The sequence below is a fragment of the Eubalaena glacialis genome, chromosome 7 (genome assembly GCF_028564815.1).
Source record: "Eubalaena glacialis isolate mEubGla1 chromosome 7, mEubGla1.1.hap2.+ XY, whole genome shotgun sequence".
NCBI classification, from domain to species: Eukaryota; Metazoa; Chordata; class Mammalia; order Artiodactyla; family Balaenidae; genus Eubalaena; species Eubalaena glacialis.
The window spans coordinates 66,048,730-66,571,575 of NC_083722.1; the positions used below are offsets into that span (position 1 = coordinate 66,048,730).

At 42.1% G+C, this 522,846-nt stretch overlaps 3 protein-coding genes, 1 non-coding gene and 1 pseudogene across 6 annotated transcripts; 2 read left to right on the forward strand and 3 right to left on the reverse strand.

Annotated features, from left to right (window-relative positions):
- Positions 1 to 64,132: 64,132 nt before the first annotated feature.
- LOC133095816 (small nucleolar RNA SNORA70) lies at positions 64,133 to 64,245 on the reverse strand (annotated as a pseudogene).
- Positions 64,246 to 82,013: 17,768 nt separating this feature from the next.
- ABHD5 (abhydrolase domain containing 5, lysophosphatidic acid acyltransferase) lies at positions 82,014 to 131,952 on the reverse strand. Its single transcript, XM_061195260.1, is given in 9 exon segments — positions 82,014 to 83,359; positions 83,950 to 84,136; positions 88,249 to 88,360; positions 91,430 to 91,584; positions 101,179 to 101,551; positions 104,430 to 104,515; positions 125,871 to 125,921; positions 131,704 to 131,892; positions 131,894 to 131,952. Coding segments are annotated over 9 exon segments (1,302 nt in total). The 3' UTR covers positions 82,014 to 83,269.
- Positions 131,953 to 174,889: 42,937 nt separating this feature from the next.
- On the forward strand, positions 174,890 to 408,208 carry ANO10 (anoctamin 10). 2 transcript variants are annotated; one of them, XM_061195262.1, is made up of 13 exons: positions 174,890 to 175,017; positions 184,187 to 184,339; positions 190,856 to 191,053; positions 192,201 to 192,335; positions 203,522 to 203,641; positions 205,938 to 206,507; positions 207,907 to 207,962; positions 210,355 to 210,429; positions 213,354 to 213,536; positions 224,363 to 224,554; positions 238,201 to 238,329; positions 348,548 to 348,664; positions 407,866 to 408,208. In XM_061195262.1, the coding sequence occupies exons 2-13, from the start codon at positions 184,201 to 184,203 to the stop codon at positions 407,932 to 407,934; spliced, it is 1,983 nt and encodes a 660-aa protein (XP_061051245.1). In that variant the 5' UTR covers positions 174,890 to 175,017; positions 184,187 to 184,200; the 3' UTR covers positions 407,935 to 408,208. The 2 variants fall into 2 exon arrangements, with proteins under 2 accessions (XP_061051245.1, XP_061051246.1); XM_061195263.1 differs by lacking the exon at positions 407,866 to 408,208 and adding an exon at positions 379,155 to 380,153.
- Positions 253,412 to 253,542, forward strand: LOC133095822 (small nucleolar RNA SNORA18). The gene has a single exon (XR_009701684.1). It is a non-coding gene; the product is annotated as a small nucleolar RNA SNORA18 (small nucleolar RNA).
- Positions 408,209 to 418,226: 10,018 nt separating the features above from the next.
- SNRK (SNF related kinase) lies at positions 418,227 to 480,075 on the reverse strand. Of its 2 annotated transcripts, XM_061196543.1 has the most exons (9): positions 479,960 to 480,075; positions 476,564 to 476,613; positions 465,905 to 465,966; positions 462,352 to 462,471; positions 461,783 to 462,256; positions 432,848 to 432,989; positions 428,890 to 429,102; positions 426,351 to 426,485; positions 418,227 to 422,024 (listed from the first exon to the last, which is right to left on the reverse strand). In XM_061196543.1, the coding sequence occupies exons 1-9, from the start codon at positions 480,047 to 480,049 to the stop codon at positions 420,800 to 420,802; spliced, it is 2,511 nt and encodes an 836-aa protein (XP_061052526.1). In that variant the 5' UTR covers positions 480,050 to 480,075; the 3' UTR covers positions 418,227 to 420,799. The 2 variants fall into 2 exon arrangements, with proteins under 2 accessions (XP_061052526.1, XP_061052527.1); XM_061196544.1 differs by lacking the exon at positions 476,564 to 476,613 and having other exon boundaries at positions 479,960 to 480,048.
- Between the last annotated feature and the right edge of the window lie 42,771 nt (positions 480,076 to 522,846).

Genomic DNA, 522,846 nt, shown 5'->3' on the forward strand with positions numbered 1-522,846 from the left:
CAACCTAAATGTCCATCGACAGATGAATGGATAAAGAAGATGTGGTACATATAGACAATGGAATATTACTCAGCCATAAAAAAGAACAGAATAATGCCATCTGCAGCAACATGGATGGACCTAGAGATTATCATGCTAAGTGAAGTAAGTTAGACAAAGACAAATATCATATGATATCACTTATATGTGGAATCTAAAAAAAAAGATACAAATGAACTTATTTACAAAACTGAAACAGACAGACTGAAAACAAACGTATAGTTACCGCAGGGGAAAGGTGGGGGGAGGGATAAATTAGGAGGTTAGGATTAACATATACACACTACTATACATAAAATAGAGGGACTTCCCTGGTGGTGCAGTGGTTAAGAATCCACGTGCCAATGCAGGGGACACAGGTTCAAGCCCTGCTCCAGGAAGATCCCACATGCCACGGAGCAACTAAGCCCATGTGCCACAACTACTGAGCCTGTGCTCTAGAGCCTGTGAGCCACAACTACTGAAACCCACGTGCCTAGGGCCTGTGCTCCACAACGAGAGAAGCCACCACAGTGAGAAGCCCGAGCACCACAACGAAGAGTAGCCCCCACTCGCCGCAACTAGAGAAAGCCTGCGTGCAGCAACAAAGACCCAACGCAGCCAAAAAATAAAATAAAATAGATAATCAACAAGGACCTACTGTATAGCACAGGGAACTCTATTCAAATACTCTGTAATAACCTATATGGGAAAAGAATCTGAAAAAGAATAGGTATATGTATGTGTATAACTGAATCACTTTGCTGTACACCTGAAACTAACACAACATTGTAAATCAACTATACTATAATATAAAATAGAAACTAAAAAAATAAATGAACAGGGGATGGTATGATTTGATTTGCCTTTCAAAAAATACCTCTCAGGCCATAGAGTGCAAACTGGGTTGGAGGGGAGCTAGAGAAGTGGGGAGGCCAGTTAGAGGGTGGCTTTGGTCACCCAGGCAAACGATGATGGTGGCTGTGCCTGAGGTGAGAAGGAAAGACAGGGAGAGACTGGAGCTCTAACTTGAGGTGAGTGGACAGGACTAGGTGATGGGTTGGCCATGGGAAGGGCAGGGCAAAGGAGAGGGCTCTGAGAACTCTAGTGGAGGTGTCATTTCCTACAAGTGGGAAGACTGAAGGGTTGAAGAAGACAGAAAAGCTTCCTTCCCAACTCTGGAAGCCCACAAGTGCTCCTCTGTGCAGCCAGGATGCACTCTTCCAAAGAAAAGATCGCCCCATTTCTGCAGACTTGGTGATTGGTCTGTCCACCAGCTCCCTGGTTCCCACACCCACCTGCTGGAGTGGGTGGGCTGAGTGGCACTGAGGAGATGGCCCTGCCAATGCCAGGGCTTCAAACACTGCCAGAGAAGAAGCCCACAAATCAGTAACATGCAAGGAGGAGCCGGATGGGACTGAGCTTTGTAAAAATATATTAATATCCTCTGTGGTCACTTCAAGACACTTGGGAGAGGAGTCCTGAGTCACTGCAGGATTCATTATGGGACCATGATTTTGATCATTTATTTACATAACCTACTTTTAAAAACTTGTACAGCCACGTCCTACTGACCAGACTGTTATAACTCTGTTGGATCCAAGAATCAGAATTGCAAAGTAGGAAAGAGCCTGAGAGGTCACCCATTCCAAATCCTTCTCTCCACCTGAATCCCTTGCGGTCTCCCACTAGGGATGGTCATTCTAAATCAGGTAGTTCCAAGCATCCTACAAGTGACTCAAGGCAACATGACCCACCCATGGCAGCATTAGACTGTCTATGCAGCGATTTCCAAATTTTTTAACTGCAGGCCACAATGAGAAATACATTGACATGTCATCCCACCACACACACACACACACACACACACACACACACTACCCTGAAAAGCACTCTGCATGCAAAACACTGATATTTTACTGCATGCAAAGCACTGTGATATTTTCTATTCTGTTTCATTGTAAAAACTAGTGGTCTCAGTTCACTAAATGGATTTTATAGCTAATGGGTTTTGACCTAAAATTTAAAAAGCACTAGCCTAGAGTACAAAACTCCAAATGCTCAGGTGTCAAGCAGACAGAACAACAAACGCAATTCTATGCTTCCTTGATTTCTCCGTTCGATTTAATTCCTTGGAAGCAGTCAGATTTTGATTTATATTTTGTTTTAAACAAACATAACTAATTTGGCTTTTACTTCTTCCTTTTGGGGGATATTTCTCCTCCATAGAAAAGTTGTTGGTGCTTTTATCACCTTGTCTTGGATGCTTCTCTATGATATAGAATGTAACGATCCACTAAAATTACAGTTGCTTTATGTGGGCAATTGATACCTTATTGAACGCAAAGTTTCTTTAAAAAAAAAAAAAGTCATGTCAATAATTGGTCAGGGCTGCAAATGATGTGACCGACAAGGGCTTTAAAAAAAAAGCACATGAAAAGATGCTCAGTGTCGCTAATTGTTAGAGAAATGCAAATCAAAACTACAATGAGGTACTACCTCACACCAGTCAGAACAGCCATCATTAAAAAGCCTACAAATAACAAATGCTGGAGAGGGTGTGGAGAAAAGGGAACCCTCCTACATTGTTGGTGGGAATGTAAGTGGGTGCAGCCACTGTGGAAAACAAGTATGGAGGTTCCTAACAAAACTAAATATAGAATTACCATATGATCCAGCAATCCCACTCCTGGGCATACAGCCAGACAAAACTATAATTCAAAGAGATACATGCACCCCTATGCTCATAACAGCACTATTCACAATAGCCCAGACATGGAAACAACCTAAATGTCCATCACCAGATGAATGGATAAAGAAGATGTGGTACATATATATATATAATGGAATATTACTCAGCTATAAAAAAGAATGAAATAATGCCATTTGCAGCAACATGGATACAACTAGGGACTATCATGCTTAGTGAAGTAAGTCAGGAAGAGAAAGACAAACACCATATGATATCACTTATATGTGGATTCTAAAATATGACACAAATGAACCTATCTGTGAAATAGAAACAGACTCACAGACACAGAGAACAGACTTGTGGTTGCCAAGGGGGAGGGGTTTGGGGAGGGATGGAGTGGGAGGTTGGCGCTAGCAGATGTAAGCTTTTATATATAGAATGGATAAACAACAAGGTCCTACTGTATAGCACAGAGAACTATATTCAATATCCTATGAAAAACCATAATGGAAAAAAAAAAAGTAGGAGGTTGTTAAGTAAAGGTTGTTATTTAACATAAAAAAATAATAATTGGTCAGGGTGATCTCTTGGTTTCCGAGTTATTTTCATTCTCAAGAAAAATGTTTTGTGACTCTCCAAGGAGGGGGAAATGGTAAGAATATGGATCTGGGTTCAGAAACTATTTTAATAAATAGACATTTTAAATTTGGATTTGTTTAAGCAGATACTAGTTCTCCTGAGCTGATGCCACCAATCTGAATGCAGCCAAGTGCTGGGAGCCTGGGGGAGAGACGCAGAGAAATGGGGGCCTGGGGAGAACATTGCAGAGTTAGCTTATGTTTGGCATCAATCTGGCCTGACCTTTAGACACAAATGCAATATACCTTATATTCTTAGTTGGCTTAATTTTTAAAATAAGGCCTTTTTATTTCAAAGAGAGACGTATTGTAGAAAATGTTACCAATACTAACAAAGCATAAGAAAAAAGAAAAAGGAGGGAAGGAAGGAGGGGAGGGAGGGAAGGAGAGAGGGAGAAACTAAGGAAAAGAGAGAAAAGAGAAAAAGAAAATGAAACTCAACCAAAATCCCATCCCCTGGAGAAAACCACTCATAACATTGTGGTGTATATCTGTCAGTTAATTCCTCAAATCGCTTCTGATCTCATGCACACAAGTTTTTCCAGATTAGTTCTTGTTCTTTCAGCTCAATAAAATTCTCCTTGCCTTCTCTCTGACCTAAGGGCTTCACTTGAATTCTGGTTTTACAGGCTTGTGAAGGCGAATGAGCTCACTATGACTGCATCTCATCAGCCTTTCTTTAACATACATATGGGGGTGGATACAAAACCTTTGACTCACTCCAAACTCAGCCTTGGTCCAAAAATTCCTCTATAGTGTGGGGAGTGGAATGAACTGACACCTAAGTTGCTGTTGTTTTCCACTAGATTTCTAAAACAAAGAACTCCCTAAATCTTATTAATATTATACCCCCAAGATCTATCACCATGCCAGGCACATAGTAGGTGCTCAATAAATGTTTGTGGAGTTCAACTCAAAAATGCTGAGTTCATTACTAAGTCACTCTCAAGGGCAGACAGAGAAGATTTATTTAGCCCAGGCAACTGGGCTTTTAGAATACATGAGTCAGGCTAGAGTGATTAACCTCCCCAAAAAAATAAAATAAAGGAGGTTTCAATCTTGTCTGTTGGACTGCCAAGAAAGCCAGTATATTCCCTGATGGGAATCTAAGATTCTCTGGTCTCAAGACGGCAGAAGACCTTCCAAGGCCCTGTGCAGAAATACAGCGGAGATGTTCACCCTGGAGGGCTCTGGGGCATCCAGGCCCAAACCCTCATGGAGACCGGGGTGTCAGCTGGGAGTTAAAGGGAGATTCCTACACCTCTCTCCCTCTTTTTTCTAAAAACATTGGCTGAGAGTTTGGCCTCATTCTTGTAACAGGGACAGGTTTAGCACATTTCTCATAGTTTGTGTCTTATCTTTAATCTCCTTCAATCTGCAATGGCCTTTACGTCTTTGGCTCGGATTTTCAGGCTCTATCATTTGTTCTGGGCTTCACAGGTCTATCTGCTGTTGGGTCCATTGGCATGAACTCATGAGCTTACTTCTTAAGCTGGGTGCTGTCTCTGGCTGCTAAGATTAGCCATGAGGGAACTAGCTTCTAGTTACTAGTGCCTGCCCTATGACATCTTTTATAATTGATTTAGGGAAATTCAACCCCTAGAGCTTGCTTCTTTCAAGATCAGTTTCTTCCCAATGACTGCTGCCATCATACACCCAGCTAATTTCATGGGGTAGCGGATGCTCCTTGGACGGCTTCCTCATTGACCCCCAGGATGGCTCCCCCGGGTGCTTTCATTCCCAACAACCAGCACCTGCTAGTTTTTCTTGGAAAGCTGCCCTCAGGCTTCTGGAGCTCCTTTGCCTGTGTGCATGGCAAACAGGAGGTGCCTGGATATTTGTCTTTCCCCAGAGTCAGCCCTTAGCCAATGGCCCATGAGTATGGGAGTAAAGACCCTACGACTCCTTTGCCCCCAGTTGGCAAGACCTACACTGTAGCAGAGCCTCCTGCAGGACGAGGCAAAGCTACCCTTCCTGGGACTCTGCTTGTTATAGCACCTTTGCCTGGCCCCCTTCCCTTCTCCATCCTGCTTCCTCACTCTCCTGTCAAAAGTTCCGGGGAACACTTCCTATAAATCCCTTGCACATGAATCCCCATCTCAAGGTGGGCTTCTGAGAATCCCAGCCTAATACATCCGGCAGCATGGAATACCTGAAGTCTCAGTGGTGGCCCGTAGGCTAGACTCAGCCACATGCATGTTTTACTGGCCACTGGGGGCTAGCCGGCCTACACAGTGGGTGTTAATTTTATTTAAATTATTTGTTGACATATGTTAAGCTGGGGAAAAGGAATCAAAACATGGAGGACATATTCGAGAGGTTACATGAGGAAAACCAGCAAGTTTTCTTATCCCTGAAGCTCAAAAGGGATCCTCAGGCAAGGCGAGCACGACAGAGGCAGAGGGAGAGAGGCCATGGGGTCTCAGGTGGTGGAACCAGACCTGAATGGTGTCAACAGAGAGCTGTGGAGGCAACATCTGGAGCCAGCAGCCAGCATGACCTCCCAGGAGTCATGTGGAGACTGAGGCAATGCTCACCATCTGACCAGGGTCTACTGGGAGAGCATCCCACCCGGACCATTCTGAGGACCAGTGCTAGCTGTTCTGCGACAAGCATCCAGCACGTCCCCAGTGACACCTCCCCGAGCCCCATGACTCTGCTGGTTCCTATCTGCCTCGCCCTGTGGGCACCCTCGTCATGTTCAGAATCCCAGGATGCTCACAGGCCCTACGCACCTGGAGGAGTGGTGGGGAGGGAGAGCCCCAGGAGGGCTAAGGGATGGGAGGGCTGCATGGGACAATTCAAGCTCAAACCCCTCTCCCACCCAGAGCCTGGCAACACCCTTCTTTCCTCTCTTGTAGCCAGTAGTATCATTCCATCTCATGACCTGATTAGCTTTTAACCTGATCCTTGATCAGCTCTGTTTGAGGACCAAGTCCAGCTATAAATATCTCAGCAAGTGACCTTCTCTCCCCGGAAAATTCAAGTAGAAAATTATTCCAGGCTCATCCGATGCTGCTCCAAAGACCTTGATGCGAGAGATTGGGGTATGGGTGGAGGAGCTGAAACCCTTAGCCTGATAGCCTGGGTTTGCAGTGCAAACTTGCAAACCTGGGCTCTGCACAGATCTCCTCCACTCGTGGCCTCATGGGTCTCCCTAGCCCCACGGTGGTCCCTGCACAGTGACGGACTCCCCTCTTGGACTTATTACCCCAGGGAGGATAACCTGGGCCGAGGAAGCAGCTGAGACCATAGAGCATAAACTTCTGCTTTCAAGTGCAGCCTGGTGAGACCCTAAGTAGAGGGCATAGCTTGTGAACTAAGTTGGAGGGCTGGGGTTGATTGATCCCTGTTACAGATAGAAACCAAGTTTAGCCCTTGGCATGCTCCCGGAGGGGAGGCATGGCTGCAGGCTTAGGGCCAGGTGAAGGCTTGCCAGTGTGCTCCATCCAGCCAAAGGCCTCCAGGATCCCCTGCAATATAACAAGCTGGACTTATTACTCATCACAGGGAGGGAGCGCACACAACATGGGGGACCATGGGGGCGTCCCAGTAAAAGGGTGTTGGGAAGGACTTATGGTAGGACTTGGAGAGGGTTTGAGGAAGCTGGGCTTTGCTCTGGACTAGATGCTGTCAGGAAGTGGGGAACCAGTCTCTGATTGGATATCTTAATAAATCACATCTAGAGGAATGGCACACCAGAGTGAGCCTCCAGGTATAATTGGGAAAGCAGCAGCCATCACTCATATAAGCCAAGATAGGGGATGCTTGGTGATTCTTGTGGTTTGAACAATGCTCATATTTTGTCTATGTTTGGACATTACTAGAGAGTGATCTTGTTTTTATTTTGATCCATCATGGTCACTGAGAGGTCTCATCTGCTGTTGATGTGAACATTTCTGTATTCCAAGGAGAACACCCACACCAGCTCAGGAGCAACGCCAAGGCCTAGCTATAGCCCCAGGCCAGCTCCAGGAGGACAGGGGCTGCTTTTTTGTCTGGCTTCTTTCACTTTCCATAATGTTCTCAGGGTTCATCCATGCAGTAGCATGTATCCATACCTTTCCTTTTTATGGCTGAATAATACTCCACTGTATGGATAGATCACATTTGTTTATCCATTCACCTGCTGATAAACACTTGGGTTGTCTACACATTTGGGCTATTATGAATAATGTTCATATAAACATTAATATACAGGTTCAATTGTTTCCACGTTTTGGCTCTTATGAATAATGCTGGTACGAACATTCGTGTCCAATTTGTACAAGTTTTCATTTCCCTAGGGTATATAACCTAGGAGTGGAATTGTTAGGCCATGTGGTAACTCCATGTTTAACATTCTGAGGAACTGACAGTATTTTTCAAAGCAGCTGTACCATTTTACACTCCCAGTGTATGAGCTCCAATTTCTTCATATCCTCACCAATACTTGTTAATATCTGTCTTTTTGATTATAGCCATCCTGGGGGGCAGGAAGTGGTATTTCATTGTAGTTTTGATTTACATTTCTCCCGTGACTAATGATGTTGAGCATCTTTTCATGCACTTATTGTCCATTTGTATATCTTCTTTGGAGAAATATCTATTCAAATCTTTGCCCATTTTAAAACTGGGTTGTCTTTTATTGTTGAGTTGCAGGAGCTTTTAAATATATTCTTCACACAGGTCTTGTATCAGGTGTATGATTTGCAAAAATTTTCTACCATTCTGTGGGTTTGTCTTTTCACTTTCTTAATGGTGTCCTTTGAAGCACAAAATTTTTAATTTTGATGATCCAATCTGTCTATTTTTTTGGTCATTTATAAGGTTTAGTGTCATGTCTAAGAAACCATTGCTTACTCCAAGGTCATGAAGATTTGCTCCTATTTTTTCTTCTAAGGGTGTTATAGCTTTACCTCTTATATGTAGGCTTATGATCTATTTTAAGTTAAATTTTGTAAATTGGATGAGATAGGGGTTCAAGTTCATTCTTTTGCATGTGGATATTCAGTGGTTCCAGCACCATTTGTTAAGACGATCCTTCTTCCATTGAATTTTGCCTTATATTTCTGGCTCATTGATGCCAGGTAGGGAGAGAGGCTCAGTTCCCCACTGGGCAGGGGATCGGATGAGGGGGGAAGGGAGAGGCTGAAGGGTAGTGGTATGGAAAATCAATTGACCATGAATGCAAGGACTTATTTCTCGACTCTCAATTCAATTCCATTGATCTACATGTCTATCCTTATGTCAGTACTACACTGTCTTGATTACCGTAACACTGTAGGATGTTTTGACATTGGGAACTTTGTTCTTTTTCAGGGTTGCTTTGGCTATTTTGGGTCCTTTGTATTTCCATGTGATTTTTAAGATCAGCTTGTCAATTTCCACAACTAAGACAGCTGGAATTTTGATGAGGATTATATTGAATCTGTAGATCCACTTGGACACTATTGCCAACCATATTAAGTCTTCTGATCCATAACATGAGATCTTTCCATTTATATAATTTTTCTTTCATTACTTTCAACAATGTTTTACAGTTTTTTAGTGTACAAGTCTTATACTTCTTTTGTTAAATTTATTCCTAAGTATTTATTCTTTTTAATGCTCATGTAAATTTAATTGTTTTAATTAATTTTATTTTTGGATTGTTCATTGCCAGTGTGTAGAAATCCAATTGATTTTTGTATATTGATTTTGTATCCTGAAACCTTGCTGAAATCATTTATTAGTTCTAGTATTTTTTTTATTCTCTAGGATTTTCTATATATAAGATCACATCATCTGCAAATAGAGATAGTTCTACTTCTTCCTTCTAATCTGAAAGCCTTTTAATTATTTTTCTTGCCTAATTGCCCTGTCTAGAACCTCCAGTATAGTGTCGTACTGAAGTGGTGAGAACAGACATTCTTGTCTTATTCCTGATCTTAGGGAGAAAGCTTTGAGGCTTTCGTCATTAAATATGATGTTATCTGTGGGCACCAGATAAACCCAACCAAAAAGTTTTAGTTTCTGGCCTTTCTGTCTAGTTAAAACAGACCCCTCACAGTTAAACATAAATTTTCTCTAGGATCTTTATAATTTTATTTTTTATTTCACTTAGTATTTTTCAGTTCTATAATTCCCTTTTGGTTCTCTTTTTTAAAAAAAATAACTTCTATTTCTTTGCTGAGATTTTCTATTTTTTAAATTTGCTTCAGGAGAATGTTTCAATACTTGTTGATGTATTTTCATGATAGCTGCTTTATAGTCTTTGTCAGATAATTCCAACATCTGATTTATCTCAGTATTAGTGTCATTAGTATCAGCGTCTCATTCAAGTTGTGATTTTCCTGGTTCTTGGTGTGATAAGTGAGTTTTCTCTTGTGTCCTGGACACTTTGGATATTATATTATGAGGCTCTGGACCCTATTTGATCTTATTTTTTAGCAGGCAGTCCTGCTGTGGAGGTGTGACATGTAGATCTCCTCTCTGGGCTCCACTGACACTACCCCAGCAAAAACAGAACACTGATTCTCACTGCCTCATTGCAGACAGATGGAGTGAAAGCTTAGCTGCCCCCTGGTCCCATGGAGAGCTTCCCAGTGGAAGTGGGGTACTAATGGGCACCACCTTTTTGCCTCTAAGTAAGTGTGTAAGTTCGGCTCCCCACTGGGCCCCGCAGACATCAGGAGAGGAGACGGGGGTGGGGTGGGAACAGAGTGCCAACAATTCCCACCTCCCACCATTCATTCCATTTCACGATGCCAGGTGGGCATGGTAGTCCAACCCTCCATTGGGCCTGCTGACGCCCAGGGGAGAAGGTGAAGGGTGGAGGAACAAGCATTGCCTGGCAGCACCTCATTAAGCCTTGTACTGCTGGGTAGGGCTAGAGGATCAGCACACCCCTGGACCACCCTGACATTACCCAGGCAGGGGAATCAGAGCACTGCCTCCCTCTACTGGTGGGGGATGGAAGATCAGCTCCCCAGCCAGTCCCAGCAGGGGAAAAGAAATTAAGTTGCCTACTTCCACTCAGTAGGGCATAGATCAGCTGCCCTGCTAGCAGGAGAACTGGAGTTCTCCTCCTGTTTCCACCCTGTGCAGGAAGGAAAATTGCTTCCCTGTTGGCCCGGCCCTCTGACACCACCAGAGCACACCAGAGGGGAATCAGAGCACAGAGGTTCTTAGGCAGTCTGCCATTTTTCCACCTTTCAGAGTCTTCCTATGCAAATGTGTTGTGATTTTTAGTTGTAAGAGGGAGGAACTGGGAGGAATGGGGCCATTCCATCTTGGCTGGAAATGGAAGTTTCATAATTTTATTTTTACACTGAAGTCTTTAATACATCTGGAATTTATTTTCGTATGAAGCATAATGTAAGAGTCCAACTTTATTTCCCTCCTGATGGATAATCAGTGATGTCACTGTAACTTATCAAATAAAACATAATGGTCTCATTCCATCTAAACACCACCTGTTCTGTACATTAAATTACAATATATACTAGGATATATTTTTAGCTTCCTTATTCTGTTTCACCTATTCCCTTGTTATTACTATACTGTTTGGACAACAAGAGTCTTGTAATATATTTTACCATCAAGGGAGGCAAGTACACCGTTACTCTCCTTCATTTTCAGATGATTCCTGGTTATCCTTGGACATATATCCTTCTTTACGCACTTTATAAGGCCATTGTGTTATGAAGGTTAACTTCAGCAAGCTGGAAATGGCCTGAGCTGTTTTACTGAAATAAGAGTTGAGTCTTCACGGCATTGACCCCTGGTAAAGGCATGAGATGTCCTGATTAATAATGTTGTTCTGTAACCATGGTTCACAGATGCCCTTTCTGCTTCTGTTTCATAGACTAAATCTATGGTCATGCCTAAGTTCAGAAGGGCAAAGGGATATTGGTGACTATTAATACACCTGTTGTACTAGTCTACTTGGGCTGCCATAACAAAATGCCATAGAATGGGTGGCTTAAACAACAGACATTTTTTTCTCATACTTCTAGAGGCTAGATGTCCAAGACTGAGGTGCCAGCCTTGGTTTCTGGTGAGACCTCTCTTCCTAGCTTGTAGACAGCCACCTTCTCTCTGGGGCCTCACATGGCCTTTCCTCTGGGCTCTTGTGGAGAGAGAGAGGTGTCTGGTGTCTCTGCCTCTTCTTGTAAGGACACCCATCCTACTGGAGTAGGGTCCTATCTCCAAAAACATCACACTGGGGACTGGGGCTTCAACTTATGAACTTGCTGTTGGGGGAAGGGGGACACAACTCAGTCCATAACACCTATAAATGGATGCTGTGGTGATTGCCCAGATCCTCCCTCTGGACTGGGTACCCTTTCCCACAGTTGCTAATGACTCATGGCTGAGTCCCTCTCCAGGAATTTCCCAAGGCCAAAGGGAACTGCCTCACCCAATGTCATACCCCCATTCTGGGGGCATCTTGCCTCCAACTGGGACAACTCCAGGGCCTCAGCGTAGGACTGGCTGAGGTCACAGCCCATCTCCTCCCTCTGCCCGCTGTTGCTTCCTCTCTCTCCACCCCACGGGGGTTGATCCCAATAAATTCCCAATAAACTTGCTAAGTGTTCGTCTCCATCTCAGAGTCTGGCTCCTGGGAACCTGACCTAGGACAAGCCAAGTCCACCTGACTTGAAAGCACAAGCTCTTAATTGCTAGTCAATTCCACTCTCTGGGTACTTTTCTCCCACCCAGGCTGCCTCTCACCTTTCAGAGACCAGACCTGCTCAGTCTGGGTGGGACTATGATAAACCCTTACCTTTCTGTCCTGAAAGATGTATACATGTCTTTGAGTGACATTTTATAATTAATAAACTGTTGAGACTATGGGATTGCAAGTCCACTGTGGCATCTCTGTAGGGAACAATTTGAGCAAATAGGGGCCCGACTTCCTCCCCCCTCTTTCCAGGTGCAAGTCTGGGGGAAACTGACACCTGATTATAGGTCTCCGTGCTCTACCCTTCAGAACAAGCAGGTGGCTTTGTCACTGGGATGACCTGGAAACTCTGGGGCAGCCCGTTCTCACACTTGGGGCTGGTTAATCATTGCACAGAAAGGACCATGTTGCAACTTAAGATCATTAACTTCTGGTAAGTACCTAATGGTTAAGTACAAAGCAGAAATCTTAAAATCTCAAGGTAACTATCTGAGACTTTCTGTCTGAGCAGGAGCCTGAGTTCTTCCTCCAGCCCCCTCAAAAAGAAAACTGTACATTACATTGTAATTCATCTTCAAAATACCTGGAAACTTCAAGTATAATTGCTACGTCATGAGCCGGACTGTGCAATTCAATGCCAGGTCACCTCCACCTCGGCCCTTCTTCGGGGCCTCTGCAGACAATGACTCTGGGGCTGATGAGGGCAGGGGTGTTGCACAGGGAGGAGAATGTGGAGAAGGAAAGCAAGGAATAAGCTCATCTTAAAGAGACTATTATCCATCATCATATACAGAGAGAGAGAGAGATTTACACATGCACACTGACGAAGTAAAAAATGAGGCCTCCCACCATACCTGAGTCCCTCTGGCCAGATTTGTTTAGCAATTTCTCACTGAATCTTAAATCTGAGCAATGGATGGACTTTTAGAACGTCACCTGGGAGGTCAGATGGACTGATGGACCTCTGAGTCCCTCTTCAGGTGCCCAGGTCACAGGGAAACAGAAAGGAGCTGGTTCCCTCTCTACCATGTCTGTGAGGGTGGTGTCTCCAAGGCCTGGCTACTACAGCAACTCAGAGACACAGTGAAATGAGGGACCCGGGACCACTTCTCAGGTTTAAGTCATCCTAACCCCCCAGAATTCCTTGGGGCTGGAACAAATCTCTCCGGAAATGCTTCCTGTTGGATTGTTCATCACTGAAGTTTGTTCTGATCCAGCTCAAAGTCAGAGAAAAGATTCACTCCTGAGAATCTCTGAAGACCCAAGAGTAGCGATGGCTGACTCGTACTGAGCTTTTACCGGGACCCAGACACAGTTCTAAGCCCTCTGGCTGTATTAACTCATTTAATCCTCCCCACGACCCTATGGGGTAAGTTTGTATGTCATCCTCTAGATGAGAAAACCGAGGCATAGAGAAATCAAGTAACTTGCTCAAGTTCGCACCAATGTTGTGTGTTGTGTGGGGAGGGGGTGTGCCTAAGTGTTGAACCCAAGGATCCTTGCTTCAGAGCTCATAGTCTTCCTCACTGTGTTACCTGCCTTTCTCTAAAAAAGCTTTACAAGGCTTTGTGTGGTTTTTATTTGTCTGTGTTTATGTGTTTTACTGTAACACTTGTTTGCAAAGCGATCCTCTCTCCTTTGGGTGCCTAAGCTTCCCCTTTAGATTCAAGTACCAAGAGAGCTTTGAAGGTGCCAGCCCTTCACAATTCAGTATGAATTAATGCAGCCAATGGCCTTTGGGGAAGGGGAGTGAATTTTAAAGGCTGGGCCTGTCTCTTTGGAGAAAGAGGTTAACTGCGGATCAGGACATGGCAGGGCAGCCAGAGGCCATGCAGAGGGCCCTGGGAGGCTGGGGAGGAGCGGCTGTCACAGCTAAAGAGGCATCCCAAGAAAGGGGGGAGGGCCCAGGGAAAGCCCGCCTGCTTTATAAATTTGCAGGGAAGTTCAGGCCACTGAAAGCCATCTCGTGTTCTGCCTGGGCATCCTGCCCTGAGTGCCGCTGCCTGTGCTCTGCTTCAGTCTTACCTTCCATGTCTTAGAGATTTCTGCTTAAATTAGGGCTAGTGATCAAGGTTCCAGCTAGACCACACCTGTCCCTGCAGGGGTACAGCCCTACCTACCTCACGCACAGGCGGCCACAGTCCATTTCTGTCCTGCTTCCCGCTCCCCACCCCGCCACCTCTTTGGCCACTTTGATTGGACCAGGGGAGGGCACCTCTAGCGAAGTTGTCAATGCCCTGCTCCCACACTCGGCCACCTGAATTCTCAGCTGCGGCAGGCAGTTTCCAGCAGCTGACACCTTCCCACCTCTGGAATTGTCTTTCTTCTTTGCCTGGGGGCTTTCTCTGGCATAGGGAGCTTGGTCAGAGCAATGGGGGTGCAAGTGGAGTGAGGCTTAATGCCCCAGGGTCAACCCTCAACCAGCCGGGCTGGGAGTTAGGAGACAAACGCTCCAGACGCCCCCCTCCTCCCCCTCCCCAGCATGGCGGAGGGTCCCCCGAGGTGGAGCCCTTGGTGTTCCTGGTGGGCACCTTCTCCTTAGCACATTTTTGTTAGATTTCTGCCTTTCCCTGTCTCACTCTCCTGTTTCCCAGAAAGACCTGAGATTAGGACTTTGGTGCAGGTGGTTGATCTTGGGGCTGATTCCAGGAAACACAGTGAGGATGTAGGGAAGCAAGAAAGGGAAGAGAGGAAGACCCAAAAAGGATGACACATTACAAATGAACATGTTGCTTCCAGGGAGGTTTTTGAGAGTGTATATGGAACATACCTCTGTACCACCCCATAGAGAGCCAGGGAGGCGGGGGGATTAGTGCCCCCAATCCCTCGCCTTGTTGGTAAGAGTTGCCACTGGGAGGGAGCATTAAATTCCTGGCATTTCTGTGCCATCTCTGGAGAAAGCTTCAGGCCTTCAGGCAGGACAACCCAGAAAGCCATCAGTGGGCACAAGAAGGTCTGCAGTGATCTCCAGGTGGGCCAGAGGGGTGTGGGTATGGCCGTGGGGTCTGCGGCATCCGTGAACTAATGAGGCCTTGAAGCTAAAGCAAAGCAGAGGTCTGAGAAGCAGAGACTTAACGTTACATCCCCAACATAGACCCCGCCCCCTATTTTTGCTTCTGATGATTCCACTTGATTTCTAAAGGCTGGCACCCAGAATTTGTCCTGTGTTTCTGACTCTAGAGGCAGAATCGTGCTCTGCTCAGCTGATAATTATGCCCTCTTAGACCTGCCTTTCTTTCAGTTTACAGAGGATTTGGGTCTCTCTTATGCTGAAGGAAGGAAAAAACAAAAATAACAAAGAAATGGAATACTTATTCCAGCATTAGAGGTAACTGTTGCGAGATATTATACCATATTTTTTTTTTCTGGTGAATTATTAATAAAGCCTGTTTTTGTTTAATGCCTGCTAATAATTTCTAAAAACAGATCTACAACTTCAGCTGTAAATGCAGTTCCATGAATCACTCTGCAGAAAACCCGGTTGTATGGTTAGCAAAAACCTCTGACAAGACAACTTCATCTTTTCAACCTTCCTCTCTGGAATCTCTGCAGAATGGAAGACAAACCAAAGCAAGACCCAGGAAGGCAAGAGGGGGAAGTTGAAATAAAGCTTCCCAGGTGAGTCTTCCACAACCTTGTTCAAGGAATAATGAAGAGGATGAAAATCTGGGTAAAGGGCGTTGAGACAAGCGACTTTCTGACTGTGAGTCAGGAAGGGAAGGGCAGTCAGTCCCACATGGCTTCTGTCCAGCACCATCAGATGCCCAGCATTTCCCCAGATCAACCCTAAGGAATAGGTGTTCTGATCCCTAATTAACAAAGTAGAAAACTGAGATTCAAAGAGGCCTGTCCAATGGCAAAGCTAGGATTCGAACCCAGGACGGTATGATGCCAGAGCCTTGGTCTTGCAAGGACTCTTTACTGCCAATCAAATGGCCTTAAAATTCATACAGTTCATCTTTCTGTGACAGAAAGGAATAAAATATTCACACATCGCCCTTTTCCCCCAAGAAGGAATCCTGAGGTTGGAGGTAAAGCCATTGGCAAGGTTTACTTTGGAAATCCTCTCAAGGAGATTCTGACCTCTGTTCCCATCCTCTCATTAGGAACCTCTGGTTTTATGCTCAGCGAACTGACCCAACCCCAATGTTATTGGATAAGATTATTCTCAGGTGGAGTCCCTCTTTCCGTGGATATTGATTTAGTGCCCACAGTGGCCAAATACTGCGCTGGGCAAGGGTAGGGGGGGTGCCCCATGGGGATCCAAAACAGACATGGCCCCTGTTCCCAGTCTACATACGGCAGGAGTAGGCATAAATCAGATAGAAAGTCACCTCCACGAGGCCAGGAGAGTTCACCTCGGGGAATGTGACCCTCAGGAAGTGATGACTGAGTTAGGATCAGAAATGGAAGAACTAACAAGAGAATAGAAGAAGAGCATTCCAGGCAGAGGACCTGACGTGGACAAAAGCCCAGGGGTGGGAAGAAGTGTAGCTGAACGCAGGCCAGTGAGGTGAGGAGGGAGGGGCTGTGTGTATTGGGGGGAGAGTGGTGGGAGACTGGAGGAGGCCAGGCCTGCAAGGTCTGCAACCCATGGTCAGGAGAGCAGTGGGGAGACAAGGGTCACAGGCAAAGGTGGGACATAATCAGATTTGCACTGTGGAGAGTCCTCTGCAAGGTGAACACTACAGCAAAGAGGATGGGAAGGGAGCCAGTCCCGGGCTGGGAGCAAGAGTCTAGGGCAAGGCAGTGGCAGCTTGACTCGTGGCAGGGTGACAGAGACAGAGCACCAGAGCTGACGTGAGATTTAGGAGATAAAATCATCCAGTCTCAGGGAAGGACTGGGCCATGGGGGAGGGAGAAGAAGGTATCAAGGATGTCTCTGACCTTTGCAACTGGATGAATAAACTGCAACTCACTGAGATTCGGGAAAGGTCCAGGCATGGGTTTTTGTCGGGGCTGGGGGAGTCACGTGTCCAATATGGACTCTGACATGCTTTGAGATTTCCAAAAGAAAATGACAAATAGGCAACTGGAAAGATCTAAGCTACGGAAAACAATGTGTGTCGTCCCCTTAGTGGTAGAGCTGAAAGCTGTGGACCTGGCAATCACAAATGGCCAGCGATTTGATCAACCATGCCTGTGTGATGAAGCCTCCATAAAACCCCAAAAGGACGAGGTTAAGACAGCTTCCAAGTTAGTGAACCATGTATTTACGTGTGCCGTGCCAGGCCCCAAACTCTACGGGCACAGAAGCACCTTTGTTTGGGACCTTGCCCTCTGTATCTCTTCATCTGGCCGCTGATTTGTAGCCTTTAATGTTCTTTGTAATAAACTGATAACCTAGTGAGTCAAAATAAAAAAAAAAAATCAGTTGTGGGCCTGGATGGGTCCTGGGAGGCGAAGAGGCTTGGAGGGGCCTTGTCTCATTTTCAGGCCTACGTGCCCACCCAGAAGATCCTCCGTTGGCATAAAGGCAGGAGAGGGCCCAGAAGTTGGCGATGTCCTGGAATCCAGGAGGAAAGAGTGTCTGAAGATGCAAGTGGGCAAAAGTGTTTGATGCTATGGAGGAGACCGGCACGGGGAGAGTTGAGAAATGTCCGTCAGACTGAGCGCCGTGGAGCTGAACTTGAGGGGGCCAGTTTTGTCAGAATGAAGGGGAGAAGTCCGATTGAAATGGGCTGAGGTACCGGTGGGAGTGAGGAACAGGCATGGTGACCACGGGTTTCACTTCTAACTGGTTTGGTACTGAAGGGAGAAGACAGAAGGAAGGGGAGTGTGGAGGGTAAGTGTTCAAGAGAGGGTTTTGTTTAAATGGGAGAACTGGGACAGTGTTTAAAACAAGTGGAAAGGACCCAGGGGCCTGCTTGGTAGAGACATGGGCACGGGGGGAGCAGCGGAGGTCAGGGGTGCCAGCACCACATCCCTGCAGCCCTCACGAGGCTCCTGCAGCTACAGCCAGGGTCTTGCAAACACCCTTCCTGTAAAGGGCCACGTAGTAAGTATTTCAGGCTTCGTGGGCCATACAGTCTCTGTTACAACGATTCAACTCTGTCACGGTAGCTTGAAAGCACCCACGATCGGTACATGAACGGGCAGGGCTGTGTGCCAATAAAACTTTATTTACAAAAACAGTCAGTGGGCCACAGCTTGTGCCACGCCCTGGATTAAGATAAGGAGGAGGGTTTGATCTGGTGGCTTCGGAAGTGGTGCAGTTACAGTGAGGATGAGGTCCAGGCTGCAGCCAAGAGGGGGCTGAGAAGAGTGAAGGAGACAATTGCTGCAGAGGAGGCTGACAGGCTGAGAGGCCTGGGAGTTGGAAGCTGACATCTCCCAGGACAAAGGCCAGAGGAAGAGAATAATCCTGGCTGCTCAAGACTTGGATGAATGAGGGGAAGGTCTGAAAGTTCAGCAGATGATGGCGGAGAGAGGTGGCCGAGTGCCATGAGCACCTCAGAGACGCCGAGTGGGTTACCAGGGAAAGCAGGAATTGTCTGGAAGTTTGCAGAAAGGAAGAAGATAGACATGGTGGAGGGTGTGTTGGCAGCAGGTGAGGTGGCCAAGGGACTGGTCCCATGGAACGTCAAAGCTGTGTGTGCTATAGTTTGAGATAAATTTCCCCCTCAGAGACCTGGAGAAGCTGCTAATTATCACAAAAGCACCTACCTTCTCTCTCCATTCCCAACCAGATTAGTCTTCGAGAAGCCTGTTTCTAACTCTGCCTCTCCCCCTGCCCTAGAGCCGTCTATGGCTCATCATTGCCTAGCCAGTAGATCCCAAACTTCTTAGCAAGACATTGAAATCCACCACTGAGGTCTCTTCTCACTCGGCATGATGCTTCGGCAAACAAATATTTACTGTTTTCCATACCTACTCCACAAATTCTCCACAAATTCTGTGTACCTTTAGCAGAAAGGCCCTTTCTCTGCACCTCCAGCTGTCAACTCAACACCTGCCCCAGCTAGAATGGCACGTCCAGGGTGAAACTTTCCCCAGCAACCTTGGCAGAAGGTGACCTTGCCCTCCTTCCTGTGCTGCCAGAATGGGATTAGGGAGAGTTTACAGCCTGCACAGGCTAAGAATGTGGTGTCCCTTTAAACCTGACATTTGCTAACAGTTTGTTCAAGGCAGGGGTGTCCCGGAGGGAGCAGAGAAGCAGGACAGCGGAGGGGTTAGCTCAGGCAACTCCACACACCACTTGCAAAGCAGACGCCCTTCAGCGATGCTTTCTGTGCCCTGCGCTGCCTTTGGGCATTCTCCAACCCACACAACCGCTTCTCAGACGCTTCCTCCCAACCTTGCAAACCTCTCCTAAAAGACATTCTGGTAAATACCACTCTCTCCTGCCCCAAGCTCCCCAGGCTTGGTCCTGGGCAAGGCCGACCGCCACAGGGATGTTCTCAGGAAGCTCCGGAGCTGGCAGCCCCCAGAGCAGCCTGCGGGCCTGCAGCCCCGGCTCCCTCCCAGAGGCCTCCCCAAAGTCGCTGGGCCTTCCAAAGCACAGGACCAAGGAAGGGGCAGCAGCTCCACTAGAAGGCAGCCCCTCCCACCAAACCTCCCTGGGCTCCGGGGGGCGGGTTTTACCCTGGAGACCTGACACTTTGGTGGGTGTGGACGTAGCTCTGGGCAGGGTCCCGCTCCCTGCCCTGGAGCTGGAACCATGGAGGCACCCACAGGGCCCAGCTCCCCTCATCAATTCCGCATCTTCCTGAAAATGTACTTTTAAGCCCCTTAATTGCATTTCAGAGATAACCCTGCAAGCAAAGTGGCAGGAAGAGAAACCATAGAGAGAGGTTGGTGGTCAGGCTCTTTGTTTTAAATCAATCAAACATCTGCGACTAATGCAGCTTTGGGCTGCTCCTCAGGAAGCATTAGCCCTATTAGTGGGCGTTGGCAGGAACACAAAATAAGATATTTATGGGCTGGGCATGTGTGCATGACCGCGGGGACTGAGTGGCTAGGGAGGGGAATGGTGCAGGTCAGCATGTCTGCTGCCTCACCTTGCCTCACCTGGGGGGGCCCAGGGACAGCAAGCCCAGGTCCTCCGCCCCGGCGTCACCTGCACATTCACACACAGCAAGGAGGACTCTGCCTTCCAGGCCCTGCTCTGATCATAGCTGGGGCCTCGGCAAGTCACCCCTTCTCCCTGGGCTCTGGGCCTCGGTCATACAATGACAGATCTGGGGGGATGCCCTCCGAGGTCCCTTCTCCGGGCATGCGGATGTGTGTGGTGAGGCGGGGAGAGGGTTTGCCACAACTGACTTCTAAGCGGGGAATCCTCTGGTTGAACCAAAGACCCCTGGGCAGTCGGGGAGCTGCCTTTGGGAGTCAGGAGTGAAGTGACAGCGAGAGAGAAGACTTCAGCGCTCTCAGGACGAGGACGAGGAGGAGGAGGAGGAGGATGGGAAGAAGGCAGGGGACAGCAGAAGATGACACATGCTGGTACCAAGTGGGACAAAGTAGCTGGTGAGCAACTGATGGTTAAGGACAGGACACCTGAGATGTGATTTTAGCTTGTCGGCGAGACTCTTCACCATCTACAAATCATTAATAAAGATTCTGTTACAAGCGACTGCCTTGTGCTTGTGGTTTCTTAAGGAGTAGAACCAAGAAACAAGTGTGCTCCATAATGGATAAAAATAAAAGTGAAGGTAGTGGAAGAGTCGCAGAGACAGAGCAGAGGAGACGGAGAAGAAGAAATCCCAGGAATCTTGAACCAGGCCTCAGGGGGCAGCCTTGTTGTGGGCAGAGCTGGGCGACCTCAGCCGACATCGGGGTTTCTCCAAGCACTGGCAGGTAAAGGCAGGCCAGCCTCCCCCTCACGCTCTGAATATCTGTCTGGCTCTGTCCCCTCCTCCTCGGGGCAGTGGACAGAGCCAGGGCAGAAGCTGTGGAGACGGACCCACTGCCTGCCTCTGTGAGTTATTCCCTCTGAATCAGGCTCCGTCTAAGACGTAGAAAAATGCTTTCTTCCCAGCATTGTCGTGCCTATCAAATGAGATGGTGGATGTTTGCTAGTCACTGTATCAGTTAGCTACTGTTGTGTAACAACCCACCCCAAAACACGGTTGCTTAAACAAGCATCTTTTGCTCAGGTTCTGCACCGTGAGCGGCGCTCAGCTGGGCGGTTCTCCCGTTGGTCATTCCCACGGTCGCTCACGAAGCGTTACCCATCTGAGGCTCAGCTGGGCCTGGGGAGTCCGCGGTGCCCTCGCTCACGCACCTCACACCTGGCAAGCTGCCTGCTAGGGCGCCCAGGATCTCCTCCCCAGGGTCTCCCCAGCTGTGCAGGCCAGTGTTCTCCAGCGGCTGTGGTTCCCAGAGGGGCAGCCTTCACGCCCAAGTGCTTATCAAGGCTCTGCTTGCACCACGTTTGCTGATGTCCATTAGCCAAAGCAAGTTCCACGGCCAAGCCCATGGTGCGTGTGGGAGGGAATTACACAAGGCGGTGGGTGACAGGAGGTGTGCTTCACTGGGGCCGTGATTGCAGCCATCCACCACCATCGCTTGGCACTGTGCTTGGTTCACAGAAAACGCTCAAGAACTGTTCATGCTACAGTTATTTCTTTTTGCATGCCGGCAGCATCCTCACTCCTGCACAGCTTGGAGGAGGAGTCTGGGAGTAGTGGGAGCTATGTCCATGCACGGCCTCGCTCAGCACAGCCCAGTCTGGCCCCAAGGACCCAGCCTGGTAGAGAGCCCAATGGTGATTCATGTTTCCAGAAACACGGAAGGGGAGATGCCCGTGATGCGAGTCTGTGGGGCTGCTTTCCCGCTCAGCCTGGGGGGGTGTGGTTGGCAGGGTGGGCGGGGCTCAATCCACACCAACCAGCCCCCTCTCACCACAACTCCCCTTCCCTGGGGCCTTCCCCAGGTACCTCTGCTGGACTTCATAACTGGGACCGTGACAGTGCATGTACCACAATGGCCCTCAGGGCTACACACTCAGAGCCCCCAGCCCCCAGCTCCCTTAGAGAAGGACAGAGCCCAGGCTTCAGTGCAGAGCCATGTGTCTGCTCCTCTGGAGGGCAGGGGAATTGACACAGGGACTCCTCACTCCCATGTGCATGGTGCCACCTTGGGGCCTGGCCTCCGTGCCAGGGGAAGGGTCTCTGCTGGCACCAGTGCCATTGTGTTGGGGCTAGCCTGGGTATAGACCAGGCCCATAGGAGTGGGGCTAGGCTGGGACACTGTCACACCTACCCCTCCCACACCCTTGCACTGCTCCAATCGGTCCCAGCTCCACCCATACCTGTCTCTGGGGGTTTCTCCCACCTCCCAAGCTTGGGGCTTCACCTTGGGGCTTTCACACCTAATCCTCCCTCTCCCCCAACAGCCTCTGCCTTCCCTCAGCCAACTTCTCTTCCTCTAGGTCTGAGCACAAATGTCCCATCCTCCGAGAGCTCTTCCCTGTCACCCGTCCCTCCGAGCTGAAACTGACCACCTGGCATCCTCTCCTGAAGCACCCTGGGCTTTTCCTCTGTGGCGGGGATCTCAGCCTGCCATTATGTGTGTATGTGTGTGGGTGTTTGCTAAGCCTGTTTCCACATCTCGCTCCCAATTCCCTCGGGGAGAGTGGGTACTGCCTCTGCCTTGTGCCTCGCTCTACCCGAGCATTTAGAGGGTGCCGGGAATCCAGCTGGCACTTAATAAATGTTTGATGAGTCAAGTGATTAACAGATATACATGGAGCTTGATAATGGATCAAACTGCCATTTGTACCCTTGCTGACAGCCTGGGAAGTGGTAAGGAGAGAATGGGATAAGATGAGGGTCAGGGTGGCTGGCGGGTAGGGGTGGGGCAGAGACTGAGACTTGCCCAGTCGCTCTGAGCCCTGCCCAGCACTGGGGTGGGGAGTGGGGAGCGCGGGGGTCCTCAGCTTTCAGTCACCAGCCTCTAGCTGCAGCCCAGCTGCATTTTACCTCGTGTTCCATTCTGGGTGATAGACCAGACATGTGCCCAGGTGCAGAGTGGATCTTACTCTTCAGCAAGACCTGAAATCGACTGTGAAGTCTTACTGGTCTAGAGGATCTGAGTGGCCAAATCACCCCACAAGCAGTGAAGAAGGGGGTTATTGCCATTCCTATCTGCTCAGCCTGTAGACTAAGGGCTCCTGTGGAGAGTTCATGCATAAAGAAAAGCATCATGTTCCATGGTGGTATTTTGTGATGCACATGGCACCCACCTTTCTGGAGGATCTGCTGGGACCCATCTACCCCAATGATCTGTGACTCTTGCTGTTCAGCATCAGCTCTAATTTGCTGGGCAACATGAGGTGAGTTGCTTGGCCTCTCTGGGCCACAGTTCCTCATCTGAGTAGCAAGAAGAAAAAAAGGTTGTTGTAATATGTTGGCTGCATTTGAGCTAAGAGAATATTTCTCTCAGAGGAATTTCTTCTCTTCTGGGAGGAAAAACTCATAAAAGGACCCCCTTGTCTGGACAACTATCCAAGCAAAAGAAAGCAACTAGAAGTCCATCTCCAACGTGAAATTAATCCCCTAGAGCATGAAATTAATCACCCTTCACCACTGTCATTTTGCTGCTCAGATAATTTCCGGGACTTCCAAGAGCTGTTGTATTCATCCCAGATTCCTCACCAGGGGGTCCCAGTCACATCTGCCACATCCCCTCTCTCCAAACCCTTGGCCCAGGTCTGATTCTCCTGCCAGTGACCAAGCTTGACTTGCACTTCTGAGTATGTGTTCCTGGGCTCCTAAAATCTCACCTCCTGCCCTGTCTCCTCCTCCAGGAAGTCTCCCTGGATCATCACCATCACTTCAACCAGAACATAGCTCTCTTTCCTCTGATGCCTTTGTCTGCACTCCCATACAGCCTAGGAAGGAAGTTACGCCTCTGTGGGGCTCCCTTCCTCAACACTGCTGCTCCTCCTGCAGAGACCAGCACAGGGCCTCCCCCACCTTGACAGTGTTCCTCACACTTTCTACTAAAATATCTTTAACGGCAGAGGACGATGTTGAAGTCCCCCGAGTCCTCTAGGGAAGCAGCCCCAAGGGGTCTCGACCCCCACTTCTTTGCTTTTAATATTAAAATTCATGAACTTCTGCATTCCACACAATCGTGTAGAAGTATTTGTTTTAATATAAAAATCATGATTTCCCCCCATCCCAATCTTCTAGCCCTCTTGATACTCTGAGAAGGTGTGCAACTTCCTGTTACCCCCGCACGAGAAGGCTAAGGCTAAGATGCCAGTTGTTGAGGACATGAAAATAGGACTGGACAGACAGTGCCCAGAGAAGCCTGCCTCCCTACCCGGACAGCTGAGCTGTGGATGATTGTGAAGAAGGATGTGGGTTTTAAGCGTGTACTTCATTCTTTGGCAAAGCCCTGGACAGCTTGTAAAACACCTTCACAACGGTAATGCCATCACACTTGAGGTCACAACGAAATGGAAGGGCAGGGAGGGCAGGAGTTCGTAGCCCCATTTGACAGAGAGGTTCTGGGCTACCTGAAGCCCAGCAACCAGAAAAGGGTACAGGCAGAGCTAAAACAAAACAAAACAAACCCTTTCTTATTCTTCTAACATATGGAGCTTCCTGTTATCAGGACAGCTGGTTAACCAGCACTACCTAAAGCAAGAATTCTACACTTCACTGAGGACACATGGAGATCACTTGGAGCCCTACTGAGGGGGGGCTTATCCCTCAACCCAAAACACACACACACACATACACCCCACCCCTTAGGCTTGCACACTTATGCTTCAAGATCAAAGTCTTGGGAATTCCCTGGCGGTCCAGCGGTGAGGACTCCGCGCCTTCACTGCCAAGGGTGCGGGTTCAATCCCTTTCCCCACTTGGGGGTTATTAAAAACAAAGGATCAAAGTCTTCAGGGGCCCCTCTCCGACACCCTTCCAAAGGTGTCATCCGTGCCAGCTCAGAGCCTACACACACCCGGAGCTGCAGGACCTGCCTTCAGGCCGTGGGACCCTAAGGACAGCTCTGAATAGACTGGAAAGGAAGTCAGAGAAAGAAAGAAGCTTTTTCTAACAGTCCTTCACGCTCCTCCATCTACTCTCTCTTCCTGGCCCACTTTCCACTTCCCCTCCTGCAGAGGGAGCGGCTCCTGAATGATGGCCTTGAACTGGAAGTGAGGGTGAGTATAACTGACTCTGTCTCCAGCCGAGGCCCGATCCAGTGCTGAGTGCTCTGAACGTGGAAGCCGAGCAGGGCCTGGGCTGACTGGGCCACTGGCCCCCAGGTTGCGGGGCAGCCACGGGCACGTGAACCCTCTGGAAGGGCGCTCTGGGCGCCGGGTGTGCCTGTGCTATGCGGAAGATCAGTGCCCCAGGGTCGATCCCCCTGCCGCTCCACCACCAGAGTTGCTGTGGTCATCCCCGCAGGGGACAGTGCTCCAGAGGGAGGCTCTTCCCGTGCTCGTGTGAGCTGTGTCACCCTGGGAAACCGCTCTGAGACCCAGTTTCTTCACCTTCAAAATGAGATATATCACTGGATCCACTCAGCCTTCCTTGGGTCACGGACAAGGGGAATCACATCTCAGTATTTGTCTCCAAAGGAGATTAAATCCTCTGAGCCCAGGCAAGAGGAAGGGAATATAAACTAATCCCCATAAATGGCTGCAATCCTTGTGGCATAAACAGATCATTTCAATACAGGGTGGGAAGGAGAACGCCAGGTTCACCATCCACCTCTGCAGATGCAACGTGAGAGCTCACTAAGTCAGTGGACCTGGAGAGCCAGGCATATACATGGGGTTGCAAAAGGGGAGAGGTAGGGACCGTGGGCCCCGGCGATGACACACTCCCTCCATGACCACGCAGGGGCTCAACCCGGTGTCCCCAGAGCTTTCAAGAGAAGCAGGAAGACTGGGCTTATATGTGAAATTTCTGAATTTTTAGAGGTTGGCAACTAGTTCCATTAAAATAGTGAAATTATCTAGCCAGCGCTTCATGGACCCAACCAAATGCATCTTCTCTAAGTGCATGTGACTGCAGGAAAGTGGATGCTCTGGGTGTGGACAGAATGCCTGTGCGTGTGATGGAGAGGGAGAGTCAGCTGGTGGATCAGACTGCGCTGAAACCTTGCAGGGACTTCTAGGTGAAAACAAAACCATGTGAGCTCCCTTCCCCCACCCCCCTGCAGCCCTGCAGCTGCGCAGGATGACTTGCAGGTTTTGCTGGCAAAGCATCCTCCCTCCTGCTGCTGCCCACCTCGCCAAGGCTGCCGGACCTCGGGCAGGGCTGTGAGGCAGGGGTGGCATCTGCTGCCCCCCTCTCCCGGCCCTCCACGACCCCATCTGCAAAGCCCAGTGTGGCCCAGCCATTCCCAGACGGAGACATGGTCCATCCTAGTCAGTGGATATTGGCTAATTGATTGGGGTTTTGTCGCTTCTGCTCCAAAGGCAGTCGGGAAAGTCCCCAGACATGTCTTTGAAGGGAAAAGATGACAAAGGTGGAATTGTTTCTAATTGTCCTAAATCATGCTCTCGTGGAACCGGAAGGGGCTTTCTAATGCACCCCCCAACCCCTGTTTTCCCATGAAAACAGAGAAGTGGGAATCCACCCAGGTTCCCCCAACCTCGGGAGAAAGGCCTCCTCTCTGTCCCCCTCTTCTAAGGGGAGGGGCCAGAGCATCCTAAGGGGGTCTCTGCCCTTGCACACAATGAAGACAACTCCCCACTCCCTTCACTGAACTGAACAGAAATGTTTTCCTCTCTCTGAAAAGTGGGATTAAAAAAGCCATTTCACAGCTAAAAAAACAGACTTGCAAACAGAGGATCAGTCTGCTCTTAAGAAGGCTTTGTTGATTCTCCAAAATATTCCAAAGTGTTGATGTAAATAATGACTGCTAAATTACATGTTGCAGAAATAAACGATTCAAGTACACGTTCCTTCCTGGAGCCTTTCTGAATTTGCAAACTTTAGACTTCACTGCGAAGTTTACCCTGTAAGTTTTTAACAAATTCTCCTTAAGATACTTCAACAGAACTCTCATCCCCCAAATAAAGAGTTTTAATCCAGAAGAGTGCATGGCTTACAGCGCCCAATTTCCTTCTCATATAACTACTTGTTGTAATGAAGTTAATAAGATAAAAGCATTGCTGTTTTCCATTAAATTCTATTGCTCTCAAAAGAAATCAAAATCAAAACTTTAATTATAAAAATCCATTCCAAAACATGGACGTTAAGAGACCTCGGCTGGAATACTGCTCCCACTGCTGAATACATAAGGAGACCTAACTTCTCTAAGCTCCACTCCAGTTTTCTTTAGGCAAAATGAGGTTAAAATAATAGTCCTTATGACGATTCAGAGGGCTGTGCACTTACAAGATGCACAGTTTTCTGTTTGTATGTTATACTTTAATAAAACACTTCATATGTATATGTAAACTAGTCCTTGTTCATACCTATCTCCCAGGAATAGTGGGAGAATCAAAGAGGGTGATGTACACGGCAATGACCAGGGACCTCCAGACCACCAAGGAGGACAACCATTATCACAGAGCAGGTGGCCTTGCACATGGGACCGCGTGCAGAGAGAGACCTGGAGGAAGACAGGTTCCACTCGCACCAGCTGTGCTGCTTCAGCAACTATAGAACTTCTTCATCCCAAGTTTATCTGGCTGTAAAATGGACACAATGACCCTTGTTTCACAGGATAAATGCCAACAGCACGTGCTAACTTTGCAAATACCACTGCCCACACTTCTCCTCCCCCCCACCCGGCCCCGTTGCCTGCCCACGTAACCGGAGCCCCGCCCCCCAACCCAGTGATTTCCTTCCTTGTACTCTCAGGGGCCGCTGCAGTCTGCCCAGCCCCCTGACACACCTCCTGCCTGCTTATCCCGCATGGGGGCGCCTTGGGGGCCAGATGCCTGAGCAGGATGACACGGACCAGGCACAGCAGAGCCAGCCCTAAGGGGCCACCCTGGTGTCTCGATTCCAGGCCTTCTCAGGCTCCCATCTCCCCTTCTCTGTTCACCAGTCACCCTCTTGCCCTCTTCGTGAAGGGGCTTCACCTCCCCCAAGCCTCAGTATCCTTGCGTGGAAAACACAAATAAAAGAAATAGCAGATTGAAGACAACAGATTCTGATTCAATTGACAGATTCAGGCAGCCAGGCCAGAGGCAAGAACCTTCACCGTTTGGAGCATTTTTTTCTGGCTCCCAGTGGTGAAGCGATGCACCCAGGGTCACAAAGACAGAAAAGTGGCAGCCAGGATTTGAGCAGGATTGGGGCAGCCTGATGCCCAGCTCTTATCCCACTCATGGAGCAGCTGAAGGTGGCCTGTGTTGCAGGGGCTAGACCCCCATCATCCCTATCTTCCCCCAACATCCAATCTAAGGACAAGCAGAGGGCTTGCTATGACCCAGCTGAGACCACCAAACCTGCTTCCTTCCCGCCGCTTGGACGCGGAGACAGGAGCTGCCCCGCCAGGGAGGGTGTGGAGGGCGGAGCTGATGCCCGTCTCTCGGGACCTGCCTCCCCGGGTCCCAGGATATGCAGGTCACCCTTCACATCCCTGGAGTGATGACTCACTGCTCTCCTCTGCCACAGCCCGATAAAGAACTCAAGCCATTAAGAAATGGAACAAATTACGAAATGCGAGGCACAGGAGAAAGCCGGGATTAAATCAGTTCAGTATTCGTAAATCAGAAATGACTCTCCCTCTCACAGGTTCTGGTCTATCTCTGTCTGTTGGACTTGAAACTGCAACAGCCTCTGACAGGCAGGAGGGCTGGGGCTCAGGACGCCCCGTTCCTCCTGAGTAGGGACCCCACCCAGGGGAGGCGGCCACCTTCAAGCTGGGGCACCAGAGCTGGGCTGGCCCAGGCCGCTGTTATTGGCTGGCTGTCGGCTGGTCTCTGGGCTGCAATCAGAACCGAGGAGCCGGGCTTATAGGGTGGGCACTGTGGGACCTGCTGTGCCATAGGCATGGTTCTGATGTCGAAGTGACTGGGTAGGGCTGAGCTCCAATGGGCATGTCACCTCTGTGGGGTGAGAGGCGTGTCACCTCTTCAGAGCATATTACATCTTCAGGGTGTGTGTCACCCCTGGTCCGTGACACACCTTGTGACGGCTGTCTCATCTCTGGTGGGGATGTCTCATGACTGAGAGTCCCTTGATGCCTTCCTGTCCCAGCTGGAGACAGGACCAGCCTGGGTCTCTCCCAGGGACTGTCCTGCTTGGAATGGAGCCAGGAAGGAGAGAGACCAGCCAATCCAGTGCCAAGGATGCCAGGGCATCTGTTCCCCAGCCTGGGAGGAGCTCCCCGCCCTGCAGTCTACCAACCACAGGAGGAAGCAGCCAGGGCCCCGTCTCAGGAGGGCTGGGAGGCGGGAGGCAGAGACTGGGAGGAGTGTGGAAATGGACACGAGAGAGGTGCCGCCCCCTGCTGGTCACAACTGGGAAAGGCACGGCAATACACAGGGCCCCGGACAGGGTGTCAGGGAGGAGGAGAAACTTGCCAGTGGTTTTGTGCAAACATCTGCTTGTTGCTTTCAGTATCACCCCACCTGGAACACTATTTTGATAATGCCTGACTCTTAGGCTATGGGTCAGGGGTTCCCAAATAAGCAGCAGCATTCTGGAACTGTTCGTGTGAGGGTGTTTTCCCCTCACCAGAGCTTACTGGGATTGTGCAAACGGCTAGAACTACTCCCTACATCATCCTGACACCTTTTCTGCCTCTAAAGGGCCAGCTGTGTTTTAATGGTGAGTGGAGGGGCAGGGAGGTGAAAGGGGGGGATCAAACACTCAGCAGTGCGCTGGGTCCCTGCCAACAAGAAGTGAGCACGAGTTCTTACCTAACAGCAGCGAGGGTCGTTTGCCGCAGGCTGGCCAGGTGCCAGCTGCACCTGTGCTCCCTGGATCCAGCAGTGACCCCGTGCTCATTTCACAGATGGAGATACTGAGGACCAGTTAGTGACTTGTCCAAGCAAGGGGCTGAGCCAGGATTTTAACCCAGGTCTGAAGAGCTTCCAAGCGCCTGCTTTTTTCACGTCACCACGCGACCTCTGAATATGGGCCCATTAGGGAGACCAACGTGCTCTTATTCTATGGCAGCCAAAGCAGGCACTGGCAGAGCCCCATTGGTCTTGCCACACTGTCCTGGCTGTGCTGACATTCTAACTGGGTAGAAGGTCAGATTTTTCCATTTTCTCAGTATCTCAATTCATCTTGTCCACTGTGATTCTCAGATTTGCTCACTTCCCACCCTGCGTCCCTCTTGCTTAACTGTTCCCTGGGTGAAATTCCTGTCTTAGCCAAAAGGGCACTGTTCCTACCGAAGCCAGAAGTCGGGACCTCCTCCCTGCAGCCTCCCTCAGCTTCTTTGCAGCCGACATCTCAGAATCCACCTGCCTCTGACATGCGGAGACAGGGCCCTGGCCTGTCACTGAACCTCACTGGGACCCCGCAAGCCATCTGACTTGACACCGATTTTTTACAGCTTTGCAAATAGTTGCCTTAGTTCCCTTTCTCTGAATGCATTAGAAAGTTAGAGAAAAAGAAGTCTTTTAAAAATTCCCCAGCTATCTTAATTAACATGCAGAATGCTTTTCTGGCAGTGCACAGGCTGTGTTAAAACGGGAAGCTTCTTCACACAACATATATTTAATCTGTGGCATTCGCGTCCACATGAAATTCAATCAGACATTTTAAGGGAGTTAACGAGGGCTCTCATCGAACTGTGAATAAACGCAGGTGTGATAAGCACACTCCAGCTCCTGAGATGTTTTATCAAGTGATAAAGGTGTGGAGTAGAGTGGGGTTGAAGGACAAACCTTAATTCTAATTCTGTACATTGTCAAAGGGGGTAAGAGAATTTATTGGACAACGCTGGCGCAATCTAATGACCCATTGCCTCTGAAAAATCAATTGCGCTTGCTCATTTGTTCTGTTGCTGAGAACTCTAATTCGGGCCTGCTATGTGTCAGGCACGGGGGAGGCAGTGACTGGTGAATGATGTGGTTCCTGTCTCCGCCTGCCTGGAACTCACATCGTAATAGGGCGAGACAGACAGTAAGTAGGTAAGCAAGTGCAAGCAGTAATTTCCAGTTGGGTTAAACAGCAGAGCAGATGAGATGGTATTCAGGTAAGGCATCTACGAGGCAATATTTGAGGTAAGGCCTAAAGCATGAGGAAGGGCCCTTCATGCAGACAGGGAACAGCTCATGCCAAGAAGGACTGGCATTTGGTTGGAGAGGTAAGCCTTTCAGCTTCTCCTGTCTTCTTTCCAAGTAAAGGTTATATCTGCTGCAGATCAGTGGGGAAAGGATGGGTGATTTGGCTGCTCGTGTGAGGACAGTAGCTCACCCACAGGGAGAAGGATAAAGCTGCATCCCACATCACACACAAAAGGAAACACCTGACAGGTCCAAGGCTTCACTCAGTGTGAAAGCTTGCAGAAATAAGGAGTTATTAGGAAAGAAAGGAGCAGAGTATCTTTGTGTTGTTGAAATGAGGAGGACAGATCTCTTAACATAATCCAAAAAGCACAACCTTCAGATGAAAATTGGATGCACCTGACTACATCAAAAGTAAAGATTTTGTTCGGAAAAAAAACTTTAGACAGAGCTAACAGCTGGGTGAAGACTTGGAGAAGATTTTGCATTGTCTAAAATGAAGGGATTAATCAGGGAAATGCAAATCAAAACCACAATGAGATATTCCCTCACACCTGTTACAATGGATATTCTCAAAAAGACACTAACAAGTGTTGGCGAGGGTGTGGAGAAAACGGGATCCTTGTGCACTGTTGGTAGGAATGTAAGTTGGTGCAGCCAGTGTGGAAAACAGTATGGAGGTTCCTAAAAAAAATTAAAGCAGAACTACCATATGATCCAGCAATTCCACTTCTGGGTATTTATCCAAAGAAAATGAAAACACTAATTCAAAAACATATATGCACCCCTATGTTCATTGCAGCATTATTTGCAATAGCCAAGATATGGAAGCAACCTAAGTGTCCATCAATAGATGAATGGATAAAGACGATGTAGTATATATATACAATGGAATATTACTCGACCATAAAAAAGAATGAAATCTTGCCATTTGCAAAACTCAGATAGACCTAGAAGGTATTATGCTAAGCAAATACGTCAGACAGAAAAAGACAAATACTGCATGTTTTATATGCGGAATCTTGAAAACAAAACAAGTGAACAAACGAAACAAAACAGAAGCGGACCCACAGATACAGAGAACAAACTGCTGGCTGCCAGAGGGGATGGATGTGGGAGTTGGGTGAAACAGGTGAAGGAGATTAAGAAGTACAAACATGCAAAATGGCTTAAAGACTTAAATATAAGACATGACACCATAAAACTCCTAGAAGAGAACAGAGGCAAAACATTCTCGGACATAAATTATACCAGTGTTTTCTTAGGTCAGTCTCCCAAGGCAATAGACATAAAAGCAAAAATAAACAAATGGGACCTAGTCAAACTTATAAGGTTTTGCACAGCAAAGGAAACCATAAACAAAATGAAAAGACAACCTACGGACTGGGAGAAAATATTTGCAAATGATGTGACTGTCAAGGGATTAGTCTCCAAAATTTACTAACAGCTCATGTGGCTTAATATCATCAAAGCAAACAACCCAATCAAAAAATGGGCAGAAGACCTAAACAGACATTTCTCCAAAGAAAACACACAGATGGCAAATAGGAACATGAAAAGATGATCAACACTTCTAATTATTAGAGAAATGCCAATCAAAACTACAATGAGGTACCAATTCACACCAGTCAGAATGGCCATCATCAAAAAGTCTACAAATAACAAATGCTGGAGAGGGTGTGGAGAAAAGGGAACCCTCCTACGCTGTTAGTGGGAATGTAAATTGGTACAACCATTATAGAGAACAGTATGGAGGTTCCTTAAAAAACTAAAAATAGAGCTACCATATGATCCTGCAATCCCACTGCTGGCCATATATCCTGAGAAAACCATAATTTGAAAAGATACATGCACCTCAATGTTCATTGCAGCACTATTTACAATAGCCAGGACATGGAAGCAACCGAAATGTCCATCGACAGATGAATGGATAAAGAAGATCTGGAACATATACACAATGGAATATTACTCAGCCATAAAAAAAAATGAAATAATGTCATTTGCAGCAACATGGATGGACCTAGAAATTATCATACTGAGTGTAGTAAGTCAGACAGAGAAAGACAAATATCATATGATATCACTTATATGTGGAATCTTTAAAAATGGTACAATTGAACTTATTTACAAAACAGAAATAGAGTCACAGATGTAGAAAACAAACTTATGGTTACTGGGGGGAAAGGGGGGTGAGGGATAAATCGGGAGATTGGGATTGACATATACACACTACTATATATAAAATAGATAGCAAATAAGGACCTACTGTATAACACAGGGAAATCTTCTCAATACTCTGTAATGACCTATATGGGAAAAGAATCTAAAAAAATAGTGGATATATGTATATTTATAACCGATTCACTTTGCTGTACAGCAGAAACTAAAACAACATTGTAAATCAACTATATTACAATCAAAAATTTTTTAAAAGATACATGCACCCCAATGTTCATAGCAACACTATTTACAATAGCCAAGACATGGAAGCAATCTAAATGTTCATCAACAGATGAATGGATAAAGAAGATATGGTGTATATACACTATGGAATACTATTCAGCCATAAAAAAGAATGAAATAATGCCATTTGCAGCAACATGGATGTACCTAGAGATTATCATACCAAGTGAAGTAAGCCAGAGAAAGACAAATATCATATCATATCACTTATATGTGGAATCTAAAATATGACACAAATGAACTTATTTATGAAACAGAAACAGACTCACAGACATAGAAAACAAACTCATGGTTACCAAAGGGGACAGGGGGTGTGGAAGGGATAAATGAGGAGTTTGGGATTAATGGATACAAACTACTATATATAAAATAGATAAACAACAAGGTCCTGCTGTAGAGCACAGGGAACTATATTCAATATCCTGTAATAAGCCATAATGGAAAAGAATATGAAAAAGAATATGTATATATGTATAACCGAAATCACTTTGCTGTACACCAGAAACTAACACAAAGTTGTAAACACCACTATACTTAAATAAAAAATAAAGAGGTACAAACATCCAGTTACAAAATAAGTAAGATATGGGGATGTAACATACAACATAAGGAATATAGTTGATAATATCGTAATAACTTTGTATGGTGACAGATGGCTACTAGACTTATTGTGGCAATCAATTCATAGTATATATAAATGTCAAATCCCTATTCTGTACACGTAAAACTAATAATGTTGTAGGTGAAGTATACTTCAATCTTAAAAAGTAAAATAAAATGAAGGGATTAATATTTATTTAGAATAAGAGTTGGCAAATTACAACCCACAGGGCCAAGTCCAGCAGGTTGCCTGTTTTTGTAAATAAGGTTTTACTGGAACACAGCTATGCCTGTCCATTTATGAATTGTCTGTAGCTGCTCTGTGCTATATCAGCAGAGTTGAGAAGCTGTGACAGACCGTGCAGCCTACAAAGCCTGACATATTTAATATCTAGCCCTTTACAGAAAAAGTTTGTTGACCCTGATCTAGAATATGGAGGGAATGGGCAAAACATACACCAGGAAAATTTGCAAAGTCTATAAATAGGTAATTCATTGGAGAAGAAATGAACTGGCTGACTATCCATGATAAAATGAGCATTCTGTCTGGAATTCAAGTGAGTGCAAATTAAAGCAATAATGAGATTAGAAAGGGAGGTAATACCAAGTGCTGGTGAAGATGTCAAAAAGTAAGAACGCTTGAGCCACCTGGTTCGAACGTAAAGTCGTGTGACCTTTCACAGAGCATCTGACTGCATTTGGTTGAGCAACATAAAGTTGCTGATCTTGAACCTGAGGAGCTCCTAGGAAAGCCTAGGAACTTTACAGAGCCCTGTGCCCACCCAGGCCAACTGGACAACAATACCGTGTGTGAACATTATTGTCTGTCCACCCTGCATGAAGCTCCCCCCCGCCCACTTCTAGGGGCACCCTGATGTGCTCGTCGTGTATTCTCCCTAGGGAAGCAGACCCCATCCCCAGCTCCAGGATTGGGCTAGATGGGTTCAGAAATGGGCACATGCCCAAATTCAGGCCACTGAGATTCAAAGCAAGGTTCGTCAGCAGATTTGGGGGGAAGTTTTCCTTACTCTGCTGAAAAGGCTTCCTGAATCAGTTCTGTATTACTCTCTTCCCTCGAATGTGAGCTGTAGATGGGCTGCCTGGAGCATTCTGGGCTTTACCTCTTCTTAAACAGAAGGTGATGCCAATACCTGGAAGAGGGTAAAGCAAAAAGAACCCCAGGAATCAGAGTTGGGACTCAGACTAAGTTAACCCTAAAGCCCACCCATCCCCTGGGCTTCTAGATGAGTGATGCCGAAATTATTTAAGCTGGTTTGTGCTAGGTTTTCTTACTTGTAGCTCAAGACATCCTAACTAATAGAAATTATTTGGTAGCTGTAGGGATTTGAGAGGCAAGGGACTGGTTAGAGCTTCTTTGGGATGCTAATGAATAACTGGTGACTAGGGGACCCTAGAGAGCTCCAGGATGGGGGTTGGTGGCCAGAAAGACCAGCCGTGATTAGACGGTTGGAGCTTTCAGCCCCACCCCCTAACCTCCAGGAAAGAGAAAAGAGCTGGAGATTAAGTTCAATCACCAGGGAATTCCGTGCTTTCACTGCGAGGCCCTGCGTTCGATCCCTGATTGGAAAACTAAGATCCTGCAAGCCGCGCGATGCAGCCAAAAAAAAAAAAAGTTCAATCACCAATGACCAATGATTGAATCACTCATGCCCATGTAATGAGACTTCCACAAAAAACCCTAAGTGATGTGGTGGAGAGCTTCCAGGTGGGCGAACACAGTGAGGTCCTGAGAGGGTGGTGGTCCAGAGAGGGTATGGAGCTCCATGCCCCTGAACCTCCTTCTCCCCCATTCCTTGCCCTGTGCATCTTTTCCATTTGGCTATTCCTGAGTTGTAGCCTTTATAATAAACCAGTAAGAGTAAGTAAAGCACTTTCCTGTGCATCATTCTAGCAAACTGTCAACCTGAGGGGGGGTCATGGCATCCTCTACATTTGTAGTAGGCCAGGCAGAAATGTGGGCGGCCTGGACACCCCATTTGAAGTTGGCCTCTGAAGTTAAGGGCAGTCTTGTGGAACTGAACCCTTAAGCCTGGAGTCTGGCTCTGGGGAGTTAGTGTCAGAATTGAATGAATTGTTGGACACCCAGCTGGTGTTGGAGAACTGTAGAATCGGTGTTGGAAAAAATACAGTGCATTTGGTTTCAGGAGAAAGGCCATCACACCACCTTCCAGCAAGGGGACGGGATGGTACACTCACCAATCAGTCATGGCTGTGGGCTGCCCTGAGGAGGAAGACCTAACTGTCCCCTCCCCAGGTGAGGTGTTTCCCATCAGCCGTGGACAATTCTGGAGGAGGGCAGCTGTGAATTCTCAGCTTCCAGTGCTCAAGCACCTGGGGGATGAATGCACTGGCCCAGAGAAAGTGTTCTGGATGGGGCACTGAAACCAAGCAGGATACTGTGGGGCTCTTCGGCATGGAAGCCTTTCTGTGTCCCCGGTTCTTTTTTTTTTTTAAACTTTGGGTTTATTTAATTTATTTATTTATTTATTTATTTATTTATTTATGGCTGTGTTGGGTCTTCGTTTCTGTGCGAGGGCTTTCTCTAGTTGCGGCAAGTGGGGGCCACTCTTCATCACGGTGCGCAGGCCTCTATCGCGGCCTCCCTTGTTGCGGAGCACAAGCTCCAGACCCGCAGGCTCAGTAGCTGTGGCTCACGGTCCTAGTTGCTCCGTGGCATGTGGGATCTTCCCAGACCAGGGCTCGAACCCGTGTCCCCTGCATTGGCAGGCAGACTCTCAACCACTGCGCCACCAGGGAAGCCCTGTCCCCTGTTTCTTGTTTGTAGGGGACAGACTCCAGACTCCATGACCTTCCCTGAGTCCCAAAGGGCAGATTCGAACAGTTGCTAATCAGGGAAGGGAGGGGATGCAGATACAAAGAAGGAGCAGCCAAGAAACAATAGTGCAAGCTTGGGGTAGGGTCTTGGTTCCACCTCAAGGGATACACATAACAATATCTTTGAGCTCTTTACAGAACTAAAACCCCCAACAAATGGAAGATGTCAGCATTCTTCATTCCAGAGAAGACCACCTGATGCCAGATTAAAGGAACCAGAGAAGCTCATCAAGAGACCACCTGAAGCCAGATTAAAGGAGTGTAGGCCCTGCACACACCCTGATTCTTATCAGCAACCCCACCCTTGAACCATTGTTATAAAACTCTTCACCAAATCCTCCCAGGTTGGGACACACAGTTTTTGAGGCAGAAGCCCTCTGTGCACCCCTTTGCCTGGCAAAGCAACAAAGCTACTCTTTTCTACTTTACCCAAAACTCTGTCTTCGAGATTTGATTTGGCACCGGTGCACAGAGGCCGAGTTTTCAGCATCTGCACCAACAGCATCCAGTATAGTCAGTATAGCCAATTATCCCTCTGAGAAGGCACTGAAGGAAGTGACAGGAGGAACCAGTGGCAAAGCCTGTGGCCAAAACAAGGAGAACACAGCAGTAGATCAGGAGAGAGGACTGCTGGCCATGGAGGGACAAGGACGCCACGGCAGCTGCCAGTGTGGCAGAATGTCAACGTGCATTGTCACATCTGGAGCTTGTCATCCAGGGATGCCAGAGTGGACACATGACAATCAGAACCAGATGCCACCCTTACCACCACCAAGGCCTGGACACCGTCACCCCGGCACTCTCCCTGGGGGCAAGGGGGAAGAGAAAAAGCCCTGAATTGACTAAAATTTTTTCACCACCTGAATGGGACTCCAGGGTAGAAACCGGAAATAGTTAAAGAAAGTTACATTGGTTTGCCCACTGGCTGATCTGCAGTCACCACATGTGCTCCTAGCTAAAACATGAAAGAATGTCATTAACAGGACAACACTATTAGCTAGTTCATTAATCATGGTCATTTTCACACTTCCATTGTCAACTACAATCCTGGTGGTTTGAACTGAGGCCTCTCTACTTAATTACAGTGTTTATCAATTAGCAGTTCATCCCCTACCCTGGGTCTACCCTGGCTTTCAGTAAAAGATAAAGTTTTTGGATTTCACAACTGTTCTTTGTAGGGGTCCCCCTCCTTTTGGGCAAACAGCCATGTTTAGTGTTACCAGGGCAATCATGTGTTGCTGAGTGAACAGGACCATTTTCAATGATGTTGCTAATGGCTTGGCCTTGTCTATGAACCCAAGGTGATTTTGAGCATCGGGGATTTCCAGGTGCCTCACAGGGCAGTGGGAGGCCGTTAACCTCAGTTTTCTCATCTGTACAATGGGGATAATAATAGAAAATTCCTCAAAAACTGAAATGAAAAAATGCACGTAAAGTGGCTAGGAAAGGGCTTGGCATGTAGCTAGCACTCAATTAATACTAGGTATTGACATATTGTATGTTAAATATTTTTTCTTTTAGAGATATAGTTGATGTACAATATTATATAAGTTACATACAACATAGTGATTCACAATTTTTAAAGGTTATACTCCATTTATAGTTATTATAAAGTATTGGCTATATTCCCTGCATTGTACAATATATTCTTGTAGCTTATTTATTTTATACATAATAGTTTGTACCTCTTAATCCCCTACCCCCCCTTCCCTTTCTCCATAGGTAACTACTAGTTTGTTCTCTATATCTGTGAGTCTGTTTCCTTTTTGTTATATTCATTAGTTTGTTGTATTTTTTAGATTCCACATATAATTGATATCATACAGTATTTCTTTCTCTGTCTGACTTAGTTCACTTAGCATAATGCTCTCCAAGTCCATATGTTAAATATTTTAAAAACTTTTATTGATGCGCCCTTACAGAAAAGTGCACATATCATAAATGTATGACTTGATGAATTTCCCCAAACAGGACACACCAGACAATTGAGGAAACATTGCCAGGGCTCCAGAAGCCCCCTCCCGCATCCCTTATGTTAGTACACCACCACGATGGTAACACTGTCCTGACTTCTCATAATGTAGGCTGGGTTTTGCCAGGTTTTGTATTTAAATAAATGGACTCACATTGGGTGTACTTTTTGTGCCTGTCTTCTTTCACTCCACACCATGTGCCATTCATTCACGTTGTGTATAATTGTACTTCATTCATTTTCATTGTATTATACTGTGCCACTGTGTCAATATACCACAATCTGGTTACACTTTCTTTGGTTTTATGGGCTTTGAGGTTGAAGGTGACTATGAATAAAGCTGCTATGGATATTCTTGCCAGAGTCTTGTTTTTTTGTTAACTTTTTGAGATCATTGTACATCCACATGCAGTTGTAAGAAATTATACAGAGAGACCTGGTGTGCCTTTTACCCAGGTTCCCTTGGTGAGAACATCTTGCAAAACTACAGTAAAATATCATAACCAAGATATTGGTGTTGATATAATCCACTGTGGACCTGGTTCAGGCTTCCCCAGTTTTATCTGTACTCATTTGTATGTTGAGTTCTACACACTTTTTGTAATTTTTATTTTTATTTTATTTTATTTTTATAAATTTATTTATTTATTTTTGGCTGCATTGGGTCTTCGTTGCTGTGCGCGGGCTTTCTCTAGTTGCAGTGAGCGGGGGCTTCTCTTGTTGCGGGGCGTGGGCTCTAGGCACGGGGGCTTCAGTAGTTGTGGCACGCAGACTCAGTCGTTGTGGCTCGCGGGCTCTAGAGCACAGGCTCAGTAGTTGTGGTGCACGGGCTTAGTTGCTCCGTGGCATGTGGAATCTTCCCGGACCAGGGATCGAACCCGTGTCCCCTGCATTGGCAGGCGGATTCTTAACCACCATGCCACCAGGGAAGTCCCAACACTTTTTTTTATTTTTGTCCACGCCGTGTGACTTGCAGGATCTTAGTTCCCCAACCAGGGACTGAACCTGGGGCCACGGCAGTGAAAGCGCTGAATCCTAACCACTGGACCACCAGGGAATTCTGGTGTTCTACACACTTTTTATCACTCATGTAGGTGTATTCGCCACCAGTCAAGACAGTGAACATTTCTGTCACCAACAGCCCATGAGGAACACATGAGCAAACGTGACAGTGAATCACATATTGACAGCAATTTTGTAAGAGACCCAGAGCCACCCAGCCAGGCCACCCTGGATTCCTAACTCTCAGAAACTGTGGGAGATAAGGTTTTGTGGTTTTAAGATAAGTATTGAGGTAATTTGTTTTACAGAAATAGATAACGAATACAAATACCTACACTAGACCCTTGTTAAAAATGTAGATCTCTGAGCCTCACCTCAGGCATAGAACCTGCCTTGTATAAACTCCTCCAGGCAATTCAATCACTACTCTGCCACTAACTTCACTCCATTTATTTCACCCTTTGTCCCAGCCTAAAAAGTGGGTACAATCATGCCTACTTATGAGTGTTTTTGTTTTTGCTTTGTTTGATGTTTGGATTAGGGATGACGTACATACAGCAGGGTAGCAGGCCCCCCTTGGTGCCCCGTCCATATCTCCTCACCATTTCAGGGCACACCTGGCGGGTGGTGGGAGACTGCAAGTCCCTGCACTGCTTTGTGGGAAACATTTCTCTTGCCTAGAGCTCATTTTGCTGCCTGAGCAGCAAGCCTGAAGTGCTGGGGATCTGACACCCTCCCTGCCCCCCCAGCCAACGACTGACGGCAACTGGTGTATAAACATCCCGGCTCCCTTACCTCTCTGGTAGGATGGCTCTGAGTCCCACAAGTCTCCAGCAGAATTAGGTAACTTGCTGGATAACACACCGTTTATTGGCTGCCTCCCCTGACCCGGATCACACCCTATAAGCATTGTCTTCACGTCCCAAATAAACTACTCCCACCCATGTCCTTGTCTCAGGGTCTGCTCCAGGGAGAGGAAAACTAAGACAAGTACCTCACAGAGTGTCGCCACATAGTATGTGCTCAGTTAATGCTTTTGACTATATTTAAACAACTGCATGTCTGGTTGGTTAAAAGGACATGGGAGAAAATTTCCACACTAATGACAAACTGAGGTATTTGCAGTGTCGAAAATCCAAAGATACCTATCCAGACTCTCAAATATACAGTTGGTTACAAATCAACAACTATAACACTACCACCAATTTTAAGAGGAAACAAAGTGGTAATCAAGCAATACACAGGAGGGGAGACCAAACAGCCAACAAGTATGCGAAGAGTAGTTCCAGGTCAGCAGTGATCAGAGGAATTCAAATTCAAACAAGAGGTCCTCTCACACCCAGCAGAGAGGCTAAGTTAGAAATGTGGGGAGGTGGCAACGCTGCACTGCTGCGAGGGGAAAGCTGCAATCACCTCTCTGGACAGCTTGCAGGCAGCATTTAGCAAAATGCAGAATCCGTTGTCTCCATCACCCAGCAATCCCACTCCTGGACATGTAAGTCCCAGGGAAATTCTCACATAGTACCAGGTGGTTTATCACGGTGTTTGATGTTGGGGATTTGGAGGCAGGCTGGTAAACTGTGACCTGGGGAAATGGATAAATAACTAGGTCCCCACCCCTAATGGGACACGGACCCCAGAGCTCCCAGGGGAACAGAGCCAAGTGGGAGCCTTCCCTCCGTGGGATGTTGTTTGATGCCGCACATTGCACCCCTGCCCAGCTCCTTCCCTGCCGGGTCCCACTTCCCTGGACTCTGGGTTTTCCTGGGAGCATTTCCCAGTGAAACACTGCATGCAAAGGCTCTGCTTCTGAAGAACCAGACCTGGGACATCCCTTGGCTGTAAGTGCCAGAGCCTGAGTTCAAATTCAGGTTCAACTATTCACTGTGTAAACTGCCTCAAACAGAGCACCACCCCAGCAGAAACAATGACAACAGTATAACAGCAAACCCCCATATAGACGGAAGACCTAAACTAGAACCCTTGCCAATGCCTAGAACTCTCGCCAATGCTGGCTGTGAGAGTCTCCGCCCGCAGGCCACCTGGAGCTTTAACACCACTCTGGGAGTCCTGCAGACAGACAGATGCTGGTGTGTCCTCCTCTGAAAACATGCCCTGCATAATTATGGTAGAGAAAGTTGCTAGAGTTTTGGAAGCTAGGGAGGCTTTCCTTAGCCTAGTGATTATTTTTTTCTTTCAAAACTCTCTTGCAAAGAGTGTAAGTTAATTCATCAGCCTAAAGTTCTGCGCTAGATTCCGTTGCTCCCTCTTCTGCAGCCCAAGGAAAGTGTGCATCTTTTTAAAAATTAATTATTTATTTATTTTTAACATCTTTATGGGAGTATAGTGTGCATCTTTGATGTGTGTGAATTAACACCTTCTATAGCTCCTCCCACTCACCAACAGAAGGAAAATGATACCCACGAGGCCCTTGCTGTTCATACCTTCTTGCACCAAAGCGGTGCTGAAGCAAAGGCCAGAGGAGAGAGCGCTTTTTCCCTGTCTCACCATTTTGGGGAAATTATCCCAGAATAGGGAAAACAAAGTAGCACCCTTGTTATTATAACCTTACGTTGAAAAGAAAGGCATGTGTCCGGTGACTGTCACCATGGACCTGAAAATCCACCGACCCAGTCTTCCTTAGAAATGCTGGATCCATGAATTTGAGGAACGGCGCTCACTTAACCCTGCCCCTGCCCTCCAACTCTCCCCCAGCCCACACCCCTCCCCCACCGCACTCTCCACGCACAGCCAGAGAACTTTTGCCGAAAGGCTTTGAAGGTGGCTCCTGAGTAAGATGATGCAGGGATTATGTGAGGGAAGGGGACCTCAGAGATTGGCTGAAGTAAAGAGAAGAGTTTAGAACATTCTTTACTTTACTTGGGGGGAAATTCTACCGTGCAGAGCTAAAGCCACATTCTAGGTTCCTCCTTCCTCCAGCCGACTCAGAAGCAAGCACCTTTCAGAGGGACAGGGCTTCCTTCAAGAGCAGTTACCATCACAGATTTGCTTCACTGGTGGAGGTTTGCATCAAGAACAAACTTCAACCAGACAGACCCCTGATCTGGACTTGCTTACACACGTTGAGTACTTTGTTTGCTTCCCAAATACTTCTTGTTCTCATGCCTCCGTGAACATGATGGGACTGCACTCCTGGGCCCCTCTGGTTGTTTGAGGACACGTGACCAATTCTAGCGAATAAGTTGCAAGTGAAAGTGACATGTAATTGCCAATGCAAGGTCCTCCAGAGCCCTCTTTTCCCCCTGGTGTGATGACTAGCGATGTTCAAGATGGCAGTGCTTCCTTTAGACTTTGATTCCTGAATGACCACTATGAGCAGAGTCTTCCCATATCTGTAATGACCCACAGTGGACATGTGAATAAGAAATTAATCTTAACTTTTTTTTTAACATCTTTATTGGAGTATAATTGCTTTACAATGTTGTGTTAGTTTCTGCTGTATAACAAAGTGAATCAGCTACAAGTATAGATATATCCCCATATCCGCCCCTCTTGCATCTCCCTCCCACCCTCCCTATCCCACTCCTCCAGGTGGTCACAAAGCACCGAGCTGATCTCCCTGTGCTATGCAGCTGCTTCCCACTAGCTATCTATTTTACATTTGGTAGTGAATATATGTCAATGCCACTCTCTCACTTGGTCCCAGCTTATCCTTCCCCTTCCCCATGTCCTCAAGCCCATTCTCTACATCTGTGTCTTTATTCCTGTCCTGCCCCTAGGTTCATCAGAACCTTTTTTGTTTTTTAGATTCCATACATATGTGTTAGCATATGGTATTTGTTCTTCTGACTTACTTCACTCTGTATGACAGACTCTAGGTCCATCCACCTCACTACAAATAACTCAATTTTGTTTCTTTTTATGGCTGAGTAATATTCCATTTTAAGTCACTGGGTTTTTGGGGTTCTTTGTTACTGTGGCTTAACCAAGCCTGTCCTGATTGACACACCCTGTAATCTGTAGTTTAGATAACTAAATCAATGGCAATTGATGTTGTATTTCCTAAAGAATGTAGATAAATTATAACTAAATATATAATAATAGGGAGATATCCTTAGGAAAAATGTCTATCAACAAATGGGAGGGCATTCCCTGGAGATCCAGTGGCTAGGACTCTGTGCTCTCACTGCCAAGGATCCAGGTTTGATCCCTGGTCGGGGAAATAAGATCCCACATGACATGGCCAAAAACTTTTTTTTTAATTTTAAGAATGAGAAAAAAAAAAGAAGGGCAAAAACTGATGTCAGATTATATTAAAAGATAAAAGCACGCAACTTGAAGGGACAGAATTTGCCATCTGGATGAATTTTACCAAGGATCTGGCTGGCTCCAGAAGTGTCTCTATTGGGAGGAGGATCTGGGCAATAAAAACACCAACACAGGTTATATTGCCCAAATGCTGGAAACCCAGAGAAGGAAGGAACAGTGTAAAATTGCTACCAACAGAGCTATGGCACCTCCTTTGCTGTTACCAGCAGGAGTCAACCAGTCAACGTCACTCAGAAAATTAGCACAGTGAGAAAGACACGATTATATGATACTCATTTTCCCTTCTCTAGTTATTAATGAAATCCTAGTTCTGTCCTGATTAGCAATGGTTTCTATTTAAAAACACTCCTTTTTCCAGACTCCCTTGCAGCTAGAGCTGGTCAGGAGACCAATTCTAGCCAATGGGATATGAGGTAAAGTGTACCAGGTGGAACTTCCAGGAAAGCTATCATTTCCCTAAGGGGACAGACCCAGGTAGCTCATGCTTTCTCATTTTGCCCTTCCTCCTAGCAGAAACAGGAAGTGATGCCCAGAAATGCTGCATCCTGTGAGCATAAGGATAAAAGCCACAGACGCAAGAGTGGGGCAGAAAGATGAAGCAAGCCTGGGTCTCTGGCAGCAGCACTGTGGAGCTGCCACATCATCCCAGTACTTCCTCCTGAGGAGGAAGGAACAGTGTAGAGAGAAAGCCAATTCCTGCATGCTTATGCTACCCAGGCAGGTATCTGTTACACACAGCTGAACTCACTCCCGACCAGTACGCCTGGGAAACCCCAATTCACAGCTAGGAGCTGACCCACAAATGTGTCTTGTTTGACCAGCACAGTGTTTGAAGTAATGGTATTTAAAAAGTGGAACCTAGGGGCAGGAAAGGAATAAAGACGCAGACGTAGAGAATGGACTTGAAGACACAGGGAGGGGGAAGGGTAAGCTGGGACGAAGTGAGAGAGTGGCATGGACTTATATATACACTACCAAATGTAAAACAGATAGCTAGTGGGAAGCAGCTGCCTAGCACAGGGAGATCAGCTCGGTGCTCTGTGACCACCTAGAGGGGTGGGATAGGGAGGGTGGGAGGGAGACGCAAGAGGGAGGGGATATGGGGATATATGTATGCATATAGCTGATTCACTTTGTTGTACAGCAGAAATTAACACAACATTGTAAAGCAATTATACTCCAATAAAGATGTTTTTAAAAAATAAATAAAGAATACTAAAAATTAAAAGTGGAGAACTGCATTCAAAATCCAGATTTCTGGGCTTCCCTGGTGGCGCAGTGGTTGAGAATCTGCCTGCCAATGCAGGGCACACGGGTTCGAGCCCTGGTCTGGGAAGATCCCACATGCCACGGAGCAACCGGGCCCGTGAGCCACAATTACTGAGCCTGCGCGTCTGGAGCCTGTGCTCCGCAACAAGAGAGGCCGCGATACTGAGAGGCCGGCGCACCGCGATGAAGAGTGGCCCCCGCTTGCCACAACTAGAGAAAGCCCTCGCACAGAAACGAAGACCCAACACAGCCAAAAATAAATAAATAAATAAAGTAAACAATGCGTTAAAAAAAAAAAAAAAAAATCCAGATTTCTGGCTTCTTCTGAAAACCTAAAGAGTATGGAAATTTTTGGCTTATATTCTTCCACGGCTGAGCAGCCCTCCTGCTCCTATGACCCCTTCTAATTTAGGGGAGGCACCATATCATCACCCGTCAGCTGATTTTCTCACAAATCCCCCAGACCTGCTTCCTCTTCTGTGTTATGTGCGTGCTCCCAGCAGCCACAGGAGCTGGTGAGCCTTGGGTGGCAAAGAACCCGGGTTAGTTGTCCATCTTGGTTTGGACCCCTGCTCTCAGTTATTCAACATCTGAGCCTCTGTTTCCCAACAGATATAATAATACCTACCAGAAGGGATGGTGTGGGGTTAAAGGAGAAAATGTGAAAGCATTTCGCCATGTTATCTGCTATTTTAAATAAATCACATCACAGCCCCTCAGTAAATATGAGTTCCTGTCCCCTCCTCTGTAGGTTTTAGACACCAATCTTCCCACGAGTGAGTAACTCAAGGATGTGACTGCTCAGGGATTAAACACACCAGATGTCCCTTTTTGGAGGGGGTGACACCCCTAATTTGGTGACTACATTCAGCCTCAAATTTCTGACTTACAGGAGGGCTCCCTGGCAGAAGCTGCCTCACAAACCTCAGAGTTGGAGTCTGAAAACTTCAGTTCAGTGAACATGGGCCTAATGTGACCCAAGGGTCCTCCTTCTGGCCCCCCCCTTCCATCCTGGGACATTTGTCTGTGTCCCTTGTCCATCATGGTCTCCTAGGTTTGAATGGTTTTTGCTAATCCAGGGCTGCACCCCTTTCTCTGCCCTTCCTAAGCCAGATGAGGCTGGGGGTTGGAGTTAAGTTGAGGTGGGAGAGAAGGGGAAGAGGAGACAGCGTACAAACAGACAGTGGCTGACTGAGGGGCACAGTCACGGCATCAGGCGGGAGGTTCCCAGGGGCCCTAACTCTCATCCCCACCTCCCCGACTCCCACCGCTGCATCTGTGACACACTGTGTCCTCACAGCCTCCAGTCCGGTCCCCGGTGTAAAGCCACCCCTAACCTCCCCGCCTCTCCTGACTCAGAGAACCCCGGCATGGTTCCCGGGCCAGGCGCCTTCAGGAGTTAACCATCCTCCATCCTGACTAGACCCTACTTCTCCCTTGCTGGGTGGGTCACCCTCAAGCTACCAGTGCCCAGGCCCACACTTGTGCCTCCTAAATAATATTTTTCTCCACAGAAACCTTCTCCCTACAGCCGCAAAGACATATTTGCACTTGAATAGCACCATGTGGGAGAGCTTTCACACCAGCAGGACCAGAGAGTGCCGTTTATGGCTGGACTCGGGAACCACACGTCTCCACTGAGGGCCCCCTGACCCCCTAGCAGTGACTGCCCAGAGGGGTGAGGGGGCCTCAGAGGCTGCCTCTGACCCTGGTACCAATGAGACCAAAAAATCAGGATCTCAGGCCCGTCCACCAGTCCCGCTCCTGGAGGTGGAGGGGCAGGTGGCATTGGGAAGTGGGGAGAAACGATTCCCCGCCCCATCCAGCTGGCAGAACGGGGGCTCATTCCTCTGAATCCCAGGGTGGAGGCAGTCAGCAGCTGTGATTTCTCACAAGCACCAGAGCTGCAGGCACAGCCTTCCTTACCCAGGCTCCAGCCCTGTGGAGAACCGGGCAATTTGTAGCCCTCACTGAAGGTTTTTGGTAAGAGATTTAGGCCAGTTACTAATTAGCCATAAATCCTAAGAAATCCCATAATCTGTAATACCGAAGTTTCCCTGGAGACCCTCTGTATTGCCTTTTGCCACAGCCAGGAATTATGACGTTTCTTTGTGAAACCCCACCTATGTAAGATACACAGACAGATAAAATTGAAAATAAACATGTTGACCACCATTTACTGAACTTTTCTGTGTCTGTTAAATATTTACATGATTTCCTCCTACATAACTCGAAACTTCTTCACACTTCTCATAACTTCTCCCAACAAGAAGGGCTGACAGCTCCCATCCACACCCCAATGCCAATGCCCAGGGTGACCCCTGCTACCTCTATGTGTGCCAGGCAGCCACGTGCACCCATTCACTCTTTCACTTGTTCACTGCCCACTTCTTACTCTGTGCTATTTTCCAGAAGTTGGAGGAAAACGCTATGAACAAGACCAACAGAAAAACTAGCCCCAGGGATCTTCTACTCCATGAGTAGAGAGAAGAAATGAAGACCTTCAAAGAGTGATGAGGGCTATAAGGGAAACAAGGAGGGGCAGGAGGAACTGTGGATGGAGGGGGGAGGGAGAGTCTCTCTGACCTTGAAGTGTGTCTCTTCAAGGTGACCTTTCCTTCCTTCACTCCTTGAAGCAAGACAGATTTACTGAGCATGTACACTCTGCTGGGCATTTGGCCCTGGGGATACAGGACGAAGAAAAGAGGCCAGAACATCTGCCCTTGTGGTGCTTGCATTGTGGTAGGAGACACAGAAAAATGAGTAAAATAGAAACTTTGTCAGATAGGATGAGTGTGGTGAAGGACCACAGAGGAAGGAACAGGAGGGGATGTGCTGGACATGGCCAGAGAGACTCAGCAGGTAGCAGTTGAACAAAATGTCCATCGATGGATGAATGGATAAAGAAAATGCAGTGCATATATACAGTGGAATATTATATTATTCAATATTATTAAAAAGAAGGAAATCCTGCCAGTTGCAACAACACGATGCACTGAGCAGATATTATGCTAAGTCAATTAAGCCAGACACAGAAAGGCAAATACTGCCTGCTACTACTTACATGAGGAATGTAAAAAAAAGAAAGGCGAACTCATAGAAACCGAGAGTAGAAAAGTGGTTGCCAGTGGCTGGTGGTGGGAGAAATAGGGAGAGGTTGGTAAAAGTAAAAGGGTATAAATTTTCAGCTATGAGATGAATAAGGCCTGAGGATCTGATGTAAAACATGGTGACTCTAGTTAATAGCACTGTATAGTGTAATTGAAATTTGCTGAGAGTAGAGCTTAAATGTTCTCCCACACACAGAAAAGGTAAATATGTGAGGTGATGGATATGGTAATTAACTCACTGCGGGAATCATTCCACAATGTATACGTATATCAAATCAGCACGTATGCTTTAAGTATCTTACGATTTTATTTGTCAACTAGACCTCAGTAAGGCTGAGGTGGAAAAAAAGAACAGACACACAGGAGGGAGCCACAGGTGAGTGGGGGAGGAGCCTTCCAGGCAGAGTCCAAAGGTGCTCCAGGTAGAGGCCTAGAGGGTTTTGAGATAAGACCTAAGAGATAACGAACGCATCAGCCATGCAAAGAGCCAGGGCAGAGGGCCCTGGGCAGAGGGAACAGCGTGAGGTGTGTTCAAGGAACAGAGAGGGTCCAGCCAGGAAAGCAGAGTGGGCAGCTCTTGGTGGGGATCCTCCTCTGCCCTCTCCCCTTGGGCGGAAAGACTCGCTCCCTCTCCAGAGTGTCCTCACTGACGGAGCTCCAGCCACATTAACTAACAGTTAGTCTAGTAAGAAAGACAGGATTTTCATATCCCCAGCAACCGCTCAGTGCCTGGAGCTTAGTAGGTGTTTGTAAGATGAGTGTTTGTTGACTGACTGACGGACGGACTGACTGGTAGACGACAGGCTACTTCTATCTGACTACAGACAGCCTAAGAGGAATAATTTCTGGTTCTAGCTTTACTCTCTGCTCTTGATATTTTCCCTTATGAGACCCTATTCCCCTGAGGCAGAAAGCAGCCAAGACACCAGCATATTCCTCCCTTTGAGCGTCCTGCCCGTGGCTGGAGGAAAGGCAGCAGGTGTACGCACTCCTGTGTGGAGTTTCTCTCCTGCCCAACGCGGCAGCCATGACCCCACCTCAGTCCTGCCCTGGTTCCAGGGTTTTCTGCCTTTTCCGGTCCTACCATCCCTCAAACCGCCAGCTCCTGCCCCTTCCCTGCCTCTTACTGGTGACCAGCTTTTACCGCACAGAGGAGGCAGAAGCCACTGGAGGGAAGCCCACAGCCCCGCTCCCGCCCCCTCCTCTGCGCTCTGCCTCAGTCCCCTCTCCCTCTGGTACTGGAGAGGGACCTCAGGCCCGGGTCCCCATCTCCTCTCTCAGTGCTTAACACACCAGCAACTCTCCCCTCTCCACTGCAACCTTCCACCGCCACACAAACATGGTCTTATTTCTTCTCTTTAAAAGACAACGACCCTCTCCCAGCCCCACTTTCCTCCCAGGTCTTGCCCCATTTCTCCTCCCCTTTGCGGCCCCGTCCTTGAAAAGCTGCGTGTAATTCTGTGAGGGAACGCAACCGCCCGCCTCGGCCCGGCACGAGGATGACTACTTGCCTGAGGCGTCTCACAACAGGAGGTCCCGACACGGAACACGGTGCTGCCGTGGAAAACTAACCAGCAGGACTCGGGAGGGGCCGGAAGAGGGCGGAGACGACCAACCTCCCAGAGCCCTTCGCACCGGAATCCATCTTGGCTGAGAGATGCGCGCGCCACCCGGAAGGACCCTGAGGCCGACTACAGGCCAAGCAAGATGATGGGCCAGAAGCAACCCGGAAACTAACCCCATTACCGTGAAGCCCGAGACTGCGAGGCAAATGGCAGAGCAGCTCTCCTGGGTTCCCTAACCCTGCTGCTCTGCGCCCAGGCGCTCCTTCCCAATAAAGTCTCTTGCTGTGTCAGCACATGTGTCTCCTCGGACAGTTCATTTCCGAGTGTTAGACAAGAGCCCACTCTCAGGCCCCGGGAGGGGTCCGCCTTCCTGCAACAATTCCTCTCTCCAGCTTGCCTCCTGCCCATCTGCAGTGAGCTAGTGCCAATCAGCCTCTCAGCCCACCCATCACAGGTCACCAGAACACCCGCACCCTTGCTGGTGCCAGCACAACTCTGGGTCGAGCCTGACAGATTTGACCCTCTTTCCTGCTCGGTACACTTGCCTTCCAGGACCCCACATTCTCTTGGCTTCCCCCGCCTCCCCAGGTCCTCCTCATCCCTCTAACATCTACACACTGAGGAAGCCCCAGGGCTCAGTCTTTGGACTTCTTTTCTTTTCTATTTATATTCACTCCCTTGGTGACCTCATCTAATCCCAGAGATTTCAGTGCCACCTACATGGAGCCCAGTACGCTTTCTTTATATATGCAGCTACCTACCCGGCAGCTCCGCTTGGAGGTTCATCAGTCAGAATAAACTAGATTACAATGCAGATCAAACAGGTCCAATATCTCAGCGGCTTAAAACCACAGAGGGTTATTTCTTGTTTGTGCTTCCTGCCCACCACATGTCAGCTGGGACTTCTATTCTTATCCGTCAGGAACCCCGGGGCTGATGGAGGCTCTACTCTCATGAACAGCCATCATAACACAAAGCCTCCAAGCGTGGCCCAACAGGGAAGAGAGCATGAAGAATCGTGCATTTTCTTACCCCCCAACTTCTGGCATGTCTAGCTAGTGTCCTCTCTGCTGTTACCTTAAGCAAGGGTTATAGGTACTTACATGCACAAATAAATGTCTGCTTCACAACCTTTATCCACAACAATCCACACTCTCCAGCAATGGAGTTAACATTTCCACAACCTTCTACACCTAAGAGGGGGTTATAATAAAGTCTTGTAGGCAGTAAAGGATTGTGCCTCCAGCAAGGGATGGCTTTCACCAGTGAGGTGCTACTCGTTCAACAACCAGCTCTCCAAGAAACTGAAAAGCCCTGATTTGTACTGTTTGCCAATTATCATAGTGTAAATACCCCTGCCATGGCTGATTTGAGGTCACCAAGATTCTAACAGCCAGCTCACAAATTTACTGAGCCAGCTCTGTTACACCGCTGGTTTTACCCCAAACTGCTTCATCACACCCCTTGACCTACTCTCTCGAAAAAGAATGAGTAGTGGGGGGACACACATACAGTCACTGGGACGACATTTTGTATGCAATATTTAATTTCAGACTGGTATTAGTTGGTATATTGGTTCTACTTCTTTCACAAAAAGACCTCAAATAACTTTTACACCAATGTTCATAGCAGCATTATTCACTATAGCTAAAAGGTGGAAACATCTAAATGTCTATCAACAGATGAATGGATAAATGAAATATAGTATATATCTACAATGAAATACTGCTCAGCCTTAAAAAGGAACAAAATTCTGATACATGCTACAACATGGATGGACCTTGAGAACATTATGCTAAGTGAAATAAATCAGACAGAAAAGGCCAAGTGTTGTCTGATTCTACTTATATGAGGCAAGTAGATGAGAGGTTACCTGGGGGTGAAGGGAGAGGGAAATGGGGAGTTATTGTTTAAGAGGTCAGAGTTTCTGTTTGGGATGATGAAAAAGTTATGGAAACGATAGTGGTGATGGTTGCACAACACTGTGAATGTCCTTAATGCCATTGAATCATACACTTAAAATGATAAATTTTATGTTATTTATATTTTATGGCAATAAAAAAGTTTTAAAGAGAACTCAAAATAATAGAGGCTTAAATACCATTCCTGTCACTCATAAAAGGCTAAACAGGTGGTCCAGGCCTGGTAAGGTGACCCCACAATTGCCAGGTGACCCCAGGCTCCTTCTATCTGAGTACTCTGCCACTCTTGACATGTGGCCTCCCCCTTACGGTCTGGATGGCTGCTTCTGCCCCCACCATCACATCAGCATTCCAGCCAGCAAGAAGCCAGAACATGGGAAAGGGAGGTATGCTCCTTCCCTTTAGGAGTATGGCCTGTATATCGCACACATCACTTCCACCTTTATCCCATCAATCAGAACGTATTGATCTAGCAGCAATAGAGGCTGGGAAATGTAATCTTTCATCCAGACAGGTATGTGTCTGGCTAAAAATTCTAAAGCTATGTTAAATGGGAGAATGGGGTATAGTTAGTAATCCCTGTCAAAAACCATAATAACCCTATGAGGTAGTCACTATTACCCCCATTTTAGAGAAAAAAAGACTGAGGCTCAGAGTGTTAACTACCTCACCCAAAGTCACTCCACAGTGAGTGGCAGAACCGAAAAATCCTGCTGTTTCTGACTCCAAAGCCTGTGCTCTTTCCACTATATTATGCTCTTTCCCTCCAAGAAGTGAAGTTCTGACTCCAAAGCCTGTGCTCTTTCCACTATATTATGCTCTTTCCCTCCAAGAAGTGAAGTTCATCTGATGTTACCTCCAGATACTGCAAAGGAGAGCATAGGCTGAGGGTGGGGGGAAAAGGGGCCACACAGATCATCTGTTATTGTATCTGAACCCACAGACTCAACCCTAGTGGCATTTGGGATGGTGGCTATGAAGTGACATGGAGTTGCTAAATGGCCATACATGTGGCACCGTGCTGGAGCCGGCTCTTCCCTGGCCCATGAGAACTGCTTATTAAATGTTCAGGAATTTTGTGAGCCGGCTGTTAAACACATCCATGATAAAATTAAATTATATACATTTACAATTAAATGATATTAAAAACAAAGGTAATAAATTCATCACTCCCTAATTCTTTCACTATGTTTATCTGTTCTCTGTGCTTTGAGGTTATTTATGTTTATTGTATCGGAGTGGTGGATATACTATAAAACAGTGAGCTGCTGCCCATCTCTTGTGTTCAGTAATGTCACCTTGGTAGCTTGATATCAGCCATGGGGGGAATGTTTATAACATGGAAATTGGCAAAGGCTACAAATCAGAGCTTTCAACCACTTACTAGCACACCAGTACACGCATGTGCAAAGGTGATACTACTGGGGTAACAGGGGAAACTGCTAGGATTGCGTTAGAGAAGACACACACTGCCTTCTGTCTCTTCTCTGGCATTCTGACCTCTCATTAAAAAGACATGCATAAGAAAGTTTCCTGTTAGTATTTTTATTATTAACACTTTAAGTTTTAAAGTGTTCACTTGCAGTTCTATCAGTTTTTTTTTTTGAATTTAATTTAATTTATTTTTTTATATGCAGGTTATTAGTTATCCATTTTATACATATTAGTGTATATATGTCAATCGCAATCTCCCAATTCATCACACAGTTCTATTAGTTTTTGATGCTCTGTTATGAGGTACATACACATTAAGGATTGTTACTCTTCCTGGATAACTGACCCTTTTGTCATTATGAAACGCCCTTCTTTATTCCTGATAACTTCCCTTGCTTTGAATTCTGTCTGCTCTGTCTGAAATTAATGCAACTACTCCTGCTGTCTCTTGATTCGTGTTAGCATGGTAAATTTTTCTTCATCCATTTACTCTTAATCTATATGTATCTCTAAAATGGGTTTCTTGGGACTTCCCTGGTGGTCCTCCAAGTGACCACTGCAGGGGGCACGGGTTCCATCCCCAGTCAGGGAACTAAGATCCCACATACTGCGTAGCGGGGCCAATAAAATAAAGTGGGTTTCTTGTAGACAACAATATAGCTGGGTCTTGTTTTTTGATCCATTATGATAATCGCTGTCTTTTAATTGTTCCACTTAGACCATCGATGTTCAAAGTGATTTTTTATATAGTTGGATTAATACCTGCCATATTCTTTACTGTTTTCTAATTGTCACCCTTGTTCTTTATTCTTGTCTTCCACTTTTTCTGCCTTTTGCAGTTTTAATTGAGCATTTTACATGATTCCATTTTCTCTCCTTTCTTAGAATATCAGTTATATACTTCCTTTCTTACTTTTAGTTGTTGTCTTAGAGTTTGCAATATATGTTTACAGCTAATCCAAGTCCACTTTCAAATATCATTAGTATACCACTTCATGGGAAGTATGAGTACCTTATAAAAACAATCATCCTCTCACCAAAATAGGTATACAAGGAACGTATCTCAACATGATAAAAGCCATTTACAACAAATCCACAGCCAACATAGTACTCAACAGTGAAAAGCTAAAAGCCTTCTCACTAAATTCAGGAACAAGACAAGGATGCCCACTCTCACCACTTCTATTCAACATAGAATTGGAAGTCCTAACCACAGCAATCAGACAAGAAAAAGAATTAAAAGGCATCCAAATTGGAAGGAAAGAGGTAAAACTGTCACTATTTGCAGATGACATGATACTCTATGACATAGAACTTTAAAGTCTCCACACCAAAACTATTAGAACTAATAAATGAATTCAGCAAGATAGCAGGATACAAGATTAATATACAAAAATCTGTTGCATTTCTTTACACTAATAAAATCATCCTATTTCCTCCCTCCCATTCCTTGTTTCATTGCTGTCACTCATTGCACTTATATATTGATATAAGCATACATAAGACAATTATACATCAGCAAATACATTTTTGCTATTATTTTGAGCAAATTTATCTGTTAGATCAATTAAGAATAAGAAAAATAAAAGTTTTTATTTTACCTTTATTCTTTCTTGGATGCTCTTCCTTACTTTAGGTAGATCTGAGTTTCTGACCTATATTATTTTCCTTCTTAGAGAGGCAAAATGTCTTTTAGCATTTTCTTGCAAGGCAGATCTACTGGCAACAAATATCCTCAATTTTTGTCTATCTGAGAAAGTCTTTATTCCTTCACGTTCGAAAAATAACTTCACAACGTACAGAATTCCAGGTTGGTGGTTCCTTTCTCTCAACACTTTAAATATTTCACTTCACTCTCTCCTTGTTGCATGGTTTCTGAGAAGCTGGGTGTAATTCTAACTTTTGTTCTTCCATAGGTAAAGTGCTTTTTTTCCCTTGTCTTCTTTCACGATTTTTTTTCTTTATCTTTGATTTTCTGTACTTTGAAAATGATATGCCTAGGTATAATTTGGTGTTTTGGGGGGGTGGGCAGAATTTATCCTTGTTATTCTCTAAGCTTCTTGGATCTGTGGTTTGATGTCTGAGATTATTTTGGAAAATTCCCAGCCATCATTTCTTCAAATATTTTTTCTGTTCTTTGCTCTTCTCCCCCTGGTATTCCCATTACACACATTATACTTTTGTAGTTGTTTCACAGTCCTTGGATACTCTGTTCTGTTTTTGTTCTTTTCGCTTTTTGGTTATTGAGATATCCTCAAGTTCAGAGATTCTTTCCTCAGCCATGTCCACTCTACAAAAAAGCCCATCAAAGACATTCTTTATTTCTGTTAGTATTTTTTAGCTCTAGCGCTTCTTTTACGGTTCTTTCTTAGGATTTCTCTCTCTGCTTCCATTACTCATCTGCTCTTGTGTGCTGTCTATTTTACCTGTTAGAGCCCTTACCATATTAATCCTAGTTGTTTTAAACTTTAACATCCCTGCCATGTCTGATTCTGATGCTTATTCTTTCTTTTCAAACTGTTGTCTTTTGGTATGCCTTGTATTTTTACTTCATAACCAGACATGATGTACTGGGTAAAAGAAACTGCTATATTCAGTTAAAAAAAAGAAAAAAGGAACTGCTATAATTAGGCCTTTAGCAATGTAGTGGGGAGGTGTGGGGAGGGGCAGTGTTCTATAGTCCTGTGATTAGGTCTCAGTCTTTCAGTGAGCCTGTGCTCCTGGTCTGTGAACTTCACAAGAGTTGGTTTTTTCTTTTCCCCTTAGGTGGGACAGGATGGCTTGAGTGGGCTGGAGTTGGGTATTTCTCTTTCCCTGGGTCACTCACGCTCTGATAACACCCCAGCAGGTCAGGCTCTGGTTAACTAGTTTCTCCTGGGGACAGCCTTGTTAAGGCATATTGCAGAGTGTTTTTTTCCCCTCCACCTGCCAGCCTCCTGAGTAGGTTTTTCTCAGATATTTATTGTGGGAATACTGGTAGAACTCCTAGAGGTAAATCTCACAGTGTCATGGAGTTTTTTACCCCTAGACTTTTGGGGTCCCCCTGGAGTTTTTAACTCTGAGTTGTCCACACTGAGCTCCAATGATTCATCAATTACCTTGAGATTTTCCTACCCAGGCACTGGTTCCCGCACTGGTTTCCACTCATGAGTCTCTGCTCAGCTAAGCCAGCACTCCCTGTATTCACCTGTCTGCTGCTCCCATCTTGGGGGGCAGTGGTTTGACGGTGTCCTTCTCTCTTATGGATCCAGGAGGAGTTGTTATTCAGTCTATTCAGCTTTTTATGTATTGTTAGGACAGAACGGTGACTTCCAAGCTCCTTACATGTGAAGCTGAAACACTAAAATCTCTGCATATATAGAGAATTTCTGAAAAACAAAGTGTTCAGGGATTGACATAGAAAAATGATTTGGGCTGGTATCCACATCCCTATTGTTACATGGTCCTTGTAGCTTTCTGAGGCTTCACTCCTGGCTGCTTGAGCCCTGTTCCACCCCTTCCATTCTCACCAGAAGCTACCGTGCGGATGTGGATAAAGTGCCCTCTTTTCTCCCAGAAGTCGGAGGCAGGAGCCAGGAGGAAGTTGTGATGAGTGGGGACAAATGGCTCCCCCGGCCCTTTGCATGGGTAAGGTCAGCTTCCCTCTCAGACTGTGAATCAGGTGCTAATGTGGTGCCCCTGCCCAGCGCTGAATTCATTCTGTTGCCTGCAGGCAGCTGGGGGCAGGAAGATGAGATGTATAGCCAGGCAGAGGCATGAGTATGACTTGGCCAGGGCAGGAGAATGCTAGTTCCCCAGGAATCCACCATCCAAGAGCTCTGCTTCTCCCTTATCAAGACACATGTGCAAGCACCCACTCCTCACCTTCAAAAGAAAGAACAAAAACCAAAACAAGCATTAAAGATGGGGAGGCCCCTCATTTTTCTGTGCTGAAAACAAAAGCAACCTGGAGTAAATACTACCTAGAATGCAAAGCTGGGCTCCCTCAGCCCCTAGTTGCAGCCTTTCTGTCTCCAAGGACTGTCTTCACCGTCCAAAGACTTGTTCTGGTCTCGCAAAGGGCTCTGCAGCAAGGATCGCCTGGCAGCATCCACATTTGACCCACATGGCCAGGCTTTTATGCCCCTGGCTGGCTCAGGTGCCGCATGTGCTGGCATCCCACCTTGGGTGAGGCAGATGTGAAGATGCTCACGGCTTGCGTCCTGCAGCTGGACAAGTTCTTCCCTAACGGGACTCTGGACCGCTCAGTTCCACGGGTGCTGCACAAACCTGTAACCTGCTGACGCCATGTGCGGGGCTGCAGCTCTCAGCAGGGCTTTACCTTCCCAAACTGACAAGGGTTTGGTTATTCCCTTCACCACTTCCAGCTGTGCGCCCTGAGCACAATTACCCATGAGCGAATATATTGTCGGTTTTATGTTGAGCAAATGTATCTTTTAGATCCATTTATAAGAAAACTAAAAGTTTATTTTACCTTTACTTATTCCTTCTTTGACGCTCTTCCTTACTCTATGTTGACCTGAGTTTCTGACCTATATTATTTTCCTTCTTAGAGAAAAATGTCTTTCAGCATTTTCTTGCAAGGCAGATCTACTGGCAACAAATACCCTCCATTTTCGTTTGTCTGAGAAAGCCTTGATTTCTCTTTCACTTTTGAAAAATAGTTTCACAAAGCACAGAATTCCAGGTTGGTGGTTTCTTTCAACACTTTAAATACTTCACTCCACACTCTTCTTGCTTGCATGGTTTCTGAGAAGTTGGATGTAATTCTTAACTTTGTTCTTTCCTAGGTAAAGTGCTTTATCCCTCACTCTAAGCCTCTGATTCTTTTTTCATAAAATGAAGTGTCCAGCTCCCCAGATCCCAGGATCAAGACCTTTTAAGAGAACAATCGATCAAGTCCCCTCCCTCGGCAACTCCCTGTTCCCCGACTTAACCCTCAATGGTGTCCCGGAACTTCCAGGGGTGTTAGCTTCCTATTGCTGCTGTGCAGATGACTACAACGTTAGTGGGTTCAAACAACACACAAATTCACTGTCTTCTAGTTTTGGAGTTCAGAAGTCCAAAATGGATCTCTCTGGACCAAGATCAAGATGTCCATAAGGTCCTTCCCAGAGGCTCAAGGGGAGGATTCATTTCCTCGCCTTTCCAGCTTCTAGAGGCTGCTGTTCTCCTTGGCTCACAGCCCTGTCCTCTGCCTTCAAAGCCAGTTGAGTCTAGTAGCCAGTAGCTAGTTGTCTTCCTTACATCACTGTGATGCTGACTCACCTGCCTCCTTCTTCCACATTTAAAGACCTCAGTGATTACATAGGGCCCACCTGGGTCATGCAGGCCACTCTTCCTATTTTAAGGTCAGCTGATTAGCAACTTAATTCCATCTGCCACTCAATTCCCCCTGACCATGTACCAGTACATCCACAGGTTTCAGGGATTAAGACATGGCCTTTTTTATAATGATTTTTAAAAATTTATTTTATTGAAGTATAGTTGATTTACAATGTTATGTTAATTTCTGCTGTATAGCAAAGTGATTCAGTTATACATATACATACATTCTTTTTTTTAAACTTTTTATTTTATATTGGAGTACAGTTGATTAAAAATGTGTTAGTTTCAGGTGTACAGCAAAGTGATTCAGTTATACATATGCATGTGTCTATTCTTTTTCAAATTCTTTTCCCATTTAGGTTGTTACATAATATTCAGTAGAGTTTCCTGTGCTATACTATAGGTCCTTGTTGGTTATCCATTTTAAATATAGTAGTGTGTACATGTCAATCCCAAACTCCCTAACTATCCCTCCCCCCGACCCTTCCCCCCCCCCCCCCCCCCCCCCCCCGGTAACCATAAGTTCGTTCTCTAAGTCCGTGAGTCTGTTTCTGTTTTGTAAATAAGTTCATTTGTGTCAGTTTCTTTAGACTCCGCATATAAGCGATACCATGTGATATTTGTCTTTCTCTAAGACATGACTATCTTTGGGGGAGCCCTAATTCTCCATCACACAGGGCAAGGTCAGAATACCCTCCCCAGGGTCATCTCCATACAATACAGCCAGAGGGGACTTTCAAAAATAAGTCAGTCAGTCATCCCCTGTTTACACACCTCCACTGATAGTAAGAAAAATGTCTTTTAACCAAATCCCTAGGCCTGGACTGTCTGGCCCCGGCCTCCCCCTTTGACCTCACCTCAAGCCACTCTCTCCTCCTCTCTCTCCTCCTGACCTATCAGGCTTCAGACAGTTCATCATCCCGCCCGCCCCCCCCCCCAACCCCACCCCAGCCTCATCCTGCTGCCTGGCCCCCGCAGGGGCTGTTCCCTCTGCAAATGTTCAATATACCTCAGCCTCCCAGTCTTGGCCTAAGTGTCGCTTCCTTGGGGAGGGCTCTGACCTCCCTGTTGAGGCTCTCCACCTCTCCTCCCTTTGCATTTGCTATGACTTAACAACTAATCACAAGAGAAAACTGCCACAGGGACAGTGTGGTAGGTAGATTGATCCCCCCCCCCCACTTCAAGCTGTCCACATCTAAATTCCAGAACCTGTGAATATGTTACCTTAGTGGCAAAGGGGCTTTGCAGGTGTGATCAAGTTAAGGCTCTTGAGATGGGGCGATTAGCCTGGATTATTGGCGGTGGGGGGGGGGGCAGGCAATGTAATCCCAAGGCTCCTCATAAAAGAGAGGCAGGAGAGTCAGAGATCAGAAAAAGGAGATGGGAGGACAGATCAGAGGTTGGAGTGATGGGATACACTTTGAAGATGGAGGATGGGGCCACAAGCCAAGGAATGCGGGTGGCCTCTAGAAGATGGAAAAGGCTAATAACAGATTCTCCCCTGAGGCCTTGAGAAGGAACCAGCCCTGCCCACACCTAGATTTTAGACTTCTCACCTTCAGAATCATAAGGCAGTACATTTGTGTTGTTTTAAACCACAAGTTTGCAGTAATTTATTACAGCAGGAAGAGGCAGCTCATCAAGACAGAAGCTGAGTCTGTGTCTGCCCAAGCCTGGGACAGTGCCTCCTATAGAGCAGGGGCTCAATAAATCTTTGATGAGTGAACCCAGCAGCTGCTAGTGAGTAAAGCACCCTGCGGACAGATGGTAACAGCCCCCAGCTCCTCACTGCCCTCCACGTGTCCGCTTCCTCCACCATCGCAGTTCTCAAAGGATGAAATGCGGGAAACACTTCTCAGAGTCAGCATAGGAAAGACGAAAAAGGAAGGCTAGAAAAACAGGCTGCGATGTGGGGAGGGACCCAGAGATGCTGCCTGGCCTCCTACTCTCGAGCCTGAAGGGACCACAAATCACAGCCTGGATGCCTCTGGTACCAAAGAAGAGGCTGTCCTACAGTGAAGACTTTCTCAGGTCACACAGCCCATGGGGCTGAGCAGGGAGAGTGTCCAGGGCCTCTGACTGGGAGGGGGGTGCCCTTTGAGGGACACGGTCACAGGCTCACAGCAGGGAGCCACCTGGCCAGGCAGAGGCTGCCTGGACAGGCTTATGGTGGGGGAAACCTCTGCTGTACTGGATGCACAAATAAATGAAGTTCATGGCTACAATTTTGACAACTGCTTCTCTCATAGGATAGGAAAGCAGCAAATCAACAGGTGTGAGTGTGACAAGAGGCGGGTGGGATGGAGAGAATGAACTGGAGGGGGCAGGGTTTTAAGGAGGGAATTCAAATGTATCCACAGTGTTTATTTCCTTAAAAATAAAAGAACCTGGGGACTTGCCTGGTGGCGCAGTGGTTAAGAATCCACCTGCCAATGCAGGGGACATGGGTTCGAGTCCTGGTCCGGGAAGATCCCACATGCCGCAGAGCAACTAAGCCCATGAGCCACAACTACTGAGCCCGCGTGCCATGACTACTGAAGCCCGTGCGCCTAGAGCCCATGCTCTGCAACGAGAGAAGCCACCGCAATGAGAAGCCCGTGCACCGCAATGAAGAGTAGCCCCCGCTCGCCGCAACTAGAGAAAGCCCGCACGCAGCAACGAAGACCCAACGCAGCCATAAATAAATATATTAAAAATAAATTAATTAATTAAAAAAATAAAAGAATCTGAATGTAGTAAAATGCTAACATGTGTTGAATCTAGGAGTGGGTTATATTATTCTGTCATTCTTACTGTGTTTAAAATATTTCTAAAGGGATAAAAAAATGGAGAAAGAACTGCTCTCCGATGTGATTTCATAAATGAATCACACAAACCCTCCATCACACACACACACTGGTTTCGACATAGGCTCATGGTCCATCCCCCTCTCCCTTTCCTCCCATCACTAAAATAATTTTCTCTGTTATGTACAATTTATATAATCACAGTAAGTAGTCAGGGCTTTTAGAAAATTCCATGAGTTTTCTTATCAATTTAATTATTTCAGCACATTGTTCGTTAATTAACTTTCATTGAGTTGATGTACTTTTATAGTCCAAAAAAGGTTTTTAAGCTCAACAAAAAAGATTTGTAGAAGTCTTGAACATAAAATTGTTTGTTTATATTGAAATTCTAGTTTTAAGAATATTTATCTGTATTTTCCAATCTCCCTGCCAGCTCTCACCCAGACATAAACTCTTTTAATATTTTGTATGTTTCCTTTCGACTGATTTTTTTAAGTGCAGGTGAAAATACGTGATTTATACAAATTTGTATTCTTTGTTCCCCTTTAGACAGCACCATAAGCATTTTATCCTATCATCAAGAATGCTTTCTAAGTGTAATTTTAGTGGATCCTCCACATTCATTTTAATAGATACCATGAATTGCTTACACACCGGCTCCTTGCCAGCATTTTGCAATATTCTGGCATTTCCTTATCACTGTAGTGTGAGGCAAATATGTTTGGGTGTGAGCCTTTGACCCCAACTGTTTTTCTCATGGCAGTTTCCTAGAATTGGAGTTCCTAGGCAAAAGGGCACACGGTGTTTAAGGTTCTTGACATCAGCTGCTAAACTGCCTTCCGGAAAGGATGTAACAGTGTGATGTGGCCACCAGAGAGAGTCTTTGCTCCAGCCAGCTTGGAGAGAATTTAGGAAACCTATCTCAGGGGTTTAATTTGCTTTTCTTTCATCGTTAGCTAACTTGAACTTTTCCCCACAACTGTTTTGAGCATTTTTATGTCTCCTCTTGCCTATCCATAGTCTTTGCTCACGTTCTCTCTGGGGTCTGCATGTTCTCCCCATCACGGGTGTCAGCCCTTTATCTGCTAAAGACAGTATCCTTTTGTCTATTCTATCTTTGAAGACCATTTGCCCCAGTTCACCATTTGCTTCTGCCCCAGGTAAACAGATCTTGGCTGTGATTCTTTGGATTTGCCTGTCTCTCCAGGTTTTGAAGTGGCTGTTTGCCCTGTGACCTCAGTTCTGTGATGGGTCCAAGAAAAGTCACCTACTTTCAGTTTTTTAAAGCTTTTTCTTAAGGATGGGAGTAATGACTTCCAGGTTCTTTACATGTCAGAGCTGAAACCAGAAGAGATTTGTTTTTTCAGGAAATTTTAAACTCTGAATTCAATTTCTCGAATGGTTAGAGGACCATTCAACCATTAAAGAAGTTGAATTTGTAATCAAAAAGCTCCCCCCAAAGATCTCCAGGCCTCTGCATTTCACTGGAGGAGTCCACCAAACATTGAAGAGTCTGATAACTTTGATCTGCTTTAAAAAAATGCTGTCTGGATGATTTTCTAGATCTTAATCCTCTTTCCATTAGCACAAATTTTCATTTTAACCTAAAATGTATTTCTAGTTTGTGTGTCTAGTTATGTATTTGTATCTTCAGTACTGACCACTAGAATATGGGCGCAGTTATTCTGACTTTGCGTCCTTAATCACCATATTCATTCTGCGTATTTTAGCGTATTTTCTTATTCTTCCGCTTGAAGCTTTAATTCCCTTTCCTTTCTCTTTTCTATATGCTTTATGACTTTGCTGATGGAATTTTAAACATGTGCAGATGGAAGTGAATGATCCCTTGTACCAATTGCCTTTGAGAGTGGCCTGACATGGCTCCTTTGGATTTTCACCAACATCAATGAAAAACAAAACAAAACAAACACCACCACCACCACCACCACCAAAACAGCAAGACGACTCTTTTTTTACATTTTTTGACAGGGAAGTAGGATTTATTGGTGGGCACGAGTAAGGAGGGGACAGCGCCAAGGCTCTCGTGAGCGCAGGGCCCGCCATTTGTCCAGAGGGCCGCAATTAGGGATGTATATGACCCCACAGCCATCCGGGATGAGCCGCTTTTCTGCCACCATGTTTTCAAATTCGTCTGCATTAAACTTAGTAAATCGCCACTTCTTGGAGATGTGGCTCTTCTGGCAGCCAGGGAACTTGACCTTGGCCCTTCGGAGGGCCTCAGTCACATGCTCCTCGTTCTGCAGCTTGGTGCAGATGGACATTATGACTTGGCCAATGTGGACCCTGGCCACTGTGCCCTGGGGCTTTCCAAAGGCACCTGGCCACTGTGCCCTGGGGCTTTCCAAAGGCACCTCGCATACCCGTCTGGAGCCTGGATTGGGGACAGCATGCCAGTCATGATGTCCACTGGAAAGGGCTGTCTCCGAGGTCCCTTAGGGCAACAGGCTGCATACACTATTGAGGCTGCTGTTTGCAGCCATTGCGCACTGGGAAGACAACTCTTAACCACTTTCCTGCTTTGCCATATTTACTCCATTCAAGGCTGGATTCCCTAACTTTGTATCCGCCTGTGGAGGGGCATGTAGCTGGTGCCATGATTTAAACATTGCGCTGGGGGCTTCTGGAGGCAGGTACCATGTCCTAACCAAGCGCTCCTGGTTTCCCTCTTCTGGACTGTAGCACAGTCGGGCACACGGGACACGAGCAGCGGGGCAGCATGGGCAGCTTGGGGCAGTCGTTTCAGCTCTGCTCTAGGGACAGTAATAATCTCTGGAGGTCCCCTATGCTTGGATTTCCAAACCAGGCTGTATGTTTAAAGCACCCAGGAAACTTGTCAGATCCAGATTTTTGGCCTCCATGCCAAGAGAATCTGATTCCGGAGTCTGGTCCTCAGAACTTTTAACAAGACCCTGAGGTCGTTCTGCTACATTACCAGTTTCAAAAACCTTCAATCCAGTGCATTCATTGGTCTCCAGGAAGCAACCACCTATACAGGTCTCAGAACCTGGGAGTAGGCTTCTTTCTCTGGAGATCTTTTTTAGAAAACTACTTCTGGTTACTCATCCTGGTGTTATGCAATTCATAAAGTTTCCTGAGCAACTCATTCAACCCCTGGGTACACAGTCAGCTCCGGAGCAGGACACCCATGGGGACTTGAGTCGAAGCAAGACATGAGAAGTTTGAGTTGATTTTCCGGGTGAGCCGTGTGAATGCTATTGTTGCATAATGGATCCCCAGCTCCACAGCCAAGATCAGGATTTTAAAAGCAGCTGGTGGAGATGCTGTTTTCACCAGAGCCAGGCCTGTGTTTTTCCTTTGGTACGTGATGCCCATGGTCCTGCCAAGCAGGCCAGACCCTGGCAAAGCAGTGGCCTTCCCCATCTCCCACCAGGACCTCCCTTGCTCTCACTAACATCTCCTTTTCTGGCTCCAAGTCCATTTCTCCAGCCTTGCCTCATTTATCCCCCAACTCCCGAGCACAGCACCCTTGTCCCAGCATTTGCTGGGCAAACTCCCCTGTCCAGAGCAGAACTTCTCATGATGGTCTTTGCCAACAGCCTGGAACTTGTCAGACGAATGAGTTTCGCGTCTTTCTTACCCAGCCTTAGTCAAACCCGCTGAAAGCAGCAACCACTTTAATCTCTCCTGTACCTTGTCCTGCTCTTGACCTGCTGGAGCAGCTGCTGTCAGGAGTGGCCAAAGTTTACCTTGGCTTTACTGCACAACTGTGTGTCCAACTGGCCCAGGAGCCCAGGAACGGAGTTCCAGGAAAGTGAGAACGATGACCTTCTTAGTCCTTTCTGAGATGCGTGATTCTGCCTCATGAGGGTTTTCCTTCTGTACTTCTGACCCTGCTTCCACGGTGGAGCAGAGCTGGACAGGCCCTACAGGAAGCAAGGAGGCCAAATTCCACGAGACCAGGTCACCGGGTGGGTCTGCCTTCGTCATCCTCTGGGAAGTAATACATTGCATGATCCTGACAACTGCTGAGAACCTGATATTCTTGGAAGTGCATTACCTTTCAGCAAGTGAGTGGCCCCACCCCACCCCTACTTTCCTTTTCCAAGGCCCTTTCACAATCTGTCATTCCCACCCCACCAAGGAACAGGGTGTTGTCTAGGGCCTTAGCACTTAGCCATTCCTAGGGTAGGACAGTCTAGATTGGAAGGTTTGTTTTCTTTCAATCTTACCCTCAGGACTATCATGTACGGTTGTAGAGTCTGTGCACTGCACAACTCCATGGGATGCCATTTACACAGCCTGAGGTGAATGAGGCAATGCCCTGCTAACCCTAATCCTTCACACTTCCTGTCTCACCCTGACCCCTCCTGATCCACCTATGTCATATGACTCTAAATCAGGGGTTGGCAAACTATGGCCCACAGAGGACTTAGAAGTTTTACTGGGAGGGTATTTTGGTGTTTTGTCCTGTTTGTTTTGTTTATTTCCTCACTTTTTTTTTCTTGGCTGCACCACGCGGCTTACAGGATCTTAGTTCCCCAACCAGGGACTGAATCCGGGGCCGTGGCAGTTGAAAGCACCAAGTCCTAACCACTGGACCGCCAGGGAATTCCCCCCTCACCTTTTTTTTTTAATTAATTTTTCTTTTTTCCAGAAAGAGCTCGCAGGTGGTAAGCTTTCTAGGTCCAGGGGATTGTCATGGTCATATGAACCTGGGTAGTTGCCTGGGGCCCTGCATTCAGAAGAGCCTCACACTTGATTTAATGTTCTGATATTGTCATCTTAAAATTCTTAACATTTTTTTTTAATTAATTAATTTATTTTTGGCTGTGTTGGGTCTTCGTTTCTTTTTTATTTATTTATTTATTTATTTATTTATGGTTGTGTTGGGTCTTCGTTTCTGTGCTAGGGCTTTCTCTAGTTGTGGCAAGCGGGGGCCACTCTTCATCGCGGTGCGCGGGCCTCTCACTATCGCGGCCTCTCTTGTTGCGGAGCACAGGCTCCAGATGCGCAGGCTCAGTAGTTGTGGCTCACGGGCCTAGTTGCTCCGCGGCATGTGGGATCTTCCCAGACCAGGGCTCGAACCCGTGTCCCCTGCATTGGCAGGCAGATTCTCAACCACTGCGCCACCAGGGAAGCCCTTAAAATTCTTAACATTTTTAAACAAGGGGACTCACATTTTCATTTTGCACTGTGTCCCACAAATTATACATTCAGTCTAGTCTGGCATTTTGCATGTTCAAGGACATTGTTATTTTGTTCTCACACTTAATGATAGTAAACTGGGCACAGAATTCTAGGTTCAGAATCATTTTCCTTCCGAATTTTGTAGATAGCTCCCACTTTGAGGATGAGCAATCAGATGCCAGTCTATTTGTTGAAACTTCACGTGTATGTCCCCCTCTGGAAACTTGTAGGATTTTCTCTTTATCGTTAGCCAAGGATCTTTGGCATCTTTAAGAGGTTGAAACTTCACTAGGTGATGTCTCTGTGTGACTTTTTCCCCCCGTTATTGCTTCTCACAACCTGGGGGCACCTCAAAGCAATTCACTTAAAAAAAACAAAACAAACAAAAAACCCCCACTATTTTCTATTCCCTATTAAAATAAAAAAATTTTAAAGTCTCTCTTTCTGGAATGTTTATTAGATGGAAGATAGATCCGGGAACTCCAATATTGATACCTCTCATCAGCTTGTTTTTTTCCTATTTCCTATCTCTTTGTCAGATTTCCTTGACTTTGCCTTCCAGATTACATCTCCAGGCAAGGCTTCTTCTGTCAGTCAACAGTAGTCCTCAATAGAAAGGTCAGGGTGAACCAGTTGACAGCCATGCCAGTAGAAGCTGACTCACCAAAAGCCACATGGGTACTGGCACCAGTAGCAACTGGTCTAACAAGTTACATTTGTGAAATAACTGTACATTTCCCCAGGGTTAAATAAAACAATGTTGCAAAGCTTCGAGCACACTATTAGTGTTCCATAAACGTTAGTTCTTATGAAAGATGAATCGTATTTAAACACTGGCTTCTTAACACCAGCTTCTTATGCCACCTCCCGTTTCCAGTTTTCTGATCCCCCCCAGCCAGATGCAATCCCTCTCCCTTTGCAACAATGCAATATGTTTATCTTACAGTAAGTTAACAAAAGTACACAAAAGAATGATAAGCAGAAATAGATTCCCAAAGAGCTTATGACCCAGTAGGAGAGGGTGTACACCTTACTCATTGTCCTGAATGTGGCCTGTACTGTTATAACATTTGTTTGAGCACCTTCTGTCATAGAGAAACTTGTAATCATTCTGAAAATACCTACGTACTTCTGCCTCACTCGGGTGCTGGCAGTTTTGTGAGATCTAGATCAAAACTTAGCTAGATAATCAAATGACCTTTGTCGTGTCTTTAGTTTTCTGTAAAGATCTTGCCCACTCGAACACATGGCAGGGCAAACCTGCACATTATTTATAATACTTGGCAACATAATACAGAAGGAAGTCCAAATGAAAACACTCTAAAGGGAATGAGACTATTTTGGTTCCAACATCCTGGCTGACCACTAGCTGTATGACTTTGGGCAAGTCATTTAACCTCTCTGAGCTTCATTTTCCTCCTTTTGAAAATGGAGATACCTTTCAAATGTACCTGGTTCCATCCTCCACCTTCCCCATATACTTCCACATCTATATACTGTCCTTAGAATGAAATCCAAAATCTTATGCGGTACCCAGAACAGGTAGTTAGGATGAGGTAAGGTACTTGTGGTACCTTTATAAAAGTGCTGTGCTTTCCCCATTCTCACCCACAGGACCCCATCTTCCTCCAGTCCTCTGAGATGACCATCTTTCCATTCCTCAAAAACACCAGGTTCCCAATTGTATATTCTCTGCCAAGCTCATCATGAGGTCACCACCACTGAACATTCTTTTGTTAAATCCCCTCATTTACAGGGAGGGGACCTACTGCTTTTCCAAGAGAGTGGATCTCTTGGGAGCTCAATCCAAGACCATGATGGTTAAAGCTGCCATGAAAACATAAAAAGCTTATAGTTTTAAATGAACCAACTTATTCTTTGCTGTTCAGACTCTCTCCCAGAAAACAGGTTAGGAACCAGGAAATCCTTGCTTTTATGTGGATTAAAGCCACACATCAGATTAAAAAGAGCCGTTTGGAAGTGTGGTGAGAATGCCAGCTGCTTGGATGCTGAGGGAGGGTCTCTGCATCTTCTGACATCCAGGGCTTTATGTGCAAGTCTTGGTGGTGTCTATTTTGAGCCCTCAGGCCTGATTCCTCTTCCTTGGCTCTCAGCTGTGTCTCTGATAGTGGAGGCTGCTCAATAGGTATGTGTGTGACACCTGCCTTAATGGCTGGCTGGCTCCTGTCCCCACAAGCCAAAGATGAATGAAGGATGAGCTGGATGTCAGAGCTCCAATTCACAGGTCACAGGACTGTGATTCACAGAATTCCATATTATATTAGTACATAAATTCCATTATTTTAGTAAACAAACCCCTTATTATTTCCAGATTCCTTCTTTATCAGCATCAGGGAGTGGAGATATGGAGGGAATGTGTCAGGAGCATCTCTTCTTAGGGTTGTTATGGGTTAGTTTAGAGAATTATGAATCACTTCCATCAGCAATGCAGAAGTTTTAAAGCATTCATCCCTCAAGATTTTTGCTCACTTCCAAACTAAAAAGATTTCACTAATCTCATTCTACAGTTGGTGCCATGGGGTTCTGGGCAATGCGGAATACTGGGGTACTTTACTATCTGAAGTTGTCCGAACCTTCCTGATTTATGAGAATTTGGCATTTCTTAAGAATTTAAGCACTTTGGTTTTGTTGGCTTAGCAGAAATGTACAGCACTATGGCTATTAGATGACAGTGAACCAGCATGGCTCCAACCATAAGTATGAGAAATATAATTCTAGAGAGGGCAAAGGACTCAGAAATAATGGGCCAACAAAACATTGCAAGCTCTGGAGCCACTGGTGGGCATGGTAAGCAAGGCCTATGAGGCCAGCAAAAGCTAAAGATAGAAAGGTTTAAAACGAAGCTGCTTTAGGGAGATGAGGTAGAAATGGCAGTTTCCAGACGGGATATTGACTGCAAACTATATTTGGTTTTCATCTCAGCTAGTTTTGGGCCAAACTCTCTAAAAGCAGTACAAATACCACGCCACATTTCCTGCTTTGGCTAATTCTTGTTGACATTTCTACAGTAAAGTGAACTCTCCACAGATTGCTAAGTACAGAAATAAGATGCAATTTTGTCTTTCAGTGATGCAAGCCTCTTCCTAGCCAGGTCTCAAGCTTGTACAAAAGAAACACTAGACAACGGTGACCTCAAAGTCTGATCCAAGAGTTCCACTTCCAGGACAGTTGGGGAAGATCCTACTGGGGACCAAATAAACCCACCTATAACAACTATCAACTGGACAAGACCAAGAAACAATACTCTGAAGGCACTAGAGAATGATCAAAGGCAAGCAGAGTCAGAAAGGAACTTGATACTTGGAATAGAGAACAGCATTTTCACAGCTCTTAGCCTGAGGGAATGTCACAACCCAGGGCCCAGAACTCTCAAGAGACAACCAGCAGTCTTTCTGGCTTCAAGAACCAGAGTTCAGGGCAAGCAAGGTCACTGCAAAATGACGGGGAGTCCTGGAAAGGGGAGAACCAGAGAAGGGAACCTCAAAGTCTGGATATAATCTCTGCCCAAATTTCCAGCTGGCTGTAAGGGCCAGACTGTAGCTAAGGACACAATGACTGAACTGAGATTTCAGCTGCCACCAAGAGACAGCGTTTGTAGCAGTTTGAGTCCAAATTAACTGCCTGATAAACCAAACAAAAAACCAACACTCCTCTGTCAGATGTATTGGGGGTGGGGGTGAGGCTGTCAAAGTGTAAATTCCCAGGCCACACCCACAGATCTGCAGCATTAGCATCCCCTGGGGGTAGGGCCTCAACTCTGCACTGTCAAAAGGAGCTTCACCGACTCCAGTGGAGTTGGAGCCTCGCTGCTCTGAGAGCTGATGCAGTCCACACCGCATGCAGAGATGTTGGCTGAAACAGGCTGCATTTGAAGAGACGGTGTCTGTCTGCCAAGGAAGATGTGTCAGCTGCCCACATCTTTGGTGCTGGCCACGGGAAGCTGAGAAGTCACTTGGAGACACAGAGGAGATGCTTCCCTTCTTAAGATCATCACTGAAAACTTTTAGGATATGTCCCGTCACACAGAGACAGGACACCGGTCCCTTGGTAGTCTCCTGCACGTCAGCACAAGGCCTCCCTCTGCCATCTTTTCCTCTCCATATCCCCCGAACCCCGCCCCCCCCCACCCCATGGAAAGCAGCATTTTCAAGACTTGAATAGATGTAGGTTAAAGATCTGTTGGAGTTTTTGCAAATCTGCAGAAATATAGCAAGCTGGTTGGCACAGGAAGGTGAAATACCAATCATTTGTGTCTGGCATCTTAGTCCCAACATTGTTTCCATTGCTGTAACTTCGAATTATAAAAACACTCATAGGTAAAAACTAGGAAATAGCTCATAATGAACACAACAAACATAGCAGTAATGTCTGTAATGCACTTAATCCCCCCACCCTGGTCACTGTGACCAATACATCTAATTTTACCAAGGAGGACATGGGCCCAGTCATTTAGCTTTTCATACCTGTCTTCGTAACAAGTGTCGCAAGTCATACAGTGGGACAAACCCTATTTATAACTCTCAGCCCTCATATCTGTCAGCTAAGTGACCTTTCTCTCAAAATGGATTCAGTGTTTAATAAGGAAAAAGGCTTGGGTTATTCTAAATTTTCAAACAATTAATGGCCACTTCATGGAAACTCTCTAAGCCTTAAGTGAGTATACAGAAATTTTTTTAAGGATTAAACTATATGGTTGAATAAAATTCTTTACCCATTTATTTAGTAAACTACGTGATAAGAGTGTTTTTCAATTTTAAATCTGGGAGCTAATCTAATTAAGTAATCCTAAAAGCCAGACTACAGCAAAAAACGATATTCTAGTTCTAATGAAGTATAATGTTACAAAATTTTTTCTAAAGAGAGGTTTTAGAGGAAGTAGCAAGAGAAATACAGGAGTGCATATGAGATGGAGAGAGACAGAAATAGAGGTAGAGCTTCATAGATACGGAGATATTCTTTTTTTTTTTTATCTCATATTGGTATCTTTTAATTAAAAAAAATTAAAAATCAAAGAAAAATATCTGGCCAGGGCTGGGATGAGACAAACAGGAACACTTCAGAATCCAAGGCAGAGGGAAGGCTGTTTGCCCCTTTAGAGAATTGTAGGGGTGTGAAGAGGGAGAGACAGATCATGCGCAAAAGTACTTATAAATTACACACCCAACTCCCACCCCCTCAATAAAAAGAGAAGGAAAAGCCCCATCACTTAACACCAAATAGCAACATTATCAATAAACCCTTTCTCTGCTGCCCGTCAGGAATTATTTGAAAGAGGAGGCCTGTGAGGAAAGGTGAAAAGAGTAAGGGTTAGAGGGAAGACCTGCACTTAAGTCTGGTTTCCAACTGGGAGATGGATATTCTAATTCAGGTCACCCTTTCAACAAGTTTAAGCAAAAGAGAGCAAATGAAGAGGGCAGTTTCAAGTTGGGACTGTGTTTCTATCTTAGGTCAAACAAAGACCAGTTATAACTTTACAGCTCGATTTTCAACAATTTAAATTGCTGAGACTTACAGCCTTCCATACTCTGAACACCTGTCCCTCTCCCCCGAGTCTGGGTCTACACATCCACACAGAACACCGAGCCAGTAAGCCCCTTCAGTTATTTTCTTACCTATTTCGTATGTAAACAGGATTTTTTCTATATTTTATAGGGATTTTATTAAAACATAAAGAATGTGCAAGGATCCAAAATTTATAAAAGCATATACAACAGAACAAACTGTCCTCTTCAAAGCTAATCACTATTAACAAACTCATGTACATGTTTACCCTCCTCAAAATGTCTATATATATGAGTACACGGTAAGTGTATTCTGTATACATATATTTATATGTGTATGTATACATATATATATATATATGAAATACTATTCTGAATTTTGGGGGGTTTCCCCTTTGTTTTTTTCCATTAAAGATATTCTGGAAATTTTCCATATTGTCACTTATAGATAGACCTATCTCAAACATTCCATTTATTGCAATCTTATTGACATATAACATAAGTTTGAAGTGTACAACACGATGATTTGATACATGTATATATTGAGATCCACCTCATTTTTAAGGCTGCATAATATTCCAGTGTGGAATTTAATCAGTCGTATATCGGGTTCCAGATTTTTAATCTTACAGTGCTGCAGCGAACACCTTGTAGCTGTCTTGGCACACTGGTGCTGGTGTATTTGTGGGACTGACTACTGGAAATGAAAGTGCTGTGTCAAGTAGTATGGGGCACATATAGGTTTACAATATATTGTAAATTATTTTTCAAAGTGGTGATTACCTATTTACAGTCCCACCAGCAGTGTGTGAGAGCTCCTAGTTGCCCTTAGCCTTGCTAATACATCACCCCAACCATTCTCTCCTGCATCATCATTTTCCCCCTCTCTGCCAGATTAATCATAAGGTTCCCCCTCCACCTATTACCTACTTTTCTGCTCTTTCTTTACTCCCCCCCCCCAAAAAAAAAGTTGTCTATACTGGCAACTTCCAATCTCCCACATTCTCCCATTCTCTTTCATTCTTTAAATTTCTATTATGGAAATTGTCAAGCATGCATAAAAGTAAAGGAAATAGAATAATAAACTCCTTTGTATCTGTCACTCAGCTTCAGCATAACATTCTGCTCATCTTCTCTATTTCCTGTCCCCTGCCTTGTTCTTCTTGGAATATTTTCAAGTAAATCCCAGTCATAATTTTAACCACAAATACTTAGTATGTATCTCTAACAAATAAGAGCTTTAAAACAAACAACACATAGTCACTATACCATTATTTCACCCAGTGAAATTAATAACTCCTTAATATCATCTGATATCCAATCCGTCTTAAATTCTCCTCTAATTGTTCCCCAAAATGTCTTTTTAAGTTGGTTTTGTTCAAATCAGGATCCAAACAAGTCCTTTAAGTTTCTCCAATCTTTAAGTCCCACCACCACCATCGTTGTTTTACACCTTCGATTTGTTGAAGAAAGTGGATTATTTGTCCTGTGGACTTTCCCACATTCTGGATTAAGCCTGTTGTTTAACATGTTCCTCAGTATCCCGTGCTTTCACAAATTGATCGTTAGATGTAAAAGGCTTGCTTAGATTCCGGTTCTATTTTGTTTGTTTTGGGCAACAATTCATCATGGCTGGTGTTGGGTTCTTGCTACTGCAACACGTCAGAGGCATGTAACTTCTGGTTGTTCCTTTTTTATTAATGCTAAGGTTGATCACTGGGTTCAGATGTTATCAACCTGAGCCATCCAATAAAACACTTCCCATAAATTTTTTTAAAATTTATTTTATTTATTTATTTTTGGCTGCGTTGGATCTTTGTTGCTGCGCACAGGCTTTCTCTAGTTGCGGCGCGCGGGCTTCTCACTGTGGTGGCTTCTCTTGCTGTGCAGCACGGGCTCTAGATCGCAGGCTCAGTAGTTGTGGCACATGGGCTTAATTGCTCCGCGGCATGTGGGATCTTCCCGGACCAGGGCTCAAACCGGTGTCCCCTGCATTGGCAGGCAGATTCCCAACCACTGTGCCACCAGGGAAGGCCCTCCCATAAATTTTTTACCTAATACTTTCAGCAGCCTAGATCTATTATTTCACTACAGGTGACAAAAGGGTGATTTCCTAATCCTATCAATTCTCTGGCATTTAGTTATGATTTTTTTTAATTATTTATTTTTTTGAATTTTATTTATTTATTACACAGCAGGTTCTTATTAGTTATCCATTTTATACATATTAGTGTATACATGTCAATCCCCATCTCCCAATTCATCCCACTGCCGCCACCCCCTCCCCACATTTTCTCCCCTTGGTGTCCATATGTTTGTTCTCTACATCTGTGTCTCTATTTCTGCCTTGCAAACAGTTCATCTGTACCATTTTTCTAGATTCCACATATATGCGTTAATATACAGTATTTGTTTTTCTCCTTCTGACTTACTTCACTCTGTATGACAGTCTCTAGGTCCATCCACGTCTCTACAAATGACCCAATTTCGTTCCTTTTTATGGCTATTTTCCATTGTATATATGTGCCACATCTTCTTTATCCATTCATCTGTTGATGAGCATTTAGGTTGCTTCCATGACCTGGCTATTGTAAATAGTGCTGCAATGAACATTGGGGTGCATGTGTCTTTTTCAATTATGGTTTTCTCTGGGTATATATATGCCCAGTAGTGGGATTGCTGGCTCATATGGTAATTCTATTTTTAGTTTTTTAAGGAACCTCCATACTGTTCTCCATAGTGGCTGTATCAATTTACATTCCCACCAACAGTGCAAGAGGGTTCCCTTTTCTCCACACTCTCTCCAGCATTTGTTGTTTGTAGATTTTCTGATGATGCCCATTCTAACTGGTGTGAGGTGACACCTCATTGTACTTTTGATTTGCATTTCTCTAATAATTAGTGATGTTGAGCAGATTTTCATGTGCCTGTTGGCCATCTGTATGTCTTCCTTGGAGAGATGTTTATTAAATGGTCTTCTACCCATTTTTTGATTGGGTTGTTTTTTCAATATTGAGCTGCATGAGCTGTTTATATATTTTGGAGATTAAACCTTTGTCTGTTGATTCGTTTGCAAATATTTTCTCCCAATCTGAGGGTTGTCGTTTTGTCTTGTTTATAGTTTCCTTTGCTGTGCAAAAGCTTTTAAGTTTCATTAGGTCCCATTTGTTTATTTTTGTTTTTATTTCCATTACTCTAGGAGGTGGGTCAAAAAAGATCTTGCTGTGATTTATGTCAAAGAGTGTTACTCCTATCTTTTCCTCTAAGAGTTTTATAGTGTCCGGTCTTACATTTAGGTCTTTAATCCATTTTGAGTGTATTTTTGTGTATGGTGTTAGGGAGTGTTCTAATTTCATTCTTTTACATAGAGCTGTACAGTTTTCCCAGCACCATTTTTTTTTTTTACATCTTTATTGGAGTATAATTGCTTTACAATGTTGTGTTAGTTTCTGCAGTATAACAAAGTGAATCAGCTATATGTATACATATATACCCATATCCCCTCCCTCTTGCGTCTCCCTCCCTCCCTATCCCACCCCTCTAGGTGGACACAAAGCACCAGGCTGATCTCCCTGTGCTATGCGGCTGCGTCTCACTAGCTATCTATTTTACATTTGGTAGTGTATATATGTCCATGCCACTCTCTCACTTCGTCCCAGCTTACCCTTCCCCCTCCCTGTGTCCTCAAGTCCATTCTCTACGTCTGCGTCTTTATTCCTGTCCTGCCCCTAGGTTCTTCAGAACCTTCTTTTGTTTTTTTTTAGATTCCATATATATGTGTTAGCATACGGTATTTGTTTTTCCCTTTCTCACTTACTTCACTCTGTATGACAGACTCTAGGTCCATCCACCTCACTACAAATAACTCAATTTCGTTTCTTCTTATGGCTGAGTAATATTCCATTGTATATATTAGCACCACTTATTGAAGAGACTGTCTCTTCTCCATTGTATACCCTTCCCTCCTTTGTCACAGATTAGTTGACCATAGGTGCGTTGGTTTATCTCTGGGCTTTCTATCCTGTTCCATTGATCTATGTTTCTGTTTTTGTGCCAGTACCATGTTGTCTTGATTACTGTAGCTTTGTAGTATAGTCTGAAGTCAGGGAGTCTGATTCCTCCAGCTCTGTTTTTTTCCCTCAAGATTGCTTTGGCTATTCGGGGTCTTTTGTGTCTCCATACAAGTTTTAAGATTTTTTGTTCTAGTTCTGTACAAAATGCCATTGCTGATTTGATAGGGATTGCACTGAATCTGTAGATTGCTTTGGGTAGTATAGTCATTTTCACAATGTTGATTCCTCCAATCCAAGAACATGGTATATCTCTCCATCTGTTTGTGTCATCCTTGATTTCTTTCATCAGTGTCTTATAGTTTTCTGAGTACAGGTCTTTTACCTCCTTAGGTAGGTTTATTCCTAGGTATTTTATTCTTTTTGTTACAGTGGTGAATGGATTGTTTCCTTAATTTCTCTTTCTGATCTTTTGTTGTTAGTGTACAGGAATGCCAGAGATTTCTGGCATTAATTTTGTATCCTGCAATTTTACCAAATTCATTGATTAGCTCTAGTAGTTTTCTGGTGGCATTTTTAGGATTCTCTATGTATAGTATCTTGTCATCTGCAAACAGTGACAGTTTTACTTCTTTTCCAACTTGTATTCCTTTTATTTCTTTTTCTTCTCTAATTGCCGTGGCTAGGATTTCCAAAATGATGTTGAATAATACTGGTGAGAGTGGACATCCTTGTCTTGTTCCTGATCTTAGAGGAAATGCTTTCAGTTTTTCACCATTGAGAATGATGTTTGCTGTGGTCTGTTGTATATGGCCTTTATTATGTTGAGGTAGGTTCCCTCTATGCCCACTTTCTGGAGAGTTTTTATCATAAATGGGTGTTGAATTTTGTCAAAAGCTTTTTCTGCGTCTATTGAGATGATCATATGGTTTTTATTCTTCAATTTGTTAATATGGTGTATCGCATTGATTGATTTGTGCATATTGAAGAATCCTTGCATCCCTGGGATAAATCCCACTTGATCATGGTGTATGATCCTTTTAATGTGCTGTTGGATTTTGTTTGCTAGTATTTTATTGAGGATTTTTGCATCTATGTTCATCAGTGTTATTGGCCTGTAGTTTTCTTTTTTTGTGACATCTTTGTCTGGTTTTGGTATCAGGGTGATGATGGCCTCGTAGAATGAGTTTGGGAGTGTTCCTTCCTCTGCAATGTTTTGGAAGAGTTTGAGAAGGATGGGTGTTAGCTCTTCTCTAAATGTTTGATAGAATTCATCTGTGAAGCCATCTGATCCTGGACTTTTGTTTGTTAGAAGATTTTTAATCACAGTTTCAATTTCATTACTTGTGACTGGTCTGTTCATATTTTCTATTTCTTCCTGGTTCAGTCTCGGAAGGTTATACCTTTCTAAGAATTTGTCCATTTCTTCCAGGTTGTTCATTTTATTGGCATAGAGTTGCTTATAGTAGTCTCTTAGGATGCTTTGTATATCTGCAGTGTCTGTTGTAACTTCTCCTTTTTCATTTCTAATTTTATTGATTTGAGTCCTCTCCCTCTTTTTCTTGATGAGTTTGGCTAAAGGTTTACCAATTTTGTTTATCTTCTCAAAGAACCATCTTTTAGTTTTATTGATTTTTGCTATTGTTTTGTTTCTATTTCATTTATTTCTGCTCTGATCTTTATGATTTCTTTTTTTCTACTAACTTTGGGATTTGTTTGTTCTTTCGCTAGTTCCTTTAGGTGTCAGGTTAGATTGTTTGAGATTTTTCTTGTTTCTTGAGGTAGGACTGTACTGCTATAAACTTCCCTTTAGAACTGCTTTTGCTGCATCCCACAGGTTTTGGATCATCGTGTTTTCATTGTCATTTGTCTCTAGGTATTTTTTGATTTCCTCTTTGATTTCTTCAGTGATCTCTTGGTTATTTAGTAACATATTGTTACTAAATAGGGTGATTTCCTAATCCTATCAATTCTCTGGCATTTAGTTATGATTCTTAAGCGAAAAATGTTCTCTTATCAGGTTAACCTGATACACAAAGAAAACAGGATAAATACTTCATTTTTCCAGTTAATTTTCAAAATAGTTAAGTTTGGTGCCCTAATAATCCCCAAAGGTGACTAATAGATGTTTTTAAACTATCATTATGACCTCATAGATTTTTATATATTTCATGTTAATTGTTATTCTTTTTGATGCTCAAATTGTTCCATCTTTGGCCAATGGAAGCCCCTTCCAGTTGGCTCCTGGGTCCTTTTGACATGACCTTACTCTGATTGCTTCCTTGCTTTCAGACACAAGATGGTCCAGCCTCATCTTGTCCCTTCCCTGCCCCTTCTAATGGGACAGTCTCGGTGCTAGGGTATGCCTTGCCACTGAGTTCTGATTGCTCCTAGGCCTTTTCAGTGGATAAAGCTATGCAACATGTATTTTTTAGGAAAAATAAATCACTGTATTTTGCTGGTACTTCCAATTGAAATATACAACTACAGGGTTTTTACTTGATTTTATTCTTGTATCTCTTCTTTCTTGTACTAAAAATCTTGGCTCTTAATTCCTTTGACTTAATATTTGCTTTATCATGTGTAAATACATAGAGTTTCAAAAGGACACCACCAATATCATTGCTAAAAATAAAAATATTAAATGCAGTTTAAGTGTTCATTGTAGTTCACAGGATATATCCATTAGGAAAGTGCAGACAAATGCTGGGCTTTAAAGTCGCTTGAAGTAATTGTTCTGTGTGTGGTTACACCACCAATTTGATAGATAGTTAAGTTTTAGTTTTAAGAGTTGCTTTTTTAATTACAGAAAACACTGACAGTGTCCCAAAGTAAAAAGTATAAAACAAGATACAGATCTAGGTGCCATCTCTGGCCAGCTCCCTACCACCCCACCCCCCCGGCAAGGGAACTGATTTATTAGTTATTCATGTAATTAATCCTTCCATTTTTCTTTTTTTTTTAACATAAGTAAATGCATGCTCGTTTTTTCATTTGTCTCCTCCTTTCTTACACAATCAGATAGCACAACAAACCTGCTCTTCCCTTTCACTTCCTCTACTCTGAAGAGGACTCCAGGACAGCATTTTTTTTGGGGGGGGGAGGGGGCAGGAGTTCAAGATTGTTTTTATTTTCAGAGCCTGCAACAGTTGGTTAGCAATGCCAGCTAAACTGGTACAATCCGAAGGCCATCCCACCTCCCTTTTCAGGCATTCAACTGGCAGAATCCTGACAAATAAGATTAGAGACCAACTGAGATGTGTCTCCATGTGTGTGTGGTTCTGCAGCCTTCTCCCTCTTCCCTCCTGGAGATGCTCCCTCATTTTTTTTTTTAACAGTTGTGCAGTATTCCACTGTATGTATGTGCCAGGTTTCTTCCATCAATCCCCTCTAGATGGAGATTTGGGTGGTTTACACTCTTTGGCTGCTATAAATAGCACTGTAATGAAGATCTTTGTGCATACACCATCTCATATTTTTACCAGTACAACTCAGATAGATTTTTAGAAGTGAGACTGTTGGTTGAGGGATAAACTCATATTTAATTTTGATAGTTATTAACAAATTCCATCCACAGGAATCTGTACTTTCTGGAGTGCTTGTTTCCCCACTGTCTCACTAACAGAGTGCACTATGTAACTTGGACTTTTCGCAATCCAACAGGCAAGAAATGGTATCTCACTAGTTTTAATTTGCATTTCTCTTATTATGCATATCCTCATATGTTTAAGAGCTATTTATCTGCAATTTATTTTCTGTGAACTGTCCATATCTTATTTATTTATTTATTTGGTTGTACTGGGTCTTAGTTGCGGCAGGCGGGCTCCCTTGTTGCGGCTTGCTGGCTCCTTAATTGTGGCATGCGAACTCTCAGCTGCGGCATGCATGTGGGATCTAGTTCCCTGACCAGGGATCGAACCCAGGTCCCCTGCATTGGAAGCGTGGAGTCTTACCCACTGCGTCAGCAGGGAAGTCCCTGTCTGTATCTTTTTGCCCATTCTTTCTGATTCTTTTCAAAGTTTAGAAATTCTTCACCTATTAGGGCTATATTAGCCCTTTGTGATAAATGTTGCAAATATTTTTGCCAGTTTACTATTTACTTTTTTTTTTTTTAATTTTATTTATTTATTTATTTATGGCTGTGTTGGGTCCTCGTTTCTGTGCGAGGGCTTTCTCCAGTTGTGGCAAGCGGGGGCCACTCTTCATCGCGGTGCGCGGGCCTCTCACTATCGCGGCCTCTCTTGTTGCGGAGCACAGGCTCCAGACGCGCAGGCTCAGCAATTGTGGCTCACGGGCCCAGCTGCTCTACGGCATGTGGGATCTTCCCAGACCAGGCCTCGAACCTGTGTCCCCTGCATTAGCAGGCAGACTCTCAACCACTGCGCCACGAGGGAAGCCCTATTATTTACTTTTTAACTTCGCTTTTTTTGGCTATCCAAATCTCTTTCGGTTAGATATAAACTCCTCCTTTTATTGCTTCTGGATTTTCAGTCATAGGAATGTTTTCCCCACTCTCAGATCATAAAGGAATTCACCTACGTTTTCTTCCAGTTATTTAGAAGGTTTCATTTTTACAGTTGGGTCTCTAATCCATTTGGATTTTATCCTTCTGTACAGTGTGAGAGATGGATTCAATTTTATTATCTTCCAGGTGTTTAACCACATTTGTCTCGACACTGTTTTTAAAGTCTTTTTCTCCACCAGTAAGATGGTTCCTTTATCATATACTAAATTCCTGGATTTTTTCTCAATTTTTTATAGTATGTTATAATATCTAGTAGTGCTATCCCTCCTTCATTTTCTGTAAGATAAAGTACATTGTACATAATTTAGCAAAGATCAAATACTGAAATAGATTTTTTTTTTTAAAGAAAACATTTAGGACCCACTCTATTTTCAGGAATTCAAGGATTGGGAACTTCTGTGTTAGCTCAATCTTCACAAAATTACATATACAATAGCCCAAGGTAAAACTCACCTTTTAAAAAGAATTATGGCAATATTTTTCATAGAAACCAAAATTAGTTGTTAGGAAAATAAGTTCCACTTGACACCTGGGTACATCTTTTCCCTGAATCACTTGGCACATCTATGGCTAGAAGCCCCATCTACTAAGTGAACCTAGTAAACTTCCCTCTAAGGTCTGAGACCACGTTTCCAGTGCAGAAACCCTCCTGTACGACTGAAAACTGTCATTCACCCAGCAAAGGAAAATTAAGAGAGACTGGAGAGCGTGTCAAATAAAAACACCAAAAATGACCCAAATTATCTGCACCACTTATAGGTTTGAATCTGGCCATCCAAGATACAAACTAAAAAAGTAAAGACTACTTTTATTCTCAAGGTAGAGAAATCTGACTTGGCTCTCCTGTTACCTTCTGCACTAACCTAGTCCATCCCACAACTGAGACAAATTGCTCACTGGGAAGCTACTTGTCGTGCTTCAGTGAAATGTGCCTATTTTTTGGGCAGGGGAGATGTTGAAAACAGAACATTCCTCTTCCTCACAGTTAATCAACAGTGATACAACCTTACATTTCCTAACAGCTAAAGATTTCCTAATTAATCATTTTTTAAATGCAACAATCAAAACTATGAAGTCATTATTTGCTCTAGTTCACTGTTTTTATTTACATAACCACCTTTCTCCTAGACAAGCAACATTAAGCAAAACATAAGGCAAAGATGACTTGCTGGTGACCATCCTATTCAACTTCCTTTTGCGGAGGGTCTTCTCAGTAGTAGCCAGTTACCACATGGAGCTTTTTCACAGTTTCAGAGAAGCTTTCCTTGTATTAAAAACAGCAAGAAAGTGCTACACTTGATGGTGGTTACTGTCAAATAGTTCAATCAACCTTACAGAATTTTTGTAATATAACTTCAAGTATGTAAGTTATTTAATCAACACAAAACTCTTAAAAAAACAAAACAAAAAAACCCCCAAGTACTAGCTGACTTCTGGTGCCATGAGATATAATAGCACCACCGATTTTTATATTTTAGTGGTAAAAATGCAATCCAGTTTTAGCACCCGTCTACAAGAGTTAGATGAAAACATATGATTTGGCTTACTGGAAGGTAACAGTCTTAGTGACCCCTCAGTGAGGAAATCTGTTCCTTCTGCTGCATGCTGGCTCAAAGAAAAGAATAACAGTATTAATGGGGGAAAATAGGATAGACTTTTAGTTAAGGTTTTTCAGTACTTGAAATACTTAAGGATGGATCACATTTAAAACTGTGAACATGGTTTTGCAGCCTTAAATAGAGAACAGAGGAAAATCAGAAAAATCAATGCTAGAAATCAACTCCCATCTTTTTAACCAAAACCCTGTCTCAACACTCCATTTCAAAAACGAAGTGAAGCATTCTAAGAAAGTGACAAATTTTTACATAAAAACACACCAAATTTTGTTTAACTCTATCAGTTATTAGACATGGTATATATAAGCAAGGAAAATAAGGTGCACCTCTACATTATATAAAATAATAAACCCAGAAATCACTTTTTAAAATTGGCAATACAGACTGCAATATAAAAAATACTTGATATAGCAAAGTTAGATAGAAATAAAAATTTCAGTTGAAAAATTACAATATTTCAGTACAGCAGAGGGACAAATAACCTTTTATTAAAGCCACTAGATTTGGAGACTCTTGTATATTTTGATTTTGGAGAAAGGAAAGTCATTCTTCCAGAAGGCACTAACTGGTTTAAATGTGCTAGCAGCTTCATAAAGAAAACATGGGGAAAGTACAGTCAAGAAGACTGCCTGGTTCTCATGTGAGATTCCTTACTCTGCATCGCAGCCTGCAAATTATTGCTGAGGAACTGTATTAGCCATGTGCATTTCCCACATCATCTGCAGTGTGCTCAGTCCACAGTGTCACAGATCTCCTTCACTTTCTGGTTAAAGTCTTCTGGTTGATCTGCATACACATAATGCCCTGCTCCGAGAATGGCCTAGGAAAGGAAAAGCAGTCAGATGGTCAGTGAGTAAAAGCATCTAATAAAACACAATGACACACACAAAGACACTCAGCAATGAAAGTGAGAACAGCTAGACATAAAACATAAAAGAAAAAGCAATACTGATCTGTAGTAACTATTATATACTTTATTAAATAAAGGATCTGAGAATAAAGAGAAAATCCAGTGAACCTTACTAAAATTTTAATATGCAAAAATAACATTCTAAATTGACCTCTAACAATAGGGCCAACAGAAACACTGAACAAAGTAAGAATGTGCTGCCTTGGGAGGTGGTCGCAGTGCTATTGGACCTGTCTGTCCCTCTTTCAGTCTCTCCCACTGCGGAGATGCTGTGGCTCTAGGACAGACAAGGGCCTAAGAATGGGGATTTGCTGTCTGGACATGAAGATTTGTATGGGTCAAACCCTGCCCCCATCACAAGTGACAGCAGGTCTCTGACCAAGGCTGCAGGTATAGCTTAGATGTGAAAGCACAGGGATGACCTGAAATCTCACTGAAAGCAAAGATAATAGAACAGACTTCACCTACAACTATAAACCAAAAATAAACCACACACTTACTATCGTCTTCACATATGAATGTGGTCGTAATGACTGGATGCTGGTGCCAGAATTGCCATCTATGCAGGATCGGGCGCCATAGATCACCGAAACTGGAATGTCAGGGTGCATTTTACCAATTCGCTGCAGCATTGGTCTTTTTGCCCATCCATAAGGGACAGTCATATTTCTGAACGCAGTCTCACCACTTAAAGGGAGAAAATCATATGTATGATTCTGGGGGATAAGTATGTATCACACTCCCACCTCTATCAAAACACACTCATATTTAGCTTCTCCTCCTTTTCTATGTAACCGCAGCTTACATAGAAAATAATTTACTAGGAAATGTAAGGAACAAACCCCACAGAAGATATATGCTTTTGTTAGATAAACAAGGATGCTTTAAACTCTAAAAATACTCTAAAAAAAATGATCATCTTCCAAATCAAAACATGCAACCCTAAGTCCCTATCATAAAATCATCAAATTTCCTGTGGGGATAACTGAAATATGTTTTTTCACTCTAACTTATTTACAAGGCAGCTTTTCCACATGTTCATGGCACCAGCATTTTACCTACAATGGCAAAACCAATACCAAGATAAGAACAAATTCAGCTTAAGTATTCTTTGTGTATTGTTTATATTTAAAATTTTCTGCCTGTTATGACGTTTGCCATCTTTAAAAACCTTTCCGGCCGGGGAGAGACAGCCTCCTGGAGCTAGCCAATTCGTAGAGACAGCAAAGGACTCAACTGGGATTGCCTTTATATGCAAACTAACCAATCCAGAGCTGCACCTCTTGTGGCTGGCTTGCACATCCCCGGAGGCAATGTTCCTCTGCCTTAATCATCCCAGGGCCAGGTGCCAGACAACTAGAAACCGCCCCTATATCTTAGTGCGCACTGAAATTATTCAACTAGCAAATCCTACACTGCCCACCCTGCGCTGCCTTGCCTCTCCTGCAGAACCCAGTAAAGGCTCCTGCCTGGACTTCCCTTCACTCCTGTCTTCTGCCACCTGACCAAAATCTGGAGCGTCCCCCATGACCCTTCACAGCATTCAGTGACCCCCTCTGTAGGACCTGTGAGTAAACTAAACTTTGTTTTCTTGAGCCTCTCCTATGTCTTCTCTCATGGCCACAGCTGACTGACCGTCACATAAAATACAGAACATTTGGCAAACTCCTAGGACATATCCATTCTGCCGTCATTTTTCTTCTTTCCTTGTACTAGGTGTGCTTCTGAACGGCCGTTTATGAATTCAAGTTCCACCACAAGAAAGGCAACAAACTAGGATTACACAGGCACACGTAATCATGAAATGTGAGTAGGTAAAGAACAAACCACTAAGACCATGCAGGAAAACAGATGATGTCCCTGGAACAGGCCACTAAAAACTGTTGAAACAAGTCAATGAAGTGTGTAGACCTAATCCACCAGACCCAACTGCCTGGTGAGTCACAACACATCAAACCCTTGGCGGACCCCCAAACCTCTCCAGCCTCCCTCACCTTTGGCAGAGAACCTCTTACCTACTTTATTAAAAAGACTGAGGCTACAGCTATACCTCAAGTGCTCTCATGGCCTCAATCTTTTTAATAAAGTCTGTGTACATATTCTCTGACAGAAGGGAGAGAGGCACCAAAAAAAAAAAAAAAAGTGAAGGAGGCTGTCTCTGCATCTCACCTCTCAGCCTTTCACCCAAGTTTCAGTCTTAGAAAGGATGAGGTACCACTTTTATATTCTAAAGTATGGTCTATGGCTAGAATCATCTGAAGCATTTGTTAAAGATGCAGCCCAGAACTGCTGAATTAGAGTCTTAGAGACAGAGTTCAGGTACCACTTTTTTTTTTTTAATATTCAATGGTCTTCATTACAATTATTATTATTTTACATCTTTATTGGAGTATAATTGCTTTACAATGTTGTGTTAATTTCTGCTGTACAACAAAGTGAATCAGCTATATGCATACATATATCCCCATATCCCCTCCATCTTGTGTCTCCCTCCCACCCTCCCTATCCCACCCCTCTAGGTGGTCACAAAGCACCGAGCTGATCTCCCTGTGCTATGCAGCTGCTTCCCACTAGCTATTTTACATTTGGTAGTGTATATAAGTCAATGCTACTCTCTCACTTCGTCCCAGCTTACCCCTCCCCCTCCCCATGTCCTCAAGTCCACTCTCTACGTCTGTGTCTTTATTCCTGTCCTGCCCCTAGGTTCATCATAACCAATTTTTTTAGATTCCATATATGTGTTAGCATACGGCATTTGTTTTTCTCTTTCTGACTTACTTCACTCTGTATGACAGACTCTAGGTCCATCCACCTCACTACAAATAACTCAATTTCTTTTGTTTTTATGGCTGAGTAATATTCCACTGTATATACGTGCCACATCTTCTTTGCCCATTCATCTGTCAGTGGACACTTAGGTTGCTTCCACGTCCTGGTTATTGTAAGTAGTGCTGCAGTGAACATTGTGGTATATGTCTCTTTTTGAATTATGGTTTTCTCAGGGTATATGCCCAGTAGTGAGATTGTTGGGTCATATGGTAGTTCTATTTTTAGTTTTTTAAGGAACCTCCATATTGTTCTCCATAGTGGCTGTATCAATTTACATTCCCACCAACAGTGCAGGAGGGTTCCCTTTTCTCCACACCCTCTCCAGCATTTATTGTCTGTAGATTTTTTGATGATGGCCACTCTGACTGGTGTGAGGTGATACCTCATTGTAGTTTTGATTTGCTTTCCTCTAATGATTAGTGATGTTGAGCACCCTTTCATGTGTTTGTTGGCAATCTGTATATCTTCTTTGGACAAATGTCTATTTAGGTCTTCTGCCCATTTTTGGATTGGGTTGTTTGTTTTTTTGATATTGAGCTGCATGAGCTGCTTGTATATTTTGGAGATTAATCCTTTGTCAGTTGCTTCGTTTGCAAATATTTTCTCCCATTCTGAGGGTTGCCTTTTCATCTTGTTTATGGTTTCCTTTGCTGAGGCACCACAGTTTTGACAAACTCCTCCAATAATTCTGGTACAGAACCCAGCACAAGAACTGGAGCTCTCATCGTCATACTCCATTCTTGATCCTCTCCCTAACGACTGTAGGCTCTGTCTTCCAGGCTCCTCCCGGCTCGTCAAGACTTTCAGGCTCTGTTTTCTCCACCGGCGCCTTGTACACAACATCCACAAGTCATTTAAAAAAAAAAGAAAAAGAAATACCTTTGCTTGGCCCTCTTGCTCCCTCTAACGACTATGCTCTCTCTCATAATCACTGTCAAAATTCATGCAGACTCCCCTTCCCCTTGCCCCTCACTTACTCCTCACCGCTGCAGCAGTGTTTCTCATGCTGACACACAGACTTGAAGAAGTGCTGAGTAAAAGAAGGGCGCAATCAGCAAATGAACTTGAAAATGCTGCCTAGTATCTCCCACGCACCTGGGAGATTCAAAACCCTTCCTCTTGGGCTTCCCTAGTGGCGCAGTGGTTAAGAATCCGCCTGCCAATGCAGAGGACACGGGTTCGAGCCCTGGTCCAGGAAAATCCCACATGCCACGGAGCAACTAAGCCCGTGTGCCACAGCTACTGAGCCTGTGCTCTAGAGCCCACAAGCTACAGCTACTGAAGCCCGCGAGCCTAGAGCCCGTGCTCCACAACAAGAGAGGCTGCCACAATGAGAGGCCCACGCACCACAACGAGGAGTAGCCCCCGCTCACAACTAGAGAAAGCCTGCATGCAGCAATGAAGACCCAACGCAGCTGAAAATAAAAAACAAACAAACAACAACAACAACAAAAACCTTTGGCTTAAAAAACAGTTCTAAGAAGATCCATGGTACAGAAAACCATTCTTGTTTAACCCAGAACTCCTTTTTTGTAGAACATTCATACTCATTTGGGAATGTTGCTTTATTTGAAATTCTTCTTTCTCTCTCAACTCTGACCACCTTAACGAGATGCCCAAGACCAAGACTTCCCTCAACTATCCACAGGCACCTTAGGGGAAGAAAGTATGTCTGGCTTTTTAATCTCTCATCAGAAGCCGGTACAATGTTTTACATAGTAGGTGCTCCATGAATAGACGAGTAAATTAAGAAGTGTTAGCAACTAGAGAGAAAGCCCTCGCACAGAAACAAAGACCCAACACAGCCATAAATAAATAAATAAATAAATAAAAAGAAGTGTTAGTCATTTAACTACTTGTCCTTTTAAATTTAGTCATTTACATACTGATAAAAATCTCCTGGACTATTCATATATTTTCAAAAAATAAAAGTCTAAAACACAAACACAGTAAATTTAGATAAACCTTACCTCGGAGTCTGGACATTACAGTGGTAAATGTATTCTGTCACAGTATCATCTGCAAACATTGAAGAATACTTCCGTTTGAAATCAGGCCTTAAACGCTGTACTAGACTTAAACCTATTTAATAGAAAACAAACATTTTAAATTATATGTATGTTTTAAATTATAATTTAATTTATATACAACTATAGAAGAGTTTAGTGTTTGCTTCTATAATGAGCACTACATGCTACATTACACATGTATTCAAATATGTATTTTAAGTGGAAAAAAGCACAGATCCTAGAAACTGCTCTCCTCAAGTTCCCTAAGGAAAGATTAAAATAAGAATAAAAGTCTGTCATATGTTGACTTACTAATATGCTTTAGGAGCTCAGAAACAGTTGCCTAAGACTTGTTTTTGTAGGAAAATAAATTCTATTAAACAAGGGAGGTGAATAGGACAGCTCATACATAAAATTAACTTAATAATTTGTACTTCTTCCACAATTACAACACATTAGCATCTACATGAAGTGAATTGGTATATAAATATTTCTTGGGAAAATTAATTCAGAGTTTCTGCTTGGGACACTAGCAGAACTCCCCGCTAAGGCCATCCACAGTGGCTCCCACGGTCCCACCCCTGAGGTGAGAGGCAGGGCCAAGGCCCCCAAAGGAAAGAGGATGAAGAGCAGGAACGTTTGTCTGGTTACTGTTTTCCCTTTGGGGACCCAGGGACTGGCCGGTTTCCCTCTCTGCTGTCACTGCCCAATACTCCAGCAAGATCTTACTTCTTCACTGGCCCTGCCTTCCCATCGCTGAAGGAATTGCACAGCTCCACCAAGAATTCTCAGGATGCAGTGGACATACTGCATCACCCTCACCACCATGTGCAAACAGCAATGGGAAGCAGAGGACATGGCTTTAAAGGGCCCCTCCTAGGCATCCTCCCTCCCCCATCATCATCTCCTCGTTTCTTTTTATGCTTTACTTTTCCCATAATTGCTACCTGTGTAACTGTGATCAAGCAAAATCCACTTACATGCCAGGACTATAAAGCTCTTACGCAGCTCATCAAAGGAGGACCAGGCACCTAAGAAGGCGTGGCTCTACTGGGGAGGGCGGTGAAAAGAGGCTACCTACACGAGTACTGAGGGCATGCAGCGTGGTCACCAGTTCAGTCCCTGTGCCCTCTTGTCATTGCTGCAGTTCCGCTGCTCTCCCAAAGGGATGGCACTCAGGCAAGGGTCGGGGGGCCAGGCCTGGACAGGGGCAGCAGAATCTACAGTCACCTATGCAGCAGCTATTGCCACTCCCTCACCCCCCCGCCACACCTCTATTCTTTTCTTGCTAAGAGAACCTGACTTCTGCGTATCATTTAGGCAGCAACATGCCCAGGAAAGCAGGCCCCTCACTCCAGCCCCTGGGAACAAATGATGATTGATCAGTCATAGAAATTTCTTCTTTGCTGATGGAAGAACTAGGGGTGGGCAGAGACATAAGGAGAAGTCTGCTGGGGCTCCCAGGGAAGACCCCCTTCCCTGACAAAGAGCATCATGCTTTCCTTTCTTCTTGTTCAGAGAGCTTGTGAGATGATGCTTCCTGTCCTAGCAACCACTGAACAACTGTGAGGTAAAAGGTCAAGAGAAGCACATACACAGACCCAAACCCTAACATCAAGGAGCTAGCTTTGGGAACAAATGCTAAAACCACCTGCTTCCAGACTGCTTGTTAAGGAAATAATAAAAGGCCTTCTGGTTTAAACCGCTGAGGTCTTCAGTCACTTTCAGCCAAAAGCCCTCTTAACTGACATAAGCTGTAAGAGGGAAAGGCAGAGGTCCAGACCATCACCATCTGTGACAACAAGGGAAGGAAATTCCCTTGGCTGTGAGGCTGAGGCAGAAGAGCTGAGGGTCAAATAACTTAAATCAGAGACTAAACTCAAAATATGACCAGAAACACAAATCAGGAGTCCCCCAAATCTTTGTGGGAAAGGATGACTTTATCTTCTTAACACTCTGACATGACAGGGCAAGAAAGGAATCTGAGTGATGGTACCTGTTATCCTACGGTTGTCAGTCAGGTCAGGCTTTGTGACCTGCCAGCTGGACATCACTAACTGGCCAAAGGCTCCTCAACAGGTCACTGGGGCTAGCAGATAAACGCCCATGCCTGGGGCTAGCAGGTAAACTTCCCCAAGACACTGCTTGCTTGGCTTTTTTCAGAACGTTCAAGGTCACCTAACCTCATCCTTAGCATTTCCCACCTCCTCTGCTTGCTAATTATCTGTAATGTTTACAATATAAAGACCCTTTTAAAAAAAATAAATTTATTAATTTTTTTATTTATTTATTTTTAAAAATATTTATTTATTTATTTGGTTGTGCTGGGTCTTATTTATTTATTTATTTATTTATTTTTATATTTATTTTTGGCTGTGTTGGGTCTTCGTTTCTGTGAGAGGGCTTTCTCTAGTTGCGGCAAGCGGGGGCCACTCTTCATCGCGGTGCGCGGGCCTCCTCACTATCGCAGCCTCTCTTGTTGCGGAGCACAGGCTCCAGACGCGCAGGCTCAGTAGTTGTGGCTCACAGGCCTAGTTGCTCTGCGGCATGTGGGATCTTCCCAGACCAGGGCTCGAACCCGTGTCCCCTGCATTAGCAGGCAGATTCTCAACCACTGCGCCACCAGGGAAGCCCTATTTATTTTATTTTTGGCTGCATTGGGTCTTCATTGCTGCGCACGGGCTTTTCTCTAGTTGCGGCGAGCAGGGGCTACTCTTCATTGCGGTGTGCGGGCTTCTCATTGCGGTGGCTTCTCTTGTTGCGGAGCACGGGCTCTAGGCACGCAGGCTTCAGTAGTTGTGGCACGCAGGCTCAGTAGTTGTGGAGCACAGGCTTAGTTGCTGTGGCATGTGGGATCTTTCCGGACCAGGGCTCGAACCTGTGTGCCCTGCATTGGCAGGCAGATTCTTAACCACTGCACCACCAGGGAAGCCCTAAAGACTCCTTTTTAAGGAGAGGAGCCTGGTTTCATTCACCTTTATGCATGGACTGGTACTTGTTAGAGAAGGAGGAGAAAAAGCAAGGTTCAGTTTTTTTGTTTGTTTTTAAGATTTTAACTAACAATGGTGATCAGCAAATACTCCTCTATTGCTATGTATAAACATTTTGCTTTCCTAGGACACAGATACAAGCAAGCACTCACCAAAGGGTCCTGCAATCCTGAGGCTGGCTAAAGGGTTAAAGGGAGTCAATGCCGCTCCCAAGGCTCTGATCCAAATTGGAATTGGTCTCTCTTCATCAGCAAGGTCTGGTCGCTCAGGAAAACCCCAAGGCTCCACTAAAATGAGATGACTAACCCTGCTGGGGAAAGAAGAGACTTCAGATCATTTGGCAAATTCACCCTAGGACTATAAAGAACTCACATGATTCATAAAGTAAAAATAGAATGAACTTCCTTCAAAAACCTTGCATTAAAGAAAAAACTAATGACTGAACAGGCTACATCATGCTCTTATTACGCATAAATTGATGAGATTTGGTAGGATTTGAGAGTTGTTATGGTAGAAAGAGGGCTTCATTTTTAATCTATCTAAATGTGGATAGTAACGGATGTGTGAAAGGGTGTATGATAACTGCGGTTATTCTTGAGAAACAAGAAAAGACAGCATTTGTTGTTGTTTAAGCTACACTCTGGCAGATGATACAGATCACTGACCATTCAGAAAAATCCAATGGTTCCATGTATCTCATGGCTGACACTGCAGAAATGACTGGAGATTAATATTACACTCATAAAATAGCTTCAGACACCAACAATAGTTATCTCCTATGAACCAAATCATTCTAAAAATTTATGAGGCATTAGCACTTTAGGTGGATTCAAAAGGACTTTGAATGAACGTTTGACAAACACGAAGATAATGTAACAATATGGGCTGAAATTATACCCCTAGTTTGGGATTTCAGTTTGGTGAACAGGAACGCATTTACCCTGTGCATAACATCATGATACACTGGCATTAGATTCTGTTCTTAATCCTTTCCTAATTTTCTTCTTTACTTCAAAGAGACAGAAAAGCTTCATTCCAAACTCATATAAAAACTGTTTCATGTCACTAATAGTTTTAATTTTTCCATCTTAGGCCATCTTTCTGATGAGGGAAAACCAGAACCATGTCCTTGTGATTGTATCATGGTATAACACATCATGAAGATCTTCAACAAAACATAAATGTCCTGAAACAAAACGATGTTCAACTGTAGCCAAAACAGTCAACAAATGGCAGCAAAAATCTCCCAAGGGTGAACGGACACTGATTCTAAAGTCCCTTTCCTAAGTCATAATTGAAATAGAAAGGTAAAAAAACCAACATGGGAACAGACAACTATTATTTTCCCAATATAAGAAGTTTTCTTATTTTTGTCAGTACAGATAAGGATGAGTTAGTAATGAATCCTTTGCTCTGACTGCATTTTCTCAAACAGAAAGGTTCAGAGCACAGACCCAGAGCACAGAGCTCCAAGGACCCTTGGAGAATACTCAGCCCAATCTTTCATCTCATCAGATGAGAAGAAAACTGAGATGTACTATGTGACTCACTCCAGAACCTAAAGCTAGTCAATGCAGAACTAGGGCTGTGATCCTTATTTCCCAACCCCAGTGTACTAATAGATGCCAGCAAGCCATTTGGCAGAATGCTCTCTTCCCTAAGAACAGGCCAAGCAACATAAGATAAACGTATTCGTAAAGGTAGAGCTTAACTCTTATCAACTCTAGGCCAGTCCTAACACGATACTCTAAATTTCATAGCATCCAGATTTGTAGAATGTAACTATGAATCTGTGTGAATGTATGTCAAATGTGAGATTTCCATATACTTAGAGCGACATCACTGCTTAAAAGTTTTATGAGACTATTTTCTAATAGTGTATGGAAATGGAGGTGAAAATGAATTTTTTTTTTTAAAAGTTCTCTCTGATATTCTGACTGCCTCCTAAATTCCTATGACAGCCCACAGTGAGATTTGAGGGTCGAGGAGGGGGACACATGCCAGAGGTATGAGTGGAATTAATGAAACAGCCACCTAGTTGAAAGCAGCAAAGATTCATTTCGGGGAAACAGCTGGTATTATTCACTACTGACTTACCTAAAGAGAAAAACGAACTCTTTATTAAAACATACTCTACAGGAAAAGATGATTAAATTTTGTTACAAATTTGTTATGGGACCTTGCCCAGTCTGCTCTGGGCTCTTACTGACCTGCTAATCCAAGAAGGGGCAGGACAAAGGAAACTTGAGGGAGGAAAGTCTCACCTATCTCTAGTTAACTGATGGTATTGTTTTTGCCTTAGTTTTGGCTTGCCTTGTTTAGTATGGATCTACGAGATTTTAACAAGTTACACAGAGTACATATACAGGAGCAGATAACCTTTTTTTTTGAAACAGAGCAAGTTACCCCAACAGTTGTTTGATCCTATGCCTTCAGCCCAGCACATGGTAGATGCTCAGTAAACATTTGGAATATTGTGCTTTTCCAGTTTCCTTTTGACCCTTGTCTATAATGATGTACAAATTTTATAAAGTATAATCAGAGTAAGCATAGGAGTTAGTCCAGTCTGAATTTTTCTGGTCCCCTGGATGACACTAGAACATCACTGTTAAATATTTCTCATATTAATCTTGCAGGTCATTACTCATCAGTGGGTAGTAAAATCCACTTACAGAGTCAGAGCGAGTCTGTTTTTTAATAAAATTGTATAATTTGGAATAGAAAAATGTATCATATAACAAAACTTTTGTTTCAGACACACACATATAATCCTTACTGAGGGTTGTAGTCAAAAAAGTTGGAAAACAATTTTTTAAAAGCTCTGCAACAACGTCTAAACTGTAGTTATATATCATCTGCCTCCACTTGTAAAAAACCTCAGAAAATAACTGTCGCTTATTTTTGGTTGTAAGGATTTTAAATGAGATAGACCATGCAAAGCACTTAGGCTGGCGGCTATCAAATAACAAATACCCAGTAAATGCTAGCTAGTTATAGTAGCAAATACAGGAAGATTACTAGAGAATAATTCATTCCAGAAGCATGGGAAGACAGTGGCTGGGACCATGTAAGGAGCGAGTAATTTAACTTTTTTTATTCTTCAGAAGAGCTTTATCACAGGCTTTGGCTCACACTCCTTATAACCCTGCACCAGACCAAGTTCCCAGGCTATCTTCTCACCTGCTTCTCTAGTAAGAAGATTATCTCCTCATTTGCTAGGCGATATTTAGCTTTAATGTATATCCAAACTCATATGCTAATCCAGACTCCACCCTCTAATATCCCATAGAGGATAGCCTGATGGGATTGTTAGGTCACATCTAGGCTTAAGGAACAGGTCTAGCCAGACAGCATGAGAGTAATCCTATCAGACATGTTTATCAAGAATCAGAGGCTAGGGACTTCCCTGGTGGCGCAGTGGTTAAGAATCCACCTGCCGGGGGCTTCCCTGGTGGTGCAGTGGTTGAGAGTGTGCCTGCCAATGCAGGGGACGCGGGTTCGAGCCCTCTTCTGGGAAGATCCCACATGCCGTGGAGCAACTGGGCCCGCCACAATTACTGAGCCTGCGCGTCTGGAGCCTGTGCTCCGCAACAAGAGAGGCCGCGATAGTGAGAGGCCCGCGCACCGCGATGAAGAGTGGCCCCCACTTGCCGCAACTAGAGAAAGCCCTTGCACGGAAACGAAGACCCAACACAGCTAAAAATAAATAAATAAATAAATAATAAAAATAAAGGAATTCCTTTAAAAAACAAAAAAAAGAATCCACCTGCCGGGCTTCCCTGGTGGTGCAGTGGTTTAGAATCTGCCTGCCAATGCAGGGGACACGGGTTCGAGCCCTGGTCTGGGAAGATCCCACATGCTGCGGAGCAACTGGGCCCGTGAGCCACAACTACGAGCCTGCACATCTGGAGCTTGTGCTCCACAACAAGAGAGGCCGCGATAGTGAGAGGCCCGCACACCGCAATGAAGAGTGGCCCCCGCTTGCCCCAAGTAGAGAAAGCCCTCGCACAGAAATGAAGACCCAACACAGCCAAAATTAAATAAATAAATAAATTTATTTAGAAAAAAAAAGAGGTATATCTCAAAGGAATTTATGGGGACTTAAAAAAAAAAAAAAGAATCCGCCTGCCAATGCGGGGGACACGGGTCCAAGCCCTGGTCCGGGAAGATTCCACATGCCATGGAGCAACTGAGACTGTGCACCACAACTACTGAGTCTGTGCTCTAGAGCCCACGAGCCCCAACTACTGAGGCCCACGTGCCTAGAGCCCGTGCTCCACAAGAAAAGCCACTGCAATGAGAAGCCTGCGCACCGCAACGAAGAGTAGCCCCCACTCACCACAACTAGAGAAAGCTCGTGCCCAGCAATGAAGACCCAACGCAGTGCCCCCCTCCCCTAAAGAAAAGAAAGAGAAAAAAAAAAAAAGAATCAGAGGCTAATGCAAACTACAGGAAAAACAAAGAACCAGCAAAGCAGGAACACGAGAAGAGCTCATCAGTTTAGAAACATAATGAGGCATTCTTCTCCAGGTTAGTCATTAGAGTAGGTCTTGAGTTTGAAGATGGTGAGCAGATTACAGCCTACAGGGCAAAGAAGTAGGTAACACCTGCTCCAACATGCTGGGACAGCTGAGTCTAAATGCTAACAAGTCTGTGGAAACCTGACTTTCACAAGACTTGAAGTCAGCAACCAGCCAGAAGTAATACAACAACAGGAATGACCAGACCCAGAACCAAAATGTACAAAGGAGTTTACAGGACCTACTAAGGAACAAGGAAAAGGACTAGAAAGAACTCGAGTCAGTGCACAAATGAGGCATTCTCAAAAAGAAGTTAGCCCCAGATAGTTCCCATTGGTTCCAAGCCACTGAGGGGAGGATGGGGCACAGAACAATAAACTTAAATACCTCCAACTTCGAGTCAAGTAGAACAGTCCTTCTTCTCAAGACGGGCTGATAAGAAATGCTCAGCCCAGCTCCACATAGTCTGGAGAAAGGAGACAGAGCCAGCCAAGGTCAAAAGCAAGATGATCTGAAAACCTTTTAGTGGAGAAGACCAGTTGTAACCTATACTGTTGTGACTTGGAATGGATCTCTTTGCTAAACACTTTCTAAGTTAATAAAAGTTTTCATAGTGTCCTTTTCCTTAGTTTATAACAAATACCTATAAAATACAGATAGTCTCTGTATGGGATCCTGAACAGCAGGGGCCAGAATGAAAAGGAAAATTAAAAGGAAAAACTGAGTACACAGATGAAAGAAAGGAGATGGTATCTTTGGCTATTATTGCTGGTTTCCTCTATTCCCTTTGTTCCCCCCTTAAAGTGATCAGACACTGCTTGATGAAGAAGATTTTACAGAGTGGCAGCCCAAGACACCTCACACAGTGGTCCTGTTTAATTAATGCAGCACATTAATCTACAAGTAAAATTACAGACAACATCTCTAATTATTGCACATCAAGGTAAGAGAACGGAGATGAACTAAGGTCATTTTAGGGGAAGGAACATGGGGTTTATGCCTCCATTTGGAGTTATCTATTAATCAGTTCATAACTTCTCTGCCCACCAACCACACAGCCTTTCCAGAATGGCCCAGATGTCCCCCTAGAACAGGGCCTTCGCAATTTTTGTCCCTACTACCTAGAATGCTCTCCTGCTACATCCCTTTGAGACCTCCGCCTCAGCTCGAATTATACTTCTTTAGGGTACCATAATGGACCTGAGACTGGGTCAGATATTCATCAAGATTTCTCACAGCTGTCATGCTACTCATATGGTTGTGTCTTTTCCCCCAATGCACTGTAAGTCTTACAAGCACACAAAGTCACTCAACATTATTTAAACAGAACCAACCTGTTTATTTCAATGGAGGACTCATCCAGGTACTTTTACATAAAGTATCACAATTGCTGAATACTCAGTTTTTCATCGATATCAAGAATCTGGGGAAAATATGGGATCACTGCCACAAGTTAGGCTATAGAACAACTTTTATGGACAGAGGCACTCTGCTGCTCATAGAGATGAAGCACACAGGTTGACCTAATGTACCAAAAATTGGAAAAAAATTAGTTTTTATTTGTTTTCTATTATTAGAATCCTTCCTGATCAAGTACATTAAACTAGGCATTTTCACGCTTCTCCTCAAACTGTCCTATAAAAATAAACAAAGAATGAAAGAATGGGGCTGCCCATAAAAGATTAAGGGCAGAAATAGGTATGGATTGGGACATAAGTCCCAACAAGTAAAAAAAGTGTTGTCTTTGTGTTTTTTTCCTCCATGCATAGAAACAATAGAAATTAAAGAGCTGTGGTTTTACTTAGGAGAAAAAAAAGTACAGATTATATCTGTCATACCTGAGGAGGCAAAGAAAAAAGTCATATTCTCAAAGTCCACTTGAGAAAAAAGAGAGAGAGATAAGATGCACAGTTTGAGTGAAGGAAATTAACTGAACCTCATTTGGTCTCTATTAGACCATTTTTCCCCTCCTCTCACCCCACCCCACCAAAATCTTTCTGAAACTCAAAGATTTAATCTCATGACAGCATAATAAAAATGGTCCTTGTAGGGGAGGCTATGCATGTGTAGGAACAAGGATTACATGGGAAATCTCTGTACCTCCCTCTCAAAACAGCTCTAAAAAAAGTTTTTTAAAAAGGTTCTTGGATCAAGTTAAAGTTGGATAAGTGACATTTAGAGTAGATAGTTACTTACAATACGAAACAGACCACTCCGCTGCACCAGAGAAAATATGTGTATGCCGCCAAGCAGCTTTTCTGGCTCAGGTAAAACCTCTCAAGATCACACAGATGGCAACCCTGACAACCACCCGTCTGCTTAGTAGGAGTGCAACTTGAAGAAACAGCTAATGCTAAATCTCACTCACTATGAGGCTTGCTATAATTATGAACACTTACACTGGTAGCAATCAATTGTGTTTAACTACGTTTGGATCTGTGAGTCTGCTGAACTGTTCTATTAACCATAACTTCTGATCTTCTATGGAAATCTAGATGAATTTGCTTAGTCAGGATCGAGCAAAAAAAGTTGCTGTAAGGTAAGACATTAACACAAATGGGGACCATTACGGAGCAGTGAGGACGTCTGCAGCAAAGGAGATGATGTCTCTATAAGAACAGAGACATTCTTATTCACTGATCTTTTTCTTCTCCGGTAAAAGAGAAGTGTTCCAAGGAAAGCCATCCCGAAAAGCAACATAGGAAAAAAGCTAGGGGGAAGGAGAACCCTAGAGGTTAACTGCCACCTTCCTATACTGTGTGCTACACTGCGGTATCATCTGGTCTATACTTACTAATCATACAAAATATGTATATACGTAATGTATATGTTAGAAAAAGCATTGTCACTAATCTTTTCTCACACATACACACAAAATGATCCCAACTTTATTTCGACTGTAACTTGGTTTTATGAGACATACTAACTTAAGATGCAAAATAACTGGTCAAAAGGCATAAAACTGAAATCTTCCCTTGTTTACATTTACATGTCTGAAAACTACTTTTCTCCCACAAAGAAAATGGAAAAGTATAACATGACCACTCCCACCTCTTGATACGTTTCTGCACAATGCAAAGAGAAAGCAGAAAAAAAGAACATAAAATGGTAAACATGAATTTAGTTTTCAATTCTCTTTCTCAGATTAATCTGTTCAAGAAATATTACTGGGCACTCACTATGTGCCAAGCAGAGTGTTATGTATGGACTTCATTCATGATTTGGGATATCTGAAAATCCAGAGAACCTCGTTATTTTGAAATTAACTTGTGTTTAATAATTCAATTTTTATGCAGTTAAAAATATAGGCTTGACTATCCAACATGTTCTGTAGAGTTTCACTCAATATTTGGTAGCAATCAGCCAATTTAAACATGCTAATTATTTCAAGCATTCTGTTATTTATGTATTGCTAATACTTAGTGGTTCTTGGTCTTGACACAGTACTTTAGTTTTATTTCTAGTTATTAGGCACAAACATTCAAAAATCAGTTCTAAAATGTAGTCAGTCCAACGCAGGGATCACTGGCTTTGTTTCATATACTTGTTCAGCCCCCCAATGTCATTCAAAGTATGTTGCCATTCTCTCTTTTTTAAATTAATTAATTAATTTATTTATTTATGGCTGTGTTGGGTCTTTGTTTCTGTGCGAGGGCTTTCTCTAGTTGCGGCAAGCGGGGGCCACTCTTCATCGCAGTGCGCGGGCCTCTCACTATCGCGGCCTCTCGTTGCGGAGCACAGGCTCCAGACGCGCAGGCTCAGTAGTTGTGGCTCACGGGCCTAGGTGCTCCGCGGCATGTGGGATCTTCCCAGACCAGGGCTCGAACCCGTGTCCCCTGCATTGGCAGGCAGATTCTCAACCACTGCGCCACCAGGGAAGCCCTCATTCTCTTTTATAGGTGGTTTTAAAGTGGTCATTCCCTTCGGAATCACTGAAGCCCCTTATTTCTTTAGAGCATTTCACAACTGTAAATGAAAATCTCACCAACTGACCTAAACAGTAGATAGCCATGAAGGGTCAGGATCCTAAGACTAGGGTTTCATGACCAGAGCTTAGCTCACTGAGTCCCATGTCACATCTCCAGGGAATAAATACCACAAGACAGACAAAATAAACACCTGATACGAAACAAAGGAAACCCAACCCCCCCACAAATAGCCCTGTTGCATTATACCAGAAGAGTAATCTTCTCTTTCTTTCTCTACAAATACAGCTAGTTGTTCATCACTGAGAGGAGGACTCAATAAAAGACAGTAATCCCTGAAAGCCAACCAGAAGAAGAAAATCTGGATTTCTTTTGAAAGCACAGGTCTGCCAGGTGACAAGACTATTTTACCATCTAGCACACATAGGACTATGAACTCTCCAGAAAAATCAAGCGTAAATGCTGAAGTTTAGACAAAGAATCTATAGAGAAAAAGTTGGCCGTTCCAGAGGAAGATAACCTCAGGTACACAGGGCTGCTGCCTCACATGTCAAATTCTGTGTCAACAGCACACCTGGAGTTATGCAGTGGGGCAGCCTGACCCATGCGCTCTGAAAATGACCCTCATCCCATTCACAGACCTCAATGTCAGTCAGTCGCAATTCTGGATTAGTCCCTTAGTCCAACGGAAAAATACAGTGGCAACACAAAAACGCTGATCCTTTTCGTTTCTTTCCAAAAGATGAACAAAACAAAAATAAGCTTTGCTTCTATTTTCTGAGCACTCAAATGTGACCTCCCCCCAGATTAGCAACATAAATAATAGGAAATAGCATAAGAAAATAAGAAAGGAAGAGATGTTACAAAGATTCTGAAGTAAACACTCATTAATTCAATGACTCAGAAAAAAATGCTATAGCAATAAAGTTTAGGGCACAGTATAATAATAAAAAAAAAGCTAAAAGATATTCTATGCAGGTGTATTTTCTGTAGCTTAGAGATGAGGAAACTAAAATTTAGAGATTAAGTGATTTGCTCTAAGCCATAAAGATAGCACTAGCACCTACGTCTTCTAATTTCTAACCTCTGGTTTCCTACTGCAGCTTACTAAAACCTGGAAAAGGTTAGGAAAAGCCTGCTGGATCCATAGGTCTAATGATAATAATAACTGTAAACAATAACAACACAACAGTTTTTACTCGTGGCTTAAATTGTGTACATTCTAAGTCTAACAAATAGAAAGTCCTTTCACAAGCCTCCTACCAATGTGTAGCATGTAATAGGAAAACCTGACAACATTATTTCTGCTACTAAATTGGCCATCAGTTGTGGCTATTCAGTCTACAGGGTCCTTTAAGACAATATCTGTCTTATAAGGTTCAGACACCAACAACCACCAAAGAGGGGAACTGGAAACCAGCGCTTGGGTGCCTCTCTTTTGTCACCATCACTTACCTTGATGGGTACTTCAGTGAGTAAGCAGCAGCCAGGAACCCACCCAGGTTGTGTCCAAGCAAAATCATTTTGTCCAATCCTAATGCACATCTCCACTCTTCAATGGATTCCACAAACTGATTCTCTACTTCTTCTGCATCATTGTCAAATCTGGGTCTGCTACTTCGTCCAAAGCCCAGCAGGTCAAAAGCATAGACAGGTCTATTGGTGCAAAGATCTCCAAAATTCAGTGCCCAGAGTCCGAGACCTCCTCCAAAACCATGGAGGAGGACAAGTGGAGTCTTATTTGAAATATTATGAGAAAGCTTCAGTGTCCATATTTTATTTCCATTAGATATACGAACAGGTCCTTTTTTGTATGTGCAGGGGACACCTAATGGAAACATAAAAGAGAAATTCTGCTTAGTGTCACTACTTCTGAGAAGGGGAGTATTCTCAGAGCAATCAGAAATTAATAATCTAGAAACCATCTGGTATTCATTTATATGAGTTTAGCCTTTATTATATCAGCCCTAAAAAAAAAAGTGCACATTTTATTGAAGCAATTCTTTTTTTCTTTAATTTTATTTATTTGTTTGTTTGTTTACTTATTTATTTTTGGCTGTGTTGGGTCTTCGTTGCTGAGCGCGGGCTTTCCCTAGTTGTGGCGAGTGGGGGCTACTTTTCATTGTGGTGCACAGGCTTCTCATTGCAGTGGCTTCTCTTGCTGCAGAGCACGGGCCCTAGGTGAGTGGGCTTCAGTAGTTGTGGCACGCAGGCTCAGTAGTTGTGGCTTGTGGGCTCTAGAGCGCAGGCTCAGTAGTTGCGGTGCACACACTTAGCTGCTCCGCAGCACGTGGCAGCTTCCCGGACCAGGACTCAAACCCATGTCCCCTGCACTGGCAGGCGGATTCTTAACCACTGCGCCACCAGGGAAGTCCCAAAGCAAGTATTTCTTAATTACCATGTTTTACATCTTGGTGGTAAGATCTATCTCACACAAGTCTCAAGCAACCGTGGCCTAGGTTTTCTGGCAAGTCATGTCAGCTCTTTGGACTTCTTTCCATATCTATCAGTTGAGGGTACTGGAGTGGAACTCAGTGGCTGCTGAATCCATTATTTTAAAGTCTCTAGCTTTACAGACAACAGAATACTACCTTGTATGTGTAGAACACTTGAGGATTAAGCATTGAACATTGAACTCAGACTCAAAAGAAACATTTTTTTCCTAAAACATCATCATGAATTTAGGGAAGGATTAACATGGATTAAACACATAACTGAAATCTTAAGTCATCATAACGTTTAGTAGAAAAAGATGGCAGGAACTCCTCAGCATGAGGTGCCAGGTAGTCTGAGTTCGTATCCAACAATCTCTCTAGAGAAAGCAAATAATCACAATTTTGTAGATAAAAAATCTTTCTTGCCCTCAATGCTACAGGACTAAATACTTTAAATCTCCCCCAAAACTGACTAAAGATGAAACTAATTTGAAATTCTTTTACACTAAATTGTCAACTGAATTGCTACACTTTAGATATATCTTAATTATTTGTGCATATACATCTGCAGTGGACAAACACGGAGCACCAGGAGTTTCTGCCCTTTAACCAAATAATCTCCAGTTTTGTACCCACATAGTGGCAGAAGGGGAAACCCAGCATTTGTTCAGAATATTAACAGAGCCCAGAGTCAGTTTAGAAAAGGAGGTGATCCGGTACTAGTGCCAAGCCAAACCACATTTTGAACATAGATGTCTGCGTATTCCCATAAAAACCATCTGTGACCTCTATGAGAGAGCTCACCCCACTGTATTAGTTGCTTGTTTCCATGTCTGATATTAAAGCAGGGGCCAATTCTCACTCCTATTTGCATCCCTGGAACCCAGCAGTAGGAAATCAGTATGTTTGTTAAATACATGAATTGAGTATCTAGCACCCTTTTTTTTTAATCTCTTGACAAGAATTTTTTCATTTAGTAAATCACAATGACAACTTTGCCAGCTTTGTAGAGAACAAGATTACCCAACCATACAGAGTAGAAATCCATTTTCATGTTAAAAATCCATATAAGATGGCTTATTGTCCCCTTCTTTGGATATATCCAGTTATGGTCACTTACTTACTCCTGAATCATTCAAATGCACAAACAAAATTCATTTGTGGCAGAGAGTATGAAAAACAGGTGTGGACAAGTATATGCACAAATATACACAATAATCATGTATGTGCACTGCACCACTTAAGCTCTTCCTCTAAACAAAATTGCACAGTAAACACCATTACTTGAAAGTATACCCACAGATATCTGGGAACACTCTGACAGTACAAGTGTGGGTAAATTTCAGTGCTCACAAGAAACAAAAAAGATAAAGGTTTCCATACTACTATAAATGTAGACATAAAGAATCCTAGAATACTAGACTAAGGATCACCCCACCCATTCCTCTTATGGGCAAAAACTAGGAAGCTGAGAAAAGGAACTTGCCCAAGACCCTGTAACCCCTGGACTGCAGCCCTGGGCCTAGAACAGGTTACCTGGATGTAGTCCAGTATGTGTTCTACTAGGCAAGGCTACTTGCTCTGCGACACCTACAGCCTGCTCTCAGAGCAGTCTGCGGACCTCTGGTGAGCCAGAGATCCTTTCAGGAGGTCTCATGAGGTCAAAACTATTTTCATGACAATCTAAGACTTTATTTGCCTTTTTCACTCTCATTCTCTGATGGGTATACAGTGGAGTTTTCCAGAGGTCACATGATAAGTGATTACCAACAGTCTGAATGCAGAAGCAGATATGAGAATCCAGCTGCCTTACGTTAAGCCAGATATTAAAGAGAGGTGTAAACTTGTAAACAATGTTACTCTTTTCACTACATTTGTTTAGAAAGCAGTTATTTTTAGAAAACATGTTATTTATTTTAAACTGCAATGGGTTTATTACTATTGTTTTAAAAGAAATTAATAAGTTGACATATTTCAAATTATTCAGTTTTAATTTTTAATACAGTAAATACTGATAGCTATAACCTCTAAACAAAGTTCCTTGGGGTACTTCCTAATTTAAGAGTATAAAAGGGACTCAAGACCAAAAAGTTTGAGAACCGTAGCCTTCTTCCCACATTTATGCACTTACTGATGACATGTAAAAGGAAAAAAAGTTCTTTTGCCAACAACTAACACACCACAGAATCTGATCTTCAGTTTCAAGGCAATGCTTTATATTGGACCTATTTTAGCAAATGGCTCAGTTAACTTATAAGAAGAAAACCTTACATTTTAAAATTTTCTCTTCAGCTTCTTTAAGGTGTGATGTTGACGTAGGGCACCATGTGGGAAGCCAACCAGTTAGCCATCCTGACCTAGAGCATCAAAAACAAAATACAAATAAGTGAGTTAATGCTCTTCTCAACTCCCAACTGTTACATAGGGAGAAGAAAAGCAGAATAGAAAGTTTACTGTCTGTGTGATGAGGAAGCTATCTGTATGTGACAAATTCACCTAATAGGTACAAAGCATTGTGATAAAGTACAGATACTTTCAACCTGAGAAACTACAAGTAGATCTCCAAGTCCATCTTACCTTCATGAATAGTCAGATTCCACACAATCAAGCAGAGACTAAAAATGGGCAAAACAAGAAAAGATAAAAAAGGCATTCCCCCACCCCACTGCAAGACAGTTTCTTATCAGGGTGGAAGTACAAAAAAGTTAAAGACCATGAACACGATCATTTCAACGGCAGGTTCACAGCAAGTACAAAATATACCTACTATGAGGGCTGAGAGAAGAGACATCTTATTAAAATACGAGATTTTTTTTTAAAGCTTCAAATCTCATGGTTAAGTGTAGAACATACCCCTAAGACAAATGCAGAGGACGGGCCCATGTCCAATCTACCTAGCATGAACCGGTTAACTTTTAAAAGCTTTGGATTCCAGCAAACAGTAGATGGTAAGAAGGCCCCAGGCATCTGGCAGAAGACAGCTAAACAAAGAGAACAAGGAAGCAGGCCTTGCGCAAGAGGAGACAAAAGGCATGGGGAGGCTGGAACTGACACACTTTGCTCATAGCCCACCAAGGAGAGGGTGAGCCTTCAACTCCTGGTCTAGCAGCAGACCCCAGGCATATCCTAACAATCTGAGATAATGCAGGACACTAGCAGTCATCTGACAGTCAGCAAGCGCTCAGCATATGGCCAGTATCACTTAAAGTGAGAACTTTCTCATCAAAGAGAAAATGAATTGAAGAAGAAGAGAAACCAACTACTGCAGATTCCAGATGAGAGGTAAGAGCCAGAACGAAGGCTTTGGCAACAGGGATGGAGACAAGAAGATGAGGAATATTTAAAAATAAAACAGGCTAAGGGTACAAACTTACAACTAGAAGATGAGTACGTTCTGGAGATCTAATGCACGGCATAGTGATTATAGTCAACAATACTGTATTGTAGACTTCAAAATTGCTAAGAGACTAGATCTTAAATGTTCTCACTTCAAAAAAAAAAAAAGATAATTACGTGAAGTGGTAGAGGTGTTAACTAAAGCTATGGTGGGAATCATATTGCAACATATAAATGTATAAATCAACACATTGTACACCTTGAACTTATACAATGTTATATGTTAATTATATCTCAATTTAAAAAATAAATAAAGCAAAGAAAAATCTAATGGAAGAAATAGGTGACTCAACAACTGTAATACATGATAGAATTAATTCACTCCGCAGTTATTTATCGAGCACTTACTATCTTTGAGGAACTATTCTACTCACTTGGGGCCTATCAGTTACCAAACAGAGGTAAGAGTGATTAATTCTCCCTAAAGGGATCAGAGTTGCTTTTGGACTGGATCTTCACAGATAAACAGGATACTTCAAAAGCGGGGGTGGGACTTCCCTGGTGGTCCAGTGGCTAAGACTCCGCGCTCCCAATGCAGGGGGCCCGGGTTCAATCCCTGGTCAGGGAACTAGATCCCACATGGCGCAACTAAGAGTCTGCACGCCGCAACTAAAGATCCCGCGTGCCACAACTAAGCCCTGATGCAGCCAAAAAAAAAACTGGAGTGGTGGTTCAGGCATTCCCAGGGAAGGAAAGGGCATGAGCGTATGCACAGAAAGAAGTATATCATGCGTGTTGTGAGGTAACAAGGGCACTGTTTCCAATAGCTGCTCTAACAAATCACCACAAATTTGGTGGCTTCAAGCAACAGAAATTTATTCTATCACAGTTCTGGAGACCTGAAGTCTGAAATCAGCATCACTGGGCTGAAACCCAGGTGTCAGCAGGGCCACACTCCCGTTAGAGGCTCTAAGGGAAAACCGTTTCCTAGTCTCTTCTGGGTCTGGTGTCTGCTGGTATTCCTCACCCTGTGGCAGCGTCACTCCAGTTATCTGTGCCCCTTACCACAGTGCCTTCCCTCTTCTCCATACGACATGTAGAAACCTTCAATAAACAGTAGTTGATATTATACTGATGACAACAATAACAATGATTCACTAATACTTATGAGGCATAAAATAGGAGTTTTATATAAGGTTCAGAAGGAGTTCAAAGATAAGAACTGACAAAGAATCGTCATTTTGCATCACTCCTTGCCTCGAAGGTAAGGCTACTTCTAGTTGACCTACAATGGGAAACTCAGCCTTGCTCCAGCCTTTTACTTGACACTCTAATATCATTTTTGTTATTTCTTATTCTCTATCCTCTAGACATACAACATTCTCTGTCCTCTTGCTTCCTGGCCCTGAATATCCTTGGAATATGCCTCTCCCTTCTTTGCATGATTCATTATACTTCTTACCAACCTCAGATTAGATTCCATTTCCCCTTTGCCCACATACCCAAAGAGAATTAGATCAAGGTGACACGATGGCACCCTGTACTCAAGCTCTATTTTCTTAATTCTCAAGGTGTGCCATCAAGTTCATATTTACTCATCAGTATCCTCACCTAACTATAAGATCTTGAAGGTAAGGACTCATTGCATTCTCGGTTTCTATCCCAATACCTAGCATATTAATATGCATTCATGCTATGAATGAATAAAGTTATTGCTTCATCCGAAGTGTACTGGTTGCAATGAATTACAAGTAGATGATAGTGAAGCTCTCCATCTTAACATACAATTGGATTACAGAGATGTATGCATATATGTCAAAATTTAACAAATGAACACGTAAAACTTAAGCGTTTCATCATAATAAAATTTTATACCAAAAAAAAAAAAAAAGGTAAAACAGGCTGGATTTGATAATTGGTTATAAAGAAGGTACAATAGAGGATTCCCAGGCTTCTGTCTGAGGTGCCACTAATAACGACAGAGAACACATGAATAAGAATAGCTGTGAATAGAGAAATGTGCTAAGTTTTGAATGGGCTGATACAGCATCTACCTTTTCTAAGCTTTGTAGGCTCATCCTACTGCATTTCCCTTCCCTGTAGAATTTCTCTGGGCATTATGTATAACAGGCGCTCAATAAATAATGTTTGCTGAATGATTAAGTCACTCACAATCCAAGGTACTCTCAGTCCAAGCTACACCCATTCCACAGATGTGAACACTGAGGTTCAGAAATGTTAAGCACCAGGCCCAAGAGTATTCAGCTAGTAAGTGACATAAGCAGAGATGTGACCTGAATTCTGAGTGACTTCAAAACCCTTTTTTTCTCAGGTGACTACCTTCCTTAAAATGTCTGAGGAGTTGTCATTACCTACAGAATAAAATCACATTCCTTAAATCTGCACAGAAGATGCTTTACAATCCATCCACAGGTTACTTCACCCCATCTTGTCTTTTCACATTGTACTTTTTCAACACCTCATAACTCCCAAAATTTCATGTTATCTTATGCCTCTATGGCTTTTCCCTCTGCCCAAAATACCTTGTCTTTTCTGAGATACTGTCCCTGATACTGATGCCAAGAGCACAGGTGATTAGTCAGTCCTCTGGCCCTTGTTACAGGTATAGTTACTATTGCTGTGGTTACTTGTCTACTATTTATCTGCCCTACTGCACTCAGAGCACAGTGAATGCTAAACCCACGTTACAAGTCATTCTTATATTGCCAGTGCCAAACACACTAACTGGCTTGTGGCCATGGAGTGCCTGGTAACTGTGTGTGTGAAATGAAGGCCTTGGCCAAAAGAAATACAAGAAGCAGATGGAGGAAGGCAAATGAGGTTCATTTCTACAGGCAGAGAGCACTTACAGTTACACTAGTTCTTTATCAGGCGACAGGATATGGGCAAGGTGTGGGCCTGAAACCCCCCCAAAACAAAGCAAACAAATGTCAATGCAAAGAGATCAGTCAAGAAAAGGGTAATCAACAGAATGAACAATTTAGGAAGGTGATGAGAAGCGCTGTAATTCACACTTTTTCTCATATATATAAATTTTTCCTTTTTATCTGCTAGTCAACTTTCTTCTTGTCTCTTTATCTTCAGATATAAAAACTTCCTAGTAAGGTCCATAAGTAAGCATGTATATATGTATGTATGTATGCACGTAAACACACACACACACACACACACAGAATTAAAGGACAGGACTGTAAGCAGATGTATTTGGTCAGGTTTTCATGGCATGTGGGCTATACTATGGAGATATTATGTGAAAAAAAGAATGTTGGGGTTCCAGTTCAAGATGGAAGATCCTGATCTCACCTCCTCCACACTCACACTGAAATCTACAGCTACATATACAACTATTTCCTCTGACAATAACCTAAAAACTGACAGAGCAAGGCCCTCCACATCACCCAAACCAGAGAGAAACCACATCGAAGCAGGTGGGAAAGGCTGAGACACAATCTCACCATAAACCCCACCCTGGTGCAGCGACCCACAGTCGGGAGGGAACTCAAAACCCAGAGCTTCTCCCTGAGGAGCAAAGGGCTCATAACCCACATTGGGCACCCCGTTTTTAAGACTGGCAGCTGAAAGATGAGCCCCCAAAATGTCTGGCTTTGAAGACCAATGGGGCTCAAGCCCATGAAACACATGGGGTGTGGCAAATCGAGGAATGGCTCTTAAAGGGCTTGTGTGCAGACTCACCTGCACCAGGGCCCAGCACAGAAGCAGCCCTTTGAAAGCACCTGGGCTTTACGTGAAAGAGACTAATTTCCTAATTTTAAAGCGATGGCGGAAGGAGCAAGGGCCTGCTGGGATGCTCTCCAGGGATGGAGACTGGTGGACACCATCTTCCTGCTCCCCCTCTGCCATTTCATGTTTGGTGACCCAGTTTTTATGTTTGCTACCCAGGGGACACCCCTTGATCACCTGGCTCTGGCAGTCAGAGGGGCTTGTGTTCCTGGGTCCCATGGGACTGTAACAATCGGAGAGACAGTTCTTGGCAGACTGCCACTCTCAGGACACCACACAGACAGTTGGCTGAAACACATCCCTAGTCTCTCTGAGAAAGTGGCCTATTTATTTGTCCAGGAGTTTAGGTCTTAGAAGCAGGTTTCTGGTTTGGCACACATTAACGACTACAGAGGTGCTTTCATGGAACAGAGGCTGGGGGATGCCATTTTGCACTCACCCTCTGCCTTGCTATAGCTCACCAATATCTCCCAGAAAGGAGCTTGTACACTTCTCTGGAGCCCTGATTTGTGTGACTGCTGCCCAGGCGACGCCTCCAAACCTGGAGGCCAGCAAGGCTTATGGTTGTGGTCCCACAGCAATATATATACATATATTTGCATTCTTTAAAAACTGATACCTAAGGGTTTGGCTTCCATTCAGCCTGAATCTAGGTGCTGACTGAGATACTCCCCTTTGGGACACTGGCCTTGGCACATCCTCAACTACTGGGAACCAGTAAAAATAAAATAAGCTTCTTGGACAATCACAAAGGTTTGAAAGACAACCAAGAGCTAGGGCAGGGTTAAACAATAAGGTTTATCTCCTACGGTCAACCCTTTAAGACTGGGAGAAGTGGCTGTTTTTCATCTATTGCATAGAAACCAACAGAGAATCAAGCAAAATGAAGAAACAGAGGAATGTGTTCCAAACAAAATAACATGATAAAACCTCAGGAAAAAAAAAAAACCCTAATGAAACAAAGATAAGTAATTTACTTGATAAAGAGTTCAAAGTAATGGTCATAAAGACGCTCACTGAGGGCTTCCCTGGTGGCGCAGTGGTTGAGAATCTGCCTGCCAATGCAGGGGACACGGGTTCGAGCCCTGGTCTGGGAAGATCCCACATGCCATGAAGCAACTGGGCCCGTGAGCCACAACTACAGAGCCTGCACGTCTGGAGCCTGTGCTCCACAACAAGAGAGGCCGCGATAGTGAGAGGCCCGTGCACTGCGATGAAGAGTGGCCCCCGCTTGCCACAACTAGAGAAAGCCCTCGCACAGAAACGAAGACCCAACACACCCCAAAATAAATAAATAAATAAATAAAATTTAAAAAAAAAAAAGATGCTCACTGACCTTGGGAGAATAAACATGGTGAGAATTTTGACAAGGAGACAGAAAATACAAGAGAGTTCCACACAGAAATCACAGAACTGAAAAATATGAACTAAAAAATACACTAGATGTGGGAATTCCCTGGCAGTTCAGTGGTTAGGACTTGGCACTCTCACTGCAGGGGCCCGGGTTCAATCCCTGTGCAGGGAACTAAGATCCCAAAAGCCACACAGTGTAGCCAAACAAACAAACAAAACAAAACACTAGGTGAGTTCAACATCAGACTAGATAAAGCAGAAAAAAGGATCAATGAACCCAAGACAGGGCAGAGGAACTCACCCAAACAGAGCAGCAAAAAGAAAAAAGAATGATTAAAAAAAAAATAAAGATACCATAAGGGACTTATAAGAAAACATCAAGCTGAGTAATAGTCACACTTCAGGAGTCCCAGAAAAAGAAGAGAGAGAGAAAAGGGCAGAAAACTTATTTTAAGAAATAAGGGCTGAAAACTTGCCTAACCTGGGAAAAAAAAAAGACATCCAGATCCAGGAAGCCCAGAGAGTCCCAAATAAGATGAAGCCAAAGAGACCCACACTAAGACACATTATAATTAAAATGCCAAAAGTTAAAAACAAGGAGAGAATCTTAAAGGCAGAAAAAGAAAAAGAATTTTTTACGCATAAGGGACCTCATTAAGTCTCTGAGTTGATTTTTCAGCAGAAACTGCAGGACAGAAGGGAGTGGCATGATATATTCAAAGTCATGAAAGAAAAAAAATTTCTAACCAATAACAGTCTAACCAGCAAACTTATTCAGAACTAAATAAGAGGTAGAGTTTTCCATACAAGCAAAAGCTAAAGGAGTTCATCACTACTAAACCAGCCTTACAAGAAATGTTAAAGGGATTTCTTTAAGCTGAAAAAAAAACAGCACTAATTACTAACCAGAAAACACATGAAAGTATAAATCTCACTGGTAAAGGTAAATATACATAAAGGTAGTTCATTAACCACTACTAAAACTAGTATGAAGATTAAAACGCAAGGGACTTCCCTGGTGGCAGAGTGGTTAAGAATCCACCTGCCAATGCAGGGGACATGGGCTCGAGCCCTGGTCCGGGAAGATCCCAAATGCCGCGGAGCAAATAAGCCCGTGCGCCACATCTACTGAGCCTGCACTCTGCAACCCGCGAGCCACAACTACTGAGACCACGTGCCACAACTACTGAAGCCCGCACACCTACAGCCCCATGCTCTACAACAAGAGAAGCCACCGCAATGAGAAGCCCATGCACCGCAATGAAAAGCCCACGCACCGCAACGAAGAGTAGCCCCCGCTCGCCGCGACTAGAGAAAGCCCACATGCAGCAACGAAGACTCAACACAGCCAAAAAAAAATTTTTAAAAACCCAACAAATAAATTTATTAAAAAAAAAAAGATTAAAAGGCAAAAGTAGCTAAATCAAGTAAACAACCTAACTTTATACCTCAAGAAAAATCTCAAATAAACAACATAACTGTACACCTCAAGGAACTAGAAAAGGAAGAAACAAGGCCCAAAGTTAGTAGAAGAAAGGAAATAACAAAGAGAAAAAATAAATAAAATAGAGACTAAAATGACAATAGAAAAGATGAGTGAAACCAAGATCTGGTTCTTTGAAAAGATAAAACTGACAAACCTTTAGCTAGACTCACTCAAAATCAAAAATGAAAAAGGAAGCATTACAACTGATAGCACAGAAATACAAAGAATAATAAGAGAGCTACTATGAAAAATTACATGTCAACAAATTGGACAACTGAGAAGAAATGGATAAATTCCTAGAAATATACAACCTTCCAAGACTGAATCATGAAGAAACAGAAAATTTGAACAGAATGATTACTAGTAAAGAGATTGAATCAGTAATTTTAAAACTTCCTACAAAGAAAATTAAGAGACCAGACAACTTCACTGGTGAATTCTACCAAACATTCAAAGAAGAATACCAATCCCTCTCAAACTATGCCAAATAACAGAAAAGGAGCAACACTTCCAAACTCATTTTACAAGGCCAGCATTTCTCAATACCAAAATAGACAAGGACACCACACACACAAAAAAATTACAGGTCAATATCACTGATGAACATAGATGCAAAAATCCTCAACAAAATGTAAGCCAACTGGATTCAACAATACGTATATTAAAAGGATCACATACCATGATCAAGTGGAGTTTATTCCAAAGATACAAGAATGGTTCAACAATCGCAAATCAATGTGATATACCACATCAATAAAATGAACGATAAAAATCATATGATCAAGAGAGACCTTCAAGATGGCGGAGGACTAAGACATGGAGATCACCTTCCTCCCCACAAATACATCGAAAATACACCTACATGTGGAACAACTCCTAGAGAACACCTACTGAGTGCTGGCAGAAGACCTCAGACTTCCCAAAAGGCAAGAAAATCCCCATTTACCTGAGTAGTGCAAAAGAAAAAAGAAAAAACGAAGACAAAAGAATAGGGACGGACCTGCACCTCTGGGAAGGAGCTGTGAAGGAGGAAAAGTTTCCACACACTAGGAAGCCCCTTCACTGGCAGAGATGGGGGATGGGTCGGGGGGAAGCTTCGGAGCCACGGAGGAGAGCGCAGCAACAGGGGTGCAGAGGGCAAAGCAGAGAGATTCCCACACAGAGGATCAGTGCCGACCAGCACTCACCAACCTGAGACGCTTGTCTGCTTACTCACCAGAGCAAGTGGGGGCTGGGAGCTGAGGCTTGGGCTTCGGAGGTCAGATCCCAGGGAGAGGACTAGGGTTGGCTGCGTGAACACAGCCTGAAGAGGGCTAGGGCGCCACAGCTAGCCAGGAGGGAGTCTGGGAAAAAGTCTGGACCTGCCAAAGAGGCAAGAGACCATTGTTTTGGGGGTGCACGAGGAGAGGGAATTCCTTCCCCATGTGCCCACAGAAGGCAGAGCACTGCCTAAATGAGCTCCTGAGATGGGCGCCAGCCACAGCTATCAGCTCGGATCCCAGATACGGGCATGAAATGCTAATGCTGCTGTTGCCACCAAAAACCCTGTGTGCCAGCGCAGGTCACTACCCACACACCCCTGGGAGCCTGTGCAGCACGCCACTGTCAGGGTCCCGAGATCCAGGGACAACTTCCCCGGGAGAACACACAGTGCGCCTCAGGCTGTTGCAATGTCATGCTGGCCTCTGCCAGCACAGGCTCGCCCCGCATTCCAATTATGACTACCGTACCCCTCCCTCTTCCTGATCTGAGTGAGCAAGAGAGCCCTAATCAGCCACTACTTTAACCCCCTCCAGTCTGGGCAGGGAACTGATGCCTGAGGGCAACCTACACACAGAGGCAGGGCCAAAACCAAAGCTGACCCCAGAAACTGGGCAAAAAAAGAAGAGAAAGGGAAATTTCTCCGTGCAGCCTCAGGATTAGCAGATAAAACCCCACAATCAACTTGATGAACCCTGCATCTGTGGAATACCTGAATAGACAACGAATATTCCCAAAACTGAGGCGGTGGACTTTGGGAGCAACTGTAGACTTGGGGTTTGCTTTCTGCAACTGATTTGTTTCTGATTTTTATGTTTATCTTGGTTTAAGTTTTAGTGCTTGTTATCGTTGGTGCATTTGTTTATTGGTTTGGTTGCTCTCTCTTATTTTTTTATTTTACTATTTATTTTCTTTATTTTTTTCTTTTCTTTCTTCCTTTTCTTCTGAGCTGTGTGGCTGGCAGAGTCTTGGTGCTTCGGCCGGGTGTCAGGCATGAGCCTCCACGGTGGGAGAGCTGAGTCCAGAAGACCACCAGAGACCTCCCAGCCCCAAATAATATCAATCGGCGAGAGCTCTCCCAGAGACTCTGTCTCAACGCTAAGACCCAGCTCCACCCAACGGCCAGCAAGCTCCAGTGCTGGACACCCCATGCCAAACAACTAGCAAAACAGGAACACAACACCACACATTAGCAGAGAGGCTGCCTAAAGTCATACTAAGTTCACAGACACCCCAAAACACACCACCGGCCCTGCCCACCAGAAAGACAAGATCCAGCCCCACCCACCAAAACACAGGCACCAGTCCCCTCCACCAGAAGCCTACACAAGCCACTGAACCAACCTCACCCACTGCGGACAGACACCAAAAACAATGGGAACTACAAACCTGTAGGCTGTGAAAAGGAGACCCCAAACACAGTAAGTTAAACAAAATGAGAAGAAAGAGAAATATGCAGCAAATGAAGGAGCAAGGTAAAAACACACCAGACCAAACAAATGAAGAGGAAATAGGCAGTCTACCTGAAAAAGAATTCATAATAATGATAGTAAAGAAGATCCAACATCTTGGAAAGAAAATGGAGCAAATACAAGAAACGTTTAACAAGGACCTAGAAGAACTAAAGAGCAAACAAACAACGATGAACAACACAATAAATGAAATTAAAAATTCTCTAGAAGGAATCAATAGCAGAATAACTGAGGCAGAAAACAGAGAAGTGACCTGGAAGACAAAACAGTGGAAATAACTGCCGCAGAGCAGAATAAAGAAAAAAGAATGAAAAGAATTGAGGACAGTCATAGAGACCTCTAGGACAACATTAAACGCACCAACATTCGAATTATAGGGGTCCCAGAAGACGAAGAGAAAAAGAAAGGGACTGAGAAAATATTTGATGAGATTACAGTTGAAAACTTCCCTAACATGGGAAAGGAAATAGTCAATCAAGTCCAGGAAGCACAGAGAGTCCCATACAGGATAAATCCAAGGAGAAACACACAAGACACATATTAATCAAACTATCAAAAATTAAACACAAAGAAAAAATATTAAAAGCAGCAGGGGAAAAGCAACAAATAACACACAAGGGAATCCCCATAAGGTTAACAGCTGATCTTTCAGCAGAAACTCTGCAAGCCAGAAGGGAGTGGCAGGACATATTTAAAGTGATGAAAGGGAAAAACCTACAACCAAGATTACTCTACCCAGCACGGATCTCATTCAGATTCGACGGAGAAATCAAAACCTTTACAGACAAGCAAAAGTTAAGGTAATTCAGCACCACCAAACAGCTTTACAACAAATGCTAAAGGAACTTCTCTAGGCAGGAAACACAAGAAGGAAAAGACGTACAAAAACAAGCCCAAAACAATGAAGAAAATGGTAACAGGAAATACATATCGATAACTACCTTAAATGTAAATGGACTAAATGCTCCAACCAAAAGACACAGACTGGCTGAATGGATACAAAAACAAGACCCGTATATATGCTGTCTAAAAGAGACCCACTTCAGACCTAGGGACACATACAGACAAAGTGATGGGATGGAGAAATATACTCCATGCAAATGGAAATCAAAAGAAAGCTGGAGTAGCAATTCTCATATCAGACAAAATAGACTTTAAAATAAAGACTATTACAAGAGACAAACAAAAACACTACGTAATGATCAAGGGGTCAATCCAAGAAGATGATGTAACAACTGTAAATATTTATGCACCCAAGATAGAAGTACCTCAATACGTAAGGCAAATGCTAACAGCCATAAAAGGGGAAATCAACAGTAACACAATCATACTAACACAATAACAGCCATAAAAGGGGAAATCGACTTTAACACCCCACTTCCACCAATGGACAAATCATACAAAATGAAAATAGACAAACACAAGCTTTAAATGACACATTAGACCAGATGGACTTAATTGGTATTTATAGGACACGCCACCCCAAAACAATAAAATACACTTTCTTCTCAAATGCTCATGGAATATTCTCCAGGATAGATCATATGTTGGGTCACACATCAAGCCTCGGTAAATTTAAGAAAACTGAAATCGTATCAAGTATATTTTCCGACCACAGCACTCTGAGATTAGATATAATGGGGAAAAAAACTGTAAAAAATAAAAACACATGGAGGTTAAACAATATGCTACTAAATAACCAAGAGATCACTGAAGAAATCAGAGGAAATCAAAAAATATCTAGAAACAAATGACAACAAAAACATGACGACCCAAAACCTATGGGAGGCAGCAAAAGCAGTTCTACGAGGAAAGTTTATGCAATACAATCCTACCTCAAGAAACAAGAAGCATCTCAAATAAACAACCTAACCTTACACCTAAAGCAATCAGAGAAGAACAAAAAAACCCCAAAGTTAACAGAAGGAAGGAAATCATAAAGATCAGATCAGAAATAAATGAAAAAGAAATGAAGAAAACAATAGCAAAGATCAATAAAACTAAAAGCTGGTTCTTTGAGAAGATAAACAAAATTGATAAACCATTAGCCAGACTCATGAAGAAAAAAAAGGAAAGACTCAAATCAACAGAATTAGTAATGAAAAAGGAGAAGTAACAATTGACACTGCAGAAATAAAGGAACATGAGAGATTACTACAAGCAACTATATGCCAATAAAATGGACAACCTGGAAAAAATGGACAAATTCTTAGAAAAGCACAACCTTCCGAGACTAAACCAAGAAGAAATAGAAAATATGAACAGACCAATCACAAGCACTGAACTTGAAACTGTGATTAAAAATCTTCCAACAAACAAAAGCCCAGGAGCAGATGGCTTCACAGGTGAATTCTATCAAACATTTAGAGAAGAGCTAACACCTATCCTTCTCAAACTCTTCCAAAATATAGCAGAGGGAGAAACAGTCCCAAACTCATTCTACAAGGCCATCATCACCCTGATACCAACACCAGACAAAGATGGCACAAAAAAAGAAAACTACAGGCCAATAACACTGATGAACATAGATGCAAAAATCCTCAACAAAATACTAGCAAACAGAATCCAACAGTACATTAAAAGGATCATACACCATGATCAAGTGGCGTTTATCCCAGGAATGCAAGGACTCTTCAATAAATGCAAATCGATCAATGTGATACACCATATTAACAAACTGAAGGATAAAAACCATATGATCATCTCAATAGATGCAGAAAAAGCTTTCAACAAAATCCAACACCCATGTATGATAAAAACTCTCTAGAAAGTAGGCACAGATGGAACCTACCTCAACATAATAAAGCCCATATATGACAAACCCACAGCCAACATCGTACTCAATGGTGAAAAACTGAAACCATTTCCTCTAAGATCAGGAACAAGACAAGAGTGCCCACTCTCATCAGTACTACTCAACATAGTTTTCAAAGTTTTAGCCACAGCAAACAGAGAAGAAAAAGAAATAAAAGAAATCCAAATTGGGAAGGAAGAAGCAAAACTGTCACTGTTTGCAGATGACATGATACTATACATAGTAAATCCTAAAGATGACACCAGAAAACTACTAGAGCTAATCAATGAATCAGGTAAAGTTGCAGGATACAAAATTAATGCACAGAAATTCCTGGCATTCTTATACACTAACAACGAAAGATCAGAAAGAGAAATTAAGGAAACTATCCCATTCACCACTGTAACAAAAAGAACAAAATATCCAGGAATAAACCTACCTAAGGAGGTAAAAGACCTGTATGCAGAAATCTATAAGACACTGATGAAAGAAATTAAAGATGATACAAATAGATGGAGAGATATACCATGGCCTTGGATTGGAAGAATCAACATTGTGAAAATGACTATACTACCCAAAGCAATCTACAGATTCAATGCAATCCCTATCAAACTACCAATGGCATGTTTCACAGAACTAGAACAAAAAAATTTACAATTTGTATGGAAACACAAAAGACCCTGAATAGCCAAAGCAATCTTGAGAAAGAAAAACGGAGTTGGAGGAATCAGGCTCCCAGACTTCAGACTATACTACAAAGCTACAGTAATCAAGACAGTATAGTACTGGCATAAAAACAGAAATATAGATCAATGGAACAGGATAGAAAGCCCAAAGATAAACCCACACATATATGGTCACCTTATCTTTGACAAAGGTGGCAAGAATATACAATGGAGAAAAGACAGCCTCTTCAATAAGTGGTGCTGGGAAAACTGGACAGCTACATGTAAAAGAATGAAATTAGAAACTTCCTAACACCATACACAAAAATAAACTCAAAATGGATGAAAGACCTAAAAATAAGGCCAGACACTATAAAACTCTTACAGGAAAACATAGGAAGAACACTTTATGACATATATCACAGCACGATCCTTTCTGACCCACCTCCTAGAGAAATGGAAATATAAACAAAAATAAATAAATGGGACCTAATGAAACTTAAAAGCTTCTACACAGCAAGGGAAACCATAAACAAGACGAAAAGTCAACCCTCAGAATGGGAGAAAATATTTGCAAACGAAGCAACGGACAAAGGAATAATCTCCAAAATATACAAGCAGCTCATGCAGCTCAATATCAAAAAAACAAACAACCCAATCCAAAAATGGGCAGAAGACCTAAACAGACATTTGTCCAAAGAAGATACACAGATTGTCAACAAACACATGAAAGGATGCTCAACATCACTAATCATTAGAGAAATGCAAATCAAAACCACAGTGAGGTATCACCTCACACCAGTCAGAATAGCCATCATCAAAAAATCTAAAAACAATAAATGCTGGAGAGGGTGTGGAGAAAAGGGAACCCTCTTGCACTGTTGGTGGGAATGTAAATTGATACAGGCACTATGGAAAACAGTATGGAGGTTCCTTAAAAAACTAAAAATAGAACTACCATATGACCCAGCAATCTCACTATTGGGCATATACCCTGAGAAAACCATAATTCAAAAAGAGACATATACCACAATGTTCACTGCAGCACTATTTACAATAGCCAGGACATGGAAGCAACCTAAGTATCCACTGACAGATGAATGGATAAAGAAGATGTGGCACATATATACAGTGGAATATTACTCAGCCATAAAAAGAAATGAAATTGAGTTATTTGTAGTGAGGTGGATGGACCTAGAGTCTGTCATACAGAGTGAAGTAAGTCAGAAAAAGAAAAACAAATACCGTATGCTAACACATATATATGGAATCTAAAAAAAATGGTTCTGATGAACCTAGGGGCAGGACAGGAATAAAGACACAGATGTAGACAAGGGACCTGAGGACACAGGAGGGGGAAGGGTAAGCTGGGACAAAGTGAGAGAGTGGTATGGACATATACACACTACCAAATGTAAAATAGATAGCTAGTGGGAAGCAGCTGCATCGCACAGGGAGATCAGCTCGGTGCTTTGTGACCACCTAGAGGGGTGGGATGGGGAGGGTGGGAGGGAGACGCAAGAGGGAGGGCATATGTGGATATATGTATACATATAGCTGATTCACTTTGTTATACAACAGAAACTAACACAACATTGTAAAGTAATTATACTCCAATAAAGATGCTTAAAAAAATCATATGATCACCTCAATAGATACAGAAGAGGCATTTGACAAAATTCATCATCCATTTATGATTAAAAAAAAAAGTCTCAACAATGTTGGTACAGAGGGAACATACCTCAACATAACAAAGACCATATGTGACAAGCCCACAGCCAACATCACAGTTAATGGTGAAAACCAGAAAGTGTTTCCTCTAAGATTAGGAGGAAGGCAAGGATGCCCACTATTGCCACTTCTATTCAACAGAGTATTAGAAGTCCTAGCCAGCACAATTAGGCAAGAAAAAGAAATAAAAGGCATCCAAATTGGAAAAGAAGAACTGCCACTATTTGCAGATGACATGGTGTAATATATAGGAAACAATATAGACTCCACCAAAAAATAAAAATAAAAAACTGTTAGAACTAATAAATAAATTCAGTAAAGTTGCAGGATACAAAAGTCAATATACAGAAATCTGTTACATTTCTATACACTAATAATGAAGTATCAGAAAGAGAAATTAAGAAAACAATCCCATTTACAAGTGCATCAATAAGAATAAAATAACTAGGAATAAAGTTAACTAAGGAGGTTAAAAGTCCTGTACACTGAAAACTGTAAGACACTGATGAAAGAATGGAAGAAGACACAAAGAAATGGTAAGATATTTCATGCTCATGGATTGTTAGAATATTGTGAAAATGTCCATATTACCCAAAGCAATCTACAGATTCAATGCAATCCCTATCAAAATTCCAATGCCATTTTTTCACAGGAATAGAACAAACAATTCTAAAATTTGTATGGTACCACAGAAGACCCCAAATAGCCAAAGCAGTCTTAAGGAAGAAGAACAAACCTGGAGGATTAACACTCCCTGATTCCAAACTATATTACAAAACTATAGCAATTGAAATAGTAATGGTGCTGGCATAAAAACACAAACACAGATCAATGCAACAGAACAAAGAGCTCAGAAATAAACCCACACATACATAAATTAATTTATAACAAAGGAGCCAAAACTATTCAATGGGGAAAGGATGGTCTCTTTCTTCAACGGTGTTGGGAAAACTGGAGAGCAACATGAAAAAGAATGAAACTCAACCACTATCTTATATCACATACTCAAGATGGATTATAGACTTGAATCTAAGATGTGAAAGCATAAAACTCCTAGAAGAAAACAGTAAGCTACTTGACAACGGTCTTGAGGATATTTTGAATCTGACACCAAATGCAAAGACAACAAAAGCAAAAATAAATAAGTGGGACTACATCAAACTAAAAAGCTTCTACACAGCAAAGGAAACCATCAACAAAATGAAAAGGCAACCTACTGAATGGGAGGAAATATTTGCAAATCATAAATTTGATGAGAGGTTAATATCCAAAATATATGGGCTTCCCTGGTGGTGCAGTGGTTAAGAATCTGCCTGCCAATGCAGGGGACACGGGTTCGAGCCCTGGTCTGGGAAGATCCCACATGCTGCAGAGCAACTAAGCCCGTGCGCCACAACTACTGAGCCTGCGCTCCAGAGCCCGCGGGCCACAACTACTGAGCCAGCATGCCACAACTACTGAAGCCCGCGCGCCTAGAGCCTGTGCTCCGCAACAAAAGAAGCCACAGCAATGAGAAGCCCGCACACCGCAACAAAGAGTAGTCCCCGCTCGCCACAACTAGAGAAAGCCCGCGTGCAGCAACGAAGACCCAACGCAGCCAAAAATAAATTAATTTTAAAATATATATATATATGTAAAGAATTCATACAACTCAATAACAAAAAAACAGTCCAATTAAAAAATGGGCAGAGGATTTGAATAGACTTTTTGCCAAAGACGACATAAAGATGGCCAACAGACACATGAAAAGATGCTCAACATCAGTAACATCAGGGAAATGTAAATTAAAACCACAATGAGATATTCCCTTACACTGGTTAGAATGGTTATTACCAAAAAGATGAGAAATAACAAGTGTTAGAGAGGATATGGAGAAAAGGGAACCCTTGCACACTGTTGTTGGTGGAAATGTATAATGGTGCAGTCATTATAGAAAACAGTATGAAGGTTCCTCAAAAAATAAAACTACCATAGGATACAGCAATTCCACTTCTGGGTATTTATCTGAAGAAAACAAAAAAGTAACTTGAAAAGATATATGCACCCCCATGTTCACTAAAGCATTATTTACAATGGCCAAGATACGGAAAAAAAACCTAAGTGTCCATCAACCAATAAATGGATAAAGAAAATGTGTATAATACACAAAATATATACATAATAGAATAGTATTCAACCATAAAAAAGAATGAAATATTACCATTTGCACAACATGGATGAACCTAGAGGGTATTATGCTAAGTGAGATAAGCAGAGAAAGACAAATTCCTATGATCTCACTTATATGTGGAATCTTTCAACAACAACAATAAACTCAGAGATAAAACAAACTGGTGGTTGCCAGAGGTAGAAAATGGGTAAAATGGGTGAAGGGGGTCAAAAGGTAAGAACTTCCAGTTATAAAAAAAGTAAGTAAGTCACGGGGATGTAATGTACAGCATGGTGACTATAGTTGATACTGTACTGCATATTTGAAAGTTGCTAAGAGAGTAAATCTAGAAAGTTCTCATCAGAAAAAAATTCTGTAACTATGCATGGTTAACTAGACTTACTGGAATGATCATTTTGCAATATATAAAAATACCAAATCATTATATTATACCCCTGAAACAAATATATGGTATATGTCAATTATGCCTCAATAATAAAAAAAGAATGATAGAACAGAAGATCCATAATAGCCTACATTATAATAAGGCTCTAGTCTAATGTTCTCTGTTGCCAGTTTCAAATCTTCTGAATTAACAGGAGATAAGACCTCTAGGCATCTCAGACAAATGTTACCTATAACTTATTATCAAGATATCAAGATAATAGAAAACATTACTACTATTAGTTTATTGTAAATATATAAACTATTTACAAATTATCAAGGAAAAACAACTCAAGCCTTCAGCAATGAAATTTTCAATTTATTCAACAATTTTTTCAATTGTTGAAAACAGCAGTTTAACCGGCAACTAAAAGGAAAGAATCTCATGATCTTTGGAGCTTAAAATAAAAAAAGTCCTTGACAACATGGTCATCAATATCTATGTTCGGCCACAAATATATGAACTAGTACCAACAGGAAGTTACTTACAACTCAATCTCACCAATTTTTTTCAACAAATATCCCTCAAATAATAGCACAGTTCTTGGCCAGAGAGAATCAGAGGTCAGTACAACAAATAAAAGTGAAATGAACTATAACCTACTACTGTTCCCACTTACATCACAGACACGTTGGGGCAGAGAAAACACAAATGCAATCTTTGTTTCAGTCTTCAAAAAAAATAATATTAAAAAAAAATTCAGTCTCTGAATACCTACTATGCACAAGGCACTAGAGTTTAAAATGTGATATATCAGCTGGTAATACAGGAATCATGCCTACCTCCACCTATTTACCACTCATCACAAAACCAACTTTCAAAGGATAGGATTGTCTTGTCTATGCATTTTGCCTCCTAGTGATTGGCTTAACTCAAAGAGAAGGGGCAAAACAATGTTTTTATGTTTGCAAGGCTACTGTATTACATTAAAAATTAGGGCTCTTCAACCACAAGAGGCACCAATACTCTCCAAGTTTTTACAGCAGCTTATTCTTCAAAGTAGATAATTTTTTTTTTAAAGTGGAGCTTTTCTAAAGTATATTTAAACAGAAAACTCTATATTTAACAAAACATAGTAAAGTATTTTATTTTCACTGTTAACGGAACTGTAAAGATACCTCTCTCCCCTAAGCCACGATAATGTTTCTATCTAATCGGTTTTTGCCTTAACCAGGTAACAATGTTTTATATAAACTGCCTTTACTTCTTTCTTAGAGTTATTCTACAGGATTGAGTGTGAGCACATAGTAGGTTCAAAGGAACTTTTTTAAAGAGTGAAAAGCAAGGGTCTATCTCTTCCACCCTTTAGTTTATCACCCTTTGTTCACTGAGTTCCCACACCTTAGCTTGCAACCTCTATTGCTTCCACCCCCTGAAACAGCGGTCCCCAACCTTTTTGGCACCAGGGACCAGTTTCGTGGAAGACAATTTTTCCACGGACCGGGTGGTGGGGGGCGGTTCAGGCGGTAATGTGAGCAATGAGGAGCGGCAGATGAAGCTTCGCTCACTGGTCCACCGCTCACCTCCTGCTGTGCGGTACCGGTCCGCAGCCCGGGTGTTGGGGACCCCTGCTCTAAAACACCCATCCAACCTCACTTCCTGTCTTTGGGGTAAATTGACCTCATCTTCAAAGAAACCCTCTGCCTCTTCCACAAAATCTCCTATGCCGTTCAGTGTTGTTCTGCATTTCTAAGCTTAGTGTGTGGAAGACTGGAACTAAGGACATGAGATTGGAATAAGGACACAGACTGAAGTTCGTCAGATATCCAGCCATACTTTTGAGGTCACAAAAACCAAAGTAAAAATTAAATTTACCATGGCCATAATACAGTGAACAAGATACAGGGCTGCCTCCTCAGAACTTGGAAAATACACAGAAAAGCAAAAATTAACTTCTCTAATTTATTTAAGCAGATAAACAATAAACACCATCATACACTGCTGAGGCCCTAACTTCAAAAGAGAAGAAAAGTGTCAATCGCAATATAAGCCATTCACTAAAGGAACTATATCTATCTATGGCATCAGGAAGGCTTATCAATGTGCACCAAAAGGTTTTCTACACTGTCCATCTGTTGAGAACTGACCTCATTAGGAAGGCTGACGATCCAAGCCCTAAAGCATCTTATCAAAAAACTAAATAATCTTGCTTTACAACCTGTAACAGATATAAGGAATCTTTTTAGTGAGCAGACTTCTGAGTAAGAAAAGCTTTATTTAAAACACTACATTAAAGGTGGCAACTGTAAGGAAAGCCAAACAGGATGTGCTTAGCATATTAACAGTTTATTAACTTAAGAATGTGATTTTAAGTATCCCAAGTTTGAGAGATAAAACTGAATTTTTTTTCCCTTTTTTTAAAATTAATTAATTTATTTTTGGCTGTGCTGGGTCTTTGTTGCTGCGCGCAGGCTTTCTCTAGTTGCGGCGAGCGGGGGCTACTCTTTGTTGCGATGCACTGGCTTCTCATTGCAGTGGCTTCTCTTGTTGCGGAGCACGGGCTCTAGGCGCATGGGCTTCAGTAGTTGTGGCTCTAGGTGCACGGGCTTCAGCAGTTGTGGCTTGAGGGCTCTAGAGCACAGGCTCAGTAGTTGTGGCGCACGGGCTTGGCTGCTCTGCGGCATGTGGGATCTTTCCGGACCAGGGATTGAACCCGTGTCCCCTGCATTGGCAGGCGGATTCTTAACCACTGCGCCACCAGGGAAGTCCTCCCTTAACTCTCTATGCAATCTTTTGTTAAAAAAAAATATCATTAACATTGTACTTGTATCCTAGGACATCAACATGTAAATTGGCTAGTAATTCCTGTTTTGTTCTCTAAGGCATTTGACTATCTATAGTATTACTAAATCTGATTTGCACAATCTGTAAATATTGTGAAACAGTGAAAGAGGTTTTAAAGTATTCTGAAGAAAATATACAGAAGTCTGGTCAATTTCCACACACTCTTGGCCACTTAAATAACATTTCTAATTAGGTTATAAGTAAAGAGGATTTCATTATATTACAATTTTGTTCAAAATGGCCTCCATCCCTATACTGGTACTGTCAAGAGAGAAAAACTATGTTTATTACTGCTCTCTATAAGCTATTCTAAGCACTCTACGCACAGTAGTCTACCTCATTTAGAGAAACTATGAGGTTTTGATTTTATTATAAATATCCAAATTTATTAGACATATGAATATACACATTCCTCTGAAATAATTCCTCAACCAATGAATGACTGAAAACTTCCAAGCTGAAAATGATAACACACTTGGGCAAATAAAGACCTTCTTTCCTGGGAAATGACTTCTTAAATCCTATCCTGGAAAAGAGGAAGAAAAAAAAAAAAATAGAATATGTCTCACACAATCATAGTTTAAGTGACTAACATGCCATTTTATTTTAAATAAATAATACTAGTGATTCAAATTATCATAACCATTAGACCAATGACAACACAGGCCCTCTAGTATATTTTAACACATTAATTAGCATTCTTTTAACTATTTTTCATTTCTAACCTGTAACTTTTACTTTTTTTACTATTATTTTTTTCTATTTTTTAAGAAATTTTTATACAACTTTTAAACATTACTGTCCTAACCTGTGACTTTTAAAGACCTAGAGTTGGAGAATTGGTGTTTTAGACATAGCCATGTGCTGGTAATATTTTCCCCCAATTGTTTCCTACCTTCTCGCACACAGTAAACAAGCCATTCTAGAATCAGACACATCATCATCCAACATACATAATTAAAGAAACTACATGTGTACTTTTAGATTTACATTGTTTAATAAATCGAAGTGACATTTTATGTTAATTCCAAAATAAGTTCATCCACTAGATAAAGAAAATAAAAACTAAAAATCCTAAGTCTCAAACTGAATAATAAGTTTTAATAAAATCATCTTTCTATACAATTTTTTTTTTATGATTCATGATCAGGAGTGAGAGATTATAGAATTGTGAAATCAGACTAAAAATCTAACTATACAATGTTTCTGAATGGCTATTATAAATAATACAGACTTTAGGGACTCATTCAGAGACACATTTGATTCTGAAATGTATTATTCAGTGTTGTTTTTACTAAGTGTACCATCCATGGGACTTAACAATCTTTTGTTAAGTTCTTTGTCACAGGAATGAAATCTGCATTTGCTGGTCTGTAATTGGCATTTTGGAGAACAGGCAAAACAGTGAAGCATGGTTCCCTGTTGGTTCATCCAAGGTCAAGGAAAAGAATCATATTCCCAACCCCTCCAATATAATTTAAGGTCATGATCCTAACGGCTCAAACTCATCCTAGTCAAGTTCAAACTTTGAATTTCTTATGACTATATCTATTGATCTCTGGATACTTTAGGATTAAAAAATTTAAATCACAAACTGCAAAATGAATAATCAAGTACTAGGTTTTTGATCTTAATATTTGTGTCAGTCTAAGTTTACAATAGTTGAAGTGTTTAATTCTTAAAAATGTATTGAAGCTTTCTATTTGTAATGCCCCTTTAGGTTCTATCAGACATTTGAATAAGACAAAAGCTTTGTCCTCAATGAGCTGACAAAACAAATATAGAAAAACTATACTACAAGACATGGTGGAGATGCCATGAAGAAAGTTTTGGAAAATACCATGGACCTTTAGAGAAGGGAGATCACAATCTATTTTGGGTCAGAGAAAACAACTTGAACCAAGTCATGGGGAAATGGGAAGTGAGCAAGAAACATGTTTAGGAAACAATGAAAGACACAGCTTGGCTAGAGCCCAGTGCACAGGGAGGAAATAAGACTTCAAAGACGGGAGCCATGCTGCCTGTAAAGGGCTCTGAAGTCAGGCTGAGGACATATAATAAAGCCACTGGGTGTGGCTGTGCTACAAGCAAGACTGTGCCTCTTGGGGATGTGAAAGTAACGAATAAATTACACTGAAAGCATAGGGACAGAACATATTACTAAAGCCTGTAATAAATCAGAAAAGGGAGTAATGGGGATCTGAACCAGGTGGCCCCCAGGTGACAGTGGGAATGGAAAGGTGATGTTTCACTTAAAATCTACTGGATGTGGTAAAGGAGTTGGTATTTGGAGCAATGAAGGCAGGGGAGGGGGAGTGGGAAGCCGGTGCCACAGTTCTTAATCTGGATGACCAGAAGAAACTAAATACCTAAGTGCCCTAACAAAAATAGGAAGTCCAGGGGAAGAACTGAGCTTTTTGTATTGTTAGTTCAGGGGAAGGCGGTGCAAATGAGATTCTGGTCTGAACTTGTTACATTTAAGGAATCAGTTGCAAACATTTGGCACACAATTAGAAACATCACTAGAGTACTGAAGAAGGCTCCATCCTGAGGAGATTTCAGCCCTCTCCACAGACAGGATAGTTAAAAGGAGTGTGAGTAAACAAGGCAAAAATGAAAACATAGATGGAGACAGATTGGAGAATGACTCCATTTAGAGAATGGGGGTGGGGGGGGACAAATAAAACTACGGATCTCAGGTAAAACAAGAAGCAAAATGTCGGAAGATGGCTCTTATCAGACATTCTAGCGAATGTCTGATAAGAGTCTCAAAAGGGAGTAGCTATCTTTAGCATCAAACACTAAAAAGGACCCAAGAAAGATAAGTATTGAGAAAAATAAAAGCCCACTGGATGTGGCACTGAGAAGTTCTGTGATGTTTAATAAGTCAGGAGGTAACGATTTGGAAAGGGGAGATGGCAACAGAGAGGAGTCACTGATCTTAGAAGTCTTTTAAAAGATAGGAGAGTGGACTTCTCTATCTTACTTCCAAGGCAAAGAAATACAGTAAAACTCTAATGAAATCCAGTAGTGCAAACCCACTGGAGGGGAAAAAAAATCCCTTATTTATTACTATTTGATGATTTCCATCGTGTAAGTACTACCACCATGGCTGATTTCAAGATGCCAATGGTTGGCAAAATTCCTGAAAATTTAGTAATAACTCTGGACCACCACTGCAAACTGCTACTCTGTGGTCTACTCTGCAACTCAGCAATTCCGTGACAGCCTTCCTCTAAACTCAACTGATACTTAATTATTCTCTGGGACAACCTTGCAGCAATTCACAGAAGTCTACCCAACTCTTGTTACATATTGCTTTCTCAACTGTATTACAACTGAAAAGGGTTAGATGTTGAAAGCCAAATGGCTCCCAAGCATGCCTGTCTTCACTAACAAGGAAACAAGAATCATATACTCCAAAAAGCCTTCAGATGACCTTTTTTATCATTGTTTCCTTTGTTAATGTCATCGCCCCATATAAATCTGAGATGTCTTGAGAATAGGGAACTTGATTCAAAGACTTCAGTTTTCCCACAATCCACTTGGCTCTTGGGATAGTTCTATTGTTGATTAACCAATTTAAAAAAAATTTTAAAAGTGAGCTCTGTATCAATGAAGGATTAAATAACGAAGTATCAGTGGAATAAGCAAAAGAAATATGAACCAAACATCCTAGTAGGCCCAATCGCAGTGAGAGGCAGCAGAGATATGGGGAAGCTCCTTAGACTAAATCCAGATACCTAGGGGGCTCCAATCCATCCCTGCTACTTGCTGGTGGGATGCTAGCAGCAGTCCCAGTTGCAGTTCCACCTGAAAAATGGAAACAGTAACACCTAGCACACAGGGTCGACCTTAAGGTTTAATATGAACACATTAGGGAACACCCAGCAGCAACAGGTACTTGCTTGGTACAGTTCACAATGCCATACCAGTTTGTACACTGGACATTGCTCAAGTGTACCGCCAAGAGCACCAAGGAGGCCCACCTCTAACAAGGGACTGCGGCTGGTTAGCTGCTAAGGATAGTTTGTAGTCTGTCCCCAGTGACCTCCTGCTATCACCCAAAACCACAAATTCCTTTCACTGTTATGCCCTGGACTCCCAAGTCCCACAACAACATGGAGGCCAAAGAGTGCTCCTAAAAGCAATCTGAGAGCCAAAAATGTTGTGACAAAGGAGAGGGTAACAAGCTAACAGCTTCCGACTTGTATTCACACGGCCTGCAGCATCTTACCTCAACAAGGAAGTTCATCAACAAACCAAAATAATGGACCTATTCATCATATAAACATAACTCAAGGGAAGAACCTAGTTTCTAATATTTCACAACTTTTCCCCTCTGTCATCTTTCCAAATACCCCTGTCTATCATGATACTTTATATTCCCTTCTGTCATTTAGGTTATGTTTCATATGCTAATTTCTCCCGACATCTGAAAAAGAATTGTTGTCAAAATATTAAACATATATGGGGGGTAGCATAGAAGTTTATTTACTTTCCAATCTGAATGACTGGCCTTGAGAAATACGGCAATAATGTTCATAGCAATTTAATTTTTCCACTAATTAACTGCTATTCATCTACTGCCAAGTGCATGAAGTTACATGTAGAAAAGAATAATAAAAACATAGTATATCTGTATATCAAAAAGCTTCCCATTAGAACCCTCCTACACTGTTGATGGGAATGTAAATTGGTGCAGCCACTATGGAAAACAGTATGGAGATTGCTTAAAAAGCTAAAAATAGAGCTACCATATGACCCAGCAATCCCACTCCTGGGCATATATCCAGAAAAGATGAAAACTCGAATTTGAAATGATACATGCACCCCGATGTTCACAGCAGCACTATTTACAAGTGCTGGAAGACACGGAAGCAACCTAAATGTCCATCAACAGATGAATGGATAAAGAAAATGTGGTATATATATACATTGTGTGTGTGTATATATATACACACACACACACACACACAATGGAATATTAGCCATAAAAACTAATGAAATATGACCGATTGCAGCAACATGGATGGACCTAGAGATTATCATACTAAGTGAACTAAATCAGAGGAAAACAACTATCACATGATGCCACTTACACGTGGAATCCTAAAAAAAATGATACAAATGAACTTATTTACAAAACAGAAACAGATTCAGACACAGAAGACAAACTTATTACCAAAAGAGAAGGGGGGAGGGATAAATTAGGAGTTTGGGATTACCAGATACACACCACTATATATAAAATAGATAAACAACAGGACCTACTGTATGGCACACGGAACTATATTCAATATCTTGTAATAACCTATAATGGAAAAAATCCGAAAAGAATATATATATATATGCACTGACTGAATCACTTTGCTGTACACCTGAAACTAACACAACATAGTAAATCAACTGCACTTCAATAAAATAAAAATTTTTAAAAAAAGCTTCCCATTAGACATCTGTCCCCCCACTTCCATAAAGTTTCCTATACATATGTGTCTTCTGAGAAGCAAACGCACACATCTCTTCAGTAACGCCAGAACACTTGGAAGCAAAGGAAGATCTCTATTTGAGAGATTGACTCTGAACTTGCTACCCATATCGTGTTAATTTTCTTTCTATAAAATATCTGTAAATTAAACGTTTTCTGAAAGCTCAAGCCACAGACTCACTCCCCCAGCCCCTTTCCCCCATTCTGGGCTCCTCCTTTCCCCGACACCCCCATCCCTCCCGCGGCTTCTGGGGTGAACCTGGGCTCGCCATCCAACACTGTCCCGAGGAAGCGCCGCCCCTTCCTCAGGCTCCCGAGACGCTCGGCCGGGTGGCATTTTCGTTCTCGCCCCGGGCTGGACCGAGCACAGCGCGTACCTGAGGTCCGAAGCCGCGCTCGGAAGTGGACAGAGTGACTCAGCCGTTTCCCGTGACTCGAGTCAGGTGCAGGGAGGCCGGTCAGCACTCGCGGGCCGCGCTGGGGCAGGGCTGGGGTCCGCAGCCGTCTCTGCCCGGAAGGAGACCTCAGCGGACGACCAGCCCGGACTGAGTGCCGGGTCAGCCCCGCCGCCCGCCCCGCCGAGCCGCTGACACGACCCCGCGGCGGCCCCTCCGCGTAGGGGTCAAGCGGCCTCCCGGCGCTGCCTGGGTCACACTCAGACCCGAAGGGCGCCCGCCGGGGGCAGAGCGAGGCCAGGGCTTCTCCTCCCGGCGCCGCGCGGATTCACGCCGGGACCAGACGACAGAGCCGCCGGGCGAGTTAGAGTCCTCGGCGCTGCCCGCGCGCCCGAGCCTGACGCAGCCTCCGCCGCACTTACTTCTCACTAGCGTCCGCACAGTCCACCTCCACCTCCTCTGCCGCCATGGCCGCCGTCGCCGCACGAGCTTCCAGCCGTACTTCCAAGCCGGCTGACAGGCCGACTGGGAGGCTGGGACCCGCCGCCGCCCTTAAGGCCTCCGCCCGCGTAGGCGTCGGCCGCCCCCTCGCGTGACCGGGCGATGCGGCCGCGCCTGCGCGTACCGGACCATCCTGCCCCCTCCCCCACAACCATCCACCAGTCACGCATGCGTCCTCCCGTCCGACGCGCTCGGGTGAGGGCGCTAGGCGGGGCAGTCAACTTGGAGGAACCGGTGAGATTCCCCCGGCAGAGTTAGGTGGTAACTAACTTCAGTAATGACCGTATTAATGCATCGTCCGCTGATACTGATTGTCAGGTGCTGGGCACTGGACAGGCACCTAGCAGTTCCCTGGGGAATGAGGCGCGACCTTGCCCTGAAAGAGCCCATCTAGTATTCGATAGATGCTGCAATAGCGAATGGAAATGCTGTAATGGAGGAGCTGTGTGGCCTGCCGCCGGCCCTTCCTCGCAGGTGGGTGGCCTAGGGGAGAGGGCGACTCACAGGACCCTTTAGTCAGTTGATATTCACTGATGTGCGGGACACTACTCCAGACCCTGGAGTTACTGTAGTGACCAAAACCAGCAACTCCCATCCACCCCGCGCTGTGTACACACGGGAGGAGAGTAAAGAGTCAGCGTTTAGGTACTTAGAGTTCTTGAGAGGACATCACTAATGTAAATATCAACATTTCTTGACCTGTTTTCAAGTCTTTTAACCGTCAGATACTACCTGCTTTTGTACTTATATCACTTCCTGCCATTCATTCATTTGTATTTACGGTTTGCCTACTATGTCCCCACTCTGTTCTAGGCGCTTAGAAACAACGGATTGAAGTAGGGCTCGCTCCTTTACGGAGCCTACGCTAATATATTACCCTTTATTTTAGACGCAGTTCATCCCTCTCCTTCCCTAACTCTCCTCCCTCTCTGCAGCCTCTTTTTCTCTCCTCTGAGTCCCCCTAACCCAGACAGTTTCTATCACTCATCTGACACTCAGATTCTCAGCCTTGTCTAGTTGTTGTGGCTTTTTAATGGACATTAATCAGTATTCTTCCAACTACACTGGAAGTTCCTTGAGGATAGGGATGGTGTCTTCTGGGATTTAGGGGGAAAAAAAGCAACTCATAATCCCTTGGGCATAGCAGTAACTAATAAATATTCTTATTGTATTTGATCCAATTCATAAGTATGTTAGGGAAGACTAGGACATATGAAAACACCGTTCCAGGAATTCATGGTGTTGCCAGAGACTTGCAGTGTGTCTGCAGAAACTGACTCTCGACTATCTCCACCTATCAGACCATATCCATACTGGGGGCACCTCTTTCTATATGGGCCAGACAGGTAATTGAGGACTCTGCTGCATGGAGTATAGTCCCACCCCTGTGGTACTGAGTCCAGTATCAAAACCTAAGAATATGGCGGCAGCTCCTGCAGCACCTTCAGAAACTTGGACTGGCAGGTATGCACCCTCAAGACTTTGTGGACCTGGAGCCCACTCTCATAGATGCCTGTGGCTGCTGCACAGTTTAAAAAAAAATCATTGATCGAATGCTGGAGTTTATCCAGAAACTGACAGAGCAGTGCATAGGGCTATGGGATTTCATGATCTTCCCCAACTCGGGGGATATCTCTGCCCAGGCTTCACTTTGCTGCTGGTGGAGGAGCTGTCCTTGACTATGGCAGAAGTCCAAGCTGGTATCACCCAGCCCCTGGGTGCTGCCAGCAGTGGAGGAACCCCTGCTGCTCCATTGTGACCACCACACCACCCTGGAGTTCCTGGACTGTGTCTTCTTGGGAGACAGTGAGACCAACATCTTTTGATGCAACCTGTACCTGGACAGCCCCTCCTACACCACCCTCAGTCACTGCTTGGCTAGACCTTCTCCATCACTGCCTCCCTGTACTTTGGTGGTGCCCTGAGAGCACACCTCCAAGAGTTCCAGGCCAACCTGGTACCCTCTTTCTAAATCCACTTCTTTTTGATGACGTACTAACCAGTTACTTTGATTAAGCAGTACTTATGTTGGGGGATCACTTGTGCCTACTTTGAACTCTCTCTCTCATCAGATGGTCAGATGTGACACTCATCAAGGCAAATTCATAGCCTGCTCTGCCTGGTCTACCCCAGGGCTGTGGTGTCCAAAGATCTAATGCTGCTGTTATACCACCAAGACCATTATACCACCGTTATACCAGTGTACCATAGAAGTTGATGACTGGTGCCCCACTGGTGTCAAGGTTGGCTTTGATTTCTAGCCCCTCAACAGTGATTCTCCAGGAGAAATGCTGAACACCACCACGGCCGTCAGAGAGGGCTGGGCCTTTATCACAAGGCTGTCAGGCTAGCACTTGCAAACCAGAATGAGGATAAGGGCCTGAAGGGTTTTCTGAGGACTTCGATGGCCTTGCTGCCCTGTAAATGTTGATAAAGTGCTGTGATTAAATGGAGTAAGAAAGCAAGTGTGGCGGGGAAATAATAAGGACATGAGATAGTAAGGGGAAATGGTAGCTGGATCCAGGGAAGGGCTGGATACCAGTCAGCTGTATGACCTGGGGAGGTTTGGGATCACATGATTAGGGCTTCTCAGACTCTAACCTGCATCCACACTTCCTGTGGATCTTGTTAAATGGCAAATTCAGCCTCTGTAGGTCTGGAGTGGTGGCTGAGATTCTGTAGTTCTAACCGGCTCCCAGTAATGCCTGTGTTCCGGCCGCCAGTCAGCAGACCACCCTTTAAATAACAAAGCTCTTGAGCAGCCCTGTCCGCTAGAACTTTCTGCAATCATGGAAACGTTCTAAATCCCCACTTTCCAGTATAGTAGCCGTGAGTCACATGTATCTACAGAGCATTTGAAATGTGGCTAGTGTGACCGAATTTTTCATTTTAATTAATTTAACTTTAAAAAGCCACATGTGGCTAATGCTACCATGTTGGACAGCAAGATCTAGATTTATGAAAATGAGAGTTTGAGACCAGACAACTCCCACGGTCCCATCTGATGTCCTGTGGTTCCAAGTTGTTGTTTTCCAAGTGTGTGTGGAGGGTGAGGATAGGAGTTTGATGAGGGGATGGATGTTAAAGTCTGGAGTAAAGCATGAAGGGTTGGCAGTTCCACCAAATGGAAAATAGTTTGAGAGTTACCTGTTTAAAATGTAGAATACTTTGTCTTTTTGTACCTAAGTTGTCAAATTTATTGGCATAAGCTCTTTGTAATGTTGCCTAATTATCTTTCTAATGTTGTTAGGCTCTGTAGTGATAGCCTCTTTTCAAACCTGATATTGTTCACTTGCACTTTCTTTTTTTCCCCTGGTCAGTTAGCTAAGAATTTATCAATTTTATTAGTCTCAAAGAACCAACTTTTGGCAATTTCATGGATTTTGCTTTTTCTACATATGCTCTGGAGAGCTTTCCATATTAGTGCATATAGATTTACCTCATTTTTCTTAATTGCTGGCACAGTATTTCATATTATGGGGGTACTGGAATTTATTTAATCATAGGCATTCTCATTAATTTTTCTTTTCTTTTTTTCTATTAGAATACTGAAGGGAACCTCCTTTTATATGCCTTTATATGCACATGAGAAAGGCCAGGACCTTCCCCTCCTCCGCAGTTATATAAATGGAATCATACAATGTATAACCTTTTGAGATTGACTTTTTTCTCTCAGCATAATTCCCTGGAGATTCATTAAAGTTGTCAAGTGAACGAATAGAATAGTTCATTCCTTTTTAGAGCTGAGTAGTTTTCCACAGTTAGTTTAATCAGTCACCTGTTGAAGGACATCTGGGTTGTTTCCAATATTTTTGGATATTACAAGTAAAGCTGGCATAGACGTTTGTGCACAGGTTTTTGTGTAAACCTAAGTTTTTCATTTTTCTGGGATAATTGCCCAGGACTGTAATTGCCAGTCACATGATAGTTGCATATTTAGATTTTTTTAAGAAACCACCAAATTATTTTCCAGAATGGCTGTACCATTTTCTGTTCCCAACAGCAAAATGTAATTGATCTAATTTCTTTGTATCCTCACCAACGTTTGGTGTTGTCTCTATTTTTTATTTTAGCCATCTTGATAGACCAGTAGTAGTGTCCCATTGTGGTTTTAATTTGCATTTCCCTGATGACTGGTGATGCTGAGCGTCATTTCACATGCTTATTTGCCATATGTATGTTCTTTTCAATGAAATGTCTGTTCATGTATGTCTTTTGCCCATTTTCTAACTATTAAGTTTTGAGAATTTTTAATATTCTCTAGCAACTAATCCTTCGTCAAATATGTGGTTTGCAAATATTTTCTCCCATAGGCAGCTTGTCTTCTTATCCTCTTCACATGGGCTTTTGCAGAGAAAACATTTTTTAATTTAATGAAATCCAATGTATTGATTTGTTTTATGGCTTATGCTTTTGGTGTTGTCTAAGAATTATTTGCCTAACCTGAGGTCTTGAAGATTTATTTCCTCCTTTGTCTTTTTCTAAAAGTTGTATGGTTTAACATGTTACATTTAAGTCCATGATCCATTTTGAGTTAATATTTGTATAAGGTGAGAGGTTTGGGTCAAGGGTTTTTGTTATTTGCCTATGGATATCCAATTGTTCCAACACCATTTGTTGAAATCACCAATGGTTTTTTTTAGTTTTTAAAAAATATTTATTTATTTTATTTTTGGCTGTGTCGGGTCTTAGTTGCGGCATGCAGGATTTTCATTGTTGCGCACGGGCTCTTTGTTGCGGCGCATGGGCTTAGTTGCCCTGCGGCATGTGGGATCTTAGTTCACCAACCAGGGATCGAAACCGTGTGCCCTGCATTGGAAAGCAGATTCTTAACCACTGGACTACCAGGGAAGTCCTGAAATCATCAATGGTTTTTAATGTATTACTAGGTAGCCTCTTTTTTCTTTCTCCTATTTTTTTTCTTTTTTTAAATGGATTAAATGCTCCCACCAAAAGACACAGACTGGCTGAATGGATACAAAAACAAGACCCATATATATGCTGTCTACAAGAGACCCACTTCAGACCTAGAGACACATACAGACTGAAAGTGAGGGGATGGAAAAAGATATTCCATGCAAATGGAAATGAAAAGAAAGCTGGAGTAGCAATTCTCATATCAGACAAAATAGACTTTAAAATAAAGACTATTACAAGAGACAAAGAAGGACACTATATAATGATCAAGGGATCGATCCAAGAGGAAGGTATAACAATTGTAAATATTTATGCACCCAACATAGGAGCACCTCAATACATAAGGCAAATACTAACAGCCATAAAAGGGGAAATCGACAGCAACACAATCATAGTAGGGGACTTTAACACCCCACTTTCACCAATGGACAGATCATCCAAAATGAAAATAAATAAGGAAACACAAGCTTTAAATGATACATTAAACAAGATGGACTTAATTGATATTTATAGGACATTCCACCCAAAAACAACAGAATACACATTTTTCTCAAGTGCTCATGGAACATTCTCCAGGATAGATCATATCTTGGGCCACAAATCAAGCCTTGGTAAATTAAAAAAAATTGAAATCGTATCAAGTATCTTTTCCGACCACAACGCTATGAGACTAGATATCAATTACAGGAAAAGATCTGTAAAAAATACAAACACATGGAGGCTACACAATACACTACTTAATAACGAAGTGATCACTGAAGAAATCAAAGGGGAAATCAAAAAATACCTAGAAACAAATGACAATGGAGACACGACGATCCAAAACCTATGGGATGCAGCAAAAGCAGTTCTAAGAGGGAAGTTTATAGCAATACAAGCCTACATCAAGAAACAGGAAACATCTCGAATAAACAACCTAACCTTGCACCTAAAGCAATTAGAGAAAGAAGAACAAAAAAACCCCAAAGCTAGCAGAAGGAAAGAAATCATAAAGATCAGATCAGAAATAAATGAAAAAGAAATGAGGGAAACAATAGCAAAAATCAATGAAACTAAAAGCTGGTTCTTTGAGAAGATAAACAAAATTGATAAACCATTAGCCAGACTCATCAAGAGAAAAAGGGAGAAGACTCAAATTAATAGAATTAGAAATGAAAAAGGAGAAGTAACCACTGACACTGCAGAAATACAAACGATCATGAGAGATTACTACAAGCAACTCTATGCCAATAAAATGGACAACCTGGAAGAAATGGACAGATTCTTAGAAATGCACAACTTGCCAAGACTGAACCAGGAAGAAATAGAAAATATGAACAGACCAATCACAAGCACTGAAATTGAAACTGTGATTAAAAATCTTCCAACACACAAAAGCCCAGGACCAGATGGCTTCACAGGCGAATTCTATCAAACATTTAGAGAAGAGCTAACACCTATCCTTCTCAAACTCCTCCAAAATATTGCAGAGGGAGGAACACTCCCCAACTCATTCTACGAGGCCACCATCACCCTGATACCAAAACCAGACAAAGATGTCACAAAGAAAGAAAACTACAGGCCAATATCACTGATGAACATAGATGCAAAAATCCTCAACAAAATACTAGCAAACAGAATCCAACAGCACATTAAAAGGATTATACACCATGATCAAGTGGGGTTTATTCCAGGAATGCAAGGATTCTTCAATATACGCAAAACAATCAACGTGATACATCATATTAACAAATTGAAGGAGAAAAACCATATGATCATCTCAATAGATGCAGAGAAAGCTTTCGACAAAATTCAACACCCATTTATGATAAAAGCCCTGCAGAAAGTAGGCATAGAGGGAACTTTCCTCAACATAATAAAGGCCATATATGACAAACCCACAGCCAACATTGTCCTCAATGGTGAAAAACTGAAACCATTTCCACTAAGATCAGGAACAAGACAAGGTTGCCCACTCTCACCACTATTATTCAACATAGTTTTGGAAGTGTTAGCCACAGCAATCAGAGAAGAAAAAGAAATAAAAGGAATCCAAATCGGAAAAGAAGAAGTAAAGCTGTCACTGTTTGCAGATGACATGATACTATACATAGAGAATCCTAAAGATGCTACCAGAAAACTACTAGAGCTAATCAATGAATTTGGTAAAGTAGCAGGATACAAAATTAATGCACAGAAATCTCTTGCATTCCTGTATACTAATGATGAAAAATCTGAAAGTGAAATTAAGAAAACACTCCCGTTTACCATTGCAACAAAAAGAATAAAATATCTAGGAATAAACCTACCTAAGGAGACAAAAGACCTGTATGCAGAAAATTATAGGACACTGATGAAAGAAATTAAAGATGATACAAATAGATGGAGAGATATACCATGTTCTTGGATTGGAAGAATCAACATTGTGAAAATGACTCTGCTACCCAAAGCAATCTACAGATTCAATGCAATCCCTATCAAACTACCACTGGCATTTTTCACAGAACTAGAACAAAAAAATTTCACAATTTGTATGGAAACACAAAAGACCCCGAATAGCCAAAGCAATCCTGAGAACGAAAAATGGAGCTGGAGGAATCAGGCTCCCTGACTTCAGACTATATTACAAAGCTACAGTAATCAAGACAGTTTGGTACTGGCACAAAAACAGAAATATAGATCAATGGAACAGGATAGAAAGCCCAGAGATAAGCCCACACACATATGGTCACCTTATCTTTGATAAAGGAGGCAAGCATATACAGTGGAGAAAAGACAGCCTCTTCAATAAGTGGTGCTGGGAAAATTGGACAGGTACATGTAAAAGTATGAAATTAGAACACTCCCTGACACCATACACAAAAATAAACTCAAAATGGATTAAAGACCTAAGTGTAAGGCCAGACACTATCAAACTCTTAGAGGAAAACATAGGCAGAACACTCTATGACATAAATCACAGCAAGATCCTTTTTGACCCAGGTCCTAGAGAAATGGAAATAAAAACACAAATAAACAAATGGGACCTAATGAAACTTAAAAGCTTTTGCACAGCAAAGGAAACCATAAACAAGACCAAAAGACAACCCTCAGAATGGGAGAAAATATTTGCAAATGAAGCAACTGACAAAGGATTAATCTCCAAGATTTACAAGCAGCTCATGCAGCTCAATAACAAAAAAACAAACAACCCAATCCAAAAATGGGCAGAAGACCTAAATAGACATTTCTCCAAAGAAGATATACAGATTGCCAACAGACACATGAAAGAATGCTCAACATCATTAATCATTAGAGAAATGCAAATCAAAACTACCATGAGGTATCATCTCACACCGGTCAGAATGGCCATCATCAAAAAATCTAGAAACAATAAATGCTGGAGAGGGTGTGGAGAAAAGGGAACACTCTTGCACTGTTGGTGGGAATGTAAATTGATACAGCCACTATGGAGAACAGTATGGAGGTTCCTTAAAAAACTAAAAATAGAACTACCATATGACCCAGCAATCCCACTACTGGGCATATACCCTGAGAAAACCATAATTCAGAAAGAGTCATATACCAAAATATTCATTGCAGCTCTGTTTACAATAGCCAGGACATGGAAGCAACCTAGGTGTCCATCATCGGATGAATGGATAAAGAAGATGTGGCACATATATACAATGGAATATTACTCAGCCATAAAAAGAAATGAAATGGAGGTGTTTGTAATGAGGTGGATGGAGTTAGAGTCTGTCATACAGAGTGAAGTAAGTCAGAAAGAGAAAAAGAAATACAGTATGCTAACACATATATATGGAATCTAAGGGAAAAAAAAAAGGTCATGAAGAACCTAGTGGCAAGATGGGAATAAAGACACAGACCTACTAGAGAATGGACTTGAGGATATGGGGAGGGGGAGGGGTGAGATGTGACAGGGTGAGAGAGTGTCATGGACACATATACACTACCAAATGTACAATAGATAGCTAGTGGGAAGCAGCTGCATAGCACAGGGAGATCAGCTCGGTGCTTTGTGACCACCTAGAGGGGTGGGATAGGGAGGGTGGGAGGGAGGGAGATGCAAGAGGGAAGAGATATGGGAACATATGTATATGTATAACTGATTCACTTTGTTATACAGCAGAAGCTAACACACCATTGTAAAGCAATTATACTTCAAAAAAGATGTTTAAAAAAAAAATTGAAGTATAGTTGATTTACAGTGTTATATTAATTTCTGGTGAACAGAATATATATTCTTTTTCATATGGTTTATTCCAAGATACTGAATATAGTTCCCTGTGCTCTACAGTAGGACTTTGTTGTTTATCTATTTTGTATACGGTAGTTTGTATCTGCTAATCCCAATCTCCTCATTTATCTGCCCCCCCTTTCCCCTTTGGTAACCATAAATTCGTTTTCTGTCTGTGAGTCTGTTTCTGTTTCGTAAATAAGTTCATTTGTATCATTTTAGATTCCACATATAAGTGAACTACTTGTACTAGGTAGCCTCTTATGCTCTTATAAAGGATGTCTGATGTGTGAATGATGATAGATATTTTTCTGGGTTAGGAGATTTGTAGTGGTGCACACGGAGGTGGGGTGCTCAAACCCCTCTTCAAGGAAGGACTTATTACCCCAGCTGCTGTGAGAGTTTCAGTGGAAAAGCTCCCAGCTTACAGTCCTTTCAGGGAGCACATCAGCTACAGAGAGCCACCTCACCAAGGTCATGCCCTTCTGAGGAAGGCTCACATCTAATGAAGGATGGAGGTAGAGATACCAAAGGACCAACCATTTCCACCCAAAGTGAGATGATTCTGATGAGCCATTTCTGCTCCAGAACTCCCTGTGGCTGAGGCTGTCTAGCCTACATCATGGCTCAAACTTCTCCCTCTGTCGGATCCCACTTTTCCCCCTCCTTTCCACAGGTGTGATCTTGAGGGCACTCCCTGAACATTATCTCAGAGACTGCTTCCTCCAGATTCCAAACTGTGATACTCGTTTTCATTTTTCTTTAATGATAAGCATGACATTTGGCTTAGGTACTGAGAATGGTGAAAAGGTTATAACTTGATGGTCTTTACACCACTATTGTAGGAATCAGTAACAACAGGAAAACTTTCATCAGAAACTCTACTCTCAAAACACACCACTGCAAAAAAGAAGTGAGCTGAATGGTAGGGAAAGGATAGGTGTGAGAGGTAAGATTAGCACAGGCACGCATATGAGACAGATCACAAGCGAGATAGAGTGAGAGTTGCATGATGCTGTCCCCTCCTCTGTCACCATGGTTTATAGAGGTTCCAGCACTAGAAAGGTAGATGTGTGGGTGAGTATCCAGACGTACAGCAGACCAAATCTCCCCATCAACGTGATCAAAAATCAGGTAGGCATAACCCTTGAAATAATTTCCATACTTATACTGGTTCCCATTCTAATGTGTTTCTGATACTTTTCATGACTTCTTAGGAAACCCAAATGTGGATAGAGAGGGAAGTCATAGACGTGATTGTCCAATTTCAACCTCAAATGCCATTGGAGTTGGAGGCAGGAAAGAGAGAGAGGAAAAGAAGCCAGAGGGGCTAGCATTCAATTTGCAGTCATGTCCCCTGGCCCCAGGAAATTTGAAGTCATGATGATCTGGGGAGGGAATTTTAATGGTGTCCCTTTTCTCCACCTTCCACTTCATTTGATTACAATTGAAGAGTCCTAGATTTTTATTTTCAGTAGAATCAGTGTTTTTAGAAAGGATTTTTCTCACACTATTTCACATCTTTTAACTTTTATTCTAGTGTTTTTTCTGATCAGTCCATGCTGAACTAATAGGCATTCTCATAAACCAGGAAAAATGTTGCCCTCCAAATTGTTGACACTGCAAATGTCAGTGGCCTTTCTGTGTTTCAACTGCCAAGAGCAAAACTCATCTATGTAGTTATTATGCCGCTGAACATTTTTAGCAGGGGCCAGTTTATACAGTAGTAGAAAGAAGGTGTTCATACCCATAATTCCCTCTGACATTTATGTTGCCTGTTTATTTACCCCCTCCCCATTTTGAAAATGCATCCTTCAGTGTAAAACAGTTTACTGAATATCCATTCCGTTTAGTCTGCACTTATGGCAGAAAACAAACAGCAATGGGTGTCTTGGCTCTATTACATTTTCTGACAAGTAGGAAATATCCGTTTGTAATGCAATAAATACTTGGTTCTAAGTAATTCAGCAAATTGGTATTTAGCTTTAACTCTGAAGGGATGCACAGAGGGAACAATTTTCACCCATCATTGATTCCACACTGAAATATGTTATGATTGTATGCCCGCAGCTGGGGGAACTTTGTGGTGGTATGAGTGAATAAGCAGTTAATGAAAACGCTGTTCTGAGTCAGTGCAAAACTAGCAAAGACCTTACTGCTTACCTGTATGGCTGGAGCCGGCTCTTGTCGGTTCACGAGCGTCTACTGTTAAATATTCAAGAGTTTTGTGGACTTCCCTGGTGGCGCAGTGGTTGGGAATCTGCCTGCCAGTGCACGGGACATGGGTTCGAGCCCTGGTTCAGGAGGATCCCACATGCTGTGGAGCAGCTGGGCCCGCGAGCCACAACTACTGAGCCCGCGTGCCACGGATGCTGAGGGCTGTGTGCCTAGAGCCCGTGCTCCGCAACGGGAGAGGCCACCGCAGTGAGAAGCCCGTGCACCAGGGCGAGGAGGGGCCCCGCTTGCTGCTGCTAGAGAGGGCCTGCATGCAGCAATGGGGACCCAAAGCAGCCAAAAATAAATAAATAAATAAATTTTTTAAAAAAGTAAATAATTGTTATGGGTATTGTTTCTTAAAAAAAAAAAAAAGAGTTTTGTGAGCTGGATGTTAAACCTTGCAGGACTTTGAAATTGGTAGTATTTACACCCCAGAAATTGGGAATCACTTCACATCAGGGCTCTTTTTTTCTTTCTTTTGAGAGCTGGTTTACCAACACACCATTGCCTACTCTGTCTCAGTGTAGGAGAATTATCAATACAAAACAGATGGCAGGCCAAGAAATTAAGTTTTCACAGGGAAGAGGGAATAAACACAAGTCAACTAAAAATACACAAAGCAATGGATGACAAAGGTATAACAACCTTCTGTAAAGGTACACGGGTATAGATTAGCACGTTTAAGCACTGGAAAGACAGAAACCTGGTTATTAGATCAAGCAAGTGTGGTAATGATTTATGAAAGTGAGTCTCATAAGGCTTGTTTTCTTTTAGGTTGAAGTATACAGCACAGATCATAATGATTATCACAAAGTGATAACACACCCACATAAGCACAATCCAGATTATTAAGCAAATTTTCTAGGAGAAAATGGGACTCTCTGATAGAGATTAATGGAGCGGGCAATCCAGGAAGGCTTGCACCAGAAGAGATGGCTTGCAGCTTCACAACACATATCAAGCTTCAAGAATTTCACCTAGGCAATATAACCTACTCTGGATTTTTATTTTATTTTAATAGATGCTGCAAATCAGTTTATGAACATTTTTTTTGCTATGCTGATGAATATACATTTAATAGCTAAATTTAGGGCTTTTCTCCTTTGAAATTTGAATGTGTTGCTTAGCTACCCTCCTCTGTTTTTTGTGTAGTCTCTGATTTACTATAATTTCTTCAGCTGCATGTGAGGAAAATGGGCTGTTATTAAATATCTTCCAAGTTCAGTAGCACATGCAATGTGTATATTGCTCTCTGATACTTTTGTGTTATTAGTGAATTAGTCTCCCAAAACTAGACGTTTAAACTATCATTTATGTACATATGTGCATTATTTTCTTGGGGGGAAGTTGTATGTAAACAAAAGGGATAATTTTAGTGATGACACATGTCTATATGAGGTTGAATCTATCATTTTTTGTAATAAAAATTTGTTTTTTCAGTACAAACCTTTCAAACAAAAACTACACTGTAACATGAGATTATGCTAAAATGATTTACCAAAATAATTAAACTCTCAAAAGTGAACCCATCTTACATGCCCAGTTTTCCTTCCTTGAGTCCAGTAGACCTTCCTGTTCATCACATCTGAATCTGGTCACAGAGCATTGGAGGAACATCAGAGTCTTAGTCAGTGGCTGCAATTGGTTATATTTTCATTAGTTTGCTTACCAACTTACACTGGGGTTGGTCCTATCTCACCTGAAGTATAATAATTCCTTGAGAATAGAAATGTGTCTTATACTTCCTTTATAAGTCCCAGAAGTACTTAGAACTTTATTGTAATCTATATACTGTGGGGGCCAAATAAACCCTTTTAGTTGACTGAATTACAACCAGATTTAAATGACACCTGCAAGGAATTAAAAATGCTACCTGATTAAGCCAACTGATCTTTCCATCGCTCTCAACAGCTCGTACAATTTCCATCATACAAAAGAGAAATCAGGGATTAGAGAGGTTCCACTGCTTACCAACAATTATACAGAGAGAACGAAGAGGACTTTTCTCTGTCTCTTTGTGTCATGTGTCCTAGCATGATGGTGGCTGTCCCGTGAAGTGACAGTGAGTTGATAAAAGGCTATCCCACCACACCCCCACTGCTAAGGCACTCTCCTGGAGTTGTGTTTCTAACAGTGGTAACAGATTTGCATCTATTGCAGAGCAGTTGAAAGGAGCTAGCAATTACGGCTTTATCTATGAACCCGACAAGACTAGTTTTGTTGGCCTTCTTAGTGGGAAGCAATAATCACTGGTCTACCAGCTAAAGATACACTTTAGAGCCATAATGCAACTGTCACCAGCTAGAGACTCTGTTTCCATTGCCAGTCAGCTCATGCAAGTAATGCTGTAACTAGTAAATTAGAACTACTGAGACCTCAGCTATCAATTACATTTGTAAATCAGTTGTACACTTGGGCCATTTAATTATAAGAATGCTGAATCCTCTGTTTTTGCCCAGTTTCACTTCTGAGGATTGGAGCAAATGGATTATTTTTCACCCTAATTGGAAACTTGGACATCAAGTCGGTGTAGTCATATAAACATTATGTAAAAATATTACCAAAATCTGCTAAATAAAAATGTAGGCTCTTAACCATACATCTCCCAACCTGTTGGAAAATTAGGAATGATCTCCAGATTTAGGCCATAGAATTTCATTTAAAAATAAACTAAAAATTTGCTTTGATTATGATAGATGATAGATTAATATCTACGATAAAGATGTATGTAGATATAGCCACTGTATTTTTCTCCTCATGAGTATCTTGTCAGCATAACATTATCTTTTTTTGGTTGAAAATGAAAGAAAAGAAAAGCAAGCAATTATCTCTAGACAAAATATATAGAATCCTGGTTGGATTCCAAAGCAAGAGAGAATTTAGGTCTCTCATATTAATTTTTAACCATTTTAACAACCTACAGAAAAAGTGATTGCCGAGCTAACAATTCAATCCCCCAAATCCAGAATGAGATGTTTCATTCTCCTTTTAACTGTGATTCTTAATCTTTTCTTAATTTTTGAATTATCACTGCAGTTTAGCCTTTATTCAAGTGGAAGACTTTTTTTTCTCTTGCGAGAAAGAAAACAGAGACGTTAAGTACTGTTTTGTTTTTTGGCTGTGTTGGGTCTTCATTGTCGTGCACGGGCTTTCTCTAGTTGCTGCGAGAGGGGGCTACTCTTTGTTGCGGTGCGCGGGCTTCTCATTGCAGTGGCTTCTCGTTGCAGAGCACAGGCTCCAGGCGCTCGGGCTTCAGTAGTTGTGGCACGTGGTCTCGGTAGTTGTGGTGCACGGGCTTGGTTGCTGCGTGGCATGTGGGATCTTCCCGGCCCAGGGCTTGAACCCGTGTCCCCTGCATTGGCAGGCGGATTCTTAACAGCTGTGCCACCAGGGAAGCCCAAGTACTTCTTTCTGAAGTACTCAAAATATAGGTTTAATTCCCAGACCAATGTTTGCACTTTGAAGACCGTACAAATCAGGATGTGAATTAAAAAACCCTGAACCTATGACAGAAAGATAGTATTGTTCTTTAACATGTAAATAAACTACATTAATATTTTTTTTGTCATCTATGCATGCTCTTGCTTCTTTGGAGTTATTAGATTAAAAATGTACTCAAAACAAAACAAAACAAAAAACCCAGTAAGTAACACTGAAAGCACATGCTAGAAACTCTTTATCATTGTATCATTAAACATCCCCAGGTTGGGAAATATAAAAGTAAACTTTCAGAGAGCAGTCAGCGCCCCATGTTGGTTACAGGGAGTGCATTACCCAACTTTACTCACAATGATTTGAATAATATAATCACCCTTAAACTAGTTGGTTGAGTTCTCAGAGTTGGAGATATGGCCAAACAGTAAATCCTGAGAATTTCGCTGGTGCCTCATACTCTGTCCTTGAGCAGAAGCAATATGTTTTTAGAGAGGTGTTGATAAAGAGAGTGGAAAGTAAATGAAAAGGGTGACGGAACAGTTAATAAAGAGAAATTTATTGAGTTTTCGGTAATAAGCTGCCTTAAGAATCGCAGCGCTAGAAAGCCAAGATTTTTCTTTAAAAACCAAAAAAAAAAAAAAATTTTAAAAGATACTACCTTTTTTCCCTCATTTAAAATTTTTTCTGCTGAAATACATATACAGAAAAGTGCACAAAACAAATATCCAGCCCAATGCTTTATCATAAAGCAAACTCTCATGAAACCACCACCCAGGTCAAGAAATGGAACATTCCAAACATCCCTAATACCTCCCCCACATGCCACTCAGTCATTACCCCTCCTCTCTAAAGGTAACTCCTCTCTTAACTTATAATACCACAGTTTAGTTTTGCCTGATCTTGGTCTTTTTTTTTTTTATTAGCACCTCTTAATTATTATTTATTTATTTGGCTGTTTTGGGTCTTCATTTCTGTGCGAGGGCTTCCTCTAGTTGCGGCAAGCGGGGGCCACTCTTCATCGTGGTGCGCGGGCCTCTCACTATCGTGGTCTCTCTTGTTGCAGAGCCCAGGCTCCAGACGCGCAGGCTCAGCAGTTGTGGCTCACGGACCTAGTTGCTCCGCGGCATGTGGGATCTTCCCAGACCAGGGCTCGAACCCGTGTCCCCTGCATTAGCAGGCAGATTCTCAACCACTGCGCCACCAGGGAAGCCCCTGGTCTTGATCTTTACATCAGAATATGAGCTTTGGTGTCTGGCTCTTTTCACACAACATTTCTTCATGTGATTATAGTTCCTATAGATGTTCCTATCCATTGTACAAAGACACCACAATGTATTGATCCAAGCAGCTGCTCTTTCTTCAATGACTTGCTTTGTGACTTTAGATCTATTTTAATAGGTTTTTTAAAAATATTAGCTTATGATCCTTCCTGTGCCTTGATGAACTGTCCATTCCCGTGGAGTTTAAAAAATACACCTTAAGATATCTTCATCTTGATTGTTCAAATTCTCTAGAGGCAATCTTAAAGCTAATATTTCCAATATAACTTGTACTATTATGATAGTTCATATTGTTTCCAAGGACTACTTAAATAGCAGCGGTTGTGTGCTCTTATGGTGGGTTTTATCTAGGTGGAAGTGGGACCAGCAGGCAAAAGAGAAAGAAGAAAAATCAAAATACGAATATAAATACAAAATACTTATGTTTAACCCTGGGAAGAAACATCAAAATGTCCAGATTGAATACACATCTTATAGGAAAGAATTAAGGGCTGTGTAATTTGTTTAGATCTTCAAATTTTCCCACACAGTAAATAAAAACATAGCTCTTTCAAAGTTGAAATTTGTGAGGCACTGACACTCTCTGTACCAGTTCAGTTCTTTGGCTTCAATCATGGCAACTCCCTCGGGCCATCGTAAGCAAGAAGAAAGGTACCTGAAGGATACCAGGGGCTATAGAATAGATGGGAGGCTGGATAATGGGGTTAGAATAAAGGCTGTCCTAGATTCCAGAAAGATCCTCAGTAGCCATTTGATAGCAAGAAGAATATGGGCAAGTGCTACGAGTCAAATGGAATTAAATTAGTTTTCAGTCTCTATTCCTCAGCTCAAGATTCACATTCCAAGGCGGGAACGACAAATTGCTTTGACTTGGGTCAAATACCTTCCCTTTAGCTGGGCAGAGGGGGTAGTGGGAGGAGGAGAACTTCAGTGACAGCCCCACAAAACCCTATGCACTAAATATATACCTAAGAGAAATGAAAACTTATGTCTGGAAAAAAAAAACCATAAAAAACCCTATGCAGTAATTGAAGGGTAATCCTAATAAAGGAAACTGAGGGGCAGATAGGAAAGGGAAATGGACGCAAGGAAGTCCCAACTCTATTTTCTTCTGGTAACTCATTTAAATCCTTTTAAACTAGTTTTATTGAGATTTAATTCACAAACCATAATATTCACCCATTTAAAGTGTAATGTCCAGTGGTTTTTAATATATTCATGGGGTTGTAAAACCATCACCATTATCTACGTTTAGAATATTTTCATAGTCCCCCAAATGATTTGAATATGTGATTCATTTGGAGTTAATTTTTTACATGGTGTTAGGTAAGGGTCCAACTTCATTCTTTTGCTTGTGAATATCCAGTTGTCTGAGCACCAACTTTTGAAACAACTATTCCTTCCCCATTGAATTTTCTTGGCATTCCTGTTGAAAATCAACTCACTGTAAGTGTAATGGTTTATATGTGCACTCTCAATTCTATTCCATTGATCTATATGTCTATCTTTATATCCGTACCACCCTCTCTTGATTACTGCAGGAAGTTTGGAAATCAGGAAGTGTGAACCCTCCAACTTTATTCTTCTTTTTCAAGATAGTTGGCTATTCTGAATCCCTTGCCTTTCCGTGTGAATATTAGGACCAGCTTATCAGTTTGTGCCAAAAAAAAAAAAAAAGGGCAGCTGAGATTCTCACAGAGATTACATTGACTCTATAGATCAATTTGGGGATATTGCCATCTTAAGAATTTTAAACCTTCTGACCTAAGCATGTGAGATGTTTTTCCATTAATTTAAATCCTCTTTTTTAAAAAAGGCTGTTTTGTAAGAAACGCTGCCTTATTTATAGTCCTGGCCCCCTTTCAACTCTGGAGGAGTAGAACCAAAGAGAGATACGAAGCAGTCCTGCAACAGCCAGCTCTAGGCTGTGCTGTAGGAAGGAGGGAGATAGAATCTGCTTCTGATGTTATTAAGGGTCAGGCCAGGAAGATTCAACCGTAGAAAGGTTGAAGCCTGATTGGAAAAAATAAAAATATTTTTCACATTTACAACTCAATGGGTTAAGACTTCGGTAAACCTGTTCGCACAAAGCTGAATAGGAGAAAAGCTCCGTTCTCAAGAAATTCATCATCTTGCCTGCTCCAAGTGACTTTGCTAAGGCTGCCTCTAGCCCCTGTGACATCTCTGTGCTAGTTTAGAAGAAAAGCCCCATCATTTCTCAAGACACTTTGCTTCCGTCTTCAAAAAAATGTTATAATAAATTACAAACGTACAACATCTACCATATGAACGGTGCCCCTTCCACTGTGATATAGAACAGGCAATGCACAATGGAACACGTGGCTGTTCTTAGAGGAGGAGTTTCATAAAGTTTTACAGCATGTCTTTATGGCATAAGCTTGTTATCGTTTTAGCTTGCTTTTTAAGTCATCTTGTGTAGGTTTTTCTTCTGTGCAAGATTATAAATTCTGTGAAAGTGAGGACAGTGTAGGACACATAGCAGATATTTATTATTTGTAGACTTGGGTTGGATAGAACTGAATAAAATCTTTTGAAAGATGTCATGAATAGTCCTTTTATCCTAAACTTCGTCCAAATCTCACATCCATTATTTCACCTAATTTTATTGACTTTCAAAAATATCACATTTAGTGCCAAGCACCTTTTGTGCAAGAAGCAGAATATTAATTGAACACAGACTTGCTGGCGTATCAGAGGGACAAGGAATAAGTGATGGGATGAGCACTTATTATTCACTTTATCAAAAGGTGCTGCCTGAAGGAGAATGCTGTTGTGTTTCTTGTCAGGGAAATTAACACAGGTGTTTGTTATTATAAATACAACTTCCACGAGTGAATTGGAGGCTGTTGACTTCTTTCAGAGATAGTACATTGCTCATTTATTACATTTTAATATGTACAACTTAATGCACTCTATTTATCAGACAGGAAATAAAAGAAGCTGAATTAACACAAAGTCAGAACACAGCTGGCTTAAGATAATTATTTAGGGCTATGGGGAAATGCTCAAAAGAGCCTAAAACCTAGAAAATAATGATCCAGTACTTTAATTCTTGCATGTGTACTCTCCCTTAGCCCTACTCTAATCCCTACCCAGAAACCCTTTGATGATAGTCTTGCCTTTTATTGAAGCTGTTTTTTTAACTTCCACAAAAGAATTTCTGATTGCATTTTTCCTGTAATTCTTTATGATTTACCCCCCAAAAGTTCAAGTTACTGCAGCTTGTCTTTTTTAAGTTTGATTTCCTGTTGCTTCTTTTTCTAACCACCCAGAAAGGCCACCAGACGATATCCTTGATGATTTTCTTCTGTAAATCAACGGTTTTCCTCAATTTTCAAAACAGTTGCCTTTCCACTACTTGTTATTTTTCTTATCTCACACCCACCATGTCCTTTTACTTACGTAGGACATTCCAAACACCTCTGTCTCCAACACAGATTCTGTTGTACTTGGTGAATTCTGCATTCTCCCTGCTCAGCTCCACTACTTGTGAAATCCTCTATCCTCATGTGGCAGTGTGTGTGTCAGTCACAGGATGATATGTATGTATATGGGTGAGAAGGACTTTGTCAGGTTATGTGTGTGTACAGCCATAACAGGAGTCATGACTAACTCAAAGTGGAGAGGACAAGGGACTAGTCTTATAGGCAGACATCAGCACTGGATACTTTAACATAGGGTATACATTCTTCTTTTTCTTCCCTAACAGATTTATTGACATATAATCTACATGCCATAAAGTTCACCCTTTGCAAGTGTCCAGTTCAGTGGTGTTGGGGATATTCACAGTGTTACAGACCTATCACTAGTATTTAATTTCAAAACATTTTCATCTGAACATTTGCATGTTCAAAAGAAAACATTAGCATCTCTCCTTCCCACAGCCTTAGACGACCACTGATTTATTTTCTGTCTCTACAGATGTGCCTATTCTGAATATTTCATACAAATGTTACCGCACAACATTTGGCCTTTTGTAAATGACTTATTTAACTTAGCATTTGCCCATGTTATATAATGCATCAATACTTAATTCCTTTCTATGGCCAAATAATATTCCATTGTATGGACATACCACATATTATTTATCCATTTATCAGTTGATGGACATTTGATTTGTTTCTGTTTTTTAGTTACTATAAATAATGCTAATAAGAACCTGCTGTATAAAAGAATAAATAAAATTAAATTTAAAAATTAAAAATAAATAAATAAATAATGCTGCTATGAACATTCATGTACACATTTTTGTGTAGACACACGGTTTCAATTCTCTTGGGTATATACCTAGGAGTAGAATTTCTGGGTTGTATAGTAACTCTATGTTGAGAATTTTGAAGAATAGCAAAAATATTTTCCAAAGCAGGCACAGCATTTTACATTCCCACCAGCAATGTATGAGGGTTCCAGTTTCTCCACATCCTCAGAAACACTTATTGTCCTTTTTGATTAAAACCACCCTACTGGATGTGAAATAATATCTCATCATGGTATTGATTAGCCTTTCCCTAAGTGCTAATGATTTTGAGCATCTTTTCTTGTGCTTGTTAGCTCTTTCTATATCTTCTGTGAAGAAATATCTTTTCAAATCCTTTGTCTATTTTTAAATTATTTGTCTTTTTTATGTTGAGTTGCAAGAGTTCTTTATAAATTCTGGATATGTCTCTTATCAGATAAATATCCTGTAAATACTTTCTCCCATTCTGAGTGAGAGCTTTATTGATGGTATCATTTGCAACAAAAAAGTTTTAAATTGTTATGAATACCAGTTTATCTATTTTTTTCTTTGATTGCTTGTGCTTTTGGTGTCATATCTAAGAAACCATTACCTAACCCAAGGTCATGAAGTTTTAATCCTATGTTTCTTTCTAAGAGTTTTATCGTTTTAGCCCTTATGTTCATGTCTTTGATCCATTTTTAGTTAGTTTTTTTATATATGGCATGAGATCGGGGTCCAACTTCATTCTTTTGCAGGTAGGTATCCAGTGGTCTTTGCATCATTTGTTGAAAAAACTATTTTTCCCCATTAGCTCCCTTGCCAAAAATCAATTGACCATAAATGTAGGGGTCTATTCCTAGACTCTCAATCCTATTCCATAGATTTGTCTATCCTTATGCCCGTACCACGATGTCTTGATTACTGTAGCTTTTTAGTAAATTTGAAATCTAGATGTGTAAATAAAAGAACTTTGTTCTTTTTCAAGATAGTTTTGACTCTTCAGGGTTCATTGCATTTCCATATGAATTTTGGGATCACTTGTCGAACATTGTGAAAAAAGGCAGCTGGAATTTTGATAGGAATTGTTTGAATCTATAATCATTTTAGGGAGTAAAATGTGAAATGAGATGTATTTCCATTTATTTAGGCCTTCTTTAATTTCTTTCAATGACATTTTGTAATTTTTAGCATCCAAGTATTCAACTTCTTTTGTTAAATTAATTCCTAAGTATTTTATTTTTTTGAAAAAGTTGCATATGAAGTTTTTTTTTAATTTCCTTTTCAGATTGTTCATTGCTAGCATATAGATATACGATTGATTTTTGTATATTGATCTTGTATCCTGCAACCTTGTATCCTCCTAACTAGTATAAGTCTTGTATTAATTCTAATGGTTTTATTGTGAATTCTTTAAGATTTTCAATATACAAGGTCATGTCATCTGTGAATACTTCTTCCATTTCAAAGTTATTGTCTTTTATTTCTTTTTCTTGCCTAATAGCCCTGGTTAGAAATTCTAATACAGTAAACCTGTTAATAATGAGCCCATCACTAATATCCAGTGTAAAGTTTAATTCGGTTTGACAGTAAATAAATGTGAATTTTTTCAAGTTAAAAAAAAAAAAAGAAATTCTAATACAATATTGAGTAGAAGTGGGAAGGTGGACTTCCTTGTCTTGTTCCTGATCTATGGGTAAAATCATCCAGTGTTTCACCATCAGTGTGATATTAGCTGTGAATGTTTCTTAGCTGTCCTTTATCAGGTTAAGGAAACCCCTTTGTATGTCTAGTTTGGGGAGTGTTTTTATTTGTAAAGGCTTTTGCCAAATGCTTTTTCTGCTTCCACTGAGATTATCATGTGGGTTTTCCTTTTAATCTATTAATAATGTGTGTGTGTGTGTGTGTATTGGGTGGGCCAAAAGGTTCGTTCGTTTTTTTCCATAAGATGGCTCTGGTAGCACTTAGTTGTCTTTTTTTAAATTATTATTTATTTATTTATTTTTGGCTGCATTGGGTCTTTGTTGCTACACGCAGGCTTTCTCTAGTTGTGATGAGCGGGGGGCTACTCTTCGTTGTGGTGCGCGGGCGTCTCATTGCCGTGGCTTCTCTTGTTGCCGCACAGGCTCTAGGCGTGCGGGCTTCAGTAGTTGTGGCACACGGGCTCAGTAGTTGTGGCTCGCAGGTTCTAGAGCCCAGGCTCAGTAGCTGTGGCGCATGCGTTTAGTTGCTCTGCAGCATGTGGGATTTTCCCAGACCAGGGCTAGAACCTGTGTCCCTTGCATTGGCAGGCGGATTCTTAACCACTGTGCCACCAGGGAAGTCCCACTTAGTTGTCTTTAACTTCATTCAAAACAATTTTGTTAGACTGTATGTGACAGCTGTCATATCAGCGTGCACTTAAAAAGAAGACTTATCAGAATTGGTGAATTATTGTGTAGCTATTTTAATATTGAAGATGGAAGAAAAAAAGCAACATTTTCGGCCTAATATGCTTTATTATTTCAAGAAAGGTAAAAAAGCAACTGAAACGCACTTAAAGATTTGTGCAGTGTATGGAGAAGGTGCTGTGACTGATCGAACGTATCAAAAGTGGTTTGCGAAGTTTTGTGCTGGAGATTTCTCGCTGTACGATGCTCCACGTCGGGCAGACGAGTTGAAGTTGATAGTGATCAAATTGAGACATTAATTGAGAACAATCAACGTTATACCACGCAGGAGATAGCCGACATACTCAACGTATCCAAATCAAGTGTTGAAAATCATTTGCACCAGCTTGGTTATGTGAATCACATTGATGTTTGGTTTCCACGTAAGGTACGCGAAAAAAACCTTCTTGACCATATTTCTGCATGCGATTCTCTACTGAAACGTAATGAAAACGTTCCGTTTTTAAAACAAATCGTGACAGGCGATGAGGAGTGGATACTGTACAACAATGTGGAATGGAAAATATTGTGGGGCAAGCGAAATGAACCAGCACCAACCACATCAAAGGCTGGTCTTCATCCAAAGAAGGTGATGTTGTGTGTATGGTGGGATTGGAAGGGACTCCTCTATTATGAGCTCCTTGCAGAAAACCAAACGATTGATTCCAGCAAGTACTGCTCCCAATTAGACCAAGTGAAAGTAGCACTTGACAAAAAGCATCCAGAATAAGTCAACAGAAAATGTATAACCTTCCATAAGGATAACACAAGACCACATGTTTCTTTGATGAGCAGGCAAAAACTGTTACAGCTTGGCTGGGAAGTTCCGATTCATCCGCTGTATTCACCAGACATTGCACCTTCAGATTTCCATTTATTTCGGTCTTTACAAAATTCCCTTAATGGAAAAAATTTCAGTTCCCTGGAAGACTGTAAAAGGCCCCTGGAACAGTTAGTTCTTTGCTCAAAAAGATGAAAAGTTTTGGGAAGAAGGAATTATGAAATTGCCTGAAAAATGGCAGAAGGTAATGGAACAAAAGGGTGAATACGTTGTTCAATAAAGTTCTTGGTGAAAATGAAAAACGTGTCTTTTTAAAATTTAATTTTATTTATTTATTTATTTTTGGCTGCGTTGGGTCTTCGTTGCTGCGCACAGGCTTTCTCTAGTTGCCGCGAGTGGGGGCTGCTCTTCGTTGCGGTGCGTGGTCTTCTCCTTACGGTGGCTTCTCTTGTTGCAGAGCACGGGCTCTAGGCGCGCAGGCTTTAGTAGTTTTGGCTCATAGGCTCAGTAGTTGTGGCTCATGGGCTCTAGACCGCAGGCTCAGTAGTTGTGGCACACAGGCTTAGTTGCTCCCCGGCATGTGGGATCTTCCTGGACCAGGGCTCGAACCCGTGTCCCCTGCATTGGCAGGCAGATTCTTAACCACTGCACCACCAGGGAAGTCCTGAAAAATGTGTCTTTTATTTTTACTTAAAAAAACCAAAGGCACTTTTGGGCCCACCCAATATATATATATTATATATTATGTAATATATAATATATAATATATACATTTTATATTATATATATTATATAATATATATTATATATATATACACTTTATGTATGTATGTATATTTTACAGGTTAAACCACCTTTACATTCCTGGGGTAAATCACAATTCCTCATAGTGCATATTCCTTTTAATATGTTGCTGCATTTGGCTTACACTATTTTGTAGGGGATTTTTATACATCTACATTCATAAGGGATATAGGTCCAGTTTTCTTTGTTTTGTGATGTCTTTGTCTGGTTCTGTTATCATGGTAATATTGGTCTCATGTATTTAGTTGGGAATTGTTCTTCCTCATATTTTTGAAGGAATTTGTAAAGGCTTGGTGCCAAAACTTCTTTAAAGGTTTGGTAGAATTCACCAGGGAAGCTATCTGGACATGGGAAATTTTTTAAATTACTAATTCAAACTCTTTACTTCTTATTGATACAGATTTTTAATATTTTCTTGAGTTAGTTTTTGTCTTTCTAGTAATTTGTACATTTCATCTAGGTTATCTAATTTGTTGTCATATAATTGTTCATAGTATTCCAATATTCTTTTTTATTTCTTTTTTTTTTTTAATTAATTAATTTTTTTTTGGCTGCGTTGGGTCTTCGTTGCTGCACACGGGCTTTCTCTAGTTGTGGCGAGCAGGGGCTACTCTTTGTTGCGGTGCGCGGGCTTCTCATTGCGTTGGCTTCCCTTGTTGAAGAGCACGGGCTCTAGGCACGTGGGCTTCAGTAGTTGTAGCACACGGGCTTAGTTGCTCCGCGGCACGTGGGATCTTCCCGGACCAGGGCTCAAACCTGTGTCCCCTCCATTGGCAGGTGGATTCTTAACCACTGCACCACCAGCGAATTCCCAATATTCTTTTTTATTTCCGAAAGGCTAGTAGTGATGACCCCTCTTTCATTCTTGATATTAGTAATTTGCATCTTCTCTCTTTTTTTCTTGTACAGTCTAGGTAATGGTTTGTCAATTTAGCTGATCTTTTCAAAGAGCCGATTTTTGGTTTCTTTGATATTCTCTGTTGTTTTTCATTTATCTATTTCATTTATTTCCAGTTTAATATTTATTACTTTTTTCCTTCTGTTTGAGTTTTGTTTAGTTTGCTCTTTTTTTTTTTTTAATTTCTTAAGGTGGAAAGTTAGGTTATTGATATAAAATCTTTCTTCTTTTTTAATACAGTTAGTGACAACTATAAATTTCATCAAAGCATTAGCTTTATTCCATAAGTTTTGCTATTTCATATTTTCATTTGCATTCATATCAAGTTATTTTCTAATTTCCCTTGTGAGTTTTTCTTTTACGTGTAGTTATTTAGGAGTGTATTGCTTAATTTCCACATATTTGAGAATTTACCAAATTTTCTTTTTTATTGTTGATTTCTATTTTTATTATGTTGTTGTCAGAGAATATGCTTTGTATATTTTATATTATTTAAAATGTATTGAGTCTTGTTTTATGGCCTAGCATACAGTAAATCTTGGAGAATATTATACGTGCACTTGAGAATAATGTGTATTCTGTTATTGCTGGGTGGAGTATTCTGTAGTTTCTGTTAGGTCTCATTGGCTTATAGTGCTATTCAAGTCTTCTATTTCCCTGTTTATCTTCTCTCTAGTTATTCTATCCATTATTGAAAGTGGGATATTGAAGTCTTTAACTATTATTGTTGATTTTCTCCCTTTGATTCTGCATTTTGTGGCTCTCTTGTTAACTACGTATATGTTTGTATGTGTTAAGTCTTCCAAAGGGATTGAACCCTTTATCATTGTAAAATGTCCTTCCTTTGCACTAGTAACAACTTTGGGCTTAAAAATCTGTTTTTTTCTGATATTAGTATAGCCATTTCAGCTCTCTTTTTGGTCTTGTTGACCTGCTATGTGTTTTTCCATCCTTTTACTTTCCATTTATTTATGTCTTTCAATCTAGTTGAATCCTGTTTTTGTACCAATTTTTGCCTTTTGATTGGAATATGTATTTCATTTGCATCCCATACTATAACTGATAAGGTAGGATTTGCATCCGCCACTTTACTTTTTCCTCTGCACGTCTGATGTCTTTTTTGTTCTTGTGTTCCTCTATTACTGCCTTCTTTTCTGTTAAATATGTTATAATATATCATTTTAATTCCCTTATTTCTTTTACTGTGTTTTGGGGCTATTTTTCTCAGAGGTTGCCTGGGAATTACAGTTAACATTGTAACTTAAAACTATCTAGTTTGGATTAATACCAACTTGATTTTAATAGTATACAAAATTCCAACATGGCTCCAATTAAATGTTGAACAAAACTCCAGCATAGCTCCATTCTCTCCCCCTTCCTTTGTCTATTATTGTTAGACAAATTACATCTTTACGCATTATAAGCACATCAACACAGTCTTATAATTATTGCTTCACGAGTTGTCTTTTCAATCTGAAGAAAAGTACATTTACACTGTCTTTTATGTTTACATATGTATTTACCTTTACTGGTGATCTTTATTGCTTCATGGAAATCCGAGTTCCTGTCTAGTGTCCTTTCATTTCAGCCTGAGGACTCCCTTAGCATTCTTCTATGGTAGGTCTGCTAGTGATTAATTTGCTCAGTTTTTGTTTATCTGGGAGAGTCTCAATTTCTGCTTCCTTATTACAGGTTAGTTTTGCTGTATATAGAATTAGTTGACAGTCTTTTTTTTTTTTTAAACATCTTTATTGGAGTATAATTGCTTTACAATGGTGTGTTAGTTTCTGCTTTATAACAAAGTGAATCAGCTATACATATACATATATCCCCATACATATATCCCCATATATCCTCCCTCTTGCGTCTCCCTCCCACCCTTCCTATCCCACCCCTCTAGGTGGTCACAAAGCACCGAGCTGATCTCCCTGTGCTATGTGGCTGCTTCCCACTAGCTATTTGGTAGTGTATATATGTCCCTGCCACTCTCCCACTTTGTCCCAGCTTACCCTTCCCCCTCCCCGTGTCCTCAAGTCCATTCTCTATGTCTGCTTCTTTATTCCTGTCCTGTCCCTAGGTTCTTCAGAACTACTTTTTTTCTTTTTCTAGATTCCATATATATGTCTTAGCATATGGTATTTGTTTTTCTGTTTCTGACTTAACTTCACTCTGTATAACAGACTCTAGGTCCATCCACCTTACTACAAATAACTCAATTTCGTTTCTTTTTATGGCTGAGTAATATTCCATTGTATATATGTGCCACATCTTCTTTATCCATTCATCTGTCAATGGACACTTAGATTGCTTCCACGTCCTGGCTATTGTAAATAGAGCTGCAATGAACACTGTGGTACATGACTCTTTTTGAATTATGGTTTTCTCAGGGTATATGCCCAGTAGTGGGATTGCTGGGTCATATGGTAGTTCTATTTTTAGTTTTTTAAGGAACCTCCATACTGTTCTCCATAGTGGCTGTATGAATTTACATTCCCACCAACAGTGCAAGAGGGTTCCCTTTTCTCCACACCCTCTCCAGCATTCATTGTTTGTAGATTTTTTGATGATGGCCATTCTGACTGGTGTGAGATGATATCTCATTGTAGTTTTGATTTGCATTTCTCTAATTAGTTGACAGTATTTTTTTCAGTACTTTGACTCTATCATTACACTGCCTTTTGGTTTCCATGGTTTCTGATGAGAAGTCAGCTGCTAATCTTGTTGAGGGTCTTTTGCACATGAGTTTCTTCTCTCTTGCTGCTTTCAAGATTTTCTCTTCGGCTTTTGACAGTTTAACTCTAATGTGTCTAGTTGTAAACCTCTTTGAGTTTGTTATAATTGGAACTGGTTGAGTTGCTTTGATGTGCAGATTAATGTTTTCATCAGATTTGTGACATTTGGACCATATTTTCAAAAAATATTCTTTCTTTCCTCCTTTTTTCTCTATGCTCACCTTCTGGGACTTCAATTATGTGTATTTTGTCCCTTTTATAATCATAGGAAATAGAACTCCTGGAACCTTCTGTTTTTACATTATATAATAGTGAGACCCTTACGATTTATTCCCAAGGTCAGTATTCACTGAAACAAAGGTAAGTCATAACTTTGAACATGACTCAGCAGTAGAATAATAAACCTCCCATGCAAGTTTCCCACTGAGCAACTAAGCAACTTATAACTGGCAGAGCATTTGAAAACCTTTGCTAGAGCCTTTTAAAAGCTAAGTACAGAAATATCAGGGTAAAGAAATATACTCAGGAAATAGCATTTGGGGCTTGGCTGTAAGTGATGGGACTAGGGGTTTTGTTTTTTAAGCAAAGATACCAGAGCCTGTACTTGCTCCTGTCTAACTTCAAAGCAATCGCCCCAGAGAAAATACCAGCACAAAGCATTTTAGGAATGCTTTTTAGTGGAATTGTCTTCAGAGGCAGAGAACACTATCTTTAGCGTCCTAGGAAGAGTTCAACCTTAAGCCTTTGAAGATGGACTTGATTGGTGAAACCAATCACAAATTAGACCAGAGCCTTGTATAGTAAATTAGGAAGATAATCAAGATAAATAATACCACACTGGATTTCTAAATGAGGTGTGACCTAACTGAGTGTTTTTCAGCTTTACTCTGTAAAATTTCTAATTTGGGGATGGTGGAATGGAACCATACTGGCTACCTTTTTGCTGATAGGTTGGTGTGTATTTGTGATGACATTGGTATGTCAGGCTCTGACAAGACACAGACTGCATGCTCAAAGGACAGAGAGGCCTAAGTGAAAATGGTTTAGGAGGACCTTTTTACAATGGTGTGGGTGGGACTGAGACAGCAACTGTGCAGGACAGAGCATGGATCTGGAACGGCCAGTGGAGGACCACGCATGTCTACCATTGTGAGCATTGTTCCTCTCTATTCCAAACAGTGAAGGAGTGGTTCTATTCCACCCTAGAGTTAAAGTGTCTATTTGTGGATCTCATTTCTCCCCGATGTTTGTTCCTTAGTCTCTGTGTGCTGCATTATATCAAGTTAATGTCCAAAAATAAATCAAGTTATTCCTATCTGAGGAAAATATATGGGCTTTTTAATAAATGATGCTGGGACAGAGAGAAAGCCATCTGGAAAAGGATGAAAATGAATCTAAATCTCACACTGAAATAAACTCCAAATGAATCAGAGACCCAAATGTAAAACATGAAACCAAAGACGTATGAATTACAGGTGAGTTATTTTATAACCTGGAAGTGAGGAAAGCCTCTCAAAATCCAACAGTAACATAGGGAAAAGACTGATAAACTTTACTACCTAAAGGCAAACAAGCAAAATGAAACACCATAAGCAAAATCAAAAGACAAATGATAAACTGGGAGAGAATATTTGCAAGTTATTTCACAAATGAGGGCAAGTACACAAAGAGCTCTTAAAAATAGAGAAGCCCCATATATCTGGAAAACACAAAAGCTCTTAACTCAAAAAGATACATGCTGTATAGCACAAGGAACTGTGCTCAGTTTTTTGTAATAAGCTGTAAGGTAAAAAAATCTGAATCTAAAACTGAATCACTTTGCTGTATACCTGAAACTAACAAAACATTGTAAATCAACTATACTTCAATAAGAAAAAAAAAATACATGCACCCCAATATTCATAGCAGCACTATTTACAATAGCCAAGACATGGAAACAGCCCAAGTGCCCATCAACAGATGAATGGGTAAAGAAGATGTGTTATATATATATATACACAATGTAATATTATTCAGCCATAAAAAAGCATGAAATAATGCCATTTGCAGCAACATGATGGACCTAGATATGATCATACTAAGTGATGTAAGTCAGACAGAGAAAGACAAATATCACTTATAGGTGGAATCTAGAAAAATGATACAAATGAACTTATTTACAAAACAGACTCACAGACATAGAAAACAAATATATAGTTACTAAAGGGGAAAGAGGGGGAGGGATATATTAGGAGCTTGGGATTAACAGATACACACTACTATATATAAAATAGGTAAACAACAAGGACCTACTGTATAGCACAGGGAACTATATTTAAAATCTTGTAATAACCTATAATGGAAAAGAATCTGAAAAAGAATATAAATAAATTAAAAAATATATATATATATATTAACTGAATCACTTTGCTGTACACCTGAAACTAACACAACATTGAAATCCACTATACTTCAATTTTAAAAAATGGAGCAGCCCCAAAATTGGATAGAAATATGGACAAGAGTCATGAACAGAGAGGAATGTGGTAACAGAGAAAAATAAATGTAAGTCGCGCCTTACACATATGAAATGATGCTCACTTTCCCTTATAATAAAAGAAACACAAATTTGAATTCTCCTGAATCTAAAAGTTTGATAACATACTCTGTTGAGAGTGGAAGTGCAAAATGGAACAAACCCTACAGAAGGGGATTTGGCAAATTTTAACAAAATTACATATGCATTAACCTTTGACCCAGCAATCCCGCTTTTAGACCCCTACCCTGAAATTTCCAGAAATTTGCACAAGGTTATGCAACATTGTTTGTAGTACCAAAAGATTAGAAGCAACCTAAATGTTCACCAACAGGAGAGTGGGCAAATAAACTATAGTTCATAAATGAGTTGGAGACCAGGCAGTCATAAAAAGACAGGAAAATGTGAACTGAAATAATCTCCAGAATATACTTTTAGATGAAAAAAGCTAGCAAACCTCAGTATATAGAGTATGCTATATTTTGTGTTTAGGAAAAAAAAGAGGACAAGAATATATTTAGATATTTGCTTATATTTTCAAAAAGAAGCAATGAAAATGGTTACCTAGAGGAGATGGGAGGAATGGAGTGAAGAGAGAGTTGGAATTGATACTTCTGTGAGTTTGGTTACCTTCTCACACAGTTTTTTCCTTTTTATTGATATACTTTTTATTATATAAGTTTCAAGTATACAGAATTATAATTTGACATCTGTATATACTACAAAGTGATTACCACCACAAGTCTAGTTACAATCCATCATCATATAGTTGACCCCCTCTTCCCATTTCCCCCAATCCCCTTTCCCTCTGATAACCACTGATCTCTGTATCTATGAGTTTGGTTTTGTTTTATTTTGCTTGTTTTGTGTTTGTCAGATTCCACATATGAGTGAAATCATTTGGTGTCTTTCTCTGGGTGACTTATCTCACTTAGCATAATACATTCAAGGTCCATCTATGTTTTCACCAATGGCAGGATTTGATTTTTTTTATGGCTAATATTCCAATATATATATATAAAGAATATAAATAAACAGAATATAAATAGAATGTAATATATAATTATATACATTATATATGCATATTATATATAAATATATAATATAATGTAGAATATTCCTTATCCATTCATCCTCATCCACATCTTTGTCATCCGTTCATCAATTGATGGACACTTAGGTTGTTTCCATATCTTGGCTATTGTAAATAATGCTGCAATGAACGTAAGGGTACATATATCTTTTCAAATTAGTGTTTTCATGTTCTTTGGATAAATACTCAGAAATGTAATAGCTGGGTCATATGGTAGTTCTATTCTTAATTTTTGGAGGAATCTCCATACTGTCTTCTATATTGGCTGCATCAATTTACAGTCCCACAAACAGTGTGCAAGGGTTCCCTTTTCTCCACATCTTCTCCAACATTTGTTATTTCTTGTCTTTCCAATTAAGTCATTCTAACAGGTGTCAGCTGACATCTCATTGTGGTTTTGATTGCGTTTCCCTAATAATTAGCAATGTTGAACATCTTTTCATGTGCCTGTTGGCCATCTGTATGGCTTCTTTGGAAAAATTACTATTCAGGTCCTCTGTCCATTTTTAAATCAGGTTGTTTGATTTTATTTGTTGTTGAGTTGTATGAGTTCTTTATATATTTTGCATATTAACCCCTTATTAGATATATGATTTGCAGATATCTTCTCCCATTCAGTAGGTTGCTTTTTCATTTTGATGTTGATTTCCTTTGCTATTCAGCTTTTTAGTTTGATGTAGTTCCATTTCTTTATTTCTCCTTTTGTTTCCCTTGCCTTTAGAGTCAGATCCACAAAGACATGGCTAAGACCAGTGTCAGTGAGGTTACTGCCAATTTTTTTTTCTAAGCATTTTATGGTTTCAGTTCTTACATTCAAGTCTTTAATCCATTTTGAGTTAAATTTTTGTGTATAGTGTGAGATAATGGTCTAGTTTCATTCTTTTGCATGTCATTGTCCAGTTTTGCCAATGCCATTTATTGAAGTGACTTTCCTCTCTCCATTGTATGTTCTTTGCTCCTCTGTCATAAATTAATTGTCCATATATGTGTGGGTTTATTTCTGTCCTTTCAGTTCTGGTCCATTGATCTGTATGTCTATTTTTTGTGCCAGTACCGTACTGTTTTGATTACTATAGCTTTGTAATATAGTGTGAAATCAAGAAGCATGAAACCTTCAACTTTGTTCTTCTTTCTCAAGGTTGTTTTGGCTATTTGGGATCTTTTGTGTTTCCATAAAAATTTTAGAATTGTTTGTTCTAGTTCTATGAAATATGCCATTGGAATTTTGATAGGGATTGCACTGAATATATAGATTGCTTTGGGTAGTATAGACATTTTAACTATATTAATTCTTCTAATTCATGAGCACAGAATATCTTTCGATTTATTTGTGTCTTCTTCAATTTCTTTTATTAGTGTAATAGTTTTCAGTGTACAAGTCTTTCACCTCCTTGGTTAAATTATTTCTAGGCATTTTATTCTTTTTGATGCAATTGTAAATGGAATTGTTTTCTTAATTTCTCTTTTTGATAGTTTGTTATTAGTATATAGAAAGGCCACAGATTTCTGTATATTGATTTTGTATTCTGTGACTTTACTGAATTAATTTATTAGTTCTAACAATGTTCTTTTTTTACATCAATGCTGTGTCAAGTTCTTTAAACATGTTAGTATGGATAAACAACAAATGGTTCCCTTCACTCAGTATGACAATCTCTAGGTCCATCCATGTCACTGCAAATGGCATTATTTCATTCTTTTTTATGGCTGAGTAATATTCCATTGTATATATGTACCACATCTTCTTTATCCATTTCTCCATTGGTGGACATTTAGGTTGCTTCTGTGTCCTGGCTATTGTAAATAGTGCTGCAATGATCCTAGTTCAGAATTATAACACTATAATAAGTCCCCTACATATGAATGAGTTCCATTCTGAGAGTGCGTTCGTAAGTCCAATTCGTTCATAAGTCCAACAAAGTTAGTCTAGGTACCCAACTAACACAATCAGCTATATAAATAGTACTGTAATGTAATAGGTTTATAATACTTTTCACACCAATAATATGTAAAAAACAAACACAAGAAATAATGAAAACATTTTTAATCTTACAGTACAGTACCTTGAAAAGTACAGTAGTACAGTACAACAGCTGGCATACAGGAGCTGGCATCGAGTGAGCAGGCAAAAAGAGTTACTGACTGGAGGAGGGAGAGGAGGTAGGAGACGGTAGAGCTGAAGGACCGTCAGCAATAGGAGACGGAGGGCAAGCTGCAATTTCACTCATGCCTTACATGATTGGACATGCGACACACGTTTGCATCTTTGAAAGTTTGTAACTTGAAGGTTCATATGTAGGAGACTTACTGTATTAACAATACATTTCTGAGTGAAGTTTGAGATTTCATTCTGTTCATTTATCCGTAGATCATATCCCACAGAGGGTGGATAATCAGAGTACTGAAATACTTCTCTTCTCTGTGTAGCTATGTTGCCACATTTCAAATAAAGTTAGGCTCATTTGTCGCAAATTGGTTTCCACTTTAGGGGTTTATTTTTATCTTTTTAAAAAATCTTTTGAATATGTAAGATAGTTACATGATTCCAAAGTAAAATCTGTGTGAAAAGATGTCCTAGCCACAGTAATGAAGCAAGAAAAACAAAAAAAAAATGTTATTCAAATAAGAAAGGAAGGAGAAAAAATGTCACTATTTACAGATGATATATAATATATAGAGAGGACCCTAAAGACGCCTAACTTCTCCATGATTCTCTTGTTTTTAATTGACACCTTTCCAATGGAGAAAGAGGCTCAGGTTTTGTTTTTTTGTTTTTGTTTTTGTTTCTTTTTGGTGTGTTAGTTTCTGCTTTATAACAAAATGAATCAGTTATACATATACATATATCCCCATATCTGCTCAGGTTTTTTTTTAAGTTTTTGAGGCTCCCACTATATTAAACAATAAACAAAAAGTCAAAGCAGGGTTATAAAATATTTAAATTCTTAATTAAATACTTTAAATATCCACATTTAATGGAGTGCATCCTTTAACACAAAAGTACAAGGCAATATAATTGTACTAATTAAAAGATAATGAAAAATATTAAATTCATCATATATAACCATTACTACTGTGGTCTGTTAAAGGGACACAAACTAAAAGTTACTTGATAGGCGTGTTCTTTCAATCCTGTGTGTATATCTCTATAACTACTTCTGTACCCTTAGAGATGATGTTTTACTTAAATCTGGAGACTTTTGTGAATGTAGATTATGCACCAAAGGACTCCCTAGTCCCTGTTAATGACCCTTGTAGCAGATGCAGACATAACCCACCTATATCCCCTCAGGGCTGTCCTAGGGCCAGCAGTGCATCTGATAGCCTGAGGGTGCCTCTGGTGCTCCCAACAGAAACTTTAGCCAAAATACCAGAGAAGACACCTCTTCCAGCCAGCAGTCCTCAGCCAGCTCCCTCATCCATCAGGCAGGAGACTGCAGTGTGTTCTCCACTGGCTCCCAGAGTTGCCCGGGAGTTTCAGCCCCTTCTACCCACAGAGCCACCTGCTTGACCACACCCCCTGCATTCCCTGCCTCCCTCCTTCACTCCCCCATCTGTGCTCCCTGGCTTTCCTCCCAAATAAACTGCTTGCTGTGAATCCTTGTCTCAGGGTCTGCTTCTGGGGAAATCCACACGAAGACAACACTGATTTGGGTTTATGTTTTTTGCTTATTTGTTTGTTAAGCATTCACCACATGAAAATATTTACCTCTCACACACTGGGCTCCTCAAAAAGAAGGTGTCAGAGCTTCCAAATTATAGGAACAAAATGAACTAAAACTATAAGTCACATCAAGTCAAAGATCTTCAAAACATTCCCTTTTTCTATTTCATCTATTTCATACCCCATTCTATTTCTACAGGTTAAAGGACTATATTTACTTTATAAAAGTCAGAATTCATTTTCGTCTATGGACTTAGGTGTACTGGACAATACTTAAATAGAGAGTAATATCTGTAGCATATATTGGAAGACGTCAGATGAAAGGATTTTAAATTATGTCCGGTATACATGAAAGAAGACAAAGAGATGGGTAGGGCTTTCCAGGGTTCAGAGCACCAACGTTTGACATGAGTGATGAGCCACAGTGGGGGCTCAAGTTAGCCTTAGGCTCAGAAACTTTTGCTTGCCATGAAGGAAGTAGATGCCAGTGACAAGGTGTCCTAAATGATGCATGATGGGTTCAGGACCCCTGTCTTGTGGTGGGACCAAAGTGATCATTTTTGCCGCACTCATGCCCAGGAAGACCATAATTGGCAGCAGCATCATGTTTGAGCCCTCACCATGAATGACTCCTCCTTCCTTCCCTTACTTCCTCACCTACCCTCTGCCCAGCTCCAAGGACTGCTCCTTGTTTCCCTATTGCATGCTTTGCTTTCCTGCCTCTATACCTTTGCTCATATCTTCCTTCTTCCTAAATGCCTGTCTACTCCTCCACTCTCCACCCACTGCCCAATTCACACATGTCCCCATCTCCTTTCATTGAAGCCACCTTGGGTGTCACATCTGCCATCGATCCTCCCAGCAGTCCCTCCAACTCTGAGTAATTTATCCCTCCTCTGATCTCCTATAGTACATTTATTTTTCCTGCTCTACCTGCAGTTGACACTAGAACAATACAGGTTTGAACTTCACAGGTCCACTTGCATGCAATTTTTTCCCAATAAATATGAATTACAATACTACCCTATCTGGTTGGTTGAATCTGCAGATACCGAACCATGGATACAGAGGGCCCACTGTAAAGCTGTTCACAGATTTTTGACTGCTGGTGGCCGTTGACCCCTAACCCCAGCGTTGTTCAAGGGTCAACTGCATTCTTTATATTATAATTGTGTGTGTAAGCGCCTTGGTCCCCTACACGTGTAAGCTCAGTGAGTGGTCACCAGTGGGGAAAGCATGAGTAAGGGAATGCAGGAATTTTGAAAGTCACTGGATGGAACTGGAGTGTTTGGGGTTTTAGATTCTTTGGTCTGTCTTAATTTTTACTGTTTTTGGTGAGTGGGGATGTGTGAAGAAGTAAACAAGATTCTAGGTAAAGGAAAAACGTGAATATACACACATATCCAACCGTTGTGCATGTTTGTGTTTGTAGATGGATGGATAGATAGATAGATAGATAGATAGATAGATAGAAAATCTCCAGGAAACTCACAATAAGCTGGTTTCCTCTGGCGAGAGAAACTGACTGGTTAGGGCATAGGGAAAGAGACCTACTTTGTACTGCCTTCTCTTGTATAGTTTTTTACTTTTGTACTAGTATTTTTGTACTAGTTTTTACTTTTGTGTTATCTAGTTTAACTTTTTTTTTTTTTTTTAACTAAAAGACATGTAAAGAAGAAATCCAGTAATCTTTTGTCCTCTTATAAAGTGTGTGTAACTCTGAGGTTTGGCTCTATGTGCAGGCTGTAGGATATACTTCCATTGGGAAAACTCACGAGTTGGGCTGGTAGCAAGGCTACTCCTAATTGTCGGGAGATAATTCTACAGGGGTCTTTTGTGTGTCTGCATATCTTCTGAGTAAAGGCGCTGACATGTTTGTTCCAAACTATCTTTTTGAAGGATGTTTGCGTAGCAAACGGCCTTGAGATAGAGCTGGTTTCTCCCTGTGGAGCAGAGGGCAGACCTGTTTTCTGTCTAGGATAATAAAGATAATGTCTCCCTCAGGGGTCAAGGTTGAGCAGGCTTGCTACCAGCCCCTTAGAAGTCCACGGTTACCTAAACTCAGAGTTTCTTAGCTATGATGCAAACCTGATGAGTGTGTAGAATCCACTTGGGCTGCTCCATATTGCTCCCATGGGAATTGGGGACAAGGGGAGCTGACACAAACGTGGAGCTCAGACTCATGTGCAATGAGTAATAAAGTCCTCTTCTCTGACCCAGGAGTCTCTTGTCTTCTGTTGGCATCTGTGAAACTGATGAGCTAACTTACTAGCTCACAAGTATGGTAAGATGTCATAGCATTTGTAGTTCTTGACACTAATGATATAGATTTTGATAGTTGAAGACACTCATCTTAATCAAAATCTAATATTTAGGATGAGCAGTTCTCCTCAGGTGAGCAATTTCATAGAGGAATTCTGTTACTTCAATGGCTTTATTCCAGGAGTGTGTTAGATACACAGAAGACACAGAAAAGACCCATGAGCCATTTAGCCTGCTTCCTGATAAGACAAGAAATTGAAATAATTGTGTCCTTGGTTACTAGGCAGATGTCAAATGGTCATTTCTCTACATTATAGGTTTCCAGTAAAAATACAGTGGAAATAAAACAACACTTTCCCCAGGATATTCAAAATACTTATATGATACTTCATCTACTCTAGCAAATAGGTGCTTGTATTCAACACTTACAGGAAGGATGGAAACAGTTTATATATTTCTTTCTAGGAGGATGAGATAAGTCTTTCAATATGTGAACGTAAATTTCTGTTTTTCATTTTTAGATATCAAAATGGAAAACATCAAAAAAATTTTTTGTTTAAGTCACCAGTCTATGATTTTCTGTTTGTTTTATAGCAACCAGAACTGACTAAAACACTCATCTTTGATAAAACAAGGAGACACTGAAGCTCCAAACCATACAAAACTGATGGCAGTGGTCCCCAGGGCAGTGAGGATAAGTAGGGACAGTGGCAGAAGTGGAGAGAGTGCACCCATGTCATGAGAGCAGATCTCAGATGGGGCTGGTGGATACTCCAAGGTAAAGGGCTCAGGGTAGATGGTGCACAAAGTCAAATCCCAGCAAGAGGAGTGGCATGCAGAGAATAAAGTTCGAAGCAAAGAGGGCAGGGCTCAGTGAGGACACAGGCAGAAAAAACATATATTTGCAGGAAGCAGCCTGCCAGCGAACAGGGAGAGGGGAGGACCGCAGTGTAAGCAGCCCTCCAGCTGCCTATTTTTTCACTGACGAGAAGTAAAGGCTGAATCAATTCACTCACTTAATACTGAGCCATAAGAAAAACTCCTTCCAGCCAGGAACCTGGACCCTACCAATATCTACATCCTGCAAGTAGCTCACGTGAGAGAAGGTGAGACAGAAGAGGAAACATGAACCGGTAGCACTTCAAAAAGAAGTGAAAGGCCTTAAAAAGTAAAAGAAAAATAGTCTTTTTCAATAAAAGGGAAATATTTATTTAAAAGAGAAAATTTTCTCAAGTTTTAGAACCAAGTTAGGGCAAATTCAGAATTTAGAGCAATTCTTCAGTTTTACCTACAACATGCCAATGGGAAGAAAATTTTGTGAGAAAAGTATCTTATTAGGCTTTGGATATTTGTTATGATTGTTATAATTCCCTATTGAAAAACTGTCTCATAAAATGCACACTGCTTGCTTGGCTTTTTGTCACTCACCTAGTGAATTAAACCACATGTAAGATCTTTAAAAAAAAAAAAAAAAAAGAAGTGAAAGGAAGAAAAAAAGGCATCAAAGAATTGAAGGAAAACTGGAAGCAGTCCATGAAAGAACAGACACTAAAGAAAACCCAGCAAGGGCCATGGAGAGCAGGAATGAAAATAGCAAAATAGAGTTTAAAAGGATTAGAGACAGTAGGTTACACTTAAATAGGGAGACCAGAGTAGGACTCATTGAGGAAATGACATTTTGAACAAAGTCTTAGGGGAGTGAAGGAGTAAGCTGTTCTCTAGGAAAGAGTGAGCACCTTAATGTCGGATATAAGACAAGAAGGAAGGAAGGAAAATTATAATGGTTTTCAGATTATGTGACTGTAAAATTGGAGATCCTAATGGAATAAACCACTTATAAACTGCAAAAGATTTGATTCAGGGTATAAAATTAATATGCATAAATTAATGTTCATATAACAGGCAACAACCAGATAGAAGCTATAATGGAAGAAAAGATCTCATTTACACTAGCAACGAGAAAGGTAAATTACCTAGGAATAAACTTCATAAGAAATGGGCAAGATTTATATGAAGAGGTGCTAGGTATAGGGGTTGGAAGCCTAAAAATAGCATCAGTTTCCCTTGTTAGATGCACTCACTTGAGATCAGGTAGGTGGGAGTTAAGAAACCATCCTCCTGTGGCTCCTGGCCTTGCTACTGGAGAGGAAGGGTGTGGTTTCTTTGCAGCTAGTTCCCGTCTTTATTCTCAAGCTTCCTGGGTGTCAAGAAGCAGCAGTGGTTGTGGCAGCTTCCTGATCTAACTCTGAGATCCTAGGATCACAGGATAAGGTGTCCATTCTCCACATTCAGCCAGTGGCTGTGGCTCCAGCCCTGGCATGGATCAAGTAGCCTCAAAAGTAGCAGCTCCCGTGGTGGACCAGTTCAGCAATGTGGCTCCCTCCAAGATATATGCCTACAAGTGCTTTTCCAGCACTTCCCGATGATTCGATAAGGACTAATTCCCTTTATTAAATCTCTTCCTGTGTAAAATACACAGAGTGATTTCTGTTTTCTGTACTGAAACTGGTCTGACATATTTGATATTGGAAGTGGTTGCAGAAATCAGGCCCTCAAGATGGGAATCTGGGATTGGATCTGACCTGGCTAGGTTTGAAGATAATGGTGAACTTGCCAACAGGGGAAAATGGGATACTGCAAATCTAGGGCATGCAGTGGAAAAAGTTCTGTAATCACCTGTGGTTGCCTGGAATGAACAATTTACTGAAGGCAAGGAGGCTTCAGTGGCTGCCCTACTAGATAGCTATGATGGGAATGAGGGATTCAAGAACTTTTGGGATGGGTTGGCCTTTTCTGACTGTATTGGAGAGTTTAAAGAAAGAAAATGATATATTGTGAAAGTCCAAAAATACAGAAGTAAATTTAATTATGATAACAGTGGCATTGAAAATCAGTTGGGGAAAGAAGGATTACTTAGTAATTGAGGTTGGGCAAATGTGTAGCTATCAAGATATCAAAGTTGGATCCGCTCTACTTAACTCACATCAAAACAAATTCCTGAAGGGTCAGATTTTTAAAGGAAAAAAGCAAAATCATGAAACATTAAGAAGAAACCATGGAAGGATTTTCAAAGTAATCTAAGAGAGGTGAAGTCCTTTCTAAGTCTAATATACCCAAAAGTAGTAAATAGTAAAACAAAAGCTTGATAAAAATTGACCAATTAGAAATGAAAAAGGTCTGCATGGCCAAAGAAACAAAACAAACAAAAAAAGCAACCCAACAAACAAAAAATAAGCGAGTAAAACAGCGTAAGAAAAGTCAAAAGACTTGACAAACTGAAAGAAAATTTTGACATTCGTTTCTAAGAAAAGGACCATTCTTACTATTATACAAAGTGTTTCTATATCCAGTAGAAAAGTGGACAAAATACATAAATAGATAATTCATGGCAAATGAAATACAAATGTGCTTTATCACTCATAATAAGAGAAATACAAATAAAAACATTTTTTTCCTTTATTAAATTGATCAGTTCCAGTTCTGGCTGAAATGGACTATGTCCACTGCAGCCTATGTCCACCACAGATGACTATTAAAACCTCTGAACAAAATATGAAAAAAAGCCTACTGCAAGCTGGAGAAAGGGGTGAAAACTCCTGATTGCTTTTTCTTCTCCCCACTCTGTCCTGAGGCCAGTCCCAGTCACAGAGCTTCACTGCTATAGTACAGTGATGTGGATGACTAGACCCTGGTAGAAAACTTGTCCCTCTGGTCAGAGGAAATGAGAAAAAGGACACTTGTTGTGCAGAGTATGGGGAGAATCCCTGTCGTCTTTTCTCTCTTTCCCCTCAATATTGCCCCGAGGGCAGCCCCAGTTGCACAGAGCATCACAACAGATATAAAGTATGGCAGACTCCAGGAGAACCCTATCTCTCTGGCCAGCAGAACTGGAAAAAGGGGGTTTTGGGTGCCAGAGATTATGAAGGAAATGCCCAAAAGGAGAGTGAGGCAAAAGGGAATCCTTAATTCTGTGTAGTGGTTTGTTACACAGCAATAGCTAACTGACACAGGGATCCATGTCATTAACTGAAGTCTGCCCTGTGTGTTGTCCAACAGCTAATTTGTCATACTTAACACAAAGTTTTAATGTGCTAATTGTGGAGATGAAAGGAGACCATCTGTGTGAAATGCATTTTTAACATTTCCATTCAATCTTTTTTCCAATCCTTCCAGTCATATAAATATCAGAAGATGACGTTATATGGAGGGATGGCCATAAACTCAAGGAATGAGAAGTTAGGAAGAGTGCAATTAAAAAACAAAAATGTACTGAGTAATCAATGTCTAAACCTGTTGAAGCTCATAAACAATTTGTCCAGATTTTCAGAAGAGAAAGAACTTCTCGCCATACCCATGATGGCCACAGGGGAACCGGCCAATAACGTTGTGAGCTGCTATGACAGGCATCTAGAAAGATCAACAAAGGGCCCCTCGCAAGTAATTAGGCGTCTGTGCCTTGCCCCTGGTCTCCCTGTCTCCTGTCTTGAGTCTGGAAGACACAGAGAAGGGGCAGAGGATGGAAAAGCAGACACGGCTTTTCTGGAGTTGTAGGACCTCGAGGCATCTGTCTGGACTGAACTGCGTGTACGGAAGGAGAAAGGGTTCATGCATTGTTTTCTTTCATTCCTTTGAGTTATTGCATGCCTACTGTGACTCTAACGCTGTTCTAGGCACTGGGGATGTATCAGTGGACAAAACAGACAAAAATCCCTGCCCTTGTGAAGCTTACATTCTAGGGAAAGACTGACAATAAATATAATAATATAAAACGTTAGAAGGTGATGAGTGCTGCGGACAACAGACATATGCTAAGGTAAGATAGTGGGGTAGGGAGGAGAGCAGGTATTAAATAGGATGGTCAGAAAGGGCCTCAGTGAGAAGGTGAGATTCGGTTCCCGCTTCCCGTGAGGGAAGGGAGGAAATAAATCATCTCCTTAATTAACGAAGAGCTTGCAAGGCAGAGGGAACACATTCCCAGGGCACAGATCCCGAGGTGGGCGGTGGGCCAGGGGTGTCTGGTGAGTTCTGGGCAGAACACGGAGACTAATGTAGCTAGGGCGGAGAAAAAGGGAGAGTAAGAGGTTTTCTGAGAGGTAGTGGGAGGCGGGGCTAGGAGACCCTATAGACCTCTGTAAGGTATTTGCTTCATTGGATATGAAGTTTTAATAATATATTGGAATTGGGTTTTTCACTGTCTGAAAGTGAATTACAACTAAAATGAGACTTGTTCTTATATTTGAAAGTGACAAGAAAGTTGGATTCTGGACCTTAAGAGACGGAAAAGAGGAAAATGTGAACGGGCATATTTCTTTGCAGGTCGCCCCCCCATACTCTCGGAGTGACAGCCCAGCCCCGCGAGGCCCCGCCTCTCCGCCGTGGTGCCGCCCCCACGCGGAGTGACAGCCCATAAGGCACGCCTCTTCCTTAGCAGTCTCCGCTCTCACTCCCGGCGACAGCCCGACTAGGCCAGTCTAGCGTTTCGCTGGAGCAGCCTGGTCTCTGCCGGGAGTGACTCACCGCTAGGCCCCGCCCCCGCCCGGTGCGACCCAGAGCTAAGCCCCGCCTCCCCCACCGCGGCCCCGCCCCCGCCTGCGTGCGATCGCGTCTCGGCCCCGCCCTGCACGCCCAGCGCTAGGTGGTGCCCGTCCGGCAGGCCGCCGCTCGCCTACAGCTGCGAGAGTCTCTCGCCCGGCCTGGGGGACTAGCTGGCTCTTGGGCCCGCCCCCGAAGACGTGGAGTGCTGTGGCGGCCGGTGAGTGGGGGAGGGGATCTCGGACCCCCTCGCTCTCGGCGGCGCAGAGCCTGGGTCAGTGTAGGTGGTTGAGTCCGGGCTGTCGGGCGGCGGCGCGACGCTTCCAGGGACTCCTCCCGGCCGCCGCCCTTCCTTTCCGGGGTACCTCCCGGGGTTGGCAATCCCGGGAATGGGAAAGAGGACCGGGAGGGAGGCCGAGGTTGGGTGTTGTTCGGGTGGGAGTGGCAGTCGCAGGTGGAAGCTGCAGAGGGCCGAGGTTGGTCTGAGGGTGGAGGGTTGATAGAAGAAACGTGGTGAAGCTGAAATCTGGTGGCTGGTGGAGTCAGGATGCGAGGGCTTGGGGGGCTCCAGAGCAACGGGGAATGAGATGAGTGGGGGTGGAGGAGTCGACGAAGCCTAGTGAAGGGCGTTTGAGGGAAGGACCAGCTCACGGGGGCCCATGATTCACGCTTCCCCAACTGTCCGGAGAGCCTGGAGCTTCGGGTTGTCTCGGAACGGGCGTGACCCGAGTGAGCTTGCGGGGTTGTGCTCTCACATCGGGGTGATCGGGTTTCCAGGCTTACGACTGGGACACCGTACAGCTTAAGTATTAGATGAAAGTCAGGGGCAATGCCTGGGACACCTGAGAAACGTGGCTGGAAGGGGTGCTTCTCCTATGGAATGCTTCTAATTTCCCTGGAGCCTTGGCAGCGCCAGCGTTGGTGCGGCGCTGTCTTCTGTAAAACCCTATTCCGGCAGCCCAGACGGTGTATGGAGGTCCCACACAAAGTTCAGAGTTGAGGTTTTTATTCAGACTCAAAAGCAGTCGTATCACATTCCCTTAAATCCTGCGGAGTTTTAATTTTAAAAATATCTAATCCTGTGGGTTTTTTTTTTTTTAATTAAATCTTTCTTATCTGGCTACTTTGAATTGGAAGTCCCACCGAGCTAGAGAACTAGATGTTTTCTAAGAGCCCATTCTGTGAGTATGATAAACAGTTTTAAATTAACTGTGGAAAGTAGATCGTATCTATTCCGACCAGTTATTGCTGAAAGAATTGTAGAATTGCAGATGAAGAATGAAATTGAAAAGATTTAAACTAATGGAAAGGGATAGAAAAGTCCTGGTAAATTGGAGACTGTGTGTGCTTAAAAAAACAAAAAACAAACTCAGTGAAACTTTTTTTCATTGTTAAGACAACTTGGAAGATAGAGAAAAGTATAAGAATGAAAATGAAAACTCCATGTAATTTCACCAACCCTAACATTTTTGTGCAATTCTTCTTAATTCTTTTTGTATTTTTTTGTGTATCTAAATGTACATATTACATAGTTGGGGTCATATTGTTGTATTACTTTGTATTTTGCTTTTTTTCCCTTTGTATTTTTAGCATTTTCCTGGATTATTAAAAATTCTCCCTAAACATCTTTTTAAATGGTGATATGTTCATCATGTGAATTCATTCTTTTATCACATATTAGCATTTCAGCTGTGTGCCAGGTCCTGTGCTTGGGGAGGAGATTCATTGTTGCTCTAGGTTTTCAGACATTATTCCAGCTCGAATAAGCAAAATCTTGGCAGTGTCTGGGGTACCGAGTGTAGAAAGAGAGTATGAGTGCAGCATCTAATCAGGCCTGGACCTGGGCTGCTGTGGCGAGGCTGTCTTCATTGTGTCGTGTCTCATCTCTCCTACACCTTCCTGTGGAGTCCTGAGGCCACGAGGTTCCTAGGTATGTTCCTCAGGGAATGAGCCTCACCAGCTCCCCTACACTGTGGGTGTCACTGAGAAACTCTTTAGTGAGGGTGCATGTGTGCAGTGCTGATGTTTCAGTCTCAGATCTGCCCTCATCTTAGGTGACTCTGAGAGACAGCTGCCCTAGGTCTCAAGGAGGACTGTCCCACAATTGCTCTCATAATTAACTGCCTCTACGTTGTCTTACACCTTGGAGGGGACCTCCGGAGGGGTCCTGTCCCTTCTAACACTGGCCATTAAAATTGCAAGTTTTCTCCTAGGAAATCCCGCTCATCTTCCTGCTTGATCAGCGTGGCCCTTCATTTTTCTCTCACTGATGTGTTCCTATTCTGCCTTATGACTGAGAGTAATTTTGTCATTTTGGATTGTGTTTCTCCTTGAGTCTGAAATAAGGTGATTCCTAAAGACAGCCTTATGCGTTTACTTATTAGTCTTTGAATTTATGATAATTCCATTGATGTTTTTTCTTTACCCAAACTCAGGAAGAGAATAAAGGGTCCATTATTCTTTTTTTGAACCGTGATAAAATGTGTGAACCACCCCCCTCCATGGTTGGACTCCCAGTGAGTTTCTTTTCATACGTTCATTTCAACCACCAAGGTCAGGATTTAACTCTTACTATAGGCAGGTGATTCCAATAGCTAATGTAAGAGCCACAGGGATCCAGTTCCTTTGTAGGTAGGTCTCCTTTAGCCCTATGTGCAACTCAATACGTGACTAAGAAGAACAGAGTTTGAGATGGCTATCTACTGATCCTGTGCCCAGGGCATATGGGACCTAGCTGCTCTGTGCTTTACAGTTATTCCTGGCTGCTGGCCTGGCTGACAGTCTGGATAAAAGGGAGAAATTGGCTGTGGTAGCAGAAATCATTCTACCCTCTAGTGCCCAGGAAGTCTGTGTGTTGAATCATTGCTTGTTTTCAGATCAGCCCCAGCAGGAACCGTGAGGCCCTCTGCTGTGTCCACGCTTGAAGTCCTCATGTCCCCCCAGGTGGTATTTTGGTCCCATGTACTAGCCTAGTGTGCATGGTAATGGTGGAGCCAGCCTCTGTTAAGACCCTCCAGTGAAAGTGGATTGCAGAACTCAGGTTAGCCCATGCTGCCACGAGGCTTCTTATTTTCACCACCTTACACTTGGTATTCACGCCGTTGGGCCAGCCAACGTGAAGAGGAGGGATTGGAACAGGCCTGGATTGCGCTGGTCGGTGAACTGCAAGAGTGATGTTGCATGCAGAACACAGAGAGGGGCAGGAATCCCCCAAGGAGAGGCCATCCCCAGAGGTGTTGCTGTACAGTGATGGAAATTCCCTGAGCAGAGGACACAAGAAGGAGGGCACAGGGTTTCAGGGACGGGAACACGGGCGGTGTAAGAGAGGTTCCTGCCACTTAGGTCACCCAGCCTGTAAGTACACTGTGGCCCAGTGGATGGCACAAGTGTGAAGCAGCTGAAAACAAGCAGTGTTGACACTTCCAAGAGCGTCTTATATACTGGAGCCTTGAAGGGGTTGAGGCTTACCAGGCTCCACTGAACTGCTCAGAGCAGAACCCAAGCAACACTGACACTCGTGTTAGTCTATGAGACTCTAACAAGTGAAAGCACACAGCTACACAGCTGTGGCGAGGCCAGCGTTACTTTTCATGGTGAGACTATAAATTGGCTAAGTTCAAAAAAAAACGGGGAAAGAAGGTCTTTTGCATACGGTATGGTGTCATTCAAAGAGCATTGGATTTCAGTCTTATCTCTGTCACACTGGTTGTGTGACTTTGGGTTTTATTAACATGAAATAGTGTGGTCTTGGGACTAATTGACCCCTAAGGCTCCTCCTGCTCTAAAAATTCTCTCCTAGTCCAACTTCTGCGCTGCTTTTGCCAGTCTCCTGGATAGGACGTGCCTAGGTACCGAGTCCTTTCATTTTGTATGCCGTTAACTTTTACCCAAAACTAAGCAAAACAATCTTTGAAGCTAGGCGACTTCTTGTGTACAAAGTTAGTATGTTTTTAATCTGAGGAATAAAGCAAAATATTATCTTGTATTAGGTAATTTTAAAAGTATCATTTGGTCTATACTACAGTGTATATTTTACACTTACTGTTGAAAATGTGAGGCTTCTATTTTACGAACATAGAAATCGTTTTTTTCTAATCATAAGAAATACCTGCTCACTAAAATTCAAATCAAAAAGAAAAATGTAAAGAAGAAAATAAAACTCATCGTGAATCCTACTACCTAGAAATGGCAGTGGAGAAATATATCTGGCTAATCACTGATGGAATTTTTATTAAACACACATACCTACACCGTGACTAACACGAGTGTGTAATACACTCTTATATCACATGTGATGAATACATATGTATACACAAATGTGGTTAAGGATGTGAGCTCTGGCATCAAGCTGCCTGGTTTTGAAGCCCAGCTTCCCTGCTTGCGACTGCATGATGTGGACAAGCTACTTCTTTCACCTCAGTTTTCTCATCTGTAAGATGGAAACATTAAAGTTCCTTCTTCATGGGGTTGCTCTGAGAAATGAATGAGTTAATTCACATAAAAATGTGTAGCCTGTGCTTTGATGCAGTAAATCCTCAGCAAATGTTAGCTAGTGTTGTCATTTTGATATTACTATGGATGATATATATTCATAAATGGGGTCATACTTTGCATTTTTACCTTATAATGTGTTATGAAACATTCTCCATGTTAATGTAGTTGGATCTGTATCCTAGTATTAATGGTTCTTTTGTATAGTTATACTTTATTTAGCCAGTATCTTATTGTTTGACTTTATAGGAAAGAAAGGAAAGACAGAAAAAAAGAAAGCTGTAATGAACATTTATGTACATTTTTGATTTTATTATATGCTTGGTATAAATTCCTAGAACTAGCATTGTTCTGTTGAATGGTATGAGTATTTTTTTTTTTTTAAACTTTCTTCTCATAGAAATTTTTTTTTTAAATTATTTATTTATTTTTGGCTGCGTTGGGTCTTCGTTTCTGTGCGAGGGCTTTCTCCAGTTGCGGTGAGCGGGGGCCACTCTTCATCGCGGTGCGCGGGCCTCTCACTGTCGCGGCCTCTCCTGTTGCGGAGCACGGGCTCCAGACACGCAGGCTCAGTAGCTGTGGCTCACGGGCTTAGTTGCTCTGCGGCATGTGGGATCTTCCCAGACCAGGGCTTGAACCCGTGTCCCCTGCATTGGCAGGCAGACACTCAAGCACTGTGCCACCAGGGAAGCCCCTGGTATGAGTATTTAATATTGTTTTTCAGATTGCTACTCTGCTTTCTGGGAAGGTGGTATCAAATCACAACATCTGGCAGTAATGTGTGAAAATGCCCAGTTTTCTACTCCCGTGCCAGACCTGGGTTCTGTCCATCTTTCAACAAATCTGAAAAGGGAAAAATAACTCATTGTTACTTTGCATTTCTTTCTTAGTAACTTTGAACATCTTTTCAAGTGTGTATTTCTTCTTTGTGACTTGTGATTTTAGTTTTTTGTATTTTTTGTTATTGATTTGTAAGAGCTCTTCGTATATCAGAGATTGCGACATTTTTGTCTGTAATATATTGGAAGTCTTGTTAAGGTCATGCTTTGAGTAATGAAAGGCATACAGTATCTCAGATAAGAATAAATCAATGAACACATATTTACTGTGAGTTTCTAGATATGCTCATATACATGTTGAGAACTGAAACCTGCCTTACTTTCTCAGAAAGATTGTTTTATGACCTGGTAATTGTGAATAATTCTCACTCACATCAGGCAACGCATAAAGGCTAACAAATTTTGATCTTAGATGCCTGTGCACATATGCGCTGTTGAGCCCTGTATTGCCCCCTTAACCTCACCATTCCTTCCATCTTTGCTATTTGCTAACTCACAGCCATTCTTCCCATGTCCCAGGTTAGAAACCTTGGAATCATCTGGGTATCTTTTCCAAATTGCAGGCTGTCCCATTCTCAGCCTCCTTTCTCAGGCTGCCCCAAGCCCTCAGGTTACTGCAGTTATACTGTTATACTTAACCCTGTGTTAGAATGATTTGATGCACACCTGCTTCTCAAAAGTAAGATGTAGACCTTATTTACTTTTGTATCTTCAGACTCCATCACGGCCTGGCTCATAATAAGCACATGATTAATGTTTGTTGTATTTGATATTTCCATGTAAAAGATGATGATGGTAAGCCTCTGTAGTCTACTGGTAGATTAACATTTTCCCCCAACTTTTTTTTTTTTAATTAATTAATTTATTTTTGGCTGCATTGGGTCTTTGCTGCTGCATGCGGGCTTTCTCTAGTTGCGGCGAGCGGGGGCTACTCTTCATTGCGTTGCGCAGGCTTCTCATTGCGGTGGCTTCTCTTGTTGCAGAGCACAGGCTTTAGGTGTGCGGAGTTCAGTAGTTGTAGTGTGCAGGCTCAGTAGTTGTGGCTCGTGGGCTCCAGAGTGCAGGCTCAGTAGTTGTGGCACGTGGGCTCAGTAGTTGTGGCTCACAGGCTCTAGAGCACAGGCTCAGTAGTTGTGACGCATGGGCTTAGTTGCTCCGCGGCATATGGGATCTTCCCAGACCAGGGCTTGAACCCCTGTCCCCTGCATTGGCAGGCGGATCCTTAACCACTGCACCACCAGGGAAGCCTCCCCCCAACTTTTTGTTATGAAAAATTTCAGAAGTTCAGGGGAGTTGAAAGAATACCATGAAGAACGCCCCCTAAACTTACCTGTTGAGATTTCTATCACTCTGACACATAGCCAATCCTCTGCTCAGAAACCCCCAGTGACTCCTTACTGGCTGTCAGGTAAGATGTAAACGGCAGCATACTTTCTCAAATGGTCGTAGCTTACAAACATGTTACCACTCTGCTCTGGTCGGGCCTTTACTCTCACTTCATTGATAACTTTTGCACATGAAGTGTTCTGAGTTCCCATAGCTTTAATGGCTATCTGTTACCATTCTTTCATTCTTTATAATTCCTGATTATATCATTAGCTATTTGGAGGTGAGAACTCAGTCCTATTTTTCTTTTTTAACATCTTTATTGGAGTATAATTGCTTTACAATGTTGTTAGTTTCTGCCGCATAAGAAAGTGAATCAGCCATATGCATACATATATCCCCATATCCCCTCCCTCTTGCATCTCCCTCCCACCCTCCCCATCCCACCTCTCTAGGTGGTCACAAAGCACCGAGCTGATCTCCCTGTGCCATGCAGCTGCTTCCCACTAGCCATCTATTTTACATTTGGTAGTGTATATATGTCCATGCCACTCTCTCACTTCGTCCCAGCTTACCCTTCCCCCTCCCCGTGTCCTCAAGTCCATTCTCTAAGTCTGTGTCTTTATTCCTGCCCTACCCCTAGGTTCATCAGAACCTTTTTTTTTTTTTTTTAGATTCCATATATATGTGTTAGCATACGGTATTTGCTTTTCTCTTTCTGACTTACTTCACTCTGTATGACAGACTCTAGGTCCATCCACCTCACTACAAATAACTCAATTTCGTTTCTTTTTATGGCTGAGTAATATTCCATTGTATATATGGGCCACATCTTCTTTATCCATTCATCTGTCGATGGCCACTTAGGTTGCTTCCATGTCCTGACTATTGTACATAGTGCTGCAATGAACATTGTGGTACATGACTCTTTTTTTTTTTTTTTCTAAGAATATACTAGCTCCTAATTTTTTAATTTTTTTAAAAAAATTAATTAATTTATTTATTTTTAGCTGTGTTGGGTCTTCGTTTCTGTGCAAGGGCTTTCTCTAGTTGCGGCGAGCGGGGGCCACTCTTCATCGCAGTGCGCGGGCCTCTCACTATCGCGACCTCTCTTGTTGCGGAGCACAGGCTCCAGACGTGCAGGCTCAGTAGTTGTGGCTCACGGGCCCAGTAGCTCTGCGGTATGTGGGATCTTCCCAGACCAGGGCTCGAACCCGTGTCCCCTACATTGGCAGGCAGATTCTCAACCACTGTGCCACCAGGGAAGCCCTGTGGTACATGACTCTTTTTGAATTATGGTTTTCTCAGTGTATATGCCCGGTAGTGGGATTGCTGGGTCATATAGTAATTCTATTTTTAGTTTTTTAAGGAACCTCCGTACTGTTCTCCATAGTGGCTGTATCAATTTACATTCCCACCAACAGTGCAAGAGGGTACCCTTTTCTCCACACCCTCTCCAGCATTTATTGTTTGTAGATTTTTTGATGATGGCCATTTTGACCAGTGTGAGGTGATACCTCATTGTAGTTGGTCCTATTTTGACCTGGCTTCCCTCATAGATCCTAGCCTGGGGAGTTTGATTTGGCTGATACCTTGAAATAGCATTCCTGATGTATTTGTAGTATTATATGAATCCAGCATTGATTTATAACACCAGTATTGCCCCAAACAAAACTTATACTCTGTTAGAAAAAAACAAAGCTTATCAGTCCAGGCCAAACAAGCTGGATCTGTTTGATCAGCTTGCTGAAAGATTGTGATTTCCCCCAAAGAAAGGAAAGATGTTCCGTGTTGTTGGTCATTCCTTTTGTGATTGTTCCCAAAAACTGATTTGCACTTCTACTTTGGAGTCATTAAAACTTACATTAAGTACAAAGTTAGAATAAATGAGTCTAAAGTCTGAAAATTGCCCCTGTTGAGAATCATGGAGTTAGAGAGGTCCACATGAGAAACATTTTCGAGGGAGGCCATCATGCCTTAGTGACCGATGCCATTTGTGGGTTTCCAGGTTGACTCCATTATCTTCCCAGCTTGGTGACAGAGATAAAGATGACATCCCTGAGAAAGTTAGAGACACTGGGAAGGGAAGCTGATGCTGGGGACATCAGCTCCATACAAAAGTATGAAATTGGGCTGTGTCAGTTCCCTGCTCATAATGAATTGGTGATTCCCATTGTTTGTTGGACAAGGCCCAGTTAATTTGTAATAATCAGGGGCCTTCATTAGCTACCAGCTCCCATCCTCCCTTCCCCTAACACATAGTTAATGCTCCAGCTGTACCTACTCACTTGTATTTCTCTGAGTCTCTTGGCTATTTTTCATCCTTGTTTTGTAGGGGAACACTATTTCCTCTGCCTAGAATGCCATCCGTTGTCGATCTGGCAAACTCCTTTTCATTCTTCCAAATCCTGTTCAGGTCACACCCTTTGTAAATACTTTCTTAGTCCTCTTGTGTGAGCACATTTTACACTGTTATCCTTCACTTACCTGAACGTACCCCCTGCCGCATTCTGAGCTGCTTACGGATACTACTGGTGTTTCCCTCGTTTTTGTATAGGGCCTGGCTCGCACAGGTGCTGTGAGCCATTGGGTGAGCCTGTCATGTAACCCATCTGGCTCCTGAGAAATTTTCTTCTGTCCAGGAAGCCAGAATTAGGTTTAATTAAGAGAAGATACAAATACAGTCTATATTTATTTTTCCCATTATAACCCATGTTTGCTTTTTATTTTCAGCAAGTTTGTCAAAGATGAAAGTGACCTTGTCAGCTCTGGATACTCATGAGAGCTCTTTCACGCCTCTGGTTGTCATAGAACTTGCTCAGGATGTCAAGGAAGAAACCAAAGAATGGCTGAAAAACAGAATTATCAGTAGAAAGAAAGATGGAGGTGAGTAAAATAAATATCACTCAGATTTAGTCATGCCAGTGAGTAAAACTGTATTTTCAAATGTGTTTCACAGTTTTTTAATTGATATATTTTTAAAATTCATGTTCATTTCTTTGCTCTTTATTATTTATCTAGGACTTGAAAGGAGGTCTTAAATCAACATTAGACTGTAAGTCCCTCTTAGACCGTAAGCAACGTGAGTGATTTTGTTCACAGCTATAAACTCTGTGCCTATGTACAGTGCCTGGTGCATAGTAGGTGCTTAATAAATATTTGTCAAAGGAATGAATATCTTTGAGTATTCTTTCTGTGTTGGTTATGGTGCTAAGGGAGAGAGAAACACACTTCTGCCTGCAAGGATGTTACTGTCAGGGTAAAGAGACTGAATGCTAGTTCCAGGAAATTGAAGGAACAGGAAAAAAAGCTAAGGAAAAAGTTGTTACAAAATACTGCATGATACTTAAAAAAAATCGTTATGTATACTTGCTGTGAAAGTAAAGGGGGTCTTCCCTGGTGGTCCAGTGGTTGAGAATCCACCTTCTAATGCAGGGGATGCGGGTTCGATCTCTGGTCGGGGAACTAAGATCCCATGTGCTGCAGGGCAGCTAACCCCGCGTGCCGCAACTACTGAGCCCACATGCCACAACAAGTGAGCCCGCATGCTGCAACTAGAGAGCCCACATACTCTGGAGCCCATGCGCCACAACTACAGAGCCCACGTGCTCTGGAGCCCGTGCGCTACAACTTGAGAGCCCATGCGCTCTGGAGCCTGTGTGCCACAACTAGAGAGCCTGTGTGCTGCAGCTACCGAGCCTGCATGCCACAGCTAGAGAGAGGCCCATGCGCTGCTACAAAAGATCCCACGTGCTGCAACTAAGACCCAACGCAGCCAAAAATAAATAAATATTTTTTTTAAAAAAAGAGAGAAGATGATAATTACCAATAGGAAGAATGAGGTATGTAACATTACTACAGTTTCTACAGATATTAAAAGGAAAATAAGGATGTATAATGAAAAAAAAAAAGAAAGTAAAGGGAAGGAAGAGGTGACACTTGGTGATGCTTTTCGCGGTGGTAATGGATGACTTTATAGAAGAAGCCAAAGGTTAGCCCTCTCCTGTAGGGCACAAAAAGGGGGCTAGATCTGGGTAAGAGGGTGGAGAGAGTTTTACATGAGCAGACACTTCATAAAACTACACAAAACAACCCCTAAAACTTCACTAAGTCTCGAAACACTGGACAAAATGTAAGTAAGACTCTTTTTAAAAATGATTTTGACTGTGAATGGAAATGCCTTCTTAAAAATAAAACTTTGAGTCAAAGTGGAATTTTTAATTTTTTTCAAACAATTGAACCAAAAAAAAACCCTTTAAAAACAAGAATACTTGCTGAAATCTGAGGTGTTTCACTGGACTGGAGTCTTTTCTTTAAAATCCCTGTGGTGGGACTTCCCTGGTGGCACAGTGGTTAAGAATCCACCTGCCAATGCAGGGGACACAGGTTCAAGCCCTGGTCCAGGAAGATACCACATGCCTTGGAGCAACTAAGCCTGTGTGCCACAACAACTAAGCCTGCACTCTAGAGCCCTCAAGCCACAGCTACTGAGCCCGTGCACCTAGAGCCCGTGCTCCGCAGCAAGAGAAGCCACCACAATGAGAAGCCCACGCACCACAGCGAAGAGTAGCCCCGACTCGCTGCAACTAGAGAAAGCCCGCACGCAGCAACGAAGACCCAACGCAGCCAAAAATAAATAAATAAATAAATAAATAAATAAATAAATAAATAAATAAAATAAAATCCCCGTGGTGTAAGAACATTTGTAGTGTCTTAGAGTGAGAGACGCCAGTGTATTCCCATTCATCTTCTCTGCTCTTTGTGTGGCTTTAGCAAGGACACATGAGGATGGGGAGGGGATGGGCATCCTCCTACAATGCTGGGGCAGTCATAAAAGAACATTCCAAAAAAGTATTCTGGATCTTTCAGGTAAAGGTATTGGATTTAACACTCATATTTACTTTTATTCTCTTACAAACTCCTATGAAAATGACAATAAAAGGATCTTTTAAAAAAAGACCTAAGTCCACATTGACAAGAAAGGAGAAGATATAACAGCAGCACCATTCTGGAAGCTAGAAAACAGGTGATGAGTAGTGAGTAACTTCTCAGAGTTGAGAAATCCAGAGCTCAAGCTGGCAGGGGAGAAAACTGAGATACAATTTGGTTTACACTGCAAAATATTCCTAAAGACTCAGGAATTAGTGACATTAGGGGCCTATAGAGGTAGAAATAAAAATGGTACCAAGAAAAGAAAAAAAGAATTGGCTGAGATCTATTTAAGCAATAGTCTGATCCCTAGGTCCCTTCTGTATTCTACCACCCCAGCAGAAGTCTCTGTTATTCTCTGGAGAGGGTCAGATGCATGGATTTTGGCATGGGGGCTTTATGTACAGTTGGTAACAGATTCTGTACTGAAAATGAGATAATTAATTGAATATTGTTACCCCTGTCCTCCATCCCACCAGTCTCATACCTAATTAAGTTTCCACAATGTAATCATCTCGGAAGGAGATTTGAATAATCTTTCCTTGAGGAATCTGAGCAACTCAAGACAAAATAAACGTGCAGAAATCAAGAGTTGCCCATGGAAAGTAACCTGGCCAGACTACCTTGCATTAAAGACCATCTTTGATGAGTTCCATCTAAACCTTCAGAACTTCTGTTCCACTTCTTAGAACTGCTTTCTTAAACATGAGCTTATAACAAAAGATCACCAAACATCTGAGGAAAATCCCTAACGTGAAAGAGAAAGCTAAAAAAGATAAAAGAAAACCATGCAGGAGAAAACGAAAAGAGAATTAAAAACTCAGTTCTCAGCGTTATGAGAAGACAAACCACCTACACATCAAGAGTAGGATATTATAAAATAATAATTTAGAAAAAAAGCTCATAAAATGAAAGTATGAGAGCAAAATCTAAAAACTCAGTAAAAGGGTTAGAAGACAATTTTGACAGAACCTCCCAGAAAGTAGAGCAAAAAGGTAAAGAGTTGGAAAATCTAAGAGAAAAAAATAGGGAAATTAGAGGACTAGTCCAGGAGGTACACCTCTGAATAAAAGGCGTTCTAAAAAGGGAAGAGAGAAGAAGGAGAGGAAGAAATCATCAAAGAGAAACTCAGGGCTGATGTGTGCTTTTTCAGATTGAAAGGGCCCATGCAATGCCCAGCACTGTGGCTGAAAATGGCATATCACTGGAGGGTTTCAGAAGCCTGGGGACAGGGAAGATACTACAAACTTCCAGAAAAAAGAAAATAGGTCAGAAACACTGGAAGCTAGAGGCAGTGGTATAATATCTTCATTTCTGAAGGAAAATGATTTCAGTCCAGAGTTCTGAACCCACCCAGCTGTCAACAAGGTGTGAGGGCGGAGCAAAGAGAGATTTCTCTGAGAAGATAATGTTAACAGGCTATCTCTCTTGGCAGTGTATTGAGGGAAGACTTAAATAATTGGCAGAGCTTGGGGGATTGAATTAGCAATAAGTACACAATAAACCAAGCACATGATAAGACAAGATACCAATTTTGGGGAAAACGGTAAGTTGTAGGGAAGGAAAATCATAGCATGTTGTAAGGCTCAACTATAACATATGTAGTCATAATAATGAAAATACTGTTGATGGGATGAAAAGGATGATATGACGATATTGTGAGAATGGGGTGATGGAAACGGTGGGTGGAAATGGTGAAGGTGGGTTGGAAAGAGAGCTAAATCCTCATTTGCCAAGGTTTAAACAAAAATAAATAGCTCTATAAGCATGTTGTTTGGGTGACATGAAAAGAAATCACGAAGGAATCACCTGAACAAGTTGAAAATCATTGCCTTGGGGGGGGCGGTGGGGGGATGGGGACTACTCTTTTTCAGAACAAGATGTTGACATGTTTCTCTGTGAAGGTTATACCCTTTTATACTCCCCTTGTGATGTCTCAGAGTGCCTTTCCCCACTCCGTGTCAGTTTGCGTCGTCCAAGCAAGAGATGCCAAATGGGATTATTTTATTTTATTAAAAAATTTTTTTTTAATTTTATTTATTTATTTTTGGCTGTGTTGGGTCTTTGTTGCTGCATGTGGGCTTTCTCTAGTTACGGCGAGCGGGGGCTACTCTTCGTTGCGGTGCGCGGGCTTCTCATTGCTGTGGCTTCTCTTGTTGTGGAGCACGGGCTCCAGGCACATGGGCTTCAGTAGTTGTGGCTCGTGGGCTCTAGAGCACAGGCTCAGTAGTTGTGGCACACGGGCTTAGTTGCTCCGCGGCACGAGGGATCTTCCTGGACCAGGGATCAAACCCATGTTCCCTGCATTGGCAGGCAGATTCTTACCCACTGCACCACCAGGGAAGCCCACCAAATGGGATTTAATGCACAGGAGGTTTGTTGAGGGGAACATCTGTAGAAAGATAAAGGGAGAAGGAGCAGGATTAGACATTGAGAGGCTTCAGACTTTGGTGCAGGTCTAACACTTCAGAAAGGAGAGAGGGAAGAAGGAGGCTTGGATAGGAAGAGCCTCAGACTACAGCACGGTTCTGAGAACGTATGAGCCAGGCCCAACATTGCCCTTTAAAGGAAACGCATGTTGAGCAGGAATGGCCTCATTCCAGTGTCCGCTGCGTGTTCAGCCTGTGGCTGGGAGCAGCTGGGGGAGCATGGTCTAGGTGTGAGGGTGCTGTGCCCAAAGGGGGGCAGCAGGAGGCTGCAGTCAACTCTGCTCCTCACAGCAGATTCTTTTGATGGGAGCTCTGGGTGGAGCAGGGCACTTCTATGGCTACCATACCCACCAACCTAGTTTTTAACCCTACTTTTGATTTTTGCAGTGTGAGAAGTGAAAAGTAGCATATTGGTGTTGGGGTTTTTTTTTGTTTTTTGTTTTTTAATTAAACAGAGCACCCAAATGGATTTATTCAGCTGGCTTTTGTTTTATAGCGACATTTTCTGAAGAGGTGACTCATGGACAATGATTCTTGAAGAAATTCTGTTACGGGAACAAAGGACAGATTTCTTAGGTCAAAAAGACTGCACGTACTGCCCTATTCTTGGAGACTTAAAATGCAAATAAACATAAAATACGTTTTGAGTAATTTCACAATAAAGAAATCCGTTCACCTTTGTTTAACGCAATTTTTTGATGGTATTTAATCACAGATCCCCTTTTCCCATGCAGCATCTAGTATGGGTCATCGAATATGCTTTGGGAAACACTACTGAGGTAGCATTTAAGAAGAGTGGAACTTTAGAAGGGCAAAGAGAAAACATACATGCAAATCAATGTGATAACTTACAGATAGGTTTGCAATTCGTATATAAAATACAACCAAAGTCCAAAGCCCTAGCCCTTAATAGCAGCCAAATTAGCAGGACTCACTTTCAGAGAACATGGAGTTAAAATTCTTAACCGTGTGCATTTCCAAAATGCTGCTTCTCAAAAACACTAGGCTAATGCCCTATCCATGGAAGAGAAGAATCATACACATTTTTTTCTCTCTCCTTACACACACACATTGCATTTATCTTAATATGAATGACATTAAGGATTTTATATTTAAGAGACATTTGTGTTTTCTTTAAATTGAATATATCTTTTATATGTATATCTTTTATTATATTTTATTTATATTTTTATTGATTTTTTTATTAAAGTCTTTAGTACCTCTGTTGTAAATTACCTAAATAATAGTGCCATAGTACGTTAATCTGTTAATCCTTTGGGTAAGTGAAATATAAATTCTGCTCATTATCCTGTTACCATCTGATTAGTATTTTTATAATTCCTGTCAATCCTCTAGAGAGGATAAATAGTAAAGAAATAAATGTACCTTAAAAAGTTTGATGTAAGTAGAAATTAAAAATCAGGAAAAAAATTCCTTTTTCTCCATAATATTTTAAGTGAAATAATTCCATATACAGTATCAAATCACAATATCTACTCTTAACATTTTGTGAATCTGTTTAAGAAAAATATCTTTAAACCTAATTGCATGTATTTATGGGAAAAATCATTGAAAAATTATTTTGCTCTTTATTATTTAGTATTTAACATTCACAAAATCTGTTGTAGTCCGATGTAATTGTGTTACATTTGCAGGATTTTTATTGGGATACTCTATTTCAAATTAATTTTCTTAAATTTTGGTATTTTATTTTTATATTAAACTATATCCTTTTGCTCCATATTTTTACTGAGAGCTAATAAATATTCGATTCTTGTCTCATATTTACTTCTAATTTGAGTAACTGGCAAGCCACTTATTATTACATTTTCCAGTTTTGGCATTTATTTCAAAAAGCTATAAAGAACTGCCATCCCCAGCTTACTTATATTTCTTATTTATTTGGAAGATAGATTTAAATTGTTAATACAATTTATTTGCCTTCTACCAAACTAGGAACATAATATTTATTTAGAAGGCTTTCATTTTGGAAACTTTTATGTTTATCTCTTTCTAAGATTGTGCTAATCTTTTGTTTCTGAAGGTGCTCAGCTGTTGTTTAGACCGTTGTTAAATAAATATGAGAAAGAAACACTAGAAAATCAGAACTTATATCTTGTCGGTGCCTCCAGGATTAGACTGTTACTGGGGGCAGAGGCAGTGGGATTGGTGAAAGAGTGCAGTGATAACACCATGAGAGCCTTCATGTATGGAACCCGACACAACTTCAAAGGTTTTGAGGGTGAGTTCCAAGATTGCTTCTACCAGAATCAATTTATCAAAAAGAAGTTTTTGATGAATAGATCAGGGATCAGCAAACTTTTTCAGTAAAGGGCCTGATAGTAAATATTTTAGGCTGTGTGGACGATATGATCTGTCGCAATTATTCAACAGTGCCATTGCAGAGCAAAAGCAGCCTTCAACCATAAGAAGTGAACGGGTAAGGCTGTGTTCCAGTAGAATTTTATTTATCAAAGCAGGTGGGGTCAGATTTGGGGTTGCAGATTTACTTTGTAACCCCTAGAATAGATGAACATAAACTAGGATGACACATGTAACTTATATTATTCTACTTAGAATGGTGAATGTTCACTGGATTGATACAAATAAGAAACACAGTAGTATTCCAGTGTCCTATAATCCCCTATTCTGATTCTGTTCTGGCTTCAAAGGGGGTTCCAGAAGAGAATGGTTTCTGGAAAGAACTGAGAAAGCCAGGGTGGCTATGTTATCAGAGTGAGAGTTTGCTTTCAGAACCAAACTGGTCCCTTTCAGGGCTTTCAGAGTTAGAAGATGTGATTTCGACTTCTTCAGGCTCACTCACTCTGGATTTTTATATATTAATAAATAAATGATCAAGGTGAAATTCACCTCATTTGAGAGGATTCACCTGTCAAGAAACAGCACTATTTTCTTATCAGACTTTCTCCTCCCTCATTTATGGGAGGGATGTTCAACTGCAGAAGGGAATGGCCTGGGCTTGAGAGTTTGAAGGAGGAGAATTTGCCATGTAGGCAAACTTCAGTTCCATCCCTAGTTAAAAATACTGTTAGAATTAAAGAATGTATTGCCTTCAGCTCACTGGTATTAAATGAGATCAAGCAAGTGTCTGCCATTTGGATGTTTGTACCATATTATAGAATGATTAGTATAATAATTAAAGAATTATATATTATATGAAGGCATTACAGAATATTTTTATTCTTATAAAATATCTAAGGAGCTTTATGTTCTATTTAATTTGCCAGTTTTATACTTTGCTTACTCATGTTTATTATTTATTGTCTATATCATTATTTCATAATCCCAGGTTATTTGAACATTATTAATTTTATTTTGGCCATTATTTTGGCCTAAGAAAATAACTGTAAATCTTTGTTTTATTTTAGATGATAATGATGATTTCCTCACCATGGCAGAACGTCAATTCATTATCAAACATGAACTTGAAAGTCTTAGAGCCAGAGATGAAAATATGATCCCTGGTTACCCCCAGGCAAAGTTGTACCCAGGAAAATCATTATGTAAGTCATTGTATCAACCAGCTTCATGAATATACATTCTAATGCAATTATTTTTCCTTAGTAGACGTAAATAACAAATTACAGAGGCTTTTTTTCCCCTCTTACTGAAGAACTTAACGCAACTTTACAATAACTTATTTTTTCATAGTCGTATCTTTTGCCTTTAGACCTTAATTGTATTGCACCTTTAGATCAATTTATTTGTTGTTTATGGTTCTCTGCTTCTTATTTACAAGGTCTCACAGCATTCAGTAAGCTTAAAATTCAGCGTGAACATATTTGCATATTACTCAGTTAAAATTAACAAAGCTTACCGTATACCCAAACCTTGTAGTATAATGAAAATCTGTGGAGGAATAAAAACCAGAGACACGGTCTTTTCCTGAAGCTTTCTTCCCATCTCCTCTCATCTCACTGGGTATGAACACATACAAACATAGAAAGGCTTAAGAAGATTCACAGTGTGACATAATAGCTGAATGCAAATTAGTTTTTAACTTTCTGATTTTGTGTGATTCCATTTGAATGAAAATACTAGTTTGCAGACTGAAAGTATTTACTACAATGTGTAATTCCAAATTTGCCTCAAACCCAGATAATGGCAAGGCCCAGAGCATTTTTGCTGCCTAAAATATTCTTTAAACATAGAAGTTTCTGTGTCCCCTAGTCTGGTTTCCTTCAAATAGTCAGTGTCATCCAGGAGGATGGATGCCCAAGAGTCAGTCCATATTCAAATCTTCTCACTTGTCACCAAATATATTTTAGATCTGGTTTGTTGAAACCAAGATCCAATCATAGATCACCCATTTTGTTTGGTTATTATATCTCTTAAGTCTCTCTTTTTTTCTATTGTGATGAAGTACATATAACATATGTTATATATGATTTTTTAAAATAAATTTATTTATTTATTTATTTATGGCTGCGTTGGGTCTTCGTTGCTGCACGCGGGCTTTCTCTAGTTGCGGTGAGCGGGGGCTACTCTTCATTGTGGTGTGCAGGCTTCTCATTGTGGTGGCTTCTTTTGTTGCGGAGCACGGGCTCTAGGCCTGCGGGCTTCAGTAGTTGTGGCACACGGGCTCAGTAGTTGTGGCTCCTGGGCTCTAGAGTGCAGGCTCAGTAGTTGTGGTGCACAAGCTTAGTTGCTCCGTGGCATGTGGGATCTTCCCAGACCAGGGCTCAAACCCGTGTCCCCTGCATTGGCAGGCAGATTCTTAACCGCTGCACTACCAGGGAAGTCCCTATATATGATTTTTAAGTGTACAGTTCAGTGGTATTAAATACATTCATAAAGTTTTACAACCATCATCACCATCCATCTCCATAGCTCTTTCCATCTTGTAAAACTGAAACTCTGTACCCATTAAACAATCACTGTCCCTTCTCGCCTAAGTTTTGAAATCAGGAAGTTTTGTGTTTCTTTTTGGAGATTGTTTTGGCTATTTGAGGTTCCATGAAATTCCATATGAATTTTAGGATGGGTTTTTCTATTTTTGCAAAAGACATCATTGGGATTTTGATAGGGATTGCATTGAATCCGTAGATTGCTTTGGATAGTATTGACATCTTAACAAGATTAAGTCCCATGAATGTGGGATGTGTTTCAATTTCTTTATGTTTTCTTTAGTTTCATTTAGCATTGTTTTATAGTTTTTATTGTACAAGTCTTTTACCTCCATAGTTAATTCCTAAGTATTTTATTCTTTATGATGCTATTAGAAATGGAATTTTTTTCATAATTACCTTTCCAGATAGTTCATTGTTAGTGTATAGAGATGCAACTGATTTTTTCTGTGTTGACTTTGTATCCTGCTACTTTGCTGACTTCATTTATTAGCTTTGACAGTATTTCTGTGGAAATTTTAGGGTTTTCTACATATAAGATGATATCATCTGTGAACAGGGATAATTTTACTTCTTCCTTTCCAGTTTGGATGCTTTTTGTTTCTTTTTCTTGCCTAATTGCTCAGGCTAGAACTTCCAATAGTATGTTGAATAGAAGAGATGACAGTGGGCGTCTCTCTCTTATTTCTGATCTTAGAGAAAAGCTTTCATTCTTCCACCATTCAACATGATGTTTGCTGTGGGCTTTTCATAGATGGATTTTATTATGTTGAGGTAGTTTCCTTCTATACCTCATTTATTGAGTGTTTTTTTATCATGAAAGAGTGTTGGACTTTGTTAGATGCTTTTTCTGCATCAATTGAAATGATCATGTGGGTTTTTCCCCCCTTCATTCTGTTAATGTGGTATATTACACAGATTGTTTTTAGTATGTTGAACCATCCTTGCATTCTAGAAATAAATCGCACTTGTCATGGTGTATAATTCTTTTAACATGCTGCTGAATTGAGTTTGCTAGCATTGAGTATTTTTCCATCAGTGTTCATGAGGGATATTGGTCTGTAGTTTTCCCTTCCTGTAGTGCTTTTGTCTGACTTTGTATCAGGGTAATGCTGGCCTCATAGAGTGAATTAATAGTGTTCCTTCCTCTTAAATTTTTGGGGAAAGTTTGAGAAGAATTGGTATTAGTTTTCCTTTAAATATTGGTAAAATTCACCAGCGAAGGTATCAGGTTCAGGGTTTCTCTTTGTCAGGAGATTTGTAGTTACTGATTCAATCTCCTTAATACTTGTAGGGCTGTTCTATTCACATTTTCTCTCCCTTCCTGATTTAGTCTTGGTAGGTTTTGTGTTTCTAGGAATTTGTCCATTTCATTTAGGCTATCCAGTTTGTTGGTATACAAGTGTTTATAGTACACGCTTACAATCCTTTTTATTTCTTTAGAATCAGTAGTAATGTCCCCATTTTCATTTCTGATCATAGTAATTTATGTCTTCTTTTTTTCTCAGTTCATCTAGTTAAAGATTTGTCAGTTTTTTTTTTTTGGCTGTGTTGGGTCTTTGTTGCTGTGCGTGGGCTTTCTCTAGTTGCGGCGAGCGTGGGCTACTCCCCGCTGCGGTGCGCGGGCCTATCATTGTCACCTCCATCCCTGGGTTCCAGCAGGCAGCTCTTTTCCCTCTCCTGCTGCAGAGCTCGGGCTCCAGGCACGTGGGCTTCAGCAGTTGTGGTGAGCGGGCTCAGCAACTGTGGTGAGCGGGCTCCAGAGTGCAGGCTCAGTAGTTGTGGCGCATGGACCCAGCTACTCCACAGCATGTGGGACCTTCCCAGGCCAGAGATTGAACCCGTGTCCCCTGCATTGGCAGGTGGATTCTTAACCACTGTGCCACCAGGGAAGCCCCCAGATTTGTCAATTTTGTTGATCTTTTCAAAGAACCAACTTTTGTTTTCTTTAATTTTCTCTGTTATCTTTCTATTCTCTATTTTGTTTATATCTGCTCCAATCATTTTTATTTTCTTCCTTCTGCTAGCTTTGGGTTTAGATTGTTCTTCTTTTTCTAGTTCCTTAATAGTAAAGTTAGGTTGTTATTTGAGGTCTTTCTCGTTTTTAAATATAAGCATGTATAGCTATAAATTCCCCCCTTAGCCTTGCTTTCTCTGTGTCCCATAAGTTTTGGTATGCTGTGTTTTGTTTTCATTCATTTCTAAGTATTTTCTAATTTCCTCTGTGGTTTCTTCCTTGACCCACTGGTTGTTTAAGAATGTGTTGTTTAATTTCGACACATTTGTGAATTCCCCAGTTTTCCTTCTGTTATTGATTTCTAACTTCATCCCGTTGTGGTCAGAGGATACTTTTTATGATTTATATCTTTTTAAATCTGTGAGGCTTAATTTATGACCTAACATACGGTCTATCTTGGAAAATGTCCCACATACACTCGGGAACTGAGAGTGTTTCAATTCTTTACTGCCTGACTTATATGTAAACTGCATTTTGTAGTCTCCCCTGTCTCTGAGTTATACTGTAGACATGTATTATCAATGCTTTTGCCTGCTTTCCTTGTTGACCTCTGTGGCTTTTAGGAGGTGTCTGGAAATCTGAGTGCAGGTACTCATCATTCCTGTTTGTCTGCATTTCCAGTTATCTGCATATGTCTTGATATTAATTATTCTGTAGCAGGTTTTTTTTGGACATATGTTCTTTCAATTTGTGGATTAAAGATTACCATGATTTCAGAAACATTTTCTTCAGTTACCTTTGAAGATTTCTTTGGCTGTATTTTCTCTCTTCTTGCCTTTAGGTATGCCAATTATATATATGTGAATCTTACATATTCTCTGAAATATTTTAAAGTTTTTATGTAATTTTCTTAGTCTTCTTCATTTTCTGGCTTTATTTTTTCAGTTTTTCCTTTTTCAGTAGCTTTTATTGACTTTGTATCTATAGTAGTTTTATTTTTCTCTTACTTCGCTTTTCTAAGCTCCCACCTTCAGCTCTGATAGGTCTTCCTCTAGTTTTAATTTCAGAGATGTGGCTTGCTTTAATTTCTTTAATTCCTTGAAGAATTCCATAATTTTTCATTGCTTTATGCTGTAATTTTTTTTGCTATGTTTCCTCTCTGCCTTTTTTTTTAAATGGTCTTCCTTTTTTCCCTTGTATTCTTGCATAGTTCTATGCCAGTTTCTTTGTGGTGTTTACTTATTTTTTAATGAGTCCCTATTTTTTTCAGACCAGCTATTTTGGGAGGAAGTATGTGTGTTGGGGAGAGGGGATGTTGGGGGCCTCCAGTCGGGAACTGTGGTGGTCAGGAGGTTGGATTTTGCCTGGCTCAGTGTGCTCTCCTTGAGTCGTCTTAGAGCCTCCATGGAGCCCTGTTTCTTATCAGGAGTTTTTGCTGGGTTTGGCCTTTAGGTCTGTCTTTGGCCACCCAAGACCCACAGCTCCTGAGCTGCTCACCTCCATCCCTGGGTTCCAGCAGGCAGCTCTTTTCCCAAGACGGCAGACCCACGCTTTTCTTCCTCCAGCCTCGTGTCTCTTGTCTGGCTGTGGTGCCCGGCAGGGAGCAGACACACTTCAGGGGTCTGCCAGGCGTCCCCTTTGCCTTCATTCTGGGCAAGGGGACAGTGGTTTCCCACCTCTCAGTGTCCAGGAGAACCCTGCCCTCTGCCTGCTGGCCCTGGTTTGCAGGGGCATGGATGCCCTTAGCTTACCCTGGGCTGACTTTTAAGGCCACTTTTCAAAGTTTGTGATTTCAGTTTATAGTTTGTTTTGTTTTCTTTTGTTCTCCTCTCATCAAAGGTAGGGTTTCCTTTTATGCTTCTTGTTTACTTTGTTTTCAATTTGGCGTCATGAACAGGAACAGGGCAGGGGTGTCTTTCTGCCACCATTTGTTACCAGGAGTTACACATTCTGTTTTTAGGCCATTGTTTGGTGCCATTCCAAAATTTCAAATCTTTTTTTAATCTCTTGGTGGGAGGGCATGTTTTCAGGCACAGCTGGGCCCTGTATCAATTAAAAGACTAAGCCGACTAAGGCACTGTCCTAGTTGTTAATGTGAGCATCTCGTTTCTTCTTGTTCATCACATTAATCAGACCATCACGTGGAAATCACTGCTTCCACCTGTTAAAGAGTGAGTGTACGCTTTCATCAGATGGGACTCAGGAGCAGCAATTTCCCAAGTGCTCCCAGTTGCTTCAAAGACAGACATTTGCACTGAATGAAACCTTGCGGAAAATATGTAAATGGATTTCTCTTGGGTGTGTAGGTAGCCAGTCTGGTGTCCTGAAGCCGTAATAGAAATAACTTTCTTGTGGGCAGGATGAGGCTTTTGTAATCAAGGATCCCTCCTCCCTCCCTTCCTTCTTCTCTCTTTCTTTTTTGCAATAAATATGAAAACAATAAAATCATCTCAGTCGGGATCATTTGAAATTTTGTATGCCATCTGAGATAAGAATCAAATTAAGGTTGTAGAAGTCTGGATTTTGAAATTCTGCATTATTCTCTTCCTCTGTGTCTTTGAAAGTGTGATCATAATATTTGGTTGAAGAAGGAATGGTATACGCATAAAGTGTGAACTATTTTCAGAGTGCAAATTTTCGAATGAATGAAACTTAGAGTAACTTAAAATCCTAGATTTTCATGAAGTTAATCCATAGAAATGGAGCTGGCCAGGGCTTTCATGAGAGATACTCTCCTTTATCTTAGGTTTAAGTTAATTTTACACGCAATGATTATAGTTTTATTTGTCATAATGTTGTGTTTTGATGGAAAGCTTTCATTAAGTAGAGAGCAACTTGCGTGGTTGTAAACACGAGCTAGGGGCAGTTGACAGTGCTGTGAGCTCCACACTTCAGAGCTCCCCTCTTCCATCAAATAGCAAACACGTGGAGAACTAGGAATTGGTTATACGTGTGTCTTAGTCATCAGCGGTCATCTTGAGGGGCATCTCCTTTCCAGTTTTCTGTGTGAGCTATGATCTCTTCATAACCTCAGACTGCCTTTGCCTGTTGATTCCTAATAGTTAATAGTCATGGAAATAACCTAATGAAAGATTTTCTTTAGAAAGAGGAGTTGAGGGAGCAGAGAATTTCTTATATGTTAACTTTATCCTAAGGGATATTATTTAGCTTAGGTAAAAGCTCTGTCTCAAAGTGTCTATCAGATGATTCTGATGTTTTGATTTTGGGATATGGCAATCTCATGGTAGGTCTTTAATATTATATTGCTACTCTTTTAGAACATTACAGTAACTACTTCTGAATATCTTCTATATACAAATGGTTAGATTTTTAGAGTGGTCAGATATAATCTGTCTTCTAAAATTATTTATTGACCTTATGAGAATAATAGAGTGGATGTCAAGTAAATATCATGTAGCAGGCTTGTGTATAAGACAGTGAAACCATCGATGTATGTGTGTGTGTGTATGTGTCTAGTGCCGGTTACAGCACCATATATCTATATATCTATATCTGTGTATCTCCACACACACTGTGTTTTGCCACGTACATACTTGCAGTTTTTATGTTAAGCAGGGATGAAAACAATGCAGGAATATGAAGATGTATTTTGAAAACACAGGTATCCTTGAGAAGCAGTGTTTTCCTCTTTAAGACCAGATTGGTCTGTTCACAGCTGAGAGCTAGATGCAGGCGGGCCCTGGGCGGGGTGCTGGGCACAGCAGCGGCTGCAGGGGCAGAGGGACTCTGTCTTCACTGTGTGGCCTCCGCTCCCAGTCGGCGCTGATCACCCCTCTGCTGGAGTGGAGGCAGCATGACCCGCCCCTCCCTGCTGCACAGAAACGCCGGAAGGAGTTGTGGGAGGGGTTTCTGCCTTTACTTTTACGTCATGTTAAACAGACTGTGTTAGTATTGTTATTGCATTATTTAATTTAGAGGGTCCTACTATAAGCCAGGCTACTCACAGTCTCCCTTACATTAGATTTTGGTTAGTTTGGCTAATTATTAAATGGCTGTAATAGTTACAACCCTAGTTCTTGACGGCAGATCATTCAGCATTCTTAAAGGAAGGAATCTTGGTTTGAATTGTTCCTTTCTTTAAATAGGCCTGCACAGCATCATATTTTCCTTTGAAGGTAAGGCTCAGGTTAATTACATGCTTCACTGACATGAGGAAGTCGACGGATTGGGAAAAAAAAAAAAAACAAACCTCTATTTTTAGAAGCTGAAACCAGAACCATGCTTTTGGCATTGATGGTGAAGAGAAGCCCAGTAATTTAGGACTTGCGGTTTTATATTCTTTCTGAGTCCCTCAGTTTGCAGTCTTATTTTTAGAGGTATACAAGTGGCTTTTTATGCTTGTCTGGAAAGTTTTCTATAGCAGAATGGAGTCATTTCTTTAAACAAAGCTTAGAAATAGTAAAATAATAATTTAGATGTTATAAGTCAGTTCAAAGTTCAAAAACTTGATACAGTAGTTGAAAAGGATAGTAATAGAAGAAAGAATAAGGTACAGCTCTGCATCCCTAAATAAGAGCTAAGAATCAGAACCGGTGTGGGTGATTGACTTTCACTCATGTTAGCTGCAAAAAAACCCACTGAAATACTTTAGAATAAGTCATGTACTACAGTGTTCATTGCAGTACTATTTACAATAGCCAGGACACGGAAGCAACCTAAGTGTCCATTGACAGATGAATGGATAAAGAAGATGTGGCCCATATGTACAATGGAATATTACTCAGCCATAAAAAGAAATGAAATTAAGTTATTTGTAGTGAGGTGGATGGACCTAGAGTCTGTCATACAGAGTGAAGTAAGTCAGAAAGAGAAAAACAAATACCGTATGCTAACACGTATATGGAATCTAAAAAAAAATGGTTCTGATGAACCTAGGGGCAGGACAGGGATAAAGACACAGACACGGACAATGGACTTGAGGACACGGGGAGGGGGAAGGGGAAGCTGGGACAAAGTGAGAGAGTGGCGTGGACATATATACCCTATCAAATGTAAAATAGATAGCTAGTGGGAAGCAGCTGAATAGCACAGGGAGATCAGCTCGGTACTTTGTGTCCACCTAGAGGGGTGGGATAGGGATGGTGGGATAGGGAGGGTAGGAGGGAGATGCAAGAGGGAGGGGATATGGGGATATATGTATATGTATAGCTGATTCACTTTGTTATACAGCAGAAACTAGCACAACATTGTAAAGCAATTATACTCCAATAAAGATGTTAAAAAAATATATTAAAAATGGACTTGACAGCACCAGAGGCTGATATAACTTAAACCATACACCTTTTTACCCTAGTTGTTGATATTTTGAGTATATACCTTTTTCAGTTATTGAGAAGGGGGATTTTGTCACAACCCTAGCTTTTTAAGACTTTTTTCCTCTGTATAACTTATGCATGAGATATAGTTGTAAGAAGAACCATCTATTAAGAATCCTTTTTTTTTTTGAGATCCATACTTTTTCCTGAGTATTTTCAAAATCAGTTTTATCTTTTCTAATCTGATAAGAAAGGCCTACATTCACAAACAGCAAATATCAAAATCAGAAAAAACTTCCTCCTTTCAGCAGTCGTTTGGTACGATTTTAACACTTGTGCACATATCTGAGAGAGACGAACACATTTAACGAAAGACAATATCCCCTAGTGATAATATTGATATTTTTTCCTACTGTTAGTATCAGATATCTCCTCTTTATTATCCTTTTTTCATGTCTAAGAAGTTAGGTTTTCTTTTAAATTACTCTGAAGATTTTATAATAGGGCATCTTTCCTGAGAATACCATCTCTCTTTGTTATATGCAGTATTTGCACATCAGATACTTAAATCATGTTTCTCTTCCACGCTGCAGATATTTATTTGCCGTCCTCATTGAAGGGCCTACTGCCCGATATGTGCATCACTTGTCTTTGGGAACAAGGTAGATAGGAGATAAGGAAGGCAGCCCTCAGAAGAGATGAGCTGATTAAAACAGCTGCTAGGAACTTGCGTGGAAAGTGCTGCATCTCCCCACATGTGGCACAGGGCATGCATTTGAGTTCTCCATGAACTGAGCACATTTCCTCTTAAAGACCTGAAGACCTGTCTACCCAGTGAATCATTCTGAAAAATTATGGATGAGAGAATGCCCCGTTTTCATTTATTATCACTAGGGGATATTGTCTTTGGTTAAGTTTGTTTGTCTCTCTGTAACCAACCTTGGACCCTTCAATCAATAGAAATTGTGAAGCGGCCAGATGAAATTCAGGGAAGGCTTTATTGGGACTCATGCTGCAGCACAAGGGAACTAAAACAAGTAACAGGTGCCCTTGCTTGTTCCTGGGGGGCGGGGGTGGGCGGAGGTACAAGGTGGTCCCTTAAATAGGGTGAGGCTGGGGGCGGATTGGTGGGTCAGGCTGGAGGGGTGGCTTAGGTTGTCTGCCCAGCCGCTTGGTGGTGCTGTGTGCAGGGGGCACGTGCAGTTCTCTGCTTTTGCTCCCAGCTCCTCAGAAGTGGCAGTTGGTTTGTGGCCTTTTTGAATCTTATTTTTCATAATTTGCCCCAACTGCACTTGGCCTGCATAAGGTAGTTTTTAGTCCCTTATAATTTCTTCGTATTCTGTTGCTGGAGGAGACATTTGTCCAGGTGCAAACACTCTTGTAAAGGGTCCCAGGTCCCAGCCTGTCTCATCTCCCAGGTGTGTGCACAAGTGTTAAAATCATACCAAATGATTGCTGAAAGCAGGAAGTCTTTTTGTATTTTGATATTTGCTGTTTGTGAATGTAAGCCTTTGTTAGCAGATTAGAAAAGGTAAAAATGATTTTGAAAGTACTCAGGATCAGTAACAATGAAAGGAACTGAACATTCTCTTACCTTCACTGTAGTGAGAGGACAGATTGGTAAAATTTTTTCTAGAGGCTGTTTTGTAATATGTGTCCAAGTTTAAGATACATATGCTTTGCTCTTGGAGCTAGCAATTCTACTTCTAAGTGTATGTACCAAGGAAATAATAGACAGGTGGGGAAAGTTATACGTATAAGAATTTTAACATTATTTATAATAGTGAAAAAAGGGGGCTTCCCTGGTGGTGCGGTGGTTGGGAGTCTGCCTGCCAATGCAGGGGACACGGGTTCGAGCCCTGGTCTGGGAGGATCCCGCATGCTGCGGAGCAGCTGGGCCCGTGAGCCACAATTACTGAGCCTGCGCGTCTGGAACCTGTGCTCCGCAACAAGAGAGGCCGCGATAGTGAGAGGCCCGCATACCGCGATGAAGAGTGGCCCCCGCTTGCCACAACTGGAGAAAGCCCTCGCACAGAAACGAAGACCCAACACAACCATAAATAAATAAATAAATAAATAAAAGGAAAAGTATTTTTCAATAGAGGATTAGTTAAATTATAGCACTTCATACAAGGGAATATTATGATGCTGTGAAAAAGGTCATTCATGTTCTATTTATATTGTCATTGAAAAATATTCATCATATACTACTACTACATGAGAAGATTACAGAATGATGTGTAGAGAATGATCCCTTTTGTTTCTAAAATAAATATTTATGGATGTATATTTTGAAGTCTGCTTATACACTGAATTGCTATTTACAGTGTTTATGTTTTTGTGGAAGGGAGAGAATAACAAGGGCCTCTCTAAATTCTAACCTGTGCCTTTCTGTAACGTTTAAAATTTTACATTGACTTGTATTGCTTTCATAGCCAAAGGAAATAGTAAAGAGATTTACATTCTGAAGAACAGAAGAATACACACCTTGGGAGCAGGCAGGATAGCGTTGATCTCTGTGTAGACCTCTCTTCCTGGAGAGTTTGGGTAGCATTTGATGAAGCGTATCATGAGCAATCTCAAACCCGTCTCGCCTGTTCCTTCCGCAGTGAGGAGGCTGCTGACATCTGGCATCGTGATTCAGGTGTTTCCACTGCATGACAACGAAGCCCTGAAGAAGCTGGAGGACACCTGGTATACTCGGTTTACCTTAAAGTATCAGCCCATAGGTATGTGTCAGCGCCTGCTCTCTTAGAGAAGAGGAAGGTGCAGCAGTGGTGGTATCCCTCTTGGGTAGATACTTAACGCTGTGCTGGGCAGGGCTCACCAGCTGCATGTGGACAAAAAATTGGTGAGGGGGATAGAGGGGTTACATGACCTATTTGTTTATTTTATTTCTGATACCATTTTAGATGAACTGAATTACAGGCTGTTAAATTTCACCAACGATACAGGCAATCCAGAGTGGCCTTCATGAGTATGTTTCAGATTTGTTGTAGAACATACTTTATAAGAATCTAGTTTGACCGTGAATATTTTGTGTTTGAAAATTTCTGTTTCTTTAGAGCTAATCAGTGGGCCAAGCTGCACTCATTCTTAGTGGCAGACGAGCAGGCCTAAACATCTTTTGAAGTAGTTTATAAGGATCTTGGTGTGCATTACTGGAACTGTCCATTTTCTCTAAGACACTTAGAAGAATAACCATTAATTTATTCGGTGTGTGTTGAGCATAACTCTGTGTAAACTTCTGTCAATATGGATGTTCAAGTTTTTTTGGTTCAGTTATGTCTTTTAAGCATAAGGATTATATTTAAGATGGTAGTTTTCACCATAAGCATTACTATCAGTTTTTCTTTAAAGGACATTGCCTTTTTGACTTTGTTTAAAGGAATTCCTCTCAAATTTTCTTTCTAATTGCCATTTCTGAAAACAATTATTATAATATTGTAACAGTGAACATAAATCATTTTTAAGGTCAAATTTTGAAATTGCATTTTGAATTTTTCCTTGCATTCTTTGAAAGGAAAAATGTTTGTTTTTGATAGTTCCAGGTGATGTAATAGTCATTTTATGTTACACTTAGGACATTTTTTCACCTTGTTTAGCATTTAGGTGGCAGTAAATTTAAATATTGCCTCTAGGTCTTGTGAGTGACCGTATCCAGTAGCTACTTCTTAGAAAGTGAGGGGGAAAAAGTGAGTTGATGGTGAAGGCTGAGCATGGGTGTGGTAGTGGTTTAGAGGCCTCTGGGAGTGCTGGGACTGAAGATAGTAGCTGGGGCTCAGGAAAATTTTGAACGTCCCCCTGAGGTCAAAAGACAGAGGTGGTCTGATTTGGAGCCCAGGACCATGAGTGGCTTTTTTTTTTTTTTTTTTTTTTAATCTTTTAACCTGATTCTTTTTTTTTTTTTTAAATATTTATTTATTTATGGCTGTGTTGGGTCTTCGTTTCTGTGCAAGGGCTTTCTCTAGTTGTGGCAAGCGGGGGCCACTCTTCATCGCGGTTCGCGGGCCTCTCTTGTAACCTGATTCTGATTTGAGGTTACCTCATCATACCCACTGTTTGAACATGCTCCTGAGTTAGTAGAAGAATTAAGGATAGGGGAAAATAGTATCCCTGTTTACTCTAAACCATCCACATAGACTGATGTGACACATTATCTTAAAAAAAAAAAAGAGAAAAAAACACAATGTTTTAACTTCATGTAATTAACCAAGAAATACTAACTCTAACTATTACACCTCCCTCACCCCCTGCATCCCACCTTGGTGCCAGTGCAAGATGCTTTTACAATCTAGGCAGTCACCCATGTAAATGTGGCCGGCAAAGGACACGGTGTTCATGACCTCTTTTGGGTTAGCTAGCTCATGTTGCTTGGCCCGTCTTCTGCCCAGTGCATTTATCTATATGAAAGTATAGATAAATGTATTCCATGTATTCTAACAGTTAATGTGTAGGATATCGTTTTGTGCTTTTGAATAATTTTTCTTCAGTGTATTGAAAAGTTTGCCATGACATATTGATGAAAGTTTACAGCTTTGAGTAGGGGGGAGCAGGATATTGTGGATGAGGAGTCTTTTTTGAAAATAACCTCTATAACTCTAGTATTAAAGGGAGAGAAAAGTGGGGAGCGTAAAGTAAACCCCCAAATTAAGATGGTTCATTGGCCACGGCTGAATTTAAACTAGGACCTTGGGGATTGAGGATGAGCCCGAGGTGAGTTCTTCCTTGTGAAGAAGGCATCCACCAGATGAGAAGGTGAAGAGAAGCAGACCCGAAGCAGCCCCAGCAGCTGTGGCCTGAGCCCTGAGCTGGGGGAAGTGTCAGGCTTATTGCTGTAGAGACAAGCGAGGTCTCTGTACTTCATGGACGATGGATTTACCATCACACACCGATTGGGAAATAAGGGTTTTAAATGATCCCCACTTAAGTAAAAAAGTGAATAAGCTTACTTGAAATGATTTTTTAAAAAAATCAAGTCTTTGCCAGTTGGGATTTAAGGTCCTTTTTTTCCTTTCATTGTAGATAGTATTCGTGGCTACTTTGGAGAAACAATCGCTCTTTACTTTGGATTTTTGGAATATTTCACTTTTGCCTTAATCCCTGTGGCGGTCCTTGGGCTACCTTACTACCTGTTTGTGTGGGAAAACTATGACAAGTATGTGGTCTTCGCCTCGTTCAACCTGATCTGGTCCACAGTGATCCTGGAAGTGTGGAAGCGCGGCTGTGCCAGTATGACCTACAGGTGGGGGACCCTGGTCATGAAGAGACAGTTTGAGGAGCCCCGGCCGGGATATCACGGGGTCCTGGGTATCAATTCCGTCACCGGCAGGGAGGAACCACTGTACCCCAGCTACAAGAGACAGTTGCGCATTTACCTGGTCTCCCTGCCGTTTGTGTGCCTCTGTCTCTATTCCTCTCTGTTTGTCATGATGATTTACTTTGACATGGAGGCCTGGGCCTTGGATCTGCATGAGAACAGCAGGTCCGAGTGGACCAGTATCTTGTTGTATGTGCCCAGCATCATCTATGCCATCGTGATTGAGATCATGAACCGCCTCTATCGATATGCTGCCGAGTTTTTAACTTCATGGGGTAAGACTCAATGCTTTGAATTTATGTCTCATTTGCCTTTAAGAAATATTGCTTCGATCATAGGATTCATGTAACCGCTACCTTGCAAAGAAGATAGGTGTTGCTCTGGGCTCATTCTAGAGACATAAGGAAAAGTCATCGGCTCTGGGAGCTCTGATGATCTCCAGGTCACAGTTCTCACAGCTCTCATTTATTGTTAGTATGTTCTAGGTGCCCTGCTAAGCACTTTATCCATAGTTCCTCATTTTCACCTTCTCAGGACACCATGAAATAGAAGTTATTTCACGATTTTATGGCTAAAGATACTGAGAATTAACAAAGTTTAGGCAGCAAATGGTAGAGCCAGGCTGGTCCAACCTGTGCTCCTAATACTGTATCGTGTTTTATGCTAAGGATAAAATCAGTTGAATTATCTCCACAATACTCTGGCTGAAAGAACTATGTCTGGGATCTGAAAACCAGTTGTGTAGTTGTGTGGGGCCTGCCATTGAACTCAGTGAAGGCAGGTGTTCTTGTCTGTCTCTGTAGTAAAAGAGGAACTTGGTTATAGTTTTGAAAAGGTCTTGATGGGCCATTCACTCATTAATTAATTTATTCATTCAAACAAATAAATAGGTTATATTAATCCCTAGGAAGAAGTCTAGGCCTTAACTTCATGGACCAGAAAGGTATTTTAAATTCTTTTTATTAGTCATATAACGACAGCTACCATTTATTGAGTGCTTTCCTTGAGCTGATGCTGGGGTTTGGTAGTATTTCTAATCCTGACGGTGACCCCGGGAGGAGGGTGGTGTCAGCCCTGTTTTGTAGGCAAGGAGGCTGAGTGTCAGGAGGTTAAGTGACTTGCCCAAGGTCAGATAGTCACTGAGTTGAGGTTCAAATCCAGGTCAGCCTAACATTGCCTCTCTGTGCAAGGTGATACTTCTGTTCAGAATCTTCCTTTTTTGTCCTTTTGCCCTGCTGTCTTGGGACCTGCACAGTGTCTCCTTTTGTTAGGGTGGAAATTTGAGTTTCCTTTTAAGATAATCCTTATAAACTTTATTTATTGCCCTACTCTTTAGAGGTTGCTCTCAGTTTTACTATTACCGATGATACAGGGTCTTTTTCTGGTATCTGTGGGATCATTTGCCAACACTTACTACATTTCTTTATTGCAGTAATATTTAAAAAATAATTTCGGACCACGGTGCTATTGCAGTATCTTGAAAAATGTGTCTTAAATTTAGTTTCTTTTTTGTTTGATGTTCTTGGTGGTGAGCAGTAGCCTGGCGCGTTTACTGACTGAGGCTCTGTTTTTGAACATCTCTGCCCTCAGCACAAGTCTCACTTTACTTCATGACAATGCTCCCATTCTGCTTTCTTACCTGAGAGACATTACCTCTCCTTTTTAATATTTTAGAGAATCACAGATTGGAATCTGCCTACCAGAATCACCTAATTCTGAAAGTGTTAGTGGTAAGTAGATCTTTTATATACAAGTCCATTGTATTTTTGAAACTAACACATCCTAATTAATATTTAGGAGTATAAATATGAAGACTTGATTCTGATTTAAGGTATCAGGTAGTTAATATACTCTGTCCAAGTAGGCAAGGATTGATTAATGTGTGTTTACATAAACGTTCAACAGTCTTATTACAAATGTGCACACGGTATAAGACTTTAAATGTAGAAATTAGTATTATAGCCAATTTCCAATTATTTAAAAAAACTACTTTATAGACACGTTTCTATTATTTTCCTTTTGGTGACTTGGGTTTGAATGTTTCATTATTCAACAGTCCTTCCAGTTATCCACCTTCTGTTTAGTGATGGAGCATTAAATTATTATTTTTTAAAAATTTTGTCTAAGAAATTTCCAAAGTCCAAGAGGTTCCCAGCATGTTTTGAAGAGTAGGAGGAAAGGGATGGAGGAAAGGCACTGTGTAACCTGCTTGCTGTTTGTGTAAAAGCGCACACATTATGCCTCTTCCCACCATTATTAGAAATAACAAAGAGGTACCAGCCTGAAATCACCTTGTTTATCCGGAGATTACCTCAGCCGTCTGTAACATAGCTGAGAATCAAGAAAGAGTGCGTAAAGAGTCCTCTGAACTATCCACTGGAATTGATTTAACCCAGTCCATGTACTTTACTCCCAGGCCCTCGCTTAGAAAGAGCCTTTGTTCCAGCTGTAGAAGTCATTCTGAGAAGCTTATTTATCTCGTTTTTCCATCCTTAAAAGATGAGAAACCACCATTAGGAAGGTGATTAGGTTTCTGGAAGTAGGTATATTTATAGAGGCAAGAGCCCGGAAGGAAATGGAAAACCTCTCATAAATAGGTAATGAGAATTCAACAATTTCAGCAGTTTGGACTTGAGAAAAGGGGCAAGCGGCCATCCATATCTAAAAAGGCTTGAAGGCCTCACTCTAGCCATGTAAAATAATTTATATTCAAAATGTTGGTGCTGAGTCAGCAAGGATGTTCCGTTCTGTGTTCTCTGTGTGAGAAAACAAGCAGGGGAACGTGTAATGCATTAAAAGCTTCATTCAAAAAGATCCCAATATGGAGCTTTTGCCATTAGAGGTAAAACACTCCATTTGTCTTAAAGAATTTAGTTATTTGTAAGACTGGATTATTCTCTGATGGTGCCAGATACAATGTCAGGTGACTGCCTTGTGAAGAGGCTCATCCCTTAGGGTCTGTTCATCCTCCACTGTGTGTGCTAGGTCTCTCCCTTCCTTTTCAGTCTTGTGCGGAGAGCGTTTCTCAGCCTTCCGAGCTTTTGCTTTTCAACTTCTACTCTAACTCAGCACCCCCATCCCTACCCCTACCTCCCCCTACCCTGTGGCCACATTGTGGTACACAGTAATACAGACAATATGCCCTTCTCCAGTGACTCCCCCTTCCCTCACTAATGAAGTGCTCATACTGTGCACAGAGCAGTCTTTTGTCTCGGCAAGTGATGCTGCACAGGAGGAAGTAGCCAGTGTGCGGCTGGGGGGCAGGAAGGAAACCCATCAGTCCTGGGGGCAATTGCAGGCTCTTGAGCAGGGGAACTACTTGAAGAAATGGCACCTGTTGTGGTGGGATCTCCACCCCACTCCCGCACCCCTACCCCTGAACCATGTGTCTGGGCAGGGCAGTCTCAGGCCCATGGTGACAAAGAGGCTGCCCGGGCCAGGCTGGTTGTTCTGGCTGATCTCTCTTGCTAGTGCCCCCTTGGCTACCTAGGTATCTCTCTGGGGGTCGTGGGGATCTCAGGTCCCTTGGCACAGAGAGGCTTCCAGGGCTGGACTGCTTGTTGGGTCAGGGCCCTCCTTTCTGGTGCTGCCTAGCCACCCCACCTGGTATCTCTCCATGGGGCAGGGGAGTGGCAGGGCGGAAGGGAAGGAGAGCACATCCCCTCGCAGCTTATTGTTAGTGGGGGTCCTCGTCAGTCTCCCTGTTAGTGCTGCTGGGCTTGCCTGTTGTCAGGACTCCTATTCTGAGCGGGGTGGGCAGGAATGTGCCTCCCTGCTGCCTGGGTTACTAGGTTGGGGGTGGGAGATGCTGGGCCTTGGACTCTCTCTTTTGTAAGAAAGTAGTAGGGACGTAAGATGCGCTGGTGCTCTGTTGTTCCTTCAGCCCTGGGGTCCCAAACCTGTTCTTCTTCCTCTTAGCACCTTTCAGAGCTCTCCTTTGGTTGCCTCTCGCGATATTTTGAGTTCATAGATGTGCTTAGCGAGGGGGAGTAGGAGAAACACGTCCAAGCCACCTTGTCTGGACCGGAAGTGCCTCATTACGTTTTTTAATGTGATTTTCATAGTTGTAATGAAGTACTGTGATGCAGTGTTAAATATTGCTATCTTTTTTTTTTTTGGCAGTTCAACTTTTTAAATTGCTTTGCCTCACTCTTCTACATTGCCTTTGTCCTGAGGGATATGAAGCTTTTGCGTCAGGTGAGTGTGAAAAACAGAAAGGTATAAATTTTTTAGGTTTGAGAGGTGGTTTCCTATATTCAGGTAATGTAATTGTCTTCCCATTACTATCTTTATAAATAAAATTATTAAATTTTGTGTACTTCTAAGCCCAATTCTAAATAAACAACAATTAGCAATTGCACTGTGTATTATACTCAACTGGAAAGAAATTTGTTGAAGCTAACCAACTTGCAAAATAAATCATGTAGAGCACAAAATCAAATATAGAGTTCATATCAAAGCTTGTAAGAACAATTTCAACAGCAAAATGTATTCATTAATTGAACTTCTGTGTGTGTCTCAGGTAATGGTATAACCTTAAATAGTTCTTTCACATTTCTTTTTTTTTTTTAATTTAATTTAATTTTATTATTTTTGGCTGCATTGGGTCTTCATTGCTGCGTGCGGGCTTTCTCTAGTTGTGGTGAGTGGGGGCTACTCTTTGTTGCAGCACGCTGGCTTCTCATTTCGGTGGTTTCTCGTTGCAGAGCACAGGCTCTAGGCGTGCGGGCTTCAGTAGTTGCAGCATGTGGGCTCAGTAGTTGTGACATGCGGACCCTAGAGTGCGTGGGTTTCAGTAGTTGTGGTGCACAGGCTCAGTAGTTGTGTCTCGCTGGCTCTAGAGCGCAGGCTCAGTAGTTGTGGTGCACGGGCTTAGTTGCTCTGCGGCATGTGGGATCTTCCCAGCCCAGGGATCAAACCTATGCCCCCTGCATTGGCAGGTGGATTCTTTGTTTTTTTTAATAAATTTATTTATTTTATTTATTTATTTTTGGCTGTGTTGGGTCTTCGTTGCTGCGCACGGGCTTTCTCTAGTTGCGGCGAGCGGGAGCTACTGTTCGTTGCAGTGCATGGGCTTCTCATTGTGGTGGCTTCTCTTGTTGTGGAGCACGGGCTCTAGGCGTGTGGGCTTCAGTAGTTGTGGCACATGGGCTCAGTAGTTGTGGCTCGTGGGCTCTAGAGTGCAGGCTCAGCAGTTGTGGCACACGGGCTTAGTTGCTCCGCGGCATGTGGGATCTTCCTGGACCAGGCGAGATGGTGTCAAATGGGATCCGTGTCCCCTGCATTGGCAGGCGGATTCTTAACCACTGGGCCACTAGGGAAGCCCCCGCAGGATCCTTAACCACTGTACCACCAGGGAAGTCCCACACATTTCATTTTTAAATTAATAAGTTGTTGAACTTTAGAGACCAGCAGATCCTATGCACTGCTGTATCGTTTCTGAAATGTTTAAGAAAGATGACATATTTTGTTGTGTTACCATTTCTGGATCACATGATAATAGTGAATAATAAATTAAATTATTGCTTTCTAATTTCTCTTTTTTATACTTGAGCCACCTACCAGTAAGGGCTCTTCCTTCCTGGTTTTAATATACTGTGATTGTTAGTGAGCAGAGTCTCAAAGCCTAGGCTTCTTAATCTTTATATGAGAGCTTGGGATCATTTTTCAAGGAATTTAAAAATTTGTATAACAGAAAGTTAAAAGATTTTGTAGTTACGGTTCTAAGAGCTTGCATAAAATTAAATATTGTGTTCTTAGTATTTAAAAAATTATTTTTGAAAATACTACATTTGAAATCGATAGGTTAGATGTACATACCTTTTCCAATCCTACCATTATTGTATTAATGGGGTATGACTCCTCATTTCTTATACTTTAGAGAGTCTCCTTTATTTAACAGGGGACAGGGGGACGGGGGAAGTCTCTTTAAAACATAGAATTTTAATATCAGCTAAGGTGGTTTGTGATGGAAACACTGATACCTATCTGGGGAAAGTGGAAATTGACACAGTACCTCTGGAAACTACTTGGGCAACTTTGCCAAGAACGTTAATCCATCCCTAGTAAATCATCAGAGATGGGGTGAAGATTCATGTATGTAGGTAAGGGGCAGCATTTATAATAGTCGGGGTTGGGAATAATACTTACATTCAACAACAGCGCATGAGCTAAGTAAAAAAGAATTATTCATGACATGGGAAAGTGCTCATAATATAGTAAGTGAGAAAAGAAATCTACAAAGCTGTTTATATATAGGATGATTCTACTTTTATTTTTACATATGATTATAAAGAAATATTTAGGGGGCTTCCCTGGTGGTACAGTGGTCAGGAATCCGCCTGCCAATGCAGGGGACATGGGTTCGAGCCCTGGTCTGGGAAGATCCCACATGTCGCGGAGCAACTAAACCCGTGCGCCACAACTGCTGAGCCTGCGCTCTAGAGCCCACGAGCCACAACTACTGAGCCCATGTGCCACAACTACTGAAGCCCGCGCTCCTAGAGCCCATGCTCCGCAGCAAGAGAAGCCACTGCAATGAGAAGCCCGCACAACGCAACGAAGAGTAGCCCCCGCTCGCCTGAACTAGAGAAAGCCCGTGCACAGCAACAAAGACCCAGTGCAGCCAAAAAATTAATTAATTAATTAAAAAAATATTTAGAAAGTTAGTAGTGGTTCTGACATGGTTGTGGAATTAAGGGTGACTTTTTTTCTAACTTTTAAGTTTTTCTACAGTGAGGGAGGATATATTAATTTTATAATAATAAGTTGTGGCTAAACTTTTTTCAAAGTTGGTGACATCATTTAGACTCACATGTTGCAGCCAGGATGAGATAATAAAAAACACAATTTCAAGTTAATTTGTTCTCCTACCGACTCATAAGCAGTTTTTTATTATAATCTTATTTGTATTATAATCTTTTTGTATTTTAGTCTGTCTTCCCTGTGAAAAAACAATAAATTAGAAACATCATTCTAACACCTAGCTTTTCCAATACTAGTTTTTATAACATAATAGTATACTATTTGTTGAAGATTCTTTGTTTTTACTGCATAATTATACACATGCTTTGGTTTTGTTAAGCCACATTGCCAAATATCATTTATGTGCTTCTCTTTAGAGCTTGGCTACTCTCCTGATTACCTCCCAGATCTTTAACCAAATTGTAGAATCTCTTCTTCCTTACTGGCTCCAAAAGAAGCAGCATGTGAAGGTAAAGAAAAAGGTGCAGGCCTTAAAGGCAGACATCGATGCTACATTATATGAACAGGTCGTTCTGGAAAAGGAAATGGGAACTTACTTGGTAAGTTTGAGTATTGCTGAATTAAACATTGATTGAAAGTGAATAACAGTCGTGTCCAGACTGTGTACAACAAATAAGTAACCACTCATTGTCTCAGGTGTGACTATTTTTTAAGTGCTTTCCAGCCAATTTCCTTACCATGAACTACTTTACAGTTAAAAAGATGGAACTGTGTATCAAGATGCTGCTATCTTGAACCGGAAGTTATGCCTAACATCCAAAGGATGAGTCCAGTGAATTACGAGACTGCTCTGCTGAGGGTGGTGGGAATGTTTCATAGACGGCAGAGCAAGGGAGAGGTGAGATGGCCGTGGAGCCATTGTTTGCTCTGGGCACTCTAAACTCAAAGAAAAAATTGAAGCCCATCACTAAAAATGGAATGCCAATCTGAAGATTAATTTATAATATAGTTTAAATTACTTAGTGCTGTAGTAAATATAAATTAGTTAAGACAGAGAATTTCTTAATTATTTTTAGGAACTCCAAGTAGGTCATTGGAGGTTCTTAAACCTGAACATGTATTCAGCAAATGTTTACTGAGTTCTGACTACATTCAGTATATCTCTTTTGAGGGGGTCAGGTGTTGGGGTCATGTTTGCTTTAGGTCACTGTTTCTTATATCCTGCCCCTTCCTTCTGGGTGTGATATTCTTCTTAGTGAAATAGATCCTTTAGTGAGGGTCCATTATTGTTAAACTTTCATAGTCTTGGTTTTTATCATGAATGAATGAGTCTCCTGATTACTGAATTTCTTGGCTGACTTTCATAGTTTTTCTTGTATGCCTAAGAATTTTAGTTTATATGTTTATCTTGAGCAGGAGTTTATTCTCTCTCTCTGTCTTTCTCTCCCTGCTCGCTTCTCTCTGTCTTATTTTTGCAGTCCCCACTGCCCCACCCCCTAGTCCAGAACCAGGAGTTTGTAGCCCAGAGCTCGCATCCCATCTTGTGATGATGGTGGAGATTCTGCAGAGCCAGCAGGTAGCATGCTGTTGACACAAGCTGTAGTTCCAGGGCAGCAGCTGTGGCTTTTTTCAGGCCCCTTTAAGGGTAGGGGACCACTGTTCTCACCCGTGGTTTTGCTCAAACAGCCTGTTTCCAGGTACACGCTAGAGGAGTGGGGTGCCTTTGGTTCCCCTGCCCGAAGGATTCAGATCCTGGCCACCGTGGCCAGCCTGTGGACGGAAGCCTGGCCAGGCTTCTGATTACTATCTTGTACTTTGTTCCATTTCTCGCTTGGGCAGCTGATTTTTTTTGTTTTTGAGTGGTGATATTCTTTTGATTAAAATAAACATATATGTACTAGCATTTTCTATTATTGCTGTGTTGGGGGAGAAGATGATTCAAAGTATAAACTTACAGCATATCTTGACCAGCAGCACTTTTTATGTTTATACGTGAAGTATCAGAGAAGCACACACGCGGGCAGTTAAGAGTTAAAGAAAATAGCACTTGGGCACAATGTGGAGACGCGTTGCCTGCGTTGGTCGAGTGCTGGCTTACTGTGGGTTACAAGTCAGTCTAATTCACATAGTGTCAGAATCCTTTCCTCGCTTGTTCTGGGGGGTAGTATTTTGGGCCATATTTACTTTTTCCCTTCATTTTCTCACAGAAACTAAACCACCATTCTTCCCCCCGAGTTCTTTATTCCATCCCCTCTCTCATTGCCCCAGGCCCACCTGGAGCTCCCGTGTTTCCTGCTTCCCCCTTCTCCCCTTCCTGTTTCAAACCAAGCAAACCCCTCACGTCCTCTGCTACTTTTGTCCTGTCTCTTTGCTGCCCCTGCCAATTTCTTGAAATAATTCTTCTCCATGTTGTCATCTCTTCATCCCTGCTTCTCTTCCCGTGGTCAATGAGAACCCGCTCTCAGCTCTTCTTTTTCTCTGAATCGTTTGAGCAGACAGCATTGTCTCCTAAAGTGACCAGAGCCAAGCTTGCAGTCTTCCCCAGACCAGTTCCTCCCCCTTTCCTCAGGCTCAGCGAATGGTACACAGTAATACAGACAGTATGCCCTTCTCAAAGCTGTTTTAATTCATCTAAGAACTGTATGCTGACAAGGTGACAAAATCTTACATCTTACCTTTTTGGTATCTCATGATATCTGATAATACGTTTATAAAGGAAGGTAAGGCAGGCACTGCTTTTCTCACGTTAATAATAGGCAGATGAAGCTCTGTGTTATTTTTAAAAATTTATTAATTTTATTTATTTATATTTGGCTGGGTTGGGTCTTCATTGCTGCGCGCGGGCTTTCTCTAGTTGCGGCGAGCGGGGGCTACTGTTCGTTGTGGTGCGCGGGCTTCTCATTGCCGTGGCTTCTCTTGTTGCGGAACACGGGCTCTAGGCACGCGGGCTCAGTAGTTGTGGCTCGCGGACTCTAGAGTGCAGGCTCAGTTAGTTGTGGCGCACAGGCTTAGTCGCTCTACGGCATGTGGGATCTTCCCGGACCAGGGCTCGAACCCGTGTCCCCTGCATTGGCAGTCATGTTCTTAACCACTGTGCAACCAGGGAAGTCTGAAGCTCTGTGTTATTAATCACCTGGTGACTAAATCAGAGACAAGATTCAAGACTTTGCTTTTCTCTTCAGAGTCTATTATTCAGCACGGGCTCTCTGATATGAAGTTAAGGAAATAGTGTACTAATTTCTCTCGCAGGCCCTGGGTCTGTGTGTGAATGCTGGGGTTAACAGTGAGTGCCTCTCCTTAGTAACTTAACTTGCTTGCGGGGCCCCGCGTTATCTGACTGTTTTTCCCTCATCTCCTACAAGTTCCTCCTCTACTCTCTTCGTGGAAATGACATCAGGTATTTTCTATTTCAACTCTCCCCATATATTTGGAAAGGGGGAGATGCTTTGGGGGCACATTTGTTCTAGATCATTGTTTGCTATGCACTCATCCTTCCCTCTGGGTATATTTTTCTCCTCACTGAAGCCAATGAGCTTAAAATTGTATTTTCTGTAATCTCTTCCTGAGTGCTATATATGAATCTAAAACAATGTTGCCAAGCTTTGGGGAAAAGCAGTTTGAGACTTAAAAAACTTTATTCTAAAAAGTCATACTTGCTTACTTACTGTAGAAAACTTGGAAAACGTAGGACAGAGTATAAAGAAAAAGACATTCTCCATAATGTCTCCACTAGGGGTGATCCACTGGGGTCTCCCGACCCTGTTCCTCCAGCCACAGGGCCAGGGCTGTGTAGCCCTTCTGATCTCACTGTGCACTGCTGTTCCGTTCCTGGGAACAGTTCACGTGCAACTGCATAGCTGCGTGAGGCTGAATTTTCATGATCAGTGTTCCAACTAGAACAGCATGTTGCCACACAGCAAATGAGCTGCCCTCTAGTGAGCTAGACATTGAAGAGGTTTGTCAAAAACGTAATTGAGCGCCACTCTCCGCACTAGACATTTTTTGTTTTGGAAAATGTAATGATTTTTCAAACAATACTTTATTAATGTTAATATGCTTTTTATTATTGAAATGAATCAATGGGAAATATTTTTTAAGTTCTGAGTTTTAATTTCTGACACAGTAAATAACACTAGGTATAATAACTGCCGTGAACAAAAAGTCTTCGGTGCCCTCAGTGATTTTAAAGAGTTTAGGGCTTTGGAGACCTGAAAGTTTGAAAACTGCAGATCTAGAATAATTTCCACTCCTTTTTGTTTTTCAGAGCGTTAGCTTTTGTGAAGCGGATTTGTCCCAGTTGTTACTCCCTAAGATTCAAGTTCAGCAGTTTTGGAGGTATACCTCCATTGTACCCCATCAGGAGGCGTTGATGGCAGGTTGACCCTTGTGTGGGGCTGCCTTGTTAGATCACGTGATTGACTGGTTGACAGAGTTTGCAAAGGTTCTTTTTCACTTTGTGTTGAATAGGTTATCTGTGGTAGATTCTTTGAGACTATCCTATTCCCTATAAATGGTAGCTCTTTAAAAATAGTTTCTAATCGTTTGTTGCTGGCATATAGGAATGCTGTTGGTTTTTGTATTTTTTATCCAGAAACTCTGCTGAATTCTCCTATTTTTTTGGATTTTATTAGGTTTTCTATGTAGACAGTTATTTTACCTACAAATGAATAATGGCTAGGGATTTCCCTGGTGGTCCAGTGGTTAAGACTCTGTGCTTCCACTGCAGGGGGCGCGGATTCAATCCCTGGTCGGAGAACTAAGATCTTGCATGCTACATGGTGTGGCCAAAAAAGACTGATTTTTAATTTTAATTTTAATTTTATTGAAGTATAGTTGATCTACAATGTTGTGTTAATCTCTGCTGTATAGCAAAGTGATTCAGTTATATATATATATATATATATATATATTCTTTTTCATATTCTTTTCCATTATGGTTTATCACAGGATATTGAATATAGTTCCCTATGCCACACAGTAGGACCTTGTTTATCCATCCTATATGTAATAGTTTGCGTCTGCTAATCCCAAACTCTCAGTCCTTCCCTTCCCCACCCCCTTCACTAATGGCTATTTTGTTTCTTCCTGCAGTCCTTATACTTTTTATTATTTATTTATTTGGCTCACTAATATGTTCAATACAATTTGGTCAGAAGTAGTTATAACAGGAATCTTTATCTTGTTCCTGATTTTTTTTTTTTTTTTTCTAACTGTTGAGTATTATGTTTGTTCCGTGTTTTTGTTTGGTAGGTAACTTTTTATCAGTTTAAGAATGGTTTTTTTTCTCTTCCTTATTTGGGAAGAGTTTTTATTGTGGATGACGTTGAATTGTATCAAAAAATATTTTTTTTGCTTCTGTTGCGATCATCATGTTTTCTCCTTTAATTAATATTTTCATTTATATTTGTAAGTTTCCTAATGGAACACCATGTTTGCATTTAAATGTTTAACTTCACTTGTTCAGTATTTTTTTATCTACATTGTTATGTTGAATATGCTAATATTTTGTTTAGGGTTTGTGCCATTTGCTAGTAATTTTCCTTTCTCAGTCACTGGGATAGGGTCCCTGTGTTATTTATCGTGCAAACTCTGTTGCTAATGCAGAGCCTGGCGTTCAGCGGGTGCTCAGTGTAATGTTGCATAAAGAACAGTTTTAGGAAAAGAGCAGCCCAGCCCCTGCTGTCTGTGTGCTGCTTGTTGCCCTCATCCTGTACTTTATCCTCCTCACATACTCAGCATGCGGAACTCTGAGACGTGATATTTCTCCAGGGATGGTGCGAGGGGCCAGTGGGATGGATCCCCTGGAGCCTGAAACTTTGTGTTCATACATTCTTAGAATCGTCTTAGTAAGTTGGTGTTTTCTAACTTGCAGCTAATGGGGTAGAGTGTCTTGTTTAATGTGTTTTTTAGTATGTGATTGTTTACTTTGTTAAAATTGCGGGTTTTTTTCCTTCTTGCTGTTGGATTACGTCCCTGGTTTGCTGAATTGACGGACCCCAAAGTGCTCTGAAGTGTGAAAGTACTGATAGATTTACCATGTAAATCCTACACTCCGAATCTGCTTGTGAGATGGGAACACAGAATGGGGGGGAGGGGCTCCCTGGGTGCTGGATGCTAAAAAGGCCAGGAGGACCTTTGCGTGGCTTCTGGAGGCTGCACCTGGTACATCTGAGAGAAACTGTCTACACATCTCTGCAGAGGCTCACCCTTTTATTTTATGAGCTGAAACAACACAATTTTGAAAGCTGAGCATAGGCTATCAGGATTTCTTAAGATCGAATTGTGGTAAAAATGGCTTGATTGCTAAGATTTTCACTGTTGATTTCTTCACTCTTCAGAGAAGTAAATCGATGCTGTATTGCTGGGCATATTTAAAAACCACATCCGTATGCTGCAGCACACATAAGGAAATTCTTCCTAGAGCCAAATGCAACCAAAGAGTTGTTTAGAAACTGCTCACCACTGAATCCCCAGCTGAGCATCAGCCTGCCAGCTCCCAAAGCACATGTGTTTGGCATTGCTCTTTGGCAAGCCTTGCAAACAGCCAGTGAAACTCACTCAAAATCCCTGGGTTCATACTTCATCCAAATATCCAGAGCATCTGGAAGAAACACTTCCTGCCATCCCCAGTACTCTGTAATTATGTTTGAGTGTTTTCTATTTTGGTAAAATATAAAATAAAAAAAGAAACCAACTAGAAGTAGAATCTGACTTATACTAAAGCTCTCAGCTACTGAGCCTAATATGCATATCTTGGTGAAAGACTGACTCTGAGATGCAGCAATGATAATTATAATTATTAGTTTAAAATATTCATGTTTCATGTTGCTTTAAAATATTATGGTGCATAGTTTTCTTAAACTGAAACTGTTGTTGCATGTGCACTGGATGATCATGAGAGTGCCTGAGGATGCTGGAAGCGGGTGCCTGTGGCTCCACCCAATCACTGCACCACATAGAGTGTGATGTTACTCAGGTGACAAGTCAGAGTCACCAGTGACCAGGCATCCCATTTCAATGCAGGCACCTTTTTCCAGTTATTAAAGATCACGAAATAACTCACCTCTTACCGTTTATATCTCTTACCCGCAAATCAGGGGTATGTAATGACTTTTGCTCCTTTCTTCTTTTGGACTAAACCTTTTAAAGCATATCAGAAAGGTTTTTAAATATAGTTTCAGAGGGATTTCGTCATGCTTTCCTGGTTTCCCCCTTTTCTACTGTGGACTCCATTTTTTTTTTTTTTTGCCTCTTTGATGTGTCTGCTACTTCTACTAGGGTGATTCTGGGGAGCTTTCTTGTTACTAACAGCTTTTTTTTTTTAACTTCTTTAAAAAGTTGAGGTAATAATTCACATACCATAAAATTAACCATTTAAAAATGTACAATTTAGAGGTTTTTAGTAAGTTTACAAGGTGGTACAATCATCACCACTATCTAATTCCAGAACATTTTCATCATCGACCCCCAAACCCCCCATACCCATTAGCCGTAACATCTTCCCCCAGTCTGGCAACCGCTAATCTACATTCTGTTATAGTGGATTTACCTATTCTCTGCATTTCATATAAATGAAATCATGTAATAGGTGGCCTTTTGTGTCCGGCTTCTTTCACTAAGCATAATGCTTTTAATGTTTATTCACGCTGTACCATGTACCAGTACCCCATTCCTTTTTTTGTGGTTGAATAATATTCCATTGTATGGATATACTACGTATTGTTTATCCATTAATCAGCTGGTAGACATTTGGATTGTTTCCACTTTTTGGCTATTATGAATAATGCTATTGTGAACATTTTTGTACAAGTTTTTGTATGAACACATGTTGCCATATGTTAGGTCATATGTTAACTCAACGTTTAACTTTAAGGAACTGCCAGACTATTTTCAAAAGTAGTGGTAATTCTATATTCCAACCAGCCATGAGTGGGGTCCCATTTTTTCCCACAGCCTCACTTTTTTTTTTTTTTTTTTAAAAGATAGCTACCCTAGTAGGTGTAAAGTAGTATTTCATTGTGGGTTTGCTTTGGATTTTCCTAATGCCTAAATATATTGATCATCTTTTCATGTGATTTTTGGCCGTTTGTATCTCTTCTTTGGGGAAATATATATTCACATTCTTTGCCCATTTTTAAATTGGGTCATCTGCCCTTTTGTTATTGAGTTGCAAGAGTTCTTCATATATTCTGAATATAAATTTCTTATCAGATATATGATTTGCAAATATTTCTTCCCATTCTGTTGTTTATCTTTTTACTTTCTTGATGGTGTCCTTTGATCCACAAAAGTTTTAAATTTTGGTGAAGTCCAATTTCTCTCTTTTTTGTAACTTGTGCCTTTGGTGTCATGTCTGAGAAACCATTGCCTAATCCAAGGTCAGGAAGATTTACTACTCTATGATTTGTTGAGTGTTTTTATCATGAAAGGGTGTTGTACTTTGTTTTTCCTGTGTCTATTGAGATGATTAAATATATTTATACATGCATACATGTATACTAGTAAAACTATTCTGTTAATGTGGTGTATCACATTGACTCATATTTATATGTTGAACCAATCTTACAATGCTGAGGTAAATCCCACTTGATCACAGTGTAAAATCCTTTTACTCTGCTGCTGGATCCACCTTGCTAGTATTTTGTTGAGGATTTTTATATCTTTATTCAGGGGTGTTGGTCTGTATTTTTCTTATGAAGTCTTTGTCTGGTTTTGCTATTGAGGTTGTACTGGCTTCACAGAATGAGTTGGGAAGTGTTTCTTCCTCTTGTTCTTTTTGGAAGACTTTGTGAAGAGTTGGTATTAATTCTTCTTCTAGTGTTTGAGAGAATTCACAAGTGAACTGTCTGGGCCCGGGTTTTTCTTTGTGCAAAGTGTTTGATTGCTAACTCAATCTTTTTACTTGTTTTAGGTCTGTTTAGATGTTCTGTTTCTTCTCGAGTCACTTTTGATAGTTTGTGTCATTCTAAGAATTTACCCATTTCATCAAGGTTATTTAATGTTATTTTTGGCATATAATTGTTGTCATGTCCCAGGTCTCAAGTGAGTCCCTGGGGCAGCCTGCCAAGTAAGGGTCCTTGGCTTCACACAGGAAAGAATTCAAGAGGGAGCCATAGTAAACTGAAAGCAGGTTTATTTAGAGAGATATACACTCCATAGACAAGAGTGTAGGCTGTCTCAGAAGGCAAGAGCAGCCCTGAGTTGTGGTGATGGTTAGTTTTCATGGGCTGGGAAATTTCATAGGCTAATGAGTGGGAGGAATGTTCTAGCTATCTTGGAGAAGCAGCAGAGATTTCCAGGAGTTGGGGCAGCACCCACTTTTTGGCCTTTTATGGGCGGCCTTGGAACTGTCATGGCACCTGTGGGCGTGTTGTTTAGCATATGCTAATGCATTACAGTGAGTGTATAATGAGGCTCAAGGTCTACGGAAGTTGACTCTTCCACCATCTTGGGCCTAGTAGGTTCTAACCAGTTTTTGTCGTATCCTGCTCTTAATGGTTGTGTCATTCTTTTAACGGTTTCACCCTGCCCCTTCCTTTCTATCTCAAATTGTTCATAATTCTTCTTATAATTCTTTCCCTTCCCCTTACTGACCCTAAAGGTCAATAGTAATGTCCCTTCTTTCATTCCTGATTTTAGTAATTTGAGTCTTTCTTTGTTTCTTGCACAGTTTAGGTAATGGTTTGTCATTTTTCGTTGATCTCGATCATTTCAAAAAACCGACTTCTGGTTTTATTGCTCTTCTTTGTTTTTCTATTCTCTATTTTATTTATTTCACTCTAATCTTTATTATTTATTTCCTTCTGCTTGCTTTAGGTTTAGATTACTCTTCTTTTTCCGGTTTCTTAAGATGAAAATTTCAGTTTTTTCAAGATCTTTCTTCTTTTTTAACAAAGGCATTTACAGCCATAAATTTCCCTGTGAGCACTGCTTTCACCATATCTTATTAAGTTTTGGTATGTTTCATTCACCTCAAAGTATTTACTAATTTTTCTTGTGATTTCTTCTTTAACTCATTGGGGTTTTTTTAGGAGTATGTTGCTCAATTTTCACATAGTATGTGAATTTCCGAAATTTCCTTCTGTTACTGATTTCCAATTTTATTCCATTGTGGTCAGAGAAGATACTTTGTATGATTTTTAAGCCTTTTAAATTTGTTGAGAAGTGTTTTATGGCCTAACATATTATCTATCCTGGAAAATGTTCCATGTACACTTGAGAAGAATGAGTATTCTGCTATTAGATTGAGCGTTTTTTACATGTCTGTTAGGTCTTTGTTATTGTGTTAGGGCATGCCTTCAGTACTAGGCCAGGCAGTTTAAAATTCTGCCCTAGCATTCACTTTCTGCTTGTGCAGAGCCTCAGGGTCAGTCAGAGGTGAGATCTTAGACCTTTCTCAGATCTTTCCTAAGCTTATGTGTGATCCTCTGCATGTGCCTCATCTTCTCAATTCCCAGTAAAATGTGGGAGCTTTGCAAACCCCCTGTGGATATCTCATTCTTCAGCCTTTTCTTTTGGGCTCCCTGACTAGTCTGTTGTTTGCCCCAGCTGCTACCCTTTACCTCAGGCAGACTGATGTTAAAGCATTCAATTAACATCCCCGGGGGAGGAGCCTTTAGCACTTGGAAGACTCTGTGCAGTTAAATAGAGACAAGCCTTTTGAGTGGGGTCTTCTAGAGCCAGGTCAGATAATGATTTCCTTTTGGGAATGAGGCTTTCAAAGATCTGTAGCCCCACTCTCCTCCCTCTGGCACAGGAATGCATGCTATTATTTTTCGAGGCTGCTGCAGAACTAGGGAGTAGGATATGAAACTAGAGTAAGTTAAAATGCCACAAGGTTGAGCTGTTATTCTTGACTAAATGCTGCCCCGAATGCTGCAAGCCTGTATTTAATTTCCAGAGTACTGAAAAAGTTGATCTTGACAAATTTTGTCATTTGTTGTTGTTGTTTGCTTTTATGGAGGTGTAAACTTCTGGAGGTTCTTACTCTGCCAGTTTCGCTGGCATCACCACCATCAGTTTTTTAATGGAGGGTCTGGGGCTGAGACGCTGGGGTACCCATGATGTGAAGGGACCATCATGTAAGATTTCTAATAATGATCCTGGATCATTTCTTTTTACGTGATCAAGAGCAAACTTCTTTAGCTTTGCTGTTATTTACCTTAGGGAAAAAAATGTAATAATCCAGTGATTCGACATGATATGAGCAGCTAAATCATTTTTTTATTCTTCATTTCAGGGACTTTAATATAAAGTTGTCTTTGAATTTAAGTAAATTCTGTTGTTGAGAAGAAGGAATTGGGAGAAACTCTTTGAGTTTTTTTTTTTTTGGTTAGATGCTCATGCCTTGAATAGTATTGCAAAAGACTATTCTTATTAAGTGATATTAAAACAATGCCTGTTTTCTTCTATTTTACATTTTCAGGGCACCTTTGATGATTACTTGGAGTTATTCCTGCAGTTTGGTTATGTGAGCCTTTTCTCCTGTGTTTACCCACTGGCAGCTGCCTTCGCTGTGCTAAATAATCTCACCGAAGTTAATTCAGATGCCTTAAAAATGTGCAGGGTCTTCAAACGCCCATTCTCAGAACCTTCAGCCAGTATTGGTGTATGGCAGGTAATTATTTGAGAAAAAATTATTTCTTTAAAAACAAACAAAATGAGGCATTGTGATTAAAAAAAAAAAAAGCTCTATGGAGAGATTTGGGAAAACTGGATTTTATCCTTGCCATGCCACAAACTAGCTGTGTAACTTCAGGTGGTCATTAACTTTCTCTGGGCCATGCTTTTCTTGTTTTTAAAGTTGGGGGCGGGGATGAGCTATAATCTCCACGACTCCTTTCAGATGTGAAACTTTGACAGTTTTCTTGGAGAATAGTCAGCTGGGCCTCACCCACTGGTACTAATGAGGCCCTCCCCACTGCAGTGTCAGTGGAAATCACTGACGCTGGACTTCTACTGGGGAGCCTGGACTTCCACTTCCACTCGTACCTGGCAGTAATGAGATTCCCTTTCAGATCCCTGCTAGGGTGGTCTCAGAGAAAGCCCAGTGGAGAGTCAGGACTTTTAATACCACCCAAGAGGCCACATGAGTGCACAAAGGAGGGACTTGTACTCCTCCATCAAAGGAGGTATTAGTAGTAGTCTAGTGGGAAGCCAGAACTCTGGCCCCTCTCCAGCAATACTAAGGACCCCACTCCCCACTTTGGGTGTCAGTGGTGTCCAGGTGGAGGACCTGGACTTCTGCCTCTACCAGCTAGTGACAAGATATTGTCCCCTGCTGGAGTGGTATCAGAGGAACCAACTAAAACAAAAGGTTACACAAAATCTGGAGTCTTATAACACCTAAAGTATCAAGGTTTTTATTAAAAAATCACTCATTATACCAAGAACCAGGATGATACCAAACTGAATGAAAAAAAGGCAATCAGCAGATGCCACCACCAAGATGACACACACATGTTGGAAATACTGGACAAAGATTTTAAAGCAGTCACAATAAAAATGCTTCAACAAGCAATTACAAACACACCTAAAACAGATGAAAAAATAAAATTAGAACGTCTCAGCAAAGAAATAGACACAAAGGAGAATCAAATGGACATTTTAGAAGTTGAAAATATAATAAACAAAAAGCTCAGTGAATGGGTGCAATAGTAGAATGGAAGGGATAGAGAAAAGAAGCAGGAACTGGAAAATAGAAAAATAGAAATTACCTGATCTGAACAACAGAGAGAAAATAGACTGAAGAAGTAAATATAGCCTCAGAGACCTGTGTGACTATAACAACAACAACAAAATCTAACATTCCTGTTATTGGAGTCCAAGAAAGAAAGGAGAAAGAAGGAAGGGCTGAAAAGGCACTTGAAGTAATAATGGCCAAAACTTTTCAAACTTGGCAAGAGACCTAAAACTATAGGTTCAAGAAGCCAAGTGAACCCCAAACAAAGAAGTTCATGCCAAAACACATCATAATTAAACATCTGAAAACTAAAGACAAGGAAAAAAAATCTTGAAAGCACTAAGAGAAATGACATCTTACCTATAGGGGAAAAACAATTAGAATGACAGCCAGTTTCTCATCAGAAATCATGGAGGCCAGAAGAAAGTGGCACAGTATTTTCCAAGGCTAAAAAATACTGTCAATACAGAATCCTATATTCAGAGAAAATATCCTTTGGGAAGGAAGGGGAAATCAAGACACTCTCAAATGAAGGAAAAGTAAGAGAATTTTTTGCTAGCAGACCTATCCTAAAAGAATGGCTAAAAGTTCTGTAAACTGAGGAAATGATAAAGGGACAATGTCAGGAAGCAAAAACATGGTAAACAAAAACACAAGTAAAAACAATATATTTTCCTTCTACTCCTGAGTCTTTAAAGTTATGTTTGACAGTTGAAACCAAAAAATACAACACTATTTAATGGTTCTAAGTATATGTAGAAAAAATATTATGACAATTGTATTATAAATGGGGAGTGATAAAGGGAGGTAAGATTTCTGTACTTTACTCAAACTAAATGACACAAGTAGACTGAATGTATACATATATATACACACACATGTAAAATATAGTATATATATTTGTGTGTATATGTCTATATATAGAGCAACCTCTAAAAAGCTATATTATTTAAAAGATACACTCAAAAACATAGTTAAATCAAAATGTAGTACTAAAAAGTGTTGAGGTAACCTACCGTAAGACAAGAAGAAGAAAACAGAGAAATGAAAACACAGAAAACGAAGAAATGGCAGACTTAAGTTGATATTTTGATTAACTGTAAAGGGTCGAAAGACATGAGTTAAAGACAAAGATTGGCATAATGGATTAAAATGCATAACTCAACTATATGCCATCTACAAGAAACCCAATTTAAACATGATATAAGCAGGTTGAAAGTAAAAGGATAGAAAAAATATATGTGGAAAAATTAATTGTAAGGAAGCAGAAGTGGCTATATTAATATCATATAGAGTAGAATTCTGAGCAAAGAAAATTACCAGAAAGGAACATTCTTTGATGATAAAAAGGTCAAATTATCAAGATGAGGTAGAAATCTTAATATATATTCAGTAAACAACAAGGTTGTAAAATATGTGAACTAAAAACAGAACTAAAAGTAGAAATAGGTAAATCCACAATTATAGTTAAAGACTTCAACATCCCTTTCTCAACAATTGACAGAACACTGGATAAAAAATCGTCAAGGTTATTGAAGAACTCAACAACACCATAAAATTATGAATCTAATCCATATTATAGAACATTCTACTCAACAGTAGAATATACTGTCACCTTCAACTTGATAAGGAGCATCTATTTAAAAAAACTTAAAGCTAACATCATACTTATTGGTGAAAGATTGAATGCTTTCTTTCTAAGATTAAGACCAATGCAAGAATGTCCACTGTCACTACTTTTATTGAACATAGTGCTAGAAATTCTAACTAGCATAGTAAGGCCAATGATATCTGCAATTTACCCACTAGCTGACCACAGGTACATGAGCAAGCCCAGTCAAGGTCAGCTAGACCAGAAAAATTGCATAGGTGAGCACAGCCTAAATTGTCCACCTGCAGAATCATGAGCTAAGTAAGTGGTTGTTGTTTTAAGCCAGAGAGTTTGGGATGGTTTGTTACACAGCAATAGCTAACTAATGTAGGAAGACTCAGTATTCTAAATATATCAGTTCTCCATTAATTTACAAATTAATTAATCTACAAATGAGCTTATAAATGTAGCACTATCTCAATGGAAGTTTTTCTTTTAACTAGGTAAACTTATTGTCAAGTTCACAGGGAAAAATAAATGAAATAGAATAGCAAGAAAACTCTAAAGAATAAGAGCAGGGACACTCCTTCCTACGTATTAAAACTTGTTATATAACCTCAGTTATTAAAGTAGTGTAGTGCTGGTGCGTCATTAGACAATCAAACCAATGGAACAGGATTAAAAGTCCAGAAATTCAGTATATGATATAGGTGAAACGTCAATTCAATGGAGAAAATCATTGACCGTCCACCAATAGTTTTGGGATAATTTAGTCTCCAAAGTGTGTGTGTCGGGGGGTAGTTTGCTCTTCAGAAGTTAAGAGGAAAAACGGCAAGACACAGAATGGGAGAAAATGTTGACAATACATTTGTCTGCCAAAGAATTTGTATTCAGATTATATGAAGGACTCACCAACTTAATAATAAGACAATTAAATGAAAACATGGACAAAATATTTGAAGAAATGCTTCACTAAAGAATATATACAAATGGCCAATGAGCTCATGAAAATATTTAGAATTAGCTACCAGGGAAATGCACATGAAAACCACAACACAATAGCACTGTATACCTGTTTTAAAATTAAGAAGACTGTTGATACCAAGTGTTGGCAATGAGGTATAGTAACTGGAACTCTCATACATTGCTGATAAGGATGTACTATAATGGTCACTTTGCAAAACTAGATTGCAGTTTGTAAAAAAGTTCAACATACAGCTACCATGCCACCCCAGCACTTCTACTCTTAGAAATCCAGGGGAAATGAAAGAATATGTCCATACAAAGACTGCACAGGAGTGTCCATAGTAACTTTATTCACAATAGTCCAAAACTGGAAACAACCCAACTTGCTGTCAATAGGTAAATGGGTAAAAAAATAATTATGGTATATTCATAAAATGGAGCACTACTTGGCAGTAAAAAAGGAATAAATTACTGATAACATACAATGTTAAGATCTGTATGCTGCTAAACCAAGATGGTGGAGGAGTAAGAGGATGTGGAGTTCATCTCTTTTCACAAATACATCACGAATACATCTACAGATGGAACAATTCTCACAGAACACTGGCTGAACACTAGCAGAAGACCTTGGACACTGGAAAGGACAAGAAAGATCCCCACATAACTGGGTAGGACAAAAGAAAGAAGGGAAAAAGAAGAGGAGAGGAAGCAGGATGGGATCTGCACACTTGAGGAGGAGCTGAAGCAGAGGAGAGGTTCCTGTATCTGGGGAAGCCCCCTCACCGACGAGGAAATCACTTGGGACAGAAGGGGAGCATCTGAGGCTGTCAGAGGAGCATGAAACGGCTGGTCTGTGGCAGACAGGACAGAGTAAGACCTACACAGATGGTCTGTGCCACAGCCCTGTGCGTCCCAGACTGGGACGTGAGTCCACTGGTGCACACAGGGGCTGAGAGCTGGAATGTGGGGATTGGAGAACAAACCCAAGGGGAGGACTGCTGTTGGCTGCGAGGAGACAGCCAGAGGGGTTGGGAGAGAGGTAATCCGCAACTGGGAATGCTTATGGAGGAAACCCAGACTGCCATAGAAGCAAGGTGCCACTGTTGAGTGATGCACAGGAGGTGGAACCACCATTGCAGCCTCTCTCTCCCCATGCGCCGGCCCCCTGCCCTGCCAAGTGCTAGGAAAAGCCCCCACCAGAGCTGACCTTCTCACGCCTGCTGCCAGGTGCTAGGAAAAGACCCCACCAGGGCTGACCTTCTTGCACCAGCTGCCAGGCACTAGGAAAGGCTACCACTAGGGCCAGATCTCTCGCGCCCATGGCTGCCAGCTTTCCCATACACCTGTCGCCGGCAGGGCCCCTGCGAACCAGGCAGTTGTGCCACCTCCATGTCCTGTCCTCACTGGGGCAGACTCGAGTGCTCCAGGGCAGCCTCGGGAGCAGACTCCTGTGGATGGCCCACGTGCAGAGGTGGGGCTGAAACCACAGATGAGCCCCAGGGGCGGGGCGACTAAGGAAGAGGAACAAAAACCTTTCCATGCAGCTGCACAAACCACAGATTAAATCCCTGCAATCAGCTTGGTAAACCCTGCATCTATGGAATATCTGAATGGACAACAAGTGTTCCCACAACTGAAATCAGTCTAGCTCTAGCAGCTGTGGACTTTGGGGACTAGTACATGCGGGAGTTGGGCCAGGTCAGAGTCTGAGCTGCACCCACAGTGCCCACAGAGGGACCAGAGACTTACCTAGAGGTTTTGGAGGGCCTCCTGGGGAGGTGAAGGTTGGCTGTGACTCACGGTGGGGGCAAGGACACTGACAGCTGAGACCCCAGGAAAATATAATTATTACTGTTTTTTTATGTTTTGCTTTGTTCTGTTCTTCTGTTTTTTAAATTTCTTTTTACTTTTTATTTAGTTTAAAAAATTTTTTTAATTTATTTTAAATTCTTTTATATTTCTATTTCTGTGTTACTATTTTGCTATTCTCTGTTTTTTCCTTGTTTTTTTCCTTTCCTTTGTTCTATTTTGTTTTCATCTTTTTTTTCATTTGCTCTATTTGTTCTTATCTTTTTTATAATTTTTTTTCTCATTTTTGTGTTTTGTTTTCTTTGCTTTTTCCTTCAGTTTGCATTCTGCTTTTGTTTTTTGTTTTTGTTAGTTTTGTTTTTAATTGTTTGACTTTGTTTTGGGATTCATTTGTTTATCTGGTGGTTCTCTTGTTTTTTGTTTTCTCTGTTTTTGTTTTTGTTTCTTATTTTGTGTGTGTATGTGTTCGGCTTTTTGTTTGTTTGGTTTTGCTTTTACCATGTGGGGTTTTGTTTGTTCATTTGTTTTTAATTGTTGCTGTTGCTGTTTGCTTCTTTTTGTCTTTGCTATTTGTCTTGGGTATTGTTTGCCTGTTTGCTTTCATTTGTTTTCTTCCTGCCCTTTTTTTTTCTTTTTATTTTTTCCCCTTTTTTCCGAGCTGTGTGGCTTGTGGGGTCCCAGGCCTTGGTTCCTAGGCCGGGGGTCGGGCCTGAGTCTCCGAGGTGGGAGAGCCGAGTCTAGGATGCTGGAACACCAGAGAATTTCTGGCCCCAAGGAATATTAATCAGTGAGAGCTCTCCTGGAGGTCCCCAGCTCAACTCCAAGACCTGGCTCTACTCAACTGCCTGCCGGCTCCAGTGCTGAATGCTGCATGCCAAACAAGGGAGATAGGAACACAAACCCACCCATTAGCAGATAGACTGCCTAAAGTTGTACTAAGCCTACAGACACCCCAAAGCACACCACCTGACATGACCCTGCCCGTCAGAGGGAAAAGATCCAGCTCTACCCACCAGAACAGAGGCACCAGTCCCTCCCACCAGGAAGCCTACACAAGTCACTGGACCAACCTCACTCACTGGGGGCAGCCTGCAGAAAGAAGACCTCAAACACAGTAACTTAGACAAAATGAGAAGACAGAGAAATATGTTGCAGATGAAGGAGCAAGGTAAAAACCCACAAGATCAAATAAATGAAGAGGAAATAGGCAATCTACCTGAAAAAGAGTTCAGAGTAATGATAGTAAAGATGATCCAAAATCTCAGAAATAGAATGGAGAAAATACAAGAAACGTTTAACAAGGACCTAGGAAAACTAAAGGACAAACAAACAGTGATGAACAACACAATAACTGAAATTAAAAATACACTAGAAGGAATCAATAGCAGAATAACTGAGGCAGAACGGATAAGTGAGCTGGAAGATAGAATGGTGGAAATAACTGCCACAGAGCAGAATAAAGAACAAAGAATGAAAAGAATGGAGGACAGTCTCAGAGACCTCTGCGACAACGTTAAATGCACCAACATTGGAATTATAGGGGTCCCAGAAGAAGAAGAGAAAGAGAAAGGGTCTGAGAAATATTTGAAGAGATTATAGTTGAAAAATTCCCTAACATGGAAAGGAAACAGTCAAGTCTAGGAAGCACAGAGAGTCCCATACAGGATAAACCCTAGGAGAAACACACCAAGACGCATATTAATCAAACTAACAAAAATTAAATTCAAAGAAAATATATTAAAAGCAGCAAGGGAAAAGCAACAAATAACATACAAGGAAATCCCCATAAGGTTATCAGCTGATCTTTCAGCAGAAACTCTGTAGGCTAGACGGGAGTGGCAGGATATATTTAAAGTGAAGAAAGAGAAAAACTACAACCAAGATTACTCTACCCAGCAAGGCTCTCATTCAGATTTGACAGAGAAATCAAAAACTTTACAGATAAGCAAAAGCTAAGAGAATTCAGCATCACCAGACCAGCTTTGCAGCAAATGCTAAAAGAACTTTTCTAGGCAGGAAACACAAGAGGAGGAAAAGACCTACAATAACAAACCCAAAACAATTAAGAAAATGGTAATAGAAACATACATATTGATAATTACTTTAAACGTAAATGGATTAAATGCTCCAATCAAAACACAGACTGGGGACTTTCCTGGTCCAGTGGTTAAAGAATCCACCTTACAATGCAGGGGATGCGGGTTTGATCCCTGGTCAGGGAACTAAGATCCCACATGCTGTGGGGAAACTAAACCCGCATGCCACAACTACTGAGCTCACGTGCCACAACTAATGAGCTCGCGCACCTCAGCTAGAGCCTGCATGCCACAAAATACAGAGCCCCATGCGCTCTGGAACCTGTGCGCTACAACTGGAGAGAAGCCTGTGCACCACAACGAAAGATCCCACGTGCCTCAGCAAAGATCCCGCATGCCACAACTAAGACCTGACGCAGCTAAACGTAAATTAAAAAAAAAAAAAAAGACACAGACTGGCTGAATGGATACAAAAACAAGACCCATATGTATGTTGTCTACAAGAGACCCACTTTAGACCTAGGGACACATACAGACAAAGTGAGGGGATGGAAAAAGATACTCCATGCAAATGGAAATCAAAAGAAAGCTGGAGTAGCGATACTCACATCAGACAAAATAGACTTCAAAATAAAGACCGTCATAAGAGACAAGGAAGGACACTACATAATGATCAAGGGATCAATCCAAGAAGAAGATATAGCAATTGTAAATATTTATGTACCCAACATGGGAGCACTTCAATACATAAGGCAAGTGCTACCAGCCATAAAAGGGGAAATTGAGAGTAACACAATAATACTGGGGGACTTTAACACTCCACTTACACCAATGGATAGATCATCCAGACAGAAAATTAATAAGGAAACACAAGCCTTCAGTGACACGTTAGAGCAGATAGACTTTTATGTTATTCATAGGACATTCCACCTGAAAACAGCAGAATACACTTTCTTCTCAACTGCACATGGAACACTCTCCAGGATAGATCACATCTTGGGTCACAAATCAAGCCTTGGTAAAGTTAAGAAAATTGAAATCGTATCAAGCATCTTTTCCCACCACAACACTATGAGATTAGAAATCAATTACAGGAAAAAAAAAAAACTGTAAAAAACAGAAACACATGGAGGCTAAACAATGCACTACTAAACAACCAAGGGATCACTGAGGAAATCAAAAAATACCTAGAAACAAATGACAATGAAAATACAATGTCCCAAAATCTATAGGATGCAGCAAAAGCAGTTCTAAGAGGGATTTTTATAGCAATACAATTCTACCTCAAGAAACAAGAAAAATCTCAAATAAACAACCTAACCTTACACCTAAAGCAACTGGAGAAAGAAGAAACAAAACCCAAAGTTAGGTGAAGGAATGAAATCATAAACATCAGAGCAGAAATAAATGAAATAGAAATGAAAAAAAAACAGTAGCAAAGATCAGTAAAACTAAAAGCTGGTTCTTTGAGAAGATAAACAAAATTGATAAACCTTTAGCCAGACTCATCAAGAAAACGAGGGCGAGGACTCACATCAATAAAATTAGAAATGAAAAAGGAGAAGTTACAACTCACACCGCAGGAATACAAAGGATCATAAGAGACTACTACAAGCAACTCTATGCCAATAAAATGGACAACCTGGAAGAAATGGACAAATTCTTAGAAAGGTGTACAACCTTCCAAGACTGAACCAGGAAGAAATAGAAAACATGAACAGGCCAATCACAAGTAATGAAATTGAAACTATGATTGAAAATCTTCCAACAAACCAAAGTCCAGGACAAGATGGCTTCGCAGGTGAATTCTATCAAACATTTAGAGAAGAGCTAATACCTATCCTTCTCAAACTCTTCAAAAAATTGCAGAGAGAGGAACACTCCCAAATTCATTCTACAAGGCCACCATCACCCTGGTACCAAAACCAGACAAAGATATCACAAAAAAAGAAAATTACAAGCCAATATCACTGATGAACATAAATGCAGAAATCCTCAACAAAACACTAGCAAACCAAATCCAACAACACATTAGAAGGATCATACACCATGATCAAGTGGGATTTATCCCAGGGATGCAAGGATTCTTCAATATACGCAAATCAGTCAATGTGATACACCATATTAACAAATTAAAGAATAAAAACCATGTGATCATCTCAATAGATGCAGAAAAAGCTTTTGACAAAATTCAACACCCATTTATGTAAGAACTCTCCAGAAAGTGGGCATAGAGCAACTTACCTCAACATAATAAAGGCCATATATGACAAACCCACAGCAAACATTTTTCTCGATGGTGAAAAACTGAAAGCATTTCCTCTAAAATCAGAAACAAGACAAGGGTACCCACTCTCGCCATTATTATTCAACATAGTTTTGGAAGTCCTAGCCACGGCAGTCAGAGAAGAAAAAGAAAAGGAATCCAAATTGGCAAAGAAGAAGTAAAACTGTCACTGTTTGCGGATGATGTGATACTATACATAGAGAATCCTAAAGTTGCCACCAGAAAACTACTAGGGCTAATCAATGAATTTAGTAAAGTCTCAGGGTACAAAATTAATACACAGAAATCTCTTGCATTCCTATACACTAATAATGAAAGATCAGAAAGAGAAATAAGGAAACAATCCCATTTACCACTGCAACAAAAAGAATAAAATACCTAGGAATTAACCTACCTAAGGAGGCAAAAGAACTGTATGCAGAAAGCTGTAAGATACTGATGAGAGAAATCAAAGATGGCACAAACAGATGGAGAGATATACCATGTTCTTGGATTGGAAGAATCAATATTGTGAAAATGTACTACCCAAAGCAATCTACAGATTCAATGCAATCTCTATCAAACTACCAATGGCATTTTTCACAGGACTAGAACAAAAAATTTTACAATTTGTATGGAAACACAAAAGACCTCAAATAGCAAAAGCAATCTTGAGAAAGAAAAATGGAGCTGGAGGAATCACTCTCCCTGACTTCAGACTATACTACAGGACTACAGTAATCAAGACAGTATGGTACTGGCACAAAAACAGAAATATAGGTCAATGGAACAGGATGAAAGCCCATAGATAAATCCACGCACACTGTGGTCACCTTATCTATGACAAAGGAGGCCAGAATATACGATGGAGAAAAGACAGCCTCTTCAATAAGTGGTGCTGGGAAAACTGGACAGCTACATGTAAAAGAATGAAATTAGAACACTCCCTAACACCATACACAAAAATAAACTCAAAATGGATTAGAGACCTAAATGTAAGGCCAGACACTATAAAACTCAGAATGGGAGAAAATATTTGCAAACAAAGCAACTGACAAAAGATTAATCTCCAAACTATACAAACAGCTCATACAGCTCAATATAAAAAAAAAACCCAATCAAAAAATGGGTGGAAGACCTAAATAGATGTTTATCCAAAGAAGACAGCAGATGGCCAACAAACACATGAAAAGATGCTCAACATCACTAATTATTAGAAAAATGCAAATCAAAAGTACAATGAGATATCACCTCACACTGGTCAGAATGGCCATCATCAAAAAGTCTACAAACAATAAATGCTGGAGAGGGTGTGGAGAAAAGGGAACCCTCTTACACTGTTGGTGGGAATGTAAATTGATACAGCCACTATGGAGAACAGTGTGGAGGTTCCTTAAAAAGTAAAAATAGAACTACCATGTGACCCAGCAATCCCACTACTGGGCATATACCCAGAGAAAACCGTAATTGAAAAAGACAGATGCACCCCAATGTTCATTGCAACACTGTTTACAATAGCCAAGGCATGGAAACAACCTAAATGTCTGTTGACAGAGGAATGGGTAAAGAAGTTGTGGTACATATATACAATGGAATATTCCTCAGCCATAAAGAGGAATGAAATTGGGTCATTTGTAGAGACATGGATGAACCTAGAGACTGTCATACAGAGTGAAGTAAGTCAGAAAGAGAAAAACAAATACCATACATTAACGCATATATGTGGAATGTGGAAACATTGGTATAGACGATCTTATTTACAAAGCAGAAATAGAGAGAGATGTAGAGGACAAACGTATGGATATCAAGGGGGGAAGGTGGGGTGTGGGATGAATTGGGAGATTGGGATTAACATAGTGCACTACTGATACTATGTATAAAGTGAATAACTAGTGAGAACCTACTATATAGCACAGGGAACTCTACTCAGTGCTTGTGATGACCTCAGTGGGAAGGAAATCCAAAAAAGAGGGGATATATGTATTCATATAGCTGATTCACTTTGCTGTACAGCAGAAACGAACACAACATTGTAAAGCAATTATACTCCAATAAAAATATTATTAAAAAATCAGTATGCCAAGTGAAAGAAGCAGACATAAAAGCATGTATACTGTATGATTCTAATTATATAGAATTCTGGAAAGTCAAACTAATATATAGTGACAAAAAAACAGATCAGTGTTTGCTTGGGGCCAGGTACAAAGTGAGGGGTGGTTTGCTTGGGGCCAGGGATCTTTTGGGGAAAATGGAAATATCCTATTTGTGATGGTGGTTTCACTGGTAAATACACTTATCAAAAGTTAATGAAGTGTATACCATAAATGAGTACAATTTATTATATGTAAATTGTAACTCAGTATAGGTGATATTTAAAAACCCAAAAGCTTAGTTAGAAATGTATTAAAAATGCAGGAAGCCAGACGCTGTCATGTGCTGCCAATGGGAAAGTGAACTGGTCAACCCTGGGGAGTTCAGCTTGCTATTATCTATCAAAATTATGAACACAGTGGCACCTTTGACTCAACTAGTCCACTTTCAGGAACTTATCCCACTTCCACACTTCTTAAATGATGTGTTTGCAAGTTAACTAACTGTAGCATTGTTTGTAATAGCAAGCAATTAGGAAATGGTTAAATAAACCTTGGTACACTGATGCCATGAAATACTTAAGCAGTTGTGACTTAAGTCTTACGTTGTGACTTAAGAATGAGGGAGATCTTTGAGTACTGACAGAATATCCTCCAAGACATTTTAAGTGACAAAAGCAAGGGGCCTGACAATGTGTATTATGCTGAGAAGAGAGTAAGAAAGTATATGTTCAGGTTTGCTTATATTTATTTGCATACAAAGTGTCTGGAAAGATACATAAGAAATTAATAATAGTGATTATCTTATGGGGAGAACAGGAGGTGACGAAGGGGAGAAAGGGGACAAGGAGACTCTTCCCTATACACTGATAACATTTTATTTTTGAACTAATTTATAATAAATCAATAACTAGAAATTTAAAGCTATTTTAAGATAAAGTCCTGAGCAGATTTGTTGTAAAGAAAACTGTGGAAAAATAAGATTACACAGAGGATTTCTAAAATATTATAAGATGGTAGATATTCTTCCTGGGACAAAATTTTATTAAGTTTGGATCCAATCATGTTTTGTTTTGCTTCTATATTTCTAATAGTAATTGTATTTCTTAGAATTAGACATTGTTATTAAGTTAGTGATCACCAAGTGCTGTACATAAAAAGAAAGAAAGAGAAAGAGAGAAAGAGGGAAAGAAAAGAAAGAACAATGGTCACAATGTTTCCATAGTCCATACTCAGTAATACGTACCAGTCTCCTTCATGAGACCCTGGCTTAGTCTACTTAGTAGGTCTCAGTGGGGCATCTGTATTTTTCTGAAGTTCTACAGGTGATTTGGTAAATGTCGCTAGGAAGGGATCACTATCACTGGTGCCTCGGGTATGGCTGAACCAGATGTGGTATGTGGTCTGTCAAAGTAGAAGGACAGTTTCACGAAATGAATTCTATTTGAAATCATACCTAACTGTTTTTGAATGTGAAACATTCTCTCTGGCAGCCCTAGTTTAGATTCCCTTTAGCTATGCATAGAGTCAAGTAACTTTTATAGTGTATTTTTCTTGGATGTGTTCCCAATTCAGGTCCCTGGCCACATCCATTTGGGAAGATAGAACATACTGTTTGGGGTATTCAAGCCAAAAGTATCTGAAATACCTTCTAACAGTATGGCTTTTTTGAGCTAACGAAAATCATGGCATTATAGAGAAAAAGTTGTACATGTCCTTGGAATGTTTAGAACTAAGGAAAGACTTTAGATAATACGAAAAAGGATGAGGAAATATGGAAGCAGTCACTGTGGTCTTTAATTTCACATTTTTTTTTCTTTCAGTTGGCTTTTGAAACAATGAGTGTTATATCTGTGGTCACTAACTGTGCTCTGATTGGAATGTCACCACAAGTGAATGCACTCTTTCCAGAGTCAAAAGCTGACCTCATTTTGATCGTGGTAGCAGTGGAGGTGAGTGAACATTTAGACTTATTTTAAATAGTCTCTACGTCAGATGCCTGTGTTATTCTAAGGCAGTGATGTCCCTGGCTGTCAGTGATGGGCAGTTTAGTGACATGCATTTACTGGTAAGAAAGCAAAGTGGCTCAGGTAATAGGAACACATGAGGATCCAGGCTGTCCATTCCTGGTTATTGACTACCACAAAGAAGTCACCATGGTGCTAACAAGACAGTGATTTTTCCAGCCATTGTGCTGGCCTGTCTAGCGTTGAGATAAATCCTATTTGAAATAGAATTCTATAGATTTGATGTTTTTTTTTTCAGTCTGTTTGGGGGCGAGGGAATCTGTCACTTCCACTTTCTAAAGCAAATAAATCCTAAGAAATGCTTTTTGATCATGACTTAAGTCTCATTTGCAACAGGTGTGGGATTCATTGCAAAGCACTCTAAAACTCCAAAATGTAATGTGTAGGAAGACTTATAATTTCACATACCAAGTACAAGTAGGCTGTCTGTGTACGTTTTAGATATTTGTCTTGTTTATCATGTTTCTGAGTACAGATTACCGTAACATCTTGAAAATTAAGCACTAACCAGTTGCAAATGGAAGAATTTGCAGGAATTTTCTTGTTGCTAGTGATTATAGTTGTCAGGAATATTGTGACCTTTCATTTTTAGATACTAAAAAAATAGAGCAGTAGTGGAGATTTATCAAAGCAGAATTTAGTAGGATCATAGAGCAGTGATTCCGGACTTAGGGCTGACCATAAGAAATGGAATTGTGAACTTGTACATTTCTAATGGTGGCTAAAGAAATATATTCTGCTTTGCTCTGTTTGCTCTTTTAGTGTATTTGATAGGAATCTGTGTTCATGATAGAAGCTATATGTGGAGTATGCATTTTGGAGAATGATTTTAGACAGCAGTAACTAGGAAGGGAAAGAATGGCTTTGCAGATAAAAGTAGGTCTGTTTTGAATTTTGTGAGTTGAACAGGATTTTGGAGAGCTATTTGCAAGGCAGTTTATTACCTGTGGCAGTAAGAGAACAAAACAGACGTACCTTAGACAGGGGATGGCCAGCTGACCAGGCTCACAGTGCATCTTCTTGATTTAAGATATGGCCCTTAACTTTGCAGATCTTGGAAGTTGTCTTTGCCAGCACATCTAGAGCTAATAAGGCTTTGGGGCTGACTTACACTTAAAAATCATGAGACTCACAGGGGACTGACCAGAATACCAGGTAGTTAATCTACCATAAGGAGACTTTTCCAATGCTTATAACCATTGGTGTTAAAGTATAAGTGGAGGGCTTCCCTGGTGGCGCGGTGTTTAAGAATCCGCCTCCCAGTGCAGGGCACACCGGTTCGAGCCCTGGTCCGGGAAGATCCCACATGCCGCGGAGCAGCTAAGCCCATGCGCCACAACTACTGAGCCTGTGCTTTAGAGCCCGCGAGCCACAGCTACTGAAGCCCATGCACCTAGAGCCTGTGCTCCGCAACAAGAGAAGCCACCGCAATGAGAAGCCCACGCACTGCAACGAAGAGTAGCCCCGCTCACCGCAACTAGAGAAAGCCCAGGCTCAGCAACGAAGATGCAATGCAGCCAAAAATAAATAAATAAAATAAATAAATTCAAAAAAAAAAAGTAGAAGTGGAATCGGTTATTAGACGATTTCTTGGTAAATTTAGAAGCAGAGCAGGAGTGTAATAGTCTTGAGAGACGCAGAAAACCTGAAAACCATCCCTTCTCTCAAACAGAACAGAGCTCTTTCATGAACCAGATCTTGGTGTCCATCGCCAACTTCTGAGCAATGCTGGATGATTTCAGTACTGCCCATTTCTTGATTTTGCCTTCACTTTCTCTAGACTTTTGGCTGGCCCAGTCTTCCTGTATATTCCCATTAATTAGACCACTGTCTTCTTTTGTATTGGTGATCTCTTAATCAGATAGCCACACCCTGGTTCTTTTTAATTAATGTGGGAGATTTCCTGGCCCATAAGACTGTCCTGTACATGGCTAACCTCAAGTGTTGCAGACTGATTTTGCTAGTCTAATCCTCATGTATTCACTTAATCTGCAAGTTTTAACGTGTACTTTGTTGTTGCCCTGAGGTTCTAACCCTTATGCCTCCTCTTACATTTTTAGTCTCTTCATATAATATTAAAGTAACTGTTTTACTGTCGTTATCTAAACTGGTTCCTTAGAGTACAACAGAAATAAGCCTCTATTTAAAAATCTTGTGAGGAAAAACCTTAGGTTTTTTTTTTTTTTAATTTAATTTTTTTTTTTGGCTGCCTTGGGTCTTCGTTGCTGCACGCAGGCTTTCTCTAGTTGCAGTGAACGGGGTCTACTCTTTGTTGCGGTGCGTGGGCTTCTCATTGTGGTGGCTTCTCTTGTTGTGGAGCACGGGCTCTAGGCATGTGGGTTTCAGTAGTTGTGGTGTGCGGGCTCAGTAGTTGTGGCACACGGGCTTAGCTGCTCCGTGGCATGTGGGATCTTCCCGGACCAGGGCTCAAACCCCTGTCCCCTGCATTGGCAGGCAGATTCTTAACCACTGCACCACCAGGGAAGTCCCAGGATTTTATTTAATTAAAAAGAAAATTTTAGATTTTTTTTTTAAAGCTTGATTGAGTATGCAATGTAAAATTGAATAAAAGACAAAAATGATCATTATTTTATGTTGGTAACTCAGTGTCATGTTACAACTTTTGTGTATTTACTGCCATCTAGTGTTTCCTTTAAAAAATCATGAGACTTCAACACTACTTTTATTTGTATAATAGTTGAAGAAATTTATTACAGACTGACCAAGAGAATAGCCTACCAATATGTGAAACCATATGATAGAATCATATGAAATGCCATTTTCTGGGTTAAAAATAGTCAAATATTGGGAATTTCATAAAGTTCAGCCCACAGCATTAAGTCAGTATCTAAATAATTTCTCTTAAATAATCATCAGTATCCTCACTTCTGAGACAAATTTAGCTCACTTCTTTGATGTAATTTCAAGGAAAGGATCACTATGTTAAATGCAGAATTACCCAAAGATCTCCATTTCCTAAAAGATAGAAATGGCCTAAAATCCTCTAAATATCAGATGTTTGATAATGTTTCATTTTAGCGTTAAATGCATTCACAGTTTTCTTTTAATTTTAAACTTGGCAAGATGCAGCAAACATATTGAATGCTAACAATTCACCTACTAAATGCTGTTCTTTTTCTAGAGTGAAAATGAATTAACTACTCACCTAGAAGTTACACTGCATTTCTGATGGTTAGGTTCTGGTGACCAGCAAGCCAGTGTGCACCATGCATGTTTAATTTTTAGTTTTAAAAATATCACTGAATTGCAGTTTCTTTTTTTTACAAAAGAACGTAAGTTAGGTAATTTTTTATCTAGTGCTGCTCAGAAACAGAGTTGATTCTCATCTCTTTGTAATGACTAAAGGTGTCTTCTGAGAGTGGACTGAACCCTTAGGGTTCTTTTATGCCCCGACTCACAGGCTTTATTTTCCTATTTAAAAAAAAATTAGTTTCATACTTAAAGAAAAGTTGCAAGCATAATACAGATAATCCCTATATATCCGTTTATTAGGAGTCACTAATTTTGAACATTTTGCCGTTTATGTGCTTGCTCTCTGTCTCTTGATTGATTTACATCTGTATTTGTATCTACATATAGATATTTCAAACTATGGAGATTCTATTTCTGTACTGCCTCTTAATGCACTGTGGCCCTGCGCCAGTCAGCTTGTCTTGTAAGCTCATCTCCTTGACTGCGTATTGAGGCCAGTGCAGCATCCTTTCCAGGGATGCTCTGATGAGTATAGTAGAAATGACACATGTGTAACCCTAATCACAAGTGTCCGGCATGGAGCAGGTGCTGAACAAATTGCAGGTCTTGTTATCACTCTTACAAGGCAAGATGCTGTACATGTAAAATGCCAAACACAGAGCTGGGCACTTGGTCAAGGCACAGTGGATGTGAGCTGCAGTTCTAACCATCTCTGCAATGGCAGAATGAAGCTTTTTGGATATTTGGTACAGTGATTAAGAACATGGGCACTGGATTCAAATCCTGATTCCAGTTTGACAAGCTATGTGTCTTTGAATGAATTTGAACAATTCAGTACAGTTGTTATGTAGATAATGAATAAATGCATATGGTATGCTTACCACAGTGCTTGGTAAGATTAAGTATTCAGTATTTGTTAGTAGTTGTTGTCTCAGAAAAAAAAATCTGTTCTCATAAAAGTCTCTTCACCTGGTTGAAAGGTCTGATTAAATTCTGAGATTTCAATTTAAAAACTTGCCTAGGAAGGAACCCACAACCAACTCTTCACCTTCTCCACTTCCCAGTGTCGGACAATGTGTTGGGTTCCTAAGAAGGTAAATAAGGTTTTTGACCTTTGGATTAGGGTACTTGGGATGGAATTACTGAAATGGGTTTTTTCCTTCTTCCTTTTGCTTCATCAATTCCTGTGATAATCTTGGTAATTTTCTCATCTTTCTATGGGCTGCCCCCCTCTTCAGTTTGATGAAACATTGCTCTGTGTTCTCTTAATGGTGTGGGAATAATTAAAGACAGTCAAGGTAAATTCTTTCATTGGATATATATTCATTGTGTGCTTACAATATGCCAGACATTACCAAGATACAGCCCTGGCTTTAGAAGTGCTCACAGAGAGAATGCTCTGAGAGATAAATCACAGTGCAGTAGAAGGCCTCTTTCCTAACCTTCCCCAACTCTCTCCATCCCCTCCTGACAGAGTTCCGACTGGCATAGACTCTCCCAGCCTGCTGGGTGGGAGCCATGGGGAAGATGTCCACTCACTGAGTTAAGTGCTTACCAAGAGGCACTTTGTTCCCAAATCTGTTTATGTGTGGTATTCTCGTTACTGTGATTGGCATAATTTAATTAAATGGAATGAAAACTGATGAAATGTGTGTGCTAAAATAGAGAAAGCCGTCATTTCCGTGAAAACCTTTGGAAAGACTCCATAAAGACAAATTACTATCAGATGGATAAAGATGAGTCAATTATAAAAGATTAGGGAAAATCATAAAAATATGGGCAGCTTCCAGATTCTGTTTTCACATTGCTTCACAAGTGTCTTTAAATTTTCACTCTTCGTTAAAGAAAACAAACCTGGGAATCTTTGACATGGTCTTATGGCTGTTATTTATGCCTAGAAGACAGTGAGAAGCTCCATCACTGGATCCTACTCAAAGGAAAGGCCTTGGCTCCACATTAAAAGATTTGCAAATAAATGTATACATTTAAATACTTATTAAAATAAAATATTAAAGATAGGCATTTTTTTAATGGGTCCTCATTTTAGCTAACTTTTTTGGTTAACTGAGGAATTACTGACCCAGGTGAGCTGCCTAAAGGAGCTTCTGTCCTTGGGGAATAGGGGATTAGGTGCCTGGCTTGTAAGTTTGTCAATTAATGGGAAATATTGGTTTGTTGAAGGACCCAGTGCCCTCCAAAGTGATGATTAGTATATAATCTGTTTAAAGGTGACTTTGTTGATATCCAATTTTTACAAATTACTCTACATTCTTTTTTTTTTTTTTTTCTTACTCTGCATTCTTTCAAGGTGATAACAGTGGTTGTAACCTGTTTCTTATCCTGGAAAGTTTAGGAAAAGGCAGGTCTCTGAAAGAGATCAGTTTATACTCGGAATGGAGTTGTTTTCAGATAAGAATTTTAGAAGGATTAAGAATTAGAAAGCTTGACAGTTTCTCTACACTCTTAAGTCATAATTTCTACCTTATTTAAAGTAAAATTGTAGAACATCCTGTATATCCATATTCAAATGTAAATACTCCAAATATCCACAAAGAAAATGACTTGGGTTATTCGTCTTTGAGGACTGTCACTCAGGTCTCCTCTCAGCTGGCGCTTTCAAAGCCTCCTGTCAAGTACCTGCTCCCTCTGATATCTCCTATTACATCCTAGCCTGTGCCCCGCCTTCAGCCACAGACCTGCTAAGTGCACTGGCTTCCTCTCGGATTTACCTGCTGACTGCCTCTTTGCATGACATTGAACTTCCCTTTCTGATACATAAACCAGTTCACAGTCAAACTTGCCTCCTTTCTCTGCTTTTCTCTTTTATTCCTTTGGAGAATGGGAGATAAGAAAGCATTTTGGTTTCATTTTTTTTTTTTCCTAAGATGGAAAGCAAGTTGTGCTTCAGAAAATTGATAGTAGACTTTAAGAACATAAGAAATCTCCACTCTTTATAGTATTGGATGGGATGTTGAGAAGTACCAATCCAAGGGGAATACATTTGGGGAGGCCTTGTATGGCAGGGGACCTCTTTTGAAGGAAGAGTGGGACATTGGGGCAGCTCCAGAGGCAGGAGTGACTTGGGAATGGTGTGGTCACAGGCCATGTGGGTTTGCTTAGGGAGAGTGAAGAGCATGAATTGAGGGATAAGGGGTAATGGGTGGGGAAATGGGTGGAGGGCTCAGAGCTCATGAGGAAGACTTTACATTGCATGTACATTTCATTGTAAAGTGGTCCGTTTTAACATGCTCAGAGGCAGAACTGTAATATTCATTTCCCCTCATTAATGTCAACTCTACTTGGCTATTCCCACTGATACATGAAAATGAATAGCTTGAAAACTGAATCTACCATATCTCCCCTCCTTTCCTTACTAGGGAGTGGCTGCCGCATGTGGGTGTGAGGAGGTTGAAGTGGGTTCATGCCTGAGGAGCCTGGCCCTGCGGGTGTAGACAGCATTGGCTGTCCTCTGCCCTGGGCCACACCTACACCCTCCTGTGTCTCAGTGGTCCCAGTAGCCGCCAGGTTTCTCTGCTCTTTCCACAAGGGTCCAAAAGCTGGAGTCTGCCACGACCTCTTTTCCGTTGTCCTCCAATCTACCTTGTTTTTTTTGGTTCCTGCAGTCCTGTTGGTTAGGTCCCAGTTCTTTATGCCTGCCAATCCTTATAGTTTATTTCTTCTGCCAGAAATACAAAACTGTCAGAATAGTTGTTCTTAAGGACCTGTTCTTTCAGCTTTCCGTCTGTGCTTTCATATAACTTGTTTTATTTCCGTTTAACATGCTGTTTCTGGGTTGCTGGTCTACACTGGAAAGACAAAGAAGAAAAATTACACTCTTGCCCTCTAAGGAGACCTCAACCCACAGGCAGAGCATTTCAGTAGTCATTTTTGATGCCTATCTTCTTGCTTTTCCCCTCAATTACAACAGTGCCTTTAAATCCATGTTTCTCAGCATCTGGACCCTGCTTAATCACCCCTCTCCTTTAGGAAAGTTCTCCCACATTAGCAGTACCCAAATCCAAAGTGTTGTGTTCGTCCTCTAGGTCGAATCTCACTTCAAGAAACCCTTCACTGTTTTTTTCACACTGGAATTCTGTATCAAAGATTGAACCAGGTTTGAATATCATTTTTTAGTGTCAGAGATATTGATGTATTAATTGGATTTGGTGAAATGGTATCAATTTGACCAGTTAATGATTTTTCTAGTTATTTTTATATGTCATAATTACTCTTTTATTTTGTCGTTATTTCTGTTTTCCTTCTCCCCCCCCCCCCACTTTAGTCTGTAGCCTAAAAGGTTCAGAGGGGCTTTAGTGTCTTTTGTAGTCCCCCAAGGGGCTGTGTTCTAAAGACCAATTAAATTAGAAATCGTGTAAGAGTGTTTTTGCAGACTCCAAGGTGCTTATAAATGTGAGACGTTAATATTACCACTGTAATTTCTTCCTAGGTAATAAAATGTGTTCCCAATCCCATTATGTTATAAATGTTACTAAAAATGGACTATTTTCAAAGATGTTAAGAACCATGAAAGGAAGGGAGAGAAAGATTTTAAATGTTGATTCCTTTGTAAGAAAACGTCTTTTTCTCTTACATATTTTAGTTAAAAACCCTTCTCTTCCAATTGAAAGAATGTAAATGCCATGTTTTACACACACACACACACACACATTCATACATACATATATATGCGCACACACATATATGTGTGTGTGTGTATTTTTTTAGTAAGATATGCCTGTTCTGAGCCTGAAGATCAAGTTTCTCCTCTGGCAGCTTGAGCACAAGGTAGAGGATGAGCTGCAGAAAACGTGAAGATATGATTATCCCCATGCTTCTGTCAGTGGGCCCCAGTTGGGGCCATTTCTGCATGTGCACTAAGATTGTAGTGCTTCCATTACCCTTTCTAGTTCAGCACTTCACGGGAAAACTAATTGGCACCATCTGTGCTAATAATTAAATCTGTGATGTGGTCACTGGTGCACAAGGAATTCAGGTTGAGGGAGTGTTTCACAGCAGAAGAAAGGTGGTGGGATTGGAGCAGATAAAATACAATTTATTAATAGTCTTTCATGATCAGTTGTAGAAAAGGAACCACAAGGAAAAAGAGCAGCTGTCTTTTGGGTCAGTGATATCCTTCCACTGAGGTTTTAGGAAAGACCCAGGGGCAGGACTCTGGGGAGAGCTCATTGCATTGTCTTCTCTTTGCTCTTAGATCTGTCCTGTAGATTTTTGTCATCTGCATCCAGTCTAAATTCGAGCACTGCAATTTACTGAGGGTGGTTGTCAGGGAGTTAGGAGTAAGGTGAGTATTTGACTACGAAGGTACAGCACAAGGGCATTTTTTGGAGTGACGGAATTGTTCTTTATCCTGATTACGGTGATAGTTTCACAGCTAAGTGCATTTGGTAAAACTTAAAGAGCTGTACACCAAAAGGAGTGATTTTTACTCCATGTAAATGAAAAAGTAAAATTTTAAAAGTATAAAAATTTATTGAAAAAAATGCTTTGGAAAATCTTTTGTCTCTGGCTCAGAATATGTTCACGATGAAAGAAGTATTTTTTTCCCCAAAGTAATAAAGAAACAACCTAATACCAATTAATCTAAAATTTGATTTTACATAGCAAGTGGCTGTTTTCAAACTCCAAATAAGATTTCGTAATTGAATTTTTAGATATAGTGCTAAAAGGATTAAGAGAAGTAGGCTTCTTTGGCTTTTCTTTTTTGAGCCCTGGTAACTTTGTTTCAACATAAAAGGAGCTGCTCATCTTGAGTATTTTTTTTTGCTGATGAGAGGAAATTAATGAGGTGAGCCACAGTTCTCAGACATTGGAGAATTCACTGGTCATGCTAAGAACAAAAAGGATCAGCTGTTTTTATATTTTATTGTACTCAGAGTCTGTTTTCCGAATGTGGGTCATGCAAAAAAATGCAAACAATTGTGTGGAAAGTAATATGCACTGCTCTTAAGCCTTTTAAAGGCACAAGGTATTCTTCCTGTGCTTCTAGAATCAGCAGGATTCTAGGACAAATAGGAAGCAGCACAGTACGAACAAGTAAATGAGAGATGAAGATTGATGTCAGTTAGTGGAATCATTAAAAACCATAAAGTTTGTACTTGGTAATTTTTTTTCTCTGCCATCTATTTTATTTTTTTTCTATTCTATACATAGAGTCAATAGTGTATATATGTCAATCCCACCTCCCAGTTCATCCCACACCCCCTTTCCCGCTCTGTATCCATACGTTTGTTCTCTACATCTGTGACTATTTCTGCTTTGTAAGTAAGATCTTCTACAACAACTTTTTCACATTCCACATATATGTGTTAATATATGATATTTATTTTTCTGACTTACTTCACTCTGTATGACAGTCTCTAGGTCCGTCCACGTCTCTACAAATGACCCAATTTCGTTCCTTTTTATGGCTGAGTAATAGTCCATTGTATATATGTACCACATCTTCTTTATCCATTCCTCTGTTGATGGACATTTAGGTTGTTTCTGTGTCCTGGCTGTTGTAAACAGTGCTGTAATGAACATTGGGGTGCATGTGTCTTTTTCAATTATGGTTTTCTCTGGGTATATGCCCAGTAGTGAGATTGCTGGGTCACATGGAAGTTCTATTTTTAGTTTTTAAGGAACCGCCGTACTGTTCATAGTGGCTGTATCAATTTACATTCCCACCAACAGTACAAGAGGGTTTCCTTTTCTCCACACCCTCTCCAGCATTTACTGTTTGTAGATTTTGTGATGCTGGCCATTCTGACCGGTGTGAGATGATATCTCATTGTAGTTTTGTTGTGCATTTCTCTAATAATTAGTGATGTTGAGCATCTTTTCATGTGTTTGTTGGCCATCTGTATGTCTTCTTTAGAGAAATGTCTATTTAGGTCTTCCACCCATTTTTTGATTGGGTTGTTTGGTTTTTTGTATTAAGCTGCATGAGCTGTTTGTATATTTTGCAGATTAGTCTTTTGTCAGTTGCTTCGTTTGCAAATATTTTCTCCCATTCTGAGCTTTATAGTGTCTGGCCTTACATTTAGGTCTCTAATCCATTTTGAGTTTATTTTTGTGTATGGTGTTAGGGAGTGTTCTAATTTCATTCTTTTACATGTAGCTGTCCAGTTTTCCCAGCACCACTTATTGAAGTGGCTGTCTTTGCTCCATTGTATATTCTGGCCTCCTTTGTCATAGATAAGGTGACCATAGTGTGCGTGGGTTTATCTCTGGGCTTTCTATCCTGTTCCGTTGATCTATATTTCTGTTTTTGTGCCAATACCATACTGTCTTGATTACTGTAGCCCTGTAGTATAGTCTGAAGTCAGGGAGCCTGATTCCTCCAGCTCTTTTTTTTTTTCTCAAGATTGCTTTTGCTATTTGAGGTCTTTTGTGTTTCCATACAAATTGTAAAATTTTTTGTTCTAGTTCTGTGAATAATGCCATTGGTAATTTGGTAGGGATTGCATTGAATCTGTAGATTGCTTTGGGTAGTATAGTCATTTTCACAATATTGATTCTTCCAATCTAAGAACACGGTATATCTCTCCATCTGTTGTGTCCTCTTTGATTTCTTTCATCAGTACCTTATAGCTTTCTGCATACAGGTCTTTTGCCTCCTTAGGTAGGTTTATTCCTAGGTATTTTATTCTTTTTGTTGCAGTGGTAAATGGGATTGTTTCCTTAATTTCTCTTTCTGATATTCAATTGTTAGTGTATAGGAATGCAAGAGATATCTGTGTATTAATTTTGTACCCTGCGACTCTACTAAATTCATTGATTAGCCCTAGTAGTTTTCTGGTGGCATCTTTAGGACTTTCTATGTATAGTATCACGTCATCCGCAAACAGTGACAGTTTTACTTCTTCTTTGCCATTTTGGACTCCTTTTATTTCTTTTTCTTCTCTGATTGCCAGAGCTAGGACTTCCAAAACTATGTTGAATAATAGTGGTGACAGTAGGCACCTTTGTCTTGTTCCTGATTTTAGAGGAAATGCTTTAACTTTTTCACCATTGAGAATAATGTTTCCTGTGGGTTTGTCATATATGGCCTTTATTATGTTGAGGTAGGTTGCCTCTGTGCCTGCTTTCTGGAGAGTTTTTATCATAAATGGGTGTTGAATTTTGTCAAAAGCTTTTTCTGCATCTATTGAGATGATCATATGGTTTTTATTCTTCAATTTGTTAATATGGTGTATCACATTGATTGATTTGCATATATTGAAGAATCCTTGCATCCCTGGGATTAATCCCACTTGATCATGTTGTATGATCCTTTTAATGTGTTGTTGGATTCGGTTTACTAGTATTTTGTTGAGGATTTTTGCGTCTATGTTCATCAGTGATATTGGCCTGTTATTTTCTTTTTTTGTGATATCTTTGTCTGGTTTTGGTATCAGGGTGATGGTGGCCTCATAGAGTGATTTGGGAGTGTTCCTCCCTCTGCTGTATTTTGGAAGAGTTTGAGAAGGATAGGTGTTAGCTCTTCTCTAACTGTTTGATAGAATACGCCTGTGAAGCTATCTGGTCCTGGAGTTCTGTTTGTTGGAAGATTTTTAATCTTCCAGTTTCAATTTCATTACTTGTGATTGGTCTGTTCATATTTTCTATTTCTTCCTGGTTCAGTCATGGAAGGTTGTACACCTTTCTAAGAATTTGTCCATTTCTTCCAGGTTGTCTATTTTATTGGCATATAGTTGCTTGTAGTACTCTCTTATGATCCTTTGTATTCCTGCGGTGTGAGTTGTAATTTCTCCTTTTTCATTTCTAATTTTATTGATTTGAGTCCTCTCCCTTTTTCTCTTGATTGAATCTGGCTAAATGTTTACCAATTTTGTTTATCTTCTCAAAGAACCAGACTTTAGTTTTATTGATCTTTGCTATTGTTTTTTTTTTCTATTTCATTTATTTCTGTTCTAATCTTTATGATTTCTTTCCTTCTACTAACTTTGGATTTTGTTTGTTCTTCTTTCTCTAGTTCCTTTAGGTGTAAGATTAGATTGTTTATTTGAGATTTTTCTTGTTTCTTAAGGTAGGATTGTGTAGCTATAAACTGCCCTCATAGAACTACTTTTGCTGCATCCCATAGGTTTTGGGTCATCATGTTTTCGTTGTCATTTGTTTCTAGGTATTTTTTGATTTTCTCTTTGATTTCTTCAGTGATCTCTTGCTTATTTAGTAGCATATTGTTTAGCCTCCATGTGTTTGTGTTTTTTACATTTTTTCTTCCCCTGTAATTGATTTCTAATCTCATAGTGTTGTGGTCGGAAAAGATGCTTGATACGATTTCAGTTTTCTTAACTTTACGGAGGCTTGATTTGTGACCCTAGATGTGATCTATCCTGGAGAATGCTCCGTGTGCACTTGAGGAGAAAGGGTATTCTGCTGCTTTCGGATGGAATGTCCTATAAATATCAACTGAATCTATCTGGTCTAATGTGTCATTTAAGGCTTGTGTTTCCTTATTAATTTTCTGTCTGGATGATCTATCCATTGGTGTAAGTGCAGTGTTAAAGTCCCCTACTATTATTGTGTTACTGTTGGTTTCCCCTTTTATGGCTGTTAGCATTTGCCTTATCTATTGAGGTGCTCCTATGTTGGGTGCATATATATTCATAATTGTATCTTCTTGGATTGATCTCTTGGTCATTATGTAGTGTCCTTCCTTGTCTCTTGTGAAGGTCTTTATTTTGAAGTCTATTTTATCTGATATGAGTATTGCTACTCCAGCTTTCTTTTGATTTCCATTTGCATGGAATATCTTTTTCCATCTCCTCACTTTCACTCTGTATGTGTCCCTAGGTCTGAAGTGGGTCTCTTGTAGACAACATGTATATGGGTCTTGTTTTTGTATCCATTCAGCCAGTCTGTGTCTTCTGGTTGGAGCATTTAATCCATTTACATTTAAGGTAATTATCAATATGTATGTTCCTGTTACCATTTTCTTAACTATTGTGGGTTTGTTTTTGTAAGTCGTTTTCTTCTCTTGTGTTTCCTGCCTAGAGAAGTTCTCTTGGCATTTGTTGCAAAGCTTGTCTGGTGGTGCTGAATTCTCTTAGCTTTTGCTTGTCTGCAAAGTTTTTGATTTCTCTGTCAAATCTGAATGAGAGCCTTGCTGGGTAGAGTAATCTTGATTGTAGGTTTTTCCCTTTCATCACTTTAAATACATGCTGCCACTCCCTTCTGGCCTACAGAGTTTCTGTTAAAGATCAGCTGATAACCTTTTGGGGATTCCCTTGTATCTTATTTGTTACTCTTCCCTTGCTGCTTTTAATATTTTTTTCTTTGAATTTTATTTTTGTTAGTTTGATTAATATGTGTCTTGGTGTGTTTCTCTTAAGGTTTAATCTGTATGAGACTCTCTGTGCTTCCTGGACTTCAGTGGCTATTTCCTTTCCCATGTTAGGGATTTTTTCGACTATAATCTCTTCAAATATTTTCTCAGACCCTTTCTCTTTCTCTTCTTCTTCTGGGACCCCTACAATTTGACTGTTGGTGTGTTTAATATTGTCCCAGAGGTCTCTGAGACTGTCCTCAATTCTTTTCATTCTTTTTTCTTTATTCTGCTCTGTGGCAGTTATTTCCACCATTCTATCTTCCAGCTCACTTATCTGTTTTTCTGCCTCAGTTATTCTGCTATTGATTCCTTCTAGTTTTAATTTCAGCTATTGTGTTGTTCATCACTGTTTGTTTGTTCTTTAGTTTTCCTAGGTCCTTGTTAAATGTTTCTTGTATTTTCTCCATTCTATTTCTGAGATTTTTCGTCATCTTTACTATCATTACTCTGAATTCTTTTTCAGGTAGATTGCCTATTTCCTCTTTATTCATTTGGTCTTGTGGGTTTTTACCTTGCTCCTTCATCTGCAGCATATTTCTCTGTCTTCTCATTTTGTCTAACTTACTGTGTTTGAGATCTTCTTTCTGCAGGCTGCAGGGTCGTAGTTCCTCTTGCTTCTGGTGTCTCCCCTCAATGAGTGAGGTTGGTCCAGTGGCTTGTGTAGGCTTCCTGGTGGGAGGGACTGGTGCCTGCATTCTGGTGGGTGGAGCTGGATCTTTTCCCTCTGACAGGAAGGGTCACATCTGGTGGGATGTTTTGGGGTGTCTGTAGGCTTAGTACGCCTTTAGGCCGTCTGTCTGCTGATGGGTGGGTTTGTGTTCCTGTCTTGCTTGTTGTTTGGTGTGGGGCATTCAGCACTGGAGCCTGCAGGCAGTTGGGTGGAGCCAGGTCCTGGAGTTGAGATGGAGACCTCCAGGAGAGCTCTTGCTGATTAATATTGCCTGGGGCCGGGAATTCTCTGGTGTTCCAGCATCCTGGACTTGGTGCTCCCACCCCAGAGGCTCAGGCCCAACCCCCGGCCTGGGAACCAAGACTCCACAAGCCACACGGCTTGGCAAAAAAGGGAAAAAAAGAGAAAGGAAAAAGGGTGGGAAGAAAACAAATGAAGACAAACAGGCAAACAAAACCTAAGACAAATTGTAAAAGCTAAACCGAACAAAGAAGCAAAGAAAATAACCAAACACACACACACACACACACACACACACACACACACAAAATAAGAAACAAAAACAGGGAAAACAAAAAACAAAAGAACACCCAAACAAACAAAAGAATCCCCAAACAAAATCAAACAATTAAAAACAAAACTAACAAACACAACAAATAAAAAACAAAAGAAAAGCAGAATGCAAACTGAAGGAAAAAGCAAAGAGAACAAAATAAACACACAAAAAACAATAAATAATGATAAGAGCAAATAGAACAAAGGAAAAAAAAAATAAAAACAAAGTAGAGGTTGAGGTCTATCCCGATGGGGCTTTTTCTGTAAACCTACATCGTTGGAAACGCCTCATAGATTAACTGTGTGGTTTCCTTTACTCATAGAACTATCTGTTAGATCTGTGGGAAAGAACTACAAGACAGAGCTGCCAAGTAAACTATGAAAAACCTAACAAACTTTTTATCTTAGGTATTGGCATATCCCAATGATCTGTACTGTTCTAGGGTGTGATGGCTTAGGAGTGAATATGATTTGAACCTAATACATTTTTAGAGGGTGTCAAATTCAGAACCAGGCAGATCCATCGCCTGACCCTAAACATGGTCCTAAAGTAAATCGCTTGAGGAAATTGGATCCCAAAGATTACAGGTGGGGAATGTTGAAGTGTGTCCATATTTCATTGGAGATCAAAGAAGCCTAACTAAAAGAATTGTGGGCTGACGCACACGATAACTTCTTTTTGAAAGGGCTATTTTATCTTGAAGATTATGAGTTTGGAGGAACTAAGGTGATTGGCAGTGGAAAGAATCAGAACATGTGAAATTCCTTAAAAATTTATTGACTTAAATAACTTTGTGTTACACATAATTAAAAAAAAACCCTTTACACTTTGGAAAAAAAAAAACAAAAAACAAAGTAGAACAAAGGAAAGAAAAAAAAAGGAAAATACTCAGAATGACCAAGGAGTAATGTAGAAAAAATATATATATATATTAAAATTTTTTTTAAACTAAATAAAAATAAAAACAAATAATAATTAAAAAACAACAAAACAAATCATTAAAAAACAGTAATAATTGTATTTTCCTGGGGTCTCAGCTGTCAGTGTCCTTGCCTCCACTGTGAGTCACAGCCAACCTCTGCTTCCCCAGGAGGCCCTCCACAACCTCTAGGTAGGTCTCTGGTCCCTCTGTGGGCACTGTGGGGGCAGCTCAGACTCTGACCTGGCCCAACTCCCGCGTGTACTTGCCTCCAAAGTCCACAGCTGCTAGAGCTAGACTGATTTCAGTTGTGGGAACACTCGTCCATTCAGATATTCCATAGATGCAGGGTTTACCACACCAATCACGGGGATTTAATCTGCAGAGTGTGTGGCTGCACAGAAAGATTTTTGCTCCTCTTCCTTAGTCGCCCTGCCCCTGGGGCTCACCTCTGGTTTTAGCCCTACCTCTTCATGTGGGCCACCCACAGGAGTCTGCTCCTGAGGTTGCCCTGGAGCACTCGGGTCTGCCCCAGTGAGGACAGGACATGGAGGTGGCACAACTGCCTGGGTCGTGGTGGCTCCAGCAGCAACAGGTGCATGGGAAAGCTGGCGGCCACGGGCACAAGAGATCCGGCCCTAGTGGGAGCCTTTCCTAGTGCCTCGCAGCTAGCATGAGAAGGTCAGCCATGGTGGGCTTTTATAGCGCCTGGCGGGGCAGGGGGCTGGTGCGTGGGGAGAGAGAGGCTTCAATGGAGGCTCCACCCCCTGTGCATCTCTCAACAGTGGCGCCTTGCTTCTATGGCAGTCTGGGTTTCCTCCACAAGCATTTTCAGTTGTGGATTTCCTCCCTCCTGTCCCCTCAGGCTGTCTTCTCACAGCGAGCAGTAGTCTTCTCCCTGGGTTTGCTCCAATCCCCACGTTCCAAATCTCAGCCCTCGTGTGCACTGGCAGACTCATGTCCCAGTCTGGGGCACTCAGGGCTGTGACACGGACCATCTGTGTAGGTCTCACTCTGTCCTATCTGCCGCAGACCAGCCGTTTCACCCTCCTCTGACAGCCTCAGATGCTCCCCTTCTTTCCCAACTGATTTGCGTGTCGGTGAGGGGGCTTCTCCAGATGCGGAACCTCTACTCTGCTTCAGCTCCCCCTCCGGATCCTGTCCCGCTTCCTCTCCTCTTCTTTTTCCCTTCTTTCTTTCATCCTGCCTGGTTATGCAGGGATCTTTCTTGTCCCTTCTGGTGTCCAAGGTCTTCTGCTAGTGTTCGGCTGGTGTTCTGTGAGAATTGTTCCATCTGTAGATGTATTCGTGATGCATTTGTGGAGAGAGATGAACTCCATGTCCTCCTCCTCCTCCACCATGATGGTTCCGTATTTGGTAATTTTTAAATAAGTAATTTCAAATTAAAAACATTTTAAACAACTTGGAATGTTAAACTTACTCCTGAGTTTAACTTCTATGAGGACTGTTTAAATAGTCTATAAAATATCCTAAGCCAAGAAGCTATTTAAAGTGTTAACCTGAAGAATAGTTTTTAAAATATAAAAGACTGGGGACTTCCCTGGTGGTCTAGTGGTAAAGAATCCACCTTCCAATGCAGGGGACACGGGTTCAATCCCTGCTTGGGGAACTAAGATCCCACATGCCATGTGGCAACAAAGCCCATGTGCCACTACTACTGAGCTCACGCGCCTCAACTAGAGAGCCCACATGCCGCAACCTCTGGAGCGTACACGCTCTGGAGCGCGTGCCACAACTACAGAAGAGAAAACCCGCACGCCTCAACAAAGACCTGATGCAGCCAAATAAATAAATAAGTGAATATTAAAAAAAAAAAAAAGACTAAATAGTATGTGATTGTGATCCAATTGAAAACTGATTTAGGGACTTCCCTGGTGGTGCAGTGGTTAAGAATCCGCCTGCCAATGCAGGGGACACGGGTTCAATCCCTGGTCTGGGAAGATCCCACATGCCGCTGAGCCTGCGCTCTAGAGCCCGCAAGCCACAACTACAGAAGCCCATGCGTCTAGAGCCCATGCTCCTCAACAAGAGAAGCCGCCGCAATGAGAAGCCTGCGCACCGCAACGAAGAGTAGCCCCCACTCACCGCAACTAGAGAAAGCCCGTGTGCAGCAACAAAGACGCAACACAGCCAAAAATAAATAAAATAAATAAATAAATTTATTTTTAAAAAGCAAGCTGATTTATCAGTTGGGTATCAAATATTTTCTGAGTACTTATCTTGTAGCTTTTATGCTTTAAAATAAGGGTCAGTGACTTTTTACAACTAGGGTGCCAAGCCCTACTTATTTATTCTTTTGGGAGAAAGAAGGTTTATAATCTGAAGTCTTTGGGAAGGGGTCTATCTCAAGCCCTTATCAACTGGTATCATAGCTATTAATTCACACGGTAGCTGAGATTAATGGTATTTGGATTTTCTGGATTTTTCTGCCTGTTCTTTTGGCCCACGTATCACTAAAACTTACTGTCATTTGTACTCATCATAATTTACAGTGATACTCCAAGTGGTCCACACACTGGGCTGGTCTGGGAACTGTTGGTTAGTAGTTTGCAGAAAGATAAGGAGCTCATACCAAAATGTAAATCAACAGGCTATTTTCTTCCTTGAAAATGTCTAAGTATGGAAAAAACTGTCAGTTGAGCTGTAAGTGTGCTTATTGACAGTTGATTTGCCTTCTGGCGCAAGTCCTTCTTTCCTTGTGCACTGGAAACAGTGCGCTGACCTGCTCTGGTTTGTAGCATGGCAGATGAATACTTCTTTCTCTCCTTTCTAAGACTGTCATTGGGTTTGGATAACATTCATGCTTCTGAGCAGGAACAGTGCCTGTTTTGTTGTTCTCATCTTGACTCTGAAGCTATGGTGTTCCATTGTCCTACTCTGTGGCTGTCCATTTCCAGGTGGACCATGGGACAGTGCATAGGGGTGGAGGACTGTCCTGCAGAGAGGTCACCTCCATCGTTTGGCTCTGCATGTTGGAATTGTCCGGAGGGTTGTCTGGGTCAAGGAAATGTACTCTTTAGAGACTGTGCTGCTTATGACCTCAGCTGTTACCTCAGCTACATTGTTCTCTTGCACACACACACACACACACACACACGAGTGAACAGAGTTTTGAAAACAGCAGCAGATACTCAGTTGGGCATTGCAACCATCGAGAGAAAGAACCAGCTCCAAGCATTCCTTCTAGGCGCTTTTTGTTTTATTTGCATAACTTTTAATCAAGATTTTGGAGAAGCTGTTCTCTCCCATATACATCTTTTGTTTGGACGGTGGTACTTGGCCTCATCTTCCATGTGGCTTGATATATAACAGTATCTTTTGATATGGTTTCACTTCTGTTGTTAGCTGGCAGCATGGAAACTACAAAGCTGTTTTCTTACAGAAGTAATGATCTTCTTTATTTAAATTTTTTGGTGTTTATTCTTTGAATAGTAATGCATTTATATGATTCAGAACTTGAAAGGTCAAAAACACAGTGAAAAAAATCCCTCTACCTTTTGCTCCCAGTCAAACAAATTCTCTTTCATGGAGGCAGCCAATCTGCTAAGTTTCTCATATATGCTTCCAGGAATATTTAATGTGCTGATAAACAAATACGTATGTAAGAATAAGGATTCATGAGCAGAAGTTAGTGAATTTGTTTTACACCTGGCTGTTTAGTACAAATAAGAGTGCTCTTGGTAATTTAAAAAATATTTATGTAAAGGAATGCATATGTAAGAGGACATCCAACGTTACTGAACTTTAGAATTTATGACTTGAATGGTGTTTTACAAAGCAGTTTTGACCTTTTCAGGGTAGTAGAAGTCCTTGCATCATGAGGAAATGACAGGTTGAAGGATAATGACTGGTGTGCTTGTTATTTCAGGTTCGGATCAGCTGCACCTACAGTTTAGGAAGAGCAAAAGCTGCTTATTAATAACAAATATTTTGTCCTGCTTTTTGCCAAGGATAGTACCAGGATTAGATTGGAGCCAAAGCAAAGGAGCAGTCTATGTAGTTTGTGCATTTTTTATAATTTTTTAAAATAAGAATGAATTTCAAACAGATCATCGTGCAACTACGGGAAAAGAATCAGTTGCAGCAGTCTAATTCGACAAAAATGAATTGGATTAGGGAGTTTTCAAGGGTTTTTCCTTTTTTAAATAAGCTTCATAAGTTTTAAACAAATGTGAAATAGGTATAGTCTTTGACCTAGAAATTCTACTTTAAATAATTTATCCTCAGGAGAGGGAGTTTAAGGGTGGGGTGGCTTAGCTTCAGTGATACAGTTCTTTGGATGAACTTGCTTTAACCGTCCAGTTTTTCAACCCCCTTTTCACTCTCATTTTCTACTATCATCCCTCTTTCTCCCTTACCTCGACTATCCCTCAAGTTTCTTCTACCTTTCACTTCTTATTTCCATCCTCTGAAATGTATTGCCACCTCTTTTCTGCTGACAACCCCCTATTTTAGGCCTCCTTGTTCAACTCTTCTCCAGCTGTTTCACTGAGGTCTTAAGCCGTGTCTTGGGCTGGGAGCAAGCAGAGGTATATTAAGCCCCTCCTGGATTGGGGCTCTGGGTTTGGCCAGAGGCCATAAACACAGAACAGAGAACATCTCTCTGTTGCGGAACAGGAACCACTAAATTCCTAATCAGAGAGCAGTGTCTTTAGAGCAGGGCACATACTTTGTGTGAATTCTTCTTTTCCTGAGGACTAAAAAACGGAACTGAGCACAAATAAACCTTACCTTATCCCTGTGTTTTTTGAATCCCTGGGTCACTGATTCCCAGATGTTTGGAGGGATTGTTTTGGTTTACTCTTTGTTTAACTCTTTTGTGGGAAAAAGCATTAAAATAATGTAAATTAAATTAATTTTGCTTTGAATGACTGTAAAGAAGTAACTTGAGGGATTTTTGAAGGTGATGGAACTGATCTGTACCCTGATTATGGTGATGGTTACATGAATCTATGCAAGTTAAAATTCATGAAACCATATGCTAAAAAGGTCAATTTTATTATATGATATAAAAATAAAATTTAAAAACAAAATAACTTTGCTTAAAGAATTTTATGTATTCCTGCAAATAGAGATATAACTGTGTGTGTCATTAATTAAGGAATCACTATTATACTGGATGAACTGTCGCATGGCCCTATCATAAATATTGGGATTTCCAAGGACCTAGTAATACTCTTTCCCAGTCTTTCTATCTACCCCTCCTTCCATAGACACACCAGCATGTATTTTCATATTTAGTATAAAATCAGTTCCAAATTGAGTGAAAATAGCAAGTCAGTGATGATGGCCCTTGGAATTTTTCCCCTAAATGCTTAGGAAGAATTTTGAGCCATTTTTAACTTAGCATAAATTTTGAGAATTTATATGCAAAGTTTAAGTGAAGGAAAAGCATGTGCAGTCATCGAAGCGTCAGTTGCTATTGCCTGTTTATTTAGAGAAACTGAGTCCTTGTCCCTTTGACTATTAGATCTTTACTCTCCTCTTTGCATTATTAGTATCTCTGGGAGTATTTGATACTTTAATCATGGCCGTTTTTGATTCTACTCTTCTTCTTGTTGGCAAGATACAGTTGATGTCACACATGGGGTTGCCAAATGAATCAGTAAGTTACTAGTTGGGGACATCTTCATGGTGTCTGTCAGTAACGAAGATTTCTATTTATTGGGCAAAACTTCACTGGACTTGTGACAGTGCTGTCAGCCGTTTAATTAATATGTTTTTAATTACCTACAGTAAACGATAGAATTGTGACACCACACATTTTATTTTTATTTTTGAGACCTGCTATATGTATTTTTATAGCAGTTACAAAGCAGAAATATAAAATGTTAACTTTTCATATTTTAAAATGTTAATGCAAGAAAAAACTCTGCCATAGACATCAAAAGATAGAGATTTTTTATCTGAGTCATGAGAAGCCCTTATTTTACCTTCCTTCTCATAAAACAATTTGGAAAATGTGGAATAATTTACAAATCTAAGATTAAAATGAAGTAGACCTTGGTGAATTTTTTGGATAAGGATTAAGCCAGGATTTGTAACTTTAAAGAATGTTAAAAATATTTTCCAGGGTAAAATGGAGTTTGCTTTAAAAATACATGTTGCTTCTTGGGAGTCTGTCATTTTGTTTTGTCTTCAGAATAGTTGAATATTAGTTATTCAGCATGTGGCTGAAGTCACAAGTTAGAACACCCATACTTGTGACTATAGACTTATTTTTTAAATTTTTTGCCCAGAGTTTATTAATAATGTGGCACATTTAGGTTTTAGTTAAAATTATATTCAGATTTTGTCTTTTAGATGCATACATGCCACTTGAGTTTGAGACTTTTTTGTGACCTAACATAGGATCATGATTTTGAATGTTTCATGTGTGCTTGAGAAGATATATTCTCTGTTAATTAGCATGTAATGTTATCAATATCTATATTTCTCCATAAGCTCCACCCTATTAAACATATTGTTTAGGTCTCCTAAATTATTACTTTTCGTCCACTTGTCTTGGTTTAAGAGTGGTGTTAAAGTCTCCTGTTAAATAATATGTTCCTGTTACAAAGCATCTACTGTAGTTTCTGGTTTATGAATGTGGTGCTGTGTTATTTGGTGCATAGAGATTCATAACTGCTGTGTTTTCATTTTGAATTGTGACTTTTAACATTATAAAAATATTTCTTTGTCATTTTTGGTGCTTTTTGACCTAGATTTTACTTTGTGTGATATTTAAATTGTATTCCCTGCTTTCTTAATATTTCCATTTTTTCCAGAGTGCCTTTATTTTTAACCTTCCTGAATCCCTTTGATTTAGGTGTGTCTCTTATATACAGCCTAGAATTGGGTTTTCTTTTGTAAGAAAGTTTGAACTATTTTGCTTTTAATTGGTGTGTTCAGTCCATTTGCATTAATTGAGATTCATGATGTGTTGGTCTCAACATTGTCATGTTATTTTACTTTTATATACTATGGTATTATGTTATATTTACAGTGTTTCTTTCTCTATATGATCTGTTTCTTTGCTCTCATTTTTCATGGGAAGTATTTAGGAAGGTTTCTCTTGTATCTTTATAGTTTTACCTTCTGTAATGTGCTTAATTCCCTTTGCCTTTACTTAGATTTCTACTATTTGGTTTGTCAATTTTAAATAACATCCTTTGATTATGTATTATCTTTTTGACAATTAATGTGTTCTCCTTTATCCTCTCATTATTTCAGTTATATTGTTCCTACTTTGTCAGAATATTCAGCATTTACATATAACTTTTTTCAGTCCATCGTAAGCAGTTAAACCCCTTCAGTGCTTCCCATCAGTTATCTTGCCAAAGTTTCCCTATTCACCTCTTTTTCTATGAAACTTGTTCTCTAGTAAAGTGCTTCTCAAACAATAATGGGCATGTTAATCATTTGGACCTCTTGGTAGGGGCCTAGATTCTTATTCCTTACAAAGTCCCAGATAATGTCAATGCTATGGACCATGAATCCTACTTTGAGTAGCCAAAGATTCCTCAAGAAGAGTATTTAAGTTCTTAAATGTTTAAGACTGGTCTGTTATAGCATTTACGTTTGAAAGACAACTGGCTGGATTAAAAAAATTCTTGGTTAAGTTTTCTTAAAGTTTCTTGAAAATGCTGCTGCATTATTGCTTTGGTTTATTGTTGTTTATAAACCTTATGTCAGTCTGATTTTTCTCCTTTTGTGTGTGACTTAGTCATTTTGCTTTGAGGCCTGGGGGTTTAGTATTACTTTTTAAATTTACCTTTAAAATCTAATCATTTTATAGGTATACTTCTCAGAGTTGACGGGTCCAGATCACAGGTACGTGGTGGTCCTTTCAATGCAGTTTCAGGTTTCCTTTTATTTCAGGAACATTTTCTTTCTTTATAGTTTTCACTATTAATTGTGTTCTGTTGTTTCCTTTGTCTTCAGGTTCTCCGGTTATATTTATGTTAGATCTTCTTTGCCTGTCTTTTATATCAATCACTTTCTTTCATCCTGACATCTCTTTATTTTACTTTTGTCCTCTAGGCTTTTTAAGCCTTTCTTCAATGTTCCTTACTATATTTTCATTTCCATCCATTCTCCCTTGGCCACTTTGTAATTGAATCATCATTTCTAAGATGAGTTTGTCTTTTTATTTAATTCTTTACTGGGTTTTCACTCTCGTTTTATAAATTCCTGTTTGTTCATTTGATATTTCTGTTCTGAATTTTAGAATTTCTTACTTAAAGGTTTTCTTTCACATTTATAGGTGCTTATTTAAGATTATTTCATTTAGATTCAAATATTGAGTTGTAATTTTCATCTAGTTCATGTTTTGTTTATTTGATTGACTTTTGTTTATTTTTTATTTTGGGGGGAACAAAATGAAAAATTGAAATACGTTGACTCTGAGTGTTTTATTCTCATAGTAATTTTGTATGGGTGTTATCTGCTGTTTATTTGTTCATTTTTAAATGAATAATTTTCCTGGACTAGCAATAGTATTAGTTGGCAAAGATAAGAGGTTTGAGTGGTTTAGTCGGTTCCTTAGTTTGAGAGTGCTTCCTTTTCTTGGTAGAGTAAAATGCCATTTTTAAAATGAGTACCTTCTTTGTGGTGAAAAGTGTGAGTATTGCTCTGGAGTACTTCTGTAGGACCATAATTTCTACCTTTTACTTTCTTCTTTCCCATAATTACCAGCTTCCTTGGGTGGCTGATCCTTCATGTAATCTTTCTCCCAGAAATAGTGCCTTCCTAAGATTACATCTCTGGTTCTGTTCATTTTCAAGCCCCATCCTTTTGATTCTTCAGAAAACCTCTGATCAGATCTGTTCTCAGTGGTTCCTCACTCACAGTAGAAATTTCTCTTTCTGGGGGTGATTTTATATGTGTTCCAACACCATTAGAACTCTATTTCTCTCTACCTTTTTTCAAAGTCCCTGACTTGACTTCCCACAGAGATGTGAGCTCTGGAGCTGGTCTTAACTAGATTTGGGTTTTTCCCTATTTTCATATATCATGAAGTTCATAGCATTCCCTATCTCCTAGGTATGTTGCAGGCATGAATAATGGATGGTTTCATTTGTTCTCTCCTCATTGATCTGTTTTATTTTTATTTTTTTGAGGATGTATGGAGAGATTTGGAGTTAGGTGGCCCCATTATCCTGTGAGAACCCAGAATTCTGTAATAATATTTTATATCTGAAAAAAGTCATATTTATTGTGGTATTTTTGGACAGTTTTAATATATGATAATTCACTTATGAACTAAAGAGTACTTCATTTTCTGTTTAGTTTACAGCATATTTTATATTATTTGGATTATCACTATACTTATCACTCTACTAATTTATACCTAGTTTGCTACAAAGTCTATTCTTGTTAATAATAACATATCTAATATAGCATAATATGATGTATCTAATATGTCATCTATAAGAAGCATGCTAGGCATGTTGTAATGGTTTAATTGGATAAGAGACATTTTTAAATTGAATTTTATAAATATATAGCCATTGAACAAGATGTGAAAAAAATTCCCAGAAATTCATTACACTTATGAGTCTGTGAATTTGTGAATTAAATCCTTTGTATCTTTGCCCCAAACCATTAAAGAACAGCAGTGTGTGTGTGTGTGTGTGTGTGTGTGTGTGTGTGTGTGTATTATGTCCATTGTATGTATGTATTTTATAAACATACACTGTTTTTCCACTCTTGTTGGAGTCAAAAAGCAAGTTAGAAATTATTTTAAACCCTAAGAGAATTTAAGGGACCTCTACTAAAAACATACTGATAGAAGACTGTAGATGCTATATTCTATAATATTTGTAGGATATTTTTTTAATATAAATTTATTTATTTATTTATGGCTGCATTGGGTCTTCATTGCTGCACGCGGGCTTTCTCTAGTTGTGGCAAGCGGGGGCTATTCTTTGTGGCGGTGCACGGGCTTCTCATTGAGGTGGCTTCTCTTGTTGTGGAGAACCGGCTCTAGGCATGTGGGCTTCAGTAGTTGTGGCACGCAGGCTCAGTAGTTGTGGCACATGGGCTTAGTTTCTCCGCGGCATGTGAGATTCCCAGACCAGGGATGGAGCCCGTGTCCCCTGCTTTGGCTGGTGGATTCTTAACCACTGCGCCACCAGGTAAGTCCCAATATTTGTAGGATATTTTAAGTCAATGTTCATAATATTTTAGCGAGCTTTTTATTAAAATGTAACATACATATAGTTACTGGTTATGAGTGTCGAGCTCCATGGAGTTTTCAGAAGTGAACATACTCCTAAGACATAGAACATTTTCCCAGAAGCCCCTTCTTGCCCTTTTTATTACTCACCACCACCCAAAAGCACCCACTTCCCTGACTTCTGCTGTCATTTAGTTTTGTCTCTTTTAAAATTTTATGTGAATTACATCATACACTATGTTCTATCAGTATGGTTTTCCAGTTATCTCAGTCTGTTGAAATTGTTTCCCAGCGATGGTGCTTTTTAGCAGTTTTTCCCTCCGACTTGTTAATTAATCATCTAGAATCACCGTGTTGGTGTGCACTGTGACACTCTACGTGGCTGGCAGTGAGCTGCAGTGCCCCACAGGTGCACCGTTTCTAGCATTATAAAAATAATCATAAACATTGCATCTCTAAATCCAGGGAAGAAATTGTCAAAATGATGGCTAATTAGAGAGATTAATAAAATATGAAGATATTTAAAGATTCGGTGACAGAACAAGACAATTAGTACGTTGCTAATTCTGAAAGTGAGTCTAAAATGGAAGAGATAATGTTACACTCCATACTTTAGTCATCTCCCTGACTGAAGAGATAAGTTGGCAGTCTTTTTAAAGCTTCATCGTTTTCATCATTCGATTGGTTTTATTTCCCTAAGTGTGCTGATTTCAGTGACTTTTTTAACTTAATTCTTTCTAAGTATATTATGTGACTATGCTAGAGTATATTGAATGTTGTCATTTGAAGATAGAAGTGATAGCTCTGTTGCAAAACAAACAAAATAAATAAATCCAAAGCGCAGAGATGATGTTGGCACATTATAGTGGCAGCAGATCCTTGGATTTGAAAGGAATGGTTTCCAGACAGCCTGAGGTTTATAGTGACCAGTCTCCATTAAGTTCCTCATAAATTGCTGGCATTTTGATGTTGAAACAGAAGAAGAAAAGTTTGTAATGGTGAGGAGCACATTTGAAAACTGGGCCCCTGTTCTTCCTAAATGCATCAGCTCCTGTCCTCTGCCATTTACAGGTTTACTTTAGGAACCTGGAAAGAGGAGAGGAGACAAAACATCTTTTCCTAGTTAATAACTCTACTCCCTTTGCATTACTTCCTCCGCACCAAATGTGGTTAAAGTGCTTTGTGGTGTCGGAGAGGGCAAGGACATTGGCCTCTGACCATGGGGTTGACAGTGTCCCGTGAGGGATGTTTACTCAGCAGATTTGGGGGATTGCACACCTTGTGCCAGGCCCTGAGCAGAGGCAGGCTTGGTCCTTGGCCTCTTGGAGCCTTAACTAGTGTGGATACAAAGCACCAGATGGTCACACAGATAGATGCAAAATGGCTGAGGTGCAGAGTGGAGGATGGTTCTCACTCATGCTCAGATGGAGGATGTTTCTGGGGGTCAAGGGTGAAAATGAATTATGCAGTAACTGCAGGGTGCGGGGGACAGATCCTGGTAGCTTGGACCAGGGCGGGCAGTGGCTTTTCTGGAGCGGCACATGTGGGAAGCAGTATTCAGAGGCCTCAGTGACGTGTTGGGTGTGGAGTGTGTTAGGGGAGAGGGGATGTCACAAGTGACCACAGGTGTTCAGCTTGGGTATCAGATGGAGAGCCAGTCACTGAGACAGAGGATGCTAAAAGTTGCTAAAAGAGGACTATTGCTTCTGGTCTCACAGAGTCTCAAGTATTTGTGAGACAGGCAGGAGGAGGCCAGTGGGCAGTCTGATGAGCTAGAAACCCATGTCTGTGAATTGCCTGCATGGGGAATCCATGCTCCCTTTTCCCTCCCCCTTGCTCTCCTGGCCCAACTGATGCACATGGGCCATGCACAGGGCACTTGGAGAAGAAAAGATGTATCTTGGGGAGACCTTCCTGGTCTCTAGGGCTCCAGGAAAACTGCAGCCAGAGTAGATAAGTGGTGTGTGGTGGACTACAGGTGCTAGAATTACCACTTTGAAGTCATGTCTCAGACCCTACGTGGAAAAGGGTCGGGTTAAGGGAATCGGAGCACTGACTTAGAAACTTGACAAAACTGCTTCCTGAAATTTGCTTTGGATTCCCTCCCCCCCCGCAAGAACCCAGGTCTTCAAAACTAGGTAGAAAATATACTCTTAATTAGAAACGTACTCACACAGCCACACAGAAACTTGAAGTTTTATCATTATCTGTGTGGAGAACTGCTTAAAGCCTGGGAGGATGACTAAACATGATCCATGCACAGCGCTTGTTTGAGGTGAATGACTCAATTCATCCTTTGCTCTGAGAGATTGGTCTCCTGGTTTTCTTCCCACCTCTTTGACCTGTGTCTTCTCCACCTTCTTCCAGGATTTCTCCTCCTGAGGACTCATCCCATTCCTCCTCTCCTGTCCCTCCTCACTCCCTGGGCGTCCCCTGCCCTGGTTTGCAGTCTTCCCTGTGACTTCTGCTTTGCTGCAGCACCCCCTGTTGATCACCTACCCGGGCATCTGCACCCAGACTGCCTCTACCTGAGTGTTACCAGGTGCTCTCAGTCAGCCATCCAAAACCGCGTTCGTCTGTCACATCCACCTGGTCTCAACCAGAAGTTGGAGGTGAATCACCCTCACTCCCCGCCAGTCCAGCAGTCATTTCATCGGGACTAAAGTCTTCTCCACTCACTGCCCCGTGTGTAGCCTTAGGGCAGGCCCTTGCCGTTTCTTGCCTGAGTTACAGCAAGTTCTTTTTTTTTTTTTTAAACATCTTTATTGAAGTATAATTGCTTTACAATCGTGTGTTAGTTTCTGCTTTATAACAAAGTGAATCAGTTATACATATACATATGTTCCCATATCTCTTCCCTCTTGCATCTCCCTCCCTCCCACCCTCCCCATCCCACCCCTCTAGGTGGTCACAAAGCACCGAGCTGATCTCCCTGTGCTATGCGGCTGCTTCCCACTAGCTATCTATTGTACATTTGGTAGTGTATATATGTCCATGACACTCTCTCACCCTGTCACATCTCACCCTTCCCCCTCCCCATATCGTCAAGTCCATTCTCTAGTAGGTCTGTGTCTTTATTCCCGTCTTGCCACTAGGTTCTTCATGGCCTTTTTTTTTTTTCCTTAGATTCCATATATAAACAAAAACAAACAAACAGCAAGTTCTTAACTGGCATCCTGGCTGGGGGCTCTCTGATCCATTCTGCTGCTAAACGGTTGTTCTAAAACACAAATCTGATCTCATTCTCTCCTTAAAAGCCTTCACTGGCTCTCCACCATCTTCAGGATTCAAGTTCAGATTGAGTTTTGCAGGCCCCGCATGGAAGCTTGCAGCCCTCCCCGGCTGCTCTCCTCTCCATGCTTTATCATATTCAGCTCCTTGTGGCTCCTCCAAAGGATTGAGCTCTTGCTTGCTTGATGCTCTAGGTGGTTCTTCTTCCTCTACTGAGAACTCATTTCAGGCATATTTTGCTTGAATTGTTAATTTTGCACATTGGTTGGCCTGAAGACATGGCGCAGTGAACATGTCATTTTCTTTGGTCATTGAGTCTCTAAGCCCCGTTTCTGTGTCCAGAGAACCTCTGACCTTATGAGGCAGAGGCCCCTTCCCATTCTAGAAGCAGACGGTGCCAGATGCTCCCTTCCTGGCCTCCTCTGCTTCCAGGGCATGGACATGGCACATGATAACGTATTCAGCCGGTTTTAACCTTGCCACTCCAGACTTTGCACTGGAAGCCAGTGACCCCAAGAAGCAGGTACCATGCAGGATCCACTATGGGGAGGGAGGCTGTGGTGGTGTCTGTTGTCGGGGGTGTTCCGTCTATGCCCAGCAGCCGGGGCCCTGGCATCCTTACTGGATAAGCTCTGTGTGTGATTGTGGACGTTGCTTCTGGCTGTGTGACAGCCACACCTGGTGTTTTAGACCTTTTGGAGGGTATGTGAGCTGCCTGATACCCTTTTAACACATACTTTCTTTGCTCAAGTAAAACAGAATTGGTGTTTGTGGCTTGCAGATAAGAACCCTGCTTGACTCAGGTAGATCTCCAGCATCAGTACCTGCAAGGACAGAGGGCAGAATGCCATTATCTGTATAACTGCAGTGATACATCCCTACTGCATAAGAATCATATAAAGCTCTTAGCTTGCATATAAGTGAGTAGTCACAATACTGAACAAGAGGAGCTTGTGCTGTGTATGCAGTGACATGATTAAGGTCACAGGGCTTTCCCTAGACAAGAACACCAAAACATTGCTGTGGTACTAGAGATGGTTGAAGCGTGTGTGTACTAATAGCTGTGGACCTTGTTTTAAAATATATATGTGTATATATTTTATTGTAGTGAAGTATATATAACAAAATTTGCCATTTTAAGTGTACAACTTAGTGACATTAATTACATTCACAGTGTTATGCAACCATCACCACTATAAATTTCCAAAAATTTTTTCATCACCCCAAGCAGAAACTCTGTATCCATTAAGCAATTACCCCCCAGTCCCGTCACCCAATCCCTTCTAACCTCACCTTTACTTTCTATCTCTATGAGGTTGTCTATTCTAGACATTTCATATAAGTGAATTTGTATAATTATTTGTCCCATTTTGTCTGGCTTATTTTATTTAGCATAATTGTAAATAATGCTTCAATGAACATCAGCATACAGGTATCTGTTTGAGCCCCTGCTTTCCATTCTTCTTTTGAGTATATATCTAGGAATGGAATTGCTGGATCATATGGTATCTCTATGTTTAATGTTTTGAGGAACTACCAAACTGTTTTCCACAGCTGCTATACGATTTTACATTCCTACCAGGAGTGCACAAGGATTCCAGTTTCTCCATATCCTCATCAACACTTATTTTCTGTTTTTTTGTTTTTTGTTTTTTTAAACTACAGCCATCCTAGTGGTGTGAAGTGTTACCTCATTGTGGTTTGGATTTTTATTTCCGTGATGACTAATGATGTTCAGCATTTTTTCGTGGGTGTGGAGCATCTTGACCGTCTCAGTTGTGTCAGGAGCATCTTGCTCAGCTAATCCATTTCTGTAACTGGCATTTTTCCTAGAAGTAAGCATATGGGTTCTCTACCATATATCATTTTATGGCCAGGCCCAGCTCGCAAACATAAAGGTCCCCTATAAATACTAGTAAAGGCTCGACAGTCAGTAGCATTTACAAAATTATCCCTTTTCTTCAAGCTGAAAAAGGGCTGCTATGCAAAACTTACAGCTAACATCATACCTAATGGTGAAAGATTGTCTGCAGTTGACATAATCTAGTAAATAGAAATTCCTAAGGAATCTACTTAAAAAACTATTAGAACTACTAAACGAATTCAACAAGATTACAGAATACAAAAACAGTATAATTATATTTCTATACAGTAGCAATGAACAAACCAAAAAGGAATTAAGAACACAATTCCATTTACAATAGTATAAAAAAGAATAAAATGGAAGACTTAATACTGTTAGGATGGCACTATTCCCCAAATTGACCTACAGATTCAACACAATCCGTAATGATATCCCAGCTAATTTATTTGCAGAAATTGATCCTAAAATTCATATGAAAATGCAAGGGACCCAAAACAATCTTGAAAAAGAAGAACAAAGCAGGAGGACTCACACTTCCCAATTTCAAAACTTATTATAAAGCTACAGTAATCAAGGCTGTGTGCTGACGTAAGAAAGGACATATAGATGAATGGAATAGAATTTGAGAGTCAAGAAATAGCCCTCACATTTATGGTCTGTTGGTTTTTTTTTTAACAAAAGTGCCAGGATAATTCAATGGGGGAAAGAACAGTCTTTTCAAAGAATAGCGCTGGGACAACTGGATATCCACATACAAAAGACTGACTCCCACCTAACACCATATACAAAAATCAACCCAAAATGGATCAATGACTTAAATGTAAGAGCTGGGGAAGAGGGACATGCAGGATGGCAAGAGAGAGGATTTTATGGACCATGCCTGGAAGGAGCACGTTATCACTTCTACTCACAGCTTACTGGCTGTGAAAAATAGCCACGGCTGTTAGGAAACAACGTGGTCACTGGGAGGCTGGGAAATGTGGTCCAGCTGTGTGCCCAGAAGAAAGAGGAGATGGGTTAGGTGCACGGCTAGCCTCCTCTGTTACAAGGAGGTTGCCATTGATTAATCTCTGGGGTGTTTACAGTTTTGAATTTCTGTTCTGTATCAGCTCTCCCTCATTGAGTCCTACACTTATAAGAACTGAAAAGAAGTAAGAACAATAACACTCAGTTCCCTTTTCCTTGGATATAAAAAAAAGACTTAAGTTCAGCCAGCAAAGTTTTACACAGCAGTCCTGTTTGCAAAAAATAAATTCTGTGATCTTGTGCATCTGCGTGTTTGCTAAGGCATGATGCAAGCTTGAGACCATGATCATCTCTCTTGATCTCTGACCTGTTTCCATGTGAACGGAAAGGATGAATGTGGTTCTCATTTATGGTATAGAAGCTATCTGAAGCTTTGGAAGATGAACAAACACTACCTTATAGGAAAAGCAAACACACTAATAATTGTTCAGAATGAAAACCGAGTGTATGAATTAGATTTCATTGAAGATCCTCTGGAATGGCCATCAGAAAGTTAGACATCTCTGCATTGGGACCAGAGGGTCCTCACCTCATTGTCAGGATCACGGGAGTTAATTTACTCATCTGTCTAAGTCAGAGTCTCTTGAGGGCAACTGTTTTGTGAGTTTGTATATATAAATATATTGTCAGTTGAAGAAGAAGTAATACTCCAGCTATGAGTTTGTAATCAAATTGTAATGTGCTCTGTAGATGTGATTACAGAGACTGATGCAAGAGCTAAAGAGAAACAGAATTCCAGGGGTATCATAAACAAGGCCCAGTGCTGTTCATTTTTAGGAACCTGCACTCTGCAGTGTCTTGAGGAATCTTGTCTGCATCTGATGTGATGGAATCCTGAGCTTCTCTGTTACTCCCCTCACCCCAAGCATGCATCTGGTTTCTAACGTGTTTAAAATGTATGCCTTTATTTCTAGTTCTATGTTTAAGCCAAGTGTTGCATTTAAAAAAAATCATAGAAAGACGATAAACCAGTGCGGTTGAAGCATGGTCTGCAGACTGGTGTTACTCCACAGAATGTTCATTGCTAGTCCACAGTGAGATAAGCACAGAAACAGAGGGTAAGCATTTAGAAACTTCTAAGGCAGTTTGACGTTGCGGCTGCATTTAAGTGTACGATCAGTGGCCTCATCTTGTTTTTTTTTTAACACTTTTAAAAATATATATGTATATATTATTTATTTATTTATTTATTTGGCTGTGTTGGGTCTTCGTTTCTGTGCGAGGGCTTTCTCCAGTTGCGGAGAGCGGGGGCCACTCTTCATCGCGGTGCGCGGGCCTCTCACTGTCGTGGCCTCTCCTATTGCGGAGCACAGGCTCCAGACGCGCAGGCTCAGTAGTTGTGGCTCACGGGCCTAGCTGCTCCGCGGCATGTGGGATCCTCCCAGACCAGGGCTCGAACCCGTGTCCCCTGCATTGGCTGGCAGATTCTCAACCACTGCGCCACCAGGGAAGCCCCGGCTTCATCTTCTTGAATGAGATATAAACCTGTTAGAGAAGTGTTCAGCTTGTGTGGTGAGCTGTGTGTGGTGCAAGCTCATTTGGTCACAGGCAGTATGGATTAGTCTCCTCTGGCTGCATAGCCCAGTGCCACAGACTGGGTGGCCTAAACAACAGAAATTTATTTCTCACCATTCTTGAGGCTGGGAAGTGCAAGCTCCAGGTGTCAGCAAGGTAGAATTTATTCTGAGACCACTTCTCTTTGGCTTGTGGCTGACTGCCATCTGGCTGTGTGCTCACATGCCCTCTTCTTTGAGTGCATTCAGAGGAAGGGAGAGAGAGAGAGAGGACCTCTCCCGCTTCCCAGCCACCTCCCGCACTCTTTGGTGTCAAGAGGCTAGTTCTGTTTAGCAGGGCCCTACCCTTCTGACCTCATTTAACCCTGATTACCTCCTTGTAAGCCCTGTCTATCTCCGAATATAGTCACACTGAGTGGGGGAGGGGGGTTGGGGGCTGGTTAGGGCCTCACCATATGAATTTGGGTGGGACACAGTTCAGTCCAAGCACATAGGACTGTAGATAGATCCATAATGGACTGGGAATTTTAAAAATTGGTCCTTCATCAGATGTTTGTGAAGCTCTGCAGGAGACATACATGGGGCTAATTAACCTAACCGCAAGTAAATATTACTAATATAGAGGCAGGAAACAATTCGCTTTAGCTTAAAAATGTTCAAATGTTTATGAAATTTATGTATCTTGACATTCAGTAAAATCGTTTTGTGTGAAATGTTGAATCTTTAGAAGAGATGAGATTAAAAACTGGGAAAGATGTATTGCGTAGTTAATTCCTGCAGAGGCCTGGGCTTGATGTCATTACAGCGCGGTAGCTGCTCTTGTAGCGTAGCCGTCCTGTCTGTGAAGCCGACTCATAAACCTGTGACCCCGTTTGCGGGCTCTGGCCTCTGGCTGTCTGAGGACACCTCCTCAGGGCCAGTCTGCCCACACCGCCATGTCAGCCATTCAGAAGGGAGCACAGCATCCTCCCTGGGAGCCCCCGCCCCCCATGCTTGTGCTTCCTTCTTTCTCGGGATTTTAGATCTCAACAAACAGCATCGTATCTTCATGATGACTCACTTTGAAACCAGGGGACATTTTTTACTTTTCTTCTTTCCCTTTGGAGATTTCTTTTGTCTACTACCTGCTGATTCTGCCTCCGGAATGACCCCTCCATTGGTCTTCTCCTTTCTAAGGTGCTGGCCACCTCGCACCAGGCCACTGTTGTCATGCCTTGTTAGGGTCATTCAGTGAACCCCTAACTGCTGTCCTTGACTTCAGTTTCTTCCTCTGCAGTCTCACGTTTGTAAAGCACAGTCCTGACTCTATCGCTTTGAATCTGAAAAGCTTTTGCTTGTTTCCCTTTCTTAAAAAATAAAGTCCAGGGGCTTCCCTGGGGGCTCAGTGGTTAAGAATCCGCCTGCCAAGGCAGGGGACATGGGTTCGAGCCCTGGTCCGGGAAGATCCCACATGCTGCAGGGCAACTAAGCCCGTGCGCCACGACTACTGAGCCTGCGCTCTAGAGCCCGCGAGCCACAACTACTGAGGCCCACGTGCCACAACTACTGAAGCCTGTGCCCCTAGGGCCCGTGCTCTGCAACAAGAGAAGCCACCCAATGGGAAGTCCGCGCACCGCAACAAAGAGTAGCCCCCTCTCGCCGCAACTAGAGAAAGCCCGCGCGCAACAACAAAGACCCAACACAGCCATAAATTCCACATATATGCGGTAATATACGATATTTGTTTTTCTCTTTCTGACTTACTTCACTCTGTATGACAGTTTCTAGGTGCAAACACATCTCTACAAATGACCCAGTTTCATTCCTTTTCATGGCTGAGTAATATTCCACTGTGTATATGTACCACATCTTCTTTATCCATTTGTCTTGTCGATGGGCATTTAGGTTGCTTCCATGACCTGGCTATTGTAAATAGTGCTGCAGTGAACATTGGGGTGCACGTGTCTTTCTGAATTCTGGTTTTCTCTGGGTATATGCCCAGCAGTGGGATTGCTGGGTCGTATGGTAGTTCTGTTTTTAGTTTTTTAAGGGACCTCTATACTGTTCTCCATAGTGGCTGTATCAATTTACATTGCCACCAACAGTGCAAGAGGGTTCCCTTTTCTCCACATCCTCTCCAGCATTTGTTGTTTGTAGATTTTCTGATGATGTCCATTCTAACCAGTGTGAGGTAATACCTCATTGTAGTTTTGATTTGCCTTTCTCTAATAGTTAGTGATGTTGAGCAGCTTTTCATGTGCTTCTTGGCCATCTGTATGTCTTCTTTGGAGAAATGTCTATTTAGGTCTTCTGCCCATTTTTGGATTGGGTTGTTTGTTTTTTTAATATTGAGCTGCATGAGCTGTTAATACATTTTGGAGATTAATCCTTTGTCCTTTGATTCATTTGCAAATAATTTCTCCCACTCCGAGGGTTGTCTTTTCGTCTTGTTTATAGTTTCCTTTGCTGTGCAAAAGCTCTTAAGTTTCATTAGGTCCCATTTGTTTATTTTTGTTTTTATTTCCATTACTCTAGGAGGTGGATCAAAAAGATCTTGCTGTGATTTATGTTAAAGAGTGTTCTTCCTATGTTTTCCTCTGAGAGTTTTATAGTGTCCGGTCTTACATTTAGGTCTTTAATTCATTTTGAGTTTATTTTTGAGTATGGTGTTAGGGAGTGTTCTAATTTCATTCTTTTTCATGTAGCTGTCCAGTTTTCCCAGCACCACTTATTGAAGAGACTGTCTTTTCTCCATTGTATATCCTTGCCTCCTTTGTCATAGATTAGTTGACCATAGGTGTGTGGGTTTATCTCTGGGCTTTCTATCCTGTTCCATTGATCTATATTTCTGTTTTTGTGCCAGTACCATATTTTCTTGATTACTGTAGCTTTGTAGTATAATGTGAAGTCAGGGAGTCTGATTCCTCCAGCTCGGTTTTTTTCCCTCAAGATTGTTTTGGCTATTCGGGGTCTTTTGTGTCTCCATACAGATTTTCAGATTTTTTTGTTCTAGTTCCATAAAAAATGCCATTGGTAATTTGATAGGGATTGCATTGAATCTGTAGATTGCTTTGGGTAGTATTGTCATTTTCACAATATTGATTCTTCCAATCCAAGGCCATGGTATATCTGTCCATCTCTCTTTGTCGTCTTTGATTTCTTTCAACAGTGTCTTATAGTTTTCTGCATACAGGTCTTTTACCTCCTTACGTAGGTTAATTCCTAGGTATTTTATTCTTTTTGTTACAGTGGTGAATGGGATTGTTTCCTTAATTTCTCTTTCTGATCTTTCGTTGTTAGTGTATAGGAATGCAAGAGATTTCTGTGCATTAATTATGTATCCTGCAACTTTACCGAATTCACTGATTAGCTCTAGTAGTTTTCTGGAGGCATCTTTAGGATTCTCTATGTATAGTATCATGTCATCTGCAAACAGTGACAGTTTTACTTCTTCTTTTCCAATTTGTATTCCTTTTATTTCTTTTTCTTCTCTAATTGCCGTGGTTAGGACTTCCAAAACTGTGTTGAAAAGGAGTGGCAAGACTGGACATCCTTGTCTTGTTCGTGATCTTAGAGGAATTGCTTTCAGTTTTTCACCATTCAGAATGATGTTTGCTGTGGGTTTGTCATATATGGCCTTTATTATGTTGAGGTAGGTTCCCTCTATGCCCACTTTCGGGAGAGTTTTTATCGTAAATGGGTGTTGAATTTTGTTAAAAGCTTTTTCTGCATCTATTGAGATGATCATATGATTTTTATTCTTCAGTTTGTTAATATGGTGTATCACATTGATTGATTTGCTTATATTGAAGAATCCTTGCATCCCTGGGATAAATCCCACTTGATCTTGTTGTATGATCCTTTTAATGTGTTGTTGGATTCTGTTTGCTAGTATTTTGTTGAGGACTTTTGCATATATATTCATCAGTGATATTGGTCTGTAATTTTCTTTTTTTCTAGTATCTTTGTCTGGTTTTGGTATCAGGGTGATGATGGCCTCGTAGAATGAGTTTGGGAGTGTTCCTTCCTCTGCAATGTTTTGGAAGAGTTTGAGAAGGATAGGTGTTAGCTCTTCTCTAAATGTTTGATAGAATTCACCTGTGAAGCCATCTGGTCCTGGACTTTTGTTTGTTAGAAGATTTTTAATCACAGTTTCAATTTCATTACTTGTGATTGGTCTGTTCATATTTTCTGTTTCTTCTTGGTTCAGTCTTGGAAGGTTATACCTTTCTACAGATTTGTCCATTTCTTCCAGGTTGTCCATTTTATTGGTATAGAGTTGCTTGTAGTAGTCTCTTAGGATCCTTTGTATTCCTGTGGTGTCAGTTGTAACTTCTCCTTTTTCATTTCTAATTTTATTGATTTGAGTCCTCTCCCTCTTTTTCTTGATGAGTCTGGCTAATGGTTTATCAATTTTGTTTATCTTCTCAAAGAACCAGCTTTTAGTTTTATTAATCTTTGCTTTTGTTTTCTTTGTTTCTATTTCATTTATTTCTGCTCTGATCTTTATGATTTCTTTCCTTCTACTAACTTTGGGTTTTGTTTGTTCTTCTTTCTCTAGTTCTTACAGGTGTAAGGTTAGACTGTTTATTTGAGATTTTTCTTGTTTCTTGAGGTAGGCTTGTATTGCTATAAACTTCCCTCTTAGAACTGCTTTTGCTGCATCCCATAGGTTTTGGATTGTTGTGTTTTTGTTGTCATTTGTGTCTAGGTATTTTTGATTTCCTCTTTGATTTCTTCAGTGATCTGTTGGTTATTTAGTAACGTGTTGTTTAGCTTCCATGTATTTGTGTTTTTTACTTTTTTTCCCCTGTAATTGATTTCTAATCTTATAACATTGTGGTCGGAAAAGATGCTTGATATGATTTCAATTTTCTTAAATTTACCATGGTTTGATTTGTGACCCAAGGTGTGATCTATCCTGGAGAATGTTCTGTGAGCACTTGAGAAGAAAGTGTAATCTGTTTTCAGATGGAATGTCCTATGAATATCAATTAAATCTATCTGGTCTATTGTGTCATTTAAAGATTTTGTTTCTTTATTAAGTTTCTGTCTGGATTATCTGACCATTGGTGTAAGTGAGGTATTAAAGTCCCCTACTATTATTGTGTTACTGTCGATTTCCTCTTTTATAGCTGTTAGCAGTTGCCTTATGTATTGAGGTGCTCCTATGTTGGGTGCATATATATTCATAATTGTTATATCTTCTTCTTGGATTGATCCCTTGGTCATTATGTAGTGTCCTTCCTTGTCTCTTGTGAAGGTCTTTATTTTGAAGTCTATTTTATCTGATATGAGTATTGCTACTCCAGCTTTCTTTTGATTTCCATTTGCATGGAATATCTGTTTCCATCCTCTCATTTTCAGTCTGTATGTGTCCCTGGATCTGAAGTGCGTCTCTTGTAGACAGCATATATACGGGTCTTGTTTTTGTATCCATTCAGCGAGCCTGTGTCTTCTGGTTGGAGCATTTAATCCATTCACATTGAAGGTAATTATCGATATGTATGTTCCTATTACCATTTTCTTAATTGTTTTAGGTTTGTTTTTGTAGGTCCTTTTCTTCTCTTGTGTTTCCTTCTTAGAGAAGTTCCTTTAGCATTTGTTGTAGAGCTGGTTTGGTGGTGCTGAATTCTCTTAGCTTTTGCTTGTCTGTAAAGCTTTTGATTTCTCCATCGAATCTGAATGAGATCCTTGCCAGGTAGAGTAGTCTTGGTTGTAGGTTCTTCCCTTTCATCACTTTAAATATATCGTGCCACTCCCTTCTGGCTTGTAGAGTTTCTGCTGAGAAATCAGCTGTTAACCTTATGGGAGTTCCCTTGTATGTTATTTGTCTTTTTTCCCTTGTTGCTTTTAATAATTTTTCTTTGTCTTTAATTTTTGTCAGTTTGATTACTATGTGTCTTGAGGTGTTTCTCCTTGGGTTTATGCTGCCTGGCAGTCTCTGTGCTTCCTGGACTTGGGTGGCTATTTCCTTTCCATGTTAGGGAAGTTTTCGACTATAATCTCTTCAAATATTTTCTCGGGTCCTTTCTCTCTCTCTTCTCCTTCTGGGACCCCTGTAATGTGAATGTTGGTGCATTAATGTTGTCCCAGAAGTCTGTTAGGCTCTCTTCATTTCTTTTCATTCTTTTTTCTCTATTCTGTTCCACGGCAGTGATTTCCACCATTCTGTCTTCCGGGTCACTTATCCATTCTTCTGCCTCAGTTATTCTGCTATTGATTCCTTCTAGTGTATTTTTCATTTCAGTTATTGTACTGTTCATCCCTCTTTGTTTGTTCTTTAATTCTTCTAGGTCTTTGTTAAACATTTCTTGCATCTTCTCGATCTTTGCCTCCATTCTTTTTCTGTGGTCCTGGATCATCTTCAGTATCATTATCCTGAATACTTTTTCTGGAAGGTTCCCTATCTCCACTTCATTTAGTTGTTTTTCTGGGGTTTTATCTTGTTCCTTCATCTGGTACAAAGTCCTCTGCCTTTTCATTTTGTCTATCTTTCTGTGAATGTGGTTTTCATTCCACCAGCTGCAGGATTGTAGTTCTTCTTGCTTCTTGCTGTCTGCCCTCTGGTGGATGAGGCTATCTAAGAGGCTTGTGCAAGCTTTCTGATGGGAGGGACTGGTGGTGGGTAGAGCTGGGTGTTGCTCTGGTGGGCAGAGCTCAGTAAAACTTTAATCCACTTGTCTGCTGATGGGTGGGGCTGGGTTCCCTCCCTGCTGGTTGTTTGGCCTGAGGTGACCCAGCACTGGAGCCTATAGGTTCTTTGGTGAGGCTAATGGCGGAATCTGGGAGGGCTCACGCCAAGGAATACATCCCAGAGCTTCTGCTGCCAGTGTCCCTGTCCCCACGCTGAGCCACAGCTCCCCCCCCCCCCCCGCAGGAGACCCTCCAAAACTAGCAGGTAGGTCTGGTTCAGTCTCCTATGGGGTCACTGCTCCTTCCCCCTGGATCCTGATGCACACACTACTTTGTGTGTGCCCTCCAAAAGTGGAGTCTCTGTTTCCCCCAGTCCTGTCGATGTCCTGCAGTCAAATTCCATTAGCCTTCAAAGTCTGATCTTCTGGGAATTCCCCCTCCCGTTGCCGGACCTCCAGGTTGGGAAGCCTGATATGGGGCTCGGAACCTTCACTCCAGTGGGTGGACTTCTGTGGTATAATTGTTCTCCAGTTTGTGAGTCACCCACCCAGCAGTTATGGGATTTGATTTTATTGTGATTGCACGCCTCCTACCATCTCACTATGGCTTCTCCTTTGTCTTTGGATGTGGGGTATCTTTTTTGGTGAGTTCCAGTGTCTTCCTGTTGATGATTGTTCAGCAGTTAGTTGTGATTCTGGTGCTCTCGCAAGAGGGAGCGAGAGCACATCCTTCTACTCCAGTCTCTTAACTTAACTCTTAACCAGTCTCTCGGGTTTAATTTGTTCTTGTCTTTCTAGTTTCTTAAGGTGGAAGCTGAGGTGTTTCCTCCCGAGTTGTGCTTTAGCGGCAACCCACAAATTCTGGCAAATGTTGTTTTCATTTTTACTCAGTTCAAAACATTTTCTAATTTTCCTTTTGATTTCTTTTTTTGTTGTTTTTTGAATTTTATTTTATTTATTTTTATACAGGAGGCTCTTATTAGTTATCTGTTTTATATATGTTAGTGTATATATGTCAATCCCAATCTCCCAATTCATCCCACCACCACCACCACGCCCCCCACCCCCGCTTTCCCCCCTTGGTGTCCATACATCTGTGTCTCTATTTCTGCCTTGCAAACTGGTTCATCTGTACCATTTTTCTAGATTCCACATATATGCGGTAATATACGATATTTGTTTTTCTCTTTCTGACTTACTTCACTCTGTATGACAGTCTCTAGATCCATCCACGTGTCTACAAATGACCCAATTTCATTCCTTTTTATGGCTGAGTAATATTCCATTGTATATATATATACCACATCTTCTTTATCCATTCCTCTGTCGATGGGCATTTAGGTTGCTTCCATGACCTGGCTATTGTAAATAGTGCTGCAATGAACATTGGAGTGCATGTGTCTTTTTGAATTATGGTTTTATCTGGATATATGCCCAGTAGTGGGATTACTGGGTCATATGGTAATTCTATTTTTAGTTTTTTAAGGAGCCTCCATTTTGTTCTTCATAGTGGCTGTATCAATTTACATTCCCACCAACCGTGCAAGAGGGTGCCCTTGATTTCTTCTTTGATCCATAGGTTATTTAGAAGTGTGTTATTTTTTTTCCAGATGTTCGTGGGATTTTCCGGAAATGTTTTGCTGCTGATTTCTAGTTTAATTCTATTGTAGTCAGAGAATACACTTTGTCTGATTTGAATCTTTTTAAATTTATTGAGACTTATTTAATGTCCCATAATATGGTCTTGCTTGGTAAATGTTCCACGTGCACCTGAAAAGAATGTGTATTCTGCTGTTGGTGGGGGAACGGTCCATAAATGTCAAGTAGATAAGTTGGCTGATGGTGTTAAGTCTGTATCCTTGCTCATTTTCTGTCTACCTGTTGTATCAGTTGATGAGAACAGTTTTGAAATTTCCTATTATAATTGTGTGTCTATTTTTCCTTGTAACTCTATCACTTTTTGCTTCTTTTAATTTGAAGCTCAGTTATTAGGCACTTAATTCTTTTGTCCTCTTCATGAATTGATGCCTTTATTTTTATATGACCTCTTTATCCCATGTTCTTTGTTTTGAAATCTGCTTTGTCTAATGTTAATATAGTAACTCCAGCTTTCTGTTGACTACTGTTACATGGTATCCTTTTTTAAAACATCCTTTTACTTGTAATTTATTTGTGTCTGTATATTTTAAGTGTGTTTCTTTTAGGCAGCATATGATTAAGTCTTACTGTTTGATATAATCTGACAGTTTCTGCCTTTTAATTGGGATATTATAGCATTTATATTTAACCTGGTTATTGATATGGTTAGATTTAAGCCTGCCATCTTGCTATTTATTTACTGTTTGCCCCATCTGCTGTTGGTTCCCCTTTCGGCCTTCTTATGAATTCATAGAGGTTTGTGTGTATGTATATGATTCTGTATTTTTCTCCTTTGTTGGAATTAATAGCTATAGCTCTTCGTTTTATTGCAGTGGTTAGTTAGGGCTTATAGTATACATCTTTATTTTATCACAGTCTACAGTATATCAAGAGATATAGCACATCATGTACAGTATGAGACCCATTTCCCTTCTCCTCCTTGATTATTTTCTGGTACTGAATCAGGGCCCTCTGAGTATTCTATCTGATGACCCCTGAGTTAGGTTTTCTTATCTGGCTGGTGGAGAACAGACACTATTCCAAGTCCTTTGTAAGCAACACGCACTCTTCCCTCCAACCCATTCAGGTGTTGCTTTCCTGGACTGCAGGTGGTTTCCTCACATGCGTGTGCTGGTCATTTGTCCACTGAATACTTGAGGGACGCTGGCTGCAGGCCTCACGAGATGTCTCTTTCTGTGCAGTGCTCTCCTCTTTTGTAGTCACCCTTCAGACAGGTGGTGCCATGTTCTCCCTGGACTCTCACCCTAACTCAGGGGGTCTGCTGGGCTCAACCTGGCCTCCTCTCCCCATGCTGAGGCCTGGAGACTCTAGGCCATAAGCCTAGAGTCACCTTGTTTCCCGTCTCTCAGGGACCACGGTCCTTCGTTGCCTGATGTCCAGGGTCTTGAAGAGCGTTGTATCATAAAATTTTGGTTGTTGTTGTTTCATGTGGGAGGGTTATTTCATCTTGGTGGAAGTTGAAGTCGCCCATCAGGGTATTTTTAATAAGTAAGAGTGTAATATTTTCAGTAAAGATAAGTGTGTAAAAGAATGAAAATAAAATCTTTCCCATTTCCATAAATGGCAACTCCATCTTCCTAATTGCTAAGGCCAAAAACCTTGGAGTTGTCCTTGACTCATCTAACTCCAACCCCAAATCCCAAAACTTGTTTACTCTGCTTCAGAATATATCCCGAGGGACTTCCCTGGTATTGCAGTGGTTAAGAATCCACCTGCCAGTGCAGGCGACACGGGTTCAAGCCCTGCTACGGGAAGATCCCACATGCCGCGGAGCAACTAAGCCCGTGCACCACAACTACTGAGCCTGCGCTCTAGAGCCCGTGAGCCACAACTACTGAGCCCACGTCCCGCAACTCCTGAAGCCCATGCACCTAGAGCCCGTGCTCTGCCACAAGAGAAGCCACTGCAGTGAGAAGCCCGCTCACTGCAACAAAGACTAGCCCCCGCTCGCCACAACTAGAGAAAGCCCTTGGGCAGCAACAAAGACCCAACGCAGGCATACATACATACATACATACATTAAAAAAAAAAAAAAATCCAGAATTACCACCTCCACTGCTAGCATTGTGGTCCAGTCACACTTTGTAAATGTGGACAGATTACTGAACTTCTTTGTACCTCTGTTCCTGATCTGTAAAATAATGCATGATAATAGTTCCACCCTTATAACATTGTTATGGAGAAAAAAATAAGTCAGTATTTTTAAAGGGCTTTGAACAGTACCTGGCATTATATTATATTATGTTTATTAAATGAAAAGGGGCAGATCTGGGATTCTTTCTTGTGTCTGGGCTGGCTCCTGACGTGTTGATCTTCCATCTTACCTCTGCTTTTCTCCTGTGCCCAGAGCTGTGGTCAGTGCTGGAAAATACAAAACAGTGAGAGGGTGGCCCCCTTCCCAGAAGACACTTGCCAGTTAGTTGGGTGACAGAGCCCAGAGGCATGAAGCCAACAGTAAAGCTGGTAGAATCACGTGCTGACGTGAGTGAGACGTCGTGGGCTGCAGCCATTTGTCACGGCAAGCATGTTCTCCCATGGGGGGCTCTCACCCTGCTCCCTACTCCCACCCCAGCCTACAGACTGGGCAGTTCTCTAAGGAAAGCACAGTCGGAGCTCGTGACCCCCTGGGTTTATGTGACGAGACTGTGCTTCTTTGCAGTTTAGCCCTTGCCCCATGGACCTCATTGTCCTGTGCCTGTACCCAGGAACACACCTTAGAGGGGGGCAGTGCCCCAGCGGCCACGAGGAGCTGGTACCCTGACCCCCAAGGGCACAGTGAAGAGCCCCCCACACTTTGTGAGAGGTTTCTGAGTTCAAGAAGGCATTTCCTCCCCCCAGAGAAGCCTGCAGTTCTCGTTCTTGTCAGACTGCAGACATGAGCTTCTCCGATCCTCTCAGGTATCAGGGCTGGTTCAGGCTGCACATCTGAAAACTGAAAGTGGGAGCTGTGGTGGCAGCCCAGACAGGAAGGCCAGTGACACTAAAAGACAAGCGAAATCCTGACTCCGTGTGTCTGCAATCATGATTTACAGGTGAAGAGAGAAGCTTAGGGTTATTGTATAAAAGATTATTTTCAGGCAGAGATAAGGATTGTACATCAGACAGACATTAATTTAATATGGAAGAGTTTATGCAGACTCCACTCTTGGACTAAATAGAATTGGTAATGTCAGTCTAGAGCTAGGACCTTGTTAAAACATTTTTCTGAGATTTTGCAGGTACTGTCAAATCAGTAGAGTGATATGTGGGCTATATTTTGTGAATTTAAAAAAAAATCTAATTTGTGTTACTAGAGCAGCAGTTAAAAAAGCTAAAGAACCATAATGTATAAGTAAATTATGTTGGAAATATAATAATACTTTTTATTTTGTGCATGTTGTACTCTGTTATTTTATTACCATTAACTCTTTTTGCACTAACTATCTTCATATCACTTAAAAGCTCCAGTCTTTAAAAATGAAATCATTAAAGTGATCATGAAATTTTGATTGTTGCTTATAAAAATTCACTAATTGGTCACAACCAAACTATACCATTCTTGCTTATTAACAATTTTAATTAAACCACAAAATGGGATAAACATTATGTAGTTAATTTTTGTCATGTTGAAAACAGTATGATTGTACTAAAACTAAATATGATTGCATCCAACTGTTTAAAAAGATAACCTTTTTTCCAATCTAGCTGGAGATATGAATAGCAGAATGTAATCTCTGGCTGACTTAGTAGGATTATTGGAGAGTTTTAATGTAAATCTAGTGGGTTTAATTAACTTTCAGTTGAATCAAATACATTTTCCAACACTATAAGCTTGCTCTCTTGCACATAGTGAAAAAGTTAGTTAGGTCCAAGGCATTTGGAAGAAGGCGCCTAATCAGACCATGTCAAACTAATGACTTCATGATTTTTCTCACTGAAATTTTTGAGATAATTGTAGGTTCGCATGCAGTCATGAGAAATAATGTGCAGAGACCTGTGTACCCTTCCCCCAGTTTCCTCCAGTGGTAACATTTTGTGGAACTACAGAGCCATTTCACAAGCCAGGATATTGACATCGAGACAACCCACTGATCAACCCGTTTTACTTGTACTCACCTCTGTGTGTGTGTGTGTGTGTGTGTGTGTTTGTGTGTGTGTGTTTAGGTCTATACAGTTTTATCACCTGTGGAGGTTTGTGTATGCACCATCACCGTCAAGTTACAGAACAGTTCCATCACCATTAGAATCTTGTCCTTTTAAAACCACCGCCCCCTCTCCACCATCTCTTACCCCTGGGAACCACCAGTCTGTTCTCTATTTCCAAAATTTTGTCTTTTGAAAAAAGTGTTATGTAAGTTAAATTATATAGTACATACCCTTTTGAGACTGGCTTTTTTCACTCAGCACAGTTCCCTGGAGATTCATCCAAGATATTATGTGTATCCATAGCTGTTCCTTTTTATTATTGAGTAGTTTTCCATGGTGTGGATGTGCCACAGCTTGTTCAGCCATTTACCCACTGAAGGACATCTGGGCTGATTTCAGTTTGGAGATACTACAAATAAAGTTACTATGAACATTTTTGTACAGGTTTTATGTGAACATGCTTTTATTTCTCTGGATAAATGTCCAAGAGTAACATTGCTGGGCTGTATGGTCATTGCATGTTTAGTTTTATAAGAAACTGCCCACCCGGTTTTCAGAGTGGCTGTAGCATTTTACATCCCCATCAGCAGTGTATGAGTGATCCAGTTTCTCCACATTCTTGCCAGGATGGTGTCGTCACTGATTTTTATTTTAGCCATCCTCATAGATTTGTATTGATACCTCATTTTGGTTTTAATTTGCATTTTTCTGATGGCTAATGATGTTGAACATCTTTTCAGGTGCTTATTTGCCATCTCTCTGTCCTCTTTAGTGAATCGTCTGTTCATGTCTTTTGCCCATTTTTAAACTGGGTTTCTTTTTTTAAACAGTTGAGTTTTAAATGTTCGTTATGTAGTCTTTTGTTGGATGCGTGGTTTCCAAATATTTTCTTCCTATCTGTAGCTTCGCATAAGCTTTCACAGAACAAAAGTTTTCAATTTTGATGAGGTCCCCTTCGTGACTTTTTAACGTTTGGTCTTTTTTGAAAAAAATAAGGAGATGTACCTTTAGTAAGATTGGAGCATTTTTCTCTTTTAGTTAGTTTTATTCTATTTTATTCTCTTCCTTTGTTTCCCCCACTTTTGTTTCTCTTAAGCATCATAAACTTTTTCTTGGTTGTGAAAAATATTGTAAATTATTCAAACTATAATTTATTTCCAGTGTTCTTAAATAAATACCTTTACATTTTTCTCCTACCCTTTACAAACATCTAGAACATTTCTTCCTCATTTGACCACATTATTTGTAAGCATTTGTTGGTGACTGTTTATTCGCTTCAGTATTCACATGCTAAGTGTAGAATCTTCCCTTTCTTTTGAAAACCAGACCCATGTGCCAGTGGCATTTCATTTTTATCACAGTTAATAGTGACCGAGCGGCTCCCTAGAGCCCACAGAGGAGTTCCCTAAGTTTAATATATTCATGTTCTCCGCTTAGGAGAAGGCCGTCCGCATCCATTGGGATTTAGAGACAGGCGTTGCCTGAGTGTCCCTGGTCACCGAGCCACCAGTGACTGTTCTGCACTCCAGCCACCATCAGAGATTTTCGTTGTTTCCTTTCCTCAGGCCCTTTGTAAAGGGCTCGGTCTTAACTGTGAGGACGTCCAGGCAATGCCGACCCTACAGGGAGGGGCTGGCGGTGGCAGGGGTCGTGCTGGGGTCCCTCACACGCTTGACTGCGTGCGGTGCTGGTTGAGGAAGCAGTCTGGGCAAGGAGGGTCCCGCATGAGCCCTGCACTGCGGTCGGGCCTGAGCCTCGCTGAACCCCTGTTCCTCCCTCCTGTAAAGCAGGGCTGGGGGGACTACAATACCCACCCTGCTTCCCTCAAACATCATTTCAGAAAAACTCTCTCCTCTTTTTTCCTACCTTACCTGGACTCTGGTGAGAGGAAGAAGAAGGTACCCAGTCACCTTCCCTGCTGCTAGGGATGCAGAGAGAAACTGTTCGTTAACTCTTGGGCGAAAAAGTAACAACGTCAAGTCTATTAGGGAAAGAAAAAAAAAAAAAGGCACTGACATACTTTGTCTTCTTATGAAACTGAGGTGACCTCTAGACTCTTCCAGTAAATAGGAATTGTAACGCATTCAGTTAATTCAAGAAGGATTTATTAGCACCTACTCAGCGCCAGACATTTTTCATGGCAGAGATGACACAGCAGCAAACAAAAAAAAAAAAAAGAAAAAAAAAATTCTGCCCTCATGGAGTGTATTTTAGGGGGGAAGATAGATAATGAATAAGAAAATAAAGTATGCAGCACATGTGAGTGGTAAGTGCTAAGGGGAGAGATTAAGTGAGGAAGGGAGGTGGGAGTGTCGTGATGGGGGTGGCGATCCAGTCTCAGGGAGTTCAGTCTGAGAAGGCTGCCCAGAGAGGGTGACGCTGACTCGGCATCTGAAATGGGACCCGGTGGCGGGCCTGGGCCTGGCGTGTTCAAGATGAGCAAAGAGGCACGTGTGGCTGGATCGGAGTGATAGAGGGACAGCGTGGAAGGAGATCAGTCCAGAAATATAGCGGAGGGGGTGGGAAGGCAGATCATGCAGGGCTTTTCAGGTCAAGGGCAAGACTTTGGCTTAACTCTGGGTGACGGGAGCCTCTGGAGGTTCTGAGCCGGGGGTGGGTGGTCGGACTTATGTGTTAATGAGGTCACTGTGGCTGCTGTGGTGACGATAATGGGAGGAGGGCAGAGGCATAGAGACCAGTTAGGAGGCCATGGCAGTGACGTACGACCAAGATGATGGCGTCCTCAGCCAGGGTAGGAAACGTGGAGGTAGCAGAAGTGGGCGGGTTCTGGATGTATTTTCAAGGCAGAGCCAAAAGGCGTTGATAACAGGCTGCAGGTGGGATGCAACAGAAGCGAGGCATCAAGGATGGACCCCAGGTTTGGCCTGAGCAGTTTGGAGAATGGAATTGTCATTTCTGAGATGAGAACAACATGATAAATGAGTTGTGGCTAATAAGATCTAGACAATACTGCAAGAGCGTTTTCTTTTTTTGAAAAGTGGAGGATTAACAAGCATACGGTGAAATGTATTAAAGTGTGCTCATTTTAAATTGCAGTTTAGCAGGAACACTGTATCTTAAATATATTTTATTCATCATAAAAATGGAAGGAATGCTTTTTTCTTGAATTATTTACATGTTAAATTCTTTACCTTTTCTAGCTCTTCTGAGAAACAAGGTACATCTGTCTCTGCTACAAAGTGAAACATAATATTCATTTGTTCTACAAGTGTGCTTTATTCCTATTATGCATACTCATAATATCCTGGCCCTGTGGGAGGAATAAAAAAGGTATAACCTCTGCCCCAAGGGACCATATTATTTTGTTAAACATAAATAAGAGTTGGGGAAACTGCAGAGTAATGACCAGATAGAAGCAAACCCCACTGGCTGACGGTTTTGGTGCCTTGACTCTGTGTGTATGTATGTCACCTGCTCTTCTGGAATATTTGTCACAAAATGACAAATGTTTTGGTTCTATGACCTGAAAGATGACCGACTGAAAAGAGCATGTGAAGAAAATGTCTTAGCTCACTCCTGATGAGTAAGAAGGCCGGGTGAGGTTTGGCAGCACACCTCAAGTAAAGGGTTTTGCTGCGGCATAATTTGGGGTGTTACTGTACATGAGTGAACCCTTGGCGATGATGATGCCTCGTGAAAACACATGCTCCTCAGTCAATCCACGAGTGATGTAATGTCCAGGGAATCCAGCCTGTAGGCAGTCCTCGAGCTGGAAAAATTCTCTGGTAATTAAAGCAATTTTAATTTGATTCTGATCTTCCCGTTGAAAAAATATGTGAGAGAGAATTTTGTTCTGACCAGGGATCCGGTATTCAACATTTTATAGAAATTAGCAGACACGTTGGATTTAACTGTATTTATTTTCAACTATAAATGGCACTTTTTAGCATAAACCTTATACAGTATTAAGAAACTCAGTTACCAGTCACGGAATTTTACTAATGCTGACACCGTCTCATACTGTGCCAGAAAGCTGCTTTTGTTTTCATGTAGTCTATCTTAATTTTACTAAAACAAATCAGAGAAACTGTCATTGTACTTAGAGAATTCAGAAGAACTTCATTCAGATTTTTACCATTATCTTTGAAACAGACTTTGGACTAGTTGGTAATTTTTTGAGAAACTGATTCAAGAATAATTTTCTGAAGAGACTTTCTCCTCTAAACTAGGTGAAATAACCTGATTAAAACAACAACAGCAGCAGCAACAAGAATACCTTTCGTAGCAGTGGCAGAAAATAGACACCATCACAGCCAGAGCTGTAATCAGTTAGGTACCAATTACATTGCCCACCTGTTTCATAATTGTTATTTACATTTCTTAGTGGAGGGATTTCATGCTTTTTCCCTCGGTTCTTCTATGTTTTTTGTTTGTATTGATTTTTTTGCACCTGTAGATCCCCAACACTTTGTTGTATCATTATGTAACAAGACTCAAAGCTTCAGTGCAAATGGCAGCCATACTCAGTTTTGCTAAAAAAAAATCCCTCTACCTCAGCCATAAAACCGCCTCACTGGAGTGCAGGCTTTAATAGGATGCATGACTGGGCAGTGATGAGAGCTTTCTGTACCTGACAGCACTGAAAATATCAAGCAGACTTAACTGTCAGAGCAGCCACAGCAGCCTGCAGACTGAGGCCGGATTACCCTAAAGCCTGTTAGAAATGAATCCTTTTTAGTTTCTTCAGAGATGATTTCATAGCCACATGAGAAAATTAATTTTTTACGTCATGGTACAGCTCCCTTCCCTTTGCCTAATGCAGGTCTCTTTCTCCGGTCCCTTCGTATCACATGGCTTGGCTATGTCTGTCCCCACCTCTTCATTCACTGCAGCTTAAGCTTCTGATTGATCTTGAAGGGAGCAGATAAACTTGCTTTGTGACTTGGGAGCCATCGCATTTGGTCTCTGGGCCTACTCCCCTCTCCTCATCTACTGGGATGACTATTTGCAGTGAACTATTTGTTAGATTTGGATTTCCCAAGAGGAAAAGAACTAGGCGATACAAAAAATAAAAATAAAAATGAATGACCAAAATGCAGTAGAAACATCCTTTTAAGGATCTGAGGGTATGTAAAGGTGTTTTAAACCACTAGAGGGAGCCCATATTGTTCTGATTTCTGAATCCTATACCGTTTAACAGTTTGATTTTTTTAGGTTGTAGAAAAGGATACCTCCAGCCAATGGTTTACACATGTGTGATTTTAATGGTCTTCTTCAGTTTGCTTTGAAGAGGAAAAGGGAGATCACCAGATCAGAACCACTGTCTACACTGGTGTTCTTGTCCTCCTCGTGCTCCATGTCACAGAACGTGATGCGGGTGAAGTAATTTGAGCGAGGACCCTGCACTGGCTCTTTGGCGGGGGTCCCTGGCTCTCCTCCACCTTCCCCATAACACTCAGTGTCATCTTCCACACCCCCGCCACCCAACCCAGGCAGATGTAGTCATTCCGCAGACTATCAGTCATGTGTAGACATTACGCCGGGCTCCGGCCAATCGGAAGGTGAATAATACAGCCGTCTCTCTCATCAGGGTAGGAATCTTAGTCTTAGGTGTTGTGTTATGGCCTCTTTCAACCTTTCCTCCCTTTGCTCTCCTCTGAGGAGCTTTGTCCTCGTGATTTCTCAGATATTCTTTACCTCTTCAAATTCTTTAGGTTTTCTATCTTTCCGTCAGTGGAGTTGTGTTTGTGTTTCATTGTCTGAGTGCATGGAAAGGATTATTCAAAATACGTGTGTTTTAACATTCAAGTTACTAAAACCCGTGAATATAAAAAAAGAACAGTGTTTCTTACACTCAACTTATAAAGCTTATTTTGTTTGTAAACCTAGTAAATTTTACATGAAATCGTCCTCACTTTTATTTATATTTTGATTAATATTCAATAAACTTATAAATAAACGCATTAGGACTTCCTAAACTATTAACCCCAACACAAAATTAGTTAACATTTAAACTTAATTTGCAGGCTTCATGTGTCTGACTCAAACCTGTCAAAGCTTGACAAAGCATCCTTGGAATCTTAACAAGTGGAATCTTCTGAGCATCAGGCAACTCAGATAAAATACAGCTAACCCATAAAAGTAGTAGATTAGATTCTGTTAAGCATTTCAAACATGTTAAAAGAAGGAAGCACAAAATTGCCCAGTAATTTTTAAAAATGTTGTTGCACCCTTATGATAGGACTTACCCAAAGTTGTTCTATCTGTTTCATCCCAGGTTCCTCACTCACCTGACGGGAACAGAATTACTATTTCTGCTGTAACCCATACAGCAGCTGGGGTTATAGATTTGGTGAGGCTGTACCAGGGCACAGGGCTGGGGATGCTTCCAGTTTTTCTACCGAAGCCACAGTTTATTGAACCCATCTCACAGGAATGGTCTTATAGTAGTAAGACTTTGTTCACCTTTTTAAAAAAAAATGTTTGGAATTTATAAAATTTTATACTTCCTACCCCAGCTTATGAGTAAGTTCTTCACTGAGAAATTTGAGTTGATTCAGTTTGTCGTTCCCCTCCCCCCATAAGCCTTTTTACACATGCTTCACCTTTTACTTGTTTCTTTGGCCACCATTCTATATTGACCTATAGGAAGTCATATAGATCTGGAAGCTTATCTAAACCTTCATAGCTTATGCCAATTCAGAATACATACACTGAAAAAGCTAAGATATTTATTGGGATAATTTCTGTAACGGGGGTGTGTGTATGTGTGCATGTGTACATGTGTGCATGCCCATGTCTGTTCAGGGTTTAAAAGACAAATTCCATCTTCAGGTTAGTTACATCCAAGGGTGGTTTTGGTACCAATATCTGTAAAGTTATAGCTTAGGATAAAAGCTCAACAGATTATACCACCTCATTTCATTGATTCTAAGGACACATTTTTTCACATTTTATTGTCTCTGAAATTGGCTGCCTTTTACAGTGGCTGTCATCAGGTGGATGCCATGAAATAGTTGCCATTGTCAGTACATGGGCAAATTGAATCTTACTGCTGGTAGTGTGATTTGGCAACTGTAACTTCTCATGGTTTCAGCCAAAAAGCTGTTAAGAACTCTTTGAAAAAGGGACAGTGAGTCCTGGGTGGTGCTGAATACCTTACTAGTATAAAGAAAAACTTAAAAAAATATATTTGTATCCAACAACTACTTTGCTGTCTTATTAGTGATGATTGGTTGTTCGTTGTATCTTGAGTTTATACTCAGAGCTGCAAATACAGATGATGTTTTCTCTTCTGTGCCAATACTTACACTATTTATTTTATATCTTGTTGCATTAGCTAGGGCCTCCAAAACAATATTGAATAGTAAACATCTCTGTCTTAGCCTTGACTTAAATGGTAATAGCCTAAGTATTTCACTGTTTAATAAGATGTTATAGGTTTGTAGTAATGGCCTTGATCTTATTTAAGTATCTTTTTCTACTTCTATTTTAGGTAGTTGTTAGTTTGCTTGCTTGTTTTAGTTAGGAATGACTATTCAATTTTACCAAATGATTTTTTAGCCCTTATGTTTTATTGATATGGTTTTTATTTTTTTTTACTTTAAGAAAACGTAAATGTAATAAATTATGTCGACAGCTTTCCTAATGGTGAGCGATTTCTGCATTCTTGAAATAAACCCTGCTTGGTCATTTTACATTATTCAGTTAATTCACTGCTGGATTCCATTTACCAGTACTATATTTAGGAGTTTGGCATCTATATTTATAAGTGAATTTGGTCTTTTTTTAAAATCAGGTTTTAGTATTAAGTAGATTCTAGCTTCTTTGAATGAATTGGGGTAGCTTTTCATCCTTCTCCATGGTCTAGACTGGTTTGGGTACATAGCAAGTACCTGTTCTCTTATGATATCTACTGCCCAGTGTTAATAAAGTGTGGGGTTTTACCAAGCTTTTAATCTTTACCATTATGATTTAAAAATATAATCTCATTGCTTTAAAGGATGATCTCTAAAATGCTTTTTTGCCTCTCTCTTCCAAACTGCCAGGATATGGGTTCTTTTAATGTTTTGCTTCTCATTTTGTTTGTGTTTATGGGAATGTTTTGGAGTTTCAGTAGTTTTCAGGCTGAATGCTTATTGCAACCAGAAGGAACAAATGGAGGGAAGAGCTCTATATATATACCATCTAAAGCTTTTGCTATTAGAGATGTGAGTAGATTTAGTAAGAAAAGGAGAACAGGGCTGGATGTCAAAAGCCTGATTCCAGCCCCAACTCCCTGAAAACTGGGTGACATTAAGCAAGCCTTCTCTGAGCTTCAAGTTGTTTTTTTCCTCATCTATGTGTCATGTTGATAACTGCTTATTAATACAGTTGCCTTGAAGATCAGAAGAAGTAGTATTCAAGGACTTCCAAATCCTTAAAGCACCGTATTGTTGCAGAAGGTACTTTATGGGATTATTCATTTTTATGTGGGATTATGATTAGTTAGAATAGAAGACCTCTTCAGCAAAAGGAGATTTTTATTTGTAAATGTTTAGGTAGTTGTTTATTTGTTGTAAGACAGTCTTTTTTGATCAGGACCACTAATGACCATGAGAGAATAAAAACAGGTTTTAAATTTTATTAAGTAATCTCAATTTTAAAGATGTTATACTACACCAATGAGCCAGGCCCAGTAACACGTTAATTTCCTGGCACCATTAGCAATATTAAGAAAGTGAACAAAACACTAGCTCATTAATTTTGTGGGTGTCACTATACTTTTCTTGTCCTCATAGAGAGAGAAAGACTTTTTCTGTGACCTTTATTTAGTCACTTGGAAGTAGAGACCCCCTCTTTTTTTTTTTGGTAGCGAAATGCTTCTTTAGCACACACACACAAATAATTTTCTCTAGCGTGTACTTACAGTATTAGCTAATTGAATCACCACATGTTTTGAGCACCTGAAATGAAAATTATTGAAGAATTCGTCCTGTCAGCCTGTGTGCTCTCCACAGCATTACTGTGAAAACCTGCTGCTTCCTCTTTCGCCCTTGGTGTCTTTAGTGGTCCTCACACCGGGTCCCTACTCAGCAGTGCAATACGCTGCAGACACGGAAAGTCCGAATACGTGGCCAGCTGGTCATGCCGTTGGGGGAGAGTGCAGTCCTGTGTCTGTAATCAAGCGTGGATGATATTGGCTTATGAGTCCGCTGAGCCGTGCAAGGTGCCAGGGCATTGATGTTAGTCGTTCATGTCTATTGCGTGGTTGGCAACTAGGCCAAGTGTTGAGTGTCGCCCCAGGGTGCATCCGCAGGGGCTGTTAACGCGAGTCTAGTGTGGCTGCTTCTCCAGTGAAATGCGAATGAAAAGAACAAAACCTGCCACCTGAAGGAAAAATTGTAAGATCCCCCAAACACTGTAAAAATATATGGTTACTAAGCTCACTGAGAAAAAGGTCTAGGGCCTGGAAGCAGACCTTTTTCACTCTGGGTCGAGTCACTCAGGAGAGCATTCTTTCCACTACCAGTGAACGAACAAAGACAAAGAAGAGAATGAATTTTCTTTTCTAAAGAATGATCATCTTGTTGGATTTCTGCTTTATGGCATTTGGTGCTGATCACTCATCTGCGTGCAGAGCACAGGAAGCTTAGAGCATACAATCATTTGTTCCTAAGAGAAGATATAATTAAATAATTCTTGAACATGGCCCAAAATTGAATCTCTTAAGGCATAAATTCAATAAACAGTCTCTTTCCCTAACGTCGATGTCCTATTTATTGGATTGCCTGTCCATTACCCATTTCTTCTGGAAGCTGGCCTCCCTGGTCCCTGACTGCAGTGGGTGCAGCCAGGGCTCCTGGTGGGAGCTGGGTCCCCGCCCTTGCCTTGTTCCCTGCCCAGTGGTGAGCTTGTGAACACCCAGCCCAGGCTCCTCTGTACGACCTTCCTTGGAGGGCTTGGAATGGCCAGCAAGGGGCACCCGGCTTGGTCTGGCTGCTCTCCTGGCTCGGGGAGTTAACTCAGGAACTATTGTTCCTGGCCATTTGGGTTGCACATTTGGGGAAGCAGAGGGGGCCCCTCAGGAGGCAGAGAGCGGCCAGAAGTAGGAACTCAGAAAAAGAGAGACTCAGGGGCCAGGGCTGGTTGTTAGCATGTTCATCTGAGTGTCTTGTCCACTGAGATGCCCATTCCAGTGGGCGGGGCTGTCCTGGGAGCACTTCCTGGAGCAGAGTTGTTCATGAAGTAGCTGGTTTCACGATGGGAGCAGGTGGCATACATCGGATGACTGTTCTCGTGCTTCTAGCCCTGAGTTCCCATGGTTCTCTACAGGCACAAATTGTGTCTGCCTTAGTACTTGCTATAACTTAAAAACTAGATTTTACACATTTTTCTGCTTATAATCGACCACACGCTCAGTTTCCTTTTCTAATCATACTTTATTTTTGAAAGTAACACATACTCATAATTTAAAAACCTGAATATTCTCTTGAGAAGTAATAACAAAATAACAGTTCACTGTCCCTTTCTGATTTCCTAGAGTCAGTGACTTAGCATTTTCGCCCTTTCTTCTGCTGGTTACCTGTACATTTGCAAATAGCGTGTTTCTAGTGTTACTGACTCCCTGCTGTGTAACATGAATGCTTTTACAACCACCACATACTTCTTTTTTTTTTAATTTTTTAATTTAATTTTATTTTTTTCTACGGCAGGTTCTTATTAGTCATCAATTTTATACACATCAGTGTATACATGTCAATCCCAATCGCCCAACTCATCACACCACCATCCCCACCCCCCCACAGCTTTCCCCCCTTGGTGTCCATACGTTTGTTCTCTACATCTGTGTCTCAACTTCCGCCCTGCAAACCGGTTCATCTGTACCATTTTTCTAGGTTCCACATACATACGTTAATATACGATATTTGTTTTTCTCTTTCTGACTTACTTCACTCTGTATGACAGTCTCTAGATCCATCCACGTCTCAACAAATGACCCAGTTTCATTCCTTTTTATGGCTGAGTAATATTCCATTGTATATATGTACCACATCTTCTTTATCCATTTGTCTGTTGATGGGCATTTAGGTTGCTTCCATGACCTGGCTATTGTAAATAGTGCTGCAGTGAACATTGGGGTGCATGTGTCTTTTTGAATTATGGTTTTCTCTGGATATATGCCCAGTAGTGGGATTGCTGGATCATATGGTAGTTCTATTTTTAGTTTTTTAAGGAACCTCCATACTGTCCTCCATAGTGGCTGTATCAATTTATATTCCCACCAACAGTGCAAGAGGGTTCCCTTTTCTCCACACCCTCTCCAGCATTTGTTGTTTGTAGATTTTCTGATGATGCCCATTCTAACCAGTGTGAGGTAATACCTCATTGTAGTTTTGATTTGCCTTTCTCTAATAGTTAGTGATGTTGAGCAGCTTTTCATGTGCTTCTTGGCCATCTGTATGTCTTCTTTGGAGAAATGTCTATTTAGGTCTTCTGCCCATTTTTGGATTGGGGTGTTTGTTTTTTTAGTATTGAGCTGCATGAGCTGTTTGTGTATTTTGGAGATTAATCCTTTGTCCGTTGATTCGTTTGCAAATATTTTCTCCCATTCTGAGGGTTGTCTCTTGGTCTTGTTTATGGTTTCCTTTGCTGTGCAAAAGCTTTGAAGTTTCATTAGGTCCGATTTGTTTATTTTTGTTTTTATTTCCATTACTCTAGGAGGTAGATCAAAAAAGATCTTGCTGTGATTTATGTCAAAGAGTGTTCTTCCTTTGTTTTCCTCTAAGAGTTTTATAGTGTCCAGTCTTACATTTAGGTCTCTAATCCATTTTGAGTTTATTTTTGAGTATGGTGTTAGGGAGTGTTCTAATTTCATTCTTTTACATGTAGCTGTCCAGTTTTCCCAGCACCACTTATTGAAGAGACTGTCTTTTCTCCATTGTATATCCTTGCCTCCTTTGTCGTAGATTAATTGACCATAGGTGTGTGGGTTTATCTCTGGGCTTTCTGTCTTGTTCCATTGATCTATGTTTCTGTTTTTGTGCCAGTACCATATTGTCTTGATTACTGTAGCTTTGTAGTATAGTCTGAAGTCAGGGAGTCTGATTCCTCCAGCTCCGTTTATTTCCCTCAAGACTGCTTTGGCTATTCGGGGTCTTTTGTGTCTCCATACAAATTTTAAGATTTTTTGTTCTAGTTTCATAAAAACTGCCATTGGTAATTTGATAGGGATTGCATTGAATCTGTAGTTTGCTTTGGGTAGTAGAGTCATTTTCACAGTATTGATTCTTCCAATCCAAGAACATGGTATAGCTCTCCATCTGTTGGTATCATCTTTAATTTCTTTCATCAGTGTCTTATAGTTTTCTGCATACAGGTCTTTTGTCTCCCTAGGTAGGTTTATTCCTAGGTATTTTATTCTTTTTGTTGCAGTGGTAAATGGGAGTGTTTCCTTAATTTCTCTTTCAGATTTTTCATCATTAGTGTGTAGGAATGCAAGAGATTTCTGTGCATTAATTATGTATCCTGCAACTTTACCAAATTCACTGATTAGCTCTACTAGTTTTCTGGTGGCATCTTTAGGATTCTCTATGTATAGTATCATGTCATCTGCAAACAATGACAGTTTTACTTCTTCTTTTCCAATTTGTATTCCTTTTATTTTTTTCTTCTCTGATTGCCATGGCTAGGACTTCCAAAACTATGTTGAATAATAGTGGCTAGAGTGAACATCCTTGTCTTGTTCCTGATCTTAGAGGAAATGCTTTCAGTTTTTCACCATTGAGAATGATGTTTGCTGTGGGTTTGTCATATATGGCCTTTATTATGTTGAGGTAGGTTCCCTCTATGCCCACTTTCTGGGGAGTTTTTATCATAAATGGGTGTTGAATTTTGTCAAAAGCCTTTTCTGCATCTGTTGAGATGATCATATGGTTTTTATTCTTCAATTTGTTAATATGGTGTATCACATTGATTGATTTGCGTATATTGAAGAATCCTTGCATCCCTGGGATAAATCCCACTTGATCGTGGTGTATGATCCTTTCAATGTGTTGTTGGATTCTGTTTGCTAGTATTTTGTTGAGGATTTTTGCATCTGTATTCATCAGTGATATTGGTCTGTAATTTTCTTTTTTTTTTCTTTAACATCTTTTTTAGAGTATAATTGCTTTACAATGGTGTGTCAGTTTCTGCTTTATAACAAAGTGAGTCAGTTATACATATACATATGTCCCCATATCTTCTCCCTCTTGCATCTCCCTCCCTCCCACCCTCCCTATCCTACCCCTCCAGGTGGTCATAAAGCACCGAGCTGATCTCCCTGTGCTACGTGGCTGCTTCCCACTAGCTATCTGTTTTACGTTTGGTAGTGTATATATGTCCATGCCACTCTCTCACTTTGTCCCAGCTTACCCTTCCCCCTCCCCGTATCCTCAAGTCCATTCTCTAGTAGGTCTGCATCTTTATTCCCATATTGCCGCTAGGTTCTTCTGACCATTTTCTTTCTTTTTTTTTTTTTGGATTCCATATATATGTGTTAGCATACGGTATTTGTTTTTCTCTTTCTGACTTACTTCACTCTGTATGACAGTCTCTAGGTCCATCCACCTCACTACAAATAACTCAGTTTCGTTCCTTTTTATGGCTGAGTAATATTCCATTCTTTTTTTCTAGTATCTTTGTCTGGTTTTGGTATCAGGGTGATGGTGGCCTCATAGAATGAGTTTGGGAGTGTTCCATCCTCTGCAATTTTTTGGGAAGAGTTTGAGAAGGATGGGTGTTAGCTCTTCTCTAAATGTTTGATAGAATTCAGCTGTGAAGCCATCTGGCCCTGGACTTTTGTTTGTTGGAAGATTTTTAATCACAGTTTCAATTTCATTACTTGTGATTGGTCTGTTCATATTTTCTATTTCTTCCTTGTTCAGTCTTGGAAGGTTATACCTTTCTAAGAATTTGTCCATTTCTTCCGGGTTGTCCATTTTATTGGCATAGAGTTGCTTGTAGTAGTCTCTTAGGATGCTTTGTATTTCTGCGGTGTCTGTTGTAACTTCTCCTTTTTCATTTCTAATTTTATTCTTTTGAGTCCTCTCCCTCTTTTTCTTGATGAGTCTGGCTAATGGTTTATCAATTTTGTTTATCTTCTCAAAGAACCAGCTTTTAGTTTTATTGATCTTTGCTATTGTTTTCTTTGTTTCTATTTCATTTATTTCTGCTCTGATCTTTATGATTTCTGCTAACTTTGGGTTTTGTTTCGTCTTCTTTCTCTGGTTCCTTTAGGTGTAAGGTTAGATTGTTTATTTGAGATTTTTCTTGTTTCTTGAGGTAGGCTTGTATAGCTATAAACTTCCCTCTGAGAACTTCTTTTGCTGAATACCATAGGTTTTGGATCATCGTGTTTTCATTGTCATTTGTCTCTAGGTATTTTTTGATTTCCTCTTTGATTTCTTCAGTGATCTCTTGGTTATTTAGTAATGTATTGTTTAGCCTCCATGTGTTTGTGTTTTTTACGTTTTTTTCCCTGTAATTCATTTCTAATCTCATAGCGTTGTGGTCAGAAAAGATGCTTGATATGATTTCAATTTTCTTAAATTTACCATGGTTTGATTTGTGACCCAAGATGTGATCTATCCTGGAGAACGTTCTGTGCGCACTTGAGAAGAAAGTGTAATCTGCTGCTTTTGGTTGGAATGTCCCATAAATATCAATTAAATCCATCTGGTCTATTGTGTCATTTAAAGCTTGTGTTTCCTTATTTATTTTCATTTTGGATGATCTGTCCATTGGTATAAGTGAGGTGTTAAAGTCCCCTACTATTATTGTGTTACTGTCGATTTCCTCTTTTATAGCTGTTAGCAGTTGCCTTATGTATTGAGGTGCTCCTATGTTGGGTGCGTATATATTTATAATTGTTATATCTTCTTCTTGGATTGATCCCTTGATCATTATGTAGTGTCCTTCCTTGTCTCTTGTGAAGGTCTTTATTTTGAAGTCTATTTTATCTGATATGAGTATTGCTACTCCAGCTTTCTTTTGATTTCCATTTGCATGGAATATCTTTTTCCATCCCCTCGCTTTCAGTCTGTATGTGTCCCTAGGTCTGAAGTGGGTCTCTTGTAGACAGCATATGTATGGGTCTTGTTTTTGTATCCATTCAGCAAGCCTGTGTCTTTTGGTTGGAGCATTTAATCCATTCACGTTTAAGGTAATTATCGATATGTATGTTCCTATGACCATTTTCTTAATTGTTTTGGGTTTGTTTTTGTAGGTCCTTGTCTTCTCTTGTGTTTCCCACTTAGAGAAGTTCCTTTAGCATTTGTTGTAGAGCTGGTTTGGTGATGCTGAATTCTCTTAGCTTTTGCTTGTCTGTAAAGCTTTTGATTTCTCCATCGAATCTGAATGAGATCCTTGCCAGGTAGAGTAATCTTGGTTGTAGGTTCTTCCCTTTCATCACTTTAAGTATATCGCGCCACTCCCTTCTGGCTTGTAGAGTTTCTGCTGAGAAATCAGCTGTTAACCTTATGGGAGTTCCCTTGTATGTTACTTGTCGTTTTTCCCTTTTGCTTTCAATAATTTTTCTTCGTGTTTAATTTTTGCCAATTTGATTACTATGTGTCTCGGCATGTTTCTCCTTGGGTTTATCCTGTATGGGACTCTCTGCGCTTCCTGGACTTGGGTGGCTATTTCCTTTCCCATGTTAGCGAAGTTTTTGACTATAATCTCTTCAAATATTTTCTCTGGTCCTTTCTCTCTCTCTTCTCCTTCTGGGACCCCTATAATGTGAATGTTGTTGCATTTAATGTTGTCCCAGAGGTCTCTTAGGCTGTCTTCATTTCTTTTCATTCTTTTTTCTTTATTCTGTTCCTCAGCAGTGAATTCCACCATTCTGTCTTCCAGGTCACTTATCAGTTCTTCTGCCTCAGTTATTCTGCTGTTGATTCCTTCTAGTGTAGTTTTCATTTCAGTTATTGTGTTGTTCATCTCTGTTTGTTTGTTCTTTAATTCTTCTAGGTCTTTGTTAAACATTTCTTGCACCTTCTCCATCTTTGCCTCCATTCTTTTTCCGAGGTCCTGGATCATCTTCACTATCATTATTCTGAATTCTTTTTCTGGAAGGTTGCCTATCTCCACTTCATTTAGTTGTTTTTCTGGGGTTTTTTCTTGTTTCTTCATCTGGTACATAGCCCTCTGCCTTTTCATCTTGTCTATCTTTCTGTGAATGTGGTTTTTGTTCCACAGGTTGAAGGACTGTAGTTCTTCTTGCTTCTGCTGTCTGCCCTCTTACCCACCACATAGTTCTGTTCCCATCCTCTCAGTGTAGTTTCACATCACAAGTTTTGCTTCAGTTAATCCTGAAATGATTTATACTACTATGCAGGTATTATTTACAGATAAGCATGTAGTGTGCCATGATCATGTTTCCTTAAACATAATTGAGGTGATAAGTGCCTTATTTTTTATTTGCTTGGTTTTCTATGTACCTGTTATTGCTCCTTTCCTACACTTAGTGTGCTTAAGCCCATCAGATGACCTATCTGTGTTTTGTTTTGTTTTGTTTTTTTCCTTGGAGAGGGTGTTCCTGGAATCTGTGTTGTCCTGTTCCTCCTGGCCAGGCTACTCTCTGAATATGCTGCACTCTTCTCACCATCACTTCCAACTTGTTGAGAATGTACCCTGCTTTGCTCCCACACCCTTTCTTAGTCCCCTTCCTTGTGTTGGCAGGTGCACGAGAGATGTTTTAGAATCTTCTATGTCAAAAGACATCTTCTTGCCCATTTTCCCTCCAAATTTGGAAGACATTGCTGGGTTGCCTCCAGCATCGCTGTTGAGAGGCTGATACCAGCCTGATCCCCGATCTTTCACACATGACCTGTTCATTCTCTCTAGAAGCTTTCACAGTCTTCTCTTTATCCCTGGTTTTTGGAAATTTCATAATAATATGCCTTTTGTGGGTTGGTGTTTCTTTTTTCTTTCCCATCAATTGAACTTGACATTTGCAAACTCTTGTTCTTCAGTTCCATGAAATGTCTTGAATTATTTCTTTGAAAATCATCTTTTCCACATCTTCTAACTTCTCTATTTCTGGACCTCTATTGCATTATCCAGACTTACCATTTGTTTTGTATTCTCCCCCACCCTCAATTTCTGTTTCCTTTTTTGGTTTGTTTTGCTTTTTTCTGTTTTAGTCTATTTGCAAAGATGTCCTCAACAATATTTTCTAATTCTTTTATTGAATTTATTTCTGCTATCAGATGTTTAGCATCCAAGAGCTCTTCTTTGTTCTCTGAGTGTTTCCACTCCCTTTTAAAACTAATATCCTGTACTTTGTTTCATGAATGCAGTGTCATCTCTCTGAAGTTTTTTTCTGTTCCCTGCCTGGTCTCTGTCTCCTGCTCCCACTTTCAGTGTAGTGGCATTTTCCCTGGTATGGTCGCTGGAGAGGAAGTCTCTTGTCTTTCACTGGGTTGGAGGCCTGGCTCTCAAGGCTGGGAAACAGGGGCCAGCGGGGAAGCTCCTGTCCTCCTGCAGACCTTCACCTGGCCCTTCAGAGGTCCCAGAGCCCTGTCTCCCGTACTTCGCTGGAGTCTGAGCACTGTGGATGGTCATTTTAGTGAGATTTTTGAAGGAGAGGAGAGTAGAAATAAAAGTTCATCTGTTTATTCCAGAAGGCTCTCAAATCCCAGTATTAGATTTTGATTTTAACCATTTGGTAATTAGCTTTTCTCGTATGTAGTCTATTTAATACTATTACTTAGAAATGCCTGCAGCCATTGACTCCCCACCCCCCAAGCTCTCTTCGGGTCAGACGTACTAACCCCATTTTACTAAAGGTCATTACTTCTGTGATTCTTTCCTTATCAATGAGCCCTAGGAATTTGTTAATTTTTGCTACATTCTTGAGTTTTAGATTGGTCAACTTCTGAATTAATTAGCATCAACATTTAATATTTATTTTTTATTTCTACCTTTACCTACTTGAAGAAGAAAGTAACAACCAAGTTAAAAATGTGAGTAGGATAATGAGGTTAAGAAACTTTGATAGACTATCTGGGATGAAAGGGACAGTATGTTCTTACTCATCCACAGAAGACAAAATATTTAATACAGTTGGGCTTTAAATCTTGCCCTTAATTTCTCCTGTCAACTGAATTTAAAAAGGAAAGGTAGTACATCTTTTTTTGTTATTAAGCAAAAGAAAGCATAGAAATTCTTCAGAGACAATTTTTTTAAAAATTAAACTCAAAGATGGTAATGCACGGTAAGCACTGTTTTGAAGCGTTAACTTAAAAAGCAGGTACTGCTTCCCCAGAGACTGGCTGTGGTGAAGTAGCTTCAGGACGTTCCCACCCTCACCCACCTGTGCCTGTGCTGTGCAGGTTGGCTGTCACCTGCCAAAGTCAAAGGCTTCTGTCCAAGTGGAAGTGATTCTTCTCCTTTTTGTGCTCGTAACCAGCAGCAGGCACCCTCTGTGTTGAGATTATACTTTGTCCAAACACTGAGGCCGCGTCAACCCATCTTCCTGGGTGCTTTGTACATGATCACACCCCAAGTTCGTCTGACAGTCAGGGAGCTGTAAGGACATTACAGATAAGGGGGGCTTTGCCATCAGACCATTCCGGCACCTTACCACAAATACAGTGTTGTGGTCCAACATGTGGAGGAAACATTTGAGCCTTGGATCTGTGTTGAGATTGTTTCATTTGATTCATGAGTAGCTTGTACGTGATAATATGGTGATCTAGCACAAAAAATAACCATCAGCTGTTCTTAACTATGTTCTTAGTAAGATGAACTGGAGGGTCATAGTGGGTGGATCATGTCCTGTTTCATTTTCTATCCCTACCTCCTAGGAAAGTGCCTGGTATATGGTAGGTGCTTAATAAATGTTTGTTGACTAAATAATTTATAAATTATTTCCATATTCATGAATAAAAAAGAAAACATACTACATCTTTTCTGCATATCTGGATAAATCGTAGCCAGTGCAATACTTTTGATATGCCAGCTTTCTTAACAGTTTGTAGTACTCTGTCTTCTCTATGACATGTAATAGGTTGAGTCACCAATTTTAATTTGAGGGATAATGAAGGATTTCTCTACTTCCAGAACAGATGAATACAGGACTTGTCTCTAGGGAGAGCAGTGTAGGATGGGGGTAGGAGACAGGTCAGGAATGGATGGAAGATCTCCTTCTCAGTGTACCCTTTGTCTATGTTTAAAATCATGTGTACACATTACTTTCTCAAATGAAAAAAAATCTGACCCACGCTCAAAGAAAAAGAGTGCTATTATTTGTGCCTAAGCTGAGGAGAATGTACTTACCCTGCTAATTACATAAATAGTTGGGCAACAACTGTGTAGCTCGCCTTTCAGAGCATACCCAGTTGTTCTGGGGACTGGAAGGTTTATCAAGGAGACTTTTTTTTCTAGATTGTTCAGTCAGTTGGTTATTATAACATAGTGAAACTCTTGGCTTTTCTCTGGGAAAGACCCCAAAATCTGCCCACTCAGGAGATCTGCCTCTGTTGAGTAGACCAGGGAAACTACTTACCAATCAGAAAGCAGGTTGCCATCCTTTATTTCTTCTTCCAAAACCCATAGTGTGGTCATCCATGTATTCAGAGCTAGACTTTTTTTAACAGTTAATCTTAGGTTATCTTATTATTTTAGTGTTTATTAGTGGTACAGTTTGCTTATACACATTTCCACAAAGTGATCTAACTCAGGATTTCCTGATAAGATGGTGAGGTAAGGGGAGAAGATTACAAAGAAAAAGAAAAGTTAGGGGAAAACTCCACTGGTACAGAAACAGTGAGCTAGTAAGGAAGTGGTGCCCACTGCATCCCACAAGCACTGATGAGTTTTCACCTGCTATAACACATGAAGGAAGGAAGGACAGATCAACTACAGGAAGACACCAAGAACCAATCTGTGACTTCCCTTCCTGAGAAAGTTGGTGCAGTGTCATGAGAATTAACTTTCACAAATTCTAGCAGACCACTACAAACCCTACTAACTGGAGAGACAAGAGCTGGCCTAGGAGAAGCAGGGGCCATTTCTACCCCAGGATTCAATTAACATTCAGAGACTTGGCACAAGGATACTGCCATGATAAACCAAAGCTTAGGGACAGCCATCAGGTCTACCAACAGTTATTTAGTTATTTTATGGAGCTTTCTTTTGTCCCCCCCCCTTTTTTTTCGGCCGTGCTGCGTGGCATTCAGGTTCTTAGTTCCCCGACCAGGGATCGAACCTGTGCCCCCCTGCAATGGAAGTGCGAAGTCCTGACCACTGGACCGCCAGGGAATTCCCTCCTTTTGGTTCTTAATTAAATGTGATTAAGTACATGACAATTTCAGGGAAAAAGTAGATAAGCTAAAAGAAAAATACATCACTCAAATCTAATACCAGAGAAGACCAGTTAACAAAATAAAATAACAGTGAATAAACAGTGTATCAAAACATCTGATTTTAAGGTAAGTCAGGTAGAATAAATGGTGAGATAATGGTCATGAACATTTTTGGTGAAAATAATGCAGCGGAAGGGGTTTTTCCTATCATAGATTATAAAGCTACAGTCACTAAAAAATCATGGTACTGACACCAGAATAAATAGACAGATAAATGGGACAGAATAGAAAGTCCAGGAGCTGTCAAAGTAGATATACACAAATTTGGTATATGTTACGGTAGGTATTTCCTGTCAGAAGAAAAAGATGAACTGGTTATTGAATGGTGGTGGGACAACTGGCTAGCCATTTAGGGGGGATAGTTAAAGTTAAATCCCCTCTTTTAATTATATATTAGATGTAAATTCAGTAAAATTAAGGATATAAATATAAAACTGAAACCAATTAAAGTACTAGAAAGAATTATAGGTGAATATTTAGCTGATCTTTGAACGGGGAACCCTTTTACTATAAGAATGACACCAAAGGAAGAAACTATAAAAGACCTCACAAGTCCTTCACAATGTTGAATGTAAGGTTCAAGACTGAAAAGGAGCTATTTGTCCAACATTAGACAGTTGATTAAATGTTGGCCTCTCGTATGGTATACCTTGCCTCTATGAAAATAAAACTGTATATAAAGCTTTATTATTGGGAAGAGGACCATGATATAATGCTAAGTGAAAAACTTATAAATGTGTATATTTACATGTATGCATTTCTATAGGAAAAGGCCTGGATGGTTCTAATCCAAATGTTAATAGCAATATTTTTTCTTTGGCTATTAAGATCTGGGTAATTTCTTTCCCTTTGAATTTTCTGTGTCTTCTTTCCTTTTTTTAAAGTTGTGATTATATGTTTAATTAATTTAGTTTAAAACCGGAGGACAAAAAAGTTTTACAAAATAATTGGTGATAATAAAATTGGAGAGAAAAATGGAGATTTAAACTACCCTCTTGACTAGACTAGATAGATTTCTTAGAAGGATTTTGGGTATCATCTGTTTTATTGCATAATAACTGCATTGCATTATATGACAACTTGAATCTGTAAATAAATAAATGCAAATTTCTTTAAGCATAAAAGCCAAATGTATATATTGCTTCTAAAATAACTCTAAAAGATTGTATTTTTAAATGGTGATTTCTCTTATAGTTGATACTTGATTTATATATACATTCATTCCCTTTAACCAGTCTTTGTTTTGTTTAGTTTCTCTGAATTAAGAAGCAAAGAGCTGTATTAACATACAAATGTATTATAGTGCACCAGAATTAGTGAATGTGCCTCTGAATGAAAGCTTTGGTGTAGCCAACTTAAAATGTTTGTAAGTCAAAACGGTAATCAAGGACAGATTGTTTTAGCTCATAGTCTACCAAGAAGCTTTCAGCTGCCAACAAGAAAACCCCTCATTTCTGGAGAAATGTTGCCTCTTCTGCTTTGAGTCCTCCAATAGTTTATTGACTTGGAGGAACAATATTATTTTTGGATAATTGAGTCTGGTAGATTCTTTTGAGCCCACCAGCTTTCTCTCTTGAGCCATTGTGTTGACAATCTTCCATTAAGAAAAAGGAAGAGATTAGAAAAAAGAGAGCGCAAATTTCCTCTGTACTGAAACCTCCCCCTACCCTTAACCCCTGGCAACCACTGATCTGTTCTTCCCTACAGTTTGGCCTTTTCCAGAATATCTTATGAATGGAGTCATATAGTATATAGCCTTTTGAGTCTGTTTTCTTTCTCTTAGCCTAATGCATTTGAGATTCATCCATGTTATTGCACTTATTAATAGTTCCTTCGTGTTGCTGACTAGTATACCATTGTGTAGGTGTACCACAGTTGGTTTGTTTCTTCGGTAGAAGAGGAAGATTTTGATTGTTTTCAGTCTTTGCTGTTTTGGATAGAGCTACTATAAGCATTTTCCCAGAGTGTTTTGTATGAAATAGGTTTTCATTTGACTTCGGAGTGGGAATGCTGTGTGATATATTAAGGGAATGTTTGAATTTGTTGAAATGTTGAAATGTTTGAAATTGTTGTCAAATTGCCAGTTGTTTTCCATAATGGCTGTAACATTTTGCATTCTCACCAGGATTGTGTGAGTTCCAGTTGCTCCACATCCTTGTCAACACTTGGTATTGCCAGTTTTTTTTCTCTTATCCATTCTAATAAGTGTGTTGTGGTGTCTGCCCTTGTGTTTCTCTAGTGACTAATGATGTCAAACATGTTTTCAGGTGTTTGTGATCACATATTTTCTTTGATGAAGTGACCATGACATTGACTTATGAAGCATCTAGGTCAGTTTTCCTATAGACTGTTCCACAATGTGGATCTGTTTCCTTAAGGTACATTTTTTTCTCTTTCTTCTTTCCTCCCTCCCTCCCTCTCTCCCTTCCTTCCTTTCCTAAAAACTGGTTCCTCTGTTCTTATATTGGAAATTAGATCTAGAGACTTGATTAGATTAAGTTTAAACAATTTTGCTGAGAGTATTTCATGAATGATGTATATGTGAAGGATTTTTAAAAAATGAATTGGAGCAGATTCAAAGCCATACCTTGATGCTGTCACTCACTGCATTGCAGCAGCTTCCCCAAGGGTGAGAAGAGCTAGAATGATGTCCTTGACTATGTAAGAGGCACAAAGGAAATCAAACACAAGTGGAAAGTTTGGATGTCAATCCAGAGGGAGCAGTGGAGGGTATGGGTCCAGGCAGGTAGTGGGAAGAAGTGGTGATGGGAGCTCACACATGTTCTCTTCTGAAAGCTTCTGTTCTCTCCATGAAATCACAAGGTCAGTGATGAAAATGAGGAAGTAGAGGGAGGTGTTAGATGTTTGAAGAGAGAGGAGAAAGTGTAGAATCAAATAGGAGAGTGGGAGATTGAATGGACCACGGAAAAATACAAACGCCAGGCCCTAAGAGCCCTCTTGAGAGCACGAGTTTGAAGCGGGGTCAGTTGAAGTTGTGTTTCTTCCTCCAGCCATTGTTGTAAGCATGTTGTTAATAATTAGAGCCGTTTCAATTAATCGTGGGCTTTCACTTTTGGCGATTTTATCAAAATGTGGGAGTACCCATGGAATGTACCAGTAAAACTGGTTACAGTGTAGAATTTTGACATCCTTGATGTTCAGGCAGGTGCCCTGAACACCCATCCTCTGCAGGAGATGGGCATTAAGAGGTTTCAGATCAAGAGCAGAAAATCTAGAAATCTAGACTTGCAAGGAATATTCCATTTCCTAAGCGTAGAATTTTGAAATTTTGAAACTTAGTACTCCCAAAATAGACATTTTATGGTAAGTAAAGAAAAAAATAAGGGTTTTATTTATACTTGATTTTTTCCCTTAATATTGCTTTTTAAATTGGATATACTTTTTCTGTTAGTTAAACCTGGGATTGAATGTTTTATGGTACTTTAAATAGGTTTCCAACCGTGGGAAAGTGTTTTCTGAACATTTTCTGGGCCGTTACAGCAGTGTTATGTAAGAGTGGAAATCATTATAACAAGTTGCCTGGTGAACCATGTGCAGACGTGCCGGGTGCTCTGGGGCCAATCTTTCCCTGGTCTTTGCTGTCCCCTGTGCTCAGTCACTCTGTTTGGGTCCTGCAGAAGAACCTGCCATTCCTCCAGGGCATTTCCTGTTGGAGGAAAGTCTTTGGGTTAGAGACGGTTCCTTCATCCATCCTTTCAGCGTTTCCCAGGGGCCCGTGTGCCCACGCTGTACTGCACACTGGGCATACAGTGGTGACTGAAACAGTTGTGCGAATTATGAAATTAACTTGTACCATAGAATAGACCAATGTGGAATCCTTTAGAATTATCTGCCCATCCAGCATAGTGCCCACCCAACATAGTGCCCACAGCTAATTTTTTAAGCAGTGATATTACATAATGTATATGAGAAGGTGCTGCTAAAAATTATAAGACATCATAGCCAAGGCAGGAAAGTAATTAATTTTGCTCTGAAGTAAACAGCTTGTGGAGTGAAAAGATTTATAATTAAAACTTAAAATATGACCCAAAATACTTACATTACACTTCCTCAGGCAACTGAAAAGAATACTTATGCTTAATGCTAAGAAGTCCATCACTATGATGAAAGCTAAATAAAGTGTCAGTGTTTTCCCATGTAGTTTCATAGCTGTATATTGATGGAAGACTCTAAATTCCTCTGTACCTTTACAGTTTTGTTTGTGCATATCTCAATCTGACGTTAATTATTAATTACTAATATTGCAGATAAAATTAGAAGAGTTAAGGATTCTCTGCATCATTTTGTTATGTAGTATTTTAAATTAATTTTATTGAGGTACAATTTGCATACAATAAAATGCACCCATTTTAAATGTTCAGTTTGACTGGGTCTTGACAATTGTATACACCCGTGTAAGTACCACCACAAAAAGATTTAGACTATTTCCATCACTCCAGAAAGTTCCTTCCGTTCCCTCTGCATTTAGTCCCTCTTACTCCCTCTCAAAGATTATCATTGAAGTGCTTTCTATCACTATAAATTGAATTGTCTTTTCTATTCATATAAATGGAATAACACAGTGAATACTCTTTGTGTCTGGCTTTTTAAATTCAGCCTAATGCTTTTGAGATTCATCCATGTCGTTGTGTATAGTGTCTTTCTTTCTATGCTGAATAGTGTTTCATGGTATGAATATACCACAATTTTCTTATCCACTCATCAGTTGATGAACATTTTGGTCATTTCCGTATTTTTATTATTATGAATGAAACTGCAATGAACATTCTCGTACACACTTTTTCATGTATATATGTCTTCATTCTCTTGGGTGAAAACCTCAGAATGGAATTGCCGAGTCTTACTGTTAAGTATATGTGTCACTGTATAAGAAATTGTCAAACTGTTTTCCAAAGCGATTTTAACATTTCACACTTCCACCAGCAATGGTTGACAGTTCCAGTTGCCCCAAATCCTTGCCAATATTTGCATTTGTCAGGTTTTTTTTCTTTGTTTTAGCCGTTCTAGTGGATAGTGATATCACATTGTGGCTTTAACTTGCATTTTCCTGCTGACTAATGATGTTAAGCACTTACAACTCAATATGAAAAGAAATGCAGTGAAAAAAATGAGCATGATAATTGGATAGAACATTGACAAAAGATATATAAAATGCTAATAATCACATGAAAAGATGCTCAACATTATTAGGCACCAATCTAGCAATCTATAATAAAATATGACCAAGTAGGGTATATTTCAGTAATGCAAGGTTGGTTTCACATTAGAAAATTAATTAATATGTATTTATAGATTTGATTTCCTAATATTATGCTAGGGATTTTTATTTTTATGCTAGTGGAGGATATTGGTCTATAATTTTCTTTTCTTGTGATATCTTTGTCAAGTTTTGGTATCAGAGTACCACTGTCCTCCTAAGTGTATTGTCCTCCTCTTTTTTTCTGAGAGAGGTTGTATAGGGTTGGTATTTTTTTTTTTTTTTAATTAATTTATTTATTTTTATGGCTGTGTTGGGTCTTCGTTTCTGTGCAAGGGCTTTCCCTAGTTGTGGCAAGCGGGGGCCACTCTTCATCGCGGTGCGCGGGCCTCTCACTATCGCGGCCTCTCTTGTTGTGGGGCACAGGCTCCAGACGCACAGGCTCAGCAGTCGTGGCTCACGGGTCCAGCCGCTCCGCGGCATGTGGGATCCTCCCAGACCAGGGCTCGAACCCGTGTCCCCTGCGTTGGCAGGCAGATTCTCAACCACTGCGCCACCAGGGAAGCCCCTAGGGTTGGTATTATTTATTCCTTAAATGTTTGATATAATTTCCCAATAAAACCATCTGGGCCTGAGAAGTTCTTAAGTTATGAATTCAATGTCTTTAATAGATGCAGAAAGCTGTCCAGATTTTCTGTTTCTTCCTGATATTGTAATTTGTGTCTTCTTTTTTATTCTTAATCTGTTTAGCTAGAGTTTTTATCAATTTCATTGATCTTTCAAAGAACCAACTTTTGGTTTTATTGATTTTTCTCTATTGTTTGTTTTCTATTTTACTGATTCCTGCATTTTCTGTTAATATTTTCTTCATTCTGCTTAATTTGGTTTAGTTCTTTTTCTAGCCGCTCTTAATTCTGTTTTATGAATTTCTTACCCTAGATTCCCTAGCTCTTCTACTGAAGTTTCCATTTTGACAAACATTTGGTAATTTCCAAGAATTCTTTCTGGTTTTCCAGTTTTTCCTTTTTCATGAGAGGCTGTTCTCACTGTATGAACACAAAATTTTCTTAGTTCTCCTTGAGGCTGTTATCTTTTTTTTTAACTGTGTCTTCTGTTCCCTGAATTACCTGAATTATGTTTTCTCTAAGGTTCGTTTTCTTTCTTTCTTTCACCCTGGGGTATGTGTCTGTCTGTTTCTCTGTTTTTATGAAGGCTTTTCTCAAGTGTCTGGTGATTCTTGGCTGTTTATAGTATATACAGTAACAACTAAATAAATTAAACAAATTAAATTTGTAATGGGAGTTCCCAGGTGGTCCAGTGGTTAGGGCTCGGCACTTTCACTGCTGTGGGCCTGAGTTCAATCCCTGGTCGGGGAACTAAGGTCCTGCAAGCCACGCGACGCAGCCAAAAAAAAATTGGATTTAGAATTCCTAATAGTCTCGAGGTGTGGAGCCGGGGTTCACATAGAGTGTGCTCATGTAGCAAACCGTGGTGGTGGCAGAGTTAGAACTGGTCCACCAGCCTGGAATTCATTGCCTCCTGTCCTGGCTAAGCCCCCGGCAACACCCGCCATCCCGGGCTGAGCTTTTCCAAGGCCCAGAAGGCAGCCTTGCACTTATAATGGTTGGAAGGCTGAGTAGAAGCTTCTGACAGGCACTGACGGGAAGCACTCACCAGCCTCTGGGGCCAGCTCAGAAACACCTTTCTCAGGAGGGTCCCAGGCGGAACCCAGTGGTTCTGGCACACTTCTCAGCCAGGTCACCTCTTTGCCCACACTCACCACACCCTGCTCCGAGCTTCGCCCACAAGGCCTTCTTCCACTTCGGCCCCCACATGGGTATTTCCACGGGCCCTCTGGAACTATATTCCATCACCAACACGCCTCTCCCAAGCCCTCGGCCTCTTCATGGACGACTCTGTGTGAATCTTGCCCCTCCCTGGTAACACCACCTTGTCTGTCACCCACCGAACGGGTGATGCTCAGGTTTGTTGCCCTCCCTTTACTGGGAAGTGCATGGGGTGGAGCTGGGGTCCGAGTGCACGCCCAGTCCTTTTCACTCAACCACGCTGACTCCTGAAGGGGTGGGAGTCATGGCTTCCAGCAGGATAGAACAAAGATGAAGCAACACGGCAGCAGGAGTGGGCCAGGGAAAGAAAAAGAGAAGTGCCACACGAGGTGGAGAATGACAGGGCCAGACAGCCATCACTCTTGGAGCCACCAGATGGCCTTCAGGTGGAGTTCGCCCACCTTGCACTGAATGGTGCTGCCACTCTGCTCGAGTGTTCTTCGGCTCTGCCTCGTTCCATGCAACTCGGATGCTCAGAGACTTTGTCTCACGCCTGTGGAAACATGGATTCAGAAGCTCATGGCATACAAGAAATTGGTTCAAGACTGATGGGAGATTTAATACTCTGTGTTTCCTGTCTACTTTTTCATTTGTTAATGAGAATTCATAATTCATGAGAGAATTCATGTAGAAATATTTTCTATGTAGAAATATTTTCAGAATATTTCATTGTTACAGTAAGTGAAAGGAGGGTGTGGAGGAATTTTGTGGAACATATCAACTTATTTCAGCTTAAATTCAAAAACTTTTCAGGGCTTCATTGTTCCTTCTAAGAACAGGAAAAGACGTTTAGTGGAATCTTTGTTAAACTTCTTCTTAGAACAGATTTTTTTCTAAAGTGTGTCTGTCTTAGCCCTTAAAGGAGATTTGGCTGCTGTACAGATCTTGTTGAACAATAGTCACCTTTGTAAGGGCTTTCTTGACAAGGACTCCAGGATCAGCATTTATAACAGGTCTCCAGGGTTTTCATATTTCTATTTTCCAAGTAACAGAGGTCATATGTAGCCCAGTGTGGATTTGTTGTAATCGCCCCTTTTATAGGTAATAAGCTGGGAATGAAATGAGAGCTCCTGACCCTTCTTCCAGCACTCATTCATCCACTGTCTTTGTTGCCAGGAACTCAGTGTCACTCAGAGAAAAGGAGGCAGAGAAACTTGAGCGATTGTTCCAAGATCACACAAAACTCCCACAGGAGTAGGAATGATTGATCAGATCGGGAGCTGCTCTGGCCCCAGGTCTCCCATCGTATAGTCTCCCCGGAGCACCAAGCCTCGTGAGTGGCAGCTTCTCACAACACATGAGTTCATTTGATTTCCACCTGTGCTGATCTCCTCCTCGCAGCAGGTTTTTATTTTAGGATGTAATTTGTAGTTTAGAGATGGAGAGCAAAAAGCGTGTTAGGAACTAGGAGCCTGTAGGAAACATATATTTATTCTACAGCGAAACACGAGCACATTTTTGCAGTCAGCTCTGCCTGTCGGGGTGAGCTCGGACACATGTGGATAGCAGTGTCGGCTGTGTGGTATTTCGTGTGCTAAGCTACTCACCACAGTGTCAGGTTCAATTCTATAGGAGTCTTTTATTCTACTTTTCTCTCTGAATTTATTTCAAAGCGTTACTCTCCATTAGATTGAGCATGAGCTGATTTAGCTTTCTAGTTCCTGTTAAATACCATCCCTACATTGAGATAACGATTGTACCAAAACATGGCAAGTTTACAGACTGGTGATAGACTGTTGGGTACATTGTCACGGTGCATCATAGGTGTCTGTGGAGCATGATTTACAAGTACTGGAAATACTGGAAAGCTGCAAGTACAAAAGATCCATACTTATTAACTGCAGTTCCCTTCCCCTATGACCACCACCGCCTCAGACACACAAAATCAAGTTGATGCTACTCTTTTATTCACGGCACAGGCATCTTTGCTTGTATTTTATTTACTCCCACTTCTGTGGCCCTTCCCCGGGATAGGCACCCATACTGGCATGTTTAGTGTATGTCCTTCCCCGCCACTTGTTTATTTAAATTGTGTTGTCTGTGTGTGTTTGTTAGTTTATGTGCGTGGATCTGGGCTCTGAATCTCTACGTAATTATTTTTTGCTCTGTGTTATGTTTATGATACTCATCTGTGTTGTCATATGTAAATCTGGTTCATTGCATTCTACTGCTGCATAAATGTCCGTCATTTGAATATACCAGAATTTACTTATCCATTCTCCTAGTGATGGACACCTGCCTCCAGCCCTTTGCTCCTAAAGCCATTGCTACATGAGACTGCACAGCCTGGTCTGTGCTCCCTCGTGGATGTGTACACGAGCTTGCACTGAAGCACAGGTGGAGAGAATGCCCAGGTCTAGGAGATGTTTAGCATCCTGAAGGTAAAACTTAGTGCCACCAGTGTAATGCAGAACTTTTGGAGCTTTCAAATATATACATTTTGTATAAAAGATGGCATTCAGAAGTTCAGTTGAGATTCCTGTTCATTATAAACTGCACTGTCTGAAGGTTCTATTTTCGTAGCGGCCTTTTTCTTTTCTCCTAATGGCTCTGCAGGTGTTGGTGACTGTCGCTCCTTGCTGGGCACCTGCTTCCCAGGGAGGGAGCCAACCTGAGTTATCTGAGGAGCGGGTAAAGTAGGACCTTGAGTTCTATTTAAAGAAATTAATTATTTCATCATGTAGCAGGTACTTAAGTGTTTTATTTTTAATGTTAAAAATTCTCTTTGCTTTTCTTCATCTCCATGCAACAGAAATTATAATGAACACAATTCTTTGTTCCTGTTGCACTTGGACCTTGCTGTGGAATGGCTGTGCTGGAGCACATTGCTCTACAGAGTAAATGCTGCCTCGTGGACCACAGGACATTATAATTCGCTTTATAGGTGTCTTTTTCATCTTTGTGCCCTAAGACCTAGAGTCAGAGTCTGGTGCCAAAAATGGAAAAAACGTTTGGAACCAATGTTTGATTGATTATGATGTGATGCTTGGAAATTTTGCACACACAGCTTACTCAAAGATCAAACAGGCAGTGCCCATGCAGTTCTGGGAGGGGCCGTCAGATGGTAAAAGGAGAAAAGAATAACCAGCCAGTCAGATCAGTCCAATTCAGCTGATCCTAAGAGGGATCAGTGGGATGGAAGATGCCCAGGGAGATGGCCCTGTTATTCCGCCAACCAGCCGATTTCCAGTATGCATCCTTTCTCCCCCAGGTCACTCCCCCCATTCTTTGAGCACTTAAGGGCCTGGCTGCAGACCCCTCTCTCTAATACATATCCCTCTCCATCCTGCACTACCACAGCAGCCAACTTCTTTAACCCCTCTCCTGACCTGTCTGCCCCCTGACCTCAGCCCCTCACCTCCAGTCACCCTTGACCTTGTTCCCTCCATATAGCCATGTGACTAGCCTCAGTTTAATTTCCCAGTCGCTGACCTCAATGGCCCTCCATGCTGCCTGGCAGTTGTGCATATTTTCTTGGTGCATTATCTTTCCTGCTCACCGAGATGACAGTTTCATGTCTTCTCCTCTCTCAGGCCTCCAGTACCTCCTTCCCCTTCCTCACTCTTGGCAGATGACCATGCTTCTCACCTTACTGAGAAAACAGAAGCATCAGATGAAAACTCCCACCACCTGTATTACTTGCATCTGTCCCCATGTGTTTGGCTACCTCTCCGGTAACTGCAAGGGAACCATGTCTAAGGACACCTCCCTGCTCGTGAACTGGGTCCCATTCTCACGTCCCTCCAGCAGTGCCACAGCAGTCCCCCCACTCTTGCGTACGTCATCTCGTTCCCCCTCTGTGGGATCATTCCCATCGGTGCACACACATGCCACTGTTTCTCCCATTTTGACCTCACATCTCCCTCCAATTTTTGCCCCATTTTTCTTTAAACAAAACTCCTTTTAAAAAGTTGTCCATGCTCACTGTCTCCAATTATTCTTCTTCATTTTCTCTTGAACCATCACTCCACCTAAATGCCACTTCCCAAGGTCACTAGAGACCAGCAGGCTGTTAACACACAGTCATCTCTCTCTCTCTCTCTATTTTTTTAACCATTTGTTTCTCATCTGACTTGACTCCCCTCTCCTGGAAACACTTTCTTCATTTGGCTTCCAGGACCCTATTATCACCTGCTTTTCTTCCTGCCACTCTTCTTTAGCTTGGCAGTTCCACTCCTAGGTGTATGCACAATAGAAATGTAGTATTTTTTATAATAGTCCCAAAATGGAAACAACCCAAATGTCCATCAGCTGATGAAAGGATAAGTAAAATGTGGTTTATGCATATAATTGAGCATTATTAGACAGTAAAAAGAAACGAACTACTAATACATGCTGTACACTATGGTTGAAACTTGAAAACATTACGCTAAGTGAAAAGCCAGTCACAAAGGACTGCATATTGTATGATTCCATTTATATAAAATATCCAGAATAGGCAAATCTATAGATGCAGAAAGCAGACTTGTGACTGCTTAGGGCTCAAAGAGATAGGGGATATTTAAGGGATGATGGCTGAAGAGAATGGGTGTTTTTGGAGGTGTAAGGAAAATGTTCTAAAATTGATTGTGGTGATGGTTGCACACTTCTGTGACTATACTAAAGGCCATTGAATTGTACACTTTAAAAGGGATAATGATATATCAATAAAGTGGTTTTTTAACGAAGGAGAACCAATTTACAAGCCTAGAGAGTGTTAGGTAAGTTTGTTTTAGAATTGCCCTGCAGCCTGTTTTATTAGTAATGAATTTTTAGCCTTTGAGGGTGGATTTTTTTTTTTAATTTTTAAATTTTTATTTTTTAACATCTTTATTGGAGTATAATTGCTTTACATTGTTGTGTTAGTTTCTGCTGTGTAACAAAGTGAATCAGCTATACATATACATATATCCCCATTTTTCTTCCCTCTTGCATCACCCTCCCACCCTCCCTATCCCACCCCTCTAGGTGGACACAAAGCACCGAGCTGATCTCCCTGTGCTATGTGGCTGCTTCCCACTAGCTATCTATTTTACATTTGGTAGTGTATATATGTCCATGCCACTCTCTCACTTCGTCCCAGCTTACCCTTCCCCCTCCCCACGTCCTCAAGTCCATTCTCTACGTCTGCGTCTTTATTCCTGTCCTGCCCCTAGGTTCTTCAGAACCATTTTTTTCTTTTTAGATTCCATATATATGTGTTAGCATACGGTATTCGTTTTTCTCCTTCTGAGTTACTTCACTCTGTATGACAGTCTCTAGGTCCATCCACCTCACTACAAATAACTCAGTTTTGTTTCTTTTTATGGCTGAGTAATATTCCATTGTATATATGTGCCACATCTTCTTTATGCATTCATCTGTTGATGGACACTTACGTTGCTTCCATGTCCTGGCTATTGTAAATAGAGCTGCAATGAACATTGTGGTACATGACTCTTTTTGAATTATGGTTTTCTCAGGGTATATGTCCAGTAGTTGGATTCCTGGATCATATGGTAGTTCTATTTTTAGTTTTTTAAGGAACCTCCATACTGTTCTCCATAGAACATGTATCAATTTACATCCCCACCAACAGTGCAAGAGGGTTCCCTTTTCTCCACACTTGAGGGTGGATTTTTAAATAGGAAAAATAATTTAGTATCAAATCTTAGGGGTTTACCAGGTCGCCAAACTGCCTTATACCGTTGGGAGTAGAAAACCACTGACAACAGAAAGCCACTTTCAGTCACTTGCTCTGGCTGTACATCTAAGAGTTCCAAAACCCTTTCATGATTTTGCAATTCCAGCTCCCTGGAGTAAGGACAGAGCCTCCCAGATGCCTTGCTACCAGTTTCCTTGGGAAGCAAACTCTGAGACGAGCCTAGTATGCAGGACATTCATTAGGGAAAGCTCTTGAGAATCAACACATGAAAAGAGGAGGAAGAAGCAAGAATGAGCAGAGGGAGAAGGTGGGCAGCAGTGCAGTCTCAACAAAGACCTCTGCTGACCCCACAGGGAGCTCTGAAGCTGGGTTGGCCCTGCACAGTCGTCCCAAGTTGGGACGAGGTGGCCAAGCTTTTGGTCACCACTCATGAACTAGTCATCGGGTGCAGGCTGCCTCAGGTGCAGGGGGTGACCATCAACAAGGTGGGTCTCTTCAGTTGAGGTGTGCTTCCAGCAGCTGGGGGAATAAGTCCTTCAGTCCTGATGGGACATGTGGGTGGCGTGTCCCAGCATCCTGTACAATTCCCTTACATTCTGAGTGTTGCTTCTCTCAAAAGTCAACTCCTTAAGCACCTATTTCTGTGAGAATGGACTTAGGGGACGTAATCCAGAGTAATGTTGACATTGCAGACTTCAAATTTGTGCTGTGATATACTTTGAGAATAAGGAAAGTTTCTTCTTATTATATTGGTCTTAATTTTAAGACTACATGGTATATCTACTATTAGTACTATGTATTATAAAGCCTAAGCAATAGAAAAGAATACTGTACCTGGACTTGTCAGACGTCTAATCCATTCACAGAAGTTTTTCAGAACTATTCCACAGTTTAATAGAAGTGCTTTTTAACCTACTGCTCTGTTGCATCACAAGAGACTACATAAATGTTCTCATTAACATTTTCTAATGCACAGTATTATGACTTTAGCTCATGTGGCTTGAGTATTTTGTTCAGGAATCTTATTTCAAGTTTGTCACTTGATTTTTAAAAATGTATCAAAAATGGCAAAGTTATTAATATAAAATTTCTTTATCATGACCAGGGAACTCTCTAAGATGTCTGATTCTGGTATGGGTAAAAAGCCGGGTATGTAATTTTTCACAAACTGAGGGATCAGATTTTCTATATTTTTATTTTACATTCACAGACATATAGACAACTGTTTTTCTATTTGACTCAAAAAACAATGGTAAAAACTAGCAGATCAAAAGTCAATTGCTTACCTATATACCAGAAGTAAAAATTGGAATTTGGAATAAAAAACACAACACCACTTACACTAGTACCCCCACAAAAGTTGAATTACTTAAGTATAAATTTAACAAAATATGTACCAGATCTTGATAAGGAAAACTATAAAACTCTGATGAAAGAAATCTAAGAAAATCTACCTGTCTGGATAGTCCATGTTCATGGATGAAAAGACTCAATATTGTTAACATGTCAGTTTTTCCCCAACTTGATCTATATATTCAGTGCAATCCCAGTCAAAATCCCAGCAAGTTATTTCCTGGATTTCGACAAAGATTCTAAAGATTTTATGGAATGGCAAAAGACCCAGAATAGTCAACACAATAATGAAGAAGGAAGAACAGTCAGAAGACTGACACTTCCTGATTTCAAGACTTACCATGAAGCTACAGAAATCAGGACAGTGTGGTATTGGTGAAAGAAGAGAGAAATATATCAGTTGAACAGAATAGGGAGACCAAAAATAGACTCACATAAATATAGTGAACTGATCTTTGATAAAGGAGCAAAGGCAGTTCGATGCGGAAAGGATAGTCTTTTCAACAGAGGATGCAAGGGTGCTGAAACAACTGAACATTTACATGCAAAAAAAAAAAAAAAGAATATATAAACTGACCTTTCACAAAAATTAACTGAAAATGGATCAGAGACCTAAATGTAAAACACAAAACTATAAAACTTCTAGAAGGTAATATAGAAAATCTAGGTGACCTAGGATTTGGCAACGACTTTTTAGATACAGTTCCAAAAGCATGAAAGAAATAATTGATAAGATGGACTTTTTAAAAATTACAAAATTTCTCTGCAAAGGATAATTTTGAGAGACTGAAAAGACAAGCCACAGACTAGGAGAAAATATTTGCAAAAGACATACCTCCTAAAGGACTTGTATACAAAACATACAAAGAATTCCTAAAACTCAACATAACAGCCCATAAATAAACAACCCAACAGTTTATTCATGGCTGGTGGGAATGCAAAATGGTACAGCCACTTGGAAAACAGTTTGGCAGTTTCTTACAAAGCTAAATATAGGTTTACCATACATTCCAGCAATTGCCCTCTTAGATATTTACCCAAGTAAGTTGAAAACTTATGTCTACACAAAAAGCTACACATGAATGTTTATGTCAGCTTTATTCATAATTGTCAAAAATTTGAAGCAACCAAGACATCCTTCAGTAAATGACTGGATAAACAAACTGTGGTACATGTATACAATGGAGTGCTTTCACTGTTAAGAAGAAATGAGCTATCAAGCCATGAAAAGATATAGAGGAACCCTAAATGCGTATTACTAAGTGAAAGACTCCAGTCTGGAAAGGCTTCATGCTCTATGAGTCCAACTATATGACATTCTAGAAAAGGCAAAACCATAGAGACAGTAAAAAGATCAGTGGTTGCCAGGAGTTTGTTAGGGAGGGAAGAAGGATGGGATGAAGAGGTGGCCCACAGATGTTTAGGGTGGTAAAACTGTTCTGTATAATACTGCAGTGGTGGATACATGACATTACGTGTTTGTAAAAACCCATGTAATGAACCTGAATGTGAACTATAGACCTTAGTTAATAATAATGTATCAATATTGGTTCTTCAGTTGTAACACATGTACCACACTAACACAAGATGTTAATAATAGAGGAAACTGGAGGAGTGAAGAGTATCTGGGAACTCTCTGTACTTTCTATGCAATTACTTTGCAAAACTAAAATTTCTCTAAAGATAAAATCTCTTAGTAAAAAGTAATAGTAAAAAATCATTATAGTTTAACATGTTCTAATATAAATTACATTAAATTTAAGCCAGAAGTCAAGTTCTTTGTACTTGTACAGAACTTAGCGTACTTTCTTCTTCCTCTCCTTCCTTTTCTTCCAATCCCTCAATCTTTTCCGATCCTTTTCATTATGAACAGAAAGTTCACAAATAAATAAAAGGCAAATGGCTGTTAAGCATAGAAATAGATACTTAACACCACTGAGTAAGAAATGCAAAGTGAAACTAAACTGAAATATTAGTTGTCACCTATCACTGTTGGAAATCCACAAGAGGGATATTACCCTGAGTCAACAGGCTGTGGGGAAGCAGGCACCCTCATACGCAGCGGCTAGGAGTGCACACTGGCTCAGCACCACATATGAGACAGTTTGGCAAAATCTACTTAAATTACAACAGCATACATCCTTTGACCCAACAGTTCCACATTTGGGAATTTATCCCACAAATATAATTGCATATGTGCAAAATGATAAATATGTGGGGATAGTCATTGCAGCATCCTTAATAATAACAAAATATTGGAAATAACATAAATGTCCATCACTGGTTAAGTAACTTATGGATGCTTTCTATGTACAAATATGAAAGCACTCTAATATTAATAAGTACAAAAATCAAAATGCAGAACATTATTGCTGTATGTTCCTTTTGTGTAAAAATGGAGAATAACAATAATATAGTCCTATTTATTTGTGTTGACTTGAAAAAAAACACACACTACATAAGAGCTGTAAATTGAGATTATCCAGTGTCTTACTGAGGATTATGGCCCAGGGGTAGCCTCTCAGGTAGCTCTGTTCTGTTCTGAAGAGGTAACGGGGGAGGTCCTGCATGATACCGACCAGAGTTCTTGGCCTTCCCCAATCAATAGAAATTGATAAAGGGCCAGACAAGAAATTCAGGCAAGGCTTTATTGGGGCTCCTGCAGGGAGCGAAAACAAGTAACAGGTTCCCTTGCTCACTCCCTGAGGGGGGGCGAGCTGGTTCCTTCCATGGGCTGAGGGTAAGGGTGTGTCCAAAGGTCGGGTCAGAGGGTTGGCTTAGGTGTTTTGCCCACCCTTTTGGTGGTGTTGTGTGCAAGGGGCTTGCACAGTACCCTGCTTTTGCTCTGGACACCCTGTTTTTGCTCAGGGCTCTTCAGGAGTGTCAGGTGGGGTTTTTTTGGTCTTTTTATATCTTGTTGTCCATAATTTGCCCCAACTGCACATGCATGCAGTTATTTTTAGTCCCTTATAGTTTCTTTGTATTTTGTTGCTTGGAGACATTTGTCCAGGTGCAAGCACTGCAGCAAAGGATCTCAGGTCCCAGGTCCCAGGTCCCAGCCTGTCTCGAGCATATAGGTGATCTTGGCTAAGGATATGTGTAATCAAGCACACGTCTCGTTACAAGGTTGCTGTTAGTCACAGGGAACAGGTATCTTAGTTAGTGGTTTTAATGCGGGTCTAAGTGTGGGAAGATGTGAGAAGCGAGGTTCATAAAAAACTTCTTCTGAAAATGTCCATTTGCAGGCCTGCTCTGCCAGTTTTCCCAGAGCGCTGAGCGCCTCATTCCTGATCTGTGCCATTCCTTTCAGGGTGTGTTGAAGGTCAGTGACTGCAGTAGCAAATGACTTATCAGTAATTCTCATAGAACAGGATGGTGAGTGACCTTCTTTAGTTGGCGCTTGTACATGTGGGCACTGGGCACAGCAGGGTACTGGGCAGACAGACGCCAAGGGCAAGAAGGAAATTTTTCACTATATGCCTTTTTCCCGCTAACCATGTGACTATATTACCTTCAAACATGCGTTTCAAAAAACAAAGAATTATAAAATGTGAATATTTACTATAAACTTAGAATACCTAGGAAAAATTGCTTTTTGCTATTGTCAAACCTTAGAAATTATTTTTATCTGTGTATGAAAATCCTTCCCTTGGGTGTTTGCAGTATGGTGAGTTGTTAAAGTTATTTTTTAACCGTGAGGGTCGTTTAATGTTCCCAGTGAAAACCTGACTTTGCCAAAAAAGTAGTTCAGATTTTTTTTTTACTTTTCTAACAGTAATGGTCGTTAAGCATATCTAGTTGATTTAAGAAGAGAAAAAGTAGCAAGATAGTATTTCCTTTAAGAAAGTATGTCAGTGGAAAATGTAAAATTTTATCTTCCATCTGTTTTTTAAATGTGTAGCTGTAAAAAGTTCTAGCCCTTTTCTTCTTTGACACCAACTCCCTATTCAGTTGTATTAAGTTATTCTCTTTTAGAGCAGACTTTCCAATTGGCTTTTTTTTTTTTTTTTCCTCCTCTTTCTTCTACATCCACTGCCTCTATGCAACTACTTTTCTATTTCCCTTACTCTGGCAAAGATGTAAAACGTTACACTAAGGCAACATCAGTCAAACACAGGATATTGCTGCTAAGTTCTACAAGGAGTAGGCATGGATGCTGTATCTTAATGAGCCCTGGAAAATGAAAGGTAGGAAGCATTCCTTGCTGAACTACATGGGCTCTTGAACCCTAGTGTGTAATGATCTTGAGGGCTATCTATATAAATTATTTGGAATTCTTCCACAAGGGAGGTTAGTCTCTTCTCCCCATTTATTTATTCGATCATTTGTATCAGTATAGGCTTATGGATATTTATTTTATATTTTGGGATATCATGCAATACTACTTTATTTTGTTGCTCAAATTGTTCCAGCTTTGGCCAGTGGGGGCTCTTTTGGTTGGCTTTTGAGTCCCTTTGACATACCCCCATTGTGTGTATGTGTACGTATTTTCTTTTTGAGCACTCCCTTATTTTCTGTCACTATAAGATGTTCCAGACTCATTTTATATATTTCCTGCCCCAGTCCTAGAATCACCCAGTTCTCCAAGGAGCTTGGGTTTTTTTTAAAATTGGAGAATGGTATTAGAAACCAAGAACTGCATGCATCTCTTTATTTTTAACCTATCTTGAGTCCCTATATTTAAGATGTGTTTCTTGCAGATAGCACGTAGTTGAGCCTTGCTTTTTATCCTCTCTGATATTCTCTGTCTTTTAATTGGTGTATTTAGACCGTGCATTTTTTAAATGATTATTGATGTAGTTGGATTAATGTCTACCATGTTTTTCAGTTTTCTGTTTGCTACATTTGTTCTTTATTTCTTTTTTCCCTTTTTTTTCTGCTTTCTCTGGTTTTACTTAAGCATTTTGTATGATCCCTTTTTATCTCCTCTCTTAGCCTATCAACTATACTTCTTTTTAAAAACATTGTACTGGTTGCCATAAAGTTTAAAATATACATTTTAAGCTAATCTAATCCACCTTCAAATAGTACTATACTACCTCATATGTAGTGTGGTACATGTATACCTTATAATAAAGTATTCCCAATTCCTCCCTCTTGTCCCTTAAAACATAGCTATCATTCATTTCACTTTTCCATATGCTATAATCACCTAATAACAGTTATTGCTTTAAATAAGCAGTTATCTTTTAGCTCAATTAAGAATAAGAAAAATAAAATGTTTTATTTTACCTTCATTTATTCCTTCTCTGACACTCTTTATTTCTGTAGATCCAGGTTTCTGACCTACGTCATTTTCCTTCTGCCTGAAGAACTTCCTCTAACATTTCCTGCAGGGCAGGTCTGGTGGCAGTGGGTTGTCATTCATATTCATTCTCTCTCTCTCTCTCATTCTCTCAGACTTCTAGAATAATAACTTATGAAATAATAGAAAGTTTTTTACTTCTCCTTCACTTTTGAAAGATAATTACAGCTAGAGTTTCTATCTCTAGCTTACTGGGCATTTCTTTCCACACTTTGAATATTTCATTTTATTCTCTTCTTGCTTGCATGGTTTCTGATGAGACGTCTGCTCTATTTTATTCTTGTTCCTTTATAGAAAAGGTGTTTTTCTCCCGTCTTCTCTCAAGATTTTCTCTTTGACTTTGGTCTTCTGCAGTTTGAATATGATATGACTAGGTATAGTTATTTTAGTATTTACCAGCTTCATGTTTTATGAGCTTCCTGGATCTTTGATTTGGTGTCTGTCGTTAATTTTGGAAAGTTCTCAGCCATTATTTCTTCTGCTCCATTCTCTCTTTATTCTCTTTCTAGTGTCACAGTTATGCACGTGATACACCTTTTTAATATTGTCCCACAGTTAATGGCTAATTTCTTTTTGTCCATTCTTTCTCTCTTAGCATTTCAGTGTGGGAAGTTTCTTTTGACCTATCTTCGAGAGTGCTGGGTTTTCCTCAGCTGTCTCCTGTCATCTGATGAGCCTATCAAAGGCATTCTTCATTTCTATTAGTGTTTTTGATTTTTAGCATTTCAATTTGATTGTTTCTTAGATTTTCCATTTCTTTGCTTACATTATTCATCTGTTCTTGCATTTTGCCTACTTTTACCATTAAAGCCCTTAACATATTAATCATAGTTATTTTAAATTCTCTTCCTGATAATTTCCAAATCTGTTATATCCAAGTCTGGTTCTGATGGTTTCTTCAGAGTGTTTTCCTTGCCTTTTGGCATGCCTTGCAATTTGGTGTTGAAAGTCAGACATGCTCTATGAGGCAGCAGATGAGGTAAATAGACCTTTAGTTTGAGAATTTACATTAATCTGTCTAGGAGTTGGGCTGTATTCAGTGTTTATTCTGGCTATAGGTACCAGAGGCTTTAAGTTCCTCTAATATCCTTGTTTTTGTTTCTCCTCTTTGCTATGGGCTTCCCTATGTTTTCCTCCTTAGGGAGAGTCTGTGTCTTACAGCCCATGTAACTATAACCCACTGTTGTTATACTTGAGCCCTGTTGGCGTGTGATAACATGTTGGGGAGGGGACACTTTCTGTAATCTTCCAATTAAATCTCAGTCTTTTAGGGGGGGCACTGCTTCAGGACAAGTGTTCATCCCCGGTATAGCTTTTCCACCCGTCCCCATCCCCTTCCCCTTCCCCTTCCCTGTCTGCAGAGTTCCCGGTCTATTTCCTTGAAACCCTGACCTCTGTTGACTATGTTATGTTTTTGTCTTTATTTCTCCCTAGGTGAGACAGGATGGCTGGAGGGGGCTGGAGCAGGGAGGAATTTCCCTATCCCAGTTGAAATCAAGTTTCAGAATTTTTCCTGGCTAAGTCCTTACCCCTGAAGAGTAAGCCATTGTTATGGAGAAGGTTCTGAACAGTATTTCCTCATGCCTGTTCTTCTTCTTCTCCTGCAAGACCCATGAGGGGATCCTTCTTGTATTCTCACCATGGGAACCTGGTAGAGTTCCTGGAGGGAAAGCCTGTGGAAGTGTGGGGACACCCCTAAGACAGCAACCCTTAGGGGTTTCTCACTCACGCTAGTCACACTCAACCACTAGCAATTCATCAAAATTACCAGTTAAGTGTTCCTGCTAGTTTATGGCTCCAGCAGCTTCTGTTCCGGCTTCTGTTGCTTTATCTCTCTGGATGCACCTGTCTCTTCAGACTTTTTGGGGTGGTGGTTTGTCCTCACTTCTCAGACAGGTCAAAGAAGTCATTAATTTTCAGTTTGTCCAGCTTTTTCTTGTTGTATTGACAGGAGTGATGTCTTCCAAACTCTTTACATGTTGGAGCTGAAACCAGAAGTGCTTGTAAGTCTTTTTTGAGGAGTTTTATTAGGTTTTGTATAAATTTGTCAGTTACAGAAATAGTAAGTTGAAGCATATGTTCAGTAGTAAAGATGACAAATCTTGCTTCAGGGAAACATATAAAGCAGATTGTTTCAATAATTAAGCAAACCAATTATTTGCTCAATGACAGTGGCAGTGAAAAGTCCACAGTGGGATAGGCAGAAATCTAGCCCCCCACCCTCTCCTGCTCAGTCTTTCAGGCTTTTCTTCTTTGCGGATTCTGAGATGCAGTTTAGGACCTTTCTGTCATCCATCACCCAGTTAATTAGCTGATGCCACTGGGATGGTTTGGTGCTTGAAATGTAAAGCCCATTATATCCTGGCACAAGTTCTCGATTTAGAAGTATATTTTTGTTAGAAACATTTGTTCAGAGTGAAAACTGCAGACAGTGACATTGTGGCCTTCCACAGAACATTTGTATATGCATATAAGCAGTATTAACTGAATTGGAATGAAGGCTTATGAAGAGCAAAATTAAGAGTTACCATCTTTTCATTTATAAACAGATACGATCTGATTTTTAGGAGTCTGCATTGTAGGACACTAACATTCTTTGCAGTAATTTCTTTCTTCAAAAAAATAGCTGATTGGTTAAATTGCTGCCACTAAAGTCTAGAGTCCTAAACTAAGTTGAAGAAGGTCAGAGAGCCCAATCTGACAAAGTAGTAACATACTAACTTTAGGAATTAGCATTTCTAGAGGGTGGTTCAAGAGGGCAAGTAGGAAAATCCTGAACTCACCTCCTCTCATGGACACACCAAATCTACAGCTGCATATAGAACAACTCCCTCTGGAAAAGACCTGAAAAACAGCTGAGTATCTCCTTCACATCAAACAAGAAAAGGACCACATTGAGTTGGGTAGGAAAGGGTGAGACACAGTCTCGCCAAAAACCCCACTCCCAGCACTGTGACCCACAATCAAGATGGATCTCACACACTTCAGATGCCAGTCACAAGCCCAGTTTATCACCTTTGCTTTTGACTGATGAGCTATAGATTAGAGGTTCCAACAACCCCCTCCTTAAGTTGTTATCAACATAAAATAGATCGTTCTAAGTACAGGTTGTTCTAGCAAGCCTCATGGTAACCACGAAGCAAAAACTTACAGTAGATACACAAAGATAATGAGAAAGGAATCTAAGCATAACACTACCAGCAAACCTCAAAGGAAGAGAGCAAGAGAAGAAGGAAGGAACAGAGAGGAAAACAAATAACAGTCTAGCAATAAGTACATACTTATCAGTAATTACTTTCAATGTAAATGGACTAAATTATCCAATCAAAAGACAAAGAATGGCTGAATGGATGGAAATTAAGACCCATCTGTATGCTGCCTACAAGGTACTTCAGGTGTAAGGTCACATAAATGGAAAGTGAAGGGATGGAAAAAGATGTCCCATGCAAATGGAAACCAAAAGGAAGCTGGAGTAGCTATACTTATATCAGACAAAATAGAGTTTAAAACAAAGACTGTAATAAAACAAAGAAGGGTATTACATAATGATAAAGAGGCCAATCCAACTAGAGGATATAACATTTATAAAAATGTATGCACCCAACAAAGGAGTACCTAAATATATAAAGCAAATATTAACAGACATAAAGGGAGAAATTGACAGTAACACAATAATAGTAGGGGACTTTAATACATCAATAGATAGATCAAACAGACAGAAAATCAATAAGGAAACTTCAGTCTTAAATGACACATTAGATCAGATTGACTTAATAGATATATAAAGAACATTGCATCCAAATGCAGGGGGATAGACATTCTTCTCAAGTGTACATGGAACATTCTCTTGGATAGATCATGTATTAGGCCACAAAACAACTCTTAATAAATTTAGGAAGTTTGAAATCATATGAGGCATCATTTCTGACCACAATGGTATGAAACTAGAAATCAATTACAAAAAGAAAACTGGAAAAATCACAAATATATGGAGGTTAAACAACATGCTACTGAACAACCAGTGGGTCAACAGAGAAATCAAAGGAGAAATCAAGTAACACCTTGAGACAAATGAAAGTGGAAATGCAACAAACCCAAATTTATGGGATACATCAACAGCAGTTTTAAGAGGGAAGTTCATAGTAATACAGGCCAACCTCAAGAAACAAGAAAAATCTCAAATAAACAATTTAACCTTACACCTAAAGGAACTAGGAAGAGAAGAACAATTGAAGCCCAAAATTAGTAGAAGGAAGGAAATAACAAAGATCAGAAGAGAAATAAATGAAATGGAGACTAAAAGACATTAGAAAAGATTAGTGAAACTAAGAGCTGGTTTTTTGATCTTAGCTGAACTCATGAAGGGAAAAAGAGTGCTCAAATAAATAAAATCAGAAATGAAAGAGAAGACTGATACCATAGAAATACAAAGGATCATAAGAGACTGCCATGAACAATTATATGCCAACAAATCAGACAACCTTGAAGAGGTGGGTAAATTCCTAGAAACATACCACCTTCCAAGACTGAATCATGAGGAAATAGAAAATCCGAAGAGACCAGTTACTAGTAAGGATATTGAATCAGTAATCAAATACCTCCCAACAAACAGAAGTCCAGGACCAGACAGCTTCACTGGTGAATTCTACCAAGTATTCAAAGAAGAATTAATACCAATCCTCAAACTCTTCCAAAAAATTGAAGAGGAGGGAATGCTTCAAACTCATTTTACAAGACCAGCTTTACCCTGATACCGAAACCAGACAAAGACACCACAAGAAAAGAAAATTACAGGCCATTTTCCCCAATGGACATAGATGCAGAAATCCTTGTAGCAAACCAAATTCAACAATACATTAAAAAGATCATGCACCGTGCTGAAGTGGGATTTATTTCAGGATACAGGGTTGGTTCAAATCCGTCAACACATTAACAAAACGAACGATAAAAACCATGTGATCATCTCAATGGATGCAGAAAAAGCACTGGACAAAATTCAGCATCCATTTGTGATAGAAACTCTCAACAAAGTAGATATAGAGGGAATGTGCCTCAACATAATAAAGGTAATATATGACAAGCCTGCAGCCAACATCATACTGAATGGTGAAAAGCTGAAAGCTTTTCCTCTAAGATCAAGAACAAGTCAGGGAAACCCACTGTCACCACTTTTATTCAATTTAGTATTGACAATCCTAGCTAGAACAATTAGGCAAGAAAAAGAAATAAAAGGCATCCAAATTGGAAAGGAGGAAGTAAAACTGTCACTATTTGCAGATGACATGACTTTATATATAGAAAACCTTAAAGACTCCAGCAAAAAACTATTAGAACTGATCAACGAATTCAGTTGCAAAATACAAAATCAATATACAAAAATCTGTTGCATTTCTACACTCTAATAATGAACTATGAGAAAGAGAAATTAAGAAAACAATCCCATGTACAATCACATCCAGAAAAATAAAATGCCTAGGAATAAATTTAACCAAAGAGGTGAAAGACCTGTACACTGAAAACTGTAAGACATTGATGAAAGAAATTGAAGAAGACACACATAAATGGAAAGATATTCCATGCTTCTGGATTGGAAGAATTAATATTGTTAAAATGTCCATACTGATGCAGACCAGGGTTCTTGGCCTTCCCCAATCAATAGAAATTGACTAGAGGCCAGACAAGAAATTCAAGCAAGGCTTTATTGGGGCTCCTGCAACCTCAGGAGGGAGCAAAAACAAGTAACAGGTTCCCTTGCTCGCTCCCTGAGGGGGGTGAGCTGGTTTCTTACATGGGGTGAGGGTGGGGCTGTGTTCAGGGGTCGGGCCAGAGGGGTGGCTTAGGTGTTTTGCCCACCCTTTGGTGGTGTTGTGTACAAGGGGTGTGTGCAGTACCCTGCTTTTGTTCCTGACACCCTGTTTTTGCTCAGTGCTCTTCAGAAGTGGCAGTTGGATTTTTTGGTCTTTTTTTTAAATCTTTTTGTCCATAATTTGCCTCAACTGCACATGTATGCAGTTGTTTTTCGTCCCTTATAATTTCTTTATTTTGTTGCTCGAGAAGATGTTTGTCCAGATGCAAGCACTGCAGCAAAGGGTCCCATGTCCCAGCCTGTCTCAGTACTACCCAAAGCAATTTACAGATTCAGTGCAGCTCCTATCAAAATACCAATGACATTTACACAGAAATAGAACAAAATCTTAAAATTCGTATGGAACCACAAAGGACCCTGTAATGGAAAACCCTCAGTCTTCCACTTTATGTATAGGGAAAAAGCCAGCTCTTCCCTACTTTCTTTCTTGTGTGTCTCCTTTACCTTCACAGAAAGCACTTCACTTCAGACACTTTTGGACACCAAATACGTGGAGGTTTTTCCACTCACCAAGCAATTCTCTGCAGTACCAGCTGCATGTCCTGCAATTTAACTCAGTTATGACACCGTCTACCCAGAGGTAGTATCAGATCCCATAGGTTAAGGCTCAGTCACACAGGATGTCCCACCATACACACTTCAGACACCAGTCGCAAGCCCAGGTTGGACTTCAGATGCCAGTCTCGAGTCCAGCTTGTTACCTGTACCTCTGACTTACTTGCTGTAAATCAGAGGTGCCCACGACCCCCTCTACAGGTTTGATTAATTTGCTAGAGTGGCTCACAGAACTCAGGAAAAGTTTACTTACATTTCCTGGTTTCTTATGAAAGGCTATAGTAAAGGATATAGATGACCATCCAGGTGGAAAGGATGTATAGGGCAAGGTATGTGGGAAGTGGTGTGGCGCTTCCATGCCCTCCCTGGGTACCCACTCTCACAGCATCTCCATGTGTTCACCAACCTGGAAGCTGTCCAAACACTGTACTTTTAGGAAGGCTTTATCACGTCAGCATGATAGATCATTAACTCCATTTTTAGCCCTTCTCTCTTCTCAAGAGCATGGGAGGTGGGGCTGAAAATTCCAATCTTATAAGATTAGCTTGGCCTTTCTGGTGACCAGCCCTCATCCAGGAGCCCACCCAGAGTTACCTCAATAGAGGAAAAGACACTCCTATCACCTAGGAACCTACAAGGGCTTTAGGAGCTCTGTGTCAAGAACAGAGGTCAAAGACCAATATTTGAAAAAGAAATGTTCCTAGTGTTCTTATCACTTAGGAAATTATAAGGGTTTTAGTAGCTCTGTGCCAGGAACCAGGGACAGAGACCAAATATATATTTTCTATTATCTCACAGACTCTAAATAGCCAAAGCGATCTTGAGAAAGAAGAGCAAAGCTGGAGGCATTACAGTCCCTGCTTATAAACTATATTACAAAGCTGTAATAATCAAATAATATGGTATTGGCATAAAAACAGACACATCAGTGGAACAGAACAGATAGCCTAGAAATAAACCCATTCACTTGTGGTTAATTAACTTATGACAAAGAGGCAAGGATACACAGTGGAGAAAAGACAGTCTCTTCAATAAATGGTTTTGGAAAAGCTAGACAGCCACATTCAAAAGAATAAAACCAGACTATCTTATACCATACACAAAAGTTAACTCAAAATGGATTAAAGACTTGAATCTAGGACCTGAAACTGTAAAAGAGAGTGGCATCCTCCTAGAAGAAACCACAGGCGGTGAGCTTCTTGACATCAGTCTTGGTAATGATTATTTGGATTCGACACCAAAAGCAATGGCAACAAAAGCAAAAATTAACAAATTGGACTACTTCAAACTAAAAAGTTTCTGCACGGCAAAGGAAACCATCAGCAAAATGAAAGGGCAACTTACTGAATAGGAGAAAATATTTGCAAATCATATATCTGGTAAGAGGTTAATATCCAAAATATAAAGACCTCATACAACTCAATAGCAAAAAACAATCCAGTTAAAAAACGGGCAGAAGATCTAAATAGACATTTTTCCAGGGAAGACATACAGATGGCCAACAGGCACATTAAAGGTTCTCAACATCACTAATCATCAGAAAAATGCAAATCAAAATCACAGTGAGATATCACCTCACACTGGTCAGAATGGCCATCATCAAAAAGTCTACAAATAATAAATGCTGGAGAGGGCATGGAGAAAAGGGAACCCTCCTACACTGTTGGTGGGAATGTAAATTGGTGCAGCTACTATGGAAAATAATATGGAGTTTCCTCAAAAACTTTTAAATAGAACTATCATGTGATCCAGCAATTCCACTTCTGTGTACTTATGCAAAGAAAACGAAAACACTAATTCGAAAAGACACATGCATTCCTGTGTTCATTGTAGCATTATTTACAATTGCCAAGATATGGAAACAACCTGTGTCCATCGACAGGTGAATAGATAAAGATGTAGTGTACACACACACACAAACACACAAATGGAATACTCTTAGCCATAAAAAAGAATGGAATCTTGCCATTTGTGACAACATGGATGGACCTTGATGGCGTTATGCTAAGTGAAATAAGTCAGAAAGAGAAATACCACATGATTTCACTTATATGTGGAATCTAACAAACAAAACCAAGCTCATAGATACAGAGAACAGATTGGTAGTTGCCAGAGAGGCAGGTTAAAGGGGGTCAAAAGGCACAAACTTCCAGGTATAAAATAAGTAAGTCATGGGGATGTGATTGAGGTACAGCATGGTGACAACAGTTAATAATACTGTACTGCATAAGAGAGTAAATCTTGAAAGTTCTCAGCATAAGAAAAATACTTCATTACTATGTATGGTGACGATGGTAACTAGACTTATTGTGGTGATCATTTTGCAATGTATACAAATATCGAATCATTTGTTGTACACCTGAAACTAATATAATGTTATATGTCAATTATACCTCAGTAAAAGAATTAGCATTTCTATATGTTGACTACTCACCACATATTGGGTGTGAGAGTGCTGTGTCACACGAGGAAAGTGAGGCTCCCATGGCTCACTGACGTGCACAGCATCCTGCAGGAGGTGTCTGCACGTAGGTCTGCCTGACCTCCAAGCGTGTGCTTTCCCATGGCCACCGTGTGTGTTCACAGAGCACCACCAGGAGGGTCACGTGGGGAGAAACAGCATCGTGCAAAATGAAGAATCTAGAACTTGGCTCTCTGCCCCGACATGTAGTCCCTGAAGGTCAGTTTCTTGCCCTTGAAGTGATTGACTTTAATTTAAAGACTCTCTCAGATTGTTTCAGCTCTAAAATCTCTGCATAGCAGATATGGCAACAGGCACCACTGTCCACCAGGGAGTCCTTACGTGGAAGCTGTAGCCTCTGTGTCCTCCTGTACATACCCAGTTGAGCTTCATAAGGACTGGAGCATGGTAGGAATAAAGGAAGACGATGTTCTGGGGGACGTGGAAGAGGCATGAACCTTCCAGGGACCCCGGCGGAGAGGGGGTAGAAGCAGCAGCCCCTGGAGGGGACACATTTCAGAGGAGGCCAAGTCCAGACAGGGCATTGGCAAATTCAGGCTGGTTCAAAGCAAAACGAGATGGGATAGAACTTATGCCCAGTAGTGTCCAAGAAATGCCTATCTTTACTTCACAGTTGGGACTCAAGGAAGTGTGATTAAATACAACTAGTTATTAACTTATTTAGTTCTGTACTGAACAAATTGTTCCCATGGCCACAGCATCTACATTAGAAGGGGAAAAAAAAAAACTATAAAGAAAACAAAAGACTTGGAGGGAAGCAGGCAAAGTCTGTGAATGAAGAACCATCTCAGGGGTCACAGGCTCATGTCACATATGTACTGTAGCCGTGAACACATCCTGCCACCACCAGGGTGAAGGGGAAGAACTCTCCTCCCCTCTTGTACCTGTGGCTTGAGATCCCCATTGCCATTGAGCCTTGAAGACTTTTTTTTTTTCAATTTCAGAGATTCTTCCAGTGTCCACTGTACCTATATATGTCTGAATATAAACAATGTTTGGGGAGGCCAGGGAGGAAGGGACAGCTCAGTTGGCCCCAGACTGCACTCATTTCCTGTAAGACTTCACCATCTGGTCTCCTGAGCCTGCCCTCCTTGCCTGGTAGGGTCAGGTGAGGAGGCAGGGCTCCTGGATCAGCTGTGTCACTGACCAGCCAAGCATTAGGCAGGTGACCCCAGGAGGCTGATTTTGTGTCCTTGCACTGCGGGAGAGCCACCACCCTTATTATGATCCCTGGCATGCACCATGGCTGGCCTCTGTGGCTTATGATTTCGAGGTTACAAATGTGTGTTTCTCCAGCGTGATTTAAATTCTCACTTGATGGTCCACTTAATGTAAATGAAGTAAGTATACGGTGAAATGAAACCGCAATCTCAGGGTGTCACTTTGCTTCACAGGCCTCAGTTAGAGAACGTTTCCAGGCACACAGTTATTAAGTGTAGCTTGATTTTTTGCTTGTCAAGTGATCAAAATAATTGTTGAAAAAAACAAAACCAACTCCAATTAAAACATAAACCTCCTACAGGTTGCACTTCCTTTCACAATCATCAAATCTATCCTAGAAACGGCTTGAAATGTGCCTCCGATCAGGAGGAGAACAAGCTTTACAAGCTTTATGGTGGGTAGTGACGCCTGCTGCCATATCGGGAATGCACAGATTTTAGAGATGAGAGAAGCTGAAAGAGCCTTTAAATTAAAGTTAATCACTTCAAGGGCAGCAAGCTTTAAGGCTGGATAAGATGTGTTCTTTGGTGACACAGAGGTTGCCAAAGCATTGAAAGCTAGCTTTCTCATCTCAGTGACAAATGGCAGTCTCATCACTCAGTGTCCTTCACCAATGAGGAGCCTCTTCTGTTAGCAAATGCCTACAACAGAGATTATATATTTTTTTAAAAATAAATTTATTTATTTATTTTTGGCTGCGTTGGGTCTTCGTTGCTGTACACGGGCTTTTCTCTAGTTGCAGCGAGCGGGGGCTACTCTTCGTTGTGGTGTGCGGGCTTCTCATTGCTGTGGCTCCTCTTGTTGCGGAGCACAGGCTGCAGGTGCACGGCTTCAGTAGTTGTGGCGTGCGGGCTCGGTAGTTGTGGCGCATGGGCTTAGTTGCTCCGTGGCACGTGGGATCTTCCTGGACCAGAGCTCGAACCCATGTCCCCTGCATTGGCAGGTGGATTCTTAACCACTGTGCCGCCAGAGAAGTCCTGGAGATTATATTTTTAAAGGGAAGAGCTGATGAGGCATTCAGCTTAATTTATTTGTAACCCTTAAAATTACTTCCTTGTATTCTTTTAGTTTAATTGACATATTTTTCAAACCACTGTTTCATTATGTGGTGAGATAGAAGAAGAGAAGGTAGAAAATTTTTCATGTTTTTATGGTAATCAATTACTCTTAGCTCTCTGTTTTAATTGGCTCTCCTAACATTTTCCTATTGCTTTTTTACCCTGTACGCTTCCTTTAGATTCAACTTTCCATTAACCTTTTAAGCCCAACTCCTTATTCACTTGACTGATCTTGGGAAATAGCCATGTGGGTGGAGCAGAGGCCCAGGCTGTCTGTGATGACGGCGTCTCCCGGTCCTGCCGTGTGTGTGCATCCTCAGGAGCACAGGGTGCTGGTGTCACAGGTGCTGCGTCTCTCGGGGTCTGGCAGTGACTCGTCAGGGTTAGGGCCTGAAGATGCTGCGAGAAGCCTTCTTTGAAACTCCAGAGAAGGTTCCTATTCATTTGTGTTATTGAGACAAAGGCAAATTTTGTGAGGCTTTCTCATCTTTGGACAAATATTCATATGAATTAATTGGTTAAATAACTAGAGTTTTCAGTCTTTCTATGCACTCTATACCAAAGGACAGCAAACTCTGGCCAAAGGACCAAAGCCTTTTGCTGCTTCTTAATAACGTGATGTTGGCGCACAGCCACACCCATTTCTTTATGTATCAGCTGTGGCTGCTTTTCACACTGCAAGGAACGGCAGGGTTGAATAGTTGTGACAGAGACATACGGCAAGAAAACCTAAAATATTGACTTTGTGGGCCTCTAAGAAGTTTGCTGACCCTGCACCAGATTAAGAGAATCTATCATTTTGTTTTCTTTAGAGAAGTAATGGATACATATGGGGATGGAGGGCAGTATCACAAAGTCCAAATAATATAATAAAGTAAAAACAGAAGTCTCCCCCACACCATTTTTTAAAATTGAAATATAGTTGATTTACAAAGTAGTGTTAGTTTCAGGTGTACAGCAAAGTAATTTGGTGTTCTGTGTGTGTGTGTGTGTGTGTGTTTGTGTGTGTGTGTGTATATATATATATATATATATATATATATATATATATATACATACACGCACGTATATATTCTTTTTCAGTTTCTTTTCCATTATAGTTTATTACAAGATATTAAATATAATTCCCTGTGCTATACAGTAGGTCCTTGTTGTTTATCTGTTTTATATATAGCAGTTTGTTTCTGCTAATCCCAAACTTCTAATTTATCCCTTCCCCCCACTTCCCCCTTTGGTAACCACAAGTTTGTTTTCTATGTCTGTGAGTCTGTTTCTGTTCTATAAATAAGTTCATTTGTATCATTTTTTTTTTTAGATTCCACATATAAGTGATGTCATATGACATTTGTCTTTGTCTGACTTACTTCACTTAATATGATCATCTCTAGGTCCATCTGTGTTGCTGCAAATGGCATTATAGCTTTAAAAAATTCACTTAAAACATGTGTCTCTTGATTTGTCAACTTTAGGTAGTATTGTGTCCTCTCATTGAAGATGAAGCTATTAACATAGTTAATCTTCCTTTGGCTTCCACTGCCCTCTCCTCTCCCCATTTTTGCTGGCTCTTTTATTACGTTTACACTGCAAATTATAATTGGCCATGATTTGTCTCCCAGTTGATGATAAAAACAGAAGAAGGAACATTTATAATATTATGAATATTAGATACTGTTTAACCATTAGCATTATTGAACCTGAAGAGAAGGAAATATAATCCTAGGATTAACACTTTGCTTCTTAAAAGAGAACCTTGTAAGCATTCAAATCCACAGGGTCATCTTTTGTTTTCTTTTAGCCTCTTATAAGTCATGGTCCGCTGCTTCTGTTTCTTATTTTCCCTGTCATCGTCTTAGATTCCATTTTCATTTTCCTGGAGTAACTCCTTGAGTAATTTTCTTTTTCATATAGTACATGTGGACAGTAAACTTTGAGTTCTTATGTGCTCTCCAAATGTCTACTTTTGTCCTCGAGGGTTAGCTCTGTTTGTTCATCTTGGTCATGGCATTTGTGGTCCTCAGCTTTGTGACACTGTCTGGTGGTTGGGATGGTGAGACAAAGAGCTGCTGTGGCTTCCCTCTGCCAGCGTGGGTGTGCAGATCTGTTCCTCTGAAGGGCTCCCTGCAGTAGGAGATTCTATCAATACATGAGGAGAGTCCCTGGGAGGTTCAGGAGCTGGGAACAGACTGGCCACCGAGGGATTTGACTGACCTCACTCTGAGTCTGAAGAACTTGAGTGTCTGCCATCCTGGGCAGCAGTACCCCTCCTTGTTTGGCTTTTTTTTTTGGTGGGGGGGATTGTTGGGTTTTTTGATCTGTGAGTCTTTTAATTGTGGAAAAAGCACATAACATACAATTTACCATCTTAACCATTTTTAAGTGTACAGTACAGTAGTGTTAACAATATGCACATTGTTGTTCAACAGATCTCTAGAGCTTTCTTATCTTGCAAAACTGAAACTCTCTACCTTCTTTTTAAATGGCTGAATAATAGTCTCCCATATGTATATACCACATTTTCTTTATCCATTCATCCACTCATGGACTAGGTTGCTTCTCCTTCTTGGCTGTTGTGGTTAGTGCGGCAGTGAACATGGGTATGCAAATATCTCTTCAACATCCTATTTTCTTTTCTTTCTTTCTTTTTTTTTTTTGGAATATATACCCAGAAGTGGGATTGCTGTATCATATTGTAATTCTATTTTTAGCTTCCATACTGTTTTCCGTAGCAGCTGCCTAATTACTTTGGCTAGGATTTCCAGTGAGAGAGGTCATCCTTGCCTGTTCATGATCTTAGAGGAAAAGCTTTGAGCTTTTCACTATTGAGTGTGTTGTTAGCTATGGGCTTTATTATGTTGAGGTACTTTCCTTATTTTCTTCTTGTTGATTGTATTTATCATGAAAGGAAGTTGAATTTTGTCAAATGCTTTTTCTTCATCGATTGAAATGATCATGTTTTTTTCTTCATTCTGTTAATGTGTTATATTACATTGATTCCTTTTCATATGTTGTACCATCCTTGCATTCCAGAAATAAAAACTACTTGGCTATGGTGTATAATCCTTTCAGCGTGCTGCTGAATTCACTTTGCTAGCATTTTGTTGAGGATTTTGGCATCAGTATTCATCAGGGATATTGGTCTGTAGTTTTCTTTTCTTGTAGAAAGTTTGTCTGGTTTGGGTATTAAAGTAATGCTGACTTCAGAGAATGAAATGAATTTGGAAGTGCTCCCTTATCTTCAATTTTTTGTGGGGAGAGTTTGAGAAGGATTGGTATTAATTTCTCTTTATATATTTGGTAGAATTCTCAAGTGAGGACATCTGGTTCTGGGCTTTCTGCTGGGAGATTTTTTATTACTGATTAATCTTCTTACTAGTTCTGTATCTATTCAGACTTTTTATTTGTTCATGATTCAGTCTGTGTAGGTCGTATGTTTTTAGGAGTTTATCCATTTTTTTTCTAGGTTATCCAATTTGTTGGCATATAATTGTTCATAGTAGTCTCTTACAATCCTTATTATTTCTGGCATCAGTTATAATGTCTATCCTTTCATTTCTGATTTTTATTATTTGAGCCTTTTTTTTCTTTGTTAGTCAAGCTAAGAGTTTGTTGATTTGTTGGTCTTCAAAAAAACCAACTCTTATTTTCATTGATTTTTTTCTATTGCTTTTTGTTTTCTAATTCATTTATTTCTTCTCTAACCTTTTTTTTATCAATTTATTTATTTTATTTATTTATTTTTGCCTGCATTGGGTCTTCATTGCTGCATGCAGGCTTTCTCTAGTTGCGGTGAGCAGGGGCTGCTCTTCGTTGCGGTGCGCGGACTTCTCATTGCAGTGGCTCCTCTTGTTGCAGAGCACGGACTCTAGGCACACAGGCTTCAGTAGTTGTGGCACACGGCTCAGAAATTGTAGCTTGTGGGCTCTAGAGTGCAGGCTCAGTAGTTGTGGCACACAGGCTTAGTTGCTCTGCAGCATGTGGGATCTTCCCAGACCAGGGGTGTCCCCTGCATTGACAGGTGGATTCTTAACCACTGTGCCACCAGGGAAGTCCCTCTACTCTTTATTATTTCCTTCCTTCTGATAACTTTGGGTTTAGTTTGTTCTTCTTTTCCTAGTTCCTTGAGATACAAAGTGGGTTGCTGATTTGAGATATTTCTTCTTTTTTAATGAAGGCATTTAAGACAATAACTTTCCCTCTTAGTTCTGCTTTTGCTGAATCCCATAAGTGTCGGTATATTGTGTTTTCACTTTCATTTATGTCAAAATATTTTCTAATTTCCCTTTTGATTTCTTCTTTGGCCCATTGGTTGTTGAAGAGTTTGTTTAATTTTCACTTATTTAATTTTTCAGTTTTCGTTTTGCTGTTGATTTCTAGTCTCATTCCATTGTTGTCTAAAAAGATAATTGATATGATTGCAGTGTTCTTAAATTTGTTAAGATGTGTTTTGTAGCCTAATAGGTGATCTATCCTAGAGAATATTTCATGTGTGCTTTAGAAGAATGTGTATTCTGCTGTTGTTGAGTGGAGAATTCTGTCCATGTCTGTTAGGTACAGTTGATCTATAGTGTTCTTCAAGTCCTCTATTTCCTTATTGATCTTCTGTCTGGCTGCTCTATCAATTATTGAGAGTGGGGTACTTAAATCTCCTACTATTATTGCATTATTGTCTACTTTTTCCTTCACTTCTGTCAATTTTTGCTTCATATATGTGGGTACTCCAATGTTAACAATATATAATTATTGGTGGTGAATTGACCCTTTATCATTGTATAATGCTCTTCTTGTCTCTTATCTCAGTCTTTTAAAGTCTATTTTGTCTGATACAAGATCGCCACTTCAGCTTTCTTCCTTTTTATTTTTTGGTTACCATTTGCATGTAATACCTTTTTCTGTCCTTTCACTTTTATCCTGTATGTGTTCTTACATCTAAAGTGAGTCTCTTATAGATAGCATTTAATTGGATCTTGTTTTTTTAATCCACTCAGCCTCTCATGTCTTTTGATCAGGGAAAATAATCTATTTACATTTAAAGTAATTACTGATAGTAACAAAATTATTGTTGCAATTTTATTCATTTTTTCTGTATGTCTTATAGTTATTTTGTCCTTTGCCTCTCTTGATGTACTCCTTTGTGTTTTGTTGATTTTTTTTTCATAGTGACTTGTTTTTGATTTCTCTGTCATTTTTCTTTTATGTATTTTCTATAGGTATTTCTTTGTGGTTACCATGGAGAGTACATAAAACATCTTATAGTATAGTAATCTATTTTAAAATAATAGAAACTTCAGTCATGTACAAAATGTCTACTCTTTTACATCTCCCCTCCAATTTGTTATTGATGTCACAAATTACACAATTTTATAGTTATAGTTATTTTTATGAATTTATCGTTTAAATTCTACACCAGAATGAAAAGTGATATACACACCACCATTACTGTATACTGTATTTGTCTTTATTTATATTTTTTGTATTTATTTACCTTCACCAGAAAGCTTTATATTTTTATATGCTTTTGTGTTGTTGTCCAGCATTCTTTCCTTTCAGCTTAATGGACTCCCTTTAGTATTTCATGTAAGGCAGATGTGGTGGTGATGAATTACCTTAGCTTTTGTTTGTCTGGAAGGGTCTTTATTTCTCTTTCATTTTTGAAGGACAATTTTTCTGGATATAGTATTCTTGGTTGGCAGGTTTTTTCTTTTAGCCCTTTGAATGTATCATCTTACTCCCTTCTGGCCTATATTTTTTTCTGCTAAGAACTCCTCTGATAATCTTATGGTAGCTCCCTTGTACATGATGTGACACAAGTCTTGCTACTTTCAAGAGTCTCTCTTTGTCCTTTGATGGTTTGATTACAGTGTACCTCAGCATGGGGTTCTTTGGGTTCATCTGAGTTGGAGTCTTTTGAGTTTCTTGAATTTGGATGTCCATTTCATTCCTCACATTTGGGAAGTTTTTGACCATTATTTCTTCAAATAAGCTCTCTCCCTCTTTCTCTCTCTTCTCTTTCTGAGATTCCCATAATGCATATATTGGTAATACTTGCGGATGTCGTTAAGTATCTTGAGCTTCGTCATCCTTCTTGATTCGTTTTTCTTTTTGCTCTTCTGGCTCAATAATTTCAGGTGACCTGTCTTAGAGTTCATGGATTCTTTCTTTTGCTTGAACAAGCTTGATGTTGAACCCATATAGTGAACTTCTCAATTCAGTTATTGCATTCTTCAGTTCCAGAATTTGTTTAGTTCTTTTTTTTTAAACTTTTTTTTATAGTTTCTGTCTTTTTGTTGGTATTTTCATTTTGTTCACACATCATTTTCCTGATTTCGGTTACTTGTCTGTGTTCTCTTATAATTCACTGAGCTTCTTTAAGATGATTGTTTTGTATTCTTTGTCATGTACTTCATAGATTTCTGTTTCTTTAGGGTCTTTTTTTGAGATTTATTATTTTCCTTTATTGTGTCATATTTCTGTTTGTTTGTGTTCCTTGTTATTTGTTTGCTGAGATTTGGGCATTTGAAAAAACAGCCATCTCTCCCAGTCTTCACAAACTAGCTTCATACAGGCAAAGACCTCCATCAGTCAGCCCAACTAGAGATTCTGGGAATGTCTCAAACATTCTGGAGATGTATCTTTTCTGGGCTTGTGCATGTATTTTCCCAATTAGGGAAGTCTGCTGGTTTCTTTTTTAGGAGTTTGTAATCTCTTCCTCCCTCTGGTCTCTGTCTTCAGTACTGCAGGTTCTCTGGTATTTCAGCAATCTCTCCTTTGTTTTTATTGGCCCCCCAGGCATTCAAAGTATGCAGGATCCTCTCCAGTGCCCTGAGTCTAATGAGACAGAAACCAGTTCCTAGGGAAGTCCCTTGAAAAGATGGAACGTACATTGAATGTACATTACACTTCTCTATTCACAAGTTGGGTGTTTTCTCCCAATTGTGCTGAGCTGTGCCAGCTTGGAGGAAAGGTTATCATAGGTGAAATCCAACAGCTTTTCTTACTCACTTACTCATTCTAAAGCAGCTGTTTTTAGCTTTGTGCTTCCCTAGAGTACTGTAGCTTCTTAGCTGTTTTCTGAAGTTCTCACAAAGGCTTTTTGGACTGTATGTTGTTCTTAAGTCAGTGTCTCTGTGGGGGAACAAGGTTTGGGACTTCCTATCCTGTCATACAGCTGACATCACTCTGGTCTCCAAGTCTTTTAATAAGAGTCTGGTATGACCTTAGGCTCAGCTTCTCTCTTGGGCCTGGCAACCCCACACAAGGAGCTCTCCCAGAAGATCACATGCTTTCTTTAAAGGGCAGGTTTTTGGCTTTAGTGCAAGAGTAGAACTTGCAGTCAGTCTGTTATAAGGTGGCATGAGAAAGGGCTTCCTATGGCCCCAGCTTTTTTGAAGGTAGTTCTTTAATGCATTCACTTTGGTGCTGAATCCCTGCCCCAATCCTTTCCTTTTGTGGGGTTGAATCTGACATTGGCCTTCTTCTGAGGCTCCTTTGGGAGGACCTGCCTTTGTCTCAGGAGACTTGAGCAGCACTTTCCACTCCATAAGTTCTATATTCAGAAGTTCTGGCAAATTCTCTTGTTTTCCAGTCTTGTTCTTTTTAGACTATATTTCTGTCGTTTCAGGGGACCCTGGGGAGGTAGAAGAAGTACATGTGCATGCTTGATCTACCATCTTAAAATGAAAATCCCTGATTTTTTTTTCCTTAAGAGCCTAATTCCATAATTTTTTTCAATCTCAGCTTCATTAATCATTTCTTATTAATTGGTACTTCACATTTAGTTTGTCTGATAATCAGCAGAGGATGCTTTTTTGAAGGACTTTTCTTTTATTCAGTGAGCTCTGAATGGAAAGAGGTAATGTGGCAGACCTACCACTGTAGAAATCAAATTAACTTTTCAGAATTCCAAGAATTCAACTCTAATTTGCATTTTCTATTTCAGAAGAGACAGGGTTGGGGACACACTGCTACAAACACAGCTGCTACTGTTGATCATATCATGAATTTTCTAGTTTTTTAAAATAAAGTGGTTCCTCTCACTCTCTGTACACCTGGCACAAGACTCCCAAGAGTCTGACAGCCCTGCAGTGACCACAGGTGAGCGACACAGTGATGGTGGAGTGGGCAGTACTTTACCACTGGCACCAGAAAACATGTAGCTTCTGAGTGCCAATTTTCTCTGGTCCCGTTCTTTTTCCCTTTCCCAACCAAGACACCCTATAATCATTACCTGAACTATACTGTCATGGGTAGCCAACTTCTTTGTATTTATTAGTTTAAAAATTCTGCCCATCTCCCCACCCCACCCCTCACTGTTTCTCTTCTCCTTTACTTTGTTTAGGATAAATTTTGTGAGTTTCACTTTAAAGGAAGATTGTTGGTGAAGAATCACAATCATGGCCCATAAAATGTCTTCTCTTTTCATAAAGAGGCTATGAAAAGCCAACCCAGCTATTCATTTTGAGTGTGTTTTTCTTCAAATCTGAGCAGATTTGTATTTTATCTTAGGCTTTCTTTTGTTTATGAAAACAAGTAAAAATAGCTAAAATTCTTTTCACAATTTTTTTCCTCTGTTCAGTTAGCATAAAGTAGTTCCCAGCCTTGAAACAGATTTTCTGTATGGAAAATATAAATGAGATTTTAAAAATTAATCTTTTGAAGTACAGTGCTATAAATGTTATTTAGGTTTCTAGGCTAGACTACAAAAGCTTACTTAATCCATCATGATGCTCAACTTGAATTCTGGATCCTGGGTACAAGAACCCACTAAGAAGAAAGAGGGGGGTAATGTATCCTTTCCTGATCATTCAGACAATTTTGGTTCCTCTCTGCTTCTCTTTACCCCTCTTCTTTGAAGCTGATACCCTGTGTTGCAGCAGCTGTGATGCCTTCCCCGCCCCACTCCCAAGGTCTCAAGGTTATTGGGGTGGGGGAGTACAGAGAGAGAGTGTTTGCTAATGCCAGCTAATTAACTTAATTAACAGGTATCTGTGAATGGTGATGCTTCTTAACCCTCCCAGAATATTTTCCCTTTTTAAGGATGGTGTGTGTTATGCCACATAAACCTAAAATTGGTGAAACTTCTGAGAGTGTAGCAAAGTGGGGGGAAAAAATCAGTGTGACAGAAGGTTTTGATAGGTAAGGTGGGAGAAGGCCACCACTGAAGCAGTCTGGCCCCGCATCATTGTGCTCAGTGCATTTGCAGAATGTGTGATTGCTTTTGCCAGCTTCTTGGACTCCCGATTAAAAGCCAGACTCTCTGAGCTGCAGGTTGTCTGGTCTGGGTCTGTTTACTGGGCATGTGGGCAGTGGTGACCAGGTGGGTTAGGAGCCTGGCAGGGCACGTGTCGTTCGTTTTTTAAATGAGTGGAATCCCTGCGTTCTTTTTCACAGAAGTGTTTTGTACCCCGTACAAAAGTAATGCATGTCTGTTAAAGACTAAAGATAAAGAGGTTGCCCAAAGTGCCACCATCCAAACAAAATTTCATTGTGAAGATGTTGATATTTCTTCCAATCTAGTTAATAAAGTTGGCATTTTTATTTTGTTCTCTGAGACACTTTTTTTTTTTCTGCTGAAGATTATGATTATCTGTTTTGAGGAAAGGATGTTTAATGATGATTTGCGATTAGCTCTGCAAAAGAAAAGTGAGAACGCGAGGTGTAATTCTCACCTGTCCTTCCTCATTTTAAGTATTGAATTGCATATTCTAAGCAATAAATGTGTTTTAAAATTCTTAAGTCTCAAATTAGTGCCCTTAAATGCTTTTATCCCTCGTGGGCAGCTCTCTCTCCTCGGACAGGGACCACATCAGACCCCCTGTTTATGGCTAAGCCCCTGCCTGGCACAGCAGCCTGGCTCTGTGCCTTGGAACTTCTTCCAGGAGCTTCACCTTTGGCCATTCTCTTGGTTCCATCCCCAAAGCATCTCAACATGTTTAGGACTTACACCTTTAAAGAACAAAACACCTGGCCAGCACAGGTCTCTGTCCAGGTGCCGCCTCGTCCCTCACCCCTCCTTTGCAGGAAGACTCTCTGAACCCTGTGGTCGGCACCTCCCTCCTCCAGCCTTGCCTGCCAGTCTCTTCCCAGCCCACTGAGTCCTGCTTCTGTGACCACTCAGCCGAAGCCACTCCCACCAGGGTCACCAGAGGCCTCCTGGTGGATAAACCTATATGTTCCTCCTCAGGCTTCATGTACTTGACCCTCTGACACCCTCCTTGACTGGCTTCTTTCTCTCCCCTTGGCTTCTGAAACTCCAGAACCTCCTACATTTCTGCCGATTGCCGCCTGCTGCTTATCAGGCTTCTTGCTGGCCCCTCCCCTTCGCTCGTCACGCATGTTTCGGTTCCCCCACTTCCATCCTCTGCCATCGTCTTGCCATCTCGTCTTTCCTCTCTCTCACCACACAGCCTTGCAAATCTCGTCCACTCCCATGGCTTTATCTGCCACTTACACACATACAGCAGTGACCCAAATCTCTGCCTCCTTGACTCCTCTACCATACTACGTGCTGGACGTGTCCACTTAGACACTCCATAGACATCTGAAAATCCACAGCCCGCGCAGACCCCTTCTCCCCTCTGGCCTGACCCCCGTCCTGTGCTTATCAGTTCAGTGCGTGAGTCACGGCCGTCTGGCGAGTCTTCTAACGAGCCCTCCAGTCACTCCTGGAGCTTCGGCCCCACTGCTCTAACGCACATCCAGGTCACCCTGCTCACTTGCCTGCACTTCCACACTCGCCCACGCCCCTTGCCACAGACAGAGAAGTCTGATTGAGTCATTCCTGTGTTCATGCCTTCAGCGCCCCCTCACTCTGCTGCCTGTGTCCCCGGGCTCCTGGTTGCCTCTGCAGCCCCTCTCTTTTCAGCCTCCCCATCCCTTTGTCCGTTTGCCCTCTCTCTGGAAGCCCTTCAGCCCCCTCTCCTTGCCTGGCTAACTCCTTCTCATCCATCATGTCTCTGTTCAAACTTACTTCTTCAGGAAGCCCTCTCTGACCTGCTGGTCCAAGTGCTTGTGGTCTCATGTGTGTACCCTGCCAGTACCACTCCCGCGTGGCGTTGTGATGGCCTGTCCTTACTCATCTCCCCACCTAGACTGTGTGCCAGGACATCAGCCCTTTCGCTGCAGTGGCCAGCACAGCAGTCATGAATGGAGCGATGGACACAGGGCTACTGCCCTGCTGGCTTCTGGTGGTGTGGGCACCAGTGAAGAGTGCCGGCTGTGCGGCTTGCGGGGCTCTTCAAGGAGCGTGACCCTGGGGTTGTTACATGGGACGTGAAAAGCTTGAAATAAGCAGGTCTACTAGGAACTTTTCTGCAAATGTAGTTCCAAAGAAAATGATTTCTCTACATATGGGCTTTTAAAAGCATTTATTATAGAATATTTTGGGGGAAGTAAACCATAGAGAACCACTCATAAAAGCTTGTTGCTGCATAAGTGTTTTAACCATGTTAAAATGACTACCTGTTTTAACTAATATTGTCTAATAAATACCAACTTTTTTTCAATTCAAGAGAGCTTTATGAACATTTCATATAGAAACTATGAACACCGAGGTCTGTGGCAGCCTTGCCCAGTCACCCAGTAGCCAGTCCTGGTTCCCAAAGAAGAGTTGACACATCTTACAGGTCCCCTGTAAGGGAAGTCCTTGACAGGGTCTTCTTTCTCAGTAATTCCTCCTGAGACTCCAGAGAAGAGAAAATGGGGACAGATTTGCTAGGAGAGATGGGATAGGGCCAGTGACCGGGTCATGGTGGGGCTCTGGCAACTTGAGGACACACAGTTTCTGAAACATACGGATTTCTTTCCATTCACTAATTTGTTTATTTCTTGTCTAACAATTCTACTGAAGATGTTAAGTCTTATGTAAAGTTATATCTCAGTGCTCCAGTGGAATGAAATAATGACACGGTATAGCTCTTTCTAAATTATTCATTCGTTCTTTGTAGATTATCTCCAGGTTCCTGTTAATTCACTTCACTTAGTTCAGAATTATAACACATGACGTCATCTGTTTTATCTTCTTGTTTTGACACTATAGACACCTAATCAGTATCTTCCAGTGCCTTCTTTGGTCCTGGTAGTCACATTTCAGTGAAGACTGCCCATCCCTGGTCCACTCCAGATCTCCTGCTAATACCAGGCAGTGCTTGGCCTGCCCTGGGGTTCTGCCGGTTTTCAAGTTTTTGTATTGAATTATTGCTTGTTCTGGCACGATGTTGATTTCCTTCATTATTTCATGCTTCTCCCAGGAGATATCCACATGTTATTTATCCTTCATCCCCCTTTTGAAAATATCACAGTAAGGAATTCACTTATTTTTTTCCAGCTATCTTCCTTTTCTGTCAATAGTTCAGTGCAGCATTTCTTACAGACTGTTCCATCTCCTTCACTGATTTTCTTAATGCCTTTTAATTATTTCCTACCTTTAAAATTTATTATCCAGCCTTTAATATTTAGTAATTCATGCTGTCGTCAAAGAGGCAACTTTAAGGATCATTCAGCTTTCTGTGGGTCTTGATCCTGGGTCACAAGATGAAGGCAGAATTAGAGAAACATCGAGTCGAGGCTGTGCATCTGAGGAGCAGGCTTACCAGGGGAAGCAGTCCTGTTAGCTTATTTCTGCAGAGAAAGAAGCATAATTATAAACCTCATATTATTATGTTAGAAAACCTCTGTATGGTGTTGGTGTAGAAGGGAAATAAAATAGCCAGGTTCTAAGTTTCCCATGTTATAAAGGATACGTTTTACATAATATAAAGGATACACTCTACATTTCTGTATACATTTCTGCCTCACAATATGTGGAGTCCGCAGCATAAGGTAGCACATTACAGCCGATCAACTCGTCAATATTTATTGATTGTCATTTCATGAAAGAAACTGCACAGACACTACTGGGGATGCAGAGGATACAAGGCACCAAAAGGCACATGCACGTTCCACGTAACTCAGCCCGAAGTACAGCACAGGCAGGATGTTGTTACACAAAGAGCAATGTTTGGCTCTGCACACGTTGCACACTAAATACATTGGGGATTAAGACATGCGTAACGAAAAGCACTTGGTGGGAGACTTCTAAGAATAAACTTTATTTTTCACTGAGAGTAGCATATGGTATCATTTTAAGGGAATAACTGGTTTTAAAAGAATAAAGCAAAGCAAGTCAGTAATTATTGAATGGGCCACAGTGGGATGGATTAAATATAACTCATGAACCTGGTTGATCTGTGATACGTCACAGGCCAGTAATTAGAAGTGACCCAAGATTAACGAGAAGGATCACAGTGTTGAGGTGCTAATTTGTCTCCTCACCCAGATGGTCTAATGTGTCCCTGCAACGTGTGCTCTTTCTTGTTTTCAGCACGCACTCCTGGCTTTGAAGTTCATCCTTGCATTTGCCATACCTGATAAGCCACGGCATATCCAGATGAAACTGGCCAGAATGGAATTTGAATCTTTGGAGGCACTCAAGCAGCAGGTAAGGGCAACTGTCCTGAAAATAAAAATGTATTTCTTTAGCAAATGCCAGGAAACGTAAGTCAGAGAACTCACTCTCAGCTTTGACTTCAGCCTTGAAGTTACCAGTTTAAATAAGTATAGAAGATTCCAGTTTTTAATTTTTATTTATTTATTTTATTTTTGGCTGCGTTGGGTCTTCATTGCTGCATGCGGGCTTTCTCTAATTGCGGCGACCGGGGCCTACTCTTCGTTGCGGTGCGCGGGCTTCTCATTGCTGTGGCTTCTCTTGTTGTGGAGCACGGGTTCTAGGCGTGCATGCTTCAGTAGTTGTGGCACATGGACTCAGTAGTTGTGGCTCATGGGCTCTAGAGCGCAGGCTCAGTAGTTGTGGCTCACGGGCTTAGTTGCTCCGCAGCATGTGGGATCTTCCCAGACCAGGGCTCGGACCTGTGTCCTCTGCATTGGCAGGCGGATTCTTAACCACTGCGCCACCAGGGAAGTCCCTCAGTTTGTTTTTTTTTTTAATTTTTATTTCATATTGGAGTATAGTTGATTTACAATGTTGTTTGTTTTAGGTGTACAGCAACCTGATTCAGTTACATATATCCATATATCTATTCTTTTTCAGATTCTTTTCCCATTTAGGGTATTACAGAATATTGAGCAGAGTTCTCTGTGCTATACAGTAGGTCCTTGTTGGTTATGTATTTTAAATATAGTAGTGTGTATATGTCAATCCCAAAACTCCCAATTTATCCCTTCCCCTACCTTTCCCCTTTGGTAACCATAAATTTGTTTTCTAAGTCTGTGAGTCTGTTTCTGTTTTGTAAATAAGTTCATTTGTATCATTTTTTTTTTTAGATTCTGCATATAAGTGATATCATATATTTGTCTTTCTCTGACTTACTTGACTTAGTATGATAATCTCCAGGTCCATGCATGTTGCTGCAAATGGCATTATTTAATTCTTTTAATTGCTGAGTGATATTCCATTGTATGTATGGACCACATCTTCTTTATCCATTCGTCTTTCAATGGACATTTTGGTTGTTTCCATGTTTTGGCTATTGTAAATAGTGCTGCTATGAACACAGGGGTGCGTGTATCTTTTTTTAAAAATTAATTAATTAATTTTTGGCTGCATTGGGTCTTTGTTGCTGCACGCAGGCTTTCTCTAGTTGCAGCGAGCGGGTGCTACTCTTCGTTGCGGTGCACAGGCTTCTCATTGCGGTGGCTTCTCTTGTTGCGGAGCACAGGCTCTAGGCGCGCAGGCTTCAGTAGTTGTGGCTCGCGGGCTCTAGAGCACAGGCTCAGTAGTTGTGGCACACAGGCTTAGTTGCTCTGCAGCATGTGGGATCTTCCCGGACCAGGGCTTGAACCCGTGTTCCCTGCATTGGCAGGCACATTCTTAACCACTGTGCCACCAGGGAAGCCCCTGTTTATAGGCTTTTTGCTGATGGCCATTCTGACTGGTATGAGGTGATATCTCGTTGTAGTTTTGATTTGCATTTCTCTAATAATTAGCGATGTTGAGCATCTTTTCATATGTCTCTTGGCCATCTGTATGTCTTCTTTGGAGAAATGTCTATTTAGGTCTTTTGCCCATTTTTTGATTGGGTTGTTTGTCTTTTTAGAGAAGATTCCAGTTTAGGATGGCATAACAAAACCAAATTCCTAATAATATGAGCAACAAATAGGTTTAAAGAACTAAACTAAGCAAAACAAAAATGTTCAATCAATGTTAAATGAAGACTAGAGCTGGCATTCAGCAAAAGAACCAGACAGAGATTTCCAAGAATCTCCCTGGGGCAGCTCCACAGTTTCCAAGTCTACCTTCTACAGAAACATTAGGGGAGGAGAAGTGAGGAATTGGAATCCTGAATAATATCTCACAGAGCACGAGAGAGAATGGGAAAGTGTGGGCAGAAGCAGCAAACAATGCCGTGGAGGTAGAATCCTCTTCCTGATGATTTCCACATTCTACCAAAGGATCCCCCCCACCCCTGCCCCAAAAAGAAAGAGAGAATTTTAAAAGCCATGCTGGTGTTCACCATTTTGGTGATTTTCTACCTGTAACAGAATGAGAGTCGGGAGACAAAAGATCCCTAGATGCCTAGAGCTGGTCATCTGCAGTGATACATAGGAATTTAACGAATGAGAAAATCAATAAGGCAGAGTCATCTGAGGGGACAAGCTCTGGGTCCAGGACCTCTCTGACCCACGCAGTCCTGTATGCTTCCAAACCACCTTTTACAGAAATATTTCCTTTTATATTTGGGGAACTGGGAGAAAAAAAACCTTGAGGAGGACCCACCCAAGCCAACCTTCTGATAGAAGCCAGGGCTCCAAGGGTGGTGCTCCAGATAGGGGAACCCCACATTGGGGCAGAACCTGACCCTGATTAGGTGGGGTGAGTCCAGCAGAATAAGACTTGTGATCAGAGTACAGAGAAGAGGGAGAACCCCGGCTCCACCGCGTTTGCTGGGCTGATGTTTGTCACAGTGGGTGAGAAGACTGAATTAGCTGCGTTTCCTAGCTGTAGGGCAAGTTCACTTCGGGCCTGTGGGCTCACCAGTGTGTTTGTCTCTTAGATGGAAATGCAGCATCATGCTCAGTAGTGAAACACCAGCAGCATTCACAACAGTGTCAGGAGACCCATTATCACTACTGACGTTTAGCATTGTTCTGGAGGCATAATCAATGTGGTTATACAAGAGGAAGAGATAAGTTCAAGGAACCCGGAAGAGGCAAAGTTACCATTACTTGAAGATTATAAGATTATGTGTCTAAAAATCACAAGATAAATTCTTATAACAATAGGAAAATTTGAAAAGAAGCAGGTTGTAAAGTTTATCTAAAATCATTTGTTTCCTTTTAAAAAAAATAGTAACCAGTTCGAGAATATTATTGAGAGAAAAGTCCCATTTCCAGAAGAAACCAAAATAAAATCTGTAGGTGGTAATTTATGAAAACTATGTGGATAATCAATGTGAAGAATGTTTTTTAAACTCTACTGGGATCAAAAGATTCAATCTTGTGAAAATGTAATGCCAAGTCAAATATATAGAAATAAACATTTGAGAATAGAAGGAAACTTAGGAAAAAGAAGAAAAATGAGGCCTCTAGCTCTGCCATGTTAAAGTGTATTTTGAATAATTCAATCGTCATGGTAATTAAATCCATTTTGAATGAGGGGAGAAATGGACAGGTCAGTGGAATAGATCAGAGATTCCATAAATGGACCCAAATAAAAATGGGACTTTATGGTAAAAGTGACGTTTTATGTCAGTGGGAAAAAAAGAAAGATTGTTTGTTACATGGTTTGATGATGACAAACAGTTGTTTGGGAAAATTATTACACTTTATTCTACCTCATTTCTTACGTACCTCTCTCCCCTCCACCCAACAAAGTTCAGATGGTTGAGAAATTTAAGCGTAAAAAACTTAAACCATAAAAGGTCTATTAAAAAGCATGGGTACTTCTTCCAGTGGGAAATGCCTTTCTAATCAGGACACAAATCCCCGAATTTATAAAGGAAAATATTGATACAGTAAGATACAAGAAAATTTAAAACTTCTGTACCACAGAAAAAAAAGAAAATTGAAAAGATAAATTGGACAAACTGGGGAAATAATGTGCTCAGCTCTCACTTGGAGGAGAGGGCAGAGAGGTAGGATGGACGGGGAGGCTCCAAACAGTCTAACGTTCCTTAGACTCTGCGAGGAACACAGACCGTTATGAGGGCCTCAATGTTGAGATTCTCTACTTAGATGAGTCCTCTTTCCTGAACATAACCGCCTGAGCACGCCCGGGCGTCCTGCTGGTCCCTCCTGGCTGTCCATGGCCACACCTCCTCGCCTCTCACAAGCATCCCTCTTCCACATTGCAGAAGGAAGCCACACCTCTCACCGTTTGAAACCCTACCATGTGCCTCGTCCCCAGAGTTACCCCACCCCAACCAAGTAACAGAACCTTTCAAAACGGAGGTGTCGGGCTAAGCTGCATTCGATAAAGGCACCCCAATCTCCTGCCCTCCATCCTCTTAAGAAATGCATTTCCAAAATATAGCTAGAAATTTATGTTCAATGTTTATCAAAATGTGTACTCTGTTTATATGATTTTTATCATTTATGCATGCACCAGTAATAATTGTAACGATCAGTCAGTCCAGAAGAAAATTTAAAATACTTACTGTGAGACTTCTGGTCATAGGGAATTTTAAAGGCTTCTTAAGTGTCAATTTTGAGCATATAATTATTGTAGCAAAGTATTAGAAAGAGATTGATCAAGACTTTCAAGCAAAAAAAAATTTTATTAAGTTAAGATTCTTCGGGAGAAGTGGAAAGAAAATATTACTTCAAAGAAGAAAAAGAAGGAAAAACAAAATTTGTACTATTCCTGAAGAGCATGCTCATGTATCTTTTGAATGGGTGATGGTGGATATCACGTCACTATAATGTTTAGCATTTCTTGGATATCTTTAAAAGAGTGACCTCATAGTTTATTTTTAAGTGTCAATATTTACAGTATGCTAGAAAATATATTTTTGCAACTATTTTACTTTATGATGAAAATTTTAGATGTCAACTTAAAATTGTGTGGGAGGGCATTTGGCATCCAAAAATTTTAAGGGTTATGTAAGCAAAAACTATTTTTTTAATTGAACAGCATTGTCTCTGGAAGAGTTTTGGTAAATCAGGTTTCTCCACTGATTACATTTCTAGTGAGGTTTTATAGATTGGGGCAGGCTGGCCATGTACACACCTTCACTCCAGGTCAAGGCAAGATCTTGCTTCATGTTAGGAAAGCTTTCCTCTCCTCTCACTCAGGATTTCACCCTGCCATGTATTTGTCTAAAAAGCAAAGGGTCTTTCTCGATGTTGGATATGACTAACATGTCTCTTGTTACTAAACACATTTACCTGAAAGTCCTACTTCAGAGCTGTCATGTTTGCTTTGGAGGGATTGGTGGATATTAGTGTTTACTATGGATGTGACTAAATAACCTCCCAAGTCATCTCAGCTCCTGGATTCCTGTATCTTCAGATACGCCCCACCTGACAGTAAAGCAAAGTCCAAAGTCGACGACAAGTTTTGTTTATGCTCATCTTCACTGGGAAATGAAACATTAACCAAAATTCTATCTTATATTATTTAAAAAGAAAAAAAAATCTAAGTGGTTTTAAGTCTCTTTGGGGTGTTTTCTCCTGAGGACATAGATGTGATTCTCTGATTAACAACCCCTTCTAAGAAAACGTGATTTTGGTGCCAATTTTGCTGTTAAGGTTCTGGTGGGACAGAGATGTCCAATAGCTGTCCACTCAGTATATTTATCAAACGCCTCCGTGGAAGGGTGTTCCTGGCTTGCACTAATAGGTGACTTAAATTTGTGCACATGCAGCTCCAGTGTCTCGGATCCATCAAGTAGGCAGGAGGCCATGATGAGTACTTGTGGTTTCTTAGGGCCTTGACTGCAAACCCAGGAAAAGCTTTCCTCCCCCCACCTACCGCCACTGCTTGTTTTTGTTAAAATTACAATCTGAGAATAAAAGGTCCAGAGTAAAACCTGGGCAGAAGGTCTTCTTTTGCTCGCTCGCTCTCTCCTGCTGGCCCAGGGCTTCGCTGCATGGTTGACACTGCTGCCTGGGCCGCCCAAGTTCATGCTGCTGCCAGTCGGAGACAAAGATTTTCATCACATTTCCTCTTCCGTCTCACTGTGCAGAGGTCCTGAAAAGTCTGAAAGGTCCTAGGTATGGAAGGTCACCCACTTTGTGCTTTTCAAAAACTCAAATTCACTGGCGTGTCTTCAGTTTACTTGCTCAACTAGTGTCATTTCTAGGATATAGAATTTTTTCTTTTTTTTCTTTTTTTTTTTCTTTTAAACTCTGACATTTAACTATCTGCTTTGTAAACAAGTGGAGCCTCACCTCACTGGGCTATTCCCATGGACCAGAGGCAGAGAGAGCGTCTGCCATGTCTTCTGGTCAGTTGGTGAACTGTAATAAAAAATGGAGTTACGGAAAACATATTTAAGAATAAACCTCATTAATGCCTAGCCTGTCCCCAGACTCTTTCACTGTTAAGTGACCAGAAATTGACAACAAGCTTGTCAATAGAAATGACTACTCATGAATAATTACTGTATTATGTTTAATTTATATTTGAATTGCTACCTTTCAACTCAGTTCCCATTTTATGGACGAAATGTGATTGGGAAATGTAAGTCGTTGGACAGTTCTTAAATCAGGCTGTGCATCTTGAAAGTAGAACTTGCAAAAAATGCATGAGGCTGGGCCGCACACCATGAAGACTGATCCCCTAAAGCTAAGGTTGAGCCCAGATACCTACATTTTAAAAACTCTTCCTATTGCTCCACACCCCTTCCCTCAACCCCTACCTCCCAGCAGAGATGGATCCCAAGCGCGGTCAGGTAAGCAAGTTCTGGGCCAAGTCCTGCCACAGGGAATGAGTTGGGTAGTGTCTTTGCACCTCAGTGTTTTGTTTTATAGAATGAAGGTCTGTGGGAAGGGCCAGAAATGTACATGTTTTACCCAGCACCCAAGTGATTCCAATGCAGGAGCCGTGGAGCCCACTTGGGGAAGTGCTCTGTGGTCTCGGCTATTCCTCCAGCTCACAGCGGGGAGGGGGCCGTGGTGAGTGTGGGAACGAACATGGAGAGTAAGGGTACCCAGGGCAGTTATTTTTTCAGTGTCAGATGGGAAACTGTGGCATTTCTAAATATATAAGCAAATGAGATATACTTGAAGGTGAGAGGCGAACTGGGGAAAATAAAATTGTTTGCTTTGCAAAGGGCATTTTCAAATGATTAGACTTCAGTTAGTGAGACCTTTACAGAGAATTCTAGACAGTAAATATCATCCTAGTGATGCCCTTTTAGTTCTTTTCAAATTGATGTATTCAACTCTCAGTGATTTTAAGATCCAGTTAAAAATAGAAAGGAGTCTTATCCAGGTACCATTTGCTCCCTGGATGGCCTGGAGCACAAGGGCACAACATCCTCAGTACAGTCATGCCTCTGGGCAGCCAGCCCTCTCGGGAGCCAAGCACCCGCAGAAGCCAGGGAGCTGGTCCAGATGGAGCCTTTGAGAAAGAGAACAGCCTCAGAAGTCAGTTGCAAGAACAGATAAGGACTTTAAGAAGACACCACAATGTGAATTATGGCCCTCAAGGGCTTCCAATCAAATGTGAGACCCTTGACCAGCAAGCCCGTTGGGCCAGCCTACATTATGTAATGTCTTTGTTTTCTAAGGTTAAGTATATTTCAACCATTTCCAACATTTCCCAAGAGCTTCTGAAGTTTTCTTTCCCTGCCTATTTGTGCTCTCAAGTTATGGTAGCTAGATATGCATTTTTAATGGAAAGTTAAGAGTTTCACAACATAGAATGAGGATGCTAAAGTATTTGACCTTTGAATATGTAATCACATGTTGATCTGCCAACTTGTAGTTTGGAATGAAATCTTGAATCCAGATAAAGAATTGGCTTCTGAGAAAGCCAGTGGCAGTCAGTGCCGGAGCCTCGGTCCTTGGGGAGGGGATGGTTCATTTCTCAGGGCCTCCAGTCAGCCCCCGCCTAGTAAGCTCAAAGTAAAGGTAGACTGAAGTCCACAGTGTTTCCAGAGTTCAAGTGGCCCCTCTAAGCTGGCTTCTCCCTCTCTCCTGTGTCGGGAGTTTGTCTCACAGCCCTGTGCAGCTTCAGGGCAAGTGGCTTGACCCTCCTGTTTCATAATCTCCCCAAACAGTCCTAGCACACATGGGCAGAGTGAGGCTGCGGTGACACAGCGTAAGACACACAGTGTGAAACAGGGCAGCAGTGGGGAGATGAGTTTGGTGATGGAGGAGGAGGACCACCTCAGGCTTGAGTGCCCTGCATCACTGGGCAAACCAGGAGGGAATTCTGGGATAAAATGGTACCATAAAACCAGATGGGATGGCAACTCAGAATTGCACCTTTGCAGCAGTCCTACCTGTTTTCATGACCTGAACACAGCCGGGCAGTAATGATGACAGGGGTGGTAACAGATGGCACTCAGTGGGAGGGCACGTGAGCCAGGCACCATTCTAAGCCTTCCGCGTAGGCTGTGACTCCTAACAACAGTTCTCAGAGGTGGGGTCTGTTAGCCATTTATTTGCACTTGATTTTTCACACAGTAGATTTCTCTCCAATTCATAAATGAATAACTGTCTTCAAAGTGATAAATGCACTAACAAATACTGGCTCCTGTGCACCTCCTTAGTCCCTTCAACTGTCACTTCTTTTTTTTTTTTTAACATCTTTATTGGAGTATAATTGCTTTACAGCGTTGTGTTAGTTTCTGCTGTATAACAAAGTGAATCAGCTATATGTATACATATATCCCCATATCCCCTCCCTCTTGCGTCTCCCTCCCTATCCCACCCCTCTAGGTGGTCACAAAGCACCGAGCAGATCTCCCTGTGCGATGCAGCTGCTTCCCACTAGCTATCTGTTTTACATTTGGTGGTGTATATATGTCCATGCCACTCTCTTACGTCGTCCCAGCTTACCCTTCCCCCTCCCCGTCTGCTGTCACTTCTCCCTTACTTTTGGGTCTAGCAGGATTGCACTGCTCATGGATCCCCGAGCACCCCTGCTGTAGTGTAACCCTGACCACCCAGACACCTCTCCTCCACCGTCAGTGGCACAGACCCTCCCTCCTCGGGAGAGCCGCCCTCTGCTGTGTGACAGAGGGTCCTGGTGCCCATTTCTGTGTATCTGCCCCTCTGCCCTTGGCCAGGTGATGCCTTCCTCACCCCTGCATCTCCTCACCCAGCACAGGGCCTGATGCCCAGTAGACTCTGACTAAATCTCCACTTAATCAAACTGAGTTTGTTGACTCATACATAGTTCAGAAGCTAATATATTAAGTAAATGACAAATGATGTCCTTGGACAAAAAAAGAGGAATCTTAAAATAGGTACTCGGGCAAAAATGGAAACAGTTAGGTCATATTCCTTTCTGGGATCACTAGGGAAGAGAATACATTCTGAGGAATTACATGTGAGCACTTTAGAAGGACTCTATACCTAGCCTTGAGGAAGCACGAATCCTATTTTTTTTTTAAAAAAGACTGTGATTGATATCAGTAAAAAGGGTGGCTCCCAAAAGACCATAAAATAACCCCAAATCAAGCCAGATAGAATTCTAAAGTAGTTTGTACTTTGCACAGATTCAGACTCTGGAACAATCCTGTCCTTACCACTGTTGGTTAGGGTTTTTTTTTCTCTGCGTTTTTTGTTTTCACTAGAGAAAAAATGGTTTAAGGTTCATGGAGGCATCCAGACGTTAAAGTAAGATGTTTCACTAAAGCTCTAGAAAGCCTCTGATCATTTTTGTCTCCCTAGTAAACAATCTATATAGATTGCTACTTATCTCATTCCCCTGGCCTTCTAGGCAAAATTTAAAATTTGTATATTTAATTATTCCCCCAGATGTAAGAGACATGGCCAAATTAGAACCAGATTCATTTTCACTTGTGGAAATTCCTGAAAAGGACATGAAACAGAATAAAATGTAGCATTTTCCTAGTCACCATAGGAGTAGATGAGAAACAGTGTGGGCAGAAGGGGCCTGGGAGCAGAGATTATTCCACAGAGAAGGGCCTCAGGTTCACTGTATGGTGGAAGGGATGCCCTGTGCTTTGGACCATGTATACATATGTCATTAAAATATGTCTGTATCTGTAAAGAAAAAAATTCACCCTATAATAAATTATTCTAGAGATTTCAGAATGCTTAAGACTATATGTTTAAGAAGAAGAGAAAGATACATTCTGATAAGTTATTAAAAGTTCTAAGAGTTCCAATCTCAGATTCTGTACTAGATTAGTAATTACATTGCCTTGAGGGCTGATGTGTGTGAGAGCAGGTCTTCCTTCTCCAGGTAAGTGCATGAGCTGTTAGTTATGCATCTATTTACTTTTTTTATATATATACCAAATGTTCTGAGATATTGAAAGACTATATTTTTGGCTTCATCAAGATCAAAGATATTTGTCTGTGACTACCAGACTAGAAGCATCTTAGAGACAGGATTACACCAGACACAGAATTCATATTTGTTGAATGAATGAACTTGTCAAATGAATGAGTCAGTAATTAGATGATGGGTCACAGCCCCATCCCTTTGTGCCTTTTTCTGTTATTAAATTCTAGTTCTTTGGCTTTGAAGTTGTCCTCTGTGTGTTAGATTTGAGATTGAGGAAGCCATCATTGAGTACTTCTCGTGTGGCTTTTTTAAAAATTACTTTCATTTTTAATTACTAGTAAATTGTTAAAATGGAAAACCTCTTTTTAAGTATAATAAATAATATTCATTTCTGTGGATTTCCAATGCTACAGAACCTCAAGGATATGATTAAATATTATTGTATCATGTAATGAATGTAAACCTAAGAGATTGGGCTGAAAATATAGTGATTGATAGACTAGGAAATTTAGCCTTTAAAGTAAATCCCTAAGAACAGCACATATAGTGATTTGCTTCTTTCTCCTAAGAACAGAATGCAGAAAGCAAGAAATGTTTGGATTTAAGAACTTTTTGAAATAGTATTTTCCATTGATAATGGCTCTAAGAACATAAGTAGTAAATTCTACTGAATTCATAGTAAGTCAAAATTAAAATACAGATATTAAAATTCAGCAACAGATACTGAGTACATGCTATGATCAAAGCACAAAAATAGGAAGCATCAGAAATTCCTGTCATTCATATAATTGTCAAATGGTAGAGTTGAAAAGCTTTACAGAAAAGATCCTGTCCCAAACACTGATTGTACAGACTAAGGAAAGGGTCATTAACTGTGGTTGTTGGTTTCCAACATGGTCCCCAATGATCCCTGCCTCCTAGTGTTTATACCCTGTGGAGTCCCATCCCACCTTCTATCTTGGTTGGTCTGTGTAATCAATAGAATACTGCAGAAGTGTTGGCATGTCTCTTCTGAGGCTAGGTCATAAGAAAAACACTGTGGCTTCTGCCTTCTTCTCCCTCTTGGATCACTTGTTCTTGGGAAGTTAGCTGCCATGTTGTGAGGACACTCAGTGTTAGAGGAGGTCATCCAGAGGTCATGACTGCTGGTCGGCCCCAGAGATGGACGTAGGCAAGCAAGGCTCCTTACCCCATCCCCTGCCCTTGGGGTGTATGTTCTGCCCACCATTCCCACACTAGGAGCTCTTTCAAGGACACAGCCCTGAGGGAGTGATTTCTTGTTGAGACTGTCTTGTGCATGTGACTGAACCCAGTTATATAAGGCCGCTATATAAACTTTTAAGGTTCTGGTGGGCTGGTGCAGAGATCTACTTGTCTATGGTCGCCTGAGACAAGTCTTTTATATAAGTTCCTTTGTTTATTAAAACTGCCCCCTACCAGTCTGGGGTCTCTTTCTTCAGTCTCTCCTTGCCCTCCACTTGAGGGTGCGTTTCGAATTTCACCTGAGGGACTCCTGAGATTGCAAACCAACACTCAAGCCACCAGTGGAGAGGCCCACATGACTAGGAACATGAGCAACCACCAACAGCTGCGTGAATGAACCATCTTGGAAGCAGATTCTCTAATCTAGGGGTTGGCAGACTTTTTCTGTACAGAGTCACATAGTAAATATTTTAGGCATGTAGGCCATAGAGTCTCTTTTGCAACTACTCAGGCCTGCTATTGTAGTGCAAAAGCAGCCATGGACAATATGTAAATGAAAGGGAGAGGCTGTGTTCCAATAAAACTTTATTTACAAAAACAGGCAGTGGGCCAGATTTGGCCTATGGTCTGTACCTTGTCATCCCCTCCTCTAGCCTCAGTCAAGCTGTCAGATGACTGCAGTCCCTGCCTGTGTTCTGACTACAGCTTCTTGAGAGGCGTTGAGCCAGAGCCACCCAGCTGCTTCCAAATTCCTGAGAATAAATACTGTTTTAAGCCACTAAATTTTGGAGTAATTTGTTACACAGTAGTAGATAACTAATGCAATAAAAGGTAACTAACCCAGTAAAAAAGGTTGACTGACAGATGAGCCAACTTCGTGAGTTGATAATTGTTGAAGCTAGGTGGTGGGTAGATCCATGGAGTTTCATTATATTATTCTCTCTACTTTTGTGTAGTAAAAGGTTAAAGCGGGGGGAAAAAAAAAAAACAGAAAAAGAAAAGCTGTTAGGTAATTATCTAAAATCAGAGCAGCAATAAATCCCGAAGCCCGTGCTGCACACCCAGGTCTCTGGCTCTGAACCCTGTGTTCTCTTGGCCCCCTCTTCCTGCGTTAAGAGCAACCAGCAAAGCTTTAGCTGTTTGCCTGTATTTTTCCATCAGTTGTTTACCGCCCTAGTACCTCCAACTTAATATCCAAGATAGTTCTTTGGATTTTGTTACCATTGCTGTTGTTGAGCCATCTTTGAGACTTTTACACTTTTATACTTCTTTATCCCTCTTTCCACTGTAGACTGTAAAACCAGCCATTACTTAGAGAGGGAGCCTTGTTCAAAGATCTACAGAGTCCAGGCTCGGTGTGGCCTGGGATATAATAATACTTACATTTTACCTTCTTATTGAGCTTGGCTGTCAGCGGAGCACTAGCAAATCCATTCTCATAATGAATCCTAACACAGCCTGGGAGGGTAGGCCTGGCAGGTTTCACTCTAGCATTTTATGGATGAGGAATCGGAGACTCAGCAAGTTTAAATGATCAGACGAATAACATTCAGCTGGGTGCAGAATCTGGCTGCTAGTCCGGTGTTCTTTCTTCCTGCCTGTACTGCCTCTCCCGTGCGTAAGGAGAAACGGGTAGAATTTGACTTCAAATAAAATCAAATCACTGTGTGAAAGTGCGTCGCACAGTGCTTGGCACATAGTAGGTTCTCAAACAGTGAGTTTACCTTCCCTTTAAAATCCCTTTGAAATTGGAAATCACCCTGACAGGGTTTTAATTGGCAGTATAAATAACTTAATGTGTTAGCCACATGAAATAGATATTTGAAATAACTTGTCTTTTGATTTATTGCATTGATCCCCAAAGTGGTTCATGTGTTGGATTCAGAGAATGGCTCTGGATTATTCTGTTCCTGCAGTTCCCTAGGATAACCATGAACTAAGATTTAGTGTTGGATTTCGAACATCTCATGCTTTCTGTACATTTAACCAGATGTCCTTGGTGATGACATTTACAAATGAGATAAAGTTTTGTGAACAGGCGAAGAAAGTGGTAGGAGAGCAAAGAACAGAATACCAGACCTGATAAAATGCAACTGAATGACATCGTCTTCTCTTTCCTGTTTCTTTTCAAAAATCTTTTTAATGTTGTGTTTTCCTATCCTAAACACGTGGTTGGGAGGGAATGAATTTTTCCCCCATAAACTTTTGAGTTTTAATTTTCTTCCTTTCCCCTCCTCCCTCCCTCTCTCCCCTCCTTCCTCCCTCTTCCTTCCTTCCTACCTCTCTTTCTTTCTTTCTTTCTTTCCTTCTTTCTTTCTTTCTTTCCTTCCTTCCTTCCTTCTTTTTTCTTTCTTTCTTTCATTCGTTCGTTCTTTCTTTCTTTCTTTTCTTTTCTTTTCTTTCTTTTCTTTCTTTTCTTTCTCCCTCCCTCCCTCCTTTCAGATAGAGTCTACAAGCACTTGCTATCTGCTAGGTAACTTTGTTATCAGGGCTATAACTTTAAATTCTTCATCCCCCCCCCCACCTCCAATTTGCAAAAAAAAATCTTTTATTCATTATTTGGAAAATAAATGGATCTTAAGTTTCTCTCCAGGTCTTCATTCAAGTTGCTTAAAGCAATGTCCACATGGATAGATTTGCAGGCTCTTTTGTTTAAATTGTCTTGGAAAAAAAATGATAGGCCTATTTTTAATTTGCAAGTCTGGTTTTAGTCACAGGCACTAGAGAAAATGAGCTGCCAGATGTCTGGGAAGCACAACTCCAACCCCGTCTACTTTTCTACATGTGATAAATATTGTTTTGGTTAGAGACAGACTAAATCCAGGTTGCTTTTTTTGACTTCTTGGACTAATGGGTTCACCTTTTTTTAAGGTATGTTGTAGAAAACCATTTGCAGAAACATCAACCTAGGTTATTTAAACTTTATTCAGGATAGCTGTGAACAAATCAGTTCTGAGAAAATGATGTATGATTAAACAGTTACAATCAGAGCAGTGCACTAAGGAATTGTCATTTTTATTCACAGTGTGTACCAAAACATTGGCCTTAAATGAAGCATTTAGGACCTCTGAGGACATAAAATGTGCCAGGAGCAGGACGGGTGGTTTGCATGCCTTGGGTGTTAAGAGAACGGCTTTTGGAATCAGGTATACATGTCTCAGGAATCCCAGCTTTACCATTACTGAGTAACCCTGGGCAAGTTACCAAACCTCTCTGGGCCTCCGTTTGATCCTCTGTAAAATGGGCATAATGACAGGAACAAGCACATGGGGTGAGCAAGTAGAGGGAGGCCCAGGCCAGCACCTCTAAGTCTGTGGCTTTTCTACCATTTTCCACCATAGAGCAAATAGGTATAAATAACAGAATTCTTAATTGAGTGCAACGCAGAACTTCTTGACCATTAGGAAATAAAATCCTCCTTTTTAAAATTCTATCCGTGGAGATCTTGCATAAGAGAAGTAACTACCTCCTTTGGAGATTTCCCTGCTTTCTGGCAATGAGCAGTCTCAGATCCCTCCCAGCCTTCTGATTCCTTAAAAATAGTTGCTATCCAGCTATATTTTAACCCCAAGCAGGTCATATTGAAATGCTAATCAACCAAAACTAATTTGGATTTCGAGTGAATTCTGGAAATGAAGAGTGCTGGCAGGTTACTGGACGGTGGCCTTCCTTCAGAAATTACAGTGGGGCTCTCCTTGGATGGTTCTTCTTGGGCTCACGCTTGAAAGGATAAGTCTTTGCTCTTTCCGTGGCAGAATTCACTGAGTAGTAGATGTGAAATAAATTAGAGCCTAGAGTTTGTAACAGGAATAATGATATTAGTTCAACATGATAGAAGTTGATAGAGCTCCAGGTATAGTATTCTGTAGAATCTTTGCGTGCATGTCAGTCACTATTTTCCTTTCTTTTGCCTCCTCCTCCTCCCCCACTCCCCATCTTTATCTCTTTTTTTTTCTTTTTTCTTTCTGTTTTCCAAGAAAGGAAAAGGGCGTAGTGCACAGAGTAGCCATTCTTTGAATTTGATGTTGTCCAAATACCCTCCTTTTAACCTTCGTTCTTTGTCCTTGTGTTACTGTTTGCATCCTCATTTTTTGGCTTCGTTTCCTTTTAGCAAATTATCCTGCTTTCCCTTCCATTTATCTTCTCATGTGCTCATGCATCCCTTTTTATTCTGCTGGCTCTATCTTCCAACCTTCAGAGCACTTGGTCTCACACCCTTTCCTGGGATGGCCACAGGCCCGGAGGTCTTTGCTCTCAGCCGGCCTTCCCGCTGGGGAAGCTCTCTGTTGAGGATCACGTCCCTCACAAAGCCTGGCCTCTCTGAATGGTGGGGAGGGCGTGGGGTTGGGAGGCTTCAGAGCCCTTCCATCTCAGCTGCCAGTGGCCCACGCTGGCCAGGTGTGCTCGGTGAAGCCCTCCCAGTGCCCCCGATCCCCGTGGGAGCCAGGGGGACATACAGGCTACTTTCCTGGTAAGAGCAGGTGAGTTGAAAATGGATCTGATTCAGACCCTGCGGTCAGGGATGCAGCCCTACAGCCAGTTTAACTCACTGTTCTCTGAAGAAAATGGTCCGCCTCTGTCAATGATCATAAAAGAATTCACTTTTAAATGTTGCCACATTAGATGGCAAACAAGGAGCTTGTCTTTAATTGAACTGGAACCTAAAAGTACATGCATTCTACGGGAGAGAAAACTCTCTGTCCATCCTACCCTGTGACCTCTTTTATAGACAGACATAGGCACAGAAAAGTAGAAAGTAGGATGAACGGGAAACAAAAAGTGGAGCATTTGAGAGCTCTACCAGAAGTTTCCTCCTGCCGTGTCTGGACTGTTGTAATCCCAAGTACAGGCCTTTTTTATGACTCTAGCATAGTAAAGATTTTGTTTGAGATCATAGTGCACATAATTTTCATTGTTCAAACAAGGCAGGGAATAAAGACAATTGTTTGCCTTGTGTATGGTTTCTTTCATTTGATCAAAAGAGAGTACTCTCACTGTGGCTGAGAAGTGATGCCAGAAGCCCTTGCTATAGACACAAGCGGCTGATTGAGAAGGGCTGAGTGCCCTCCAGAGCTGGAACCGTGGGCTCTGTAGGGCTGGCTGCTAATTGGGCTGGTGCCCTGGGCCACTGACTGTTCTCAGCCGCCATCAGCAGTCACGCCTGAAACGGCAGAAACCACCAGGAGTCTGGGCTGCCATCTCTCATGGCCTCCTTTCCACGTTCTCTTAAAACTCCCTGCTCCAGCATTTCTGATGTGCCACGTTACCCACCACTTCTTAGGCTTCCTCAGATTCCTGTTCAAGCCATGTGTTCTTCGTTAGAGGGTGGATACGCGGTAACGAATTAGTATTGCTATGTGTGGGCAGAGTGGGTTTGATTTTCATTCACGTTTGCTTGTGTCACCTGGTTGCTTTTCCATCCCTGGCTTCAGGAATCTTATTTAAGCCATCAGTCATCAGCTTGTGACAGCCCAGATAGCCCTGTTATTTGGACTTGTCAGTTTAAAATACATGCACATGGGAATTCCCTGGCGGTCCAGTGGTTAGGACTCTGCGCTCTCACTGCTGAGAGCACGGGTTCAGTCCCTGGTCGGGGAACTAAGATCCCAGAGGCTGCTCAGTGCGGCCAAAAAAAAGAGCTCCACTCTTGCCAACCCCCTGGGCTTCTCACTTAATCTGCCTTCATCGGGGCACCTTTTTGCATTCGGACACTCAAAGTAATTAGCCCTCAGCTGGAAGACTGTTGCCAGAATCAGTGTGATCTGCTTTTGAAGGACTGTCAAAAAAATGGGGAGGGGCTTCCCTAGTGGCGCAGTGGTTGAGAGTCTGCCTGCTAATGCAGGGGACACGGGTTCGAGCCCTGGTCTGGGAAGATCCCACATGCCGCCGGGCAACTAGGCCCGTGAGCCACAACTACTGAGCCTGCACGTCTGGAGCCTGTGCTCCGCAACAAGAGAGGCCACGATAGTGAGAGGCCCGCGCACCGCGATGAAGAGTGGCCCCTGCTTGCCGCAACTAGAGGAAGCCCTTGCACAGAAACAAAGACCCAACACAGCCAAAATAAATAAATAAATAAATAATAATTAAAGGTGCTAATAATTTAATAAATAAATAAATAAATAAATAAATAAATAAATAAATAAATAAATAAATAAAATGGGGAGCCAAGTTTCTCATACAGGAAAATTACCGGACAAAAAGGTAGTATGGCCCCAGAGTGGCCTGTGCGACCCTTTGATTCTTAATGTAGCATCCAGTAAATCCTGGATTAACGTCTTAGTCACACTGCATTTATGCCTTTCTGGCTTTCCAGAGCCAGCTCCCTTCCAGCACGACTACATGCAAGTGTAATAGCAAATCAAAACACTTACTGCCTAAGGCTATAGACGTGCTGGTTGAGGTAATAATTGGTTTTCAGTGCACACACCAAAAAAGTGTACACATACCGGCAATTTGCTGAAGAACCTTGTCATGCTGATGTTACAGAACGTTTTTTACAGGGAAACCAGTAAGGAAGGTGTTAGCTTCTGTTTATCGTATCAGAGAAGAGTTATTCTTCAGACCCCTTGGAATCATATTCTCCACCTGGAAACAGTCACAGAAAACATCTTTTTCACAAATATAGCCCTGTTGTACTCAAAGTACATTTTCTCATGCAACTAAACGCAGTGGGCTGGCGTAGATTTTTCTGCATGTTCAGTATTGGATGAGGCTAATAGGATGGAGTGGGCTTGGTAACGTTCCCGTCTTGCTAGTTATATAAACGGGACCCTCATTGAAAAGGCATAGTGTGTTTTCTTATGGTTTTGAAGAGCACATCAAAAATAGTTTACTATGCTGCAGGCTTGGAATGTCTTTTTTTTTAAGAGAATATACATGCAGAAGGACTCAGAATATTGCAGTCACAGAAGGTTCCGTTACACTCTAGGTAATGAAACTCAAGTAGTATTGCCCTGCAGAATCAGATATGGGGCCAGCAAGAAAATGTTAATGTTTTAAAATACATTTTAAAATGACAGTAATAGGATATATTTAAAATTACTTAGAGGAAAAATCTTTTTGCAATAACTTCTTAGTAAAATACAGTTGAAAATCAAAACTTGAACAGCATTCTTTTTGTCTTACCTTTTTCTCAGCATATGTTAAATATGGAAGATTTTGTGAGGCAGGGAAAGGTTAGATAACCTCTCACAGAATGTAATACGTTTGATTGTTCATTTTCCAAAGCAGATAGTGTGGTAGTATCCCAACTTCTCATCTAACACAAATGAAGGACTCAAATCACTCTCTTTCTCCTTCTAGTTTTCTTCTTAAAGGATGGGTCTTCATGATTACTAATGCTGTAATGCTGAAAAAAGAAAGAATAATATTCAAATGTAATGTAAAAAGTTGTAAAAAGTCAACCCCCCCTTAAAGACACTTAGCTTTGATAGTGCTTTTTCAGTCCAGTATTTTGTTAACATGACATTTACCCCGAGTGTGAGATGTGAATTAGGTGGGTTAGTTGGTTTTTATCTGACTCGTGGTTTAGTAATGTCACATGTGTACGGTTTTTTGTTTGTTTGTAATTGTTTTTTTATTGTATATTAAAATTAACTAGTAAAATCCATTCCAGCTCCCTGCAGTAATTAATTAAAAGTAACATGAACTACATTTTATATCTGGGGAAACAGGATTCTGAAAGATAGATGCTCAGGTACAGAGGAAGTAAGAATAGCCCTTCCTTTTTTCCTGATGGCCACGGCCCCAGAGTCCTTCATGTCCAGCCCTCTTCCATGGATGCTGGATATTTGGGCAGTAGTGGTGGTGACATGTGTGTTTAAATCAATGTCACCAGATACTGTTGAATACTTCATAGTTACGGTAACCTGAAAGCAAGAAAAGGCTGGTGTTGGACAGATACTGTAACCAGTCAGGAAATATCTAGAGCTACAGAACTCTTTTTTTTTTTTTTTTTGTAGATTTATTTATTTGTTTGTTTATTTATTTTTGGCTGCGTTGGGTCTTCGTTGCTGCCCGCGGGCTTTCTCTAGCTGCAGCGAGCGGGGGCTGCCCTTCGCTGCGGTGCGCGGGCTTCTCATTGTGGTGGCCTCTCTTGTTGTGGAGCACGGGCTCTAGGTGTGCGGGCCTCAATAGTTGTGGCGCGTGGGCTCAGTAGTTGTGGCTCGTGGGCTCTAGAGCACAGGCTAAGTAGTTGTGGCACACGGGCTTAGTTGCTCCGCGGCATGTGGGATCTTCCCGGACCAGGGCTCGAACCCGTGTCCCCTGAGTTGGCAGGCGGATTCTTAACCACTGCGCCACCAGGGAAGCCCTAGAGCTACAGAACTCTTACCCTGTGATCTTGTATCTAGAATCCGCAGCCAGAAAGTAAAAGTGAAGAGCTGGCAGGAGGGCGACCTAGTCCTGCCCCCAGGGTAGGGTGCCCAAGTGGGTCTGTTCAGGGAGTGAGGCCAGGGAGCACAGTGGTTTGAGTCACTCACCCAGCAGACACTTTGTGCATCTTTGCGCCTTAAGCAGGGCTGTGAGTCAAACACGGGGCGGTGTGAGAGGAGCAGATTTGGACATGATACACAGTTGCTGAAATTGGGAGAGCTGGTTATAATTCTTCACTTGCCAGACCCTTAAATTATACCTTTGAAATCCTCAAAGGAGCAAGCACTTAGGTTGAAAATCAAATGGTTTTCAAAATCACAATGTACATTGCTGGTTTCCCTTTTGTCTCTCTTTTCATTTAGTGCTTTAAAAAGTATAGAAATGACCATTCTAAGGATTATAATAACATAAGCCAAACCGCTAAGATATACTTAATAAATAAACTATGTTTATAAGTCAGTGTTTAGAAGAACTAAGATGATTCTTTTACATCCTTGGGGAACTCTCTCTGACCAAGAACTGCTCATTATGGTAACAAGCAGTGTTTGGGGGTTTCCTTTGCTAGCGTTAGGAACTCAAATCCCTAACTTGTGATTTTAAACGGTGTCTGGACTTTGCCAGTATTTTTTTTTAGTGAGACTTTCTTTTTTTTTTTTTTTTTAACATCTTTATTGGAGTGTAATTGCTTTACAATGGTGTGTTAGTTTCTGCTTTATAACAAAGTACATCAGTTATACATATACATATGTTCCCATATCTCTTCCCTCTTGCGTCTCCCTCCCTCCCTCCCACCCTCCCTATCCCACCCCTCTAAGTGGTCACAAAGCACCGAGCTGATCTCCCTGTGCTATGCGGCTGCTTCCCACTAGCTAGCTATTTTACATTTGGTAGTGTATATATGTCCATGCCACTCTCTCACCCTGTCACATCTTACCCCTGCCCCTCCCCATATCCTCAAGTCCATTCTCTAGTAGGTCTGTGTCTTTATTCCCATCTTGCCACTAGGTTCTTCATGACCTTTTTTTTTTTTTCCCTTAGATTCCATATATATGTGTTAGCATACTGTATTTGTTTTTCTCTTTCTGACTTACTTCACTCTGTATGACAGACTCTAACTCCATCCACCTCACTACAAATACCTCCATTTCGTTTCTTTTTATGGCTGAGTAATATTCCATTGTATATATGTGCCACATCTTCTTTATCCATTCATCCGATGATGGACACTTAGGAGACTTTCTTTTTAACATGACTATGGCAGGGAGCGCATTGACGGGCTGCCCCCCTCCCCCCGGGGGGGCTCCCCTGCCCTCTGGCTGCTCTCTACCGCCCTCTCTCCTCTCTCCCATCCAGTTCCCCCTTTGCTGCCACAGCTCCCCTCCCAAATGCCAGTGTAACTCTGCGTTATACTCCAGCTCAGAATCCTTCAGCGTCTCCACATGCCTCAAGAGAACCCTGGCCCCTCGCCACGGCTGTGTTTCAGCCTGATCTCCCTGCTCCAGCCCCTCTGTCCAGCCTCGCAGAGCTGCACTCTGATCCCAGCACAGCCCTGTACTTCTGCCTTCGCACGTTCTCTCTACTCTGCTGGTTCCCTGCGTCCCCTCGTCTTCCTGGCACCATCTCCTCCTCTTGGAAGACTCATGGGTCACCACCACGGGAAGGCTGTCCTTCGTGGGCACGGGTCCCGCCCCCTTGTGCTCTCTGGTTTACGTACCTGTGTCCTGAATTGGCCACAACCAGAGTGTGGCTCATCTGTGTTTGCACCCAGCTTGTCGTGGGTGTGCCTTAGAGAGCGACCTGGTGATCCCGTGTCTGCGTTGTCTATTCCCAAAGAAGGTGATGCCATTATCTCAGTGAAAGCTCCTGAGGGACAGGCCCTGTCCCTGGGAGTCAGAGAAGAGTGGGGTTGGGAGAGAAACATTTTATTTGGAGTTAGAACCCCTGCAGTCAGTTTGGCATGCTCCTTGGGTCAAGTGACCTTTACCAGCCTTCTAGGAGTTTATGATGCTGAGGCCTGGATTCTGGTCTGAGCTCTGGGTGGAGACCTTTACCAGCCTTCTAGGAGTTTATGATGCTGAGGCCTGGATTCTGGTCTGAGCTCTGGGTGGAGAAGCCGTGCGAGCTTGGGCGAGTCTCCCAACTGTGGCTTCTGTGTCCCCGTCACTAAACTGGTGGCTGGACCAGGCGATCCCTCAGGTGCCCCCGTTGCTACCGAGCACATCCTCTCATGGAGACTCGGCTTGCACACTGTGGGGTGGGGCGACCCACCAGGCTTCTCCCTTAGGTGGTCAAACAATAGTCATGTGGTCAACTGCACCGTTGTCCAAAAATGCCTGTGTTCCCATAGATGGGGAAGGAATTGAGATGTTGTACATGGAATTTAGTGTTCACTTCGTCTTTTTTGCTCTGTGGGTAACGAGGGATATAAAGCAGCAGTTTGCTTTTGGGAGAGACGTCCAGCACCCCTGTCTTTAGACTGCATTCTGCATACTTTAACTGTCATGAATTGGGTGTCACGTGATTTGTCACGGAAGCCCTTCAGTGTCGTTAATAACTGGTGTTCCTATCAGCCATGATATGTGTGTGAGACACAGTTCTGCAAGTACCGGTACCTCATCAGCATAACAATATGATGATTGTTTCAAACTTAGCAATAAACAGGTAACGATGGCTCCTTTTTTACCTTGAAGATTTCAGTATTGCGGCATTTAAAAACTGGCCTCTAAAAATGCGGTCACGATAGTGTTAACTAAATATCCCACTGATTTGTAAATGAGTGGAATGTGGTAAGTGGACGCATTTGCATGTCGTGTGCCTTTGGTGTTTCCATCTTGTTTCCGGGGGTGCGAGCTCTCCCTCAGCGAGGCCCAAGTGCAGCCTGCTCTCCACATGGCAGACGTGTCCCCATGGGAGCAGGAGCCTTACGTCATCCTGCTCCCGGCCCATCTCCGTCTAGAGGTCCATTTAGAAGGTGCCAGAAGGCGGCACTGAGAGGTTGCCATGGCAGGTGGGGTTACTCCTGCTCCCCGAGGGCTGCGTTTCTCCAGCTCTGCCTGGTGCGGCGTCATCACAGTAACGGTGTGCGGTTAGCCTGCTCCGTTGTCATGATTTCTTTTCTTTCTCCTTTTCCACAGTACACTTTCAAGAATGGTTAAAATTATCTCACCTTAGCTACCAGGCCACTTGAACTAAATTAGAGGAAAATTGTTTTTCTCTTCAGACCCAAAGAAGTAGGTAATTACCTTTGACAAAATAGCTGATGGAAGTATAGCAATATCAGGTAAATTAGCTATGATAAGTATACGTTTTAGGTTCTTTGGGGAAAACCTACAGGTAAAAAAAAGTGTTAAGGAGTAGTTTGTCAGTCTCTGATAAATTAACAGAAAGCTTTGAATCTTGATAAAGTCGTAACACAGCAGGGTCACAGAAGGGCAGTGGGACTTCCTGGGTGAAGGTGGCCAGTATCACATCATATATGCCTCCTCCCTGTAAACTGCTTCAGGAACCCACGGGCCCTTCTTCTAATTAAGCTACAGGACCCTGTTTACCCCAGGATTCCTCCAGGTGGGATTGCTTGGAACGCTAGTGTTTAGAGGTCACCAAAGGATAGAGGTTCTTAAAAGTTAAAGCCACCAAAATCCTGCAAAACCAAGAAGAGTTTGCCAGAAGAGCCAGGCAACACACAGGAGTTTTAATTTGCCTAAGATTGAAAGCATGTCAGGTCAATTTGCAGATGAAAATTATGGCCCACATTTGAGACATTTTCTAAATCTTCCTTTATTTAAAACCATAAAATGTTTGGAGACAATTTCGGCTTGACTGTTTCATGTATTCAGTGCATCGAGAATGTAGCATAAATAGCTTCTACCTTGGGTACTACATTTTCTATTGTTCTGCAACCATAAACACAAACTTAGTGGCTTAAAACAATACACCTTTGTCATCTTACAGTTTCTCTGGGTCAGGTCAGGACACAGCTTCACTGGGTCCCCTACTCAGGGTCTCACCAGCCTGCAGTCAAGATGGCGGCCAGGACTTTGGGCTCATCAGAGGCTCAAGTGGAGAGAGATCTTGTTCAAGTTTTCTAAGGTTCACAGAATTTATCTTCTGTGGCAGTAGGACTATGAGGTCCCTGTCTTGCTGGCTGTCTGCTGGGGGCTGCTCTTGGCTCCTGGAGTCCACCTTCCTTCATTGCCCTCCCCATAGGCCTCTCACAGCTTGGCAGTTACTTCTTCAAAGTTGGCAAAGAAGAGTCTCAGTGCTTGGAGCCTCTGACCTCATGGGCAGCCTAAGCCCTCTTTTATCAGGTAGACTGCCTGTCTCCACTTCACTTAGTTGTTCTTTTGGGGTTTTATCTTGTTCCTTCATCTGGAACATATTCCTCTGCCCTCTCATTTTGTCTGTCTTTCTGTGTTTGTGGTCTCTGTTCTGCAGGCCACAGGATTGTAGTTCCTCTTGCTTCTGGTGTCTGACCCCATCTCATTGTGGCTTCTTCTTTGTCTTTGGATGTAGAATATCTTTTTTGGTAGGTTCCAGTCTTTTTTGTCAATGGTTGTTCAGCAGTTAGTTGTGATTTTGGTGTTTTCATGAGAGGAAGTGAGCTCAAGTCCTTCTACTTCACCATCTGGTCTCCAACCTGGCGCCCTGGCCTGGTCTCCCTCACTGGGGGCAGCACCAGCCCATCAGCCATGGGCCTCCACAAGGTGCACTCAAGAGGGTCTGCAGGGCCTGCTCTCAGTGCCAAGGTCACAGTCTCACAGAGACACCCGTCCTTGGGTCCCTAAGCTCTCTTTTAAAGGGGTCTCAGCTTGTTAAGTCCAGCCCACTCAGGATAATCTCTTTTTTGGTTAACTTGAAATCAGCTGATGAGGAATGTTATTCACATCTACACAATCCCTTCACCTTTGTCGTGTGATGTAACTATCATGGGAGTGACGTCGCATCACCTTTGTCATAGTGTGTTGATTAAAAGCAAGTCCCAGCTTCCACTCACACTCAGGGGTGGGGATTGTCCAAGGCGTGGATACCAGGAGATGGGAGTCACTGTGTGGTTGGGGACCTAGTGTATACCCCAGGGTGTGCACACCATAGACACTCAGTGAATGTTTATTGAATTGAAAGATTCTATTATAAGCCATTTATTTGGGATGCAGAACACATGTTCTAATAAGAAGAAAGTGATCATTTGTAGTTAAGTTTATAGGTGAGCTGACCAAGCCTATTTAAAACAAAGTGTGGCTAGCCTAAAATATTACAACGCGATTTACCTTGGGTTTGGAATAAGACCACGGGATGTGCAACATAGGAAAGGTGCTTCTGAGGCTCAGGGACCTCCTGCCCGTCGGCGCCTCGCCACGCCCACTGCAGTCCTGTTGGGTGATAGGTCACATCTGCTTCCCCTTTGCCACAAACCTGGAGCAGCCCAGCCTCTCGTGCTGCCGTAAGCATCTTCCTGTTGCACCCACGCAACCCCGGCCCAGCCCATGTCCCCTCTGTGCCCAGGTGACCTTTCTCCTGCCCCCCCAGTCAAAGCCATTCCCCTCAGTAAGGCTCACCTCACCAGGTGTTAGACTGAGCGGGATTAGCCTGAAAGCATCAGGTGTGGAGGAAGGCTAACCTCCGTGGCTCCTCTCTGACAGCTGATGCTGGGTGTTGCTGTTTCCCTCGAAAATGTGAAGTGTCAGTGGCGCGGCTGGGAGTTGCGTGCGGTGCCCTGGGTGCCCCGTGCACAGCTGAGAGCTGTGGCTCCACCCCGGCGGGACCCGCCCCCCCCCCAACTGCCCCCTGCTCAGCACTCGCTGTTTGCAGGGGTGAATGTTTGGGCTGGGGCGGCGAGTGGAGGAAGAAATATGCCAATCAAGGACTTGAACACTGAGCAGAATGGATTAGAGGCTTCGCAGACTCTCCCTCCGGAGAGGACAGAGGAGGCATGTTTAATCCTGGGTTGGTGTGGAAAGTGGCCATTTGCCTTAAGACAAAACAAACATCAGCCCTGGCAAGATGCTTCCTGAAAAAATGTCCTTCTCATTTGCCTGGAGCAGAGCTGAAATCCTCGGTAGATGGCGGATGAGGTCTTGGTGATCCGCTGATTTGTTGTCGAGCATTTCTTCCCACTTGAGACGTCAGCTGTCTGACTGTCCTCAGTGAGGACGCTGAGATGTTTTTAAATTGGTTTGAAGAGAAGACATGAACGCTAGTCACTTGTCCCGCCTCAGCACTCCCCCTCCGGCTGGCCAAGAGTCCCCAGGGGTGCTGGCTGCCGGGTGCGGTGCTAACAGGGCCAAGATGTGGGGCAGTTGTGGGATGCGGGGCCTTGGAAAGGACCAGGACTCCCTCAGCCTCCAGCAAGGTGATGGTGTCTCTACAGCACACAGAGGGAGGGCTGCTGGGGGTGGAAGAATTGGCACGCTAGTAACCGGTTCACCCTGGAGCCCCGTGTGGGCGACTCTACCACTGACATAAAGTTTTAAAATGTACAGAGTAATTCTGTGCACCACTTAGGCATAATACGTCAGGGGGAAGACAACCACATGGGAATGATAAACACCAAATCCAGGAGAGTGGTCCCTTCTGGGGGTCGAGGGTGGAGGCTGAGACCCAGAGGGGTCTCCGGGGCAGGATAAGTTGTATTAGCAATGTTCATTTCTTAAAGAAATGGGGACAGGGGTGGGACGTCGGGATCGTATAGCATTCTTTCCAGTGCAGTGTCTTTGTGAAATATTTTATAATTTTTAATAGGAAGAGTAATACTTCATAGATTTATGAAAATTAAGTTGTTTTGTTTGTGTTCGTTTGCTTTAAGGGAAACTAGCCAGGGAGCAGGTACATCAGGCACCTGTCTACGGCTACCGACTTGTATAGCTGCCGAGGTGAGGGGAAGGCTGGCGCTGGGGGTGCTGGAGGCTCTGTGCCCCCAGTGCCACTCTCACCCTGGGCACAGTGACACCCCCCTCAGAGCTGGACTTCCTCTTCAGGAAGACGGGGTGGTGATGCCAACCTCTCGGAGCCACGGTGCGGATTAAGAAGAAACAGCAGTGCCCATGCCTGGCGCTTACCACAGAGTAAGCGTCAGTTAAACCTGCCTCTAAAAATGTGATGGCTTTTGGACGCTGCTAAGGATGCTAGGGAGGGACTTCTCTGGCGGTCCGGAGGTTAGGACTCCACACTTCTACTGCAGGGGGCGCGGGTTCGATCCCTGGTCGGGGAACTAAGATGCCGCATGCCGCGTGGCATGGCCCAAAAAAAAAAAAAAAAAAAAAAAATGCAAGGGAAAGGTTAGGAAATATAGGAAGATATTTGTATTGATCTTACTTCTTATATGTATTATAGAAGCACTGAACATTTTTACTTTTATGGAAAGGACTCCACTCTGTAATTAGAACAAAAAAGCAGTCATGTAGAATAGTGCCAATTTCAATTCATTTATTTTTCCAACCTGAAAATAGTCTGGGATCTTTTGTAACAGTCCACTTTGCCTGAAACAAATTGAAACTGCTGGTCTGTGAAATCATTGAACGAATTAAAAATGTGTGTAAACAGCCAGATCAAAATTAACAAGAGAATCTAACAGCAGAAGCAGGAGCCCATTAGCAAAAGGAGTGAGTCATGAAGGATATTTGTGGTATATTTTTGTGTTTACTTTTTCCCCCTTTTAAAAAACTTAATGTATTTTTATGCAGAGTGATTTTTTTTTTTTTAATTTATTTTTGGCTGTGTTGGGTCTTCGTTTCTGTGCGAGGGCTTTCTCTAGTTGCGGCGAGCGGGGGCCACTCTTCATCGCGGTGCGCGGGCCTCTCACTGTCGCGGCCTCTCTTGTTGCGGAGCACAGGCTCCAGACGCGCAGGCTCAGTAGTTGTGGCTCACGGGCTTTGTTTCTCCGCGGCATGTGGGATCTTCCCAGACCAGGGCTCGAACCCGTGTCCCCTGCATTGGCAGGCAGACTCTCAACCACTGCGCCACCAGGGAAGCCCATGCACAGTGATTTAATGGCAGAACTTCAGTGTAAATAGGAACCTGAAATTTTTAGTTTTTTATTTTGTTTTTTTGAAATGAAACTGTGTACTCCTTTGGATCGTGAATATGATGGAAACTGCATGTTTGATGATGCTGGTCCCTGCTACCTCACCCCAGCAGTTCCTTGATAAATGCTGTGGCTAGCCGGTCTTAGTGCAGAAAAAAATACTACAGAAACTTAAAAAAAACAGTCTGTGGGACCAAGATTATTGATGCATTTAAGGACAAAACAAAATCTCTCAATATAGTTTTTTAAAATCTAGTACTACTAAGTACTGGGTCGATAATACAAATATATACACATGTGTACTTTTCTTCCAGAAAATAGATAGAGGCAGACTCAAGTCCATCGTGAAAGATGGTTAAGGAAAAGAAAAAAAGTTCTTGACATGACAGACTATGGGCTTGACTCTTGACAAAGTCAGTCATGCGTGGCTTGTGGTTTCCAGCATCCCTAGCTGTGCCCATGCCCGCTGGCTCCCCTTCCACAGAGCTGTAGAGCCAGAAGGCCTCTTTTAAAGACGCAGTGTTTTCCAGATGGAGAACGAGACCACACAAGCTCAGGACTTTCCCAGGCTTCCCGGCCAGCCAGCTTTCTGTATGCAGTGTGACTGGTCGGCCTGGTGACCTGGCCAGCTCTGCTGTCTGTCTCTGGGGATGACTTAGTGAACGTTCTGTGGGAAAGTGAGTTCGCACGTCCCTGACACTTGTGACCATCAAGTAGGACTGCCGAGCTCAAAACATCCCATGTACTTCTGCTTCATCCAAAGACCATTCAAACAAAAGGAAAAATAAGAAAAGCATAATGCATTAAAAATCTCGGAAGACTGGGCTTCCCTGGTGGCGCAGTGGTTGAGAATCTGCCTGCCAATGCAGCGGACACGGGTTCGAGCCCTGGTCTGGGAGGATCCCACGTGCCGCGGAGCAGCTGGGCCCATGAGCCACAATTACTGAGCCTGCGCGTCTGGAGCCTGTGCTCCGCAACGAGAGAGGCCGCGATAGTGAGAGGCCCACACACCACGATGAAGAGTGGCCCCCACTTGCCGCAACTGGAGAAAGCCCTCGCACAGAAACGAAGACCCAACACAGCCATAAATAAATAAATAAATAAATTTTTAAAAATAAATAAATAATCTCGGAAGACAAGAGAGAGTACCATCAGCTAACCAAAAAAGGCTGAGAAGTTTCTGTGAAAGAGAAAGCAGACTAGGAAAGGGTGACAGAGAACTAGAGCAGAGACGCTGCAGGTGACTGCTGGGGGCTGAGCGCCGCCCCACGGTGGAGGGGGACGGGGAGCAGGCCGGCATTGGGTGGCTCATCACAGGAGCTCCACTTCCCCTAAGGGAGAAAATTAGGACGGCTTAGGTAGGCAAGGAGCTTTGGAACTGTGAGGGATCTCCAAGTTACTCTGGACTTCCGTGACCCACAGGGAGGGGCCGCAGGCAAGGCCATGGTACCCGGGGCTGGAAGATGCTAAACCTGCGCACCCAGGGCTCTTGTTGTGGCTCCTCGCGGGCTGCAGGTCACCTCCTGCCGCCTGCACACACACCCTAAAGAGAGAGAGGCTGGGGGGTAATGCAGTCTGCTTCCACAGAGCCCACACCCCCGCCCCCCCACTCAGAGGGGAGGGCCAGGTGGAGACAGGTGGGACCAGGAGAGAGGACACCCCCAGAGGCTTCCCATCCTTGTCACCTAGTCCCTTTCCCAAATGTGAGTAGCCCACCAAGGATCACCTAGTCCCTTCTTTCAAAAATGTGAAGAAACCACCAGGGAGCATCAGAAATTTGAAGAAAACTAATAGTATGAGAGAGAGGCAGACAGCCTGTACTACTGATTTTTGACAAAGGTACAAAGACGGTGCAGGAGAAAAAGCTCAGTCTTTTCAACAAATGGTGCTGGAGCAATTGGACATCCATGTGCAACAAAATGAACACGGACCACATTTCACTTCAATGTGGCCCATAGACTTAAATGTAAAGCCCCAAACCATAAATCTGGGGAAAAAAATAGGACAAAATCTTTGTGACCTGGCATTAGGCATTAAGATTTCTTAGGCTCCTAAAGCATGATCCATAAAAGAACAAATGGATAAATGGCACTTCATCAAAATTAAAAACATGCTTTTCCAAATCTCATCTATACAATGAGAAAGCTAGAAGAAAAACAGACGAATCTGCTAGAAAACGGTCCTAGGAGGGGCCTCTGGAACACTGATGGTTACTCCCTCTGGGCTGGAGACGTGCTGTGTCAGAGTTGAGCTGCCTGGCCCCCTCCCCAGCCCGTGCCCTGCTCCACTGGGTGGGAGCAGAAACAGGGTGGCAAACAAGTCCAGAAAATCGTAGTTTCCTGAAATCAAAACAACTGTTTTTAGGAAAAGTCACAGAGGAGTATACTTCCTTTGAATGCCAGAAAATATGGAAATGGAGGGGATTAGGAAAGCAGTGGGTTGGTGCCAGGCAGCCCTGGATTTATAGCCCGCTAAGCTCATTAGCCGCAGGCGTGTGACGTCAGCACAGTTACCACATCTGTGGGAAGCATGGTGAGAATTAGAGCTGGGGAGACCGAGTGACCACGATGCCAGCACAGGTGGCCCGCAGCGAGCCCATCTTCACTCAGGTGTGCTGAGTGACGGGGACGCCTCTTGGTGTTCCAGGCCAGCATGGGAGCCAGTTCTGTCAAATGTGGAAAGTGCATGCAAGTGTAAGGTGGTTTGTTTTGTTTCCTATAAATTCTCACTGATCTCCTTGCTAGAAGAGAAGGTCTAGGCTTTAACATTTCAGAAGGGATTAAACATTCCTGTGCAGGATGGAAAAAATTCAAGAAGGAAGCCAGGCAGACAAGCATCCCGAGGAAGCTTAGAGTCAAGAGGGGAGGGTGGAAGAATTTGACACGAGGGAAAGGGAAGAATGCAGAGCTACTGTTGGAGTATTTATGACAGATGCTTTCCCCGTAGGGGTGACTCTGGCCTGCTCGAGTGGCAGCGGCACACCAGGCCTGAGAACAAGAAGAAGCATCGCAGCCAGGTCGGAGGAGGACACCTGCTACTGACCACACGGGCTACTCGCCCAGGTGGAACCAGAGGACGCGAGTATAAGGCTTGCACTGCCGAGTGGAAAGGATGTTGTCTCTTCGGCACGTGTTTCCGAGATGCGAAAGCAAATCTGCCAACACCTATAACCCTGCCAGTCACCCTAAACTCCCCCTGATTCTCTTGAAAATGAAGTGTCATTGAAAAAAACAGTTATCATAACCTGTACATCCGCACCTTCCCCTGCCAGCTCGGCCCCTAGGCTTGTGTGCAGAGCAGAACTCTGGGGTGGACAGAGTACTGAGGTGACAGGCCAGCTTGCTTTGCAGATGAGGGCAGATGAGGAAGGAAGAGATCTGGAAATGGAGGAGGGAGCAGAGACCAGAGCCTGGGGACGCTGGACTGAGGGGGACTTGGGGAAAGAGGTGGGTCGCCTGAGGTGGGCCGTATTGTGGGGCTGAGTGAGACAGGCCACAGGGGGTCAGCTCACGGGAGGTGCCTCAAGTTGCTTCTGGACTGTGTTGGAGCTGTGTGTGTCAGAGAGGGGCCCGGAGCTGCTTCCCTGTGTGCAAGAGAGGTCAAGCCTTTGTAATGAAAAAGAAAGGGAAATAAGTAGCTGCTGGGAATGTCAAAGAACATGATTTGGGTTTCTGAACAAGGCTTAAAATGTCATAGTATAACTAGCAACCCATAGAAAGTACCTCAGAGTACACCAGAAGAATGAGCTTGTCAGAAAACTGGCCGGTGGAATCAAGAGAACTTTATAATTTAAGGGAGAAAAACATGCCCAGACAAAGCCTTCAGACTAGGTGGAATTATAAACAATAGATATGACACATTTAGTTGAGAAGGTACCCAGTAATTTACAGGAGAATGTAAGAATGATGAGATTTAGGAACTTTCATAACCTGGGATATTTCTGCTTTGTTCCCATATAAAGAATAAAAGTTATTAAATGAACTCAAAGTGTAATACAACAGTTAATCCCTATGTGGGCCTGGCCCAGGGTTAGGGGAACAGCCGGTGATGTCATTAAGAAACTAGGGAGGCCTTTTCTATCTTCCCACCCAGCCACCCTCAGTGTGTTGGCTTTCATCATGGTCGCAGGGTGGATGCCAGAGCTCCAGGCATCACATCTTCACACACATGTCCAAAGGCAAGGGGATAAAAACAGTGCTGCTCTTCAGAGTCTCTTTATATTAAGGAAGAAAACGTTACCCAAAGTCCACCAGCAGACTTACCCTGAAGCCCCACTGGCCAGGATTTAGTTACTGGTTCATGCCCTGACTACTGAGGAGACTGAAGGCACCTGGCATTTTCAGCTTCTAGAGTGAAAGATGGGCTCTTATAGGAAGGAAGCAGCAGAGACGGGCTGGGAAGGGAAGGCAGTGAGTAGCAACAGAAGGGAATGCAGTGAGTAGCAACAGAAGGGAATACAGCTCGTTCTGATACAGTTTTTTTAAACATTTTATTTGCTATTAGAATATAGTTGATTTACAGTGTCATGTTAGTTTCAGGTGTCCAGCAGAGTGATTCATTTATACATATAAATATATCCATTCTTTTTCAGATTCCTTTCCCATATAGGTCATTACAAAATATTGAGTAGAGTTCCCTGTGCTATCCTTGTTGGTTATCTATTTTATATATAGTAGTGTGTATTTGTTAATTCCAAACTCCTGATTTATCCCTCCCCCCGACATTTCCCCTTTGGTAACAGTGACAATTTTACTTCTTTTCCAATTTGGATTCCTTGTATTTCTTTTTCTTCTCTGATTGCCGTGGCTAGGACTTCCAAAACTATGTTGAAAAAAGTGGCGAGAGTGGACATCCTTGTCTCGATCCTGATCTTAGAGGAAATGCTTTCAGTTTTTCACCATTGAGAATGATGTTAGCTGTGGGTTTGTTGTATATGGCCTTTATTATGTTGAGGTAGATTCCCTCTGTGCCCACTTTCTGGAGAGTCTTTATCATAAATGGGTGTTGAATTTTGTCAAAAGCTTTTTCTGCATCTATTGAGATGATCATGTGGTTTTTATTCTTCGGTTTGTTAATGTGGTCTATCACACTGATTGATGTGCAGATATTGAAGAATCTTTGCATCCCTGGGATAAATCCCACTTGATCATGGTGTATGATCCTTTTAATGTGTTGTTGCATTTGATTTGCTAGTGTTTTGTTGAGGATCTTTGTGTCTGTGTTTATCAGTGATATTGACCTGTAATTTTCTCTGGTAGATTAAAGTTTGCAAGGAGCTCTGAATGTCAGGAAAATGCACAGCTAAGGGGAGCTGCATGAAATGAAGATGTAAAGGAAAGATGGGGGGATGCTGGGGGGATGTGCTGGATGAAGGGGCTCAAAAAGATCATAGTAGGCTCAGTGATGACGGTCCAAAAGGACAAGTTAAAATTTAATCAGGATCAACTGAAGGTCTTGCTTTTTTTTTTAGAAAAATCAATCACAAAAGTACAGGCAAAAAACATCTGACCAGACCAAGTACATGTGAAAAAAGCAGGCCTGTCTCCTTAGCTGCAAGTTCAAATGAGCTAGAGGAAAGGCTGCCAGAGAAGCTTATAGCTAGAGGCAAAGCTGCCAGAGAAGCTTATAACCAGAGGTTGCAGGAAGAGACTAATTTCCAGAACAAAGAGGTACAACCCCAAGGCCTCCTGGGCCCAGCCCTGTCTCCTGCCCAGTCTCTATCCCTGGATTTCTCTGCCACCTTCATTCTTTGGTATCACCCTCTCACTGCTCAGAAAGCCCCTCTCGGTGGCAGCTCAGCACATGCCTTCCCTCATTTAATACTTGGTCAGGTGCTGGCTTCTCCAGTCCTTCCTGACCCGTGGCCCCCAGGCCCTAAGTAGAATGGACCACTGACGCCATGTTTCCCCACCACACTCCTGCCTAACACTTACCAGCCCCTCAGCCCTACCCATCTCGCGGCTGGACACAAGCTCAGCTGTGAGCGACTCAGAGGATCCCTGGTGCCTGTGTAGTGCCGGGCACGAATAGTAGGTGTTGATGACTGGTCACTGGTCTAGTGAATTAATAAGTGAATGTTCCAGTGTGTTCTGAGCACACCAAGACGAGTGTCTCTCAAACTCTGAAGTGCCCGTGGGCTCTTGTTAAAATGTGGATTCTGATTGAGCTGGTCTGGGACGGAGCCCCAGATTCTGCATCAGGACGGGGTCCCAGGTGAAGCAGCTGTTGCTGCTCCTTGGACCACACTTGGCGTGGCAAGGACCAGAGTATCGTTAAATTCCAGGCACTGCATTTCAGTAAAGACATTGAAGAATTCAGGAGTGACCAGAATGTTCTGATGCTGGGGGAGGATTGTTTTCTGTCTCTATGTTTTAGGTTCTTGTGTTACCAACTAGTGATAATAATAGCATCCGGCTCGTGGAGTTACTGCGAGGCCAGTTGGCACGAGGCTGGTTGGCACGAGGCTGGCAGAGTGACAGGCACACAGTGAACAGTAGCTGCTCTCACTGTTGTCATTTTTGTTACGACTCCAAAAGTGGGACCTGGGACCTGGCCAGAAGGAACATTGGGATAGATGTGGCAAAATATAAAGAAGACCTTCCTAATCATCACAGTGGACCAGAATGAGGAGGGGAGGGGTCTACTTTGTGAGGGGTGCCCTCCCTCTGACTGGGAATGTTCAAGCAGACTTTGCTGCCCAGCTGGCAGGAGGGCCGGCGAAGGGCCGATCAGCACAGTCCCTTCCAGTTCTGCTTTGGTATGAAAGGGACCTGGGTTTATAGAGACACATAAGGGAAGAAGCAAACGAGCAGCGCTTTTCTTCCGTGGTGTCCATCACTCAGGAACCAGCTCTTCCAGAATCTTCATGTTGTGGCTAACAGGAGGGTTTTGTTTGTTTGCTTCCCAGAGTTAGAGAAGGTGATGTTGAAAACTAGGAAAGGAGTCAAAAAGAAATGATAACGTTCCCGCATGGTAACTGCAGGAGACAGAAGACCAGTGTGGCTGCAGGGAAGGGGGGAGGGTCACGGAGAGTTGGCCAGTGGTTGGCAAAATCGATCCTTGCACACTGGACCGTGCCTTTATCCCTGAAGCACAGGAAGCCACTGAAAGGGCTTGAGCATCTTCACATTTACATTAGGTTACAGCATAGAGGACAGATTGGGAGGTGTAGCCAGAGAGGATACAAGTGGACCAGTAAGGAGGTTGTTCCACCAGTTTCCATGATGGGTTCACGTGGAGGTAGTCAAGATGTGGAGAAGTAGACAAAGCTGAGAGATGATTAGGAGATGGAGTCAACCAAACTTGGTTTTCTGAGGCTCCTTGGCTGTGCATTTCACTAATTGGGAAGATAGCCTAGCTTCAGAAGATGATCTTAAATTTAATTTTGTCAGTTTAGAAACATCCAGGGGAAGATGGCAAGCAGGCATTGGTTATGTGAGTGTTACGTGAGTTTAGAGGAAAATCCCGGCTGGCAATGGAGATGTGTGCGTGCTCTGCCCATAGATGGTCGCCGAGGCCATGGTGTGTGTGATCTCTCTTAGGGAGAGCGTGTCGAGCTGCACTGTCTGTGGTCGCCCTTAGCCACCTGCAGCTACTGAAATTTAAATTGGTTCAAATTAAATCAGATGAAAAATTCAGTTCCTCAGTTGCACTGACCACATTTTGAGTGCTTAATAAATCATTCCCAGCATCACTGAAAGTTCTGTTGGACAGTGCTAATCTAAAATGAAGAGAGGGCCTAGAATTGATCTTGGAGGAATGCCAGCTCTTGAGGGCCTGCCAGAAGAAGACCAGATAGAGAGGTTGGGAGGGCAGGAAGGCCAGGTGGGCTGTCACGTCACAGAGTCAAGGGCAGAAGTGTCAGGAAGGAGATGGTTGCAAAATGTCAACCGCGGCTATGAAAGCATCAGATGAAGACCGGGGCATGCCCCTTGGATTGAACCATACGGCACTCAGGGTGATCTTAGGTTAATAGGACCGGGAGCCGATTTGGAGTGGTTGGGAAGCAAGAGGTGAGAAAACAATCAGGATAGACAACTCTATCAACAAGTTTGTCTGGGAAGGGAGGCGAAAACTACAGTGTCAGCTGGAGGGGAGCACGTGGGTAAGAGGTGGAGGGGAGGGTTTTGTTCATTTGTTTAATGAGAGAAACCAGGATGTTTAATAGCCTATGAAGAATTCTAGGAATTTATCCCCCAGATACACTCACATGTTCATAAGGACGCACACACACCCGTAACCTAAATATCCTGGCTTAGAGGGGGGCTACTTAAATGAACTGCCCTGTCCGTACAGTAGAATTCTTGCAGATATTCAAAAGAAAAAGAACTTTCTACAATTCCCGATATAGGGCCGTCTCCAAGATTTATTTTGCAAGATACAGAATAGGATATATTATGCGACCCTCTGTATTAAAAACAAGAAAGTAGATATTTCAGAAATATCCTACACCGATATTTGGGGGAAAAAAGACTTCTGAAAGAATGATCACGAAATTGGTAATGTAATAAGATGAGGGACTGGGGCACAAAGATAGGGGTGAATTTTTTTTCACAATATATTTTTTTAGTGCTTGATTCTTTTCAACTATGTACATGCATCTTAAAAATAGAAATATCTTTTAAAGTCGTTTGGACGGATTCATTTGAGAGAGAGGTTGAGTAATCAGGAGAGGAGAGAGAGAAGTCCCGCCTCTCTGGCCAGGACCCCTTGACCCTTGATTATGCCATTGACCAGAACTTCATGAAATCAAGCATATTTTTACTTCAAATGAGATTTGGTGACGTTCCATCTTAACCATCCCCTATATCTATTGCTGGAGAACAAATGACCCCAGGACAAACATTCACCCCCTCATAGCGTCTGTGTCTGCAAGTGGCTCCTGGGTGCCTCTCGAGGCAGTAATCAAGGAGTCGGCCAGGGCTGCAGGCGTCAGGGCTGACTGGGGGGGGCTCCCCTCCCCAGCTCATGGCCTCAGGGCAGGGACATCAGTTCCTCAGCACGTGGGCTGCTCACACCCAGCAGCCGACTCCGTCAGAGCCAGCAAGCGAGAGAGGGAGCCCCCAGGACGGAAGCCGCAGCCTCTTTGTAACCTCGTCTCGGAAGTGACGTCCCCTCTCTGTGCCGTGCTCTGTTGTCTAGAAGTGAGTCACTGGGTCCAGCCCACACTCTGGGAAAGGGGCTTCCGCAGGGAGAAGGAGGGCATTACTGGGGGCCCTCTTAGAGGCTGCCCACCACCTGTCCCCCAGTTCAGCTCAGTGGAACGCTTGTTGATATGCTCCCGTTCTATCGCAGTTCATCAAAATCATGTGTGCCGTGAACGCAAGGGAAGCCGTGCGTTCATCACTATCTGCTTTTCCTCAGAATAACCAGTTGTTTTTATCATTCTGCAGTAATGCTTTAGGGACTCCCAGCTGTTTTTATACTTTGTGGATTCCATCAACTTGATAAAATTTGGGAAGTTTGATAAAATAGGAAATGACCATCACTTCACCCTTCAAAATCATTAGGGAACATTTTCCTATACTATGTAAGAAAAAGGCCTTGTTGTTAGGAAGTATATACTGATGTAACTAGGGGCAAAGGGGTGTGTTGTCTGCCACTTACTCTCAAATGATTAAGAAAAAAATAATATAAAGAGAATGATAAACAGGGCAAAATGGAAGCAGTTGGTAAATCTGAGTAAGCGTATTTAAGATCCTTACACTATGCTTGCAATTTTTCTGTCAGTTTGAAATAATAGCAAATTTTAAAGTTTGGAAAAAAAATTCTCAGGCACCTCCCCAGACCTGCTAAATGAAAAGTGGGAACTCATCTTATGAAAGATCCTCAGGTACATTCTGATTACTGATCATCAAGGTTTGGGTCTCACTGCCTGAGAGCCCATCTCACTTTGCTCTTAAAGCTGCTGCATAGGGACTTCCCCAGTGGCACAGTGGTTAAGCATCGCCTGCCAATGCAGGGGACACAGGTTCGATCCCTGGTCCGGGAAGATCTCACATGCTGCAGAGCAACTAAGCCCGTACGCCACAACTGCTGAGGCTGTGCTCTAGTCCATGAACCACAACTACTGAGCCCGCGTGCCACGACTACTAAAGCCTGTGCGCTCTAGGGCCCACATGCTGCAACTACTGAGCCCACGTGCCGCAACTACTGAACCCCATGCGCCTAGAGCCCGTGCTCCGCAACAAGAGAAGCCACTGCAATGAGAAGCCTGTGCACCGCAAGGAAGAGTAGCCCCCGCTCGCCGCAACTAAAGAAAGCCTGCGTGCAGCAATGAAGACCCAACGCAGCCAAAAAAAGCTGCGCGTAGAGCATCTGAAATTGCCAAGTGGACTTTTGCTTCTTTGGTAAAGGAGGTCGTCCATGGGCTGGTGTTCATCCCCTCACCAGCACCCTTGGCTCTCCTCCAGCGGTAGAGTTGGCTCTCTGAGGGAAGGGGACTTCGATGGCAGAGGGGGCTCTAATTTTGAAGCCTAGGGAAGAAAGGAGCCCCCCGGGATGTGTTCGTGGTCGCTGTGAAGGGTAGATGCAGTTGGTCTCAGCACAGAACTGTGCATCCGCCCCAGCCTGCCTCTTGGGCTCACCCACAATTCTGGGCCACATCTTGATCACCCCCGTACAGGGGCCCTGGCTGAGCTTATCTAGTGAGTGACCCTGTCCTGGGGAGCCCACCGTCTGGTAGGGAAGCCACAGGCAGCCCAGGTGGAGCACAGGGTGGGGCCTGGCAGCCTTACCTGTGGCAGGCCAGGGAGGCTTCGTGGGAGGTGTGACACAAGAGTGGCTTTGAAGAGCAGCAGGAATTCACAGGTGCATGTAAAGCCGTGGGGCCCTGAGACTAGTCACCTGCTGCCAGGTCCCTGTGCTGGTCCCGGAGGTCGGGAGTGAGTGCCAAGCGTGGCCTGCTGCCCTGCCCTCGGTGCTGAGGGCGGTAGGGAGGGGACTAGAGAACCAGGAGAAGAGGCCCACGAGGTGGGTTCAAGGGCCAGTCTGGTGTGCCAACCTGGCCGGAAGCCCAGGGGTCTCCCCCTGTCTCCCGGGGGCTGCAAGCTCTTCACAGCATGAAGCATGCTTAGCCCAGTAGTAGATGCCATTGGTGGGGTCAGTGGGGCTCTGCTTCCCTGGGGATGGAGAGCAGTCCCTGGAGGGCGGGAGCTCCAGCGCCGTGGGGTGAGCTTGAGTTTGCACCTGAGGAGGGCTTTGCTTGGAAAGAGCTGTCATCTCATTGTGTTGAGGCCTTTGGGCCCTGACTCACCCTGCTGGTTTGTTTTGTTCCACTTCCCTCGGGCACGTTTTCCTCTGTGGTCACACGTGGCTGCTGGGCTGTGTGTGCCTGGGGAGTGACTGGCTTTTCTAGCCCACCCGAGGGAGCCTCGATACCGGTGCCAGTTCCTTTTTGAAAATAGGAACGGTGGGGCTTTGTCCCTGAGCTTCTTTTATTAATCATTATGGATGTTATTCTCTTCCCTTCCAATGGTTTTCATGCCCTCTTAATTAAGCCTATATGAGTAAGAGCATTTATCTGTGTGGCTTGCCATGTACTTACCTGGAATGCTTGGTTCAAAGGGTAAAAAAATATACATACCCACAACCTGGAACAACGGCATGATTATTTATTTGGTGCAAGCTTGTTTGTTTGACTTGTCCAGAACAACTTACGGAAACACTGGTTTGCTTCCCCCTCCTAGAGCTGCGTAACTTAACTGTGAATCAGCTGTGGGCTTTGCTAGGTGACACAGAATCACTTCACCCAAACCTGGCCGCGTGCTCCTGAAACATTTATCCCATCTCCTCTTAACAAAATGACTTGCAGGTCGTTCAGGGTAACAGGCAAAAATCATCTGTAGTTTATGACTTTTACCAAGGGATTCCCTGTTAGCAAACAGCTTATCTCTTACGCTTTCTGCTCTTCTTGGCTTCACACAAGAAAACAGCATTAATGGTAGAGGAAGAACTGAACAGTTGAAGACATGTTTAATTCAACACCTGCTGGATGGATCAGCTTGTATTTCTAAATAACAGAGCAAGGAGGTTGAGTTCTGACCCACTCGAAATAGTGTGACTTTTGGTTAGAACCTTTGTCAGAACCTAAGTATGAGGCTTAGGCAGGATTGTGCTGGCTGACAGCTTAACCTAAATGGCGACTGGGATCTCTTTTTCCGAAGGTTGGACTAAAGAGAACACTGATCACATGGGCTAGATGCTGTCTTTCTAGAACTTTCCAGTCTCTGAAAAGTGTGTCATGGAATCAGAGAAGGAAGCCATTGCTGCTCTCAAAGCATAAACTACAGCCACGTTTTAGACTTAGAAGCGGCGAGTAGAAGCAGGTGGAATTGGAATGAAGCTTCTTTTCTGAGGTGATTTTAGGAGCCTCACAAAGTGCGTTTTACTGCTGCTTCCCCTGTTAAGTACAGTCTTCTGAATGTGCCTTGTAGATAGAGCGACAATATTTTAGTCCTAGCTTTTACTCTCTTTCTGAATTCACAATTTTCTTTTCAATAACACACCTGAATTTTGGTAATACTGGCCTCACCTAGAGAACCAAGAACATCTAAATTCACCCATGTGTTTTGGGCCTAAGAAAAATCAGAACTTTTCTGTTTCCATTGGGTGAACAAAGTATGACCCTGTGATATTACATACAGAATAATAAATTAGCTCTTACTATATTTCCATTATTTTGGAAAGAACTGCAGAGATCCTTGGAACTGTGGTCAGAAACAGAGACGAGCTCATTCATGCACCTGCAATGCGGTCTCGCAGCGCCTCGCTCTGACCCACTTCCCTCCCATCTGGGCATCCTGGGAGCACTGCCCTTCAAGGCCGAGAGGGGCACGTGTGTAATGCACTAGGCAGTCAACCCATGATTGACTCCATAATTAGTTTCAGCGAAATTCTGAAGATCCCGTCTCAGCCCATCTAACACCGCACACGCCACAGGCCAAGTCTCGCCAAAGCACTCGCACGCTAAGGAGAAGCCCACTGTGGTCTGAGTAGGCTGTACTTGGGGTGGGGTGTCAGCCACAAATGCTCCGATTTCTTCATGCAGGCTCTGGGCTCTGGGCTCTGATCACACTGGGAGCTTGGATTCTTTGCTCTCGAAGACCTAGAGTTACACGTCTGCAAAGAAGTCATTTCTACTTCACAGACGAAGCTGTGCTGCTGTCCTCACGCAGGTGTTTCTGTTGTGCACACACATCGTTATGGCCTGTTCCTCTAAGAAACGTTAGCATCCAGTGTCAGATGTCAGTATAAGAGGGGAAGTGGGAAACCCACAGATATGTCCCCTGCAGTTCGGTGCTATGGGGACTCCGGACAGATTTCAATGGCCTGTTGTCACCAACTGGGACAGCATTGTGTCACTTCAGTTCTCGATGTCAGAAACCATTGACTGGCTGCCCAGGTGTGTGCAGGGCCCTGTGATGGAGCAGTGAGGAGTGGGCTGTGCCAGTGCCATCAGCCTGTGTGGCCGTCAGCACTGGGCACAGGGCCTGCCACTCACCCAGGAGGGATGCAGGTGATGCAGAATTCAAGTGGAATGAAAGACGTAGGGGAGAAGCAGGAACTAATCCTACTTCATGAGGCTTAGAGGTGGGAATCAGTGCGAATTAGCTGTTCTGAGCAAAAGGAAATCAAGAGGATGAAGGCTCGAGGCCCTGCCTAGCACTTAGGGTGTTTTTCTTGGAGAAAAAGATCAAGTATAACCATCAGCTGTTCCTGGCTCCAGCTTGACCCAGGCAGTGCCACTCGGCAGCCACGGGCACCCAGGTGGCCATTCCTACCCACCACGGGACAGGACCCGCCGCCACGGGACAGGACCCACCGCCCCAGGGGTGGAGGGTACATGTTCATCTCTTGGGCATGGGGGCAATAAAATCATAGTCAATATTATGATTATTGGCTTGGTTTTAGTCATAATGTTGACTTTGAGATATCAGATGGCACGAATGGAGGACATAGAAGTTTGTGTTTATCAAAGGGTCACACCCTGTTTAGGTGGGGAGAAAACCCAGCACTGCTGGGGACGATCCCAAGGGGGATGGGGAACTCCAGTGCTTTCTCTGCGCCCGAAGTCGTGCCTGCGTTTTACAAGGGGTGACGGGTGAGGCGCTTCTGCAGGCGGGAGCCCCCTCTGCAGGGAGCAAGGGCCCAAGTGCCTGCACAGGCAGGTGCCCAGAAAGGGGCGCAGACGCTGTGGGCACAGATGCAGCCACTCACACTCTCCTGCTGTCTTTTTCCTGGTGGTGACCATCAGTGTTTTCTTAGATTAAACGCTATTCCCCCTTGATATTAAGAAAAATGTTTATTTTAAATTAAAAAATTTTTTTGGTTGAAACCCTGGTGTGGGCAGTGGACTCTTTCCTACATTTCGTTTAGTGAACTGTTTACCTCAGCCTTTTATTTTTCTAAACTCTGGGTTTATCTTTCATGCCACAGTGAAATTGCATCCCCTCATACTCTGAGACTCGGGACTCACTGAAGGAGCCTTGTGGGGGGGGGGTTTCTTTGGAGCCGCCCCTTGTGGGTTGGTGCCTGTTATCCCTCTGTGTCGGTGCCTGTTCACATCCCATCCCCCAGCCTGAACCCTGAGCCCTGGAGTGTTCTTGCCCATCAACTTAGGACACATTAAAGATGAGGACTGACCAAGATCATTGTCGCAGATTTGGCTGGTTACAGACCCCTCTGGGTCTCATCTCCCTAGTAACCCGAGTGACCTGTGTGCTACGCACGGGGCTTCCTGACCTCGACAAACTCATGCTGCGGGAGAACGCTGCCTCCGTCCTTGGCTCCCAGGCTTCCAGACAGGAAGGGAGGGGTATCTTGCAGGCCCAGCACACCCTTCCTCCCAGGCCTCTGCCTGCATTCAGATCAAGAGAAGGCTGGTTCCTGAGCATGTGATGCTGTGAAAGTCTTGTCCAGGAAGCACTTCTTGCAGAACAGATGCTGTTGGTCATCTGGATGATCTGAACAACTGGGTTAGTTCCTGGTAGCATCAATGGATGTGTCAGTATCATGGGCTGATGGTAACAGATCAGATTGTCAACCTCTCTCTTCTGATAGACGGCCCAGGACCATATTGTAGCAGAACCTGGATGGAGGATTTCCTCCTGCATTTCAGTTTGCAAAATAACATCACACCTAGAGATCTAGTTACTACACTGAGTGATGCCTTTAAAAAAGTAACTCAATTTTTAAAAGAAACTTAGTCATTAGTCCTCTGATTTGGGGGTAAACTGATCACTATACTATTTTTACATGAATACTTGACAAAATATGAAACGCTCTTTTCCCTTTCTTACACAGAATTGGTGTCACCTTTGTCTTTTCTGCCCTGCCATCTCGGGCCATCCCTGTCATGTCGCTCTTGCCTTTGTCACCTTCTTTTGTGGTCGCAATGCACATTACATGATGTGATGTTCCAGAAGTATTAATTGTGGTATATATATTTATATTTTATATTTATATTATTTTTATTTCCTTATGATTAGTCATAGCTTGTTTTTGATCTTATGGACACTGATTCTTTTTATTTCCAGTTACACTTCTCTTTTACAAATTCCATCTGCCTTCTGACCTGATCCTACACGGTGGGACCAACTGCTCTGGGCCCCTGAGTGGCCAGGGTTAAGGCACCGTCAGCCGAAGCCTGGCCTCGAGCCACTGCTCTACTGTCCCCCTTTGTGGATGTCCTCAAGGCCCTCCAGAGCCCACAACTCTTATTCTCCACTCTCGTATCTGGATGTTTCCAAATTACATCCGTTCAACTCAGCTGCCTTTTAAGCAGCATCCGTTACCACTTTTCTCTCCTCATCTAGTAAAGGAGATGTCGCTGATCATAACCTTCCTGGTTCTTGGATAATTCATGAACATTTCTACTCCCTCTTTATGTGTTTAGTAAATTGCACTGTGTTGCCAGGTTTAGGTTTGCTCATTCTTTACATTTCCCTCTGTTGGAGTTGCTCTCTTAAGCTGTTCACCCATCACTAGCTTGCTTTTCCATGTTTTAGCTGTTCAAGTGCTTGTGATTTTGCCACCTAACTTTCCCACTACATTTTCCACACTTTCTTGTTCTTTGCCTTTCTTTAGAAGCCTTTCTTTAAAACATACTCACACGGATTTCTGTGTATTTTTTTAAATTAACTCTTAAACTTCCTTTCCAGAATTTTAGGCAACTTTTAAAATCTTGCTTAAATTTGTGCTTAAAGGTCAGAATAGGGTAAACATGGTGTGTTCTAGGGCCAGATTCCCTTGGTTTAGAGATTTAGCTGAAGCAGAAAAAAGTCTGAGCCAGGTGGGACAGGACAAGATTTCAGCCTCACCAAGAATTTCCAAAATACAGGCAAACCTTCACAGGATGGAAGTGTGGTCCATCCAAATCCGAATCTCACAGCACAGGTGAACCCAGTGGATAATGGGGTGATGTTATAATAGTCCAAAACCAGCACAGAGTCGGGACGCACCATCAGGCAAGGGCCGGGCAGCTGCAGGTTAGCAGCCTGGTCTCTGGAGCCACATGGCCTGGGCTCAAACCTCCTCTGAGCTGTGTGACCTCGGGCAGGTTTCTCAACCGCCCTGTGCCTCAGTTTCATCTTTAAATTGTTGATAATGGTGTGCCTCTCATCGGGCGGTTACAGGGAGCAAATGAGTTAGTATATGTATAGTTTAGAACAGCGCCTAGTATGTAATGTAAGTGGTGGTCACTGTGAATTAAGTTACATGCAGGTAATAGAATGTAACAGACATTAAAAGTTATATCAACAAAGCAGGAGGAAAAAAGAGGTTTTGACATACGAGCTTGGTTAGAAGTGCAGGAAATGGGGAGGGGGGAGGTCAGTAACCAAGACTCCCATGAAGCTGGCACAGAGGAACGTGTATGAAGCACAGGGACTCAGGGACACTGCCTGAGCCCCACAGCCTGCAGGAAACAATCTGTAGGGAGTGTGTCCACCTCACGCTAAGGCCCGGGGAGCCCAAGGAGGGGTTTGTTAGACTTATCACTTAGTGATTTCGTGTGGATTTTGGATAAATGGGAAGGATCACATGTAGGGTGCCCATAACTTGGAGAAAATATTAGCACCCACTGGTAGAGTATAAAAGGACAGCGGTGATGAGCAGCTCTGATGAGGGCTTTTTGTTCCTAATAATGTTTCCCAAACCCAGGGACGTGGGTCAGCCTCTCCTCAGTTTTGCTTTGTCATCTTTTGTTAGTGCCTTGCAGCCACCTGTGCACCTCTGTGGCCTGTAGCATTGGCAGATCTGTAATGATTTTCACAGCCCTGATTGGCTGTAGCTAAATCAGATGCGCACGGCTCCCTGCTCCAGCAGCGTCAGCACAGGAGCACACCTGAGGGTGGTTGAGAAGCAAGCCTCCGGCTTCTGCAGGGCCCCTCACTCTCAATTGAAAGTAATTTGCATTCTCAAAATATCTGCGAAGTTTTCTTTTAAAGTGCCTTTAACTTTTGGAAATTTCACTCTGAAACCCAAATAATATGCGGAGAACACAGGCTCAAAAGGTGATGTTTTAAAAAATTTATTTATTAAACTACAGTTGATTTACAATATTGTGTTAGTTTCAGGTGTACAGCTTCAGATTCTTTTTCAGTATAGCTTATTACAAGGTATTGAATATAGTTCCATGTGCTATACAGTAGACCTTGTTGTTTATCCATCCTATATATAATAGTTTGCATCTGCTAATCCCAAGTTCCCACTCCATCCCTCCTCCACTCCCCCTCCTTCGCAACCACAAGTCTGTTCTCTATGCCTGTGAGTCTGTTTCTGTTTCATAGATAAGTTCATTTGTGTCATATTTTAGATTCTACATATAAGTGGTATCACATGGTATTTGTCTATTCTGATTTACTTAGTATGATAATCTCCAGGTCCATCCATGTTGCTGCAAATGACATTATTTCATTCTTTTTTATGGCTGAGTAGTATTCCATTATATATATGTACCACATCTTCTTTATCCATTCATCTGTTGATGGACATTTAGGTTGCTTCCATGTCTTGGCTATTGTGAATAGTGCTGCTGTGAACATTGGGGTGCATGTATCTTTTCCAGTTATGGTTTCCTCCAGATATATGCCCAGGAGTGGGATTGCTGGATCATATGGCATCTCTATTTTTAGTTTTTTAAGGAACCTCCATATTGTTTTCCCTAGTGGCTGTACCAATTTACATTCCCACCAGCAGCGTAGGAGGGTTCCCTTTTCTCCATACCCTCTCTAGCATTTATTATTTGTAGACTTTTTAATGATGGCCATTCTGACCAGTGTGAGGTGACACCTCATTGTAGTTTTTTTTTTTAATTTTATTTATTTTAGTTATTTATTTTTGGCTGTGTTGGGTCTTCGTTGCTGCGCACAGGCTTTCTCTAGTTGTGGCAAGCAGGGGGGCTACTCTTGGTTGTGATGCACGGGCTTCTCATTGCAGTGGCTTCTCTTTGTTGCAGAGCACAGGCTCTAGGTGCATGGGCTTCAGTAGTTGTGATGCACAGGCTCAGCAGTTGTGGCACATGGACTTAGATGCTCCGCGGCATGTGGGATCTTCCCGGACCAGGGCTTGAACCCATGTCCCCTGCGTTGGCAGGCGGATTCTTAACCACTGCGCCACCAGGGAAGTCCCCTCATTGTAGTTTTGATTTGCATTTCTCTGATGATTAGCAATATGGAGGATCTTTTCATGTGCCTGCTAGCCATCTGTATGTCTTCTTTGGAGAAATGTCTATTTAGGTCCTCTGCCCATTTTTTGATTGGGTTGTTTGTTTTTTTGATACTGAGTTGCATGAGCTGTCTGTGTATTTTGGAAATTAAGCCCTTGTCAGTCATATTGTTTGCAAATATTTTCTCCCAGTCTGTAGGTTATCTTTTCATTTTGTTTATGGTTTCCTTTGCTGTGCAAAAGCTTATAAGTTTGATTAGATCCCTTTTTTTTTCTTTTTTTTAAATTTCTTTTGCCTTGCGAGACTGACCTAAGAAAATTTTACTGCGATTTATGTCTGAGAATGTTTTGCCTACGTTCTCTTCTAGGAGTGTTATGGTGTCATGTCTTATATTTAAGTCCTTAAGCCATTTCAAGTTTATTTTTGTGCGTGGTGTAAGGGTGTGTTCTAACTTTATTGACTTACATGTGGCTGTCCAGCTTTCCCAACACCACTTGCTGAAGAGGCTGTCTTTTCTCCCTTGTATAGTCTTGCCTCCTTTGTTGAAGATTAATTGACTAGGTGTGTGGGTTTATTTCTGGGCTCTCTATTATGTTCCATTGATGTTATGTGCCTGTTTTTGTGCCAATACCACGCTGTTTTAATTACTGTAGCTTTGTAGTGTTGTCTGAAGTCTGGGAGAGTTATGCCTCCATCTTTGTTTTTTCCCTCAGAATTGCTTTGGCAATTCTGGGTCTTTTGTGGTTCCATATAAATTTTAGGATTATTTGTTCTAGTTCTGTGAAAAATGTCATGGGTAATTTGATAAGGATCACATAAAATCTGTAGATTGCTTTGGGTTTTGTGGCCATTTTAACAATATTAATTCTTCCAATCTAGTAGCAGGGGATATTTTTCTATTTCTTTGGATTATCTTCAATTTCATTTATCAGTGTTTTACAGTTTCCAGCATATAGGTCTTTCACATCCTTGGTTAGGTTTATTCTAGGTTTTTTTTTTTGGCGGGGGGTGGGGGTGGACACTATTTTAAATGGAATTGTTTTTTACTTTCTACTTCTGATATTTCATTGTCAGTATAAAGAAATGCAACACATTTCTGTATATTGTTCTTGTATCCTGCTACCTTGCTGAATTCATTTATCAGTTCTAATCGTTTTTGTGTGGAGTCTCTAGGGTTTTCTATATAGAGTATCATTTCATCTGCATACAATGACAATTTTACCTCTTCCCATTTTATTTCTTTTTCTTATCTGATTACTGTATTAAGACTTCCAATCCTATGTCAAATAGAAGTGGTGAGAGTGGACATCCTTGTCTCATTCCAGAATTTAGCAGGAAGCCTTTCAACTTTTCACCATTGAGTATTATATTGGCTATGGGTTTATTGTAAATGGCTTTTATTATGTTGAGATAGGTTCCCTCTATACCCATTTTGGTGAGATATTTTTATCATGAATGGATGTTGAATTTTATCAAATGCTTTTTCTGTATCTATTGATGATCATGTGGTTTTTTACTTTTCTTTTGTTGATGTGGTGTATCACATTGATCAATTTGTGTTTTGAACCATCTTTGTGACCCTGGAATGAATCCAACTTGATCATGGCATATGATCCTTCTTATGTGTCATTGGATTCTGTTTGCTAATATTTTGCTGAGGATTTTTGCATCTATATTCATCAGAGATATTGGCCTGTAATATTCTTTTTTGGTAGTATCTTTGGTTTTGATATCAGGGTGATGGTGGCTTCATAGAATGACTTTGGGAGTGTTCCCTCCTCTTCAGTCTTTTGGAGGAGTTTGAGAAGAATAGGTATGAGTTCTTCTTTGTATGTTTGGTAGAATTCCCCAGTGAAGCCATCCAGTTCTGGACTTCTGTTTGCAGGGAGTTTTTAAAATTACAAATTCTATTTCATTTCTAATGATCAATCTGTTCAAATTATCTGTTTCTTGATTCAGTTCTGGCAGACTGCATGTTTCAAGAAACTTGTCCATTTCTCCTAGGTTGTCTATTTTGTTGGCATATGATTTCTTATGGTTTTTTGAATTTCTGTGGTATCAGTTCTTATTTCTCCTCTTTCATTTCTTACTTTATTTATTTGGTTCCTCTCTTTTCTTTGTGGTGAGCCTTTCTTCTTCTCTTTTCTTCTTGATGAGCCTTGGTGGCCAGAGGTTTGTTGATTTTGCTTATCCTTTCAAAAAAACAGCTCTTGGTTTTTTATTGATTTTTTCTATTTTTTTAATCTCTTTTATTTCCTCTCTGATCTTTATTATTTCCTTCCTTCTGCTGACTTTAGGTTTTGTTTCTTCTTCTTTTTCTAATTCTTTTAGGTAGTAGTTTAGGTTGTTTATTTGAGATTTTTCTTGTTTTTTTGAAGAAGGCCTGTATCACTATGAACTTCCCCTCTTAGGATTGTTTTTGCTGCATCCCATAGATTTTGTATGGTTGTGTTTTCATTGTCATTTGTCTCAAAGTATTTTTTGATTTTCTCTTTGATTTCATCACTGACCCATTGGTTTTTTAGTAGCATGTTGGTTAGTCTCCATGTAGTCATTTTTTTCTCATTTCTCTTTCTCTGGTTGATTTCTAGTTTCATGCCATTGTAGTCAGAGAAGATGCTTGAAATAATTTCTATCCTTTTAAATTTGTTGAGGCTTGTTTTGTGCCCTAGTATGTAGTCCATCCTAGAGAGTGTTCCATGTGCACTTGAAAACAATGTGTATTCTGGTTTTTTTAGACTTAGGTCCTGTAGATATCAATTAAGTCTAACTGTTCTATTGTGTCATTTAGAGTCTTTGTTTCCTTTTTGATTTTCTGCCTGGAAGATCTGTCCACTGATGTCAGTGGAGTGTTAAAATCTCCTACTATTATTGTGTTCCCATCAATTTCTCCTTTTTATGTTTGTATTTGTTTTAATGTATCTATGTGCTCCTATATTGGATGCATTTATATTATATAATATTAATAACAAGAATATTATAACAAGTATAATATTCTCTTCTTGTATTGATCCTTTTATCATTTTATAGTGTCCTTCTTTGTCTTTCTTTATGGCCTTTGTTTTAAAGTCTATTTTGTCTGATATGAGTATTGCGACCCTCGCTTTCTTGTTGTTTCCATTTGCATGAAATATCTTTTTCCATCCCCTCATTTTTAATCTATGTGGATCTCTTGCAGGCAGCATGTTGTAGGTTCTTGTTTTATTATCCAATCTGTCACTCTATGTCTTTTGATTGGAGTGTTTAGTTCATACACATTTAAGATAATTTATTGATAGGTATGTATTTATTGCCATTTTAAACCTTGTTTTCCTGTTGATTTTGTATTTCTTCTTTGTTCCTTTCTTCTTTTTGTTTTTCCTTTTGCAGTTTGATAATTTTCTTTTGTATTACACTTGAGTTCTTTTCTTACTGGTTTTTGTGAGTCTATTGTATGTTTTTTTTTAATTTAATTTTATTTATTTTTTTATACAGCAGGTTCTTATTAGTCATCAATTTTATACACATCAGCGTATACAGGTCAATCCCAATCGCCCAATTCATCACACCACCACCACCACCCCCCCGCCGCTTTCCCCCCTTGGTGTCCATACGTTTGTTCTCTACATCTGTGTCTCAATTTCTGCCCTGCAAACCGGTTCATCCATACCATTTTTCTAGGTTCCACATATATGCGTTAATATACAATATTTGTTTTTCTCTTTCTGACTTACTTCACTCTGTATGACAGTCTCTAGGTCCATCCACGTGTCAACAAATGACCGAATTTCGTTCCTTTTTATGGCTGAGTAATATTCCATTGTATATACGTACCACATCTTCTTTATCCATTCGTCTGTCGTTGGGCATTTAGGTTGCTTCCATGACCTGGCTATTGTAAATAGTGCTGCAATGAACATTGGGGTGCATGTGTCCTTTTGAATTATGGTTTTCTCTGGGTATATGCCCAGTAGTGGGATTGCTGGATCATATGGTAATTCTATTTTTAGTTTTTTAAGGAACCTCCATACTGTTCTTCATAGTGGCTGTATCAATTTACATTCCCACCAACAGTGCAAGAGGGTTCCCTTTTCTCCACACCCTCTCCAGCATTTGTTGTTTGTAGATTTTCTGATGATGCCCATTCTAACTGGTGTGAGGTGATACCTCATTGTAGTTTTGATTTGCATTTCTCTAATAATTAGTGATGTTGAGCAGCTTTTCATGTGCTTCTTGGCCATCTGTATGTCTTCTTTGGAGAAATGTCTATTTAGGTCTTCTGCCCATTTTTGGATTAGGTTGTTTGTTTTTTTAATATTGAGCTGCATGAGCTGTTTGTGTATTTTGGAGATTAATCCTTTGTCCGTTGATTCATTTGCAAATATTTTCTCCCATTCTGAGGGTTGTCTTTTTGTCTTGTTTATGGTTTTCTTTGCTGTGCAAAAGCTTTGAAGTTTCATTAGGTCCGATTTGTTTATTTTTGTTTTTATTTCCATTACTCTAGGAGGTGGATCAAAAAAGATCTTGCTGTGATTTATGTGATTTATGTGTTCTTCCTATGTTTTCCTCTAAGAGTTTTATAGTGTCTGGTCTTACATTTAGGTCTCGAATCCATTTTGAGTTTATTTTTGTGTATGGTGTTAGGGAGTGTTCTAATTTCATTCTTTTACATGTAGCTGTCCAGTTTTCCCAGCACCACTTATTGAAGAGACTGTCTTTTCTCCATTGTATATCCTTGCCTCCTCTGTCGTAGATTAGTTGACCACAGGTGCTTGGGTTTATCTCTGGGCTTTCTATCTTGTTCCATTGATCTATGTTTCTGTTATTGTATGTTTTTAATTTGTGGTTACCCTGGTTTTCAAGTATGGTAACCCATAACTATAACTACTTGCTTTAGACTGATAGTCATGCAAGCTCTACATTCTAAAAGATGTACATTATCCTACTACCCTCCACATTTTGATGTCCATTTTACATCTTCATGTTTATCCATTTGCTGTTCCTTGTAGTTGTAATCACATTCACAAAATTTTTAAAAAAAATTTTTTAATCTATGTACTGGCTTATTTAACTGACCTTCAATCCTTTTATATATTTGCCTTTCCTATTGTGATCTTCCCCTTTCTTATAGGTTCTTGCTTCTTTTCTATTTAAAGAAGACCTTTCAATATTTCTTTTAGGATAGGGTTAGTATTGCTGTATTCTTTTAGTTTTTGATTGAGAAATTCTTTCTCTCTCCTTTTAATCTAAATGATAATCTTGCTGGGTAGAGTATCCTAGGTTGCAGATTTTTCCCTTTCAGGACTTTGAATAGAGCTTGCCACTCCTTTCTGGCCTGCAATGTTTCTGTAGAGAAATCAGTTGATAGCCTTATGGGGGTTCCCTCGTAACTGACTCTTTTTCTCTTGCTGCCTTTAGAATCCTCTATAACTTTTGCCATTTTAATTATGATATGTCTTGGTGTGGGACTCTCTGTACTTCTTGTACCTGGATATCTTGTTTCCTTCTTTAGGTTTGGAAAGTTTTCAGCCATCATTTCTTCAAATACATCTTGATCCACTTTTCCCTTTCTTCGCCTTCTGGAATTCCTATTATGTGTAGATTGGCATGCTTTATATTATCCTATATGTCTCGTATGTTGCTTTCATTTTTTTCATTTGTCTTTCTGTCTGCTGTTCTGATTGGGTGACTTCTGTTATTCTACCTTACAGATCACTTTTCATTCTTCTGCATTATTTAGTTTGCTATTTATTGCCTTTAGCTCGGTTTTTATCTTGGCAATTGAGTTGTCTAATTTTCATTGTCTCTTTATGGTTTCTAGTTCCTTGTTACAGTGACCTCCATTTCTACTGATAGTCTTTCTTAATTCCTTCAGCATTTTTATTACTTCCTTTTTGAACTCAGGGGTCTGGTAGACTGGAGAGGTCTGTTTCATTGTTTTTTTCTTTCAGGGACTTCTTTTTTTCTTTTAATTGGGAGTACTTCCTCTGCTTTGTCATTTTACTTTCATTTCTCTTACGCTAAGAATTTAGGAGAAACAGTTACGTACTGTGGTCTTGAAAGGCTGTGTGTATGTGGGAGCGTCCCTTTGTAGACTGTGTAAGTCCAGTATTTTTGATGCGAGGGCTGTATTTGGTGTGGATGCCTGCCATGACTGTGCTTAGAGTGTGCTGGCCATTGTCCCCTTGATAAGGGGTGTGTTTGGTGCTGTGGCGACCAGAGCCTGCACTGGATATTGGGTGGGGCTTCCTCTTTGGTTGTCACAGCCCTGTCGGGGGTAGGGCTTGCTCCCCAGTTGTTGGAGTAAAAGCCCCAGGTCCGGTTCTAAGCTGCAGTGTGAGGTAGGTGAGACTGGAGCACTCCCCCTGGAAAGGAGCCGCTGGGTGTTCCTCTGCAGGACCTGTTTGCTGGGACAGGCAACTCCGTGACGCCACCCCCCACCTGGTGTGCACACGCACAAAATCGGCCTAGTCTCTACTGCAAGAGCGCATGTGTCAGCTCTGCCTGCCTTTGGCACGTGCACACTCACAAAGTGGGAGCTCCGGAAGCCGTGCCCGCTGTGAGCATGGTGCGAATGAGGCTTCCATGACGGACCCACGCTCTGTCCCACACACACCCCCATTTGTGGCCTGGACCACATCCTAGGCCCTTTGGGCTATGTCCAAATAGCCAAACCAAGTCCTCTCCTCGAGTCTGTCCACTGAAGCCCGAGTTTCAGCACCCAGGCACTGCGCACACCAGTAAGTGCGTGTCTTGGGCTGGGAAGTGTGGTGACGTGGCAGCAGTCAGTGTCGGTTCCTCTCTATCCTGCTTGGAAGCAAGCCAGCCTGTGCACACTCCTCTTGGGCAAATTCCAGGCCCCTGCAGCCACCTATCTGTCCTGGCTGAGCTCCCAGCCGGCGAAGGAGGTTCCCAGGGTAAGGAAACCGTTCCTCTTTCATGGCTCCCTCCCAGGGGCACAGGTCCCACCTTGATTCCCCCCCTTTTTTCCCTTTAGTCTTACCAGGTTACATGGGGATCTTTCTTACAGCTTTAGTTGTATGAGATCTTCTGCCCGCTTTCAGTTGGTATTCACTGTTTGTTCTTTCAGACGACTTCTCTTTTTCTTTTAATTGAGACTGCTTCCTCCGCTTTTTCATTTAGCACTTTCAGTTGGTGTTCTGTGAGAATTGTTCCAGTTGTAGATGTATTTTTGACATATTTGTTGGGGGGAGGTGAGCTCCACGTCCTTCTACCCTGCCATCTTGATCTCCTCCTCCCAAAAGATGATTTAAGAAGTAGACATTAATTTTTTTTTTTTTTAAGTTGAACTGACATTTATCTTCCCTGGGATCAGCTCATGCAGTTAATGAACTCGTGGACACTGGCATCTCACTGGTTGGGCGAGCTGGGCCTGGCCACCAGGTCTGGGAGCTGGGTTTGGACCTTCTTGGAGGAGTCGTGGTTTCCAGCTGGGACCAAGCTGATGATCTGGCAACTTTCCTTGTGGCCCTTGACTTTCCCGTCATCTTCTTTCCATCCAGCTCTACCTGCACACCACTTTCCCTTCACCAGAGCCACCCCTGAGGGCTTGGGGGGCTGAGATTCCTGTCTCCACTGGGTGACATCCTGAGGGGCTGGACCCAGGTCTGCACTGTTACCAGGGCAGGGAACCGTCTGGAACTCCAAAATCCTGAAACTTCTGACATACAGCCCATGTTACAGTGTGTTTCCTATGATCCTATACCTGTGACTGGCACATTTATGGTCCAGAAAGTGACACTGACTTCAAGAACATGAATGTGTCTCATTTACACACCCAAGAGAAGGGAGGCTTTACCTGTCCGTGTTGTTCTTGATGAGATTATCGGCTGAGCTGTCATCTCTCTGGTTGCTGTAGGCTTGGAGCCGTGCTTGGTTGCTCTTCCACAGGTATCTGTGCAGCACCCACTTGGTGCCGGAGCTTTTGCAGGCCCTGGGGGTAGAGTCAGGAGACCAGGTACTAGATGGGATAGGACGTTTAAAGCAGAAAAAAAAAAAATTCACAGACAATTAAAAACCAGATGGTCTGAGTGGAGTGCAGGAATTAAAATAGAGGGATGTGACGGTGCCGGGAGACTCCTCTGGGGTACGTGATTTGGGACGGCTTCTCTGGGGGAAGACAGGCTGAAAAGCAAAGCTCAGGGGCAGGGCAGGCGAGGCAGATGGTGAAGAGCCTGCGGGAAGGAGCTGGAGTGGAGGCAGCGGGGCTGTGAGAGAAAAGTGGAGGCTTGAGCTTCCGTCTCGAGTCTTTGGGAAACCCCTGTAGTGGCATGTTCTGGTCCCCTGTTTTAAAACGCGGCTTGGCCTGCGTTTGCACAAGCGTGGGAAGGTTTGGGAGGTGGTTTCAGTGTAGCGGGGCGACAGCCCTAAGGTAGAAGAGGAGGAATGGGGTGTGCTGGCAGGTGGAGTCGACAGGACCCGATGGGGAGGGGCAGAGAGTCATCCAGGGTGACGTCTGCAGTTTGGGTCCGAGTAGCTGGCTGGTAGTGGTCCCTGAGATGGGGACGACTGGGAGAAAATTTGGCCAGGGTGGGAGGTGAGGGATTCAGAGCGCTGGCCTGTTTGGGTCTCAGCAAATCTCACACTTCTACATTTTGTCAAATAGTAAAATGAACCAACCCCTCCGGAGGGAGAGGAGGTGGATGTAACTCCCCACTGGTGCTGCCCCTCCACCCACTGCTTGGGGTCGTCAGAGCCTGATGGCATTGCCAGGCCCAGGACAGACCTGGAGTTTTTAACTTTTACTTACTTACTTTAACTGTTACTTTTTAACTGTTCAGCCTGCTGCTTGTTTGAGGGACTTTCCTCTAGATCTAACAGACAAAAATCGTCTTTGTGAAAATGCAGTACTTCAAAAGGCCCATTCTCTACTTCCCTTTTCACCTGAATTGCCAGACCCTTGCTTAATTTTGCCCTGACTCTAAGTACATGACCTCAAACAAGGGACAGGATAGAGGAGACATACTTGTGGTTGCCGGGGTGGATGGGGAGGGAGGGCACAGCTGTGCACGAGGGAAGCGCCCTCTCCCGCTGGCCCCGCCCACTGTGGAAGGTGCTTCCTTCCAGGCAGTGGTTCTCCACCCCAGCTGTGCGCTAGAACCACCCAGGGGAGCTCTGCTAACCCCCAGGCCACACCCCCGCCCATTAAATCAGAACGGAGTGGGGTAGGGGAAGTAGGGACGGGTGATGGCAGTGCTGTCACCAGGGCTGCGCACCTGAGGCTGGCGGGACTCAGGGACCCTGGTCCCCCAGGTGCTGTTGCTGAGCTGAACTGACCTGAGAACCCAGTTCATGTTTGAGCTGCTGTCGTGGGATGGCCTGGCCGCAGAGGCCCTCAGCCTGGCTCCAGCCACTGAGCTCTGCACTCAGAGAGACTGGAGGCCTCTAGCAAACAAACAGGAAGAGATGAATGCACAGGTTTGGCCTGTCCTCAGCCAAGACCTGCCCAGATAGAGTCCTCTGGGCAGGTAGGTGGTTGTTGCTTTGGGGGAAGGAGTAATGGAATAGCTGCTAACAGATTGCAAATTGGGCAATACTGTAATCCATTGATTTCCTGAGCGATGTGAGTACAAGGATCCCAAAACTGATTATGGGCTCAGCGAGGGGGAGTCTCCGCTACAAGCCTGGGAGGGTGAAGCCCCGTCTGAGGACTGTGGGAAGCATTGCAGGTCTCAGAACACACTTCTGTACTTCTCCACAGGGAAAAAGGGATCTGGGTACTCACGCTTTCTCAGGTTAAGCTGCATGTTTGGCCAGCACGCTTAGTGATTTGGTTCCTGTTACAGGCGGACCTCCGAGATACCCTGGGTTTGGTTCCAGACCACTGCAATAAAGCGAGTCATGTGAATTTTTGGTTTTCCAACGTATATGAAAGTTATGCTTACACTGTACTATAGTCTATTAAGTGTGCAGTAGCATTATGTCTATAAAAGCAATGTGCATACCTTAATTTAAAAATGATGCTGTTTGAAAAATGGCACCAATAGAATTGCTCAACACAGGATTGCCACAAACCTTCAATTTGTAAAAAACTCAATTTCTGTGAAGCACAATGAAACAAGGTCTGCCTGTATAATCATTGCTAATGATGATGCCAAAAATCAGTCTGTGCTTTTTAAAGAGTAATTTGGAGCGTGAGTGTTTTAATGAATCATGAGTTGAGAAAATTTCGTTCTCTCTTCATTCTGGTGCTTTTTATGGGGAAGAAGTCAGGACTTTTATCCTGCTTGTCTTTTTAATAAGGTTTTGATTTAAGAATCCCCAGAGAAGGCAGTTTTTTCAAGGGGATATTGCCGCTCCTTCCCACCCCACCCTCCAGGCAGGGCAGCTAAAGAGAAGACGCCAAGAGCTGAGCTGCAGGAGGCAGCGTGAGGCCCTGAGGGGGCGGCACCCCCCAGCCAGAGCACACACGGTGGCCCGCGACTCCAGCTTGCGTGCTGGTGAAAGACGGCAGACAGCAAACCGGTGACTCCCCGCCCTGGGTTTGTCCACGGAGAAACCGCGAGGGCTTGTTAAGTTCAGAGAGTCCTGGGTCCCTCTACAAGCCAGCATGATGGCATCTTAGCATCTCGGGGAGGGACCAAGAGTCTGCATTTAACAAGGTCTCAGGAGCCTTAAGTGACCACAGGACCAAATGAGCATCAGGGTTCCTTCAGAGCAGCAATTTTGTGCTTCTGGAGTTAATTCTGCCAATGCCCACCATTTCACCAGGAGGCGAGGATGTGGGAAGCTTCGCTGGGGCGGGGGGCAGTTTCATTACAAGTTACATGACCGCACACTGAGGGGATCCAGACCCAAGAGCAGTGGGCAGCGGCCAGTTGACCCAGGAGAAGCTGTCTCAAGGCCAGATGGCATCTGACCCCATCTTTCAGGCAGGAGCCGAGTAGGCCTGCCCCATTTGTGCAGGAAAGGTTGCAGCGTCGCTCACCGACCTCAAATCCAGTTGAACTCTTCACCTCAGGCAGGCGGGCCGTTGCAGTTTGTTTCCTCTTAGCTGCTGGGGTTTTTCTTTGGGCTTTAGCTACAGGTCTTAAGTTCTGGTCCTGCCCCCTGTGCAGCGTGTCCAGCCAGGGGGTACAGGAGACACAGGAAGACAGGCCGAGCCCCAGCTCCCCGCCACTTCCCAGGGCCTCGGCACTGTGCTGAGGAAGGCCAGGTAGAGGTCATGGGGGCAGAAGCCTTCCTGCCCCCCACGGGCCACGTTGTCTTTGGGGATCACAGAGCTCTGTGAGGCAGATCAAGCCCTGAGGGACCCAGCCATGGGGCGGCCAGGGGGGTGGAGTGGGGTTGGCCCGACCCGGAGGCCTGGGGGCCTGTCACTCGTTGGCTTCAGAAGCAGCCTTGCTCCAGGACAGGCGAGGAAAGGGCGCGAGTGGAGACAGGAGCTCCTGTGTAGACTGCATGAGGGGGTGGGGGTGGGGGGTCCCTGCCCCGGTTCCTACCTTTGCTTCCAGCAGCGCAGTTAAGTGTAGACGAGCCCGTGACGTCCAGGAACCGCTACCCTTAGGAGCTGCCCTCAGCAGGGCAGGCACTGCGGGTGGGCAGTCGTCCAAGCCCAGTGGGTTCTGAGTCTCTTCCCCGGCCTGGGCCAAGCCCCCAGCCTGGGACCTGAAAGAAGAGGCATCTCCGAAAAGCTAGGGCACTTGGGGCTGGGTCATTCAGGGCAGAGGGCCCGTCAGACGGCTCCCCTCGGCCTGGCCGCTGCGGGCAGGGGCCCCTCCCGGGAGGTCTGCGGGACGCTCTGGCCTGACGCCAAGGGGCTCCCCCCTCCACAGCCACACACGTAGACGGGGGGCTGGTCGCAGTTCGCAGGGAGCCTCGAAGGCTCCTTTCAGTCAAAACCCATTATGGCTGTCCTCCCCGTGTGGAGGGCAAGTGTGGCTGGTAGATTCCGTGACAAACTAGGGAATATCGTATCCTCATTCTGATGCTAGTTTAGTTAGATTTATTTCGCTTTTAGTTTCTTACGGTTACTTGTCAAATCAGGAAATAGATTCATATTCTGTGCCTCACCCCCTTTCTGTCGCTCATAAATAGACATGTTTAAAGGTCTCGTAAGTATTAAATGACACCAGCTGCAAGAGTCTGAAGTGCATCTGGGGTGAAATACTACATTTTACATCAGTAGTTGACAGTCGAAGTGGGCTCGTGAGAGCACGGGAGACATGAGTAACGGAAAAGGTTGCAGAGGCAAAAACTAACTTCTGGAGGGAATCAGGTGGCATGGCCGCTCTGTTTCTCCAGGTTTGTGAACTAAATCGCACCGTCTCCGCCGTCCCGTCAGGCTGAAGGTCACATAAACCCCGCAGCTGAGGGGCGCTTGTCAGCACCTCTCCGCGCCCGCGCCCGCTCAAAGGCTGCGGGAAGAGCCCGTCCCCACTCGGCACCTCCCCCATCAGGAGCCGCCCCCTAACCCTTGCTCCCCCAGACCCAGGCAGGCCCCTCCGCAGCCCAGATGGACGGCGGCCAGCTGCCGGGAGCCCATCTCGGCGCGGCCCTGCAGAAGGCAGAACAGGCTAGAAAAGATGAGGACCGTCTGGAGTGACGGGGGCCTCCTGAGATGCTACAGACCTAAAGGAGCCTTTGGGGAGGAAAGCAGGCTGGAGCAGGAGGCAGAGGCTTTCGACTTGCAGTCTGTGAACGGGCCTCCTCTCCCCGACAGCCGGACGGAGTGTGGGCCGTGTGCAGCCCGTGTGGTGTTTGGGGCTCCCAAGGGGGGCAGCCAGGTACCCGGGCACCAGCAGTGTTTGTGCTCAGAGTCTTGTTTCCTCCATAAGTAAACAGCTGTTATCAAAAACCTCTGTGTATTTTAAGCCAGATCCCAAAGGAGTTATTCATTGGTTCAGTAACTGGGGCAGAGCTCTACGCACGTTGTCCAGCACCCAGGGCACCCAGGCGGCTGGGCCCTGCGGCGGGGCCCCGGGACTGGAGCGGCAGGACTCCCGCCGCCCAGCCTCACGTGACTCAGCGTGTCCTGTGTTCTCTCCACAGCAGGTGCAGCGCGTGGCCGAGAACCTGAAAGAGGACTGGAGGGAAGGCGGGAAGGAGGCGGCGCCCTGAGGGCCGGTGGAGCCAGCGGGCGCCCTCCCCGCGCGGAGCCCCGCCCGCACGCACGCCGCCCGACCTTGCTCTGGAGCCGCTGCTGCCCAGCCTGGCACGTGGATGAACCGCCAGCTCCCCGGGTCGCCTTCACAGTGACCGTCGGCCCGTCGGGGTGGCAGGCGGGGGCATCCAGCGAGGTCCCTCTCTCTGGCTCTGTCCTGCTCTATGTTCACAGACCCTTTGTCCACGGAACAGAGGTCACTGAGCTATTAAAGGCCTCATGCCCGCCTGACGCCTCCTTCCGTGTGTGGATGGAGCAGCCCCTCTGCTCCGAGCCGGGTCGTGGAAGGGGGAGCCGCCAGGGCAGCCAAGGGCCGGGCTCGCCTCGAGGCTGGGCCGCTTCCAAGGCGCGCGGAAGCCCCAGGGGTCCTCGGGAGGTTCTGCTGCCACCGGGCCTTCCCTGGGGGTGCGCGGCAGGGGCCGCTGGGCTGCCTTCAGCACACCCGGCCGGCTGGGCCACACCTGGGGGGTCTGTCCCGGCTGTGCCCGCAGAGGGGCAGCTCTTTCGCCGGCACAGCCGCCCCCGGCCCCCGGGAACCGCCCTCCGGGCTCCTGGCTCTGGTCCAGCCCTGGGGACCACCCCGCTCGGGCCAGGCCTGGCTTCCTTTCCCACCGGCTGCTCAAACTGCCCCAGACAACAGCCAGCCCCGCCCCACTGGTCCCTCACAGCCAGGACACCGGGCCCCTGGGGAAGGCCGGGCAGGTCTAGACCCGTGTCCCTCGCTCCGGGCCCGGCCCCTCGATTCCCTGCTTCACATCAAGACCGGGGTGGCCACAGCAGGCCCGCTCCGCGCATGCTTTTAGAAGCCCAGCTCTCCCGTCTGCCCCGCGTGGTGGTTCAGCGGGTGCTGCCAGACTGTCGTCTTTGCCAGCACGGACTCCTGTGGTCAGCCTTGCCCTGCCCCCTTGGTCTAAGGCCCTGCATGGCACAAGTGCTCACTGGTGGTTCCGTGCTTGATGGATACTTTCTAGAACGTTCTCGGGTCTTAAAACACCAGGGAATGGTAGCCGCCACTCCAGTCCTGAGCCGCCAAGAGCTTCCCTGCAATTCCAGCCTGGGCGCCTGTGGTTGCTGGGAAAGGAGAAAGTTCAGGTGTGTCCTTGGACCCAGCTCTGTCTCCCCCAGACCGGGTTTTGGGGACCAGTCACATGAGTGCAGCTGGGTGTGAGGCGGTGGGTTCCGGGTAGACCCCATCAGCTCACCTCCCCACCTGCGGGCTCACAGCTGCTCTCCAGGCTGGCCCTCCTCGCCCTGCGACAGTGCAGACCCCGGGGTCCCTGCACGCCTGTCTTTCCCAGAAGCCTCCCCCTGCCCTTCCTCAGTCTGACCCAGCAGAACCACGTCACTTACCCAGGACTAAGCCAGTCATGCTCGGGGGAAACGGAACCGGGTCAGCCTGAACGCGGGGACCCAACTCACTGGGGCGGGCTCCTGGGCCTCAGGGAGGAGAAGAAGGATGGACGTGGGAGCCAGTCAGGTGGAGACAAGAGGGAGGCTGGCAGGAAGGAGATGCCGCATAGGCCTGCTAGGCCCCCAGAACTCCTCTTTGTGTCCCAGCGCTCGGCATCGGTGGCGTCTGGCTCGTGGCAGGTGCCCAGGAGCAGGGGTGGAAGAAACCAAGTTGTCCTTCACTGCACATCTCGTAGTCCCTTGTCACCCTAACCGACCTGAGGGAGACACCCAGGATGACACTGTCCCACCACCGCTCAGTGGCCTCACGTGCGTGAGGAGGATGCCCGCCCCGCTCCGCTGGTCTGCTCCCGCACCTCATCCTCCCAGGCTCGGCCCTTGTCCGCTTGTTCTGGCCTCACCCCAGCCTCAGCTCCAACCCCCGCCCCCCGCTGCCCTGCTGGCCCTGGGGTCCTCGTGCCCCACCCCCAACTCCGCTGTGCTGTCTCCGGCCGCTGTGGTCACAGGACGTGCCCTGCGCTGCTCCCCAGTTCTCCCAGGCGCACCGAGGATTCCGGCTGCGGGAGAGCCCTCCTCTCGTCGTTCCTAGCCCGCCTTCCCCCATGGAGTGGACAAGAGCCGCAGGCACCGCCTACCGGGAACAGGTGAGGCAGGAGCCCGAGCCCGGGTAAGAAAAGGTGCATAAAGAGATGGCGCCAGCAGGAGACCGAGGCAGCGGTGTCTCCAGACCGAGCAGGGAGCGGGCAGCCAGGAACCCGGTCTCCTGTGCACACAGCCTGCCCCGGTTCTCAGGGCGCGTGAGGCCTTGCCCGCACCGCAGTGACCTCAGGTCCTTGGACCCAAGCCCGGCCACCAGACGGCTCTCGAGGAGCCGCTGCGTGGGCAGGTCCCCGGAGAAGAGCCTCAGCACCTGGGGAGACCGGAGACAGGTGATGCCCCCGTTCCCACACAAGCCCCGTCCCGCCAGCCCTGCTGGGAGGGTCCCAGCGAGACGAGGCGTGTGCGGCCACACGGGTGGCCCTCGCTGGGCGGGACGCTCTCTGGGGCAGGGCCAGGCCGCAGCGCCGCTCCTTGCCTGCTGTGGCCTCTCCCCTGACTGCCGCCCTCCCTCAAGCCGTGAAATACAGACTGTCACGGAGTCCACGGATTGCCAGTGCACCCCGGCCCAACTCACTTCTCAGCCCAACTATTCCCTCTCACGCCACCAGCATGATACTCAGTTCTGGGCCACTGACATTCACTGGGCCCCCGGGGGCAGGGGCTGGGCCCGTGCCCCCCACACAGGTGCCCCCTTGCTCTCTATGGTCAGGCCTGGTGGGCCTGGGTGCAGGCGGGGGGCAGGCAGTGGACCCTTCTCTCCCCCATGGTGGCCACACTGACTCACTCCCCACCAGCGGCTCCAGAGCTCAGACGTGAGAACAAATCTTTATGCTGCTGGCTTTTGGGAGGAAACTAGAAGCAAATGGTTAGGGATACCCAGCCCTACAGTGAAGCCGGAGGCCACTTCCCTCCTTGATATGCCCTCTGGGCTTCAGTTTCCTACTATTGTCCCTATTTTATAGATGAGAAAACTGAGGCACAGGGGGCTTCAGGGAATTCACGGCAGCGTGGCCCACATCTGCCAGGACGGTGCTCGCAGCCTGTACCAGGCCCTCGGCCCCAGCTCTCTATCAATCAGCCCTGACCCTGGAGCTCCTGCCCTCCTTCCAGCAGGAAACTAGCAACAAGAAGACGCAAGACCAAAGGCCACAGAACAAGAACCCTGGGAGCCAGACTCTTCCTGACTCAGTTTAACCCATGGCCCTGCAATGACAGCCCCTGGCGCCGGGCAAGCAGCAGGTAACGGCGAGCTTCTTGCAGGTCAGCCAAGTCCGAGGACGGCCCTCCATGCCCCCATGCCCCGCCCTAGGGTGGCCTGAAGAGAAGGGACCTGACAGAAGCGGAGCCACCAGCACCTTCCAGGGCCACCAGGGACTGGAGGAAAGACATGGCCCCTCTGCCAGGGCAGCTGTGTCCTCAGCACTCTCCAGCCTGGGAGCACCCTTGCGTCACCACCACGAGGGGCCGCAGCCTCTGCAGAGGAAGGAAGGCGCTTCCCCGCGTCCTAACAAGAGGACTGTCTGTGGTCTTTGGTGTCTGTACAAGTGGGCACCTGGGAAGGGTATGGGACACTCCTCATCCCAACCTTCTAAGAGTCAAAGTTAGGAGGTCTTGTGAGCTAGCTGGGGCCCCAACCAAGCCCTGCACTGGGCGGGCAGTGAGGCTGGCATCAGCAACCGGGCCTCAGACCCCCAAGAGAGACTCACCTGCACCCTGTTCAATGCGGATGCTCGGGTGCCACCACCCAGGCCTGAGGAACGGGGCTTTGGCAGCCTGGCCTGGGGCTCCATGTCCTTGAGGATGCCTGCGGTGGGCGCTCTCACACGCTGCACATTCTGGAGTGTGAGAACTGAGGGGAGCAGAGGCCCTGCCGGCTTCTCCCCAGGAGGGGCTGATGCTAACGGACCCGCAGAGCCAGCCTCCTCCCCTGCTGCCTCGTCACCAAGGTGCCAGGGATCTGGAGCAACAAGGACCTCCTTCGCACTGGGTGGGCACCCCTGGGCCTGAACAGGACCTGGGGCAGAGGAGCAACGGGACGCAGGACCAAAGAGACCTTCCAGTTCCAACACCCGGCGCTGGATGACTGGCATGCCCCACGACCCTTTGGAAACCCCTGGGATACCTGGGCAGGTCAGAGGCAGAGCCGCCACAACTCAGGAGGGAGGGGACGCCAGGCTTCCTGCTAACTGGTCTGTGAGCCTCACGTGATCAACGAACGTAAAAGAGATATGACGGCATTTTCCCTTGAGCTTGTGGCACAGATCACGCAGATGACACGTGGCCTCCTCTCTGGACCTTTCTGGCTGCTGGTGAACTCCCTCGGGGGACGGGGAGAACGCGGCACAAAGCATCAGGATCACGTGGCTCCTTCCGCTACCCACTGTCTTCTCCTGTGCACAGCTGAGAGCACCGCGGCCCAGGCAGGAGGACACGGGAAGGGCAGAGCCGGGTGAGCCCAGGTCTGCGGACCCTCGTGCGGGGAGCACGACCCCCCCGCCCCCGCAGGTGTCCAACAGGCCCAAGGTGTGAAGGCAGTCATCTGCTCAGGACCAGGAAAATCATCGAAGTGCCGAACAAAGGACCAGAGGGCAACTCAGTAGTGCAGACACAGATCCATGCCGCCCTTTACACAGCTGTCTGGCTCAAAAATAGGAAACAAATATGTTTCCACCCTAAGGGAGGCTGAAGAGCCACTTACAGTGATCTCTGCCCCTCCAATCCCAGAACACAAGGCCGAAAACTGGCACCACAGGGCTGGCCCTTTGCAGATGGAGTCAGCTAAATAAACAGGGAGACCAAGCATGGTACCAACAACTGCCTTCCAGGACCTGCCCGACTGCCCGCCAGCCGGGGCACCCTGCCTGTGCCCTGGATGAGCAGCCCCTGGCATTTGGGCCACAACTGAAGGAAGGATGCAGGTAGGGATCTGCGTTAATAACCTGAACCGACCCAGTGATGTGCTGACTCCCACCTAAACCGTGTGCCCACTGGTCCAGGTTTTTGCTGTGCTTCCTACACAAACACGCTGAAGGTACCGACTCCTTAACACACGACAGGCATCCCGGGGCCGAGAGACGCTTCTTCCTCGGTCCTAATCTGCTCCCAGATGGCGGGTCCCAGGGAAGCTTCGGCACGCTGGAACCCCTTGGGACATGTTGTGAGACCAGGTCTCAGCCCCTGACTCCAAATGCCTTCCCATCACAAGGTGTAATGGGCTGCCCGACATGGTCTCATCTGCGTGTCCGCATCCCTCAGGACCAGGGGTCTCACAGAATTTGGAATTTTTTCAGGTATTAGAAAGGTAACAAGATGCATAGACATCTGTTATGTAAGAGCTCCAGTGTGGTTTAAAGTGAACCCGTAGCCTAGTGCTTTAATACTGCTTTGCCCAGCCCCCTGGAAGGTCAGAGGTCATCCACTGCCTCCCCTCGCCGCATGCAGGGGGGGCAACCTGAGGGGTGGCTCTGGGGTCGGGTCAGCGCCGTGTACCCTTCTGAGCCCCACAGCCCGCCTACCGGTCCCTTCCCGCGGGGCGCTCTCAGAGTCCCGCCCACACACTCACCATTACCGCGGCCGCCTCACTGCCAACACTTCTCAGAGAGGCCTCCTCAGGACCTGCTTCCACCTCTCGTTCTCCTCCGCCTCAGAGCAGCCTCTGCGGCTCAGAGACCACAGCCTCGGTGAGCAGTTCTCGGGCTCACCTGTTGCTCTCCCGCTCGGTGGCCTCCAGTCCTTGCTTCCCTGATGCCTCCTCTCAGCCCCACACTTGAGGCGGCCCCTGGGCTTCTGTCTCTGGCCTTTGCTGCTCTCTCTGGGCCTCTGCTCTCGCCAAAGCCTCCCATCCTCGTGGCTGAGATCACCTCCTTCATACCTGCAGAATAGAGCTAACCCCTCGGCCAGGTGCATAACCTGCAGGTCCCAGTGCAAGATGAAAATGCAGTCCCCCTTTTCAAAAGTTTCAAGAATTTCAAGACAACAAACTAAGAGCGGAGCGTTAAGCCAAGAGAGGGCCCTTCTAAGCAGGGGCCCTGAGTGACAGTGGGGTGTTGAATCTGTCTCCTTTCCACCCTAACACTGATGTTCCATCTGGCAACACTCTAGCCATGGCCCGCAGTCCTCCAGTTCTTCCAGTCTTCCAGTCCAGAAACCCTGGAGTCCCTGTGAAGGGATAAAGCAGTCAAGAAGAAGAACGGACCCTTCTCTCCCAGCAAAGTCCACGCCTGTCTCCTGTGGCTCACAGGGACCGATGACCCGGATCCTACCCAGCTCAATTCTCTGCCTCCTGCACTCTCCCTCCCTCCCCTGACTCACCTGTCTTGGAACTCTCCTGGCCCTCACAGCAGTGCCCTGTGACCCGTCACCACCTCTGATGGTCATCTGGTGCTAATTTAAATCCATGTTTCTTCCCCAAGGGCCTTATGAACTCACAAGGACCAAGGTTCTGTGTTTTCCCTCTTCTCGACTTTCCAACACGTAACACTTTGCTGGGAGAGAGGTGTTCGGGAGTCGGGGATCCTCAAAAATACAAATGACTCTGTAGCAGTCACAATGTGCTTGGCTTCCATCAGCTCAAGAAAGGCTAGATCCCATTTCCCCTTCTCAACTATCCCTCGCCAGATCCAGAAGCCTGAGGAACCCAATCCCTGCTGGACCTCAGGGCAAAGGGGTAGCCTGAAGTCTGGCATATCCTGCTGCACAAGGAGTGAGCGAGAACTGGAATTTGCCGTCTTTGACTGAGAGCTGATTGGTACATGTGCGTGAGAAAACTACCTGGAGCTGGAGAAAGAAGCCCCCAGGAAAGCAGTAGACTGACCAACGCTTAGAACTTACACAAAGCTGAGAACAGTTCACGCTCCCACCAGCCAGAGTGGAAAGAGTTCGGTAGAGTGCTTAGAAGGGTACTGCTTCAGTGGTGGGTCAAATTAGCCCTGAAGACTGCTCTGGATCTGTCCTAACACACTTTAAAAGCAAGACCCAAAAGGATCCAACTGATTCCAAGTAACCCTATGCCAAAACGAAACCCAGCACTTTTTACATGAATACAAAATCCAGCACTCAACAATGTGAAATTCATGGTGTCCAGCATCACAATAAAAAAACTGTCATGCTACAATTCTATACCCAATGAAAACAGCCTTCACAAATGAAGTAAAAATACCTTTTCAGACAGGCAAAAGCTGTCAGAATATAGTCAGCAGACCTGCACTATAAAAAATTTAAAGTTCTGTAGGCAGAAGGAAAATACCAAAATGTGTATCTATTCAAGGAAATGAAGAGTGACGGAAATGACAGAGATGTTGGTAATATAAGACTTTTTCCGTGTTTCCTCTCTTAAAAAGAAAACTACCTAAAACAAAACTGTGTATGCATATGTAAAAATAAAATGATTGACAACAGTACAAAGAAGAGAAGGAAGAAAATGGAAGTATATAGTTGTAAGGTTACGTTCTATAAAAAAATGAGTCACACAGCCAATAAAAAGTGCTTAGTTAAACCAAAAGAAGGTAGTAAAAGAGGGAAAAAGAAACAAAGAACAGATGAAACAAGTAGAAAACAATTAGAAAGAAGGTAGATTTAAACTCAACCATGTTGATAATTACACTAAATGTAATTGGTCTAAGTACTCCAAATAAAAGGTAAAGATTTGCAGACTGGACAAAAAAGCAAGACTCAACTACATGCTGCCTACAAAAAAAACAAAAAACCCCAAAACTCCTATTTTAAGTATAAAGATACAGATAGGTTAAAAGTAAAATACACTCCCACAAGTCAAAAAGAGTTAGAATGGCTATATCAGTATCACACAAAGACTTCAGGACAAAGAATAATTTACTAGGGATAAAGAGCAACATTTCATAATGATGAAAGGGATCAATTCATCACGAAGACTTAACAATCTTAAATCTAACAACAAAACTTAAAATTTCATAAAGTGAAACTGATAGAACTAAAAGGAGAAATAGGCAAATCCATAACTACAGCTGGATTTCAACACTTCTCTCTCAGTAATGTATATAAGGAGACAGAAAATCAGTAAGGATACAGAAGACTTGAATACCATTATCAACCAACTTGAGTTAATTATTGACATGTATAAAACATATAGAACACTTTACCAGCAAGAGCACTTCTCAAGCACTCACATAAACATTCACCAAGATAGGCCATTAGCTGGGCCACAAAACAAATTTCAGAAAGCTTAAAAAGATTTAAATTACACAAAGCAGGGGCTTTCCTGGTGGTGCAGTGGTTAAGAATCCGCCTGCCAATGCTGGGGACACGGGTTCGAGCCCTGGCCCGGGAAGATCCCACCTGCCACGGAGCAACTAAGCCCGGGCACCACAACTACTGAGCCTGCGCTCTAGAACCCATGTGCCACAACTGCTGAGCCTGCGTGCCACAACTACCAAAGCCTGCACGCCTAGAGCCCGTGCTCCACAATGAGAAGCCACTGCAATGAGAAGCCTGTGCACCGCAGCGAAGAGTAGACCCCGCTCACCACAACCAGAAAAAGCCCGTGCACAGCAATGAAGACCCAACGCAGCCAAAAATAAAAATAAATAAAATAAATATACTAAAAAAAAAAAATTATACAAAGCATGATTTCTGAACAAAACAGAATTAAACTAGAAATTAGTAACAGAAACTTATGTGGAAAATCCTCAAATGTTTGGATATTAATCACCTTTCAAAACATGGCATGATTTAGCCTTTAGAAGGATCACTCACAATGCTGAATGGAAAACAGACGAGAGAGACAAGAGGCAAAAGTGATGAAACCCTTTAAGAGGCATTTTATAGTTGACCGGATAAGTGATGAATGGTGTCATGGGCCAGAATGTTAGGAGTGGAGGCAATGAGGTGTCAATATTTGAATGGTGAATAGGATGTGCTCGTGGATTGGATGCTGGGATCAAAGAGTGAGGGTTGACACCCAAGATTTTTGACTTGTGCAAAACAAATGAAGGTTTAGAGTTGTCACTTATGAGATGGGGAACATTAGTAGGGATTATGAGTTTGGGACTTGTACAAATTGAGGTGCTTATCAGACACATCCAAGTAGAGAAATCAAATAGTTGGAATCTGGTGTTCCTGGGAGAGACGTGGGCTAAATATATTTCGGGCTTCTATCAGCACATGGATGTTAAGGATCAAGAGACTGTGTGTAGATACAGAAAGGATCTAGAATCGAACCCTGCGGTATTCCAAGTTTAGTGCTTGGGAGAACGTGGAGCTAGTGGACTGAAGAGCAGCAAGGTAGAAGTAGGGTCCTGAACAACGCGAAGTTTGCAAGGCAAAGTGATAAACTCAACAAATGCTAACGTGGGACTGGAAGTGACCACCGGATTAGTGTTTGGCTTAGGCTGGGCTGGGAGTTGAGGGGAAAGGGAGAATGTGCTAATGGGTACAAGGTTTCTTTTGGGGTTTATGGTAATGGTTGCACAACTCTGTCAATATACTAAAACCCATTGAATTGTACGATATAAATCAGTGAATTATGCGGTATGTGGATTATACCTGAAAGCTGTTTCTAAAAACTGACCACTGGATTTAGCACATGGAGATCACTGCTGACCTTGAGCAAAGCAGTTTTGGTGGGGTGACAGCAGCAGTGCCTGATTGGAAGGGTTCAGAGAGAGGTGAGGAGAGGAATAGAAAAATGTGGCAACAGCTAGAGAGAAAACAACAAAATATTTCAGGTAAGGGAATAAAATCATGTTTGTTTTGTTTGCTGTTAGGAATAATCTAGTAGAGAGGCAAAGATGGATGGTGCAGAGGGAAGAAGAGAATGACAAAGTCCTCAGGTCTGTCTCACTTAACACCTGTAAAGTCTCCAGGGGCAAGTGAAGGGACTTACCTGGAGTCACACTACCAGGAGGAAGAGCAGGGCACGTGGACACATACGAAGGTAGGAAAGTAGAAGTGGGAGCTTGGGGGCAGTTCTAACTGCTTTGGTTTATTTATTGAGAGCATGGTGACTGGCTGAGTGAGGAAAGCAGATAATTGGGGAAATAAAGTTTAATTAATGGGCAGTCCTGGGACCCACCTGAGACTTATGGTCACGAGTTTAAAGTGAGAACAGTCACGAATGCATTTTTTCAGTCACATCTGGTGGTGCAGGTGTGCACACAGCATGTAGAACTTCGGTCTAACCCAGGCCGGGACTATACAGAGCTGCGTTCATAAGAAGAAACAAAATATGCGACACAGTTTATATTGCTGAACACCGATATGCCACTTTATTATTTGGACTTTTTTTTCCCATTTGTCACATACCTGTCAATGTTTACACAATGAGGAATATCAACCAGCAGTGGAAGCAACCGACCAAATCAGCTGATAATTCTGTACCCTCTTAACACACATCAATTCTTACTTGGAAGGGACATCTTTGAGTCAGTCTCACGGCTATTCTTAAAATCAGTGTCAAGATTGTCACAACTTTAAATACAGATAGAACTGCCAGAAGTACATCATTTTATATATATATATATATGTATATATATGTATATATATATACACACATACAGAAAAATACAAGACTAATTGTTTTTCCACAATATTTAATTTACACACTACTGTAACTCTATGCAACTTCTGAAGACAGGTTAAGGGGTACAAGAAACTGTTTAGAGCAAGTAAGTCATTTGGTCCAATATTATCTTAATGTAATGGTTATTTGCTCCCTCCCTTTTATGTGACGACATACTATGACATACAACACATGCACAATCATTCACTTATGAACAAATGAGTAAGACGCCACTCAGACTAACATTTGTATACCCAGAGGGTCAACCAACCACACACAACTAGTAAGGCTATGATACAGCTATGCAGCATAAATGGTCAACACTGCTGATCCTAAAAGTGAGCACCATATATACATTTGAATATAAAAAACCATTGAAAACCAAACACATATGGGTTAGTTAAAAGGTGCCATTCCAAGGCTATACATAATCACAGGAAAAAGTATTTACATTACTTGGAAAACAGCTGCAACAAAGAGTTTATTGCCAATGCCCTTTATAAACTTCTCTCCTACGTTTAATACAGATGTTACGCTCACTATCTATGTGAACCACACATCTTATTTCTGGCCCTTTATAAGATCCCTGCTCAAGAATTTCAAGCAAATATGTTCTATGGCTTCACCCACACACCTATTCTCATAGCTCTCAATTATAAATATCACAATGAACTAGAGCTGTAGCTTAAAACGTATCTAGCCTAGGTCTAGAAAGTAAAATAAGTATTTTGACTATCATCTTTACTTAGTTTAGTAAGTATACTGTGAAATTCAGAGTTCTGAGTAAAACATATGAATCCTAAAGTAGCAGAGTCAGTGTGTACTTGGGAGAAACCGTGACCAATGGAATGCTGTCCTTTGGTGCTCTGCCCACTCTACGGACCAGGCGACTGTCACTGCAGAGACATGACAGGAGGCTGATGAGTGTGGGAAGGCCCTGGGGCCCAGCCACATCCTATCACCAATGTCCCTAAGCGTTGCTTTTAAGACCCCCTGGGCACAGCATGAAAAAGTAGCATCTGGTCCCTTCCAAAATGATACTGTGTCCTACAAGATAAAAGCCACGAAAGATGATTATCTGGTCAAAAGTAGTCTTTGTACAGGAATAGTTTAAAGCAAGAGTTCTTTGATTATTGTTTTTGCAGGAAGGCAAAGTGAAAAACACAGCAAAAAACAAAAACAAAAAACAAAGCAGGCTTTGTGCATTTCTGTTTGCTTTATGTGTGAATTCTTACCCTTTTATGTATATTTTTTAATCAGCCAATTTTCATAGGTAGCTGAGCTAAAAGACGTAAAAGAATGGAAGTTAACAAAAGAGACAACCTAATTATCAAACTTCTAAAAATCAAATGCCAATAATCTTTTTCTTTTTTTTAATTTATGGGGTTTTGACTTTGCCAACATCTGGGTACACCTTTGCTTCTATATTAGGCCTTATAGTTTCTTCTATCTATGTGGTTGTAAAGGAACCGTGGGGTGTGCCCTCCAGGAAGGAATTAACACCAAGCATCGTTTTGTTCTGTTAGACAGACACACACTCTGTAAGTAGAGTTAAGACATCATCAGTTCACTTTATCACATTACAAAATGAGATTGTCTGCTTGTGATTTACCTCTACGGGGAAGCTGCCTTATAAATCTAAGTACTTTAGCTCACGTATTACAAAACAAGAAAATCTTTTTCAGTTAAATTTTAAGAGCCCAAACTGTTTTCACACTATAGCTTAAGACAAACAGGTGTGGGTATGTTGAAATCATGGTTTTAAGGTTGTCAGTGCAGACGCTCACTGTACTCTGCACAGGCCCTGGCGTCTGGGGGCGCGCAGCACGCTCGCGGGCTCTAGGCCTGACGGCATCACAACGTTATTGCTTTGGTTCTGCCTCAGACACCAGAGTGTGCCTCAGATCACGGAGGTTCCATGTCACAGAAGGTCGGAGCAGGAATTTAGGTTTTTCACAAGGAAAAGCATTTTTTCTCTCTCTAGGTAAGTGCAGAACATCAAATTTCTAAGTGCTCCATTTATATTAGGTTCCAAATATACATTTTAATTTAATCCTGATCATCCACATTAAAATTATAAATGTAAAAATTACACAAGACTTTTCGGCTGGGAAAAAAAGGAGTGTCTAGCAGCATGCACAAAGACCATGCATTTGTCAAGTCGTCAGGCGAACAAATGAAAAAGTAATAAATAATTGCCCGCTTTAAAAGAGGAAAACCGAAAAGGGACCAGTGAAGTGAGCCGGACTTCGCGGCTCTGAGCAGGAAGCGCACCGAGGTCAGATGACGTGGCAGCAACTGGCCTGGCTGGAGGCGCACAGCAGCCCCTCCTTGGGGTTCCGCTGGATGTTCACAGAGATGGTCTTTTCGCACAGAGGTAGCTGGAGCACGTTGTTTTTCAGATTCTTGCTCTTTATCCGGTCCAACTCCGCGGTGGTGTTCGCCACGTGGTCGGAGAAGAACTTCATGCCGCCCACGGCTGGGGCGGGCGCCGCGCCGCCGGCGGAGCCGATGCACATCTTCCAGGCGGACTTCTCCTGGACCTTCACGCTGGAGAACGACAGGCTGCTCTGCGGGTCGATAATGTACTTGGCGCTCCCGTGCAGCTGGGAGCCGAGGCAGAGGCCCATGAGTTTGAGGCTCTCCACCAGCTCCCCGGCGCCGCGCGCTGCCAGCTGCGTGGACGTGGAGGAGCCGGGCCCGGCGCAGCGGCGGGCGCTACCTGACGTGCCGCCCGGGGCACCGCCCGAGCCCCCCGCGGGGCCGCCCCCGCCGGCGCTGTGCTCGCTGGGGCTGGCCTTGTCCGCGCCCCCGCCGCCGCGGCTCGGCTTGCTCTGGCCGCCCCCGTCGCCCTCGCTGCCCGGGGGCCCCTCGCTGCTGTCCCGGCGGTGCCAGGAGTAGGTGAAGCCGCTGTCTTTATCCAGCCGCCGGCGGCTCTCCGAGTCGTCGTCGCTGGTCTCCGAGCTGCTGCAGCTGGAGCCACGGCCCTGACTTTTCCTGCGGTGGTAGCGTTTGTGGACCGTCCCCGGGGAAGCAATGTTCATCTTCAAGCGGCTCAGCTTGGGAGGCAGGTTCTCATCCATGTCGAACTCGTCGTCCGACTCCCCCTCCTCGAAGATCTGGTTGAGGACCGGGGCGCTCTTCCTGGACGTCAGGCGGTTGGTCACGGACGGCTTGCGGCGCAGAACCACCTGTGTGGAGAGGGACATGGGCTTCTTGTCCTCCTCGTCTTCCTCTTCGTCTTCCTCCACCCGAAACAGACACTTCCGCCCACTGGCCGCGGGTTTCAGGCTGGCGGGCGGCCCCGTGGACAGCGCGGGCCCGGCCAACTCGGGGAGGTCGTCCTTCTTAGCCGAGTCACACAGGCCTTTGCTCCTGTGGCCGTTGAGGACACTGTCAGCAGCCCGAGCAGGAGACTGAGGGACAGTCGCGTGGGACAAAGGAGTGGCCGTGAGGTCATCCTCAAGGTCCTGGGGCACGTCAATTTTGGTTGGCCATGACTGCCTATGTAACAGATTGAAGAAAAAAGAAAAGCTATGTAATGGTACACAGACTTTACTCAAGGACCTTAAATAAAACTTACTGGGACAAAATACACAGACTTTACAAAAAAAGAAAAAGAAAACGAAAGAGACAAAAAGAAACAGCAGCCTTGCAAACCCATTCAACATCCTGTAAACATCACAAGGACACTAGAAGGGCAAATGTGATTTTGAAATGTGGTTCAGTTTATGGCTTATTGGCCAAATGAAAACTTCATCACGGTTGTCAGAAAAGGGGGCAATAAAGATGTTTTAAAAAAAAAAAAAAAGAAAAGGGGGCAAACATCTTTTCTATAGAAACGTTTTATACCACAAGAAAAACCTTTTTAGAAAGTACAAGGGAGTTATCACCAAAGCAAAACCTGAACACAGGTTTTGCTCCTTTCGGTCTTAAGATCACAACCTTTGAAGGTATATTACTGCTAATAAATTCACCTGAAATTTCCAGTCCTCCAGATTTTACTGGATGGTGTTAAAAGTTGGTGTTTACAAAAACAAATGGAAATAGTTTACTGTATTTAAATATGATACTGGAGAGAAAAGTCAGTGAATACTGGCATACATAAATCTCTTCTTCACCAATTAAAATATGCACCCTCTAAACTAAATACATACATTTTTAAATGACCACACATGAGTCCTGCATAGCAAAATCCACTGTTATTTAAACTTTGATTTTATCCCCCAATCCAGAGTCACCCAAGTAGTAAGAACACTGCTTGGTAGCCCAAGGAAGACTTATGAAAGTGAGGTCTCCAGCCTGTTTTGAATAAACATCTTGAATTCTCAACTGCCCTCTCTGCCCAGGGGAACAGTAGACGCCAGTGACACTGAAACAGCCACTGGTACGCTGACACTTCCACTTCATACCACTTACGTTATCCTAGACATAAAACCCAGTTAAATCTGTAGCCTTAAAAAACCCACAGGAGTTTACAGTAGACCTCGTTCCCCCAACTCGGAGCCTCCTCCTCTCTCTCAAGGATGGAGTGGGTCCGTTTGCTGGTCACTGCTTGGTAGTTTATAGAAGCTGGGTGTTCAATGATTTTGAGGTCAAGCAGCGTCTCTGGACAAGTCCTCTGTCCTCACAACACAACTGTACCAACTCCAGATGAGCCTCGGGGCCCTAGGAAATGGCACACAACATTCCTTTCAGGCTGCTCCTCAAAGAGCAGCCACCCAAAAGGTCACCCTGGCAAACGCTGGGGGCCGTGTAGTGGGAGGCAAGTGTGGACAGTGCGTCTGACCCCCCAGAGCGGCAGCCAGTCCACTCGGGGGGGGGGGGGGGGGGGCGGGGCACAGAGGTGCCGGAGGCGCTTCTCTCCCCACCAACCCCAAGAGAAAGCCAAAACCACCCTCAGAACCCACCCCCAGAAACCAGATGGGCAAGCACTGCAGCTGTACCGGACACACTATCTCCACTTCTGAACCAACGGCTCTTATTTATATGAGTAAATCAGATGGTTAAACAGCTCACATTTATTGAGAACATATCTGGCCCCAACGCTGTGCTAGACTTAATGAGCACAACACTGTAAGAAAATCATGGCTTATCTTAACGAAAGATAAGAAAGACTGCTAACAAGAATTACAAACGAGTCACACTGACAGCACAGTTCACACTGAGAACTTACTAGAGCCAGCACTGTGGAGAGAGCCTGACAGCAATTAATTCATTTAATCCCACCACAATCCCACCCTCCCTTGACAGTGGAGAAATCAAAACACAGAGAGTGTAAGCAACCTGCCCAAGGCCACACGGGCTTGAAGACAGTGACATCTAGGCTGAGTTCAGTGGTTACTAAACCCCCAGAGCAGTGGCTTCACTCTGCAACCCAGGAAGCCCTCTGAATGACTGCCTATCGAATGGATGGCGCCTTTGCAGTCAGGCCTCTGTGGTTTTCCTTACCTCCTAGTTTCTCTCTGGAAGGATGCGGGCACTGGTCCCACCCGTGTGGAGTTCAGCTCCCAGAGGACTTCACAAAGCTCTTCTAACAGAATACACGTGTTTCCATCCCATGCTGGCAGGACCCAAAGAGCGTATCCGCTCTCTGGGGCTGGCTCTCCCTGACTTGACCTACCCATGTCCCACAAATAACTCTGCTGGTTAGACGCCAATCTCCTGACTCAGTCCACATTTCTGCACCCCAAGTCACTCTGACCCCAAGGCACACCCAGCAATGGAACCAAGTTAGGGTGCAGGGTTTTGACAACAAAGAAAAGGCAAGTAAGCAGACATCCACCACCTGCCAGTGGGCCCTGGGCCCCAGGAGGAGGACAGGCCATGGCAGCATCTCCACTCTGTAATCCCCAGGTGGGTAAAAGGAAACTGCATGGAAGGCTCTGATATTTCTTTATAGCTACTGTTGGCTTTGTAATTTCTATGATACAGTAAAACCAATTTAATTCATTTACATATCTGCTCAACTTCAGATTGAGGTCCGATCTGTTCCCCTAAAAATAAAACAGTTCAATTCCAAATATTCCCTTCTCCAGAACACTGGGGTGGCTCCAGGCCTGGTGGCGCAGCATGCGGTGACGGCTCTGGAGCCATTCTTTCACACTAGAGGGCTCGGGTCACGACTAGGTTGACCCTAACCACTCACTGTCACTCTTCTGGTTTGTCCCATGTGCAAGGGTCCCCATGCTCCCTGGGGCCCAGTCTTCTTCCAAGCTGACACCAGACAGAGTGCCTAGTTTTCATTATGCAAGAATATGGCCAGGATATAGATGAAGTTAGCAAATTCATCTTCCCATTAAACTAGAGTTCTAAATATTTAGTCTTTGGTCACCCAGGAATGTTTTCTTGTCTCTTCTCTGTTGCTCCATCCCAAGCAACAACCTACACATAGCAAGGTGACTGCAAGTAGTTTAAAATCCAATGGTATTCTTCCTCTTTTAAGTAGTAATTACTGTTACATATTCACACATATATGTTTATATAGCTGGATGTACAAGTAGAGAATTATTTAAAACCAAGAGCATCCTTCTGGTTTTTTTAAATTTTTTTTTGACTACTTATTTTATATTTATTTACTTATTTATTTATTTAGGCTGCGTCGGGACTTAGTTGCAGCACACGGGATCTTCGTTGCAGCATGTGGGATCTTTCGTTACAGTGCGCAGGCTTCTCTCTAGTTGCAGCACACAGGCTCTGTAGTTATGGCATGCAGGTTCCAGAGCGTGTGGGCTCTGTAGTTTGCGGCACGCAGGCTCTCTAGTTGAGGAACGCGAGCTCAGTAGTTGTGGAGCACAGGTTTGGTTGCCCCGCGGCATGTGGGACCTTAGATCCCCGACCAGGGATTGACCCTCATCCCCTGCATTGGAAGGCGGATTCTTTACCACTGGACCACCAGGGAAGTCCCTCCTTCTGTTTTTGAATCACTATAATTCCATGGATTACTTCATCTGAATAAAGATAAAGTCTAAATAAATTTTCATAATGGTGACAAAAAAAGTAACCCTTCCCAAGCTTTGATATTAAATGGAAAGCTAATATGGCAGAAGAAAAAGAGGAGTAGGAAGGTAGGGGGAGAAGAGGAGGGGGGCAGGGGGGAAGGGGGAGAGTCGGGAAAGGAAGGGAAGGGGAAGGCAAACACAGGGGAGACGAGCGCACAGTCAATGCTTTCCCAAAGATGATGTGGTGGGGAAACGTTCTCAACAATGACAGCAAACACGTGGAGCCCAGTTCAAAGCACTTCACATATACTAATTCCTTTATCCGTCACCACAACCCCTAAAGGTAAACAGGATTACTACTCCCACTTCGCAGGAAGCTGAGTCAGAGAGAGGTTAAGTGACCTCCCAAGATCAAGCAGATGACAAATCAACTAGCTGATGTGACTGCCAAATTCCTGAAATCCTAAGACAGCATCATGCCACAGACATGCTCTGTATGTTTTTTAAAATTATGTCAAACACTGAGGGAAAACCTGGCCTTGTTCCTAGAATGAAAAATTAAAGAAAATAACACATTTACACATGTCCGATCTGGAAGAGCTTAGTGAAAATAGCTGGCACTCCAGCCTGAGGCTGCTGCTTCTCCGCAGGAGTCTTTGTGGCCAAGCCAGCAAGTGCAGCCCCTCTCTCCACTAAGCCCGAGAGAGGAAGGCGTCCCTGGTGACCAAGGAACCAGGGCCCCCACTCACGTGGAAAGCCCACAGGTGGCCCCTCCAGCGAGGCTGTCACCACTCTCTATACTCCCACCCCACAGACTTAGGAAACATCAAAAAAAGTTCACTATTTCAAAACGTTAACTTACTAAAATCAGTGAAGATTTTTTTCTCACCTAAACTGGGCCTTGATATTGCTAGGGCTTGCAGATCTGGTCTGTATTTCTTTCTCTTGCTTTTCCCTCAGGATCCTTTCAGCAAGCAAGAAGTAAGTGGCTGTGATGTGGTTATACCTGTTGGTTTCCAGGGCTCTGAGGAAATAAGAGAGAGTGAATATAAGCCACATTCGCAGGTTTGTTTTTTCACAAGCAGAACTGGATTTTTTTTTTTTTTTAAGTACAAGCAAATGAAATCCAATGACCTGGAATCTTTAAAATTACAGGGGGGAAAAAAAAACCCAACACACACACACACAAATAAGAAAAAAACCTAGTAGACCATTCTTAAAATTCTAAGACACAACCGCATAAAAATGTTCAATTAGTAAGGAAAACCCAAAATGCTGATGGCAGCTGAGCTGGATGTTGGTTTTAGATGCATAAGATAATAAAGTTTCCAAGAATGTACACATTATCCAAAAATTTAATGTGTGTCAGTGTTTATTTCCATTACACTGGCTTACTTGCTTCCAGCAGAACTATGAAATGAGTTATATGAATGTACACTGAAACAACAGTATCAATCAGAAAAATTAGAAAAAGCTTTATTTTTATACTCTTTGTATTTATTGGCATTTTCCGACATGAATGAATTATTAATATATTGAAAGCATGTCATTAGCCTCTTCTTTGAATAAAATCTACGCGTTCATCCATCCACCTCAAAAGTAATGCTCTCTGAGTCCGTTAGTCTGGCCGGCGCTGTGCTAGGGCACACAGCCTGCCTGCCCTCCTGCAGCTGGCCGGTAGCGGGACACAGGAGGAATGCCACAGAGGATCCACAAGGCCCAGAGATATGTAATTATGCTTTTCAGGACCTTTCTGTAGTCAGCGAACACATGCAATGAACACTTCGGGAGGAAACAATACAGGAAGGAGCCTCTCCTCACAAAACGGACGGTGGGGCCTCAGCTAATGGGGGCAAGTGGGGCTGAGGTGAGAGGTTCTGAAGGAAGAGCCCGAGGCGAAATTCAGGGCCACAATGACTTCTCAGAGTGGTTTCCTCAGCTGAGCACTGGGTAGAGCTGTGGGCTTGTGTTAAGGGGACCAACAAACGTGTCTGTGAACTCAGGAATCACCCTGCAGTGAGCAGCTGCTCGTAATGTGGGCAGCAAGAAAGACCTGCCTGAGACCGGCTGGGAGGACTCGGGCTCAGGGCATCCCCTGAGGCATTACCTCTCCTTCTGGATTGATAACCGAATTCACATGAATTGAACAGTTCTATACTACACCACTGCATGTACTTATTCATTTAAAAATATTAAGCCAATTCAGGGCGATGCAAATAGCCTTTTATTCACTCAAAAGTGAAAAATCGTTTTCCACACGTTCCTAAAGTGAGTGTCCTTGGCAGAAAGAGCAAGTGTCCTGCGCTTCTGTTTCTTTAGGTCAATCTGTGAAAACTGAGAATGCACTCAGAAACCTGAAGAAATTTGTATTTAAACCAAAATGATGATTAGTTTTGTAAATCCTTCTTTCCAGTGTACCCTAAAGATGCATGTCCTTTATACAGACACCACCCTTCTCAGGGACCAGACCCTCAGGTGCCATGTGTGACAGTCTGCCACGCTGTAGAGGTAAGTCCAGCCTGCAGCCTCCTCTCCCCCGAGGTCAGGTACCTGGGTCAGATCACTCAGCCAGGCCAGAGTGGCCCTCCCGATGCGAACCTCTTTTTTGCCCCCCAGAGTATATCCTCTTTCCATCATATCCAACTATTTCATTCAATGGGTTAAATAACTTTTGACTTTTCATTTGTGGAAACGCTTCGTATTTTTATAGACAGGACCTCTTACAGAAATGAATCATACCACTGTTAAACCAACTGCATCTTTATATTATCCTTGATTCCAAACTTCTTAGGTTATAAAAAAACTGTCTTTGGTTTTAAAAAATGTAACTAACAACTTGTGCATCTCGTGGGTTCCAGGCTACTGCAGCAAGGGCTCTGAAGAGCCAGACAGTAAATATTTTGAGTTTTGTAGGTAACATGGTCCATCTCGCAACGACGCCGATACTGCAGCACAATGCTGCCATGGACATGTAAACAAATGGGCTCAGCTGTGGGCCACTACAACTTTATTTACAAAAATGTGTGACTGGACGCATATAGCAACCCCTGATTTTGAGGAATTGTGGTGTCGCCCCCTTGAGTGTCCCTGCTTCCTTATGGGGACCAGAGGGAGACCCAAGAATTAAGAGGATACAGCAACGGACAAGGCATGTACTGGGATATAAAACAGTCTATTCCAATCCACTTCTGTAAGAAGGGAGAAAGGCCACAGGACTCACTGCTCACTAGTACAAAAATAAAAACAAAAGACCAACAAAACCTATGAGCCAGGCACGGGGCCAGAAACTCTAGAGATAAATGACATAACCCCTGCCAACTGGCAACCCTATCCATTACACAGTGTCCCCAAGCCCTGACACGTTAAGAAAAGAGCCCATCCCAAGAACCCTAAGCCCATGGCCCCTGTAGTGATGAGCGCCGACATACTCGACAATGGCATCCCGATCCGCTATGTCCCCGAGCACCATGCGCTGAATGATGCTGTTGTGCTCCTCTTCCGAGAGGTTTTTATATGACACGAGGGGGATGTTATACTTCGTGGCTGGGGAAGGGTCCACTCCCTGAAGCCAAGGATGGTTTTCAATCTCTTCTAAAGAGGCCCTTCTCTTGGGATCTCTCTGTAGCATCCTTGTGATCAGGCTGGAAAGGAAGGTAAGTCCATTGTTAAAACAAACTGCTGTCAGGGATTAGTAATGGTGGGTTACTGTATTTATCAGAATTGTTTCCTAAACTTATACCATCAATTTCATTACGTCCACTAGAGGTGATGGTGGGGCAGATGGGAATAAAGAAAGTGCCATCAGATTCATAAAATAAAAAATCACAACCACCAGATATACCGACAAGCCAAACACACAAATGCAGTTTCCTATCATCTAGAATTAACTCTAGGTACCAACATCTGTCCTTGAATTAACTGTGGCATAGTGGCATACCAGAATCAGATACAATGATCAGCAACGACATACAGAATAGGGTGCATGAGCCAACTTCTGTTTCCAGAAGAATGAATGACCATCCTGATGAAAGCAACCAAAATGACATATATTTTTAGACATATATTTTGTTTAAAGGCATTGTGTTGGCAGGAAGGAAGGGAGGGAGGGCAGACAGAAGCATGGACGGATGAACTACTCAGCAGGTAAAAACAGTAAAAGCAAGACTCTTAGGAGCAAATGACAAAGCTGGCCTTGGCCTGATTGTTTCTGCTTTTTTCTGTTTCCACACTGAGTACACGAAACAGAATACAACCAGAATATAATATGTACGGCCTACTGAAAGTGGGGGATGCAACTAGAACCCCTGCAAAGAACTGGGACCCCAGCTTCAGTGTGAAGATGAACGAGAAGAAACAAACCTACTGCTAAGATGTCAAGAGGGAAACTTGCCTGCCTCAACAGTGCTGTGGAGGTGAGATGGGGGAATTTCTTCTAAGAACTTCTAAACTACAAGCTGGTCCTCTCACAAGTTTGTGGTCCAAATTAATGACAGTATATCTGTATGGTACACATAGTGGAAAAGTTAATTTTAAGAGGCTTCAGGCTGGACGTGCCCATGGGCAACTAGTAGAAAAGCAAATGCAAACTGTTTCTCTAGGGAATGTAACTTAAAAGAACTCCCACATAATTTTATAAGAAATCTGACCTCACAGTCAAAAGGTACAAAGGAAACAAGGTACCACTGCAAGAACTAAAAGACACGATGGCAAAATCAGAATGCAAAGACGTCAAATACATCTACTTCTATCAGTGAACACAATAAAAATAAATGGAATAAACTCTCCAATTAAAAGACAATGCTCAGATGGGAGCATTGGTCAGATAGGATTAATCAAAAATCCAGCTCCCAATTGTTAAAAAAAGATGTACCTAAAAACAAGACAATAAAAGATTTAAAGTAAAAGAATGGAAACCTATATAGCACATAAATGCTAACCAAAAGACAACTGGAGTGGTTAGCTAAAACTAGACAAGATAGACTGACTTTAAAGCTCAAAGCATTATTAGAGATAAATAGTGATACAAAGGTTCAATTCACCAGCAAGACACTACAGTTTTCAACTTGTTTGGACCTAATAACATTCCCCCAAAACACCCAAAGCAAACACTGAGAGACTTTCAAGAATAAGAAAAATACATTTACAATGTTGTATTAATGGGGGTAATCACTATTTTTATTTGCCTATAATATACTTCCATGTAGTGGAAGAATATCTCAGTAAGTGATAGATCAAGCAGTCAAAAGACTCAGAAGTAATTTTAAACATCATAATAAACGAGCTTAGTCTTAAGGATTTATACAGAACTCTGACCCCAACAATTAGAAACATACATTCTTTTCCAGAACAAAAGGATTATTTACAAAAATTGACTCCATGCTAAGCCATAGGAAGCCTTACCAATTTTAAAAAAACTAGTAACATACAGACTGTATTCTTGGATCACAATGCAATTAAGTTAGAAATGAATAACAAAAAGTTAATTAGTAAAGCTACACATTTGGAAATTTAAAATACCCCTCTGAAAGTAATAGGTTAAATAAACCCATGGAACCTATAAAATAATCAGAACTGAATAACAAAAGGACTATTAATCAAAACTAATGGGATGCAGCTGAAATGGTACTAAGAGGCAATTTATAGCCTTAACTACTACCTTAGAAAAGGAAAATTTATGATCTGAATACCCAGCATAAAAAAAAGAACAAAAGAATTAGCCCATTAAGTAGGCAGAAGGAAATAATACAGACAAAAGAATATCAACAGCATAAAACAAAAAATATAATAGTAAATTAATAAAGACAAAAGATAGTTCTTTGAAAAAGATTAAAATGAACAAACCTCATGTAAGACTGATCAAGACAAAAATAGAGAATGCAAAAATAGAGAAGGCAAAAAAATCAGTATGAGAATGAAAAAGGGCAACAACTCCACTAATTCATAGGCTTTAAAAACATAATTAGAGGATATTATAAATACTTGAGGCCAATAAATTTGAAAATTTAGATAAAATGGACAAGCTCCTTAAGAAACAAAACTTAACAAAACTGATAGGAAAAAGGAAGAAGTAGGATAAAGTAGAAACTGAATGGTCCTATGATTATCAAAGATAATCCCTCTAGGAGGGAGACACCAAGAAGAGGCTTCTAAAATATTAGAACCGTTCTTTATCTTAAGCTGGATAATGGGTTTATTTTATTACATACACATTTTATCCATTCTTTTGAATGATAAATGTCAATATAAAAATAAGTTACTGTTTTAGTTTTTTCAGAAGGGGCTATGGAGATACTCCTTGAATTACAAACATCTAACATGCACACAACATATACCCACAGAGAGCAGCCTGCTTCCTGGGGTAGAGAATAATAATAGTAAGGGTGGGGGGAAGAGGAGGAGGAGGAGGGGGAGGAGGAGGAGGGGGAGGGGGAGGAGGAGGGGGAGGGGAGGGGAGGGGGAGGGGAGGATTGTAATCATCATCAATAATCATCATCATATTCATCACCAACATTCATTTTGAGTGCTACTTATGTGCTAAAGACTGAGCTACAAGCTTTATATACATTAATTCATTTAATTTTCACAATAACCCTGTAAGGTAGGTTCCACCATTCTCATATCATTAGTAAACTGAGAAACCAGTAGCTGAATCCAGAGAGTTGGAATCCTAAATTCTTAACTATGGCCTAAGATGGGGATCCACTTGGAGAAAAGGTTCCTCAAGCTCAGATTTCCTTCTTATCAGCTGATGAGAGAAACTAAAAACTTTATTACTCTAGCAAAATCCTTTAAGTAGCTATCATCTCAGGTGACCTTATTTTAAAATATCACCACAATATCAAAGAAATACTGAACTTCCAGCAGTTCTTTTACTCCATTATGAATTTATCACTACACATATCACAGTACTATATACATAGTACTTTAAATTCCAAGTAATCAGCTTGCATATACTTCTTCCCATAGTCACATGAACCAAAACAGAGCTCTTCAGTCAACTGGGGAGAGAGGTACATGAATAAAATTATGAGGCATGCTATGTAAATCCTAAAATGATGTGTTGATGGTCTATTTCAGGAAAGAAAATTCCCTAACTCTTCTCTGGAACGTCAAATAATTCCAGGTGCAAAAAGAGAAAGTAGTTCTTATGGTAATTCTTCAAGTGAAAGTAACCCACTTCTCCTGGAGGCTGAGGAGGCATATAATGGGTTTCTTGAAAACTGGCATATTTGAAAAATAGACTAATACATTCTGTACTCCAATATTAAATTTCAATCATATTCTGTGGTTAACTCCCCAAAACATACTTAACAAGAGCAGAAATATTGGGTTCAAAAATTAAAACGAACAAAGATACCCACATACTTTTTTTTTTTTTTTACTTACTCTTTACACCCTTTAGATACGTGGGATGGTACTGTATATTTGCAATCCATGATCATTGTCAATGTTTCACTGTCATTGGCCTCTTGAAATGGTGGCTGCCCACACACCAACATGAAAAGGATCACTCCCAGACTCCATATATCTACAAATCAAAGACATACTGTTAAATACTGAATTAGTTAGAAAACAAAAAACACTCAGAGGAGTAAAAGTAGACTAACAAAATTATTTTACTTTGAAGAGTCAAAAAACCTTCTAGAAACAAATGAAAACAAAACATGATGATCCAAAACCTATGTGATGCAGCAAAAGCAGTTCTAAAAGGGAAGTTTATAGCAATACAGTCTTACCTCAGAAAACAAAAAAAAGCCCAAATAAACAACCTAACCTTACACTTAAAGCAACTAAAGCAACAAAACCCAAAGTTAGTAGAAGGAAAGAAATCATAAAGATCAGAGCAGAAATAAAAGAAATAGGGATGACGAAAACAATAGTAAAGATCAATGAAACTAAAAGCTGGTTCTTTGAAAAGATAAACAAAATTGATAAACCTTTAGCCAGACTCATCAAGAAAAAAAGGGAGAGGACTCAAATCAATAAAGTTAGAAATGAAAAAGGAAAAGTTACAACAGACACCACAGAAATACAAAGGATCATAAGAAACTATTACAAGCAACTGTATGCCAATAAAATGGACAACCTAGAAGAAATGGACAAATTCTTAGAAAGGTACAATCTTCCAAGACTGAACAAGGAAAAAACAGAAAATATGTACAGACCAATCACAAGTACTGAAATTGAAACTGTGATTAAAACCTCCCAACAAACAATAGTCCAGGACCAGATGGCTTCACAGGCAAATCCTATCAAGCATTTAGAGAAGTGTTAACACCTGTCCTTCAGAAACTATTTCAAAATATTGCAGAGGAAGGAGCAGTCCCAAACTCATTCTAAGAAACCACCATCACCCTGATACCAAAACCAGAAAAAGATACAACAAAAAAAGAAAATCACAGGCCAATATCAGTGATGAACATAGACACAAAAAATCCTCAACAAAATACTAGTAAACTGAATCCAACAATACATTAAAAGGATACCCACACCATGATCAAGTGGGATTTATCCCAGAGGTGCAAGGATTTTTCAATATCCACAAGTCAGTGTGATACACCACATTAACAAACTGAAGAATAAAAACCAGATGATCATCTCAATAGCTGCAGAAAAAGCTTTTGACAAAATTCAACACCCATTTATCATAAAAACTCTCCGGAAAGTGGGCACAGAGGGAACCTACCTCAACATAATAAAGGCCATATATGACAAACCCACAGCTAACATCATTCTCAACAGTGAAAAGCTGAAAGCATGTCCTCTAAGATCAGCAACAAGACAAGGATGTCCACTCTCACCACTATTATTCAACATAGTTTTGGAAGTCCTAGCCATGGCAATCAGAGAAGAAAAAGAAATAAAGGGAATACAATTTGGAAAAGAAGAAGTAAAACTGTCACTGTTTGCAGATGACATGATACTATACATAGAAAATCCTAAAGATGCTACCAGAAAACTACTAGAGCTAATCAATGAATCTGGTAAAGTTGCAAGATACTAACAGAAATCTGCTGCATTTCTATACACTAACAACAAAAGAGCAGAAAGAGAAATTAAGGAAACAATCCCATTTACCATCACATCAAAAAGAATAAAATACCTAGGAATAAGCCTACCTAAGGAGGCAAAAGACCTGTACTCCAAAAACTGTAAGACAGTGATGAAAGAGATCAAAGGTGACACAAACAGATGGAAAGATACACCATGTTCTTGGACTGGAAGAACAATATTGTCAAAATGACTATACGAGCCAAGGTAATCTACAGATTCAATGGAAGCCCTGTGAAATAAATTACCAGTGGCATTTTTTCAGATCTAGAACAAAAAATCTTAAAATTTATATGGAAACACAAAAGATCCCAAATAGCCCAAGCAATCTTGAGAAAGAAAAACAGAGCTGGAAGAATCAGGTGCCCTGACTTCAGACTATACTGTAAAGTTACAATAATCAAAACAGTATGGCACTGGCACAAAGACAGACTAACAGATCAGTGGAACAGGATAGAAAGCCCAAAAATAAACCCATGTACCTATGGTCAATTAATCTATGATGAAGGAGGCAAGAATATACAATGGAGAAAAGACAGCCTCTTCAATAAGTGGTGCTGGGAAAACTGGACAGCTACATGTAAAAGAATGAAATTAGAAGATTCTCTAACACAATACACAAAAACAAACTCAAAATGGATTAAAGACCCAAACGTAAGGCCGGATACTATCCAACTCTTAGAAGAAAACATAGGCAGAGCACTCTTTGACATAAATTTCAGGAATATCTTTTTGGATCCACTTCCTAGAGTAATGAAAATAAAAATAAACAAATGGGACCTAACTGAACTCAAAAGCTTTTGCACAGCAAAGGAAACCATAAACAAAACACAACGCAACCCACAGAATGGGAGAAAATATTTGCAAACGATGTGACCAAGGGATTAATCTCCAAAATATACAAACAGCTCATGCAGCTCAATATCAAAAAAACAAACAACCCAATCAAAATATGCACAGAAGATCTAAATAGACATTTCTCCAAAGACGACATACAGATGGCCAAGAGATACATGAAAAGATGCTCAACATCACTAATTATTAGGGAAATGCAAATCAAAACTACAATGAGGTATCACCTCACACGGGTCAGAATGGCCATCATCAAAAAGTCTACAAACGATAGGGGACTTCCCAAGTGGTCCAGTGGCTAAGACTCTGTTCTCCCAACATAGGGAGCCAGGGTTCAATCCCTGGTCAGGGAACCAGATCCCACATGCCACAACTAAAGATCCCACATGCCACAACTAAAGATCCCACGTGTCGCAACTAAAAGATCCCTCATGCTGAAACGAAGATCCTGCGTGCGGCAATGAAGATCCCGTGTGCCACAACTAACACCTGGTGCAGCCAAATTAATTAATTAAAAAAAATTTTTTTAAAGTCTACAAACAATAAATGCTGGAGAGGGTGTGGAAAAAGGGGAACCCTCCTAGAACCCTCCTACACTGTTGGTGGGAATGTAAATTGGTACAGCCACTATGGAGAACAGTATGGAGGTTCTTTAAAAAACTAAAAATAGAGATACCATACGATCCAGCAACCCCACTCCTGGGCATATATCTGGAAAAAACCATACTTTGAAAAGATACATGCAACCCCATGTTCTTTGCAGCACTATATACAATAGCCAAGACATGGAAGCAGCCTAAATGGCCATCAACAGATGAATGAAGAAGATGTGGTACGTATATACAGTGGAATATTACTCAGCCATAAAAAAAGAATGAAATAATGCCATTTGCAGCAACATAGATGGACGTAGAGATGATCATACTAAGTGAAGTCAGACAAAGACAAATATCATATGATATCACTTTTATGTGGAATCTAAAAAATGATATAAATGAACTTATTTACAAAACAGAAACAGACTCACAGACTTAGAAAACAAACCTATGGTTACCAAAGGGGAAAGGTCAGGGAAGGGATAAATTAGGAGGTTAGGATTAACATATACACACTACTATATATAAAAGAGATAATCAACAAAGACCTACTGTATAGCACAGGGAACTCTACTCAATACTCTGTAATAACCTATGTGGGAAAAGAATCTGAAAAAAGAACTGATACAGGTATATGTATAACTAAATCACTTTGCTGCATACCTGAAACTAACACAACATTGTAAATCAACTTTACTCCAACATAAAAAATTTTTAAAAACGTAAAACAAAATTTTAGGAAAGCATTTATACCTCAAAGTAAAAAGATCTAGGGAAGAGAACTTAAGCCTCAGTCAGGCAGGGAAGGTATCTGTCGTATTCCCTGTTTTTATATTCACTTAAGACCCAAGCAAGTGCCAGGCACATAGGGAATGGTCAATAAATGTTCAATGAAGAAATGAATTAATTCATTTATTAATGGCAAGAACATCAACTGGAAAGTACCTATCAAGGTTCCCAAACCAATGTACACAAACTGCCATTTTTCCCAATGTATTATACACCAGAGATAAAACTAAGATACTAATACTCTGAGACATGAAAAGGGTTTTGCCTAAGGTCACGATTGTCCAGGTTGTTCTTAAACCTCAGTCCTGGTCAGGTAACCAAATCATGTTACAGACAAGAAAATTAAAGCTCAGAGAGGAGAAAAATATTCCTAGGCTGGGATGTCAATGAGGAAAAAGACTGGTTATGTATTACTTCAGAGGAAAGAACTAGGACTGAAGGTATAGTAACCAGAAGGCACACTTTGACTTCAAAAACAGCAGATGCTACTTAATAAAACCATGGTAACACTGGAAAAGGCAGTAAGTTTTCCATCACTATAAGTATTCCAGCAAAGGCTGGGTAACCATCAGTCTAATCTCCTGCATAAGGCACTCCTGTACTGGTTGGAAAGCTGGACTAGCTGACATCTGAGGACCCTCTCAACACTAACTCCTATAATAACAAATAACCCCCTACTTCTTGCCACTAAATAAAAAACAAAGCCATCACTCAGATGGAAAAATAATGACTCAATTTAGGAAGGCCATCACAAGTCATTCATTCATTCATTCCAGAAACTAAAGTATAGACATGATTATATGAACACGCATGTAACACGACATCAATTCAAGAAGCTTTCTAGACCATGAAAGGCTTAGAAGAGAGTAAGGGGCAGGCCACAAGGCCTTTGTCACCACATCTGTTAACACTCAACCTCTCTTTTCATTTAAGCTTAAACACCCAAAATTATGTAGGTTCCATGAGAATTAAAACTCGTTAATAAAACATCTTTTCCTTGGTCCAGATTAAACAAGGGGGCAATAAAGGCAGAAACCCAAAACTTACACACACTGTGATTTTTTAATATGTACAATAAATTTTACTAAGGATGCTCCAATAGAAATTAGTGAAGGAGATGGGGAAATCTACTAAAATTAAAACATTTATATAAATGAGAACGAAAGGGACCTGAGGATCACTCAGTTCAAACCCTTGGCTCTGCAGTGTCCCCAAGAGGCTGCCTGGCATTACTTGTTGGATGCATGAATTATCTTACTGCCCCAGGACAGCAAGGTGTCTCAGGGCTCCACTCCACTCATTGACCCACATTTCTTCATCTTCATTTTGGAATCCAGAGGGCCATCCCCATTCAAAGTCAAACAATCTCAGTAATGGTGATTAGTTGCACCTGTTTTTTTCAATATTCAGTGAGAAGAATTTATAACCCCAATTCTAGGAATACCTTATTAAGATTTTTAAAAGGAAACTTATAGAGTTGATGTTTAACTTAAACTCTCTTTGTACAACGTGAACCTGCTATTTCTGGTCACCTGCTCCAACTCCCTAGCCACCACTGTGAACAACCTGGCAATTACAATTATTCTCCCTTTAATGCATGTGTCCTTCATTTTACAAAACAGTCATAATCTAGAAATTAACTGTAAAGTAAACCCACCTTTTCACTGATGTTCATTACACAAGGAGGGAAGTTTCTGTTTATAATATAAACATTAATATATATATAATAATCCCAAAGAGGGGATTTTAAATGGCTTACAATAAAAATACATAATCATAAAAATCAAGATAGTTAAAATAAAAACTTTCTTCTGTTGTTACAATATTGACAGTGCCTAATGCTACTACTGTAACCAAACCTAACCATTAATACATATACATTTGAGATATAATAAATTCATATCTTTCCATATAAATCCTAAAAACACAATAATTTTTATGAGTTTGGCTACATTATCTCTTCTACCATCTCATACTCTAACTAGTTTGGTTTTTTACTTTTTCTCTGTGCTAAACTGGAGATGATACCTGACAGTACAATTATACAAAACCAATGATTTAAAAATACAACAAATAAAATAAATATCAACTAATAATTACCCCAAATTCTAATTTGGTTAAAGAAACTTTCTTTTCCTGTTAAATATTAACCTCAATAGCAACAAGGAAGTCCAATTATTTGGAAATGTTCTCTTCCGGATCATTTGCCCAAGCAAGCTAACACACTCTGCCTGTAAGGAACTGATGCATGGTTAGAAGAGTAGAAAAGAAAAACAACATAAATATATACACTGTTTCCACTGTTTTCAGTTACGGCTCAAATAATTTCTGAACATGGAAATGCTTACAGTTTGAGAAACTCAGAAATACAATTCTATGGCAAGTAGTTTCCAAAGCTAAACGACATGATTTGAAGCATGTAAGAGAAGAACGGCAGTGTAACTGAGGGGGTAAAGTTTTGGAAAGGGCAAATAACCCTCTCATGGACACGACATTATTCAAGGGACCATTTATTCCATTTGCTTATTTTCCAGACTTTTTCTCTTCTTACTCTACTTTTTGTCTTCGAATCATTAACTTTTCCATCCTAGGCGCCAAAAGAAAGAGATAAAAAGAGTCACTAAACAAACACGAAGTACGACTTTAACCAAGTTATTGAAAAATATGTTTCCCATCTTGAAAAATGAGAATAGTTACTTCCTCTTAAAGCTGCTGTAGGCATTAAATGGATAAGAATCGAATCCATGGTTAAGTATTCAGGACAGAGACCGGCACACAGAAAGCATTCCCAAGGAGGCTGCTGCCGCCCCGCTCTTGTTCACCTGTGCCAGGCTCTGTCTAGGCACAGCAAACACAGAAATAAATGAGAGACACCCTTGCCCTTTTGGGGCTCCTAATTCACTGTGAGAAACAGACAGCAGGTAACAGAAACAGAAAGCAGGTAAGCTCAAGAAGGCACAAAGCCAACACAGCAAAGAAAAACTAAGAGACTTGGGGAAGGCAGGAGGAACAAGGAAGGCCTTTTAGTAATTCAGGTTAAAAAAAAAAAGAAAAAGGTGGTAACTCAGGAGTTTGGTCCCCAGGACTACACATCTGGTGTTACAGGACTAAGAATGGAATCAAGAAAGATTATCTATGATATTCTACCCAAAATAGGGGAGGGAGGGGGTACTTGTCTTAATAAAAATTCATTTTAGTGGATATTTTAAATTACCTTTTCCATAAAAAAAAATAACTTGTTAATAAAACTACAAACTCCCAAGCCACAGATCATAGCCTAAGCTTGAGATCCTAGGACCAGAAGGGATCCACCAAGTCTGTAACTGGGGTGGGGTGGGGGGGGGGGATGAGTAGGGAAAGTTAGAGAAAGAGCATGGAACGGGGACTTTACATTATTTTCATTAAAAAAAATGTCAGTGGAATTGTCTATTCATACTAAAGGTCCACAGGTTAACAAACATCAACCATCTGAAAAATCAAACTTAATGACTACTACCTGAAGCATATGTTTTTATTTCAGACCCAGCTATAGACCCTTGGTTAATAATAGAAAAAGAAAATAGCACTTCATAAATACAGTTCCTTTGGTTAAAAAAAAAAATCTTCCAACTCATGGAAGGGGAAGGAGTAGAAAGATAATGAAGTCTTTGTTAGTATGAAGGGTGGGAATTACCGGTCCCCTTACTGGCTCTCAAGGTAGCTAGAAATAAGATCACAAGAATGAGCACTGAAGTCTCATCTGCTAACATTCAGTAGGTCAATTCATCATAATACAATTGAATTATGCTATCTCTAGGGTTGGAGGTGGCGTTTATATTACTAAGTTCATTTAGGCAGGCTAACAAAAGATCAAAATGAAAACAAAACAGAATAAAAGAGTGATTACTTTGAGGAAAAGTAATTGCCAAAGGGTGTGGAAGGGAAAATGTCACAACTACTGAAAGGTTTTCTGAAAATTTCTGAAGTGAATTATCTCGACAGCAAAAGAACAAACAGGGATTAGAAAGTAATAAAAATGGGAAGACCAGAAGAAAGATTTTAAGTAGAACCCTCTATTTTTTCCCTCCGGCTTTCTTTTATCAGTGTAGCCATGAGTCATGAAACAAGCAACAGGAATAGAATGTTCTAAAACCACTACAGATGAGCTAGGGACCAGCACCTTTTATAACACCACTCACAACTGGCAGGATTTATGCAATCACTTTGCAGTTCCAACTACGGTCACTAGCAACTGACATATGACCCAATACTAATGTTAAAGGGAATGCTTTCTTAGAATAGCAAGTACTGTTGCAGAAGTGTGTAGGTCCCAGGAGTTCTATAACAAAACCTAGAGTCTTTGTTTCTTGTATGACATTCAGAAACCTAATCTCTATGGTCCACTGATGTGAATTCCTATCTACATAGTAAGAACTACTCATCTGCATTCAAAATCACCTAGAGCTCTGGTTTTCAAGGATTCTTTCTTGCTCTGGACAAGATCAGTGGCTGCTTCTAAGGGACATAACTAGAGACCGTTCTGAAAGTAGAAAACTGTCAGGTCATTTGAACTAACAGTGTTAAGACTGAGGCAGAAGAGGAATGAAGCATGTGGACATGTCCTATTATTTCTGGTTTTATCAACACTCTAGTTGGAAGCAAAGTTGTATTATTTAACAAGGAATCACTTCTTCTCTTTAAAGAAAAGAGTGAGAATGAATGTCGACATCTCATACCTACTTGAAAAAACTTCTTTCCCAGACCTGAATCCACCTAAATGTGCCTTGGGGACTTCAAAAATCAGTGCTGCCCAAAAAAAGCTTATCATCTTTTACCCAAACCTATTTGTCCTCATTTGTATTCTAATTTGGTCAATGACACCTTCACCCACCCAATCAAAACTCGGGAGACCTCCCAGACTCTACACTCTGTGGGTCCTCTGACTTCCACGCCAGGGAGATCGTGCCAATTCCAGTATGTGCTTAGACACAGCGGTTTCCACCACTGACCCTCACGTTCCCTGAGGTCTCCCCACACTGCCCTCCAACCTCGGGAGCTGGGCCAGCTGGTGATTTCAGCATCACCAGAGCCAGCTGTAACTACAGATGTTCTCCTGTCCTCCTCCAATGCTCAGAGCTCCTTGAGTGCAGAGTATGTCCCCTGCACCCAGGCAGTCCTGCTCGACAGAGGTCTGCTGAATGCAGTGAGCCTGAAACTAAAAACAAAGTAGTACTTCTGCAAATGCCGTTTGGGTAGAGCCCCCAGGAGGCAGATGAAGCGGAAGTTTGAGGTACAGAGGCAGTGAGCAGCTAGCGAGAGGGAAAGGAGGCTAAGAAAGGCTCGGGGTACAGTGGGGGGGTGTGGAGGTCAATGAGGACAAGCTGCAGTGTCAGCTGTTTAAGGCCTTATGCAAACTTGTTTTTTTAAGTCGCAAGAAAACAGGGAAAAGTTCAAGAAGTCAGAGGTTATCAGTCACACACTGTGGGACTATACACGTTCACACAAATCCAAACCAGACAAGCAGCAGACACCCTTCCAACTCGGCATTCTTTCATAAGTCACTTTACGAGTCTGATTTTGAAACCAGTTAGGAAGTGAACTTCACAGATGAAGAAGGAAAGATAAGACAAGCTAAAACATAATAGTTGTGTGATTTCTTTCAGTATAGCCTAAGGAAAAGAGCATGCCTGGGCTAAAGCGTCAGAGACCTAGGTTCTAACCCTACCTTGGCCATTTAATTAGCTATGTATTCTTGGCCAAGTCACCCAACTTCTTCACATCTTAGTTTTCCCTTCTTTAAAATATGGACACCACTACTTATCTGGTACTTTCTGAGACGCTGACAGGGTGTCTGAGCAAACAGTGCTACATGTATCACTGCAGAGTCTGCAAGGATCATAAATGGTCACACCTCTAGATATAGGAGTGGGACTGGTGGGAGAAAGCAAAAGGGATTTTATACTTTTTATTAAATATATTTCTGTATTATTTGAATTATCTTATAAGAACATTCATTTATTACTTGTAAAAAAAGTAATTAGAAATTAGCTGTATTTAATATTCTGATGTGTACATACTTAAACTGAATAAGCAGAAACCTCTTTATAGGAATGTAAAAGATATAAAAAAAAAAGTCTAGACAAGTTCTCTAGTCACTGAGCCTGTGACTCTTAGCCTGTGGTCTGGGGGCATTCGGTTCCGCAGGGTTCCCTTAATGGCTTCATAGACCAATCTGCCCATAGCATGAATACCTACAGTAGGATATACATTACTTTTCATTTTTAGCACAAATAATTTCCTTCAAGGATTAAGAAAACTCAAATACGAACTCACTGATGTTTCATAAGCACCCCTGAGAGTCTTACAGAATGTGATGAAAGAAAAAAGGGCAGAGTTATATGGGTCCAGACTCTCTGGATAACCTGTTTTCCTGGTGGTATCTCGGTACCACAGTGTCTAGGGAGAGGATTTGGGTCTCATGAAGCCTGGGAAGGGGTCAGGGTAGTGCTGCTGGCTGGGTCACCCTCTAGTTCTACTCCCCTGCTTCAGGACACACCTGAGGGTTCTCAAGGGGAAGGTGACCCTGAAGCCAGAGCCACCACAGTCATCCACCTCGGGTATATTCCCAAAGTCAGTCTGGATGCTCTGGCTTCCTAGAAATTTCCACCCTCAGAACAATCCTTCAAAGTACTGATTTCTACATACCCTGGTGAAGCAAGAATCAGTTACAAATTCATACCTTTCCAAAATTAGATCTTTTATTTAAAAAAACCTTATGAAACCTAAATACTTCCTTTTACAAGCTTATGAGAAAAGTCTCTAACTTTTGTCCAATTTTATTACACTAGTCACAAAGCCTAAAACGTTCACATATGAGAAATATTTTTTTAAATGTGGAAACAAGTGCCATCAGGATGGCAACATGCATGAGTACATTCTTCGACTACAAATTTCAATGTGGACACTTTTCAAAGAGGGGGTGTACTGGAGCACTGCCTCATCGTGGACACTCAGGGACTTGGATTTCGTTTTAAGAAGTGATTTTACATGATTATGACAGGAATATGACAAATGCAAAGTGATTTCACAATTTGGCTCGGATCTAGAAAGTAAAAATGTTCAGATTCAGTACCAAACTTAAAAATGTCCAAGTCAATTGTCTAATCAAACAATAGCAACTATGCAGACTAAAGAATAAATCTGAAGCCTGCACTAACTTGATGCTTTAGTTTAATAGCTAGTGGAGTATTCTGATGTTTTCTTACATTGATTTTAAAAACACTGAGCCTTTTGCGTAAGATTGAGGTGTGCTAACATAAGACAAATATGCAAGGCATTACAATACCAGTTAATAAAAATCACCTGCATATGCTGACTCTTGAGGGTTCTCTTTCAAAATGCAACAAACACAGCTTTCTGGGCACAGAGATACAAAGTCAAATGAGTTGTGTCCTTTAACGGATCACGGCATTACCCTAGACTCCCTAAAATGTTAAACTTGTCGGGAGACTTTAACGTTACCATTTGAGGATAAAAAGAAATAAACTTTAAAATAGTGTATTTGCTATAAAAAGATTCAAAATTCAAAATATTAGTTCTTGAAATGTTTGTTTTGGTTAGTTCTCCCTGCATAATGCCTAAACTAGTCATGTGGTTTTAAAATGTATACAAGCTATTTTCCTACATTAAAAAAATCAACACATCTTTCTAGGGATTACAATAAACACAACCTGGTTGGTTCTACATAGGATTATAACTTTTAGATTCCTTCATATTAAAACTTTAGCTAGAGGGTTCTCTCAAATATAACCACACATTTCCTGTATTTAAAAGTTAACGCTTACTTTCTTCAGATTATGAAATACATGTTTAATGACAGTAAGTTTCTATTAGCAGCCTGGGGGAAGCTCCCCCATTCCCAACACCACCATCTTTCATATTAGCCTATTAGATAGGTAAAGATATAACAGATTTGTTTTAATTTGCACTGTCCTGATTATTTTCTCCCAATTTCTCCAAGGTATAATTTACATACATTAGAATACACCATTGTCAGTACGCATCTCTGCAAGTTCTAACAAATGTAGTCACGGAACTACTATCACAACGGAGACACAGAGATACAGAGCATCACTCCAGAAAGTTCCCTGTGCCTCTTTGCAGTCAAGAACTCCTCCTCCCAGCCCAGCCCCTGGCAACCATGGGTCTGTTTTATGTCCCGAAAGTCTTGCCTGTAAATGGACTCATACAGTGTGTAGTCTCTGAAGTCTGGCTTTCTTCACTGATGCATCTGAGATCTGTCCATGTTGCTGCACGTGCCAATAATTCATCAGTTTTTACTGCTGAGTGGTGTCCCTTTACACAGGTGTTCCACAGTTTATTTAAGATTGAGACCATCATGAATAAAGTCACTAAAAACATCTGTGTACAGGTGCTCATGCAAATTTAAATTTTCATTAGCTTTGGGTAAATATCTAGGAGTGGGTTTGCTAGGTCATATGTTAGCTTTATTAGAAACTACCCAATAATATGTGTGGGTTTATTTATGGATTCTTTATTCTATTCCACTGATCATACCCTTTTGCTAATACCATACAGTCTTGATTACTGTAGCTTTATACTAAGTCCCAAATATTCTAATTACTCTTAAGGTTAACCTCTTCCTTCTTTATCAGCTATTTAAATGACTTGTAAATCGACTCCTCACTTGTCTTTAGGAGAGTTTTCTCACTGATTTGTAAGAGCTCTTTCTACAGTAAGAATAGTTATCAACTATATTACAAATTATTTCCCCAGTTTGTTTCCATCATAATTTTGTTTTAAACATATATGCACCATACCCATAAACTGTAATCAAATCAATCACCATTTCTTTATAATTCCTGTTTAGAAAGGCCAAGATATCATGAATATTCAACTTTTTTTTTGCGGGGGCGGGGGAGGCTTAATTCTTCATATACAAATCCTGAATTCACCTGGAACTTATTGTGACATATGACATAGGTAGGGATCTATCATCCCTTCTTCTTGAAATATTTAATTATTCCAGTATAACTTATTAAATAATTCTTCCCCTGATGCCTTCTGATAATGGAGGAATTTTAAATTATTAAGGCCTCTTCCTTTTTCTACCTCACTTAAAATCACCAGCTAAAGAATCATGGTAAGATACAGAGGTGCCCTTGGGCATCAGTCCTTACACTAAAGGGCCACAAAGCAGAAACTGACGTATGTGTTCAGCAAGTATATGGCACCACTATTTGCCAGGCACTGTGCTAGGTGCTGAAATGTAATCCTCATAAGACCTTAGAGGTTGGCAATGAAGGGAGAATTTCCAGGAGAGCGGGCACTGCTGCCCTTGCTGTCCTGGGCCCTGCCACAGTTCGTTTCTGTTCATTCATTTACAGAGATGAATGAATGTTACAACAACCACCTGGCTTATAAAAGATAGCTCCACCTTATCTTCCATCTAAGATTCCCCTTTTAGAGCTGCTTCCATGGCAAGCATGTATCTCGCTCTACCTCCAAAAGTACCCGTAAGCCCGGATAAAAGCCTGGACTCCAGGTTACAAAGGGGCAGATCATGTTTTTAAGAGTTTTCAATTACGATTTCTTGATTCTTCCTCATCTCTTGTTGCTATCACTGTGCCGGCCTCTAGGAGGTCCCTTTGCTACCTATCAGCTGAAGCTACAAAAATAAACTTATTCAACTTGCTAGAATTTTATGTAAAATTAACTAATAAATAAGGATATGAGTGAGACCCTGAATGACAACTGTAAACAAAATACATGAGCTTTGTACATGGGCTGAAGGCAGTCCATTTCAGCATCCCAGCAGCCTTTATTTGCTTGCTTTCTGGTGCTCTACTGTGTTCGGGACAACTCAAGAACTAATCTAAAGAAAGGGTTCAATAAGTACTTTCCCTAATTGGTAGGAGACGCTGATAGCTAAGGATTCTGAAGCTCATTTCTCCTACATAAAGTAACACAAGAACAATTTCAGAAAGCTTCCTTACCATATGAAAAGCTACTCCCTTCACTCCCCTGATAGCAGCCAGAAGAGTCAAAGGTTAGAAAGTCAGGGAACACAAATTCTCTACCTATTCTTGCCTCTCCTGATTGATGAGTTCATTTTAATACTGAAGCTAGATGGTTAAGTCCAAGAAATTTTTATCAAGCTGTTTACTGACGACTTGATAATACAACTATCCTTGAGACAGACAGCACTGTATGCCACCCATAAACTGATGACTGAGAAAAAAAATTAGGACTAATCTAAAACCACTAGGAATCTTCTGCTTCCAGGTAGAACATAATGGGTTGTAGCAGACTGAAGGTCCTTCTCTAACAACTAGAAACAAAAGGATAACTTGCAGAAATCATGATTTTAAAGCCTTGGGAGCAACAGGAAAAGATGAACTAAAATTCCAGATTGGAAAGAGCCCTTTCTAGAGCTAAGGGAGAAATTCAAACAAGAATCATGTGACCTAAAGAGTTTCAACGGATCACAAATGTTCCCGAAAAAGGTTAAGCCCAATCAACTTATGTTACACTATAACTAAAAGAGTATCTTAGGTATAACATCATTTTTAAAACCCTGAAAACCAGGTAAGGTTAGGAAAATATAGCTACTCTGATGCAAGAATATAAGCTTACAGTGAACTGATATTTAATGTCTCATATATCAATCAACTGCTATCTGTATACATTAGTCTCTTAAGAATTTGTTAAACCAGTTTCAGCCCTCTAGAAACAAATTACCACTGCGTACAAAACTGGGAATCACACCCTGGAACATGGGGGTCACACCACCTGAGGGGCTTCCCTGCATCTACTGGAGCTCCCAATCCATGTTAAGTCTCTTTTAAACTGTAACAAGAACCTCCAAAGGTCAGTGAAGAGTTAATACACACAAACTCTGTTAACACAAAATGGGTTTAAAAAAAAAAAAAAATCTTACCTAACACACCAAATACCTACAGATTAAGTCTACTTTGGTTTTAAAAAATAAAAAGAACACTGTACCCGCAATGACTTGATGTTCCTTTTGGAAGTAGCCCTATCTAAAACCTTACCTCCAATTTTCCATTACAATCTTCCCAAGTCATAGCTAGGAAACTAAAAACACAACAAGGAAAATGAGAGCTCTAATATATAAAACGAATTAGATACGCACAAAAAACAAGGCCACTCACTACTCCACACCTGTATTTTATGCCCCAAAGCTTATTTCGAAAGTGCTTGAGCTTATTCCTTCTGTCAGAAAGTTGTGGGCCCACTTTTTACTCAGCCCCAAGGTCTAATCTAAAAAGGGGCTTCACAGTGGTCCGTAAAACACCTCAGAAACTGCACCTCTGCATCTCTCCGAACAGAGGCACCACAGCTTTCATCAGACTCATGGTGAGTCTAGGACTCATTAAATATACATACAGAAGGGCAAGAAAAAGGAGTACTGAAGTGACCAAAGAGAGCAGGAGCCATGGAGGGCGACCACCATTAAACTTTGTAAAGAAGTTTAGAAGAACGTACATTTTCATTTTTTACTCTCTGTAATGTTTATTCATTTAAACAAACATTAAGAGCTTGCTGTGTTTACCAGGAGATGAGGATGGGACACAGATACAAACACAGTTCCCTCTCTCCAGGATCTTACTACTGAGCAAGGGGGACAAGTGAGCCATCTGGAGTGATTAGGCTTGGCATCACCCCATCCAATTCCAAAGGGAAAAGGCACGCAGGGCATATGTCCTCTGCAACTCATCACCCTCTTTTTTTAGCCATTCACAAGCCTTCTATTATTTTTTATCCAACAAACTAGAGTGCCTACTCTGTGCCTGGCTGCATCCCAGGCACCAGAATTTAGGCGTATCTATGAAGAGGGTCTCATTTCACAGTCTTATTTTCCTACTCACCAGATGTTGCCACAAATGCTGAGGGCCCACAATTTTTTCCTTAGGTTCCAGGGTTTAAAATAATTCTGAATTAAAGTTTTAAAATATTAAATTAGGCACTGTCTTATACTATACTGGATGTAATTTTAAACACATCACCATCAGGCTAACAAATCAATAAAAATTAGCTAAGATACACCAATGTTTTCCAAAGACAGTGTAGATTATATAGAAAATGTGCTACACAGAATGATGGGACTAAGACATGAAAAATGGTGAAGGGCACGAATTGGCATCATAGCTGTAAGGAAGCATCAGCTCCACACAGGAGTCTCTGCTGGTGAACTTGGCCTAGCTCCGGGGGTCCTGTGCCATGTCTGCTCTCCACCTTTGTCTACCAAAGTCCACATTAACAGGTGAGGATCTGACTGACAGAAGCCATAGTCCTTGAAAGAAGTAAACCACACTCTGTGTGTTAAGGTGATTGTGAAAGCGTTGCCCAAGCAGCCACCCTGGGAGTCATGACAGGACCCGCTGGGCAGGGTTTCCCCACAAAGCGGGGCCTGCGGCTGACTAGCCCCTCCAGGCCCACCTCAGGGAGCGCACGGGAGAGACATGAAGCCGGCACCCTGACGTAAGCAGACACACATCCTTCAGCAGCTCTTAAACACACGACAGTCACTCCACAGGCCATTCGGAGCTCTGAGTCTGTTCAGCAATGTGCGCTCTGACTGAAAGGATTCCAAATTTCCTGTGTCACTGAGTTTGTTCTACTATATTTTGTTTTGTGAACTAGCCTTTTCTTTAGCAGGTTTATGCCTCTCCCCACAAATAAAAAGCTTAAAAAACACCCAAGCAGATTAGGATGTTTTCAACTCCCCAAAGGTTTCCTAGGCTACAACCTGAAGTGAAGATAAGTGGTTTCGGTTTCCATATGTATTTCTGTATTAAAATAGTTCCTGCTTGGGGTGTTTTGAACAACTCTTCTGAAGTTCCAAGAAACTAACCAGTTATCAAATAAACATCAGGACTTTCATTTGTTTTTTTAAAATCTAACATGAAAACACACACACACACACACACACACCCCTTCTTTAGAAGTCAACCCACTCCCTAAACACAAAAAAACCTAACATTCTGAAAGTTAAACACAACTAAAAACACGAGCGGGAAAGCACACGTGCACAGGCCTGCCCTTCCCCCGGTTCTCCCATGCAGCCAGCGTTTCAGAAGTTCCCCCAGGACAAATTTCCAGAGGAAAATGAGGCCAATGCAGCCCCACAGAAACATGAAGGCGGCGCGTTTCTCCTCCAAAGGAGGACATGCTGAGACAGTCCGAGCTGCCGGGTGAAGGGGGTCTTCATTCACCTAAACCCTACAACAGTCCTAAGGCGGGAACCGTTCCTACCCGCACTGCACAGAGAGGTGAGGCAAGTGGGGAAGGAGATCGGCTGGGTGGGGAGAAGGTGAGGCCTGAGGGCAGGGGGCTGGGAGACAGGAGGACCCTGAGGCTGGGCTGGGGCGGGAGGAAGGTGACTGACAGCCCATGTGACTGGAGCTGAGCAGCGACAGGGAAAACTGGGAGGGAAAGTCAGGGAAGAAATGGGGGGAGCCGACCTTGAGCGTCACGCGGCCACAGTGAGGACTCCAGTTTTGACTCTGGGTGGAATGGGAAGTCTTTAAGGTGTTCTGAGCAGAGGAGTGACATAACAGACTCCAGTTTTCAAAGGAACTGAGCAGCACCGTTTTCCTCCTCGGCGGGGGTGACCTGAGACTGCCGCCTCGGGCTGCAGACCCGAGGAAGCCTCTCCTTACAGCTCTCCTTAAAGCTGCTCCCCAGGGCACCTCCGACTCGCCCTCACCCCTAAGCCCCAGAAGCCACCTCTCCCCGGAACTGTCAGTATCTGCGAAGGGCAGCAGCACGGAACAGAGAAAAGGAAAGCGGCTTCCAAAATCCCTTCTCTTACCTGCTTCCTAAGATACACGCACTCGTGCGTATCAGCCCAACTCTTACCTCCTCAGACAGAATACCCAAAGACTCAGATCAGAGCTGGGCTCTAGTTTGAAAAGTAGGTGAACAGTAACTTCCAGTTTTTATTCTAATAGGACCTGCGGTTACCAGCCCTGCACACCTTTGTCTTTCCACAGGATTTTAGGGGGAGTAAGTGGTGCACTAAGGTCCACCTAAAACAAAACCAAACCCCTGTCTAGTTAATAGTAGTCAGAGCCCTTAGAAAACTGCAAAGGTGCTATAAATCTTCTGGATGAAGAAAACGATTTTAAATGAGGCAAAGAGGCAACCTTCTGACTACAGTGGAAAGGAAGCAGGCAGGACAGTCTCTGGGCTCCTCAGGACAAGGGACCCTGACGGCTGTTTAGCTTCAAGTTCCAGGCACTGGAAAGGCATCAGAAAACATTTCCAAGGGACCTGAAATTTGGTTTCCACTTACTTATCCCTAAATGAACACAGAATGTGACTAAAAATGGGGGGGCGGGAGGTGGAGAGAGGTGGAGGGGAGAAATTTAAACTCAATTCTCAACATCAAAAAGAATATACATTCTCGCTCACTTTTTTGAACCTGAAGGTTAAAAAAAATTTTTTCCCTAACGCGTATTATCTAAAGAACATTAGAATTAAAATACTGGGCATCTTTTTTCCACTAATGGCTAAAAACATTTGATTCTATGGGTCTGAATCAGCGGTAGGGAAGGCTAGATGAATATCAGAATCTCATGAAAGCTTCTGGTTGTGGGCCTCACCCAAGACTATCAGAATCAATCTCTAGCAGGGTTGCCCAGGCAAGGTTTTTTTTTTTTTTTCTTTTTAAATCTCCCCCAGGTGAAACTGATGGGCGATGAATTGAGAACCACCAATTTAAATCTTACCATACCACTAGTACAGTAAGTTATACTTTTCAAAATAGAGTCATCACATATTTCTTTTGATCTCAGCCTTATCACACAGTGAGAACAATAAGTACCGTGGCTAAAAATGCAACAGGGAAAACATCAAAAACACGCAAATCATTTCTATCATATTTTTCAGATGTCTCGCTGAGAAATCAATGGTTGAGTCAGCCTGAAAAACCCATCTATAGGGGACCTATAGATAATACTACCTCTAACACTTCATGCTCAAATATTAAATTCAATAACAGCTGATTTATAAAACCCAAAAGATTTTACTCAAGGCACTGCTACCTGCTTCTCAAATACTTGATTATACAACATTCACATTTTAAAGCCAGTACATTGTGAAGACAGAACTAATACCAAATCAAGTGCTTTTATTTAGTGTTCATGCCAGATCAATTTTTAATTGTGATTTCTGAAATAATTTTCATTTCTCATAGGCATGTGAAACTTCAGAAAGTTTAAGGAAGGATTTTCATTTTTTCTTTTGGTTTTATATGACAAGTGATGGCACCATACTTTGTAAAAGGTACCTGGCAGAGCATATGACCCTGCATTTGGCACCTGGGTTGTGGAAGGTGTGTGCCACACTTCTATGGATATGTTTTTCAGTTCTCAGCAACCAAATGCTACCCGTGTGACTAGGCCTAAGCCCCAGGCTGCAATGCAGCTCATACTGGGCACACTTACACAAGCAGGTTCTGTGTTTCCTTTTTTAGTTTTCCAAGGTTTCTGCCCTGGGCCTGGGTATGGGCCTGGTTTAACAAGCATGAGTGTATAAAGCCTAAAGTTCCTCTTTAGCCCTTGGCACGATAGTGATCAATTAATTATGAGATAACAGGTAACATCATCCCTCCGCTGAACTGCAGAGACCAGATCCGCCTTGCTCAGTGCTGTATCCTGGGCGCCTGGCATGGACTAAGCATGCCATAAACACGTGCTCAGGAGAGGGAGGGAAAGCAGGGGAGGGACTGGAAGGAAGCAAGCCTGGTTTTCACCTTGGTCAGTAGAACAGCAAACAGTTGACGATTGCAAAGCTGAGAAGGACAGAGAAAACCTCGATGAACAGCACTCGGTCTGTTACTCACATGGCAGCATCACCTACAGCAGGATGTGTTCAGGCCAGAGAAGTGTTCCAAGGCCATGCCCACTCCCACATGCAAATAAAACAAACAAGGTGCTACTTTAAAGCAGACCAAACTTCCTTACCTACGCATAGAAGAGGCTCAAATCATCCCTTAAAAATATATAATCCCAAACTCCACACTTGGGCCTAATACTCTGACACAAGCCTAAGGTCTTCTAATCTAGACTCATCAGGACCATATGTCTAAATGACAAATAGTATAAGAATAAGTAATATAAAATTTAGCCAGATTCTGACTCTGGGAAGAAAAGGTCCAAGTCGGAAAATACTGAAACATTACAAAGACATCTGGCTCTAATAAACACCTGAGAAAAATGAAACTGTACACACTGAGAGTTGGTGCAGCTTGGGAAGGACTGTAAAAGCAAGTACACAAGCAGCTTTTCTGTAATAAATCTGAAATAAAAGCAAGGAATTATCAATTCATAGTCTAAGCCATAATGGCAGATCTATGTTAATCAAAGAGAAAATTTCCGATTTGCTTACATCTTCTTGGATTATTTCAAAGTTCTATCAAAAAGTTTAGGTTAGGTTGCACTATCTGTATAGGAAGGAGGAATCCTTTTAAATCACAGGACTAGAGCAGAGCGACGAATGGCTGCCATAAGCGCATGAAATGTGGCCTCCAGTTTCACTTCAGCTCTTGGCTTAAATACACCAAGATTTCCCAAATATTATACAAAATATAATTAGCATATAAATTTTTTTAACACCTTTATTGGAGTATAACTGCTTTACAATGGTGTGTTAGTTTCTGCTGTATAACAAACTGAATCAGCTATACATATACATATATCCCCATAGCTCCTCCCTCTTGCGTCTCCCTCCCATCCTCCCTATCTCACCCTTCTAGGTGGTCACAAAGCACCGAGCTGATATCCCTGTACTATGCAGCTGTTTCCCACTAGCTATCTATTTTACATTTGGTAGTGTATATATGTCAATGCCACTCTCTCACTTCGTCCCAGCTTCCCCTTCCCCCGGCCCGTGTCCTCAAGTCCATTCTCTATATCTGTGTCTTTATTCCTGTCCTGCCCCTAGGTTCATCAGAACCATTTTTTTTTAAGATTCCATATATATGTGTTAGCATACGGTATTTGTTTTTCTCCTTCTGACTTACTTCACTCTGTATGACAGACTCTAGGTCCATCCACCTCACTACAAATAACTCAGTATCGTTTCTTTTTATGGCTGAGTAATATTCCATTGTATATATGTGCCACATCTGCTTTATTAGTGGTTAGGAATCCGCCTGCCAATGCATGGACACGGGTTCAAGCCCGGGTCCGGGAAGATCCCACATGCCGTGGAGCAACTAAGCCCGTGCGCCACAACTACTGAGCCTGCGCTCTAGAGCCCACGTGCCACAACTACTGAAGCCCACGCACCTAGAGCCTGTGCTCCACAAGAAAAGCCACCACAATGAGAAGCCCGCACACCACAACAAAGAGTAGCCCCCGCTCGCGGCAACTAGAGAAAGCCCGCGCACAGCAACGAAGACCCAACACAGCCAAAAATAAATAAATAAATAAATTTATTAAAAAAAAAAAATGAACACAATTCTAAGATGTGTCTATAGACTTCATCAGATCTTAAGGCATTACTGAACCAGAAAAAGCTAAGAATCACTACTCTAAAATAAATGCAAGTACATATTTTTAACATGGTGAAGGTTAAATGCTCTCACCTCAGTGGACATAGGATAATTTTTGGCTGATTATCTAGTTTTACAATTGTTCTTATTTTAAAAAATACAATATAAAAATACATTTGTTAGCATGCATCTGAACACTGAAAAAATGCAGTGTGTTTCTGTCATGGCGACCTTCATTCCCAGACCATAATCAGGCATTACTGTTAAAAATAAAGTAAAAACAACCCCTACACAACATCTCAGGAACATGTACATTGGAATACTTTTTTGTTTTTTTGATTTATTTTATTTTTGGCTGTGTTGGGTCATCATTGCTGCCCACGGGCTTACTCTAGTTGCAGCAAGCGGGGGCTACTCTTCATTGCAGTGTGCGGGCTTCTCATTGTGGTGGCTTCTCTTGTTGTGGAGCACGGGCTCTAGGCGCACAGGCTTCAGTAGTTGTGGCATGTGGGCTCAGTAGCTGTGGCTCGCAGACTCTAGAGCTCAGGTTCAGTAGTTGTGGTGCACAGGCTTAGCTGCTCCACGGCATGCGGGATCTTCCCGGACCAGGGATCGAACCTGTGCTCCCTGCATTGGCAGGTGGATTCTTAACCACTGTGCCACCAGGGAAGCCCTACATTGGAATACTTGTCTTCCAGGCAATGAATAATATGTATTTTTTAACTTTTTATCTTGAAATAATTATAGATTCACAAGAGTTGCCAAAAAAAAAAAAAAAAAAAAAGTACAGGGAAGTCCCATGTACTCTTCACCCAGTTTCCCCGGCAGCAACACCTTACTTAACTATAGCACAATATCATATAGGAAACTGACATTGGTTCAGTCCACAGAGCTTATTCGGATTTCACTGTTTTACATGCACTCATTTGTGTGTAGCTTCCATGCAATTTTATTACATGTGTAGATTCATATAACGACAAGAGATACAAAAGTGCTCCATCACAACAAGGTTCCTTCATGCTCTCTCTTTATAACTACACCACTCACTACCATCCCTAGCCCGTGGCAACCACCAATCTGTTCTCCATCTTTATAAGTTTGTTATTTCAAGAGAGTTATAAATGGAATTATGCAGTACATAAGCTTTTGAGATTGGCTTTTTTCACTCAGCATAATTCTCTTAAGATCCACCTATGTTGTTGTATCAATAGTTTGTTCCTTTTTATTGCTGCATAGTATTCCAGGGCAAGGATGCACCACAGTTTCACCATTCACCCACTGAGGGACATCTGGCTTGTTTCCAGTTTGGGGCTATTACAAATAAAGCTGCTATGAACATCCACATACAGGTTTTCATGTGAAAATAAACACCTAGGAGTGCAACTGCAGGGCTGTATGGGAAGTACATATTTAGTTTTATAAGAAACTGCCAAACTATTTTCCAGAGTGGTACAGTAGTGACTCCTCTCTTGTTATTCTTTTTCATAATTGTTTTAGCTCTTCTAGGTCCTTGGCCTTTCCATACAAATTTTAGAATAATGTTGTCTATGTCTTCAAAAACTTTGCAGGGCTTTTGACAGGAACTGCATTAAATCTATGGATCAACTTGAGGAGAAGTGACATCTGTACTATGTTCCAATTCATGAATATGATTTGTCTCTCCATTTAAGTCTCCTCTGATTTCCTTCATTAGCATTTTGCATTTTTCAGCATAAATTATTTTATGTTTTGTTAGATGTATACATTTTCTTTCGCATGATTGTAAATATTATTGTGTTTTTAATTTCAGTCTCCAGATGTTTGTTAATATATACAGATGCAATTTATTTTTATGTGTTGATCTTGTATCCTGTGATCCTGCTGAATTCACTTACTGGTTCTAGGAATTTTTCTGTAGATACATACCTTGAGATTTTCAACGTAGGCAATCATGTCATCTGCTGATTGAGATAGTTTTATTTCCTCCTTTCCAATCTATATGCCTTTCAGCACTATGCCAAATAAGAGTGGTGAGCGTACATCCTTGCCTTGTTTCCAAACTTAGGATGAAAGCATTCAGTCTTTCACCATTAAGTATGATGTTAGCCGTAGGCTTTTGTAGATGCTCTTTATGAAGTTGAGAATGTTCCCCTCTATTCCTAGTTTACTGAGAGCCAGCAAAGAGTAATATTTTAATGTAGGAAAAATAACAGATTTATAAAAAGAACTCCAAGCTTTCTGCATACTCATATGCATGAGGACACTTCTCATAACTCCATAAATGAATAATATCCATTAAATGCTGAACTGCAAATTGTAGAGAGTGTATACAGATTTTCTGTTTACATCCCAAAAAGCTTATACACACTGAGTCTAAATCCAGATCTTTGCACTGTATTAATGTGGAGCCATGTTTTATATAATTTAGCTTTCAGTGATATCTCCTGCACATTAATTTAGCAAATAATAAACTAATGAAGAGACTGAATATTTCATCTTTAAAACAGTTCGTCTATAAACTAGGAAGCATCTAATACAGGGGTTTTCAGTTCCAGAGCTGTAACATCCCAGGAAGCCTCTGAATCTCAAGTGAGATGACAAAGTTTTCGATACCAAATTTAGTTCATTTTAACTTGAAAATAAACTTTAAAAATTTAGTGAAGTAGAAAGACATAAACAATTGCAAGGTTTTACAACAACTGAAAAGTTCTGTCCATGATCTAAGAAACAGTTTTCCCATTTTAGAGTTTCTATAATGAAGAAACCTTTAAAGCATACTTTAGTTTTGTTTTTTAAAGCAGAGTAAGGTCTTTTCCAATACTGTTTTGAAAAAAAGAAACCCTCACCTACCCAGAAATTCACCTGGAGGCTTACTACAAGGGCCCCCTACAGGGCCAGCAGCAAGGTCCCCAACAGTTTCAGCAGAGCCTGAGCTCTCCAGAGCAACATCATGACGTGTGCATGACTCCAGCAGGGACAGGTCCATCCCCTGCCTGAACTTCCATCATCTAAACTGATGTAATTAGCAGTGATAATGAGTTTTCCACCCTGTACACTGCTGCACTGCAATCTCTACCACAGGAATTCCAAAGACTGTGATGAGAGATTCCAGGATTTTTCACAAAGATCATTTTTTATCTTTCCTTTCTAACTCAGAGAAGTCAACTTAACATACATTTTTGAAAGCCAACAGAGGCAACTGGAATCAACAGCTCGCTGAGCAAGATCTAGCTCTCCTTCTCCCCCCAAATCCCTAGATCTGATCGCAAAGGTAGATGGCACATGCGATCAGACTGAAAGAGGAAACCAGCTGGTAGGAGCGTCTGTGGTGCTCCTTTCTAGAAGACACAGTCTGGAAACAGGAAGAAATTGCACTAAGACAACCATTAGAAGGATGAATCAATTTCTCTCACCCCATAACTCACCAAGCACGAACAAGCAGGTATTTGTTCTAGGTGGGAGGAGTGACTGTGGGCACCAGGGGCAGAGGTGCACTGACAGTCTGTCAAATAGTAAGACCAGACACCAGGCCACACTCTGCTCCTCTCCCACATCTACTGGAGGCTACTCAGACATTATATTCACAGACAATTAGGGAATCTCAAAAAAGAGATAAACACACAACTAACAATCCCCAAGCACCTAGGAAACATGGGCAGCATGAGAGAGGAACCAAGTGCATCAAACAGAAGAACTAATACCCAAGAAAAATCATTTAATGGAGCATTTCCAGAAGTGTGAAACTATGCTTCACAGGATAAATGAAATGTATAGCCCAACAAAGAAAATAAAATTAAATTCACATCAGACTTCACCCTGGCAACTTTAGAAGCAAAAGGTGACAGGAAAATATCTTCAAAGTTGGGAAGAAAATTATTCTCAATATGTATTTCTATACCCAGCCAAAGTACCATTCAAATGTGATGACATTTTTAGACAAAGACTTGGCAAACTTCTCACAAATCATCTCTAAAGAATTACAAACAAAACAAAAATAATCTAAGTGAAAGATAGAAAGGTGAAGACTCAGTGGTAAACCAAGAAATTAGTAAAATTAAGTCCAAAATTAAATATTTTTTATAAATAAATAAAAGCAAATAAAAACTCTTTTACTCAAAGGAAAGTGAAAGCAAACTATAGTTGTTTGTATGGTAGAGGGAATGATACAAATATCAATTAACTCCAGACATTAAGAGTAGACACTAATACAAAGAAACAGATTGCACATCTTGCAAACCACTGAAAGAGGAGCAAAGAAAACTTGAATAACCCAACAAAATATGGAAAAAGGTAATAATGAAATAAGGCAAATGAAAAACACAAAATAAGATAGCACAAATAAGTCCAAACATTCCAGTCAAAACAAATATGAATGGATTAAATTCACCTATTAAAAGTCTGACTCAGATTACAGACACAAAATCCAGCTACATATTATTTAAGAAAGATAAATCTAAAACAAAATGACGAATAGGATCTAAGGCAATAAGCAAATAAGTGCAGTTTCACATTGCTAAAAGCTATAGCCCACCGTGTAAAATAAATTATATAAACTTATAAACCTAACACAGCTTGAAAATAACATGTACTAAGCAAAAACTGATTAAAATACAAAATTCACAGATAAAAGTAGGAGGCTAGCATAATTCTCTCATAAAATAACAGATTAGAATAAAAACATAATGACACAAAGGAACAAATTACATAATTAACAATCTTAATTATGTATAAAAATTCTGTACGTACCAAAAATTTTAATCATACAGGGAATAATAACCAAAAATTACTATGTATTAAACCACACAGAAAATCTCAAAATATTCCCAAAGCAGAAACCAATCAGGCATATTTATTGACTGTAATGTACTAAAATTAGAAGTTAAAACCAAATGGTTAAAAGGAAAAATAAATGTATCCACTCTGAATTTTTAAAACACAAAAAAACTAAACAAGACACAAAGGAGAGAAGATAAAGTTTAGCAACGAACAACAATGACTGCAGAGTGAAACCCCTGGGATGTTACCAGAGACGGAGGGAGAAGGCAACGTACAGCCTTAGATGTAAATATTTTGTTAGAAATCAGGACAATAAGGGAAAAAAAGCTTTCAATTCAAGACACTAAAAAAGAAAAAAGAAAACTCAAAGGTCCTAGAAAGAATTAATAAATATGAAAGAAAAAGTAATGCTATAGAAACCAAAAAGTATAGTTAAGTAAAATCAAAATTTGATTCTTTGAAAATAATAATAAAATACACAATTTCTGAACTAAGTTTCAATGTTGAGGACCAGTGTACTCAAAAAAAAACTTACCTATAAAATTGAACTGAAGTTGTTTTATTTAGCAACATCTGATAATTTAATTAAATGACAGATTCTAATATTTATTCCCAACTAATTTTGCTAAACATCTGTGAAAAATCACTGATTTGGGCATAATAAACTAATACTACATTAACAGAGAGATAACTTTCCATTTGTTTTTTAAAGCAATTCTGTAGTAAATTCAATCACACAGTTACACAAAATGTATGGAAATAAATACAAATAAAGAAAATGAACTCCACCCAATTCTACTGTACCAACATAAGTTAACCATTTATCAGACTGGTGATTATCCTTCTAAACGATTTTCTTTTCCTTTTTAAAAACTTGTTTAAAGTTCTATTATGCAATATTTATGATATAAGGGGAGAAAAAAAGAATATTACAATGAACACCTGCATATTCACTACTCAACTTAGGAAATAAACATCGCCAATACATTTGAAACCCTCTAGATATGCCTGCCCCTTAGAAGTAACTATTTTGATCTCATGTGTTCTTCATACTTTACTGCATATGCATGCACCCCTAAACAATATATCATACTGCTCTGTATGTTTTAAACTTTCATATAAATGTTATAATACTGTATGTATTCTTCACTCATTTTTTCACTTAAACAAGTCTGTGAACTCCAGCCATGCTGACATAGTTTATTAATTTTCACCAAGCTATAGTTTCACCACATGAATAATGAACAATTTATTCTCCTGCTGATGAACAGTCAATGTTGCTAAAAACATTCTTTGAAAATCTCTTGCGTACATAGGAAGCAGAACTGCTGGGTCTCAGGATGTGTACATCTTTAACTTTACCAGGTATTGACAAACTGTCATCTACAAAGTACAAGAGTTCCTGATGTTCTATAGTCTTATCTACACTTGGTTTTGTCGGACTTTTAGTTTTTCTCAATGTGAAAAGTAAGAAAATATCTTATTGTGGTTTTAATTTGCCTTTCCCTGATTATTAGTGAGGTTGAACATCCTTTTCATGTTAAGACATTTATGTTTCCTCTTCTGCATATTCTGGGCCTCATTTTCAGATTAGAGCCTCTCCACTAATCAAAAATCCCTGCCTCAAATATTCTAATGAAAGACTTTAGTGAAGCCTGGTTATCTGTAGTGTGCAGAAACCATTTTTAACCCTTTCTTTTCCAGAACACATAGTCTAACATGAAAAACAATGTCTTGGTGTACAGAGTATTCAGTGTAAGATCAGCACTCTTCAATGTGTATCTTTAATCTTCTATACCCTGCATTTTAAATGATCAGAATGCAAATGGAAGGCTCATATCTATGAAGTCTGATATCATGTGCATGTAATATTAGGGCATATTTTTCCAAGACTAAACCTAAAATTTTAAAAGCTGACCACACCTTCAGATTAACAAATTCTTAAAAATTGAAAGTAAATTCCTAAATGACCTTCAAAACAGATATGACCCCAAGGGGACAAAGTTGACACAAACTGAAAAGCAATAAACCCTTCTACCACAACTAAATAACTCATGACAAGTGAGTGAGAGCGTGAAAATGTGTTGGAGTGAAGGGAGAGGGTCAGTGGGAATGCCAAATGCCACCACTATTCTGGAATCCACCACACAGCAGGCACTCTGTATATCAATTTCCTTTTCTGTACAATGAGACAGACAATAACCACCACACAGGTCACTGTGAAAAGTAAACAAGAGAACATACAATACCTGTATCTGATCTAATTCTATTTTATGGATGAGGAAATGAAGCAGAGAGCAGTCAAGTACACTGTTCAAGGTCACAATAAATGATTCCAATGCCCCAGTTCTTCACACTGCACTGTCATATTCACAGTACCTGTCTAATATGGGTCTCATGACTGTTAAAAAGTATTCACAGGAAGGAGATGACTAGAAGTATCTCAGAAGACAGGAAAAGTACTCAGACCTTAAAAAAAATTAAAACGGGCAGATGAGAGGTTACCTTAGATAGCAACTTAACTCATTTTCCTTTGTGCTGACAAATACACTTTAGACGTTAGCCATCTAAAAGGTAAAATAAACTCATTGCCAGCTTTAGAGAAACATGGCATTCGTGAAACCCAATCTGTTAACTAAGACCCATTTAACAGAAATTCTCTTAGAAATTATTTTGGTACCAACAACAACAGATTTGACCAACTACACTCTAGCCAGTAGAATTCAGGAGGACAAATACTGGAAGGTTACCTACCTACCGCAGGTGCATCATACTCATCACCAAGCAGAATTTCTGGTGCAGAATATGCAAGAGATCCACAGCTTGTAGTGAGCTTCTTCCCTGGTTGAAACTTGTTGCTGAAACCAAAGTCTGTCAACTTTACAAGACCCTGTTTTTCAAAGAAGACCACATTCTCGGGTTTTAAGTCTCTGTGAACCACATGGAGTTTATGGCAATAAGATATGGCATGAACTATCTGAGCAAAGTACTTCTTGGCCAAGTCTTCATTAAGTCCCTCCTCGTGCTTCATTATGTAATCGAACATGTCTCCTCCATCCCCAAGTTCTAGAATAAGATATAGTTTGGTCTGGGTGTCAATAACTTCGTAAAGGCGTACGATGTTGGGATGCTGCACTAGTTTCATGCATCTCACTTCTTGGAAAAGATGACCAGTGGCTAGAGTGTCCAATTTTGTCTTGTCAATAACTTTTACTGCCACTTTTTCACCTGTAAAGACATGCCTGGCAAGTTTAACCACTGCAAAATGACCTCGACCCAAGGTTTTATCCAGATCATACAATCCAGCAATCTTCCCATCATACCCTCGCTTGAATCCTGCCATGCTGGTCCAACAGAAGAAAAAATATTTAGACTGTTTAAAATGGATCTTCTCATATATCTGCTGAAAATAAGGAATTCATTTTCAATGTCGCCATGGACATCTACAAAAATAAGAGAAATAAAATTAAGTTTTCTGTGACTTTTCCTTTTATAGCTTCATTTTTCTTTAAATTTTAAGAGAAGCTTGAAATAAATATATTGAGACATAAAATGAGTCAGGAGCATTTATAACAACCTATTTACATATTTAGGATTTACATTATAAAGGTTGATAATTTAAATACCATTTTACTTTGCAAACTGATAAAAAGTTAGTTTGTTGAAACAATTTTTTGGTGATGTCAGAAATAAGAAAACTGGCAAGTTTGATAAGCTATGTTTTAAAAGAATATTTTCCAAAAGTAATTTCTATTAGTGTCTTAAAAAAGAAGTCAGGGATTGACAAGAAAGGGAAAACACAAAGAATATACACTTGGACAGAAACCAACAACTTTTTCCTGTTATTCCAAAATTAGCACTATTTCCTTTAAAATCTCTTCAATAAAGGCTTCTCTAACTCCCCCAGGTGGAATTACCTTCCCTTCTCTTCTCTGCATCTCCAAAGCACCATGGGACACCTCCATCCCAGGCGGTCTTATTCTATAGGTTTTTGTATACACCACCTTTATCCTGAGACTGCAAGCTTCCTGAGGGGTCTTTGGTTCTATCAATATTTTTTACTTGTACCCTTCCCTAATGCCTAGAACAGTTTTACATATAGCAGGTAATTAAAATGTTGTTAAATTTTGAAATGCAACTTTTTTTCAAAATGTTTACAAGGCAATGGTTTGCTCTTGCATCACTAGTGCCTAGAACAGTAAGTGGCACACAGTAGGTGCTTATTATTTGCTGACTGACTGGTACTCACTCTTCGTGCTTATCAGTTATGCTTATCTTTATTATGGTTTTCCAACTCTCGAACAAAACCTACTATGATCTGCTTATATTTCAAGAACAGACAAGCATGCATTTAAACCATTTAACTGTTAAAGACCATTTGGCTTTAAAGACCTCATTTCATATGGAATTTAAAATTCTCATCCTTTATAGTGTAAACCTTAAAATATAGAAATAGGTTCTTATAAATGACCCTGACTCAGAAAAATTTTTAAATGTATATAATTATATAAATTAAGACATCACTTTAAATCTCACAGACTGAACTCCCACTATTATTTTTTCTGACCAAAACTTAATAGAATTAAATAACAAAATCCAATGAAAAATACAGCCATCTCCCAAGACTAGATCTTTCCTATTAGTGCACATTCATCCCTTCAGTGAAGCATTTTCTAATGCTCCTGGTATACAGTTTCACATTTTCAGTTACTTTTTGTTAAGAACAGTACTTACAGCATTTACTCCACTTTGGTGAAAATATCCCAAAAAACTAAATTGTACATAAAATAAGGTAGTTTTTCTTTTTAAGCACTAGCATTAAATACCTTTAAATCTCATTTTCGCTTAAAAGAACAGAAGAAAAGCTAACATTTACTGAAGACCTACTATATGTACTTGTACAAAATGAATCAAATTGGATTGTGTCATTGGATCTTAACAATCCTAAGAGGTCAGTATTATTTCCATTTTATAGCCAAGAAAACACTTGTGTTCCAGGTACGTGCTAAAGCTAAGGTTCAAACTGAATTCTTATTTCAAAGCATACACCTCTTATAAACATTTGGCCACTCTTAACAATATTATATTTAGGATAATAATATCTTAAGGGTTAAAATACTATAAAAGAGGCATAGTCATTCCCCCATGCAAACTGAAATGATCTGAATCACATATCTGGGGCCCCCTCAAGCTTTTCTGTAATTGTAAATTACCCTCAGAGTAATTTTGAGTGATTTGTTTTTTTAATTGTAAATTGCCCTCAGAGATAGGATTATCAGTCTCATTTTGAGGCACAAAAATAATGAGTAACTTGGCCTAGGCTATAGGGCCAGTGTGTAAAAGAGCTGGGATTTGAACCCAAGGCTATCTTGACACCAAAATCTGTGCTTTTAACCACTATGCTACACTGTTTCTGTGCTAATTTCAGAAACAAAATCCTATTTCTATTAAGATTTTTTAAAATAAGAAACCCATACTATCTATGTACAGGGACTGGAGAAAAAGCAAATTTCTTCCATACTATGTATTATCCTTGTCATCTGAGCTAATAATTTTAATAAGATTAACAGGAAAACCCAAGTGGAAAAGTCTTGCTTTATTTGGACAGTAGTTCCCCAAAAGAAAGTTTAATTCAGGCATGTCTAATTTTCAAAAATAGAAACTCTAAGCTAACTCCAGGGGGCAGAAAACTATCTTTAAATCTTTAACTTCAATTAATTATAATGGCAGTAATTACTCTTAAAATTCTACCCAAGTCTATGTTTCTATTGTATGAGTTTGCAAATGCAACTTTCGCTTTCAAAAGAAACTTCTTCAGGCTGCCACCAAGTTACCTAATATTTTTTTTTCATCTATCACTTTAGTTTAGATGTATTCTACAGTGGCATATAAATCAGACTTTACAAGTAAATCTGAGTTTGTTTGAATTTTAACTTAATTCATTTTTTTAATTTAAAGATTTTTTTATTACAAAAGTAATAAATGAATATACAGATGAGGGAAAAAGTCTTTTTTCAGGGTCTTAAACACCCAGATATTCACACACTGTCATTTCTCCTCCCAGTACTGTGTTAGCAAAAGGGCACAATGAAATAATTTTTAATCTACTAGCAAGTTCACAGGGAAGAATCTTATAGGGTCCTTTTTTTAAAAAATTATTTATTTATTTATTTTTGGCTGAGTTGGGTCTTTGTTGCTGCACACAGGCTTTCTCTAGTTGTGGCGAGCGGGGGCTACTCTTCGTTGCGGCGCGCAGGCTTCTCATTGCAGTGGCTTCTCTTGTTGCCAAGCACGGGCTCTAGGCGTGCAGGCTTCAGTAGTTGTGGCACGTGGGCTCAGTAGTTGTGTCTCGCGGGCTCTAGAGCGCAGGCTCAGTAGTTGTGGCTCACGGGGCTTAGTTGCTCTGCAGCATGTGGGATCTTCCCGGACCAGGGCTCGAATCCGTATCCCCTGCTTGGCAGGCGGATTCTTAACCACTGCACCACCAGGGAAGCCCTAGGGTCTCTTTTTAATGACAGACTACCCTGTAATGAAATGATACTCTCACTATCAAAGAATTTACTTTTTTTGGTGTTTTTCTGGGTACACATATCTCTTGCTCATTGCCTATGAAACTACAATTGTATACCTAAAAACAGGAAGTTACGTATAACTGAAAGTTGGGAGGAAAAATATCCTTGTTATTGAACATCTTTTTGAATACACTGTTTAACCCTCCTATCGAGTATATTTTGAGTTAGCATAGGAAATAATTAAATCATTTTTTGATCTTGGAGGATCTTGCAGTGCCTGAAAATCATTCTGAACACCAATGGAAAATGTTAAGATGTGGCTTATATAAAGTAAAGGTGACTCTGCACCAGCTCCAAGACATACCCTGCCAACTGCATACTGAATAATCCTTGTTATTACTGTGTTTCGTTAGGTGCTTCTTTCTCCTAAAAGAAAACACAAAAAAGATTTTAGTTTAGTTCTACTTAACTTTGCTTAAAGTTAAAATATAAACCCTCAGGCTGGATCCAGATGAACATATAAAAATGGTAAATTTGTCTTCCGTGACCCAGTCTCCCATTTTCTTTCTCTCCTCTATGAATTGCAACCCGTTCAAGGAATCTTTAGTCAACAGGAATGTCACAGTGAACAGATACATGGAGACTGGTCCAGGTAGACAGCTCAGAAGGATTACTGCACTGGAAGAAGGAGGAAATTATAATAACGAACAACAGTCAAGTCACCGTTTTTAAATGCCTCTTGGGTAACGAGCACGAATCCGCATTGCACTGAATCCTCACTAGGAGCCTGCAAGGTAGGCACAAGGAGGCTCAACCTGCCCTGTAAGCAGCAGTCTGCAGCTCCAAGCCTGCTCAGCCTGGCTTGGGAGCCCAACTTGCCTGCAGGATGCCCTCTGGCCTCATGAAACACCCACTCCAATAGCCAGGGAGGGCAACCTTCCCAACACACCATCCTCTAGCAGGGCAGCAGAAATCAACACCAGCACCAGAGAACACACAACACAAAACACCTTTGCTTTAGAGGCTTTCCATCTGATAGTAAAAAAGAAACTCTATGAACAAAGAGAATGTGAGAGGCTCACTGATATCTAAGTTCACGGCACAGTGAGGGAATACTGACTGACTGAGGCAGCCTTGCAGGCCTTTCCTCAACACTGAAATACCACACAAATAAAGTTCCAAACATTCAAACTACGCCAAGGCACTTTACACAATACACTACACAGGTGAGTTCGTCCAGGTAAGCATTAAACTCAAGCTCACAGGAGCTTGGGGGAAAGGGAGTACAAAGAGGTGGGGGAAAGCAGGAAAAGTAAAAGAAAGAAGCAAAGGTGGATGTGAAACCAAGTTTATTGCTGGGAATGAAGGGATGAAAAGAGATGGAGATACTGCTACCACACAGACGAGGCCAGCAAAGCCATAGGCACAGGCCCACTTCTAATGAGAAGTGAACCCTGGGATGCCTACCTGGCCTTCAGCTCCAAGTGGGATACAGTAGCTCCTCCCATTACCCATGCCTGCTTCTCTCTTTCCAACAGCCAGTTTCACCCACAGTCTCTCTGGCCAAGCAGTGCGATGGTCCCGCATGGCTGAGGACTGGTTCTGAAGGCCAATGACTGGATCTGAATCCCAGCTCACCAGCCACAAGTCACTGGACCTGAGCAAAACCTGATCTCTCTGTACCATCAGTTTCCTCATTAGAAAATGTCAGTAGCCAAGAGCACCTCATAGATTGTGGTGAGGATTAAATGAGTTAATAAAGGTAGTGATTAAAATAAAGCCTGGCACAGAGTAAGCATTCAGTAAATACTAGCTACCACCACCACTATCATTGTTATACTGATGGTAATCTCCCCTACCCAAGCAGAAATTCTTTTAGTCTTCCAGTCTACTTCAAGAGACTGAATTTACTGAGCTATCATCTCTCTTCTGTTTTCAGAAATCTTCTACTGCTTAGTTTCCTAAAATGTATTAACTTGGAAATGGGTGTTGATAAAGAAACTAATCTCTAGTTTGGTATCAAAGTCTGATGATTTTTCAATAAAGCATCCCACAAAAATCTAAGTATTTGCTTTTCAAATGATACTAAGATGACATTCTATCAAGTGTATCCTTTTAAAAAGGACTAAATATTCCTTTATATTTTTCCTATCAAAGTAACATATTTTAATAGAAAATATGGAAAATACAGAATAGGAAGTAGAAAGAATAAAGAGGCATCCACAGTTCTACCACAAAAGATCAGCACTATTAATATTTTGGTGGTTTTTCTGCAAATGTTTATATACAGCTTCATTTTGTTTTATAAAGGTGTGATCATTCTATATATAACTTTATATCTTGTATTCCTTTTTCACTTGACCTATTATTTTCCTTTCAGTAATTTTGCTTCAATTATGAAAGAAACATCTATGCAGTGTAAGAAAGAAATACAATCAGAACATATATATTGGCAAAAAAGAGAGGGAAGGTTTTTTAAATTAATTATCCATCAGTCTATCCTCTGTGATTATCTCTGTTAACATTTCGGACACAGCCTTCCAAATTATGTTCTATGTATAATACATGCCAGACACAAAGGTTTTAATAAAATGGGATCACACACACATAAACTGGAGACGGGGGGGAGCAGTGTAACCATTTTCTAAGTACTTCTCTCCACAAAACAAGTTCACTTTAGAAAGTTTGGAAAATGAAGAAAAGCACCACAGATTAAAAACAGACAAACAAAAAACACCTATAATTTCATCTAGGATGACCTCTCTTCAGGTTTGAGTATATATTCTTTACACCTATGCTTCTTTACAAAGCTAAGATATTGTATATGAAGTCTTATGACTACTTTTTCCTCTACTATAGAATGAACATTTTTGCATGCACTAAGTTCTTCTAAATCACTATTTTTAATGACTACATAGCTAAGATGACATCTTTTAAAACAGCAAAAGCACTAAATTAGGCCATTCTAAAGCAGTCTTCTTATTCAGCATGTGCTCACACATGCATATAGCTAGGCAGGACCTAAATGAAACAGGCCATCCAGGAGAGGGTGTTTACAATATGCAAATCCACGTTTGAGAAACAAGTACTAGTATGTGTTGCAAGAACACACCGATGTTCTCCCAGTTTACTAAAGAGAGCAGAAGCAACTGAGGCGTGCGGGTGTGGCTGGAGAAGAGGAAGGAAGTGTGGGCGGCCCTACACACATTTTGCAAGCTGCTGAAAACAGTTGTAAAACCAGCCTCTGTTAAACCTACTGTCAAGTTGGAATTCACCCTGTTATTCTTGTCAAAATTCACTTCTGGCTTTTCACTGACATCTTCACCACTGCAGTGTGGTCTGTATATCAAACAAAGGTCTCCAACTCACACCTCTCCCTAGGAGAGGTGAGGAAGAGCACACTGAACAAAGGTGGCTCTGCATGGATACTCATTATCAACCAATCCATGGCATGAGAAAGCCGGTCACGCAAAAAGGGCCATGTGCAAAAATCAGGCTACTTCTATAGCCTCTCTGCACTTTGGGATATTACAAATTCCCCCCCAAACCAGACCACGAATATTCAAATACACAAAAACCTCCCAAACAAATTACATGCTTGAAAAAAAGTATCTGTGCCAATACTCTCCCTCCAATACATACAACTAAAAGATGAGTTTTTATAAAGCCACGCTAAAACTGTATTTAAGCTTCTTACACATGGAAATTATCTGGTATCTTTTACAAACACCAAAAAAATGAACACTGTTGTTACTCTTACTTAGGGGAAATATCAGACTAAACGTATGTTTGGAGAAAAGCCAACTTAAGTGAAGGAACTAACACACTCTCCATGAAAATTACTGCCCTGATCTAACTGCTAAAATTTCAAAGATACCTATAACAAAAATGGTATAGGCTGGAAAGAAGACAGTACTCAATCCTCTAGGAATATCAACAACCTCCAGATCAAGCAAAATAAACACAACCCCAGTGGCAGTCACCACCGCTGCTCTTTTCATCCAAAGTAAACAACATGCCACATTTCTAGAACAGCACTCCTCCTCCTGGGTGTTATCAATATAAGCTATAAATCAAAGATGAAGAAACCAGGGAATTCCCTGGTGGTCCAGTGGTTAGAACTCTGCGCTTCCACTGCAGGGGGCACGGGTTCGATCCCTGGTAGGGGAACTAAGAACCCACATGCAGCGGGGCGCGGCCAAAAAAAAAAAAAAAAAAAAAAAAAAAGAGGAAACCACAAACAGGTCAACACGTCCCAAGTTATGGAAGAATCCAGAGTTCTTCACTGGACTGGTTGAACATTACTATGTGGGTATCAAGTAGTATCAGTCTGTAGCCACTGAATGGAATCAAGATGGAAACTACAAATTAGAAGATTTCAGTCAACCATTTATTATGAGAAATGTCCCAATAGACAAAAATGTACCTCCAAATGTCTAATAAAGTATTTTTCAAGGGAAGGTAACTGCCTACTGAAGTATGTTCTGCAAGTTTTCTTCGAGGTAGTCAATTTTAATGGACTCAGGGCCACTGAGGTAACCAGGAATGCCAGGCTGAAAAGCCTGCTCCAGTGTCTCGAGGCAGTGACTGGGTTGCCAACGCAGATCTATTCCTTAAAGTGCTGGTTTAAGTAATCTTTATTTCCTCTAAGTAAACAAGCTATATTCCAGGACACATCAAGGAATTTTTGAATGAATTCAGGAGTCAGGCAATCCATTAACTGATGTAAAGCAGTAGTTAGTATTTGTAGAAAGGGGTTAACATCCAAGCCACAAAACCTGGAGCAGCAGCACAGATAATAAGTTCAAATTCCTAAACAGAATTGCCTCTCATTAAAGTGATGAAAAATGTTAATAACCATGTCACCATTTCTACCTGATGGTAAAGTGAGATTTCAAAAATCAGTATGGTGACAGCCCTGGTATAAAGTGCCCACATAATAAATAATGACTTAAGCACAAGTTGGTGTGTAGAAATTACTCCAAAATAAATAAAGCCAACCCACCATTACTCCTTTGCCAGGAAAACAGAATATAAGTTGGAAGTTATGGAGAATTTTAAAACTTAAATAATCTAAATCTCTCTTCCAAAGCTTTTATTAATACTGTCAAAACTCATTTTAACTCCCTATCATCTTTTCATCCCCCCTGCTGATATTGTGACAAAGATGGTCATGAAAAAGTGGTCAAAAAAGAATGCTGGAAAAGAAAAAAAATAAACTGATCCATTAACAAAAATACTGGCACCTAACATTTCACTGACTTTGACTTAAAAGGCAGAATCATTTGGGGATTCTCTCATACTGTTGGGACTGCAAATTACCTTTCTGAAAAACAATTTGGCAATACCTGTATCAAGAGCCCTAAAATAATTAATATCCTCGATTTAAAAATCTTACTACTAGATTTATGTCTTAAAGAAATAAAGACATGAACAAATATTTATATTCAACAATGTTCAGTGATATTCATATACGAGAAAAAAAAAATCAGAGACTTCCCTGGCTGTCCAGTGGTTAAGACTCCGCGCCCCTAATGCAGGGGGTATGGGTTCGAATCCTGGTCAGGGAACTAAAACCCCACATGCCGCACGGTGTGGCCAAAAAAAAAAAAAAGTATATATATATGTGTATATATATATATCTCAGAAATAGCCGAAAGGTCTACAATAAGGAAATGGTATACCTAACATTAACACTATGCTGCTATATTTTGAAGCTATTTAATCTCATGGGAAATTGTCACAATAAAATATTAACTAAAAAAATTCACATACCAAATTTCATGTCATAGGATCCCAATTTCTTTAAAAGCATATAATTTGTCTGCATATATACTAAAAATACCAAAATGTTAATTGGTAAAATTGTAGTTTTCTTTCTCTTTATGCTTTTCTGTTCTTTTCAAATTTTTCACAGCAGATGTGTGCTGCCTTTTAATCTAGGAAAGGCAGACGTTATTAAAATTCTGAATTTCTGTACATAGTTATTCAATTTACTTTTCCATTGAGATCTATAAAATAAACCAATTTCCCTGAAAACATATATACATATTTATGTAATCTTAACAAGCAAGACATATTCAATGAAATATTCTACCTCCCTTGAGGGACAAAGTATGCAATTTCTTCAGGCTGAGGAAGGAACAGGAACAGTGAGTCTATTTTTATCAGCAAACATTTGAGCCCTAATTGTGTAGAACACAACACAGTCCCTGTCCTTTAGAATCTTCCAAATAAGTTATCGACACATAAAAAGACAATCAATTATACAAGTTAACCTCAGTGAGTTCTGTCAAAGGAAGAGCAGAGGATACCAAAGGCAGGATCCCCAAGGACGGGGCAACCCACAGATCAGGCCTTACCCTTCACCGGGAGCAGCGGGGCACCATTCCTGACAGTGGGGGAAACAGGCAGCAGAGAGCGCATGTGGCTTCCGAAAGGAGAACGTCAATGTGCGTGAAGTTAGGCCGTGGGGTAGAAGTGAGATAAGTTTAATAGGGTTAGGAAGGCTGATCTTGAAAACTACCTAGTGGCTCACCATTCAGGGAACTGTGATGAACTCTTAGCTTCTCAAAATCAATGGAAAACTTGCTAGACTAAATAATTCACCACCTATCTATCTTCGAATTATACTTAAGGTTAATTCAAGTGCCATTAAAGAGTTAAAAATGCACAGGAGCAGCTTCACATCACAGAGCTGATATGAGGCCTCAAAAGAAGAGAAAAACTCTAGGTTTTAACATGAGAGCAACATAAGAATAAGGTCATTAGAAAATTTAAACCAATTTAAAAACACTGTTCACTTTAAAGTTCCATAAACACCAATTTTTGTCTTGACTTACTAGATCTCTCTCATTATTACCCATACTACTTTCCTAAAAATCTATTACTAACCAAAATAGGTTTATATAGAAATGAGTCTTATAGCAAAACTACAGTTGACCTTTCTTCTCATTGTCTCATTTCAAGTTTTAAAAATGTCTTCTACTGCCACAACTGCCCACTGTTTTGTTTTAATGCAGGTTTCAAAAAGAGTAAACAATTCAACTACTGGGAATCTATGTATGCACTGGATTCTTTACATATGTTATATAATTTATTCCTCACAACCAAGAATACAATGGAAGTATCATACCCATTTTAACAGATGAGAAAGCAGGGTCAAATAGGATAAGGACTTCCTATGCCCCAGTCCTACGCCCAAGTAAGAGCTGCCTAAATTGACTCCTGGGCCCTGCATTTTTTCCTGAAATAATACAATGCCTCCCCCTTTGACGTAGGCCTTTCTAATTCCCAGGGAAACAACAGTACTAAAATAAATCTATTTTGACATTTCTGTTTTTCCTCCCATTCTGACATGCCATGTGAGTTACCTGACCCAGCAATCAACTAAAAAGAGGAAATTCCCTAATGCCACCAAAGTGCCAAAGACTCACCTAATAAACATTATTAATTAATAATTCCAGGGACTTCCCTGGTGGTCCAGTGGCAAAGACTCCACACTCCCAATGCAGGGAGCCCGGGTTTGATCCCTGGTCAGGGAACTAGATCCCACATGCTGCAACTAAAGATCCCGCATGCCGCAACTGAGACCCGGCGCAACCAAATAAATATTTTAAAAAGATTCACATAACTTGTAATAGAAAGTTTTGCAAAGTAAAACTTTTTTTAAAAAGTTAAATAAATAATTCTATTAAAAACTTTTTGAAATGTTTAGAAACTGCTCTTTGAGAAAGGAAATTGCAGGCAAATAACCATTCAAAAGACAGACTGAGGTAATTACCGGTCATCTAAAAATTGAATGGCACCTTGAAAATAACTTCACCTCTAGAGTTTGCATACAATTTTGTTATGGCAAGAGTCCTCCCCAGTGGCACAGAATAGCCAACACCAAGCAAGTAATTTAAGTACAATTTAGGAAAATCCTATTTTCTGCTGTAAAAAATTTATCCTTGGGACTTCCCTGGTGGCGCAGCGGTTAAGAATCCACCTGCCAATGCAGGGGACATAGGTTCGAGCCCTGGTCCGGGAAGATCCCACATGCCGCGGAGCAACTAAGCCCATGCGCCACAACTACTGAGCCTTGCTCTAGAGCCCGCGAGCCACAACTACTGAGCCCGCGAGCCACAACTACTGAGCCCACGTGCCACAACTACTGAAGCCTGTGTACCTAGAGCCCATGCTCCACAACAAGAGAAGCCACCGCAATGAGAAGCCCGCACACCGTAACGAAGAGTAGCCCCTGCTCGCCGCAACTAGAGGAAGCTCGCATACAGCAACGAAGACCCAAAGCAGCCAAAAATACATAAATAAATAAATTTATTTTTTTTTTTAAATTTATCCTTACCCAAGCTGCAATTTTAATGTACTTTTGCATATTACATTCTCTCCATTTGTTTCTGAAAAAGCATTTTCCTTCACAAGAGGATTAGCAAATGCTCACAGAATAGGAGAACAAAGGATAAAATCAAGCCTTGAAACTGTAGATTGAATATTCTCATTCTAAATATCTTCTGTAGTACTCATAATGCTTTATACCAATAAAGAGAGAACTGTTTAACCTGTAGAATATGAGGTAAAACACAAAGCTAAACTCTAAAATTCAATCGCTCTACTTCTGTCCACTGCTAAAAAAAGACTGTATGGTATTTGGACTATTTTAAAGAGATCCATAAATATGGCACACCCTAGCTTCATAATTTGTCCAACGAATATTTGTTAGTATAATGTCCTAAATCTAAAATGAACTTTACCTAGATAAGTTATACTGTAAGAGTGAAACCTACATTACCTAAAATATAATCTCTTTAATATAAAAGCAGCAACGTGGCTAAATATTAAACCCAGTTAGATACATTATTCAAACATTTTCCCCTATTTATGCAATATGAAGACAATATAATGAACTAAGAGGTGTGTCTGCACATAGAAGGGGAGGGAACATCAGAGAAAAGCTGAGACAGCAACCTAAGAGTCACATTTCAAAGTACCACAGAGTCAACTTTTATTATCTTCACCATAGAGGCGCACTTTAAAAATGATCAAAATTCATTTATTTAGCAAATATGAGTAGCATCTTAGCACAAAAGAGTACCACAGGACATGGAGCCCAACAAATTACTCAACCTCTGCCAACAGGCATGTCTTTTTCTATAAAACAAAGATAATCACCACCTTGGACAATTATTATGAAAGCAAAAGGCTATAATACATATTAGCAAGTTGTGAGTGGGATCAAAATCACCCCAGGATTTTTCTCCCCAACTTTTCACAAATGGCTTCCCTCCCAGGAGAGTCTGATATTTTAGAGGGGTTGTATACTTACTTCCTCATCTTAGTTTGATATCGGTACCCTCACCCCTTACTGGCCCAAGTAACTGCCCCTAAATGCCTGTACTGGATATAATAGGAAGGCCACTGCCCCACATTATTTACACCTCTCAAAGGGACAAGGAGGCCGGAAGATGTGTTCTTTCCCCTAAATCTGCCTTCAGGAGTTCACAGGAGGCATCTCAGAGAATTAATTTTTTTGTTTGAGCTAAGAACTGAAATTGGCCATGGTGGGAAAGAGGTCTTAGTGTGATTGGGACAGCAATACATGCAGAGCAGAGTGTAAGAGACAAGGTTAGACAGGTAGGTAAGGGCCAGATACCCAAAGGTCCTTGTATCCTGTGCACATCAGTTGACATTCCTCACATCTGGCTAGCCCTTAACCATGCTTCAGGGCCCAGCGTAAAGGTCACCTTCCTGACCATAGCCTCTCCCTCCCCTCCCACACTCCTGCACACCAGCTCCCCACGCCCTCTCACAGCACCAGGCCCTTTTCCATTATGGCCCTTATCACAATTGTGGTTATATAATTATTTGTGTGATTACGTGATTAATAATCTGTGTCCCCCCCTAGATTACATGATAAATTCAGCCCGCGTAAGACGCACGTCTGTTTTATTCAGCTCTCCATCCCAGGGCCCGCCAAGTATAGCATCTGCCCAAAATATATAGGTATACTTTATTAAATGAACAAATGAAAGCTGGCACTAAGAAGCCAAGGAAGAATCCTGAGCAGGGGAACGGCAATCAGAGATGACAGTTAAACAAACCACTCTGGCAGCAAAGTGAAGATCAGATTGGAAGGGCAAGACTAGAGTTTGGACACAGGTAAGGAGACTAGTGAAAATGTCTCCAGATAAATGATTAAAGACTTAAAAATGAGGGCAGCCTGTACCTGGGCGGTTATGGCGAGGATGTAATGGAGGAGACACGTTTAGGGAGTAGAATCCAGGAACTCAATGCACAGAGGGCAAAGCAAAGAGGGCAATCTAGAATGACTAGTGGAGAGTGGTAACAGGTGGGGTCATTCACTCAGACAGGGAATTCAGGACAGTAACAAACATTTCTTGAGCATTTACTGCATGGCAGTGTAGAGTGGAAGATTTGCTTCTAGCTCTGGAATTCTATGAGTGAAGAGCAATTTCAATCCAACTCCTCCGGATAAAATGGGTATGGTTTCCACTAATGGGCAACAAACTAAAGTTGAGATTTTTAAAGTTTCTTCGCCAGGACACTTCTTGGATACACTGACTATGTGTGAAGCATTACACTGGTCTGGGGATATAGAAATCAAAGAAGGGGTCTCTGGCTCCAAGGAGCTGATAGTCTTCTGGATTTGAGAAAGGTAACTGCATGTCAACAACTGAGAAACCGAGGCCCACTGAGGCTACGATTTGACGAGTTACATGTCCTGTAACCTACATTTCTGGAGCACTGATTTCATAATCAACATCACATTTCAGGCCAACATGTAGCTGAGGGGTTATGTGTTTAGACAGTCAGACAGACACCCCTCCCCCCAATCTTGCTGTGAGCCTGGAGACACTCCAGAACTTAAAACATCATGGTGCATGGGCAGCCAATGCCCTCCAACTCTGAAGTAACTGCTGTAGTCACATGGCAGCAGTCTGGGAAATAGGACACAACAAGGAAGGAGAGAGAGAAAGGCCTTCTTTGTCAGGAAAGAGCCTACCTGAGCAGAGGCCAAACGCTGGAGGTGCCAAAGCAGAATCTCAGGAGGCTCTGGAAGTAACAGCAGAGAAATAAATGTTCAGGAAAGATAGAGCAGGAATCCTCTTTAGTCAGGTTCCTCCCCTACCACCAGCAAGAAATGGTTTCCCACGGGATCTAAGGCCTCAACCCAAAGCAGATACACGGAAAAACAAGATAAGGAAGTAATCTGCGGTGTGAATAATGCAGCTCCAGATCACCCAGAACAGACAACACATTTCCAGTGCTCACTTGTGAGGCCATTAAGTCCAAGAGGCTGTACACCGGCTCTTCCCAAACTAAAACAAAATAACAAAACATGTCCCCCTCCATCCCCAAAGGTACTGCCCCACTCCTCCCCCTTCCTTTCCATAGTCTTAAAAGAAACAAAAACAGCTGCACCCTGTTTCTACCTCCTCAACTCCCTTTCACCCACTTGGATCTAAGTTCTTCCTCCACCACCTGACCTTGTCTTTTCACCCTCCTTGAACCCTTGTAGCCCTTTCCCCTTTTCTCTGCCTGGGAACTCTACCCATCCTTCAAGACTGGTTCAACCATCACCCTCTCTGTGAAGCATTCCCAAGTCAGACTGTTCCTTGCCCAGGGGTCTTGCCTATGTCTCACCACAGCATTTGATCCTACTGTTATTGTTTACCTTGGTGTAAATATAATTTATAATAGCCTGGGACTTCCCTGGTGGCGCGGTAGTTAAGAATCCGCCTGCCAATGCAGGGGACACGGGTTCGAGCCCTGGTCCGGGAAGATCCCACATGCCGCGGAGCAACTAAGCCCGTGCACCACAACTACTGAGTCTGCAACAAGAGAAGCCACTGCAGTGAGAAGCCCGCGCACCGCAACAAAGAGTCCCCACTCACTGCAACAAAGACCCAACGCAGCCAAAAATAAATAAATAAGTAAATAAATAAAACAAAAAACAAAAAATACAATAGCCTGTAAAGGCAGGAACTAGTTTTTATTCACTTTTCTACTGCTATCCTCTAACCCAGGGCCCCAAAAGTAGACAAAGGCTCCATGAATAAATGATCATAGGTTAGTTTACCTTCAAAACTGCTACAAACCACTCAACTTTTCCACCTAACTTGCTCTAAGAGCTGACCAGCACATACATGCACACTGGGAAGTATCCATATTCTAAATAATTAGTTTTCTTATAAAAGCATCTTGGCTAAAAATTCTACCTCTTGGTTGTTAGGCAAACAGCTGGCATGCAGTAAAATCAAGTCTTCAGAGTTCCTCACATCTATGCTTTTAATTCCTAAAATTCTGACCATGTGGAAAGTGTACTTGTACCCTTTTCTTCCTGGGCTGTGTAATGAGTTCCTAGGCTCAGACAAGCTGCTACAAGGGAGAAATCAAGCCTTATTTATACCAGTGCTTAGAACCTGGGCTGCTCAATATCTCCAAAATAAAGTTTTTTTTCTATTTAGTTTCACTTTCTATATGAAACATCCATAGTAAAGTTTAGACCAATAGTATTTCCTGCGCCCAGTAAAAATATCTGAAAGCCCTTCACTTTTAATAAGGACATTTGAAAGCCTTCATTTTAGGATTATGGGATTACATTTGACCCATAAAGGCTCAATCTATACTTCTGTTCTAGAATAATAAAAATTACATAACTTCTGAGTCCTTGTATGTTTTATACAAATGGATCTTACTGCAATAATACAGGAAAACTTACTAAAAATAGTAAAAAAAATTAATACGGTGTAACTTTTCTGCACAAAAGAAAATAAAAACTGTGCAAATTTTAAAAAATAGAAAGGTGTCAAAGTTCCCTACATGGAAAGCCTTAAAGATGGAGTATTAAGAAAAGTTAACACAGTGCACCTGACTTTCAATTACTATACTGCTTCAGTAAGTGACCTTGGGAATGTCATTTCTCTCATTTCTAGTTCTGTAAAATGGGAATGTCATCTGTTTTCCTAATAGAGATAATCAGATAGTCAAATAAAAGAATCAACATGATTTTTTTTTAAACTTGCCTAATTAGTATGCGTTAATCACCACTAGTACAGAACATTTCTCTCCAGGAATCCAATTCCAAGAGAAATATTTAAGCAGACGTTGAAGACAGATTTCCTTAAGGGAATGATTTTATAAATCTGGAGAGCCATATAACAAGATTATAAATTAACAAATTGATTACATAAGCCTTGACAACCCCAGACTTTAAAGTACACCGATATACATTCTGATAAATTAGACTGATTTGGGACTAGCACCCCAACCCCATACAAGGAACCCAAACTGAGGCAACTGATGCTTGATAGGAATCAGGTGGAATCTGGTCAGTATGCCGAACATTTGCAGTTCCATCACCTGCTAGCCATGCTTCACCTTTCACCATAAAACGTGAAACACATTAAGTCAGCTTTACCACCTGCTCCTAAAACTGTGGAAATGTACTCAATTAAATGGAAGGGGAAAAAAGTAACTTGACAGTGTGAAAAATCCGATATCCTCAGACGTCTATAGGTTGAAGAACCCTACTGCTAAATCCCTCCTCTCCCCTCCAAATACTGGACTTGAACCGAATTCCGTATGAAGCTATTGAATTTTATCTGATGCAACTGTTGGAACAGCACAGCTCCAGGAACCCCCCCCCCGCCCGCCCCCCAGGATAAAAGGCTGTCACTTTCCTGGATCCCAAGTCCAAATAAAAGGCAGGAAGGTTTCTGTAAAACGGTCCAGAAAGAAATCAACAGGCGATGACTATGGAAAAGAACGGAGGTTTTCCAATCTGAAAAATTCTAGCTGTCCCTCGGGAACGGCACTGCTCCTCCTTCCTTACCCCGATGCCCTTTCTCTACAGACAACAATATCCCCATTCTATTTTACGGCTGCAGTTTTAGCAAGGAACCCCCCTGCTACGCCAGATTTCCAGATTCTTTTGAAAAAGGAAAACACCTTTGGTGAAGAATACACACCGCACGAGAAAACCTGGGAGCGGAGCCCCGCGGGCGCCGCACTCGGCCCGCTCCGGGGCGGGGCGCGGGGATGCGGGCGCCTCCCGAGGTGCCGCAATCCCGCCGCGGCCGCAAGGGCAGGGCCTCCGGGCGCCCGCGGCCAGCCGCCGCAGTGCCGGCTCCCATCCGGGCCCCGCCGCCGCCCGCCGCCAGGCCGCCAGGCCGCGCCGCCGCCGCGCGGGGACGGGGCCGCAGCAGCCGGGGCCCCGCGTCCTCCCCGGCGCGCGACGCGGCCGGCGCGGGGAGCGCGGAGCGCGCAACTTACTTTCCGCCTGCGGCGGGAGCCCGGCTCCGGCGCCCGGCAACGGCGGAGGCAACTAGGCGGCGGAGGCCGGCCCGACCCCCGCCCACAGCCGCCGCGCCCGGCCGCGCTCCGCGTTCGCCCCTACCTCAGCCAGCAGGCGGACGTCTATCCGCAGCGGCCGCGGCGCCGACGACTCCCTACCGGCCGCCGAATCCCCGCACCCAGCGATAATCATAATACCGAACTGGCGGCCGGCCGCGGGGAGGGGGTGGGGACCGACTTGCGCCTGCGCGGGGCGCGCGTCACTGTGACGTGAGAGCCGGGGGGCGGGGCCGCGGGGAGGGAGGGAGGGACGGGGCGGGGCCGCGGGGAGGGAGGGAGGGAGGGAGGGACGGGACGGGGCGGGGCGGGGCGCACCTGCGGGCTCCCGCGCGCGGGCTGCTGGAGGGCATCCTGGCATCATCCCGACCCCAGCGAGTCTGGGCTGCGGCTGGCGGTAGGAAGCGGGCGAGGTGCCCGAACAGAAGGGACGATGAAGAAGGAAGCACTAGGGACATGGGAGAATGGCCCAGAAAAGTAGTGCGAGCCGTCGGGGGGAAATCGGAGGGAAGGGATCGCGTCCTCACCAGACTCTAGGTCCTGGGACGCGGGGCCGAGGGCGCCAGGCGCTTTACCCTTTTAAAGTTTCCTCCCATCTCCCGCCCAGGTTTAAGCAAGGAAAGGGAAAAAATTGAATATACATTCATGTATACACATATATATTCTTTACAGTTTCTTCTCTTTGGGAACCCAATTTGAAGGAATTTTGTTGATTTTGTTGCCATTTTTAAAAAAGAGAAAAAGCCCAGCATCCGAATGCAGCGCTGGCTTTAAAGGTCAGCGGGAGACCCTTGCCTGGCCAGGCTGCCTCCTCTGGAAAAGCGTGGAAAGGCGAAAGGTCGTGGGAAGTATTAAAGCATGTGAAGTTAGGGATTCAGAACACTCCAGGCATTAGCTGTGCGCTGGCTGGTTCAGCGGCACGGTCACCAGGCCGGTGGCTCCCGAAGGGAACTTAGCGCTCGCCGGAGAGGAGGGTTTGGGAGGGTAGGAGACGGGGGCAGGGGCTCACGTCTCCCACCCTTGGAAGCTTGGCTTGCAATGGAGATCAGCTCTCCGGGTTTTCTGGAAGGGAGTGACAAGCCAGATGCCAGATTTCTCCAACCTGCTTTTTCCCTTAATGATTCTCCCTGCTCTCCACCCCTCCCCCAAGGAAGGACCCCTAGCAAAGAAGGACACAATGTGGGGGGAGGCGGGAGCTGCTTAGATGCTCCAAGTTTGATTAAATTGACTGGACGGAGAAGAAAAATCTAGATGGCTTTAGCAAATGTCTCTGCTGACCTGCAAGTGTCAGAAGCCTTTTCTTTTCAGACTGTCTCCTTGGCATCTACTTTGCATGTCTGAAGATGACTGGGAAGCAAGAGTGGATTGTTGGGAGGTACAAACCCTCAGGGTAATAACAGAAGGTTAAAGGGGGACTCCCAGTTACCCTAAGGCTCTGGCATGGGGTGATGGATCATTGGCTGGGGAAAGCCTGGGGCTGTAGGCCTTAGGTGGGCCTCTGCCCCTCAGGGCTGAGTCAAGGCCCCAACTCTGGGATAACACTGGCTTAAAAAGATCATAAAAGAATAATCTCACTTTGATACTGACATTCTAACTCTAGCAGGATGTTAAGCAAGAGCTTCTAACTTGGTTTGTGGAATTCATTCCTTTGTTACTGGCAAATGGGAAGTCCTTGCACTTTTCTCCTTAGGGAGATATCACTATTCAGGGAACCCTGTAACCAAGTAAAGGGAAAAAAATACCACGCTAATGGTCTCCCAAGGGAATTCCAGTGGTTGAAGACCTCCACGCCAGGTCTGTAGCCCCTGAGATAGAACAGTAATCACAAAACAATGGCCTTAGTAGATAAGCCCTTGGAAAATAGAGTATTTATATTGCTGCTGTGTAACTCGGGTTTTGAATAAATTCTATAAGGGCAACAGGGCATAAGAATAGCAAAACAATAAATGAAAAGGAATAGAATACCTTGGTTTAAATCAAGTTGGCTCAAATTCTCTTCCAGAGAGAGGGCTGCAGTCCTGGCCATGTGCTAAATCATTTATTCATCCCCAGTGTTTCCTGGGAAGCTGGAGCGTTGCTGGCAAGAACGTGACCCGTTTTCAGTCCCGCACCATCAATGTGGTAACATGATCTGATCATGCTTAGGCAACATTTAAAAATATTCAAATACAAATTAATATATGATTGCTTAACTTTGAATTCAAGAAAATGTGTTTACTGTTAATGAAGAACCCCCTCCTTCGTTCTGCCCTGGGGCTTTCTCCAAACCAGACTGCTTTTTTAATGTTAGGTCTTTTTATGGACCTGTAAGAAGCTTTAATTAGATATACAGCACTCTACACAAACGACAAGATGCAGGCTTGGACTACAGTCTCTGTGATTCAGATCTCAGAAATAACATAATGCCACCAATTTAGGGAAGAAGTTGTTTATTGGAAGGCAACCAGGGAGATGCTACAAATTAGATCAAGATGTGAAAAGCAAGCCGATTCATGAAAGAATTGCCATTTTCTTCTTGGGACTACCCCCCCAAAGCAGCACGTATAACAAGGTTATCTTCTCTAGATATTGTTAATTTTCATAATTTATAAAACATTTAAAATAAATATATTGAAAACAACAGAGATTGAGGACTCATGTACGTTTCAGTTTTGAGTTGTGACATTTAATGATTTCCTTTTACGTATTTAATTAGTCATTTTGTGCATTGATACTTGAGCATATCTGAATCCTGGCTTCATCCAGTAGGACCAAAATAAAACGTCATTGGAATGGACTCAAGGGTTTCTCAAAGACTTTCCCTCACCACCCCCTTGGCATCAGTTAGCATCCCTAATTCTTTTATCTCAGATGTCAGTTAAGGCCTGTGCGTGACTGTGTGTGTGTATGTGTGTAATATATTTTTGATAGTTGCAATGAAGGATTGAAAATGCCAGCCCTTAACTCTGTTTGTTTGCAACCTGTGAACTGGGAAGCACGGCAGACATTGCCTGGCATTGACTGCCAGCCCCATCACCAAGAGTTATATGGCCTTGGGGGCAGATTGCTTAACCTTCCATCTGTTTCCTCCTCTGTAAAATGGGAATGATGGTGATGATAATGATATCTTTCTTATAAGATGGGTGTAAGGCCGTTGTTCTCCCAGTGTGCTCCCCGGAAATCAGCAGCAGCAGCTGGGAACTGGACTGAAATGCAAATTCTCGGGCTCCACTCCAGACCTACTAAATTAGAAACACTCTGTTTTAAGAAGACTTCCAGGTGAATCTGATGCAGGTTAGAATTTGAGAATCACTGTTGATAGGATTAAGGTGGTTTATATAAAGTATTAAAACAGTGCCTGGCACATGATAAGCAGTATATTAATGGATATTTTTAAAATTAGTGCAATATGATGTTTCCAAGATATGCAAAGTTTAATTCAGGCCACAAGAAGGACGCCCATATTCCTCCAACAAATAAATTCTGCTTAATCTTTTGTCCAAAGACTTTAACACTGCCTGCCAAGCCCTTCACAATCTGGCCCCTGCCTTCCTTTCCTGTTCTTTATCTCCAGGTGAACCACATCTCCAACCTTCTCAGTTCTCAGAAAGGGAATTGCTTTTTCATACCTCCGAGCCTCTGCCCATTCTGTTCCCACTGCCTGGAAATGTCACCCATCCCTTTTCTCCACTTTCTACAGTTGCAATCTCCTGAACCCTTCAAAACCTCACTTGAGTGTCCAGCCTCATCTGTGGCACCCCCATCCCTGCTCAGTCAGAGCCAGGCATTCTCTGGACCCAAACCTCCCTGCACATCCTGCTTGTAATATTTATCATAGTGTTTTGTAGCTGTTTACTGTTCCATTTTCTCCCTTTGGATCTTGAACTCCCGGAGGACAAGGATTTTATTTTATTCAAATTTCTATTCATGCAGCTTAGCACTGGGGTTGCAAGTAGGCAGCCCAAGGGCTTGTGCCATAAACTTGGGGTATTTTTTTTTCCCACAAAGGTCCTTTAAGAATTTGAATTAGTTGAGAACATTTTTCTGGGGGTTGGGGGCATGCCCTGCGGCTTGTGGGATCTTAGTTCCCCAACCAGGGATTGAACTCAGACCCTCAGCAGTGAAAGCTCAGAGTCCTAAACCACTGGACAGCCAGGGAATTCCCAAGAACATTTTAAAATTGGAAGAGTTAATGGTTTTGTTTAATAGTTTTATTGAGGTATGATCTGCATACCGTAAAGTTCACCATTAATACGTGGTAATTCAATGACTTCTAGTAAATTTATAAAGTTATGCAACCATCACCCCAATCCACCCCAATATTTCCATCACTCCCCAAAAGTTTTCTCCTGTGCATTTGCAGTCAATCACACTCCAATTTCCATCTCTTGGCAACCAGTGATTTGTTTTCCATCTCTACAGATTTGCCTTTTCTAGAAAGTCACTTAAATGGTATCATACAATGTGTGGTCTTTTGTGTCTGGCTTCTTTCACTTAGCATAATGTTTATCCATGTTGTAGCATGTATAAGTAGTTCATCCCTTTTTACTCCTGAATAGTATTCATTAGACAGATACACTAGATTTTCTTTATCCATTTACCAGGTAATGAACATTTCATTTATTTCCAGATTTTTGCTATTATGGATAATGTTGCTGTGAATATTTACATATATCTCCAAAGTGCACTGAGGGTATGGTGTCCTCAGCCTCGGCCATCCCAAATGTCCATTCACGTGCTCTTATGTAAAATTCCCCCACATGTCGCCTGTTTTGTGGTTTGATTCACTCCTTCAACAAATAATTACTGAACACTTACTATAAGTTGGGCATGTGCTGATCAGGGGGTGTTACAGATTCAGATGTCTCCGGGCCAGGCCTGTAATTGGAGATGTAGGTCTAGGGTGAAGGGCGAGAGCAGATAAATCGGAGGATCTAGACCCTGGCTAACAAGGAAGATGGGGAGAGTCACTACCCAGCTCTTGCTGATGGTCTGACATGTGAGAAATTCAAATCTCAAGTTGCAAGGTCTTCCCATTTTTCAAGAGAAACCAGAAATCTTTTTTTCTGAAACCAGAAATCTTGATTTTATTTTATTTTTTTCAAAATTAACTCTGCCATGAGGCAGGACTTCTAGCTATGGCAGAGGAAAACTGGAGAAAGTTGGTGTATTAGTTTTCTGTTGCTATGTAACAAATTAGCACAAACTTCTCAGCTTAGAACTCAGAGTTCTATAGGTGAGAAGTCCAGGCAGACTCGACTGGGTTCTCTGCTTAGTGTCTCACAAGGCTCAAATTAAGGTGTTGGCCGGACTAGGCTCTTATCTAGAGGCTCTGGAAATGGATCCACTTCCACGTTCATTGAGGCCAAAGACATGACAATATACCACATGAGCATAAACACAAAAATCAAATCCAGTAACATATAGAAATGACCCAGTGGGATTTATCTTGGGAATGCCAGGTTGATTTAGCATCTCAAAATTAATGCAATACATCATATTAATATAACAAAGGCCAAAATATTCTTGGTCATGTTAATATATACAGAAAAAGCATTTGTCAAAATTCAACACTCATTCATGATAAAACTCTCAACAAACTCCAAATAAAAGGGAATTTCTTCAGACAGATAAAAAAGAATCTAAGAAAAAACCTACAGTAAACATCGTACTTACTAGCGATAAGACTAAAGGTGTTTTCCATAAGTTTGAGAACAAAGCAAGGATGTCCACTCTCAACACTTCTATTTAATATCACACTGGAAGTTCTAGCCAGTCAAGAAGACAAGAAAAGGAAATTAAAGGTATCCAGTTTGGAAATGAAGAAATAAAACTGTCTTTATTTGCAAATTATTTGATCCTGTATCTGCAAACTACTAGTGAATCTTAAAAAACCAACTAGAACTAATAAATGAGAATGTCAGAGGATACAAAAACCAATATTTCTACATACTGATAATGAACACTCTAAGAATGAAATGAAAACAATGTAATTTGCAATAGCACTAAAAATAAAATACTTAGAAATAAATGTAACAAAGGATGTGTAAGAGGTAAAAATTATAAAACACTGCTCACTAAAATTTAAAAGATCTAAATAAATGGGGATATATACCATTTTCATGAATTGAAAGACTCACTACTGTTAAGATGGCAATTCTGCCCAAACTGATTTATATATACAATTCCAATCAATTTTTTGGGGGTAGAAATTGACACGCCGATCCTAAGGTTTACATGGAAATGCAAATTACCTAGAATAGCAAAACAATTTTGAAAACCAACAACATAGTTGCTGGAATAATTTACTCATTTTCAAAACTTATTATAAAATAATAGTTGTTGAGACTGTGTCACAATGGTGTAATGATAGACACATATATCAATGGAGATGAATAGAAAGTCCAGAAAATCCTTATGTTTTTGGTAAATTGATTTTCAACAAAAGTGCCAAGGGAATTCAATTGTGAAAAGATATTCTTTTTAACAAATGTTTCTGGGACCATTGGGTATCCATACACAAAAGTTAAACAAATTAAAAAATTTACATCATGTATAAAACTTAACTCAAAATCAATTACAGACTTACATGTTAAATTGAAAACTATAAAACCTGAAAAAACAAACCACAGGAAAAAAATCTTTGTGACTTTGGCTTAGGCAAAAATTTCTTAGATATGATACCAAAAACACGATTCATAAAAGAAAAATTTGCTAAATTGTAATTCATTGAAATTCAAAATTTTGGCACTTCCAAAGATATCATTTAAGGTATGAAAAGACAAGCCATAGCCTGGGAGAAAATATTTGGAAATTATGTATCTTATTAAGGACGTGTATCTGAAATATATCAAAAATTCTTATAACTCAATAAGACAAACAACCCAGTTAAAAATGGGCAAAAGATTTGAATAGATCTTTCACCAAAGAAGATATTTGTGTGGCTAAAAATAACATTAAAAGATGATCAACATCGCTAGTCATTAGGGAAATGCAAATTAAAATTACAGTGAGATACCACCATACATTTATTAGAATAGAGATAATTTAAAGTCTAATAATGCCAAGTGTTGGCAAGGATGAGGAGAAATAAAAACCTTCATACATTGCTGGTGGGAACATAAAATGTTGTACAGTCACTTCAGAAAACAATTTGTCAGTTCCTTATAATGTTAAACATAGAGTTACAACAGGCCCACAGAGCCTGTCCACCTGAAGGAGATTTCCTGGAAGTCCCATCAACTTTCACTTACATCTCATTGGCCAAAAGTGTGTCATGTTACCACCCCTAGTTCCAAAGTAGGCTAGGAAATGTGGTTTTCAGCTTGTCACATGTCACCCCAGCCTCAACAAGGATGTCAGGGCTCCGACAGGAGAAAAGAAGAGGATGGATATTGCGTTAGTGACCAGCAGTTTCAACACCCAGATCCTAGAAAAGAACAAGACCAGCACCCCAGAAGGTTTCTTATGCCCCTTCCCTGTCAGCATTCCCCCCAAGGGTGTTTCCCCTTTTTCAACTTCATATAAATGGAATCATACAGGGAATTCCCTGGCGGTCCAGTGGTTAGGACTCCACGCTTTCACTGCCGAGGACACGGGTTCAATCCCTGGTTGGGAAACTAAGATCCCACAAGCCGCGCAGTACAGCCAAAAAATAAAATAAAATAAAATAAAACAAAATAAAAAATAAATGGAATCATACAGAGTGTGTTCTTTTGTGTCTGGCTTCTTTCACTTGCAGCGTAAACACTAAAAAAACCCCAAAAAATCCCAGTATCAAAGTAGCTCGAGTTTTCTATCAAATGACTTATTAATTAGCCTTGAGGAAACCAAGACTATCAGTGATGGAATTAATCCACCTCTCTTCCTTGAGTTGGTTATCATTAACTACCCATTTGCCCTTCAACCATGCACAGTCAAGAGAAATGACCAGTGGGAATAATAACAAGTATTCTTTCCAATGGGAGAGATTCAAAATATTTAAAAATCAGAGCCACGTGACCACTAAATGTTTGGACACAGAATGGATGGCCCTAGTGTTGTCCAGAGAAGGGTCTTCGGGCCCCCACTAGGCCGGGCCTTAGCCCTCAGTTGCTGGAATGTGAGAAGGTCTTGAGCACGGTGGGTGAGTTCCTCAGGGAGGAGCCGGGATGACCAAGGCCGCAGGACTCCGAGGCCCCAGGCAGCAGCTATGTATCAGTCAGTGCAGAGTAAGCTCAGTGTTTCCACGTCAGCACAGAGTGCTGGCTGAAGGTTAACACTGGTCTGTGCCAAAACAGTGTGAAGGTTGGGCATCCTCTGGTGAAACTGTGGCCACAAGGTATTCAGGCATCAGAGGGAATCACTACAGCTCAAAAGCAGCGTCTGTCTTCATGAAGGTGAGACTGGTCTGTCCCCTCATGCACGTGAGGAGACAGGACACTTGGCAGTGCGGACCCTGGCCCTGGAGTTGGCATCTGATAACTGAACGGAGCCATGCTGAGCCATCATGGATGTCAAAATGGCTGGCGCTTATTTCCTTAGGGCAGTCTTGCAAATAACGCTTTCCTCATTTCCAACTCACAATTCTTTTTAGCTGTCCCACCCCACTTCCAAATTTAGGAGTGTTACACTTCATATGAAAATAAAAAATAAAAGCAAATAGGGAAAGTTGGTTCAGGACTCAAGATCACTCTCCCAGAAATAGTAGCCCTAGATTCACTTCAACCCCCGCTCCCTTGCCTGCCTTGACTATAAAGACCAGCAAAATGAATTGCTCGCTTCCCAGCCTCCCTTGCTTTTGCTTTTCTGATACAAAGGGACAGCTGCAGCTGGCTCTGGCCTTCTCCTTTCTTCCTGCCCCAACTGTGGGCGTGATGCCCGGAACAGGAGCTGCCATCTTGCAACCATGAAGGAGAGGCCAAGAGAATCATAGTGATGCTGGCTCTGGACCTCATGAGCTGCTGAACAAATGCTAACAGCTGCCTGCTCCAGACTTTTTGTGCTGTGCAAAAATTGAAAACTCTGTTTGTTCTTTATGCTTACTTATAGCAGAAAGCATTCCTAACTGATACAACTAATATAAACCATTACTTGTCATGGATAGGCAAAAAAAAAAAAAAAAGGACGGAGGGCCAGTGAGGGTTTTCCAAGTTTAGTTTCTACATCGGAAAGTAGCTGTGCACACTTATTCTCAAAAGCAAGGAGGTATCAAATCCCACTAGGGTCAGGTCAAAACACATAAAGGTCAACTTGAAGGGACTTTCACTAGCCAAGGAGGGGACAATGTGAGCATCAAAAAACAGTGACTACAATGCATTAAAATGAGTTAAAAATAGATAAAGGGAAATAACCAAGCATTTATTCTGCATACCTTGTTTGAACTGTATTTCAAAGAAACCAAAGAAATGATCAGGAGTTCTTAATAGAAGAATTACGACTGATAAAGACAGAAAGAATAGTAGAATCAGAAAACCACCACTTGGGAACACCTGATGAAATAAAGAATCTAGCCAATGATCATCAATAACTATTAGGTAAAAGGTTGACAGGGAACTTTGGATGGACCATGCTGATAACACCTGAGCCCACACTGATCAATTTTCACATCTCTAAAAATGGGACAATCAGCCTCATGATGTAATACATCAGATAGTACACAGCATCTCCTATGAAGTTTTCAAGCCAAAAAAAAAAAAAAATCTAATCCAGTTTACAGGAAATAGAAGAACAAGTTAAATGACACCAGGAGGAAACCACCAGCCAAATCCGGAATGTAGGATATTCTACTGGATGAATGACTCATTTCTCCCCCTCCTCAGGGAATGGCATAAAAAAAATGGGGAAGGGGGGAAAAACCATTACAGAATAAAAGAGACTTAAGAGTCCTTTCAATCATATACTATGTGTAGTTCTTGTTTGGATCCTGATTTGAATGAAACAACTGAAAAAATATTGAATTAGGAAAATATGGTATGTTCTAGGTATTATATCACATGATAATGGCATTGTGGTTATGAATTTTGAAAAAGTTCTTCCCTGATAGAATACCTACTGAAATATTTATGGATGAAATGAAATGATGCCTGGAGTTTGCTTTAAAATATTCCAGCAAAAGCCAAACAAATATTGTGTGTGGTGAGGTGGGGAGAGGGTACAGAGGAAACAGAATCAGGTGAGCCACAAAGGGGTTCGTTGTATTTTTTCCTCCACTTTTACCTATAACATTTTGGATAAACTGTTTTTTGAAATTATTACTTTAATTGGATTTTCCTGCATTCTAGATGCTAATAGCAACAAAAATGAGAAAGCAATTTAAAAAAAGAAAATCCTGTCAAAGTCCCTGAATTCTGTTTCCTTCCTTCATGGTGTTATTTTCATAAAAGCGAAAACAAATGATACAATCACAAAATGAGAATATAAAGCAATGTCATGTGTCTGTAATTTAAAGCACAGTGTTTCAGGGGTACTTTAGAGATGCTAGTCCTACCCAACACCTGTGCTCTCGTCCACCTGTGGGCCTCCCCAGGATGGTTCCCATATGTTCTCAGATGTTCCCAAGAGAACTTTGCTTTTGTCATTGACATCTAATAACTTGTCTGTTCTCTTCCACCAGACTGTGAGCCACCCTCCGGCCCTCCCACTCTCAGTCAGGGACCAAGAATCACTTCCTAGTATTCTCTCTCTAATAGGCTAATATTAACATGTAGTAGGTGCTCAATAAATATCTGGGGAATATATGAACAGAACCCAATCCTCTATGTTTTACACCTGTGGAGTCTGACACCCCAAGGGTTGAAGTTTCTAGGCTGAGACTGCAATGTTTCAGAATCAGAACCATTCCTGAGAACTTATACCTTCTGGTTCCAACCCAGGGCTACTTCTGAATCTCATTCCTGATTCCAGAAGTCTTCCTCTTTATGGGAGGAGCCTTCCTCTACCAGGGCCCAATGTGCCATTTCCAGTGCTCTCCCAACCCAATTCTCCTAACAAATTCATAGTGTTCTATGCCATGACACTTTTGTATATTTCCAGAAGACATTACCCAAATTTGTTTTAGGCAGGAAAGATTATAATTATATAATACAGATAACAAGGTTTTGCTTCTAATAATAACGACAATACGTGAAATCCTTAGCACTCATGTTTCCAGAACTATGAACTCTTCCTTTATTTCTCCTCCAGCTGAGTCAAGAAAAGGAAACCAGGAAATATCTTTAACGTTTCTTAAGTTTGGGCCCCAAAGTCATGGGCATACATTGTGGCATGCAGGGCAATCCACTCCTAACTGAAACTGACCTTGGTTTTCTCTGAGCCTTGCTGACCACTCTGAGCCAGCCTTTGGCCAGAGGTTCATACTCAAGTATTCCATGCAGCCTACCTTCAGGAAAGACCTTTCTTTTTTCTGATACTCCCCAGAGTTACAAACCACAGTGATGCAAAGCCAACCAGACATTCATTTCCCAGGTTCATTGCTTATTCAATGTCCCTCAGGTCTTAGCTTCAATGTCACAACCTCTGACCTCCCCACCCCCAAACTGGATTGGGTGGCCTTCTTTGTGTTTCCATAGCAAGTCACAGGTCCTGTGACATGGCTCTTCCAACACACTTTTATAGTTTTCTCTTACCTTCACTGTAGCTAACAAGCTCCGCCAAGGTAGAGACTGTCTTTCATCACTGTTTCCCCAGTGCCTTGCACATGGTAACTCCTCCATAAACACTTGCTTTGTGAATATACAAGTAATCGAATGAATGGCTTTCAAGAGTCAAATGTCCAGTAATTGAGACTCTAAATTTAAGCCATCTTGCTTGTTAAGGTGTTCAAGAAATACCTTTTGTCCTCAAAGTTTAACTTAAAAGAATGATGCTGAAATGGGAGGAACCCCCTAGTCCTCAGAAAATGATTGAAAGATTGGACAGGAGAAGTGGGATGCGTTTTGCAGGCACCCACCATGTCTCCCTATTTTCCTTCTCTCTCTTTCTCTCGAGCCACCACCTCTGGAATGACCAGCTGAGGTTTTACTTGTCCTCCTCTTTTAGTCCTCTGTTCTGCCCCTCTGAATAGAGAAAAGTTAGGGGTGTGGATAGTGCTGAAAGCGACAAAGACAGCTGGCAAGAGCTGAGTCCTCCTTTCTGACACTTACACACTCGCTTACGGCGCACGGGGACTTGACTCAGCCGGAAGATGACTAAACCCTGGGCCCCAGTCGGTACTCAGGGCCCCTCCCAACAGAGGCCCCTGTGCCTGGACGTGGTTAATTAGTAGATCTCAATCTGTAATAAGGAGGATGGGTGTGGGTTATTCATGATACTCCCCATGCTTCCTAAGTAGTAAACTCTCAGCTATTCGAGGTAAATGGAGCATGTATGTCAACTGAGAGCCAAGAGAAGGGCCAGAAAGTACCCAGATGCAAACTGAAAGTGAAAACAGCCTTGTTTCTTTTACCATCAGTGAGCAATATCTAACTTTACATGCAATCAACCAAAAGGGCCTAATTCAGATTTCAGGGGCCAATCATGGTTGTAAACTAGGTAGAAAAAGTCATTAGCCTAAACCAACTGAGGTTTAATGAACATGGAATGTACTGTCCCCAAATGTCTATAAACTCAGGACTAAACAGTTTAAATAATTTATATTAAAAAAGGAATATTTCAAATATTTCAATATTTTAATATTTATATTAAAAAAGGATTCACTCATTGTTAGTTCTGGGAGGAAAAAAACAGTTTCATTATCCCTGTCATCCAATATTCGACGCCCACAATAACCTGCCCCAGCTGAAAGGCCATTTAAAAAAGGAGAAAGAGTAGAGACTCTTGGGCCTAACACCATGTTCAGGGCTCAGAGCCAGCTACCCAATCATCCTAAGCATTGCAAACATGAAAACTCTAAGCCATGTCTTGCCCTCAAGGAGGTTACTGATCCTTTGCAGCCAAGGTGTCACAGAATAAATGCCAATACACCGTATAAACTGCAAGAGCATTGCTTTCATATCTACCAGTATTTCAATTCCATGAGGGCAAGAACCTCACGTATTTTGTTCACCACTGTAGCTCCAGCATCTTGCACTGGTACACAGCACAGAGTAAGAGCTCAATAAATATTTGCCAAATAAATGAACCAATGGGGATACTATGTCACATGTATTTGGGGAAAGAAAACTGAGAAACAGAGAAGTGAACTGATTTACTTGAGTTGGTCCATATGACTCATTACAGTTAGTTGCTTGTAAGACATAGCCAAATGTCTGTCCTAGTGTTCCTCTAATATTTTCTGGAAGGTTGGAAAATATAGAAACATAAATAAATGACTTATACATGTAGAACTAAAAACTTGACTTGTGTCTAAAAAGCAGTATCTACTATTCACAAAATTATAAACATGAAGAACCTTTCTGAGGAGGAGTAGAGGCATGGGTAGAGCATGGATTTTGTTGTCTTCAACAGTGAAATGACAGCCTCCAAGTCCTTTTTTTGTTATACTATGCTGCTTTTTTGCTCTGAAAGCCATAGCGTACATCAGTTAATTTTTGTATATTAGTAGAGGACATAACAAGGAATTTATATAGGCCAGAGAAGATTTTAAAATCCCAAACAGAAGAGCTGCTAATGAATTTAGTTTAGGGTGTCTCGCCACCAGAAAAAATGATAGACCTTTCCTAAACACCTCTGGCTGTTTGCTCATCAAGAAAAGTCACACATTTTCTCTCTGTAAAAAGTGTCAAAGGAAAAAAAAAAAGACTGCAGTTTCACTCCTGATGGGCTGACGACTGGGACTGTTTTTAAATTCAATATATATTATAATCACCCCAGAGAACCATGGGAAAGCTTCACTCAGAGAAGGTGCTGAGGTCAATGTCTTTGTGTTCCACGTCAGGGAAACGTCACAGGATGCAGGTTGAAATGCTGAGGCCTGGGCACATCATTCTCACCCATGAGACCAAAAAAAAAAAAAAAAAGTTTGCCTGTGTTTCTGTGTTTTTTTCCTTTTTTTTTTTCTTTTTTAATAGTTTATTTACAACGTTGTGCTAGTTTCAGGTGCACAGCAAAGCGATTCAGATTCTTTTCCATTATAGTTATTATAAGATATTGAATATAGTTTCCCTGTGCTATACAGTAGGTCCTTGCTGTTTATCCATTTTATATATAGCAGTGTCTGTTAATCCCAAACTCCATTTCTTTTGTTTTTAATGCTACTTTTGATGATGACTTCACCCCCAATTACTGTCTCTGCTGCAGCAACTCCTATTAGGCCTTTCACAAGCCTCCAGGTGAAACTCCTGATCTGTATTTTTATCATATTGTCGGATTGCCTACATTGCAAATCCCATTGGCTTTTCTACGTGGGTGAATTCCTGAGTTAAGTCAATTATGAATGTATGGGTTTGAAGAAGCCTTTAAAGAAGCCTCAGTCTGATTATGTGACTTGAGATCCTGTCAGTCCCTTGCTCACCCAGAACTCTGAACAGCAAACGAGGGAAGCCACAGACACCGACTTTGAATCTTGGATGGGCTACTTTATTGCCATCCAAGCACGGCCAAGGCCTCAGGCTGGCGTTGGTATTCTGGAATAACAACACCTGCCTCAAAGGGTGGTTGATGTAAGGATTAAATGAGTGAACTCATGAAGAATGCTTAGAAGGTACCGCCAATGTTAGCTGTACTTGCACTAGGAAGTGAGTTCTAACACCATTGGAGCAGCAGTTTTGATGCCAAAATGTAGTGTTCAATTTCAGACTTTGTGTGAAATCGACCCCAACACAAAGAGATTAAACTCAAAGGTGCAACGGATCATGGGGCTGCAGCTATTTTGGCAGTAGCTGTTAACATTTAAAATGCTTATCTCTCCATAACCAAGATCAGGATGACAGTGTGGTCAGATAAGGGCCCTCTTCTGAGTCACAGACTTGTCACTGTATCACCACATGGAGGAAGGAGCTATGGAGCTCCCTGAGCCTCTTTTATAAGGGCACTGATCCCACTCAGGAGGGCTCCACCCTCACGATCTAATCACCTCCCCAAGGTCCCACCTACTAATACCATCACATTGGGCATTATGAGTTCAACATGGGAATTTTGAGGGGACATGAACATTCAGACATAGCAGCAGGGACTTTGTTTTGAGTTGTCTTTGTCCAGAACCCTGGGGAGTTCACCCTACAAAGGATCAGGTATGAGGTTATGGAGGACACAGTCTTTACCCTGGTTGGCCCCAAGTGCATGGCCTGGAGAGGCTACTTGTTATTTCCTTTTTTAAGGGCACAAAGCATAATTAGGGACAGATATCATACTGTGGGCACCCAGAGGGCCAGGGGGAATACTGCAACCTTGCCTTTCTTCCTTTCCTTCCTCCCCTCCTTCCTTCCTCTTCACCTCCCCTCCTTTGCTCGTTCATTCAACAAATATTCCTTGACTGTTAGACACTGTACCATGTAGTGCTGAGGTTCATCTATGAACAGGACAGACCCTGTCCTGCCCTCCGGGAGCCTGCCACTTAGCAAGAAGAGAAGCTTTCTTCAAATGGCCCCACCAATAACTACACAATGATAGCTCTGATAAGTGCTATAACATGAGGTACCAGGGCCCAGGAGACCTAATCTGGGTGTCAAGGAGGGTTTCCATAGGAAGTGACATTTAAACTAAGTATGAATGATGGGTAGGAGCTGTTCAGACAAGGCAAAAGAGAAATCCAGGCAGGAGACACAGCTTGGGGAAAGGCCCTGAGGTGGGAAAATGTGCTGGCATGGTCCCTTGTGCAGAGGAAGAGGCCCTTCATAAACTTTGTTGAATGGATGAATAAAGTTCTCAGTTCACAGTGTATTGGAAGGGATGTTTACTTAAGAGAATAGAAACCCAACCAATAACACTTGCCAATAACACCCAAAGACCCCTCCATGGCCCTCAGTTTACCAATCCCTATTTCAACAGAATCCTTCAGCATCACTTGGAGTCTCCTCTACCTCACTCCATGGGATGGCCCAGCCTGTAGTCACCCAGACATCCCAGTCACTCTGACTGCAGTGGACAGTGCTCTGCCTTCCTGGCACAGGCCAAGCTCCTGGCATGGTCAGCTTCATCGCCCTGCAATGCTAGGTAGGTCCTCCTCAGCTGCCTGGGAGGGTCTTCTGCTCTGGCTTCAACCTCAGCTTTGTGCATCGTGACAGCTCAGCCCTGTCACCCACTGAGTCTCATCACAAAAGGACATGCCCTCTCCTCCTGCAGGGCTCTGTGGACCTGGAAGCTTCTCTGTATGATTGTTGCTAAGGGTCACTTGGTAGCCAATGACCAAGAGCCAGCCAACTCTCCCAGCGAATTTTTGGAAGGCCATCAGGGACTCACATATTTGGCAGGAGGCTGGAGAATCAATCTCAGAGCTCTGGCGGGCTGGGCAACAGAAGTGGTATGGCCTGTGTGCTGCTGCTATGATGAGTGTGACCTCTACCTGCCCTGGCCTCACTGCATTCCTCACGCCCTCATTAGTCTCTGGAAAGACTGGCCTGGGCAGGGAAAAGATCTTCCCCTTTGAAATGTAAATTGGTGCAGCCACTCTGGTAAACAGTATGGAGCTTCCTTAAAAAACTAAAAATAGACTTTCCATATGATTCAGCAATTCCACTCCTGGGCATATATCCAGAAAAGATGAAAACTAATTGGAAAAGACACATACACCCCAATGTTCACTGCAGCACTATTTACAATATCCAAGACATGGAAGCAACCCAAGTGTCCATCGACAGATAAATGGATAAAGAAGATGTGGTCCATGTATACAATGGAATATTACTCAGCCATAAAAAAAGAACAAAATTTTGCCATTTGCAGCAACACAGATGGACCTAGAGATGATCATATTAGTGAAGTAAGTCAGACAGAGAAAGACAAATCTCATATGATATCACTTACTTGTGGAATCTAAAAAATAATACAAATGAACCCATTTACAAAACAGAAACAGACTCACAGACATAGAAAACAAACTTATGGTTACCAAAGGGGAAAGGGGGTGGGGAAGGAATAAATTAGGAGTTTGGGATTAACAGATACACACTACTATATATAAAATAGAAAAGCAACAAGGATTTACTGTATAACACAGAAAACAATAGTCAATATCTTATAATAACCTATAATGGAAAATAATCTGAAAAATATAGAGAGATATAACTGAATCACTTTGTTGTACACCAGAAACTAACACAATATTGTAAATCACCTATACTTCTATTAAAAAAAAAAATCTTCTCCTTTAACTTTCAACTCCCAAGGCCACACAGAAAGAGAAGTCCCCAGAAGTGACTGGGGTAAATTAAGACAGGAAGTTGGATGCGAGACAGCCTGAACTATGACCTATGCCTACTACAATAATTTTATTTCTTCAGCCACCATCTAATGACTGCTTGATCTGAGCCAAACCCTGCAGCAGGCATTGGAGACGCAGAGGCGAATATGACACAGAACCTTTTCTCCTGGAGGCTGCCTTTACCCGGAGATGGGAAACACATCAGCAGTGTAAGTGCTGGAAGGGCCTCAGAGCATGCCTTTGCCAGATGCATAAAGGGAGGGGTGGTTAGTTGTGCATGGGGAGGGCAGGGGGTGGTTGAGAAAGCTTGATGGTAGAAGTAATATGGGAGCTATGGCTTGAAGGAGGGTTGTTTGGCTGGCAGGCAGCTTGAAGGCATGTTTGGGCAGGAGATGAGAACATTCCAGGCAGGGAGAATAGCAGATGCCAATGCTTGGAGGTGTGAAGTGGGCACAAAGTTTAGGGAGTTGTAAGTCATTTGCTATGGTTGGAATCCCCAGTTTGAATGAATTTTGGCAAAAAAATGAAAGTTGCTCAGATAGGGCTGGGACATGGCTGAGATTTTGGTTTCATTCTCTAGACCGATGCTGTCTACTATGCAGCCACTAACCATATGTGGCAACTTCAGTTTCAGTTGGTTGAAATAAAATACAATTAAAAATTCAATTCCTCAGACACACTCCCCACATTTCAAGTGCTCAGTCGCCACATGTGGTTAAGGGTTACCATACTGTACAATGTAGACACAGAACATCTCCTTCATCACAGAAAGTTCTATTGAACAGCGCTGTTCTAGGCTGCGGGAAGCACAGGAGGATATTAGGCAAGCAAATGACATCGTCGTATTTCACGGAGCCCTCCCTGTGGCCACTTGGGGATGGATCAGAAGGGAGCATAACATGGGACTTCCCTGGCGGTCCAGTGGTTAGGACTCCACACTTCCACTGCAGGCGGCACAGGTTCGATCCCTGGCTGGGGAACTAAGATCCTGCATGCCACCTGGGGCGCCCCTACCCAAAAAAAAGGAGCATAACAGAAGGCTCGAGATGACTTAGAAGACTACTGCAACAGTCTAGTCAAGAGGCTGCTGTCGCACCAGAGGAACTGTCCCTTTTGCCTGGAACTTGCTATTATCCAAAGCGGAGCGGGGAATTATTCAGGGTGACTAATGTTTCACCTCAGCCCTCACACCCCAGCTTCAGAGACGGGAGTCCCAGACGATCATAAACTAGACAATCTGGGCAGCTGACTCAGTGGAAGTGGATCTCATTTTATCTCTAGTAGGTCCTGGGGCTTGTTATGTAAACCTAGGGTGTGTCCACAAGACACAAGGAGCCTCAATTTAGGAGTCGCACGCCCACAACACTCCTCACTCACTCACACCAAGTGGATGGGGAAGACTTGAGTTTTGCCACCATGAAAGAAGTCAGGTCAGCTGTTCAACCGAATCCCTTTGACACCAAAGCAGCCAGAAGTTGGGAGGTTAAGAAGTTAGGAATAGGAAATTCCCTGGCGGTTAGGATGCTGGGCTTCCACTGCCAAGGGCGTGGGTTCAATCCCTGGTCAGGGAACTAAGATCCTACAAGCCACGTGGCGCAGCCACAGGAAAAAAAAAAAGAAGGCAAAAATAGCCTATGAACCCTGATAAACACACAATGAGCTCTGTTCGGTGTCCCTAAGCTGTTTGCAGTTGCCAAGGTGGGTATGGGAATGCGGACCCAGCCTTGCTCTGAGTATAATTAATGACAACGTGCCCCATGTACCACTGACTCAGACGGAGTGCCTGACGAGAGATTCGGCTGGAGGCTTCTGTGTTCTGAGGGCGTGGACGCGCCCGCATGAGCTGCACTGGAGTGTGTGAACATCACCCTCCTGTTCCTGGCTGAGTCAGAGGCAGATCTGCAGTCAGAAGCCCTGGTCCAGGGCCTACCCTCGCCAATCAGCTCAAAACAGGCTTGTTAAAAATGCTCCTCCCACAGACCCACAGCCCTCCCTAGAAGCCAGGTCCTGTCCTAAAGCCCCAGAGGTATTAATTCATTTAATCCTCAAACCAACTCATGAAGCCGGTGCTATTATTATCCGTTCTTGACAGATCGGGAAACCAAGGCACAGAAGTTAAGCCGCTTGCCCCAGCTCACATAGCTACCGGTATTCAGCCCAGCCCCTGGCTCCTACCCCTGTGCACTAGGCACTACTGAGACAAAGAGTGTGGACCAAAGTGACACAGAACCCGCCAACACCAGTTGAGCGCCAGCTGCTTGTTGTTAGAGCTCAGATTGCCATGATGATGGTGATCCTGTGGGGGTCCATGAGCTCCTTTGAGGAGGGCCTGGCACAAGTACCCCAAGCCCACCCCAAGTCCACATGCCTTATTACTACCCCAACAAGGAGATCTTGCTGCGCCCCTACCTGGACGTCTCCACGATGAGACGCCCATCCTGGCGCCTCCCATTTCCTCCCAGGCAGTGTCACAACCATCCACGGCACCTCCTGGCGAGAAACACCTCTTTGAGAAGCAGTCGTAGTGCGTGGGATGCTGGTACGGAGATGGCAATGCACACCTGCGGGCCTTCCCGCCCAGCCCAGCGCCGCCTGTCCTTGCCCCTCCCACGCAGCTCCCACTGCAGTCAGCTAGGCCCGCCCCTGTTTCCTCACCGAAGCAGTGGTGGGCCAGCATGGGCGTGTCTGAGAACAGCTTCGATTACTGAACACACCCAGGGGGCAACTGCTTCAGAGGACCACGTTCACCTGAAAGACAACACCAACCAAACTCTAGCCCTGGGGTCAAGGTAGTGATTTGAGAGTGCAGCATCTGAAGACCTTATCTGTTTCTGTTTTCCTGTTGGGTGAAACCAGCAACATGAGTAGGAATTTACATGTAATAAAAATCTGGAAGTATCTTTGGCTTCAGGTCAAGCTTGATCCAGGGGCTAAAAGAGGGTCATTAGGATTTGTTTTCTCTTGGTCTCTCATCTCTGCCATCCAGTTGTGGCTCCATTCTTGACCTCCGTGTTGTGGCTCTCTCCATATTGAAGCCTAGATGGCTGCAGAATGACTAACTTCAGGGTTTCACTCAGTGGAAAGACTTAACACTCTTCCAGTGGCTTTTACAAAAATTCCCAAGGTTCACTCTGATTTGACTGACTTAGGATGTGTGCCTGTCCTCGAACCAATCATTGTTGCCAGGTGGGAGTGGGGATGAGCTCTACTCCTAGAGAATGAAGACAGGACAGATCCTCAAACAAAAATCAGGTCTTACTAGACAAAGGGGAACAGATGCTGAGTATTCAAACCACAGATGGATGTCCAGCACAGGTAGATGAAGAAATTATCCTCAATGAAACCTGGAGCAGTGAAGTAAGGCCTGAAGGGCCATACAGCAAGAAAGCAGCAGAGTGGGAGGTTTTAAACCCAGTCCTTCCATCTTTAAAATCCACTCTGTACAAGTGACCTCACCAACCCTGGGTGTCTCAATTGTGGCTAAAATGTCAATGGGAGATTCAGAGGTTTTGCCATGTTGTGTACATTTAGAGACTGTCCTTGGGGATCCTTTTTAATTTATGGCAAAGCCTTTCTTTCCTATGCATTTTTCCACCTCTTTAGCCCTGGTCTTGCCTCTGCTGGGTTACAGCAGCAGCCTTCTGGCTCTCACCTTGCCTCTAGCTCTAAGATCCTTCCTACCCACTGCAGGGAACAATCTTTCCCCACCCAGATCTCTTCAACACAGAGCACCCCTGCTGGCCTCGGTAGGCCTTTCCCCTGCCACATCCTCCTCACCCTCTGCTTCCAGCCCAGGAAGATGCCAACTTCCCCCATTCCACGGCATCATTACCCGAGGCTGTACCTCAACTGAATTACCCTTTTAAGAATAAGGAACCATGTAAAGTGGGGAGATATGATTCTTACCATTTCCAAAACTGCTCCAGGCTGTACAGCATCCAGCCTTTGGCAGTGTCCTCTGCCCACAGCATTCCTCCACTGCCCGCTCCCCGGGCTGACTCGAACTGATCCTTCACATCACAGCTTGGATCTCACCTCCCCCTCTTAGGAGCACCTCAGTTTCCTTGTGGGGAATCCACCATAGTATGTGGTCTTTTTAGGACAGTAACTCCAGTGGAGCCCCACCTCCCACAAATGTGAGAGGCTGATTCCCTCCTGCGATCATCCCCACATGGCCAGGGACTGATGTGTGACCTAGGCTTGGCTACTGCCATGTTTTCTTCTGGAACACAGCAGATGGAAGACATGGCTGGAGGTTTTTTATCCTATCAGCACTGACCACATTCTTCTGCTCTTATATAGACCCTTCCTATATAGTTCCTTCTTCTTAGCCTCTCCAGCTTGAGCTGCCGTCTTTCCTACCTGTTTCCAAGCTGGTTCTATAAACTTCTTGTAATTCTGTGGCTCATTCTCCTTTCAATAAATTCAGCTTTGCTGCAGTGAGACAAAATCTGTTTCTGTTGCAGGCAATCAAACGTCCTTGACTGACACACTTTATTTCTTTCCATCTCTCTTCACTGTGTCCCCCATGCCCCTTCCAGCCCCTGGCACAGAGGAGGCACCAAAGCGCTGTTGCATGAACGGCTTATGAACTGGTCCCTGTGGACCACATCCCTTTCTCCAGGCCCCCAACAGCTGCCATCCCTATCTCACACCAGAGCAAGGCCAACTCGGCCACATGGCAGCACCTGGGTCCCCTACCTCTCTGTCCCATGCCTGCTGCACAGTGAGGACCTTGCCCTCCTCCCAAACAGTCCTTCATCCCATTCAGAGGTAGAAGCTGCCTTCCTTTTAGATCAGTCCCCATAGGGCCAGTGCCTTTCTGCTCGGCTGACTATCCTGTTTCTCAAATTCTCCTTCCTCGTCATTTATCAATAATTTAAAAGCATGTTGGGTGCCGTCCACATTGGATGGCTCTACAATCATCTCAGTGTCCTGTAGTTCAGTAACAAATGGTCAGGGCCCCATGTTTTTTCACTCTATTCTGATTTGGGATTTAGTTACTTTTAGTAAACAGCCAAATTCCAGCAGAAAATATGAAATTTTATCTAGCTACAGATAGAAATTCACCTGGCATATGGATTTCATTCTAGGACCGACAAAACTTCTGAATTTTCTGAACCAATCTTCCAAAGTGAGATCCAGAGGGGTGGAGTCAAGATGGCAGTGTAGGAAGACACAGAGTTCGCATCTCCCCACAACTAGGGCACCTGACGGAAGCTGGTGGGGGACCTTGACGCCCAAGGAGATGGGGGGAACCCCCAAGCGACCAGATAGGATGTTGCGGGGACTGAGAGGGGAGAAGTGGAGGCCGGACAGGACTGGTGCCCCTGAGGGGTCGCTGGGAGGGGGGAGGGGTTCCCACACCTGGGGGGACCCTTGGGGGCTCAGATCAGGGGGAAGCACGCCTAGCGTTTACCCTGCCCATTCGGCCCGGGAAGGCTGCCCGGCTCTCCAGCGGAGTCCTACACCCTCAGAGGCCCCCTCTGGGCCGTGTGGGTCCTGGGGGTGTAGGAGGGAGGCCAGGGGAGAACAGGAGAGGTAGGCGGGAGGAGCAGCAGAGGCGCAGCAGGTGTTTGCCCCACCCACTTGCGCCCAGGAAGCCTGCTGGGCTCCCAGGCTGGGTCCCCAACCCTCCAGGACCAGAGGCATGCCTGGCCCCTTCTGTTGAGCCTAAGCCCCACACCCCACACCCCCATGCCCCCCAGGGCCTTTTCCAGCCCTGTGGGTCCTAAGCATAGGCCCCGCCCACTGCCAAAACCCCACCCCTGCCTAGGCCCCGCCCCCCACAGCCAAGGCCTTCTCCGCCTTTTTTTTTTTTTTCTTCTCTTTTTTACTGTTGTGATTCTGGTTTACCTTCCGGTTGTTATTTCATCTATATTTTTATTTTTATATTCTTTCTAACATATCTGTTAGTTTCCTAGTCTAATTTTATTTTTTACTCTTTGTTATTGTTCTGCTCGTTTTTTTCTCTTTTTTTTGGTTTTTGCCACCCCATGCAGCTTGCATGAGCTTGGTTCACGAGACAGGGATCAGGCCAAAGCTCCTGCAGTGGGAGCTCCAAGTCTGAACCACCGGACTAACAGAGAACCTCAGACCCCAGGGAATATTCATCAGAGTGAGGTCCCCCGGAGGTCCTCATCTCAGCACCAAGACCCAGCTCTACCCAACAGGCTACAAACTCCAGTGCTGGAAGCCTCAGGCCAAACAGCCAGTAAGACAATCCAACCCATCAAAAAAAAAAGAAAATTGAGACAGCAAAACAATATGTCACAGACGAAGGAGCAAGGTAAAAACCTACAAGACCAAATAAATGAAGAGGAAGTAGGCAATCTACATCAAAAAGAATTCAGAGTAATAATAGTAAAGATGATCCAGAATCTTGGAAATAGAATGAAGGCACAGACTGAGAAAATACAAGAAATGTTTAACAGAGATCTAGAATAACTAAAGAACAAACAAACAGAGATAAACAACACAATAACTGAAATGCAAAATACAAAAGAAGGAATCAGTAACAGAATAACTGAGGCAGAAGAATGAATAAGTGAGCTGGAAGACAGAATGGTGGAAATAACTGACGAGGAGCAGAATAAGGAAAAAAGAATGAAAAGAATTGAAGACAATCTCAGAGACCTCTGGGACAACACTAAACACACCAACATTTGAATTATAGGGGTCCCAGAAGAAGAGAAAAAGAAAGGGTCTGAGAAAATATTTGAAGCGATTATAGTGGAAAACTTCCCTAACATGGGAAAGGAAATAGTTACCCAAGTCCAGGAAATGCAAAGACTCCCATACAGGATAAACCCTAGGAGAAACACACCATGACACATATTAATCAAACTAACAAAAGTTAAATTCAAAGAAAAAATATTAAAAGCAGCAAGGGAAAAGCAACAAATAACATACAAAGGAATCTCCATAAGGTTATCAGCTGATTTTTCAGCAGAAACTCTGCAGGCCAGAAAGGCGTGGCAGGATATACTTAAGTGATGAAAGAGAAGAATGTACAACCAAGATTACTCTACCCAGCAAGGATCTCATTCAGATTTGATGGAGAAATCAAAAGCTTTTCAGACAAGCAAAAGCTAAGAGAATTCAGCACTGCCAAACCAGCTTTACAACAAATGCTAAAGGAACTTTTCTAGGCAGGAAACACAAGAGAAGAAACAGACCCACAAAAACAAATCCAAAACAATTATGAAAATGGTAATAGGAACATACATATCAATAACAACCTTGAATGTAAATGGATTAAATGCCCCAACCAAAAGACACAGACTGGCTGAACGGATACAAAAACAAGACCCATATACACACTGTCAACAAGAGACCCACTTCAGACCTAGGGACACATACATAATGAAAGTGAAGGGATGGAAAAACACATTCCATGCAAATGGAAATCAAAAGAAAGCTGGAGTAGCAATACTCATATCAGATAAAATAGAATTTAAAATAAAGACTGTTACAAGAGACAAGGAAGGACACTACATAATGATCAAGGGATCAATCCAAGAAGATATAACAATTATAAATGTTTATGCACCCAACATAGGAGCACCTCAATACCTAAGGCAAATGCTAATGACCATGAAAGAGGAAATCGACAGTAACACAATAATAGTAGGGGATTTTAACACCCCACTTACACCAATGGACAGATCATCCAAACAGAAAATAAATAAGGAAACACAAGCTTTAAATGACACAATACACCAGACAGATTTAATTGATATTTATAGAACATTCCACCCAAAAGTGGCAGATACACTTTCTTCTCTAATGCATATGGAACATTCTCGAGGATAGATCACATCTTGGGTCACAAATCAAGCCTCGGAAAATTTAAGAAAATTGAAATCGTATCAAGCATCTTTTCTCACCACAACACTATGAGATTGGAAATCAATTACAGGAAAAAAAAATGTAAAGAAAACCAAATACATGGAGGCTAAACAGTGTGCTACTAAAACACCAAGAGATCACTGAAGAAATTTTTAAAAATACATAGAAACAAATGACAATGAAAACACGATGACCCAAAACCTATGGGACGCAGCAAAAGCAGTTCTAAGAGCGAAGTTTATAGCAATTCAATCTCACCTCAAAAAACAAGAAAAATCTCAAATAAACAATCTAACCCTACACCTAAAGCAACTAGAGAAAGAAGAATGAAGAAAACCCAAAGTCAGTAGAAGAAAAGAAATCATAAAGATCAGAGCAGAAATAAATGAAATAGAAACAAAGAAAACAATAGCAAAGATCAATAAAACTAAAAGTTGGTTCTTTGAGAAGATAAACAAAATTGATAAACCCTTAGCCAAACTCATCAAGAAAAAAAGGGAGAGGATGCAAATCAATAAAATTAGAAATGAAAAAGAAGAAATCACAACTGACACCGCAGAAATACAAAGGATTATAAGAGACTACTACAAACAACTATATGCCAATAAAATGGACAACCATGAAGAAATGGACAAATTCTTGGACAGGTACAATTTTCCAAGACTGAACCAGGACGAAATAGAAAATATAAACAGACATATCACAAGTAATGAAATTGAAACCGTAATTAAAAATCGTCCAACAAACAAAAGTCCAGGACCAGATGGCTTCACAGGTGAATTCTATCAAACATTTAGAGAAGAGCTAACACCCATCCTTCTCAAACTCTTCCAAAAAATTGCAGAGGGAGGAACACTTCCAAATTCGTTCTACGAAGCCACCATCACCCTGATACCAAAACCAGAAAAAGATATCACAAAAAAAGAGAATTATAGACCAATATCACTGATGAACATAGATGCAAAAATCCTGAACAAAATACTAGCAAACAGAATCCAACAACATATTAAAAGGATCATACACCATGATCAAGTGGGATTTATCCCAGCGATGCAAGGATTCATCAATATATGCAAATCCATCAATGTGATTCACCATATTAACAAATTAAGGAATAAAAACCATATGATCATCTCAATAGATGCAGAAAAAGCTTTTGACAAAATTCAACACCCATTTATGATAAAAACTCTCCAGAAAATGGGCATAGAGGGAAACTACCTCAACATAATAAAGGCCATATATGACAAACCCACAGCAAACATCATTCTCAATGGTGAAAAACTGAAAGCATTTCCACTAAGATCAGGAACAACACAGGATGTCCACTCTCGCCACTCTTATTCAACATAGTTTTGGAAGTCCTAGCCACGGCAATCAGAGAAGAAAAAGAAATAAAAGGAATACAAATTGGAAAAGAAGAAGTAAAATTGTCACTGTTTGCAGATGACATGATACTATACATAGAAAATCCTAAAGATGTCACCAGAAAACTACTAGAACTAATCAATGAATGTGGTAAGGTTGCAGGATACAAAATTAATGCACAGAAATCTCTGGCATTCCTATACACTAACAACGAAAAATCAGAAGGAAACAATTCCATTTACCATCGCAACAAAAAGAATAAAATACCTAGGAATAAACCTACCTAAGGAGGCGAAAGACTTGTACTCAGAAAACTATAAAACACTGATGAAAGAAATCACAGATGACACAAACAGACGGAGAAATATACCATGTTCTTGGATTGGAAGAATCAATATTGTGAAAATGACTATACCACCCAAAGCAATCTATAGATTCAATGCAATCCCTATCAAACTACCAATGGTATTCTTCACAGAATTAGAACAAAAAATTTTACAGTTTGTATGGAAACACAAAGACTCCAAATAGCCAAAGCAATCTTGAGAAATAAAAATGGAGCTGGAGGAATCTGGCTTCCCAACTTCAAACTACACTACAAAGCTACAGTAATCAAGACAGTATGGTACTGGCACAAAAACAGAAATATAGAGCAATGGTACAGGATAGAAAGCCCAGAGATAAACCCACGCACATATGGTCACCTAATTTATGACAAAGGAGGCAAGAACATACAATGGAGAAAAGACAGCCTCTTCAATAAGTGGTGCTGGGAAAACTGGACAGCTACATGTAAAAGAATGAGATTAGAACACTCCCTAACACCATACACAAAAATAAACTCCAAATGGATTAAACACCTAAATGTAAGACCAGAGACTATAAGACTCTTAGAGGAAAATATAGGAAAAACACTCTTTGACATAAACCACAGCAAGATCTTTTTGACCCACCTCCTAGAGTAATGAAAATAAAAACAAAAATAAACAAATCAGACCTAATGAAACTTCAAAGCTTTTGCACAGCAAAGGAAACCATAAACAAGATGAAAAGACAACCCTCAGAACGGGAGAAAATATTTGCAAAGGAAACAACGGACAAAGGATTAATATCCGAAATATGTAAACAGCTCTTGCAGCTCAATATCAAAAAAACAACCCAATTAAAAAATGGGCGCAAGACCTAAATAGACATTTCTCTAAAGAAGACATACAGATGGCCAAGAAGTACATGAAAACCTGCTCAACATCACTAATTATTAGAGAAATGCAAATCAAAACTACAATGAGCTATCACCTCACACCAGTTAGAATGGGCATCATCAGAAAATCTACAAACAACAAATGCTGGAGAGGGTGTGGAGAAAAGGGAACCCTCTTGCACTGTTGGTGGGAATGTAAATTGATACAGCCACTATGGAGAACAGTATGGAGGTTCCTTAAAAAACTAAAAATAGAATTACCATATGATCCAGCAATCCCACTACTGGGCATATACCCAGAGAAAACCATAATTCAAAAAGACACATGCACCCGAATGTTCATTGCAGCACTATTTACAATAGCCACATCATGGAAGCAACCTAAATGTCCATCAACAGATGAATGGAAGACGTGGCACATATATACAATGGAATAGTTCTCAGCCATAAAAAGAAATGAAATTGAGTTATTTGTAGTGAGGTGGATGGACCTAGAGTCTGTCATACAGAGTGAAGTAAGTCAGAAAGAGAAAAACAAATACTGTATGCTAACACATATATATGGAATCCAAAAAAATGGTTCTGATGAACCTTGTGGCATGGCAGGAATAAAGATGCAGACATAGAGACTGGACTTAAAGACACGGGGAGGGGGAAGGGTAAGCTGGGACGAAGTGAGAGAGTGGCGTGGACATATATACCCTATCAAATGTAAAATAGATAGCTAGTGGGAAGCAGCCAAATAGCACGGGGAGATCAGCTCAGTGCTTTGCCATGACCTAGAGGGGTGGGATAGGGAGGCTCAAGAGGGAGGGGATATGAGGCTATATGTATGCATATGGCTGATTCACTTTGTTGTACAACAGAAACTAACACAGCATTGTGAAGCAATTATACTCCAATAAAGATGTATTAAAAAAAAAGAGATCCAGATGATCATCAAATGCAGGACCATGGCTTCATTTGGAGGTCGAATGGATGTTTATTTTGTTTTAAATTTAAAATATTTTAATCACAGTAATGCAAGCACATGATAATGAACTAAAAAGAACAAAAAAGCTCATGGTGAAAAGAAACAGCCGCCTATTCCAGTGCCACCCCCTCAAGGTGGTCTCTCTGATCAGCATCTGCCTAGTTTATGTCTGATTATCTCTATAACTCTGTAATGAATCTTTTCCATGAGCAAAACTTTTCCCTGTGTCTCAGATCAGGTTCCCCCAAAGCAGAGCCTGAGATGGGATTCTGGGGCCTGTGATTTCTTGAGGGCGGACCTGAGCACAGGAGCGAGAGGAGGAGGATGAGTTGCTGAGGGGGAAGGGGCTGAGCAAAGATGGGGTCTCTGCTGGACTTGGCTTCTACCCGGTCCCACGGGGAGCTCTAGAGCATGAGCTGCATCACAGAGTTGATCCCCCGTCAAGGCAAAAGAACTCCAGTCAGTCACGGGCTGCGGGCTGCCCTGGGTGGTGGAGGAGGGTGCATAACCTTCCCTGCAAGTCGGCTCCGGGGAAGGGGTCAGCGGTCAGAAACTCCCAGCAGGCGTGGGGATGGGGCTCCGGCACTGTAGAGGGGTCTGGGCGAGGAACCAGCAGTATCCACTCCACCCTCTTTGGGTGACTGCTTTGGAATAGATTCCAAGTAGTGGGACCATTAGAAAAAATGGTGGAACAGGCATGTAACTCTTAAAACCTGTTTCATGGTGCAGGAAATATGGGCATTAGCCCAGTCATTACTACTTTCTCGTGAAGTCATCTATCAAACATGACAGCCAACTGAGGCAGGCTACTCAGCTGATGGAGTGGAATACGGTGTGGGTGGGTTTTGGTAGGATAAGAGAGATGTCTCGCAGGCCTGGCAAGCCAAGAGTTTCTTGCAGAGGACTGCAGAGAGGGGAGGGGACGGGGGAACAGGCAGCAAGGGGGGAAGCCACTGGTGGGGTGAAGGCAGTGGGTGCTTGGCCACGGTGTGTACACAACAGTGAACAGGGCAGTGGGAGAGCCTGGGGGTGTCTTCACGCCCGCTAAGAAACCAATATTATACCTGTACATTGTTCCTGGGTTTCCTTTATCAAATATCTTCATTGCTATTAAAAAAATTCAAGCAATTCAGAAAGATGCAATACAGAAAGACACCCTCTTCAGTTCCCCACCGTAAGCCCATCTGCCGCCAATAACCACTGTTAATAGTTTGGTCATAATAACTGTTCTTTTGTTTTTCTCAGCTTTTTAAAAAAATTTTTTATTGAAATATAGTTGATTTACAGTGTTGTGTTAGTTTCAGGTGTACAGCAAAGTGATTCAGTTAAATATATATATATTTCAGTTAAATATATATATATTTTTTTAGATTCTTTTCCATTAGAGGTTATTACAAGATATTGAATATAGTTTCCCTGTGCTATACAGTAGGCCCTTGTTGGTTATCTATTTTATATATAGTAGTGTGTATATTTTAATCCCAAACTCCTAATTTATCCCCCCTTCCCCCTCTCCCCTTTGGTAACCAGAAGTTTGTTTTCTATGTTTGTGAGTCTATTTCTGCTTTGTAAATAAGTTCATTTGTATCTTTTTTTTAAGATTCTACATATAAGCCACATCATATGGTATTTGTCTTTCTCTGTCTGACTTACTTCACTCAGTATGATCATCTCTAGGTCCATCCATGGTGCTGCAAAGTGCTCAGCTTTTTGACGGAGGTAAGTTGTTCCTCCTCCCCCACCTAGTTTACAGGTGTTTTTCCAGCTTCCAGACTCCATGGAGGGCAAATAAGAACAGAGATAAAGGACGCAAGTCCCAAGCAGAGCATCGCTGCTAGGCAACGGGGCCCCTGGAGGACTCTGCTCCAGCCTCATGAGAGAGACCCGGTCCTCACGGCCACTGTCAGGGGACCAAACAGGGGTTTGGGCTTCTGTTCAGCTTCTACGCCTCTCACGGTCCACCTCCACACCCATTTTCAGAGCAGAGAGGCAGGTTTTCTAAAGCTTCTCACCCACTCCTTTCTCTGCCGTGGGTCATCAAAGATGCACCGAGATCATTTCCCCTGTTTCCACTTCTCAGAACGCAGTGTCAGAGATGTTGCTCTGTTTTCCTTCAAACTGAAGTAATTTACCAACTTGTTTAATCCCAGAGAGCCAGAAAGGAAACTACTGTTTACCCCGAATCCAAATAACAAGGAAGCTCAAAGAGCCAGATGATGTTCTCATGTCACTTCTCTAGAGACAGATACAATGGAAACAGTTTAAGGGGGGATTGAGTCCCCAGAGCAACTCCCAGAACAAACCGCAGCCTCGTGTCTAGTTCCTGAAGCTCGTTTATCTACAGGACCATTCGAGCCAATCACATAACAAGAACAGCTTCCAGGCGCTGCCAGGCTCTGGCCCAATGAGTCCATGACACTTCTGTTTTACACAGGCAGAGTTTGTCTAGTAGATCCATCCAGTTATTGAATTCACTGACATCTACCGTATTTCTGGCTGAGCGCTAAGCACTCTGCGGCATTCCACGAAAGTAAAAGAGTCCAGCTGTTGGTTTTGGGGACACACTCTACAGCAGGTTGAAATAGCAGCACAAGAAACCGTGGTGCAGGGCAATGTAGGTGCAAGAGCTGGAACAGAAGGTCAAAGTGTTGGAGGAGTTACAGGCAGGCGTGACAGCTTCTCTGTGGGGTTCTATGGGGGGCGGGCTTCTTGGAGGAGGAAGGGGGATTTGTATTGAATTCTAAGAATGGATAATAATTTGGCAGGTGGATATGGAGAGTGAGTGGGACAGTGGGGGATAGATATTCTAGGTGGGAGGAGTCAGCAGGAAAGATGCATAGGCCTAAATTGTGGCAAATAGGCAACATGGTAGAATCTCACCCACACAATGCTGAATGAGGGAAGCCAGCTGCTGAAGATGATCCACTGTAGGATTTCATTTTATAAAGTTTTAAAAAAGGCAAACTGAACTGTGGTGATTAGACACTCAGATTTAGTGGTAAAAGGATAAAGAAAAGCAAGGAAGTTTTTACCATAATGACCAGCAGTTACTCTCCTTAGGAGGGGAGGGAGCATTGTGACCTGCCTGTTGAACTAGTTGGTGATTATACAGGTGTTTATCGTACAATGATTCACTAAGCTCTGCAGGTCTGTTCCATGCACTTTTACAGTTTTGTCCTGTATTTTATAGAGGCCCACAGCAACCTCTTCCATCCAGGCTCTGCCAAAGGCGAACCGGTTCACGTGTCCTCCATCTCCTTGAAGGGGGTTTGTCAGTGTTGGAATTTAGTTTACCGGGTTTGCTTGTGACCTTAGCTCTCTGGTGGGCTCAAGAAAATGTGATTTTGTAGATTATCTGTCTTTTCACATTGCTAGGGTAGGAGTGATGTTCTTTTGCTGCTTTCCACATCCCAAGTGGGATTTTTATGTTCTATCTCATAATAAAAAATGGTTTGAAAAAAAGCAGTAAGGCCGGACAAGAGAGTGTCTGAAGGACTGTCAGGGAAGTGAGGTTGAGGGCTGGGCTGGAAGGAGGAGGGCCTGGGATGCCAGGCTGGGGAATGTGGTTGAGTTTGGAAGGCAGTGGGGAGCAGCTTGTCAACAGGAGAGGAGAGAGGCCGGGGCACAGAGCCACCCGCAGGGGACAAGGCGAGAGTCCAGTTAAGCTACACAAAGGCCTGGCTAGTAGAGGACAAGGGAAATGGGAAGAAAAGGGAGAGATGTGAGCGGCATTTGTAGCTGATGGACAGGAAGGGGTAAGGGCCTCAATGATAAGAGTCTACGAGCATCCTGAGCAGGGGTGGTGTGGGGAGCTGGCCAAGATATTGTCCATCAAGAGGTGATGGTTGGGGTGACATTGATACCACATTTGGTGCCAGAATAAGGACATCCGCAGACAGTTTTAAATGGGAAAAGTATTAGAACTTCTCAGAGCTGCCGGGGATTAATTAAGGAAGCATGGGAGAGGACTTCCCTGGTGGTTCAGTAGTAAAGAATCTGCCTTCCAATGCAGGGGACGCAAGTTCGATCCCTGATCGGGGAACTAAGATCCCACGTGCCGGGGTCGGGGGTGGGGAGTGGGCAACTAAGCCCGCGAGCCACAACTACTAAGCTCTCGCACCTCAGCGAGAGAGCCCGTGAGCCGCAAACAACAGAACCCACACGCTCTGGAGCCTGCACGCCACAACTAGAGAGAAGCCCGCACACTACAACGAAGAGCCCGTGCACTGCAACAACAGATCTCGCATGCCTCAACAAAGATCCCGGGTACTGAAACTAAGACCCGACACAGCCAAAAAATAAAAAAAATAAAGATAAATAAATAAATATTGAAAAAAGGGAAGCACGGAAGGGCTCGGTGACACCTAGCAGGTAGTGTTCTGTCTGGAAGGTGAGAAGCTTGCCCTGCACCCAGGACTTCTGTATAATTAGTTTGTTCCTGGCATTCATATTTAATGACCTTTCTTCTACTTTGCAATCGATTAACATCATCGAGTTGCCTCTCATACCCACCATCTGTTAGTAGCTATCGTTCCCTTCATCCATCATCTCTTTATGGCCCTGGTGATGCCCGTGAGTTTCAGTGCCTGGAGTCCCAAGGATGCTTAGCTTGGTGTCAAGTCATTGATACATGTTGTATTCTGCCAGACCTCACTGCTGGTGGAATACAAACTGAAGGGATTAGCATTTACATTTGAAATTCAACTTTGGAATCTGGAAGAACAGCCCTGTGTTACGGTCACAAACAGCACTGTGGATTCTGCGACTTTGAGCGGTGCCTTGACCCTAATCCTAAACATAAACCTCACTGTAATTTTTTTAAATTAATTAATTTATTTTTGGCTGGGTTGGGTCTTCATTGCTGTGCGCGGGCTTTCTCTAGTTGTGGTGAGCAGGGGCTACTCTTCGTTGCAGTGCACGGGCTTCTCATTGAGGTGGCTTCTCTTGTTGCAGAGCACGGGCTCTAGGTGCACGAGCTTCGGTAGTTGTGGCTCACGGGCTCTAGAGCGCAGGCTCAGTAGTTGTGGCACACAGGCCTAGTTGCTCCGTGGCATGTGGGATCTTCCCGGACCAGGGCTGGAACCCGTGTCTCCTGCATTGGCAGGCGGATTCTTAACCACTGTGCCACCAGGGAAGTCCTCACTGTAATTTTTTATATCTGATTTCTTTGAACATTTAATTCCCTAAAACTATGCCCAAAACTCAGCCAAGGGCTTCCCTGGTGGCACAGTGGTTAAGAAAAAATACGATGCTAAGGAACGGGACAGGGTCCCAGAAGCTCTGGACATACAACTTCTCTGTATGTTTTCTTTCCATCTTCCTTTTCAGCACAGTGATTATGGCCTTTTCATAAAACAAAGGAGCTATTCTCAAGTCTCCAGTGGCATTTCAAATGAACTGAAAATAAGGAGTTCTCATTTCGTGTATTTCCCATTGAAACGGGCAGTGCTTACTTTACCACGTTCTTTGCTTTTCCTTCACTTGTCTTACTTAATATTGTTCATTTTTTCTTTATTCAGAAGGTTGAGCAAAGCAAAGGTTTTCAAATTTTTGATGGGTAAGATACATACAGTAAACAGTAGAAAGAGCACTGATCTTAAATGTTCAGCTCAGTGAGTTATTACAAGTGTGAAAATAAACGAAGCCTATCCAAATGAGAAGAGCAAAGGCTATTTATTCTGAGCTTGCTATATAGCAAGAGAGTCGCACCATCGCTTGACTTTGGCAGAGACTCGAAGGCAGGCAGAGGAGTGGGAAAGCTTTACAGTGGAAAAAGGGAAGGCTTCAGGTGTGCCCTGATTGGAGGTTATTGGCACGGGGGAGCTGGACTTGGGTAACTAGAAGTGGAGCATCCTACCTGATTGGGTAGGGGAGCATATTGGATATTTGGCTTTCCCTGGTTGGTACTGAATTAGAAGCAAGTGTGAGGGCAGTGGGAGGGGACGTGGCAAAAAAATAGGGAAGTTGGCAGATATTGACAAAGTCCTGACTCTGTTCGGGGCCACTTGCTTTGGAGGCTGTGGTTTGGTTCCCGGAGCTTCTTCTGTGGGTCACAGACCTGCTGTCATGTATGGTCTGGTCATTGTCACTGGCATATCTAGTCTCTCACATGTGTATACATTCACGTCACCACCCTCCAGAACAAAGTGAATCTTTTTTTTTTTTAATTAATTAATTAATTTATTTATTTTTGGTTGCATTGGGTCTTTGTCGCTGCGTGCGGGCTTTCTCTAGTCGCGGTCTTCGTTGCGGTGTGTGGGCTTCTCATTACGGTGGCTTCTCTTGTTTTGGAGCACAGCCTCTAGGCGCGCTGGCTTCAGTAGTTGTGGCTCGCAGGCTCTAGAGCGCGGGCTCAGTAGTTGTGGTGCACGGGCTTAGTTGCTCCGCGGCACGTGGGATCTTCCCGGACCAGGGCTCGAACCCATGTTCCCTGCATTGGCAGGCGGACTCTTAACCACTGCGCCACCAAGGAAGCCCCAAAGTGAATCTTGATTGTGTGTTTGAGATGATTTATTGTTTTTGAGCACCTACAGAACCAAACATGTTAGAGGCACTTCCTATTTACAGGAGGCTCCCACTCTATCAGGGAGGTGTTGGTGGAAAGTGGTCCACGCAATACAAGGACTTACAGCCAGGGAAAAAAATGTTTGCAGATGTTCATGCAAGATTCAACTTTTCTTTCCTTGTGTTTAAGTTTCTCTAATCTGAGGGAAGACGAGAACATGAAAAGAGGAGACCGAGAGTTCAGAGTGGGACCCTGGAATCCGGTGAAAGCAGCTGTGATAAAGTCTGGAAGTGCTGTGTGGGACACAGGAGAGGAAGAGGAGAGCAGCTGATGAAGAAGGGTGGGGTGGGAGACTTCTAAGACAGAGCCATCACACCCACCCAACTCCTTCAGACTGCCTCTCTCTGCTTCCACAGAAATACAATTCCTAGTGGCTGCATAGCTACCCAGGGAAGAAAAATAATTTCCCAGTCTCCCTTGCAGCTAGGTGTGGTCACATGCTATCTCCTGACCAATGGGATGTGAGCAGAAGGGATGTGTGGTGCATCCAGATTGCTCCATTATCGGGTAGAGACGTGTCCTCCTGTCCTTTGCTGCTGGAATGTACACATGGTGGTGATGAGTCATCTTGGACCATTTAGATGAGAGCAATATCCTAGGGATAGTAGAGAACAAGACTGAAAGAGACTGGGTCCCTCAATCATAAACCATCCTACCGGCCCTGACAGCTTATGTCCAGGTTGTTATAAGAGAGAGAAGTAACTTCCATCTTGTTTCAGCCACTGTTATTTGGGTCTCTCTTACATTACGTCACCTCTGTCTATGAGGCTTCCCTTTTCCATCCACCCACTATGTGCTCTGCCATCTATAATAGAATTTGGTACTTTGCCTCCCAATACTCCCCTTGGAGTGTGCCTGGAGAGAAGCCTGCCAGTCTTAACCTCAAGGCATCTACTGGGAGTAGCCTAGGGGAGAAGCAAAGCAATCACAAGAACGCCAAATGTACCTTTTGGCTCTGGCTTCATAGCATCCACCAGCAAGCCAAGATGTTACCATACCTGAACCCCAGACTTCCACACACTGGGAGCCAGGCACACTGGAAGCTTATGGTCTAAGAATGCCATGAGGTTTGGTGGTCTGCCACAGCTCAGCAGCTTTAAGGCTCAAAACAATTTCTGGGGGTCCTGAATGGAAGCATCTGTGCTAAGCATCATGGTTCTGTTCCAAATCTAGTTTCTGCTCATCAGCTATGTCGACAATAATGTCAGTTTACTTCTTTTCTTTCCTTTTCTTTGCTTTTTTTTTTTTTTTCTTTCTCTTTTTTAATCTCGCAGCATCAGGATCTAGAGTCAGCTCACCCCAGGACACTGGGGGACTCCAGAAGGCCCAGCTTCCAGCATGCCTCGTGTTTACCGAACAGGCACCACTTACTTTCCTGGCCTAGCACACAATTAAATTAACATTCATAAAACTTCCTGAGATGTTCCAGGCACAAGCCATTACCCACAACAGTTTGCTGTGTCCCAGTGGGGCCCTGGTACTGCTCATCGATGGTGTTCCATAATTCCTTGCCCTGGTTTGTGAAGAGGGTGGCCAAACAGCCGAGCGGCCTCTCTACCGTTTCCTCTTGCCTGGTTAATCGTTGCCAGACTTGCTGTTCTCAGGACTAGAAATCATGCCAGCTGAATCGGCTTTGTGTTTGGGGCATTTGCCTTAAATGATGCCAGATCCATTCCTGACCCTAAGTATATGAAATATGCTTCAATAATCTTCCACTAGGTGAATTAAAATCATGCCAGCTTGGGGCTTGCACTTCTCCTCCTCACCGTAACCTGGTTAAGATGCATTCAAGGATCTTGAAACACATGCTATGTTTCTTCCCATGCTATTATATTCAGGGTCCCTCAAGGAGCTGCCACAACCTGAGTCTAGTGCCAGGACTCCACTGAAAGGGACCGAGATGGGTTGTGGACTGAATTTTAAACTCAGAGCATTTCCGACAACAGAATCTGGGCTTCTCTTCTCTCCCCTCTCTGCTTCTGCCTGACGCACAAGCACACACCATTTGGCCACTAAGGATTCTCATTCCCAGCTTTTCCCCATTGAACTCATGCCCACACCCCTACTCTTTTATACTGGTATCCAGCAAAGTCTGGCTAAGGGCTTGCTCCATTTCCAGATCATCAGTTCTCCAGCATTTGAGCAGGCAGTTGTGTTTTTTGACTGCATTCCAGATGGATGCTTCCGGCTTCATTGTTTACCATGGGACACACACGCAGGCTCTTATTTCCCCTCATTCTTTTTTTGGGCACCAAGTTTCTCTGTGTTTCAGTGGCTACGGAAATCTCTCCTCTAAACACATCCTGTTAAACACAAAGACCAAAAACATCCCATACTGGCGGTCTGACTTGGGGGTTTTAAGCTTGTTTCTTACTGCCCAAGATGATCAGATTTTACATATGCTAAAAGCATGTGTCCTGTAATATTCTGTTGTTAGGATAAAAATGTCCTGATTTTACTCCATATCTCTGAATGGATGCCAAACCGTGATACATGTCTAGTTCTTTAAGATGCCCAAATGAGTGTGTTGAAAGCTGGTCCAGTTGCCATGATGACAACTGGCTTGACGGTGATGCTCCTTGATCTCCACATTTGTTGCAGTTCCTTTGCCAAAGCCTCCTGTTCATTTTTCTTCTCTGTATAAGGTTGGGAAGCTCAACACTCCCCTTTGTCTCACTCTGTAATGAGCCTTGGGCCGGCTGATGAAGGGAATCTCCTCAAGAAGGTTTCATTTCTTTGCTTCTAGGAAAGTCCTGGAGGGTCCATTCATCCAGAGAAGACCCAGAACCCCTCAAGTGGCCACTACATTCCAAGTCCAGAAGAGGGGCAGGAAATTTCTCTCTCTTTCAGCACTTTTCTCTCCACAGACTTCTTCAGGGATCTGCCCTTTCCAGGTGAATTGGGTTGGTCCTGGGTTCCAGGCTATCCATCCGTCATGAAATTTTCCTGGCCTGCTCCCCAACCTCTGCATGTGTTCTCTGAGTCACCATGGCCGGGACCTCAGCTGCTGCAGCAGGGGGGTCATTCCCCACAGGGTGCTTTTCTGGATAAACAGAATGTTATCCTTCTGAGACCCACCTCCCCAAGCCCCACTTATCCTCAATTCAATGCAGCACACAAATGTTGAACACCTGCTCTGTGCCAGACAAAACATGCAGCATGTTCTTAACTTTTGAGTCTCGCATCTTTTGAAAACCCCATGGCAGCTGTGGACCCTCTTTCTAGAAAAATGTATGTACATATAAATTTTTCTAGGCGATCTCCTGAAGCCAGACAAAAGACACTAGGTTAAGAACCTGCTGAATGAACAGAAAGTGCATGAGACTTAGACACATGAGGGCTGAGACATAGTTGTCATTTACCAACTGTACGACCTTGGGGGAACCCTTTCAAACTCTCCAGACCTCAGTTTGTTCAACTCTAAAATGGGACTATACAAATAACAAACGCTGGAGAGGGTGTGGAGAAAAGGGAACCCTCTTACACTGTTGGTAGGAATGCAAATTGGTGCAGCCACTATGGAAAACAGTACGGTGTACCTAAAAAAAACTAAAAATAGAGTTTCCATATGATCCAGCAATCCCACTCCTGGGCATACACCCGGACAAAACCATAATTTGAAAAGATACATGCACCCCTATATTCATAGTAGCACTATTTACAATAGCCAAGACATGGAAACAACCTAAATATCCATCAACAGATGAATGGATAAAGAAGATGTGGTGTATATACATATATGTGTATACACACACACACACACACACACACACACACACACACACACACACACAATGGAATATTACTCAGCCATCAAAAAGAATGAAATAATGCCATTTGCAGCAACATGGGTGCAACTAGAGATTTATCATACTAAGTGAAGTCAGAAAGAGGAAGACAAATGCTATATGATATCACTTATATGTGGAATCTAAAATATGACAAAATGAACTTATCTACGAAACAGAGACAGACTCACAGGCATAGAGAACAGACTTGTGGTTGCCAAGGGGGAGGGAGGGGGGGGATGGATGGATTGGGAGTTTAGGATTAGCAGATGCAAACTATTATATATAGGATGGATAAACAACAAGGTCCTACTGCTGGGAACTATATTCTATATTGTGATAAACCATAATGGAAAAGAATATGAAAAATAAATTTTAAAATTTTCTAAATAAATTAAAAAAAAATAACATTTGTGTTTACTTCTAAAAGTAGAACACGACAGCTTGCTGTACAAAACGTATGTCAGCAGCCCTGTGTGCCAAAGGTTTGAATAGCACAAAAGCTTGGGGAGCCAGGGAGGGATGGAGGGAGGAAGAAATGAAGGCCAACGGAAAATCGAAGCCAGTAAAAATTCAACGTCAGCGGTTCCCAAACGAATAGGAGCTGGATCTGTAGCTAATGACTAGAGCGGGAACATGTTCTAGGAGGCACATACCTGGGTAGGCCTCAGCATCCTCTTTACAGGGGCATTTCATGGGCTGTTTCTGAGGACACTGACCCCCTCCTTCTTTATTTAAAACTTCTCCAGGTAGAAAATATTGCATTAAACCTTTTTTTTCCCCAGATGGGTAAACAAATAACAACTTTGGCTATTTGGAGAGTTACTAAAGATATTGTGTAACATTAAAAATTAAATTATATAGAAATAGATAATAACAAGGAACATTTGTATTGGGCTTTACAGCAAAGCTTAGACTTGGGTAGACTTTCCTTCTTTTGATCCTCACAAGTCGTGCAAGGCAGATAAAAGATGGCTTTTATTAATCTCATTATGAAATGAAACCAAGGGTCCATGGGGTGTCCAAGAACACAGACTGTCCTGTCTCAGCTTTGTGGTTTTCTTCAAATCATCAGGCCACAGCAGGAGAGAAGGCAGAAGCTCTGAATCAATAGCTGGCCAAGGGGAAGAGGATGAGGGTTGGGATCTGGGTTCCTATGAGGTTCCACGCCAAGGGCTAGAAACACCAGGTGCAATCCAGGGCTGCTGGTGTCTTATGGTCCAAGGGGTAAGTACAAACTGAGGCTGGGCAAGGAGGGCTGAGACAGCAAGGAGGCCATGGGTGTGATCTGCAGAAATTCCTGAGGAATTCAACAAGTCCCAATCCCATTGTGGGAGGTTTTTGGTGAAGGGACCAAGGCTCTGCTTCCATTTGCCTTTGACGATTTTGTTGATCCTTGAACTGGGACCGGTAGCCACGAGTGGCTGGGGAGAGCTTCAAACCCAGCCTCTTCGAGATTCCTTAGTCCAGTGCTCTTTCCAATTCAATAAATGGTTTGTCTAGGAAAACCAAAACTGTGTGTGTGCATTTTAACCACTTGTCTCTGGGAGCAAGATGAAAACCATGCACATAGAGAACAGACTTGTGGTTGTCCAAGGGGGAGGGGGTTGGGGGAGGGACAGAGTGGGTGGGGTTAGCAGGTGTAAGCTTTACATATAGAATGGATAAACAACAAGGTCCTACTGCACAGCACAGAGAACTATATTCAATATCCTATGATAAACCATAATGGAAAAGAATACTAGAAAAAAATGTATATACATATATATGTATGAATAACTGAATCACTTCGCTGTACAGCAGAAATTAACACACTGTAAATCAACTATACTTCAATTAAAAAAATTAAGTAAAAAAGATAAAAACTATGCATCAGTTAGAGTCAATCCTGTGTGCAGGGTGTACCTGACCCTAATCACACAAATGTGCCTGTCAGCAAGGGGCCTGAAATGCTGGAAAGTGTCTGCATCATGTGCCCGAGACACCTAGAAGCTGAGAACAACTGCTTGGGGGATGCTTCATCTCTTCTGCAAGGAGGCAAGTGGAAGTAGCCTCCCTTACCTGTTGGAACCAAGACAGAGCTTCCATAGGTGAGCCCAGCACCTTTCTTTTCCGTTGAACAAGGTTCCCAAGCAGTTCATGGGAACACGAGCACTTGGGGACATTCACAGAGATTATCCAAAGAAAGGCATGGGGCCAAACATGGTGCTGAGATAAACAAAGATTCAACAGGCTTCTCACTGCAGACCATTCAGGACCGTTAATAGGCGAGGGTGCACCTTGCATTCCAGAAGGGGCGTTCAGGATGCAGGGACTTCCAGACCTGGTCATGGGACTCTTGCCACATGAGCATCTTGGGAGCAGGGTGTGCTGAAGAACAAACTTTGGCTGCAGCATGATTAGGATCTTCTCATGTTGTATTCAGATGAGCACAGAAAATGTAGTTCCTTCATTATTCTGAAACTGGCCTAACCTTCTTCATGAGAGCCCACCCTTTTGGGTAAGGGGCAGGAGCAACCGTATTTACTTATGTCCAACGCACTTGGTTAGATGCAATCATTTTAACAATCTTTCTCGGTCTTTTGGAGAAAGTGCTCTATTTCCACTTCTGCTCCTCCACAGTGACATCCAAGTGTAGGGGAGAGGGCTGTTTTTTACATGACCCTGTGATCTCGGAGGGAGGTGGGGGTGGCTGGATAGAGGTGAGGCCCATTGGTTCCTTGCCAGTCTCTGCTGTAGTGGGATTGCTGTGTGAATGGCGACCCCTGGGTCTGGGTGCCCTCCTGGTGTCTCTGCTGTCCCCAGCTGCTGCTGTAACTCACAGCCTGGTCTCTCTCAGGCCAACGTGGCCCAGCACTGCATCTGCTGGCAGAAGCAAACCCTTCTGAGTTTCTGTCCTGCTCTCCTCTGCTCTGGGGCCACCTCACCTCTCACAGGGCTCCTGACAGACCCAACGCCTCTCAGTTCAGCTTTGTCATCCCGAGAGGGTACGTGGGGACTGTGGGGTGTCTTTCACATCATGTAGAAGCCAAACTCCCTCCGCTAGATTACGCCGTGCATCTGAGTTTTCTCTAATGTGGCTGCACATGGAAGGTGGTGTGGGGAGCTTACAGGGCAGCCTCCTCCCAGGGATCCAAGTGAGACGCGGGCAGAAATGCTGTCCTGAGGCCCTCTCCATGCACCTGACACACCACCTTAGCCCAGAGCCAGAGGTCGGGACACATGCCCAGCAGCCAGCTTCTCCTTCCCCTTCCGGACTGAACGGGACTCTGTGACCTCAAAGGCTGGGATCATCCTCAGGTCCACCGCGACTGCCATTCTTCCGGAAGGGTAGGGATAGAGGGGCTTACACAACCCTTTCCCTAAAGACAAAGCTTGGATTTTGTTGTTTCAAAATCCTAGTTTAAATGCTAGAAGCTAAATGTTAACTTTCCATTGCTTTGCATTTATAAGATCCCTAGGGGGATCAGAATCAAGATGGCAGAGTAGTAGGACGTGGAACTCACCCCTTCCCACAAATACATCAAGAATACATCTACAGGGTTTCCCTGGTGGCGCAGTGGTTGAGAATCTGCCTGCTAATGCAGGGGACACGGGTTCGAGCCTTGGTCTGGGAAGATCCCACATGCCGCGGAGCAACTGGGCCCGTGAGCCACAACTGCTGAGCCTGCGCGTCTGGAGCCTGTGCTCCGCAACAAGAGGCCACGATAGTGAGAGGCCCGCGCACCGCGATGAAGAGTGGCCCCCGCTCGCCGCAACTAGAGAAAGCCCTCGCACAGAAACGAAGACCCAACACAGCCATAAATAAATAAATTAATTAATTAATTAAAAAAAAAATGAATACATCTACAAATGGAACAATTCTCACAGAACACCTTCTGAACACTAGCAGAGGACCTCAAACACCTGAAAGGACAAGAAAGATCTCCA

Excerpts from the sequence above, each read along its gene's own strand:
- SNRK (XM_061196543.1), bottom strand. The coding sequence starts at position 480,049 with ATGATTATCGCTGGGTGCGGGGATTCGGCGGCCGGTAGGGAGTCGTCG. Across the intron at positions 476,614-479,959 it reads ACGTCCGCCTGCTGGCTGAG|AGCCTCCTGAGATTCTGCTT; the intron begins GTAGGGGCGAAC and ends TGTTACTTCCAG. Across the intron at positions 462,472-465,904 it reads TTCAGTATGCAGTTGGCAGG|ATGTCCATGGCGACATTGAA; the intron begins GTATGTCTTGGA and ends TTATTTTTGTAG.
- ANO10 (XM_061195262.1), top strand. The coding sequence starts at position 184,201 with ATGAAAGTGACCTTGTCAGCTCTGGATACTCATGAGAGCTCTTTCACG. Across the intron at positions 184,340-190,855 it reads CAGTAGAAAGAAAGATGGAG|GTGCTCAGCTGTTGTTTAGA; the intron begins GTGAGTAAAATA and ends TTGTTTCTGAAG. Across the intron at positions 203,642-205,937 it reads CTTAAAGTATCAGCCCATAG|ATAGTATTCGTGGCTACTTT; the intron begins GTATGTGTCAGC and ends CTTTCATTGTAG.